The sequence below is a fragment of the Agelaius tricolor genome, unplaced genomic scaffold (genome assembly GCF_023055355.1).
Source record: "Agelaius tricolor isolate 1412-34295 unplaced genomic scaffold, bAgeTri1.0.p SCAF_4, whole genome shotgun sequence".
NCBI classification, from domain to species: Eukaryota; Metazoa; Chordata; class Aves; order Passeriformes; family Icteridae; genus Agelaius; species Agelaius tricolor.
In genome coordinates this window covers 14,916,460-15,493,175 of record NW_027269264.1, presented here as the reverse complement: position 1 = coordinate 15,493,175, position 576,716 = coordinate 14,916,460, and the positions used below count along the sequence as shown (strand labels likewise).

Below are 576,716 nucleotides of genomic sequence, written 5' to 3'. Positions count from 1 at the left end.
ACACATTGCAACTACCTCTGAAGTACCAAGGACAAAAGATCTCTGTTTCTTTTCTTAAGAGGTGTGGCATATCAAGGCACTGAGAGAAGCTACAAATCCCTGGATGGGAACTGTAATATGCTGCTGTACCAACAAAGCTTTCTGAAAGGTATGATACTAAATGTACATTATATGTGCATACTGTTCTGGAATATTTTAAGTCTTTCTCTCTAAAATCAAGTGATGAATTTATTTTAATGCCAGAATAACTGCAGATGGTTTATCATGAGGTATTCTGTATGCAATGCCTGTGCAGAGCAGCTGTATTGATGTTGTTGAAGCAGAACCTATTTGTATAAATAAGTGAATATACTACACAGATAGAACACAGTAACTGATAAAAGAGGTCACTAGGTACATCACTACAGATCAAATGACCTCAGCCAAATCCTGGAGGGCCAACCCTGTTCTGGGGTTCATCAGGCCCAGCACCACCAGCCAGGCAAGGGATGGGATTGTCCTGCTCTGCTCTGCACTGGGGCAGCCTCGCCTCCAGTACTGGGGCTGGTTTTGGTGGCACAATATTAAAAAAAAATTGAGTTATAGGTCAGCATCCAAAGGAGGGCCATGAAAAAGGTGGAGGACCTTGAGGGGAATGCCATATGAAGAGTGGCTGAGGTCACTTGGTCTGTTCAGGCTGGACAAGATGAGACTGAGAGGAGGCCTCATTGCAGTTACAACTTCCTTGTGAGGGGAAGAGGATGGGCAGGCACTGATCTCTTCTCTGTGGTGACCAGTGACAGGACCTGAGGGCATAGCCTGAACTTGTGTCAGAGGAGGTTTAGGTTGGATATTTGAAAATAGTTTTGTACCCAGAAAAACCACTGGGGACTGGAACAAGCTCTCCCACAGAAGTGATCACTGCACAGTCTAACAGAGTTCAAGGCACGTGCCGTGACTCTTGGGGATGGTCCTGTGCGAGGCTGAGAGGTGACTTCTATGATCCTTGAGGGTTCTTCCAAGGTAGCATTTTCTGTGATTCTCTGATTGTTTCAAGGCCCTTTTGTCTGCTGACCTATTGCAGTAGTCTACCATGGCTGTGTTTAGATGGTCTGTTATGATTAAATCATTCTCTGTTTCAAACTTGTGACTCAGATACATGTTTTCTTCTTTCTTACTGCTTAACTCTCTTTCTTTTTTCACCTCTAAAATCAGAGGGTGCACAGAGTACAAAATAGTTTACCAGAACTATTTTACAGTATAAGTTGCTTTCCATTTCTGTCATAATTATGTCCTATCAATCATGCTTTCCCTTCTCATTTTGTGATATTTTGGGTTGTCTCTTATGGAGAAGAGCAATGAATATGCCTTAAATACAAAAGACAAGACCTGATATATCATTCATGCCTGGTATATATTACTTCTTGTTAATACTCACATGAATGTGGGCAGCTGCTGAAAGGCCCTAAAGTATCGTCTGAATGCACTAATTGTAACCTCTTAAAGCTAAGGTCTGGAGGATATGCTTCTTTTGCCTCTACTGATTAATTGACTATATGCATCAGTAATTTCAACACAACCATGCTGTTCTTATTGATTTTCTAGTACGGATCAAAAGTTCTTATTTAATAAGGGTAGCAAGGTACCTCTACTCAAGAAGAGGTACCTTGCTACATTGTTGATATCACAAAATTTTCATTGACAGGCACCTGCCTCAGGCATTTTTAAGAAAATTTTCAGGCATTGCTAGAGACTTCATGCGTCATGACCCAAAATTATCCTATTACAGAAAAGTCCTCCTGTTATAAAAATTGTTGGTGTGTGTTACAACAACCAGAGTTCTCATACTGCTTGAAATTATTTATGTTAAAAAACAAAAGGAATTGCAAAGACATGATTGCACGGGGTGCATTTCTTCCACTCACTTTAATGACTGTAATAATAGAAGCCAAACAAAATAAAAGGATAAAGCTGAAATGTACTGGAATTGGAGTGAATATAAAACAAAAAATACAACCTCTGATGTGAACACTGTAAATAGCTTTCTATGTTTTACATATGCAGAGGAAATGGCAGTGAAATGAGTGGAGCTGAAGTACTAGTCTAATACTCCGTCTCCTGCCAAAAAACCCAAACCAAACCAGAAAAAGCCAAAACAACAAAACCGCACACAAAACAAAAACCACAGAACTCTCCCCACAACCTGTTAGTCTCATCTATTGCTCTGCACATGAAATAGTCTTTGAAATGTCTTAAAGATGTCAACTAAATGTCCATACTTCATCAATAAAGATGGAAGAACCTTGCCATGAACTTGCAGAGACATTGACTGTGTGGTCTTTACTCTGAAATATTTTTTCTATGTATTAGTAACTTGCACGATTTATATACCATTTCTAGAAATCTTAAACACTGCTACCACCTGCTGGTAGTTTACATTTGAAGCCACTAGCTTATCAGCGAAGTAAGAAAGGAGAAAAAGAGGGAAAGCATATATTGAAATGCTTTTCAAAAATAATTTTGCTTTGTTATTCCATCAACATTATATAATTCATCACCTTCTGTTGTCATAGATGAAAAATTTTAGCATCATAAGTTGAAAATCTTCTTATTTACAGAAAGAATGACCTGTGATATTGTTTATAGTGAGTGGCCTGTGATATTGCTTTCCTCCATTTTCACTTTTATTTCCTATAATACACCTTGTAACTACATCGCTGTTGTCTGCTGTGTAGTGTTCCATATTAGAAGACAAATATGTCACTACTCCATACTACTCTTTTACCAATGTTGAATTCATTGTTACGGTGTCTATAGATCAGAAAAGAAAAATAAAAAACATCTCTTGAAAAAGTTGAAATAATCGTGAGCAGCGTTTCCTTTGTATTAAAAAGACAGAAACACAGTAGTTATCATGACAACTGAACTTTGCAGGGTTATGCCAAAAAAAGTTCTTATCCCTTAATGTTAATTAAATTAAATGATAGCAATGTAATTCCATGTTTAAAAACTTACTGCATCTGCCTTAAAAATTAGCAATTCATACAAAAAAGAAAACACTACAAGTGAAAAGTACAGTGTTTCACTAGAAAAATGTTGAAAATCTTGCCTAAAATGATTTCTAATAAAGTTGTGTATCAAGACCTTCCATTAAATATCCAAATCAAGAGGAATAGAAGTCCCTGTTTAACTATCTGCTTGGAAAAAACCCAGCTAGTAGCATCCAGCAGTGAAATCCACAGGCAAAAGAACAAAAAGGAGGCTAAGACAAGATACTTGGATCAGAATCTACACTTCTTCACATTTCTTTTATTTTCAAAGCTATGATTATGGTCCAAACCAGGTTACAGATTCAGATCAGAATATCTCTAGATTTCAGGTACTCTTTACTGAGTTTTAAAGGAAGTATTTGGTCAAAAACTGGGAAAATGATGGCCAGGGATGGTGATGCATGTTCCTCTAGTTCAACACTGAAGAACTGTATTCCTGCATATAATAATTTCTTGGTAACATTAATTTTTTCTGTAACTATTTCCAGAATTCTATAAAAATCTCAAGATTTTGGTATTTTTCTCAGGTTGGAGTGAGTTGTTAGGCTAGTTCTCAAGTAGAGTTTTTTTTTTTTTTAGTCTTATTCCCCATGTTTTATAATGTTAGTGTTCAGCACAAAATACAAAAAAGTGTCTGTGCAAGATTCTAAATTGTTTAATGCTTGTGTATGATACAAGTGAAAATTCACTGATTAACACTAGGCAAGTCTTGCTGTGGTATAATCAAGAACAGCATCCGAGCCTTCAGTTTTAGATCAAAGGGGGAACTTTTGCCATTGTATTCTTTCTTGATTTATCATCCCATCAAAAAAGCCCAGACCTGAGCTTACAGAAGAAGGTGCATTTAAACCTTACATTTCCAAAACATTTAAGCACCTCCTTCATTTTATCCCTTTAAATATTAGTTTTGGTGAGAAGAGAAGCAATCAGACAAAAGTAAAAGAAAAAAAAATATGATTTGTCCTGTCATCCTGACAGCTAGGTTGAAAGCAAGATATGCTAGCAACATCATAAAAATATCTCACTGGATTTTTAAGATTTCTAGACCATTTTGTATACTAGATAGCTTTGACCAATCATCCCTTTTTTAATGCTTATGTTAACAAAACTTTTGTTGTTAACAAAACTTCTGTTGTAAACAAAATTTTTGTTGTATTAGTCAGTATTATGCCGTGCTGTTTGGATAGCTTCTGAAATTGAATAAATTTGTCCTAGGTTTCCTAAAATCACCAAATCTTTAAAGTGATGAAGTAACAAAATGCTTTTAGCCATTGAATATTCCTGGCTAACCAGTCTGGAGAGTAATTGAATTTAAATGAACTACCAAATAGAGAGAAAAAAGGAGGAATAACAACATGTAAGGCATAATATGAGGTATAAACTCTGCTGCAAAACACGTTAAGGATAGTGTTACCAGCATTTGCTTATTTTGTTGACTTATTTGGCTCCTGTTGACATCAGAGGGGCAAAAAATGGCCACAGCTAGGCACTTTCTAAGATTCTATCCTAAGGATTCATAAACACTTATAACATGGTGACCAGGCCTTTTCTTTCTTCTTTCATCAATGTTAGTTCCAGAGGAACAGAAACAAGAAACTAGTTAGTGTATGCAGTTACCGGGTTAAAAATATATTTGTTATTTGATGCTATGTGGCAGTGGCTGAACCTAAAACTGGAAGTTTTCTTTCTTACATCCACACATATGTCCTACTGTGGGATCTAGCAACATGTGGTTTACACGGGAACACCGGTTGCTCTGTCATTTTGTGTGCTGAACAGAACAAGCTCCAAGAAGTGGGCCGTTAAAAGTTTGGAAATGTTGTTCCATTGCATCAGTTGTTCCACATTTGGCTCTTTCCAAATATTTCCTGAGGTTGCTACTATGCATACTAACTAACCAGCTACCAGGTTTTCATATTCTAGAGCTGGAAAAGGACCCAAACCCCAGCACTTTAACAAGAGTTGGATTGTTTAGACTTGAGTATCAAAGCGACTTTAGAAATAAACTCAGCATATAAATGATTCTATTTTATTTCTAACAACATCTCAACATCTGATTCATTCTTCAAATAAATTTCTTTTGGCACAATTTGCACGTATCTGAAAACCACCATGTAATTTGGCACAAGGCTACACATTTGGCAGCCTCTGCTCAAGAAAGGTCCAGAATAAGAACCATGAGGGATAACACAAGCCAGCACAGAGGTGCATTAGGCAAGTTGCATGGGGAGGATTTCAGAGTGATTGCTTGTACCACATCCAATCAAACCCAATGCTATTGTTTTCTTGCTTTCAGAAGCATTAAAGCCATGTAGAAAAAATGCATGCGTGTATCCAAGCCTTTCTCACTCCATTCAGAGTGCCCCTCCCTACCTCAAGCTCACTTAAGAGCTAGAATTTTCCATTTTCCAGAAGCCATTTTCAGAGTTGTAACCTCAGGATATAGAAGTGTAAAAGTATTTTTATTTATAAGTAGTCAATGCAAACATTTTGGAAATTCAGACATTTGACATTTTGTTAGGGCATCCATCACAGACTATATATACACTGCATAAACTCCTATCTCATAGCCATTTCATAGCCATCATGCAAAAGTTTGTATGATGTAAAATAAATTCCACTTCAACTGGGGAAAAAAATAATTGCTTCTGCGTATTTATTACCTTAATGTGCAGAAGGAAAAAGTAGCAAAACCAAAAACAAAACAAAACCCAAAACAAATTCCAAAATAAAAACAAATAAAACCCTAAAACCAAAACCAACCCCCCAAAATACAAACAACCAAACAAAAGAACAACTAAAACCTAAAACCAACAACCTTGCAACCAACAGCCTTCTATTTAAATTCCATAGAAGATTAAAAGTTCTAGCATTGCAACTAATTAACTTCATATTCCCATTTGAGGAAGGAGTAACGTTGTGATCCAGCTAGTTGGCTCTATCCTCCTTTTTCCCAAGGAAAGCACAAAAAGAAGTTGGTAGAAGTGACACAGACCCAACACCAGCTCCAGAGCACCATGTATGGCCAATGCCTGGTGACACAGAGGCATTAACCCAGCTTTGGCTCACGCAGAAAGAAGCACCTCAATTGCAGCAAGGGGATTTTTATTCCACAAATTGTAATCTAAATGATGAACGGAGTTTGCTGAAGCTCAGTTCTTAATAAAATGTTACTCAACAGCTTTACACTAATTGGGGGGGGGGGGGGGGGGGGAAGGATAATATTTCATGTGTTATTTAAAACAAATTAATTTTAAATTAATTTTATATTAGTTTGTTGGTATTTTTTAAATTCTTCTTAGGCTCATTGTAATCTGATTATACTTTTTCATGAGACCCCTGAATCTTCACCCTGATTCTCTGGCCAATGGCAACATTACAGAGACTCTGAACACCTTTTAGAAGAGATGGGATTTTGAAAAGGCTAGGCGAAGGACATGGAAATAAAGCCTTCTGTCTGTGGTTCTGGCTGCTGAGGACGTGAGAAAAGGAGGGAAGGTGGCCCTCCAAGCACCTGAACATATAACTTGAACATCCCTGTCAAGTGGTGTGATTGGTGGTTCGATTTCAACCATTTGACATTTTCATTTCCAGTTCTGTTTCTGGGACACATCTTTGAAAGGGGAGAAAGGAGAATTCCCCTGAGGGCCAATTGGATGAGCTTGAAAGTGCACTGTTCACCTGGAAAATTTGCATGAAAATGACCACATTAACTGTGTTCTATTTTCTCCACTAATATTGTCTGCTATCATTTCAGTGGAGAGACCGCAGCTAGACCACACTAAGCCATGCAGAATTAGGGATCTGTATCTCTCCTCAACCTTTGTAAATTCTATTTCCCTTAGAAAATGTTATGCACAGAAGTATAGATCTGTCAAGATATTCCTGTGTTTCCTCCAGAAAATAAATCTTGCCAATTATAAACCTCTGAGGAGGGAATGATACTCAGTGAGAAAGATGAAGCACAACATGGAGGCCTATTCCTGCACCTTCTGCTTATTCTTGAGAAGGTACTTGATATTTCATGGGCTTTCTTACAAGGTGGAATTTCTATTTCATTGTCTGCCTAGGCTTTATAGGAAAGCATTTCTTACCTTTCTCAAGAAGTCAGTGTAAAGTTGAAAATATGAGCTTCTTGAATGCTCCTAGAGAAGCTGGTTGCCTTTGTTAATTAGTGAGGGGTTCCTTATCAGTGTAGGGAATGGGAAAGCAGCTTATATTAATCCAACTCAATAACTTCAGGGGAACTTTTTTTTTTTTAAGATAAAGTAGTCTCTAAAGGAAAATCACAATAAATAAAAATTGCAATTCCTACACATTCCACCCGTACAAAACTGTTTTGAAAGATTTCTCATGTTTACCTGGTCAAAATAAGATTGTTTATTAAAGTTTGTTAATTTTTAAATCACTTATGCTCTTAAATAGCAAATCTTGTCTCGTTTTGTTTTTTCTAACTCAAATCCTACCAGCTGCCTTCAAAAAGGGGTTTTTTTCTTAGACCATCTAATTTTTGAATCTTTCAATCAGATCTAAAAGCTTTCTGTCCCTACTTCTGGACTTCTCTCCAAAGAGCTATGTTTAAAAACATGTTCATTTTACTCCTGTCATTACTCCACCACCACCTTCAATGATGTGGGTTTGTTTCTTAATTCTTTGATACTGGGCATATCCCCCATCTTCTGGAATACCATAGAGATGTTTTTTTCAATCAAATACTTACATCAGAACCTGTCACTGAAACAGGACTTGTTATTAAGTTGCTTTGTAAGGCACTTTATTTCAAAAAGCCATCTTCCAGATAATATTTTCATCTTGGGGACCAACATATATGGGGAAGTGTTTTAGTTGGGATTTTTTAAACACATATGAAATATAAATTCTTATTTCAGGAACTATGTCTTTCTCCAAGTTTTAAAAACCATTCAGCTCTGTGTTTTCCATCTTTAGTAAGAAGAGCAAATCAGTAAGGGTGTACAACAAAATGTGTTTTTTCATGGGATCTTTCTATAGTAAAGAAAGCTGCTTTTAGGGAAAAATTATATAATAATATAGTAAATTCATGGAAAAAAGCAAGTAGCATGGAATATGTGAATAAAATGACCTGAAAATATGTGTAAGGTAACGGCTTACTAAATAAACTTTAAAAATTGATAATTACAAGGGCCAAGGGGAGAATGGCAGAAACATCTGACTAAATCCATTGAGTGGGCACCAAAACACAGGGTGAATGACAGTGTCAGTAAACACAAGGTGGTGTATACTGGCAGGAAGAATCCCAACTCTACTTACAAAAAGGGACATGAAGGCAAGTGCCTATTACCACTCCTGAAGCAGGATTTTGGGGCTGCAAATCTCATAAAAGCATTATTTTCTTTCTTTTTTAAGCCTTTATAGTACTAAAAGGCCACAATGAAGAAAAGGCCACAATGAGGAAAAGGCTCCCTCAAACATTTTCTTCTCCAGGCTGAAAAACCCCAGCTCTCTCAGCCTGTCTTCAGGAGAGGTGCTCCAGCCCTCTGATCATCTTCAATAATGTCCTCTGGACCTGCTCTAACAGGTCTACATCTTTCTTGTGCTGAGGACCCCAGAGCCAGATGCAGAATTCCAGGTGAGGTCTGTATCTGTGAGGTAGAGTAGAAGGAGAGAATAACCTCCCTCAACCTAATGATCACTTCTCTTTTGATGTAGCCCAGGATATCATTAACATTCTGGGCTGGGAGCACACACTGACAGCTCATGTCCAGCTTTTCACCCATGACAACCCAGAAGTCTTCCACAGGGCTGCTTCTGTGACTTCTTCTCCCCATCTGTATTTATATCTGGGATTGTACCAACTCAGGTGCAGCACCTGGCATGTGAATTTCTTGAATTTCATTAAGTTCTCTCGGGCACAATTCTCAAGTTTATCCAGGCCCCTCTGGAACACATCCCATCCTCATGTTGTGTCAGCTGCACTGGTCAGATTTCTGTCATCTCCAAACCTGCTGGGGATGCCCTCAATCCCACTGTCTGTGCCATTGATGAGGACACTGAAGAGCACAAGTCCCAGCCCTGATGGACTGCTTCCACCTGGACATAGAGCACAACTTTCTGGTGGCATCCATCCTGCCAATTCCTTATCCACTAAATCAAATACATGATCAAATCCATCTATTAAGTCTGTGTCTCTCCAATTTGGAGATGAGAATGTGTTGTAGGACCATATCAAAAGCCTTACAGAATTCTAGATAGATGACATCTGTTGGCCTTTCCATGTTGACTGTTGCCGTCATTCCATTGCAGAAGGTCATCAGATTGGTCAGGCACAATTTGCCCTTAGTAAAGCCATGCAGGCTGCCACAGAACACTTCCTTGTCTTTTATGTGCCACAGTATATCTTCTAGGATGCTCTGTGATCTTCCCCAGGCACAGAGGAGAGGCTCACTGGTCTGTAGTTCCACAGATCTTCCCTTCTCCTCTTTTCAAAAATTGGAGTGATATTTCCCTTTTCCAGCCACCAAGGACTTCGCTTACCACCATGAATTTTCAAATATGATGGAGAGTGGCTTGGAAACAATAGCAGTCAGTTCCCTCAGGACCTTGGGATGTATCTAATCAGGTCTCATCAACAGGTGGCTCTTCAGGTTCAAGCGGTCCTGAACCTGCTCTTGCTTATAGTGGGAAGGACTACACTTCCCCACAACTGTGTCTATAAAGAAAAAATTTGTGCAGCCAAAGCTCAACTGGAGTTGAAGCTGGCCATAACTTTGGGGGAAAAGAAATAAAGCTTTTCCAAAAGTATTAATGGCAAAAGGCAGTGTAGAAGTTACATCAACCAGTTACAGGATGAGGATGGCCATCTCGCAAACAGGGACATAGACAAGGCAGAGGTGTTTAATGCATTCTTTGTCTCTATTTTCAACACAGATGAGAGGCCAGGGGGTCTCAGTGCCCTGAGCTGGAGGACCATGGCTGCAAGAAAGATCAATTTCCTGTTGACCCTGAACTTGTGCAGGATCTGCTGGGTAATGTTGTCCCAGTTTTTAAGAAGGGCAAGAAGGAGGTCCTACAGGCCTGTAAGTCCCACTTAAGTGCCTAGTAAAATCTTGGAAAATACTATTCTGGGAACTACTGAAAATTGCCTGGACAACAATGCAATCATTACACCCAGTACAGCTTCATGAGAGGAAAGTCTTGCTTGTCAAATATAATTTTCTTCTAGGACAGGGAAACTCATCCAGTTGATGTGATCTTTTTGGATTACAGCAAAGCTTTTGATACTGTCTCTCAGAGGACCCTCCTGCAGAAAATGTCCAGCCCACAGCTGGATAAACACATCATGTGATGGGTGAGCAGCTGGCTCAAGGGTCAGGCACAAAGGGCTGCAGTGAATGGCATGACATCAGACTGGTGTGACCTGTCACTAGTGGGGTTCCACAGGGCTTCACAGGGTTCAGTCCTCGGCCCACTTCTCTTCAACATCTTCATAAATGACCTGGATGTGGGACTGGAAGGAATAGTAAGTCAGTTTGCTGACACTAAATTGGGAGTAGCTGTCAATTCCCATGAGGGCAAAGAGGCCCTGCAGAGACACCTGGATAAATTAGAGGCCTGGGAAATCACCAGGTTTAGGTGGGATGTCAAGAAAAGGGCAATGGAACAGGCTCCTCTAAGAAGTGGTCACAGCACCAAGCCTGACAGATTTCCTGAAGCATTTGGACAATGCTCTCAGGCACATAGTGTGATTCTTGGGATGTCCTGTGCAGGGCCAGGAGTGGAACTTGATGATCCTGATGGATTCCTTCCAACTCAGGATATTCTATAATTCTACAATTTTAAGCTGAAAAGTAGCAGAACTCAAGATAATTTTCTGAAATACCTCTAAGACCTCCCGCTCCTTTAACTGTATTTATTAGAGGATGCTTGAAACCTCCTTGAAACATGGCATTCTTATTTCAGTGTAAATATAGCCTTTTACTGAATACTAAAAAATAACCACCTGCTAGATATATTTCTCCTGAAACAAAATAAGTGTCTGACCTTTATTGGATTAGTATGTGTCAAGTTAAAATAACAAAGTCATGGGAATTTTTTGAAGTTTGTGCCAAGTAGTCCTTAATAGTTACCACTAGGAAACTATTAATAATACAAAGCAACAACCGCTGATGCCTAAATATTTCTGTGTTAAGTTACCTCACATTAGCAAAAACTCATTTCTAATGTAGCCACAGAAGACCATGTGATCTGTACCTGTCCCTCACAACACCACCTATTTGATCATGGGGAAACTTTTACAGCATCTGCTCTGCTAGAACCAGATGGGGTATGTCTCTCTGTTTAGGGCAAAAGGTTTTTAGCTCATGAACTGGCAGACCTCATTGAGAGGGCTTTAAACTAGGTTTGAAGGGGGAAGGGGAAGCAGCCGAGCTATCTGGAAGCAGGCCCAAGGGTTGCAAGGCTAAATTGGGGTGAAGTCAGTAGCCCAGCTGACATACCATACCAATGCACACAGCTTGGGCAACAAACAAGAAGAGCTGGAGGTGAAGGTGCAACTGCAGAGCTATGATGTAGTTGCCATCACAGAACATGGTGGGATGACTCACATATCTGGAGTACTGCACTGGATGGATACAAGCTCCTCAGAAGAGACAGGAAAGGAACAAGAGGAGGAGGGGTGGCCCTTTATATTAAGCAGACTCTCGATGCCATAGAAATTGAAACTAAGGAAGATGGAGTTGAATGTCTATGGGTAAGAATTAAGGGAAAGGCCAACAAGGCTGACACCCTACTGGGAGTCTGTTATCATCCACCCAGCCAGGAAGAAGAGGTAGATGACTTATTCTATAAGCAGCTAGGTAATGTTTCAAGATCATCAGCCCTTGTTCTTGTGGGTGATTTCAACCTACCAGACATCTGCTGGAAACTTAATACAGCAGTAAAGAGGCAGTCCAGGAAATTCTTAGAATGTACGGAGGAAAACTTTCTGTTGCAGCTGGTGGGTGAACCCAGCAGGGGAGGGGCTATGTTAGATCTGCTGTTTGCAAATAGAGATGGGCTGGTGGGAGATGTGGTGGTTGGAGGTCGCTCGGGGCAGAGTGATCATGAAATAATAGAGTTCTCAATATTTGGTGAAGTCAGGAGGAGCACCAGTAAGACTCTTACATTGAACTTCTGGAGGGCAGACTTTGGCCTGTTTAGGAGACTTATTCAGAGCGTCCCTTGGGAAACAGCCCTAAAAAACAAAGGAGTTCAGGAAAGGTGGGCATGCCTCAAAACAGAGATCTTGAGGGCACAGGAACAGACTTTCCCTGTGTGCTGAAAGATCAGTCAACGGGGTAAACATCCAGCCTGGCTGGGCAAGGAGGTTTTGGAGGTACTTAGGAATAAAAAGAGGATGTATCAGCATTGGAAGGAGGGTCAGGTCTCTAAGGAAGTATTCAAGAAGGCTGCTGGAGCACGCAGAAAAAAAATTAGGGAGGCCAAAGCTCATTTTGAACTTAGAATGGTGACTTCTGTAAAGGATAATAAAAAATGTTTTTACAAATACCTTAATGCTAGAAGGAAGGGAAAGACCAGCCTTTGTTCTTTATTGGACAGGGGAGGGAAGTTAGCATCTGCAAATGAGAAGACAGAAGTGCTTAATGCCTACTTTGCCTCAGGTTTTAGTGGGAAGATGACTTGCCCTCAAGACACTTGCCCACCTGGAATGGTTGATGGTGTCAGGGAGCAGAATGGTCCCCCCATTATCCAAGAAGAGGCAGTCAAAGAACTACTGAAATGCTTGGATGTTCATAAATCTATGGGACCAGACGGGATCCACCCCAAGGTAATGAGAGAGCTGGCAGATGAGCTTGTGAAGCCTCTCTCCATCATTTACCAACAGTCCTGGCTCACTGGTGAGGTTCCGGATAACTGGAAGCTGGCCAGTGTGACACCCATTCACAAAAAGGGTGCAAAGGAGGATCCTGGTGATTATAGACCAGTCAGCCTGACCTCAGTACCTGGCAAGAGAATGGAACAGTTTATATAAAGTGCCATCACACAGAATTTACAGCATGGCCAGGGTATCAGACCCAGTCAGCATGGGTTTAGTGGGGGTAGGTCATGTTTGACCAACCTGGTCACCTTTTATGACCAGGTAACCCACCTAGTGGATGCAGGGAAGGCTGTAGATGTTGTTTATTTGCATTTCAGCAAGGCCTTTGACACTGTCTCCCAGAGCACACTCCTGGAAAAGCTGGCAGCCCATGGCTTGGACAGGAGCACTCTGCTGGGTTAGGAAATGGCTGGATGGCCAGGCCCAGAGAGTGGTGGTGAATGGTGCTGCATCCAGCTGGGGCCAGTCACCAGGAGTGTCCCTCAGGGGTCTGTGCTGGGGCCAGTTCTGTTCAATATTTTTACTGACTACATGCATGAGGGTTTAGAGTGTTTCATTAGCAAATTTGCAGATGACACTAAGCTGGGAGCATGTGTCGATCTGTTAGAGGGACGGAGGGCTTTGCAGAGGGACTTGGAACAGTTGGGTGGATGGGCAGAATCTAATGGGATGAAGTTCAGTAAGTCCAAGTGCCAAGTCCTGCATTTTGGCCACAATAACCCCTGCAGCGTTATAGGCTGGTGATGGTGTGGCTGGACAGTGCCCAGGCAGAAAGGGACCCGGGGGTGCTGGTCCACAGCCGGCTGAACATGAGCCAGCAGTGTGCCCAGGTGGCCAAGAAGGCCAAGGGCACCCTGGCTAGTGTCAGGAATAGTGTGGCCAGCAGGAGCAGGGAGGTGATTCTTCCCCTGTACTCAGCACTGGTGAGGGCACACCTTGAGTGCTGTGTCCAGTTCTGGGCCCTCAGTTTAGGAGGGACGTTGAGATGCTTGAGCGTGTCCAGAGGAGAGCAACGAGGCTGGTGAGGGGCTTGGAACACAAGCTGTATGAAGAATGACTGAGGGAGCTGAGGTTGTTCAGCCTGGAGAAAAGGAGACTCAGGGGTGACCTTATCACTCTCTGCAACTTCCTGAAAGGTGTCTGTGGTGAGTTGGGGGTTGGTCTCTTTCTCCAGGCAACAACAGACAGAACAAGAGGACACAGTCTCAAACTGTGCCAAGGGAGATACAGGCTAGAATTAAGGAGGAAGTTTTTCACAGAAAGAGTGGTCAAATACTGGAATCATCTACCCAGGGAGGTGGTGGAGTCACCATCCCTTGATGTGTTTAAAAAAAGACTGGATGTGGCACTTGGTGCTAGCTGAGGTGTTAGAACATGGGTTGGACTCGATGATCTTGAAGGTCTCTTCCAACCTAGAAATTCTGTGATTCTGTGATTTGTCGCATGTGCCTTTAGTTTAAGCAGATCACTAGAACTCTCTTGCTGAAAACATTCAGATGTCTCACTGATACTGTGTCAAGAAGTTATCTCAGATAAGGGGCAAGACAAAACTCCTACTTAATGTAGTGAGATATTTCTGAGTGAAAGATCTTCTCAGCAAAAAGAGGTCTGAAAATGCAAGACTCAAGAGTACTTATTGTCCCCACCAAACGGGGGAATAACTTAAGCCTCTTTATTTTTTTTTCAGTAAGGTTTGCAGCCAAGATTATACTTCAAATAACCTTTTAACCACAGCTGTTAGATGGAGGCTGAGAACATTCACCTCTGAGCAACTTTCAGAAACAACATACCCCAGGCTCCTTCTCGCATCTTTTCCCTTTCTCTGATAGAAAATCCTTCTTGGGCTCCTATCTATCTTATCCATGTCGCCATGAAAATAAGGATAAAGTTTTAGTTCATTTTTTCTAGACGAAATTAAAGGAGGGATTGTTATTGCAATGTGGATGGCCTGACCCTTGTCAGCGATTACAAAGGAAATAGGTGCTCTGGGACCTGATGTCCAAAAGTCAGTTCTGTGGCAGACAGGTGGCTGGTAGTACAATGTACTCAGTCAGGTCTCTGATTCAGCAGAGACCAGATACATAAATGCACACTGTACAACTCACAATGAATGTGTCATGCCTTAAAGGATCTGTCCTGATTTTTTCCCACATACCTTTATTGTTCTCTCAAGAAACCAAGCATAGTTGCCATCGGTGTGTCAATTCAGTCACTATTCAAATGGAAAAGCTTTCCTTTAGATACCTTTGACACACATTTTAAAACAGGGAGGAAGTAAACACCAGGACAGTTCTATAAGGCTCGCTTATTTTTAAATGTAGCTTTTTCTTTAGAAAATGTCTCCACAGGGTTATAAGTCATGGTACACAAATAGATATTTAAGTCATTTTGTGGCCTCTGAAATGCATAAAGCAATTAAGGTGCTTCATATTTCTCCAGCCTGTGTTTACTGACTGCATCTTGGCAATGAATGTCTTGTTTTCCATTGATATTTCTTTGCTAGGTCATAAGTTAAAAACTTCTTGGGTCTATTTCCTTGTAACAAATTTTCTAGGGAGAATCTCATCAATTTTCTAGTGAAAGGCCAAGCATGGTGATAACAAAAACTAGATTTTTCCCTAGATTTTTAATTTCCAATTTATCTTCCAGTCAGAAAACCAGTATCTTTTTATTTAAAAAAACCAACCAAACAAACAAACAAAAACCCCAAAAACATGCAGAAAACCAAATCAGCACAAGATAACAGAGAGAGCTCATAAGGAACTTAAAAGTAAGATTTTCTTCAAAGGTTAATAACGTCCTATTTCTTTGAACTACTATGTACTATCAGATTCTACATATTTTCCCAGGAAAAGCAGAAGTGTAAAAATAAACTAACATTAGGGAGGAATTTAAGTACTTGTCTTCTCTATGTGAAGTTCACTGTTTTCAGAAATCATATTATTACATCAAACACACATGTTTTTCACTGTACCTCACATCAGAGCTATGAATCTGGCCTTTTTGGCAGGTTCAGCTATAAAGATGCACAAACTAAGGTCCCAGAAGAAAACACCTACAAATCACACTAGTTCATCTGTAAATACAGATGTTTTGCAAGCCTGGGCTGGTTATATCTCCAAGGGTTAAATATATCTTGTAAAAGCATTGTCCTCTGAATAGAAGTTTACCTGAGAAGAATTGCCCAATTGTACTTTGCTCCATCTCTTCACCTTTTCAACATTTAATGCCTTCCAAAGTACTGCATGTGGTGGTTTCCAGAGTATCCTGCTCACATGGTTACTGATTAACCTATGAGCGCACTTAAAAGATTATCCCGAGACCACAAACCTTCAAGGCCCTTGTGGCTTTTATTAACAGAATGTGGTTTGCCTTTGAATATCATAATCCAGCTGTGGTTGACTGTGCAGCTCTGAGCATATTTTTTTAATTTCTGGGAGGGTGTGAAAAATAGCTAATTGTCCACTCTATATATAGATTTCATGTATTACAGCAACAATTGGTTGATGTAACTTCTGTTATCTTATCTTTAAGCAAAAAAACCCCTGCTTTTTAGATGTGTGGGCAGCCTAGATCTCCATTATGAAAAGAACATCAAGTGTTCATTAAATTTTAAGCTCAAAATCTGTGCATTACAGACTGAGCGTGAAAATCCTTTACTTTTTAAAATGTTCTTTAAATTGTTGTTTATGTCCACTCAGCCTGAATTTAAAAACATAATATTGTTTTGCATCTTGCTGGGTATCTATTAATTGGTGGTTTTAAAATCCCCAAAAGCACCATCAAATATATTGACAAAAAGAAATATTACTCTTAAATTCAAGAAATTATGGTGACTTGACATAAGTAAGTGGAAGAATAACATAGCTGTTCGATAAGTAGTTCAAGAGACTGCTTACAAAGCAACAAGAGGAATAACAATATCGTGATCATGAGTCCCCTCTCCATTATCATATTTATTTGTATTTTGTGAAGTAGTAACCCCATGGATACTGATCTGCTAAACTTCAATTAGAACACAACATCTGTCTCTCCCATATTAACTCCTCACATGGTGCCTCTGGCTGGTTGCTGAGTTTCCATTAAGTAGGCTGGGGAAACTGGCAATGGAGGCAACCGTGCATTCCTTGGTTTGCTTCTGCTATTTAATACCCTTCCCCATCACGTTTTCTTCAGGGTCAGCCTCAAAGCAGACCTCATGCAGCCTGATGTAGATCTATCTGTGCCTTCTTTATCTGTCAGATCTGCTAGGCATCCCGCTTTTGTCTCAATCCTGTACGGCTACTTAGTGAACAGAATCAGAATGAACTATTGCCCACAATCAGACCACGTGGACCCACATTTCTTGTGCTGCTACCTTTTCCAATCAGCTGTGCAACTGATTGTAAAGGCAGCAGAAAATAGTGTTATCATCTGCAAGATGACTGAAGAGGTATTAACATGGGGGCTGCACACTAAAGTGTCCTAGTGATACGTGTGTAATGCCACATCGCAGTGGAATCAATATGGCACAAAATTGAACAGCATGTGGAAAGCAGAATATTTAAACATTAAGATTTATAATAGCCATTAAGTTTTTAAAAGTACTTAAGGCTTTATCCCTAAGTTAAGCTGCTAAGAAATAATTGTTACCACTGTCAAGGCACTGTCATTGGAAGCTAACCAATGCTAATGGGATCATAATGCAAGTTAAGAGTGAACTGCACCGGAGATTTGCAGCATTAAGTTTTTATGCAAAAAGCTATGAAGGTAAACGAATAATCACAGAATCAGAGGACAGTTTAGACTGCAAAGTACTTTCAAAAATCATGTACTCCAACCCCTTGCCATGGATCTATGATCCATAATCTGCAGGGAGGGACATTGTTTTCTGAAGCTGAGACATTCTACAAGTACAAAAATGCTATGAAGTGTCACCAAAACCCCCCAGTTTAGATATGTGAGTATGTTTATATGTGCTTGGGTGCTGCTGGGGGGGTTTAAAAATAGAAAACATAGTAACTTTAGCCTTGAACATTCAGAGTTTTCAATTCAGGACTCCTACAGTAAATATGCTTTTCCTACGCCAAGTATCCAGGCCAGTTAGGAATGATCATAAAGAATAAATTAAATTTACATTTCTCTGTGTGATAAACTACACTTATAATGAGATGTTCCAAAGAAACACTAGTACTTACTTGAAATGCTCAGGAGCACATTGAATGTAATTTTGAAATGTGGAAAAAAAAAAAAGGCAGGCTGTAAACCAGTATACCTGAAGTTTAATTGGCTTATTTTAATACGACTGAAGTTCCATTCTGCTTAAAATTATTTTTTTTATCTAAGATCTCAAAATGTGATACCTTGTTTTAATGATGCCATATAAGATGCTTCCATTTACAAAGAAAAATTTAAATATTAGCAATCCTTCAAAAAATATCCTTGAAGCAGAATTATTGTAATGTCACGGAAAAGAACATATTCCACAAAAGTAATTGCTATTCTTGTGGAAATGCATATTTACTTTCAAAGATAATACTGCTTAACATAGTTTAAAAATAATACCTTAAGTATTAATTAAAAATTGTCATTACAAAGCCAGCATGAAATAAGCAAGCAATCTCTACCTTCCTTTTATCTCAGGTACTTAGAAAGCAGAAGAAAAATTGAAGAGAACAGAACTGATTTCTGTTTTCTTTCATAAGACTAGAGGTACCAATGGGACTAATTTTGTCAAATATCATCTTGTTTTAATGGGTTTTAAGTCTTTTATTAACCTTGCCCGCTCAATCTAGATTTTCCAGTTTATAAGTCATGCAGACAATTTTTCCCCAGGTTGAATATTTATTAACTACCATTCTCTTCTTCTCAGACAATAGTAAATGATGTCAAGAGAGTCAATTCTTAAAAAGCAGCAATGAGACTGTATTGAGGAACTAATGGCAGACTTACTAGAGCTAATAACCCTGGAAAAAATGAAAGCATTGTCTCCTTCTTTTGTCACCCTTACTTGCTTTCTGGCAAGCAAAAATGAAAGCCTTCAATGCAACAAGTCACTTCCTTGTACTGCTATATGGGTTTTCAGAGGCATGTGAGTTGAAAGATAAAAGTCATCAAATTTGTGTTGGTACTTGCTTTCTTTATGTATGGAATGTTGTATGGAACGATTACTGAACTGATTTTGTTAGGCTACACAACAAAGCTTGTATGCACACCCACCAAAGAGCACAGGGTGAAAACAGCAGGAGGGGGACGCCCCAGATAATATCCTATCCTGGCTGCACCCACCCATCAGAGTCCATAGCACAAGCCCAACTGGGAGCCCAGTAGCAGGATGGCAGGCAGGAACCCAAAACAAGGCTTTCTGAGAAAGAAACCGCCTTGCCATGGCCCTCCCAGGGCCGTCACAGGACCTGTTACATTCCTGTCCACATCCACTAGGAAACCCATCACTAGCCATCAGGAGCACCTATGGCACAAGGCCTGATGCAGACAGGGGGTATTCACCTGTATGAAAGGGGGGAAAGGATTCTAGCTCATGAGCTGGCAGCACTGACTGAGCAGGTTTAAAGGGGGAAAGGGACTAGATCTAAGCTAGCTAGAGATGAGCCTGGGGTACACGCCTGTGTTGTGGGTGGCATGGACAGCCCAGCTGAAGTGCATCTGCACCAATGCACCCAGCATGGGTAATAAACAATGGAAGCCATTGGCAGCAGGAAGCTGTGGTGTGGTTATCACCATGGGAATGTGGTGGGATCACTGGAGTGCTGCAGTGGATTGCTACAAGCTCCTCAGAAGGGACAGGTGAGGAAGGAGGGGCTGTGGGGTGGTGTCGTGGTTTAGGGCAAATTTGGAGGAGAATTTCCAAATTAGGGCCCCTCCAGTAAGCAAACCCACACAGCCCCTCCCCCCAACCAGTTCGGGAAGGATTCCTCGGAGAGGAGTGGAAAGAACCTGTTTATTTAACAAGCACAGCACCCCCCAGCACACAAAATGAACAATACCGGATGACACCGCTCTGAAAAAGATGACAAATTCAGAAAAGTCTCTCTTGGGGGGGGTGGTCACTCTGTTCTCAGTCCCTCCGGCGCTGGGGCAGCTGCTGCAGGCCACAAGGTGCAGGATCTTGGTGTTTCCCAGGTCCCAGTCCGGAGCAGGTTCGAAATGATCGGAAAAAGGAAAGGAGAAACAGTCCAGGAAGAAATTGGACAGTTTAGCTAAACTAGCTAATGAGCAAAAGCAAGCAGAAGCGAAGCAAGCAAGAGCGAGAGAGCAAAAGCAAAAAACAAAAGCAGCAAAAGCAAAAGCTGCAGTCTCTGTGTCCCGCCAGCCTGATAAGAAAACCAAAATAAAACTTTCCCTCTTCAGAGCCGGTCTTAAAGGTACAGAACATAATATCCAACATCAACAGAACACATGAAAGGGGATACAAGCATCATAACGTCACCCTAGGACAGGTGGCTCTGTGCACTGGGGAGGGTTTTGGCTGTACAGAGCTCAGGGACAGTGGGGATAAGGCTGAGTGCCTGTGGGTGACAGCCAGAGGGATGGCCCACAAGGCAGAGATCCTACTGGGAGTCTGTCACAGACCATTCAGCCAGGATGAAGTGAAATATTCTATCAGTGGATGTTTCATGGTCACTGGCTCTTGTTCTTGTGGGAGACTTTAATTGCCAAATGTCTGCTGGAAACTCAACACAGTGGAGAGGAGGTTCCTGGAGAGAGTGGAAAGTAACCAGACACAGCTAATGAGGGAGCCTACCAGGGCATGCCCGGCCAGACCTGCTGCTCACAAACAGAGAAGGGCTGTGGGACATGTGGTGGTCAGAGACCATCTTGGGCACACTGACCATGGAATCAATCATAGAGTTTTGGATTCTTGGAGAAGTAAGGAAGAGAATTAGCAAAATACTTGGACCTTGGACTTCAGAGGGTGGACCTTGGCCTGTTCAGGGCACTGAACAGGTTCACAGAGTCCCCTGGGGAAATAGCATTTAATAACAATGGGGTCCAGGAAGGCTGGACATACTTTAGGAAGGAAATATTAAAAATGCAGAAGCTGGCCATCCCCATGTGCCAACAGATGAGCTGGCAGGGAAGAAGACCAGGCTGGCTGAACAGAGAGCTTTAGCAGTAACATGGGGGAAAAGAATCTATGAGCGCTGCATGAAGAGGCAGACAGCTCAGGGACAGTACAAGGATGGTTTCTAGGTCATGTAGAGAGAAAATTAGAAAGGGAAAAGCTGAGCTAGAACTTAATCTGGCCACTGCTGTGAAAAACAATAAAAACTGTGTTTATAAATACATTAACAACACAAAGAGTGCCAAGGAAAACACCATCCTTTATTGGACCCGAGGTGGAACACTGTAATCAAGCATAAGGAAAAGGCCTAATACCTTCTTAGCCTTAGGCCTAGCACCTGCTAAGTCTTTAGCAGTAAGACCAGTTATCCCCAGGGCAACCAGCCCTCTGAGCTGGTCACAGGGGCAGGGAGCAGGACAGACCCCATGCAATCCAGGGGGAAATCATGAGTGACCTCTTGTGGCACTTAGCCCTCACAGTCCTGTGGGACTGCATGGATTCCTCCAAGGGAACTGAGGGAGCTGGCAGAAGAGCTCACCAAGACACCCCACCAAGAGAGGCTGAGGGAGCTGGGGTATTTAGTTTGGAGAAAAGGAGGCTCAAGGAAGATTTTTGCTCTCTTTAAAACTACTTGAAAGGAGATTGTAGCCAGGTGGGAGTCAGTCTCTTCTTCTGATCAAGTAGCTATTGCATAAGAGGTCATAGCTGCACTGGGTGAAGTTCAGGTTGCACATCAGGAAGAATTTCTTTACTGAAAGGGTAGTTAAAAGTTTGAATATACTTAAGCATCAGATGCCCAGGGCATGATGGTGTCACCATTCCTGAAAGTGTTCAAGAAACTACTAGACGTGGCACTTAGTGCATTGTTCTAGTTAACACGGTGGTCAAAGTTCAAAGGTCTGGTCAAAGGTTGGACTCAATGACCGTGAAGGTCTTTTCCAGCTTTAAGGATTCTATCATTCTATGATTCTGACTGGGGCTGCTGCAAAGGGTTTGGAACACATTTTTCACGCAAGGGAAGAGCAGCTTGGTGTTCCATAGGATTTACTGTGAGATGTTTGGGAAAGGATCAGAGGTTGAGGTGATTTGGGGAAGACCAGGAAGAAGAAAATAAGGAGAGAGGAGGCAAAAGGGGCTGATGATAGGTGAGTAGTTGGCCAGTGAGTGTGCTTGTCAGCCATGCCCCGTTCCTAGGTAGTGCAGCCTGCTCACCCAGAGTCCTGCTCACCCAGAGTCCTTCCTTTCTTTGTCACACTCACAACTCTATGTTTACATATGACAGTGAGGGGGTGTGTGTTTGTGTGTGTGTGTGTATTGCACATGTGCACACGTATGTGCATACATATGGAGTCTGAGTGCAGCAGCTGGAGTCAGGGGGTGATCAGACACCTACATCTGTGGTGCAGCAGCCATAGTGGGAGTGGGTGTGCAAGCACCAGCAAGGATCATGTTGGATGACAAGCTTGGCTGGTGAAGTGGACAGGAGTAAGTGGTGTGGGGTCCTCCAAGGGCAAGAGCACAAGGGGTTTGGCTATGGGGAGGAGTCCCAGCTAGCTGCCATTTCCACTGGAGGAATATTTATAAAACATATTCTTCTGATGATTTGCAATTGCCTTTAATTTCATGTTTGAGGCCACTCCTGGCTGATGTCTTTGTCTTTTATGATTACAACTCTTAAAGTCCTGAGGCTTTCTTTTTTTGCTGGGATTTATCCCCATATGCTCTTCTAGAGAGCAAGTATTGCCTTTCACTCCACTAGTTTAAAAATGCCAACCATTTAAAAATTATGTTGACACTGAATACTTGGCTGGTGCCTGGGACTACTAAATTTTTACAACATCCAAAACAAGACACAGCCAGACATCGGCCTTTCATTTTGTAAATAATGGCTAACAAATGGAAAACAAGTGAGGAACAGCTATCCAAGCTGTCTGTCAACTGTAGCCAAGTGAGGTCTCCATTTTAATACAGCTGGATCTAGCCAGACTGGTCCTTTAACTATATTGCTGAATAGAGGAAGCAAATAATGCCTGCCTAGCAACTTTCTGGGCTCCCTTTTCACTGATCCTTGAATGCTATTGATTTTTTTTCAAGGATGCAATGTGGTAATGCAGATGTGACCTTTCTGTCTTACAGATCAGTAATAGGTAACACTGTACAGAAGAGTCTACTCTGTCAGGTTTTAAGAAGACTAGAAGAATAATTGAGTCTTTGCAAGGTTGCACATAACAATAAAAAGAACATAACTAGAATTTTCAGAAAAAAATGTTTTGGGTATTAATAACAATTGCTAAATAATAATAATTATTCTGAGAGAATTTAATTGCTTCTGTTTATTCCACACATTATTTGGGAAACTAAAGATTAATTACTTTCCCCTGGTAAAAATGAATTTAACCAATAAAAACTGTGGAAACAGTGAAAGATCTTCAGGATTTGTAATAACCAGTATAAAGAGTATTCTAGCTTGTTTAAAGGATCACATGGTGAAACTATTGCATTTCATTAAATGACTAATCTCTTTGCAATCAAGGGGATTAGTCATGAGTTAATCAAATCATTAACCCAAATAAACTGGTATCATAATCTGGATTCCAGAATGAAATCCTCAGAGAAAGGGAAGTATCAGGACAGTGATGTCCAGCAATTTCAGTGGAAGATGAGTGGCCAGTGGGGAGACATCTCATGTGTCTCTTGGCTACAGAACAAAAGATGACATGAAAAAAAGTCTGCTTGAATAATAGAAACATATACTTGTGAAAGGGCAAAGATTTTCTAAACCCTTACTTGTGTGCATATGCAGATAATAGACTTAAAATACTGATCACCTAGAAGGATCAGCATCACATTGCAGCTGACCTGAAGCTGCCCCCCAAACTCAACCAGCCTAGAAGTAAAAACAAGTCCCTGGGTGAACAAGGATACCTTGGATTCAAATCTACACAGGGACCCTCAGCCAGTGTCATTCAGCCCTAAATGCAGAGGTATCAGGGGCCAGAGAGCTGGATGGTGCTAAGACCCCAAATAATCACTTGTGTAAGGGAGGGAAATTTGAAGCTCCTATAAAAGGAGCTGCAAGAATGAACTCAAGGCTGTTTGTCACAAGCACCTTTGAGAGGACAAACGACCCCACCATAACAGATCAGTCCAAAACTGAGTAGTTTGAAATATCCCACATTTTTAAAACAAATGAAATTTCTAAAGAACCTAAGTAAAATTATTTCCCTTATCTGCAAAGTGAAGGTTTTTAATACATTCTAGTATGTATTTGAACCCAAGTAACATTTGAAAATACTATTCTAATTGTTTTCTACCACATTTTTTCTATTGGTATTCAGAAACAGGTTGTGGTATGAGACAAGCAATAGAATACTGCCCCATAATTTACCTGAATGCCAGCAAAAACCCTGCTAGGAAGAATTAGTCTCTGCACAGATGTGTTTTGTTTCCACTTTTTATGCACTCAGAAATTTTTCTCTGTTGGCTTTTATTCCAGTAAGGAATGATCTCTTATTTTTCCTTACAGATACAAGGAAAAGAGAATATTCATTTTAAGTATTTATGGGAGCAGAGGGTTGTATCAGGCATCAACAATAATGGGGTTTTTCTAAGAACCTTATTTTGTGTGAATGTCACTATAAAGCCACATTTACTTCCTATTTTTTCCTCACTTCACATCAACTTCTTTCTGTGGACAAATTAGGTGTGTAAGAGCTGCATTCCAGTGCTAAAGACTGTAAGACACCACTGGCACTTGGATTTGAATTTTATTATTCTTCTCTGTTTGATGCATACTTTCATATCCTGGATTTCCAACATCCAATGACAAAATTCCCTATAAGATTTAAAATGTGAAACAAGTCTATGATAGCAAAAATTCTTACCATTTGGAGGTAAGAATTGTGGAGGAGGTAAGCAGTGTGTTGAGCAGTGATCTCCTATGTATTAGCTTAGGAGAACAGACAAGAAGAACTTTCAGAACTACAAGAGACAGGAATTCAGCCCTCAAAAATCTTTTTCTGAAGGCATTTAATTCAGAAGGCCTGATTGCTGTCTCTGCTCAGTCATCAGAATAACAAGTGTTTCAAAAGCTCTTTCAAAAGCTGTTCAGATGTCATATCTTGGTCCACTTTATGTGGCATCTTTCACAGACACACTTTTGCATCAGCAGCTGGACTAGAGCTGCCTCAGTTTCCTGGTGCAGCTGTGCAGCACTGGTGCAGGATCACCAAAGGAATGGTGATCTGTCTGAACCTATGTCAAATCAGGATGGCCTCTGTGACCCTTGTTCGTATATCAGTGTAGAGGCATAATGAAGGCATATACTGAGAAAATGTGAAGTTTCTATTCAATACTGGTGATGTTAAAAAACGTGCTCTAAACTCTATTTGGAGCACAAGTTAAAAATTATGCAGAAATTATTTCCCATGTAATGAAAACTACCGATAATGAGCAGTGGAAATATAGATTATCTACATTAACTAACCTACCTAGCAGAAAAAAAGAGTAACATTCAAACAATTTTAACCACCTTTACATTACTGTCCTTCATTGCTATACATAAATGCATATCCCTGCAAGGTGCAGTGTTTTGCTACACATCCTAACCTTCTTCTACCACAATGCACTACAAGAAATATTTTCTGCTATTAGTCTTTGCAAGCTCAGAACAGGTTTTTCATAGAGGAAATTACTTCAGCACAGCACTTCAGCATTTGTTAGTCAGTTTTCCACTGAGAATGCATACATAGATTTTAGGTAATTAATAACATGGAATGCAGATATTGCTGCTCTTCTTTCCATATGCGGAATATGAAATACAGATGTTTTTTAACATGAAAACATATTTCTGTAAGGAGATCACATTAGCTATTCCCATCAGAAAATACACGATGTAAATTTGCTATATGCTACCCAGTTGTTTTAAACTAAGGGTAATATGAACATAATTTTTAATATTAGTAAAATATACTAAAATATGCCATCTGGAATGAATTTATGACACTTTTTATAGGAGAAACCATGTTTCACAGATACATGATTAGAGGGAAGCATTTAATATAACACAATACATTTTAAAATACAAATATTTTTTATATATATATATATATATATATATATATATAATATAATCCACAAATCACGACTTTTCAGGAAAATTTTCTAACCTCATCTCACTTTACAGACTGGACATTGGTAGATCTTCAGTATTTGGGAACTTTGGACTGTCATTCGTTGCTGGGCTCAACTCCTGCAGATTGAGTATCCTCCTGAGTACTCATTAAAATAAAATAACGGTCTAAAACAATAAAATTGATGTTCTTTAGCTTTTCAGTTTTAGTCTTCTGCTTGACCTTCAGATAATTATGAGGTGTTTATCACCAAGAAGAGTGGCTCCATAGCAGACTTTAGCCTCTCCTCCCTTTAATGTGACCCCAGGAGAGAGATGAAAGCATTCAACTACTTCTACTTCCTAGGAAGAAATTTGCTATTTTGCTCTCACAGGCTTCTTGCAATGTTTCCCTGGAGTGACTGATACCATGCTTTGCAAAGGTCTGTCTCCTGGAGAAGGCAAAGGCTGCTCTGAGACTTTGGATGGTCCTGGCATTGATGTTTCTTGTCACCTCCAGTCACTGTCACATATCGATCAAGTAGCTCACTGTTATCAGCACCAACAGAGCTGACTGTTGCTAGCAAACAGCACAGTAATCAATACATTTCTTGGAAAAAATAATTTTTACTAGGAACATCCAGCAGGGTTATTCAATGTGACAAACCCCCAAGATTTTCAGTGCCTGAGTAGAAATGTAAGAAAACTGAACAATGCCACCATGAACATACACAAGCAAAGAGAAGATATATAATGGCTGAAATTACTTTTAAGTTTGTGGGTCTTAAGCTATCCAGAGACCTAAAGTGGAAACACTGATGCCACAAGTTGACTAAATGCTTTGCTGAACAGTTAGCTTATTCCCATTAGCAAAGACTCCTACTTTATGAAGTCTTCCCTGTCTGCAGTACCTCAATTCATGTCCCCTTGAAATGATTATACCAAATGAAATTCTTACATTCTGAATCAAAAACTGAAGGTCAGAATGCCATAGCACAGGTAATACCCGCCTTGGGAACATCAGTGCCAAGTATGTGGTGATCTTTAGTCTTTCTCCAACGCCTTCTCCTTCATTTGATAGCGGAATATTTGCCCTTCCAGTTGGCAGTTTTTGTACTACTTAGAGCCAAAATATGCTTAGCAGTCTGCTTTTTGGACAGTTATAATGAAAACAAGGTAAAATCACTACAGGAAGAAAATAAAGGGCACAGTAAGATAGAGGCAATGACTGCTGTGACCTACTCAGTTTTTGAAAATTAAGGTATGTAACTCTGTATTAACAATGTTCCAGCTTCCTAACACCCCTATGCAAAAAAAAAGAAGCAAACCAGTAATAATTATAAGACTTTTTCTTCCCTATTTTGCCTTTGCACTTCACCATCTATTCTCTATTAACTGCTCTCTTCATTTGTTTGCTCAATCTTCTCTCTTGAGCAGATAAAAAGGTTTCATTAAAGTAAAGCCTAATGCTGTCAGTGGCAGGAGAGCTGCCAACCCTGGCAGTTTTCGTAAGTCTATTAAGCTGACCTAAGCATGCTAATACTTAATAAATTCCCTCCATTCACAGCAATCCTTTGCAAATATCCTTTTATCTCATATGGAAAACTAGGTTAGGCAATGCAAATGAGTAATAAAGGACCAGACCCCACATTTTGGGGTGTATTTATGTATACACACAGTTGCATCGAAGAGGAGCAGCACATACAATCAACTGCAATCTCTGCTGTACCAGAAGTACTAATTGAGATTACAGAAAGAGCTAACAACAACTTGATACGAGTATTCAAATTACTAAGATGAAAATGGCACTGGACAAACAAAACAGATCTTTTTTCCATGGATTTCCTTCAATAGTTAATTTGCTGAGCAGATTTTCTAAACCTTTTTGAAGGACATCTGCTATACATATTCAGTACATTTTATCTCTAGTTTATCCAGCAAGCAAAATAACCCCAAACCCCAGATTCTAAAAATCACTGCCATCTTCTGCCATTACCAGTTAAAGTGGAAAAACAACACTTGGAAGAACAAGTGGACTGCAAAGCACTACTAGTCAGCATCATCCCTTACCAAAGGAAAAGCCTTTAACATCATTTGTCACTATTCAGGGTTCCAGAGGTCCAGGAATTACTTTTTAATTCAAACAAAGCTTTTAAAACAACAAAGTATCTAGCCTTCATCTCTTCCCTAAGAGAAAAACAATCTGTAGCAGTAGAAAATGACTAATTGGAATTTTCTCCTGAAAGTCTAATGTAATTGTTCAGATAAAGTAATAAATATGGGGGCAGGGCGTGGAGCGGAGAGAGAGTTTCCTATGTCTAATAAGAAATGTACTCAATAAGCAGCAGGATTTAAGTAAACATGTGCCTGATAGCTACTAACAGGCAAGTGCAAAAATGATGGTGAAACTGCCCAACAGCATAATTTCTTCAGCCATAATAGAAAACATTAACTCACAATAGCTGATATTTTATTCATTCTCTGTTTTCAGGTTTTGCAAAGGTTACTGGAAACCCTACTCAGTTTAGTTCATACAAAATTATAATGCACATGGAAACATAATATAAGGACCATAGTTCTGTGAATAAACAGGATCACATTTTAAACACAAAACCTAAACTGTACTAATAAGAAAAAAATACTCATCTTTGTAAGGATCCAGCAAATTAAAACTAATCACACATATATCTTGCTATACTTAATGCAGCATTTATATATCAGCTACTGCAGTGAGGTAAACAATGTATTAGCAACCTCGCACAGGACCAGAACTCCTACAAGGGAAAATAAACCACCCTTCTCCATCAATTTCTGCTTCCCCAAGAAAAGAGAAATGATGCTGAAGCCACCTAGAGCAGGTGACAATTGTATTGCTTAGCCATAGCTGTGGTGAAGTTTTCAAATAAAGAAAAGCTTGACAGAGAGCTTCTTCACAATCAGCTGAGTATACCCTTAGGCAATCCTCCTCCACTTTATTTCATTAATTTATTTCCTATCCTCGCAGAACAAAATAAGTACTTACTCTACATAGCACAATAGCCCACAGGCCTCTTCTCTAACGACTCATTTCTGCTGTTCTGCTGCAATGGAACACGCACTTGTCACGGAACAGAAAATATGGATGAGTTGAGAGCAATGAAGAAGCAAAGGAAATTTCGTCCGGTGAATAAACTTACTTTAGGTAAGAGAAACATGGCAACGATTTTTTCTCTTCTTTTTAAATAAACATTCTTACAATCTCATCTGAATGACCCACATGATGCTGAATAATGCATCCATCTAACAAAAGAGGAATGTATTTCATCCCTAAATTCACATCTAAGAGCTCCATTTTATAAAACAACCCTGGGTATTCCTGAATTTCTGAAAAGAGAAATGTAAATGAAGATGCAACATCTGTCCTTCAACTTACTTTTCTACTAAAGTGGTAAAATTTTAGTAACAATACCATTACCTCTTAAAAGTCCATGCATTTGTTTTTGAGGCAACTGATAGGGTTTCAAAAATAAACATGGGAAAAAATGCTATAGTTTTTTCTCCAATTACTTCTCTCGGTACCATCAACACATAATAGTAAGGACGGGAATAAACTCATTATTTTATAAGAAATGTACAGTATTTTAGTGCACAGCTGTTGATTTGATTAATATAAGTGAACTTTGTACTGCTAAGAAACACAATTAATATACGAGGAAAGTAGGTTAAAAGTAGGTCAGCAATAGAGCAAGTGTTCTTAACCCAACTAGCATTCCAGCCTCCAGCTTGAAGCATAATGTTAATTCCTCATATTCTAGAGTGTTAAATAACACTGTAACTAGATGCTGAAGACAAGAATCATTCAACATTATCCACCCTTGATCTTTACACAGAATTCCCATGACATCCACAGAACTTCTACAGCTGTACAAACTAGAATAAAGTCCATGGCAAACACAGCTTTCAGGATTTGCTCTACAATAAATATCACAAGCAAAAAAGAGACAGCAAATGTTAACTTTTTATTTCTTTTGAACAAAGGTTATATGAAACAACTAAAATTATTTTTATTTATGAAACAATTATTTTAGAGCCATCTTGCAGGGAAAATAAGCAATTTAAAACAATACATATACTTTAATAGCTTCTCTACCAAAAAGATCAGTGGTTAGTATGACATCTTCTAGTACTCTTTAAAAAAAATAAATGTCTCAGGCACACTGTAAACTTTATACAACATTGTTTAATCCCCTAGAACATGAAGGAAGTGCCTTTATGAATAATCACTTATTGAAAGATTAGTTCTAGATAGAAAAAATATATATCATTATGTTAAAGATGCTATTTTTCTGAAGAATATTTTTAGACCAAATTCTATTCACACTCCACCCAACTATAGACCACAAAAAAAGCACAAAATCCGAAAGAGGCGAAACCTTCTTTCAGAGCCCTCTTGAGTAAATTAGACAGAATTATTCAATCTAACTAAACAGGGACAAAACAAAGCAAAATAAATCTAAACATATTAGTAGATTTAGCACACGAACCTGTAAAGTTTTCATTATTAAACATCCTTATCATTTCCAATTTAAAGCTTTGGTAATACTCCTAAGTTCTGAAGGAGTTGACACCAGTTGTTTATAAAGAACTCATTACACAACAGTCTTCTGTTTGTATACACTTAAGGAAAGTACAGCCTTGGGCAGTCAATTTCAGTATAATCAAAAGTCATGATGCAGACTTCAGCTACCTAGGGCAATCAAACATCAGCTCTGCTTGATTTATGTGTCTTGCCTCAAAGTGCTTAAATTTTATCCTAGAGAACAAAAGCGCACATATAGGTCATATATCTTACTCAGTTTTAACTTTTGCCCTAATAAAATACTTCATTTATATAGAACATTAAAGCATATCACATTTATCCAACAAGTAATTATCTTCTATTAATACAAAAGTAAAACAGGACATCACAGAACAATTGCAAAGCACACAATAAAGGGGTGTCACAGAAATATGCATTTTTTTGAGCCGTTACAATCAGCGTATAGTATAGACTAGCAGGCACCTCTGTTAATTTATTTTTTTAAATAAAGAAATTTGACAACAAAAGGGTCCTCTAATACTCAGAACTTCTGACAGCTGTAACTAAACAGAACATATTGGCACCCAGACATATAACCAGACAATTTTGCTAAGGCAAGCACAAGTATGTCAATTTTTATTTTTACACTCCTACCAAACTTTGAGCAAAAGAACATGTACATGTGCGCTTATAGCCTTCATTCCTCTGTAAAGAGGACAGTGAGATCTGCTTTCTCCATACCTGCTTTAAACTTTGGAAAGGAGCCCTGACTCAGGGGCGCTTGCCTTAATGAGATTTTGAATTTCTTTGAATTTCGGATGTTCTTTATCAGCTACCAGCTGCAGCAATATCGCTTCACTAGTAGTAACTATAATTCCAGTACGTGCAAGACGCTGAAAAATAAAAGAGCAGAGAGAAATCATGTAAGGTATTTGCAAATGTGAATGAGTGAATTTTGAAAGAAAAGATGCATTTTTAAAAACATCTCCTATGAACAAAAGCACTGTCAATTCCATTCCAGCATTACTTAGTGGTACAATTTATAAAGCTAGGACAAAAAACTGACAGAGTTTAAACTTTTCTATGGCAAAAGGCTGCCCTGGATTACAAATAAGGCTTTCTACTTGAACTAGATTCTTTCCCCAAGTCAGATTTAATAGGCAGCAGCCCCACACATCTTAATAACAACCCTTTCCCCTTGCATAACCCAGAGGACAGCTTTCTTCACTCTCATGCAGATGAAAGGCCTGGGGAAAAAAATAAAATAGCAAGGTCCAACTTAACAGCATTAAGCATTAAGAAATTGTAACAATTTCTCTCTTAGTCCTTGTTATGTACGACTACTTCAGCTTTTGGACTACAGAGCACACTAGTAGCAATAATCTCTGGAGAAAGAGGAAAAATCTCTTCTACAGACATTATAAATCAAACTGGTACGACAGCAGCTCTTTTTAAATGATGTTTCGCCCCACGTTGGGCCGCCACTTTAATAAAGCCTCTGATTTGGCCTTATCATAAAGCAGAGCAATAGGGCTCAGGAGCTCAGTCCCTGAGTAGGGACTGGGTGCCCGAGGCTAGCTTGCTCATGCCAACACCGCAGGGCTACCATCCAGCAAGCATGCTGATTATCAGCTCTATAGTGATTGCAAGCTCTCAGGATTTCAGCTCTGCTTGCGAGGTAGTGGTGTCCCGGGCTTGAGGCTGCAGCAGACGGAGAGAGAGGAGAAGGAGAAGGTGCAGGCTGTTCCACGGAGATGGCTTTATTTGGGGAGGTCAGTGAAGGGTCTCTGCTCTTCTTCTTCTAACTAATGGGGTACAGTATGCTTCTTCTTATCTGGGTTGGAAAGGATCCAAGCTTAACCAATGGTAAGGGGTTACCATGACATTGCCTTATAGGGTTACAGAGATAGGTTAAGGGCGGAGGACAGGGAAACAGGAATTTTCTTTTGCTGTTTCAGCATTCCTATTGTTCATATTCTCCATGGTGCTTTTCCTAAATCTATGGGGTTTACTACATTTCATTACAGACAGTAACTCCAGAGTCAGTTCTCACAGGCTACAGGATAAAATATATAGCTGCAGAGAAAGCAAAACCAAAAGAAGTCTGCTAGATCTTTTAAGTGTGCAACTCAACAGGGCTTGGGCTTCACGTAGCCCAAGGTACAGGACTTACTATAAAGTTATTGGACTTTTAAAACTGTGGTTGTTGCTTACATAACAAAGTTACCTTCAGCAAAACCTGATCAACCCATGCCCCCCATCATCTTCCCAGCCATCATACAGATGCTTTGGCAGTAAACCTCTTCATAGAGTCAGCTTTACCTCTCTCATCCTCTACTCAGCTGCATGCTCCACCAAATCTAATGGGATCCTGAAAGGGCTAAGGGAGGGCAAGTGGCAGAGAACAGACATATGTACATACAGGTTTCAACTGTAATCATTAAAGTAAAGAGAAGCTCCAAACCTTCCAGCTCTTCAATTACAAACCAACTGATGGGTGAAAGTTACTAACTTTAAGGGACCAACCAGTAAAGTATATGTAACTACAGTCCACATAACAACAAACTAACAACATTGGATTTACTGAATTCAATACTTCCTACTTGCCATTGCAGCAACAAGCCTCTCAACGTTCTTACACTGAAACAAAGTAACTACTTTCCTCAGCTCTCCTACTCAGTAGAACCATATTTGTTAAAATTCACATGCATACAAAAAAGAAGAAAAATAGAAAAATTAATACGAAATATTATGGCAATGTTTTCAACATGAGCCTCTCCAAGAATACAAAGGTTTTGGTTTTAACTAGCATGGATGAGAAAAAAAATCTAGACCCTTAAAAAAATCATTTCTGTCTGTGAAATGTTGATTGAAAAGAGAGAACACCTTCTCTTTAAAAGCAAAACACACCATAACATTTCAAAAGAGGCTGGCATTGCCTCATATCTTCTCTAGGACTAGATATTATTTTTATAAATTTTAGATTAGCAGAAAATAAGAGATACATTTGCTAAGTATATTGGATGATTTCCAAGGAAATCACAAGTTTTCTTAGAAGAGAGTCTTTGAGAAGGAAAGTATCGACAGTATGTTGCATCCACACTGCAGAAAAAAGTAGAAAAGACAAAGAACAGAAAAGAAATCCAGCAGAAGCAGACGAAGCTGTCTCAATCTGAGACCAAGCACTGGCATAGGACATCTTCATCAGACGGGGCAGATTCAGAACAGTCATACTCTTTGGAACAACAAAGATTCAGAATAGTCACATCCTTGAACTTTTGGGTTGAGTTATTTCATCAATGAAAATGTCAAGATTTTTTTGTTTCTGAGGGTTTTTTTAATGAGTTGTTGCCTGCTGTCATTTTTAAGCACACAACAGAAGTGGAAACAACCTGTTATCCAAGCAGACATGAATGCTTTCATTACCAATTAAGTCAAATTGCACTTCCTAGTACACCCACTCAAATATTTGTATATTCATCACCAGCACAATCAAAACACATGCTATGTGATGGGAAATGTGGAGAACTGAAGGGGCAGGTGAGACCAGATGGGAGTTATTTGGGGCTACTGAGGTTATCACTGCAAAGTCCCTCTTTATTATTCTTGAAAGGTGACTGTGAATAGAGAAGGGCTGTGTTATTGTGAAAAGGCAAATGTTACATTCATCTTCCCAGAAAGGTATGGAAAAGGATCCAGGAACCCCGGTCAATAAAGCTCACCTCAGCTCACCAGCTTGCATAAGTTTGCATAAGAGACAATGTTAGACTCATTTATTAAAAAATGTGACTAGGAACTGTGAGCTGTATGGTGAAACTAAAGCAGGATTACCCAAGACTTTGGTACGTTGCCCACTTCCCCCATAATGCCACAGTCAACCAGGATTAAGGACATGTCCAATTTCTGTTTCTCCTGGTCTCCTCCTCCCAAGCATGCCCATGTCTTGCTTGCTCTAGCCCACATCCCTTGGTAGCACATTTAAGTGAGGCTCTGTAACACAAGAAGCGGACAATGTTGATATGTGCTGCTGCCATGTGCAGCAGAGAAGGTGTTGCTGCTGGCTGAACTCCGCACAGCAAGTGTTGGCTCACTCATATTGTAATGACTGACAACACAAGGGACTACAGAAAAACGCTTTCTTTTGCTTACTGAGAACACGTTGCAAAGGTGTGCCAAAAAGTTACCAAAAATGGAAAAATTTACAGCTTTTGCAAGCAATCACACTTCTAAGATCAATACCTTTTTGCCTAGAAAGTAAAGCAAAGCTAGCTAGTCACTCTTTTAACCTTTATTACATTGGCCCAATTTCTATGCTTACAGACACATTGTAAGTAATAAATGTACAAAAACATACACAATAAGGCCATAATAAGGTCACAATAAGGCCATAGTAAGGCCAACAGATTTCAGGTTTTCTATATTTGTTTTGTCTCCTACTGCTGCTGCACCACATTGATTTGGGAAGTCCATGACTTCAGTCACTCCTGTACTCTGTGTGTGTCCCTATGCTCTATGTGACAGTTGACATTAGGTTTCCACTTAATCAAAGTCACGGGTTTCATCAATCACTGTGTGCTGGGGATTTCTCTTTAGCCTTTAAGAAATTAAGTCTCCTCAAAATCTATGAAAAAGCATAACATGCTGTGGTTATCATTAGTTTCTACTTCAAATAATTATTAGGGCCTGAGGCAAAAAAATGCAATACTTAATGTATGTATCAGGTTTTGACTTTCAACAGTGATGCCTGTGGGCAAATTAGGAGTACACCATCAAAAAATCATTTGAATGAATTTGCTACAACATAGTTGTATGCGCTTTTAAATCTTCTTGTTACATTTATCTCCACTTTCTCAACATTTAGTTTGCCTAAGCTCCTAAAAGCAGGGGGGAGGGGAATGTTTACTATAATCAGGGTCTTGCGATTAAGCTTTAATTTGCACTGATGAGGAAAAGCAGGAGGAGGGACAGAGGTACAAGGAGATTTGAACAGGATCCCATACTGTATTTCATTGCACTTTAAGAATTTCAACACCTGAATAAATACTCTGGAACAACAAAGCCAAAAGCTTTATAGCACTTTTACTCTGCTGTAGAGATAATACTGCATAAAGGGATATGCTAAAATACTAGTGTTATACAGAGCAATCTATATTGTACGGAAAAATCACTGTTAAATTCCAAACATTCCAAACTGGGTTATGCATATTAAATTATAATTCAAGGAGATTAAAAAAAGCCAGTACTTCTTCTCCATTTTTAATGCTATTTTAAGAATCAGAGTACTCATCTCTTCTCAAATCTACTTTTATCCACTGCTTTGTCCATAGAAATTCCTTGTTAGCCTACAATAAGCAGAGAACTTAACATACCAACCCAAGGTGAAGAAAACCCCAACTAAGAAACTTACTTCAAGAGCAAACATTCTGTCCATCATACTTCTTGACGAGGTGGCGTCAGCTACAATATGAACTTCCAGACCTCTGCCAATTAATTCCAATGCTGTTTGCTGGATACAGACATGAGTCTACAGGGGAGAAATCAAAGGCAGAAAAGCCACCAACAAACCATCATTATGAAATGAAAGTCACACAACCACAAATTAGAGTACATAATTAATTAGAGTGCAAATATGTATTTTTCTACCCCTGGCAGTATGAGGGAACTCAATATGCATTTTAAATGCTAGTTAAGACTGTGACAAGTGCCTGTAGTTTACAAGTATCTCATCTCAAATTCTTTAATGAGATAATATTAATGACAACACAAAAATACTTTATTCTGTAGAGGATATCTAAGCTCTAAGTAATATAAATTATATAAATTGAGTTGGTTTGTTTTAATTACACAAAGAGATGCCCATTTGAGGGCCAATAAACATTACCATAAACCAAAAGTAAGAATGGACCTACTTCTACTCCGAAGAGGACAATACTCCGGACACCAGGGATCTCTGCTAATGCCGCTTCAACTTCTGGCAACACCATTGAAAATTTTGTCTTGGGAAGTACAAGTTTAGCTCCTGTTAAATCAATTTCTTGCACAGTGCTGCCAAGACCTTTGGGATACTGTTCAGTGACAATAACTGGAATTCCCAAGAGCCGTGCACCTTGGAGCTGTAAGAGGACAGAGAGAAAAACATTTTCAAAAAAAGGAAAAAAAAAGAAAACGTAGAACAACAATAACAAAAACATTGTTACTATCTAATACTAAGTAATAGTTAAACTGTATGTAAAATAATAAAAAAAGTTTGCAACGAGTGATCAAAACTCACTACAACATACCAGTCGTTGGCCCACGCTGATGATATCACCGAAGTATTTGATAGCAGGCCGGAATCGCTCTTGCATGTCACAACAGAAAAAGACAGTGCTTGAGGGTGTCAGGTTGCCCAAAGTAGTAATCTGAAAAAAAGAAGAAAAGGTAATGTTTTCCATGGCAGTGGATATCCCTTCAGAAATGCAGCAGAATGAGGAAGAGTTTGCAATACATCTGCTAGATTATGGATTTATGTTACTTTGAGTCAAAATAGGAGACGAGTTTTTCAAGCCTAATTTTGTTATGTTTCTGAAGTAAAATGAATAGCTGATACTGAACAGTACGGTATAGTCATCAATTTTTATTCACGATTTTATTAGGTGGGAAGCAGAATTCCACATAAAAGTGCATGGATATTTCGGAACTCTGAAGGGGGGCAGAGGAACACACCACCTAAATAATAGCAAAAAAAAAAGTACCAAAAGCAAAATTAACTCTTCAAATTCATTTTTAAATCCACAATTCTTGGAACTCAAATAGACTCAGGATAAATTAAAGTTTAAAAAATTCATACTTCCACTTGCTTTCAGATATTGTATGTACATATATTTTCAATACTTCCATTGTGTAGTCAATTTGATTTGTCTATGACATCTTTTTGCACAAGTCTGATGAAAGTCCAAAGCTAGAAAGAAAGTAGAGGAGACTGTAAATATTAGAAACCAAACTGAATGCATTTTAATGACAAAAGTAATCTCCTAGAGTTTCCCTCATACAAGGTACCAAGTAGGGTAGAAGGGAGAGGATAAGAAAAATAAAGCAAATACTTAACTTTCTTACACTTAGAAAGAGTGCTTTGTATTTTTATAAATAAATTACTTGCACTACCGGTTGAACCAAAGTATAGGGCTTCAGATGGAAGCTACAGGGAAAGAAAAGAGCTACATACTATCATTTAGTTGTAAGGCAACTCAAGAGAAATTACGTCCATTCAGGAGCTTTTCAGCAGACAGATAAATCGAATTGAATAAAGAGCTTCTGGGAAGTACCCATTAATTATATACACTTCATTTTCTGCAATCTGAGGTTGTAATGTTTTAAACTTAAACAAAATTACAAAATCTGTAAAAGAATGTATTTCGGAAGACTGCAGGTGTATTGGGTTAACGTGCAAGGTTTTGGTAGTGAGGGGAGGCTGTCAGGGTGGCTTTTGTGAGATGCCAGAAACAGCCTCATGTCAAGAGAGCACTAATGCCAGCTGAATCCAAGACAGATCTGTTACATCAGTGATGCTGGTGACAACTCTATGCTAACATATGTAAGAAAGGGTAAAAAAACCCACTGTCCAACAGCAGCTGTGAGAGGAGGGTGAGAATATGTGGGAGAAAGAGCACTTCAGACACCAAGGTCAGTGTAGGAGAGGCAGGAGATGCCCCAAGTGCTGGAGCAGAGATTCCCCAGCAGCAGCTCCTGGTGCAGACCATGGTGAGGCAACTGTGCCCCTGGAGCCCATGGGCTTCCACAGTGGAACAGAAATCCACCTGCAGTCCATGGAGGACCCCACAGCACAGCCTTGAAGAAGGCCTGCAATATGCCTTAAAGAAGGCTGAGACTCTGAAGGGCCCTGCTTTAGTGACTCTCTGAAGTGACCTGTGACTGTCGAGCCCATGTGCAGAATGTCTAGGAAGGAATGCAGCCTGTGGGAAGGATGCATATTTGGGAAGTTCATTACATACTATCTCACACAGGAGGGACCCCTCTCTGGAGCAGGGGAAGAGTGTGAAAAGAATGAGTGGGAGAGGTGAAGTTTTATGAACTGACCACAAACCCCATTCCCCATCCCTATGTGCTGCTTGAAGGGAAGAGGTAGAGAAGTTGGAACTAGAGCTAAACCAGGGAAGAAGGGAGGCATAGGGAAGAGGTGTTTTTACATTTGTTCTTATTTCTGCTTATTTTACTTGGTTATTGATTAGCACTATATCAAACTGATTTCCCCAAGTCTGTTTTTTCTATGAACAGTAATTGGCAAAATTCCTCTGTGTCCTTATCTTGATGCACAAGCTTCTTGGTCATATTTTCTCCCCTCTGTCCTACTGAGGACAACTGATGGAGCGGTTTGGTGGGCACGTGGTGGCCAGTCAAGGTCAACTCACCACAAAGGAATTGGGAATTGATAAATATTAATTCCAAAACTTTCACGGATTCACCACATGTCTCCAGAGTAAAATGATGCTGATCTCAATTCCCAAGGCCATGCTTAATAATAGCAATGCTTAAACATATGCAATGGCCTGTTCAAACTGTTGGGAAAATTACTTGTATGCTAACAATTGCAAATACTAAATTCCCTCAGTTCTCAGATTCATTACACCACTACTGCCAAAGCAGCAAGCATTCATAAACATGGTTCCTCCAGTCCTTGTGAGCCAAACAGCAACACTCTTAATACAAGCAGTTACAGAGGCAAATGCAGTAACAACCACAGTGCAGATGATGTAACACTGGGCTCACTGATACCACAGGAAGACAGAAGAGCATCACAATAGGCATTAGGGAAATCTTTTTCACCAGGAAGATACAGCTGCACTGAAAAAATTTACCACAGATGTGAGATTTTCAATCCTATGAGATTTCAGTATTCAGCAATGCAGCAGCTGATTTGATCAAGGGGCTAGGGAAGACAGCCTCTAGATACTTTTCCCAAGTAACACTTCTGCAACTCTACACCAGGTAATGAATGAGGTCTCGGACCAAGAAAGATTTGACATAAAATTAAATAGCCACCTTGTTCTTGAATACCATCCATCATACCACATCATTTGCCTGAACAATGAAAAAGGCAGTTGGCAGGCAGTATTAATGTACAATTCAACACCACAGGGAACACATACTGTGACCCATTCCCACTCTGGCACTTATTACCATCACAGAAGTCAATCATGACATTTAACTTTCCTACTCCTAAGCAATAAAAACAAAAAAAATGGAATAAACAATATTTATAAGTGTGGTTCCTACTGTGCCATTTTGTCTTAGCATTTATATGACAAGCAAAGACTATCATTTTCTCCTTTAAATCTTTCCATCACTTTAACAGCTGCACCAGAGGAGGTTTAGGTTGGACATTAGGAAGAATTTCTTCACAGAAAGGGAGATTAGATATTAGAATGGGCTCCCAGGGAGGTGGTGGAGGCGCTGTCGCTGAAGGCATTGAAGGAAAGACTGGAGGTACCATTTGGTGCCATGCTCTAATAGATATGGCAGGGTTCAGTTATAGGCTTGACTCAATCTCAGAGGTCTTTTATAGTCTAACTGATTCTGTAATTCTGTAATTTTTTAACATCTGTCTGAACCACAAACCATCATGGACTACAGAATAACCAACGCAAAGTTAATCTACTATATGCACCTTCCTCTGCCAGTGCAGCAGATGGCACCACCACCCCTAGCAGAGGAACAAATGTGAATAGAGTCGGAAAGTCTTCAAGAAGCAGCATAGTCTTCCCCTACGGAAGGATCAAACAAACACAAATAATATTCTTCAGAGATGACCACATGGTCTGACCCATCAGAGACAGAATTCTTGTAAAACCCATCCCACAGCTCTGTTACCTTTGCCTTTCAGTGTTTTCTCATCCATACCTCCTTTGCTCACATTTATGATTATTACTTACAGTTAGGTCCACAGTGAATTTGAAACACAAGAGCATTACAACCCTCCCTCACATGGATAACCACGTGCAGAACTTATTACCAGACCTTAAGAATCAGAGCTTTAGGTCTCCCTTTAGGCCTTCCTTTCCTACTCCTTGTTCTAAAACGTATCTAATGCTTTTAGTATTTCTTCCTACAAATTGTTTTCATGGTCCTCCCTGGGGTAGTTTTCAAATTGCAGTCTGGAACGAGGCACTCAATACTACTATCACAACAGTGTTTCTCTGCCCATACTACTTCACTGCTCTAGCAGAGCCTCAAATATCAGCCAATTCACAGCCCTTCCAGGCCCTGTTTATTCTGTACTTTCCAGTACAGTATTTGCTCTTTTCATAATGGATGATACTTAGACTCCTGAGGTATATTTTAGACTTATAAATCATCCCCTGAACTCTCCCTCATCTTCTGTTTGTGTAGCTGATTATTTCTACATTGCTACTTCCATTTTGAAATGCATCTTATTGCACCTGGTTTTTCCAGCTTGTCCTGAAATACCTGAAGTCTGCTTTTTCAGATGCTTGCAGCTCCTTCCAGCCTGGGATCTTCTACAAAAACAGTATTTGCCCTAAGTTTTGTCAAGGAGAAGAACAATGGAATAATTAAAAACAGTGGGTTTGAAAGCCATTTTATATAGCACAATTCAATTTTATTCTGATTTGACAGTGAAGTGCAGAAGAAAACTGACTGTCTTTCAAGCCACAGAGTATTCTTACTATAGACTTCCATGGAATCTCATATGTTTATGTCAAGAAGCACAGGGAGCTGGAGCAAAACACTATATCTGCTTTTCTTTACTGTCAAGTTGGTTTCATATGATTTAATTTATGCCTTCAGATTCACGCCAGCAGCTCTCTAAAATAAAGTTGTGTCAATTGTATATTTGCTAAATAAATGCTTTTACAAAGTCTAACACAAATAATTCATATATTGATTTTCTTATTTATTTCTGATTAGCTTGCAGTCTGAATTGTGGCAGAACAAGAGGAAACTGGAAGAAGGAGGCTAAGATCAAAGAGTCAACACTTGCTGGTGTTACATGGAAGACCAGATGTGGGCAGGGCAGAGTGCAGCAGAAAGCAGTTTGAAATTAAGTTTCATAAACAGTAGCTAACAGAGTCCATAAATAAATTCATGTAAGTATTTGCTATGTATAAAGGAAAGGTTTAGTTTAGTAGTTCTTTAGTGTGCCACATAAATCCTACAACTCACTTGCTTTCAATGCCATCCCCTCCCCATCTACAAGAATGCTGTGACACTTCCACTTCACATCTGGCAGTGAAAATCACCCAGACCTCCCCAGTGCAACATCCCAAAGAGCTGGGGTGAGGGCAAAACAACACCTAAACATCAAACCTGGGCTGGCACATCAACACCTGTTTGACTTCACTGCAGAAAGAGGCAAGCTGGGCAAGGACTGTAAGTCACTGCAGCCACACAGTATCTGCCTGAATCCACCCTGCATATTACATCTACTCAGCTGCAATACCATTAAACAACTTGAACTCAAAATAAAAGTTAAAAAAAAAAAACATCAAAACCCAAATGACCTGAAGTTCCCCTCAACAGTACATAATCATTTCCACTTGTTGCACTTCATTTCTCTTAGTTAGGATTTTCTGTCCTCCAGCTGAAGGTTGCCCACAGCACAACCAGAATAGGTACATCAAATGGTCAAGTAACCTGATGCAGCTCTTTTACCCAGCTAAAGAAGTCTAGGACCTTGTCCAGACCAGGATTTAAAGGTATGCTGTCACGAGTTACATACAGCTTTAAATCCTACTCTAGAAAAGACCTAGGTGGGAAAGGAGAGGTGCTTTTCCACATCTATTTATCATCTCTGCTGATTATTATTATTATTAATCAGACAAAAATGTGATTGAGATGAAGTACTATAATTATAGGTTCAGCTTTACAAAAATATTCACATATACTGACTCGCTTTTTATCTGTTCTTTACCTGTTCAAAGTCCGGGAAATCGTGAGACTTACAAAATGAAGTTTCCTCACAGTATTTGTAATGAACAAGAAACTGGAAGCAAAGAAATAACCCCATTTGACATCACTAGTGACGTCATAAATATCATGTCACCTACTAAAGGTTACATACTAAAAGGGCAGACTGGGGGATGTTGCAACCTTGGTATTTCAAGAATGGCACAAAAGAGACAACAACAAAAAGAAGCTACCACCTTTTCTTCTGTATTTCTTAAAGAAAATTGGTAAGATTCAGTTGTACTTTGCTGCCTGTATTTCAAATGTTAAAAAAATGGATCAATTCAGTTGGATGTATTTTAAGAGAAAAACAGGTTACAAGTATTTCAACTTAGTAAAATAAATATTTATCTTATGCTAAGCTAATGTGCAGCCTTTTACATGTAATTCAGCATTTAAAAAGGACAGATTTAGTTAAAAAAACACATGATGTACATATAACTAATGTGGTACAAAAGTCTTCAGCAAAATTTAAAATTACTAAAATGCTTGTTACAGAGTAAAGATATACAAACAAGGAGTCTGGATTAGAGAAAAAAAATCCTCTTTCAGTATTTTCAGCCCCTTTTCCCTCCCTTCTTTAAGGTCCCACATGCTGCTTTTCAAAAATCTTTGAAAAACTTATTTATTTAGGAATGTAATAGTTTATCAAAAATTGTACTTTCACCCTAAAACCCCCAAATAGAATCCCTGCAATTTATGCTTTGGCTTTTCCAGGTCTTCAGAAAATGGACTTGGGTTCCTGAGGTAGTTAGTTCTAGCTCCAGACTATCTGAGTAATACCAGGTATATGGAATAAGAGTGAAAATATGTGTATTAATTGTTATATTTTATTTAGCTTATCATTCAGCAGAAGTTTTTTCAAGACAGATATGACTGAGACAGCAACCTGTCTCAAAAAACTATCCTGAAATAGACATACTTTTATGCAATGGTTTCAGCAATAATTTTACCCTTTTAGCTTCAGTATCTTAAGGTTTACCAGTTTGTAAATACAGAGTACAAGCCCTCCTGAGGAGAAGTCACCTTGAAGTTATGACAGTAACTGTGAAATAGTCTCTCTTGGCTATGTATTTGCAAGCTGCCTAAACTGCTCTATTACACAGCTGTAATGTGCATACAGCTGTCTTTTCTTTGGATATCACCAAAGTCTTTTTCCTTAGTTCTCTCCCCCAAAAAGCAGGTACAACAACACTACAGGAAAATACAATAACTTTTATAGCACTATTCTACTCTATGTAGAGGTGATTAAAGCGGTCCTGCATTGCTTCACCCAAACTACAAATGTTATAGTCTCCTGTTAAAAGACTTTTATAAGACTTTATTTATGAAAAGCAGATGCAGTCCCTCCATTTGAGAGAGGCCTGAGGAAATGTCCCTGTCCACTGCATGTCTGGGTGGAGGAGATTCGAGTTGAGGAGTGGCAGCCAGGCAGAACATCACAGTGCAGTGCTCCCCACCAGCCTGCCTAATGCTGCATGGCCATCAAAAGCTTAAGTGACTGTTTCGTGTCAGGACATCTGGACCAAACAAATGTACATATATGAGGATGGTACAAAGGCATAAAACAATGAATGAGCAAACGTCCCTGTACAGATCAAGCTTTGAAATGGGTTCATGGAGTGGCTTTCCAAGGGCAGCATATGGTAATTCCTCCATGAGATTACTGCCCCCCTCAGCTGCAGGGACAAGAAATTGAAACAGCCCAGTCGAACATCATTTGATGCTGACATTCTGTGAGCTATTATACCAAAAGGCATCCTTCTATGACAGGCCTGCACAGGAATAAAAATGGAAGGATAACATACCAGAGATTAGCTCCCTTAAAGGTTAAAATCCTACCTCCAACTAAATGCCTACATATACCTCATAAAACATGCATATAAAAACTCTGAAATTGTCTAGTGATACAGCTGCTAGCATCTCTGAATTTTAATTTTAAACCAGAAATATCTTTCTAAATATGAAAGTCTAATCACATCAGCAAACAAAAGTTGTCCCTCTTGAAACATACATCCAAAACAGTGATTCCACGGACTATGCCACACACAGAGTTGACAAATCAATGTTGTGTGTAACTGCAGATAAATCATGGAGGAAGGGAGGGAGAAAAAGCGGGAGGGAAGGAAAAAATGGCATATAATAGTGGCAATGCCTGAATGAATACACAGAAAGTATAATATTCCCATCACTAAGTCCTAAAGGTCTTTAAAAGCTCAGCTGTGTCTGTATCATACCAAATGTTTCTCAAACAAGTGATCTCTGAGCACCTGTCTCTGGCTTAAGGCAAGCTGACTGACATCATTGTGATGTTTCATTTGAGACATCTTCAGCTCATTCACAGCTGCTGAAACATATCAAGGAATAACCCACAAATACCATCCTTTTCATATCACCAGCTGCAACAGAACTGCAACAGTATTGGTGTAAGTAGGCAATCAAACAGGCAATAATGCATAAAATATTGGTTCATCCTGAATCCCTGCAGTCAAAGCTGTATAGCGCATTTGCACCCTGGGAGTGTTGTATCCTTGTCTCAGTACTGACCTTTATTCCAAGACGTATGTCCTGCTACAAATGCTTGAGCTGCATTTACAGTTTCAGTGCAGAAGGCATCTGCAAGGGAGTCTTTGCAGAGTAGTGATCTGCATGCACAAATGAGAACCAAATTTTGACCTGAAACACTGTTATATGCCCAGAATACCCAAATTCTGTTTTTAAAATCCTTGCTTCCATTAACATCTATACCAACTCTTTTTGCAAGCTGGAAAGACTATTCCTTTCCAGTTTTTCTGATTGGGCCCCCATAAATTACAACACAGAAACAGAAAAGTTTTAAACTGAATATAATGAGTGTATATGATGTGCTAAGAATTTATTAAACCAATTTGCTCTTCTTAACCATTCTTTCCATACATAAAGTTAAGAATAAAAGATGCCAAAGGCACCCTTAATGTACAGTGAAAGCAAACAGACCACCTTGAGAGTTTATGCATACAAGACACTATGATTAAGCAGAGTTTACAAACAGGATTAATTAGACATTTCTGAAAACATTAAGAGAAGACAAGCAATGTTTCAGCTCTCATGATAACAGTTTTCCAACATCTGAGAAGTGTTGGCTAGGCAAACTAAAATTTCCTAATTATAATTTTTTTAAAGTGTTCTGAATGAAAACAGCAATGATGTGGGGTTTAATCCTGGGGTCTGTTTTGGTTTGTGGGTTTTTTTTAAGTTGAATTCTTAGATACGGGAGAAAGGAAGAAGCAATGTGTTTTGAGTGGAAGTATTAGAGCACAACTTGCACCAATCTCTAGCGGGCATAAAAGTATCTTCATAGGAAAGCACACGTAACTGCATCTATCTGGCAGTCTGGCTTCCTGGTTTGTGGCTACAGAACTACCAAGCTATAGACCTGCATATCAGAAAGAGCTTTTTGAAGCAAAGAGGGATACAGAGGTCCTGATGAACTACAAGCCAAGACACCGAGCTCTGGCAGAGCCTACTTTACTGGCACTCTCCACCTCACAGCATTACCCGCGGCTAAGGCCGGGTGTGACCAGCCGCCTGATTTAACGGAGAGCATTGATTACTTCAGCGACCTGACTTGTCTTCCCATTCATGACGCCCAGTAAGTTCTGGCGAGCCGAAGGCAAAGCCCGGTATAGCACACGCGCGTGGCGCAAAGCGCACCTGCCTCCCCGGCTTGGGAAACCAAAAGTTTCCACGGAGAGACAAGTGAGCGCGGGCTGTGGGGACTGCGCCCACGGTCCCAGCCGGCTCCAGGATCCCTCACTTCTCCCGGAAGGGGCCGGGGCCCGCCGCGGCAGGACGGGACGGGTTACACACACGCACCTGTGGCGGCCGCTCTCACCTGGATCTGCAGCGGGACCAGGCGCACCTTGCAGCGCTCGTTGACCAGGAAGCCCTTCGGCAGGTCGATGTACTGGCTCCACTCCTCGGCGAAGAGCTGCACCACGAACTTACGGTGCATGTCTATTTGGTCCCCGTAGAGGCTGAGGAACTTCTGGATCAGCAGCTCGTAGCCAGCGCCGTGGGGCACGCTGGAGGGCCGCGCGAAAACCGAGAAGCAGAAAAGGACGGGCACGGAGCCGCCGCCCGCTGGAGCGCAGCTCCCGCTGCCCGGAGCAGCACCCGGCTCCGCCGCCGCCATCTTCAGGGACCGCCGCGCCGAGCCCCGCCAGCTCGCTGCGGTCCGCGCCACCGCTCCTCCTCCCGCCGCCTCCTCCCCCCCGACCGGCCGGGCGGTGCCGGCGGGCCCCAATCCCGGCTGCGGCTGCTCCTGCTCCTCCTCCCCGCCATGGGGCTCGGCCCTGCCCCGCACCCCCATGGGGCTCAGAGCGTTGCCGGGGTGCCTTCATCGGGCGGACACGGGGTGTCTTGGGGGGGAGCATGGTGCTTTCCCTGCTTAGGCGGACAGTGAGAAGAGCAGCCCCACACGGGCGCACTTGCCCTCGTCCGGGCGGAGAGAGGCCGTGTATCCCGGAGAGGAGCAAGGGGACACCGCCGCTGTGGCGGCCCCGGCGGGGCCCTCCCAGGGTCGCGCCGCGGGGCAGAGCGCGCTGTGGGGTGCGCGGGGCAGGGCGGGCTCGGAGCGCGGGCGGGCACCGGGCCCAGCCACGGCGGGGACGGGCGAGGCCGCGTCCCGTGCAAGCTGGGAAGGAAACCTGTTGGTAGAGCCTGAAACATGCCCGGTTACTTTGAAGGGTGATCCAGCCCAGATCTGTACTGGGGACTGGTAGTTGAGTTCTCTACGAGGCTTCCTTCGGAATTGCGCTTTCTGAGCAGCGGGCGGTGCCCGAGCTGCGGGTCCGAGCTTCCAGCTCCCTCCACGGATGAGGGGAAGTGAGCAGGATAGAACGCATATTTTTTCCTTCGTAGCTTCATGCTCTCTACCATATTTACTTTTTCTCCAGGGATGACTGACAGCTGAAATTGTTGCCCCTATTTTTGCCATAATTACCAGAGTTTCTGTTACATTAAAGTGTGCTTGGGGGAAAGATCTGAGTAGTGTGATACTCGCATAGAAAGAAAATACTGTGCTAAAAACAAGTGGATGTTTGCATGCACTGTGCCAATGCACCATTAAGGTTAATGCATGTTTGCGTGGCACAGAGTTGATTAGGAGGATGGAGCACTTCTCCTATGAGGAAAGGCGAAGACATCGGGGATTGTTCAGCCTGGAGAAGAGCAGACTTCAGGGTGACCTAATTGCAGCCTGAAGAGAGCCTACAAGAAAGATGGAGAGGGACTTTTTTACAAGGGCATGTTGTAACAGGGCAAAGGGAGTGACTTCAAAGTGAAAGTAGGTTTAGATTAGGTTTGAGGAAGCAATTCTTTACTGTGAGGGTGGTGAGGCACTGGAACAGGCTGCCCGGAGAAAATGGTGGATGCCCAATCAATCCCTGGAAGTGTTCAGGCCAGGCTGTATGGACCTCTGAGCAACCTGGTCTAGTGAAAGGCATCCCCCTGTTCAAAGCAGGGGGATTGGAGCTAGGTGATCTTTGAGGTCCCTTCCAGCACAGGACATTCTCTGATTCTATGCAAATTGTTCTTTGGCTTTACTGGTATCAGAAATTTGGAGCTGTCATGTTACATGACAATACTATGTTTTCAGTAGTTTGTTGGTTTGTTGGGGTATTTCACTGGAAAATACACTGTTGATATGATTTGATTTAAAAATTGCAAGGATAAGTAGTCTTTTGCAGTTATTTACTTAACTCACTCATGTACTCACTAGGCACCAAAGCAGCATGAAGTGATTATTTTATACATTAGCCAAGAAACAAATGTGCAATGGCACCTGCGCATTACAGGAAAAACATTGAAATGATACCGTGTTTAGGCAGAAATTACACATATTGAGGTGTATTAAGTCTAAAATACTCTCTTTTTTTAACTGCCAGTGAATTCAGTGGTTTCATACAGAATTTCCATCTCCTTTCCACAGTAGATAGTGTCAAACTTATGTATTCAGTCTAACTGAACACATCTCTGTGGTTAAGATATGCTTTGAAAAGAGCGGAGAGCCTGTCCATCTGGGTTTGGTTTAAGCACTTGATTGTATCCTACATAGGACAATATGTAGCTGGGTAAAAAAATTAATTTTCACCTCCAAAAATGAGGTGAATACTTGGGAATGTTGGGTGAATTATGTACAACTCTGTTCCACCTGCCAGCTATAAAAAATGTCCAGTAGCCTGGGTTCAGGGCTTATTTTAATTATTTGTCCATGCTTACCGTTCTGCTGATTTAATTTTTTGATACAGACAGTCATTAATGCTGTTACAGTAAAAGAATACAGGGTGAACAATTTTATGGCCTACTCATTAGCTGACTTGAATCAGTTCCAGTTTTCCAAAAGAAAAGGTGACAAATTGAACACCCAGTGAATTCTGTTTATTTTCTGTGACTTAAACTGGTTCCCATTTCTTAATTTGTACTTTATTTTCATTGAGTGCAGTTCTAAAATTAAATATACTTCTAAAACATAGCATGGGTAGTGGTTTTGTGGATTAATGATGCCTTTTAAATGGATTTCCTTTCTCCATTATAGCAAGATAGATACATCTGTATTAAAAAAATAGGCCATAGCAGGTTCTTACCTTTCTAAACTGCTGTCTATAATGAATATGTTTGAATAAAAATCAGTTACTATGCAGAACACATAACATATTTTAGTATGTTCACCAGATTCAAGCTCACTTAAATAACAGAAGAAGTTTTGCTAACAGGAGTAAGTGTGTGCAGTGACAAGGAATTGTCAAGGAATTACCCACATTCATCCAAAACCTGGATAATGAAGGACTTTTCTACTGCAGCTGACCATTGCTCCCCCTGTTGCCCCTCAGGTCAAGGACCCAGAGCAGGGGCTGATCCTCCCTGCACAGGAGGTCTTGGAGGCAGAGGAGCACAGCTACCAGCCCCCCTGCACACACATAAAGGCAATGCCATAGCTGCTTTCTTTACCACACAACCCATGTGCCTTTACCAAGTGACAGCTAATCTTGGCCCTTGGTCTGTGTCTTATTGACAGCTAATCTTGGCCCTTGGTCTGGTATCCTATTGTACAGCCTTGCATCTTTTCACATTTCAAATTCTGTCTCTTACACTGCAATTTCACAGTCAGTCTTTTCACAGGTAGTTTAATCTCCTCTCCTCTCCTCTCCTCTCCTCTCCATCTCCTCTTTTCTTTTTCTCTTTTCTTTTTCGTCTTTCTTTGTAGCTGCCTGTGCTTGGAGAGTATTGTCCCATAGAGGAAATCACTTGTGGTGCAAGCACAGCTCAGACTATGCTGTTTTTCCATGCCAGCTTTGGTCATCTTCTGTTGTCAAGGGATCACCCTGAGATCTGAACTTGAGAAGGGACACTTTCCAAGCATCACCAACTGAATGTAAGTTGGATTCAGTAACCTTTTGTGTGTCTCTTAATCATACAGCTCCTGTGGCACTTGCAGAGGTATCACACTATCACAAATATGAGGCTTAGCACACCTATAATCCAGCATATAATTTTTTGCTTCATAGTAAGAGAAGAGTATGATGCACTGCACAGGAAAAGTGCCCAGTGATCTCCATTACACTGGCTTACAACAAACGTGGTACTTTTAACTCAGTTTGAATAACACAAGTGTGTAACAGTATTTGTAATGCATCTCTCTGGCATTTCACATTGCAAGTAATGTGTCATCAGTTCTGGTACACAATTAGGAAAAATATTGCTTTTGCTATAAATTCAGAGTTAGCCACATCATGTCATGTAGGGCTGTATTTTGATATATTTTGATATCCTTTCCTGTATAACAGCACTTGGAACAGGATAGGAGAATGTGACACGAATGGTAACCAAGGAATCAGAGAGTCATAGAATTGTTTATGTCTGAGTAGACCTCTATGATCATCAACTCCAACTGTAATATAGTGCCATAAGGCAGAGCCAAAACATAGACAAGACCCTACTTCTATGTTACTAGTACTAAATATGTGAAAATTCAAGTTCTCATGGAAAAAAAATAGAGTGCTGTCAAAGCACTCTGCTGAATTTTAACTCTTTCTTCTTTCTTTTGCTAAAGCAAATTTTATTAAAATGATGATGCCTCAATAGAAGCCTAATTATGAAACTCAGCTGTTTTTTCTGTAAGAATGTAAAGAGTTGAAGTTGGGAACAATTACGCTATTATGAGGCAGCCATATATAAAGAGCTTACTCTCTGGATAGTTATATGACTGTTTTCAGAGTGATATGTTACAATAAAATTTTTTAGACCTATTTTCAGATATGGTATTTCTATGAATTTCACATTTCTATGAATATAAATAATTACATGTCTTCATTACATGCATTAAATATGGTATGGTAATTCTATTAAAGCACAGTCTTAATGAGTATGTTTTGCCTTTAAATCACAAAGCATGGCAGACAAAATTGTCAAAATTTGTCAATTATTTCTTCAAGATTAAGTATTGCAACTATATATTTTCAGGGCACAGAGTAACTTGGAATTACACTAGATGTTGGTCAAAAAATACTTTTAAGTTTACTTTTGAGATTTACTACCAAAAGATTTTCAATGTCGTTGATGTAAATGTAAAAACATGCTTTTCCAGGCAGACAGAGACCAAATAGATGAGGGCTTTTTTCATCTCCTTCTGTCAAGCTGGCTAATGACAGTGACAGAGATCTTAGAATCCATTTTGTTGTCTGAAGGTTGGTAAGCCTGAAAACTTAAAGCATTTCTTTTATGATATAATTGATATTCATCTCTTGCAGTCACTCTTCCACTCTTAATATACATTAGCTTTTGGGGGTTATTTAGTTTCTCTTTAATTTTTCCTTTGAATCAATAATGTTTGGTCACATGGGACACCAGTTTCCATAGTGAAGAGTGTTTTAGTGTTGTCTGTACTGTGCCTGTTGCTTGATCCATAGTTTATTTCTGTGTCTTTGATGACATGTACGTGTTTAGATCAAATAAGCTTTAGTCACAAGCCACTCTTGAAAGAATTTTCTATGCAAGTCCTTCTTTGGGTCCTGTGTTTGTCTCTAGTTCAACATAACTCTTCTAGACCTGTAATCCTGTTAAATACTCAGATGTCACTTTGTTCTATTGTTGTTGTTGTTTTGTAATTTCTTTTTATTATTATTTTGTTTATAACCTGGAAAGGTTCCATTTGGGGCATTTGTAGAGTTTCCACAATCTCAACAAATCTTTTGCATTGCTACTTGGGAGAATATGTGTACTACCTGTGAGGCAATATCTTTTCATCTAGTCACATCTTAGCAGTTATGGACCCTTCCAGCTTTTTTAGTTGATTAGACAAAGATCTAGGAAGCTATGAGACAAGTTCCCCAAGGAACTTGTCAACAGTTTGTCAAACTTTGAAGATTTTCTCCTGCAAATTAGGTGTTTCTTCATGAATGAATGGCTGCCAGGTCACCTTGCTTTCCAGGTTTTGTTGCCACCTCTGCTGTTGTCTTCATGCTTTGGCATCTGGTTTCTGTAGCCAGCTGTCATGGCTCTTGCTTCTTGGAACAATAGCTGTAATAAGTGTATACATATGTGTTCATATAACTAATATTTAATAGTACAAACCTGATGTAGTTTTATATATGTGTAGCCTTTCCCACACTGGAAGGTATACACTGTGCTCAAGGACATTTATATAATGGGACACTTCTTCCACAAATGGGAGTAGTTCAATTTATTGAATTGCACTGTCTTGTGTTGTACATGGAATCAGAAATGCCATTAATTTTCTCAAACTATCACCATTTTATTAATTTAACGCCTACTTTGCTTCTAATTGTAAACTGTATGACCTTTTTGTAATCATTCAAGCAGTAGTTTACTGATTAGAGAAAGGAAGCTATTTGATACATTTTAATAATCAGAACATTTGAGCTCTTCTTCAGCTATCAGAGATGAGTTGAAATCATCCCTGTTGCCACACTCTGAGGGCAGAACCAAGTTTGAAATAACTGGGCTTTTCCTTTCTGGTTTTATTTAGTTCTTAGTCAGCTCCTTGAAGACATTAAATTCAGCCAATAGTAGTATTTAAATTAAAAGAAGCCACTAGGAATAGTTACTAATGGCATTTTTCATAATATACCTCTTTTTATGGGCTGCAAAACCTTCTGAAATGTCTGTTTTGGGATCCTAGAAATAGCTGACTCTATGTGAAGGGTTTACTGTGTACACATAAGCTGTTCCACCAGAAAAATATTGCTCAGGCACTGGGTATGGGAGCAAGCCAGTTTGAGGCAATGCTTTGACCATCAAGGACACAATCTTGATGCAGTCAGTCAGAATGGAAAAGCAGAACAGTTTAAGAACAGCCCAGTCTCTAGCAATGAGGCACATCCCAGCTGAAGCAAAGGAAGTCAGGACAGCAGGTCAGGGTTAGAATCACAGAATCATAGAATGGTTGTGTTGGAATGGACCTTAAAGGCCATCTAGTCCCATACCCTCTGCTTTGGACAAGGACCCCTTTCACCAGACCATGTTGCCCCATCCAACTTGGCCTTGTGGGACACCCACAACTTCCTGGGCAACCTGTTCCAGTGCCTCACAACCCTCACAGCGAAGAATTTCTTCCTAGTATTATTGCAGTCTGGTCTGGGCCCAGATAGCTTTTAGACAGGTGGCAACTATGTTGGAAATCCAATTAGGTGACTTTGGGGAGAGAGACACATTTCCAGACTAACAGCTCTGGAACTAAACGCCTCAATAACTGGTAAATAACAAACTGGAAGGTGAACAAGCTACACAGGAACACACTAGAAGAGACTAACTGAAGCTTGGGGTCCACAGTAAAGCAGGGGTACATATAGATTAGGGTTTAGGGTGGAGTCAAGGTTGGATCTGAGGGTGAGGTCCACTAGGAACGGATCTGAAAATCAATGCAGGGGTACATTGACCAATCGAGGGTAATGAGGTAACCAGGAGCAGATCAACTGGGGGAGAACTTTCTAGCACAAATCTGCATATAATGATTGAGGGAATTCTGAGACTAGCCTTTTTGACTCACTATGAGTCTGAAGGGTTTTCCCACAGCCTTATTCCCAGCTCATCTTCATCTTGGGCCGAGTCAACCCCAACATAATAGCTAATTTAAACATACTCTCAGTATAAAGCTATTCTCCTTTGTCACTACATGTCCTTGTAAAAATTTCCTCTCCAGACTTCTTGTAGGCCTCCTTTATGTTCTGGAAGGTTACAGTCAGGTCACTCTGAAGCCTTCTCTTTTCCAGGATGAACAATCACCATTCTCTCAGCCTTTCCTCATAAGAGGAAACCATTCCTCCAGTCACTTTGATGTCCCTCCTCTGGACCCACTCCAACAGTTCCATGTCCTTCCTGTGCTGGGGCCCCAGAGCTGGATGCAGGGTTCCAGGTGGGCTCTCACCAGAGCAGAGCAGAGGGGCAGAATCCCCTTCCTCCCCTGCTGCCCACGCTGCTCTGGATGCAGCCCAGGGCACGTTTGGCTCTCTGGGCTGGGAGTGCCCATGGCTGGGTCATGTCCAGCCTTTCATCCACAGCTTCCCCATGTCCTTCTCCCCGTAGCTGTTTTTGATCTGTTTATCCCCCAGCCTGTGCTGATACCAGGGGTTACTCTACGCCAGGTGCAACTCTTTGCACTTGGTCTTGTAAAAAATCATGAGATTCCCATGGGCAATGGGAATTCTGTCTTGCTCAGCTCCCTCTGGATGACATTCCATCCTTCCAGTGTCTCAGCTGCATCACTCAGCTTGGTGTCATCTGCCAATTTGCTTAGGGTGCACTGGATCCTTTTGTCTGTGTCATCAGTGACACATAAGGCACTGATCCCTGTACAGACCCCTGAGGGACTTGTCACCAGTGTCTGTCAGGACTCTTTGCGGTTGACCACCACCCTCTGGATCTGATTGTCCAAATAATTACTTATCCATTGAACAGTCCACCAGTCAAATACATCTCTCTGCAATTTAGAGATAGGGAAGCGGTGGGAGACCATGTCTAAGTCTTTACAGCAGTTCAGATAAATGACATCTCAACTCTTCCCTTGTCCACTAACATGGTCACTCCATCATTCAAGGCCACTGGGTTGGTCAGGAAGGACTTGCCCTTGGTGAAGCTGTGCTGGCTGTCTTGAATCATCTCCTGTTCTCCATGTGCCAGAGCACAGCTTCTAGGAGGATCTGGTCCATGATATTCCCAGGCACAGAGGTGAGGCTGAGAGGTCCCTGGTTGCCAGGGTTTTCCTTTGTACCCTTGTAAAAGATGGGTACAATGTTTTCCCTTTTCCAGTCACTGGGGACTTCCCCTGACTGCCAGGAACTTAAAAAAAACATGGAGAGTGGTTTGACAACATCAGCCAATTCCCTCAGGACTCTGGGATGCACCTCATTGGGTCCCACAGACTTATGTACTTTCAGATTCCTCAGGGGGTCATGAGCCAGATCTTTACTTACTGTGGGAGGAACTTTGCTCACCCAGTCCCCATCCTGCTGTCCATCCATTCAAGAGATGTGAAAACAGAGGTTGCCATTGAAAATGGAGGCAAAAAATTGTTGAGTACCTCATCCTTCCCCTCATCCATTGTTATGTTTGTTTATCAGGGGATGTGAAGGTTCTTTGACCTTCCTTTTCTGATTAATATACCTGTTGAAGCCCCTCCTATTATTCTTTGTATTCCTTGCTAGGTTCAGTTCCAGTTTTGCCTTGGTCTTCCTCACCTTCCTTACCCAATCCTACACAACCAAACTTCATGCCTATACTTTTGCCAGGTTACCTGTCCTTGTTTCTACAGCCTATGCATTTGCTTCTTTCCCTTTATTTTGACCAGCTTCCCATGTTCAGGCAGGTGTTCAGCTGTTTCCAAGAGAGCACAGCCCCATTACACATGACAGTTACTTGGGAAGGCAAATGCATCACTCCAAACCTTCACTTCCTCCTTCCACCCCCCACTTTACTTACTGAGCATGATGTTGTGTGATCTGTACACATGCGATATGATATGAAATACCCCTTTGAGTCAGTTGGGGTCACCTGTCCTGGCTGTGTCTCCTCCCAGCCTCCCATGCACCCCCAAATTCCTTGCCATCATGGCAGTATGGAAAGCAAAATAAAAGCCTTGGCTCTGTGTAAGCCCTGCCCAACAATAACCAAAACATCTCTATATTTCCTGTGCTCAGCACAAATCAAAAACACAGCCCCATACTTACACTGTGAGGACAATAAATTATATCCCAGCCAAAATCAGCACAATTGCTTACAGCTAAACTCTGTAATGTGAATTTTTATCTAACAGAATTCTTGCCCTCTGCTCCTTTCTTGGAGTGAATAGCTACCCAAATCAACAAGGTGCTTCTATCACATTGTGCCTTTGCATTTTCATTCGGCATGCTTTTCTCTTTGGCAGGCTTTGACCTACATTGGAAAGTGTAGTTCCACTCATATGAGGTATATCAGCCAATTGTAAGACAGAGGAAACTGTCAGAGATTTTTAAGGAGAAAAGAAATATTTTCTGTCTCTTCTTTTAGTGTCGGCATTTATCTCCATTTTATCTATTTTTAAATCTGTCACTCCAGTCCTCCATTTCCCAGTTCTAAATATTTTATCTTGAGGAGGATGCAATTTACTAACTCAAGAGCTCTTTGAAAAGCTTTCTAACTTGATTACCGTCATTGGGAACATCTGCCTAACAAACTTCTGCATTAGCAGAATGTGGTTTTCGTTTCTCAGGAGATTCATAGGTTTAATTCCAGGACTCCTTAATCCATGAGTGATTTTGCATTAACAAAAAATTATTCTTTGCCTCCTGTTTCATTAAAAGTTACTTTTTTTAAAAAATGGAATAACAGAACATAGGAGAAAGAAGAGGTCCAGAGCACAGATATTTTTAGCTAGCATCTATTGTAAGTATCTCTGAGAGATCAGGATGAATAGCCTCATCATCACTCCAGGTCTGCTGCCACCTGCACAATTAATAGATCATATTCATATGAGCGAAGCTGCCTGACAGATGACCCATTTTGCAAACACATACATAAATGTGCATGAGACCTTTATTTGTTGCAACACTGTTTCTGGAGTCAGGCTTCACTGCTGTAGCACCCAAATAAAAGCTGAAGCAAGAATTTTTCTTTAAAAAAATGCTTTTTGTCTTTCTTAAAGCTCTTAGCCTTTGCAGAAATTTCTACCACTGGTAACAGGGTTTCTATGACTCTTTATTCAATGATAGGCTCTAAAATGAGTATTTGTTGAAAGTTAAGACGAAAGAGATCATTAATTTGGACAGGGTCTTATTAACAAAGAATGGTGCAATGGAATATGCAGGGGTAATATTATTTCCTCTGTGTGTTTCAGTGGGTTCCACTGAATGGCATCCTCACTGTTACTTAGAGTTTCAATAGCTGAAATCCTTTCCATTTTTTCTTACTAATCTTTGGGGGTCTTTGTCAAAATGGAATGACTATATGGGTGGTTTGGGGTTCAGAAAATAAAAAGAAAGCAGAACTCTACTGTTAAATGCTATGGCTTTGAGCTGTCTGTGTTGCTTGGTGTAAAGTGAGAATTTTGTAGTAACAGCCTCTGCAATGACCACCAGATATGTGAATCAGCAGTTATAACCCAAATCCTATTTGTTCGAAAAACTTGCAGTAAGGTTTCTAAAACCAGCAGTTTTGGAAATGACTGTGTTTTCAAGTAACTGCTTCTTAGTGACTCCAATCTTAATACCACAGCAAATACCTAATTCTCTTGCAGATTAAGAAACATATGTGTAGAACTATTTTTACTCAGCAAAATGAGTAATACATTTTTGTTTTAATATATTGTTGAATGCAACTTGCCTTTTACCAAATGCAACAATGCTATCTATGTATTGCTTCAGTTGATTTCACTGTGCAGTTTTAATGTACTGCACCACACTCCTATACTTTGAATATTTATTTTTTTAAACAGAGACTGGATGGTGGTGACAGAAAGCATGATACTGTGATTTATGGGTTGCAGAAAGAATGATTTCCACTTAAATGCTGAATATGCCTGACTGTACAGGTTCTGAACGTGACTGGAAATTGCCAGCAAAACATGTACAGTGCAGCTACCATGAGGGTAATTGTCATCCACTGGCTGTGTAAATAAAAAGCTATTAGTAATTCCCTGACTGTCCTGAATCAGTCCTGGAAACTGTTATTTAGGATGTATTTTTCTGACACTATTTTTTATGTACAAAAGCAAGGCAGAGATTATCTTAACTGGGTCAAAAGTTGTCTGGGAGGAACTTTTACTGAACATCACATAGAGAGGTTCAAGAAAAATACAGACTATAGGATCAACATTTTAGTTAGGTAGTGTTTAATATTATGAACTAGATGAACAAAGTGAATTATCTCAAAAATATTTTACAAAAATATGGTTTCTGTATACATCATTTCTCTAAAGAAATGTAGTTTTTAGTATAGCAAAAGAGGAGGGTCTTTAAAAATAGTCTGTACCTCTGGAAAAAACATACTATCTCAAGCTAGTGTTGTGTTGTGTCTGTATAAGTTGGACTGTTCTGTTCCCCCTATCATATAATGGTTCTGCCCTGGTTCTCCCTTCCCGCCTTTATCCCAACTCCTCCCCAGTTGCCTTGGAGATTAATGTGCCCTTTCTCAAATCCCTCCCCAGTGCCCTGTCCGTCACTCGGCGCTCCCACCCTTCTCTCTAGAACTCTCTAGAAACTTCCAGCTAGAGCGTCGAGTGATTGGCTCAGGGCTGGGGCCCCACCCTCAAGTTATCCCCATTGGTGTTCTCCCTAAGTCAATCTTTTGTATCCCACTCCCCTCTGAAACCCTATTCGTCCAAGGACTGACTCCTCCCTTGTTTCCCTCCCTCCTTATAAGCTGTTGCAACTTCCTCCTCTTTCTTTTTGGCTGTCAGTTTCCCCTGGGACCCAATAAACCTGGATTCACCACAGCTGGAGAGCGCTCTCTTATTTCTGCTGACTGCAGCCGTAAGCCAAGCCACATCCTATCACAAGGTAGCGCTGCTGTCATAGCACAGAGTGTTTGCCTCAGGTGCTGTCCTGAACCATGGATATTGGGATAGTGCCCCACTACTGCTAGCAGTGCTGGATAGCTAGCTGGAGCATCCGAGAAGGACAACATTTCTCCACCAGGATGGCTTCAAGGTAGTTCCAAATATACCTGAGAAATGGCACAGGAACTACTCGTTGTAGCAGAGATCTGCCAAAACCAGACTGAGACAATGGTGAATCATGCTTCCTACTGTTTTGATCTGCGAATTTCCCAAAAAAACCTTTTTCTTAATGGCAGATTAGAGGCATTTGGGTAGATGTAAGCTTCTCTTCACAAAAATTGGATTTTTGTGACTAGGAAAATAGAAATGGAGTTATATTCTTTCGTACTCCAAAAGAGTTTCTCCTTATCCTGTGACAGAATACAACTTTGTTACTGCAGAGTTTTATAACTGATTGCAGGGTTTTCACATGTTATCAACAAATAATTTTCTCTCTTTAATGTATAATTCTAATTAAATGCTTAGATAGAAGTTGAGCAGAATGTATATGTCTGCATTTTTCATGGCAATCTGTAGAATTTTCTTGCATTTGCAAAAGAAATTGGTTTTGTGTAATTCTAGGTGAGAACTCAATTATCTCTGTGCTCCCAGCAAATGAGAATTAGACACCTACATGCTGACAGAAGATGGATTTAAGATATAATCTTCTTCTCACTGTTCTTTACCAGTCAATTTAGGCATTTCTTTGAACTGACTTCTGAGGATTTTATTTGTAGGCATAAATCTCACATTTTTTAAGGCTCTGTTATGGTGTCCTGTGAATTTCACTCGGCATTTGAGCTCTTAAGCTAGGCACTGAAACAATGCCTGCAGCAACTCCATTTCTTTCAGCTACTCAGCTGTGAAATGAGCAACTCTGCTCCTGAAGCATGGTAGCTGCAAATGAAGCAGGAACTTCGATTCTCTTGTTTAGTATCACAGAATCACTGAATGGTTTCCATTGGAAGGAACCTTAAACACCATCTAGTTCAAGCCCCTGCCATGGGCAGGAGCATCTTTCCCTAGACCAGGCTGCTCAGAGCTTCATCCAACCTGGCCGTAAACACTTCCAGGCATGGGGCAGCCACAGTTTCTCTGGGCAATCTGTTCCAGTGTTTCATCACCCTCACAGTAAAAATTTCTTGCTAATATCCAATTTAAATTTATGCTCCTCCAGTTTAAAGCCATTCTCCCCTGTCCTACCACTCCATGCCCTTGTAAAAAGTCCCCCTCCACACTTTCTTGTAGCCTCGTTCAGCTAGGCTGGAAGGCTTTTGTAACATCTTCCCAGAGGCTGTTCTTCTCAAGACTGAAATATAACTAACTAACTGACCGTATATATATATAGTGGAAGAGCTCTGAGTATTAGGACTTCAAAATGTACCATACCTTTGGACTTTTAATCCTGACTTTTCCAAAATGATACTCTCGTAGTGTCTTTGTATGCAAGATTTTCATTTAGATTATTACAGAAATAAGGATCTACTCACAAATCTGGAGTACAGCCCACATTTTCATAGCTAGGGGTTTTTTTCTTTCTTTAAAAAAAAAAAAAATTCCCAGGCCCTAATCCCACTTTGTTAGGAAAATTTCTATAGCCAGAGAAAATTACGTCTCTACCAGAAGATTGCAAGGTATTTGAAACCTATTTTTTCTCCCTGTATCTCACTCACCTGATTGGTTTAATCCAGTCCAAATCCCTAAATTGCAGTGTCTCATCTGGGATAAACAGTGTTTACTGACAGTTTGGGATTTCTTAAAAACCTTTATTTTTAAAAACTCAGGAAAAATTTTCCAAAGTTTGCACCATGAAATGCAGCTGATTGAGATATTTAAGAGATGTCTTTTTTAGCTACACACATGGTATTCATTTAATTCCACAACAGAATTGTACTCTAGAAGTATTGAATTTCATTGTAATGTTAGTGAAGTGAAAGGCCAAATACATGCTGGTTTTAGAAGCTGACAAATAAATAAATGCCTTTTAATTTTGACATTTGAATGAATGACATCATTAGCTCCTTATCCACCTATCAAGGCTGATAGCTGATAGTTTTCCTGGATAACAGAAGTTAAATATCAGATGACAATTTTGATGTGCATGTCCATTTTTCTGTCTGTGAATTTTCTTAAGTTATTGAGAATTCTTATCATTGAAATGTACCTAGAGCAAGATCTGAGGTAGCATTCTAGTCCCACATACCTTCAGGACAAGAAGCTGTCAGAGTGAGCTAATGCTCAGGCATGCCTCCCCAGAGATCCATCTTCGTGCTTCTCCATACCGAAAAATTGAATCCTTATACATGAGGAGTGCAGTCTGGCACAAATTAATCTGTCTTCACAGTTTCTTATGACCTAAGGCTACTATAGCACAGGTATTTCTGCCTAAACTGCAAAAGCAATGAAAAAAACATGCTTGGCAAAAAAGGAAAAAAAAAAGGTAAATAAAAGGAGTACTATTGATCAAGTGTATTACTATTAAAGTGCAGCCCACCCAGTGGAGAAAACTAATAGCATTTAGTAGAAGACACATGTATTTGGAAAAGTACTGTAAGCTGCCTAGTAGAAATTACTTTGGAAAAAAAAATTTTGGAAATTTTTGGATGGCAAGTGTTTTAGTATCTCATAGTTAGCTAGATTTTAAAATTACTGTGATTATATCCTGTGGTTGGAGAAAAAAATCAAGTCATTTCCCAGATTTTCAAGGGTTGCTGCCTAAGTAAAGCCTGCACATTTAATTTCTACACTTTCAAAGACACCAAGAACATAATAAGTCAAATGTTGTTTTAAATCCCCCTGAGTATCATTTCACATACACAGTATAACACTATGCTGAGATTACTAAAGTATGTGTTGTTGATTCAGCAGAATTCTAACGTGACATGACTAGTTTCAGCATCAGTGACTTCCTCACTTACTATTACCAATTTAAAAAAAATAGGAATGCAAGTGTATTTTGTAATTAGCAAAGAGAAAAAAAATAATCAAGAAAGGCAGAATAAATAGAAAAATGAATGGAAATTGTGGTAATCACTATAACACATTTTTTCTTGAATCACAGATAACACTGTTGTTGTCATTACTCTCAAAATCATCAGTTAGGTTTTTTCTGTCATCTACCATCCCATATGGACACCTGTTACTACATATTTTGACCACATATAGTTAACAATGATGCATGAAAGCCTGGCAAAAAGAGATTAATAATGAATTCTGTCAGGCAAATAACTATATACTGAAATAAGTTGTGTGGGTTTGGCTCAAATCCACAAGTTTACGAAGTATTTTAAAACCAAATATATGCCCTTCCATAGCATAATCACCATAAGAGACTGACATTTTTGTTTATCTGCACTTAGCAGTTTGCACTGAATGAGCAGGACTCTTTTCATATTAGAATTCCCATCAAGGCATTCAGTCCCTTCTTGCAAGATATATTTCAAATAATTAAATACTCTTTACTCTGTTTGCTATAATGTGGATTTGGGGGGTTGGGGTTTCATTTGGTTGGTTGGTTGATTTGTTGGTTGATTTGTTGGTTTTTGAATGAATGGAGATACTTAGTTGAGTTCTCAGTGCAGAACCCCCACAAAAAGCATCTTAAAAGACTTGGATATGGGTAACACTGTCCATATATACTTGTAAGAAATATTATTTTCATCAGCATAGCAGTATCAGTTACATGAATAAAAAGAGACACAATAACAAGTGGGTTTCTGCCAGTCTAAGTCCCCTTTTTATTTAAAAATATGTGTGTGTGGTCCAGGTGACATAACGCAAAACCTCCCACTTGTCATGCAAGACTATGGAATAACAGGAAGTATGGAAACCTCATGGTGCCAGACTGGCTCCAAATGGGAATAGGTCAGGGTAGCTCCTACTGCAAGGCAGCAACAAGGACTGCTTTGTTGAATTGCAAAGGCAATTCCTCACCATTTGATTTGGGCTGTGCTTATTGCAGTCTTTGGAGAAACTCATTGAAGTCTACTTTGGTAAAAGATTCTCAGACTTGTGGACTTTTTAGTGGCATAGGAATTGCATTTCACTCTGCTAATGACCCAGTTTATTTAAAATTATCACGGCAGCAATCATATAATCTCTTCGTCAAAGGGTATAATGTGTAAGGTATTAATTCCTGAGTATCAGGACACAATCAGATAATCTTCTGATGTAACCTTTATGGCCACATTATGTCTGGCAGTTTGTGTTTATTTGCAATTATTTGCAATTAATCGCCAAATTATGTGTGGCAGTTCGTGTTTATTTCATTAACTTATTGTTAAATGGTTCATTCTGTTATCACCCCACATTTTCCCCAAGTTGTTTCTTCCCTAAGTTGTCAGGGAAAAGCTGACAACTCCCTCAAAGCTGTCCCTCAGGCTATTCTGCTCCCTTTGTTTTAGTCCTCTCCCTGCCTATCAAGGCAACCCTGCCCCTTTTTCTTGGATGTTCCCTGCCACTCACCACCTGGGCCAATCCTTTATTGAAACACCCGCTTGGAAATCCCCTAATCTATTTTTAATATATGAGGTTAGTAGTGCAACTCCCCTTCTATACCCCAGCCACCCCTCATCTGCTCCTTTAACACCTACCACATGAAATTAATTTTCCCAGACAAATACTGAGACATGGTTTTGCAGCAACACTCCTACCTCAGCCAGTCCAAATGTTGATTTGTGTAAAGGTAGGAAATTAACAGGTTAGTCACTATATTTTCTCATTCTGAAAGGAAGACCCTTTGTGGTGTCTGACATGAGCATCGTCATTATTCAGCCTAACTGCATGCTGGTTCAAGAACTTAGGTATTCATGAACTTAGGTATTCATGAGGAATGTGACATTTTGCTTCAGTGCATCTGCTGGCACCCAACTTACTGGCTAAAAGAAGGAAAACTACTGGATGAGAGTAATAGACTGTTTTCCCCTTAGGAAATACAGGGCCTATGTATTATTTTCTTGATGTCATGGTTATCCTATTTCTTGGGGTAGTGCATGGAACAGTACTTTACTCACCTTTGAAAACGGGCAGATTGCCCAGGCTATCTTAGTTACACTATGGAAAATACAGAAATCTGTATTTCACTAGTGCTCACAGCTGGGAAACAAACACTTTAGGCTCCCAAGGCAGCTGTGTTAGAAGAGTCCCACTGCTGCTGAAAATGTACCCAAGAGTTTGGAAACAGCAGTTGGCTGATGCTGTAGTGAACAGAGCATGAAAGGTGGCACACAGGCACTGTTTTTCCTCTGGTGTTTTCTCTGGCCCAGTCACTGTTCACAGAAACAATCTGCTTCATCTTAGATACACTACAAAAGAAGCAACCAAATGCTGACACTCATGAACAAACCTTTGGGTTTTGTTTCTCCTTTTATATTTTTAATGGAAAATTGTTTTCTTCGTTTTTCATTTCTTTTTTCCCCTTATTTCTTGCATTTGTTGCATTTAAGTGGTTGAACCTTTTCATTAGTCATATATAGGATCATATATTATAAAGCTAAATAAATTTTAGAAGTGCTAAATATGTTACCAAAGCTAAGCAATTGATCTCACTAAATTCTTTAGTATTCTTCTACAAGATTAAACATGATACTGTGGATGTCAGGGTGCCATATTAAAAAAAAAATCAGAAAATAATTATTTTCCATAGAAAGGAGAAATTGTTGTAATAAAAGGGGTCCTGAAGTATATACAGGAGTAATTCAGTGTAAGAGTTAAAGTAGTTTTGATTTCAACAACCACTCCTTTTCTCAAAATTTCAGCCTAGCATGCAAAGTTGAGTTTAACTTTATAATAAAATACCTCATTCTTAAATTTGCAGTTCTTGACTAGGTAATGGCACTTCCATCTGTGTCAGTAAGTGTCAAACATCCCCTGCCCCAGCTTTCAGCTACAGACAACCATTTGGGCACTGCTTCAAGAAACAGAAAAAATGGGAGTGCTCAGGAAATGCTAGATCACAGTGACCCCCTACCATCCTTAGGGAAGTTCTCTTCATTCCCCCGTGTGTACTTTACATTAACATCTACCATAAGGCATGATGTTGGTGTAAGTATTTGTTAGCCATCACTGGTTCATAAATTGCAAAATTGTAAACTTCCTTATTTATACTGGCAGCTCCATAGGGAATATTGTGTTCAAAAAAATAAGTAAATTATGATCCTTATATATTTTTCACTGCATCCTTGGTTTCGGTTTTAAAGAAAATCAATTAAAGTAATAATCAAAGTTCAAAAATTGACACCAATTCTAATGTCTTGTTAGATGGAAAAGGTAGAAAGACACAAGAAGATTATTTTTAAAGTGTGTTACATCCTACTCTTTCATGAGAACCTAGTTTCATACCACTGTTATGATGGAAGAGAGACTTATGATGGCCAGTGTTGGAGAGAGTCACCCTTGCAGTATTCTCTGATACTGCTTCTGGCTGATCAAAGTGGGCATCACACTGCGTTAGAAGAAGGCATTGTGCAAATAAAGTATCAAAAGAAGCTGGAAAATAGACTTTGTGCAATCAGACTTAAATCAAACTGAGACAGAATGGTATTTGGTTTAAATAATCTTATACTTTATTTTAAAACTTATAAAAACCAATTATTAGAACATAAAATCTAGTGTTTTAAAAATTCAGCTATATTTTATACTCATAAAATAATGATCTCTAGCAGTCATTACTAAGAGTATGGAAGCTATTTGGTACTCAATATGCATGAAATAAAGTGCTGCAATAATTCTTTTTATGCTATATAAATTATTTTCCCCATTAAGCGTGCAGATTTTCTGTGCCTATTGTTGATCTGCTGCTACACATTTCACATCAGTTTGCTCTGTCTTCAGAATTTGACACTCCAAACAGCCAGTTTAACAAATGAAAGAGCAAGGATTATGACAGAAAAAAAAATTCAACAGTGATGTTAGTATTTGGGTTTGTTTGGAGGACTTTCTTCTGCTTCAGCTTTATCAGAAAAGTCCTCTGCAGAAAATATATTTTTTCCTCCAACCAGTGTCAAGCTTTTACTTCTTACAATACATATTCAGAAGTATGTAAACTACAGAAAAAAAATATGTTAGTGGCATATATTTTCCCTTTACACACAACATGTGACACAATATATGTTGATTCCTTTTCTACCATGTATCATTTATGTTCATTTAGTACTAAGAAAAAATATCAGATTCAGCATTTATATTCCAAAGTAATATAAAATAGATTTCAGTTAGGTTTTACAGGTTATTTGCTTAGAAATTTGTTTCAAGAGGTAAAAAGTGATTAGTAAAAAATAATGATCAAGTAAGTAAAGACATACCTGAATGTAAATATCAAATATAAAAAACATTATTCTGGATAACTATGTAAAAGTACTGGTAATTAATTACATTGTTTTCTCATACAATAGCTTGTACAGACTGTCCCTTAATAGCCTATTAAATGGTCAATTAATTAAAGCTTCATTTTCCCAGATAAGATCATCTCATATAATTCTTTGGTTAACAAGACATATGCTTTCTTAGAATTGTCTAAAAAATAAAGGGGATCAGTAATTGTAGATGGATTAAAACCTTCATCCACAAGTTGAAATTTTTGTTGTTTGAATGTTCCTGTCATTTCCATTTTTTCCTGCAATAGAGAGAAAGATACATTATTCAAAACAAGCTACTTTTCTTTTTCTCACATTCACATTTGTTTTTCAAAGTCTTACTTGAAAGTCTGGTTATTCTCATTGTGCTGAAAAACTGGAGTTTGTGTGCTGCTGCAGACCCACACCAGACACCCGGCTGACAAAAGCTAGAGCCTTTTTCTTTGTGCATCCCTGTGCATGTCTCTTTAGTGTCACATGTGGTGTGTGCCCAAGACAATCGATCTTCTTTACTGGGCACATTGTAAAAGGAAACTACACACCATGAAGCTTCTGAGAGTAAAAACTGTTATTACCAAAAACTCCTTTACAATAAAACTCAGGAAATTTGCTGTATCTATGACTATTGTCACCTCACAAAACGGCTTGAAAGAATCATGTACTAATTCTGACATATTCATATTCAGGTCCAAAGGAAGATGGATCTTGACCATACATTTTGTTTTCAGACAGCTCCAGTGCTATGGTATCCCTTGGAAGAGTGGTGTGAGGCATCTGTAATAAGTCTTCTCTATTCTAACTACCTCTACTCAGCCCAGCTTTTTATGATCTCTCTCCATCATCTTCTCTTCTGTCTTTATATTTTTTTATATTATGCAAAAATCTCTGAAGAAAAAAAATTAATTAAAAAAAAAAAGTGAAAGAGCCCTTTTATCTACTCCAGGCATTTTATCTACCTGCAGATATTTACCTACAGATTTTATCTACCTGATCTGGTTGGTCTAGGAAATGTTCTGACATCTTCTAAAGTATGATTATATGTCAGATCAAGCTTCACAGAAACACAGAAGGTTGGAAAAGACCTTCAAGATTGTTGAGTCCAAGCTGTTCTCTGACACCTCAACAAAACCATGGCAGTGAGTGTCACATCCAATGTTTTTTTAAACACATCCAGGGATGATGACTCCACCACCTCCCTGGGCAGACCATTCCAGTAATTTATCACTCTTTCCGTGCAAAACTTCTTTCTAATATCCAGCCTATATTTTCCTTGGTGTAGCTTGAGACTGTGTCCTCTTGTTCTGTCAGTTGCTGCCTGGAGAAAGAGACCAACTCCCACCTGGCTACAGCCGCCTTTCAGGGAGTTGTAGAGAGCGATAAGGTCACCCCTGAGTCTCCTTTTCTCCAGGCTAAACACCCCCAGCTCCCTCAGTCATTCCTCAAAGGCCTTGTGTTCCAAGCCCCTCACCAGCCTCGTTGCCTCCTCTGGATGCACTCAGCTGTCTCAAGGTCCTTCCCAAACTGAGGGGCCCAGAACTGGACACAGCACTCAAAGTGTGCCCTCACCAGTGCCGAGTACAGGGGAAGGATGACCCCCCTGCTCCTGCTGGCCACACTATTCCTGACACAGGCCAGGGTGCCATGGGCCTTCTTGGCCCCCAGGGCACACTGCTGGCTCATGTTCAGCCGGCTGTGGACCAGCACCCCCGGGTCCCTTTCTGCCTGGGCACTGTCCAGCCACACCATCCCCAGCCTATAACGCTGCAGGGGGTTATTGTGGCCAAAATGCAGGACTTGGAGTTATTAAACTTCATCTTATTGGACTCTGCCCATCCAATCCAACATCTCTCTCTGCAGAGCCCTACTTTCCAACAAATCCACACACACTCCCAGCTTAGTGTCATCTGCAAATTTACCATGAAAGACTCAACACCCTCATCCATTTCATCAGTAAAAATATTGAACAGAACTGGCCCCAGCACAGACCCCTGAGGGACACCCCTGGTGACTGGCCCCAGGTGGATGCAGCACCATTCACCAGAACTCTCTGGTCCTGGCCATCCAGCCATTTCCTAACCCAGCAAGGAGTGCTCCTGTCCAAGCCCTGGGCTGCCAGCTTTCCCAGGAGTGTGCTCTGGGAGACAGTGTCAAAGGCCTTGCTGAAGTCCAGGTACAACATCCACAGCCTTTCCTGAATCTACCAGGCAGGTCACCTGGTCATAAAAGGAGACCAGGTTGGTCAAACATGACCTACCCCCTCCATGTTGGCTGGGTCTGATACCCTGGCCATCCTGTAAGGGCTGTGTGATGACACTCAGTATAAACTGTTCCATTACCTTGCCAGGTACAGAGGTCAAGCTACCTGGCCTATAATTAGCAGGATCCTCCTTCCCACCCTTCTTTGTGACTGGGTGTCACACTGGCCAGCTTCCAGCCATCTGGAACCTCCCCAGTGAGCCAGGACTGATGGTAAATGACAGAGAGAGGCTTCACAAGCTCAGCTGCCTCCTCACCCTGGGATGGAGCATTTGGGCCCATAGATTTATGAATATCCAAGCATCTCAGAAGTTCTCTGACTGCGTCCTCCTGGAAAACGGGGACCATTCTGCTCCCTGACTCCATCTGTCAACCCAGGAAGACAGTTGTCCTGAGGACAAGCCATCTTCCCACTAAAGACTGAGGCAAAGAGGGTGTTAAGCACTTCCATCTTCTCCTCATCTGCAGTTCCTGAGTTCCCTCCCTCATCCAGTAAAGAACAAAGGTTGCTCTTACCTTTCCTTTTACCATTAATATGTTTGTAAAAACACTTTTTATTGTCCATTACAGAAGTCGCCATTTTAAGTTCAAACTGAGCTTTGGCCTTCCTAATTTTTTCCAACATGCTCGAGCAACCCCCTAAAATACTTCCTGAGACACCTGACCTTCCTTCCAAAGATCCTCCTTTTATTCCTAAGTTCCTTTCAAACCTCCTTGCTCATCCAAGCTGGACGTTTACCTTGTCAACTTACCTTTCAGCACACAGGGACAGTCTGTTCCTGTGCCCTCAGGATCTCTGAAGCACACCCACCTTTCCTGAACTCCTTTGTTTTTAAGGGCTGCTTCCCAAGGAATTGTCTGAATAAGTCTCCTAAGTAGGCCAAAGTCTGCCCTCTGGAAGTCCAATGTAAGAGTCTTACTGGTGTTCCTCCTCATTTCACCAAATATCTAGAACTCTCTAATTTCATGATCACTCTGCCCCAAGTGGCCTCCAACCACTACATCTCCCACCAGCCCATCCCTATTTGCAAACAGCAGGTCTAACATATTCCCTCCCCTGGTGGGCCCACTGACCAGCTGAGACAAGAAGTTGCCCTCCATACACTCCAAAAATTTCCTGGACTGCCTCTTTACTGCTGTTTGAAGCTTCCGGCAGATGTCTGGTAGGTTGAAGTCACCTACAAGAACAATGGCTGGTGATCCTGAAACAGTATCTAGCTGCTAATAGAAAAAGTTCTCCATCTCTTCTTCCTGGTTGGGTGGATGATAACAGACTCCCAGTAGGGTGTCAGCCTTGTTGGCCTTTCCCTTAATTCTTACCCATAGGCATTCAACTCCATCTTCATAAGTTTCAATAGCGTCAAAACCCTCCCTAATATAAAGGGCCACCCCTCCACCTGTTCTCCCTTTCCTGCCCCTCCTGAAGAGCTTGTATCCATCCAGTGCAGTACTCCTGGTATGTGAGTATCCCACCACATTTCTGTGATGGCAACTACATCATAGCTCTGCTGTTGCACCATGGCCTCCAGCCTCCTGTTTGTTGCCCATGCTGCACGCATTGGTATACCTGCACCTCAGCTGGGCTGCTGATTTCTCTCCTAACACAGTCTTACCACCCTGGGACCTGCTTCTAGACAGCCCAGATGCACCACCTTCCCCCTTCAGACCTAGTATAAAGCCCTTTCAGCAAGGTCTGCCAGTTCATGAGCTAAAAACCTTCTGTCCTTAACAGAGAGATTATTCCCATCTGGTTCCAGTAAAGCAGGTGCTGTAAAAATTGCCCCAAGATCAAAGAATCCTAAATTTTGCCAATGACACCAACCCTTGAGCCACTTGTTAATGATGTGAGTTCTCTTATTTCTTTCATTATTTTTCTCTCACACCAAAAGGAGAGCAGAACACTGAGCAGAACCCAACCTGTGCCCCTGTCCTATCAACCACTTGACCCAGTGCCCTAAAGTCCCTTTTAATCGCCTTGACACTCCTCTTTTCAATCTCATCACTGCCAGCCTGGAGTATCAGCTGTGGGTAATAACCAAGGGGCTGAATCAGCCCAGGAATATAATCTCAGTGATATTTCATACCTGGGCCCCAGGGAGGCAGCAGACCTCCTTGTGGGATGGATCCGATCAACATATGGGGCCCTCTGTTCCCCTCAAAAGGGAATCACCCACTATGACTACCCTTCTTTTCTTCTTGATGTTAGAGGTGGTGATCCGTCTTACAGATGAGTCATAACTGGGAGGCTCACTGGGCAGACAATTTTCTTCTAAATCATCTGGCTGGCTCTCTAGATGAAGGGCCTCATACCTATTCTATAGCTTAATATGTTTTTTATTTTTTTTCCCTCTACCTTCTTTCTTTCTTGGTTAATGACAGCTGTACCAACAGCAATGCATCTGTAATGGAGGCATTTAAATCTTAATTTAAATTCAAATTCCAGATACTTGATATCAATGCAATACCCAAGATTCAGATTTCTTCCATCCAGTGTGAAGGTTTTTCTGTACAACTATACAGGAGTGAATCTAGACTAGGTTCTCATAATTCATAAACTGACTACTGCAACATTCTCAAGTCTAATCTTGCTTTCTCACATCAGAATGCTGCTGCAAGATATCTTCCTGGACTTATGAGATAGATAGATACATATACACATATTTCACTTGCAAGGTCTTTCACAGGTTTTTTTGTTTTCCCTCTTTATTCTGAACCAATATTCAATCTCTGGGTGATCTAAGAAACCAACTTCCATAACTTTTCTCTTTAAACAATGACTATTTTTTTCATCTGCTCCTCAAATGTAGGGGACTCCCCCATAAACACCTTCAGAAACCTTTTTCTGTTTGTCTTTATCATGAAGTTTGCAAAACACTTAAGAGAAATGAAAGTGCTCATCAGACTTCATGTATCATGATTATCAATATTGTGTGCTTTTGATACTCTCATATTTTTTCCTAGCTCTATGATATTTACATTTTTACACTCTGCGGGAGGGACTCTTTTACCCCAAACTGGACGTTGCTAGAACAAAGTAGTGCACAAATAAGGATGATTCTGATGATTACTGTGGTGGCAATAATAAGATATTTTTTTATTCACCTTTTCAATTTACCTTGTATCTTTTCAAATGCTTTAATATTTGTTACAAAGAATCATTGTTACACAGAAAATAACATTCATTTTATTGTGTACAGCCCACTGTCTTCTGTTTTAGCTCTATTTCTCTCTCATTTTCACTGAATAAAATGGATTTTAGATTCTTTTCTCCAGATGCAATTGTTCATGTTTTCAAATCTGAATCTTTTTCTTCTACCATGATTATGCTTCTAATCTCCCCAAATCCTTTTGTATGATCTCTTTCCTTGCTCATTTGTACAGTTTCTCTCATTTAAACATAATCTGCAAATTCATTGACTTTTTGTGTAATCCCTTTCCAGGATCCCATTAAGGAAGACAGCAAATAGGACCCCATCTAAGACTAATCTAGTGATACATGAACAAACACTTTTTGTTATTCACTTAGCTATCTCTGTGTTTAAATTATGTAGATGTCTGTATACACAGTGCAATAATGCAGCTTACCTGGACTCTTAAGAAGAGGGGACAAGCATAACTTGGTAGATAGGTCACTACTTGCTTATACATTTGCTCCAAGTCTAATGATGCATTTTGCTTTAAAATAAGAGAAGCCATTCCTGCTTTTCCTTCATGATCTGCACAAAAGGAAGTTAGATGACAATTTTGTAACATGAATAAAGTTGACATTGTAATGATAAACCGCACAAAAAAACCCATAGTGCATTAACAAACCAACAGTCATATATCATATTCTGAGTTTCAGTAAAGCTGCAAGATCTCATTCATATTTTATCTGGTATTACATGTACTTGGAGATCACTCAAGTGTTCAATTAAGCAATAATGCTGTAAAATTAGTGTGGCGGGTAAGACTAAATGGAGTCCTGTGCTTGATATAATCGATAAATGTGGATAAACATCAACAACATTCCTCTCTCGAAAACAAGAGTGAAGAGTGTCTTTCCTGGAGTAGCGAATTATATCTTCATTTCTGTTTTAGTCTCTTTCTCTAGCCAGTATGTTTTCTCAAAACTGTGGATCTGAATTAACAGAGAGAGCACTTAAAAGTTCTTACTCTTTAGTCTGGAAAATGAGAACACTGTGAGTCTTTGGTAAAGAACAAAATGGGTAAAAGGTAAAAGCAATGAACTTCAGCTATCAAAATTAACTAAACACTTCAGCCTAGTAGGTAACTAAACACTTTAGGCTAGTAGAAACAGCAGAGATGTTCTGCCAACCTTATTGTTGTTTCGGTTTAATTTTTTGCTATGCTATAAAATCTGTAAGGAATTTGATTTTTTTTTAAACTTAAGTGTAATTACCAAGACAGTCAGATAAACTGAGTAGGTAAACAGGTAAGTATTGTACAGGAAATTAGCATGTCTCATACTTTTGAATCTGATTTTTAGACAGTCTTCTATGATGTTTCATGTTCTATGGCTTTAAAATACTGTTCAAGTGAGTGTTCATGCTTCACATGAGAGAAAGTGACACTTTCTCTCATTTTAAACTCCTTTATCATTTTGTGGTGGGTTTATCCTTGCCAGCAACCAAACATCCAGCCAGCTTTGTGCTCAATCCCTTCTGCCATGGGGCGGGAAGTGAAGGAAAGCAAGCCTTAATAGTTAAGGTAATTGCAGTTTCATAGGGAAACAAAAAGATACATGCACAAGCAAAGCAGAACCAGAACATCATTCAATATTCCCCACCATCAGAGATGTCCAGCTACTTCCTGCAGAGCAGGGCCTCACTTGGAGCATGCAGTGCTTTTTCAGGGAGACAAGCACCACACCCACAAACCTCTCATCCACTTCTTTTCCTCCAGCTTTAATAACTAAGCATGGCAAAGTTATTCTGTATCATATGATGCAGAATATTGCTTTGGTCAGCTTTGGGCCACTGTATCATCTCCATCTGCTCCCAAGTTCTTGCTGTCCCCAGAATTCTCATGCACGGAGAAAGCATTGTATTGTGCAAGCTCTAGTCAGTGGTAGCCAAGCATGTTAAGTTATCAACACTGTTTTAGCCATTGTTTTAGTTTGGTGCAAAGCAGAGCACCAAAGAGTCTCCTATATAGAAACTTATTTTTATCCCAGTAAGCCCAAACATGTATTTAAAAAAAATATTTGGCATGAATGACAATCAAGCCCATCTGATCTCATGAAAAATAACAAAAAACCCTATTAAAAGAAATTAGTATATTTTCTTCCTTACACATTTATTTTTCTCTTTATATTCTTTTTCATTTTCTTATTGGTTTTATAACTTAACTGTTTACAGTTATTTTATAAGGCAAAGTGAAATAAGACAGCAAAATGTCTCCATATATTTTCCTTTAGAGTTACTTTAGAATTACCTTTTTCACATTTTATTTTGGCACATATGTCTGGATTTTACGCAGATGTGAATTTACTGAATCTTTATATTCTAATTTAGATTATGTAGCTATCACAAATGTATGCATGGTAGATTTTCAAAAATACTCCTCACTGCATACAGATAAGTAATGCATAATTCACTGGCTCATTCATAATCAGGTGGTATTTTCATTACCTGCATCTACATTTTAGCTGGATATTAAAGAGATGACTCAATCAAATATGATTCATAAGTTTAAAACACGAAATAGAAAGAGTTATGAGGGTTAACAATGAACCTGGGAGAAGCAAAATGTATAATTCAAACTTTTACCTGGCACAGACACACCATACACATTTGCTTCTTGTATGAAGTCCAACATTGCAATGACATCAGAAACTTCTGTAGTGGCAACGTTTTCCCCTTTCCATCTAAAATGTGTGAAAAAATAATTTAACAATTTGACAATTGTCCTTTTAAAAACCTTTAGTAGAAGCTCCATTCATTTCAGACTGACACTACCCCACATTTTTTCACACTTGTCAATTAGAATTTGATCACTGGAAGACAATGTTGCAACTCATTGCCCTTACTGGGCATCACAACACTGTAAGGGCCACTGAATACAATTGTTTCCAAGTTTTTTTACACTTAAATAAATATATCAAAAGTGGCCAATCTCTGTTATTTGATACATTTTTGTCCACATCAGCATCCAACTTCCTTGCTCACAGCAAATCCATCACTAGTTATATGCTTATTGAAAAGCATGATCAAAGAGCTGGAATTCCTGCAAACTGTTCTGAAAATGAATCATTCAATTCCACAGGAATATTACTCACAGAACACCTGTGACAAAATTAAGCCTTCATCATCCACTTCAGAGTCATTATAAACTACATCACAATAGCAATAAATTGAACAGTTCCAGTTGAAAACAAATCCAACCACATTATTCCATTCTATGTATTTTTAATTAAGAAATTTGAAAAGAAACAGTAACTGTACCTGAAGGTATCTCCAATCCTGTCCCAAAAATACAGAAAATTGTCATGGTCTTGAACCATTAGATCTCCAGTATTAAAATAAAGATCTCCCTTCTTAAATACCTCACAGAGTAATTTCTTTTCTGTGTGTCTTTTATTGCCAGCATAACCAAAGAAGGGGTTCTTCGCATTGACTTTGGAGATCAGAAGACCAGCCTCACCTATACAGAGAAGTTGAAAGAATATAAACCCAAAATATCATTGGACGTTTCTGTACCTGACATTAATATTACTTACAGTATTGTCCACACAAATTCACAGTCATTTGTATTTCTTCCTGGTGGCTCACCAGTTTTCTCCCAGAAGGGTCATCTATCTATTGTAACTCCCTAGTAGGTTATAATCCTCTGAAAGTGCACCATTCAAGTTCATATTGAATTGACTCCCCACACGTTACTGAATTTCCATGATGACTGTCAGCTTTATCAGCTTCCTAATGAAAAACTAGTGTTAATCAGAAGTAGGTGCTCAGCCCAGGCACTGTGTTCCTATTTAATCTCTTTTAAGAAGTTCTGAGAACACTGAAATTACCTCACTTGGTTGGAGCCTGGTGTTAATAACACCAAGTTTGTGGGTTTAATCCATGTGAGACCATTCACTTAAAGAGTTTGATTTGATCCTTGTGTGTCCCTTCCAACTCAGAATATTCTGTGATTCTGTGACTTCTTAAGCATATTCATTAAAGTGATATAGCATCATCAGTTTACTTTTTGGTGTAAAATACAAAAGTTTAACACACTTTTTTTCCTCAAAAATTAGGGAGAGTAGGGGAAAGGATTATCCTCTTATGCTTGTAGAGTACCATGGTGTTAGTTTGCAGAGTATGGAATAATTGTATGAAATAACCTTTTTGGGAGCAGGTTCTGAACAATATAGCTTAAGAGTTCCATTACTTTGTAACAGAGACAAGAATTATAAATATGAAAATATATCAAAATGCTTCCAAAAGTAGGCACAATTTTTAATTTAAGACTGCCTCCTTAAAAAAAGCTGTGCCTTTTTTTCCCATAAACTGGTAGTGTTTAAAGTAGAAGTATTTAGTTCACTGGTAGTATCATTGCAGCCATAATGCTCTGAAGAAATAAGACATGGTAAGACAAAGATTATAGACAGAGATAATACTTTTCATTAGACTGAGTGGTGTAGTTGGAAAAAATTAGACCACATGTCTAATTAAAGCATGTGTTCCCCTCACAGGTCAGTCTGGCATCCATAGAGATAAATTCCTATAAAATTTCAGCTTTTGGTGACATATCATCTTCAAAGTGCCCATGTTTTATTACCAACTGTTAGAGAATATCATATCTCCTTTGAAAATTCTATTTCAGCTCCCCATTAAAGCTGTCTGCCTGACCTTTAATATGAGTTTTTCTTCCTCCAGTTTCAGCTGTTACCTTCCTACAGTTCAATACATGTTCCAGTATGTGGGTAATGCTTTGAAAAATTGTGTAATCACAATTTTTGGTAAATAGTTTTAGGACAGCTATAATCAAGCAGTTTTGGGTTTTTTTCATTTTTTGGGTTGTTTTTTTTTTAATTATTACACTAAATCACATCACCTAGTCAGAAACACTTAATCTCTCATCAAAAAGCATTTGCTCTAATCTTCCTGTAGATCTCTTAGGGAACCATTTCCTTATGTTAACCTCCTTTAAAAAACACAGATGTCGCTATGTAAAAATTCAAAGATAATGCCATAGCATCACTTTTGAACACTACTCTTCTGTGAATACATCCAAGGATCTCCTGAGTGCTTCTGATATCAGTACTGGTATGTTTAATGCTGTTTTATCTGAGATCAAAAATCATATTGCTTTTTTTCAGTGCAAAAGTAACAGTTGATTTGGTAAACTGCAGTAACACAATAGCAAGGCTTCTTAAAACAGCTCTCTGAAATATTTTTATAAAAACAATAGGCTGTAATATCCTATTAAAATATATACTTACCTTTCTTAACTTTTTCACACCAACCATGCTTATTTCTAATTGGTTCATCTTTTTGGAAATCATACTTGATTAAATCAAATGGGAAAAAAAGCTAAAAAAGGGAAGAAGTCATCAGTTACTCATCTACACAGTGACATCTGGTGGCAGCAAATACACATAAGGAAACCTGTACTCCAGTCTTGCTCATCTGAAAGGAGAATGCAGTTTCATTTAAAACTGAAAATACTCTGCATGTAAATTTATGTCATTTCCTGAGGGTAAGCAGCATCAAAAGTTTTGTAAATGAAGACACAGAACTGTCCATTTGTTAATTTTCTTACAAGTAAGTTATGGGATCTACATCATCAGTGAAAGAACAATGTGAGTCAGCATAATAGAAACATTATCTCTAGTATTTAAGTGACATTTAATAGTGGTGGCTGATATGATGTGTTCTTGGGGTCTTCTGGCACTGAAAACAGCTGGCAAGGGAAAGGCCTCACAAAGGAAAATCTGCTTCCTGTTGGGCTTTACTGTTGCTTAACTAGCCTCAGCTCTTCCCTCTTGCCTTCTCAGGCTGCTGTATGGTGATGGGAACTGAGCGCCAGCAGAAGGGTACATCCTGCCATGGCTCCAAGCAAACTGAAGGACAAGATACTACTATCAAAACTAGCAAGTGCAACACTTTTTTTCCCCTTCTTCTTCTTTCTTTTTTTTTTTTTTTCCTTGAATATACAGCACCTGACTATTACTTTGCTTTATTTTTCTGCTGTGATAGGAATACAAACTGGACCTTTAAGAGACACTTCCTAATACTATTCCGTGATACTGTGTTTGCAGTGGTCCAAATTGTCTCTTTATTATTCTAAAGAGCAATTTGCCCTGCTTGGGATTCCATGTTGCCTTCCCAAAAGGAAATGTATCAGCAATCTTTAACAACTGGTGAAACCAAGGTAATTATCTTCTCCTGAGAATTCTTGGCAATCGAAGAACAATTTTATAAAACATTAATATAAACCTGCACTCCTCACAATAAAGAAATGCAATATAACTTAAGGAGGATAATATGGAAGTGACTGAAGTAAAGGGTAGGATGTTAAAACATAACCTCTTTCATTTTCTGCCACTAACTCGGACAAAGAGTTGCATCTTTATCCTAATTTGAAATATTGTTTTAAATAAATAATTTTTTCTCAAGGAAGTCTTAATAAAGAGCAACATGAATCCCACAATTTCAGCCTCATATGGACAAAACAGGTTCATTGAGTCCTTTCAATGTTCAGCACTGTGTTTTTCTTCTACCCTAAGTCTGAAACAAAAAGATATTTTTAACAGTTGATCAAAGGAAAAAGGTCATAGCCAGCAAAATAAAGTAATGATTCAAGAATGGAACACTATTTTAATTAAGTGAAGGGTAATTATTTTTATTAACTTCAGATTAAATAATTTAACAAAGTCAAGAATCTGAGGGCCAGAAAGTTTGCCTCAATTAGAAAAGAATTGATTTTTCTTGAGGAACAGAGTGGAAGAGGGCCTTATTTTTTTTGCCTGCCTTAAATGCTACTCTTCTTCACTTTCTTTCTTTTTGCATTGATATTTATTACTTCAATAGGTTTAATATGACCAAATGCAAGGAATAATATAAATAATAAGAATGAAATGGTATAAAATTAAATGTTACTGGGTTTGTGTCTGATTAGAATAGCTTAAAATAATGCATCATGCAAATAATGCATCATACAGAGTAGTATTTTGACAAGATACAGTTTTTGAGCTCTGAAAGAATGAAGAACTATTTCAAGTTGTTAAAAACACTCAGAAACTGTAATTCAGTATCTGAGAGATTATTATTATACATTACTATGTTGTATACAACTTCTTTTGCCTACAACTTCAGAATATTAACAAGGTGTATTCCAATTAGATTTCTGAAATAATCATTATGAAAACACATAATTAAAAGAAAGAACCACATCTTGTATTAAATATGCATAATGAAACTACGCATAGTCTGTGCAAACAGCTGTGCCTGCACAAAAGTCTTTTCCAAGCTAAATCATTCTGTGATTCTAAGCAGCTTGCTTTTCATATTAAATACTAGAAAATGAAAGCCCCACAGCAAAGCATTTAGTCTGGGCACAGACTAACATTTGGCTCGCCTCATTATTTAAATTCTAATGGGACAAGGACCTGAGCTGTTGAAGCATTACCATATTATTTTCTCAGAGTACTGCATGCAACATTCGTCATTTTAATCTACATCTTACTCTCTGAAGCACAAGATAATGTAGCAAACAAAAAGCATCATTTAGCAAGCTGAAACTGAAAGCGCATTAATGTGCAACATTGACTACTACTATGCTGCCCAGATGTTATCTAATACCATCTTCCCTCATCTGTTTTATTTTTTAATTGATTGGAAATATGTGAATTTAAATATTGTTTTGAAAGTAGTTTTGACATTCCTAGTATTTCAACTTGCAGAGAATGCTCAGAGAACCTTTACCAGAAAATAGAGATCACAAGCTTTTTATTACTGGTTTTAAAGGTGAAGTATTTTTGAATTCTCTTGGAGAATATCAGTTTCGAAAACAAAGCATTACATGTACTAGATTTAGTTTCAAGCATCTTTAAGAACTGAAATGTAAGAAAAAAAAAAGTTAGAACATAGTGTCATCACATCTTAGAGACAGTTTTAAAAATATACTTGAAATGCCTTATTTACGTTGTAAAGAGCAGACGCATAGGTACTCCACACAACTTTGTGAGCCAAAGTAAACAAGACCAAGAAACAAATATTTTAAGCTATGTTTGATATTAACTGAATCATTACATGTACAAATATAATACTTTAGAAAATACTTGTAGTATTTTAGATTATTTTTGCTCAAAATTAGTAAAAGGAGAAGAAACAACATTAATTTTCATTGGCCAATGAACTTAGGAGCATCCATTTCTTGGCTTTACACATCAGTATTCTTCCTTTGAACCATTTTCCAGGATTTTACAATTTGCTTAAAACTAACTTTGTTTATTTTTAAACAAAATAATTTGTCCTCTGCCACAAGTTCTGTGACTGCATGAAGAAGTGCATAATACTAATTCTGAATGGCTGTGTGAAAGCCATTTTATATGCTGAAATTATTTAAGATTTGTTATAAGATATAAATGTTCCTCAGCTCAAAGCTGATTTTTATCTTTACAGTTTTGTGTAAGAGATTTGGATTCATGTGATATTTTGAGTATCTTTGCTTAAAATAATGAGAAATTACATTTACAAATAAAGTTTGGGTGGGGTTTTTGTAGTTTGGTTGTTTTTGTTTGTTTGTTTGCATAATGTTTTTCAGGTGAGCGTGGCCTGGGTTATTTTTAGCCCATCTTATAAGCTTCCTTGGATCTCATTAATCCCAAGCTCCCTTGTTGTCTGTCATCACTCAGAATTTATTTCAGTATAAGAAAGAGATTTATATATTGATAGACACAATTGAGGGTCTTCAAGATTTTTCCCATATCACATCTATATAAATACACACATAATGTATTTCATATATAACATAATTGATTATTAACATTACCTAGACACATATGTATGTCAGATGTAAAGATTAAACAGTAATTTATTATATTACTGTGTTAATCAAGACATTGTATTTTTTGTAAAACATTTTAAGTTTCACCAGCTGAAAAGCTATTCAGAGGCTTCTACTTTTCTGTTCATTGACTCTATGTAAACATCTTTATTGAAAGATTTATTCATATTCTACAGGGAGGCTTTCAAGCACATGAACCAATCCCTCTTATATAAAGAACACAGTGTGAAAAGAAAGAAGTGCAAACAAGAGCCCTGCTTTTAGTTAACATCTTAAATACAGTGACTTCTGCCAACTGCTGTAACATTCATCTGTTTCTTTCTATTACCTTATGTCTTCTAATATTTTTATAAAAATAAATGTGTTCTGTAGAACCTTAATATTTATCACAAGCATCTATCCCCAGTCCTTAGCAGTTACTGGTAGAAAAGTTACTTTGCTCACTCAGAACTCAGGTTGCCACTTAAAGCTGTAATTTTTGTATTGCACCTTTACAAACTGTGCCATTGTCACTACAACAGAATGCGCTATTTTTTTTCCTTTCCCCCCACCCTCCCCCCTCAAAAATGTTATCCTTTGAAACTTTCTGCTATTATTCCCTCTATACTCCCAACACTTGTATCCATGCGGCTTTGTACTGCATTTACTTTGTTGCAAGCTGTGCAATTATGCTGTAGGAAGGGAGCAAGTTTCTTCCTTCTCTTTCAGTATATCACATATATGAACACACAAATCTATTTTTCCAACTTTCTCAGTTCTGTTTCTTTCTATTCTAGAAATAGGTGTTCAGGAAATCCCTAGAAAGCATGTTAAAGATTATCTCATGTTGTCCTGCATGTCAAGAGAATGTTCCAAAAGATGTTGTAGCATTTATTTGAAGAAACAACAAATGTTAGTGATTGGGTGGCTGGGCCTTGTCTGTGCCATTGTCTGCTTTACAGCAGGAGACAGATTTTCTTTCCAACCTCAGCAAAGGTTTTTCACAAGTCAACAAATCAGAAATTATGCTGCTCTCCTTTACATATCACTAGTTGTCTAGTGGATGTCATTTAGACTGAAGTAAAACAAACAACAGCTACACTTCAGAAGGCATTGTTTAGTAACCTGCAAGCTGCAAAATGTATTAAAAAACCTCCCAGAGCAAATGTCTGAAACAAGCAAAAATGAACTTATGTATGCTATTAAAATATGTATTTAGTGTCACTTGCAAAATCAACACATTATTTAATTAAAAATACAAATTATTAAATAAATATGCAGGTAGTTTCAATTTTAACCTTTATCTGCTGTAGACTTCACAAGGTATTTCCAAAAGGTTAATGACTTATGACAAAAATCTGCCCAAAGTTCTGTAATACTGAAAACAAGTTTACTCAAGTTTGGAACACATGCAAAATCTTGAATATTATAAGGCATCAGGCTTAGAAGAGTCTGAAACAAAAATTAACATCAGCTGTAAGGCTCCTGATTCACTTACTACTCCCTAAATTCCAGATCTCTGATTTCTGGCAGCAGTTCTGGACCCTTCTGGAAATATCCAACAGCATTGGATGGTCACTGAATGGAGCATCAGACATGTAGGACAGAGAATCAGTGGTATCAGCTGCTTAAATTCCTGAGCTCTCTGTGGTTTCTGAGCAACACACTAGCTCTTGTGGTGTTTTCTGAGTGGTTCCAGAATCCTCTGAAGGAGGATGAGTTTCTGTACAAGAAATGAAGAATTCCTCTGGCCCCAGTGTGTAAAGCAGTCTGTGGAATGACTGTACTGTGGTGATGGAGTACTGAAGCTGAGGACCCTGGAACATATGCTGCCTAGAAACCTATTTAGATGGTATCAGAGGATACCTCTGTTGTATTTCCAAACAATGGTTTTACATTATTCCTTTAAGAAGTTTTGTCGGGACATTTTGCTATCAGTTCTCCTAAGGGCCACAAATGTCATTTAAGTCAACAGGACTTGTATATAGATAGGTATCACTCAATTTAAAATTCCAGGCAATGCATGAGGTACTATTTATTTCAAGAAGAGTAAAAACTGGCTTAAATAGCAACACAATGGTAAGTATGCAATCTCCTTTCAAAAAAGCTAGACATCTTTCATATTATTAGCTAAAGGTTGGGACACATGTTACTTTGTTTGGGACTTTCAAATTGTTTTTAAAATACTGTCCTTACAGGATCAAAAAGAAAAAGTCCACTTGTGAATTTCAAGCATAAATAAATTCTTAATTTACTCAGAAGGATGGAGGAGTCATAATATGTGATATAAATAACATGTAATCTTCCTCCCCAAAATATATGACTGCCATTTTCAAAGCTGATAAAATACAGAATGGGGTTTTTTTTCTAGTTTCAGTAGCCTAGAACACAGCAAACACCTACTCTAGACTGTAGATAAAGGGGTATAGCATTTTAAAATTAATAATCTTGCCTAGTATTCTCTGTCACAATACCTCAACAGTGATTATATATGTATTGTGTTATCTTTAACATTTCTAAATACTGATACTGGCTAGATGTAGTTTGCCTCTAGGTATAAAATATCTATTAAATTTGTATCTGTCTATATGCTACTGTATGTAATTATTACAATATATTAATTATTATTAATTCCCATTTATGCCAAATATTTACACAGCAGAATGCAATATTAACATGCTATATAAACACATCTCTAACTATAATTTGTAGAACAGTAAATCAGAATAGGAAATTTGTAGTCTTATTTCAGCGGTGAGGAGTTCTTAGGTATTAAAATAAATCAAACTTTTTCTTTTGTCCTCTAATGTAGTAGAGACCTGAAACTATACTTGGCAACTGTCAGATTACTCAAAGCTTTCAGAAGAGAGCCAAAGCCTTTTTGACTCTTGTGAACTCTATAAAAAATCTCAGTGTTTCTGCTGAGTGTACAGTTGTGTTGTGTGCCAAGATTTTACAGAGGATCAACTAACTTGCAAAAACCAAGCTAGAAAATTTGTCTTGGACTTAGGACTGCACTACAACTAAGAAACACAATTTTTCATCACTCCTACAAAGTAGAATGTAAATAAATACTCACCTTATAGAAGAAATTGGTGCGCCCAACAGATCCAATTTTTCCTGTGTGGTTCATGAAACAAATGTTTCCTTCAGTAGCACCATAGAACTCACAGATCTTGACAGGACCAAATCTATCCAAAAATTCCCTCCATACATCATTTCTTACTCCATTTCCAACTGCTAGTCGGACTTTGTGATTTTTTTCTCCTTCCTTCTGTTAAAAAGGAAAAAAATTAAAATATAGTATACTGATAACTGCATTTGATTGGTGCATACATGGCAGGAAAAATGTACCTTCTTCAGAATACATCCAGTAAAAAAAAAAAAAGAAGAAAACATAACACTCAAGAAGTTAAAGAAAGCTGGCACAGCTGGTGGACAGCTGCAAAGCAGTAAGCTGCAATGTAAAACCTATTAGCTTGTTGAACAAACAAATTATTTCCTGAAAAAATTACTAAAATAATTTATATAAACACGTCCATATTTTAAAAGTTGTATTGTCTTACTCTATTTCTCCCCAGAGGAATTAAAAAATTGGGAAGAACAGAGAAAGACGGGAATTATTTCTGTCATGGGAATAAAGTCAGAAGAGATGAATAGTTACTGTCTTCTGTCTTCAGACTGATTATGAGGAAACAATCAGATTTCACACACTTGTAAAATATGTTTCTTCCCATATATTGCGTATGAGTCATCTTCCATACTTTTTTCAATATTAAGACTCTCAAGGTTTTGTTCAATGTTACTGGAATACATTATTTCTTAGTGATCTTGAGTCTTTACTGTTGTCAGATCCCATGTTTACCATAACAAACACAATAGTATGTATCCAATTCAGTAAGATGTTCTAATTTTATTTATACATTCCCAAACATTGAGATTGCATGGTCCACCTTTAGAACACAATCATATTTAAGCTGAAGTACTAGAAGGCAAAACATCTACACTGTTTGGATTTGTTTGGGTTTATTTTCTTTTAATTTCACCTAGTTTAAACTACGACTCCCTTTTCAATCATTTCAAGTTGCAATACAGAATGCTCTAGAAGTGAGAGAGCTCAAAATAAACATAGGTACAGTTTGTTACCACATACTTTCAGAACTGCATGGCACTCTGCCACTGCAACTGTGTCTATGTACCTCTATCTACCTACACTCCTATATACGTATGCAAACACCTCTCTATACAGAAATGCACACATCTGCACATGTTCACATTCTTTTCAAACATTCATATATGTATACATTCGCATACATGTACTACAGAAAACAGAGAGTTTCTATTTTCTACTTTTCTATTATGCCCCTCTCCACCCCCCACCAAACCAGTATTAATTAGTTATAGCTCTATAGTAAAAATCCATCTGAACACCTTTAGTCTCACATAAAATCATAGCAAATTATTTTTGTGAAGAGATCTGGTCACCTGAGTGAAACAGGAATCTTTTGAACAATTTGGGTATCAAAACCAGTAAAGCATCAACTGAGTGCATAGACAGCAGTGTTTCTCCAAGGCTTATGTCTTGGACAAATTAGATTTTTCATGAGGATGTGAATTCTTCCTACTGTAACAAAAAATTGCAAACACAATGGAATTTTAAGCTCCTCTAAATCACAAAGATCACTATGTTTTCTTCCTTCTCAAAACCAGCAACTCACAGAAAGATAAAAATGTATTAATTCATCTTTAGAGTCTTCCTTCTGCAACGTAAGTTCTCTTGCTGAAATGATTCAGCAAGGAAAGTACCTATTTCACTAGATGCAGGTGGATGTCGGCAGATTACAATCTGAAGCATAATCCTGCAATTTTACCTCAAAACTACATCACTCACCAGCCTCCCCTGGTCTCTAACAACTCTGTTTCTACAAGAACCCAATTCCTGCTTTTTCCCTTCTATCTTTAGATGTGAATGTAATTTCTAAACACATAAGGACATACTTCACTGACGTAATGCTAAATCATTATTAACAAGTGCTGCATCACACAACACTAAAATCTGACATGGACGTAGCCTGGAACAACGTATCCAAAAATTGCCCACAGGTGTAATTTTTACAGTGGTTTGTTTTTTCAACTTCAGACATAGTATCACAATGCAACAGTGTAGGTTTTTACATACTTGAAATAATAACATCTATTATATTATATATTAAAATTCATTATATTGTCAATGAACAACAATAATATTTTTTATGCTAAAATGTTTCAGTGATACTTTGAACTTAATCAGGAAAGCTTTTAATGTTTTTTCTTCCTCCACAAAATTGTTCACCATTTTTAGAATATTTTTGTCAGCTCAACATAAAATTCAAAGTGGGTTATTTTCCTTGCAATTTCAATGCTAAACTGAAATGAAATGTGAAATTTAAATGTGTCCACAGCCAAACTGCAGTTATCTCATGCTGATGCCACTGAATTATTCAAATCTACTGCCTCTGCTAAGATACAAAAAAATAGCTCAAGAGATACTTTCAAGGAAATTCTTTGTTCCACAATGAACAGAAAAGACAAACATATGCATACACAGTAATTGAGTCTTTCATCAGGCTAGGAACATTCAAAACCTCTAGAGACCAAGTTAATAAAAAAAAAAAACTTCACTTCTACTATTTGTACTTTAAGAAAAATAAAAGCATTGATAGCTGTTTGCTGAAAAGATAGGTTTTCTCGTAGTCTAGTTCATCTTCTAGGATGAACCAGAAGACAGTAGCCTACATGGATTATAGTGCTTGGGATTTTTTTCCCTAAAGAACAAATATCATATAATTTAAAAGTGCAGTAATTCCAGTTTCTCACATTACTTTGGCTGGTTTATATTAATACAGCAGAAAGTTCTTTCTCTAGTTAAAAAGATGCAGAGTAGTCCTGAGAGGACTACATCATCCCACTTTGCTTGCAATGTTAACACCTATCATTATCAATACAATGTAAAACAACTTCACTTCGGGAAGGGATGCTGCCATAGCAGTCAGGCTTTTTGCAAAAATACAAAGAAGGTGTATGACGTTATCAAAAATTGGTCACCAAAAGCAGATTTCTTAAAAGGTAGAGGAGTAATTCACTTCTTCACAAATCAGGTAGATCCACTGTTAGATTGCTTTGCTGCAACTGCTGTATTTGTGATTTAGTCAGCCCCACCATAGCTGTACCTGTCTGTCAATGCAAGATTCCATGAAGAGCACTGCAGAGCTTTCTGGTGAAGACATGAAAACTGTCATGAATTTAGCAGTCTTTCAACTGTAAGAATGAAAATTATACGTAATTTCATCTCCTGGCAGGTTTAATAACTATGAAGAAAATTATTAAAATTAGGGAAACTTCAAGCAGTGAGTTTTAGTCACATGAGTTTTACATGTGAGTAAATTAATATAGAAATATTTTATCTAATTTTTTATCTTTTTTGTAACTAATATATGACAATAGTTCATGTTAGCTTTGTGTGTAACTAACTTCCAGTGTAAACTGACCCACAGTAAATAAAACAGAGTTAGCCATTCTAACATCTATCATCTGTTTTTAACATCAAACATCGTCACATATATTGCTGTCCAGATCACTGCTGAAGTCCAGCTTTTAGGACAGGCATGTTGGTATCCATGGGCATGGTGTCTGAATAGTTACGGAGTAAATCAAATACTGCCAAGTAGGAGAAGGGAAGGAAAAGAGATGATAATTCAACCAAGAAATAAAATAAATATGCAGAAATTCATGCTTTAAACTGACTAGACCAAATAGGCTTTGAGCTTCTACCATTTTCAGATGGCATTTCATTTACCTCTGGTACAATAAATAAAGGGGTAGAAGGAATTCCAAGGAGTCACCTAATACATCTCTCTCTCCTCCAGCAGAAAAGCTCTGTTATCCCTGTGCCATTCTTGACACCTGATCAAGCTGTGGCATGTCAGCCAGCTGCCCTGCAACAGTTGGTATGCAGTAATTGTGTGCATGCGTATTCTTAGCCCACTATAAAACACTGTACCAAATTAACACCTCCTATGCTAAAAGCTGTATTTCCTCACAAAATCTCCTTTACAAAGGACTCAGTGCCTTACCCTGGTCACCTACCACAAATAAGTTCAAATTGCATGTCCTCTGACAATTCAATTATGATTTGTGTTTCTGAATTTACTAATAGCTCTCCACAGATAGTTAGGACAAGAGATTTTAGACCAACAGAATGTTGTAACATCTTCCCAATGTTTCCAAAAAGGTCTATTTATTTTCCTTCACTTTCATTTTATTTTCTTAATTCAGAGTGATTCTTAAATAAAATGGGCGTTCAGTTTACATACACTTATATCTAACAATAAAGGTGAAGCATTTTTTCAATACCTTTTTCATTGACATCAATGCATTAATATGCAAGAATAGTTCTTACCATACACCTGGAATTTTTTTTCATTCATTCTGCCAGGATCTTTGAACTGTGTACTAAACATCTGCACACATCATAAATCAGTTTGACACAATATGTCTCTGTCTTGCGTGCTTGGTTCTTACATATATTAACTAACTGACAAGTCAAGATCTGCCTTACTACATTAAACACCACATTCCTGGGATTTTTCATCCAGTAGTCTTTTCTCCTTAAGTGCTCTCAATAAACGACTTGGACTATCTACGTGATTAAGCAGTTGGTAAATGTCTCTTAGAGTGTTATCAGCAGTACACTAACTGATGCAGGAACTATTCATGATTGCAGCTACATAAAAATGTGCTGCATTTAAAGCAGCTGCTTAAAACAAACACAAGAAAACAAGTTCATTGCCCTTCTTTTATTATTTCTGCATAAGGAATATCCAAATGGGGAGAAGCAAAGATAATTCAAGGAAAGGAAGCATGAATTGTTCTCTGTATCATGGCCTTGATGAAACTGAAAGCAATCTCAGGGCCTGAGAATGCAAACATCTGTTAAATATAAAGTATGATAAGACAGATGACACAGGATTTGCATTCAAGTATTTACATGAATGAAGTTACAACTGGAACTGGTGGTTCCTCTGTTGATACATTAGCCCTGAAAAAGGGGCACCAGGTATTTAATTAGACTGTAGGATGGGAGATGCTCTACTATTACAGATGTATTTTTCAAGATGCACATCCATGTTCATTATTTAGTAATGCCTAATTATAAACTGCAACTAGATTTTTTGAGCAAAACACATACCCAAATTTAAAAATACAAATAAAAGAGAGTAGGAAGTGTGTGAAGAGATGCACTATAAGAAAGGACAATAAAATTAGGAAAAGGACACATCTTTCTAGTTCAGAAACTGGTTGCTTGCTATTTAATATAGCTCATTCTCAATCCATTTTTAATAATCAATCTCCTGATAATCTATTAGAATTATATTCTAGAAGAAGCTTTCTTCAATTAGCTCTTCAAAGAGGAAATATTTTGTTTAATTGTATTCCCATCTCCTCAGAAACAAAAAAAAAAAAAAAAGTCACTTTTGTCTGTGTACCACCCAGTAATATGAAGCAGATAATTGTATTTTTGGTAATTGTCCCAGGAGCACACCAGTCAAAACAAATCACACAAAACTTTTCATAGGTCAGTTCAGAGAATTAAAGTGCATACAGATTATTTCTTGTGGTGCATGTTACACACACTATTCTGTGAGCAGTATGAAGCTTTCCTTTGTGAAAACATGGCTGTGATTTCCAAGCTTTAATATAAGCACATTTTTTGCATGACTCCAGTTGTTTAACCCAAAAGACAAGTCTAGGAAAAACTGGAAGGAGAGAAATTGGTCAAGTTGTATAACCTCTTAGGTCATGATCCACCATGCTAGAATCAATAGTTGATGCTCTAACTAGCCTTCAGTGCTGTTTGTATATAAAAAACAAATGCTTCCTGAGATATCACAGAAACAATTTTCCATGAAGAACACCTCAAAACCTTTTACCATTATTACTGGGGAGGATGAGAAAACAGACACAGGATCATCTGTGGGTACCAAGAGAGGTCAGTATCTGTAAGTATTAGGAGACAGTAAGAAAAATAGGTGGTTTTATAATCTGTTTTAAAACCATTTTTCAAAAATAATACTGTTGTTGTAGTTATGGCAGTTGAAAACAAGATGTTTGCTGTGACATACAGTCTGTTCTTTATAAGGTCAAATGATACAGTCTAGAGAGAAAAAAATACAAGCTTCCAAATCTCATGGCCTTTTCTAAGTTTTAATTTAAGATGTGCTGAGTATGTTCTTAGTCTAAAAGTTATATTTTCTCTAACAGTATGTACAAACAATGTTCAATTTTATTTTAGGCACTGCTGATACTGCAGTAAGAAATACTTGGATTAAGAATGATATCTTATGACATGCAGTTGGTTTCAGGTTTCTTTTTAAAGGCTAGGTCACTACAAGAATAAACAAATTGCAAAATTCACCCCTATAAATTAAATTTTAATGACATGTAGAGATTCTTAGAAGCTTTCCCAAGGAAGGTACAGATGTGGCTGTTTGCAACTGTGTCACATTACTGGTTTAGGGTATTCAATAAAATATTTATGTCAAAAACCTGCAAGGGGCTTAACACATTTCCACTCCACATTTTAAGGATATCAGAAAGAACAATTTCCAGTACCAAGCATAAATTGAACTAAACTTTAATGGGAAATAAAATGTGATTACAAGTAAAACCTGCATTTTAGAGAAGTGCCTAGTGACTAATTTCTCCTTGCTTATGTGACCATTAAATTCCCTTCCTTTAAGGAAAACTGCTTCTTGGTGAGAGACAGTGCTACATAAACCCCATCCTTACATCACTTTTCACAACACTTTAGGCAACTGCAAGGAAATAAATATTCATTCTGTTTTCTTATCCCAGTAGCACTGAATTCCTTGTTTTCACCTTCTACACTACTATTGTTCTAACACAGAAGAGTTTTAACACAATAAATCCTAAGCATCTTCTCTAAAGTAATTTCAGAGAGCTTAATCCTATCCAAAGAACCCGTGGCCAAATTGTATCTATTAGAGAGACTGTCTTGCCTCAGCTTAACAAAACAAAGTCTGAAAGCTGATAAGCATGGTCTTATACACTTAGGTAATCCCAAGGAAATAAGAAATATTACCTGCGCCAGAGGATAACACTGTCCCAATACCAAGTGGACATAAAACAGGACACATAGTAAATGGGAAATTGTAAGCAATAATACAATTATTCGTGACGCAGACTTTGAATAGAAGCAGAAGTGAGCTCTCGTTTTAATAGAGAGCTTACTTATTTCATGCAAGGTATCATAAATCATACAAATACTGTCACACTGCATCACAGCTTACAAAAGTAGAAACATGACATAATGCTTAAGGACACTCATTTCTAACCTATGTTTGTTACACTTTTCAGGATGCAGGTCTTCTTTACAGAAAAGCAGGAAAGATATGCTGCATTACCATTCCCATCTTTCCAGAAGCTTCAGGATACAATGCATTGTTAAATAGATCATTATGTCAAATTTGAAATAAATCTGCAACTGCCTTTGGAAGGTTTCGTTTACAGTTCAGATGCTAAAATTTAAATTAGCTGCAAGTGTCTAAGGAAAATATATCCACGGATTGGTAGAGAGGAATTTCCAAGGCTTTTGCTAAGAGGCAATACAGGGAGCTCTGCTATGCCATACTCTTGTAGTTTTTCAGATCATTGTTAATAGAGAATTTGAGCAATGTCAGCCAGAAAGACCAGTTTATCAATTTTCTAAATATTCTTCTTCACTGGAGTAGTCATGCTCGTATCTTACAGATGGATCTGTTTTGTAGCTACTGATGGCTATTAGCCATCAATGCTGGTCATTGTATTTTCCTACAATCAAAATGCTGCAGAAGAAGTGTTTGGAAGAGGGCAGGCTTGAGGATTACTCACTTGGAAACCCAGCAAAATCTATAAATGTCACATAAAGCCAGATCTTTTTGTACTTGTACCTAAGAAAAAAAGATAACTTCCTTTTCTAACAAATGTTCTTTCCAGACAACAGATTACTAAACCAAACTGGATACAGAATAACCTCAGAAAAATTTGCTGCAAGAGTCTTCAAGAACTTTTGCAGATGTGAGTGGGAGGCAGAACGATCAAACAAGACAAAACCAATAGGGAAAGCTCAGCCAAGAGCCTACATGCTACCACAGAGACTTGCCCAAAGCTCAATTCTGAATTTATGAACTTCGAGGCCACAGCATGGACTCCAACTGTAAACAATTATTTCAAGTTTAGTGTTAAAGAAACACAAATTAAATTAAGAAAATAAGGTAATTGCCATGGATTTAATCTGGGTTGATTAGAAGGGCTTTGTAGCACTCTAATCTCATGAACAGTGCCCACATAATATCCTGACAGAACTTTAAAATGCACCATATCTTTCTTATGCTGCTAGCATACATAGTACTTCTACATTAACAAAACTTAAATAGGGCATCCAACTTAGGCAATTATTTTGCTTACTTGAAAACTAAGAATAAATTGCATAAGATATTTTGAAACCTTCCACTTATTTGTGTGAACATGTTTCTCTTCCAGTTTTAACATGACAGATACTTAATATTTTTCTTGAAGTACCTAGCTGTCAAACTGATTTGTTTTATAATTTGAATTTTGCTTGAGGAGGCTTAGCAAGAAAGCAAAAACAAAACAAAACAAAACCCTGTAGCCTCACAGAAGAAAGAGTTTAGATATGTCAGCTCCTAGAAAATATGCACATAAATTAACAAATAGAATAGTTATATGGTTAATGAATAGTTAATGATTGTATAACCACTGTATATGCAGTATATAAATAGTTAAGGATGCTATAACTGACTTTATTTGCACAATTTAAAATTGCTTTTACTTCACGGTGGCTTGGTAAAATTGAAAATTAGAAGAGTTTGTTTCAGAAATTAAGTATATTAATCTATAATTTGTGTTTAACATAAAAAAGGAGTGGGAAAAGAAGCCATGCTCTCCCTGTACAGTAAGAGAATAGAAAAAGGGACTAATTAATATCTCAGACTGCAAACACAGCAGAAGTGATGAAGTTTTGGTGAGAAGGGAAATGATGTTGTGGCAATCAAGTTAGCCTATAATGAAGAAAAAACCCCCACAATTTATAAAAACTATGCCTCCCCAATGCCTTGACTTTTTCTTATGATTTATAACTTGATTTCTTGTTATCGACTAAGTTTTTGTTTATTTTACTAGAAAGTTAAAATACCCCAAATAAAAATTAAAAACAAACAAAATCCCAAGACATACCCTCCACAAAAAAAAAAAAAAAAAAACCAACAAAACCAACACACAAAAAACAATCAGGGAAGGTATCACTATTCTGGTTTCTCATCAGCACCAGTGGTCTTCACCAGGCCATCATCCATGCTCCCTTTAATTCAAGAACTTCTACTTTACTGGGACACACATGGATAGAGCAGTTGGATCCATGACCCACAACTACATTGCTTAAATATACTTTAGAAAATTTTCCTCAGGGAAAAGCAATCCAAAGACCTCCACTCTTTGGTCAGCAACTCCAGTATTAATGCAAATTATTATTCTGTTGGAAAACAAGACTGATTTGCATTCCCTTATTTTAGAATACTGCTTAAGGATGATGTTAATAATTTTCAAATTAAATACTTTGAGTTTCTGGTACCTTTTTCTAAGAGATGAGTCATTTTAATAAATTCACTGAAAAGGAAATAAACCACTGATTATTTTTTTGAAATAACAAAATGAAATTATGATAGTGGCAAAAGGAGGCTTTTCAAAGAGATAACAGTTGCACTGCATCCAACTTCTGTATATTTTCACAAAATTCTTTCTGTTCTGCTAAATATTTGTTGTCTAGAATAGTTCTATAATTGGAAAAAAAAGCAAATGGTTCACTTTGAACAACAAGCTGCTAACCTAGACCAAGCCCCTTCTAAGTTTAAAATATTATTTAGATGGTCTCAGAATATGCACATTTCGCAAAACAAAACAGTGCTAAAACATAATGTACAAAACGTGAGACCTCTGACACACACACAGGTGCCAAGAAAAGAGTTCTGAAAATTCAGAAAAGGCATGGGAAAGTACTTCTGGTTGTTTGAACTTACCTTGCAAAATTCCATGAAACAGTGCTTTATCACAAATGATACTGAATCAGTTTTTAGTGTCAAAATTGTTCCTTATAATACTTTTAGTATATCTTCATGATTCAAGCCATTATTTTTATTAAGCATCTACATATCACCACATATTTGCAGAACGTCACATAAAAGGAAGGGCAGAAGTACATGCCTAATACAGTTTAATTTCCCTTTTAGTGTACCCACATGAAAAAAAAAATGTACTAACAGACAAATAGGCATCACTTTGATTCCACTTACCACTGGCTGATTGCAAAGGTAACGGCAGAGTTCTCCAATGTACTGGATGACAGTCACGTTGTACTTTCTGCAGTCATTCCAAAACTGACTAGCTGAGAACTTCTTTTTTAACACACAGGTTGCACCTTTATGGAAACAGTAGGGAAAATGAAATTAGGCAATTGCTCCATGTGGCAGCTTAGCTATAAAACAGATCATCTGAGGAACTAAGACAGCCTTGCTCAGAGAACTATGCAGTATTTAAGCTGTTTTATTTGAAGATATGTGTTCAAACATGGTAGGCAAAGAAGGCAGAGGAAATCAGCCTCCTGGCTGAGACAGCAATGTAATAGATCAGAGCTTAAAAAAAAGTCAGCTTCTCTTCTTACAACACTGTTAGTGTTGTAACATATTTTAAGAATTTAACCTGAACTCTTGTGTTCAAGCGTTTAACTGAAAATATCCAGAAGATTCAGGCTGATTAGTAAATCATGTGAGTATCACTGAAGCCTTATTTCTCAAGAAAGTATTCATTAATGCAGATTCAGATTGTATTATTAACCCATAATACAATGATCTTTCCCTTGCTCTGACTTGAACTTGACGCATAAGGAAACAAAGTATTTGTCATGGAGTTCCAAATAAATCTTTTAGAAAAGAGCCATTGAGGACACCTATATTGTCTCAGTAATGCATCTGATTTTTTGCCAGTGTTAAAACAGTACAAAAATCAAATGGATAAAAAGTTAAGGGATTTAAAAAGACATGAAAAAGCTTGCACAGTCAGTAGTAGTCAATGTATTTGTCAATATTTTAAGTTCACCAAATACATTTTAATCCTATTCTACTGTACAATGCTTAGTCGTACATACACTAATGCACCATACACACTGCCAAAATACTGTATATGTCCTTACCCTCCTTTTGACCTAAATATGAAGAAGTCAAAACATTTGTGATGCAAATTATGATAACTAATTCTTCACCACAAAGAGAGCTTGTAGAGATCACTTGTTAGTACAAAACATCCCCTCTCCCCAAAATACACAGCTATTCCAAAAAAGACTACTCACTGAATTTGAGTAAAGCATTAGCTTCCCTAGGGGTAGTGAACCTAAGCATGTTTTAGACATTTTTATAATAATTAATTCTCTATCTCTATTAACAACAAAAGCAAACAAGCCTTACCCAGCTGAATGCATCCACCAATGCCAAGAAGAGAAGCTGCACTGTGATAAAGGGGCAGAGTAATATAAATGATGTCTTCTGAAGTAGCACCAAACGCCCACAGTCCAGCAGCTCCTTTAAGAACCTGTAAATGACTAATGACTGCTGCCTTTGGAAGACCTGTAATAAAATCAAAATAATGCGTTAAAGTATTTCTTAAAGGGAATCTGTATGAAGTCTCTAAAATCATAAAAGAGTTAATTTTTACTTCTGTAATCAAATTGTCAACCATCTTTTTAGACGACCATACATAGACAACTGGCTGTTTAATACAATATTGCATGTTTATATACACGTAAAGATTAGCCAGTTTGTAACCTCTCTTTGCTATTTAGTTTGATGTCACAGTCATTCAAATGAGTGGAAACATAAAGAAACTCACTGGTTTGCTGCTAGCAAATTATATAAAGCAAGAAGGGACAAAAAATGTACTGTAGATATGGACCTCTTTTAACATAAAGAGGCATCACACCAGATCTTGTTCAGGCAAGAGTCATAGTGATTGTAAGGCAAATAGGAAAGGTATGGGATCTACATGGAGTAAGTCACACAGTGGGTGCTTATCTAAGAATCATACATCTTCCTATTTGTTTTAGAACTCTACAAAGTCTATGACGAATTAACAAAATAAGAAAAAATCTGTGAGAAGACCACATCAGTTAGGTTCTTCTGAAAGAGCTTCTTCAAGTTCAGCACAGCACTTCTTTTCAGCAACATGCAGACTCACAGGCTTCTTGCGCTACTACTCTGGTACCTATAAATCTGAGTAGGGGATGTGATCTTGCATAATACATGTGTTCTCAAACACACACAAATTTCAGGCTAAGTCAGGCTGATGATGAACGGTGAGAACAGTTCAATACTTAAAAAAAATATAATGATTCATAAAGTTTTCTCACCTATTCTTGCAAAGCTATTGTTCATTTGAAGACTTAGCCAGAGCTGGAAGTATAATCTGTGGAGAGCTGAGCTACCCTCCAGGCTATTCCACTTTTCTACACTTAAGTGAAAAGGGAATACGCCTAGGTTGCCAATAAATTGCTTATAGCAAAAAGTTTTCTACAGTCTTGAGTTTTTACTTTTGCCTTTACAGAGAGATTACTACAGACTGTGCAAAACACTCCTTTCTTTTAACTAAGATTTTCAGTCAAAACATGTGAAAATGTTCAGTAACTCAAAATTAGTTATTCCATACTCTTCAGACTACACAAACCTTATGATATTAGTTACATAGTACATAATAGAAATTCAATGTAAATTCTTGTATTTCATACAAAGTTTCAAAAATATTTTAAATTCTACATAACTGAAACTTGAGACTTCACACAGATACTCTGATTCTAATTGTAAGAACAAAATCATCCCATCTGGATAATTCTGTAATTTTTTTTAGCTAATTTAACTCCCAACTCTTAACAAGCAAGCTTAAGCATATTTCTATTAGTAGAATTACAAATAAAATCTCATTTCTTGACAGTATTTATAACTTCCTAACTTATTGGAGACTGATGTTCTTATCTCCTAATTTTTCCTGAGAACCTGACGCAAATAAATTAAATTATTATATGTATGAAGGAACAAAGCCTCAAACCAGATAAGTATTTTCAATCTTCATGTGGCTAAAACTGTTGTGTTCAATTGAATGAGAATGCCAATCCATTCAGCTTAAAAACAATGCTGCCTTTCATGTCAGTGATCAGGTTTTTTTAAGTATTAGCTTCTTAGCTGCTGGAGCACAATTCAGACATCTGTTTCTAAACTAAAAGGCTAGTAACTTAATCCTATTTTCTGTCTCTACAGTGACCTGCATAAAACATGACTTAATGTAAGAAAAACAAATGTCTATTTGTGTGTTTCAAGATTATTTTTTAAAGTTCTAGGTAAAAATCTTAATAACTTTAGCTAGGGAGTGTTGTGTGGTCACAAAATACTATCTATTATGATTGTAAACCAACCAAAAAAGCAGTGTTTTATAAACACCTGAGCTGTGAAGTAATAAGAGGTAAAGCCTCTCATTGTATTTGTACAATGTGGCAGGAAAAAATAAAGAGAAACCCATAAACCACTGAAGAGAAACACAATATGGGTGGTTTTCTATAGTAATGCTTCTAGATGAGAAACATGACATTTTGCTTTTGTGATACCACAGTTTCAGAAAAATCAAGTTTCTAGATGAAAGCTGAAGGAAAACATGGACTCTTTAGAAGATCTGTACCTGTTGTTCCCGAAGTAAATATATATAAAACAGCTGACTTGAGACTGTTGGCAGAGCATCGATTAACTGGAACAGGGTCTTCAGATGCGGCTTCTATTTTGTCTAAAAGGGTATGCACATTTGGAAACGTGGAGTCCTTGGCCATTATCCAAACACTAACATCTTTTTGAAGTTTAGGAAGAATTTCTTCCAATGTCCCAAGCAAATCTTAAAAATTAACATGAAATAATGTTAATTCCATTATGCCTTCACAAACCTAGAGAATAAAGTATTTTTTCTCTTAAAGTTTTACTTTTTATAATAGAAAGCTAAATGCAAGTCACCTCCATGGATATAGATTCAATAAAATAACAATGAACTAGAATGAAAATCCACTGAAAACAAGATATAATATGCTAAAAATACTGCTGATCCCATCCCATAGTAGAATGGTCAACTAGCTCTCAAGGCAAACTTGTGAGCCTTGATTACTAGCTCCTATTGTCCACATGATTTTAGGTAGCCCTTAGTCATTGTTAAGACTAGAATGAAATGCGGTTAAGTTTCAACTTCAAATAAATCTTGAAGAAATCCATGGAGGCAGATATATGCATAACTGATAATTACAGTACAGGTTTCCTCAGATGCCCTCAACAGCAATCTCCTATTGAGAACTAATTTTTTTTCAAAAGCACAGAAGTGACTGATTTAAAAAGAAGCAGCAGTTTAACTAAGTTCTATTCTGTTGGCTTATCAGGAAAGAAACAATGAGAGAAGTTCCCAGAGTAAATAAAAAAGAAAATATATAGAAAGTATAATCCTTAAATAACCTATTTGGTATTTATATTTTGAAGCATTTTTACAATGTCACTTTCTCAGAAGACTGCACAGTCATTAAAGTACTAATCCAGGAAACATACCAACAACAGGAACAATACTGTTTCCAGTAGAACTCTTTTACACCTTAGGGCTTTGATACTCTCAGTCTAAGTAATTAATCTTAAAAATACACCTGTGGGTATAAATTTATTTTATTATCTCAGTTCTTATAATAAATAAAGTTGAATAAACTTTGAATAAACAAAGTTGACATGACTCACCCAGAACCTCACAATGAGGCATTGCCAGAGCCAGCATTTGAAATCCTGATGCCAACTCCCAACGCACTTCACAAATATTAAATATGGATACCATATGCATAAATTTTATGCCAAAACAACTGAAGATTTTTAAATCTGAAAGATGCTGTTTGAATCACTGGAGTACAGCCCCACTATAGACAGCAACAAGGTGAAAAAATTTGAACAAAAAATAATGTCAAGAACAGTAGTAACTGCAGGAAACCTGATTCCATGAATGTCAAGGTTCATTGGCATATTAATTCTGTCTAGCTGTGGTAATATGGAATTATGGCATATTTTTGAGCAATAAATAGAAAAATACAACTGTACTACTTCTAACACGTATTAATAAATGAAGTGTGATGGAATAACTATGTACATATTACCATCTCATACTGATTTTGTCTTCCTATTACGCATATATGTCTCTCAAATATACTAAGGATAGCTTGTGTAGAACCTAGCAAAAGAAACAGAGGTGCTGGAAGTAGCTGAAGTTCTATTTCTGTTTTCAAAAGTAGTAGAGAATAAAGATTCTCCACCATTCTTTATTAATGCACTAGCTTCATCTACAATGCAAATCTGTCAAAAAGAAGAGGATTTCCCTCTTCTTTTTCTTTTTTCCCCCTTTTTGTGCAGGAAAGGAAGAAAGATAGGAACTATTAATTTCAACCCTGCAGACACACTCATTCAAGATTCAAAAACGACATGAGGACACAGTTCCCTTTGGGTAGACTGAAACATATGTACCCAAAATAGTTAAGATTAATCATCATATTAAACATACACACTTGTAATTTTTTCTCCAAACACTCACTCTTAAAACCAGTGGCTCTGGAGCTTTTTACTGCTATTGAACAATTAAATGATTATACAGCATAATTTTTCTTCTGTGCTCAGGGATCTAATACTTTGAACAATACATGAACAGCTTGTAATTAAAAGTTATCGTGAAAGAAACTTCTCAGTAGATAGCACAGAACAGCAGAAACAATAAATTATTTCCTGAATAAAAAAAGGTAAGCTAAAACAGCTGTATTTAAAGTGCCAGAAACTGAAAGTTACTTCTGGTACACACATGAGATGAGGTGTTTGGAGATGACTCTCAGTTGTACTAACATATTTCCAAATAATAATTCTAATGATGGTCAATTAACATTTTGTTCCCCAAACAGAAAACTTCTGTGCCAGACATTGTGTAGAGCTGTCTAGTCTTTACATATCATCTTTTCCACATGTCAGGAAGACACAGCCCTCTTGGAAGAGCTATGATTTGTACATTTCTAAAGGCATCTTGTATGTGCACCTTATATAGAAAAGCAATTACAGTAAAGCAATTCTGCTATTTAAACTTGGAGTTTTACTCAAATAATACTTATTTACTCTTTACACTACAAAAGTATATTCAGATTTTGGGTTACTTGTTTTGGGAGAAATATCTCCTTATACAAAATTTGGCAAGTTCCATCTGTGCTGTTTACATTGCTTGTATACAAATGTTTGCCATTTGCTAATTATTTGGCTCCTACTGGGAAAAAAATATCTGGAATTGATCAGAATGGATATGTTTTTCTGCTTTTGTTTGCTTTTTTTCTCCTCTTACTTTTAAAGCATTATTCAGTAAAAGTTTGTGAAACTGTTACTTTATATTCACATGAATACATAACTCAGTTACATCTTTTGAGAAAGCAAGGAAAATATGTTTTGAACTACTGTCCCAGGCTTCTAGTTGCACAAAGGTTTTTTTATGTTATTTTCTAGCAGAGATCATGCAGGCTGCTGGCAAGGACACAGTCCCACGCTGATGAAAGGAATACATTAGATTATGAGATCAGTTTGTACTGAACAGAAAGTTACTCAGAAAGAAAACTCCAAGAAATGGTTCTTACATAACTTTGATGTGTACCCTGGCTGATATGTTCAGGAAGTTATATCAAGTCCGGACTCTTCCCCACACTGTCTGGCCTCAGAAAGTAATTGTTACTTGTACTTGATCCCCCAAGTGACTCAGCATGGCTTCTCACAAAGTAATAATAGCAGAAAAGTCAGCTGTAGCTCAGGATCAGTGCTGGTGTCTTGAAGTGCCACTGAAGGCAGTAAGGGTAACAAAATATAAACCACCTTGCAAATCACAGTCAGCTCTTTTTTCCCCTCAAAGACCATCTGGGACAAGACACAGACTAGAGTAGAGCAAGTGATCAAAGAGATATGGTGTCTAACAGAGCTGGTGTCTTCCATGGTCCTCTTCTAAATGTTTAGGTCTAAATAGCTTTTTATTCCAAATAGATAAGAAAAAGTTGTTTCAATACAATCCATTCTTTTTTTTCATTCAGTGACTAACATGACAGATGAGACTTCTACTTGTATGTAACATCAAATGACTTTAATTTACAAATTCAAAAAATACTTTGCTTAATGTCTTTCTCCAGGATTTAGACATGCTTCTGTCTAGCTCAAAATACACCCAGCAGCAGCAGCAGAAAGCACTGCTAGTGCCTCAAGAGTAAAAACTTCTGGCCAGAAAAATGTAATACAGCTGGGAGACAAACCTCTGTACAGAACTGCAAAATCACAAGATGGCTGTGAATAGAAGGGGCCTCTGGAGGTCACCTCGGTCCGATCTCCCTGCTCAAGCAGAGCCACGTAGAGCACACTGCCACACGTGTCCATGCAGCATGTACACTCCCTTAATAGCCTTTGTTATCAGGACTGATGTAAATCAATCTCATGGAGTTTAGAAAGCAATCCTTTAACAGCAGAATCCTTGCATCAGAAGTCATGATGGCAATCTGGGATGTCCTACTCTGGGCAGAACTCTTCCCAGTAGAATCAGACTAGAGATGCCCTGGCAAATAAATTCCATTTGTGCATTTCTGGTGGTTCACTAAACTGTATGTGTTGTTTAGTAGTATTGCTGATGTAGATACTGCTACAGACACAATGATAGAACAGATGCAATGTAATCCCTTCTTCAAGCAAGTCTTCGATCAATAGAAATATTCACCAAAAAGGACATAACACCTTAAAAGATGTCTTCATTTTAAGCAGTGCCTTACCTCCGTTTAACCAGCAGCTTATTTAAACAACTAAGGGTGGCATAGTCTGGTAACGTGTAGTAAGAATGAACAGCTTTTGAGAGAGAAGAACATACTGTTTCTTTCTTTCTCTTTCACAAGTTCCTCATTGACATAAAAGTTAGTTAACTACTGTTTTATTAAAAATGCAGTTTGAAACTCTAGCTTTTGAACCTCTTTCAAGAAACATTCCCCAAAATGGGAGTGGTGGGAGAAAATGTTTCTGGGAATGGAAGTGTGAAAAGGTTAAGCAACAAATTAAAGCAAGAGCTAAATATTCTGGGAACATAGTAGACAAATGAGAGAAGTTAAAGTAAAAAAACTCTGTCTCTCTGACACAAAGGCAAATGGAAAGGAACAGAAAGACTAAATACTGGCAAATAACAGAATCCATATTTGCTTTTTAGCCAGAGCCTGGACAAGAAGACAAAAAAATTTACTTGATTGCACTAAATTAATTAAAAGAGCATCAGTGTCATAGGAAAAAACCCCACACTTTTAGAGATAGCCATTTCATATAGGAAACCAACAAGAGAAAGAAACCCTGAAGTTTTTATTACATATCTGGGGCTTAAGAATAAAACATTCAGTTGCTGAGTTCATAGAATACATTAAGACAAAATCAAACCCACAAAACTTAAATACTACTGAAACACTCAGAACTAAAGTTAGAAAAAGCAATACAAGTATAAGAGAATTGTCAGATCAGAAGAAAGTCTGATTCCAAATGCTGAAGCAAAGACAAGATAATACTAATTGGATGGGCTTACCAAACCACAATGCCTGACAAATATGCAGGCACACAACAAAAGTTAGGAGTAAAAAAAGGCACACGAGAGTGCTCTTACAAGAGGCACCATGAAAAATGGAACAAGGTATGGAAGACAATGCAACCATAAATAATATCAAACCTAATTGTATGGAGGTATCACATTTGTAAGAAATAAAAGCATTTTTGAAAATGAGGTACAAAAAAGCTGCAAGATGCAATCATCACACAAAAGGAGGCTACATCAGCAGTCTGAGCAAGGAAGATTTTGCCATAAACCATCATCAGTGAGAATTGTTTCAGGCAGCAGCTGAAGGTTCCCTTCAGCATAAATGAAACCTTAATATTAACTAGATATACAGTAAGATATAACAGCAGAACTGTACATAGGCTCCTGTTTTAATGTGCTATTACAAACAAGAATTTCAAGAGCAAATTTGGTCTTGCTGAACACAGGGAGTCAAACTGTTAAGGGGATAATTTCTCCCGTGCTGCAGTCCATGAAAAAGACCAAAGGTCATCCAAAACACTGAAGATATAGTTTCTAACTATTTCTAAGAAATAGAATTGCTAAGTTAACCTGCATTTCTTTGTGGAAGGTGAAAAACCTACATAGTTTTAAAAGAATTTCATTATCCAGAAATACTGCCATTACCTACTATTCTCCAATTTTAAAAAAACAGTCTCAATTGCCAGACATGATGCCTGTCTATGGCAATGATAAAAATTAGACCGCAAGTGGATTGGTTGTAGTAAATGCTTTGAAAAAAAATATACACCACGTTCAAACTATCCACAATTCTGTGAAAATGGTGCCACAAGAGGAAAATGAACAACTCACGTTTATTGATGAGGAAGAATCCCTTGATACTCACAATAACACTGAACAAAAAGATGTTTAATAGATCTCTAAGAATTATGTAGCTGACTGTGTAATCCCACTGTTAAACATTGCTCTGAAATTTTTATAAACATTAGGGGGAAATTATTATCTATAATAATTAGGTTCAATATGTTTCTTTCAAGAGTGGTATGAATTAGGCCTCACAGTCACTGGTCTGTGTATAAACTTTCAATTGCCAAACCTGGACTCCTTTGGAGAGGCTCCTGTATTATATGGTCAATAGCTGAGGACATAGCAACTTTAACCTCTTTCACAGATAAAAACAAAAAAAGAGCCTCTAAGTCCTGAAGGCTCATGGGACCAGCAGACTTACAGCAGAAACTAAAGGCCATTAATAAAGTAAGAAGTCCAAAATGTAAAATATCAGCTGAGAGACTAATTTGTTGGTATTTGTGTTGTATCAGCTGTCGCACACAGCTCTTCCCTTGTGAGCAGAGGCAGAATCCCAGCAGAACCTAGTTCAACACAGTTGCTCTCACTATCAGCTGCTGGTAGCAAATTAAGAGCAGAGAAACACAGTTCCCAGCGCTGCTCTGCAAGTGCTTTTCTCACCCATTAGTTACCTCAAACTTAAATAAAAACTTCTCTCAGATGCAAGCTCTGATACAAAGTTTCTCCCTTTCCACAGTCAATGAGCAGAAAGTTCCTGAACATTAATTCCCTTCCTCAATCCATACACTCAAAAGCACATATTCATAAGAAGAAACTAAACAAGATTTTTTTTTAATTAAGTAAGGAAGCAAAAGGAAAAGCTGTCAGTTCAGAACCCTTGTTATCACATATGTGGATTATATTTAAATTGGTTTTGTTTTCATTGGCTTGTTTCAATTACCAAACATCTTAAACTAGGAAACCATATAGAATCAGAATGAGAAGATTTATAATTTAAAAATATGCAAGGGAAAAATCTTAAATGCATTTTTGAAAACACAGCTTTATAGCAGTAGATATCAGATGGAAGAAAATTCTATCATTTAGGTGTCATGGGTATAAAACCCCACAACTTGTGTAACAGCAGTAAAGCAAGAAGGTGTGCAACAGAAAAAAAGCAAAGGAGACTTGAAACAATACTTTTAAAGAGAAGAGACAATATGGGACAAATAATATGCAATATTTAGTTATATTTTTTTCCAATCAAGTGTCAAGCTTCTGTGTGGTCTTTGAGCCTTGCAGGTTCACTTTCACTTCACCATAAATAAGTTTTGGCAAGTTCATGTTTTGGATCTGTCTTCAGTTTATACATCTATCTAATTAAGCCAAATTTGAACATAGAATGAGCAGGATGCCTACAATAAGATTTTAAATTCTTTTGAAGCATTTAATAAAAATTTAATACTCCAGAAAGTTGCACCACACACACTACCTATTCAAACACAGCAATTTCTTCTACAATCCAACACCAATAGTAAGTTTGTTATTATGAATCAACCTCCTATGTACTCTATTTCCAAAATTTTATTCTTGTAAAACTGTCATACCTCTGCAAACAATTGAACAGCAGAGGCTGTACAGTCCAAGTTTAGACCTTCCAGTTTTGCAGTGTTTTTGATGAGTAGAAAGATGGGCAGGTAGTACAAGAGTACATGACTTAAGTAAGATTAAATTTGACTGTTTGAGAAGTAATGGAAAATTAATAGGTAATTTTAATGCTTTCAGAGACACTTTTACTGACACAACTAAACACTCGGAACAGGCTGTACTCAGATGTGGAAAACTCTCCTGTAATACATATTTTTTAATAAAAGGTTAAATGGATGTTCACAAAGCACGGATATAATTGATTCTGCCTGAGAGGCTGAAGCTTTATAAGATCTTGAAGACCCCTCCAGCTCCGTGTTTCTTTCATTCTGTGAACATTTCTAAATCAGGTTTCCAACAAATGATCTGGAGGGCCAGGTATGTGGGAGATGTGACATTAAAAGCTTTGGATGTAGGAATGAGGAGTATACCCTACCTGCTCCCACAACCAGTATCTTGGGCTCACAGCTACTGACACAGTGCAGGAGAGATCTGAAGCGGACATTGAAGTTGAGGAACGCCACCACGCAGCCCAACTTGGCCAGTCCAAACCACACGTTGATGAAGTCTGGCTCGTTCCCCATCAGCAAGGCCACCGTGTCCCCCTTCTTCAGAGCCTCGTGCTGCAGGAAGACCTGGGCTATCCTGTTACTCCTCCGGTCCACATCTCTGTAGGTGTGAACGGTCCCTTCGTAGATGAGGAACGGTTTGTGGGGCTGCTTCTCCGCCAGCTTCACAAACTTGTCCAGGACAGTGACAACCCTCCCTTGCAGCCGGTACATCTCCATTCTCGCCCCATAGGTCAACACTTTGAGCAGGTATCTCAGGTCGGCCCAGAAGTAGGGGAAGAGGAGTTTCTGGATGAAGTGCAAGGAAAGAATGCCTACAGCAGCCCCCGGTACCCAGGAGGGCGGCACTGGGAGCGGGTAAAGGTCGTCCCAGCCACGCATCTCCCCGCAGCCAGTCCGCCGGGCACACGGCCGGGCAGGGCGCGGAGGCGAAGGCCGGCGCGGGCTGAGGCTCTTCCCGCCCTCACCTCCTCCACAGCGGGACGCCCGGCCCAACACTGCTCAGGAGCAACGGAGACAGGGAGCTCCGACGGCACGGCACGGCATGGCACGGCACGGCACGGCCGGAGCCCCCGCACGCCTCAACCTCGCCGCACCTGCGGAACGGCCCGGCGGGAGCGAGGCGGGAGTGCCTGCGCTGCCCGCGCACGGCTGAGGCCGGACACCTTCTCCCCCCTCGGCCCCTGGACTCACGCACAGCACCGGGCTGCTGCCGCTGCTGCTGCCGCCGCTGCTGCTGCTGCCGGCAAGGCGGCGGCTCCCTGAGCCGGTTGCATAAGGCGCGATCTCCCGCTCGCCCCCGCCGGCGGCCGCAGCCCGGGACTGGCTCCCGGGGAAGGCGGCGGCGCAGGAAGCCTCGCCCCGGGCCGAGGCGGCGGCCGAGCGAGCTGCGGGCGCGGTCCCGGCGAGGGCGGAGGGCGGCGCTGGGGGCAGGTGGCTCCCGCCGGCCGCTCCCGCCCCGCCCCTCGGAGCGCGGACCCGCCGGTCCCCCGAGCCCAGCCCGGCCTCAGGCCTGGCCCCGCAGGAACGGAGGGGAGCAGGCACCTTAAGAGTTGAGTTGTGTTCCCAACTCTCTCTGTTTTTTTCTCTTTTACCACTAAGATCGAGGTCTGATTAGATTAAGAATGTACAGACACAGGTCTGTTATATGAACTCTGACTGGACATGCATTGAAAACAAATTCAAGCAAATTAAATAGTGCAAAACTAGATTATGAGTAGATTTCATGCCTCTTTAAAGGTGATACTGTCAGCAGCCTGAGAGGTTTTTACTTATACAGTAGTGCTCCTTACTTGCAAAGTGCAGTGGATGTGTATGTTCTGTCCCAGCTAGGTGTAAATTTACAGGAAGAAAGAAATATTTAGGTTTTCAGCTGATTTCAGAATCACTTCTTCCAGAAGGACATTCTGTGAGAGTACAGAGTTCCAGCTTACTTTTCTTAAGTGGAGATAACTTAAAGGGCCAGTATTTAAAATTCCTTCAAAGTAACTAATAGGCAGATTAAATGCTGTATTAACTTGTGCTTAACATTCAAAAACTTACAGTAGTTATTTGACTGACTGGAGTTGGGCTGTTGTTAACTGCTACAGAAATGTGCACAAATAATGAATAAAGGAAAAGGCCGTGACTCATAAGGAAGATGCATAGTTACGTATTGATTTGAAGGAAGATGGAGGTTGATAGATACTCTTGTTTGCAAAGATTGCTTTGAAGAAGGCAGAAAGAAAGCAGGAGGCACAGCAGTTCAGGTCAATGAAAGGCTCTTGGCGTATGGATGAGAATGAGAGGAAAAGCAATAGGTAATTGATCGAGCACAAAAGTAAAATAAATACAGAATGGGCTGTGGAAAGAGAGATGTATTTTAAATATACTGTGCTGTGAGCTAAAAATCAGCCAGGCAACATTTACTAAAGCGACTCACCACATGTCACATGAACAGAGAGGAAGAATTTTTTATCTTAGATGCTATCAGTGCTGCTAATCCCCAAGAACTGAAATGATGAGCAAGACCTTAACATAAAGACTCTGGTATTCTGAAATACACAGTTTCAAAGCAAAATTGTAGGTTTGTGTTCTCTGAATTGTCCCTTTTTCTGTTAATTCTACACAGAAATTATATCAATCCTCTTTACTCAGTATGCAAGTTTCTTGTAAACATGAGCAATAACTTCCTTCTTATAGCCTCCTGAAGGGAGACAGGAAAATTCTCAAATGCATAAATTTTCCATTAATTTTCTGGTCTGTTATAAAAATGGGTAAGACATGCCAAGAAATATCAATTGGCAATGGAAAAGTCACATAACTCAGGTGAAGCCATGCTGGAATTGGACTCAAACCCTGCCTGTGCGCAGAATTCCTTTGGGATATTGGATTAATCTCTTACAATGTCCCCAAACCGGGTTATTTAGTCAAGCCGCATGCCTAAACTTACACCTTAAGGCCCTCTTAGTCCCTCGATTTGATGGTTACACAAGCAACTACAGATTAGGACACAAGGATCTGCAGTTTCTATTCCTTGCTAAGTGAAATGGTAGCTGGTCCAGCACCAGGTGGGTTAGGAATTAGTTAAATTCACCTTCAATAATTTTGTTCTCTATAGTTTTGGATCTTAATCCAATGGAAATACATGCACATTTGTTTGGTGGTTTGGTTTTTTTTTTAAGTAAACAGCATAGAATTTTAGTGGGTCAATTTGGTTTTTTTTCTTGTTAACTACTTCAAATCAGCAGTGAAGTAGTTTTTTTTTATCTGCATGCAATTATCTGCGTGCATGGGTTGTTGAATGTAACATATGAACAGTTAAGAGAACATGAGTTGCCATATGCATTGAATAAGTTATTGGAAAAAATAGTTGTCTGGGGAAAAAAGCATCTTATTATGAGAATAAAATTACTAACATAGCACATACTTGCAAGTGGTACATCCATATTGTGAAGAAATATTAAAACTATTCCAAAGGTTAACTCAAAAAAAACCCTAGAAAATTCTCATATTTCAAGTGTAGTGATTTTTTTTTTCTTAAGTAAATAAAACCCCGAAAGATACAGCAATAAATTACCTGTTCATCAGGTTCTTGTTAAATGTCATGAGCTGGACTCTAATTTACTTTTGACATTATGTAGGACACGTAAACTTGTACCTGAGACAAACCACTGAGCCCTGAATTATTTAGTACACTGTAATTATTCTGCTCAATTTCGCTTCAACAGACAACATTTTGATGCCTGAGACTATGCTATGACCCAATAGTGAAATATAAAGGAGTTGAATTTTTACTGGTGGAATTCATATGTGGAAGTATTTTTTTAATGTGGTTAGATAAAGCATTTCCCTGTACCAAAATCTCAGCGCTGCAAGAAAATACAGATTACAGAAATGCTTCTGTAGCATAAAAACCCTGTAGTTTTGATGTTACCATTTTGACACATTGTGCCTTTTAATATCCAGATAACACAATATGGTGCTCTACATACATTTTATTAACTCTGAACACAGCTAGTACCCCATGGGAATTTGCTTGGGCTATTTTAGTGACATAAGTATCAATTACAGGGGGAGGGTAGAAGCTATTTTAAATAAGATTTATTTATTTTAAATAAGATTACAAGGCAGGGGAGAAGCTATTTTAAATAAGATTTTTTTTTTTAATGTATGAAGTTTTTGGGTCCCCTCGGGGGAAATAATAGCATAAATTCTGAAGTGTCAGCTATTTTCTAGTTTCTTACTAAATTTTAAAGTAGTGAATTTTTTTCATCTGAAATAGAAGATTTGAAATCTACAATAGAAAGAGATTAAATAGAAATTCCTTCAAGATAAAAAGTCTATGACTTAAAGACAGATTCCTGGCTTTTCAGATTGTCAGAATGCTGTAATCTGGAAGAGGAAGAAAATAGCATCATATTCTGAATATTGTCTTGAAGATTGTCCACCACTATTGAATACTTCCTTTTTTATATTTCAAAATATATATTGTATTTTAAATATATATTCAATTTTAAAACATAATCCAGAATATTAAATTAAAAAATAAAAATACCTTGAAAATGCAATTTTCAGATTTTCATATCTCATTCTTCAATTGCACCACCGTTAAAGTATCCAAGTAATTGTGTCTATTAATTTCCACAGGTTAGCTGTGAAACATATGTCTAGCAAAGTCTAAAATCTTAAATCTAAAATTAAACAAGTAATAAGCAAACCAGAATTTGATGTCTGAGTGGCCAATAAGCAAGTCATAATGCTGAAACAGCCACACAAAAATAGCTCTTGATTAATAGTGTCCCATGGAATCTGGGGAATGAATGGTGTAATCATACTACAGTTATTACAGAGACCTGAGGAGGTAAAGTCTAAAGTTGTTGTCATGGCACACACCAGACATTATGGATGTTTTTCATTATAGGAAAGCATTTAGGGTTCAAATCCATAGGAAATTAAAATTAATTTTTATAATATTTTGGAATGCTTGTTTATTCTGTAGTTGTGTGAGGACATTCATGTGAAATAACATAAAGTGCCTTGTCTCAAGTCATTCACTAGCATGTCAACACCACAGACTTGTGGCAACTTTTCAAAGATGTAGAGAAATATCTTCTCTGGTAGATGAAATTTTATTAAGAGAAAGCTTTACTATTAATTTAATAGATAATTTTGAAACCACATTTTATTTTTAATTTTATTTAGCTTTGAAGAGGTTCTACAGGTAAATTTGTAGTTTTGCCTGAATTCATGAAAATATGTTTTTACTAGGAGCTATATACACTAGCACCCCAGTAAAACTTAGCCGCAAGCTTCCAAAGAAGCATACTGAAATTTTCACATTTTCTTGCTCCTAGAACAACCTCATGGACTGCTGATGGAATGAGTTCACAACAGTGAGTCTTTTGGTCCTGAAAAGACAGAGTTAGGGTTCAGTCCCACTGTCATCCAGAAGTGATGTCAACTGAGCAAGCTATGAGCTTACACACTTTATACAAAATAATTACATAGAAGGATTTCACATTGTAGTCTGGTAGTCTCAAACCTGTGGTTTTGATTTTACTCATTCCACAGCTCCTTCCCATCAAGTATAAAACATGGCACTGACCTGTCAAAGGGATGCATACTTTACGTGGCTCTAAAGAACAGGTCATACAGGTTCATACAGAAAGATGAAATAAGAGCCAGATGAAAAGTAGAATCCGAGTATGAATCCTTTATAAAGGATATTCTGGTGTCATCTCAGGTGTAAGGTAAACAAGATTTGAAAACATGGGGAAACACCAAACAGGACATGAAATGAAATAGAGAAGGAAACAGGCTTCTCCTCAGTATGAAGTGCTATCATTTTCACATTCTTTAAATAGATACTTTTTTGACCACTAGTTTAACTTGACTCATGTTATGGGTGATTTGAAAATACCTTAACATTTTTTGAAAGTTCTACACCTTAATTTTTTTGTTATTCTTAAAATTTTTCTGGACTACCACTGCAGAGCATAGTATCCCAATTCCTTTTTCTTTTCGTGTCAAATGACAAAAGCATTCTTTTATACAATCTTAGCTGGCTTGGAATAGGATGACATAAGAGTCTAGAAGAAATCTTTCAGTGATTTTCAGGGAAATTTTCTGGCATGTTGGCCTGTGTCAAAACAGAATGGAGCAGATGAGGCATGCAAATCATGAGCAAAACTTCAAAAATATGAAACTGTCTCTAAGAAATCACGTATGAGCTAGATGCTTACCATATCCATTGTTTGCTTCTGGTTTGTGGGTATGTCTAGGGAGACAAATTTTAATTTAAAAGAATTTCTTTTTTAAAAAAGCATCTTTCAGATCAGGGTGTTTTCATAAAGTACCAGTTGGAAGTATTCGGTGTTTTCATTATCATGCTGAATTTCTAGGTGAAAGGGTTGCTGTACTCATCTTTCAAAGGATTAGAACAGGGTGTCTGCTTTCTGTGCCTCCAGGCACACATAAGATAGTTTTCAACTTGCCTCTGCTTTCTGAGCTTTCATGTTTTCAACACAGTTAAACAGTATGCCAGAGAACATCTGCCCCTTATTTGTGCTTTCATTGTTTTGTGCTCTGATTGCATTTGAAATTTTATCTGATTACCATGACCAGAATATTATCAATGTTAGCTGGTATAATAGTTCATTCCCGTGACCTCTTCTTGCTAGAAGCACTTACCTGTACTTGTACTATGCCATGTCTGATATTGTCTCTATGTTCTAAGAGCTTAGGTCTTCTATATGGAACAACATTTTCAGAAATACTTTGCCATCTGGTATAACTAGGCTATATGCTAAAATACTGACTTTTTTAAATTCAGTAGCAAAAATTTCCACTCATTTTCTTTCTTCTCACATGTTCGTTTTCTGTGGTGTGGAAATGAAGAGGGAAAATAACTCTCTTGAAAGCCCAAGAAGCAATTTACAACAGAAGAGGGAGGAAAGAATTTAAAGTACTTAAGAGTTGCAGGTACTTGTACTTCTCTCCACGTTTCACCATTACTGAATGCTGAAACCACAGTCATTTTGTGGTGCAGGAGACTCATTCCTCAAGCATCTTCTACGAAGATCCTGTTCAATGTGATTTTAAATCAAAGTGATCTTGTATTAATTTTGCTGGATTGTGTTGGTGCATTGTTGTGCTAATAACACAGCTAATAACTCTTTCTGGCACATATGAATTTTCCTTGTTGGAAGAAATGTTTGACATGCTTTTATGCTTCACTTTTTTCCTTCACAAGGCGGTTTACTTTGAGAGATGATGGAGAGAAAACCCCCTTTTCCTATTCCTATGGCTCCATTATGCATAATCAGAGTCACCAAGCAGCAACAGCAGAGCTACTCAACAGCCTGAGGAGCAAAACAGGTGCTGAAGATGCCCCTAACACAGAGAAAAGCATTCTCCCTGACCAGAGGGCAGTCTGGCTGCACCTGAATACACCAGGGGCTGGGATGCTTCCATATAGGAGCTGCCAGCAGTCCCAGACATGGTAATGGATCAGGTCCAGGGTAGGAGATGAGGCCAGAGGTAGGACTAGAGACAAGAATGTGACAATGTCCATCCACAGGGCAGGACAGCTCAGTTCAGGTAAGTGTGGCTGCCAACCCTGAACTTAGACCCTTTGGAGCTTTTGGGTGGAGGGGAGAGCAGTCCAAGTGATTGCTGCTCAGGGCCATGAGGGCAAATTTGTGTCACTACTTGTTACCTGATTCTTGCAGGTTCTAAGAAGCTGGTGGAGCCTCATTTCTTCAGCAGTTTCCTGAGAAGTGTTTCTGGAAAAAAAAAAAAAAAACAACCAACTTTTATATTCATTCATGTAACTTGTCATATGAACTGCAGATGAAATCTGTCATATTCAATCACCTTGACTGATAGACCTCACGAGGCTAATGGGGAACAAATGTAGGAAGAAAGTTAATGAGGAACAAATAAAGTGACTCAATCACATACTTTACTATCATTAACTTTACTTTTTATTTCTGTGATACAGTCTCTACTACATGCAAAGAAAATATCTTTTTTATGCATCATTTTATGGCGTTTGTAATATTTAAGCCATGAACATTTCAGACAAATTGGCCATTTTCTTAGTGTCCAACTGCCTGGAGTGTGTCTGTGTTATTAAGTGGTTATCTTAAAAATGAGGAGGTAAGTATGTAGGTATCTTCAAATACTAGTCTGGTAATAAAAGAAAAAAGAACATGGTAACCACAAGGCAAGTATAGGCGCTTTCAAAGTCAGCATTATCTGAGTAAATAGCTATGCTTTTATTTCTGGAAGGGACTTTCTTGCCAAAAACTTCATTTGGATGGAGTTGAGTAACTTCTTACATCTATATGAATGATCTTGTTGCAAAATGATTTCATGCCAAGAAAAAGAAATTATGTTGAAAAAGACATTTTTAAGGATGTGTCTGTGTTCCGGGGCCATTTTTTCATAAATGACTTGCTGAAATCTACATTAGTAGCCTGTGTTGTACACCAGTCCCTTAACCGCCAAATAACAATTGGCCTATTGGCTATGTGCACCCTCATAGTCTTGTCTCAATGGTGTTTTAACAGACCACTTGCTCCATGAGTGTTAGTGGTCAGTGAGATACTAGTAAATGTCGAGATAATCCCATTTTGTCTTCTCTCCACTAGAATACTGTTTGCCTAGGTACCACTGTGCTAACAGCTTTGAAAATGGCTTTAACATAAGGCAGTGAGCTCCACTTTCCACTGAAAGCAAAAGAACTTCTGCAAGATTTCTCAAGGTCAGCTGATTGTGGAATGATGTTCAAAAATGACCAGCCAAAATGGTTTCACTGCAATAATTTGTTGTTGATATGTTTTCCTACATTTCCATTGCCTGCAAACCATGATAACTGCAAACAGCCTGGGGAAATCACCTTACAAGTTGCTTTTGCAATTGCAACATTGTGCCAAGGCAGGAAAGTTTTTGCCTGACTGTTGTATGATAATCAAAGCAGACAATTGCCTGGCTGGAGCAAGAAAAAAACACAAACTGCAGAAGGGTTTCACTTTTGTGATGGCAGTGACTACAGCATTCTGCTAGACGGCGCAGGCTCAGGAATGGCAATAAGTCTTTTCTGTCCTGCTTTCTTTTCTGTAAGTAGCTTAGTGAAGACAAGAGCAAGAGCTGGAGGGGAAGTTAACTTTTTTTTCCCTTTTTTTCTTTTTTTCTTTTTTCTTTTTTTTTCTTTTCATCTTTTCTTTTTTCTTTTTTCTTTTTTCTTTTTTCTTTTCTTCTTTTCTTCTTTTTTGTTCTTTTTCAGACATCTTCCAGCAATGGGGGCAAGAAGGAACAAAGATAAACAAGGGGAAAGGTGCAGTAGGAAGGCCAGAGAGGCCAGTGATATGCTGCACATCCTGTCCCCTTTCCTGTGCCCTGTCCTTCAGCATTACATTGCTTTCCAGGCATTGGGTATAGGCTCTTTGCATTGTGAGAACTCAAGGAAGGGCAGTGGTGGTAAGGAAGAAAGCAAGATGCCATAGTTACACCATAAGGCTTGAGAATTATTCCAACTTGCATACTGACTATTTGTTTGCCTGAAATTAAAGTTCAGAAGTCTTTACTATACCAATATACTTCAGGAAAAAAAAATTTCTTTGCATCAGTTTTTCTGAAAGGTTTTAGTGCCTTATTATTATTTTTGGGCTCTTGTCTTGCAATGCGAAAAAGGAAGTTGCTAAAAATAATTTTCTAAAGGTGTTTTGAGTATGCTCACAATTTGGTTACTCCATCTTTGTTTGTGTTTATTTAATAACAAAATTATTTCATTTGTGTGCTTTGCAATACCGTATTCATAAACTACTGGTTGGTGAAGTATTTTGAAGAAGCTTTCCGTAGTAATTTTTAGTAAAAATTCCAGAATCATCTCCTTGAGGCTCCAAAACCAGAAAAATTATGTGTGAGGTATGTCTAAATATAATCTAGGTAAAGCATAAGCCATTTAATATGATTCTTTTTTAAGGGTTACACAATGAACTGTTCCGTTATTTTTAAACAATTTTTCTACAAGGAGCATATTTTTTAAGGCATTGTCAGTTGAAATTGCTAAATACTGCTGAAGGTGTAGAAGAGCCATTTGACAGGTCTGGTAGAAGATTATATAGACCTATTGCTAAATAAAATTATTTTCCTTTCCTCCTCCCAACAGGCAGATTCCTAATGTTAATTTACTGTCTCTAAAACTCAGAAGCAGAATAAGCCAGTTATCATCATTCCTACCATGTTTCTCATCCCTACCACAGAAAGGCTGCATAAGTATCTCTGTCTCTGAAAGCCTTTAGCCTCTTTGCCATACTGTTGTTCCTCTTCTTTCTGAAAAATACCTTAGGCTTCAGGTCAAACTATAAAGTGATTAGGGGGTTTTGTAATAGAAGTGATACTTGTCTTAAGATTATCTAACACTGTTCATTTTTATTGTATTCTTCTCAATACCATATATTTAAATTTTTTGGCTCAATGTGGCAAGACTCTTGGTTTATAGATATTGATATTGGTGTTTTTTCTCATTATTATTTTCTTGTTTTCCTGATTTTCTTATTCAGGTAAGTAGATCCATGCTAGGGTTTTGGCTTTCTTTTTCTTTATGTCCAGAAGTACAAGCATTGAAGTTTTTTGATCAGGATTCCCTTTAGTGTAATCAACATAAAATGCATATGTATTGTTCATATCCATGTGGCAATGCAGCTGTCCAACTAACAGGAAGTAAAAAGTATATACCAAATAAGCTTCTGTATAGAGCAAGAATTTTATATAATCTGTTTTAGTAGTTTTCATCAATATGGGAAGCTTTGTACTGCTAATCCTTGCAATTCTGTTTATAAGTTAGTCAGGACTGTAGGATATTATGTGCCTTAAAGGAAGAAGCAGCCTATGCTGGAGACTGTTTTAGAACATCATCTACATTTCTTCATTTCTTCAGCACTTTTATTTCAAGAGCTACAACTGTCACCCTATGCAGAAATGTGTGAGCTCTAAGATGCAGACAATATTGAAGACAAAATCAGTATCTGTTATGAAATTGGCCCAAAACTTCATATGGCAATTGCTATTTTTATAATGGCCAAGAAAAAAATGAAAAAAATCAGTTATTTTGGAAGACTTTCTAAACTTGATGACAGTGTTGCTATCAGAAAGTGTTTTGTGGAAATTTTCTAATTCCTACATGGAGGATAAATTAATCTGGCAATATACCTGTGTAGTAAAAACATAATAGACACCATGTTGCTATGAGATTTTTGGTATTTAGAAGGCTATGAATGACTTTATAAACACTTTGCTTTACTCATTTCTCCACATTCCAGGGTGATGTAACTTAAAAATAACTGTATCTTTCGTTATGTAGTTATTTACAATACAGAATGGCAATGTGGTTTAATTTAAATATATTTTTCTAGCCTTTTGAAAAAATTCTTTGGTGAATTATATTGAATTTGATAAAATTCAAATAAATACTCCAAGTAAAAATGAAACTCAAGGAAAACAACAAAAAAGTTGTTGAAACAAACACTGAAGTAAGCATTATCCAGCATTAAACACATTCCGGTATTTAAAATACCCCCATATTTTTTAAATTATTGAAGTGTTAAGTCTGCATGCTAAGAAACATGGATCAGTTTAAAACTCACAATAACCTTTCTCTTTGACTTGAGGAGTTTCAAAACTTTTATGTATCTGTAGGGCTTGTAAGGATAGTATAAATATGATCCTTGAATAGAGGCTTCAGTAAAGTAAAGAAATATCAAGCACCTTAAAAATTTTTTCTTTATGTCTGTTTGGGATTAGACTATCTCAAACTAAGGGAAAATCCCTCATCTTAAAACTTTTAAATCTTTTACTTGTATTATTTCAGTATATTTAAGTGCCAACAGGTCAGAATACTTGGACTGAAATCTGTGCACTCCTATTCCTCTCTGCTGTGTGAAGGACATGAATATATTCCCAGCAGCTTCCTTTGACTGACAAAGTTTAATCATCATGATGCACATGGCAAAATGAGCCTTATTGGTACTCTTCAAAACAGCATAATTTTTTTTTTAACAAGATACAAAGGAACCTTTTAGGTTTTTTCTTCTCAATACAAATATATTTTGCTGCTTCTAAGATACAATTTTTCTTTAAAGCTTTTAAAACCACCTGTATTTGTGTTTAATTTAAAATAGCACATTCTGTGAAATATGCCAACAGTAACAGAATTCTCATTTGATTTCTATAACTGTTCTTTTAATTAAAACCTTACTTGCAGAAAGCTTTGGAAGAAGTCAAACTTTTTTAACATGTGTAAAAATGTTATAGTTAATCTAGTCTAAGCAAAGAAAACAGAATAACAATTGTTTTTAGGCCTGAGGGAACAATGGCAATGCCAGATAATCTTAGCAGTGCCACATAAAATCATTAGAATGTTTTGAGATCAGCTGGTGGAATGGGGATTAGAATGCCATATAACCCTCCAGTTGCCCTGGAACAAAAAAAGCCTGAAACAGGCTTTTTTAACATTAGCCTGTTTGCTGGCAGCTTGTTTACCCGCTTGAGGCTTGGAGCTTCTGCAACGCCTAATATCTCCACAGGTTAAAACCATGTCAGGTTTCTGGGTGTGCAAGGTTTTCAGGTGCCTGGGCTGCTTAGCTGTCAATATTCCAGATATTTGTGGCTGGAAATTAAGAAACTTCTACTTCAGTATCTTCTAGAGGAATAAGTGGGAGGGCCGGTTTTCCTTTTAATGCCTTCCCTCCCTTATGTAATATTCTTTCTTTGAGTTTATCTCCCAGAGAACATTTTGAATATTTAACTTGCTTTTCAACTCAAAAAAGAACAGATTTATTCATAGCCAGTGATGGTTCATGTGCAAATTAAATCACATACAGGGAAAGTAGAATAATTAATTTGTGGCGCTGCACATCAGCCCAAACACTGAGGATAGGAAATGTATCCAGCTGCTGAGCGGCTCAGACCACAGAACCTGACCTGCACTGAGGTGTCACAGAGGTAGGTAAAAGTGACCAGTGGCAAGAACAAGCTCTAAACTTTAGAAGTTTAAATCTTAGAAGTTTCTTGAGAAAAATGGCAAAATGTGTCTTTGCCAAATAGTTTGCTTACATTCAAATTGTGGCTATCTCTTTGTGTCCTTCTGGTGCATAAGCTTAACACAAGGCAGCATCAAGCAGATAGACTGAATCACTTGTTGTATGTATAGACATTTTTGTAAGTACTGCCTGTAGTTCATATATTCAGATATTAACAAAATTACTTCCAAACTTCTTTCCAGAGGTGATTTTTTTGTGCTTCTGGCATGGTGAAAGCATGTAAGTATGACCCTCCTTCTTCAGATCTCAAAAAAAGACTCAGCATTATTAGCAGAATAAAGTCCTTGTATCTAAAAGGTGTCCAGGCTTTGAATAGAGAAATTAGTGCCCTCCCTATTTATTGTTGAAATTGATAATGTGCAAAGGATTTTTTTGCCTTTTATAGGATTATTTTTTCCTATTGCTAGAAATATTGTGGTCTGCATATGAAATATTCAGTCCCTCAATTTCTTCAAGGTCTTCTCGTTTGATAGGTGACTGTTGTTTCACATCCATCTATGAGAAAGAGTACTAAATTATATATTTAAAAGCTTTTCAGTACTAAAAATTCTTACTATAGTATTTGGCAATAATTTCTATAATGGTGATTTGACTCCAGTTTAAACACTAAGTTTCAACTATTGTAATTTGTTTAAGGCTTGATGACAGTCCATGACAGAATTCCTTTATGAAAATAAGTTTAAGTAATATGATTTTCAAAATTGAATGCATGTCTTGCTCCAAAACAAAAGCAAAGTCATCAAATTTGAAATAACAAATGAAGAGATGTTACTGGTACTCTTTTGAGCTGGTACAAGAAAGAAATAATGCAAAAAAAACAGACAAGATGCCGAAGTCAGATACCATTGTGGAAAGTACTGAAGGAGAAAGAAAAAACATGAAAGAAAGATCAACACTGCGAGGTGACTGAAGGCTTTGAACTGTGAAGCAAATGAAAGTGTAGGGAAAAATACCCAACTCTGCGATCTGTTTCTATTCTTGTCACAATAACCTTACATATCTTGTGTTTTGGCAGGTCATCTAGACCTTATTGGTGCATACAGAGGAGATTACTTTTAGTCCTGAGATAAAATTCCTCCTGTTTTTGAACAAAAATACAAAACAGGCCAAAAGAAGTCATGTGGAATGTCTTCACTTTAAAAGAAATTCAACAGTAAATAAAGTATATACCTGATATTTATTTCACTAGCACATACAGCTTGTGAGAACAACATAGGCAACTGATCCCTGTGCTGTGTGAAATGTGGTTTCCTGTGAATTCTGACCATGGCTGGATGACTGCTTCCTTTGAAGCACAGTAAAATGTTCTCAAGTAACTGCATACAAACTATAGAGTGGCTAGAAGCTTAGGGCACATCTGAGATAATTTTTTTGAAACAACTTTGAACAACATTTATTTCACAGTCTCCTCAGCAGTCTAAGAGTTCCTATTAGTGTATGAAAATGTTTCACAATGCCCAGCTCTCCTGACCTTGAAAGTATAGTTTGTTTCACTGTTTGGGCATTGGGAGCTCTTCACCTAGAGATATTTCTATGCTGAAGCAGACTCTGTTGCTCACAAAAGTTCATTCTCTGCCTTTGCAAGCCCAGGGGACAGTGAAGTGAGACCCACATGCAAATGAAGTCTTTTTTGTGGACTCTTACTTCACTGTTGTCTGTACATCTGATAAAGACGCAACTCAAAGCATTCAGGTTTGAATGCTTTATCATTAGCAGGAAGAGATTGGCACTTCCAGAGCCAGCTGCTATACTTAATTATGTGGGTGGTATGCACTGTTGCTGCTAGAGGTAATTAAAATTACCTGTCAGTATTTTTGGTTGTACCTTCATGGAGAGATGCAAACATAGCTGAATTCCTCTCTGTGCTCTACACTATTCTAGAAGCTCTTAGACTTGCAAAAGGACCAGGTTTTGTACAAGGTCAAATCATCTTGGCCATTGTGCTTCAGATCCAGGGTAACCTCAGTGGGAGCTTGCTTTATGCAGCCTGCTGGAGAATAAACAGCCTTGGTTTGTATGTGCTGACTTTGGAAGTCATTATCACTCTACCCAGTGCAGCTTTCTAGTCACAAAGTTGCTGATTAATTATTTTCCTTTTGTGTAGATACAATTCCTTCCTTATTGCATTTAGTTCCTTAAATGTTTTGCATCTTACTGCTTCCCTAGTTTATCAAGACATTTGTACTAGTAGCAAAAAAAGTACTGGTGTCTTAAAAAACATAGTGAGTAGCTCCATCACTGATAGAGAGGAATTTATTAGCATATCTTTTGTTCCTTAAACCAGAAATTAGAATACAATTTTGAACTGAACTGTAAACAAAAGAGATTTCTTTTCTAAGGCATTTTGAAAACATTAAGGATAAACACTTCCAGGTGGAGAGAAGTGGGAGGTAATTTGTTCTTCACATATGCAGATGAATAAGCCACTGGCTTTTAATTGTGAAGCCAGGAGCAGAATTGTTGTCTTGTGCTCTTCTTTAACGTTTTCTGAAGATTAAATGTTGATAAAGATTTGAATATGGAGGAAAAGGGTGAGAAAAAATGGCGGCAAGTAATGGGCAGACAGGGTACTGTAATATGTGTTCATAGTGAGAATAAAGCCAGATCAGTGACCAGACTCTTCTCTGGGCTTCCTGGAGGTCTCTAATATTATCCTTTTTATTAGAAAATAATTGTGTCCTGGGCTGCATTAGGGGAAGTCTTGCCAGCCGGCCAAGGGAGGTTCTGCTTCCCCTTTCCTCTCAGCATTGTTAATGCCACACCTGTAATGCTGTGTTGTGAGCACATGGGGAGTATTTTGGTTACCGAGGAGAATTCAGGCCAGCATGAAGATCTTTATGGATCTTTATTTCCTAAGCAGAAAAGCTGAACAAGCTGGGGCTGTTTAGTCTGGAGAAGCAAAAGCCCAAGGGGAATCACCTCACTGTGTACAAATACCTGAATGCAGTGTGTACAGAAAGTGGAGCTGTGATATTATTAGCAGTGCCCAGTGACAGAACAAGAGGCAATGAGCACATACTGAATCACAGGAGGTTCCTCTGAACACTAAGATGTTAATATTAACAATAACAACATCAGGAAAATGTTTTTTATCTGATGGTGACCAAACACTTGTGCAAATTTCTCAGACTGGTGTTGAATCTTCCTCTTTGGAGAGGAGATTCAAAACCCATCTGGGTAGCTGGCTCTAGGTATTTCTGCTGGACTTGAGGGACTGGACCAGAAGACATCCAGAGCCTTCCAACCTCAACCCTTCTGTGATTAGAAATTAGGCTACTGGTGTTTTATAGAAATCTGTGTGTGGAAGTACTAGAGAAGGCAGCCAGTATGAGTAATGTTCAGAAATGCTACCACCTTGTGGTGCTGGAATGGCTGAATATACTGACAGAGCTCTGATGTTCATCTCCTTACCTGCAGGGTCCCTGAGTACGCATTGTGTCCACACACCTTCTGAAACAAGATTTCAAAGTGCTTTTGTTGTTCCTGCACACTATCGAAGTAATTTCTTTCAGTAGATTGGGTTGTTTTAGTTTAACATTATCTTCTTATTCATATGGTTTAGATAGACCTGCAAGAAACAGGGAGTTGGACTCAATGATTCTGAAAATTAGTAAATTTATATGGATTATGTAACAAGTATTGCTCTTTTATAACCTCACTCCAAATTCAGAAACCTCATATCCATAGGAGATGTCAATCTACCCTAGGTACAGGTAGTATTAGTTGTTGTTGTTGTTATTTTGTTGTTATTATTATTATGTAAGAGTCATCCTTGGGAAATAGCTAACCAAACACCTCTGCAAAATGGGCTCCAAATGGGGCAAGAACTAGGTTATTCAATACCTATTTTATCCATCTGGACAAAAGATCATGCAAATTCAGGGAAATACACAGTAGAATATGCAGCAGACTGGTTTTCGCTCATGTAAGTGTGGGGTTTTTAATTTTTAAATGCAGATACGTGCAATGAAGGACAGCACATCCAGCAGGTGTGCTAATGTTATATTCTCTGGTTGGCTTATTCCTGCAAGATGTCATAGCACCTTTAACAAGGCATAGGTGTCCAATTCCAGAAAAAGCTGGAACCTACAGTCATTTCAGGCCAGTTTTCATGAAGACTCTATTTCAGCAACATTGCAACTGATAAGTAAAGGAAGAAATTTTGTGCCAGAATTGATGAGTTTTTGCAAACAGTTTTATCTGTTTTAATTCTGGTGTAAGTTGTGGAAAGAATGACTACTAAATGTATTCAGCTGTATTTTGACATTGAATGTTTATTTTCCACAAAAAATCTGATACTGAGCATTACATAAAATATTGTAATTAAATATTACATCATATTCTTAACAAACATTGAACTGTAGTCTATATGCAGTGCTTGTGCAGTATTTTGTTTATGTTCCTGACTGCATGTGTTGTATTTTATTAATGCTTAGGACATTATTAATCTAATAATTTATGCACTTTAAAAGCAGAATCAGTCTTATGAGCTAAAGGAGTAAAATATTCAACTAACTTAAGATACTGGTGGCCTAGACAAAAGTAATTCCTATCAGTGATAAATGTAAAATAATGCTGTGCAAGCAATTGCTGCAAAGCAGTTTTTCAAGTGCCAGTTCATGAGCAAGTTGGTCTGTACTCAATAGTCAGTGTCCCAGAGCAGAAGTGGATATAAAATAATCTCATTTAAAATGTGGCTTACCTTAAGGGAAAAGTTCAAAACAGAATGTTCTCAGGCATTGTTACCACTTTTACAATGTTTTCAACATAGCAAACACTATTTTATTCTCAAACTGAAACTAGCCATGGTTTAGCTTCACACTGCTACTCCCATTTCCCCAACTCCCAGATCATTTAGGTTTTGGCTCCCGAGCTCAGTCAGTCTGCTATTAAGTTTGCCAGTTCATACTCCCATTTGGCAACACTTGTGATACAAAGCACACTTGGACGACCCAGTCATTTCACACAGACACTGAGCAGCTGCCAGGTGGCAATAGCGTTCCACCGCTACCAAGCAAGACTGCTTCCAATTGAACAGCTAGCACCAATTTTTCTTGGTAACTACCTAAAAACGTGCAATAATAATATTAAAAATTTAGTAAAAAGCTATAAGTTATTTTAAATGTATCATGAATACAGGCCCCCAAGATTTTCCATTTAAATGATTCCTTGATGGTACTTTAATAAAGTCAGGCTTTTCTATGCAGAAATGCAAGTCTGGGGGAAAACCAAACCAAACCAAAATACCTAAACCAAATACAAGAACTCAACATAACAAAATGCAAGCAATGCAAAACTTAAATAGCTCCCTGCATACACTTAGAAACCTCTTCCTAATATCTTTCTGCAAACAAGAAATTAAGTTAGGCAAAATCAAGTGAAAAATACTGTCTTTGAGCCACAGGGAAGGCCAGTTCTTTGTGTCATTGCTGCTGAGCCTCTGCATTTCTTCTTGAGTCAAGTCAGAGGTTAAGAAAAATGACTTTCAGTGTATCTGTTTTTCACAAACCAAATTAACCACGGCTGGAAGTCATATTAGAGAGAGCCTACATAAGATCTGCTGGAAACCTTAAAGACCAATTTTATCTTATATCCGCTTTTGCATGGGAATTTCTTATGTTTGTTTGTCTCTTTTGATTAGGCTGAATTTTTTCTCAAGACATCTTTCCACCAACCACCCCCCACCCCAAAAAGGAACGGGTGTTTTTTAAGTTTTAGGGTTTTTTATTTTGAAGTTTTATTTTGATTTTTAAATCTGATTTTACCTCCTTTAAGAGGAATTTACACACGTGCAAATATTCATTGATTAATACTAACAGAATGTATGGTAGTAAGCTCCCTTCAGCTGTGTCCCGGCGCTGGCTTTGGGGCGCATCGATAAACCCTGGGAGACGGGAATCGCCCGCACTCAGTGCCTCAGGAAGGGGAATCGGTGTGACCGGCGGTTCCCGTGGTGGCATCGCTCCGCCAAGCGCCAGGGAGAGCAGCCGATCCTCCGGGAATGCGGGAGGGGGAATGCGGCCCCTGCGGCATAACGCGGAGGCACCGCACAGAAAACACTGCCCGCTTCCACCTGCGCCTTCCGAGGGCTTCAACCACATACACAGACACACAGACACACACACAGACTAGTACATACACACACACACACACACACAGAGACACGGACACAGGCAGAGCCACAGACACACTAACACAGACACACACAGACACACACACAGACACACACTAACACACACAGACACACACACAGACACACACACAGAGACTGCCCCGCAGCAACGCCACTAAATCTGAACAAGTGCTGCCCCAGCGGAGGGGCTTGGATCCACCCTTAGGCCTGATACTGGATCTACTCGGGAAATTAGGCCTGATACTGGATCTACTCGGGAAATTTCAACACGCGCGCTTCGGCTCCTCCCTGCTTCGAAGATCCCAGGCGGAGCCGGGGCCTGTGGCAGCTCCGGTGACCCGGAGGGTGTCCCGCTCGGCTCCCTGCACACCTCACACTCCCCCGGTCAGACCAGTTGCTCTCCCTGGCTCGGCCGCGAGTTTTCCACAGCACATTCCCAGACCTCTCGTCTTTTGGAGCGTTTTGAATCATGCTGCAGCGACACGAGGACGTCTCCAGCTGTTGCACAAATTCCAATGCCGGTGTTTAGTCTGGGGCCTCTTTGTGTGGGCACTGGCTCCTGCAGAGTATCGGGATGATTTCCCCTTCATCCCCACGTCTTCCTTAGACGTAGAGTCCTCCTGCATTCCCAGCTGGATTCCTACTTTCCAGGGCACAGCCTGCGGCCAGCACCTTGCACACCGAACTACCTGCACGGAGGGTGTTAGTCGAAACCCCCAGCGGGGAAGCTCTGCTTTCATACCAGCACACACCGAGCAGAAAGGGCATTTGTTAAGCGTCATAATGTAACCAGCTGTTTACTACAAACAATAGTAAACAAAGACTTGTAAGGGAACCACAGCCTGTCTAATTCCTTTCCGTGTGGGCAGGCCAGGGCTACACTTCTGAAAATATATGAGAAATAAACCACAACAAGCCCCATTTAAATGAAGCAAAGCAGTGTAAATATGAAGTAATCAAGTATGAAGGGCCAACAAAGGCTGCCCTGAAATCTCCACTTGTCCTCCTGCAAAGAGCTACCTTCTTCCACCATTACTCTTAAAACTATGTGAATTGCCTTTGCTTGGAGATATATGAGGGATTTTTTTACTGAAAGCAGCTGAAATTAGTCAGGAGAAGGGGAAGAAAACAGCCCTACGGTCTGCTCAAACAACTGTGGGCACAACCGGCTTCAGCTTGCTGTGTGTCTTTAAAGGATTTCGGTGGTGAGGGGCTCTGTGCCTCCCGGGCGCGGGGATGGGTCAGTCAGCACGGTCGGGGTCGGGCACCGCTTCCCCCAGCGCTGTTTTAGGGAGCCGGGGGTGCTGCGCCCCAGTGACGGAGCCGGATGATGCTCGTCAGCCCTCCCGAGGAGCGAGGGCTGTGCGCTCCGCTGTGGGCACCCCTGTCTGGCAGCCCCGCGGCAGCCCAGACATCCTGCAGGGAAGGAGCAGAGGGCAGCCCCGCCGGAGCGCCTCGGGGACAGCAGCCCCGGGCGGGCGGGACGGCCGGGCCCCAACGCCGGCACTGCGGTGGTGTGCTCAGGGCACGGGAAGAGGAAGGTAGTGTAGGACTCAACAATCCTGTGTTTTGTTTAGGGACTGCAGTCCTTTGGTAGGTGGGTGGTTAATTTTATTTTTTTTTAATTGGCCCTTACTTTTTCAAGGTTTAGCCTTGTCTTCCTTGGCAGGGTATGCAGAGATGACAGGGAGTTTATAGATTCAACTTCTTATGAGTTGTACAGATCAATTGTGTGCATATATTTCTTGGGTTTTTATTGCAAAGATTGACGTTGTTTGCTATGTCTGCTTACACACTTTATCTACTATGTGTATTTATATATAAATATAAACTACATTTATTTATGTAATTCTTTATTATGTGAGCAGGGGATGGTGTTTGTGATGAGCCAGTCATAAGATGACATGTCATTTTACTCTTCCCACGGGATAGATTTTTTTTTATGTTGTGATTTTTTTTTTACTGTCTGTTTTGAAGAGATTCAGATTTCAGTCAAAAAGTGAGTTGGGGAAGATACTCCCAAAAGAAAGATTTAGCATCATGACCACAAACCTAGGCTAAAGCTAAGAAATTACTATGTGAGGCTGCTGGACCAGTTTGTATGTTAACCAGAATCTACACTTACAGATCCACTGCAACAGCTACAGTCCTTGTGCCATCACTGCCAGTCTAACTTGCCTACACAATGCAATGGGAAGTCGGATGTCAAACTCTAAAACCAAAAATAACAAAAACTTTAAAAGGAAAAAATCTTGGTGAATCCTTTTGTATGAAAAAAGTATGCATATATTTATATACATCCATTAAAAACACTTAAGCTTAAGGTCTTTGATTTATCTTTTGCATTAATTGAACATGCAGAGCTGTTGATTGATACCATTCTCTGTCTCCAAAATATACAGTCATACCCTGACTGAGGCTTTTGTTATATTACTCCATCAGAAGGGATGTCTGGCCAGCTGCACTGCCCAGGAGAGATGCCACTGGACTGCTGGGAAACAAGTAATTGGAAGTGAGAAATAAAGAGCAGTGATGTCATCAATTCTTGGAACATGTGCTGCCCTTGGGTCTTGGAAGGAGACAGGCTTGTTCAGATTTTTTTAAAGGCAGTGAAAAGTCTTGTCACAGATAACCTCCACTGCCAAGTGCATCACTTCTGAAGATGCTTTGCAACTACTTTGAATGAGACACATTTCTGATTTTGAAAGTTTCTTTCCCCCCTAAAGTCAAAATTCCATATTGTAGAACAGTCCCTCCCTGGTCTCTCAGCTGACCTCTCAGAGAACCAGGGATCTGAATCCATCCTCAATAGAAGCCACATTGGCTAACCAGGCTATTTCTGCAGTTACCAGGTACCTCTCCATCATCTGAATAAAAACCCCACAAACTCAGTGCCAGCAGTAAGCATCACACACATTGACACAGACTTCTTCCACAACAAGTCCAGAGGAGTGCCACAAAACTGGTGAGAGGGATGAAATAGCTCTCCTATGAAGAAATAATGAAATAACTGAGATTCTTCAGCATGGAGAAGAGAAGGCTCCAGGGAGACCATAGAGCAGCTTTTCAGTACCTAAAGGGTACCTTTTCCTACAAGAAAGGTGGAGAGGAATTTTTTACATGGGCCTGTAGGGACAGAACACAGGGAATGGCTTCACACTGACAGAAGGCAAGGTTAGATTAGACATATGGGACTTTTATGACTCTTAAAGTTCTAAAAGAATCCTAGGGTATCCTGAGTTGGAAGGGGACCACAGTGATCCAGTCCAGCTCCTGGCCCTGCACCAGACACCCCAAGAATCACACCCTGTGCCTTGAGAGCATTGATCAAATGCTTCTTGAGTTCTGTCAGGCTGGTGCTGTGATCACTTCCCTGGGGAGCCTGCTCCAGTGCCTAGCCACCCTCTGGGTGAAGAACCTTTTCCTGGTATGCAACCTAAACCTCTCCTGACTCAACTTCAGGCCATTCCCTTGGGTCCTGTCCCTGGTCATCACAGAGAAGAGCTCAGTCCCTGCTCCCCCTCTTCTCATGAGGAAGTTGCATTCTGCTGTGTCCTCTTCTCTTGGCTGATGCAAGCAAGTAACCTCAGCGGCTCTGAAGTTCTTCCCCTCTAGACCCTTCATCTTCATAAGTCTCCTTTGGACACTCTTCAACAGCTTTATATCTTTTTTCACATTGTGTAACCCAAAACTGCCCCCAGCACTCAAGATGAGGCTGCCCCAGTGCAGAGCAGAGCAGGACAATCCCCTCTCTTGCCTGGCTGCTGATGCTGTGCCTGATGCACCCCAGGACAGAGCTGGCCCTCCTGGCTGCCAGGGCACTGCTGACTCACATTCAACTTGCCTTCAACAAGGACTCTCTGGTCCCTTTCCACAGCACTGCTCTCCAGCAGCTCATTTCCCAGTCTATAAACATACCCAGGGTTGCCCCATCCCAGGTGCAAAATCCAGCACTTTCCCTTGTTAAACTTCACACAGTTGGTGATTGCCCAGACCTCTGATTTGTCAAGGTCTCCCTGCAGGACCTCTCTGCCTTCCAGGGAGTCAATGGCTCCTTCCATTTTAGTATCTCTTCAAAAGTCCAGGTGATTTATGAAGATGTTGAAGAGCACAGGGCCAAGGATGAAGCCCTGTGGAACCCCACTAGTGACAGGTCACACCAGTCTGATGTCACCCCATTCACTGCAGCCCTTTGTGCCTCACCCATGAGCCAGCTGCTCACCCACCACATGATGTGTTTATCCAGCTGTGGGCTGGACATTTTCTCCAGAAGGGTCCTGAGAGAGACAGTATTGAAAGCTTTGCTGTAATCCAAAAAGATCACATCAACTTGCTTCCCTTCATCAACTAGGTGGTTAATGACAACCTTTTCATTACCCTGGGAATCCCAGGATCCATGTCTGTGTAGGATGGGCTGTCCCATCACTGTTCTTGCCTCTGGATTTCAGAACCATTTATTTCAAATATTTATCTTTTATTTTTGAACTGTATCATTTGTTAGTTTAAAGTCTGACTGCAAGATAGTGGCAGGTGCCCTGTAAGTCAGCCACAATGGTCTGCCCTTTAAAATTTTGTGAGGTGAGCCCACATTTGCCATCCATAATGCTTCTTGTTTACCTCACTAGTAAAATCCAAATGCATCCGGTCATTTCAGGCCAGTCTCTGCACCAACGTTTTGCCTGTTTGTTTTTAAAACCAGGGGTTTTCCTCTCTACAGCCACACTAGACAGGGAAGATGGACACAAGGACATTTTTGCATTTGCAGGGCCCAGTAAAGTGTCCCCTTGGTCCTGTCTAGCAGTAGGAGAACATTAAACTCAGAGGGAGTTCTCTTTGCGGTTTTGCTTTGTCAATGGTTGTTCCATCTGCATGTTTACAAGGATACAGGCCTGCATACCAAGAACACAAAATAACACGGCATGGTGGTTCAACCATAGTCAGCAGCTGAGCACCACACAGCTGCTCATTCACTCCACCCTCCCACCACCCTGGTGGGAGAGCAAGGAAAATCAGAGGGAAAAAACCCAGTAAATCTCAAGGGTTAAGATAAGATACTGATCATGTGCCTGGAGTCTCAAGCACACTGTACCCAGTGGTGGCATTGACAGGGCCAGCATAACATCTCCTTTCTAAGCAGAAGGCTATGGTGTGATATTGGGGTCAGGGGCATTTTGGAGGAGATGATTACAAGCACCCCAGACTTTTTCTTTGTGGGGAAATTTCCAGCAATAAATTTTGGGGGGAAAGCCTTGCACTTGTTAGGACATCCAGCCTGGGTTGTCCTCTCACCACTTGTCCCCTATGGCTGGGTTTTCCATAATTTGCCTACAAAGCCAAGAACCAGACTAACCTTTTGGCTGGCATTGATAAGTTCCTGGTTTAAGTCATGGTTGCAAGAGAGTGCAATCCACCAATCTGAATCGAGCCCTGGAAAAAACATCCTTCTTAGATGCCTGCTGTGCTGGAGGGAGGCGTGAAGGGGACAGGCAGGGTGGCCAGCAAAATTCGCAAGGTCACGGTTTAACACAGTCACCTGCTCAGAGCAAAAGCAAAACAAGCCAGTTGTTATGAATACATTTCTCTATTTTCCTACCATTTTAACAGGAAAAAAAGTAAACGCCAGGAGCTTTCAGTAACTATGCTTTTCATGGCAACCTGGGGAAACAAAACAATCCTGGAGCGGATGGGAACGTGTGTGTTTATGGTTTTCCCTACGCTTGCTTCTAAAATCTGAGAACGCTCTTCCCCTTCTCACTCCCCAGCCGCGAGAGCGATTTCCACAGAACCGGGTTCCTCTCCACAGGCCAATAACTACACGCTCCAGAGAGGTATTGGATGTTTATTCCAGAGCTGCGCAAGCCTGGTGGTATTCCAGAGACGGAGCGCGCCCTGCCGGACTTTCCCCTACCTTATTTACACGCACAAGCTCGGAGTCAGGGACTTCCCAAGTACAGCCCCGCTACCACGGTTCGCTCGGAAATTTCCATACGCTACATACCACAGATAACTTCTACGCATGCTCAAGAGGAGGGTCCTCACCTGGTCCGGGCTTTTTTGCTCTACACAAAGGCGTGAATTTAAGTACGCCTATAATGCACATAGTTAAGCTATAGGACACATAAACCTTGACCTATATCAATGTATACAACAAACACATCAACATCCTGATTCACTACATCCCCAAATCTCGTCACGTTCAGTTCCCGGATGTCCTGAACTAGGCGATGCTAGCCGCTCCCAGTTCCACTGATCAGGTCTCCTTCCTTGCTGATTAGCCTTGAAAGTGTCCGAAGATCTTACACCAAAACACATCCTGACTTAAGGCAGTCTGGATACATTCCACGTTGTGCATGGAGAGGAGGCAGGTCCGCCCCCGGCGCGGCGAGGCGCGGGGATGCAGGCGGGCTCCAGCCCTGCCTCGCCCGCTGGGATGCCCGCTGGGAGCGCGCAGCCGGAGCGGCGCCGGGATGCTGCTCTTGGGCCGCTGGTTGGAGTTCGGGGTGTCCCGCAGCGCGGAGCCTGTGCCCACGCCCCGGGTGCCACGTGGGATCGCAGCAGCAGCAGCCACATGTGAGGCTCGACTGCCCTGCCGTGGTTTCTTTGAGGTCCCTTCCAACCCCAGGCATTCTGTCTCTAAGTGTTGTGTATACGTGTTTACTTTGTGTAATCACAGAGTTCACTAATCCAAGTTCTAAAAAGAAAGTATGAAAACTTTAAAAAAAAAAAAATTCCAGCCCTGCAGTGTTGAAAGGAAACTGTAATTTCATAATGATGGCGTTTGACACAGCCACAGAACAGCCACTGGGCTGGAGTGCAGCTCTATGGTGTTACAGCAGCTTTGAGCACAGTGCTGCTATTAAAATGCATCACCATCCTTGGGACGCTGCCCTGCTGTGAATTTTGTTCCCCGATACTGTTTCTGTTGGGTAAGTTTCAAATGGACCCAGCTGATTAGAATTTGGCCTTTAATTTCACTTAACTATTGTGAATTTAATTATCCGCCTCACTAATGCAACTCCTGCTCCTTCCCTGTCTCTGACAGAGGGAATTCTTCAGTGCCCAGGATGTATCGGTATAGGTAGGATAAACCCCTATAAACCACTCAAATAAAACAGTCAAGGGAGTTCATGAAAGCTGCCAGAAAGAAATTGAAGATCTATTATGTGGGGAAAAAAGTATATTGCTCAGGAGTCCTCCACATATGAAGATGAAGGCTCAGTTCTTTGAACCACATAATTTTGTCATTTTCTGAAGTTGCTCCTTCCACGCCAAAGTGTCTACTGGAATAACCTTTGACCATGTCAAAAAGCAGAGAATAAATACATTTTCTCGGCCACTGCCTATGAAAACTATGTGGCCCAGAGCCACACAGTCCAAAAGTCACTTTGTATTTTAAAACCAGATTTTGAGAAGCCCTTCAGCCAGCCAGGACCAGAAAGAAGACAGGCAGAGTGCTGCTGGGAGGCAGCAGCAACAGAAAGAGCAGAAAAGGGGAGGTTTTTCACATGGCATAAAAGCAAACACAGCTGTGAAAAGGCTCTGCTGCTGCCTGTATTTTTTTAGTGGGCAGTCGGGGGCAGGAGTTAAGTGGGAAGGAGGAAATATGAGCTCTCACCTCTAGGGAGAGATGTGCTGGCATACTCCACTGGAAAGACCAGTTACAGTGTGGAAGAGAAGGAGAATAATTAATGAGGTTTCCAGGGCTGTATGCACTTTACTGGGTTGTACAGTCAGTTGCAGTCCCCCAGCTGTTAAAGCGTAAGGAATATTGTTCATCCAGCTTGCTGCCTGTGCCTCCCCTTTCATTATAAAAGGTTCCCAAATCAAATTTCAGGCAAAATCTATTGTCCCCATGGCACACTGCTGGTGCCAGGGGCACTGCTACTGCCATGCCTCTGCCTTCACGTAGCAAGTAAGTGCTGGTGGATGGCAAGGTGCAGAATGGAGGACAAAAGGCTCCCTAGAGCTGCTTCTGAGAAGGAATTAGCTGCTGCCCTCTTAATGGACTCAACACCTTCTAATCCTGCTTTTGCACTGCAGACTGGCTTGCTCTCCTCACCTATGACAAGCATACACCCTGCATGCGCTGCTGTCTGCCACAAAAAGCTCGTAGAAGGTGTGGTTTTGTGAAACCCCTGCCTTGTGGCAGGGAGGCGGCCCGGACTCTGGCCAGGAGGCTGCAAATGCCCAGCTGATGGCACTGTGTCTTCATCAGTCTGCCTGTCTGGGGGGAGAGGTGGGTTACCTGCCTGTGGTCAGTGCCTGAAAGGACTGCTGTAGCGCCAAACACAGTCCATGACCTGCCGTTTTACCCTCTAGTTAACAGTGAACAGGGGTGCTGGCATCTGAAAATTTGGCAGAGAAGGACGATCTTGTGCATGCAGAGAGGCTGGGCACAGCCGAGCTGGAGGTTGTGGCATAGACAGTGTACGGAAAAATTCAAGTCACCAGAGGTTTATGTCCAGAAAGGAAACAGAGGAGTCCTGTAACTTTATTCATGGGGCATTTCCCCATGGGGTCTCTCAAATTGTTGGAGGATGCAGCCTCCTTTTTTCCCTAATTTCCTGGCTGCATCACCCTCTTCCTTTTCCCATTGGCTGAGGTACATGCAAGGTACAGACTTCCAGACTTGCCTACTATATGTCTCCCTTAATGTGCAGGCAACCCCTTTTTGTACATTAAATGATATTCATATTATATTAAGTCTTCTTCTTCTCTGAGTTTAGGAATTTAGCATGACATTGGCTGAAGAGCAGTCCATGTCTATTTGTCAATTTTCTGAAACTGGTAGTTTCTCCTGTTACTTCCTTATCTAAAAATCCCTGGCCTTGTCTACAAGTAGATTCACACAGAATGTGTGTAAAGACACATTCATCTTATTCCTTTCAACAGCAATCCTGGCTCTCCTTTTGGGAGATGTGGGTGGTATGAAAGCCTGAGGAGCAGTCCCACGCTCTCTTCTCTACGACTACAGCAGAACACCAACAGCACATTCTCGGAAAGGAGATGAAGCCATTCCTGATCCACTTCTCCATGGCATTTGCCTGCTTTCTTGGGGGAGAATGAACCATGTTGCACCTAGCTGGAGATTTCCCATAGCCATGGTGGCCACCCTGATCAGAGAAGAAGCTCCACAGCATGCTCCTCTAAAAAGTGTAGCTGTTGCCAGAGACCTACCATGCAAATCAGACTGTCACAAGTCAGTCTGACAGTCTGACAGAAAGAAAGCATCTAAGCACTGTGTACACCTTCCTTCACAGGAACAGGTGACTACAGCTACTGTGATTTGGACATGCCTGGCTTGAAAAGCCTGCCCTTTGCTGGCTAGCTGGTCAAATGGGTGGCTTTCTGATCACTGACAAGCATTTATAACTACTAGCATTTTTTACTGAACCCTCCTGTGGGCATGTCTTCTTTTGAAGTAGTTGCAGTTTTGCTCAGGCGAGTAGAGTTTTACTTAAGTCATTGGGGACATTAGAAGTAATTTGTAAAAGATTCAAGGCAGAGTGATGAAGGAGGCAAATTTGCAAGCATTTTTGCTGGTTTTGCTGTGACCTGTGTTGTCTCAGGGCTTCTGCCATATCCCCACAAACACCTTCAGACCTGGGTACCAGTGCATTTGCTGCACTTCCTGTCCCCACCATGCCCCAATGTCCCTCAGTACCTGCCCCTGCAGGCACCTCTCTGGCCCTGAGCTCCACAGCCCTCACCTACCTGCGGATGCTGAGGGTCCGTGCAGAAGAGGGGACCATAGGATGGTGGCAGGGGCACACCTGCCATTAGAAGTGCCTGCATGTATGCTGGTCTGGGTGACCAAGGTCGTGAGGCTGTACCAGCTGCTTCTTGGAGGACAAACGAGTAACAACACATGGCACTATGCTCTGCTAATGTCACTAACTGAAGGAAATTTTAATTTAAAAATGTCGTGTACTGAAAGCAGTAGTCACCTTAGTGTGCTCTTGGTTTTCCCTTGAACAGTGTAATGAAATCCTGCAGAAACCAATGTCAGTCTCTCCGTGTTACTTGAGCCAGTGTGGAGTGCCTAACTCCTCATGTCTTCTCAAAGTAAGAACGTCAAATAAATCACAGTGTTTCAATTATAAGTGGACCCAAGATAAAGCATATTCTAAAGCAAAGCTTTAGTTTTTTTACATCCGAATCTATCTATCTATTGTATCTCTGTTTGCAATGTAGACAGATTGCATTTATGGGTTTGTTGCTTGTGCCGATGAGGGACCCTGCAACGAGCAATTCCATTTAAATGCTTCTTGAAGAATCAACTAAAACACATCATGCATTAAGTCCTTTGGGTCCCTATTCAACTCATTTTAGGGTGACATGATCAAAAATACTTGATTGTGCATATCTCCTCTCCACTCTGCTTGTAGTGCAAATAAGTGGGCGTGCAGTTGCACAGTTGAAATTCCACCATAACATTTTGTATTGGAGTCAACCCCCAGCTTTACCAAGCACTACACATACACAGACAGAGGAATCGTAGGATGCAGATGCAAGCAGGTAGCAACACATCTGTGTCTTGTTGCCAGCATTAAGGACAAAGCAAGGGGATCATAGTTTAAAATAGCAGCAGAGCTACGTTGCCATTGATTGATCCTATAAAAGGCAGGACAGAGATTGGAAGCTGTGGTCCACTTGCCTACCTTCACTGAAGTTACTGGGGCAAGCCAGAGCTGCAGAATGCACACAGCTTCTATTTTCCATCCTTGAGGATGTTTAAACTGTGAGACACTCAAATTTGATGTCTACCTTGAAAAAAACACAGAGAGGGGGAAAGATGGGTAACTTTTTCCCAGGCAGAAGCAAGAGTCAGAGCACAAGCCTGACTGTGGGACACCTCAAGTACCAGGAGAGCTGGAAGAGAAGTATCATGGAGGCAAGGTCTGGGTGGGGGAGAGGTGTAGATTATGCATGAAACTTGAGGCTGGGGGCAAGGGCTTGGTTTTGGAAAATCACAGAGACTGAATGGAAGCATGACTGGGAAATGTTTGGGTGAGTGAAGAGAAGGGGTTTCAGGTAAACAGATAGAAGGAAAGTGGCTGAACATGTGGACAGCAGACTCACAGGGTGAGTTTTTTGTGTGGCATGAAGATCAACTGTCTTTTCAAAGAATAGAAAAAACTAGGACTGCAGTGATTAAGGTGAGGTAAAAAAGGTGGTTCAAGGATGTAATCCTCAAGGAAAAAAAGAGATTTATAAAAGGGTTGAAAGCCACATTTCTGCACTTCTCTGAAGGTAATGTTGCATATATTTGTGTGACTATTTTAGGGAGCAGTGAGGGATGAAGATCTGACCCTTTAACTTCTCAGATCTTGCGGTGAATTCTGGCTGCACAGCAAAATAAGGTTCACAGCAGGAAAAAAAAAAAAAACACAAAAAAAACCCCACAGCACTTTTTGGGCTTGATGAGCCATAACCCTCCTTAAGCACAAGAAGCGGAGGAGCATAAAAGGGTGTTCTAATCCTGTCCTACTCTTTTGGTAAGTGAAACTCAGAGGCAGCAGATCACCTTTGCCCCAGACACCTATTTTCTGCTACCTCCTGGAGAGCAATAACCTCTGGTGCATCACCTTGGGTTGCAGTCTGATAAGCCAGCATGAGGAGGCAAGGACAAACGCTGGGGGAAGTCAGGTACTTTCAATGCCAATGCTTTGTGCACCATCTCCTGACTCCGGGCTGGGCCAGTCAGGAGGTGAGCTTCTCATCTGTTCATGCTTCTGGCAGCACTCATAGGCTGGCTGTGTCCAGTACAGAAATCATGTGAGGCATGTGCACCACGGGCTGTGGGGAGGACAAATGCTGACACAAGTCAGCCCTGCTTTGGAAGAGGAGGGAGGAGGGGCACAAAGGGTTGACATCTGTCAGAAGGTTATCAAGCTGGCAATAGTCCTTTAAGGCAGGAGGCTTGCAAAGCTCACAGCAATGCTGGCTCATTGTGAGCCCACCCTCGGGACAGGCTCAGAGGGGCTGAGGGGCCACTGAGAGAACAGGTCACTGGAAACCACACCACCCAGGTGCAGCACCACATCCCATCTCAGAACAAGGCTTTCCAGAACTGGAGCTGGCCCAAGAGGTGTCTTTGAAGACTGGAGACTTCATTGCAATGGGATTATTTTCGTGGTGAAAGATTTCATGTTGTGGGCTCTAAGGAAATGAGCTGCCCTTTGCTGGTTTGTTAAAACCCTAGACTAGATAGAAAAGAGAACAGTTTGTTCTTATAAGAAAAACTAGAGGAGAAAAAATGCTGCCTTTTCCTTTCAGAGAGCTGCACTCACTCTCCAGTTGGGACCATGAGAGAGAGCACCATTGCTGGGAAGCTTCCAAACCCAGAGAGTGCTGTGCATCCATCCATGCATGCTGTGGGAAGCAGTTGTACATTGTCAGGGCATTAAAGGGCATTAAATTACATTCCCTAATGAGCTATGAGCTTCTGGTGAGATCCAGCAGCCCAAGCTACCTTAATTTTCTAGGAGCTCACTCAGTCTAACATGGCTCATTTGGTCTCCTGATCTTCATGGATAGGGGTAAGAACAGGCCCAGTGCCTCACAAGAATAAATATGGCTCAACACACACTGAGTTGAGCTGAGCTGAGCTGGGTTATATATGGACAATATGGCAGAGCCAGTGTTCTGCTGAACAGCCATGGTGTTTCTTCCAGCTGAAGTCTGTGAGGAAAGCTGTAGGCAGCCTAAAACCTTCACAGCTGGCATGTGTAACCATGCCCTTCTGGCTCTGCTTGGGGGAAGGGGACATGGAAAATTTTCTCATCGGCACGGGCCTGAGCAGAGAAATTGCTCCTGCTGACAGCCTCCAGTGAAAATCTGGCTTTTTTTGTAGTGTTATACTGTTGCTTAATAAAAGGCACGATGAGTTGCAGTAAATATGTATTTCCTGTGATGCTATTTTGGTGTCAAAATTACTCTATCAGCAGCCTGTTTAAAATGGGGTATGATGGAGCACTGATCTTATTAGCTAATTGTGCTTGCTAGTCTGTGGCTCTGTATTTCACAACCATATTACAATGGCTGGCTGATGGGCTCTGCAGCCAGGATACTTTTAATTCCCCCTGGATTTCATTCTTGTGACTGCAAAGGAAGGAACAGAATAGCAGATGAAGCTGTTGCTGTTTAGGCTTTTAATGCTGCCTATGCCTTGTACTGAGCTGTGCCCTTAGGCTGAACAAGTTGGCAGGATTTATCTGGAAGAGTGAAAACAAAGATTTTGTATTTGTCTAGGTTTTGTGATACAAAAAAAAATTTAACCCTTTGACTCAGGAGTAGCTGCTCTTTCTCGTCCAAAGAGTAGACTACTTCAGTATGAAGTGCTAATCATCTTTAATAGCTTTCACCTGCACGAGCACATCATAGGCATATCTGGACATATGTGGCATACTCAGTACCCCATGCCTGATGTGTTACTACTATCACACCAAGGTGCTCTGTGTCCTGGCCTGCAGCACTGCATCATTTCTTACCAGACCTTCTTAACGTTTTAAATACCAGAACAGGCAGCAAGGACAGTTTCTCCCCCTTGCAAAAAAGTAAGACACTCAAGACATGGTCTCTCCAAAAGCTTCTTCTGCTGCAAAGTCAATGATGCTCAGATGGTAAGGCCTCATTTGTCTTCATAGGACTTTTCAAAACACCCCCATGTAAATGCTTAATTCTAGCCAAAGCAACTTTATTTTTTTAATTTCCAGCCATTGTAATTGGTAAAGGCAAGCACAAATACCCTGCAAAGAAACACTCTACTGTCCCCCACTCCAGTAAACATGGCACAGATAATGCTCTTGGATCCCCTCTGAGCTTTCCAGCGGCCCACCTCTGAGAAGGGTCTCTGAGATCTGGCTTTTCTAGTTTCATCCCTCCAGAAAGGTTAGCTGGAAAACATCTGCAGGGCCACAGTGGGGGTGCATAGAACTACAAGGTGCAAATACAAAGCTGCTCCACAGCAGCCCGGACAACAAGCAAGGTTTTGCCATTGCTGGGACTTACCCCAATTGATGTCATGCCTCTGGCTTGGCAGGTCGTAAGTTCATTCCCTCCTTCCTCCCACTTCCTTCACTGTGTCATGGCTGCAACCCTTCTGGAGCCCAACCCCTGCTTGTGGCCACATATATAAATGTTTAGCTTAATTCAAACAAGAGTTTCTTTCCCCTCATGGCTCAAAATCTTAATGTGTGCTTTTTACTTGCCTTGTTATGTGCTATTCTTAAAGTAAATTCAGATGGTGATTATAGAAAGGTAGGGGGCCCTGGCCCATGAACACAATGAAGTGAACAGAAATTCAGGCTTGTGTATAATTTTCCTACACTCTTCATTCAAGCTTTGATTCCTTATTATTTCTTTAAGAAGCTTAATAGCTTTTCAAGTGTTCATCTTCTGGGAAATTCAGACCTGCAAGTGCTTATGCTGGCGTTTTTGGGGAGCAAATTACATTTTTATAAAGCTGTCAAGCTTCATCTTCATCATAAACAGCATGAACCTCACATGCTCTTCTGACAGGCTGGTCTCCTGCTGCAATGAAATACAGACCATTTTAAGGTTTTCTTGTCCTTGTGTTGTCCCATAATGTACAGATACAACATCACAGCTTTCAAAAGCAAGCCGACATGCTCCTTGCCTGGAGGCAGTAGGGCTTCTGTGCCCATAAGAAGGAAGCACTCTGCAGACCTCCTACCCAACCTTTCAGAACAGGCAGCAAACTCATGCTTTGAAATCCCTTTACTTCATTCAGCAATGTTCAACATTAGGTACTAAAGTTAGGTTTGTTGTTGTTACTAGGGGCAGTGCAATTTTAAGAGATTTGAAAGACACTCAGCACGCCTTCCAACAAGTGGATTTTTCTTCTGGCAAAAAGTAGGCACAGTGAAGTACCAAGACCCACCAAAAGACTGGAGGGGATTTTCTAATGCAGAATTAAGTTTTCAGATATTTTAACTATCAGAAGAGCAGTGAATCTGAGTCTGAGCAATGAGTCTGTTCATGTCTGTATCATTTCCTTTGCATAGGATGCAAATTCCACCCAATTAATTGCCTCTTGCAGCTGCAGAGGCACTTTTAGATCCCAGTTTCACACACAGCCTTACCTGTTCCTATTTCATTTATCTGTCCTCCTGCAGTATGTGAGTACTGACTGATCTTTAATGTACTCAGCCTTCATTGCATCGTCATCTTTGAGGAAAGGGAGATACAGAAACATAAAGTGAGATGTCCCAGGTGACAGAGGAGGAGGTCTTTGGTGGACAAGCAGTGTGTTGGCCACAGGCAGGTGTCCAAATCTTTAAGCCAAACCTCTCCTACCTGAGCAAAGATGGGGGGACATGGAGAAGTGGCCAGACCACCGTGCCCCATCCGGCATTGCCAATGCCTAGCAAATATTTTTTGTCCTAGGTTTGTATTCAGGACTTAATATTTAAAACTAGAATACAAGTAAGAGCTATCAGAAAAGCAATTAAAAACAGGAGACATCACTATTTCTGGGATTGTTGCAGACTTTTTTTTTTCCTAGGGCACAGGGTTCAGGTCTGTAATTTCTTCTTCAGAGAACTCCAGTGTGAAATACCTGCTCACCCATTGGTCTCCCACTTGATTACTGTCAGGTGAGATACAGCAATTCAATAGCTTCTCTCATAGGCTTTATTTCTAGCTTTGACTGCCTTGGTAAGGGTCTCAGAAAATCTGCTCTGGTGTTGGATTTTCTTTCATTTTATTTTTAGCATATTTAAGGTAAACAAGAATAAGCACTAGATGAAGATGATGGCAGTAGCTGTCAGAAAACCAGCCTTTTTAGGTTTTCTCTGTGTGGGAGTGCAAGCTCCATCCATTTCACACATTCATAATTTAATAGTAATTAGAAATTCTAAATAATTGCTCCCTGGGCACTAGCTAATCTTCATTAAACTAACATCTAAATACCACTGACTAAAACTGGGTCAATGGCCCAGAGTGGAGGGAAGGAGCAATTCCAGACCCCAGCAGCACAGGATCTGAGCTCCCTGGCTTGGAGAATGAGCCCATTTGCTGCACACTAAATGCTGCATACAGAGGGTCACATCCTCTATACATGGCAGGAGAGCTCCTTCAGCAGCCAAGGACATGTGCTGTGTTGCTAGCAAGGAGACTAGTCCTTCATCTCCAGTGGGACAGCAGGGCTTTTCAGGGAGCAGGGATCTGAGAAGGCAGCTGCCTGTGCTGTTCTGCAATTGCCAATGCCAGGGGCTGAGTCCCAGGGGTAAGTGGTCAGAGATACATGCCCACCGCATGAAGAATGTCTTGCCAGTGTGAACTGCTGTGTGGTTGAAGGAAAAATCCTGCTTCTGCAGCTCCAGTCCTCTGTCTCCAGGTCCCTGCTAACAGCAGGAGAGCAGGGTTTTCTTCCACAATCCACCACAGTACCCTGAAATTTTCCTTGGAAGTCCCATGTCCCATTCTGTTCTCCCTGCATATGCTTCTCTCACTAGCCTTCTGCAGCCCACCTTTAGGTGCCGGTTTTGTTTTTTTTTTCTCCTAGAAGTCATGAAACTCTTGTTTCAGAGCACTGATCTCTGCAAACAGTGCTTCAATCCCTCACTGCTAGAGAGGGTAAATAAAGCTAAAGAGCTCCTGTTCTGCAGCTCTGACATAGGCAAAATATAGTGGAAACCAGACAGGGTTTATACAACCTTCATGTTTCATGCCTCCTGCCCCTAACACCTCTGCTGATGAAGGATATCTCTGGAGCCTCTTTTTCTCCGTGCAGCTAAACTCATCTAGCCATGCAGCTTCACTGTTAATAAACCGTGAAATAGACACTCTGAGCCAAGGGCACATACCTTCAGTGGAACTGCAGAACACTGACATGCAGCAGAACACTCTGGGTCCACAGCATGGACCCTGCCTGTGTGCAGAGGTCCTGCTTGATGGACTGTCTGGTCCTTTTCCTCCTGATGGACTGATGATGATGACTGATGAGCACAACAGCATCAATCTCCATTTCAAAAGCAGCAGGAGTTTCCAGATTAAGTAAACTATCTCAGGCAAATACAGTGCTGAAGTGGTTTGCAGTAAAGAACAATAGAAGCAGAAGACATAGTTCAGCTTGGCTACTAGTGCATCAGTGTATTAGTGTAAAAAAAAACCTGTCAGCAAGAAGCAGAAATATGCTGTGCTATGGGACAGAGAGGAGAGGGGAAGAAATCTTTGTGACTGTATGTGCCTCTGTTATTGAGTCTACTCACCATCTATCTTTAGACATCCAAGCTGTTAGAACAGCTGTGCAGAGTGGGGAGTGTGTACAGGTCCTTGAGGAACAAGGTGATGTTGCCACAACAGGTGCTGTGCTGGGTTATGCAGGCTTGCAAGGCTCATAATGCATAGCAAGACCTCCTTCATGCCTCCCTACTGTTCACTGCCCCACAGTGGTCCTGGTAAGGCAAAGCATCTTATGAGCCAGCATGCTCCAGATAGCCTTATGAGCCCTGAGAGTCCTGCTTCCTGGGTATGAGCAAGGACTCTTCTGCATGTGTGACCACAACCTCCCCTTTCACAGTGAAGAACTTTCCAACTGCTTCTGTATGTGACGACTTCAGCACACCCTGTAGCCTATCACAGAGGCTGAGGAATGTGGTGATGGGTGTAACCATTAGCCTAAAGGGGCAGTTTCCAAGACTCTGGAGAGAAGCCGAGGAGCAGAGATGTGAGAGGATTAATGAGAAGAAAGACAGCAAGAATATCCTGCCTTTCCTCTACCAAACCCCATTAACACGCTCATCTCAGAAAACATTACCATCAGAATGCTTTTCTTGGCACCAGGACAGTATGTCCAGTATTACTGCAGCTACTCAGCTAAAGAGCAGGCACAGAACAAAGTAAAACTTCAGCAAAAATTTGACTTGCTTCTCAGGAACATGAGATTGTATTGTATTGAGTAAGAGCATGGCTTATACACACCACATGGATGATACAGAAATTTCTTTCTTACTTAAAAGGAAAACTTTATTTTGATACATTAAAAAATCTATACATTTCTTTGACTAAAATACAGTTTTGCATCAGTATCCTGGCACAATGTCAGTTTACACAGAAAATCTAAGATTAGATCAGCACTGTTAATTTATTTTCTCTTCCTGCATTCACAGCTTGCAGTATAAAATAGTTTAAGTTCTCAAGACAACAATGAACAATGTCACATTTACTTTTCCCATTCTCAAAGGAGGTGGCATTCCACTGGAAAAAGGAGCACTTGTTAGTTGATCTTGATTCAATGTAAATCACTAAGCCAGTCCAGGGGTTTGATTGCCCTGTTAGAAGTATGAGTAAAGGAGGATGAAAAATTCGTTTCCAGATGAAGCTTTGATGGACTATAACAATGCAAGTACTGTCAAGCCTTTAAAACCTGTTCAGAAGATTTTCCTTTTTCCTTAGAGTAGTTTCTGTAATCAGCAACACAATTCATTACATAGAAATAATTATTTTCTATAGGTATAGTATTCCACTTTCATTTTGCTCTGAAGAGCTCCAGAGTAAAATTAAAGTGGGACACAGGAGATGTTGCTGTGAAATATCTGAATTAGAATGTGAATTTTCTTAACTACTGTGAAGATCCTGTGGAATATTTTTTATCTGCTCTCCATGGCTCCACCTAACTTCTAGCAGCTTTTCTGTCCTACATTAGAAATAAAACCACCTTTCTGTTTTTTCTTCCCTGACTCCCCTGGGAGACATTACAAGATTGTTGGTGGCGCTGTTTTTCAAATGAGAGATACCCTCCTGTTTCAGTCTGAGCAGCAGGGAGGGACCCAACTAATACTAACATGGAGGACACATGGCATTTGAGTTAAAAAACATGTTTATAGCAGGAACTCCAGTCAGTGCACAACTTCTGCTGGGTTTCTTAACTAGTCAGTTTCCTAGTTTCACCATAGTTTTTTGAAACAAACCGCCCCTAATTCCCACTAACCCAGAGAGGAGGGGTGGTATACCTATGGTATCCACCTATGCTGCCAGAATAAAACAGGAATGCTGTTAGGTATCTGCTTATAAATCACATACTTAGAGAGGCCATAGTTGTCTTTAACATAACTGAAATTAGGCTAGTTCTGTTAAAGTCAGCTGGTACTTTTACTCTGAATTCTTGGAACTTTGGTTCTAAGGGGAGTTTCTGTAGAGAAGTACCAAATGCTTATAACACCAATTCTGGTCATCATATTCAAATATGATGACTTGACCTCAGTAAGACAGGGGAGTAGAATCTGATGGGCATTTGCTGGTTTTCTGCTAGTTTCATTTTAACAGATGTCTCTCCAATGAATGCCAGATAGTTTAACCCCCAAATGGGTATTATCAGATCAATTCATGCTACCAGTTCTCCTTAGAAATGTTTTCATAATCCTGGTCTCTGAGGAGCTTCGGCTTGATTGTATCAGATTGCAAGACTCATCACAGCTCCATCCCAGACCAGAAATTTTGCCTTTTTTACATAACCCACATCACAGGAGATGAGTTTCATCTTTTCTCTCATCTCTTTAAATATAAAAGAAAAAAATACCTTGAAAACAGTATTTGCTACAGAACACCAAGAAATACAGATTTACTAGTCTCCATAATCTTGTTACATGGTGGAAATAACAGCAGAGACTAAATAGTTGGAAGCGCATTTGAAAATGAAATATTTAAAGTAAACTTTCATCATCCAAACAAAGAAGCTGAGGGCAAGAAATGCTTCAAATAAGCCTGTTGGGTTTTGTGTTGGGAAACACAAGGGTTGTTTTGTTGTCTTTTTGGTTTTTTCACAAAGATGAAATAGAATTTCTGTGTTGATAATGTGACACAAGCTGTTCAAGAAACAATGGGCTAGTGATAGTTAGATTTAGTAAACGGTATCTGCACAGGCCAAGCCATGATTTAAAAAACAGGAATGCTGTAAGGTATCTACTTAATAAATCTTAAAACTGTTTCTTAAAACGACTGTGCCATATTCAACATAGCATGTAATATGCACTCTGAACTAAATGCTCACTAGATGGTGATGAGTATATGTCTGCTACATGCATTTTATTCTGACTCCATAACATACATTCATAGAATACATCATAACTACTCAGAGCAAACCACTAAAGTGCATGCCCTGAGGGCACATTAAGTATATTGTTTCCAACACTGGCTGCTCAATTGCCAGAACACTGATACAGAAAGGGCTCATTTTTGCTTTATATCCCCATTATGTGCTGAAAGAGTAAGAGCTAACATCCCCTGCTCCCTCCATGAAAGGGAGCACTGTGGAGCAGGCTAATTGCCTGCTGCAAAAAAAGCCCTTTCAGAAAGAAGTAACCACCCTGAGAAGATGCTGTATAGAAATGCAGGGAGCAAGTCTTGGATTAATTACTGGGTAGGTGGGCCTGTGTACTGGGTTAGACTGGACGGTCAGCAACCTGCAAGATGCTGTGTTTTAGATCTGCAACAGTGCTCCTAACACAAAACTTTACCTGCTACTGAGCACTGCTTACACAGGGTCAAGGCCTGCTCTATTTTCCACTCTATGACCCTCGCAGTCGTTTGGGGTTAGGCAAAAGGATGAGAGGGCACACAGCCAGGACAGCTGACCTGAACAGACTGAAGAAATATTCCACACCATGTAATGTAACACTCAGCCATCAGACTGGGGTGGGTGTAGTTCACAAGCAGTTGCTGCTTGGAGATTGGCTGGGCATTGGTCTGCTGGTAAATGATTGCCTTTGTTTTTGTTTTGTTTTGTTTTTTTCCTTATTTGCTTATAACTGCACTTAGATCAGTAATTTTGTCCTTTCACTGCTCTCTCCCATCCCGAGCAAGCAACAGAGTAGCAGTGTATGTGACAGCCATGGTGAACCCACCACAACATTTAACTGCATTTTCCACTGTTAGGTCTCCCTTATAGAAAACACTTTCCAAATGCAAAAAGTCCTTCACTTACTATGCCAATGTAAGGCCACATTTAGAAGCCCATCCTGGTTCTGGCACTGGGAGCTCATGGAAAGCTGAAGATGCAAATCTAAGCTGGCCATTCTATGTGTTAAATCTAGCTCTGGAGCAGCAGTGAAACTCTAGGAGTGATTGGTTGCACTTCTAACCGCAGTGATGGAGTAATACCAGATGAAAAAAGAAAAGAATTCTACCTCAGAACTTTGGCTTAGCACATACTCTCCCTCTCATTCACTACAGGTAATATCCTGAATCATTGCTTCAGGAAGGTAAAAGGGAATGTGGTAAGATCAAGGGACAAAGGGGAGCTGACACTCTGCCACTTGCCACTCTTTTACTCAGAGAGCAATATAGAAATAAGACCCAAAAGAACAACAATGAAAAACATTCTCTAAGGCTGGAAGAAGCAGTAAAGATGACATGTACTGTTCAACTTCCAAACAGAAAAAATAATGTGTGAAAATAATTAACAATTTAAGGATTGGTATGTTTTTTCTGTTTGAAAGCTGGTCAGAGGCTATGATGCAGAAACCAAATGCTGGGAAGCAGTAATCCCAATGATTGTTTCTAAACCCAAATTGTCCAGCCTAAATCTCCAGTCTTTTAGCAATACTCAATTCAATGGACTTTTTGAGGAGATGATTCCTCTGTTTTAGCTGTCTCATCTGCTCCTCCTGCATTGTTATTCTCAGTGCAGCATCACTCTACTCAGTCTAGACTGCTTCCCACAAAGCAGACCATACACTGGCTTTAATAACCAACAGTCAAAAGAAGTATTTAATCCCTCACAGCTGGCAGACCCCAGCACCCCTACTGCCAAAATTTATGTATGGGATTTACATGCCAAAATGTCCTCCCACTCCACTATCCCCACTAGGAAAGGAAAGCAGCCTAAATTTGTCATGAAATGTTATCTTTTCAGAATTCTGTCTTCTGCTTATCTCTGTGCACAAGACAGAGCTGGAAGAGGGCAGCTTGTAGTTTGGTTGCAAATGAACTTCAATGGGCATTCAAAAGCTTTAAGGGGCCACTGGAAAGCATGTGTGTGGATGGAATGCCTTTTTGTCAAGACTGAAAAGCTCTGCATGCTGGATATACACTCAAGAATGGTGCACACGTTTTTATTAAGAACTTTGTAATGATATAGGTTTCTCACTTAAACATTACAACTACCGATAGAAAAGTGTTGCCTGTATCTTTTAAACACCATGTAAATAAACAAATTTATTTTTAAGACAGGATAAACTGCTATAAAAATGGTGCACAGTCAAGTCATACAAAAATACAAAATTTGTTACCAATTGCAGTCCTAGTTGCAATTACAGAGTACAGTTCCCACTCAGGACATCCAGTGAGTGGAGAACACAAACTTGTGGAACCAGTCATGGCAGAATTTTCTTATCAAAATGAGCAGAATACAGGGCTTCTTTGATTAAGTACTTCCAATAACCTCCAAACAAGATGAAAACTAGATTCTCTGGAAGCAACTGGGTACTTGATAAGTCTTTTAGTCTTGAAAACCAGTTTCTAGAATTCATCTAAGCTAGTTTTTAAATTTGTGTTGCTAAATCCCTCTGATCTACACAAATAGTGGTGTTGAGTACCACTGCTATCTTAGACACTGGTACTGCAGGAATGTCTCCTCTCCACAAAAGTAAGGCTGCTCCAGTGCTTCTTCTGGGCAAGTCTGACCTCTAATTTGCACAGAGAGGCCTCACCTGTGCTCCAGTTTGGATCCCTAGGCTGAAGCTCTAGTCCAGTCAGCACTTACACAGATGTGTATGTTACTATTTCCATACTTAGAGAGCCCTCCTGATGCTAGTAGTTATAGATATGGTTCACTTAAATGAGTAAGTGCTTCCAGGACTGGATAAGTCTCTTTACCTCCCCAACAGCTATCCTTTCTGAATGTATCTTTATTTTTGTACCATTCAAATAGTTTGGGTTCTGTGATATGAAAAGTGTAAATTGTTTTAACTGGCTTACAGGAAAAAAAAGTAACAAATTCAAGTTATCAAATGACTTCTGGAAGCAAAAGTGAAACGTTTTACTATTGCCAAAAGGTAAGAGCACTAGTTAGCTAAATGACACTACATAATTATTTAAACCTTCAGCAGCAATTTAGAAGTCTGGTATAGTCTGAAAGGAAGCACAGTTAACTGCTTACTTACTAAACCTTGATTACACAAGTTGTGCATGTCTTTACCTAGGCATACCTCTCTACTTTATCATAAAGCTTCTGTAGAAAGGCTCTTACTCTTTCAAAAGATTTTCTGGAATGGAGTGATTGAACCATTGAGGCATCATTATTTGAAGACAGCTTGTATTTAGTGCAATAAGTTTAAAAATTCTGCTCTGAAATATTAATTTTACAATAACAAAAATAGTTTTCTTAAAAAATGTTAACAAAAGGAATATATAGCATAGACAGATCATAAATTCTTAGCAAATACAGTTATGCATTTACCAATTCACTATGCTGAATAATTGAATATTAGCATTCATATCTGGTGAACTTCCAGACTAAAGAGATATTTATGTATATAATAATAATAAAAAAGCATGTTCTCTTGTCATTATTTAATAATTTCAGATAACTATCCTGGGAACTACACTTCCAAAGGAATGTTTCTCTGCCCTTTCTGGCTTTAGCCACCCACTACAGTATGTACAAATATGGATCAAGCAACAGGCAAGGAATGATCCTTTCTACCTCCCAGAGCTCTCTCATTAGATGAAATGAAGCATACAGTACTTTTTTATGTACAGCAGTATAATTCATTTCTCTTCCCAACCTCAGCATCTTTGTATCTAGTCATGAATTAATCATGAGTATGGCTAAGACTGAGCTTTAACAATCTGTTATTTCACTTGTCTGTATGGAGAATCCATACCCTTCAAAGGAACACTGCTGAAGTGTGAAGGAGGCTACTGAACTCAGGGGGAGGATAGAGGGCAATGGGTATGAGGGATAAAAGTAGGATAAGCAGGAAGTTAATTGCATATAAAAATTATCTGTCCCCATTTTGTAGGTTCTGTTCAATAGGAGATGCAAGGGCTCCCACACACCTAAATACCTGAGGAGTTGGTTATTGTGATATCTGATACTGGTAAACAGAACTGTGCCCTGCCAGGGCTATAAAGTAAAATAACTGCTTACAAACACATTTCAACTGAACAAATTTTTGCTGAAACAACCTCTTGAAAAAATAAATTCGAATTTTTTCTTGATTTTAAGGTTTTCTGTACATGTCACTGTCCTGAATTTAATGAAAATTTTAAAGAAATTAAACAAGTAAAACTCTCAGCAGATTAGCAGTGTCATGGGAAATCTGTCTCTAAACCCAGTCATGATTTCAGATTATCTTTACAATGATACTTCCTCCAGATTTTAAAATATCAAGCAGATAAGAATCAACATTTCCATGACCACAACAAATAACTTAAGAAATGGAACAATGATAAAGCTGCTTGTAAAAGCCACCCGTATGAAAAGAGTACATGTTTCACAAAAATAATTGTTAAAAAAAGTTTTAAATCCCTGTTCCTTTTCTCTGATTTTGGCTGTTTATTTATATATATATATATATATATATATATGTATGTATGTATATATGTATATATATACTGTTTTGGAATGTCAATGGGTTCCAATATGGCTGGCTAGTTTCAAGATGAACTTGCTCCAGAGGCCTAGAAAACAAAGTCATACAGTACAGTCTTAGACAGATGCCAAAGGACAAGGAGAAATTGAGTCAAAGGGGTCACTGGAAGCCATAAAGAAAAAAGCGTGAAAAGGTGGGGTTTTTTGTTGTGCCTTGATACAAGAACAGAACTTCCTAAAGAGTTTTCTCATCTCTGCCACTAATATCTATTTTAAATACAACTGCACTTAGGGCATTTCACTTGAAGAAATAATTGTCATATCTAAGAAATATCTGCATTTCAAGGAAACTGAAGCAAAGCAGTAAAGACTCTGTTTGTAAAAAAAAGAGAAAAAAGTAGTGTTGATCTATTTTTCTGACATGCAATTTTGGGACTATGGGCACTACTGTTACACAATAGACTTATGAATGATCCTACTCTAGCTATAACTGAGGCCCTCTACTTTGGGGAAAGGTCTCAGATATTTAACTGCTGTGTCCCATTGTGATTAGGAAGCGAGATCCTAGTATTTCATAATCAAATCAACTGGAGCTGAATGCCCAAAAATGGAAAACCACAAAGCCCAAACAGTTCCAAACAAGACATTCACATGAGCAGCAGAATTGGGAGTAATTCAGCAGGAGACTTCCACTCTGAGCCTCAAGTGCTCAGCATCTTCTCCAGCTTTCCTAAGAGGACTTTCAGCCAGTACCAGGCTAAGAGTCCATTAAAAATTTCCTCTAAGAATAAAACCACCCTTGGTTTGCAAGTACTTGGTTTGCAATTCTACAAGGGGTGGGGCTGAATAAAGTTTTTTAACCTCCAAGTTTCAGGCAGTCAAGTACAAAACTGTAAGTAGCAGTTGGTGTCAGCTCTGACAACAGTGTAAGTGGAAAACCACTTAAGGTAAACCAATTCTTTGAAACAGAGTTTAACATAAAATTTTGAACTGAATTTTTTGTGTATATTACTAGAGAGTTTGCACACCCAAATCTCAATAATTTTCATGGCACATTTGCATTTACAGCAATTAGCTCGCTCTGAAAATCCCAACATTAGTGTCTGCTTGACCAGCTAGAATTACTCCCAGAAGAAAACAGTAAATGAGCATAGAATTAGTTTTTTATATGCATAAACAGAGCAGCATTTAGGCATAAGCAAATCTAGAAACTGGTATGCCATAATGAAATAGCAAAACACGCAAAGCTACACATCTATCCAGTCTATAGCAGGAACTCATTCCAGCTTAGTCAAAAAATGCTCATGCAACATGGCTTCACATACATTGTTGGAAAAAGAAATTCTTCAGTTAGCATACACTTATTTAGATTCCATTTGGTTAAAAAATGATCCCCATGGAACGGAAATGAAAAAGACCCCAAACACTCTGAGAAAGTGATAATGGAAAAATACTTTGTTTCACAAAGTCATAATGTACGATGACAAATCATACCTTGCCCAGCCTGGCTCTCTATTATACGCCCTCTGTTCTCCACCTTCCAAACTTATCCTCCTATCTGTTATCTGTACCATGTATAGTGTTCTTATTCCAGGCTACTCAGACATGCAATGCCTTCCTAACAGGCACACCATAAGTAAAACAGGCTGCAGAAGCATAAATGATGCATTGTTCACTGTCTGTGCATCTGACAGTGTGAGATGGAAAGAGCACACAAGAGACAAGCAACATAAGTAGTTGGCAATAAAACAAACAACTGGGAGAAATGTCATTTGAGCAGGTTGAAAGGAATCACTGTATCCAATTCCTTGGCACTGCATAAGATAATTTGGTGAGGGCTTTGAATACCTGGTCTTACTTTGCAACAATGGATGCAGGCAGTAAGTGTTCTTCATTTCAGGCTTTTGCAGTGAAAGTAAGATGAGCAAAAATTGTTCATCTCAGGGCTGAGAAGAGCCCATAAAATCTCAGAACCATCTTATTTTTAGACTGTTCAGCATCTGGGGCTGTCTGCATATACCACATGGCATGCACCACTAATCCTAATGAAATGACACTGCATTTGTTTCATATGAGACAGTTCCTTTCATCTTACTTTTACAGGAGATGGTCTCAGCTGTGACAAAAACTCTGCCATCCAGGTGATAGGCAAGCTCACAAACAGAAAAAGCAGAACATCTTGAGTGATACAGAGAACAAAAACTTCTCCTGAAGAAGTGCAGTCAGTAAAGACAAAGAGGGAGAAGAAGTAAAAGTGAAACTCTTGGAGGATCGCCACCTCCTCATCTGCACCTACCATTGGTTTTAGCTCTCTGCCCTCAGCTCCACCTCCCCGGCCAGCTTCTTTCATAGATTTCTTACTATTCTCCACAAACTCCTGAAAAACAGTAATGAAATGACAAGTGCTTTCACAGAGCAGACTACAAACATTAAATCTCAAGACAGAAACTTCAAGATGTACCTACTCAAAATATCTAGCTAATTTGCATCTCCCACTTCTTTTGCTTAGACTGGACCACAAGGTACCAAAAAAAGCCTTCCAAATAATCACAAAGGTCTCCCTTATTTAATTCTGGAAGCCAGACAGATGTCTGCCTTGTGTGCTCTTACAACTTTCATATTTACCATGCAATGCTCTCCTTTATGGGGAAAGAAGGTAAAAGGCTGATTTTCAAAAAAAAAAAAAAGTCAAAACCAAACAAAAAAAAATCCACAACAAATACCCCAAACAAACCAGAATCCCATTTATTGCCTTGTATCCTGTGCCTAATGTTAGAACTACATTAAACAAAAGGACTTAGAGATAATTACTTGAAAGATTTGGCTGATTTCCCTAACTGTCCTCAATTCAACCTCTTACATTTTTCACAAAATCACAATCTCCTTTTCATGCAGATTAGAAAACGTGCTATAAAATGTTAAGTAATATTTTTCTCTTAAAGGCAAGAATTCTGCAGAAAATGTCAGTAAACTAGCTGCTGGGGTTTTGTGATATTGACTGTTGACTAAAGAAACCCACAATGCTTTTACAATCTATCAATGCTTTCTTCTGAGAGAACTTGCTGCATTTTACTCTTACTCTGTTAAAAAGCAACTAATCAGCAGCTGATTTATTTATTATATACTCTAGATTCCATAGAGGTTTACAAAAAATTTAGCACTAAATTCTTGGCATGATTTTCCCACAAAAAAAAAAAAAAGGTAAGAAGTCATGAGAATCCTCCTCTAGCCTACACAAAGGTACACTGTACATTTTACACAGACATATTCTACACCTGCCACTTAAAAACACTGACAAGAAATTTCCTATGCAACAAAAAAAGTGAGAGGCTTGACAAGCAGATTTTTTTATCTTGGTTTCTAGTTATACTGAACAGAGAATAACATGGACAAAAATGGACAAAATGAATCGGCCTTGCAAAAGGCCTTGACAAAGCACGTAGGCTCCAGGATAGGCCATAAAGCCTGGTATTTCTGTGTGTGACAGAGCCAATTCTGGTCGATGCCTATATCAAAACTCCACTGTGATCACTATCTATGCATGAGGTAGAATACTCTGATATTTTTCCTCTCTCATATCCAAAGAGAAGTCCTTCTTGGGAAAGTAAAAAAAAAAACAAGCTTTCTTCCTTTGTTTTATTTCCTTCTATTCTGCACTGTGTAATTTACAAGACATGATATCCAAAAGTATGAATCTGTAAGATCACTATTCATCCAATAGCTAGCAAATAGAAGCCAATACCATGGGAAGGAAGCATCATTACTTACTTGATGCTTATCAGATGACACTGATTCTTGATCAAGCCACGAACAAGATGGCAAGGTAAAAAAAACAACCAAAAACCCGCATATTGAACTCAGCTAGTGCATTCATTCCATTGTCAAAATACCTATTTTATGGAACCAGATCCTTGAACTTTGAGAGTAAGGGAAAACTTACCATGAGAACTTTATCCATGTAGAATTCCCTGCCAGGGCTCCCATCATTGTATTTTGTATCGATGGCAAAACATAAGAAAAGGACATCAACAACCATTTCATAAATGGAAAGGAAGCAGTGAGCAACCAGGAATGCAAAGAGGCAGACAATGATGAGTGGCAGCACCCAGATGGTGTAATCTCGTTGGTAATTCAGCAACATAATGCCAGCCAAACCTGTGCTGCAGACAATCAGGACCTGAAGAAGAAAATGGTAGACAACTTTAATGGCAGAAGCCCTTTGAAATTTTTTGTTTGGTTTGTTTGTGTCAAGGCAGTACGCTTCTTGGTCTGCCAGGGTTAGAACTAGAGGTAACAGATGGTAACAAGAGCTTTACCTCCTGGATTCCCCATTTCCCTGAGGGTAAAAGACATTTAATTCATTTTTCAGCAGGTTCAAGTCAATTGTTACACATTCTTCATCACAAAGAGTATTTTTTGGAGAAAATTACGTTTATATTCTGCTCTCATCATTCTAGTGTTATACAATACTTCTGTAAAAAAGAACTTTTTCCTGTCAATTATATAAACCCCACAACCAGATGCCATGCATCAACTAACACGCAGTTGGTTTTTTCACTTGGGATAGAGGCAGAAGTTAGGTATTAGGAGAATGGTATAATTTTCATTTTGCTAGTGGAAACAATTTCCAAGGTTGTTTAATATCTATTTCTTCTCCATACAGGAGAAAGTAGATCAGAGTTCACATGAGGCACTTCATGTTAACAGTCTCTACAGAACTACACTATGTGTGAGCCCGTAACAGATATTCCACTGGGTATCAGTCTGGTTTTGACAAAACCAAAAAGACTACATTGGTGGTGCCAATTAACTTTTTGAATATTTCTGAGTGTATTTTTATGAATAGCAACTAAACATAATCATAAAATAGGTCAGCTTTTACAAAAACATCACATTGAACTTCTAGAGGAGATGCTGATAGTGTAGCATTATTTAAGCTGATACTGATTTTTATGTGCACTGCTCATTTGAACATGTCTGTCACCTGAACATTTTTCTAATAATCTGAGATGTCTTTTCAGGGGGTGTTTCCTAACACTTTTCAGATTCCTCAGTAAAAATTTGTGATGTAATTTCAGGTTCTCCAAAGCACCTGTATGTCCCCTATGCATTTATTTCTTCTCACAGCTTACTCATTTAATTACTGGATACAAGGTCCAGCCTGCTGAACTTCTGATTTAACAGAAGTAGAGGAATGCAATAAAGAATACAGATCCGTCCAACCAGTGTCCAGATAAGTAATCTGGTATTAATTGTTTCAGTAAATTATGGCACTTCAAAGGATAGAAATAATTCACTGGATTAAAGTATATCTCCATTAGCTGGAAATCCAAAAGGCTGACTGATCACAGAAATTATTCTGGTCTCCTTTTAATTCTCAGAGTAGAACTAACTTAGTTGCTTAAACTGGCAGTTCCTCATTGCAGGCTTCTGTACTCTTCCAGCCTGATTTTGTCATAAAAGGTGATCACTACTGTAACAAATTTTCAACATAAACCTAGAGACTCCATACTACACAGAATTTCAAAGAACAACTTCCTTTCCTAAAAATTCTTTGTCTTAACTACAAAATCAAAACCTTAGACTTTCTAATAACTTTTCTTTTGATTCCCTAAAAAATGCAAAAAGTGTCATAAACTTCAGCTGTTCCTCTCTAGTCACTTTTACTAAATTTAAGTGGATCATCTGTTTATGCTCCCTATAGTGGATGGTACCCTCCTAACATGATGCAGCTAGATGTGATAAAGTGCACACCAAGAAACAGGTTTTTAAAGTATTTTGAATTAGGGTTCAAGCTATTGCTAAAGAGAGATTGCTCCTACATAGATCTGTAACAGCTGTATGCAGCAGACATACCTTTCCTAGAAACAGCATAAAATCCCCAACTGTGTTTATGGCAGCCACTCGCAAAGCGTTTTCCACTAGGATAACAAAGGCATCCTTTGCTGAGGTGCAGAAATTGGTGCTGTTGATAGCTGTGGCTGTATACGCATTCTGAAAAAAGGAGATTGAAGATTTATGCATAGAATGATCAGGCATTTCAGATGGAGGATGGGGAAGGTGAGGGGGAAGATACAGCTATGAGTAAGACACATTCATCACATGATTTTAATGAACAAAAATTCCCTTGAGAGTTGTTGAATCAAGCAATATGAACCAGCTGACAGAAGATTATATGAGGTAAGGAATTACTATTCTTCTCCTCTCTTGCTCATAATTTATGCATTAACAAGTTTGTTCGAAAAAACTCATTAAACAGAATTTGCAATTCCTCTGCAGGAGGAGGTGAACAGTAGCATAGCTACAGAAATTAAATAGTTCCAAAAAAACCAATCTGGAAATATAAAAGAGTCTGAGTGTCATACAAGTCAACCAAGATTATTTCTAAACACTTAACTAGACTGCATTCAAGGTTAGCGAGGGACAGTTTTCAAGGATTACGTTGGGATGTTTAAAATGCTTTCTTACAATTTTATTCTCTACATTTCCACCAGTTAAAAAAAATTAACAACAGTGAAAGAGATATTATGTACAAGATATTTATGTATCTGATATTTATTTATGTGATATTTATGGCCCATAAACCCACTTTTACAATGGGTCTTTTACAAGGACCAGCCAGTGTGTTGCAATTTGCAACTCTTTTTGTCCTTTGTAGATGATGATGACAATTTGATGTTTTGTATCATTTTTACACTGTGAGAATCTTAAATATTATGCATAGAAAAGATTAATTCTCTTTTCATAGCAAAAATATTTTGAAACTCAGATGTAGTTTGACTGAGTAGACCTAAGGGGGAATGCCTCCACTAAACCACTAAACAAATTGTTATAAAGTTGAGAAACCATGTTCACAAAGATGAATATGGGCTATTTTTTAGTTCTTATTTATATTCCAAAGATCAGTGGAATATATTCCAAAGATCAGTGATTTGCAGTGTAATTTCAGTAATGGAGACAAGACTGAAGTTCTGTCATTCAAATTCAGTTCCAAAGTACAATACACTATGTGTTGGCATCAGATTGCACTCTGGGAATATATATATACTAATATCGGCCCTTACATAAAGTGTAAATATGGAAAATCTTACCTGATTTAAATATGTCAGGCACTTTTCTAGACACCAAAGGCAGCAAATGCAGGCTTTAAGCATACAGCGAGCACAAGCATTTTCCTAGAAAAGCACAGAATGAGGGAAAACATAGATAAAGAGTTTTTTATGGAAACTAATATTCCCTTGTGCTTCAGTAATTGATATTCAGACTGCTAACTTAAGCAATCTGTATCAGTCCCATGGTCCTGTAAAGTCTAAATATTCAGAGAACAATAGGATGGCTTGGGTTGGAAGATACTCCCAACACCACAGGCAAGGACACCTTCCACTAGACCAAGGTGCTCAAAACCTCATCCAGCATTATCCAGAACACTTCCAGGGATGGGATATCCACAACTTCTCTGGGTAACCTGTTCTAGGTTATTGCACCCTTTCCCACAGGGCTGACCTACGCTGTCTTCCTATTCCATTTCCTCACAGTGAAGAATTTCTTGTTACCCCGATCTCTTCCAAAATAAGACTTCCACCCTCCCACACTGACTAAATAAACAGGTAAACATATCAGGCCTTGAGTTTTTATAAGAAAATGGAACCTATTTCTCTTACCTTTCCTTTGAGTTGTGTATGAATATACATAAGAATCATTCGTGGTATCTTCACTAGTGTGATAATGAAAGACCCCTTTGCTACTGTTCCTAGGTGGTAACAAACAAGGCGATTAACAGATGCCAGAATAGGAGTAAATGGTAGATTTCTTTTCTCCCTGTTGAAAAGAGAAAAAAAAATTAAGTAGAATGATCAGTATTTAAGAAGTGCTACAAATTCTCAATAAAATAATGTAGAAAAGGAATATATTATCCTCATACTAGCTTTCAGGATATATTGCTCACTCCACCCTGACATCTGTGTAACTTTACAAATTTGTCTCTAATGCAGGACAAGGATTAGGAATTGGTATGTCATACTGTTGGGGACTGCAATGTTATTGTTTATGGCTTAAGCATTTTTATGAAGAACTTCTGCCTATTATAGCAAAACTTTATAACAAAAGCTGCATGGAAGACCATCACACGCTGAATGAGTCTCCTGACAGAAGCTCTGGACTGCAAGTTGATGGAGATCAGATTCTGTACTTTTTGGGGTGCGGGAGACCCTTGGAAGGATGGTATGGTTCTACCTAACCCCTGTCCCTCTCCCTGTTCCCCTCCCTGCTCTTTTTCTACATATTCCTTTCTTTTCTCTTTCTTTCCCTTTGTCTCTTTTACTATTAAATAAAATATATAAACTTTTTTTGGTTTTTTTGGCACCAACATCTAACCTCCTTTGGTTTTAATCAAGTTTTGGAGTATATTTTGAACCTTTCTGTGTTCAATCCATTTTATTCACAAAGACTTAGTTTTCTTTGCTGTTCTCTGTTTAAATTGATTTGTAACACATATGAGTAGTGTGGTGATGCATCCCCTTTTTCCCTTCCCATCTTGGGCTGCATTACAATCTCAGAAATGCTTGTTAGGACCCTGTCTTGACAAACAGCACCTGGGCTCAGCTCCACAAACTTATCAGAAACACAGTCTGCTCCCAGGAACTTGTCCTGTCTATCAAGCTCCTGTTTTTAAATGAACAGCCTTGTAAACTTATTTTTTGTGCCCAAATATCAACCTAGGTAGAACAGCCATTTCTGTTACTGACCTTTCAAAGAAAGTTACAGACCTGAATTGTGGACAGGATGGAAAATTACTATGACTAAAGCCAATTCTTTTGCAACCCCGTAAACTCCTGGACCACAGTGGGCTATGACCAGCACCTCCTTCTGAGTGGGACCTCTCTGAGCCACTGAACACTTAAATTTGTGATATTCAGAGGACCAATATCAAATGTTGCTGACAGAGCCTGGGCTGACATCCCACTTCTCAAGCCTCAACCCTTCACCTTTTGAGAAGGTGTAGAGGCATCTGACCTGAGTGCTTCACTGAACTTGAGAGGAATTTTTACGGGTCTATACCTTGTACCTACACATGTGAGTGTGAATGTGCTACAGCAAATGTACTGTGAATGTTACACGGGTAAGTAAATCAGGTCTAAGTAACTGAGTCACTGTTGTGCTCATAGTAAATTCTATACACTCTTTCACTAAATTCATTAAATTACACTATTGATTAAGTGATACTAAGTTTGGGTGCTGTTTAACTGTTTAGGCCTAAACTGTTGGTGAAGTCTGGGGCTAAGAGTGGCAAGATGGCCTACTCTTAACTTTGTGATTCAATAAGAGGGTCTCCCTCATTTCTTTTTATCCTTATCCTTTCTCATCCTTAGCTTTTATCATCCCCAGCTTCCATATAATTTTAGGTTTAGTCTTAGATTAACTGATTTTAGTCCTACTTTTCCTTTTTAAAGTGTGCTTTAATCATCTACTAAGTAGTAGAGTGAATCTTGTCAATGAACTCTGTCACACTTTAACTTCTATATTAACCAGCTTTTGCCAATACCTTGGCCAGTGATTCTCCAAGCAACTGGAAACACTCATTGTTTTCAGGCAGTCTTACTAGCAGTTGGCTGCATTACCACTATTAAGAACTGGGAATTCCCTTAAAGTTGCATCAGATGGTGTGCAATTCAAAACCTTCCAAAACAGTAGGAAACTGTGCTAGTACTTTTTTAGTCAGACTACTGATAAACTTGCCTTCTCCTCTCTTGTTCTTTTGGAGATCTTTGTATAGACTTTGGAGTGGATATTACTAATTGATCAGGTAAACTCTTTGCTCAGATTTATTTAATTTCTGATTTAGCTGTTATATCCTCAAGGTACCAAGGGTTGAACCTTAAAACAAGTTATTTTATGCACTGTAGTTATAATATTTTTAATTTATCAGAAAAATACGTTCACAGTTTCAAGCCATTATTCTTTTCTACCAAGAAACTCATTTATACATCTCTCTCAAAGGATAGCACTAATTAAACATTTAAAGAATGTCTCTTCTTCTTTATTTGAAATAAAAGCATGATAATAAGCATATTAAGAAACATGTGATAACATTCAAAAAATAAAGGATCTCCCCAGCTTGGAAGAGATGAGAATTTCACTCAGAAAAGAAAACAAAAGCAGATTCTTCATTCCGTGAAACTAATATCTGCATAATGTAATCCTCAGATGTTAATGATTAAAGTAGGTTTACCCTGTATTTTATTCCAATCAGCTTTTAGGGGAAGACAAATTTTACTCCGTGTTAGGCACAATCACATGAATTGCTTGAGTCTTATGCCCAGGCAAACCAAACACTTCCTCATTTTCAGGGCAAAGTCTGTAATGCAAAACACTTTGAGGCCTGTTATTGCCTGAGTTGAAAGGAATCCATCCAGGTAAAGTGAATGAGCAGTGAACACGTATAAAACATTTCTCCAAGGATAACCTCATCTCATTTGATTTGGAAAGCTGTTCATATGCAAAATAATGGGTAAGTGCAAATTAATGCCTTTTCTGTTTTTACAAGTCAGTTTTCAAATTACGGTTGTACCTTAAAATGCAAAAAGAAGATAAGAGAGAGAAATGAGTATTTACTAACTTAAAATAAAATTGCTGTTATGGAATTATAGGGTATGAATGAAATAAAAATCATTCACCCTCAGGTCACAGGAAATACATAAACTTACAGATGAAGCATACACATTGCTAAGCAATCTATTTCAGTGCAGAGTTATTCTCCTTCCTCTGTATTTTCCTCATTCCGTACTCAATCTAGTTTAATTATTCACAAGATTACAGCCCTGTAACATCTTGTAATAACCTCATAGATGTATTTGATTGGTATAGTGGAGAACTAAATCATTAATCAAATAACAAAACTTTTGACAGCACAATAAATTGATTCCTTGCTCTTGATATTATTTTAAAGAGTAGGGCAGAAAAGAAGTCAAATGTAGTTCAGATAACGGCCTCAATGAAAAAGACAAAGCAATTAAACATTTGTGATCTGAATCATGCACTTGAAAAATACCTGCATACATTATTCAAAAAACTGATACACAATTTAGCTCACAAGTACAGCAATAAAATATGGAGCTTTAAAATTTTACATTAATTTCTATATGATCTTCTCAGGATCTATATATAAATGATTAATCTAATAAGATCTTAAGTAATCCCGTGAAGGAAAGATTAATGAAGATTTGTGAAGCACTGTAAATAATTTTAAGGGCACTGTTTTGCAATTAAAATAATAATCAATTGCTTTCATTATTTTTTAACCTCTACTATAGATCTTACCCAGCATTAATTATTTAGCAAAACAGATGACCTTCCAGACTCATCCTACTTTGTAAACAACCACCCATACCTGTAGAATGTGCACAGGTTATAAGGCAAATAATACTTCAAGTCTTATATGTCAAGAATACCATCTATAAATGGCAAAACAGATAGTTCGGGACTTTACATTATTTAAAAAGGGTCAAGGCAATTTAACTGTTCCCCCGCTTTCTCAAAGGACACAAATATTCTCCCCAGAAACCCTGCTGCTCATTACTTCTGCTAAGTCAATGTGTAGGCCACTCATGATAGAGCTATCTAGGTTAACCTTACCTTGTAAAATAGTATGTTACAACAGCCCCTGCTACTGTCATCTGTTGACAGGCCAGGATAAACTCACTGATCCAGATGAGTCCCACTACGTGGTACCACCACATGTATTTCAAAGGACCTGCCATCCGAAATTCAACAAATCCTTCCTCATTTGGGACAGGACTACCTAGAAATGAATGAGGGTAAAAAGCAAAATGATGCTTACATAAACTCATAATGAAGGAAGCATATGGTATTAGCAGCTCATAACCAGTTTCAGCAGAAACCTCTCTAGTTTCTACTCATAGTTTTAAATTTACAATTACCACATTTACAATAAGTATAATGGTATTTGAAAAAAATACACTAAAAAAATTCCACAACTAACCACCATCTCATAGCAAAAAATCACATAGTTTAACATAATGGAAGTCTACTTCAGTCATTTCTAATTTGAGCTTGCTGCCTTATCAATATTTTTCATACAGCAGGAATCAGCTCCTTACATCTAGATGTCAACATTAACAATCACTTTTTTTTTCCCTATGGTAAGCTCTTGTAGTTTTAAAGCTAGTAGCAGACATATGGAGCAGCCTTCGAAATTCTAAATAAGTCATTTCATACATTCAAAAATGCATCAACTCTTTGTCTAATATAAATATCAATATAATGTACAGAGACTGACAGCATGTCAGAGCTAAGATAAGCTTTATTTCAATGCGTTAATGCACAGTGAGATGTTTCACCTTACACAACATCTACACGAACAGCTGATTCAGAAAAACACTGCAAGGAAGTGTGTATAAAGTGCTTACCTCGAAAAGCATTGTTATGACTTAGCACTGACAGCACCTTACCCACATTCTTAGTTATGTTTTTATACTTACATATAAAATGAATGTTTTCTTGTCAATAAGTTAACTATGGAAATAATTCTGATTTTGGTGAACAAGGATTTGGCCTTATTTGCAGAAACAGTTTATTTAACTGATAATAGTGATGATACTGAGTACATATAAGCAAAAAAGATAAAATAGTTTTTGCAAAATCAAGGCAGTTTGAAGGGTTCTGTCAGTTAACTATAATATCAGACTACATTCTCCTACAAATTAAGTGCCTGTGCAGTGGTCTGCCTCAGAAAAGGAAGCACAGGGCTGAGACTTTCAGTGGTGACCATTTTCTGCACATAGCACAGCATGCAATGAAAACTAAAAATTCCATCAGTAATGAGAACAGGAACATATGAATTCTATTGCCTCACACCTTTGCTAAGAACTCATGATATGAAAAATATTTATCTTGTATTACTATGAAATAGCCTTGTGACTTGAAACACTGCTACTTTTGGGTCAGTAGCAAACAACATGTTTCAAAATTTTAAGACATTTAATAATGAATGACAGTCTCTGTTGCCTACAATGTACTGCAAAATAACAGACTGTTTAAAAAGCATCTGCTGTGGTGGTTTTTTTTGCTGAAGTAACTAAGATTTGGACCTATGGGGTTGATTAATTCTAGAAGCTCTTGTCAGACCCTGAATAGAAACAAAGATTTCACCTTCTACGTACTGAAGAGCAGGCAGGAATTAGCAGTACATTGGCTGCTCTCAGAATACAATACACAAGCAGCAGAAAAATCTCCCTATTGATTCTGGAATAATACTGGACACCTAAGTTACAAACAACTGAAAACTAAAATCACAATATTTACATTGTGGGAAACAGTATTGTGTGCAATGGCCCTTCCCTTACTGTGTACTCATCTGTGTGAGTACAACACTTAGTGACTCCAAGTTTATGCTGTCTTTAACTTAGAAAATTAGAGGGAATGATTTGAAAAATTGCTACAGCAGTTTTATTATTAGCGTCTCATGGTTTGCAGCAAGCCAACTTGCATCAAATCAAAAAGCCAGCCTAACACACAAAGTACCATGCTGGGAATTAAGACTCAAATGCACAATAACCTGAAGGCAGTGAAGCAAACAGGAATAGAAGCACAACAAGTGGGCTTTTTTCTTTGAGATTCCCACAGGCTTTTTCGTCAACTCTGCTACAAATCATACGACAATGAAATGAAAATTATTTAAAGTAAGTGACTGCTTACCTGTAGTACCAAGAAAAAGCAAGACAGTGATCCAGTATGTCCAGAAGAGGATAAGCACAAAGAATGTCCAAAATGGCTGGAAGACTAACAGTGGCAGGTGAATGAAGACCTTGCCAGCCACGTGGAACAAGGCAATGGTGAGAGCTACTCTTTTGCGCATAATTAACATGATCAAGAACAAGATAACCTGGAGGGGGAAGTTTCCAAATCACATTTTAGAGTACTGAAACAGAATCAAGATACTCTTTCACACAGCTAGGATATTCAAACACACTAAATTAACACATACTCTATCTATAAAATCACAAGATCAAAATGTAAAACCTCTATCAGCTTCTTCTGGTAATAAATTATTTTCCAAATTATACTTTTGGTGAATTCCATTCTCGTAAGTATGTATTTGGAATCATCATAGCTTTAAGCTGATGAGACAAGACCAGGTTCTATCCTCAATTATGTTTTACAAAGCAGTGAAATCAGCCAGTTTTAACCTTTAATTACCTTTAAGAAAGGTAATTCAAAATTTATATCTGACCATGGTGTGGTGGTCTTATAGGATGTACGTATATATGTGTATAATATAGGAGTGAGAATCTAGGAGAGGGAACAGAGAGGAACTTTTGGATTAGGATGTGAAGAAACAAGAACAGAAGAGGGAGTCTACAATTCCTGTGAAGTTAGTCAAACATTGTCAGTTTCTAGTAGTAAATTCAGTGACTGAAATTAACAGCAAGGCCCAAAGAAGATAAATTGGTTAAAATGGTGTTAGTATTTCAATTCATAATGATTTAAGAACAACTTCTTTCAGAAGTTGTTAGCTAAGGACTTTTAAATACACTGAAATGACTAAGTACCTCTGAACTGAGAACCTAAGAAAAATCTCTTTGGATTGGCAGTCCAGTATCATACCTATTCTTGGAAGTCCCTGTGGATATTTTACAGTAGATGAAAGTAGCTGCAGGCTTAGAAAGTCTCTCCTGACTTAAAATCAGATAATAGAGAACAGCTCCTAGAAAGTCTCCCCTGACTCATAATCAGGTGTTAGAGAACAATTCCTAAAAGTTAAAAAAATAACACAATGAAGGAAAATCACTTCAACAGAAATTGTGGCAGAAATAAACTGTTCCAAAATGTGTGCAATACAATGCTTTCACCTGAATAAAAAATAGAGATTAACAGGAAGACAAGAGCAGAAAATAATACCATCATTAGCAAAGCATACCGTGAAGACTGTAGCTGCAATGGCATAGATCAAGAGAGCCTGAAGATTGTCTTTGGCTATTTGGGTCTCAAGAGCACCAGCAGACATTCGTTGTTTAGCATAGAGCCACCACAGGACTCCAGTACCACCTATGTTTTAGTGAGAAAACAAGAAGGATAAATAAATTAATCCTCTGTGTGATATATACCACCTAGGCCCAGAGAAATAAAGCAGTTCTTTCCTTTTAAGTCTAGTCTGGTACTGAATACTCAAAAGCACTGATGCTCAACCCAACAGGAACTTGAGAGGAGGGAGAAGTACCTAGTTCTCCCCTGTTGCCTTCTTCTCAAGTGAATATATTCTTTTCACAGTCTCACCATACTATGACCACCTAAGAGACTTGCAGAACCTTGACTCTGTGTTTTAGGGTAAATTGCATTGAAGAACTACTTCATAGAAAGCCCTAACAGTGAACAGCACAGCTCCAACTAGACAGGTAATAAAAGAACAAAAGGAAGAATAAATAGTTCTGTGGTAGGGTGTATGTATGAATGTATGGGTGTGTGCAATAATGCAGGGAGTAAGAATTTAGGAGGAAAAACAGAGACAGACCTTTCGATTAGGATGTGAAATAACAACAAAACAAGGAGTCTACTGTTCCTGGGAAGACTATAAACAACAAGCATCAGCCTGATGCTGGAAACAGCACCTTAATGATATGTAGCTAAACATGCCTCAGACAATGTCTTGGACACTAGAAAAAACATTAGTAAGAGGCACAGGAGGCAAATACAATGTGAGGTATTATCTTCTCACTCCTGTTATGTTAATCCTAGCCTTATGGCCAGAAAAAAATTCTCCTATTCTAGCTGCTTTTCCAAGGTAGAACTTTGCTTGAACACAGATCTCCAGCCCCTCAGGGAGATAACCTCTCCTCTCTGGTACATTTCTTTTCTCTTATAATTGTCCTTCTCTGTTCTGCTGGTATTTCTGAATCAAATGCATAAAGCTGAGTAGGCAGGTTGGACCAGATGAGCCTCTGTGGTCCCTTCCAACCTCACCCATTCTGTGATTCTGTGATTGCCATGCTTTTGCTGGTCATACTTTGTTTAGGTCTAAAATGAAGAATGCTCTTTTGACACCTCCTAAACAAAAAGTCAAGACAGAAGAAGCAGTATGTGTCATAAAAGATGGGGGTTTATTCAATCCATTATTATAATGGATGAAACTTTTTAGAACCTAGTAAGAGATGCCAGTAAGATAAGTTATTCAACTGTTTCACTCAACATGGTTGCTCAGCTACTAAAGAGAATATAAATGAAAAAAAAACCTCCATATTTTTCCTTTTCCCTGGTCATAGATTGTGAGGCCATTAATCAGAAAACCAAAGTGATCCTGAAAAAATATAGATGGTCTGCTGATTTTTTCCATCCATTGCAGTCTTGAATTACGAGAATTAAATCATTAGTGCTTCCTAATGTGATTATTCTATTTTTTTCTTTCTATGCAGTCATCTGCCCAGACATTTTGGCTTAGCTACTCAGTAATAAGTGTAGAAAACTTTTGTTTTATGAGTTTAAAAGCTAGTGTGACAAAATAAGGCTATTTTCACACAAGCTACATCATTTTGGAAGAGACAACCTTTGGTCATTTCCAAGATAGCTTGCCTGGTGGCATTTCACATATGATCTGGGTCATGCAGGTGTTCCTGAGTCATACAGAAATACAGTAATTTAATAAGAATTGCTGGAGAAGCACCTTTACTTCCTCTCTTCAAGAACAGGTCTTAAAGAGCTACTCAAAGAACTGAAGGGCTGATGAACATGTCAGAGTTGTAAATATATTCAGCTGCATGAGCAAGAGTTGCCCTTTGATTTCTTCATGCACCAGCTGAGGCATGGGAGTACCACCAGACACACCCAGGCTTAGCTGCCTTGCTGACCTGTTTGGAAGGCAGGTAAAGAAGTAGGCAACATTTAGGGTTGCCCTACAAGTGCTGTGAGGAATCTCCTGCACTGTCACCTGTGGGCTCTAGTGAGCTAGGCTGACATGAAGACTGACTGCCAAGCAGGGTGTGCAAATATCCAAGGAGCAATGTACTCTCTTAGAGAGATCTGCAATTACTAAGGTGGCATTTTGGATGTGCATCTGGAAAGGGACTCAAAAAAAATGCTGAAGGGAAATGCATGATCCAAGATGTGTGTGGATTGTAGCCGGGCTGAGGAAATGGAGCACAAGGATTAGAACTGGGCCCTCAAAGTGGGAAACAAACAAGACTTACCAAGCGATCCCAGAATGACAAGAATTGTTAAAATCCAGACAAGTACTCTTGAAATGTACCTTATTATAACCATCAAAATCATGGACAACACTGCAAAAGAAGACAAACAAAATAAGCAGACTAATTACTTCGAGTATATATAGCCTTCCTAATTTTCCCACTGTACTAAGGGAACTGTCTTCCAATAGAATTTTTACAGCAGATTTCTTTTTTGAGGCTTACAAACTCACCGAATAGATAGTTAAGAAAATTAGGCACCTCTACAACTTCTGCTTTGATAATGTTGATTAAAACAAAGAGAGCATAAATACATTTACACGGTACATCAAACACAAGACATAATGCATGCATACAGACAGAGATGTACTTGGACAATGACCAAACAGATAGCAAGGCATGACAGTACTTTGAGTCTGGTAACATGAGCACACCTCCTGAGGACCAGGGCAGAGTCTGTACTCAAATACACATGTCAAACCAGTGCAGTTAATATGATATCTGTGTATTCTGAAATGTCATGCCAGTTATAAGTAAAAAACTATACAGCAGCTAAGGCTAAGTGAGTGGTGTGTACAAGTACATATTTGTATTTTAACATACACATGTTTGTGTTCAGCAGTTACATGCAAGCCACTGGAATCTGGCTTTTTGAATCACAGTCTAACCCACTGTTTTAAAACAAAAAATTTTTGTTTAACTACAAAATTAAAAAAACTATTTTTAAATTAACTATATGTAAATTCTGTACTAACTTCTGACTCTAACTGAACAGTAGGACTGTGAATCAGCCACTAGATTTCAGATTTCGAACAGTTTTCTACCATCATTACCAAATACTGAAGTTGTCAAGATGTAAAAATAAACAGCTTTCAAGCTACAGTTGAAAAAAATTCACAGTGGTCTTTTGTGTGTATGTAGAGGGAGTTAATCGCATCTAGCATCCTCTTCTTTTTCCTTTCCTTTTCCCTTCCTTCTCCCCCACCCTTTTTTTTAACCACAAAAGAAAACTGAAAACAAAGGATCCCTATATCTGATACAGCTTTGCAGTGTTTCTTTCTAAGTAATACACCCTCATATGCATAGCTAATATCATGATACTCCCATTTTAGGATTTCAGATTTTATACTTTGTATGAGTAAAATAGACTCACTAGGAAAGCAATTTATGTCGGTGGGCAACATTCCACCTCAAACAAGATGACTTTGTTAAAGCAGCTCTTCAGTGCAGCGCAAAGTGTCACTTGATAGGCTAGAGGCATCTCGCAGCTATAGAAAAAATTCAGCACCTCTGTACTGTTGGGAATTTCCAGCTCTTCAGAAAAGGCTGAGATTTTCAAAGACCTGAAGCTTTTAATTTCGAAGGAAGGGGAAGAAGGAGGTAACATACAGTGCAACAAATGGGCACCTGATTTTCTTGTTTTCACTCTTAAAGTTCTCATATCTTTGTGCAAGTATGTTAAATGAAACAAATTAAATCCCCTACATCCAACCAGAGTGTACTACTTTGCATTTCTCAACCTGTCCTTTTGATTTGGAAAGGGTTTATTTGGACTTGAGTTGGTAGAAGATGACTACTACAAATGGGAAAGGGGAATACTATTAAAAAATTAAGAAAAGACGGATGTTCTCTTAACTATATCAAAATTAATGTTGGCTAATTAACAGCCACGCATCCTCTATCTCATAGAAACAAGAGAAACAAAACCAGTATATTACTTATGAATAAGTTACCCAGCTCCCAAATAAAATTTTTAAAAAGCATTCTGAATAATTTTCTAAGGGATTGTTGCTATTATACAGGGTTTTTGCTCATAATGTGGTTAAAGTGTGTTAGCAACCTCCTAATGGAGTACACTAAGAAATAGCTAGTAATGAGAAAAACAATTACCTAGTGATAACAAGCAAAGTCCCATTATAATCTCTTTGCTGGTCATAACTCCACTAATCAGCCTGTGTAAGACACTACTGTCACTGACAAAGGTGATCAGGGCCTCTGCAAACTTGGCATAGCAGGAAATGTTCACAGGAGCACAGCGATGGAAGAATGGAATAGGTGCACTGGTGACACAAGAAGAAAAAAAAATCAGAAAAAAAAATTACTCCTACTTAATATAAATGCCACATCAACACACAAATGAAAGGTGAATAGATGCAATCATTCTACCCTTATAACATCATAACCAGAAACCATGTGTTGAATGCACAAGTGCTGCTGAAATGAGGATGATCATAATGAAAAGTGATGCAGTTCTTACAAACAACCCTATGAGGCTGGAATGTACATTCCAATAGGATATTATTACCCTCCCACCCTTAAATGACAAGGCGCAGAAAGTATATGTTCCTATTTCCACTTAAATGTCTTTCTTTCAAGTGTCAGGTGGTGAACCAGCAGCTGAAACAATGCCTTTCACTCATTTTAAAATGGAATACCGGTCCATACTTGCAGCAAAAGAAATTGCAGAATAACAATACTCTTCTTGAGAGTATATATTTTGTAGTAAAGGACATCAGCATTCACAACTGCTGCCAAGCAAAATGAATGCATTTATTCCTAGTCTTTCCCCATACTAAGCTAGTTCTTGTACTGAATATTACAATCACAGTGTTTATATTCATTAACTTTGTTAGAACTATGCAAAACATGCCAGGATGCCTCTATTGTTTTGAACTGTTTTGGAAAGGCCCTCACAAAAAACTATTAAGACTATACACTAAACTTTGCAGAATGCTATGAAAAACCTGCTATCAAGAGAAAGACACAAGAGAGCAAAAACTTTCCTTTAAAAGTGGGTAATTTTGTTTTCTAAATGTCTCCCATTTAGTAGCCATCTGCCTTGGTCATAAACTATGTCAGATCTCAAAGTAGCCTATTACATCATTTGATCAATTCCCAATTACATTTCAGACATGAATTACATGTTCCTTCCTGTAATTGGATCCAATGAAAAAAAAAAATCTTTTCTATTGTTTTACCTGCCCAATCTTCCTTACTTGAAAAATTTTGGGACTATACCAGCAATGAATATAATCTTCTGCAGTTTCCCCATTTCAGCAATGACCTTTAAATCAACCATTTTCTGTCCTCAAGAACTATTTTTAAAGCTATGTCTTTCCAAAATTCTAGCCGCCATTTTTAAACACGTAGTGAGTAAACCAGCTGCCTTAGGCACATGTTTCCCTATTTCCCTAAACAATCTATTGTTTTTTCTGGGGAAAAAGGATGACACACTGAAAATCATTAAAGTGTAACTATTCTGTAAGGAAATTGGGAGAAATTATGATCACCTGCCATTTCTAGGTAATTAATTAGTTAATCCTAGGTTTTTGTTTAAAGTCACTGATGATCGCAAATTTTATAGGATTACTGTGCTGAGTAGGTAAACGCATTTGGAGATGCTCATATTGATGGTCTTCTTTTGGGTAGGAATGAACACAGCAGTTAAGCACAGCAAAGTAATTGTGCATTAGTCACAGTTATTAAAAAACAAACCCATAATGATGGCTGCCCTACTTAAAAGGCAGCCCATGTATCCTCTTAGCTTCTTAAAACATAACCTATTTTGGAATATGGCTGTTTATTATATGCCATAGTAGTGAAAAAGACTGACATTTGAGAGGTTTATTTAATTGTTAACTGCTACAACTTTTCAGAAAACTTAGAGCATTTGTAAGTTGTCGCTACCAGCAACAAAGCCCAAATTTTGAGGTGGGAGTAGGCAAAATAATGTTATTTGTGCATCCAAATACAAAAATATTCACTTTGAAAAGGGAACTAATGGGATTAAAGTATTCTTCCAAAATATATCCCAATGAAAGAAAACATGCTTTTTGCATCAGAGTTATATTAGTATATATAATTAATTATATTAATTAGTTATATTATTATTTATATTAGTCATCTAATATCTCTTAACCTAAAGCAATTTCACTATTTTAAGTTAACTATTTTCATGTGCAGTAATTAATTGCTAAGTTTGTTTTAATTAATAAAAAAAAATAGGTTAGTAGTTCTTACAAGCTTTCTTGAGTAAATGGGACTCCTGAGAATCCACTTTTGAGTTCTGCTTCTGCTCCAGTGGTTCTGACTGAATGAGTAGGTGAGGTAAAGTGCCCCAGTAAAAAACACAATAATAGATCTATTCTCTATGACCTGTGCTATTTTATATGAACTCTTGATTATATCTTGGTATATTACCTACTGAAAAGGAAATATTTCTAAGAATAACAACATGATGCTTAATCATAAACAAGAACGAATAGAGTTGAAGCCAGTAGATGATGGTCTCAACAGCTGCACTTTTAAAGCATTATTCAAATGAAGTCAGGAGATTAGATTGCAAGTATTAGATTGCAAAGAATTTTTTCCTCTTGCTATTACCCCTGTGTATGTACAGGGGTAGTACAGCAACCTGTGCGAGAGGAGGGGGATTCCAATTGGAGTAACACTGCTAGCTGCTCTTTATAACCTCTACAGGGCAGTCCCTTGGCACAGCTCAGCACAGCTGATTTATAGATAAATGCTGCAGGGAACTGGACAAGTTTTCCTCCAGGGTCCTCATTCTGCAGTCATGTCTACAGAAGCTGATCTAGGCTGGGTGTGGAAGAAATACATATTGCTGACTGCACTGCTAGACTGTACTACTCTGTCAAAGTTGGACATAATACCTTGAAGATGGATGGTAAGAGTCCATTGACAGCCTCAGCTGAAGGCTGTGAAGAAGCCTGGTCATCAAACACAAAACATCAAGGGACAATCTTCATATGCTACCCATCACCATATGCTACCTCCATCCCATGGAACTAATGGGAATCAGAGGGTTCATAAGCCTTGACAGATTGCACTGGTTTCAGCTGGGGTACGGTTAGTTTCCTTCACAGTGGCTGGTATGGAGCTTATTTTGGATTTGTGTTGAACACAGGGTTGATAATGGAGAGATATTTTTGTTATTGCTGAGCAGGGCTTACACACAGCCAAGGCCTTTTGTGCTTTTTCACTGCGATGCTAGCAAGGACATTGTGAGTGTATGGGAGGCTGGGAGGAGACACAGCCAGGACAGGTGACCCAAACTGACCAAAGGGATATTCCAAACATCCAAACATGGCATCATCTGCAGGATATAAACAGGGGGAAAGAAGAGGAAGTTTTGAAGTGATGGTTTGTCTTCCCAAATAACCGTTGCATGTGATGGGGCTCTGCTCTCCTGGAATGGCTGAACACCTGCCTGCCCATGGGAAGTGATTAATTAATTCCTTGTTTTGCTTTGCTTGTGTGTGCAGCTTTCCTTCCCTTATTAAACCACCTTTATATCAACCCACAAGCTTTTTACCTTTTACCCTTCCAGTTCTCTCCCCAGTCCTGCTCATGGGGAAATGAGCAAGTGTCTATGGGGGTCTGGGTTGCTGGATGGCGTTAAACCATGATACAGATCAAATGTGACTGTTAGGTAAGTTCTTCCTGAATGCCTCAGTCTATAAGATGTTGGGTTTTCATTTGATTGTCCCAACAGGATTAGACTTCTCCTTCAAATTACACTTACTCAAATAATTTAACTATAAAAACCTGAAAACCAGTTGTTTACAGATACAATGTTGGCCTTTTTTGCCTTAGGGCATTAAGTTCATACTTTTCAAGCTCAAAAATGCTCAAATGTATCCATATCAAAAAGGGAAAATACTACACCTACACAATAGTTTATTTAAAATAACATGAGGTCATTTTTATGAGGAATTTACATAACATCATTAGAGCTCTGATACATTATTCTATCCTGTTTTCTTACTAAGCTATATTTATTGAGACTGAATGATGTTAGAACACACTATGAGAAGTCAATATAATTCTGGCAAAAATCAGAACTAACAAGCCTTTTCAGTATGCAAGCTGGCACTGAAGTTTTCATTTGTTTTTGTATTATGGCAGTAACAGATGGCTAGCTGGAATATAAATCTATATTGGGAAATTTTTTTAAAAAGCTAATATTCCAGCTGCCACTATTTGTCACTATAATATTAAAAAAAAAAGATTCAGTGGAGAGGCTACCACGTATACAAGAAAGACTTGAAATCAGAGTTTGTAGAACTTGTTTGTAGAACAAGTTTGTTAGAACAAATATAGAACAAGTTTGTTAGTACAAAAAATGTAACAGAAAACTATGCATAAGAAAAGACTCTGCAGTTATCACTCACTACTGAGTATATGTGAGAAGCTAAATTTTGAGAAAACACAACATGGTTCTTCTTGAGTTAGTGCAATTACTGACATAAGGCTGCGAACAACACTAACACATCACTTCTCTTCCCAGCAATGCTCATCTCCGCAGGTCTAGGCAGCACAGCTACAAGAGTTCACGAAGCTATGAACTTTCCAATCCTATTTCACAAACAGCAGTCTAATGTAACACTTAAAAAAATAAACCTCAAAATGATCTATTAATAAAATACAGCCCTCTTTTTGGTATTGAACTATCCTTATATTGGTTATTTGCAGACTGAAAGAGTAAAAACTGAAGCAATTTGCATCTATCTGACTGGCTGAGGTAAGGTATAAGAAGTGAATGCTGCAGAGAGCTGTGCATCCCTACATATTTTTTTCTCCCAAAGATTAAAAATGTTCCATGATTGTCTCAGATCTGCATTGCTGATAGGCAGTTGGCTATAGATAGGGTGAAAGGCAGTACAACAGCTGATACTTAGAAGAGCGTCAGTCACATGAGACAAGAGAATTCGAAGATAATTAGTTTCAGTAACACATACACAGATAATTTTGGTTTTTCTTTGACTATTATTTTCACTACCTTTTAAAAATTGAATTTTAGAAATATATACAATAATACACTAAAACATCTATCTGGTAAGAGTGAACATGTGTTGGTATTTTCTAAAGAACTTTCATGATCAAAACAAATCTCTGCTCCCTCCACCCCAAATCAGACAACTTGATCATATTACCTCTCTGGAACAGGATATTTAGGACATAACTTGGCAGCCCTTGGGTCTGTTGTATATTCTGATGGCTGTAGTTCATAGCTACACAGAGTGGATCCTGTTGAAAAGTAAAAAAAATATTGGTACAGAAAACAAATTTAAAAAAACACTAATATTCTTTGCAAACAGCATTAAAACTGATACAGGTGCTAATTCTGCACCTCCTCATGTCATTACCACAAAGCTTTGCTATAGTTCCTCCTGTAATGCGGTAAATCAAGCCCAACACAGCTGTCAGTAAAATACAATGACGCTCTCCATCTAGCTTTGGGTTTTCCAAAGTTTGAGTATTTGAACGGAGAACACTAATTCACAATGTAGTGTAAAAGAGGACACAAAATACTGTGAAGCCCCCCTCCCCCTACTATTCCACCATGTTTTTCTTGATCATTTTTAATGCATGAACATTGCATAACATAACATTTATGATAGAAAGAAAATATTCCTGTGTTTGCAGGAGTTTTTTGTCTGTGTGTATTCAAAATACAACTTGTCTATAGATTTCACGGACAGAAACAAAAATAACCTGAACTGAAAAAGTTGGGAAGTTGGCTGAGAAATAACAGCTCTGCATTACATATCCAAAGATTCTTAAAAGCTGAACTCTCTCCATAAACAAATTGGTATGGCACAGCAAAGATCAAGTTGCCCATAACAAAATTCAAACATAAATTAAGTTCTCCTTTGTACCTGACACTTGCTTAATGGAAGTGCCTTACCTAGGTGAGATTTCTTTCAATTTATCTATAATGAAGACACTGAACATCTGACCCAATGCTTCTAGGAAATCAGAAACTTCCAAATCAGATTGGAGCCCTGGTATATCAGCAATTCAGAGGTAAGGAAGCCTCCAATGATATAAGCTGCCTGTCAAAAGATTAATTTCCTTCCAAGCTTCTTTCCTAATAGATTGCTTACTTCCAAGTGCAAGGGCTTTTAATACAAAGTTTTTAGTGTCCTTTTCCCCTATGCAGTACACTAAGGACTTATCTTAATAAGGACTTATCTGAATCTTAATCATCAATATAAATATTCAATTTCTTCCATTATTAAAGTCCCCTCTTCAGGAATACTTTGTATAATAGAGTCCTGCAAGCTGGATCTGGATAATACATATACACTATTACCCAAAATAAACCAAGAATTTTGACAAACAGCTTTATCTTGGCCTGCATTACACTGAACAGAACTATTATTTGTAGAATTTGTAGAATATTATTTTTAAATTGCAGAAATTTTATCTATCATTGCTACATTTCTACCTCCATGAAGAGACCTCTTCTATTCACAGACTGAAAGAGCAGAGAGCAGCTTCAGCTGCTCTCTATCTAATGGAGTCTCTGGAACACTATTTAAGTACCACTTCTACAAAGTAGTTTTTTGGAAGCCAGTCCAAACCACCAAATGCACTATTGAAGAAAGGTAAATCTCCTACAAAGAGAAGATAGGAAATGAAACATCTGAAATGCATTTTCAATTATACTGTCAATATGAATCCTTATGCCTCTGCTTGCTAATGTGGAAAACACGGCATGATATAAACATAAACAGATATCACAAAAAATATTCCTTGGATCTTAGTTGTAAATGAAGTATCTAAAATGCATCTAAATCTACAGGTTTTTCTTAAAAACAGAAAGAAAATTTACTTTTATTTTGCTTTGAATATAGGTCAAAAGATAAGTTATAAATGTGGTTGACAGCCAGCTGAGCCAGCTGTGCCCAGGCAGCCAAGAAGGCCAATGGCATCCTGGCCTGTATCAGCAATAGTGTGGCCAGCAAGAGGAGGGCAGTGATCACCCCTCTGTACTTGGAACTGGTGAGGCCACCCCTCCTATCCTCTGTCCAGGTCTGGATGCCTCCCTGCAAGAAAGACACTGAGGTGCTGGAGTGTGTCCAGAGAAGGGCAATGGAGTAGGTGAAGGGTCTGGAGCACAAGTTCTATGAGGAGTGACTGAGGAAGCTGGGGGTGTTTAGCCTGGAGAAAAAAAAAGGCTCAGGGGTGACTTCATCACTCTCTACAACTCTCTGAAAGGAGGCTGTAGCCAGGTGGGGATTGGCCTCTTTTCCCAAGTAACAAAACACAGGGCAAGAGGAAATGGCATCAAGCTGTGCCAGGGAAAGTTTAGACTGGGTATTAAGAGTAATTTTTTCACCAAAAGGTTGGTCAAGCATTGGAACAGGCTGCCCAGGGAAGCAGTTGATCCCCCATCATGGAGGTACTTAAAAGATGTGGAGACATGGAGCTGAGGTAAATAGTTTAGTGGTGGACTTGATGATCTTAAGGGTGTTTTCCAGCCTTACGACTCTCTGGTTATGATTCTAAGGCGAAAATAAAGAGCTCTATAGGAAGAAGAGGGATATGTGTTATGTGGACAAGTGTATATAGATTCATGACACAGTGTCTGGGGCCAGCTTGGCCATTCTGCCAAGTGACCAGTGGAATTACAGTTTTAAGTATCTTATGAAAAGGTCCACATATCTAAATAAGCCTAAGGGACAGGGCTGGTCTGTGGATGCCCATGCTCCTTTTGACTTCTAGCAGTTCAGGCATGAGAGAAAAAGGGCAGGATTTACTATGGGGAGGAAAGGAAACTTTTTGTACAAATGTGCATCTGAAGACCTGTTCGGATCACAGGCGTAAATGAAGCAAAATCAAATGCCAGACCCTGATGTGCACACAGGTCACAAGCCATTCAAGTAAGACCTGTAAGGTAACCCAATACACTCCTGGCTGTAGAGCAAAATGGAAACACCTTGATAAGTCCCTCTGGAAGCAAACAGGCATGGCAGGACCTGCCATGCCTGACAACTTAGGCTGCCATTACCATGTCTTGCCTGGGAACTGCTTTTGGGCTACTCTGGATCTTTTCCCTTTAGATGCCTAACTCACAGCACATATCTTTAGTCACAGTCAAGCAGAAAAATATTTTCATGTAGCTTGTCAAATAAAAGATCTTAACTATCCTGCCTTTAAAGAAACTACCAGTCCCACAGCTGAAATAATGCCCATGAAATTATTTGTCCTTTTGTCCCAAACTACTAGAAACTCTAACTATTCCAGTAAATATTTATTTATTCATACTCTAAAAACCTTCTCTAATACTGTGTAAGAGAGCTTTAGAACTCAAATGTGTGCTTGAATTATGTCACTTTACACTTAGAAAACTGATTTCTTCACAAAAGAGTCTGTGTGCATCACTGAATAAAAATTTACATTTTCTAGGGCAAAAGAGAAGAATGAACAGCCTTGTCAAACCTTCCACTCTATATTAGTTACTCTGGGTTAGCAGAGACTAACATAGCCAATCTTTGTGTTGCTGTTCAAATTGATAAGGCCAGAAAAAGTTGAAGGAAACATTTGAGTCACCTTGCTGAGATAATTAGTTAACCAAAGATACTACTTTTATTCCTAAATTAGTATCATTCAAATGTTTCAAAACCAGTATGAGCAGGATACAGAGAACAAACTAAAAGATCACACCCTTTGCTTCCTACAGCAATGCACATATTTCTTCTAGAGAAACCCTTAGGCAAATGACATCAAACTGTCCTACAAGCATTGGATTTCAGATCCCAACATGTTGTAACATTAAGAAAAATACTTCTAAACTACGCAGGGCATCAGTGTTTGGGCTATTGGTGAGCACACAGTAGTGTGCCCGACCTGTGTGCACACTTTGGCCCCACAATCCTGTATTTAGTGGTTTTACACACAAAGTGATATCATGGAGACATACAAACATTTCTGTTCCATGGTTTCTTTTCAATGAATAGAACTGCTCCAGCCACTAGAATATACTGGAGCCACAACTGGAGCAAAGTACCTCAAAAGACAAACTTCCAACCTAGCTGTAGAACAGAAACTAACTTTCGAAGTCTCCTTTCTGTTTTGCTGAGGCTTGGATTAGTAAGGAGCTAAACAGCCACTATCTCTGGCACTCAAAGAAAACAGCTATATTTACCCCAAGTTTATATATAAAGATGCTGTAGAAAGCCAGGACTTTTACTTCAAAGATTCTTTCTAAATGAAGAGGCAAATTTTTGAAGGTCTTGTGTGCTCAGAAGACACAGTGCACAGAAGATATAACACTCTGCTTTCCACAGCAATACAGTAAACAGGAAGGTCCAAACTAACCAAAGGTTAGAGACCAGAGGTCCAGTACAGCTTTCCTTCCTGCACTTGCTTTCCTGTGAACCAACAAACAAACCCCTGCTAGAGCAGCATTACTATTCAAGAGTTTACAGCTTGAGAAATGGCAAGATTGCACAGAGGACACCAATGACATTTATATTCCCTGACTTATAGTAGTGGAAAGCATACAAGGGGTTTTGGATTCCATTCTGGGAGTTCAGCACTGTCTACCCATCTATCAACACTTATTAACAGCAACTAAAACAAGGACTTCAATATCTCGAAACATGGACTCATATTCAGAGTCAAGGACTTAAGCAGAAAAATACAAAACTATGCAGAGACAACAGGGATAGCTTCAGTACCAGAAGCAGCACAGTCACCTTAGGAGTTTAGGAGTATGTTCTTTTAAATTACAAAGAGCTCCAAGAAGCTCCACATATCCCTTCTCACATACATGTGGCAAAGCACAGCCCGAGAGACTACAAACCACTGTTTTGATAAAGTAATTTATATGAGCCTCCATTCTGAGTCTGATATTGTGTATGTATTGTGCACTTACATGGCATGACACATGTGATATGTTTAATGATTTCTTTGCATGTATCTTTCACACTGGTGATGAGCCCAAAAGGCCCCAGTGCCCAGGGCTGGAGGACCATGGCAGGGAGAATGATAAACTTCCAGTTGATCCCAAATTTGTGTGGGATCTGCTGCTCCAGCTGGATCCTCATGTATCTATCTGGCTTTATGATGGCATTCATCAAAGAATACTCAAAGAGCTGTTTGATGTCATTGCAAGGCCTCTCTCAATTATTTTTGAACAGTCTTGCGTATCTGGGGAGCTCCCAGCTGACTGGAAGCTGGCTAAGATTGTCTCAATGTTCAAGAAGGATGACCCTGGAAACTACAGGCCTATCAGTCTCACTTCAGTGCCTGGTAAAATGATGGAGATTATTCTGGGAGTTCTGAAAAACACCTGAATCACATCACAACCATCATCACAGCCAGCACAGCTTCACGAGAGCAAAGTCCTGCATGTCCAACATGACTACCTTCAAGGACAGACTAGTTGATCATGGGAAGCCAGTTGATGTGATCTTTTTGGATTACAGTAAAGTTTTTGATACTGTCTCTCAGAGGACCCTTCTGCAGAAAATATCAAGCCCACAGCTGGATAAACACATCATGTGATGGGTAAGCAGCTGGCTCATGGGTCAGGCACAAAGGGTTACATACCCCATTAGTGAATGGGGTGACATCAGACTGGTGTGACCTGTCGTTAGTGGGGTTCCACAGGGCTCCATCCTTAGGTGTTATCCTCATCTCATCCTCTGCTCTTGAACATCTTAATAAACAACTTGGACACAAGACTCAAAGGCTCAAATAAGTTGGCTGATGATACAAAACTGGGAGGAGACATTCACCCCCTTAAAAGCAGAGGCCTTGTAGAGAGGAGTCAAAAAATGACAGGGCTGGGAAATTACCAACTGTATGAAGTTTAAGAAAGACAATACTGGATTCTGCACCTACGACAGGAAGTCACTGTCAAGGGCAAGTTGGACATAAGTCAGCAGTGCCCTGGCAGCCAGGAAGGCCAGGTCTGTCCTGGGGTGCATCAGGCACACCATTACAGCTGGGCAAGAGAGAGGATTGTCCTGTTCTACTCTGCACTGAGGGCAGCCTCATCTCGAGGGCTGGGGGCAGGTTTGGATGCCACAATATAAATAAGATACTAAGTGCTGGAAGAGTGGCCAAAGGAGGGCAACTGAGATGATGAAGGGACTTGAGGAGAAGCTGTGTGAGAAGTGGCTGAGGTCACTTGGTTGGTTCAGCCTGGAGGAGACTGAGAGGAGACTTTATCACAGTTTGTAACTTCCTTGTGAAGGGAAAAGGAGGAGCAGGGACTGATCTCTTCTCTGCAATGACCAGTGACAAGACCTGAGGGAATGGCCTGAAATTGTGTCAGGGAAGGTTTAGGTCAGGTTCACCCAGAGGGTGGCTGGGCACTGGAACAGGCTCCCCAGGGAAGTGGTCACAGCACCAGGTTGACAGAGTTCAAGTAGTGTTCAGACAATAATGTCATGTACATGGGTATGACTCTTGGGGTATCCTGTGCAGGGCCAGAAGGTGGACTTCATGGTCCCTCATGGATCTCCCCAACTCAGCATATTCTATAGTGAATGATAACTGACTTCTAAAAAGCCATATGATAAGCAGAGCTTATAGTTCAAAAACTTAGTATTTTATTTCATTGCCTCCTTTACAAGTAACATCCTATTTGTTCATTAAGTACTCTGACACAGGAATAAAACTCATAGACACAGAAATGTGCAGAAATGTTAGCAGCAATGAGACTGTTAAAATCACAACTCCTCAACTCTGGACTTTCAGCCCAGCTCTACTCTTGAGTTCTGGGTGTTTTATGACTAAGTTCACCAATTAAAACTTAGTTAACATTGTGAATACATGACTCACAGATGATTATGCTTGACCAACCAACCCATGCAATAAAGGCTAAAGTATGATATTGATACTGATAGAGGTGGAGTTCAGGAAGGACAAAGCTCCCAGACTCTCACAAGGATAAAATTCTTAACACTTTTCTACATTTCTCACCCCAGAACTTGCCTGAAATCTATCTGTCAAACTTTATCAGCTCTAAACTGTTAATCTGAAACATACTAACCATTCAAAGCTTCATGCAATGAGACAAGTTGGTACAGTACTAATAATTGGATATTACCATAGCTTATCATGGACTAGAAACTCAGCATAGAAAAGTGGCAGCTTAAAATACTGTCTCATGTATATGGCCGCTGCAAATTCCAGAGCCAAAAACCACAGAACTGGTAAGATGCCAAATACTACTTCCACAGAAGGTGGTATTTACTATTCTTTGTTGAGTTCTTGTCAGTAAGAAAACAATGCTGCACAACCCCAGAAAAAGTATGCTTATGGCAAGTAATTATATGATACTCTCTTCATGGACTCCTGTCAAATGGAAAAGGGTTCAGATCACCATGAAACAAACCACATCATGTTGACCAGACTTTCTTTATTCTTTGACTGCTAGGCCTGACAATAGCAATTTTAACCAATCTACAACTATAGGAAGTAATTCTACTCAGAACACAAACACTAAGCACAGAAGTTTAGGATTGTATTAATTTCCTATTTACCTATTTTAGAACAAAAATATTCCAAGACCAGACACATAATGACTGAGAAAACACAAACTCCACTTCTTAGCCAGAGATTTTAATGGGGTCTAAAGTATCAGATGAAGTAGAAGCACCAGAGGATTGCACAAACATACCTAAACATTGCTGCTATGGCTTTTGCAAATTGAGCAGGAATAGAGACAGAAGACCAAATAAGGGCAGAACTGAACCTTGACAACTAAATCTGATTTCTGGGCCCTAGCAAAATAGTGATGCCTTGAGATAAGTAAAAAGGCAAGGACAGACTACTTTGCAGTCAGGACTTCTCAGATTAATATGACAGAATTGTTCTTAAAAAAGAAAAGCTTCATTCTCTTCTACCCACTGCTGCCTTCCAGAAGCACAGTAGGTGTTTTAAAGAAAGAAAAGTAAGGTTTATATGTATCTTTAGCTCTAGTTCTTGCAGAGAGACGTATCACCACTTGTTTAAAACAATGAGCACCAAAGGGCAGGAGAAATTACAGATGCTTTTATAAATAAATATGGGGCTGAAGTGAAGGTAAGCATTCTCCAATGCCTGCAAAAGTATTCCAAGAAAAATCCATCACAAAACCTCATTAGTTAGTTCTTCAAGTCTCTAGAATTGAAGACCAGAAAGAGAGCTACTGTGATAGATCTTAAAACATGCTGTTACAAATAAGAGTGTGGAAAAAAGAAAATCCTAGATTCAGAATTCATGTATCTATACATATATTTGAGTTGTAATTAAAAAAAATAAGACAATACTCTTCACTTTTTCCTATTCTTAACAGTACAGAGAGTTGAAAAATATTCATTTACCTATTCCTCCACTCGTATTTCTTCCAGTGCTAAATAAAACCAGTTACTCTAGAATCAAATTAAGAATCCATCTAGTCAAGTAGCGGATGTTTCTCCTACCATACCTTTAGCTCTGCACAACTTAAAACTTAAGGATATTCTTTAGTGCTAACTAAATACCCAAATAGAATATTTTCTATTCTAAGAGAATTATTCTAAGAGTTCATCTTTTTTGTTTTTAAAATATCCTCATGGCAATTAACCCTAACTTGCGTGCAAAAAATCTGTCTGATGCTTAGTGATTTCATTTTGTCTCTAGTTTCACATTACTCAGGTTATGAGATGAAGGAACAATAATTTTTCAACCTTCTCGAAGATATTCCTGCTTTTAATGACTTTACTCTTCCTGATAGTTTTCTCTTCTACAGACAGAGGAAATCACTGGTCCTTTTATAATAATAATCCTTGTTTCCCTTGTCAGTATGTATGTATACATATATATATTAAAAAAAAAAAATATATATTATATATATATATATGTATATACAGTAGGTGAATACATGCTGAGAATATACATATTTATGTTTGTGTACAAGTTTAAAAAAAATTGTAAGAAAAGGACTAGAACACAGCCTTTATGATGCCAACATAGCAGGAGTTTACAAAAAATGCAGTCCCTCTTCACAATTCATAAACATTACACTTTCAGACAATGCTGCGCCTCCAACTTAATCCTCTTGTGATCCTCAGTAGTTTCACAATCTTTTCCCCAAGTATCAATAACCACTTTAAATTAAAACACTACATGCATAACAATAGGTTCCCACCCCTTCATTCTGGGGACATTCCTTTTGATTTGACATTTTATTCCATGCAATTGATAGCAGCAGGGTTTTCCATATAATTGTAAATGTCAGTGGTACAACAGACATGACTACATTCAGTAGTCACAACAAGATTTATAACCTCATTGTTTCTTCCCCTTGCCAAATGGTTTATTAATGTGATCAATAACACAACACAGCATTATTGGAGGACTCCTCATGCTGTCACACTCTGTTGAGGAAACAATTTAATTCTAACTAGAGGATACATTTCCAGTACAACACAAACCTGATGAACAGTTCAGGTAACAAGATAGCATACCAGTAGATGACTCTGTATCTCAAAACTGCTCATAATGTACTTTTACTCTAGTCAATAAAAAAATGACACTCAAAATTAACATACCCAGGTTTCCAAAGACCTGTGGGTGCAGAATTGCTTTAAGCATAAGGTATCTGTAACTAACACAGTACATTGTACTTCGGGAAAATCACAAGAAAAGGATTAAGTTTTAAACAGCACACTTTCACTGAAAACAAAGGCAGGGAGAACAAGAGCAGACAAAAAATGTCAGAAGCTCACAATGACCTACGTAACAGCTATTTCTAAACCAAGTGCCAAGAGGAAAACATGAATATGTCATTATCTTCAGACAAAAGAAAAATCGTTTTTGTTTCCCCTGTGGTTCCTTCTAATAGCTCAGAGATATCACCTGCTCTGATTTAGCAGACTGATTTCCTTTATTGATCTATTTCAGGTCAGTCTCTATAGCAAATTTAATGAAGCATTCCTCTGGCTCTGTGTGCACACAGACCACGAGCCTGGTCTAGCTACAGAATTCTGACAACAGAGATGCCTGCCACAATGCCACAAAATAAGAATTTCATTTTAGGTTCTTAAATATGCATCCAGTTATTAAAACAACAAATAGGAATAGTAGTTCCCACACTGAGTAGACACTATAGTTATCACTGAATTAAACACAATGGAAATTATAGCCACCTGTCTAGTGTTTCTTTTTAATAATGACACTTCATTATTCATTTGGCACAGTCATACGTTAATTATATCTTCAAGGACATTTCAAAATGCTTTAGCAAGTCCTTGAAAACATCAATGCAGTATTTCACGGACATCAAGTTTTGAAGCATCAATTTGGTTTCTGGGAAAGACAGCTTTCAGTCACACTACTCAAAATACATAATTTTTTAAGGGCAAAGACCAACAAGAACATTGAACCACAAGTACTCTGTGCCTGAGGTGTTCTACTGGGTGAGAAAATCCTGGGGAGAGCAACAGCAGTCAGTTCACAACATATAACATTCTCAGTTGTGCCCAACTGATAGCTCTACAAACTCAAGTACTAGCATGGCTGTTTGAGAACAGCATTGCAACATTTCTCAGGTAACACTGCATCTTCCTGTGCCACTTTCAGGAGTTGCTCCAGAATATTTCTGTATTTTACAGCTTGTATCTCTGTACAAGTCAAGATCTGAGTGGACAAGTGCCCAGCTTTCTCTTTCCCTTTGTCCTCCTCTTGTAAAAGGTCCCAGCTGGTTCCAGTTTTCTGGGTGTGAATTATTGTGAAGAGATTAAAGGTACATGCTTTCTTGTTTTCTTAAAATCAGCTTGGCTTTGCAAGGGATGGGCTTTTTCTCTTTCTTAATGGGAAGTTACTGCAAATTCAGAACCTGACTGTGAGAGGCCAAGTGAGGTAGGGGTGAAGTTATTGCCCTGAAATAGTGCTGTGTTATTCACCAAATCAGCTCCTTTTCTCAAATTACAGCAGAAGAACAAGAGCATCATTACTGATTCAGAAAGCTAAAAGGCTGCTTTATCATGAAATGGTCTTCTTGCTCCAAGCAAGCATTTTCCCTGCCCTAAATGCTTATTTATAATCTCACTTGCAGAACTGCACAACAAACGTATGAGCTCTGCCATACGTGTTCTGAATCTTTGGGATTGGTAGTCCTGTTCTTTTGTGTTGAGGCAATCAAGTGCATGCCTCACTTTAGTAAAAATACTGTAAATGCTAAGCCAGCTGCAAATTCATATGTGGTATTGATAAAATCACTAGTCAATACAAAGATGTTTTAGTATGCTTTACATGTTACAGCTCTTGATAAAGATGTTGAGATTAAAAACCACATTTATTTGAACTTACCACACCACTGCTTGATGGGCAACTGAGGCACAATAAGTGATTTCTTTGGGTTGAGGAAGGGTTCTTAAGCTGTAATCCCTTTAAGAATTTCAAGGCGCATGGACAAGTAAGGTGATTTCAGGGATGGCATTCAAGCCAGGTGAAAATGGCCAACTCTACAAAAGCACATGCCACAACCTACACGATCTGTCACCAGATAATTGCTACTTTCAGGATGGAGGAAGGGTTAAAGCTTTCAGAAAGGCTCAACAGAGCAAAATTAAGAGCTGACTGCATTCTCTACCTATACACTTAAAACATTACGAGGTGGTTTGTTATTTTTTTTTGAATGTTAGAAGTTGTGAGCCTGAGAAAATTCAGTACCAATTATCACAAAACCAAACAAATCTGCCCTCCTTCTTCAGAAATTGACAGTGGAACTCTATTTTCTAACTATACATCATCACAAACACAGAAATTGAAATTAAGCTCTTTGCAGTCATGTTCAAGGTCCTCAGATTTCATTATTACTATTACTATTTTTACAGTGGAGTTAATGATCACTTAAAATGGACTGCCAAATCTAATCCTAGCATTAATTAATTGAAATCTACCATCATAGCTACAAAGTAGATCTCAGAAAAATTATTCTGCTTACTGAGCAGTTTTGGTATTAATTCACTGTTCTTGCTCTGCTAAAAGGCTGAATCACACTTGAACTTTATTACTATATATATGCAACTGATAAAATAATCAACAATTAAGCTAATCATTTAATGCAAAACATAATTTTTTGTAATTTCCATAGGTTGGTGAAAATTTAAGCAGAAATATAACCATGAGGATAACAATATTTCTCTGAATGGTGCAATTTTAGTCATGCACAGACTTCCTCTATAAAAGGAAAGCTCATTTTGGTCAAATACCTGTCTTTGACAAGCCAAATATAAAATGAAAATTGGGAATTGAACTCATTAGTGATTTTGTTCTGCTCCAGCACCAGTTTTCATACTTTTGACCAAACTCCTGGAAACTGAAAAATTGCCTGTCATATTAATTTTTTTAAAATTATCTTTAGGTTTTAAAATCTAAGGCCCTAAGGAAAATAGCATTAGAACAAAGACTCATGAGGACAAGACACAGCATAGCATGATTCGGGAGGAGTGGTTTTTGTTGTACTTTAAAAGATAATTATACTGAACATACGTCAGGCACAATTAATAAGAGATTTGACTTATAGAAACAATGTTGGTCATAAAGAAAGACATGTCTGAATTCCATTGCTTCAATTGAGTTTAAGAGATACTTAAACTCCACCACAAATGACCTTCACTTCATACTAACAAAGAACTGGCCTGTATTAGTTAAGAAAAACACAGCATGCTCGGAGAAGGAGTAAAGAACGCAAGTGTAGATATATTACTATTTTCACTTGTAATTGACAACGGTGCACAGATCACAGGAGGAAGCTGTTTGTGCAGCTCTGCAAAAACTGTGATGCCTTACAGTAGTTCAGCTTCCTGATTCAGCTGTCAGAACCCAGGCATGCAGATACAGTGCAGTGGGAGACCAAGGGCACTAACAGTGGCCCCAGGGCCATTTCAACTCACTCTGCTTTCAAACAAGAGTACTCACATACGTAGGGGGATACAGTATGGGTAAATGAAGATGGTATAGAATGTAATCTTATCCCCTAAAGAGTTGCAGCTGTGCCAATTATTAAGGAAGAGGAGCAGGCCTGATTTTAACAGGCCACACCTGTAGCCAATCAGAAGAGTGTTATAAAAGAGTGGATTGGTTGGTTGAGGGGAACTGGAGTCAGTTGGCTACTGTGAGGATAAGGAAGAGTCAGTGCCTAGAGGAGCTGCCTACAAGAAACATCAAGGAGGTATGAAACTCTAGCAATATGGAACTTTGTAATGTACTGATAACGGAACTCTTGCAATATATGGACAACACACATAACCTGTGCTATTACAGAAATAAACATTTCCATTTCTTTTATGAAAAATAATCAGTTCCACTGCTTTGAACTAGGTCATCCAGGCTGTCTCATTTTTAGTCGAGTGCCTTGCAAAGAACTATTACTGCATCATTTTAAAAGATAACTTTAGGACTGATCCCACACATTAGGAAAATGTTCCCACTTGAGTAGCTAAAAACTGCTAAAATTTCCTCAAATTAATTTTATATCTTTATTTTGTATGTCCAAAGGTTGATTATTTCTCATGCATTTTATTCCACTGACTCCTAAATAGGAACTGAGCTAGTAATGTTAGTATTACTACCACAGAAAAAAAGTACAGCTCTTAAGGAAGACAAGGTATAATATTTCCTTTGTTAATGCAATTCGTTTCCTTTACACTTCCTTTTTAAAGAAAAGCATAAGAAAATGAAACAAAAAAAAAAAACAAGAACAGCACTGTAGCACTGAATAAAAGCAGGAATATTTTCACACACACAGCCATACTCTGTGCCACTAAACAACAGCACGGCTCTCACTAACCCCCTGTACATGAGAACATTTAAACAGCACTACTGTTAAGCAGCAATGTCAGAATACTTCCTTAGAAGCTGAAAACTTATATAGTCAGACATTGCCTCAAATGTTTGTTACATTTTGTACTTCTATTTTAAAAACAAGCTTTCCAAACTGCCCAAGACACTATCATACTAAAAGATACAGTAATGTTTTAGCTTAATGAAAAGAGCAAATTATTTCCATTTGTATTTCTCAATACATAATTCATTTTTAGCTCAGCTAATGCATGAGTCTTTTTTCAGATCCTGCAAAAACATGAGCAAAAACAATAGCTTTTTTGTCATACCATTAATTTCTGCAAACTTCTGTATATCAGCCAGAGTTTTCAATTCTTTCCTTGGGCAAGCTGATACACACAAGGCAATAGATTTAATCTTCTGATGTACTAGATCAATGTTGCATGGATCCAAGAAGAATACATACCTATGGAAGGAAAAAAGGTAAATTACTTCTATTTCAATTAACAATTACACTGAACAAAACTTCAAACTAGGGGATTCAGTCAAGACTGAGTGATTCAGTACTCTACCCAGAAATATAGGAAATTTGATATTATTGTAACTGTGTGGATCAAAAGAATTTATGTACTCAACATATGCACAACAAATGTATTGGTATTTATGTACCTCTGGATCACAGAAAAAGGATATTTAACTCTACCTGATTCAAGTCCATTCAAATGGTGCTACACACAAAAACAGTAGTACTCCTACCATGCCTCTTCACAGATATGAGTCCAAACATTCATAACCCTTTACTCCAACCTTAAACTTGACTTAGAGAATTCCAAATTTTTTCCAAAAAGACTCAACAAACTAAATAAAGTCACTCTTATTCTGCAAAAAGAAAAGGTCCATGGCTATATTAATGAATACACATAATACCAGTAATTAAGAACAACTTTTTAGTATAGATTGATTTTTCCATGTCATGACTGAATTAATTACTTTGATATTTACTTAGAAATAAACTGTCTTCAGATATTTTAAGTAGAAGTATCTAATGCTTAAGTGCAGTATTTTAAAGATATTATACTTGCTAACTTTTCACAATGAATGTAATTTGAAAATCCAAAGCATGAAGTACATATTATAGATTCTTAACTAACATCTCCTGGCTATGTATCTTTTATGACAAACATTAACCCTACAGAATTTCCAGTGATGGTATAGTAGAGATGCTTTGAAAGTTGAACAAATCTTAAATCCCTACAATTCTGGCGATGGACTATGCATTGAAATATTCCCTTCATATTACCTAATATCATATGAAAACACCTGAAATCTGCCATATAAAATGCAATTTCTACTTTTGTAGTCCTCATGATGGGAATTCATTCTGCAGCCAGTAAAAATCCCTTTTGCTCCTAGAAAGCATTTAGGTCCTCCCTGAACACCTTCAGTCTATATGCTAATTGCTGTCTACTGTTCTATTACCCAGTGTCAGTGTACAAGAATGATTACTACGTAGTACAATCTTCCTTAGAAGTCCATCAAAACTCATGTTGTCTAAATCAACTGTAACATAGTAATAGATTACTTGCATTCTTAAAACATGGAAGTATTTTTTGTCAATATCTTGGTGAAATCCTCCATCCCTATTTCTTTTCTACTTATTACACAGTACACATCTTGGGACTTCAAATACAGACCACTGAAGTCTGAGAAACAAGTGTAAACATGAAAATTCTGTCATGCAAACACAGTAAAAGTAACTGCATGCAAGCAATAAGCCACAGTTTTCCCTTAACTTCAAGGAAAATACTCTTAAGTTGATACCAGGACATAAAATAGCTGTTTTAACTGAAGTTCCTCCTGTTGTTATCCCATACAATAAGGGTATGTGGCAGGAGAGTGTCTGCTTCTTTGGGAGTATTTGGTCAAAGGAGCTACAAAGCAGAACCTACAGAGTTAAACTTGACTGATATGGCAAGGGAGGCTAGGATGGGAACAAATCTGGTCAATCTCACTAAGTGGTAAGGACATGTGGATTATGAAAATGGTGATTTTTCAGTTGACTATCTGGCTAAGGACTTGGCCAAATTGAGAAAAGGAAAAGGAGGGAGACAATCAGACAGAAAACTTATCCACTTAATGTTAGTAAAAACAATAATCAGAAAGAAACCCTGACAATGACAGTGATTGATGGGCTATCAAGAAACTGCAGACAGGGACTTTGCGATTGATAGGGATGCAAACTCATAAGTACAAAATGTAGGAAGGGTCAGTGGGACCCTGCTAGCAGCAAAGGGAACATGCACAGGACAGGGTAGCAGACACAGGGGTGTAAAAGGGAACAGCTACATACAAGTTGATGTTGGTCAGTACATTATCTAACCTCAGCACCTGATTACTGCAGTCTATCTTGCCCTATTACTAAATCTTTCAACCTTCTCTCTGCATAATTCCAGACTCTATACAATGTGCATGAATGCTGCAAGTGTTGCAGGGATTAAGCCACAGCTACTGGGGGGACTGACATGGGTGTGAGGGCTTTGGTCCCAGCAGCAGGAATCAGACCAGGTGTTTGGGTGCCACAGCAATGTGGTTTTAGCTACCGAAGTGAGTGGGGTCTCAGTGCCAGTGGCAGGGAGGGGTCTTGGCAATGAGCTGCTGGGGTGGGAACAATGTGTGCCTACAAAAAAAGCAGCTACAGAGGTGATAGACTCGGCCTAGGTGGTCACTGCCCTTGTGGATGGGGCTGAGCATCTGTACCTTCTCCAGAATGATTTATTCAAATTATAGAAGCATAGAAAATCCTGAGTTGGAAGGGACCCACAAGGATCACTGAGTCCAGCTTCTGGTATAACTCACTAGCAAACTCCAAGCCGTATGAGATGGTGAGTAGGGAGCTCTAGGTGAGAAGTGTTGGGTGGGCAGAGGGTCTGTGGTGTTATTTGGGGGAAACTGTGGGTCTGGGGTGCTTGTGGAATGAGTGTGTGAGTGTTAGGTACTTAGCACCAAACTGCATCAGCTGCTGAGAAGGGGGAACCCATAAGGTGGGTAAGGCGCTCTGCTAGTACTTGGAGAATCTGCAAGGTATCTGAGCTTGTGAACCTGGAAAGTGCCATGTGGGTGCCTAGTGACATTCTGCTGCTGTCAGTCTTCCTTCTTTCATCACTAGGAGGAGGAGGGGACATGATTGGCCCTGCTTATGAGTACCACTGTTGAAGGAAGCACCTTGTCACTGCCAGTCTGTGTAACCAGCTATGTCAATGTCCCATATGTTACTTTCCATCCACATCCCTCAGCCTCCGATCTCAGCCAGAGACTCTGGGCTCTGGAAGCTGTAGAACTGGACTCCAATTCCTGGACAAGAGGGTCCTCTGAATTTCCCCAAGGAAACCAAATCAGGAATGTCACTATTAGCAAGATAGAACTCATCCCACCTCTACTGTGATTTCAATTCAAGTGTCAAGCTATCATTTTAATCCCCAGAATATTTTGTAAAATATATGCTACAATTCTAACTCAAACTTGAAAGTTTAGAAATACAATGCAATTACAGCATCCTATACATCCTATGTGGGCATAGCCTTAAACAGCACATGAAATTCAAACACTGCATTGTATGGTGCACAGAAAAGAGCTGCACAGAAAACTCCAGGTTATCAAATCTGCAGTCTTGGAAAACACAAGTAAGATGAGAAAGATTAGTTTTACTTCAGCAAAACAAGAACCAAAATTTGAGGAACCAACATTACAGAAGAAAAATTAATTTTTTTTGTTTATAAAGCTTACACGTAGAAGATAAGTGATTTTACTGCAGAAAATTTCATACTGTGTCACCACAGGACAGGTTTTGTTTCCCTCTAGAAGAATGTCATTACATGCTTTGTGCTGCAATTTCAGTTATTTACAATGAGCAATACACTGGTTTTCTAATAAGGAAATAACACATCAGCAATACAAAGGCAGATGTAAACAAAGTAATCATATTGTTAGAGATGCTTCAACACTGCAAATGAAAATATGTTTGCTATTTGAAAATCAATATAGTAGACTTACAACAAAGGTATGTTTATGCATCTTTATGAAGTATCAGCCCTGTAGAGAAGGACTTGGAAGTAGCGGTGCATGAAAAATTGGACACGACCTGCAACCCAGAAAGCTAACTGTATCCAGGGCTTCATAAAAAGAAGCATGACTGGCAAGGCAAGTTTTACTCTGCCCTCAGGGGGGCCCCCAGCTGCACCCAGCTCTGGGATGCCCAGAAGAAAGTACAGGAAAGACATGAACAGTGCAGAGGAGACCCATGAAAATGATGAGAGGGCTGGAGCATACGAAGATGTGCTAAGAGAGTTGGAGCTGTTCATCTGGGAACAGAGATGACTGTGGAGACAACTTTTGGCAGCTTTCCAGTACTTATAGGGGGCTTCTGTAAAAGACAAATTGACTTTTCACACAAGCAAATAGTGAAAGGACAAGGGGGAGTGGCTTTAGAGTAAAACAAGGCAGAATTAGAATGATAGAATAATTTTTGCTGAGAAAGACCCTTCACATCCTCTACTCTAACAGTAAATGCACTGCCAAGTCCACCACTAAATGACGCCCCTAAGCGCCAAATCTACACATCTTCTAAATACCTCCAGGAATGGTGACTTAACCACGTACCCAGGCTTGATAACCTTTCTGGCAAAAAAAATTTGTCATAATGTCCAATCTAAACCTCCCCTTGCACAGTGTGAGACCATTTCCTCTCATCCTGTCACTTGTTACCTGGGAGGGGAGATGATTGATTCCTCCATCCTTTCAGGTAGCTGTAGAGCAATAAGGTGAAACTGAGAGCTAGTAATCTGAGCATTAGTAACACTTAAACAAAGCTAGCATCTTAAATATTACCTAAAAATTAACAACTAGAGTGTACAGCCTGGAGCATGTTATAGGAACTGTAATGAGCATACTGCAACATGGAGTACAGAACCAAGCAAAACCCCCCAGAAAAACAGCCAAAGAGGATATGAAGATGACTACATGGAAACCACTTGGTAACACAACAGCAAACCAATGAAAAGCAAGACCACTCCAGGCCCTGTGGAGTGCTCATATTAATAATTCCCCAGGTATTTCTTTGTTCAGGCTCTCTTTTTTCAAGGCACATAGACTGAGCTACCAGATGTCATAATTGATCTGTGTCATCTAATGGAGATAAGAGTCCAGTGTCAAAAATTTCTTCATCAGTAGGGCATATACAGTTTCAGTCAATCAAATTCTCTGTGTACATGCTGCAAACCATCCTGAAAACCTGGGTTTTCCCATTACTTAAAGTTCAAGCATTTCCTGGGGTCAAATGCATGTGCTCAGGCAGAATGCCACCCTAACTATTCTTCACAGCATCATATGCACATCTCTTAGTACTTGAGTAGACAGCACAAACTGAATTCTGTCCAAATAACAACATACTGGTGATTAAAAACCAGACTGAACTAGCATTTCAGAGACTTGCATTTGGCTGCTGTGATTATCATTGATTTGCAAATAAAAGGTCATTTTTTTAACCCTTTATAGCTACCAGAACTTGTAAAGCAAGGAGCTTACTTGAAGCAAATAGGTTTAATTAGAATTCACTGCCAGTTCTGGAATATTGTCTTATGTCTGACTGTAGAAGACAGACTATTAAAGTGTGTTGTGGTTACTTTATAAAAATAAAAGGATGCCTGATCCACTCTTTGTTCACAAGACCAGGCTGTAAAATCCTCCTTCCCAATACTTCATCTCACTGGTTTCAGCATAGCTGATGTACACAGACCAAATCACATCCCTGTGAGAACTCTGCTCTTTACCCTTACCACCCAGATTTCCATATCCACACAGACCACTTCAATTTCACTTCCATGACAGTGCCTATGGGTTGCTGCCATATATAAGGAAGAAAATGTTACTTTTACAGATGATTTAGCTTTTCAGCCCTTGGACTAGGAAATGAAAATGGAATTACCCTGCAAGCAAAATGAAATGAGAGTAACTTCATGTTTCCAGAGCCCATTTGTGGAGCTTTAAAGTCTTTTCTTTCCCTACACAAACTGAAATGTACAGGCAGGAAGAAGAGTTTATTTTTACCATCTGTCTGCAAAGTGCTCCTATAAAAATAACATTAAATACTCCCATGAACTCCACCTCAGACACTGTAGGAACTCCATCTGCTAGAGACAGATGCAAAGCAGATAGCTTTTCTAATTTGCTTGGCAATTTTTCAGAAGAAACCATGAGGTGTGAGGGAAGGAAGGATCACTCACTTATATAAGAACCAATCGCTTCCAAAACTGGATACCTTGGACTATACCAGGCACTTCATGTGAACAGTTAAAGAGTTATCTGCCTTAGAGGGTTTTCTCTTAACCAAATAGAGAGGACTATAACTCATAAGTGTGTATCTATTAATTTGTTTAGTTCATGCCTCAAGCCACAACATCCTTGTTAGAAAAGCATAATTCTTTTGAACCTCATTAAGATGTCTTGACAAACAACAGGCTCTGTCAATTAGCTGTGTTTAAAACAGTCTCTCTTTTTATCTACTGCCTTTTGAGCTTGCATTTACAAGAGGAATTTACTTTGTGGTAGATGTTTTCCTACATGATGGTCTGACCTATGCCACATGTAGAAGACTATCACAATATTAACTATTACATTTCAATAAGGTGTCTGAAATTCTCTGCCTTCACATGAACTCAGATACCATTTCCTTCTAAGGGTAAACTTAAAATTATTCTCTTAAAATTTGCATTTTTTCTCAGAACACCAGAATCACAATTTTATACTGTATACGCATGGGTTTAGAAAAGGCTAAAATGTTTCTGTAAAAAATACGAAAATTTTGCTGCACAAGCTTTAAGCCTTTCAACCTTCTTGAAAGATCAGATTAGAGTAAGAAATTATTTTTCTGACAAAATATATCAGTAAAAAGTTCCAGACATTTTATTTATCTCAAATCTTTCTGAAAACCACCAATTATCTATCTACATTAAATCTTAAATGAGACACTTAGAAATCTTTAGAATAGTAACTCAAAAAAAGAAGATCTCAGGGAAGCATGCTTCCAAAACAACTTAGGAAAATTATCAATATTCTGTTAGTCTGAAAGTGTGTAGCAAAAGGCTATCATACTCAAAAATCAGTAACTTTTTAGCTCCTTGAAGTAATTGGTGGTGAAAAAAACACTTTTTTTAATGTAAGTGAATTCACTGTACTAAGCTAAACAGTTTGCTTCCTTAAGTTTCCCAAGTTGTACAGAAGGACCCTGAGCTTATCTGACTAACAAGACAGACCTCAACAGACATTCACAGGTATTCAACCTGTCAGTGAAGAATTCTCGCCACTGCTCCAGTACTACTACTGCAGTGTGATGTCTTCCTGGACAACAGATAGGAAGTACCTGAACTTTGAGTATGAGTTTTAACAGGACACTGCTTAATCAAAGCTGCGCACACCTCTCAAGTTTTGTGCATCTTCTCCACAAGTCACATATATACATTATGCCTACAGTTCAAATTTCTAAGTCTTATTCTAATGCAACAGATGTATCTCATCTCCCCTTACACGTCATGGCAGAAATCAAACATACAACATCAAAAGTAAACATTGATATCAAAGCCTGCTCCCAAATCTGAGACTACTTGTCATATTTAAAACCCTAACAAACAAGACTTTTCATCAGCCTGGTACAACACCCTACATGAAATGGATACCGAGAAAAAGTAATTTCTCAATGTCTTAGCTGTATTCATACTGCATATCTGCCAACATACAGTCTAATGTTGCTAGTTGTTACAAAAGATTGCTGTCCTCTAAGTGAGAAAAGTGTCAAAGGACAAGTAGAAATGAGTCATATCATAACATATCACTTTTCCCACCTTATTTAAAATCACTTTCAAAGAAAGAAACAGTTTTTGCATTCTCTAAACCAGGAAAGGCAAAACCTATCACATACTTACTTCTTGTGTGTGAGGTCCAGACCACTGTTGACTATTCCCTCCACCTTGACATTTTTCTGTCCACAAATATTTCCATAACTGTCATATCCCGAAAGCAGTCTTGCAGCTGCTCCTGTAGCTATTGAAAAGCCACAGATAAAACCCTGGAAGAATACAAAAACCCCACAGTTTAGCAATACTCTGTTTGAAAGATGGGAAAAGTCAGTTTTATTCATTTATTTCCAAGCAGAGGAATTTCTAAAAATTTCTTTGAATTTCTAAAAATTCTTTCAGACTGGAAAGGGAAAGACAAGGACTATCAGAGAGAACTTTTGTGCAATAATAAAACTGAATGCAAGTTAAAAGGCGATTCAGACATCTCATACTGGATATTATACCAGCAGAGTTAAGACTCCTGTATGTTGTTTATTTGAAAGTCATACTGTCAGCAAGGGGCATGAAGCAGAAGGGAGAAGTCAGCAAGTGTGCAAGGGCTGGCAGTGAAGGAGAGCTACAAGCAGAGATGGAGTTGTGACAGATTGCTAAGCATCTTGGACAATTCCACACAATCCAGATTTTCTTGCTTTCCAGATTTTTTTTCTTTCCTTTAAATTAAGTACTTTCAAAGATGAGCTAAAATGATGAGGCCTATCTAACACAAGTTTCTTTTAGGGAAATCCTCTTAAAGCAAGTGACCAGGTCAAGGCCATGATGGGTCCAGACACTGGTTTTAAATGCAGGAAAGAAACAGATGCAAAGCAAGATTGTTCAGACCACCCAAGTAGTGTGGAAAATATCCTATGTAGGCAGGTCTTGCTGTGAACTTTCAGAGATATTTCACAAGCAAAACCAAGGCAATGATTGTGCAAACAAGAGACTAGCCCAAAAGCTTCATTAGCAAACCACTGATAGGGAGAAATGAACCATCAGCTCACTCCACTACCACCAATGAACTGATTTTATGTGTGAGACAGGCTAAGATTTGAGAAGTGGATAAACAGCTGAGATAAGAGCATAGAGCAACAGATGGCAGTGGCAGGATCAGATGAAATTATGACAACAGGTAATGACGTTGGCATGGAACAGTGAAAATGTGGGTGGTTCACCCTGCAAGTGAAGTCTTCTAGAATGGTAACTATGTGAACCAGTCGGATGATTGCTCTGTATACTACATTACTTAGAAAGGAAAATTTGGGACACTCGTGCACAGAAAACTAATTTATAGTTGGAGGAACAGTTCACATTCAGTTCCCCCAATAATCAGGGAACGTGAAAAAAAACAGAAAAAAAAACCAATTGCAAAAGAGAGCTACATGTTTCAGGAAGCGCTGTGCTTTTTGCAATATTAAGATATTCACATTACACTGACAACATAATTGATGTGATTTTAAATAATCATTGTAATTTTTACATTTGAAGCCCAACCATTAAAAAACACCCTGGGGAAAGTAGAAGAAATTTTTCAGTGGAATTATTCCTAACACCAGAGACCAGGGGAGAGCAGAGAAGAAAGCTGAGAGTACTTTAAGTCCCAAACCCCCCTAACGACACCTGCTTGCAACACAGTAGTACAAGATAGCAATGGATATTCTCTATTTAAGAAGAGTAGCAAACATAGGTCCTTGAAACAAAACAAGATGGAAAGAAGTGTACTTCTACATTAATCTGCAGGTTTTGGAGGTTTAGTCTTTTAATAAAAAGTGTAGAGTTTTGTGAGACTGACTTGAAAAAGTAGATGGCTTCATCACAGAGTACAGAACTGTTAAAACTTTGAAAGAAAGATCTTATCATTAGTAATATGGTTTTTGACAATAGCTGCTTCTACTAAGTATACAATATAAATAAATAAATAAACAAATAAACAAAATCTCAGCTCACTCTTTGACAGTCAGAATTTTTGTTTCTCACAAAAAAGTTCACCGTGATTCACAGAGTTGCTTACCAGACACCTAGCTATCATTTCTGGGAGATGCATAAGGAACATGAGTCAAGTGATAATTCATCTTGCTGAAAAATTACTTACCACTGAGACTGCAGTTTCAGGGGAAAAGAAGCTGGAGTAAGAATTGGCACCAACAATAAATTATGGATCCCTACCAAAGGCCTTTGATAGGTACATGCTACCCATTTCTGTTCTACAGTTGATGGTTCCCATGCAAACATATCCTGAATCCTTGCCAGTCATTAAGTTATGACAGGTTTTAAAATTCCTTTCTTATGAACGCAAACTCTTTAGCCATATAACATTTACAAAATCCTCTGAGTTTTACTCACCATTCCTATGCAGAAGAGGATGAATAAGAGCAGCCATGGTACATCTGTGCAGCTGTGGTCTTCCAAAGGCTTCCACTCTCGCTTGGAACTCTTGTGTGAGAAGAGAGAGATGAAGTTAACAACATTTTGTCTGCTCATAATAGAAAAAGGCAGAAAATTATTCTACAGGTAATTTACCTACAGTAGGAGCCATCTTTAAATGCCAAGATAGTTGAAGAAGCTTGAAAGAAGTAATTGAAAGACTTGAAGAGTAAAGCTCTTGTAAGATTCCAAAAGAAGTGCCTCCTCAGGAGCTAGATCACCAAATAATTATTTACCCAGAAAATAGTTAATTTATCCAGAAATTTACAAATATTTATCCACAAAACAGGTTATTTTCATCTATCTTTTTATTAACAGAAAACAGAAATCAATGGCATGAAATGGAAAATATCTCCTATTGCAGTCTTCCACAGCTACCTTTCAGTAATCTGATTTCCAGGAAGGATTAAACTTTTTCAAATACTATTGGCAGGCTGAACAAGAACTATGCATGTAGAAAGGAGGCAATAAATTGCTGTTTAAGGAACAGTTTTCTACCTGCCATAAGGCAGCTGAGCTTAACACTTCACTGAAGAAATCCTTCATCTGTATTGCTATGGTGCCAGAAAGAAAATTTGTATAATTAAAGGTTGGAAGAGTCAATTATGGAAGTAGTTGTAAGCAATTCACATAGTTTGCTGCTCATGAGGTAAAAATTCTCAAGTATATATACATTGCAAAGATAATTAAGAGTCTTATAAACAGTCATTTAGGCAAAAAGGTTTCAGGAAAAGAATAAGCACTAGCTGGAATACAAAACTAACCAGCAAATCAGAATTTGTTATAACAAAAATACTGATTACATCTACTTTTAAAAATAGTAACACAGTTACACAGACAAGCTTTCTCAACAGGCTCCCAAACACTGAATCTTCAGATATATTGACTGAGACCCAAGAACTGCAGACTGTTTTAATCCTTGAGGAAGAAAAGGAGATTGATATAAAGAGACTACATACACAACTGTCCTCTGCAGAGACAGAGCAAATGTCATTAACTGTTGAAATTATGAATTTACTTTTTTCTCTTAAGACTCTGAAGCATGGAGGCCTGTGAGCTGACTGGGGAGAATGCAACAGCAATTTCCTGGAGAGATGCACCTTAGGCTCTGGGCACTCTTCACAGCTCAGGGTGAGGAAAGAAGTTTCCCCATGGTGCTCTGCAGCACTATGTTAATTTGTCCCAGTCATGTCCTCCCCATTGGCCCATTGGCCTTCCCTACCCCTCTTACCCTTTTATGTTCATGTACTCGTTAGTTCTCCCTTCCCTGACTTCCCTTTGGTTTATGCCTCTGCCTATCCACCCTGGCATTTCCTATTGGTCCCTTCCCTGGTGTACCACTCCTGAGCCCTCAGTTCATTGGATCCCACCTTGGGATCCCTGATGCTCTCCTCTGCCCGCTCTTTCCCTGTGTTATATCCTAGACCCTCCTTTGTTCCCTGTCTTTGGCCCCTGGCTGGCTTCAGCATGGCCTGAATAAAGCACATTGGAAGTCCATGCCTGGACCCTCCCGTGTCCTCACTGTTGAGTTGCTCTGTGTGTGTGTCTGTGTGTCTGTCTGTGCTGGGGCTCCTGTGGCTCCTACCCGCTGGCACAAGACACTCTCAGGGAAGGTTGCAACCACCACCACCACAGACCACAACACTGAATAATCTTCAAGATTTTGCCGACAAGGTAGCAAATGTCAGTACTGAATTAAAACAAAATGGCTGAATGAAATGTCAATAACTTTTACCTCCAGTGTGTATTCTGCATATTTTTAATTTAAAAAAAGAAAAGTAATAGCATGTAACTTACATGATATTAGCAAGGTGATTTTTTTGCTGTTCATGACTTTGGCTTTTTTGAATTCACAAGCACAAAGCAGCCTTTTCATATACTACCACTAGAAACCCAAAATCTGGGTAAACAAATTAAATCCTGCATGCATCATACTTCAAAAAAATGGAGTTTTCTAAGTAGTCCAACTTTACTTTAGGGAATTCCAAGCTCATTTTGCAATCTTTTATTAAGGAAGTTACACTTACAGATGTGATGAATATAATTTTACAGATGTGATAAATACTATTTTCATTCAAACTGCAAATTCACTGTAGGTCCTGAACAGTAAAACTTCTTTAGATTCTAGTTAATAACCAGACACTAGAGGTGCTAAAAGGTCACATTGTGCACTCTACAAACCACATTCAGCAAAACTAAATCTTCTGATCCTGGGAGTTCACACTTCTAACTAACACAGTCTTGGAACTTAACATTTACAACAAGATTGTGACATTTATATGTTGTTATAATTAGCATAATCATAATTGCATAAGTATGCAAGGCTTCATGCTTCCTGTTCGCAATTTCACTCCAAGAACTCTAGATTCTTTAGAAATTTATTTACAAACAGCAGAAGTAAATTTCAGCTACAGCTGCTGTCTTAAGAGCAAATTCCCCTTGGCAAAAAAGGGAGCAGCAAAATGCACTGCAGAGTGTGCTTTGATTTGTTTTGTTGGTTCAGGTTTTTTTTATCCTCTCTTACCATCTGCATACAAAATCTTTTAATAGGATTTTTAAAAGCCTCTAGAATAGCTCTGGCAAGGATTTCGGTTGTCTGACTAGTCACAGTTACCATAAGTAATCCATTTTACTTACTAAGTGGACTGCAATTTATATGTCAAAAAGAAACTTGAAATGTCATAACGTACAACATAGTCAGAAAGTTATACAGATAAATGAATTCTCTGCCTATGGTTCTTACTCTGCTGAAAAAAAACAAAAACAACTTAAAAAAGAAAGCATTAACAAAACAAAATTTAAAAAAAATCCAAAAAAACCAAACAAAAAAAATCACCCAAAAAAAAAAACCACCAAAAAAAAATTTTAAAAAGGAAGGTATTCTAAACAAAAAGTGTCCTAGGAGGAAACTCAACAGGTACTAGATACTCACTAGCTAAAAATTTAACTACCTAGTGTGGTAACAAGGTATGAAATTTTCTATGTTTAAAGCAACACCTCATTTCTGTAGCCCATGTAATCTTTCTTGTCCTCAGATGTCACTAAAACCCAAGCTAGCTACCATTATCTGTGTACTATTTTCCTCCCAGTTGCTTTCTTGTATTCTGGATTCCCAATGAATCCTGTTTCATAGCTTCACAGTCCTTTATCCTTATCTTTGATGTTGGTGTCTGCGTCTCTCCAGTGACTGCTCCCTGTCTACTCTACACCCTTAGGCATTTACTCAGACAGATTTTCACGCTTTGGCAACACAAATTGTTAATCTATGGTCAATATAAGGTCTAACAAATGTTGTTTGTTATGCAACACGTAAACTATGCTTTGTATCCATTGTGACTGAAACGCCATAACATTTTAGTAGACATGCTCTGCCTGAAATCCTAAATCAGCACTTATACTCTTAGCTTTTCTTCCAGATTAGGAGCCTGCAATTTTTGCTTATGCAAGGAAGCTAGAGAAAGAAAAATTGGAAATTCTTTGATTCATTTCAAGATTTCCCTTAAAACAGAGCTTTCATAATTTACACTATGCTCTCTAAGGATATTCTCGCCATTAACAAAGCATGTAGTGTCATGAAAGCACAGAGAATCTGGAGCGTTATCAGTCACAAGTGGAAGGTTGGCATATCAGTCTTTCTGTCCAAGACAAGCTTCCAGGATGGGAACATTTCCTGCTCATAACAGCTTTTCTGTGCTGATTTTATCAATTCTTTACTCAAGAACACAAATAATTGTGTTCAGCAGTTTACATCTGTCCATTTTGCACAAGACTTAGCAAACTCAAAACCAAATCAAAACCCTCAGGTGCCACAATCTTACAATCATGTTTTAGTACTACATAGCTATAAAATTGGATGTCTACAATTAAGACTTCTCTTGCAGAAGAGGAAGTGGGAAGAATGTCAGGACATTAACTACTGGTTTTTCCTAGCTGAATTCAGAGCTACACATTCTCAGGACTAAAAGTACTTGCATGCAAATACAAAATAAAAGAGGCTATTTTCTTGGAATTCATTGCATCCAATCACTCCAAAACAAAATCAGAAACCCCTCTTCCAGATTTCTTTCTTGCCTCCACTTACAAAATATACCTTTCCAGCACCAAAGAGTAGGTCTCCTCTGCACACTGCAATATACTTCTGTACAGGAATTGCCAGAACCAGCATAGTCAAAACCACTTTCACTGTTAACTGTAATAGCAGTACTGGATGCTGTCATACAAGCACTCATATTCCAGAACCAGAGTGAAACCCACATAAGAGCATAAAAAGATGAAAAAACACTGCATTTTAACAGGAGACTACAGATGCAGGGAGCTACAGAGAATTTATTTTGAACACAACATATCTCATGCAATGTAAAATTTGGGAGTGATGAGACTAAAGCAAGAGGCCTATTAGAGAACATCTGCAGCACTACATATAGAGATAATCAAGCTGTGGGTAAGTAGCAAAGATGTGAATAAGATAACGATAAAGATGGAATCTGCTAACAACTGATGATGCTGCAACATCATGATGGTACAGGAAGCAGAAAGAAAAAGTCTTGTGGTGGTCAGATGACACACTTCAAGAAGAAGAAAATTCAGGTGCTAGTAAGGCAGGTGGGCTGAATTAAGGACAACCTAGTGAATAACTGACGTGAGTTACAACCAGTGGATGAAAAGGAGTTGCAGGTCAGACCCTAGGCTCCACTTTAGCTAGTGAGTATAAGTTAGCAGCTTGAGAGTACAGGGCTATTCCAACTTGTATATGAACACAAAAGTTGTAAGAATAAAGTCACAACTTCATTTAGATAGTTATACTGATTATCTTTTGTAAGATAATTTCTTACAAAACCCTATCCCAGGAACCATATTAATCTAACTACATCTCCTTTAAATTCTCTGTTGTTTCATCACCGTGACGTAACATCCTGACTCAGAATACATACAATGGTAATTCAATACAGAAGTGTAAATAGACATAACTGCTTCTTGTTTATTTAAATTAGAGTTCAGAAATTATTGTGTAGCTAACTGTCTTCATAGAAGACAAACTGCCACAGTGTGCACACAGCATTAATAAATGGCGTTTAGAGGCAAAAAAGGATTCTCATCCCAATTGGCATCTTTTGTGGAAACTGCCAAAGTCCTGCAATATGCACCTTTCCTAGAAGGCAGACTGGTTCTGATAAAGTACCAGTGATTCAACTGATCAAATAATTAGCATTTGGTTTGTTCCAGCAGCATTGTGAGTATAGAATACATACATTTTTACACCTATGATGCAAGTTCAACTCTTCAAAACTGGAGGGTCTGTTTGCAATACTGGTGCATACCACCAAATGGCATTTAAGGACGTGGCTCCTTGGGAAATGGACAAACCAGATTAAAAAGGTGATGACCAAGAAGTCATGCAGTTCAGAAGCTGTCCTGCAAGCCAAGTTTAACCCTGCACCTTCAAATGCTTTTGAAACACACCCACACAGAAGAAAAAGAGAGTTCTTGAAACATTTATCAGTGTTTCCTAACAGCCATTTAAGGATATGGTATTTTACCCATTTTACATCTTTACAAGCTAAAGAACAGTACTAATCTAATCACATGTTGACCTTTACTGTGAAGCATTCCGCCTTAAAGTAAGATGAGCCATAATTTACTAGTTTACCAAACTGTTTCCAATGCAAAAGGTCTAATAGATATGGCATTTTTCTGTCCAAGACATGGTAGACTTTTCTACACTATGCAACTGTTTAAAAGAAGAATTAGCAGCAGCTGCATATTATGCTAATAAAACTTCTTCCACTTCTGAACAGACCTCAATCCTAGAGCCTAAAGAGAAAGAAACCACAAGTCCTGACCCCAAGCATACACTCAAATCCACACAAAGTACACTTCCAAGAACAAAAATAAAAATTAAACTACTTCTCTCTATAAAACTTTCATGTGGCGAGTCTACTATTTAAGTGTGCAGAACAAAGTCTTGAAGAATGAAGCCTATTTTCAGTTCATGACATTACCAACCATGTTATATTCTTGTAGAAGACTCTTAGCTTACTCCACCAGGAAGTCTAAGAACACTCTACACAGCTGACTTAGTTAAAATGTCCACCATTCCCTACAGACTTCCTGTAGCTGACCAATAAGGTGTTCAGACACAGCACTAAACAGCAGCTTAGAGCATTCTATCATGAGTTCAGACGATCTCTCAGGTTCACAATAAAACTTGTTTATTGTACAGCATATTATTGGTAGACCTCCACTACTACTAGAACAGGAATACACACCAGCAAGCGCAAACTGTTACTCTACTAAACTATACCAGTTCCCTGGAAAATGAACTACATTGTATCAATTAGAGTACCTGCATAAACACACATAAATAATTATTAGCATAGAGTGGGCCTGGATCTACCTCTGGGGAAGAGGACTACTACTCCAACCACAAAGAGCTTGCTAATGGTTGCATTCTCATGGGAGGCAGAATCTTGAGTTGCCAGAGACTTCGACAACTGAAGCAATGTCTCCTACTTAAAGGACAAAAGAGCTTGTCACTGTAACACTACTGCAGCATGTCCCAGTCATCTCTAGAAAGAAGCCAAATCACCCTGGGGTAATTCCAAAAGGGACTCCATAATAGGACATGCAACTCTCAGTGAAGTCCAACATTCCATTTTGGGGAATTTCTGCTTCAATCTCACTACAAACTGTTGCAGTGTGTGTTTCTGATTGTAATGCAGTTCTAGCAGTCAGTTTTATAATCCTTCCTATTTTGTACTGTTATAGCATATTTTATTACTAATGGATTGTTCCTTTCCCCCTTGTATTTTGGTTTTTGCCCTAGTTGTCCATCTCCCCTAAGACCTGCCCTTTTGTACCCTGATCCTCCTCCCACTGAATGTCAATCCCTCCCCAAGCTTGCCCCTTTCTCTAGAAACTTCCCTATCAATTTTACATCATTCGAAACCCCACTGTTTTTTTTTAAGTTCTCCTCCCCTGTAGTCCCCTATTGGTTTAAACATTGTGTTCCCCACCTTATGTTCCACCCCTAGTTTCTCCCGGTTGGTTAAAGATTGTATCCTCCCCTGGGACCTCCCCTCACTTATAAATTGATGTATGCCTTTGAGTCAGTGTCTTTCTGTCCCAGACCCTGCAGGGAATAATCTCCTTTGGAAAACACACAGAGGACCTCTCCCCTTTCCTTGTCCCTGCCCTTGGTGCAGTCCTATCCCCAGCGCAGTCCACCTGTGCGCTAGAGCAGCTGTGACCTACAGCTGCACCTCAGATTCGACAGCTTTCTGGGGGCAGCCCCCTTTCGCTGTTGGTGTCGGGAGCTGGTCAGGCTGAAGAAATCCAGCACCACAGCAACAAACCAGTGTATTTTTCAATTTACTGCAAAGCAGATACTAGTCACACTTTGGACCTAGAGCCATATTTTATTGTATTGTAATTTTATTGTATTTTACATCTAGGCACACACATTCTTATTTTCCTAACAACTTCACAATTCACCATCTGTTCTCCAATGCCCTGTCCACTGAAAAGATGCACCTGCCCATTTTAAGTATGAACACAAAAATAATACTAGGATAAGTTTTCTGATGGTGTACTACTGCTTTATCCACCAAAAGGTAATGAATTTATCCTTTGTTTCTTATGAGATACTAAGAATACCATTAATTCTGTATGTCTTCTATATCTTCTATTTTGCTAATAGCACCAATAGTATTTATAAGTTTTTAACATAAGGTAAACAAAATTGAGAGCACATAAAGTGTCACTTACAGTATTACTAAAGGTGTAATATAAGGATGTTTACCCTGAAAACTCATACATGGGGACTTCAATCTTGAATGTACGCATATGTTGTGTTGTAGATCATCTTCCATTCATCTTTAGTCAATTCATACTAAACATTGCTTCAAAATTCCTTGATTACATACCTCCACCTCAATCAACAACTTAAATATTTATCTTGAAACATAACACAGCTGATTAAACAAAGCTGACATGATCAGCACACCTGCTGCAGTTTTGAAGTTTAGAGATCAGGCCGTCTGCAGACAAAAGCCTTGTTTTTAAGCCTCAGAAGTATTTAGCTGTGGCTTCTTCATTATACATTAAGTATACATTTCAAATAAGCAATAAATAAGGATATTTTACAAATATCACAGTAATATTTTTCAGGGGCTTAAAATATCCATTTAGTACTTCCACAGTTCTTAATCATTAATAAAAAAATCATTCATGCAAACAAAACCAAATCAATAACAATAATAAAAACCTAAAGCAGCAAAACCAAAACAAACCACAAAACCACCCCTAAAAATCCTACAACCCCACCCTCCCAAAACCACAAAACCAAAAAATCAAAACATTTCTTCACTTCTGAAGACATTTGCACATACACTTGGTTATCAACCTGTTTCACAGAATTTCAAATTTTTTGACTTCTACAGACTGCAAATCCTAAATTACGAAATATTTTCTAACTTATGGCTAGTAAAACATGCAATTAAAAACATACTTTACTTTCAAATGTTAGCTTTATTGCAGGACATCGAGATGCATCCAAAAAACCCACCAGGAATCCCAGGGCAGAACTCTCCAGTTACTGGTCTCCACATGAGATGTGGAGGACATTCCATGGAAAACATTGCCCCTGCTCTTTGCACTGTCTTCATATAAATCACAGCTCATTAGGAGCTCATGGCCTGCACGACACTGCTGTGAGAGCTAACAGTGTTGCCACTTACAGGGACATTGATAGCAGTTTGATACACATTCCTTCAAAATGCATCCTATATTCAAATGTATTTGCCAAGTGAAATTTAAAGCACCTTAAACACAAACTCCTGAATTACAGGTTCAAAATTCTGGCATAACAAGAAAGAAAAACACTCAGGATTATATAATAAGAGGGCAGCGCTTGAGGACACTGAAAGTATATTAGATTAACAGGAACTAATACTAAGAAAGCTCTATCTGATTTATGTAAGAAAAAGTGGGAGGAGAATGGAAAAGGAAATAATATGTCAAGCCCTTAGCTTATTGCATAAGCATACTTCCTTATAACTAGGCAATAATTTTGCAGTTTTTCACTGCAAACTATGGGAAGTCTGACAAAGCATTCGCAGGACATAGTTACCATGACCTTGAACAAAATACTTAAATGGTTTTCCTGTTTTGTTTCAGTAGATCTGCATGCAACATTCAGAGGTCTCTTCCTCAGTCAAATAATATATCTGGAGAGCAGCAAGAGTGGTTTCAATTTAAAACAAAATCAAACCAAAACAGGCCAGTGATCATTTCTGCTGTAGACAGCTGCTTTAACTACATTAATTAAGAGCAGGCACAATATATATTATCAGATACAGGTCACCATGTTCTGCTCATCATGCTCTCCACCATAGTCTACCAACACTACTGATAAAAATAGCAGCTGCTAAAAACTAGCATATAAAAATGCAGTATGGCATCAGCTTTCCAATATACCAGCAATCATCTCCTATTCTTATAATGCATTGTATACTGGGTGTTGAAATATTAAAGCAGAGAAAACTAAATTTTTGGACTGTAAAGCTGAACTTCAAAATGAAGTTGACGCTTCTCTCTTCTTAAATATACATACAGATGCTCTTGAGGCTGTTGTCATACAATTATAGACTTCTATTGCACATTAGAAAATTGCTTACCTTCAAGATTTAAAAGAGCAGAACAAAAAAAGCCAAAACAAACAAACAAACAAAAAAAAACCCCCCCCACAAAAAAAAAAAATAGAAAAAAAAAAAAAAGAAGGGACCTAGCAAAGCAGGCACATGAATACAATGACATTTATTTACTGCATAAGTCTGGGAAATGTCAAAGTGGTAGAATGACCTAAAAGAACCTTATTAGAACCTTAACCATCAACACAAACTCTTTCTCTAAAAATTATAACCAAGCTCTCAGTACAGTTTCATAAAACAAAGGTAAAAATTAGTAATCAGTTTAGTCAACAGGTAGAAGTAGCCTGACAACATTGCATAACCATTTTTAGAAGATAAGCATAGAATTTACACAATTTTCTAAAGGCTGCTTCAGAGGGGGAAAGATACAAAATATCAAATACACAGTTTCTGTTAAACTGGTTTGTAAGTTCTACTTTTCACAAAAGAAATCACAGTGCGAAGTTCATAAGAACTAAAATTTTAGTCAGCCCAAATACGGAAAAGACATGCAGTTACTGCCAAAGCTTGCCTTCAAAGTAAGCAGCATAAAGAAGTTGACAACTTCACTACTTAACAAACACTCTTATTTCTTAATAATGACAAATAAAAGCCATCACTTGGGTGATACTTAACCTACCCTCACAATTATTAACCTAAAATTCTGGTGGCTGACAGCAGTCTTGATACCAAATAGATTACAATAACAAGTTTTGAATTTAGCACTCACTATTAACAATGCAAGATAATCAGTCTTCTCCAAAACTGTTCTCACTTCATCAAAAAAAACTTTTGCAAAAATTTTGTAAATTTTGTAATTTTTGCTATGTCCCATGCTTGTTCCCAGTACAAACTATTGTTATAAATAAAAAAAATCTGCCAAATTTTTTTTGGGAAGAAAAAGAGCTGCAAAACCAGTTGGACCAGTTGTTGCCAAGGTGGTGTTCTACCTGTTTGTTATCGTAATCACCAGTCCTTGTAGCTAATTGCTCCTTTTGTGCCTGGGGCTAAGTTAATGGCCCTTCTTCCCAGACCGTGAGGGGAAGGGACATGGTGGGGGGCATCAGAGAGAATGCAAAATTAACGTCAGGACCAGCATGCCATGGGAGGCTACTCCACCAAACGTACTGAAAAGACCCCCAAAACAATGAGCCAATACAAAATTAAGAGATCAGAGTGATGTCTGGACGTGAGGAACAGAGCACCGAGCCTGCAGAGATGCTGAAAACCTTTGTTGCCCCTCGCCCTAACCAAAGACTTCAGCTGAGGCCAAGACCCTGGCTGGAGCTACCCAAAAGCTGAAAAAGACGGAGTTACACCCCCTGCTCTTGTGAGGATAGGACCCCCAGCTCTGCTCCTACTGGGCAAAGCTGCACATTCCTCCTCCTCTGAGGAGAGGAGACTGCAGATCCGTCGAGCTTCCCAACCTTGAGCTGATCACTTTTAATAAAGGCATTAAAAGGAGAAAAAGTCTCCTACCCTGTTTATTTCACTATCACTTCCTGAAGCTCTTAAAATGCCTATTTTGTAATTACCTGACAAAGTAAAGTAAACAAATCACTACCTACAAACTTTAAGAAGTGATACAACTGAAGGGTAGTCCTCAGTAGGAAAAACTCAATGAATTTTATAGAGTACTCACAAGCATCTATGTAGGTGAAATATTTCTATGTTAAGATCAAAAGGAATTACTTGCACAGGTTGTGCAGTTGCTTGTGACAGCATATATAAAAGGACATCTCATGCTTCACAGGAAAGTAACAGAGCTTACAGACGAGAAATAAAGAAGCAATTCCATGAGATGCCTTATCATTAGCATGTTCTTGGATCCTGCTTGTACACTTCATCCTTCTTACCATATCTGCTTACCAGATACTAGAACATAAGCCTCATCTACTGTCAATATATTGAAAGGGAAATCAAGCTTTCTATCTCCTGGAAGGAAAATTTATAACTCATTCTGCTTCCCTTCATAACACAATTATTTGTCTGGTCTTCTTCCATGACAATACCCATGCCCAGAATGAAACAGGTATGTTTTGATGCCCCTTAAACTCATTTGACTGCAAGAACCTCTGACAACTAAAGATATATGGCTGATGTACAATTAGTAATCTGTATTGCCCATAATGGTCAAAAGAGGTATTCCATCAGAACGGCTCCATTTTGCAAAAAATTAGGAACTCCAGATTTATTAAATGTTGTTTTGATAGCAAATGCTCAAGGGAAAGTTAAGGGATAATCTGTCTTCATCTCCTCTTATAACGGGAAGTTCTTACAGTCTTTCAAAAACCAAGGTCACCACAAAAACCACCTAGAATAACATGTGCTTTGTTTTTCCCAGTCATGCCTCCAGTTTCCAGCAATATTTCAAGCTTCTCTCACACATATAGTAGATTAAGTCACTAACGTAAAAAGCTGTAAGTTTAACACACACAGTATTTTCTAATTGCAACACGAATACTAAGACTTCAATAAATTGCCTTGTTTCCTATAACATGTTGCCGAGGCAAACACCTTATAACTACTATCAGCTACTACCATTGTAGAACAGCAGGAAGGGAAGAAGAGAGTTTGTCTTACAACTTTTCCATGAGATGGCAGTTTAAGGTCTGTCTCTCCCCACACCTCATTCCCTTTCACCATCTATGAATTTCTGTCCCCTTAGATAAAACAAGGCAAACTTTACAGAACTGTGCTATCAATTACATCAGTGGAGCAATTTGAGTTATACTGTAAAATAAGTGTTCTTGTTTAAAAAGAAACAAAAAAAAAAAAACCCTGTATGGATTAGTTCAAACAGATTTACAGCACAGCCTAACAGTTGTGGCAACAGAAGAGTGATGAACTCCAACAGTTGCTTCCTTAAAATCCAGTTTTAAAATGGATTGATGCTGTGACATAAAAGAAAATATCATTGGAAAAGGAGAAGAATGAAAAGCCAGGGAAGAGAATACCAGCACTCAACTCCATTTTTCTTCCTCAGTAAAACTAAAGATTTGAAAGAAATGCAATTATTTTAACAACTCAGAACTTCTGCACTATTTGCTAAAAAGATCCCTACATTTAGGTAGAGAAGATCATTTCCAAAATAGCACAAACATACAAAAAAAAACCCCACAAACTCAAACTAGAGTTACCTCCATCAAAAGTTAAGAGGAAACTAAAGCTTTGTTGCACAGCAGATCCATGACAAAAGAGATACATCCGGACAGAAGCACCCTTCTTGTGAAAACACCCACCTCACGATGGCCATAAAGATATGGCCAAAAGAGGACAGTGGGCTGAAACAAGATGAAGGTACTGACAAGTAACAGCAATACCAGACAGGAGACAGAAATCCCACCTCAGTATTCATCCCTTCCTTTACAGGTTTTAATCTCATATAGGATAGTACACTTTGGCTAAACAACAATTCAAAGAAATCTTAGGAAGATCTGGTCATGATAACTGACAATAGGTAAACAAGACTGCTGTAAGAAAACTAAGACACAGCCGACATTGCACAAGCTTTCCTCTATAAGCTCAAGGTTCAAGATGGTGGTAGTAAAGAGACAGCAAGCTCAAATAAGTGACAGCTTAGTGATCCTAAATAAGTACAGGATTGCACAAGCCCCTAAAGAAAAAAAGATGATAAAACCCTGCTAACACCAAGGAGAAACAACCGGTAACACTGAAAAGGAACAAGAAGTAAACAAGAATTCTAGTTGGGAAGATAAAGAAATAGCGGAGATCATAGAAGATGCTACACCCGGGGAAGTGAAAGAACTTTGTGCAACAACGGAATACCAAAATGAAAATTAGAAAGAAACTGACAAAGAAGTTCTCCAGTTCTAATTGTCTCATCAGGCAAAACAGCAGTGGGGCAACAGAAAGAATTAGCCCAACTGGAATAAAGTCTGGTATGGTCGCATTAAGTTTAATTTAACATGACTCAATAGATAAAGCTGATAAATTTGGTAAAATAAGAAGAAAAAGCGGAAAAAGGCTGGAGGGATAACCACAGACAGAAGTAGTGGCAAATAAACAATAATCAGAGAGTAGAAGGCAGTGCTATCCCTGTAGGGAACGCTCACTTAGGAGTTGGATTCCATGTGTTGTGGGTTCCTTCCAACTCAGAAAATTCTGTGGCACTACAGACATCCAGGGAGAATAACACATCATGTGGTAGAGGATTACATATGCTATTGAAAGCAACAGAGACCAAGGAAGTTGAGAAAGATGTGGAATCCTTGCACCTTGGGCACAAGAAGCCTGTAGAGATATAAACTGAAGACAATTCCAGCATAACACAGAATCTGGACTGGAATTGATTTAATATGAAGAGGAAAGAGTGTGTGACAACAAACACACATTGCTCTGTTCAGGAATTTGGAAAAGAAGGGAAATAGACTAGAGTGGTGTTATTTTTAAGGATGGAGAATAGCAACTCAGAATAAAATTAGGAAGGGAATAAGATGGCAGCAGGATGTAAAAACCTGAAATTTGAAATTAAAACAGAAAAACTGAATGAATGGGGCTTTGGGTAGTTAAAAAGGCAGAAAAAGCAGAAAACAAACATGAGACTACATCTCTGTAAGTAGCAATCAATAGTGCTGAATAAAGGTAAACATGTCAATTCTAATCAGTTTTTCTCTGGAAACCTTTAGATTCTGCTGGGGAAGAGACATAGAAATAGGCCTAAGACAGAGGCCTTTGGAGAGCCAGCAAAGCAAAGGAACTGGGAAACATATATAGGGGGGAAAATGGCTAATTGAGTATGAAATAAAAGCTATGAAGAAAACAACAAAGAAATCTATCCAGTTCAACAGTCAGTCACAGGTAGATGAATTATCAGAAATGAGAGGAGAAGGTGGTAGTCTTGAGAAAGGGACTTGGAGATGCAGTAATCAGATAAGATGGTTGTGATAAAATTATTACAGAAGTGATAATTTCTGTCAGAAACAGAAACGGGGATTAGCAGATGAAAATCAAAAAGGCTAGAGCGCTGAAAAATAAACTTAATGAGAAATCTACTTGAAAAACAAAGTCATAAGGAATGAGGGCATTCATGATAAGAGGAGAGATTATGTCAAAGACCAATATGAAACTACAAAGGGAGAAGCAAAAAGTAGGTGAGGAAATGTGAAGGAATGTCTGATGGACCCCTGCCCAGGAAAAATGTAAGAGGAGGAAATGCAAAGACCATGGTAGATGAGGAACACAGCATTTTTTTCATGATAAAAGGGATGATAGGACAGACATTAGGACCTAATGTAGTGCTGTATGAAATACAGCAAGGTTTCTGCAATCCATATACCAGACAAAACTGCTGATAAAATATTCAGCAACTAGCCTTTGATTTGGATTTCCTGAGGAGACACACCTTTGCTTACAGTTAGGAAATTAAATAAACTGTCATTCTTTATACTTCAGTCATATGTATATGGGGTACAAAGCTCAATTGTTGTACTGTATCTTGCCATACATAAGGAAGGCAAATGAAAAGTTTACTCTGAACATCATACAGCCTAGCAGCAGATCACAAATTTAACTAAAACCTAAAATCAGTCAGCTGAAACCCATGAACAGGCTAGATATGCAAACCAATTCACCTCTAACATTACCCACAAATAAGGCTGCATTTTCCTTTAAGATAAGAACAGTGAACTGCAATTCAAATTCATACAGAAGAGCTAGAAAGGGCCTAGAAAACACTCCAAAAAAAGCAATTTGGATAGAAATCACAGAAAATAAGGTTGGAAAAGATTTGAAAACATTACTTCAAAACATCAACTTCACTCTCAGTGCTCCAAGTCTGTATCAGCTTTCCTTATGCCACTCCTGACAGATGTTTATCTAACATGCTTTGGTTTTTTTTTAGCAAACCTCAAGCAATACAGACTTCACAATATCCTCTGGCAGTCTACTGCAGTGACTGAACAATTTCAAAATCTGCCCCAAACATTTAGAATATATCTTACTCTCTTAATTCAAACCATTTGTTCATGCACCATAAGGCTGATTGCCTTCCTCTTTGCAGCACATTTGCTATACAGAAAGGATGTTTCCTATTGCAACTGGACAGCTCTCCGCAGTGTTCTGCATTGGAAGGACAGAGCTCTTATATAAAAATAAAAGTATGCCTGAATGGATGAGCTACAAAAACTCATCTCTGTGATGAGTCATCTGGGACAGCAGAAACGGACTTTCCCACATAAGCAGTCTGCTGGAAGCACAATTCAGCCACTGCAAGTGATAAAGCCAAAGGAAACTAACATTTACAAGCAAGCAAAGCACAGCCAAGGCATCAGTCGTGATAGTTTGTACTACAGCCTTCAGAAAAGAGCCACGCAAAAAACCAGCATAGCTTTGGCTGTGTTGTTCAAAGGCAAAGTTAAAATGGGAAGCAGAGCCGCAAACTGGAGCATTGGGTGGAGCTCCCGATTGTGCCTTGCCTGGCAGCACCACTCTGGGGGAAAAAAAGGAGTCAGTACGGGCAAAACAGAGCGAAGGGGGAGGGGGAAGAAAGAAAAGCCGACCTCGGAAACAAGAGATGTGTACGGGACCAATCAAACACAGGGAAATGGATGTAGGGAGGCACCTGAAGCCTTGGCCATAGAGTGAGGAAGGAGGCTGGGATTAGGACTGTCTCCCTTTTCAGAGGCAGTGGACTTGAGGGCTGCCCTGGGCCTGATGACTTTTCTCCCACGGAATAGCTTCTCTCTGTCGGGTGAGGTAGTAGGGACCTCAAAGAACCTGCTGCAGGGAAGGGCAGGGCATGCAGGGCTATCTAGGGAGAGGTACTGAGGTCGGGGGGAGCTGGGGTGGAGATCACAGGAAAGTGGTGCAAGGCACTACAAGGATGGCAGGTGAGAACTGGGAGGTCTGCAGCTGCAGCCATGGCAGGGAAGTGGAGCAGGGAATGCCACAGATTGCAAGGCCAAAGAAGGGCTGCGGAAGAAGGGGCAAGGTGAAAGTGATCCACAGGAGAAGCAGCACACAGAACAGTACGCAGAGGGTGGAAGTGCATAGCATGGTAAGGAGCAAGGCTATGGTGGGGGGTGAACAGCCATGAGCGGGAAAAGCACAGCTACAGAGGGAGCAAAAAGGTGCACAGTTCATGTGCATGAAGGCTTTGGGTGAGTGGATGTATGGGGTGGTACCCAGCCACGAAACAGCAAGGCTACGGGAGGGGAAAGCAAGGTGGTCGCAGTCACGGGAGGGCAGAGCTGTTGGTGGAGGAGCGTGAAGTGAGGAGGGAAAGCAATGGGTTCCCAGCCACAAAAGAGTGTGGTTACAGACTGGGACGCAGGAGAGTGCGCAGCCACGGGAGAACGGCGCTACAGGTGTAGCGAGGGGGATGCACTGCCACAGGAAAGCGGGGCTCCGTGGAGGCAGCTAAGGGGTGCTTAGCATGAGGCAAGCGGTGCTGAGAGGGGCACAAGGGGATGCACGGCCGCCAGAGAGCGCGGCTGCGGAGGGGACAAGCGTCTGCGCAGCCACAGGACAGCGACGTGGGCAGACCCGGGGCCAGGGGGAGGCACAGCCGCGGGGCGGGCAGCGCGGCCAGGGCGAGTTGTGGCAGGGCCCTGCAGCGGAGGGCGGCGGGGTCAGAGAAGGGAGGGGGACACAGGCCACTCACCTGCGCGGCAGAGCTGCAGCAGCCCATGGCGTCCGCTGGTCTCTGCCCCGTGGGTGCCTGCTAGGCATCCACTCTCCGCGACTCCCCCGCCCCGGGCGGCGGCGCGGCGCGGGGCGTACGGAGGGCGGCACTGAGGAAGCGGCGGGGACCGCGGGGCCCGGTCAGACGAGCGCGGCTGCACCACAAACGCCGCCGCGGCGCCCCTTCATCCTCCTCCCCCCCAGCAGACGCGCGGGGAGGGCGGAGCCTGGAGGGGGCGGGGCTTGGTGGGGGCGGGGCCAGAGCACTGCGGCGCGGGGGGTACCTGCCCGGCCGGCGGCCCCGCCCCCGCGCCGCGGCCGTTTCCGGTGTGGTGATGGCGGCAGGAGCTGGCCGAGTTCAGGGCTCGTCCTTCGCTCACCACTCGCCTTGCTGCAAGGTGCGCGCCGCGGTGGGGACAGCTGCGTGTGGAAACCAAGCTCTGATCAGCGGGGCTGCCCAAGAGTCTGAGAGCTCGCCCGCTGAGAGCAAGAAAATACCTGATCGTATGGCCTGGTAGTACATAAGCATTTGCAGGCGAGAATCTGTAGTAGAATAAATCACCATTTCTACACTTCTTTTAATGCTTCGAGGGATAGTGATTCAACCACTTTTCTGGGCAGCCTGTTCCAATGCCTCACCGGCCTTATGGTGGAAGAATCTTTTGTAGTATCCGATATAAACCTCCCTGGGTGCAGCCTGAGGCCAGCTTTTCCTACCTGAGAGGAGGGGCCAACCCCCACTGCGGTGCAACCTCCTGTCAGGGAGTTGTAGAGAGTGATAAGGTCACTCCTGAGCTTCATTTTCTCCAGGCTAAACTATCCCAGCTTCCTCAGTCACTCCTCATAGGACTTGTGCTCCAGACCCTTCACCTGCTCCATTGCCCTTCTCTGGACACACTCCAGCACCTCAGTGCCCTGCAGGGCCTGGAGTTGGACACAGAACTTGACGTGTAGCCTCACCAGTGCCAAGTATGAGGATTCTGCTGGCCACACCATTGCTGGTACAGGCCAGGACGCCGTTGGCCTTCATGCCCACCTGGGTATGCTGCTGTATCATGTTCAGGCTCTGTTCGTGTTCAACATCCCTCGGCTCTCATCCACCATGCAGCTTTCAGCCACTTTTACCCCAGCCAGTGGCACTGCCTGGGATTATTGTGATCAAGGGCAGGACCTGGCACCTTGTTGAGGCTCTTACCACTGGCCTTGGACCACCAATGCAGCATGTCCAGATCCTTCTGCAGAACCAGCCTACCCTCAGTGTGTCAGTATTCCCACACAATTTGGTATCATCTGCAGAGTGACTAAAGGGGCACTTGATCCCCTCGTCCATGTATATTGATATATAATATATTACATAGGCCCCAGTACTGAGCCCAGGGGGGCCAGTGACCTGTTGCCAGCTGAATGTGGCATCATTCACCACCACTCTTTGGGCTCAGCCTTCCAGACAATTTTTTATCCAGCAAACAACACACACATCCAAGCCATGAGCAGCCAGGTTCCCTAGGAGAATACTATGAGAGAGAGAGTCAAAGGCTTTGCTCTGGTCCAGATAGACAACACCCACAGCCTTTCCCTTGTGCACTAAGGAGATCACTTTGTTGTAGAAGGAGATCATATTGCTCAATGAGTATCTGACTTTCCTAACCCCATGCTGGCTGGGCCTGATCGCCTGATTGTCCTGCACATTCTGTGACCAAGAATGACCAGAACTCGTGGTCTGTTCCACAATCTTCCTGGGCACTGAGGTCAGGCTGACATGACCTATAGTTTCCCAGATCCTCCATCCTGTCCTTCTTGTAGTTGAGTGTCACATTGGCTAACCTCAGTCCCTTTTAAGGTATGTTTACTGGTCCAGCAGTTGTGTTTGAGCACAACCTAAACATATGAAGCAATACTCTGTATAAAGTTTGGGGTTTTTTTCTGAATCTTAACTCAGTAGCAGAGTTATCTACTATTCTATCAATATAGTAGAATATCCATGATTAGAAATAGTGTTGCAATGACTTAAATATAAAATGATCCTTTTACAGGCAGAATGAGGCAAAAGAGACCTTGTGACTAGAAAAGGAGTTTTGTTAGGCTTGCAAGAAAACTGAGAAACTGACATGTGGGTGAGTTGTGAATCACACTGGGGTTTTTTTAGCTCTTGTCAGTTTAATGGCAAGTAGAATCATGGAATCATATTGGTTGGAAAAGACCTCTAAGATCATTGAGTCCAACCACAACCTGGCACTACCAAGTCCACTGCTAAACCATGTCCCTTAATGCCACATCTTCATATCCTTTAAATACCTCCAAGTTTGGTGACTCATCAGTAGCATCACAATTTTCTGATTTTGTAGTATCTGGTTAAAATAGTGCTTTACCTTTTTGCATGTATATTGCTATTATTTTCATTGTTCCACCTCATTCTATCCAGATACTTATCTGGTGTTCAAAGATGTGGCCATGAAAGAAATGTTTTGCAGGAACACTCTCTAGCAGGAATGATTATTTTGCGACTGACACAATAATTGATAACAAGAAATTCGTAGCCAATTCTTGTGTAACTTTGGAGCCATCAGAATCTCTGTTCCTCCATTTTGTCTTTTATAAAATTGACTTTTGTCTCAGTGTTTCTCTTTTCTGTTTGTTTGGGTATCAGAAGAATTATGTCTGTGCCATAGATGTTATTTAGTCAGTCTCTTAAACAGCCCAAATTAATTTTTTTTAAATAGTCTACTCATTTAGGACTTTTGCTTCAATAGTTTCATTTAGGACCTCAAAAGGTTGTCATGGAAATTAAATTCTGCCTCCTACTTTTTTGCATGTAGACTAAACATATTCAGCATGATTATCGGAAGAGAGTAATGCATTAAAAACACATGACATTAAAAATGTCTGCCCCCCAAATTTGTGGACACTTAAAACCCTACATTCTAGCCAATAATGAAGAGCTTTGTGCAGCTGCAGAGAGGCAATAATAACTTTATAGTGATTAAAAAATACCAGTCCTTCATTGGCTAGGGGAGCCTTTATGAAAAAGCTTGTAAAGACATAACAGCTGTAGCGTAGGTAACTGGGGTTTAGTGCAGATATATGACAACTGTAGAAATTATTTGAACAGATATGAGTGTTAGAAATAATCTCAGAATCTCTGCCTCTGGACTAAGGAGATTAATTATGTTTTTGGTAGGGATGCAGTAATAGCAGCAGCAGCAGTTGCCTGACTGTCACTAGTTTTACTGTACTTTGTCTGGTCAGTCACACAAAGGGGAGGAAAAGTTAAAAGATTCTGGTTTATTCATAATTATATGAGCTTTTATATTTATTTGGATTAGCATTTCATGAAGGAACTGAACTGAGGCTTGCTGAATCTTAGTTCAGTAATACAGAAGTTGAACTTCAAGCGTATGTCTAAGTGCATTTTTTTAATTGGGCTTTTTTGATACCTTTCTGAATCTGAATGTAATAGGCTCTAAGGCATGGTTACATCACAAGCTGCTAAAGAGCAAATCTGACTGCCCCAATTTACTGTTAATGAGAATCTACCTATTTTTCCATAACAGATTTGAGTCTGCCCTTCTGCTCTCGCCAAGAGCTTTACCTGTATTTTCATTTCATTGCTAGATTGTAAGTTATGTCCCAATTGCTTCTATTCTGAGAAGGAAGCACTAATTATATGGTAATATTTACCTTTTCATTTCTCACCAGGTGCAGAATCGTGACCTTGCTCAGCCGTATTTAAAAACCTAAGGATTTTACAAAGTACAATATAATCTATATCTTTTGTTCCATATTAATTAGAGAAATACCTTTAAAATTGTTTTAGATAAAATTCTATCCACATTGATATGTTCTTAAGTATAAATTTTGGGAAGGAATTTTTGAACAGGCTCAGTTTTGAACAAAATGCTCAATTAAGACGTAGGCAAAACTTGGCCTTGCCATTAATGAAATGGGGAGCAATGCATTGTGCAGACTAAAAACTGAATATTGCACCAGCAAGGTGTTGTAGCAGTCCGTGTGTTTGCATCCTTCTTCTAATTGACAAACTCTGCTTATTATCATTCTGCTGACTTCTTCCACCTACTAATAAACCTGCATCTATATGTGCTTGGCAACCACTCTGAATTTTTAAAAATCCCATCCAGTGTGCTTAGCTTTCATATTCCTGAGGTTGTTCTTATTTGATTTTGGCCTTTTTGGTTGTTTTGGTTTTATGGTTTTCAAAATGTATTTAAATACAGAACCACATGTATTCTCTCCATAATGTGCCTAGTGAATGGACTTAGCTGTCATACACATGTATCGATGCAGGATTAGGGGTGATTCTGCTGATTTCAGCAGAATTGTAATGGAAGTGCATCATGAGAAGGAATTGCAACAAACACACGGCAAGTAGGCTTTCAGCCTGTCTCTATGAGCAGGGGATGAAGCCCACTGACTTATTCAGACCTCTGTGGTCCTACATATCTCAGAACTCACGTGAAACTGATCATCTTTCTGAAAAGTTAAACCATGCCATTGCACATTTTTAAGTGTTGTGGAACTACAGCATTGAGGCTTCTGTCAAATCACACAGGATACCAGTAACAAAACAGAGAACTGAAGCTGTATGTTATAAACTCCAGCTTCTATACTGAAAATCCTGTCAGTTGCAAATTTTTGTCAGTCAAAATAAAAACATTCAAGGCATTCTTCTTTGAATTAGAATAGTAGGATTCTTGCAGTCTTTTTGATTGCTGGCTAAGAAAATATCAACAATGCTCAGTAAGTCTGAGTTCTTACCAGTTAAGGCTAAGATTTTCTTCTTGCTGCATGTCTGACCACAGAAGAAGAGGTCAATTCAGTAAACTCTCTGAAAAAACCAGAAAACCTATTGTGATTCTACTTCTAATTGGAGCCCCATAAATGAGTCATATCAGGTTTGTTTCAATTTAAAACTGGAAACTCCAAGGAGAGAGAAAGAGCATAGGGCTTTTTGAATGAATCAGGAAGGTGAAATTTTCTTTCTCCAGTCCTGAAACATTTGGTCCATTATACTCTTAGAGATGTAACTTTCTGGTGAGAGGATAGAGGTGTACAGTGGAGATCCTCTCCGTAGGAGGCCATCAAAAATATTCAGGACTCATTAGAAGATTCTCATTTTAGTGTGTTAGGAAAATGTCTTTTTAAACATTTAGTTTAAGTACTGCTTTGTATCTGTGGTAGTACATTCATGCTGTAATGAAAGTAAAATGGATATTCTTTTTATATTAAAGCATCGAGGTTTTGCCCTATTTAATACCTGTTGGACTTCATTCTGATGTCAGATCACCTGTGCATGAAGAACAGTATGAATAGACCATTTCATGCAAGCAAGACACCTGTCACACATTTACATCATTACCAGCCTGAGCCAGAATCATTCTAGCAATTTGCAGCTGAAATGTTCCATATCCAGTATCCAAGCCCCCAAAATATCCAAAAATCCAAATCCAAAAATTCTCAAAAAATGTTCTTTAAAATACCTGTGATGGTGCAATGATGGCATGGTAGCAATCAAAATTGTAGAATTTATTTCAGCCTATTGAGAAAGTTTTGTGTTACCCAAGGGAGACATACAAAGCCAAGTACAATCCTTCCTGTAGAGACTGTACCATCATAATACATGATGAGCTATTACAATCTCCTGTCATTTCACTCCAGAAGAGTTACGGCTCCCATAGTGAGGATGTAAGACTACAGATGGAGGACTGCCTGCAACAAATCTCTTACAAGGCTGCTGCTGTAAATCTCTTGGAGAAGAGTCATTGCCTAGAAAAAACTATGCTAAAGGGACTTGCCATTTGTTTTCTTAGGGAAGATGGGAAGAGGGTCTACAGAAGAGGTACTGTTCCATTCTACACTCTTTAATGTTGTGCTAGGAATCACTCATCAAGGAAGGTTCAGCTGTGTCTGGGAGAAAGAGAAGAGAATATATTCAAAGTGTAATACTTTGGCTTTCTGCATTTTATATGAGAGGGGGAATAGAAATCCCTCTCCAGAGGCTGAATTTTTTATCTTAGTTATATGATGTTAGTTATATGTAATTTCCAGGCTAATGATTGCGAGATTGGCACAGGTCTGGACTATTGGTTGTGCTGAATATTTGCAGTGGGCTCAGAAGTTGTATTCAACTCGGGTGCAGGCTGAAGACCAAGGAGTGCTTTACTGTAGACACAAACACTCATTCATATACTCAGTGTAGGTGAGTAGACACTGATAGAGCTCAAAATACTCTTGTGTGTCCTGTGTGTGAGTCCTTGAAAGTAGTCTTTTGAGACTTTCAGGCTCAGTTAAACCAGAAATGTGGATAGAGATATGGGACTCTCAGGGGACTGCGTAATTCAGCTCCGTACTGCAGCTTACAGTATATATACAGCCAATACAGCTGGCAGTGACAGCTAACAAAAGAAGATAATGGGGCCTTCATGTTGAATTTCACTATATTTTTTTCCTTCTGAGGTGGCTTGTAAAGGTCCCAGCCTCAATGCTTGGTTGTTCTTCAGTAACTCATATTTACCTTTAAAATTAGGGTAATAAAAATTTGAAAAGCAGTTTCTTTTAATACAATGGCCCCACCACTTCAGTTACAAAAAGAAGTAATTATATGGGTATAAACAGGAATTGAGATTTATTTGAAACTGACAATGTTAGCTTGCATGTTTCCTCCCTATATAGACATGCTTATCTTTAACTTCATAACAAGTACTTTGCTTAGTGAAAACCTGTAAGTGATGAAAAGAATGTTTGGAAAATGGTGTTATGTTCATTTTTCTGGCTTACAGAAAATATGGGGACTTTCAGAAGTTCTACATATTCATCAGGTCCTGTTAATATTGAGTTTCTTCTGGAAAAAAAAAAAAGGCGCATTTTTTGTTTAAGAAAATAACTGCAGGTGGTAGAGCTTGTGTGAACTTGTGGGCCTAGTTGGAGGGTTTCCATCCTTGTTGGTCCTGGAGACCAGTATGGTACTGTGAATGATGTATTTTCTCCAGTGAATAAAGGTTCTGTCTGCTGAGCAGTATCAGCTGTCAGGCTGCCCATGTCCTTTGAACCAGGCATGCATTAGTTGGTGCAGTCTCATACCACTAGCTCTGGGGTCTTAGGCTACAAAAAAATTGGATAGGAGAAAAAATCCTTCCCCATCTGCAATAACCACTGTAGTATAAACACCAAAGAAAATACATTGGCTGACAATATTCTTGAGAAGAGCAAGTTCTAATAACTTTGAGCATTTTTTCCGGTCAGCACTTTATCTTTGATTAGCAGGTCTTTGATTATCTAGAGGTTATAGCTCACCTGGACAGGTACAGTTGCTTCTGATTGTTCATTCAAACTCAGAAAGTATTTTATAGGAACAAAATCAGCCAATGTTATTTTTAGGTTTATTTAGTTTCATTTTGGCTATATCTCTTTCCTTTGACAAAATATCCCTCTAAGTACTCTAACAAGTTGTTTTGTGATGTATAGGATTTGTCTGCAGGAATTCTATTTCCCTGCCTTTCCCAAAAATATTTATTCAACAGTATTCCAGAATGTTCTTGTTGCTCTTTGCTTCTATGTGACATGATTCTAACTCCAGCCTCTTGTCACCTGCACCTGTTTTTCCTGTTATTAATGCTTTTGTTGACGGTGTAAGTTCCTGAGTGGGATAATACTTCCAAAATAAAAGCAGCAACAGTCTGCTTGTAGGTATTAGTCTGGCAAGCCAAACATGTTGTTGTTTCTCTTGAAGATATATCACTCTTGAGCAGGTGACACTGAGAAATAGCTCTTTTGCTGTGGCTTCTTCTCAGTCGTGGCAGACAAGCAGAAGTGTAACTTCTGCTGCGGTACTAATGAGCGTGTGATTAATGACACAGAACTGAGACATTGCGGTGAAGGGATGCAGGCAACAGGCTCAGGAGGTGGAAGAATGTGGAAGGAGTGCTAATAACTGACCGAATAGGATTTTGTTATTTTTCCTGTCACTGTCCCTGTTATCTCACTGACCAGGTTCCAGAAACCTGACCAAGTCAGCTAGCTAGGCATAGACCATAGAATCCCTGACAGATCCTGGGTACAAAAGAGCAGTTTTATCAATTTTCATGGCACTGGAAAAATTCTGGGGCAGGATGCAGTGTCTGGTACCAACACTTTTGTAGCTATTTCTGGTAGGAGGGATTGCGGAAGAGAGAGAAGCGTGTCACTTTGAAATTCAGAAGATTTCATGAGACAGTTTTCAAGCTGAAAGACAGAAAAAAATTAAATGTGGAAAACTGTTTTTTGGCAGTGCTGTGGGAACACTGTACATTTTAGAGTCCAACCAAGTCTGTTGACATGGGTGCTTGCAATAGCTCATTACCAGAAACCCTCTTATTTTAGAGGTAGATGGGGAAACCTCTCCCTTCTTGAGTCAGATCCTTGGTAGGTAGGGTCCATCACGCATCCGCATTCTGGAAGTTTAGTTGTGTGAGTTAAGCTTAGCTGTCTGAGCCCAAGGTCAGCTACTTCCCTAGTAAACACTGTTGTAGAGAAGGCCAGAGGTGAGGGCCCTGCCCCTTGTCTCCCTTGGGAGATGCTCTGTCCAACCTGATCACTGTTTCTGTCCCTGATCCTGACTAAGACTTGCCTTTCTGCATCTCAGCTCCTTTTAGTGAAGTCCTCACTCACAGGAGCCATAATAAGGCTCCTGGCTACAAGCCCACCTCCCTTACTGCTTCCTAATGTGCTGTGCATTTGAGACAGCTGGAGGGTATGGCCAGTCTGTGCTTGCAAAACAGAAATGCTGTTTCCTTCAGCAAATGAAGGAAACAGTGAAAGGCAGAAAGATTTATGAGTAGATAGAGAAAACACAGGTTCTCAGAAAATTTACATTAGAAATTGTACTTTGCATAACAAAACCTCAACAGTAATAAACAGTGCCATGCCATAAAGACAGATTTCAGTAGCTGTTTGTTCTGCAGTAGGAAAAGAATATATTTCATATTTTTTCTTCTAAAAAAATAAACCCCCATGCTTTTTTTGGTTAATCATCTAATTACTGAGATAATGCAAATTCTGTTGGAAGTAGTGCACAGCTGTTCACTTGCTTTTCAAATTAATGCCTCACTCTTGGAACAGTTAGTTCTGTTTGGACAGTCTCTTGGGCAGAGACTCTGGTATAGATCAGATATTGTCCTTCAGATATCAAAATTAATTTCAGACAGATTTAGGGAAAGATTTCTGCATTGCTAAGAAGTTTCAGTTTCAAAGAACTTGCATTTTTCAGTGAGGAACTGCTTAATCAAAATATTTCTTAAAACAACAAGAGAACTGAACTGCAGTAAAAGTGATGGTAAACTAATAGCTTCAGGTAGGATTGAGAGACCTGTCTTGTTTTCAGGGGTTATCCCATCACATTTACCAAACAGCTCAACCTCAGAGATTTTCCTAAAATAAACATCTTCCTACTGTAAAGTTTTATTTCATCAGAGACATCAGAGACAATTCCACAAAGTCTCCAAAGTGCATATCCTGCTGCTTAGAAGTGGTGGCAGGGTACAGGGAAGAGGGGAATTCTTCCACCTCTCTAATGAGTGTGTCTACCTTTATCAGGGGCATAGGCTAACTTATGAAAGAATTAGGAGAGCTGACTGGATTTCATCCTTCTTTAGAGCTAGTCTTCTGTGGTACTGAATTTTCCTGTGAAATTTCTTGGAGAAATAGATAATCTCCATCTCAGCTAGTGAGCTTGCAGAAGGAACCATGCTTTGTTTATAGTGCAGATCCATTCTGTTGTGAGGAGGATTTGATCTATAAGTCATCGTGGAAGTCATTAAGCAAGTTGCAAAAAGTGTGTAACACATCAGTAAAGATGAGGCAGATGACCTACTCTCACTGTAAGCAGAGAAGGTACTGCTATTTTTGTGTTTTCCTTTCTTTTATCTCACCAAATATCTCTTGCAGCATTTATTCCTCCCTGTCAGTTTCTAGATGGGCATGAACTAGCAATCATTAGCACTATTTCATTAGGGTTATGGTTGTTTTTTATTGTTACCATGTCTGTATCTGTCTGTTCTAGTGTGCCTCCTCTGGAGTAGAAAAGTTGTACCCAGTCCTGAGTTGTGGCCGAGTGACTCAGACCATTTGAGGGACAACAAATGTTTTAACTGTGGTACTGATGTGTTAAGCCATCAAATGGTCAAGTTAATTGTCTGTGTCAGGAACAAAGGGTTTTCAAGTCATTAGAACAAGGAGGATGAAGATGGCAAGCCTGGATTCTGTTGCAGTCTGTCCTTGCTAAGATTTTAATGATTAATTGCAGACTTTATTACTTAGTAACACATCTTTTAAAGCAGCGTAGATTTTTCTTGTTTGTTAGTTCAGCTGTGGTTTTCTATGCATTTGCCACCCCTTTACAAAAGCTTGAAGAGCAATTTCACTGTAGGTAAGCACCAAGAAATGTGGTAGCTAACAATGTTGCAGGAATTTATACCTGTGTAGCTTAGGAATGCTTCCAGGGCATGTAGAAGCTAATGTTTTAACACATATGATTTTGCTTTGAAATCATGTTTCTAAACGCCACACAATTTGCTGTTTCCCTTTGTAACAGCAGGCAACCTTTACCCTAAATGCTTTGTCTCTTCCTAGAACCTGTGCACAAGACACAGGACAATGAAAATAAGATGAGAAGATTTTGGGCAGAGAAGCATACATACGTTTTCCCTGGATGATGATTTTCACTGATTCAGATGATGTCCTTTTTGTGTATGGCTCAGTTCAGAGCCATCTGACATTTTAGGAAATTGCAAAATCTCATTAAATCACTATGTGGCTGACACACTTTAAAGATGGAGAGTGCTGATTGTTCTCCAGTAAGCCAAAGGACTGTGAAAGAACATCAGTGTCTGCTGCCTTTCCCTCTTCCCATAACATATTTCTGTGCAGCCAATAGCTAAATATGCTCATTGAGCTCTCTGAAGATGAAGTCCAGAGGCAGCAGCAGTTCCAGCGTGATGAATGAACTGGGTTTGTACATACTGGCTTGGTCATCCTTCTCATGCACTGCTGCACTGCACACACTCATCCTCTTTGATGTTCTGAGCATGCAGAGTGCCTGGGTGAACCACGAGTGCCAGTGGAGTTGAGGCAGTGCCCACCCACCAGCAGCTGTGTGAGCCAGGCCTTTCTCAGCCTGTTCGTAAACTGCAGGTTTCATCGTCAGTAGGTGGCAGAATTTGCGTTGTCAAACCATGCGGGTTTGTTGTTTTTCGGTTTGGTTGGGGTTTTTTTGTTTTTGTTTTTTGTTTTTTTTTTAATGCTTGCAAACTTTTTAAGTTTTGTTCCTGTAAATCAGTATATAAGTCCTGACAGAGGGAGCTGTGTGAAAGAACAAGCAGGACACCCTCTCAGGGATATGATGCCCTGCAGCTGATGGATCACTTGCACTTATGCTGGATTCAAGACATGAGCAAATTTGACATTCTCCTGTTAATGCAGTCTTTCAGGGCTTTGATTTGCCAGTCTCAAAGGAGGTTCAAGCGTGATTCCAGGGGGGTTTTGTATTTGCTGGGTAATATTTACTCTTTTTACCAATAGGAATCTGCCTCTGAGACATGTCGTTTAGGGTTTTTGGTTAACATTAGCAGAAATTAAAGCTCAGACTACATCACAAGGGATCAAATTTTTTGAGCTAAGCCAAAACATTTGGAAAATTCAGGTTTGGTGAACTTTTAAAACTGTAACCTCTTTCTGTCAATGTGCTTTAGGTTGGTTTGAATCTTTAGGTTACAAAGAGAAAGAATATTTGAATAATGTTTCTTATTCCAAGCACCCTTCTGATAAATGAAGAATGTCCAGGGAGTATGTTAACAAGACTGTGATTTTACAGAGAAAATTTAAACTTAGAAAACTGCAAAATTTGAAGCAGCTCCAGATCAAATCAGTTTCTAGTCTGATAAATTAATGTTCAAGTTGCTGTATCTTCTGTGCTTGATCATAGCACAGGTTGGTCAGAAGAAGGAGCAATTAGTGAGAACAAGATCTCTGGAATAAGACTGCTGTTTCTTGTCTTGGTAGATCTGGAAATACTGAAATGTCTGAAAGACAGGGTAAATAACTTCTTTGTGCTTTCGTGCAGCATAGAGAGAAACACACTCCTGCCTCTTTCTTTAATCCTGTAATTGGCATATTTTGTTGTCCTACATACTTTGGAGACAGAGTCTTGCATAATTCTCCAATTGGAATGAAACACCTGTTCACTGAAGTTTCTGCTTGTCCACAAGGAAGTGTAACATTCCAATACTTGGATCTATATAATATTCCAGTATATGGATCTATGAAGGACTGTTTCCCCTTGCAATTTTTTTTCCAAATATGCAGACGTCACATTAGTGGCAGCATTTGAACAGAGCTTTTTGGTATAAAAACTCTTTTCAAGTATTCACAAAGGTGAGTGAGATTTCAAGACTTTGAAACAAATTCTTTGAATTCTGGATGGGAAATCAACTGCAACAAAAAGTTACGGTATTACCTAGCACCATTTTTAATTTTTATTACACAGTCTTCGTAATTTTCTGCTCCATGTTCCCAGATCTCAGTGTCTTCAGACTTAACACTTGATTCTAACTCAGTGTCTTGAGCACACAGAAAATAATTCTGCATGCACAACTCAATGCTCTTAGCCTTCATCAGCTGTATTCCTCCTAGCTAAGAGTATTGAAGGCCCCAAAGAAAAATGATTGGCTGTAGTGATTCAAGTGATTTTGTATTTGCTTCCTGCTTCCTTTGGGTCTTTGTATTCAAATGTATTGTTACCATTCTTCTCTGAGTTTTTCTAATTTGTCATAGCAAGAAGAAAGGGCATTTCTTGTATGTGATGAAGTATTTAATGCCTTCATTGCTGCAGTCTTTAATAGTAAGATCACTTGTTCTTGGGAGAGTGCTCACCAAGTCACTTACAATCATTTAACAGCAGTTCTTGCTAACCTGGGAGGTCCCAAGGTGACTGGAGGCTACCCAGTGTCATGCTCATCTACAAGAAGGACAGGAAGGACTATCCAGGGAACTTCTGGCCTGTAAGTCTGACCTCAGTGCCAGCATTGATTATTGAGCAGTGACAGCACTCATCTTAAGGTGGCAATCAACTTCTGTGCCATCATGTGACATGTACAAAACAAGTAGGTGATGAGGCCCAGCCAGCAGAGGTTTAAGAAAGTCAGGTCCTGCTCGACCCACCTGATCATCTTCTGCAACAGAGTGACTCATTTTGTGGATAAGGGAGTGTGGATGTTTTTTACTTGGTGTTAGCAAAGCCTTTGACACTGTCTAAATTCTCCTGGAGAAGCTGTCTGCTCATGGCTTGGACAGGTGCGCTGTTTTCTGGCCTGGATGACCAAGCCATGGTGGTGAATGGAGGTAAATCCAGTTGGGAGCCAGTCACAGGTGACAAGGAATATGATGAGAGGAGATCACATCAAGTTGCATCAACTGATGTTTAGATCTGGTATTAGGAAAATTTTGTTTACAGAAATTGTTGTGAAGCATTTGAACAGACTGCCCAGGAAGTAGTTGTGTCTTCATCCCTGGAGATATTAAAAAATACATTTCAAATGGGGTTCTTAGAGATATGGTTTAGTGGTGGACTTAGCAGTGCTAAGTGTTAGGTTTATGGTTAGACTTCATGATCTTAAGCACTTCATGATCATGCACTTAATTTTTCAAGTTAAATGCTTCTAACATTCATGGAAGTGTCATCTTTGATATATATCAAGAAAATTCACATGAATACTTGGCATTTTCCATCCCCCAAATTCAAAACGTGCATAGCAAAAGATGAAATCCAAACTCTAGTCACATCAGACACCAGCTTTTCTTACTTCAATGGACTGATGCTTGCATTGTGTCCCTACAGTCAGACTTCCACTTGTTCTAATCAAGGAGCCCAGGTTAGGCAAAGGTTCTGTGTTATGTTCCTAGCCATCACTCAGGTTATTGAAGAGAGGGGAGGGATGAAGGGAAGGAAGGGAAGGGAAGGATGGGAGAGAGGGAGAGGGAGAGGGGAGGGGAGGGGAAGGCAGGAAGGCAGGAAGGCAGGAAGGCAGGAAGGAAGGAAGGAAGGAAGGAAGGAAGGAAGGAAGGAAGGAAGGAAGGAAGGAAGGAAGGAAGGAAGTCACACTGTGATTGTTCCTGACATTAGGAATCAGGAACATCATCTTCCTCTACATCTGAGATGGGAAAAAGGTTTATTTTAGGCTGTGACATGTTATGGAAGCTGCTGGAGAGAATTTGACTGAAATACTGGAGGAGGTCAGTTGTTCAGTTTCTGCTAGCTAGGGGAATAAGTGCATTTTATAAACATTGTTGCTTAATATGAGAAAATACTTTGAGTCTCATTTCAGTATTCAAATTTTATGATTTTTTTTCTCATTAAGATGGAAAGGTACCTTACAGCATTGTGATCAATGTATATACATAGGTTGTAAAAATATTATTTACTCTCATTTGGAATTTGCAGTAGCATGGCCGTCTTGCCATTTTGTATATTCAAAGACCTGATTTGCCACACGACTGCAGTAACAATGTATCTAATTTAGTATAAAAGAGTTAGCTCACAGCCCTGGGACTTTGCTTTTTTTCTCTGTTTAGCCTTAGAAGTCAGACCTGTTCTGTGTTTGAAGAAGACAGCAGCTATTTCTTTATGCATACAAAATTCTGCTCTGAAATAGACAGAAAGTATTTTTAGTATCCAGCATTTGGATGTCAGCAGAAATGTTGCTAACTACTTTATTAAAAATAGCTTTCATGGCGAAGTTTTAATATCCCAATATTATGTCTGTTCTTGCAGAACAGGAGGTTTTTCAGCTTAGAATAGAGTGACACACAAATTTGTTTGATTGATGGGTTTTGAAGACCATGTTTCAGAACTTTTGATGACTTCTCAGAGGTGGTTGTTGTCAAAAATCACAGCCCACAAGTTTTTGGGTTTCTTGCTCTCCACAAGTTGTGATTTTATCTTTACATTCAGTAAGCAATTAGATAACTAACTATAGGAGAAGGTCTTCCCACTATACATTGCTGCTGACCTGTCTTAGTAGGATAACTCAGTCTCAGACCTTGATGGATGGAAGTCTGTGATCTAGCAAAGCACTTTACACAGGTAGTTAATTTTAGCCATGTGCTTGAATGCAGGGCTGAATGATGATAAACCTCAAGCACATGTGAAATGTTAACTCTCTGCTTGGTGCACTGTAAACCTGGTGTTTCAAGGAAGAGCCAAAAGGCCTGAGGTCTCGCTTCAGGCTTCTGAGCCCAGTGGTTTTTTTTTGGAACATCCTACCAAATAGATAATCTCAGAATACATAAGTAGTGTTGATGTCTTTTGGGACATTTTGAGTATCAATGTAAAAGATGACTCAAGCCTCTCTTCTCTGAGGAGGGAATTTGTCTTTGAAAGTTTCCTATTGCAGTACCACTGAACTCTTTGTCAGAACTGCTGCTTCCTGCTAGTTGCCATTATTTTATCTGAAAATAATGACAGGACTTTCAGAGCAGTTTGGTACGTGTGGTTTTACTGCTCTGCAAATATTCAGTAGCAATGCATATTGGTGTAGCTCTCAGACATGGGACTGATGGCTCTGTCTTCTGTCCAGTCAGCAAAATGGCATTGCCTTTCCTTTCTTTCCTGTGTTTTGCAATGCTTTTGCAAGTCAGCACATAGAAAGTCTTTGCATGTGTTAAGTGAGCCATGCTTGATGGGCAAGCTTGCATGAGGTTCGTAATGAAGAGAATCTTCTCCTGTCCAAGCATTCTTCTTATCTGCAGTGGTGGCATTGCTGAGCTACATGACAAAGCGTGTAAACTGCTTTGCACAGAGTGCTAAAGAAAGAAGACATGCATGCAAGGCATTATAGCAGGAGAAAGCAGCACTCCATACCGCTGTATGAATATACTAAAGTGTGCAAGTGGGTGAAGAAGTGGGTATTTTAAACCCATGACGGATCTGTCCTTTTCCAAAGATGGACCACAGCATTTCTCTCCTCCCTGCCCTATTCTGTAAGAGCAGAAGAAGGGACATATTTGGTCAGACCCTAGGTTTATGCTTTCAACATAAGCCAAAACACAGTGTTTAGGGAGAAGTTTAGAAACAAACAAGGATATAATAGCATCTTTAAATACTCCCCCAGATTCTAGTATGAGAACTTGATGTGGCCATTGGGATTTTTCTCCTACAGATCTTTAACCATTCTGTGTTTTCTCCATGGCCTGAGTTATTTCTGTTGCTAGACAGAGTCAGCTCACAGTTTTTGTTTCATCCTCCCAGAGAGGAGAAAAAGATGAAGTTATGACTATCAGATAGTCATAGGAAAGACAGGAGACTACTGCTCTTGGGATTGAACACACACACAGACACACACACACACACACCCCCCACATACATTCCTTCAAACTGGTATGTGGTCCCTGTAGGTGCTGAGAAAGGACCTTCTGGAGCAAATACCTTTGTTTTGAAAGTAAAAGTACTGACCCTGATTGGAGAAAAATAAAACACCTAAAAACTTAAAACTACAAGGCAGACAAGTAGAACCAACATTTTTAAAGTGTCATAATATTTTAAGCAAAATAATTTTTCAGTATTTGAAATTGGAAATACTGAGTATTTGTGAAGGCTTCCCATTATATGATAAATGATGTAAATAAGTTTCTTTGAATATAATAGAGAAAGAGTAACCTCTTTACTTTGAAACTTGCAACCCATTTCCTTTAGTAAGCTCTGTCTTTCTATCTCAAAGCATAATTTGGTGTGGAAGTTGTTCCATTTGAAAGCAAATTTTTACACATTGAAAAAGCCTGAATAATATTCAAGCAATAAGAGCTGGTGAAATGTAAGTTGTTCCATTTGAAAGCAAATTTTTACACATTGAAAAAGCCTGAATAATATTCAAGCAATAAGAGCTGGTGAAATGTAAAAGAAAGGTCATATTTCAAAGGCAAATCAACCTTTCAAGGATAAGTTTGCTAAATTCTTCCATTTATACACACATACTCTTAAATTATTTTACGATAACAGATGAGATCCTACCCATAAAAAATTGGCTAAATTATTGCCAACAGACAACAGAGTGATAAAGAAATACATTCTTAATTCACAACAAACTCTCCTTGGTTGTGCTTTTGAACTGGGGACAAAGCCTCTCTGGAAATGAGCTATCTCCACTGATGTCAGGGCATATTTGTGTAGAGAACTTGCAGATATTTTTTAGACCAAATTCTACTGTTTCACAATACATGTAATATTTACCTCTTCTAGAAATGGTCAGAGGTATTGAGGACAGACTGCATGAAAAAGGGGAACCCCAAGATACCTTGACTTTTTGTTATTTCCTTCTGCAGGAAATGCTGTGGGCAGGATGCTCCTCTCAGAGTGTCACTGCTTCTATGCAGAGTAGAAATGCCCACTTGTATATTCCTGTTAGACTATGGCCACAGGTCACTGAGGTCACTGAGACAGAGGCTTGGGGGAATTCCTCTCCTGCCTCTTTTCACTGGTCCACCAATAGTGCAGGCCTTTCCTGGTGTATTCAGCTGATACAGCTCCTATGCCAGAGAGCACTTGGTGATAGCTCCCAGCTCTGAAGTAGTGTTGGAAGGATTCCAAAAGAGGGAAAGGATTCCTCATCTTCTTGATTAAATACTGGCTGCAAACTGAAGAGTCTTGCAGCTTCTCAGAGGCCTACCTACAACCTGTCAGCATGTGATAGGTCTTTCTCATCGCTAAAGAATTTATCCAGCACAACACTGCATTTAGTTTCTTCTTATTTGGGGGATTTGTTTTGTGGATCAGAATGCAGGGATAATTTGCATAGAATGATACAACCGAAATTGCCTAAGATGACCCAATTGTAATAAATTCAATTGTGCTTTCTCTCAGTTTATTAGATGCAGTTATTTCTGGCAAGCTGTGTCAGAGATTATATCATCAGCGGAAGCTGAGGACTGGGTATATGATTCTTCTTTCAGTCAACATTCTGGTTTTTCATATACTGCTGTTCAGACTGAAGATGATCTGTTACCAGATTTTTTTATCTCCCAATAAATCTGATTCTAACCACAAACAATCCACAAAGAAGACAATACTGCATAGTGGCTGTGAAGAAGATTGGGACTTGAAAAATGTTTTTCTCTCTCTTCATTATTTATTCCTCCATTTTGACTGTTAACTCCACATCAAAGAAAATGTTTTTACATAATGCTTGGCACTGAAGGTGTCAGACAAGGTCTCCAGAGGCAGTTATAGCAGTAAGATACATATGTCAGTGGTTCTGACATTGAGATTTTTTTTGCGTGCATGAATCTCTTGTCTCCACTGATTAAAGTTGAGAGCTAAGATTAAACTCAAGGTCAAGTTTGACTTTGTTGTTATTACACTGATTTCAAAGAGTCATCAATCAGTTTGACTCATTCAAAAGGTGACTGTGTAGAGTTTGGAAAGATTTTAGCATTTAACTGTTTTCCTTCCAATTACATGTGTGTTATTTCAGTTAATGGTAAATGTTTTCTCTTTAAACAATCTTCATTGAGAGCTTTGCTCAATATTTTTGATGTTTGATTCAAATGTTTTGATGTTTGATTTTGTTTCATTTGCTCAAAATGTTTGATTCGGATGGAGAAGCACTGGTTTTGGCATTGTTATTAATGTTAACGTTGCTGTTACTATCATCATCATCATTGTCATCAAATAGTCCAGCTTTTTTTCCTCTGTTTTCACAGCTACATGTATCCAAACTCATCTCTCCAGTGTGGACAAAGATCTTAACAGCTCTCCTGCCTGTCACTGAAATACTGTTTGCATAATATTCACCTAAAATTAAATCTGTGTCATTCCAGAAAGGTTTGCTCAGTACCAAACAATGTCTTTGCTGGATAAATGCATTTCAGATCAAATCAAGTGCTTCTTTAACAGTGGCTTGATAAACTGTTTTCATTGTTCTCTGATAAACTAAGAAGCTAACAAAATACTGAGGAGAAGCCGTTTCACAATAGGCAAGGGAAAGCTCCATAGAGTGAGAACAAAATATCAATGTCTCTGCTAATTGTCATGATAGCTATTCTGTGACCAACTCTGTAATTTCTTGGAAGACGGTATTTTTAGAGCTAGTCAATGGTAGATAGCTGTCAGCATATAAAAACGATGTAAAACAATCTATTACCCACAACAGTGAAACTGTTGAGAATTTAGTAAGATTATTGTTTACATTGAGTGCCTTTTTCTTTGGCAGAATGCTTTGTAGGCTCTGGATGAGCAAGATCCCAAAAGTGTCAACAGTGCTTTTATTTGTGTAACCATGAGGAAGAATGAAGCAGAATGTTGGGTGCCAGATGACAGTGCCACTCAGGACCTTAACAGACCAGTACATGAGCTGCAGCCTTGTTTGCAGGCCTTTGTAATCTCAATAGCACAAGTCACCACTCTTTCTGCTTTGAAGCAGCAGGAAACTTCAAATAACATCAAAGCTGTAGGGATCCAGTGCCAAGCATCATAATATTTACTTTCCCCTAGAATGAGTTCATTCATCAGTGCTATGAAAATAATGGTAGACTCAATCTAACCATGCCATAGATGCCCAAGTCAGAGGTCTTGATGAAGAGGAGAATGCAACAAAGACTTGAATGTGACAGCCTACTTTTAACTTTATTGTCTCTGGGTGTTTTGGCTTATTGTTCTCTTCCCTTGTTCACTTTGCTGTCATTTAGACAAAGACTGAACATTCACTTAATAGTAAGTGAAGCATGTCCTGTTCACTCCACAGTTTCAAAAACAATGAGAGAGGAAGGCCAGTAAAGCATTCATAACCTTGGACTGGAAAATGTGACATGAAATTGGCAGTGGAGAGCTGAAGAAGGAAATGAGCAAGAGAATATATAGAGAAAGAACTGCACTGCAGAAGAAGAGCTGTGAACTATTCACAGACAGGTAAAAGAGACATTTTCCTTGTCTTGGGATTGCAGTATAAAACTAAAGTCAGGCTTACTTTTGGGTGTATAATTCTGGCTTTTCATCTGCAATGAGGAGGTAGCGAATTAATTGCTTATGCCCCTTATTATACTTAAGTCAAGGGATGGAATATGGGGAACAAGCTAGGTTTGACTGGCTAATTGCAGATGCACACAGTAGAGAAAATGTGAATTGCTTCAGAGCTCTTGATCAGCTTTGTAAATTCAGACAGCAGAAAGAAAAGAACCACAAAAATAAAAGTGATTTTTCTTTGGGTCATGACTGACGGCTTTACTCTTCTTGTTCATAAATCTCTTCATAGATTAATGTGGCATAACATAGCTGAAGACCTTCTGTGTTCTGCCTAGTGCCTTCATGAAAGTGAAGAAACCAGAGTAAGTTTTACATTATATAATGGGTATCTAGAATGCAGCTACTAGTGCTTTAGTAGTTTAGAGTGGATTAGAGCATCCATCTAGGCAACCTTAAATCTGAAAAAGAATGAATACCATTTTAACTTATGGTGCCCAAACACATACATTTTCATGTAATAGCACTTCACTTTAACCTCTTCAAAAACCTGAAAATGACAATTACACTTTAATTTATGCCCAGTCCTGGCTGTAGACATAAAACTCTACTTCATAACTAACTCTGATGAACACTTGCAAGCTTCTGCCAGTGGCAGTTTTGTCCACCTGCCCACTGAGTCAACATGCTCCTGCAGGAAATAGCTTCTCTTTTGCAGTATTTTGAGGTGGGATTCATAGCTGAATTGTTGGCTGCTCTGAATCCCACTTATGGTAGCAGTATTTGGGGAAAAAAGGTTTGGCTTTCCAGATATAGACTGGAAAGCAAGCAAAGCAGAAGGTCATTCTCAGAAGGTTCCTATGCAAATTAACTAGGCAATGTATCTTTTTAGTGAGGGTTGCCAGTTTATTATGCAAAAATGTATCTGCCACTGAATGCCTTACAGTTTGTCCGGTATTTTTTCCCAATCCCAGTCACAGCAGTGTGAGTGTTCACCTGAATTTTGCATCCTCCCTCCCAGGTTCATGTCTGTGGGTTTCTGCCTAGATGACTTGTCAGTCAAATCAATCAAATGTTACTTTGTGCATGCTATGTATTAGTGTTTTTCTCTTTTCCCACCTTACTAGAAATGAATGGGAACTTTTCTTCCTATTCAAAGCCTTGGAATTTCATTAAAGATTCAGCTACAGCAAATAATGCAGTACATTAAGTACTCTGAAATTGTGGAAGAATTAGCCTTTGAGAAACACACTCACAGAGTAGAAATTAATTCTATGTTCAGGACTAGAGTACCCAATATAATTAATTCTATGTTCAGGACTAGAGTACCCAAAAATAAGACAGTAAGATCATAACAGATGGAACAACTGTCATCTCTTCCTCTAGCAAACATACAGGTTGGTCTAGCAAAGAATGAGCAGTGGGAACTGTCTCTTCTTTGAAGAATAGAAAGGCATTGGGTCATTACATCTCATTGCTTTTGTTTAGGTCATTAGTCTGAGATAGAACTGTTCAGTGTGATGCCATTTCCTGTTTCACCTGTCCCGACCCCTCAGGTGTGCCAACCTCTCCTTTCCCCTTTTGCCCTCCTGCTAAGAGCTGTCAATCAACCTTAACATTCCAGCAAGGGCATTGTGTGGTTGGCAGAAGTTCAAAAGATGCCCCTCAGGTCCGGGCTCATTGACCTGTCCAAGCATTTGTATCCCTTGAGCCTTCCCCTCCTCACACCTGGTTGGCCCTCACCTGTCCCTTCCCCTCCCCCTGTCCCCGGGGCTTAAAAGGAGATGAGACCATGCGGCCTGGGGTTCCATTGGGAGCTGTTTCAGAGGTCTACCATCCTGAAACAAAACTCTGGATTAAGACTCTATGATAGAATCCTCTCCTTTCTCTTCACCATCGCCTGAACCCTTTCCACCAGAGGTAAACTGAGTTCCTACTTTGCCTGGATTTGTTCCGAGTGCCCAGCTGTAGCACCCAGCCGGCAAAAGGTATCTCTGAGGTGAAACACCACAGCTGCCGCCTTTGGCCCAGCAGAAAGGGTCAGACGGGGCCAGGCACGTCCCACCCAGAAATATTGGGATTAATATTCCATAGAACAAAAAAAGTTTAGTCTCAAGTTGGAGATTCAGTTGACAGTCTCATCTCATTCTTCTCTTTTTCTCATAGAACCATAATATTTCCTAATAGTACCATGTTAAGGGTCTCTACTCATTTTCCAAAGTCAAAACAATATATGTTAACTCAACATGACAGCAAAGGAAAATCTTTTCAGACCATATTTGTAAAACAAAGCATCCTAGACCTACTTTCAATTTTATTTTTAAAAAAGAGCAATTCCTGATTATGGGAATTCTCCATAAAATAAATTCTTAGACTACAGTGAAGAATGCCATTGAAAGCCAGCAGTTTATCTGTTCGGGTATTTCTTATACTGTTTGGGTACAAGATTTTCCTGAAAAGATTAATATATGTAATGCTGGCTGGTACAGTATGACATCATAGTTCTAGAAGTTCTTGCCTTAAAGGAGCAGTTAAAGGCCCAAAGCAAAGATCAAAGCAGCTGAAGATCTCGTTTATTCTTCTCCATGTTTTCAACATACTGTTACAATTACAATTTCATTAGATCAGAGAATTTCACAGAAGAGTGTTTTGTACTTCATCTATGTACAGAAAACAACTATATAGTGTTACTTGAAAGTTGGGTTACAATTCACAGGTATGATTTTTCTTTTCTTCTCATTTTGCTGGTGCTGATTCCTTTCCTAGTCATTCTCCTGTTTATCTGGACCCTGACCTTGATTATATGGGGCAAATCTAGTCAAGCTCCATGGCAAAAGAGTAAGCAGTTTTGAGCTTCAGTAGCACTGGGTTTTGATTTATAATTTTGATTTTGCTGTCTTTGCCTGTTTGACATTCCACTCATTTTTTTTCATGAAAGAATAAAGCAACATCCATAAGGATGGCATGTGTGAGAAGTCCAGAATGTCTCTGATAATATGAAGATCAAACCCCTCATTTTATTTGGACCTGAAGCCAGGGAAAAGAGCAAAGCCCTGAGTTGCTCTGTTCTTAGCCATCTGTGTTGCATGAACAGACAGTCTGTTGTGTATAAAACCAGCTGTGACTGTTTTAAGGGGCATCTGTTCTGTACTGAGGCATAACAGTTGATGATATTTAGACTTGGCAGTCAGGGTGCCAGGTCAGTCTAGCTCAGTCTAGGTATGACAGCATGGGTGTGGCTTCTTTCTAATCATCATCCTTTGAGTAAGGAAACAGGAAAACCTGTACAGCTTTCTGAAACAAGAAAAACTGTCAGCCTTTTAAAAGGGAAGAGCATCTCGTAGGAGCACCCCTATAGTTAGGAAGAGGAAGGATTCAGTTAGTTTAGTATCAGCTTCATTGTGTGATTGTCAAATCATTTGTTTCTGGATATTTGATAGATAAACTGAGCTCAGTTTTAGGCCACTGCTTCACTGGAAGAGGCAAACTACATGGTGCCTGTATAATACAGACCTAGAAGGAAGATGGTGAATGGTGAATTATTCAAAGTGCTTCCTTATGCAGTCTGCCTTAGACTTCCTCGAGATGAGTCATCTGCTCTTTCAAGTCCGCTGGACTTTCAGAGATCTGGATGGTAGATTTAGCTGCATGGGATGCAGCATTGGTGGGAGGAAGCCGCTGTCAGTTTATGAATGCAACTAGCACTTTCATAATCTGCTACTGTAACTGCAATGTACTAAATATCTATTTTTGTCTTTTAGACTGCTTTCTTCATGGCTTTTTTTTTGTTTTTAAAGGACTCTATTTCTAGCAGCTACTGTTGGTGAAAATTTATTGAGTGGTTTAGTCACTTCTGAATGAAAGGCAGCTGCTAAAATATGTAAATAGCTGCTGGTTAATGAAGAGATGGCTTCTTCAAGAGATTAAATGAGGAATTTCCTCTCTCTCTCAACAGTTTGTACTACATAGCCAGTGTTCACACTACATGACTGTTTAAGTCTCACCTGCTTACTCAATAAGGGTAGCAGAGTAGTATCTTAGGTTTTTTACACAGCTGGCCTCAGTAGAACTACTAGTCTGGTAACTCAAGAGTCCCAGTCTTGTCTGGTTTCATTTCCATTGTGTAGATATGTCTTCTGCATGCCAACACAGCAGAGCATAGGAAGAACCATAAACTCATTCTCTAGCATATCCCAGGTCTCTTGTTTCTCCTTAATGTTGTCAGAAAAGAAAAGCTTCACTGGGAATTTAGGTGAAGCTACTTTATCTCTGTGCTTGCAGCTTTGGACATCTAACCCCAACCTGATTCTTCATTGTGACAAAAACCAGAAACTACTTGAGGTGAGCCATGACACAAAACAGTATTACTGGCTATTCCAAATTATTCACAGTGTTTGTAATAGAGTAATTCCTGCAGATCTTTATAAGTGTTCTGTTCTGTTTGGCATTGTAGAGACTAGTAATAAAAACTGATTGCTGTCACAAAGATCCTGCAATGGACAGCAAGAATTGGTACTTCCCATTACAATGTCATAGACAGATTTGGTGATTTCCCATAAAAACAGAGGAAACGAGTGTAAAAGTTTGGGACTGAAACCTTTAAGTATGTGGGAACACCCAAATCCTAGTCAGACACTGAATACTAAAGAGCGCTGCTTCCATTCTCTGAGACTCAGCTTCTGATACACAAGGACTGCAATAAGTAAAACAGCTGAGGTAGTGTTCATCTCTGTTGATCCTGTGCTGTGTCCTGACATGATTGTGGGGCTCTTGCATGCATAGACATTAAAATTCATCACATCCAGAAAACAGAAAAGTAAAGTGAAAAAATGAGGTTGAAAAAAATGAGGTTGCTTGATTTGTATGTGTATTCATTACAGTCCCCTTAGAAACAGATATTGCAAGATAAGTTGGAAATATGTAGGTCATTCAAAATGGGTTCTTCCCTAGTATGGGGAAGGTTGTTGGCTTTTTTTCCTGCAGTTAGGAGATAGGGCAAAGACTGACAGAGTGGGAGTAGAAGTGACAGGTGATGAAAGAGAAAGAGACAGAAAGTGACTATAGTAACAAAGCCTTTGAATTATCAACAGATGAGAAAACCTTGAACTAATTCAAGGCTAAAATATGTGAGGATGTTTGTGTATGATAAGGCAAAAGCTATAACACTATGCAATTAAAGCTGAACATTATTAGTTCTGCAGGCTGGACTGCTCATTTGTTTTGGAAAGCGGGATGCATAGAAGGTATCCCAGGTCAAGCCTGCTGCTTAATCAGTTTGTCTTCTGTAATACTGCAAGCTTAATCTATGACAAAATGAACTCACTTCTTTTTATGGGTCCAGTCCACAATACTGACAATACTTCTAAGAGAACTAGGCCCAGATCTGCCCTTGGATACCAAAAGCTAACAAGAATTAATACTAGCTAAAAAATGAGCCAGAAAGAGTCAGAGCATCATAATTTCCTATACTTATCTTAACAACATATGGTCAACTTAACCAGATATAATAAAACCATTCAACATTTACTAAATCAGACTTACAATCAGACAGTCAAAACCCAATAACTGAGTAGGTTTCTAATTTGCATTTCCTAGCACTGTGCCATTTCAGCTTTCAGCCGATTAGTAGCAGCTCTAGCAGCAGGACTGTGCTGCATCCTGGTCCCTTCCAAGCACATTAGCTCACTGAAGGCCTAGCTTACTAGTCCTTCCACTTGTACCTTGTATTGTCCTTCATACCTGGGTGAACAGGGCATAAAAGGCTTCCATTCCAGTTTGAGAGCATATCAAACCTACTTGTCATCTCTTTACGCATTGAGAATTGCTAGCAAAAGTAGAAGGCAAAGCAGAATAAAAATTTCTTAGCAGAATTTTTTTGGCAGTTTTGTTTCAATTCAACAAACCCAGAAACATTTAACCAATGCTACTGGGAGAAAGACATGAAATGTTTGGGGGGTTAGGTGATGGAAGAACCTTTCATTTAATTTTATGACTTACAGAGGACGGAAACAAAGACAGGGAAACTGTGAGGAATTGCCATATAAGCAGCCAAAGATCAGGTTAGGAGATCTAAAGTCCTTACAGAACCAAATCTGGCAAGGGATGTCAGAGGGCTGGAAGAAAATCTTCTATAGGTATGTTGCTGATAAAAGGAAAACTATGAAAAATGTGGGCCTTCTCTGGAAAGAGACAAGAGACCTGGGATATGGAAAAGGCTGAAATATTCAACAACTTTTTTTGCCTTGGTCTTCACTGGCAAGTGCTCCAGACAGACCACCCAAGTCATAGAAGGCATAGGCAGGGACTGTAAGAATGAAGAACCACCTGTAGGAAAAAAGTCAGGTTTGAGACCATGTCAGGAAAGGTGCATAAGTCCAGGGAACCTGATGAGTTGCAGCTGTGAGTACTAAGAGACTGGGAGGATGAAGATCTCACTTGAGAAGTTGTGACAGCCTGGTGAAGGTTTCACTGACTGGAAAAGGAGAAACATGACCCCCATTTTTAAAAAGGAGAAAAAGGGGAACTACAGGGAACTACAGAGTGGTCAATCTCACCTCTGTGCCTTGCAAGATTATGGAGCAGATTCTGCAAGAAACTATGCTGAGGCACATGGAAAACAGAACTGATTTGTGACAACCAGCATGGCTTCACTAAGGGCAAATCGTGCCTGAGAAATTTGGTGGCCTTCTATGATGGCATTACAGAGGTGGTGGATAGCTGACATTATTCTACCTGAAACTGTGCAAAGTATTTGACACTGTCCTACACAACACCCCTACTCTTTAAACTGAAGAAACGCAGATTTGACAGATGGACCACTCAATGGATAAGGAATTGGCTGAATAGTCACACCCAAAAATCTGTGGTCAGCAGTCAATGAGCCAATGGAGACCAGTGATGAGTGGTGTCCCTTAGGAGTCAATGTTGGGGCTGATACTCCAGAATATCTTTGTTGCTGACATGGCCAGTGGGATTGAGGGCATCCTCACTAAGTTCACTAGTGCCAGCAGGCTGTGTAGGGCAGTCAAGCTGAAAGGAAGGGATGACTTCCTGAGGGACCTGGACAGGCTTGAGGGATGGGCCTGTTTAAACCTCATGAAGTTCAGCAAGGCCAAGTGCAAGGTCCTGCACGTGGGTCAGGGCAATCCCAAGCCCCAGTACAGATTGGCAGAGATTGAGAGCAGCCCTGGAGGGAAGGACTTATGAATATTGTAGAATAAGGTCAACATGAGCTGGCAATGGTGCTGCATACAGAGCAGCATGGCCAAAAGGTTAAGGAAGTGATTCTCTCCTTGTACTCTGCTTGAATACTGCATCCAGCCCTGGGGCCAACAGCATGACAGAGGAGGCCACTAAGATGGTTAGAAGGCTGAAGTACCTCTCCTATGAAGGCAGGCTGAGGGAGTTGGGGCTGTTTAGCCTGGAGAAGACTCCAGGGAGACTTTAGAGCAGCCTTTCATACCTAAATTGGTCTACATGACAGCTGGAGAGGCACTTTTTACAAGGGCATGTTATGATAAGGAGGAATGGATTTAAACTGCAAGATGGTACGTTTGAATTGGATATGAGGAAGTAATCCCCTACTGTGAAGGTGGTGAAGCACTGGAACAGGTGCCCAGAGAAGCTGTGGATGCCTCATCCCTGGAAGTGTTCAGGGCCAGGTTGAATGGGGCACAGAGCAACCTGGTCTAATGGAAGGTGACCCCATGGCAGGGGGGTTAGAAGTGGGTGATTTGTAAGGTGCCTTTCAATGCAAACCATTTTATGAGTCTATGGTTCTATGACTCTAAATACTGTTTGATGTGGTATGCCATGCCATGCTGCAACATGTAATGCCAGACAACAGAGATAAAACAGATCACTTCAAACTAGTCAGATACATGTAATTCCAGAAAGGATTTTTTTCAGATTTTTTTTTAAGAAAATAACTTATACTTTTGTTATTTGGGAAGAAAAAAGTTCTAAAAATCAGAAGTTGCCGTACATGGCAAAGCATTTCTGCATTTTGAGTGCTTTTAATGGTGTAGAGTCTTGTATGCTGAGATTTAGGCTTAGGATATCACAAATGCTACTAGATCAGTGCCAGAAAAAAAGCCCAAAACATTTTGACTTCTGTATTGTATGATTCTTTCCCCTTCTCTGGGGAGATACCAGTTTTAGTATTTTCTCTCCTCTCTCTGATCTTACATAGATCAGAGATCTGGACTGGGTTTTTTTGAGGAAAAAAGATATGAAAATCACATATACATACACATATTTCAAGAGATCATGAACACATGCTGTATTATAAACATGTAAAAGACACTCTGGTTTATCTTTCTTCATTTTCTAAATTATCTCAGGTTTCCAGAGAGCATAAATCTTGATTGAGGCCATCTAAGCCATAGTCATCTTTGCATGTAAAGCAGAAGAAATCTAATAGCAAATAAAATCTAAGTAACTATACAAAGATAGCACCTTGTGGCTAAGTTTTGCCAGTACTCCTTGCTCTGTAAGACATGGGGTAGGTCTTACAGTGCAAATGGAGTAGTAAAGCTAGAAGTTTTCTGAGAACTCTTAGTTACTACTGTTACTAGTGGTTGTCCTAGCAGCATAGGCGGCACATGTGGGTCCCAGTACCACTGTGGTTAGATTCATGCAAAGAGAGGACAAGGTGATCTTTACTGCTGTACGACCTTTCTGGGTGTCTGTCAAAACTGAAATTACTGTCCCTTTTATAGAAACTTGCACCAATCCTTTGTAGCTATTGTTGCCATACAAATTTACAGCTGTTGAAGGTTTTCCTCCTGTATTTGTAGATACAGCAAGATGTTTGTAACCTCCAAAAGCGGCTGAAGACAGTCTGTTCTTTTGCTAAGTTGCAGCTCCCCTCTTTGCAGCTCCAGCTGTTATCTGGAAGCTTGCTGGGCAGCTCCTTTGCTGGGAGCTGCAGCTTCCAGATGTGCTCATGGTCTTCACACATAATAAGACAGAAAAGGCAGAAATGTTTAAATTTCTCCTCTTGTCACCCTGCAGGTAAATCAGCATTGTACTAGTACAGATTAATGGCTGTTGCTCTGTGAGTTGTTGCTGTGGTCTCAGTCAAGAGGCATGGCTTGGTTATTGAAAATTAAAATTGGGTGTCTGAAGGTGTGCTGCTTGAGCCTGGGACATGTAGTTCTGAGACTCTTGAAAAGACGCTTTTCAATTTCACGCTGGAATACTTGGATACTCTTAGAATGTCAAGTCATCCATACATGACAACAAGTACTGAAATGATACCACTCTTCTCTTAGTGATATTGGCATGTTTCAGGTCCAGTGCAATTGTACTTGTGGTCTGAACTTTAGATTGCCTTCAAGCTCAGATTTAGTGGATGTTCACTCAACTAAGTCCTTAGCTTGACTCCCAGCAGCTGCCTAGCTCTTCTGCAGGCTTTGCTTGATGGTACTTGGCATTAACTCCGCCCTCTTTCCCTCACCCCTTGGCAGGTCTTGTTTGAAACTTGCTGCTGTGATTTGTAGCCAAGCAAAGAAAGTCTCCCATGCATTACTCCACCTCCCAGCTCTTCGGTGAGCTCTCTTGTGTTCATCTAGAGCCAAGCTGTATAATGGGGCTGGTGTCCAATGAGCTCTGCTCAAGAGCCCAACACACAAAGTTGTATGGCCACAGTTAGGTGTGGAAGATACACACAGTTCATATGGCTCAGAGAGAGAGGAAAATCTGTAGAGTAATGCCAAAGAGATGATTTGAAATGCTGACAACCTTTTTTTCTTAGTTCTGTTCTGAAACAAACCATCCTTTCTGGCTGGAGGAAGAATACCAGCTCTGAGTTAGGCCTGGGAGCTTTTAGCTTTTGCTTAATTGTGCAGGAAAGTACAAAAGCAGATTGTGGCTCTAGGTCATAGGTCCTACAAGTTTTCTTAATGCTCCTAAAACTCTGTCAAAAAATATTTTGAGAATGCCACAAGTCTTGAACTAACAGCCATACGGAAAGTGCCTCCCTGCAGAAAGTTTTAAATATGTTTTCATCTACTTTCAGAGAAAGTATTTTTTGCAGATATCAAATCTGCATGTAATTACATAAGTAGGTAGACTATTATTCTGGAGGATCATGTGCTTTTTAAAAAATTGTTCTAGTTTATCAAGTTATTTAACAAAAACACTTTAGAAAGAGAGATTAGTGATGCCAGAAATTATGGCCAAATGGGAAGAGAACTGTACTGGGTAAGTCTGCAAGCTCCATTCACCTAATTGCTTCATAGGCAGTGGGGTGAGTGATCCCTGAAGCAGATTAGATATAGATTTTGTCTATATGCAAGGGGTACAGCTTGCATATAGACAAAACCAGTGAAGAGAAGTAAAGTAGGATTTAGTAAAGAAAAATTGGCATAGCTCTATTTTACTCCACCAGTAACATCCAAAGCTATAAATTCTTTGCTTCTTTGGATACCACATACTAGGAAAACAAGATGGAAAAACTTGAACTGTAGGTAAGTCTTGATAAAAAATCTGGCAACAGGAGGAGCAAAATAAGCATCTTTTCTGGCCTGAAACATTGTTATTTTTTCAGATAATAAATTGTGTGGAAGCCTTGCTAGACCTGAAAGTTGGTCAAGGGCACAATAATCTCACAGGCCAAATGCAGACCAGAGGAAAAGAGGTATGTCAAGGTTGCCTGGATGCAGTTTTTAGTTATCAGGCCCACATAGCTACATCTGCCCGAACAAAGTTCCTTTTGTGTAGATGCTTCTTTGCCATATCAAGCCCCTTCATGGTGGAATTCAGAGGTGTGCTAAATCTATACAAGCCTTAGTACTTGTAAGTCAGAGTTCATGTAGATAGAAGAGTGAACTGGGTTGTTCTGTGTTGCCTCCTATACCTGTAAACTGCTTCTGCCTGACCTGAATCTTCAAAGTAGACTGTTAATTCCATGAAAATTCCTGCATCGGCGCGGGGTAGGGGGAAGTGGAGAAAACTGGTCTAATTGTTTTCCCCTTTGTTGGTGATAAGGGACATTTCTTTTTCTTAGTATCTTTAAGCATGTGTGTTTATGCTTTCATAAAAGTAACCATTTCCTACAATTTAGATTTCTATTTGCCACATAATAGCAAGAGGATTAAGAAAAAGAAAGGTTAAAATGGTGTCATGGAGTCTTTGGTATCTCTCCTGGCCAATTCCTCTTTTTAATGGTCAGCAGTGAAAATGTGTGTAGTGGTCCACACACAGAAGAATTAACAGAAGCTTAGCCTCCTACTTTGGAGCCTAACTTCAGTTGGTTAAAGTTTTTAATTTGAAATATGTGCAAGTCCATGCTGGTTTGTTGAAGTATGTTAAGAGAGAGATCTTGTTAAGCCCTTGTTGTCATAAATGCTTTATGAGTGTTTACGAGCACCAGCTATACTAAAAATGTGGGGGTTTTCTGTTCCTTTATATTCCTTACAGTCAGTAGTGACTACTGTTTATGACAACTGAGAAAAGAGCAGGGTGGCTAAAGTATATTATCTGTATCTCTGTCATGGCTTCATTGGGTTTAGCACCAACTTGGCTTTTGCCTTTTTATTCTTTATATAAACTGGTGCATTTCTTGCATTTCTCACCAGATTAGTTTCACATATATCTTGAGGTCCTATAACTATTTTATATTTTTTAGTTTCAGAGAGACAGAGTTTATAAGAGATGGCACAGGTTTGTCACTTACAGTGACACTCTAATACTTTTCTCTAAATATTTTTATTTTCTTTCAATACTGGTTTCTACAGAAAGACCCCCAACCTCTCACATCCCAAATCTAATCACAATAGAACTGGAATACTTTAGATGAAATCAGAACTGTAATGCTTCTAAATTACATGCTAATTCTAAAAAAAAAATCTTCTAAATTCTAATATTCTAAAGAATATTATGAATGTTACAGCTGAAATCTAAAGTGAGTTAGAAGCAAAGCTAACAAAAAAAGACAGCTTCCTTTTTTTTACAGACCTGAAGTTTTTCTGAACCTGGATTCTGCTTGAAAAGAAATTATTTTGGGAAGTTTAAGCAGAAACAGCTTGATGCAATGGAATTACTTTCTTTCTAGATTTCATATTGTTATAAATGAATTGGTCAATTTGATTAATAAGGAGAATTTATTCCATAATTAAAATACAATTGTGAAAAGGCCACAAGCAAAGATCAGGTCGGCGCTGAACCAGGCTAACAGCGTCGGGTGAGACGGGGGGCCACTATAGCTCCTTCTCCTCTGTGCATCACGGAGAGACAGCTCTCACAAAGTCTTTTTTATACATTTCCAAGCTCTGAGGATTGCTGGGAAGGGTTTCTTGCTTTGTTATGTTGATCTTATCCTTTTAGCATATTCATGTAGTTTTTCCTTCCTTGCTGTCCTCTTGCTGAGAGTTTCCCCAAAACTGTTAGAGGAAAATCTCCTGCAATATTCATTCTAGGAGACACATATTTATCTTATTGATGATATATATCAAATGCATATTGCTGGGGTTTGGTCAGATGAATAATCCTCTGTAATCAGCATTTCTGGAGATGAATATTCAAGAATTTAGGTACATATGGCTGTAATCTCATCAGAGGGAATTTCCTGGAACTCTCCTTTGGTATGCTAGGATTTTCATCAGGTGAGATTACTGTAGCCTCAGCACGAATTTATACATATCATCTATTACAATATTTATAAACAAAGGTGCCTTTTTTTAATGTGTTGACTAAAGCATCCCAAGAGGAGGAACCAGAAACCTGAAACCTGCAATGGATATAATCAGTTAGACCCAATGGAAAAAAAATCCAGTTTGGTTTAGCCCAATCATATGGAATTAAATTGCATACCTTGACTGTGTGTGTATTAGCTGAGGTATTACTAAGAATCCTGTGTCTTATTTGGTGTACAGCTGATGAATTGAATGTTGAACTAATGAGGAAAAGCTGCACCAGGGGCAGTAGCACAACAGTAAATGTAGTCCTCCTTTTTTCATTTGCTATGCAGAGAATGTGTGAAGAAGGTATTATTGTGTTGAAGACTGGCTTTCAATTGTATCTCTTTGGCATGAAGTGGCAGAGATAAGAGCTGGGGCAGTGAGCATCTGCACTCCACACTTTGCCATCCTATTGTTCTGCCAGCAAATCTAAGCAATTGCCTATCAGTGTTGTTTTATCAGCTTTGCCAGGCATTATGTCAGAGTTACATCAGTGAATAATCTACCTGACAGTCTGTCTTGTCAAAGATCAATACTATGTGAATCATCTTGTGTCATTCATCTCTTTAGCCCTTGTGCCTTACCCCTGGCATGAGGTATTGCACCTAGTTTGAGGGGCCAGTCTGAATTCCTTTTATCTGTGAAAATCTTTACTTAGTTTGATTTAGGATTTAATCAAGGTTTGCCATGATTAAGCTAGACACTCAATCAAGCATATGTTTTAACATGGAAGCATGTGAGTGATCCTTTGGAAGCAAGAGTTTAACTTGTACTTAAAAACCTGCTTAGACAGGGATTGTAATTAAAGATCTAGAACGATATCATGCAATGACTTCTGACTTCCTGACTGATACTAGAATTGCATCAGATTGCAAATTCAGCCAGACTTGCAATCCAATTATGCACTGCCACATCCCTAGGAGTGCTCTTATTTTAAACCTGAATGTGATCCTTCCACTTCTTCCTTCCATTCTATAGATAAATAAGAGCTGTTTAATGTAGCATTCATTCAATCTCACCGAAGTGCCACAAATAAACTGCCTGTGCACCTTCTAGCATGCTACAGGTTTCTTGACAGATCTGTTTGTCCTTGTAATGCCTTCTCCACTTTTGACTTGTGCCAAAGAAGGAAAAACTATTAAAGATTATTTGTTCAAACAGAAGGAATGCATCAAAAGGAATTTGAGCTATGCTATGAGGATGTTGGATTTGCCGCAGTATCTAAATGAATGCCTAATGTAAATAAAACATAATATTCAGGGTTCACCCTATTTTGGAGTAGCAGAAGCACATCATTAAAAAAATTTCTGGCATGTCAGTGAGCAATGAATTACCGTGCAGTGGAGCACTGTATCGACATAACAAGCATCTCCTGGCTGGTGTATAATGTGTGGCGCATGGAAGATGATACATATAGAATGAGAAAAGGAATAGCTCCTTAGGGGATAGGATACTTCAAGCCTAATCCTGAGGTGGTGTAAGAGGCATATATCTCCACTGAAAGAACTGGAGCTCAACTGATTTACAGCAGTTTGGGTGCCAGCTCTTTCTCATTAGTGAACAGAGATTATGTTCTCTTTATTGTACCTTTTTCTTTCCACCTTGATAAATTTATTTCATTGGCAGTATTAAGACTTCTTCACTGCTAGCCATCTGCCCCTAAGGATCATCTTTCCAGTTAGACTGGTGCTCTACCATTCTGCTCCCCAGTCTTCTGTGCTGAAATTTGACAAGCCTTTAACTGGAAATGTATTTTGACAGTGTTTTCCAGGTGGTGGTCCTCAACAACTTGTCAGGGAACTATAGAAAATCATTACCTGTTCAGAAAGTTTAAATTTCCTGTAGGGGGATCTGTACTTTCAGTGGAAAAATAGAGAGACTGCAAACTGATACGGGTTTAATGCCAGAGTTCTAGTGATTGATGTTTGCAACTTGAATGAGGTGACAGGAGCATGGGAAACAAGCATAATCCAACAGAGGAGAGGTGCAGATTGGTGTAATCAGAAAGTGTACCCCCATGAGCACAGCCAGCCAGTGGAGCAAGCTGCTCAGAGAAGCTGTCATCCCCACCTTTGAGAATTTCAGAATGTAACTGGACAACACACTGGGCACCCTGGTCTGATCCCATGCAGACCCTGTATGAGAAGAAAGTTAGACTAGCGATGATCTGTGGACCCTTCTAATCCAAATTATCCCATGTTCCCATGATCCTCATTGGGTTTCTTTTTGTGCTGAATTTAACATTTTTATGATATTTCTGTGTTCAAAAACACAGTTAAGTAAACAGATATATAGACAGCTATGTATATACACATTATATATACATATTTTAATAATAATATATACATATTTTATTAATTTCTGTTAACAAGAGCACACTAGTACAGGCCTTTTAGCTCCTTGGTGTGTTGGCTGCTCTGACCTCAACAGTAGATCTTGCTGAACCACTTCTTATTTTAGTGTTATTAATGTTATATAGCCTAACTGCTGGAGGCATTGGAGCTGAATCTGAGTTACGCTGTTGGTGCCTGTTGCCTCTTATAGTGCCTAGTTTGCATATTTGACAAAAAAAAAAGATACTATTTAATGTAAATTTTATTTGACTAATTAAAAAAAATTTAAAACACAAATGGAAACCATTGATTTGACATGTCCTAACATCCCCTGGAAGTTACAGTAATTAGCTGCAAGCAAGCACTAGGTTAGTAGGTACCATTTTCAGTAGATGTTCTTTCTTTAACAAAGACTCCTATATTGCTTGTGCATGCATCTACAATTATTGCTTAGCTGATGTGTTTACAACCAATGCAATGTTTGCAAAATCACAATTAAATGCAGAACATATGCTATTGTTGTGTATGTGGCTTCTCTGAGAGGGCATTTATCAATGGGTGTTTTTGTCCCAGTCACAGGGTTATTCTAGTACAATGGAAGACACACAGATAAACAACTGTTTGCAAAATTGTGGCTCTAGGCAGTGCCAGCCCACAAGAGAATTTTTGAACCTGCCTGTTTAGTCCATGACAAGTGAGCAGTGGCAGGCAGAAGGGTTACCAGAGTTCACCAGAGCCTGCAGAAGGCATGGATTACTCAATTCTCACAGAGCTTTGGATGCCAAATGAACAGGAGCACATTGTAGGATAAATAGCTGTTATCTGCATTTAAGGAATGCCATCCAAGTGAGATGGAAGGTGCTCTGCCAGGATTATCTGGCTGTTCATCCTGTCATGTGAAACAGCCATCCTCCTGTTGTTATAAAACATGGGCTGTCAACATTGGGGCCCAGGATGGTTCCATAAAGTCACAGGCACCATTTCTATGGTTTTATAGAAGAAGGCAGAGGTCTTACTCAAAACATTTATTCATTTGGGTCACATAGCATTTGGGTTCACAGGCACAGGAGTTGTTTAGAAGAAAGTTAAGATTTCTGATTCTAACCAAATCAAATTTGCAAGGTTGTACACAAAATTTCTGCTCCTCTCTACTCTGAAATTTTCTAGCTATCTATGGCTAGAATAATCACAGATTGAGATTCTGACATGGTTTTTCTCCTATTCTTGACCCTATCCTAATACAAACAATAGATGATGGGTGTTCCAGGGAATAAAAAACACTAAGTTGAACCTGATGGGAATTAACAGTTTATCAAAGTTGATAACAAATATTTGACTTTTGGCTCAGGTACTCAGTTACTGTGTATTTGAATAGCTTCTTTGGTCCTGCATGTTTTCATTACTAATTTTTGTAGGAGTGAAGCATGATCAATGGTAGCAGAGAAGATAATGATGAAACTATGGCATCCACAAAAGCATCAACACAACTCACCTGCATGTCTTTATCTATAGTTATTATAAATGTTTGTTGCTATAAACATATCTTCCTCAGCCCTTACATTTATTCTCCATGTTGCCCTATCCTATAGCTGTTTTTTTTTAAAACTTTCTTTGAGAAGATACCGGGAGAAAATTAGAATTTAGATGTTGTCTTGAGTTTAAATTGCCAGTTGAATGAAAAGTCTCACAGATGAGGTTTTAGCTAACTCCTGACAGTCTTGACTGTGTTCAGTGAATGCTTCTTATTGACTTAGTCTGAGGCAGGAAAGACACAAACTTTTGCCACTTTTCTGTAATTTAGCACTTCAGTAACCAAAACTCAGAAGACTTCACCACTTCCTCTTTTACTGGGCCAGCACATGTCCTTCCATATGTCACATCCTGCAACCCAGCAAGCTCTGCTGCTTTCCATCGAGCAAAGGAGAATACTTCCTTATTCAGCCATTTCCACTTCTTAATGCTTCCCACTCGTAACCCATTGTGAAAAGACTGATAAAACTCCTGCTGCATACTCTTGTTACAGATAAAGAAAGCCCTCTGCATAAGTACCTATTACTCCAGCATAACATTTATACTGCTGTTGACTTAAAAGTCAGATTAACTCTAGAGTGACTTGGGCCACTTTTCCTACTCATTTATTCTAGTGTTTTTTGGTTGACTGTGCTCTGAACAGGACATTTGACTCAAGAACTCCAGAGGTCCCTTCCAACCTGAATTATTCTGTTATTCTGTGATTAAGTGGTGTCAGTGAAAGAGGTCATCACATTTCAACAGCTAATCTTCCTTTTATGCTTCCACTGTGTAGTGGTATATAGTCATTAACATAAATAAAACAGTGTGATGGCAAGCATGGAAATCAGAGTGCTTTGTCCCGAACAATAGTGTAATGCATGTAATGCGTTGATTGGTTGCTATTTTTTTAATGTGAAGTATTCTGTGTTTTCAATGACATTGTGTCTACTGTGGAAAAGCATTTCTTGTGGAAGTGTTTAGGGGTTTCTGACAGTTCCAATTGTGATATCACTTGAGCTTAGAAGATTGACAGGCTCTTACTGCTTTTGAAGCTTTGCTTTTGCCAAGGGAGAATATTTCTCTGTGTAACCACAGGGAGCTGAAGCACATTTTTTCTCATTACACAGCTAGTTGTTATTTTTAGGTTCTAAATCATTTATTTGGAGTTATATTCCTCCTTAATTATGGGCAATAAGGACACAACTGACATTTTTAAAAGGGCAAGATCCCAAGTCTAATCAAGAGTGTTGGTGAGGCTTTTACATGAGATCACTATTCCTCTACAAATGCCTTAACTCATTGTTTCTGCCAGAAAGGGAAACCTAGGATCAATTTAATGCAAATGACTAGCCAAAAAGTCAAGAAAACCCTTTTCTCAAAGCTATTTTCCTTTTAGCAAAACTTATTTAAGATTAAGGTAACGCAAGTACCAAACCAAACTCTTGTCAACAAGTTATCACCAGCACTGGCTAGGAATAAAAGTTCTCTCCAACATCAAGCTACTCCATGAACACAGCATATAAATCCCAGGAAGGATTTCAAGGAAGAATCTGGTGATTCCAAAATACTGACTACAGTATTTTACCAAAAGCAGTTAAATTAAAGGGTTAAATAAGGAAACCAATATAAATTATGCATCTGAACTGCTGCATTACAGTAAGCGTAACTTATCCTGGTAAGTTGTATGGTCTCCTCTCTAGTTTTTTCTGTAGTTCAGGCCATCACTGATGACAAATGAAGTTTGGCAGCTCTTAGATGGCTGTTTATAGCTCAATGGTTTTCACTTTTTCAGAGAACAGAGAATGTGGTTTATTGAGTACCTGTATGAGGCAGTTTAGGACTATAGAGTTTCTCCACTTTATGGACTTTTTTATACTTCTTAGATGTGCATAGGACAAGTTCTATTTTTATATTTCTTATATCTCCAATGGAAATTTGAAAACCAAAAGAGATTGTGAAGGAGGTTATGCTCATGATCCTCCATTGCAGCAGTTTGGCTCCGGTTATTATGAGGTGTTTTCAGTTTGTCAGTGTCTCCATCTCCGCACAGAATCCTCAAACAGATTGAGCCCTCAATCCCTGCTCAGTCTGAATACAAAAATACAGAAGTTAACTTTCTGACGAAGTTCTCTCCCTTTCATCCAGCTTCCTGTGATTGTATCTTGCCTGACATGTTACTGGCTTGGGGAAAGCTCATCCACAAACTGGCAAAAGTAGGAGACAGCAAAGGTCCATCTACTCAGCGTTTAAATTTCAAGATGCAAAAGCAGTATAAATATAGACACAATTCTCTTACAGAAAAGGAACTGAATCTACACTTAAAGGAGTCAGGAATTTGCTCAATATTACTTGTGGTCTGCAATCTCCCTATTCATTTTCTTCAGCTCTAACAAGAGACAGGCACATTTGTTTGTTGATACTGCAGTTTCCAGTTTCTGAGGCAGTGATTCTGAAGGTCTGGAAACACCACCCAAGCCCTTATCCTTGATCTTCAATACCTCTACCTTGTGTTCCTGTCCCATAACCTTCAGTAGTGCTCCAGACCTCCAGTGTAGCAGGCTGGCTTATCACAAGCCATTTTCAGCTTAGCAGAGTCAGCATCTGCACAACAAAAAAATCTGTATCCTTCTCCCCTTCCTTACTGTATATGTATAAATACTAAGCCAGTCTGCTTTTTTGAGAAAGCAGTGTGAGCATACAGGCAGATGGTACTATTCTGCTTGCCATCTAGACTACTCTGCAGCCTCTGTATGTAGTGACTTAGACCACAAATGAGTCAGCTTTTCTATAGAGATCCATCCCAGTAGAAATAAGCAGATGGGTAACCAGTGCTTTAGTATTAGCGGATTTTGTTAGGAAATTAGACTTAAACTATGCAAAGTTTAAGTAACAGTTGCATTACCCTGCACAATTTTTTTACCTCATATCCATATCATGCTGTGGAGCTGTAGGATGGCACAAACATCAGAGAAATAGATGAAATAGTAGAAATAAAACAAATGTTTGTTAAATCAAAAATCCCAACTACTTTTTCTCTTTAATTGTCCCATATTATCAGAAAACAGACTGTGTCTATTTACCCACAGCACTCTGGGCTAGCCAAGGAGAAATATTTGACTCACAGGGAGAATATCCTCAAAAAAGATTGAGCTGATGGTACTTTCATCTTCTCTGCATTGTATCATATCTTTGGACCATTGTAGTGATGCAGGCAAGCAGTGTTCCTCTTTCCTGGCTGCCTCTGATGATCTGCATGGTTGTAGGGAATACAATATCAGTGAAAAGCCCATGCAAAAGATGAACAATTCTGACATTGTAATCAGATAATCTATAGGAAATGGGCTTCTTTTGAGACACAGAGGGTTTAAAAATATTTTCTAGATTTGTTTTAACGTCCATTTATATATTTACAATACTGCACTAGGAAGAGATTTGTTTTAAAACTCTCACTCACTAAACATGTGACATTTCAGAGATGCTCTTTCTCTCCATTTTGGGATTCAAATAGGGAAAAGAAAATCAAAACCAGAACAGACATCTCCTGAGTGTACCTACTAAAATGGAACTGAAATTCAAGTAATAATAATGTGGAAGTTGAAAGATATTGTTGGGCTTTGAATTTGTAAGGTAAATCAGAGAATCCATAGCAAGAGTGCATGTTGATTACCTGGATGGAAAAAACACATTCCAGATCATGATCTAGATATTTTTGAAAACTTCTGGAAATAATTCACATCCTACACAGTTCTGGCAGGAAACTACAGATCAGTGGTACTATGAGAAATTCTGTTAGATGGAGAAGGAAATGGAAATGGAACTAGCAAGGCTGAATATTATTGTCTCCTGAACTACTTTTTGACAATTCATCAGTGACTCAGGAGTCATGTTATATTTTTCAGATAGCATTTTATCTTGGACCTTTCCTTTCTAAGACTCCATGCAAGGGGCACATGTTGGAGACTTTGTTATGTTCATCTAAGTCTTGTACACTAAAAAATGCTTGTAGGTGTACTTAGGAAGCAAAAGATTCAAAAGTGCTGAAATCCAGAGCTAATTATTTTAGTTCTTGTGACTAAAAGTTGACCAATGATGGGTTATCTGCTTATGCTTGTTTATGTTGAATTGAGCTGATTTTCCAAATACATGTAAAATGTGATGCTGACCCCTTTAGATCCTATTTCTTGAATCAAAAAAATTAGTTCCAGAGGTAGCACAACTCATAAATCCTAATTTCTTGAGCTTTACATCTAATAGTTGCTTGGATTTTTTGTTATATCAAAGCTGTTTTGTCAACTCACTGCTTATTAGACACCAATAAACAGACTACAGAGTGTTTTTCTGGTTAGTTAAGTATTAGTTAGTAGTAAATAAGCTCACTGTCTAGAGCTCTCCTGTGGATAGGCAAGCAGCCGAATCTCCATCCCATGTGCATCTTTTGCTGGTGTTTTGTGAAGCCTTTTTTCTTAGAGAGAATACTGGTATCTGAGAATCACTCTGCCAGCCCCTCTCTTGTTTTCCTAAAATATGAAGCAAATCTTCATGATTTCATTCTCTGTCAAATTTGATTGTAATTGGACTATGGGTTCAGAAGTTTTTAAAGAAAACACACACTTCTGCAGCAGAAGACTGTTAAAACTCTGCTTCCCATGGGACACCACCAGGATACATAGACAGACATATGGGCAAAAGGGTTTTCTACTCTAAGGTGATAAATACTTGGCATTCGGGCACACTTCCAGCTTCAGGGTTTCATTGTCTTACCAGGGCTCCATATCTTTACTTAGATCTGTCCTTGTAAATTCAGCAGTGTGCTCTGGACTTGAGTGCTGTTAAAAAACACCTGTCCTGTGTCCGCCACTTTGCACACCTGCCTGCAGTCTCTTTGGTCACAACTCTGCTCCTGCTTCCAAGAAGGAAAACTCTTGTGATTTTTTGGTATCTGTAGGTATATAAAATAACTTGAAGCAGAACAGGTGCACCTGACTCAGTCTGCAGGCAGCCTCCTCATGAAGTTGTCATTGTGCTTACACAGCAGGTGTGCTGTCAGAGATATTGAGCAAGAATACAAGGGCAGGGAAGGGCATCTTGACAGTATTTGGTTGTAATGAGATTCCAGATATATTTTAAGTGGATTATATCTTTATAGCCCACATGTGAATGAATATTTACACCCTCAAAATGATTACATCCTTCATTAGCTTCTTAGTTCAGGTGAAATAGATGATGTAGCTGGGAGAAAGCCTATGTTGAGAGAAGAGCTACCGGCCTCTTTTACAGGTAGTTGCCAGGAACTCCTCATCAGTATTTGTACAACTCACCATTCCTGTCTCCTGCTCCTAATAAACATGGATAATAATGCATACAGCACACATCTTATTGGAATTCCTTTCGAGAGCAATTAAAATTTTGAAGATGTAAATGTTTAATATTGTTTATAGTCCACTTGGAAACAGGAAATGCCAGAAATTACATAAGCTCTCTAGATACTGATAACTCCATGTAAGCATCTGCTTCTCTTCTTAATTGTTTAGCAGTACCTTCCACAGAGGTACTTATCAGAGCATAAGGCTCTGATTCTGAGTGGTAATCAATAGGAACTGCCTGATTATAAATGACACTAAATGATAATCTGAACCATTGGCATTTGTTATATCCATAGCCAGGGCTGTAGTTCCCCATCTCGCTGGCATTTTTCTCATAGTATGGGAATAGGGAGGAGGAATCTTTCTCTGGACATTGTGTTTGTTATTTCCTTATTTTATCCTCTAAGGAAAAAGAAATATAATCCAGAACAAGTACACTTTTTCTATCAAAGGAGAACATCAAAAGGCAGCAGCAAAATGAATATTTTGATGTACTTCTCACAACAAAGGAAAGGATATGCTGATGTTTGTCTGATGATGGGGCATTGTCACAGGGAGAGGCATTAAAAAATGTGATACAAAAACTGCAGGAATTGGTGCATGTTTGCCAGGACTGGATGAAGTTTGCCTGGGAGTTCTTACAGAACCAAGGAATAAAATATCTATACTGGTAACAAAAATTATGCTCTTTATGGTTCAGAAGATCTGTTTGGCTGGACAGTCACCCATGTTATATTGTTTTCTGAGAAAAACTGTGTGAAGGAAATACTCTGAAGCAAATCATTAAAGGTAGAATTACATAACATTGTGATGTGAACACATAATAGGGGTTGGAATAGTCCTGCCTTTTTAAATCCTATTTCTGAAATTAAATTCTTAGGTAAACTACTGGAGCAGATTCTTGGCTGCTAGGTTCCCAACCAGTATAAAAGAGCAGAGTCCCCTGACTTCTGTGGTGTGAGGCTAAGCTACATTGGTTAGGGGATGAAACAAATAATTAATGATAAAGAAGTAAAGTTTTCTAAATATTTCTTAATTTTTAAGGGCCTTGTTAGAAGCTATTAAGTCTGAAATCCACAGGCAGAGGAAGCCTTGAGAAAGATTTGACATTGGTTACTAGTTACAAAATAAAAGTCACCTTCTCATTCAAGCAGCAAAACGTGCTGAAAACACAAATTTAAGGTAACCAGTACTAGGGGAGACTAGGAAGTTCTAGGAGAGCAAGGATATGATATGATATGATATATATGATATTGCTTCCCCTTCCTACTGTTGACTGTATACTCCCACAATTTTCTCTTGTGCTGACACAAGCAGTGACACAGGCCTTATGAACTGACTTGGCTCATTATAAAGAGAGAATACTTCTCCAGCAGCAAATCCCAAATACAGATGGAGCAGACAAGCTCTGACTAAGACTAGAATGAAAGTGACCGCAAGCAACAGTAAAGGTAACCTATACATTAGCAGTGGTGTTAAGAAGAAATGGGATGGTTCTCAGAAGAAACCTTCTGTGAAGACATCTTTTGTTTCTTCAAGAGTCACATCTGCAGATACGAATTACTTCACAAAATACCTGGCTGAGATCTACCAACTTGTAACACACACTTAAGCTGTGCATGAGTACTTGAAGGGCCAATGGCCTCCAACCTTCTCATTTGCTTTGAAAGAGCCTAGGTTTCCCTGTTGGTTTGTGTGTCCAAACTGCTTCAGGACTGCAGTCTATTATGTGTTTATGGCTTGTAGTATTAGCAATAATCAGAATATGGCCACAGCCAATCCCAAACAGATGGTAACCCTATTTAACCACTGTAAGCAGGAACCATCACAAGTGGACAGTTCTTACCACACAAACCCCAACTCTCATGCACAAATGGAGAAAGTCCCATTTGTATTTTAAACAAAGCTTTCACAACATATATGTCCTGGAAGACAACACGGAGCCCTTGACTCTGGTTTTGAATGTAAATCATTCAGTGGCAAGTAGATGCTTATATGCAAAGAGAGGCTGATCCAGAACGGCTTATTGATCAGCAGGCAGGCAAGAAGCAAATATCACTCTTGGTCATTTTATTTGTGACACGAGAGTTTTGCAAAAGCTGAAACAGTTACAGACAGTGCTATCATTCTCCAAATAAAACATCGGTAAAACCAGCAACTCTCACCAGTTGAAAGCTCCATCCTTTCCTAGGCACTGAAAGATTGGCCCAGTAGCCAACAAGGACACAGCACTGTCTGCTTCTATTGTGGCTCATGCCCCAAGTCATACTGTTCACAGCAAAATAATTAACCAACAAAAGAGATGCCTTTTTTCAGGATCACAAGCCCCTTCATTATAATAAATATGTTGTTCAAAATCTCAGTTCTCTCACCTTAAGTTCTTCCTGAGAATAGTAGGTGCCTAACTTTTTGTGTTTTCCTGGAAAATTAAGAGTTTGCAACTTTACCAAAGCTAAGAAGAGGAAATAGACTCTATGACAAATTAGAAATAATTTTAATTTTAAAATTAGTTTTAAAAAAGCCCTGCAGTGATAGCTTCACAATTTGATTTTTTCCCCCTTTCTTAGCTTTGGCACTCCGTGTTCATGATATATATAGAACAATGAGTAAAACTCTAGTGTCCAGGACCTGAAGCTGAAAAAATTAACAAAAGTAGCCTGATTTCCAGATGTGAGTATGCATGTTTCCAAAGGAAGCTAGTGACAGTGACAGCTGTAATCATCAGCTCTGGAAACCTGTCCTACATACAGAGTCTTAAAAAAGGACTTCATCTTTTCAGTGTATTTATGCCTTGATAATTAAACACACAAATCAGATATGTTTATGCAACCTTCAGTGTCTTTAAATACAGTTTTTGGGCCACTAGCTCCTCTCTGGCAATAAAGCACTGTCCAAATTTGCCAAATTAGAAACATGTTTGCTGGTTAAAATGTCTTACACTTAAAAATTATAATAATAGTTTTAAAAAAACCCCAGACCCAAGCATTCAAAAGGTTTGAAAATTTGGTCAGTCATCTCATAACTGATGTGCAAGAAAGAGGTCAAAAGCATGGCAGCTGGGTTTGCTCACACTTTGCTTCTGCATTTTGTAAATTTAATGTGAGTGGTATCAGCCACATCCTGGATTAAACTAGGAGTACAGGAGATAAACTAATCTTTTATTCCAACATTTGCATAGCCCAAGGACAGGTGAGTGTCCCTGCCATTGTGGATAGTGTTTCCCCTGTCAAAAGACAGACTATTGAAAGTTTGAAACTGAATTACTGATCTGATAAGTATTTGTCTCTTTAAGTGTTTTGGCCTTTTTTTAGAAGCTTCATCGTAAGGAAATGGATTCAACACCAGAAATTATCAAGGCAGTGTTCATATCAAAGTGTAGTGATAATTTCCTCCAGTTTAGCTGAGAAGATGACAGCTGCCTTATGTTGGAGCAAGGCTGGAGGAGAGAAAGTGTTCACAGCAAAGAGCTGTAGACACAGATCAGTAGTTTCCAACAACCCACAGGACAATACTCTTTCAGTTTCTTTCATGTGTTACTCAAAACATAGGTCACAAGGTAGCATTGTGTTGTAAGTTGTTTTGAAAACAAGAACAACCCAGCAAGGCCAAGCTTTAAAACATTATCAGCAAAATGGGTGATACCTTTATTTGTAAAGGTGTGTCCAGCACCAGGTCCAGTTTTACATGAGATTATAGCAGTGTAAGCCCTTCTCTCTTTTGTTGAACTAAGGTGTCACGAAAAGCTAAAAAATGTACTGAATCACAGTACAGGGTAAATAAAAAAGCTTATGAAAAATGAGGGAAAAACCAAACCTTCAGGAACCAAGAGCAATGACTTGAGAAGTAAGAACAAGAAAACACTGGAAATCAAATTACAAGGCCAAAGATGGGAATTTTGTGTTAGTCTTAGTCACTAAATAACATAATACCCACCATATGATTGCCTCTTACCTAAGCCTCTTCCTTTCAGACCACATGCAGCAAAATAAGTGTGCAGTGTACCTTTCAGCAGGAATGAGAGAACGAAAGGTCAGTGACTATGGTTTCAGGTTGTTATGGATATGGGAAATGCCAATGTTTCACTGTTCGAAGCATATAAAAGAGAAAGTGTGCCAGCTTTGTGGATTTACCATCCAGCATTCCTCTCTGCACAGAGATGAAATAAATATTTTGACTCTGTGTGTGGATCAGCTAGTGCACCATGTGAAAGAACCCATATGTGGGACAACAGCGTGAAGATTTGGCAGTGCAGTGTGTGCACATGTCACATAATGGTCACACTGCATCACCCCTAAGTGCTGACAGCAATTTGTTTAAATGTCATTAGATGAATTAATGGAAATCTGTCGTGGACTATTAAACACAAAGATGAGGATACAGGTTTTTATTAAACCTCAAAACCACAAGTATAAATATTATATCCACAAAAAAAATTCTACAAATGCCCTGGTTTTGTATTTTTTTTCCTAAACTCATGTTTTGGCTAGTCTGAAACAAAATATTGAATTAATGCACATTGTCTGATATATCTTATATTTGTAGCTATATCTAGAAGTTAGTATATGACGCAGTTGCATTGTTGTTGATATCTCACATCTTTTGTAGTAGTACGGTTTTCATTATGGTTTCTGTACACAACTTCTTTGAATGCATTGTGCTCTTCTGGCACATTTCTTGTACTTCTGTTCATTCCAGAAAACTTGCTCATAGGGAAGATCTAGTCTATTTTCTCTTTGTATCAAAGTATTATAATGTCTAGTAATTTTTACTGATTGTCCTTTGAAAGAGGGAGACGTTCAGGTTTCTCTTTTAGCATTTGTCTCTGTGATGTTATATTGGTACTGTGTTGGGGATATTTGTGGCTAGGTAACACTCTGAACTGGAGCCCTCACCTAGTACTGGCAAAATTAGTTGTGGTGATCAAGTAGAAAGTGGAAAAGAGTTCTAAATCTGGGTTTAGTTTGAGGAAACACTTTGGCTAGAAAAACAACAGCAAATGTTGCAACTTGTACTTTGCATTTCAACATGAATTTGCCAACTTAGCAATATGTCTTTTAGTTCAGATTGAACCAGTGTGATTATTTCCTCAGTTTTTGGTGTGATCATTAAATAAAAAGTTTACTACTTGCTTTTCCTGACTTAGAAGAGAGAAATCTAGTTTCTGTCTCTACCAGTACTTTCAGTGTGACCTTGAACACTTCCTTCCATGGTCAAGCCTCTTCTTATGAAATGAAGACAATGTTTACAGACTCTTTTATAAAACACTTTGAGACATGGATGAAGAACACTGTAGGAGATCTAGATTACGTGCAGTCATCAAAGGGAGAACAGGATTCTTGTGAGTGTTAGTCAATTTTTACTCATACTTTTTTCTGAAGATATTTACAGCTCTTTTGATAGAGAAAGCTTTAGAGACCCATGAAACCAAATAGAATAGAAAATCATAGAAACCAAAAACACTGGTAAACTGCACATCATTAGCTACAGGCTTGCTGGGTATATCTCTGCTGGTATTGTTAATCACTACTTCATTAATCATCCTTTAGAAAAGTAAAATTAAATCACAGAGAGGTTGCAATTTTTTTTTCTTTGATGCTTGGATGGAAGATGATCTGATGTAGATAATGTGTTCTCCATTTCCCAGGGAATGACCCTGTATCTCAGAGCAGGGTCTGTCTCTCTAGACTGATTCTTTCATCCAGACCTACTTCACATACCTTACTGCAGGACAACACATGAACTCAAGTCCTGGAAGGCTGCCATAAATAAACCTTCCCCACACTCTGCAAATAAGTTATCAGAGAGCTAATAAAGACTTTTTAATAAGTTCAGGTCTTTATTTCAAACCAGACCTGACATCTTCTTTCATCTTCAGATAAATATGCTTTTTAAAAACATTTTCTGTAACTCCAGGGCCAGCTTATTCTCCTTAATGTTACAGGTGTAGTCCACAAATTCCCACAAAAACCCCACTTTCTTTCGGAGTACCCATATGTTGGTAGGAATTATTAATGCAGTTTGTGCTGTCAGTAGTACAGGCCTAAGCAGATTTCAAATTTAGCCATCAAGCCAGTGAGATTCTTCTGGTTTTAGAGCATTACCTTAAAACCTTCTTCTCTCTTTATTTTTTTCCCCCATAATCTTATGGAGACCTGACATCTCTGAGTTTTAGGTCATTGGGTTCTGAGAACTTATCTCAGGGAAGTACCACTGTATGCTTGCCCTCATTTTACGTTTAGCCTTGGGCCTGCTGCTGCCCTCCAGACACTGAGTGAGATGGAGCTCTGATCTTACTGGTGCAATCATCTTTATGTGCTTCTGTTAACACACAGACTTGGAGGTCTTCAAAGTTCTGATGTGAACTGACTGGCACAGTGCCAAACTTAAGAGTTACGTTTTATTTACTTGTCACTGGAATAAACCATATTCTGACCAGACCAATAACTAGGTCATTCCACACCAAAGCTAAAGCTACCAGAACCTGGAGACAGGCATCAAAACCTCAATAGTAACAACTGCAGTTTCATCTCGGTACGTACCACCACCATTTCTGCACAATAAGTGCAGAAATACAATATCAAAAGAAAGCTACTATTAAGAGATGTGCTTGCTTCAGCAATCAAGCCCCAGAGTAAAATGAGAGACAAGTTCCCTTTTTTCCTGCATAGGACTGGGGTAAAACTTGATATTGTTTTATCCAGGATACAGTTCAAGCTCTGAGACTTCCATTTCCTCTTCAAACAGATTCTACAGCACAACACATAGCTGAGTGTTCCACTGACTTTATTACTAAAGCATTTGAGGTTGCTGGTAAAGTTCAGTACTAAGATAAGCTTGATGAAGTGTTGAGTCAGTTGATAATGGGAAGAGTTACTGGCTGTACCTCCTTGCTAGCTGCATCCAGTTCCTGACCTTCAGTTCAAGTGATGTGGAGTTATGCTCACAGTTGTTGAGGGACCTAGACCAGGAGGTTATATCCAGTGTTATATCTGGTCAGTGTTTTTCCAGCCTGGCAGCGTAGTACCTTCTTACTGCCACTGAAATGGTATGTTGCATGCCTTAGGTAGCATAAGTGCATGTTACAGCTGTTTTGAACATGCAAAACCTTCTTGACTATGACTAAAAGAGTACATATGGCAGAACTGATGCTGTCTTACCCAGACTTTTGAACAGAATGAGCTACCTGCAAAATTACACTTATGTCTTATATTAGAGGGAATTACTTTTCTATCACGGGGGAAAAAAAAAAAAACAGAAATAAAAACCCAACAACAAAACCAACCAATCAAATGAAAAAACTCTGCAGAAGACCAAAACAAAACAAGTCTAAACCCCAAAGGATTACATAAATTAACATTTATTTGATAGAGACATCAAGGAATCAGGAAAAGGACCTGGCTCGGGAGCTGAGCAATTCAGCCTAGATCAGTACCAGCAGAGAGTTATCCAACATATCTTTCTGGAAAGAGGAAATAAGAGAACACTTACTGGATGAATAGACTTTTACAGGGGATTATTTATAAATACAAAAATATTGCAATTATTCACATTAACATAAGCTGAAAGGAGGGGGTACCCAGCCTCCTGGCTACATGAGACACCTAACAGCTTTCATGTGGTGGAGAAAAAGAAGGAATACAGGACCAACCATGGAGGATCAAGGAGGCAGAGTTTTCCAGGGCTGTTCACAGGCAGATGATAATACTGATCTCCAGCAGCTGATTAGGCCATTATAGGTGGAGTTCATATGGGTTAGCCTATGGACCTTAAGGCTATTCAAAACTCACTGAAACACTTCTTGGCTCATTTCATGCATTGTGTGTGGACCTGGATACACAGCAGTCTCCGCCTGTGCAATATAGTACAATCTGTTTTGCAACACTTAGAATGCACAGTCTGTTCAAGGACTTAGGCAGGCCACCCCTTGCTTAAAGACTTTGTGGGTAGAGAGGGCCCAAGTTCTTCACATCTAAATAAGTAATCACAGTAGAATCAACTCACCTTTTAAAATGGCATGTATGGAAATGATTAAAAGTACAGGCTTTACCAAAATGACACTCTGAGGACAGACTCATCCCTGAGAATGAGTCTGGGGTAAAAACTTGGATTTAATTGTAAAACAGTAAGAAGAGCCAATGATAGTATGTCTTTGGAGGGAAGATTATAATTTAATTTTTTTATTTAGTAACAACCATTATCTCAGGGATGACTTGCAGAATGATTTACCTTTGACCTGTAAATATAAATTGAATATTCATCTGATCTTACTATTCTCAGTCAAATGAATAAATAAGGTGATTAAAAATAATTGGGTTTTTTCTGTTATTATATAATTGTATTTTAATAGAGCTGGTCAAACATTGTAATGCTGAAAATATGGAATAAAAAAATTTCTCTCTCAATATATCAGCTTCTGTACTGTATTTTGTTATTAAAAATCCCCAGGGTTTTTTTTGTGGATAAATTCTTTATTCTCTCCTCATAATATTATTTTTATAAACTGTGAATTTATTATATTTTACAATTTTATTCAATACTAATTTTCAGTTCAGAGTTATAAAAACAGTTTGAATATGCAGTACTTCTAAAACTGAAGAAGTGGAATAGTTGATAGGCAGTATTAAATGCAAAAGGTAAGGCAGTGTTTGCATTGATCTATGTCAAACAGAAGACAGGTGCTAAAATTTTGGCATATGTTCAGACTAATGTTTGCTTTTCAGAGACAGACCAAAATCTCCTTAGATTGTAAATTAAAGAATAAAAGTCATTATAGGAATAATAATGACTAACAGGTAAACAACAAGGCTTAATAGGAAAAAATTGTAACATATTTTCCTCATATGATTCCATTTTATGATTCAAAAGAACTTTCTCCACTTTAGAACTTCACATAATGTGTCATGCCATGCATAATAAGTCATGTAGGAATAGTGAAAACAAATTACCTTTATGGAAGATGCTGAATTTTGTGATGGTTATGATATTTTTTATTTTCTCTTTTTCCTAAAGAAGCTGTAAAAATCTCATCAACCTATATTGTTGCTTCAGAAATTCTGTGGAGCAGTAGGACAAAGTGCTCATGTGCTGGGCGTTCATACAGTCAAAGTTTGGGGTTGAGTATAGAATAAAATTGTGTCAGGAGGGCTTTAGATTGCATATCAGGAAAATATTCTTCACCCAGAGGTGTTTGGGCACTGGAACAGGCTCCTCAGGGAAGTGGTCACAGCTCCAAGCCCAACAGAGTTCAAGAAACATTTGGACAACACTGTCAGACACATGGTGTGACCTCTGGGGTGTCCTGTGCAGGACCAGGAGTTGGACTCCATGATCCTTGTAGGTCCCCTCCAACACAGGAGAGTCTGTGAATTTATATGCCAATCCCTCTTCATCTCTAGTAATTTTGTTGTCATGGTTCATCATTATTATGCTGAAGTTTTCTTTTCTGGGTTTCATTATTGGTAGCAATATGAGATAGCTGTTCTGGGCAAAGCAAGAGATAACTTTACCCACAGTGATGCCATATAGAGCAGTAACAGGCTGGCCTGATATACCAGAAGAGGCCTTTACAAGGGGGTACACAGGATGCAGTGGAGGGGTATGGGCATGGAATGATAAGAGCTGAGGCACAGGCTCGTTCTGAAGGTCCCAGCCCACCAATGATCAATTAAAGAAACAGAGACCTAGAGGTGGGCAAAGCTCTTTGCATGACTAGAAAAGTGAAAATATTACAAGTATTTAATGCACATAAAACAAGTATAGCATAGCAAATTCCAATTTAATATGAAGTTGTTGACCAGTGAGCAAAGAATAAGGTGTGAAAGCACTGTATAAAACATGTATATGGGGGGGTGGGGGGAATGAAAGAGATTAGGAAAGAGAAATCAAAATCACCATGGCAAAGGAATTTGAATGCTGATGATTTATTCCCTCTGCTCTCCTCCAGCTAAGTGGAAACCATCTACTTTGGGACCCAAAGGAGCAAGAGAGAGCAAGTGTAACACCAGGGAAAAGAATAGAAAGTAAGAAAAGTATGTTCAACATTTTAAACTGCTTTATTATGGAGAATTTTCTCGTTGTATTTTTATTTTTCTTTTTCATGGCAATAATTAGACATGGATTGATAATAATTTTTAATTAGCCCATTAAGATTTCATTTATACTATTGATAAATCCTTATCTTTATGTATAAGGCATATTTACTTTTTACATGTAAGATTTTGAGTGTGGCATGGTTTAGGCATGGCTCCTTAACAGAATTTCACACACTGTGTCTGCAGTTACCTCTTGATAACCTCAACTTTGTGGCAAGGAATAGCTATGTTGAGACTCCCTGTGCACTCCTGGGACTCCAGAATAAACTCCTTAGATACAGGAAGAAGATCTTTAATCTCTTGTTGGCTGACAAATGCAATTTTAAATTGCTTGCTGTGACAACAAAGGAGGTTATTTTACATATGCTCAATATTATCGCAATAACCTCTTACATGACTTTTCCTGATTTCCACTATAGCTTTTTTTCCTATAAAGCATTATGAAGGAAGACTTCCTGCAACACATAAGGTACAAATCACAGAATCACAGAATCACTAGATTGGAAGAGATCTTTAAAATCATCAAGTCCCACCCATGCCCTAACACCACAACTAAACCATGGCACCAAGTGCCACATCCAGTCTTTTTTTAAACATACCCAGGGATGGTGACTCCACCACCTCCCCAGGCAGACAATTCCAGTTCTTTATCACTCTTTTGGTAAAAAGCTTTTTCCCAACATCCAACCTAAATTTCCCTTGGTGCAGCTTGAGACTGTGTCCTCTCTTTCTGTCAGTTGCTGCCTGGAGAAAAAGACCAACCCCCACCTGACTACAGCCACCTTTCAGAAAGTTGTAGAGATTGGTAAAGTACCTGTATACTTCTCTTTGGTACTGGCTCTATCTCTCAGAGTTTCCTCAGTTCTCCATTTAGTTGCAGTAAATTCTGAATTATCTTTTCCAGGTCCTATGCTTGTGCATGCATTTTTGAAGCTCTGTGAAGGGATTTAGTACTTTGATTTTCATTAATCAGTTTTGTGGCTAAAACACTAAATGAGAAATAGCCCCAAAAATGAAAATGTCTTCGTCCTAAACATTCCATCTATTAATTTTCATAAGATGTTATAAACAACTAGAAAAAGACTGAGTACCACTGTTTCTTTTATTATTTAGGGTTACTAGTAATACAGAGAGGCTTTTAATTCTTATCTATCTTAATGGCATCTGTTTCTGTGGCACATCTAGATTAAGTTAGTCTCTCTAGTATTTTCTCTCTGACACTGATCAAAAACAATAATAAAACTATTCCTACAGAATTTGTAAATAAATGTCAGTACTATTACCTATATTCTCTGCATATAGGCCCACTAAAGATGGCCTGTAGAGAGAAGCCCATTAAATAAAACCCTCATGATGCTAGCTGCTGTATAGAATAATAAGACAGGGCCAGTCCTGTTAGACGAGATGGGTTGGATAGCAAACACGTGTGAAGAAAGATAAGGCACTGAAGTGATATTCACAGAGCCTTTGGGTTCTTGAGACATGTGGTTTTGTGCTCTATATTTTGACTTACCTGAGAGAGCCCCCACATTCCTAAATCTTTTCTCCTGAAACACCAGAAGTGAATGAATAAGAAGAACTGCAGAAATGTACCTTCATGGTCCTAATTTTTGACCCATTCACATCTTTTTTTGCAACATTTCCCAGAAACAGTCTCACATTTAGATTTTCAAAGTGTAAGTACTTGCAAAATCTAATATTTATTTCTCACAATAGAAAATAAAAAGCTGGATGGTACAAGTAGTCTAAACTGTTCTCACAGAGTATTAGTAGGCCGCTTACTCCTGATAGACAAGGATGAACTTACTTTAATGCCCTATATGTGTATAAAATCAGGAATCTGTTGTTGCTTAAATGCAGAAGTTCTCCAACAGAACGTGTGACTCCAACAAATATGCAAATATAAATTATTTGTAAAACTAGTTCATGGCATTCATGCCACCTGCTCCCTCACCCTCACACCCCTCAACATCGCCCCCAAGTATTGTGGAGACTCTGAATAAAACTTTGAAAGATGACAATTACCTCTGAGGGTTAAGGATGAAAAATGTGCAGAAACTGAGCTCACTAGCCTATTATTTTTCACTGTTGGACTGCCAAAAACATCACGAGTTGTTCTCTAGTGCTCCCTCTGGCTGATGCCATGAAACGTGACTTTAGGGAAAGCACATTTGTAACAGGAAGAGCTGACTGAAACTCAGATGAAGTGAAGGGCAAATGTGAAAGACAATGAAACTTCCTGAAAAGCCTAAGGTGTTACTTTCCTCTGGAAATAAATGATCCCAATGGGAGGTGACATTCAAACCTGCTGAAGTAGAACCAGCTCCAGGACTAAACTTGACCGCACCCACATGTCTTTAATATATGATTAACGAGCCATGATAGACATACATCAGGTCAATGAGGCTGACACTAATAGATGGAACTTTTTTTAACAAAACTCCCTGAATAATGATGTGGACATGGTAAGTGCTGTAGATATTATATTTAGATAAATGCAACCAGACAGGAATAGTGATAGGAATTTGCTTTAGGGGACTGACTTATTTATTCAGGAGAAGGAAATTATTATAATCTATTCTTTTTATTTAATATTCATGGACATTCAAAGAATTATATCTGTGTGTTGGGCAAACCTATTTATATGCTTGGAACTCGTGAAATAAGCCAAGCATATGGTGGGACAGAAGAAAGAAAAAGCACAAATCCATGGGAATTTGTTGCTCGAGGCAGCTCTGGAGTTTATGATTAAGTGGCTCTTTTTCTGCCTACCTTGATATGTAGCTGGAGGTCCTGGCCTTGTTTTGGCATGTTTCTATGCTGGCAGCTGTGAATGGTTATGTTGGAGAAAGGAAGGTTTCAGTGCATGTTGTAATCCCATAATGCATATACATGAAATAGAAAAGTATCAGGGGACTGTAGCAAGGGCCAAACTTCCCTTATCTTTGCTAGCAGTTACTTTGGTTTTGAATAAATTTGCTTTGTTGGAATAAAGAGACTACTCATCTTCAGCTGGGACAGTGTAAGAGATGATTGCAGTGTTCTCCCTGTTCCAACCTTCTGATTCTCTACCAGTGATTCAAATGCTTATTTAATTATAAAACCCAGCAGCAATGGCCAGATATACCCATGCAGCTCAGGCTGAAGGGTACAGTGGAGTCCTTCATAGCCAAGTTGAAACAGCATGCCTTCTACCCTTGGTTGATAGGCAAAGCTTCTTGCTCTTTACACCATTCACCAGTGTGTAAAGGCACTCAGGGGAGTGCTCAGGTGTTTGGACTACTATATATTGTCCTTGTACCATTTAAAGCAAGGGGGTTTGGAACTTGAAGGAGAGTGTTTGGCTGAGGTGAGGATATAGGTCAAATGAGTGTGGGATGGCACATATAAATCTAGCAGGTAAAACCAGTCTCATCCTCTTCTGGAGACAGTGTGCCATGGTTGTTTGAATTCCACTTCTCCTTGCACTGTGAGTTCAGAGTCTTTGAACTAAAGTTTAGCCTCAGTCTCAAAATAATTAAGACAATGCCTGTGACTGTTGCACTCTTGAACTTCTTGAAGAAAACAGCTTCTCATTCCTAAACAAGAATCATGCAGCTGGCTGCAGAGTGCCTTAGTCTGTGGAATCACTCTGCCCAGCAAAGCAACTGAGCTTTCTCTAAACAGTTCTCTCCACAAATCCTGTTTAGTTTTCAAAAGGCTGTCCTTCTAGTTTGTTTGCAAAATCACACAGTGAGAAAAAAACTCCAAAGTAAACAGCTGTTTCTTTGATTTGGTAGGTCTCTGCCGTCATCAGGATTGCTATTAGAAAATGCAGTCAGTAAATTTAGGACTAAAATTCTGCCTGAGGTGACATAACGTGAATATTCATATTTAAAAGCCCTTCTGTTACTACCTGGTTTGTTGCTATTGCAAAGGAGGCAGTTCAAAAGCCTTGGGCTCCTAAACCAGTTTGGGGTTTCATTATAGAGGAGAGCCTTTAAGATACTCACAGCCTTTATAGGCAAATGAAAATCTACAAGCTGTTGTGTCAGTAAAGTCCTGTTGGTCCTCACTCACTGCAAAACTCTTGTCAAAATTTGCTGAAAGCACTCTTAAGATGAGCATCATGACATGATACAGCTAGTACACTAGGGAGAACTACAGGAACACGTTTGTCAGCGTATCTCCATATCCAGGCTGGAGAAACATATGTGCCTCTGAGGGGAAGCACAGAGTGCTTAGGAGTCTGAAGAGGCTGATAAGTTCGTTGGGAGATTTTCCATAACACTGAAATAGCTTTTAAAATTTGGCTCTTCCATCCTGGAAAATTCCTTACATTTGCATCTAACAACTAGATCATTACTTCCAAAATGAAGCCAGTGTGTTTCAGAACCCAGCTGTCCCTTGCCCCCTCTAGCATGTATTACCTTGCAAATCAAATCCTTTTTTTGGCTGTTTAATGCTGAAAACAGGATTTTGTATTTCCCTTTTTTTTTTGTGACTCAGGGCGGGAAGATCTGGTTCTGCTGTGTGGTCTCTTCCAGCACTCACAATAATGAAAGAGTTCTCCATAGGGGTTACTTCAGTTCAGAGATATTACACAAATGCAGCACGCTGCTTTATCACCCAGCAGAATGAAGCCACTTCTGGGCTGAAATTGAGGAAGTTCTTTAACAACAGAACAGCAGAAGATATGTAAGAACAGAAGATAGCTGAAGTAAGAAAGAGAAATATCCTAAGTGTGCATGAGAGCTGTGTGTGCCTTGTGCAACAACAGCCTGCCAACAGTGGCTAGTGCTAGAACCAGTAGAAGTTCAATGTCAATCTATTTAAAAGCAGCTAGTACCTGGGGGTTTTGCTAAGGAAGGGTGAGGAAAGGCTAAGTCCATTCAGTAAAAGCAAGTGCTCTCAGTGCAAATGGGATTTCAGTTTTTGGGGAAGAACTTGGAAAGATCAGACACGTAAAATGTGAGGAGTGGTTGCAGCAGAGTAGATACTTGTGTGCTAGATCAATGAGAAGTACAGCTGCTTCTAGTGCAGCAGGTATGTGAAGGTCAGGGAACAGCAGAATTCTCAGAGTGCAGTGATCCTTTACAGAACACATTTTGTGACTGTCTGACAGGAACTTCTGGTATAAACTGAAGATAATCTAACAGAGCAGCTGCAATTATGGTACAAATACTTCAGGGAAAAGGTAGAGACATGCTTCCTTGACTTGTTTCCTGAGTAATGCTAAAGTGAGCAGGTATCTGGAAGAAGCAAAGCCAAGGCAATAGAGGCATTTTAATTAACACTGTCGTCTCCTTTAGTTTGGTCACTTGCATTCCAGTCTCTTCCCTATCTAAAGCATCATGGTATACGCCTATGTAGCTGCAGTACTAGGAACACAGTACATTAAAAAAAATAATAAAAGCAAAAAGCAGATGCCTCCAAGAGATATTTAGTCAGTGGGTATCATAATCCCCTTCTACACTGAACTGACTTGAGATGAGATGATGTCTCAGCAAGCACAGACTGGGGATAGACTGAGGAATATGAAGTGCATGTGCTCACCAGACTCCACCTATTTGTATCAGTCAGACTTTATCTATTCATAACAAACAACAAGATGACAATTTTACATCTCTCCAGAATGGAACTACCTCTACCTATCTTCCTTCATCAGCAGTTCACTAGGGATATGGGTTAAATCTGTCACCTAATAATGGTGAATCTGCTCCCCTGAGCTGACCAGGGTGTGGTTTTGGAATCTGGTTCTCCTTTTTTGAAATTATAATAGATAAGGAATCCATGTAAGTTCTAGGATATGACAGATGACCATTAAAGAAAAGTGTTGGCCTGCTGAGCTACTGCAAACTTGTCATGATTTTGGAGATACAGCTTTCTAAGCAAAAGGGAGCTAGGGTGAGAAAGCAGCAGTAGATGGGAAAGTTATAGTTCCCGTAAGGTAAGATGGATGTTCAATTTCATCTGCTAGTTCAACGGGGAGAAATGTTTGAAGATTTTGCTACACTCGTATTATTACACTAGTATTGTTATGCACAAGCCTGATGTGAAAGCTTAGCCCCTTTCCTCATGTTTTTATATGTACAAAAGATACAGATCTGCAAGAATTTAACCAAAGCACATGTAGCAGATGCATGACTCACCCCTCTTTTGCTACTGAATTAGTTCTGTGCCTGTCATGTGTCAGCCTGTTCTATGAAACCACTTCCTTAATTTACTTTGTCTCCATGTCACGGCTTAATCACTTGGTGTTGAAACCAATCTGGGGTTACAATAAGTCATTCACCTTATGTTTGAAAGCAGGCAGTATACTCAGAGAAAATTAGAGGCAAATTTTAGCCTAGTATCCATATGACTTCATCAAGAATAATGTGCTGTGTTGCTGAATACATTTACATTATGTAGGACAGATTTTTTTAACAACTCAGCACTAAAAAGCTCCAGAGAAATGAAATTGCCAGATTTCCCATGCAGCTCAGTCCCCACTGAGCACTAGGTATCTGCATGTTTGGGGGGATATGAAAAGAGTTGCACCCTCTCTTCCCATAATGCAGTGAGCAGAGCTCAACAGGGCATGAGGATCTAGGCCTAAAATCACTTTTAAGTTGCCAGATGTGAAGTAAGGCCTGTACTTCATTTCCATTTTGTGACTCTTCTTTCATGCTTACCTTACTTTCTCATGCTTTTCCAAATATTCTTCTGTGACTGCCTGACTCAGTTATCAACATAAAGGACAGGCATGTGAGTAGATCATCGTTATGTTCCAGTGACCTTCCAGAAGTCAAAACAGTGGGAAAAGCCACAGCAGGAAAGTTTGACAGAAGGCAAAACCAGCAGCATGACACTTAAGTAGCTGCAGTGAGGCATGATCCATCATGAAAACAAAGCTGTGCTTTAACTAAACATACTTAATGGAGGGTCTAATTTTAATGGGAGAGGTCAGGCCAAGCTTTTGCTGTGTAACAGGGATAACAGGTCCTAACAGTAAAATTAGATTGCAACTTTACTGGTAACCAGCTTCCTAATAACTGAGATTTTCAGGAGTAAACTGAGCGAGATCAACTCCTCTCTTACTGGTTTTGGTAAAAATTTAACGACATATTCAGAGAGCAAAGCAAGGTGAATACTTGGAGAAGTTTTCTGTAAACTGAATTCTGAACCAGCATTCTGAAATGAAATGCTAAAATGTCTGCCATTTATCACTTTGGACTGAATTTAACATCACCTGCTCAAGTTTAGGGAAAATGGATTGTAAACACTTCAAGCCAGAACTTACTTTCAAATTGTTCTATGAGGTATCTAGCACTTCTGAGGGTGCTGTAATACAGAAATGGTATGCTTTTAGGAATGCCATTGTCCAAATGCCTGCACAAAGATGAAGGGTTTTGAAATAATATTCTTTCCTGAGCAATTTGAAGGTTCATACCACCTTTATTTTTCCTCCTCTACTGAAATATACTTGCAGCCCCCTGTGCTGTCCTCTGCAGCAGCAATGTTTTGTTTCAGCGTGTTCAGGTTGCAGGAGAGCACTTTGTTCTCTGAGGTTAAACACATTTATCTTCCTTAGGACTGGTATAGTACCTGAAACAATTGTTTCTGAGGCACCTGCAAAGAAGACTATTAGACCCAGGAATGAAAAAACTAAGTACACAGAGAATTTTCATTATAGAAGAAACACAGTCATGTGAGCCTTTGAAAAAAGTAGATGATCTCTCTACACTGAAAGCAGAAGATGGAAGGAATTGACATAGATGTAATTGATACACAGGTTTAGAAACCTACTCTATTGAGTAATGGCATGATGTTTTCTACATATTGTTACTGTCACCACACCTACTTAATTTAAGACAGATAGTTAAATCAGGTAAAGGCCTAATATGCAGTCAAATGCATGTTTTGAGATGAAATCTGCCCTGAAATATCTTATATGTTGTGTTTACAAAGGGCAGAAGGGGTGACGTAGAATGAATCCACCAAGATTTTCACTCATTTAGCATAATGTGCAGCTGTTAAGCACCTGCAGAATTCCTAGCACCGTATTTTTATTTGGGTGTAATAATGACTATCTCCTGTCTCTTGGTATATCCAAAGCTCAAAAAATATTAAACACCAGTGCCCTATGTGGTCTGTAAACTGTAGTACCATTTGAAGCTTGAAATAGCTCAGTAAGTTATTCACACTCAGTGGGAATTAAATTCCAGAGGAGGGAGAGGAGATGAAGACAGACGGTGCGATGCTGCAAGCCTGTCTCTATTACAGCACCTGTGCTGTGCCACTATTGACAGTAGCCACTCTCCTTCTAATATTTTACAAAACAAATGCCCCCTACAGCGCTGTGTGAAGAAAGAGAGCAAAAAAAGCTGGAGATTTATTGGCGTCCCTATGGGATTTTAAGTTCCTTGTGTGGCTGTTTACAGAACAGGCAGCTGCCCAGCTGGAGCGCTCCGGTCCTGCCCCGGGCAGAATGCTACATCGCTCCAGTCACACCTCTGCTGGCTGGCTCTGCCACAGCACAGCAGCTGGCCCAGGGCACCCCTCTCCCCAGAATGGTTTTTGGTCCCTAACCATAATCCACCGGGAAGATGCTTAGGACTAACTAGCACTTAAGATGCTGATTATACACATAATTAGACATATGCACACTATTATATGTATATGAAAGCTGATGGTTCTATTTCACATGCTGGAAACTAACATGGAGGTCAGAGCCTGTTTTGGTTAGCAGCAGCATAAATTACCCAAAGCTCCTTAAGGGAGATCATAAACAACTGAAAAGTAAGTCTAAAGAGACGCCGTTTGTCTTGTCTCTGTCACCTCAGAGATGAAAATCTGGTCAAATACCAATAATTTACTAAAGTTAGTAAATACAGTCTTACTGCTAGTAATAAAGGTCTGCACAGAGTGGCTCATAAAGGAAAGGCAGCCGCAGCTGGTGCGCGGCCGCCCGGAGGCTGGGGCTGGGTTTGGCTTTGAGCGGCAGCAGCACATGTGACTGAAGCACGACTTGTGTCCGACAGGGACGTGGCAGCACCCGACACTTCTACAGCCCGGACTAGCGGCAGATCTCCCGAGAGGGGGGCGCTGGTGGGAGGTCGGTGGAAGCAGAGCAGTGCTTCCTTTTGTCAGGGGGGCTCCCTTTGCACTCCTCGCCCCCAACCAGCAGCTAGGAGACGGCTGGGGACAGGAAAGGACAGGCACGGGGCTTCGGCCCGCCCATCTCCTTCTCCCCGGCTAAGGCGCGCACAAACCACTTTTTTTCCTATGGGCAAGGCGTTTCGGGAGGGGAGAAGGACCAGCACAAGTCGGGGGCGCTGGCTCCTTTGTGCTCCGATACCAGCAACCCCTGTTCAGTAGTCGCCCCATCCCCCGTCTCTCGCTCTGTTCTGCCCCCCCGCATTTCCTGCCCCCACCCCGGGCAGCCCCCCCGCCCCGTCCCCGCGGGCCAGGCGGGGCGGGGGAAGCGCTTCCCGCGGGCGATGACTCCGAGTTACTTTTCACCTACTTGGCGGCGCTGGCGGCGGGGTTACTGCCGGTCAGGCTGCCCGAGTCCTAGGCACTCCCGCAGCCTGCTCCTGCGGCCACACACCCCGAGCCCATCGCCCCCAGGCCCTCAGCCTTTCCCCCGGGAAGCCACGCAGGTGGCACTGTCACTTCAGTAGGGGCGCGGACTCCCCCGTGCAGCAGGAGCCGGTGCGTGTTACATTTCGTCAGTTCGGCTCCCGCGATCACCACCTATTTTGCAGCCGAGAGGTTATTTGTTCGCAGGACTCGTAGTGTGGATACCCCGGAGCTTGTTCATCCCAAGCGCTGGCAAGGGGAGCGAGTGTTTTCGCTGCTCGCCGAGGGTGGCTGAGAGCCGGGTTACTGCCGGTCACTGCCGCAGGGCGTACGCCAGCTGCGCCGCTCGCTTTCCACTCCTGCAGAGCGCCTCCGATCCTGCAAACCATACTTCTGCATTTCCTTTAAACGCTGCAAGCAAAATCGTAACGCAAGCCCGTCCTTGCGGGCACCACAATTACCTTGCAAAGTAATTTTCAGCAGTCCCAGTGGTAGCGCTGCCTGAATGTGTCTTCTCTTGGGCACAAAGCTTGCAGCAATACTAGATGGATTTTAGCATGAAAGGATTACTTCTACTGAGAATTTTGATCTTAGATCAACCAAAAGTGTTCAAAAGAGACTTACAGAACCTCCAGACTGACACCAAACCATTCTTTTCTGAGCTTACAGTATAAGATGGAGAAAACAGTAAAAAGAATACTTTTCTGAGGTCTTTTCTAGGAGCAAACTGAAATGTTTGCTCGCTCGGTAAGAGCTGGATATCTCTATAGTGTTAAAACCACCGTGATGAGGCATGCACAAAAATTTTTAAAAGAGCTAAAATAGGTACACTGTAATGTGTTTACTGAGACCAGACATGAATCCTGCAGCTGGGTTGAATTTTGTGCTTGAGGAGATTTAAATATATGCTTCCTCTAGGTAAAACTTACCCAGTCTCAATTTGGCTTTTTGTATTATTTCCATGAATTTATCCTGTAGTCATTAGCCAGGAAAATCAGGTGAGGAGTTTGTTCTTTTGTATTGTACATAATTACAACACACGATCTATGTTCCTACCTATATTTTAATGCTATAAAGAATGGTAAAGATGATCCTAAGTGGCCTGTGAACTGAAGATACAAATTATCCATGGGGAGTTCTAGCTCAGTTTCAGGAGTGTTTGTAGATATTTCTGACACTGTAATTACTTTTTTTCTTTTTAACTGTCTTAACAGAAGGATAAGGTCTCAAGGCACAACACAACAATCCTCCTTTGGTCTAGAAGAGATGAAATTGAAGGAAATTTAATGCAAACATTTTTAACATAATACACAGTCATAGTTTTTGTATACCATTCCATAAAGGAAATGTAAGTACAGTTTGTCATTAAACACTTACAAAATAAATGAAGAAACATTTTTATTCTTTCATGAGGTAGAGATGCTCCTATTTAGCTATTTAAGCTTAAGTGGCATACACTTTCAAAAACCATGATATTTGGACAGCAATGTAAAATGAAGCAATAAAGAGGAAGAATGTCTCCTCAATCTTAGAAGCAGCTTTGTGATTTGCTATAAATGCTTATGAAGTTTTCCCTGACTCTTGTGGGAGGGTTTTTTTTGGTGTGTTTTTGTGTTTTTCACTGGAATCCCACCCCTTGCCCCCTTACAGACTTTCTTATCTCCACTTCTAAAGCACTGACTAGTTTCTCTCTGCCTTTCTCTCTTTCTCAGTACTCTGCTGTTATCAGGATGATGTTTACTGGTCATCCCTATGCTGCAAAAAAGCACAAATACAATGAGGAGAAATATTTTGATTTGCTATAGGAAATGAAGGGAGGTGGTAGGAATGTAACCATTATATCAGCTTTACAGTCTTTGATGTTGTTTTCCCCTCCCCCTTCCCTTGCATTACCCACAGCTGTTGATGTAGATTTCCCACCTGCATTTGTTTTCTTTCACTTCAGGGATATTTAAGGGAAACTGCACAATTGTTGTTTACTAAGTACTGAACCGTCTGGGGGCCATTAAACATAAAAGTGAATCTTCTGACTTCCTCATGAATAAAAAGTTTACCAAAGCTGTAATTTTTGTGTACCTAGTGGGATAGTGAGAATGTCTGCTTTACAATTATTAATATTATTTTATTGTCTCCTGAATTTTGTAGTAGCTGTGGACTTGCATGCATACCAGTGAAGAAACAGTTTTCATACTTTAAAAGAAGTGTCAGTATGCTTGGGAGGACAGAATTATAAGCTAAAATTGCTGTAGATAAAACAATCTTTTGAAGAGGAGTATACCAGAGATAGTATTGCAGTCTCTTTCAAAATACCCTGCCTGTCATGTATTTTCTTCTGGGTCTGTGCTTATGAGTGTTTGTAATTTTGTGCTTCCTTTTCATTTGCCCTTACTCCTTGTCCCTCCAGGTCTTTGTCCCTCCTTGTGTCACTTCAATGGTGATTCAGACTTGTAGCTAGAAATCCCAGACTGCAGCAGTGGAAAATGTTGTGCTTCAGGCAAGTGCATCTCCTAATCTGTCTCACAGTGTTGTGCTGAAAATCAGATAGACACACAGCATTTTCAAACATCATTCCTCTCCTACTGTATTTTAAGATGGTTTTACATTTCTAATTTGGACAGCTTAAAATGTAAGAGGTCTATTCTTGAGAAGGATATCTTATACTGGGTGGTAGAAAGCTCATGCCCCTATGATGTTTCTGACAAGACTGGACATGTCTCAACAGCTTGGAAACTAAGCCAGTTGAGCTGGAATTTTTTTTGTAAATGGCATTGTCTTTAAAAATAGCACAGATTTCCAATTCAGTTTCCTTGCAAGCATAATTGAAGCCCTGTTTAATGGAATATTCATTATCTGGCTTACAAAGGCAAGAACTCCAATTATACCTCATGTAGAAGTCCTGTGCAGTAAACACAGCAGTTAGGATCTTTAAGTGTTCATTTTCAGCTTCCCTTTGAGAATTAGGAGTTAAGCATTAGGAACTAGAACGACACATTCTTATCTCAAGGTTGGGATTTTTTTGGTCAGATTTTTTTCCCCATTAGCAGGAATATTCCCATTAGCCTCTCCAGGCTGAAATTAAGACTTCAGTCATGTAAGTGGGATCTTATAAATAGATTTCTAAAATGATTTAGTGAAATATATGAGGCTGGGTATGGAGCTAAAGCGATTTAATTTTTTATAAAAGTTCACAGTCTGCAAACACAGATGTGTTTGAGAAAAATTCTTATATGCTGCAATAACTGCCTTTATATTTGGTGCTTACACAGAACATGACTACTTACTGGAAGTCTTATGCATTACTGTGGTACAAACATTAAAATGTGTTGTAGCAATTATCACATGTAATAAATGAAATTATAATAATAAATGCTTTTGCATTGGTATGGAGGTAAAATAATAAAACAAAATATCCTGAAAAATGTGAAGTCAAAAAGAAGATAAGTTAATTGTTGTAACACAGGTTTCCTCTCTCAGAAAAATGGAGTTGTCTTGTTTCTTTGTTTTCAAATGGATGTCCAGCATATGATTAAACTATGTGGTGAACATTTCTCTATACATGCAAGAAATCTGGGTACTTTTCTCAACTGAGCTACATTTAAATGCTCGGACTGTCCTGCAGTGTGCACGCATATGCTACAGATTGAGAGCCTGCAAGCACCCGGGTGTGCACTTGCATTTGATTTCAAGAGCAGAGCATTCAAAGAATGTCTTTTGGTCATGCCCAGCTACTGTTTGGGGTTTGTTGGCACAATCATTGGCCCTGTCTGAAATAACAGGGAACTGCAGAAGTTGACTATAGATGTGTCTTACCTCTTAAATAATTCTTCTATTAATACTATGCAGCTTTTCTTTTTTCAGACACTGATAAGCACAAAGAACAAGCTAATTTCTCTGGCATTAACTGTTCCTTACAGCTTACAGATCTACACTGTCTAAACAGCCATGTGGTCTGAACAAAAGCCCTCCTATTGGAGAAGTAACTCTTTTTGACTTCAAGAACTGTGCTGAATTCAATAATCTCTTCCTGCTCTGTGGCTGAGGAATTGAGAGGTTTAATACTGAAAGAAAGTAAAACAAAACAAACCTGTCCAGCATAGCAATTTAAAAACACATGGCTACTTCAGTAGCAAAATGAATGTGGAGACCAGCCCTGTACATAGGGAAGCAAACACATTCATTTTTATTACAGTAAGAGAAGGATTATTGCTTTACATCATATGTTCATTATTTAACTTTCCCTTTGGAGCCTGTAGCATGCTCTGGGCACTATGTAAATAACAATTCTTTCTGTGTAAGAAATTCTGTTCTTTTATTTTTTTGTATGGCTACCAGTTAGCAGTAACTGAAAGCTGCTGCCTGGGTTTGAGACCTAGCCTTAACAACCACAGCTAGCTGAGAATTCTGGGTAGTAAACAGACAATAAATGCATCTAGGAGCTGGAAATGTGTGGGTGGTTTTCTTTCTTCTGATTGCCATTAAAAAATATAAATTGGACATTTTAGTGTTGACCTGAATAAAATTCTGAATCATGTGGCTGAACCTCTGCTCTTTTAATTTATCCCACAGCCTACAATGCAATACAGACCTTACCAAGCAGTCTCAAGGCTTCTCTTTGTTCCCCTAATTTCAGTCATCTGAAATAATTCACATCATTTTGGTGTGAAATCATCACAGCTCATCACACTTTACCAGGAATTATATTACTTCAGCTACTCCTAAAGGAAATATTGCATAGATGAAATGAAGGTGGCCATGCCACAGAAACACCACGTAGGTTTAATGTATGCTTTCCTTTTTCTACTCAGTGGTCATTCAGGGGGGATACACATTATTCCTGCCTTTACATTATATGAATCTCAAATGTGGTGCTTGATGTAGTTCAGATGCAGGACATGGGTCTTGGCTAGAATTGTCCTATGTGCTGATGTTAGTGGCATTAAAAGACAGGTGAAGTATATACATTTTTATAGACCTGATATTAATACCAAATATATGAATGCAAATAGATGCAAGAAGTCTGGGTTTTGCTGCTGAATTGCATACTGTGATCCTATTTAATAAACAATGTAGAGGTTCTCTATTCATAAGTGTTTTTTGATATTCTTCACTTGCTACCAAAGTAGTTCTCTGAATTGGCCTCTAACATGCTAAGAAGAGTTACAGTAAAGTGCACAAGCAGCCTTTACAGCTGTGTCCCCCTTGGGGTCACCTGGAACGTTGTGGAATGTAGGGCAAAATCCTCTTCCTGAAAATAAGAGAATGGAAGGGTTTTGCAGAGATGTGCCTATTACTTGCTTCACCTGAACATGTCTGAAGGAAGAAATTGGTAAGACTTCCTTCTGAGGTGAAGGGGAGGGGCAGACACTGATCTTGTGTCTCTGGTGCCCGGTGACAGGACCTGGGGGAATGGCCTGAAGTTGAGTCAGGCGAGGTTTAAGCTGGATATTGGAAAATGATTCTTCACCCCGCAGGTGGTTGGGCACTAGAACAGGCTCTCCACGGAAGTGCTCACAGCACCAAGCCTGACAGAGTTCCAGCAATGTTAGGACAATGCTCTCGGGCACAGGGTGTGACTCTTGGGGATGGTCCTGTGCAGGGCCAGGAATTGCAATGATCCTTGAGGGTTTCTTCCAACTCTACTTATTCTGTTATTCTGTGAAGCTTTTTTCTCTGATTCCTGCATATAGTAAAGGATATTGACTTCTGGCTGGGAATTTGAGTAATATTGATTACAAAGGTTGTCTGTCAGGATGAGTCTTCACTGACAGAGGGCTATGTTTTTGTTTCAGTATTAGCCATACACTTTGTAAAGTTCTGTCTAGTTCTAGGTCATAGGGCCATGTTGAATTAAGTGATGCCCAAACCTTTGGTGAAAGTAATGTTTTGCATTTACCAGCATAACATTTTTTGTTCCATACATACACCAAACAGAAAAAATTAATTTGCTTTGCTTTGTGTCTTCACCCATTCTAGAAAGCATTCCACAGGCTTCTGCTCAGTCACTGTGAGAATAACAATGAAAAAAGCTGTTAAAAATAATCAAAAAGTCCCACCCAAGAACAGCAGCATTTTCAGCTTTGTCTGCTGCAGTGGAGCCTTTGTTGCCCTCTGCCCTTCTGTAGTGCATCAGTACATGAATTCTGTGAGAAGGGAAGAAATACCTACAATTCCATACTCCACCTGCACCACCTCTGCCTTCAAAAATAGCTTTGCCCAAGTGCACGTGCAGAAGGGACAAACATCCTTTCCTTTCTTCCTGTAAGTTATTTGGAACTTTCTCTTCACATTATTTTTAAATTTCCCTTTTTTAGCCTGGGCAAAGCAGTGGTTTTGGGTTGTTTTTTTTGTTGTTTTTTTTGTTTGTTTGTTTTTTGTCAGGACTGCGGTTGTAGGGGACTGAGGGTCTTTGTAAAGAATAGATCCAAACCTTCTTCTTTAACACACTGTGAGGGCATCTGAACTATGGCTAGGGCTCACCTGTACCATGGCTTTCCTGGCAGAAGAAATCAGATTATGTTAATTGTCATTTATATCAGACAATTTCTTCTGTCTTTTTGCATCTAAATGTTTATGTAAATCCCAGAATCACAGGAGCTCAGTGTGGGTCTCTCCAAGAATTGTTACTAGCCACAGTTTAGTGTTGGCAAGAGAGCTCAAGCTTTATCTTTTATTACTTACAGATCAGTCAGAAAGGCAGCCCCATGTGCAAAGAGTTTATGAAATCTGAGTCTACATACTTTGAAGCTGTCAGACCATTGTCCTCATGATTCCAAACCTGTAACTGATACAACTGGAAGAGAGATATTTTCAGACCATGCTGCCATGTCTTGAAATTATCCACTTCCCACTGAGTATACATCTTATTCTGTAATCTTTCAGGAAGGTTTAACTACCTGCCTTAGTCAGCATTAAGTCAGAAAGGATGGGACATCAAATTGGATAGAAAAGGGAAGAGCTCATGGGTAGAACAGTTAGGCTGAAAATAGAAGAGCCAGACCAGTCAGAAGAGTTTAGATTACAAAGAAATCCTACTGTTAAGAAAGGAATGATAGAAGGCCAACGGATTTTGCAGCACAGCATGGAAAAGGAAATGAAGCACCAGGAAGGCTTCATTTTCCTTTTGACAATGTAATGGTTCTGTTAACACCTGCCTGACTAACAGCAGAATGCACTTCCTGTGTGCCTGTGTGTCTTTGATATAGGAAGAGCCTTTCCCTAGGCTCCTTAGAAGTTAACTTCCAAGCAGCTAACCTGCCAGCTGTTTGGCAAACTGCAAATTACTATGGATTACTACGGATTACTATGGACTACTATAAGCATAACTTTGAAGGAATCCTATGGTTTTCTTCTAGCTTTTTCCATCATTTTTGAAAAACTGGGTATTTCAGAGTGTTCAGCTGATTAGTCTTCACTAGATCTCTTGCAAGTCTGATCTACATTGAACTGAATAGTCTTCAGGGGTTGAATCCTGAGCAAATATTCATTTAAAGCTTGAATGAACAGTAGTTTATTCCATGCACACTGCATGTGTCCAGAAGAATAGTACTCAGCAGTAAATTAACTTTCTTCCTTATTAATGTTCTAAATGACCAACGAAAAAGCCAGATTAATAAATGAGAAAGATTTAATTTTTGCGACCAAAAATATGGTCCTCAGAAGCTAGAGCCAAAGAGACAGCGTCGAGCCCGGGATCGCCGCTGGGTGAACCTGGATCTGATCTCTACCACATCGGATCTCCCTCTGTTTACAAATGCCATCTCCGGTGGGGCTGTTTTAGACAGTTTTTTTCTGCCTGAGGCAGAGGTGCCCCCATATTTTTTGTTACCCCGCATATGTATGAACTTTCTTTTTGCTGTGTAGGGTTAGACAATCACTGTTTCCTGGGTAGTGGCAGGCGCTGATCATGTCAGGAGAAGTCGTGTATTCGGATGTATGTTTTTAATGGCTTCGGTTATCTTGATTGATTATTAAGTAAGTGCTGATCGTCCTTGGGTGTTCCTGGATGGTTCCGAGGGAAGCCCCTCCGCACCAGCCACGTTCTTTTATTAGTTAACGAGGCATTCTTTATTGCTGCAACCAGGAGTTTTGCAACTTCAGTGTGGTAATCTGTCTCCAGGTTGTCCGTGGTCAGAGGCTCCGATGATGTTTAATTTATTTTACAATTTTTATTTTATTCATTTTTTTCTTAAGCATGAATTACTTTACATTACATATTACACTTAGAAGTAGCTTCCTTGTGTTGACAAGCTCTATGTCAGTTTGTGTTTAAACCAGCAGTATAACGGTCTATGGAAGTGGAGGAATGTCTTGCAGTAATTAAAACATATTTGCAGCCTGTCCCAGCAATTCACTGATTTGCTGACTTCAAAAAGCAAACTCCCCAAGTACATAAGCCAGCCTTTCACACTGGTCTGGAATGATGTGATGTAGCTATGAGCACCCTGGTTTGTCCTTTTGCAGACTCCACTTTTGTGTACTGCTATTAACTGGTGAGGGATGTTTCTACAGGCTGGGCATAGGCAGAAATTAAGTTCATTTTGCAGGGAAAAATGTAGGAGGAAAGTGTAAGGGAGGGTGAGGGCTGAGCTGGCTTAAACAATGATTCACATTAGTTATTCTCTCTCTGTTCACATGGAAGCTTGTTGATATTTCCTTTGGTACTACATTTTTCTTCAAGACAAATATTGATTTGATGGTTTAGAAACCAGTCTTGTCAAAGAAAGAAGAGATAAAACAGGGTGCTCCAGGTAATTTGAATAGTTGCAATAACACCAACCAAAGATGAGGAGTCATCCATTTAAGGCTCATTAAACACGTGAATAATTAATTAAGCTTGTGAAAATTTTAGAAGCACAAACTTTGCTATGAGAGATTAATTACTAATCATAGCTAATATTGTCCTGCAGGCATAGCATGCAGGATGGCATTTGTATGGCATTTTTATGTGGCAGAAGAAGATTTTCACTTAGATTGGTTTGACAGAAAAGTTTGAAAAGGTTTTCCCTTTAATACATGTATGTGAGGCCCAGGTTCTCTAATGCAGACCCATATAGTAGTGTTGGAGCTGATGAAACAGTTACATCCTATTAGAAGAAAATACTGTCATTTCAATGCATGAATATATGAAAGGCTTATACAAAGTTTACCAGTGGTTTAGCAAATGAACTTGAACTTCATTTTGTAGGAAAGATAAAGGCTGATTTTTGTCCTGTCATTTGTTTGTGTTTATACAGAGCTGAGCAAAAGTTGACTTTGTCTGTAGCTAGTCTCCACCGAAATCACAGAATCACTTCTCTTATCCAGAGCAGCAGGGAGGAACTTGACTCAGAGGTGAGTGACAGTGATTTGTGAAGTGTCAGAAGTTGGGTCACTTTTGTGTTGCTTTGCAGCCCCCCTCTCCTATACTAGTTGCACTCAGCCTCTGTTTCATGGCCATCCACAGGTCCAAGCGGTCGGTGCATCTTAAAGAAAGGAGAAAAGCCTGCCATCTGCTCTGTACCACTGCTGCCAAAACTCCACAGAATACAAACAGCATGTAACTGAGCTTAACTGCCGGCAGCTTCCATCCACTTAGGAGGTGCCAGGGACTCTAAGTGAAAAGATGCAAATACAAAAACAGGATGTCTGCACATCAGTCCTAGGAACAAAAAGCTGGAATAACCAGGGTTTTGAGATTCTCAGTAAAGCATAGGTAAAATAAGTGTATGCAGGATATTCATGCAATTGTGATAACTCAGAATGTGTAAGGGAATATGTAGTTTAGTGCAATGTATGTTACTATTGATATTTGAAGGCACAGATTAAAAACTAGAGTTTGCTTCACAGAAGATTCTGAGCTGGAAGGGAAGGGACCCACAAGGATCATCAAGTCCAACTATTCTTAGTAAATGGCCCATATGGGGATTGGACCCACAAATCTTTTTATTATTACCACTGCACCATGCTCTAACAAAGTGAACTCATCTTAGAGTCAGTTGCTTTTTTCATAAAAGCAGCCTTACTTTTTCTTCACCAGCTTTCCTCAGTGAACAATTTAGGCATCCAAGATCACATGTTCTCAAATCTTAGACACATGCCATCAAACTGGTCAGTGAGAATATTCTCTAGAATTGTAAGTGGCCAAGAAATGTGGAACTGAATTGACATAGAGGTATGTTTAACTTCTATTGCTTGCTAATACCAAATAGATTAATTCCATACATCAAATTGTTTTTTTTTTGTGCATGGCAAGTCAACTATCAAAACAGGGAGAGCATCTATGTACAGCACTGGATCATTCAAGTCTCCAGAATCAGTTCTACTTGGTGGGGGAGCCAGTAAATCCTGTACTGCTGGAAAATTTTAACCTGAAACACAGTGGCATGCATAAAGCTTTGATAACAGTGACAGTAAGCAGTAGGCATTACTCTGACATTCCCAAGGTTGTAGATACTGTGCAAAAGGAGGAGCTGACACAAAACTCCTGACTGCTGGTCCCCCTCCAAGCAGTTACAGCATAGGTGGATTTTTTTACTGTATATTTTCCTGTGAGAACAGGGCATCCAACCATGATGCCATACTTGGTTTGACACCTCCTCCAGCTCCCTTGTGGCAGTGTATGTAGCTGAGTGTGATTGTGATATAGCAGTGTGCAGGTGTACTTTATAGTTATGCTCTCTTCCTTTGCAGGAATTGTAACATGGAGAGACGGGGTGGGAAGATCCCTTAAGAAGTCATTTTTTCCACCTTGTTTTTACAAAGTAGGATCAACTAAACATAAACTTTTCCTAATAGAATAGTTAGCCTCAGAGCACAATGGTGAATAATTGTCATGGGTTGACTGAGGGAATTAAAGCTACACCAAAACAAAGGTAATAGTGTAAGCCAAGATGGATTTCTGCATCTTACTGTCATTCTGTGGTAGGTTGCAGTCCATTTTTCACAGTGGCAGTCTATAAGAAGGGCTATAATTCAGCTGTAACCTTCAGGGACACCCCTGTTCTAGGGCCAAAGTAGCTAAGCTGCTGAATGCATAGAGGATGCTCAGTTCTCTTTGGAAAATGACCCAAAGAAACCCTTGGAAAAAAAAAAAATCTTTTTTTTTTTTTTTCCTCTAGAAGGAGGTTTTTCTTGGGTAGGCAGGGTCACACTGCATCCACCAATCACTACTGTTTCTATGTGCCCACATGCAACAAGCTAATGAAGAACAAGCTAATTTGACAGAACTGATAAAAAACATCGGCAATTATTCTCTAAAAGCTGTGATCTGCAGCTGATAAAAAATGAAGAGTTTTGCTTCTTAATGTGTTTCCCATTTGCTGTCTCATGTTCTTTCTAGCTCTTCCTAGATTTTCTTGTTTGTTTTAAATTCCATTGAAACCATGGCAGCAAGGGCAGTGGAAGGAAAGAACAAAGAAGGTGGAGAAGATGGAGTCCTTTTATACCTGAGTTTAGGGTAAGAACTTTTTTTTATTATTCTATAAACAGCAGATTTTCATTCTTCATTTTTTCTCACTCTTACTTTGCTGGAACACCCATCTTCCATCTTTAGATGCTAGTTCGGGGGGGCAGCAAAACCTGTCCTCAGTTATTTCTGCAACCTTTGTTCTATCCATGCAGCCTGAAATTTCCCAGCTGTAATACCCTACAAATCACATTGTATATAAGGTAATAATATCTGATGTTATATACAGGAATCTATTCAGGGCACAGTATTATTATGCAGCGTTACGAGCTTTTATGTCTAAACTGTAATTGCACAGGGAAGAATATTGCATAAGCTTTCTGCTATCAGAGAGTTATTCATAATAATGAATATACTGGAACACATATAAATATGTGTTCATTAATATGGATCATTAATATTACCTTTGAACAGAACCCCAATCATTGAGTACAGTGTGTAGAAGACAAAAGAAGGTGAGACATTGTGGCTCCAGAGCTGTAACTCTAGAGTGTCCCAAAGAAATTCTAGTGATTTTTGGTCGCTTCAAAGGTACTCATCTGTGAGAGGCTCATAAAATCTTTAACTGGAACTGAAAACAACATAGGCAAATGAAACCTGAATGTCCAGACTCAAACATTTCCAAAGCGGTCTTGGAGATCAAGAGTGAAATTCTGACCCTGTAACTCTGAATGGATTTTTTGAAGTGGCACAAATTTGGACAAGCACTTAATTGAGGACTAAAATCACTTGGCAGCATTTAAAATCCAGCCTTAATTTACTTTTCAGAGTTAGTGAACTGCTTTACCTTTATGTGCTAAAGGGACTGCAAAACATGCAGGTAAATGACATAGAATCTTTCTATCCTGAGAGAAACATATTTAGCCCAATGAGTAGCAGGTTGAATCTAAAGAAGAGTCTAAACTTCTGTAGAAGAAATTTGTGGATGATAAACACTTATTGCAAATGAGAACCCTTCTGTATTTTAACAGGAACCCTTCTGTATTTTAACAAGAATCCACATAGCTTCTTGTCTTTTTATGACCAAAAAAGTGGTAATTGAATGGGGAAAAGAAAATTAATAATAACCACTTGGGCCTGATTCAACATGAAAGATACTCTATGAAAAACATCTGTATTTGAAGTTAAACTACTGAAGTAACACCCATTTAATCAGAAGAGTATATATACTCTGCAGGGAAAAGAATCCTGCAGGAATGGAAAAGGCATTAAGTCAAACTAATGAATTTCTAAAAGTGATTGCAACCATGTCTTAAATATGGTTAATATTTAAGTTATATTTAAAGCTATACAGAGCTATATTAACTCCACATCTCTCTAAGATTAGCACAACATATGACAAAGCTTTAAGGGCACTAATATAAAAAGATGTTTTTACAGAAATTAGATTGTATAGGTTTCATATATAGTTTCCTTGATCATAGCTTCTTATGAAGTCACAGTGTTAGTGGCACATGGATTCCAAAAATTTGTCCTGGTAATATTTAATTAATTTTAATAAATATTTAAATATATAAATTTAAACAAAGTAAAAGATGCCAAAATAAATATATAAATTTAAATAAAGTAAAAGATGCCAAAACCTAGAATGCATGTTTATCCTTAACTAAATAACTAATCTTGGGAGAGCTTTATATGATACCATACAAATAAAACCTGTATTGCATCTTTCTGTACGGTGTGCATCCCCTGCTTTTAATATCATATACTGAGTTTTCTCATTCCTTCCATTCCTTTATATATCTCTTTTGAACACTAATAGGTTTGGGCTGATTGCTAGGAATCATTTTCACTGCAGATTTCTTCCTGGCAGGATACACTGATTCAGTAGATTATCCACCACTAAAGAGAAGTCCTGGAAATCTTAGTCAAAAAAGTTGTCCCTGATCATAAACAATTTTAGAAAGATATAAATGTCAATACTGCTGAGCAGCTCAGGAAGCAGCCTGGACAGACATCACAGAATACAGCAATTGTAATAAAATTCTTCCCTGAATGTGCAATAAGAAAGTGAACAAGTTTTTACAGCTATCAAGAAAAATGGACATGTATCTCATTGCTCTGTAATTCTGATGAGGATAATGGTGAAGACATTGCTTTTCTCAAGAAAAAGAAAATATTTTAATGGCTGCCTGGAAGAGCCCTGATCTAGTAGATCCTGACTTGGGGGGAAAAAAAGATCAGATTTTTTTTTTCCCCTTTTATGGTAGTAGAGTCAGTAAAGATAGCTAAATCTTGTACGATTATGAATGATACTCTGATGCTTAAGAATGGAGGAAACAGCTAACAGGAGAAATAAGAAACCCCAGAATTATTACTCTTTGTGGAAGGTCCATCTAGCATGCCCAGGAGCATGTGCAGCAGGAGAGAATGACTGCATAAAGACATGAGGACAGGGAAATGGAGGTTGATTGCTTTGTCGTTCTCCAAACAGGGGCAGGTGAGAATATGCTGAAGCAGAAGCACCAAAGTGAGAAGGAGGTCTTCTAAGATGGAGAGAAACAGAAAGAATATCTTTCTTCCAAAGGAGGGGCAGGATCTGGATATTTAAGTCAGTGAGTTGGGATGCTGGACAATCACAAGGCAGTATTTAACTTGGGCACATCATGGTATAAAGAGGGAAATTGACCAAGAATGTAAAGGATATAGCTTAGGCACTGGCGCCTCTGTGGAAAGCCATGATAGATGGTGAGTCCATTGAATCCTCTGGAAGTTTGTTGATAACTTGTTGATAGTGGCAGCATAGACTCTGGTAACAACATTGGGAACAGATTAAAGGCAGCAAGAGCATTAGTCTCTCCAACTACCTCATGAGATGCCACAGTAATGGATGGGAGGGGTGAGGGTGCATTAGGGAAGATTAAATTCGACTTTGTCCTTTTGCTGAAGATGCTAGAGCAATAGTTAACAGACACAGAGAGAGATACCTGTTCTTCGTATAATGACAAAATGAGCAGAAGTAGATACTGGCTCATTCTGAAGCCAAGAACAGGACTGTGTCTCCAGAGCAAGTTATCTACACCCAAGATCCAGCACCAGATGCCTGCAAGCAACTAAAAAATGGAGATATCAAACTGACTGCCTTAATAAAAATGCTGGAAATATTCAGAAAGTGCAGATATTTCAATGGGCCAAAATGTAACAGCTGGCCGAATTCAAAAGCTGCCTGATTTTTTATGTAGGACAACAGTGCCAAGCAAACCCCAATCTGGGCAATCAAGTTGGAAAGGCAATCAAGAGGAAAAGAAATTAGGCTCTACAGAGCAGACTGAAGGCCTGTAAGTGTGGAATTTGACTGGCAGTTCTAAGTAGCTCTGGAAAAAATTTGGGTTTGAATAGAGATCCTTCATTCTGCATTATGGGTTATTCTTGATGCTTGAGGAAACTCAAGATTTGAAGTAACACTCCTAAGGCTCACTTTCTGACCATGTTTCTCCAGGTGTATAAAGAGAACAGAGACAAAACCTCAGTCCTTTCTCTGTTAAAAGTAAGTATAAAGGGGGTGTTTCTTGCCTCCTGGAAAGCAAATCCTTGCTTGTAAAAATGGACTCAGAAAAGCTCAGTAATGCAGAGTACTCATGAGCTCAGTAGGGGCAAGGAGATGGGAGGAGGATATGGTTTTGCCAACAGCAAGAAAGGGTAACTCCTTCTTTGAAGGCACTGTAGTTTATGCTAGACAAGAGGCCTTTATCCTCCCTTCTTTTAAACACAGGCACAGGTTGTACAGAGAAGGTGCAGAGTCCTTTAGTCGTGGCATTCAGAAGTCATCTGCAGACATTTCTGAATGACAGGCTTGAGGGGACCCTGCTGGGGCAAGGGAGGTAAGACTAGATGACATCCAGTGGGGCCTTCCAACCCGACTCATTCTGCAAGTGTGTGAGATGCTGTCAGAATCTCAGAAGAGTGCTGAGGCACTCTTCCAGCCCCAAGAGGGATACAATGTGAGCTGGGGAAGCTGCTGGAGAGCCTAAAAGCACAGCTTTCCTTTTGTAGAGGCCATGAGGCTCATTGGCCTGTGTATTGCAGCAAGACTAGGTAAAAACCTTCCAGTGCCTGAGGATGGCTTGCTCTGAGTGTAACTTTTATGACCAGAGGTGAGGGACAGCACACTTTTCCTTATGGCCTCTGGTCATGCTGGTGCTGAAGCAAGCAGTACGCTTACAGACTAGTTCCGTCCTGTCTTTCCTTCTGGTTCACAGGCTGGTTTTGATTTTGAAAATGATGGTGCATTTTCTTCCCTTCTGGAAAGTCATTATCTAGTGAAGGAGAAACATCACTTCCTAAAACTTATCCCCTTCCTACTAAGATTTGCACTGAATGTTGTTGCCTGCAGCTCAAAAGCTGTGGGTAAAAGAAGTTTTGTTAATCAGGGACTAATTTTATCTCCATTTAAGTCTACAACCAGCACCTGCAATCAAAATCCCAGGTGCATATCTCCGCTGGCTTAATTGGGCTACTCAAATCTATGCTGTTTATACAATAGGCTGAAACTTTTGTAGTAACAAACTCAGTGTGGGAGTCATTATCAGGAAAAAGTTGCATTGAGTTCCATAACAACTGATGAAGGATATTAAACGGGCAATTTTTGAGATTTTTTTTAATGGTTTAGGTTTAAGAAACTCAAGTAATGCAGCTGATGTGGCATTACATTTGGCTGACCTCAAAGAAGTTTTGGTAATTGACCATTTTAACTTACATCTTAGGGGCTTAATTTGATGAAGTTTATATCCTGGATGATCCATGAAGATTCAACCATCAGTACCTAAACTGAGGTTGGATGAAAACATATTGCATCCTTTTATTTGGCTTTCTTTGCATTTGATTATGTTCTATATCTACTAGGCTTCATTTTTGTTTTGTGATTAATTTTTTCTTCCTTGTTCCATGCACTGGTGATTTTATTAGCACATAAATTTATAATGGGAGATAAAATGCAGAATTTTTGAAGCATTTCACACTGAATGTTAACATTCTGCATAGCTATCCATTCAGTCCCATAGCTGGCATAGAAACCCTGGCTCACACAGGCCACCATATCCCCATATCTCTGTCTGGCAATGCATACGTAATGCACACTGAAATATTTCCACAGGAGTCCTATTTTGGGCTAAGTTTTAGAAGATAAGAATTGCACAGAGGAAGGGTGAAATGTTAAAAATACTTTCATGCTTGCATGCCATTATGAAGTATACACCTGGAGAATCTGAAAGACCAGAAACTTCATATTGAATTAAAATTGCTACCTAATAAAAACTTCCAGTATTTTAATTGGCCACTCTACATATTTTCCTTGCTCCTCAAATCATATGTTAGGTCCATGGGTGGGAAAATCAGTTTATTTCTGTCAAAGTCAAGGAATTTTTACCACCTAAGTATTTAGTTGCATGTATATTTTACATCTAAAAAGCAGTAATTTTGTTAACAGTGAGTTTCACACTATTTATATAGCTAACTGCAGATGTAATTTTACTCCTATTAATGTTAAATGTTTGTGACAAATTACAAAGCAATGCTTGTAATGATGGTCTCTCTTAAAGCAACACCAGTCATCTGGAAACTAACCCACATGAGAAATTGCTTTTAAATCACCTTTCTTAAACACAAGATAACATTAAGAAATGTTTCTAGTAACTGCTTAAACTGTGGCTTGCTCATATCTGAGCTACAATATATTTATATTTAAAGGGCTTAGAACCATCTTATTAATGAGTGCTGTCAATTTGAAGCCTATGTTTATCTTGAAAGATGGAGAGGATGAGCACAAGCTCTTTTGTCCCTGTCAGGCACTGGGACAGGCCTGCACTATTCTTTGATTGGGAGGCAGGAACTTCCCAGATTCACTTCTTTGCATGGCACAGATAAGCACTTCAAAGCTTCCCCACTGCAGGAACAGCAAAGGATGTACTTAAACCTTCTGTTTCTTTGCAGGTGCAATAACTAAACAGCAAGTTTCTTACCTACTTTCTTCTGTAAATAGGAAGGGAAGAGAAGTGTACGTGGAAGGTTGCAGTAAACAGCATGTTGTAGCCACTTGTACTCACTGGGCTGTAAACCAGGCTGGAGCAACCAACAATAAATTGAAGCTAGGATGTTCAGGCACAGCCTAGATTGCTATAAAATAATAACAATGTAATTACTTCTTTCTAAAAGTTAGGAGGTTCTTTCCAAGAAGACCTTACATAAGCTGTCACCATCCTGTGACTCAGATATTTCAAATCAAGGGCAAGTAAAGCAAGACAGAACAGATGCTTAAAATACAGAATAATCTTCAGTGTGTCCCAAGATAAGAGTGGGGAATCCTGAAGTTATATTTCTGCAACAAGAATGCCAAGTTAAAAAAAGAAGTGAGCAAACTTCTTTAAAAGTAATTTTTTAAAATGGAAATATTGCTGATCTGCTGTCTTTTCTGCTTCTTTAATTTAGTCCAAACTAGATCATCCAGGGCTAAAAAGAACTTGGTTTTCCAGATGAAATATCTTATGAGCTGACAACTAATAAACTGTGGCTTTCTTTATTGCTGAAACCTATCATAGAAACCTTTGGTTTATAACAAGACATTTCTTGGTGTGCTTGTCTAAGCCCACAGTCTTCTGTAGTATCCTGACATTAGGAAACATCAATCTTTCAGAGTTAACAATGTTGTGTTTTGCCTTGTAGAAGTTACAAGTACAAAGAAACAACTTCCTCCTCACTTCCTCCTGTGAGAACACAGCGTTTTCCTATTTTCAGTTCCACCCCTTCATTCCACTTAATAATGTCTTTTCCATGAACAGCAATTTTCATGTCCTCTGACCTCTCAGTAACTGGTGCAGCTAACTTTGCCAGTTTGCAGCCCTCCCGTCCACCCAGCCTTGGACCCTACTGGGGGCTGCTTGTTCAAAGCCAATGTAATGAGAGAATGGGTTGAAGGAGAGAACTAGCTTTTGGAAAAAGACAAAGGATCAGGTCTTATCTGAGAGTGCATGTCATGTGAATTGCATATTGGGCATAACTGGCAGGCCTTTAGTATTGGAAGCTGCAAGGGAAGAGGCCATGAACTCCTCTGTGCCAGTTACAGTAGCTGTCAGCCATTTTGAAAGGGATGAAAACAACCCACGGCAAGCCAAAACCTCAGCTAGGTAAAAGCAGCACATGGTATTTCTGCTTAAACAGAAAATGCTTTTAAATATGCTTAAACATATTTTAAAAAAAGAGCAGCCCCTAGGACAGGAGACACTGGAGAAAATGTTATATTTGTGAGATGGACAAAGTGGAGGAGACACATGGAAGGAAGAGACACAGACTTGGACAGAGCTGCACCATGCCAAAGAAGGGACATCCTGTGGGGAACTGTAGCACACTGTGAAACAGTGGAATAGTAAGGCAAGAAGCAGTGGAGGAAAATTAGTAAGAAGCAAGCAACAGCAAAAAGAACCATTACACACTGACCCCAACTGTCCAGCTTGCCCACTGCCTGACAGAAAGAATTGGGGCAAAGGGACTGATTTTAACACCTATTGAAAGCAAGGGATGTCGAGACCAGAAAGTCGAGACCAGAAAGGGGTAGGAGAGGTGCTTAACTTGAGCTTGGGAAGGAAGGAGAAAGGTCTTTCCCTAAGTGCTTATGTCTGCCTTTTTCCTCTCTGTATCTGAATCAGTAGTTGAAATTTTGTGTTAGCCATCAATGAATTAAATTAAGCAGGAAGTCCCACATAAGACTGCTTTATCTGCAAAAGCCTATCATACCTTCCACAGGAGACAGAAGCCAGAATATTTGCTGTGCATGAAAGAGTTGGGAGGTACAAATGTCTTCAAGAAATCTATAGGAGTCACATGGGCTCATCTGCCCTGAGATCTCAAACTACTCAAATGTAAGAATAGTTATTCTTAGAAACTATTTGCAATGTGGCTATTGACTTTGAACAGCCTACTCATTGGATCTAACAGTGGCCCTTCCCCTGTCATCCTTCTTGTACCGTTTGCCACTGCTTGTCCCCCACTGACCTCACATCACTGCCATGCCACAAGGGGAAGTAAAACTGGGGAAATTATATCCAATGGTGCACAAGGATTTTCCACCATCCTACAGGTATTTTAACAGAACAAAATAAATCAAATGCTCTGTTCACTTCTCATAAAGTGAATTTTATAAACAGCTTTATAAAGTTCACTTTTCATAAACAGCTGTATATTAGCTATCTTATTGGAAAATGTTGTTCAAATGTTTTAACTGTTGGCACCAACTCCCAGAATTTTGGGAATTCACACTTTCCTTAGAGGAATCTAGGTTTAAATAGACACCAGTAGCAGAGCAATTCAGTAGCTCTTCAGTATTGACAGACCTATTTCCACTGAAGTTAAATCACTAATTCTTTAAAAAATTCCATCCAATATAACCTATCTTTTAAACTCCTTGTTATGTGAGATGAGGCATAACGCTTTGTTGATTGTAAACGAAATATGCTTTTTCTCCCTGTGTTCTGACTAACCATGCAGAAATTCTTTGTTTTAGAATTTAAAATTACAATCCAGCAATGTTTGGAAATGTGTAAAATGCAAAGCTCTAGCATATGGTGAAAAACACACAGCTGCATTTATACACTAAATAAAGTCCTTGTTTTTATTTCAGTTTTATCACCAGATGAAGGTACAAACAGAATGAATCTGTTGAAGTCAGTGACATTATGTAGCAGTTACACTGGGGAAACCATGGTCAGAATCAGGAAATTTTTTATTTTGTCCTGCCCTTAGCCCAATTGTGAGATGTTGACACACAGGTACTGAGGAAGGAGCTAGGGTCACAGTGAAAATGAATGTGTCATTTTTATTCAGTGTAGAAGGGTCTGCATTATTAATTTGAATATTCACTGCTATCTATGATACTCCAGTGCATTATGTCAGATTACAATCTGTCTGAGCTCTCTGGAATTTGCTTTCAGGTATTTGTATTTCTGTGCCACTTGAAAAAAACACCATGCTGGTAGTCTGAGCATGGAAATAAAAGCCAGGAAACCTGAAGATACGGTTCCCTCAGTAACCATGTGTCATCCAGATTGCTCACAATAAGGCAAAGCATTAACAGCATGAACGAAAACATCAACCACTTCACTGCAGAAAAGAAATGGCAGTGCATTATGTCTGTAGAGGGAATCATAATTTAGAGTTGCCTGCCTTTTGTGCATTACTTGTTTTCATTCACAGAGCATTTTATGCCTTGAAAATGCACTGCTATACTTTCACAAATTGCACTGCATGATTCTATCAGGGCTCCTGATATGTAACAAGCAAAAAATTTGGAAGGGCTTGCATGATGGGTGGTTTCTATGGGAGGACTTCATGTTGGAGGACACCTTCAGCAACCAGACAATATTGCTAAGACCAGGACATTATTCTGGTAAACAAAACACACTATCACTATCCACAGATTTTGTATTTGGAGCAGCTCAGCTTGCTCACTGTGAACTGTTAAAAATAATTTGAGAGCTGTTTTTATAAAGTTTGTGAATAGTTGTAAATTTCTCCATAAACTGACACAACTGGATTCATCCACATTTGTGCCTATCTATCCAAGTGTTACCTTTCACAGTTTCTTGCCTTTTTATTGCCGTAAGTCACGAGGAGTACAGGGCGTCTGGTCCTGTTGAAGCTGTTTATCATTGATTGATTCCTTTCAGGCCAACACTCTTGGTACACTGAGTACCTCCACAGCTGTACAGCTGAGGACGGATCTGTGCCCAGTTTGTACTGGCTCAGGAGATGCGGGAACCGGTGCAAGCCTGGAGACGTGGGAGGCTGGAGCACACTCACTTCACAGGTAACTCCGTGCCCGGGTTTCTGCTCTTTCTTCCCACAGACCCCGGGAAGAGACGCCCGGGGGGCCGGCGCGGGAGGCAAGGCGAGGCGCTGGGATGCTTCTCGACGCACCTGGGTGAGCGAGTTTCACAAAAAGCAGCGAGTGCGGGTAGCTCACGGAGCGCCGTCCCGCTGCACGGCGCCGGGGCGGACATACCCATGCTCGCAGTTTGTTTTTGGCTGCACTGTGCACGCCCACATGCAAATCGCCGCGCACTCCCCACCCTCCCAACAGCAGCCGCTGCCGAAGGAAAAGAAAAAAAAAGGGGGGGGGGGGGGCGGGGAGGACAGGAGAGAAGAAAAAGAAGAAAGGAAAGAGCAAACAGAAAAGAGAAAAGGCGACGCGAGAAGACCCCGGAGGGAGGGGAGAAGCAGTGTGCTGGGCGGCCCCGGCCGTGGAAGGGGCGGGCTAGCCCGCCGAGGGCAGCTCCGCGCCGCCCTATAAAAGGCCCTGCGGGGCGGGGGCGCCCGGTAGCGGCAGCGGGGCCGGCGTCGGGGCCGGGAGTGGAGCCGGAGGGGATCGCGGCGCGGAGCAGGCGGTGGCTCCCCTCGGGACCGACGGCGGCTGCCGGCCGGGGAGGTAGGCGGGGGCGGGGGGACGCGTCCCGGGCAGCTGTCGGGGAGGCTTCCCACTTGTACCCGCTCCGCCTGGAACGGGCGGCACAAAGCTAGAGAGAAAACGCAAATGAGTGGGGGTGAGGGGGGTGTGTGCTTTATTATTGTCTTGGGGGGGTTGTCTGTTTATTTTCTTACTGCTTTGGAATCTTTGTCTTCCGACGTGGTGCCACTCAATGTGCCGAGCCTGTCGGCAGCGCGGCTCGGAGGATGGTTTACGGCGTAGCGGTGCATCGGAGAGGGGCTGATAGTGTTTGTGTGTGTGTGTGTGAGGGGCGTGGTTGTGTGTGCTTATGTTTTAAAAAACAGTTATTTTATTTTAGCTTATCCTGAGCGAGGCGACTCTGACTTGGCAGCGCTCACGGAGGGTGGCTCACCTTACCGCTGCCTCTCCTGGCCCCGGTGGGTGCTAGAAGATAACGGGAGGGTTTTCATTCCCTTTACTCCTACGTGAATCCTGTAAAGTCGGGGGGGGTGGGATAAGGGGAGGGCCTTGAGATGGAGGGGAGTGTAAAAATAAAAAATCGATGTGGCTGCCTTTGTGATGGGCAGGAGGCTCAGTTGTATGCAACAAATTGTGCTGCTGCCTGCCAGACTGTTGTGAAGTCTGGAGTGCTACACTGCAACATATCATCAGGCTGCTGTTACAAAAGACGAGCTGCACAGCAGCCCAGATGCTTAAAACATGTCTGGAAAGATACTCGGATTCTAAATTAAAAGTCCTTATTAAACCCTACTTTTTCATAGTTTTAACCAGAAGTGTCTCCTTTCCCCCAGGCTGTTGGCCTGGGAGATTTTAAAGGCTGTACAAAAACATACTAATAGGCTCAAAGTTGATTTCAAGTGTGTTGGAATAGACCTCGGAGAAGCCAGAGGGGTGTAAACATATTCTAGATTAAAGCCTAAAATGAGTTGAACGTTTTTGAAAATTACTGCTATGGATTAATGCACTAAAATTTATTTTCACCTTTGAAAATGAGTTGGTCCTTGTATTGCCGAGAAGAGCTATGTCTTGGGGATGTTCCATTAACAACAGATGGTCAAGCCTGCTGTCGAAGGGCTATTGTAATGGAGCAGTCTTGCTCAGATTTGAAAGGGGGTCATGGTAGTAAACATTCAGTGCAAATGTTTTTTGTGCTTGGTGCTTGTGGCACAGCTTGACTCCCTTACAAGTGAGAATGGCAACATATGCTTACAACTTTCCTGTCACTCAAATCAGTGCGTGATTCCGTGATGACACAGTAGGATATTAAGCTAAATGGGTAGTAACTGGGACTCTGCAGTGTTTTACTGATGCAACAGATAAAAATTATGCTGGTGGGTCTTCATTGTGCACATTTGAATTTTAATTTATGTAAGAGTGAGTAGGGTGACACAGTCTATATATCTGGTATGGGCAGGAGCTTGATGCCTTTACTCATGATATACCAAGCACATTGTTTCTCATAATCATAGTTTAGTAGGGCTGATTATGGTAAAAATTAGAAGTCAACCCTTAACAAAAAGATGGGGCCATAAGTTCGGCAGCACCGAACACTAGTGTTGCATAGTAAAATTTAAGTTGAACCTGTTGGGAATATTTAGCATTAAATAATAAAATATCATGGTTTTTAGCTCATTGTAGGTATTCTGAAGGGGTTACTAGCTGGTCTCTGGGCTACAAGAAATCACAATTTGCTATAATTTGTCATTAGAATGTAATAATCCAGCAGCTAGCCCAAAACTATTTACAGTAACTTTCCCCCAGTAAATTGTTGCTGAAGGACTTGTTGCCATATGATAGATGACATAAACACCTTGGGTGCAGCTATATGTAAGATTTTAGTGTTCCTAGGAGTCATGATAATCTTTTGGATATTATTTCCAAATTTCCTCTGAATAGAGCCGCATAGCAGTGCAAGCAAGTATGTTGAAAGTTTCGTAATGGCATAGAGGCTGAGGCACATTTATAAATCAGTGTGCCATAGGCAGCTGCTAGCAAACATTTTTTGTAATGCTAAATTTTTTTCAAACTCAGACATCACTCAGTGATGGTGTGGTGGTATTGGTGTGAAGAGAGAGAGACTTACTCACAGAGACTTACTTGATATGGTACCAGATTTGGTATATATCATTCAGGAATAAGCCTTAGTGATTTAAACAAAGTAACAGGGGATGTTCTATGCAGATTCTGTGTTGAAGCATTCTCACCTGTTAATCAAGTGTAATACACACATTTCAGGAAGGAATTCTTCCCTTGCCCACATTTCTGCAAGGCTTTTCTCTCACCATTGAGTTAATCTGGCAGAGTTAGACTCACAAAGACAGAGCAGGAGGAGGATTGGTACTGCACTCATCCATCTGTAGCCAAATACGATCAGCTCTGCTAGTGTTTGTTATGTGCATTGCACCATGCAGGCACAGTACTTCTTAGGGTGTGGTTTCTCCAGAATTTTAATCAGAGTAATTGAAGGTTGCTAGTGAGCTAGTAATGGACCTGCTTCATTTCCCCTGGTCTACCTATTCTTTTCTCTCTCTGTCTGTTTCATCCTTTGTGCAGGCACTGGAGTTCACCAGCCCAGAGTGAGTAATTGGAAAAAAACTCTCCTCTTTTTGCATGATGGTTTTTTGTTTGTTTGTTTGTTTGTTTTTTCACCCCAGCATCCTGTGTTCAGAGTCTTCTCATGGCTTTGTGAGCACTGGTGCCAGCACAAAGATGATGACAGAAGGGAGCAGAGGGGGACCCAAACTACCACTTTGTTTGAGTAACCTTGAAGCAGGCACCCTCAGTGTTTATGTAGGTCTTCTAGGCTGGGCAACACACCAAATCCTGAAATAAGTCCAGAGGCCATGGCTGACCAAACATCATCATGCTTCTCTTTTGCTGGTTATTCTTGATGACTCCTGTGAGAGGAGCTAGAGTCAGGGTTTACTGTGTTTAGTAAAAGACATTTTTATGTGTAAGATCCATTTTCCTTGATTATCTGAGACTGCTAGGGACTCTGCCTGCTTTCTTCAGGTCTGGCATAGAAGAAATTCACTCTCTCTAAGAGTATTTCATATTTATGCCATCTAAGGGTTTGAATTCTGAGTGCTAGAAACTTTTTTAGTGTAGTTGATGAACATGCACATCTGCAGTTGCTGATACTAAGAGTATAGATAAAAAATACCATGGTAAGACTCTGCTTCTAGTGTTTAAAATATGATGACCACAGAAAAACCCAAAAGTTAAAATGTCTCATTCTGTAACTGCATGTCTTGCTTGTGTTGATTACACAAAAGTAATACCGATAATTCAGAAGAAATACTATGACTAAAACTACTGAATGGAGTACCAAAAGTACCCTATTCCCTTTCTTTAAAATACTTGGCAGCAAAGCTAGTCCTGTCTTTTTAGCATTTTTGACTGGGAGAAAAAGTATTTTTGCTTGCTTCAATGACCAGGAGGGAGACAGAGTAGGATGGAAAACTGTTGATGCAGCTTTTCTGACTCAACAGTCTAACACTGTAGGAAAAATGGGAGCATTCAGATCTTTATTTGTGGGTTATTAGCAAAAAAGCTTGATCATAGGTAATAAAAATGCATGTCAGTTTGAATGCCATTAAGTATCCACATACAAGCTGACCTTTTTCCTCTGCTATTTTTCTGGAGGAGTGTTGCTTAGCAGAGCTCTGCCTAATGCAATGGGATTGGTTTGCGTGGTGCTGACTTTGTTAGAGAACAATTGGAGTTGGAGAAAAAGGAGAGCAAAGAGCCTTTCTAAGATTGTTCTGGCTTGGGCTAGATAGCAAGGCTGCTCTCTGTGAAAGAACAAAGTTTGAGCCTTTTACCACACAGTTCAGAGATCATTCTGGGGATCTGGTTTCCTTTTTAGCAAATAGCAGGCAGGGTTGTGTGGAGGTGGCCAAAACCCTCTACTCACTTGACTCTGAAACAACTTGGAGTTTACTGGTCTGTTTCCAAATGGGTGGTTGTTCTTGGGAGCGAGCAAGCCATGCAGCTAATTCATTAGCATAGTACTTGTTAAATTGATAAAGCTCAAAATTAAGCCACATGGAAGGTCTTGGAGCAGCAGTTTTGGTGATGTAGGTGACAAGAGCAAGGTTAGGGACCAGGAAAACTTGGATCCCAGCACCTCTGCCCTTCTTGTGATGACTTGACTGTTTCCTCTTATCTACTTTCACTTATGTTCTAGTAATAGCATTACAAAGTTTATACTCTTTATGGTAGAAGTCAGAGCGTTTTTTCTCATATTCAGCAGGTAACACATCTTTTTTAGAAGATGTCAGGCTCTGTTGCTAGTGCCAGCAAGCTGGGTTTAAGTCCAATGTTTTTAGAGATATGCCTGTTTTTACAGTTGAATTTTTGGGCCTAAAAAAGAAACGAGCAAGTGCTAGTACAGGAGCCAAAGTTCAAAATCTACTCTTCCTCTGAATGTGATGTTCTTATTTAATAAACTTAATTGAATGGATCCTGCATTTGTATTTTTATTCTGCCAATGGGAAAAATGCTTTTTATTAAATTTACTTGTTTTAAGGTAATTTAGATATTTTAATGATTCTTTACCCTATTAAATCAGAGTAGCAATTCTTACTGCTTTGCTTCCCATCTCTCTCAAACCTATATTTAAATATTCATGCTAAAGTAAGCAATAAGAGGTTTTCTACTGTGTTTGGAGAGATCTGGACTCAGTCTTTTCTTTTAGCAAACTAATACAATCACCTGTCTGCCATCAGTTTTCATATTTCTTCACAGATTTTATTTTTCCCAGATAACTTTTGTTATTCTTCTGATTGTCAGCCATGTCTCCCAGAGCTGCATTCCACATTCTTGTGACGTACTCTTAATATTTGTCTCTACATCTATCCTCCCAATTACGTTCATATATATAAAACCAGATATAATTGCAAAAGGTCTGTTGCAGTGTGCTTTGGCTCCAGTGGAACTTGCTCAACACTATTAAGGATATTCTAAACTTAATGTAAAAAATGTATGTTTTGAATCCTATATCCATAAAAAACTTGCAAAATTTATTTTTGCTCACCTCCCTCTCTTGTAAGCTTATTGCTTTTTCCATTTTATTCTACTTCTGCACTTGCCTGCTGTTTGGAGTAATTTGGTTGAAATTTAGTTGACGACAGCTCTTCAGCTGTGTTTAGTCCCTTGAAGCTTTAGGAGCAAACTAATGGAGCTCCTTCTGGAAAATATTTCTGAATTGTGAGGTGGAGCTTAGGACTTGCACAGATTCTGCCTTCCTTCCTTCCTGCATATGTCTGGCATGATGTTGAATTAGGTGTATATTAGCCTGCTTTGCATGGCTTTCACTGCCATGCTCACCCTAAGGATTGAAGCTTCAGTGGCAGGGGAAGCAGCTGGAGCTTAAGAGTAGAAAGTGTGAGTAACAACTACTTGCTCTGTCGATCAGCCAAAACGGGAAGATTTTCACATGATTTCTGGCAGTGCTCTGAGCTTACTGCCCTGTGCCACACCTGACTCAGCAGGTATGTGGGCTGCCTTATCATGTGTGCCAGCTATTTTCATATTCTTCTATGAATAACTTTAGAGATAAGTGATTATTGAAGTCTATATGGGTTGCCAAGGTTGATCATAAATTCATTGCTCTTCATAGAGCCTTCTGACACTCACTGATTTCAAAAGTACTTAGGCATCTCTTTATCACTTTAGTGGATTACCATCTCCCATATTAGCACAGCTGGATGGTAGCTATGTGGGAGCTGAGGCCTTATTGTAGGCTTTACAGACTCCAGCTCTGCTCAAGCTCACAATGGCTGCTAAATACTGACTTTGCCGGTTTATTGCTTTCTTTCGTCAGTGTCATTTCCTTTCATTGTGCTAGAGGCTTTTTCTTGGCTGATGTTTTTCTGCATATTTCAGGGATATTTTTGTTTTGTTTGCTGTTACTTATAGCTGTGCCACAGATATCATTGCAATTGTGTAAATATCAAGTTTAACTGACATCTTATTCTTTTTGCCTCTGAATCTCAAAGGCACCGCTGTGATGTTCTCTACACTATAAGCCATGTTGTGTTCTGCTCTGTTACTGAAAACATGCACTGGTTTATGGCATGATGTTCCCAAATGGCAAAGATGGAGAGGAAAATAAAATAACACTACAGTTTCTTTTGATGTTACAGGGTAGGCATACACTCAAACTGCAGTTTAATCTTGTGCTGAACACTGTTGGTGTCCTTGTCTTGTCCCAAGATAGACAGCAAGATGTAGGAGAAGTCACTCCTTTCCGAAAAAGTCCTTATGAATGTGATGATAAAGGCCACAAGGCTTTATAACTTTGCTTAGCAGAAGATAGAAATATGCCAGATGCTTCAGTAGCACTGCAGTAGGATCATGGAGTGCCAGTCAGTGGTGTACTTTTTAAAACCAGGTATCTGTCTGATTAGTTTGATTCAGTGACCAGAATGTTCTGCGGGAGGGGTGGTGGTTGAAAGCGTTTCCAAACATTGTTTGAGCATGTGGATTTCATTTGGGAAAAGCTGCTTTCTTGGGGAGGTTGTGTCTTCCTTCTCCCCTTTGTGATTGCTGCCAAGTGGAAAGGTACCTTTTGCAATGTGAAATTCTTTACCCCTTTTTCCTAGTTGCAGTTATATCGTCCTTCAACAGGATATGTCAAAAGCTGGAAAATTGACTGGGGATGTGTAGCACAGCTTTTTGCAAACTGTGTGCTGATGATACTATACTCACTCAGAGATCAAAGCTTAATGACATGAATTGAGCTCAAATGTTGCAATTATTATTTTAGCAGGATGTTCTATTATTTCTACATTCCACTAGAAAAGAGCCATTCTATGAGAGCCAAAAAAAAACCCCCATCTGCTAATATGGACTATGGAGTTTTGGACATTGGCCGTGATAAAGCAAATCACATTTTGTGTTTGTTTTTGCCAAAGAATGGACTAGGTTCTTGCCTTTTTTTTTTCTTCCACGGGCAAAGTAGGGGACACTCAGTGTAATGTTGGAAGTTGAAATGCTTCACATATTTCACAACCTTCTAGTGGAAGCTGGTTTTTTTTGGTTGTTTTTTTGTTTTTTTTTTTTTGTAAAATAGATGACTGCATTTCATCTTGCGTATTATACTTGACCCTTAAGCAATCCTCTTGCCTAAGTGCATACCACAGTCCTTTGCATGTGCATTCCTTAGGGTAAGTCCAGCTATGGTGCATGCAAACTTGACATCTTCCATTGCATTGGAGTTGTGCTTGTTTTCATCAATGAGCCCTCTATAAGCATGCTAGAAGTAATGAGAACCAGTTGTTGTGGTCATTCTGGTAGGCAGATATTGCTGACTTGTGACAGGTTTTTCAAAATTACTTGGGATGTTGTGTCACAAGGGAAGGTTGTAAAGCAGCAGTCATTTTTGAAAATGTGCATATGCGTAAATGGTTTAAGGAGGCACTGAGGACTCTGAAAAATGTAGTCCAGTATTTATTATGGAGCAGTTTGTAAGCTAGTGTTTTCCTCTGTGTTGAAGTGTCCCATTTGATTTTTTTTTTCTGATTGGTAAGGATAGGCCCACACCAGTGTCTCAGAAATATATCCTAGGAGTTTGGCTTTGACAGGAGAGGCAAGTTAAGATACTCTGAACAGTTTAAGACCATGAATATCAGTGCTCATTGTATTAATTTTGGGCCAGGTCTTTCAAAATTATCATCTGCTCATCTGTTCATAGTGGAGCATTCAGAACTCAGCACATAATATACTGACTTATGAAATACCTATTTGCTCAGTTCTCATGCCGGGGCTAAATAACTTTAGAAGCCCCTTGCCATTTTGCCTAAAGAGTTGGGAAGTTAGATTTCTGCTCCTGACATGACATTGTGTTGACTTCGTCATTTCAGAGCAGGATCCAGGCTGGCTTCTCTGTGTAGTACTTTGTGCAGTAGAACCTAATACTGGGCTTCTGTCACTAGTTGTTTTCATAGCAGCAGTTCAAGCAGGTTCTGAACAAGTATTTTATTGTTGGCCTATGCTGAAAGAAGTCCTTTTCCATTGATGGTCATCAATATTCTGTGAGGTTGGAGCCTCCTTAAGTAACAATGTGAAATTATTTATTTGGTGTTTTGTGGTGGTATGCATGCTGCCATAAGGGCTCTGTGTCTTCAAACCAGAGGTGGCAGGTTGCTAGAGGTAATCCATGAGCCTGCTTCATCAGCTTTCTGATATTTTGGCATTAGCCTTTAAAAGTTGGTTTTACCAAATTTTACATGCTCCTCAAGGAGGGAAAACAAATTCAGCTGGATGGCCATGTTGAAAGTCATTTACCAGTTGCCTTCAGTATTAGTAAGCACTGGAGAACAAGACTGTTTACTACCTAACTCAAGTCAGTGTGGGAAGTAAACCAGTAGAAGATCTTGCCAAGAACCACCACTAAAATACTGTTGTTTGTCACCCTAATCAAATTCTTTTCTGCTGACCCAGAAGCTCTCCAATCACATTGCTAGGAACAAGGAGTTGGTGTAAGCTCTGTGACATGACCTGGGTGATTTTGAAGAGGAAAGCACTCCTCACTGAAGAGCTCTTTAGATGGAATAGAAAACTTTGTGTCCCTTATGCATTTGGCAAAAGGGAAAGAAATGCCCTCTGTGGGGAGATTATGAAAGACCAGCTTTTAGTGTCTGTGTGCCTCCAGTGATAACGATCCTGTGTCCCAGGCAAGAGCCCATAGGTCCAAAGCTCACACCTCCACTGCTGATCCTGCACTGGTTGGTGTCTGCTACAGACTCCAACAGTGCTTAAGCCAGGAGACGGACGTGTGGGATCTGATGGTTTCATTCTAATCTCTGCTTTTGCTTGCTTGTGGCCTTAGGTGAGTTGACTGAACTCTGTGCTGCTAATGCTTTTTATGGCACCTTTTGCAACCTATTTCAGGCTCTTTGGGTTAAAAGATTACTTTAAAAGATTGGCACTGTTATTTGTATTAAATTGTCATTGTTCAGGTGGCAGTTTCACCTCTTTCCTAGAGCTCCAGTAGATGTCATAAGTTTTTTGACTGCTTGGAATCTTTAGTGATGGGGATGCCAGCTTTGTTTCTTTGTGTTTTGCAAGCTTAGTGTGACTTTAGGTCAGAGAATGGACATTACTTTTGATTCTTTATTCACTGTTTCCACTGCCTGCTGGGGATTTTATGTCCAATTAGGTCTCTAGCAGCAGGACAAAAATTTGTCACGTACAATGTAAAGAGAGAAAACTTGGGACTTCTAAGTCAGTTCTGTTCTAGAACAGAAAATTCTAGAGTCTTTCTTCAGTTCACTTAGGGAGAGGATTTCTCTTGCCATAACATGGAAACTTTTCTACAAAAACAGTTCTCTTGTAGCTTTTAATTTCCACGAATAGCAGCTACCCAGGAATCTGCAATCATGAAATCCCTCCCATCTTTCACAGCTTTTCCACAGCTGCATTTGTGGGCCAACTTATTTTAAAGATGAGCTGTTCAAGAGCAAAGGTTCTCTTTATGTATCTCTGAGATCATCATCATCTCTGGGAACAGAGGTCTTCTTTTTCCTTGGGGGCAGAGGGTCTTCATCACTCTTCTCTCTCTATTCAAACTTCTCATGGGATCACAGCTACTTTAACATCTGCTTGCTTTAGCATAGATGCCTGTGCTCATATCTTCAAACATTTCATCTCCCCATACTTTTCAATGAGTTATAGGGAAAAAGACTCTGATGTATCAATTATATTCTTCTCCATAGCCTTACAAGAGGATTTCAGCCTGAACTTAAGGCATCTCCTCATTCTCCTTCCATCTGGGACTTGACTCTTTCTTCATTGATCTTGGTGTCTTCATGTTGTTCCTCTGTGTGTCTTGACTCTGTCCTTTTCTCTCACTCGAGGGAGGATTGAAGGTCTAAGTCCCATTTATGCATTGAAAGACTGAGTATCTCGCTCAGGGCCTGCTGATGGTCACACAATCCTTGCGGGGCCGTGGATGAAGCAGTCGTGGTGATGGATTTTCAGGCCGCACTGGGGCTGTGTCGGCCGCATGGCTGGTGTCTGGCCCCTGCTGCGCTCAGTTCCAGCCGCAGGGCCGCCTCTGGCCTCAGGCGCAGGATGCCCACGCTGCGGGGACAGGATGTTCACAGCGTGGCATGGCCCTGCCCTGGCCGGCCCCGCGGCCTTCCTCCCCCGCCGGCCAGCGGGCTGCGAGGGGGCAAGATCTCCCTCCAGAAGCCGGAAGAGAGCTTTTCCCGGGCTTTGTTCGTCTTTAGTGTCTGTGTTCGCAGAGGCGTGCTCAGCTTTCTAGTGGTTTAACAAAGTGTCAGTAGTCAAAACTAGCTACTGATTGCTTTTGTCGGGCACAGAGGAAAGAGCAGCTTCTCTGAGAAAATCACTCCCGTGACTGGCTTCTTCCCTCCTCCCCAAATATCAATTAATGCAAAACCAGCACAATCAGGATGTCAGTTCATGAGTGAGGCCCTTCTGACCTGCCTTCATATCCACGGTCCTGAGAGGGATCTGCTCTCCACTGAGGGCATACAGATCACTGGGGGACTCTAGATCTGGTATTTGCAGAATTCACATGGCTCATGATATTGTTTCCTTCACAGAATGCAGCTCAACACTACCTAAAACAAATGTCAAGAGATTTATCAGCATTCAAAAAGAGGATTGTATTTCTGCAGAAATCCAATGTTTGTTTTAGTTGCTTCTTTTCTTACAAAATGAGTCTCATTTGACTTGATACTTGTATAGACAAGATCTATTGGAGTTAAGCAGATGTAGAAATTTAGAAGCAGAAGTGCTAGATCGTGTCTGCTTGTGAGAAAGTGCTGGCTCCTGTAGCTCACAAGGGCATCATGTGTAGCTGTTAGATTTGTACTCTCCATGGCCACTTGATCTGTGGAAAGTTGCCAGTGGTGGTAGCTTCTGTGATAAGGAAAATGTGACTTAAAGGATGAGGGCTGCTAGCTAATTTCATGAAGTCCACTGAACCTTCCATCAACTGGTGAAAGCTTTTTAGACATGCTGACAAGGACTTAGTTTAAATAGTGTATATTGTCTATAGTGTCTTGCCAGAGCCCTGAAATGTTCCAGTCTTGTAAGGTTTTGTAAGTTCACTTTGTTCCCTCTTGAAATAGTGATTTAATTTTTTTTTTCTCTAGGGGAAAGGTTTTTTTGCCTTCCCAAAGAAAGCAAACAGCTGCATTGTTTGCAGAAAGCTGCTTTTGAAGGCTATTTTATGTTTACTTAGTACAGACACCAGGCAAGGGGGTGGAGAACTGATTTTCTGCCACTTGAGCATTTTACTTTCTAAATCTGCAGCTGTAAAGGGATTAGGTTTGGAGACTGTTGGTATACCAGCTAATGGACTTTTCGACAGCCATTCTACTTTGAAATAGTGGCTAGCACCCTTTCTAGAAAGAAAGGGCTGGCCAAAGGATGTATTTCATTGCCATCATTTTCAGAGGTTGCCCTGTAGCCTAACTTTCTCTTGAGTAATTTTCTGAATTGCAGAAAATGAGATGATATTGCAGCTGTGTGGGTCTGGAGGCTGTTCAGGGTTTCTGCAGCAGGGTGAAATGTCATGTGGAGGGAGTCTTCTGCAAAGGCAGACCATGGAACAAGTGCATGTAATCTGTGCTTTTAATTGTGTGGGTGGGTATTGAGCTGTGATACTTCATTCACAGGAAAACTAATGCTATGGGGATGGATTCCTGCAGCTTTTTGTACTCTAGACAGAAAGCAGTATTTCTACTTCAGGGAGTTCTGGGTGAGTGTCAGGAGTGATCGCTGATAGCTGCTGTTGGCTCAAAATTTTACACACATAAGACATAAAAGCAATCATTGGAAACTAACAGAGTTTTGGCACTGCAGCACTAAATGGCAAGTTGTATTTCCCAGATGTGTTCAACTTATCAGACTAGTCTGATGTGGAGATAAAGTCGGACTTCACTTTTAACCAAGTTGGAAGTATTGGGTTGATGAGTTCTCTGCATCTCTGGCTTACACAGTTCTTGCCTATTGTGAGCTGGAAGAACATCTGAAAGGATGCTCAACCATTTTCCTATGGTATTAGTTTGCTGAGTGCTTTCTGATGGATTAGTTATTCAAGTGAACCTTTTGTCAGCAGTATGCCAAGTATGTCAGCCTCTGGATGAAAATCAGAGGTGACTACTAACAAACCTGTTCCTTGGTGTGTAACAGATACTGACTGGGGCATACAGTGTCATTGCAGCTGTCACCTGGCATGGCTGGAAGAACTGGATATGCTTCAGGCTCAGGTGTTGTGCTCTTGGTTATTAATCCACTGTTAGGCTCCATGCCCTACTTTAATGCAGGGATTTAGCTGGTATGCCTACATCTGGACAGTCCTTAAAAGTCGGTATTTTTATGTCATTTAAAACTTTTGTCCAGGCAGAACAGGCCAGATCATTTGCTTTGTTCTGCTTAACTCCAGAGAGCTGAAGTTCAAGCAGGTTGCACAGCTGAGTCTTCCTGGCTGTGCATGCTTCTGGCTGGTCAGCTGAGATGAGTTAAATGATGAAATAGGTGGCCTTAGCTCACTACAGTTTGCTAATGTGAAGGTGAATGTTACAGCCTCTATAAAACAGTATTTCCATGTTCTGGATCCTGTGGACTGACTGCAGTTGCAAGGGATCAGTATCTGTGAATTTTCACTGATGTGCATTAAACCAGGTACCCTTTGATTTGCTCATTCCACAGACTGGTTGAACTTCTGTTTTGCCTCTGTGCGGGTTATTAAGGTGTGGGAGTAGGGTCTAATTCCATTGATGAGAACACCAAAAGTCCCTTTGACTCTTCATGGGATACCTTTTGTACTCTTCCTGTGGCACTTTATTCTTATGGGTTTTGTTGTTTAGCTTTAATTTCTGGAAAACATTGGAAATTAGGGTTTTTTTCAGAGATTTAATGATACTGGGGGCCTGAGAATGAAGTATAGAGTGGGTACTCTGAACACCCTTCTGAAGATAAAAAAACAGCTGTTGCATAACTACCCGTAACTGTTAGAAGGCTGTGCAGTCTCTTCCATACTTCTGTATGCCAAACTTGTGCAGTGCCTGCAGGCTCAGGCAGCAAAGATTTAGTGGCTTGGTGGAGAGCACAAAAAATCAAATGGAGGTCTTTGACCCACAGACCAGCACCGGTATCCTTGTGGAAAAACGCATGAAAAGAGCAATTATCTTAGTGTTCTTAGAAACATTTGGTACCAGATTATTGGTCAGGAAGTGCCTGTGTACTATGTGAGAAGTAATCTAGGTTTCTCTTTAGAGTGAGTAAAAGTGTTGCCAAATCCCCCAAATACTATTCAGAAACTTAACGGGTGGAGGTAGTACAAAGGAGAGGTAACAATATTCCCTACTTAGCTATGTTGCTAGGTTGATTGCAGCTTTAGATATGTAATATTGACATCAAGAGGAGGTGCTTCAAAGATCTCCCCCCCATATCCAAGGCTGTGAGCAGAGGGGTGCTTTAGGTCCATGTGTATGGATGCAGTCATCAGCCAGGATTTGTCCTCTGAGATTCTCCTCAAAGGGCAGGCTTTTTCCTTGCTGTGGATGTGCCAGTAGCCTGACAAGTGCCTTTCCCTAAGTATGCCTGGGAATTCATGGTCTACCAGCCAGATGTGCATGCATCTGCAATGTGTTAGTGTCAGGGTGATCCAGCCAGCAGGATGCACTGGGTAGGGAAGGATGGCTGTCCTGCCTGATGAGTTGGGCATCCCTCTGTGAAAGAGTGTCTGTGGAGGTCCTGTCAGTGAGTTAGAGCAGCACCTGGCAGAGGTTAAGGGGCCCATGCTGACTGTACGCTCCACTGCTGGAGTGCTGGTATGAGGTTCAGTTTGTAAGGTTTTGTAGGCATCTGTTATTGCTCCATGGTTCACTGTACTGGTGTGAAGAAGCACTGTTGACCTGTTGTGATTCTACAGTATAATCATCTACGGAACTCAGTGTAACAGGTTTATTTTTGTTAGTCATGTTAGAGAATTTTTTTTTGTAACACAGACCTACATTATTAAGAGACAAGTTTTTAATCTGCAAGTCATTGTAGTAATGGAAGTTACTTTTGAATAAGACTTAAAGATGACAATTGTTCATCATCTCAAAGCTCACATCCTTAATTTTTCATCTAATCTTACTCCAGTGTAGGTCTGGCCAGAGAATTTCCTGAGGAGGTCTTATGTTCCTAACGAATTTACGTATTTTTGGTAATCTTTTCAATGCTGTTTGCAATCAGACATGCAACTCTGAATCTTAGGGCTAGGATACTCTTATGTGGGACACCAGAATCAAAAGCATGTGTGTTCCCAATTTAACAGGTGTTGGAAAGAGTTATTTTCTTGGTGTGTGTTTGAATCAATTGCTAGTTGTCCTCTTAATGCTGATTCTGTCACCTGAGTGTATTCAGGTACATAAATCAGAATTAATTTAATGTGGATTAACTAAGTTCCTGTGCAGACACTTGCTCAGGATTCAACTGCTCTTAATTTGAAGTGGCCTTAAAATTCAGAAGTAAATTAAGGTATGCTGAATTAATTCTGGAAAAAAGGTGTAATGACTAACTAATATAGTGAAAGCTCACCTTAGAGCTTTAAGATTGAGCCTTGCTGGAAAGGTATGTGTACCAAGCTCTATACTATGCTTTTATTAATTGCCGCCAAAGAGAATAATTTTTTAAAATAATTTTTTTAATCCCATGTGCTCTTGTACTGTAGCAAGACAGACACTTAATGCACAACAATTTTCCATTTACTTAATCTAAATTCTAACAGTCCTAACATCCTTCTTAGTCACCTTCAAGGGAATGGGCATTTCTCCCTTGCCTGTTAAATGCACAATAGTTTTGCCTACAAGCAGTGTTGACTATACTTCAAAATAAAGATTTTCCTAATTTGGCAGACAGCTTTCCACCATAATAAAAGTGTATATGGAAAGAGGCTTTAAGGAAAAGTATTGAATTGTATGGTTCAGTGTTATTTGGAGGAATCTTTAAATAATTTTTCAAAGCCTCTTACTTATTCTCATTCTGGGCTGTCCTTGCTCTTGGAATTTCTGGGGCAGAAAATAAGAGAATAGTATTGCAAACCTCTTTTCTGCTTTGGAGCTCTGAGGTAAGAAACAGTGAGTCTAAATCTGAGCTTACTGAGACCCATGAGACTTGGCTGGAGAGCATGGGGTAAGAAAGAAGGCAGTGGGGTGTTCCCTGAAGGGGCTGCAAGGTCACAGAGTGCAGCCTCTTGTCTTTCCCCTTCTTGTTGCCTTTTCTGTTTTGAATGGCAAAACTTTTGCCTTCCAACTTTTTTTTCTGTTTTTCTTTTCTTTCACTAGTTAATGCCTGGCCACAACATCTGTACTGTGTACTGCTGCTGCTACATAAAGGGAGCTTCTAGGCTTTGCTGAACGAAGATGGCTTTCTGGACACAGCTGGGATTGCTGCTATGGAAGAACTTTACCTATAGAAGAAGACAGACTGTAAGTACTAGCCCAAGGGTGTTTTGAGATCTTAAGTTACAGTCTTGCAGCTTGCATGACTATACAGCTTTTCAAGAAAAACAGGGAAACATCCTGTGTCTTACTTAATGTTCATCCTTTAGTGATCCCTGGCTGAACAACAGGTCTGGCTTTGGAAAGACCCTATTCAAACTGGAGAGTGAGGTGGGTGGACAGAAACCAGAGGGCTTGAAGGTGCTCGAGACTTCTGTCCTGAATTCCAGTGTGAGAGTGTTAGAGTACTGAAACACTGGTGTAAGATCAGGCAAAGAGGGTGCATGACTGCTGTGTGCAGCAAAATAGATGTGAAATGAAAACCCATGCTGAGACCTGCTCCGCTCTGTGGGTGAGACATTGCCAGGCTGCAGTGATGTGCCCGTGAATCTAAAACCTTTTGAATGCTGCAAGCTGCAACAATGGCAACAAAATCCTGCCACTTCCTAATGGCAGAAGTGGCAGAGGCAATAGCAGACATCTCCAGTCACTTTAATCGTTGAGAGTATCCCAAACTTGCTATGTAACTTTACAAGAGAAGATATAGATTAGGTGGATGGCATGAAACATGTTCTTGTATCGGCATGAGGATAAACCCAGGTAACTGATGTTCTTCTGCCAAGGTGTGGAACAGTGTGGAAATTTACCTGTTAAGAATAGACAATACACAAGAAGAATTTTTCCTTGTGATAAAAAGGGCACAGGAGTGTGGATCCAGTATGGTGTTCTTAAAATTCTTTTGCCTTAAGATTGAGACCTCATATGATGCTATACCTCTTGCAAGCAGCTAAAAGTCTGAGAAAGCATGGGGGTTTAGGAAATACCTGTGTTGGACAAGGGCATTATTTGTGCCAACAGGTTTGTTCAGAGGATCTGGCCTGTTAGATCTGACCTTGAGGAGGTGTCAGTAGGGAATGTGAAAGGAACGTAAGTGACTGAAGTGTTGAGTGGAAAGTGGTCTCTGATAAGCTTTCTGAACCCTTCAAATGTCAGGATGCTTGCCAGCTGGTTGGGTTGTTTTAGAAACTCATTGTCACAAGGGAGGAAAGGCTATCATATTTACCACTGGCAATGGTCACAGTCCTTGAAGTCTTCACTCAGGTGTCTGAAGCTTGTTTTTACAGGACTTGGGTTCAGTGAATTCAGAGCTGGAATTAGTCCATTGTTAAATAAAACAGGCAAAAGGGGCTCACTGCCTCTTTATCTTTTCTTGTATATAAACAGAACTGCCAGTGATGACAAAGTTTTTGTTTTGCGTGTTTTTGCCTTTCATGGAGCTTGATCTCCCAGGATAGGACTGCCCACCAGAGAGGTCATGGATTGTGTCAACTGCAAGGAGTGAGCCTGTCAGCTCTCTGAATGTGGGTCACATCCTGGTCTTGTGAACAGTCTCATAGTTTAGAAAAATGCTGCAAATGAAGCTGGGGGAGTAGTCTCAAAACTGGCTGTGGCTCCTTAAGGTTGGATCTTCTCAGCAATTGCCCATGTAACCTGGGCCCTAAGAGCTAAAAATACTCTTCCTATTTTGCTACTGGAGGTCTAAATTTTGCCGGTTACCAGACTGCCTTTAGAAAGTAGAGGAATTCTAGAATGTTGTGGGATTTTCTGGAAGGATGTTTAAACTAGGTAAACTAAGAGGCTATTTCAGAGGAGCTGAATTTTACAGTGGGAATGAAGGCTTGGTATATTTTTACCAGGACCTTCTGAAAATAATACAATCATAGGGACATTAAGTTTGGTAAAGACCTCCAAGATCATCAAATCCAGCCTTTGTCTGAGGAAAAGCCCGCTTAACAGGAAATGGCAGAGAAGGAGCAGAACATCTCTTCTTACCATGCTGTTATCACAGCTGCACAGTTCTTTCTCTTTGCTTTCCTGTTAGAAGACCGTTGTCCTTGAGTTGAGTTGTGTTGATGAAAGCTCTCTCCCATTTGTACTTACTGAAGGTGTGGCTTAGAAATAGTTTGATCCTTACCCTTCTCATGAAAAATGAGGGCTAGCCTTGGCTTCCCACTAAACCCCCCCCCCGTTGGCTGCTGTGAGTTTGGGCTGCATTGTGAAACCTGGGTTCAAAGCTCACCCTAATGTGTGCAGTTTGAGTGTTACTTTGTACTGGATGGCTTCCAGCAACACTGAAGTGAGGGGAATGAGCTCACATAGGGAGAGAGGAAAGAAAAATCATGTTCGGGGGTCACTGGGTAAAAACCTTTTTCTCCCTGCTTTCTTGCAAATGAGGAGACACCTCAGACTTGCATGGAGAGACTGGTCAGCTTCTGGTAGCTCCCTGCATTGAAACTGGAACATAAGGCTGGGAAGGGGAGTTGACAGTGGGATGGGGTGATAGTGTACTTAGTTCTTGCTCAACAGATTTCCTGTTGACACAATGTAGAGCTCAGTGTTTAATGGCATCCTGAATCAGGCAACTGGTATAAATTTGGCATGCTTTAGGGATTAACCTTGGTAAAATTAGGACAAATTTGTTCCTAGCTGAATTCACCTGCTGTGTGCAAATGGGATGTTCCTTCTTCAACTCCAGATGGAGCTGGGATAGGTGAGGTGTTGGGTTCTTGAAGATTCATTATTTACCTGGCTGGTTGTTGCAGCACAAGAGTGGCAGAGGAGACTTGATTTTTCAGTATCTACTTAGAATGAATCTCAGTGAGACATGCTCCCTTTTGGTATCTTGGTGTCCTTGTCTGGAAATGCCAGAGTGGATGAAAAGTGCTGTCACAGCAGGGTCCGGAAGCAGTAGAGGAGGGAACCTACTGACCTTTAAGAGCAAAGAAAGATAACTCAGTTTTTTGTTGAGCAGCACAAGAGACTTGCTGAGGAGTCTCTACTGATGTGCTCCTAACACTGATCTTGTCCCTGTGCCAACCTTTGGTGCAGCAGTTGCCAGCTGTCTGTCACAATGTAGCATTTTGGTGGCTGCTATGATGCCTTCCTTCAGCTGTAAAGGTGCAACTTGGTTTGAGCTGCTCCTTTCTCTATCCTCCCCGGGCCTGTTATGTGCCAAGTGAGGTGTGTTGTGCATGCAACCCACGCGTGGTTACCTTTGTGACTGTGTCACCAAATGTGCAGGAGATGAGCTGTGTGTGTGGGTGGCCTGTTCCCCCTGCAGCAACAGGGCTTCTTGGGCACTGCTGTCCACCCCAGTGTGGTGTGGCTGGGGCTGATATTCTCTGAGCAAGCCAGGGCTTGAGCTCAAGGGCAGCATTTCTCATTGATTCTGTAGCAGTTGCAGGGCTGTGAGAGGCTACCTGTCCACACTGGTCACTGCTGGAGGCCTCCACAAGCCCAGCTGACACTGCTCTTCCCCAAACAGTGTAGCAGTAGTTGCTTGGGGTGCATGCTGCTTGCCTACAGCCAGGGTGGCAGAGGGCTGTGACATGTGCTAAAGCATGACCATTGATGCTGGAAGACAGAATGGAGTTGTCCTGGTTTCATAGCCACTTCACTGTCAAGTGGAGGAAAAGTCCTGCTATGCCATCCTCGCAGACACTATAAGAGTATCTTGAAAACAGGAGTAGACAAGTTGTCAGTGTCCTAGGTGTAAACATTGATCTCTGGAAGCCAGAGCACTGTTTAACGCAGATGGAAGCAGGCTGTCAATGTTAATGGCTGAGTTGTGTGCTGCCACTGCATCATTTATTGTAATAAAAGACTAGAGATACTGAGGCATCTTCCTGGTACCTCTGTTAGTGTGATCTCAGTGGGATTTCTTACCCAGTAGTTGTACAGTGTGTGCATGACAATAATAGATGACAGAATATTCTGAGTTGGAAGGCACCCACAAGCATCATCAAGGCCAGCTCCTAAGTGAATGGCCCATGTGGGGATTATGTCGGCAACCTTGGACTTATAAGCACCATGCTCTAACCAGCTGAGCTAATATCAGGATCCAATGGGTAACAGTATCCCAGAATTATCTTGCAGAGACTGGCACTGTTATCAGGAATGCCTGGAAGACTGAGGCTCAATTTTTATACCTTTTAGATAGGGGTGCTATTTGCTGTTTGATGTCAGCTATGAAGGGTATCTGTGAAAGGCCATCCTACATAATTTCCTCTGCTGGATCAAGTGACCTTTGTTTTAATGCCCTGTTTTTACAGTGTGTGCTTATTTTGAGGTACAGTAGTTACCTAGAAGTCTGTTGCCTCAAGGTTTGCATGGAGTGTCTTGTGCTGAGTGTTAAGAGTCCAGTTTTAGCTATTAATGACGGAACATGGAAAAACGTGTTTGTGGGTGGGGATACTGTCTCCCACTAGGTTGCAGGTCTTACACTCTGGCTTTTAAGGAGGATGATGTAGACCTCTTATTAGAAAAGACTGAGTTTTTCAGGAAAAAAGTGGAAAAGATTTTTCTTCATTTGACCAAGAAAACACTGTTCTGCTGCTAGTAATAGATGAGAAGCATACAGAATATCAGCATAAAAAGCTTTCAGATTTTGTCTTGTAGCTTACTGGAAATACATGTTTATGCAGTCTTTCTGGAGTGGAAAATTTGGGATGTGGCTTCTGAAGCTCAGGTCTGGGAAACTTCAGCTTGTGTCTCAGAAGCTCTAGGCTGGAGGCTTGCTTTTGTTCACATGCTTCTGTGGGATGTGACACATCTCAGTGAATTTTTCTGCACTTCAATTCTTTGTTTAAGAAATGTTGTGTATTTAATATACAGCAGGCTTTTTCTTCTTCTTGTCTTGTTCCTCTAAATAACTGAGTATTTATTTACCAGATATTCACTGCCTTTCTGTAGATTACCTGCACCAGTGGGTGCTGCCTACCTTCATGAAAAAAACATAAATTAGAATAAAACCGACTAGATATGAGCCTAATTTTAGTAGCTCTGCTTTCTAGATACCAATAAATGTCTGCAGTACTGAAAGAGTTGGCGTAGCATGCATCAGCACAGTTTCCATACCTGATGTGTTAGGGTAGAAGCTTAATGATCTGCTGTGAGAATGGGATACAAGTACCCCACTGCCTCAAAATATGGGATAAAAAAATTCAGCTCATTTCTAGAAAGGTTAATTGGGAGGTTTTTTTCAGGTAGGGGACTGAAAAATATAAAAATAAGCCAAAAATAGCCCTTAAGTACATCCATTTTAGTTGAATAACTGGCACATATCAATGAGGAAAAAAATTTAATTCTTTGCAGATTATCCTCTGAAGCTGGAGGAACAAACTTCTTGATCCTGGTATGTGTAGGCAGAGCAAAGTAAGACAGTGCTTACAAAACTGTTTTGGCTTACAAGTGGATTGTCCTAGAACTTCTGTTCTGACCTTTATTTTGAGTATGATGTCTTAATACTTTGCCTTTATTGTTTCCAGTTCCAGCTGCTGATCGAAGTTGCCTGGCCTCTGTTTATCTTCTTCATCCTGATCTCTGTAAGACTTTCATATCCGCCGTATGAGCAGCATGAATGTAAGTACCAAACACAGCAGCTGCACCTAGAATGCTTAATGTTTCGTGGTTAGAATGCAATAATGCAGCTGGCAAGATGGAAAGAGCAGTGGTTCCTCACTTCAGTCAGAAATATGCAAGAGGGCTTAATAACTCCTTTGCTTCCACCTTGGAAACTGCAGTTAACTGATGATGCTACCCCAGGACTGTAGGTTGCTGCTCTTTTTCTTGCTGTTTCTCATTTTGTATTTATATTACCCAAGAATTTGCTGTACAACTCTGCAATATCTGTAAAACCTGCACAGAACCCCAGTTTTATTTTTCTTTTTTGATCTGTGTGTGACTTAGCATAAAAGAATGCAGTGTTCTGATCTCTAAGAAGGCAATCTTGTTTCCAGGTAGGAAAGTGCATTAATGTATCACATTAAGAGGCGCAAGAGTGATTCCATTCCTTCGAACTATTACAGTGTCAGCTCTGCATTTAGTAGATTCAGCAGTCATACATTGCTGACAAAAAAACAATTCTGCTTTTCTTTTTGCACCCTAAATGGGCACATTACTGCTTTTCTTTCAAAGGAAGCTTGTTTTTTTATAAATTACTGTCTATAGGCCTCTTTGGTTGCCATTTGATTTAGGAAGCATGACTTGTTTATTGGGAACATGGTGTTGTTTTACTGTGTTTGGTGACAGCTTCATACTGGAATTAAGTGATTGTGGAATAGCTCTTTGTTTATCTTTCCTTAGCCTGATTACTTCAAGGTAAGGTTTAAGGGTCAGCAAAACATGTTTCTGAAGGGCCCTCTGAAGTGTTTCTTTCTTGAAACAAGGAAAGAACTCCCTTTTACAGCACTTATCCTGTCTTTGCAGTGTCTGGGGCATTTTGTGCTGTTTTCTGCATGTTCAGGCTGGTATCTTTTTAAATCTGAGGTGTTAGTGTTTGCAGTTTCCCATTACACTTTGACTCTGCTGATCCCAGTACTGCCTAACTCGCTTTTTTCAGCACTCAACAGCATAGTTAAAACTTCCCTAAGTTAAATCTCATACTTTACATGGAATTTGAACTGCCTCTTCTGACTGAATGTTATAGTGACATTAGGAGAGATATAGACATGAAGCTGAAGAGAAGCAATTAGCACTCTACTCAGCTTTTAAAAATAACTAGCAACCTTAGTGGTAATTAATTTCAGGTATGGCAGGGCTATATATAAACTGAAACCTAGCAAGAGCTGTGATTTTGTAGAACTACTTGGCTTGGTCTTGCTAGTCAGTAGCCTTCACATAAAACATTTGCTCTGGCACCATGGTGTCATGAGTATAGTTTTGAGTCTTTCACCTGCAATCCTTTTCCCTTCCCGATTATGTTGACTATTATTGCTTTGTCTGCCTTCTTACATTGTTCTGAGCAGTTACAGAGTGAAGGGCACCTGATAACTTTTAATTCACTTCTATGGCTAATTTCTCTTAATTTTTTGAAGACCTGCTTTGAATAGGTATCTAAATTGTGTTTTCTGGATTGGTTTCGCTGAACGTTCACTTACACTGACAAATGTGGATGTGTTGTGAAGCGAAGCAGCTTTTGCTGGACTGTGAGCAGACATAGAAAGAAGGTTTTTGGGTTGATGGTGAACTCTTTGGCAACCCTGTGGATGCCTTAAGGGAAGTAGGATTGTTATCTGTAGTGGCAGTGTTATATGCTGTTATGAAATCACTTGTAGGTGATAGCAGTAATGCCTGGTGATAGCAGTAACAGAGCCACGTGCAAGTGCTTTGTAGCCTTCACATAATATCAGTATTTTAATGGTAGTCTTTTTCAACATACCAGTAAAATTTTCAGTTTTCTTTCCCTGAATGACAAGAACCAAGGATTGGACTGTTGTCAGGATTTCTTGTTTCTAGCAGCCTGGCTTAGTGTGAGGAAGTTTTCTCTTAAAATGGGAAGTAACAATTAACTTTGAAGTGATAGCTATGTGGCTTTCACCAGACCAGTGAGAGAAGACAGATTGCTATTGGGCCAGAGTGCTAATGCTGTCTTGTGTCATGTGGAACCTTCTTGTCTGTTCCTGTGACCCTTCAAAGTATTCAAAATGCACTTTTTTCGCACTTGGAGGGAGAGAAACTGACAAGATGTGACTAATCTCTTCTGAAAAGCTAGATGTTTGCAGCACTGTAATTGAAAATTATGTGCTGTTACACTGTTTTCTATGTATCTTATCTGATTTAAAACCAACAGATTCCTGCTATACTCTTGGAGAAACTGGTGTTACATGCATTGCTGTGTCTAAATGATTACCATAAACTCTTGTGTGTCATTCCTCTTTTGACATTGCTCTAAACATTTTCTTGGAGTTACTAACAGTGTAAAATGAAAGGCGTGGAGGACAGGGAAGATGATTTTCTGGGAAGTTTTACAAGACGAATCTGAAGTCTTAGCATTTTTCCTCTTTCTCCCTCCCCCTCCTTCACTGCAAGCCCCTCAGCCAAGAACAAAAAGGCAAAATGAAACAAAAGTCAGGTCAGGTAAATAGATCTTCTATTTTAAACAGAGAACTAGGAGCAAGAGTTCTCTGGAAACAATAAGGTTAGTTTCCTTAACCCTTCTCCTGCACAGAGTTCTTGCCTTTCTCCAGTGAGGGCTGATATGGTTTCCATCTTCCTTCAGCCGTCCACATTAATCAGCCTTGCTGTAATTTAACAGATTTGATACTACTTCTTTCTTTGCCTTTGATACTTCTGTTGGAGTTGTGGAGGTAGGGAGTGATTGCAGGCATGCTGGGAGGATTAGGTGGGCACCAGAGGGGAAGGGGTGGGCATCTGATCCTCAAAGTCTTGAGCTTTGAGATACTGAGGAAGGGGCATAATCTTTCTCCAAGATCCTGTCCCTAGTGTGAAGGTGAGGAAGCAAGCTTGTTGCAAAAAGCAGCCTGACAGTTTATGTAAGGTCCAGGATTATACAAGGGAGGCCTTTCTTCCCCAGTCATTGTGGGGGTATGGGATTCATAAGTATACAAGTGGCATAGTGGTGGAGATCTGCCATGAGTAGTTTTTTACTGCTTTGTTCTTATACAGGATGTAAACTCTTGTCTATGACTCCACTAGTTCTTTAGTGGAAAAGATGCTCTGAAAAAGAGCACCTTTTAGACTTCAGCAAGAAGATTTGAAAGACCAGTGTGGAGAGTCTAATACAAACTCATTTCTTCTTAGGACTGACTGTTGGCTGGTCTGCTCTTTCATAGGCACTTTGGGGCAATAGTCAGTGCAGGGTTAGCACTGCTCTTCAAATACAATGCTGTGTAGTAGAGGATTGTATCATGTGTTTGTCTCCTAACTCCTGTCTTTCTATTCTAGGTCACTTTCCAAATAAAGCTATGCCTTCGGCAGGAACCTTGCCATGGATACAGGGGATCATCTGCAATGCCAACAACCCATGTTTCCGCTACCCAACTCCTGGGGAATCCCCTGGTATTGTTGGAAACTTCAATGCATCCATGTGAGTCTGTCTGCTTTTGCCTCATCTCTGTTCTTGGGGAAAAATGGGAGAAAGGGGTATTTGGAAGTCACCTATCAATTGTGAAATCTTACACTGTGTGAGGGTTTTGCAGTTTCTACCACCTCTGTAGTACCAGAGTCTTCAGTTACCAAGTTCATAGGGGCTAGCAGACAGCTGGTAGGCATGCAGAATTCCCAAGTTCAAGTATCTGAAGCTCTTGGTGAATGAAAAGCTTTGCATGGGTAAGGACTGAGCCCATTCTCTTACCTGGGCTCAGAATTTGACCTCAAAAAAGTAAGGCTTTTTAAAATGCTCCTTTTTTCAGAGCATCTTTTTTCCTGGTTAATGAACCTCTGAACAATGTAGAGTGAGAGGCAGTTGAACAGGTTTAGGGAATACTCCCTGATGTTTGTTACTTATTGCTGGCTGACATGATGCAGGAAGCGCAATTTATGGCCAGCTTTCTTATACTTTGCCTTACTTGCTACATTCATGGTCTCAGGAAAGATAGGCTTAATGTAGAGCATAATGCATCTGGAGAAGCATTTGAAAGGAGCAAGGATATTGTTAAATTATTGTGCTGCTAAGAAGCAGCAGTTTACAGGCAGCAGGAACCCCTCTCCATCTCTGTCATAAAACTGCTTTCAAATGCATGCTGTTCAGTGTAACTTATTGATTGAGCTTGCATTAGCAGACATTTTTTATTAGGCTCCTTGGGTTGTCACAGGGTAGTCATTGAGGAAAGTTTTTGTGCTGGCATGACATAATTAGAGGGGATTAAAGTTTGGAATTGGTATGTAAAACTGTATCTGTGGATGGTGGCTCACAGAGCTGATGACTGCTGGTTGTTTTTCGGTTTTCCTACAGTATTTCCCGCCTGTTCTCGGATGCCAGGAGGTTACTGTTGTACAGTCAACAGGACACGAGTATAAAGGATGTCCAGAAGGTCCTGGGAAAACTACGCAAGTTGGGAAATTCCTCTGGCTTAGGTAACAGCCTGATAGAAAGAGTCAATATCTGATATTTCTGGCCTGGTTAATTCTGTGTGCAGGTAAATTTCAGGAATGTGCCACAATGTGAATGTGCACTATTATAACTTGCAGCTTATTGAACCTTTTCCAATCCTGCAGAAGTACCTTAAACCTCTCCTGTGTCAGAGCTTTGTGTGCTCTTTAATTTATTTGGTGGAAGAAGAAAGGCATGGTGTGTAATGCCAAGAATAACAGCTGTTTTGGATGTGAAACTAAAATCCTGAGCGCATTGAAGTTAGTTAAAGTGCTTGTTTTCTCAAAGGATCTGAAGTAGTATGTCTTTTTGGAAAAGCACCTAGTTATTTTGATATTTTGTGAAGTATTGAACACAATGTAGCTGCAATTTAGTGTTCTACCCTCTGAGCTCCAGAGGGAAGTGTGCTGGAAGAACACAGATGGGGGAAAACTGATGTTGGCCTCCCAATTTACAAACTCAAAGCTGGTTATTATCTGACAATGAAATATGCATTTGCCTTCTTGTGTTTGGTTTTGGAGGGGGTTTTTTGTCCCTATATGACTTTGGTGTTGTATATGCTCTGATATTGTCTGGCAGGATTTTGAATGGTAGGGTACAAAAGAAAACTGTCTAATTTCACTGACCTATTTCCTATGAAAATTAGAATCCTCCCATTTTTAGCTTGTGTGAGGAGATGGTGTGCCTTCCTGTCCTGTGCCGATGAATGAGTGACTTGTGTGAGATCACATGGGAAGCTTGCAGCAGGGCTCTGTCCAGTCTCAGGAAATGTGACAGATCTTTGCTATTGCCAGGTCTCTCTGACGTGGCGCCTAAAAGTTTTTTGGCATATTCTTCCCTGAAAGATTATCTGTCTTGGCTGCTGTGTTAGTGTGGCATTGTGGCTAGTGGAAGTGATGGAAAGTAACAGTTTAGAAAGACATACAGCAGGGAAATAGAAAGGGGAGCACAGCCATTGAGGGTCTTCATCCATCGCCTTTATGCAGCATGTAGAGCTCTTTTGACATAGATAGTATTTTAGTGTTTTGTGAAAATTGCCCTTGGTTTCACAGCAATAGTTCTTCTTAGCTCTCATCATTTGAGGCTCAGGCAGGCTGCAGGGAGAAAAATATCTGACCTGGTATGATGTGAATAGTGTCACATAGTCTGATGTGTACTGAACATACCTAAAGCAGAGATAGTGTTTTTACATTCTTTTCTGTCTTGCTCAGTAAATTGTAGGTCACCTTGGAATAACCTGTACTGTTAGTGGCAGGTTGGCAGGTGTGTGCTGAAGGTATGTACAGACATGGACTGTGCAAGGTATTTGTGTTGGGTATTTAACCCCCCTCTCTCCTCTCCTCTTCAGAGTTGTGCAGAATTCTGATGTGATCACATCTGCATATAATACTGTAGTCTACTGACTCTGACCATTAGTTCATAGTTGTATATAAAGGACATGCCTCCTTGCTAAGGAGCTCAGTATCCATACCACCAGGCCTTCTCTCTTTTTACTCACAGAACTGGTGAGTGGCATCCTCACACTTTTATCTAAATCTGGAGCAGCTTCAGAAGGGAGAGGATACAGAGGGAATCCTTTGTGCAGAGATGGACACATAATGAACACAGACAAAATGAGTTAAGATGAGTGTTTCCCAAGGAGAAGTTTGATGTTGTTCTCATGAATATCTTCAATTGTTTGGTTTTGTTTGCTGGGAACAAGCTCTCCCCATCGGAATGACAGATATTGTTGTCACTGGTTTTACACTTCTGGTAGTAGTATTTTACTCTTTAGTGTTACTTCTTTTACACTTGCATTGACAAGTTAACTCTTCCAAAGAGAGTAGATCCTGATGTGGTGTTTTGTATTGAGACATGCAGTGAATGTCAGACATGGACATTTACAAGAACATTATTAAAGCCATAAACTGAAGCTCTTGCTGCTGGGAAGGTCTGAGGGGGAGGAGTGATTCCAAGAAGAGTTTTTTTTTTGCGTATGGAGTACTTTACAAGTTGAAAGCCAGAGGCTCAAGTTTCTCTCTACTGTAAAGACTAGTGGACTGACTGTAAAAACAATCCTCAGACCCAGTCATCACAGACTATATTTCTATAATAAAATATTTCAAATGTGTAATCAAAAAATCAAGCCTCTGTGTCATTAGAATGACAGAATGTCCATTGTTGGTAAGGCCTTTGGAGAGCAAAGCCTGTTTTTCTTTCTCATGCTAATTTACAAAGCCATCCACCTTGGTGGATCCTGCTGTCTACTCATTAGTTATGTGATTCATTCTTTGACAGCATGCATGGAACAGCATCCTCTAATCTTAGAAGCACTCATGTATTTATACTTAGCAGTGCTTAGATTCCTGTTCAAGAGAGGTCAACTCTCAGTTGCTGTTGATGATAAGGTGTGAGAGATGCAAATCCTCTTCACTCTGGGGCATTTCTTCCAGTGACTCTGGGAACCTAAGGAGACAGTAGGAGTGGGTGTCAGATGTAAGTGCACCACCCAGCCTGAAAGCACTGTATATATGTGTTTCCCCCAGCAGCAGGAGGGTTTGTTATCGATAAGCTAATAATTAATAATGTAATATCCTGTATGTTTTAACTCTGGCCTGGACCTGAAGCCATGTGAATTGGTGGTGCAGACAGGTGGAACTTTACAACTTCCCCAGTGGGATGTGCTCCTTGGTGTGACATGGATTCTGTTGGAGTTTCTGCAGCTCCTTTCTCCCCTCACACACTCTTCCCACTACTGCCAGATGATTTTGAAACAGGCTTCCGGGAGTTGATCTCTCATTGCTAGCATGCAAATTGGAGCTAATGCTAGTCATGCAGAGCATTCATGTCTATATCTGGCTTCTGATGTCTGAATCTGTTCTGAGGGCATTTGCCAGAGTCCTTTCGCTGGAATCTTCTTTAAAACAACCCTCACAAACTAAAGTTCAAGGTGTGATTCTTAGTCATCTGATCTGAAGTTAGGCATGAGCTGAACCTTGGGAATGAGAGACCTACTTAAGATGGCTCATGTTGCTTGCACAGGTATGAGCGTGTCAGTGTCTTTGTTAAACACAAGGTAGGACATGAAGGTTTTGTTCAGGACATGCTATCCAGTCATTCCAGCAGGCTTTGTATCTTAGGCACTTCTTGCTAAGGTGGGAGATAATTCCTCATAACAGGGCTGTTTGTGCAGGAGTTGGAGGAGGGACAGCAGAGAAGATTTCTCTGTTGGGAGAGGAAGGTGTTATTAGCAGGGAACAGTTCAGTGTGGCTTCATGTAGCACCTTTTTTGGCCAGGATGCCAGGATAAAGTGCTAAGTGATGGTGTGAGGGAGTTCAGCACATGCAGCTGTCATGCTCTATGGTCACTGCTGTTGTGTGGCTGCTTCCAGCAAACCCTGAGCAGTGAAATCTACGTGCAGGCACACACATACCGTAACATAATCAATTTTGCAGGCAGGTGCCAGGTGCCCTCTCTGTTCCACTTGTTACATGTCTGTCCAGCAATGTCACCAAGGTCTTTAACACTCATGATAAGGCGGAGTGCAAATCAGTACAGAGAGTCAAAGACCTTGGTGACGGCACTTTCAAGAGCATGACAAGGCTGCTGGGATCACCAGTTGCAAGCACTGAATTTGCAGCTGGCCTCAGTGCCATTTTATCAGGTTAACTGTTAGCAAGAAATAAGCTTCTTCTGTTTTGAAAGATGGAGATACAGCTTGCTATTGACTCTGAGGCACACTTTCTTTGTTTCTTCCTTCTGTCTACAAGACTCTAAAATACTTTGTTCTGCAGTGCCACAGGATAATAGATTAACAGGTATAATTAAAGCCATCTTACTTGGTTGCTGCTAAAAGTTGCAGATATAAGCCAGCCTGGCTAGTATTTACTGCATTGCTTTTAGTTTTCAGTGATCCCAAAGGGCATGTTTCTATTTTTCTTGAAGCCAACCCAACTAAACGAAAATGGAGCAATGAAATAGGCAGAGGGAAACAAACATCGCCTAAGAAATTGCATCAGACCTTGGGCTATTATTCCACATGTGCCCTGCCTGTCCCAGTTGTTTGCTGGATTAGTATTGCTTGTGGCAGAAGAGACAAACATCAGCTGGGTGGCATTCTTTGCTGATGTTGCACTCTGCTGCACACAGAGATGTTGACACAGAAGGAGTTTGCAGCCTGTCTGGTCAATGCTATTAGTGCTTTTTTTTATTTAACAGGTAAAGGATGGTAGAGGGCTCGGGCTAAAGAAGAGCCTTTGGAGAGGCTTTCTGGTGGCTTGTGTATTGCTGTATGATTACAGGGTGCTCGGGGAAACAGGATGTCATACATTATCTGCTAGGTGACATTAAGGTGGTGGCTAACTCCCTTCTCAGTGTCTTGTCCCTAACAAAATTGAGCCCACACCCTCAAGCTAAACATTCAGATCGGTTCTTATACCTGCCTATGCCTGCCTAATTAGACTGGTTTCCTCCCTGACTTCCTTTGGGAAGAATCCTAGCAAAAACCAGCTAGGCTAGAATGAAGACTAGCAAACCATATATCCAGGTGGCCTTCATGCCCAGAAACACCTCCAAACACTAACTGTGGCAGGGTGGCATTCTTGTTGCTGCACATAAATATGCACTTGGGTTCTCTGATTGTGTGCTCCACAGTGACATTCAGGTCCTTGCCTTTCCTTTAGGCCAGGGGAAAAGTGCTGCCAAAAATGCTGCCCTGTGGTATTGGTAGAGACTTCTTGATTTATTGGGGTAGGTAGGAAGGCTACTTTACCTTTGTGTGTATTCGGTAGCAGTTACCTTGCACTAGCCCTCAGCAGAACTCCCTAGAGCATTCCTGGCTGCTACTGCCTCCCAGTACAAAGGATCCCTCCAGGAAGGGGAGTCTGGAACTGTGTGGGAACCACTGTGATTTCTGCTGTGGTCAGATGCAGCCTGTCACAATGAGCAAGTGGAAGAAGTGGCCAATACTGGGTGCTTGGGTTGCACAAAGATTGTAGTTGTTGATTGGGTAGGAGATCCAGGTACACATGTCAGTTTTCCCACATTTGCTTAATTAATTTTTTCTTCAAATCTCTGTGTTACTAAACAGGCATATACATGAATGTTCTTAGAGTTTATTTTTTTAAGTAAATGGAAATTGTTTAGGCAACTGCAGATCTTCTGGAAAAACATTTCCAAAATATTATTGGAAGGGCACTTTAGGTCCCTTACTACAGGCTGTGGTCAAAGTCTCTCTGTGAATCCAAGTGGTGTTATTTTTTCTGTCCTCAGCTGAAACTGGGAGGCTGACAGTCAAGAGATAGGCAAAAGTGGAAAAGACTTCTTATGGCAGCATTGGTCCCAGGTTTTTTATTGGGCAATTAGGTATATAGCTTTAATTAGTTAGGTGACATGATATTTGCATAATTCAGAAAATAGCATCCTGTAATTACAATACAACGAGATACGGAATCATAATTTTCAGTAGAGCCTGCTTTCCTTATTATTTGGAAGCCAAGGATGTGATTAAACTAATAAAATTATCTTGATAGATGTCAAAGTACAAAGGTCTGCTGTACTTTAAAATCTGTTTCCTGGAGAATCATACTTGTTATCCATGGTACTGTTCATGAACAGTTGTTACTATGTGACTTTGCTTAGAGGTTGAGATTGGTAAACACATCTCAGCATAATGTGCTGTATTCTTGTTCTGTAGAACTGGGCTTTAATGCTGTTTTTTGGTCTGAACTTCCTTCATACAGAGATACTTCTGAAGATAGAAGTTCAGAATTATGCCAGCTTGGATTCTAGGTAGATATGTATGGATGTGATAGAGCAAGACTGAAATCTCTTTGAATGGGGAATTGAAAAAACATATGCAGTGTTACTTTAAATCTGGCCTTGCTGTTGTGTCTGAACTATACTAGGTGACAGGAGCTTAGGAAAAATGTTTCTGAGAATCCTGTTGCAGAAGATTGTGTGAAACCTGTTAAAAAAATAAGGAAACTGAAAGCTTGTTGGCATAAGGCTGCACTGGCAGTATAGTTACTTTAGACCTAGCTAACCTGGTGCCAGTTAATGGCACTGCGTGGAGGGGAGTCAACAGCACCCATAACTAAAATTAGCAACAGATATCCAGTAGATGCCAAATTGCAATTTTTTAATTTCATTCACTTTTATCTTAACTTGTCTAGATAAAGACACAATGATAAAGAGAGCAAGAATTGCTTACTGTACTTATCAGTAATTAGTGTTAGTATGTGCTGCAGAGGTAGTGCCATCTTTAAAAGTTCTGGGTGTTCTCTTTAGTCTTTAGCCTTGTCTGTCAATGCTAACTTTTATTTTAAACCAGCAAATAAAGTGGAAAGCATTAGGTGAACAGTTAAACTTCTCACACTTTGCTGTTATCTCCCTCTTTGTATGGAGTGTTGTCAGTACAGTTTGTTAATGTCACGATTATGTTGACCAAACTTATGCTATTTTTTAGCCGTAATTTGCATTTATTTTCTGTTTTCCACTCTGGCAAATTCTGCATTTCTTTTCACTGACTTCTAATCTCGGAATCTTAAGAAATGCCTGATTTGTGGAAGATTGCATCGGGTTTGTTTAAGCTGCATTCTGAGGTTGGTTGAGACAGCGGGGTAGAGACTTTCCACATTGAGCTTAGTGTTAGTACTCCCCTAGGAAATATGTAACACTGTTATCTGATGAAAAGTTCAGCTTTCTCAGGGGATTTCTGTGGGCCTGAGCTCTCATGAGAGTGGTGATTATGAAATTGCCCCGTTTGGAAAAAGCCCTGTACACTTCTGTGTTTGGTTGGTACTGAGGCCAGAGTACCTAATTTAGGTCTGACCTCCCATATCTCTCAAGTTAATATTCAGCTTTGGAGCAGTCTCTAGTAATAATACATTTTATCTTCAGCATGTATTACAAACACTTATTACCTAATTTTTACAGCATTCCTGTGAGCTAAATAAATAAACAGTTGCCCTCATTCTCAAACACAGTAGGATGTGGCAGTTTTCAATGCAGTCAGGATGCAATAAAAGCTGATGGCTTTTAAAAAATGTTGATGGTAAATCAAGTTCTTTTTTACACAGGCAAGAGGACAGGGCACTGTGTGCCCAATTTTTTTGAAAATCCATGACAGTTCAATTTTTGGGCAATCTTTCATGTTCTATTTAATATTTTTGGTCATAAAATAAGTGATTTTTAGTAGCAGAATCCTGACTAAAATGAAGCAAAATATTCTGCCACCTGTGACAATTTCTTTGCAGCTTTATTAAAATGTGACACTCTCCACTTTCAACCTTAGGGATTTTTGCTGTTGCTGTGTTTTATTGAGTAGTAGTTGTGAATTCATTGAAATACATTTTAAATTCATTTATTGGGTTTTATGTTTATACTTTCATATGTTTTGTTTTCAAAATTCTGGAAAAATCCATTTAATTAAATGCAACAGCTGCAGAATTAAAAAATAGGCATATGCTTGTGTATTTACTGAGTGTCAATAATTAATAGAGTTGTTAAAACCTTGTATTGCTCAGGCCTGTGTATCAGGAATTCTCAGCTGCTAAAAAATTGGTGTACCTTTGAAAATTCAGTGGAATGTCACTTATCTATTAGCTGGAGATCTTGCCCAAGCTTTTTTTTTATGCTGACCTGGCAGCACTCTGTGTGCTCTGTGTGGGGGAGATTCATGCTGTTCTGTGACACACATCCTCTGTAAACAGCCAGTTTCCTTCCCTTTCTAATTTAGCTTTAGTTTTAAGAATGGTGCAATAAAAGGCCCTTTAAAGGGATTTAAAATAAGACCCTTTCCTGTGAGTTTTGGTGTTTTGTGGTGTTTTTTTTCTTCCTTCTGTTCTTCTAAACATATTTTTAGAGGAACATACTACCTGAGGTAGTATTTAGATGTGTTTTTCTTGACATTGTCAGAAGGTTTATGTAACCACAGACAGTCAGAACTTAATAAGCATAAACTATTATATCTTTGGAGGTCTTTTCCTTATAGTTCTCTATCTGTTCTGACAAGTGCAGCTGAAACATAATTGGACCATATCTGAAGCTGACTGAGCATAGATATGTGCCAGAAGGAGACTTGCTCATGGGGCCAAGACAGCTTACTGCAAAGATAGCAATATCTGAAATCTAAGTGCCTGTTCTGGATTGTGCCAACCACCTCCTTAGGAAAGCAGCACTGCTGCCTACCCAACAAAAAGCTTCTTCAGAACAGTAGGGAGAAAAACAAAAAAGTGGATTTGACACTTGAGACCTGGTGTGGACATGGAAGTCCAAGGTCCCTACAATTTTCATTGTAGCAAAGGCACAACCATGTGACAACATGGTCAGCAGCCATCACCTATGGTTTTATCCTGCTCTGTTCACATGCTTCCTGCTAAGCAGGTGGGGAACAGTGTGCTGTAAAGCCAGAAAACACAAAGACAATGAAGTAGCCCTTTAAGATCACAAGTGTCTTCACCTACCTCGTCTTTTTCCTTCTTTTTCATGTAACCTCTACTGCTACCTTAAAGTGCAAGGAATTTTACTCGTGTATCCATAGAAATAAGGTGTAAGACCTCTCTGGCAGTACATACTCCATTATTTTCAGGTAATTGCAGTGCTTTCTGACTCTGGTACACAAAATCAGGTTCCTAAAGTACCCGGAGGCACCGCTTTTCTCTGCACCTAGAAGTAATCCAGTCCTCTGTGTAAAGCAGAGTGGTGCAAATGCTCCAGGGTGTATTTTCAGCCAGCAAGTTATGTCAGTACCAGAGGGAAGGACTGGTTAGTATATTGACAGGTCAATAGGAAACCAGCTGGAAGGATGAGCTCCTGAAACTACCAAGGCAGGGTCTGTTTGGGACCATCCTGATGTAATGTAGTATAGTGTCACACTTCGAATGTGAGAGACATGATTTCCAGCTAAAACTTCGTGTGAGTTTGGGCAGTCATTATTTACTAAGCATCTGTTTTTCAGTCTTTCCCAAAGACTGAGAAAGTTGTTAAATTATTTTGAAGTGCTGTTGTTCAACAGTCTGATTTCTAGTAGTGAAGGGCTTGAATAGTTGCAAAGGTTGCCCTAAACTAGGTGGAGAAAACATAATCTTTTCTTTGGTGCTGAAGTTTGAGGGTTTTATTCCCTTCTGTTGGACTTGAGACTCAAAAGCAAACCCAAACAACTATCTGTAATGGTAACTTTGCAGTGACCAACTAAATTGAAATGTAGGTAGCAATCATGGGAGGTTGAAATAATTTGGATGTAGATGTATTTTCAGTGGAAGTAGACAGTGTTTCTGGTTAAAATAAGTACAGTGTAATGATTGGCATATTGTTGTTAATCTTCAGCATTTTTTGATTTGTTTTACTCTTTGTTCTGAAGGTGGCTTATGCTGCAGCGTGCTGGAATAAGGAACATTAGTACTTGGCACTAAATTTGAAAGTGTCAGATCTTCCTTAACATAGGAAAAGTAAGAGCTACCATGATCTCCTGACTGCAGGCTTGGTATCTTGCTGAACTTTAGAATCAGTCAGATGTCAGTCAGGTTCCCCGAATTTGTGACAAGTAAAAGGAACAGATAACTGGCAGGATGAGCCTTCACACCCAAGGGAGGGTAGTTTTTTCTCTTCTCGTCAGCCTTTCTGTGTAAGGAGGAACTAATATAAGTGCAGGACAGTCAGGGTGCTTTGATCCTGGAAAACTCTGCCTGCTGTTTTGCTTAAGGTTCATCATTACCCATGCCAGTTTAATGGGAGAAGCTCTTCAAACTGAATAGGTGGTGCTGTGATAATTTTCAAGTAGGAAAATACTGCTGGATACATTCTGCCTGCTTTGTTTTGTTTTTTTTGTTTTTGCTTGTTTTTCTCATATAAGTATCTTCTGGTTGCATTTGAACTAGCAGTCTCACTGATACATGCTTACATAGCCAGCTTATGAAACGACTTCTGCTATTAGTAATGGTCATTTGATGTCCAGCCCTGCCTTTTCCAGTGATTTGAATTTCTACTAAATTTACAGTCGCTTTCTCAAGTAGAAGGAATTCTAGACAGGGTCCTCCTTCATCCCAGCTTACTCTTTCAACTTCTGCTTAGCACTATGCATTTTTAATAGCATAGTGCCATTGCGATTCCTTGTGTGCTTATGTTTGCCATTAGAATTGTGGTGGCATGTGGTATGTGACTGGATGTGATCTAGGCATTTGGTTTTCTCTCTCTACTGCTTGGGGTTTTTTAATAGATTTCACTTTATGAGTTGATGTTTTGAAACATCTAAAACCTGTCTATTTCCAGGACATAATATTCCCCAGTGCTGTGAAAATCCAGTCTTAACATCAAAAAATTACTTCCTAACTTTGTAGAAGAACCCATCTTGCCCTGAGCTGGGTTTGACCTTTGGAGGGCCTTCTCTGTAGTTTATACCATCCCTGAATTTATTTGGTTTACCACTCCTAAAAATAATTTTGTTGTAATAATGAAGTATTTTACATTGTCACATCTGTGCTCCATCATCTGTGACTGACAAGCCAGTTCAGAGCCTTAGAAATTTGTCCTTATTTTGTGAACATTAGCAGGAGAATTTTCAACCAGTTATAATGCCATGCAATTTGAAGTTCTGCTCAGAATTTACTTCTTAAAGCAATACAATGACTATTCTTAGGGTGTTTCCTTTAAGCCTGCTTAATTTTTTTGCACTGTTGGAAGTCTGCATAATTTCTTTCTGCTTTTTTTGTTGGCAACCTCTATTTCATGGTTGTCTGTGCAGATAACAGAATTTGCCTTGCAACAGGGAAAGTCTTGAGAATATCTGTTCTGAGGCACAATGTGGGGCTTAGGGAGGTGGTTGGGTGTGCCCCTCCTTAGGCAGGAGCTCTGCAGGCTGTGTTTGCTGGCAGGGCTGTGGCGGCCAGCCTGAGGATTTTTCCTCTGTGCCTTGTGTCTTGGCTTTCTGATGCAGAGTCTTTCTCTTGTCATGTGAGTCACACAGGAAGAGGGCCTGATGGCCTTTGTACAAAACAACTGCATGAAGGGATGTAATAGCCTTTGATGCTGGCTTCCCATGCAGGGTAGAGGTGGGTTCTTGGCTTAATGGGCTCAGCATGCCTGAAGTCAGTGTACCCCCAGTGAAGGCTAGCTGAAGACTGGTTTGTATATGTGCATTAGTACATGCTGAGAGCTGTGCTTTCTGCCAGAGTAATTGTTCTGGACTATATTTAAAGCTCTTCCAAACAAAAATCATGACTTAGAGAGGAATAGAGGTGGTCCTGATGTCACAAGATGAGAGGGAAGACCTGGGCCTGTTGCACAGAATTTCCCTCTCTGAGGAGAGATGCTAGCTGGTGGAGATGGATGGCAGGCTGCCTTCTCTTTACTCACATCACTATTTGGCATGGCAGATATACAAAGATGATGGACCCTGGTTAATGGGGTGTTCACTTTGGTATTATCTAGTGTCTGCAGAGGCAGCACTGTTTGATGTGCGATGGCTTTCAGGGCAGAGAGCTGTAGCCTGCTGTAAAACAGGTCAGGCCATGGCTGCAGAAGGAACAGAACTTTGACTGTGAGCAGATTAGGCTTGTATTTTCACACTAGTTGATCCTGCACAACAGGCCTGCTGAGCTGCTTCATTTCTTGTAAGCAAATCAGAGTATGGCTGTCCAACTTTTTCAGAAGACAGTTTAGCTCTTGCCAGAATTAATAGGTACACAGGTAGCTCTGAGAGCTATTCTCACCTCACAGGGGGAAAGCTGCCCCAGAGTAAAAGAATAATTAAAACATGAGTGCTAAAAAGGCCAAGAGCCTTAAAAATATTCCTTTATCATGCTTTTTGGATGTGCTGTCCAAGGTTAGGAGTATTACGAAGGCAGGTGAAAATTTGTTGCTTGCCCAGCACTGTGAGAAGTTTTGCTTTTCACGTTGTGTGTCAGGGTTATTGGCCTGGTAGGGTACAGTGAAGTAACACGGTTCACCATTAGGAGATTGCTGTTTCCTCTGGATGGTTGTCAGTTTACTCTGGATGGTCATATAATTACAAGTCATTCAGTCTTTGGTTCTGCTGGTGAAATTATTTGAGAGCCCATTTTTATTTTTGTGGAAAGTAGCTTCAAACATCTTTTGTCAGTAAATCACAGTGATAGGTAAGGAGTGTGAAAATCAGTCCAGGTGTTCAAGTGCACCTCTCACCTATTCAAGAGGAATACTTCTCAGATAATGAAAAATTAATACAGACTTCCAGTGTACAAGGTCATTCTGTGGCAGCATTTGGTTTGCCTGCCCTGGTCATCTCACCATGTGAGGGTTTCCTGAAAGACACATGTCTAGCTAGAATTTTTGTAGTGGTCGTGTGTGCTACCAGTAAATGCTCTCACTGCTGGAGCTGGAGGTTCTGCTTGTTTTCTCAGCTTCACTATCTCCATGGGCTTGTGTTTTCCAAGTCTCCTGTTGCTGGAAGTATGATCAGTGAAAAAGCAGTGCCCTGGGTGAAGTGGGTGTGTTTGACTAGGGTGCCTTGTGACCTTGTTCTCCAGTCACACCTCAGCACAGTTTTGCACAGACATGACAGCCTGCTTTGCAGTCTGACTGGGCCTTCCCTTCCTGTAGAAGTGCAGTTTTACCTGAATGGGGAGCTTTGAATCTGGAGTCTTTGAACAGGGACAAGAAAGTACATTCTTTGCTTGCTTGATATTCTTCCTTGATTTGCTCCTTCTATGAATTGGTGGAGACAGATGCTGAGCTGGGAACCCAATTCTCTTTTTTTTGTCTCCTTTGGGCACTTGTGAAACTTTCCTGATTCTAAAGAATGAAGCTAAAGTGTCTCATGCCTCATTTTACCTTACTGTTTCATCTTGCTGTGACACCTTAGTTGCTGTTACAAAAATGATTGTGTTGCCCTATGAACAGTCTCTGGCAAGAAATAAGGGTGAGAATTTCATACCAGCTTCTGTGTTGCGTTGATATTTGGCTATGATGAATACAGCCTTAGCCAAAGGCTAGCAAGTCTCCCCAACTGCAATGGATATAAATGAAGTAACGTAATCGTTTTCAGTCTTGCATGTTTAATCAGTAGAGAGGAGTCTCCTTATGACAAAAAGCCATGTCTATAGATCAGACATATTGCCCTGCTTTCTTCATAGCTGCTGAATTAACTTAAGGCATGAAGCTGCTTCTCCCCTTCCCTTAATTAGTTTTTTATAGAGAGTTAAGGTATGTGAAACTGGGAAGTAGATCTGGCTGTCACAGTGTTTTCATTGACCTTGTTAGCTTTAAAGTGGCTGAAAACCTGGTATATTTTAGATGATGGGCAGAAACCTCACAAATTAACATGAGACCTGGTGCGCTTTGTACTCTACAGTGGATTGAGATAACATTGAATTCCATTTGCATGCCTTTTATTTTTAGAACACAGTGTTCAGGATATGAAAAACATAGCCACAATTTCTGTAGGGTTCTGTTTTCCCACCCTGCTGTTTAATTTTAAAGGACACTGCACCATTAAGTTTCTGGAGGAAGTATCTGGCTTCACAGTGAAAGAAGAAAGAATGGGAGAGAAGTTTGATAAAAGAGTCTTGTCCTGTAACCTGCCCCTAGAAGCATTTCTTCCTTTCACTTGTCTGTGGATCTTCCCAGTACTGTTGAAAATTTACTGCTTACTATGGGACCTGTTATGATCATACTTGTAGTAGAATCAGCAAATTAAAACTGATACCCAGCCATGGCTCTTCTTGTGCTTTGACCCACCTTTTGAGCTTGGGAAAGTAACTGGGGATGTGTAACTGGAATGAGGAAAATAAAACCCTGTGGCTTTTGGACCACAGATACTTCCTTCACTGCACAATCAGTGTTCAGCTCTGGTCTGTATGGAATTGGAGAGCTGATTTGCTATTTTTTTAATAATGGATATTTTTATTTTGATGTTCATTTTAATAAGTAATATAGCAAGCAAAGAGATTGTTGTTCTTCACTAATTCATGTGATTGTCTTGAGCTCTTTGAATACATTTTGGGTTTGTTTTTTCTTTTGTCACAAAGATTTGATTCTTAAGCAAGGGCTGACTGGCCTACCACTGTGCTCAGGCATAAAGGTTCTGGAAAGGGTTGTCAGTAAAATGTAAATCTTAGGTTGTAATGAAGTGTTACAGTAGGAGATGCTCTGCAGTATGAAAATCCAAGAGTTTCTCGTTTTGATGCCTAGAAGGCAGCCCCCAAGGTTTGCTTGAACTGTGTGGAAATGAAGGACAGCTGTGCCTTTTGTGAAAACAATATCCATGAAATGCTGCCATGTGTGATTTTCTAATCCTGACTGGTGACTTCAGAGAGCAAGAGACATTTTGTGGTTAAGGCATAAGACCTCCAGGTCTGGGAGTTCTCAACTGTGCTGGAAGCTTCCTTATGTGACCATATGAAGGATCTTTCTCCCTGTCCCACATGGGATATGGACATCACTTCTGCTTGTTTCATGTGCATGGGGATGGTCTCCTGTTGCATTGCCATACTATGTCCAAACTGGAGCTAATTACAGCACAGGCATTTCAGGCCTGCCAGACCTGTTGGTTTTGGGGGTTATTTGCATGGTTTATAAGCAAAAGTCTCTGTTCTCTGCTATTGCTCCCTTGATGTTAGGACTGAAACTGTAAAAGCTGTTTGCCATGGGGAAAAGCTGTCTCAGTATTATTTCTGCTGACTATACCACCACTGAGTCAGCAAGATGGTTCGCATCAGCTTTGACAGTCTTTTGAGTGTGTTTGCTCAGTGTGACCTCAAGTTTATCTCCCCATTTGTGCCTAGGGCTTAGCTTGCTTGCTTGGGCTTATGGTTTCAGTCAGGAGGACGAACCCTGTGCCGGGAGTGAGGGAGCCTGCAGGAATGCAGCTCCTTTGGTCTTCTGTTGAAGATAAAGCTGAGGGGCAAGGAAAGGCTGCATCCATGTCAAAGTATGTGGAGAGATTGGTCTCCAGTGCATTGTTCTGTGCCCACCAGCTTGCAGTGGGTGACTGTAATGATGCTCTTGGCCACTCTCAAGCAAGAGAGGTGACATGCAAGTTATATCATGTTTGAGCTGACATTTTGTCGTGTATATTTGAGTAACTTGATAGTGTGTCTAAATGTTTATGGCAGAATAATATTGCAGTAGTAGGCCAGTGGTAGTAAAATGTCTTCTTCCATCTGCTCCAGGTGTACGGACTAAGTAACCTTGATAGTAGCCTTCAGAAGATGTACCGGTTTCTTTTGTTTTCTGTTTTGGAGGGCTTTTTTCCTAAGTAATGCTCTTTTGTTTCTTAGGCCCTAGTGGGCAAGCAGTCATCTTGGATGGGAGTAACTGTTTTCAGGAGGAAACCTGTGCTAAACCTTAACTTTTTAAAGTTTCCAGGGGAGAATATAGATGCATTGCAGTGTTCGGTGCTTTCTGTTGTTTCATATGCAAGCAGTTATGCATGCCTCCATGATTGAGAGGGGTTGCATAAGACACTGACCCACAAGTCCTGGAAGTAGGACTAGATGGGGTGGGGGAGAAAATGCATGGTACAAAAGGCTGGCTGTGTGCTTAGGACACTGCAGCCAGGACTGCGGTGTTGGGATTTGGTCCCTTGGTCTCGCAGAGCTTTCACATGTGGTCTTGGGTGGTGATCATGGCTTCATGATCAGCTGTCTGGAAGCCAAACACTGCCCCACAGTTCTGGTAACCTTGTTCTGTTTCCTTCATGGTTTACTCCAAATGATGACGAAAACTCGTTCAGGTGTTTGTAGTTCCTTGGAACTACAGCAGCATTGATTTTCAGCAAATTTTAGTGCTAAGTAAGTCTGAAAATGCTTGGCCTGAAAAAAAAGGCAGGGGATGAATGCTCTGCTAATGCTGGGCTGGTTAATTACAGCTGTGAAAGATGGTGGCTCTTTGTTACTCCCCCTCATGATTAAAGGCAGGTCAGCAGGAATCTCAGTGTAGTTCAGATTGTATTGCTGCAATTGCCTATAGAATATGTCCCTGACCAAGAAAATCATGCCTCCATGTGGGAAAAAACCTCAAAGCCAAACTCAGATAAAACAGACAAGCCAAACCAAAAAGCAACCACATATCACTGAGGAAACAGAAAAGTGGAAGAATTATTGCTTGGCTACTATTTTTTTTCCCCCATAAGGCATGTGGCCCTTTAAGAGAAGCTTGAAAAATATCTTAAGTAGGGGCGGATTCAATGAAAAAGCTTGCAAACATCTGATCTCTGCATGCCATTATGCCTTCAGTCACCCCCCCCCCCCCCCCCCCCCCCTTTGTCCATCTGACTTTCTGAACAGTTGATGATCTCACCAAAAAATAAACAAGCTGCAGAAGTGTTTAGGGATTTTGGCACATGTAGGAAGTAACCAAGGAATCGGGGTGGGGGAAGTTTTTCCTCCACTTTCAGTGAAGCAGGGTGCTTTAGCCTCTGCTGGAAAGAGGACGGTTTTATGTTATTACAGGAGCCAGATATTTCCCCAGCCTTTTCCTGGGCAGGGAGTGGAGGTGATGGTAGATTTGCTAGTGGGGTTCAAGTGGGGCGTTTGCACAGCGTGCTCAAAACCAGCATATTCATGAGTGGTCCTGCTGCGTGGGAGAGAGGAAGGCAAGGGAGACACTTTTGCCCCAGAGTAACCTCCGCCTTGCCTCAGCTGAGGCGGGTGATTTACTTTTTCGTGTGGAACAAAAAGGCAACGGGGAATTTGTAACTGGATATGTAGATGAAGGAGCAATGACCGTCAGTAACCCCATGTACTTCGTGCCGCAGGAGCAGAGCGCGTGGTTCCTCCCCTTGTCGGCTCCTCCGGCAGGATCAGCCTGGGAGGCAGAAGTGGCACCCGAACCGCGGGGTCTCCCTATCACCTCTGGTGGCACCCCGAGTACACACACACATACTTCTTCCTGATGGGGCTCATTAGTGACAGCTAAACCAAAGCCAACCAACAACAAAAACAAAAAAACAAAACAAAACAAAAATAAACAAAACAAAAAAAACCCAAACAACCAAAAAAACAAAACACGAAAAACCCCCAATGAACAAACAAAAACAGAAAGAAAAAAAAAATCCCAAAACCAACCCCAAAACCAACCAAACAAATGCAACCAAAACACAAAAACCCAAGCCAAATCATAAAACCCCTCCTGTATAGGAGGTGGGGGAAAAAGTTGTTACAGCTGTCCCCTATAGGAGGGTAAAGGTACAAACCCCTGATTCCTCCATATCATTACTTTCTCTTTAGGGGTCATTGTTTTCAACTATTTGCTCTGGGTTGCAGCATCCTGTCTTCCTAAAGTAGAAAATACAGCATGACACCTAGCTAGTTGTACCTCAGTCTGGAAATCTTCACTCTGGTAAATCCTATAGGACTTGGTCTCTCACCTCCTCCTGGCATAGGTGCTTTGCTCATCACTTCTTGTTTAAGCATTATGGAGATAGAATTGTAGAATTGTCCTCTCTCTCTCTTACAGAAAACAGCAACAACAAAACCAAACCAAATTTACTAAACACTGCTCCCTGTCCCCCACCCCCCCAACCAAAAAAAAAACCCAACCAAACCACAAAACAAAGAAACCAAAACCAAAAAACCAAAACAACTATAGAAAAAAAAAACCACACAAAAAACCAAACCCACACACAAAACCCAAGAAAACAACCCAAAACAGTGTCAGCTCTGAGCATCAGCTTCTAAAGATCCAGTTTTGTGGACTTCAGTAGTGTGCTTGGATTATTATTTCCAGATGGTTCCCCTTTGCTGTGATGTAGGTACAAATTTGTTTCAAAGTCAAGAGTTGAAACACTGATGGCTTGAGAAGGTGAAGCAGTTGGGAAAGAAAATGGAAATAATGCTGCAAATATATTTTTTAATTCCAAGTAGCTAAGATTGTTTCCTCAGTCTGTCCTTCAGTATCATACCTGTGTGTCTGCATATGTCAGACTTTGAAATTAGTGATAGAGTACATCAGCTGTTAAAATAATTAACTAAAGGCTAGTAAATCCCTTAGTGGTCCATGCACCAGCTCAGTCCCATGTTCAGTAACAACACAGGGATTAAGTGCTAATGCTGTAGTAGGTTTCAGATCAAGGGAGCAACTTGGTATGCCTTGCTTCTGTGTATGTATGAGCAAATTGACCTGAAGTAATGATGTTAATGGGAGTTGGTTTTGAAGGTTGATTGCTTTTTTTTGTTGTTGATTTGGGGTTTTATTTGAGACCAAGACATCGTGGATTGACTTTTCTGAAGCCTGCCAAGTTTCAGAGCCCTTTACCAGCAGCTCCTCTTTCTTTTGTGCTATGCTTTGTGTAATTCCCTCTCCCCTATTTATCAGCTTGACTTTTCCTGTTCAGTGCTCTCACATGAGTTTCCTTTTGGCTTTGCTGTGACCAGAATTTTGCTTGTTTTGTCATTTTCCAGACTTGAAACTTCGGGATTTCCTGATTGACAATGAGACATTCTCTGACTTCCTCCATCATAATGTGTCCATGCCATCATCTGCCATAGAGGAGCTACTGGATGCAGGGGTCAACCTCCAGCAGGTAAAGAGTACTTTCAACTCCTAACATAATGCTTATCTATTGTTTGTTTAGCTGTAGTGCCAAGATCCACAGTGCTGGACCCCTCTGCTAGGTGCTGTAGAAACACAGAGGAAAATGTATTCCCTGCTTGTGTCTTCCCTCTTGCCCTCAATTTACTGTCTTATTTGATTTTAAGCTGTAAAAGGACACTGGGAACATAAGTAAATGTTTTGACCTGCATAAGAGAATAGTACCCTCAGGCTAAACTGAATTTCTTCCTTCCTCTTTTTTTTTAAAAAAGGGAAGTAAAACATTAATTAAGCTGCTAGCCATGTCCTGACTGTTTTCAGCCACTCAGCCTGGACTGGAGCAGGGTTTCTAGGTCTTGCTCTGCTTTACTTTCCTGTACAGCAGAAGGAGCTCTATTTTTAGGTTTGTGGCCAATGCATTAAGACAGTTATATTGTAAATTACATAGTACAAGAGTCCTGCTATCCAGAGTGCTCCATGATTGCAGTCATAAACATAGTGAGTGGTGACAGTGGGCTAGAGGCCCTGCATGCGATGGCTGTCATTGTCAAGCTTGTAACATGTTTTTTGCTAGGCTTGATGAATTAGTCCACCAGTATCCTTTCTAATGCAGAAGTCAGAACAGATTTCAAAGGATGACCCGGAGTTCTCTTGAAAGAATGCAAAAGATGGTATGCAAAAGGAGGAGGAAATCTGTTTTGATTGTCAATTCCATATCAGATCTCTTCATTGAAGTGGAATGGATTAATTGTCCTTTTTGTCTTTGTTTTCCTGTAGTTACAGCTGCTGTCCCTCTTTGCACACATTGTCTTGTTCTCCAGTGAATTCTTTCAAGCCATCTGTTTTAGTGCAGTTTGATAAGTTATCCTACAAGTTAAGGATACATTCTACTAAAAAATCTAGAACATAGAAAAAATTCTTACCCATTTTAGGCTGCAAGCTTTGTTTTACTTGAAAATAATTAGATTAAGACAGAATCATGCTACAGATGGTTCTGGGAGGGTGACGGGAAGACTGCAGCAATAGCATTCTTATCATTCTCCCTAAGTGGAGAGGCAGAAAGATTTTTCAAACAGGCAAAACCCGCAAAAAACCTCACTGTACATTGTGTGACTGCCATTGGTTGTATATGGAAATGGAAGGAGGAAAAAAGCATAGCTTTTATCTACATGTGTCTGAAGGGTGGTGAAAGACTGGTCAGTCACCTTATTCTTCCTTGTATGCTTCAGGCTGTGCTCTTGTGTGATTCTTGAGCTGATTCTGCTAAAGCACTTGGAGTGATGCTACTAAGTCATAACAGCATTCTGTGCTTAGGGATGGCAAGAAGAGCTAATCTGAGCACCAGGATGTTAAGCTGTAGAGCAGTGGCCCACGAAGTTTGCTGTGAGCAATTTTCTAATATAGATGGTAACTAGAGACGCAGACCTCTCCCTTCCTGAAGAAGGACTTTATCTGACTCACAAAATGGACATCTTTGATATTGCTGGAGATCTGGTTTGGAGATCTGACCTCACTGCTGAGCTGCTTAGTGACTTAAGTATTAATAGGCAGTATTTGTTAGGTCTCTGAATGAGTGGGTCACAGCTTCATTCAGAAGTCATGTGGTAAAAGGGCCTATCCAGAGTATGCCAACCTTTCACAGCAAATACTGCCTGCTTCTGCTGTCTGTTGGTGTCCTGGGGCTGTTCACTGAGGCCAGAAGTTATGCTCACAAGTAAGGAACTGAAGTCTCCAAGGAGATGGGACTGTTCACTGGTGTTACTGTAATGACAGCACTCCAGTATGTCCAGCAGGGTTGTGTATCTAGTATACTGAAATTAGTGCAAAGAGATCAAAGCGACCAAAGCCTTGTCTTGATGGGCATGTTGCTTCCTGGGGCTGAGTGGCTCAGCCGTGTGTTTTTCCAGTCATGGTAGGTGTGCTCAGAAGGGTGTGGGATTTGGAAGGTGCCTGGGTCAGCAGTGGGCAGGCAGCTGTGTAATCAAGCCTGGTATGCTGCAGTTGTCCAGGTGTGGCCAGACAGCTCTTGTGTGGGAGGTGGGAATAGGTCCTGTCCCTCTGAAAAGTTGAAGGCACAGTGAGGTCCTGGGCTAGTGCTGCAGCACGATGCATTGACTATTAGTGAAGAGTTAATAGTAATGGCCAGTGCATATTCTGCTTGGAACAAATCTCTGTTTCATGAAGCAGGAAAAGTCCCAAGGAGAGAATTGTATGGCATGTAAGGACAGAACAATTACCTATGACTACTTTCAGGCATGAGCCTGGCATTTTGAGAGTCTTTAGGGGACTAAACCTGTCATTTAAGATGTATTTTTGCCTGCTGAAGACACCATGGGTTAAGATGACTACAAGTGGTTGGAGAACTTGCTGACTTGGGGAGACTAGGTACTTCAGGATGGATAGGTAGGATGTTTTTTCTAAGGTCTCATGCTCTGTGGATCTCAGTGCTTGAAAAGAGCAGCTTCTCACCAAAAGAGCCTAAACTCTATGTGAAAAAGGTGGACATTTTCGGAATGATGGAAGGTTGATCATCTTCACTTTTTGTGAATGAACACTGAGGCACTGGGAGACATTGTTTTTTCTATATGTCTACCCAGGAAAGCTTATTCTGGGAATGTTATTTCAGTGTCCCACAAATATCTCCTTTTCAGCATGACTATAACACTGGTAGTAATTTCTCTGCTGGCAAGAAAAAAAGCACCCCGAATTTTCAAAAGGCAAATCTTTTGATGTCAGAGCTGTGTGGCATTGAAAGATCTGATTTTTGGCATATGAATATGGACCAAAGTTAAAGGTTTGTATGAGTTTTGGATTAAAAATCCCTTCTCTCTCCTGTCAGTTCAATTTGCTTGTTTCCTGAACATAATGCAGTTTTTCCCCGATTGTACATACCCCTTTGGTTTTGACAGATGAAAAATTTCAGACTTACCAGCCTGGTTCAAGAGCTGCTAACTCTTCTGGAATGTAGATCAATCCTCTTTAGTTGTTGTAAGTTGGGCAATGCACTTATGAAATGACAGAAAGAAGAAATTAAGTATACAGCTGTTGTTACCTGTGCATGTTAACAGTAAAATGGTTCCATCTGTCTAGCCCCGGGGCAAACAAAAGTTTCTTTCCAATAGTAAATTGTGGATTTTTCCTTGTTTATCACCTTTGAGAAGTATGCAGCTTTATGGCATGGACTTTGTTGTTCAGCAAACATGAAGCTGGTAACTGACCTTATTAAAAGAATTTGTTTATCAGGTCTGAAACAGTCTGGTGATAACTCAGAGGGATTTTATCAATTTCGTTAATAAGGTGATTGCATGTGGATTAGGAAACATTATTGACAAGGAAACCATTACCTTAAGAAAAATGTGCCTGTGAAGGAAGACTCTAGGATCTTATCTCACTTGTTGCAGCCAGTAAGATAACTTTTTTTTGCTGATACATTATCTGCTCAAAAACATTATAAAACGGTTGTCTCAGCAGTTAGTGAGTTAGATACTTCAGAGTTAAGGGAGATGATTCTGACTCATTACTGCATAGAAAATGTGGCTGGCAGATATGTCAAAGTAGTTTGGGACATAGGTCTTTTGCCCTTCACATAGATTTGCCAGACTTGTGTCTGGTCACAAGCCTTGTTTTTTTTCTCTGTGGATCATTTCCCAGAAAACTGAACATTAGGCAATGCATGTACCCCTTGGTTGGAGGAAATGGCTGCTGTGGAGGACAGGATCACAGCTGCTTTGTGCATATTTACAGGAGAGTGAAGAGGGACCTGCCTCCCCCAGGGCTTCTCTCCCATGTTCTCGGCAGGGAAGGGTTTTTCTTGGAACTGAGTTGCATATGAATAAGGGCTGCTCAACCTGTAGAGAAGAATGCCCCCTCACCTCTATCTGGAAATGTTATGAATGTCTTGCTTTGTCTAAGCAGTAACCAATTTTTTTGTTGAAGTCTTAGATGAAGGCATGCTTTTTCCACTTTCATATAGGTCATTGTGTCTGGTTATCGAATGCGACTGAGAGATCTCTGCAATAGCTCAACATCATCTGAATTTCTAACGATCCAAAATCAGACGGCAGCCATGGACTCTGAAGCCTTCATTTGCACCTTGTCAAAGGAAAAACTCCATGCAGCTGAGCAAGCCTTCCGTGCTAATCTGAATCCTTTGAAGCCTCTTTGGGTGAGTTCACTGGCTGCACCAGTGAGAGTCTGTCATTGACACAGTGACATTTTCAATGTCTTTCAGTCTAGGAACTCATCCCTGCATTTCCAGAACTGCTTAGAGGCAATTAGAAATGAGAATGATGGTTACTCTTTGTCATGGGAGCATGAACAACATGCTTCTTCCTGTCATTCTTATCCTTCCTGTTCAGTCTGCTACTTGCACAGCATAAGTGTACGTGGTCTGCAGTTCAGTTTGTCAAGAGGAAGGTCTTTATGCTGCACAGTAATAGCCTCTTGGTTGTCCCTGTGTTCTAGTCAAATGTTGTATCTTGGCTGGTATGAGTCCAACTATAAGCCTGGCTTTGCTGAGCGCTAAAACCACCACTCTCTGCCCTTAGCATGGGGCCACTGAGTACAGAAGTTTCTAGCCACTGACAGGCCACAACCTTTAAGCAAGTTTAAATCATATGAAGCAGAGTCAAGTTTTAAAGTCCTGTTTTCAAAAATCAACCAGTGGAATGGGTTTTGGGGGAAGAATTCACTGAACTTCAAGAAAATATATTATTTACAGGGTAACTGGAGACTAGAGTAGACTTGGATCTAGGAAAATCCAATAATGTTTTGCTACAGATCTGCAATATCTGTTAAAATATGGAAGTTTGAGGAATTCAGTGCTAGAAATGACAGAAGAGTGAAGAAGGGACCACAGAACCAACTCTGTTACCCACTAAAACAAATATTCTTTTGTCTGCTGTGTGAGATTTCAGATTTGATGAGCCTTTCAGTACTCAAAGTCTTGTACCACTTGCTTGGCTTTGTCCCCAGTCAAAGAGGGTCATTATCACGCACTGGAATCATATTTCTCTCCCGCACACTGTGTTGCAGTCAGTGACTTCTCTCCACAGCTCATCTTCTGTTTTCCACGTGTCCTCCATCTGCACTTTGTCTTTGCTGCTGGAAGAGCAAGACAACCCATAAGCAATAAGAGATGGCGCGACAGTGCTAAAATTGTAACAGAGATGGGCTGTTTGGAGAGGACTCACTATAACTTCTTACTTGTCATCAATTGTATAGGTATATGCACATATATACATAATTTACATTAATTAAACCATTCAAAGGTGCTAGAATTCTGGGGTCTGATGGGGCTGAAAATAGCCAGCTATTGTACCACTCAGAATTGGTTTTGTGGGCCCTGTGGAGACTGTCTTGCTTTTCTTATTTATGGAAGCTTCTGCAGCTTAGCTGACAAAAGCAGATATTCAGTGTCTGTGTTCTTAGGTCTATATTGTTTGTGGGTGAAAGGAAACACTCATAAGCCACTTTGTGCCTCTTGGCAACAGCAGTTTAGATTTAAGACATTATGTGCAGTTTTGAGGGGCTTCTGAGAAGCTGGCTCACGATCTTGTCTTTAAGGGGAAAAAAGCAGGAGTCCAGAAGCCAGCAGTTCCAAACCTGCTGTTGTTTGGTAAAGGTCCACAGTTTTCCTCAGAAATGTGTCACAGTGTATCTGGTAGTTAAGCTGCCGTAATGCATCAGTGAGTGAAACAAAAACTAACTGGTTTCAATGTGGCCAGACAAAATGGATAAATTAACTGTAGGATCACAACCAACACATTTGAAACTTAGTGTCTTTAGAGGCTAAAAAGTGCCCTGACCTGCAGTAACATCCTTGAACAAAGAGGGAACTTTCTGCTTGTGAACAAAGGAGGCTTTTGACACAGTTTATTGAAGGCATCGTATGTCAAATCTTGGACATGCACACTGAAGATAGCATGCTCTGTATCTACTACAGAGTCTGTAAACCAATGCCTGCAATTTGTCATGATTTTTTTTTTTTGGTCTGAATTCCTTTGATGTACTTCACGGCAAGGCATTTCAGCAAGCAAAGTAAGGGCCAAGTCAAATGCAGGTGCAACAGCAATTTAGAGACAGGTTTTTAGCTTATGTAATTGGACATAGGCTTCACTGATTGCACTATTTTGTGATTTACGGGGAGGCAGCATATTAGTACAAGGAGGTTAATACAAGGGCTTGCAGCTATGTGCAAGAACTCTGTAAATTCAACACCAAGGGCTTGAATTGTAAACTGGAAATTTGTGCCTCTGATATCTGGGCAGTTAAGTGGCTACAGTTTCTTGAAATGTCTTAATACATATGACTTAGCCTGACATCCACCTGCTTGTTTTTTTCCCTTCTTCATTCCTGTTTGTTATTCCCTCTGCAAGATGATGCAGTAAATTTCATCATGGAATTGATCCGGATTAAAAATGGCTGACCTGATTGTATGTTTACACAAATATTTATGCTAAAACATGAAGGGGAGAGTGCAAGATTTAGAGCCCTATGATCAGGGAGTGAGTGTGTGGGCTGAGACGCTGATGACAGCACTCAGTTCTGCTGGCTTAAAATGTGTGTGCATTTGCAGCTTCAGGGAAATGCTAAGTGTTCTAAGTAGCTCTCAAAAATGCAGTAATTACTAGCAAATTATGGACAGATCAAGGTTTTAAAAAAATAAATTAAAGTGCATGCATGATGAAATGCATGAACTCTAAATGTCACAGCACTGTTTTTATAAAAAGAAAGGCAAGGAATAAACATTTTACCTACCTGCTCCTCAGTTCTATCCAGAACACCTTGAGTGTTGCCCAAAGGGCAGTGATACAGTTAAAACAAGAACTTCTAAATAAAATTTCATCCTAGGATTTTACTTCTGTCACTGATCTTTTGTATTGCATGGATTTAGCCTGTTCTGTAGGATGCAAAAACAGAGCCAAGCACATGGAAGTATGGTAGGGAGGTTAAAGTATGTGTCCTTACTCTTTTTCATGTAAGAACCTACTTGAGGCAGGTGTTCAGATCAAAACTCAGGAGAAAATCTCAGTATGGTCATGGGGCACCAAGGTGGAGTTTCAAAAAGTCCCTATTCCATGGCCCATATCTTAATCAGCATCCATGCTCTGAAGCCTTTTGACCAACAATACTATAGAACATAGCTTATTGTACAAGCTCCTTATGAACACAATCTCTTCTTTTGGCTTGCCTTGCACTGGCTGAGTGAGACTGAGGCAGGAGAAGCTGGTTTGAGAACAGTAGTGAAGCATGTGACTGCATATTACATATGATTTCATGCATGCAAATTTCCTTCCTGGCTTTCTCCTCGTGGTCAGCCAGCAATTGTCCCATAGAGGAACTATGCAGTTTGGGAAAGGCTAACAAGAGCAATGGCAATAAGTTCCCAGCCATTACCACACAGTCCAGTGGGACATTTCTGACTGTCTTGTATCATAGAAGTACCTGTTTTTATGTCCCTCTGCAAATCTCCCCAGTTTTGAATGTGATTTGGCGGGGGAAGGTTAAATGATAATTCAGATTGCTCCTGTGGGATTTCATCTCTTAGACAGCACTGCCTAATAAAGGCTTTGCACTACTCACTTCCACTGGTATGGATCTGTAATAAGCCATAAGTGTGCTGTGGCTTGTCTGCTACAGTGGTCCTTGAAAGACTTTGGGTGAGCACATGAAAATCCAGTTGTTTCTTTCTCCCTCCGTAATATGGGTGGTATTTTGTCAAATGGCTAGCATGAACTAAGCATTAGATAATAAAGGCATTGCAGTTGAAAAATGGTTTTTAGAAAAGGTCTCCTAATGTAAATATGTGCTACAACTGAATTCATAGCTTTCCTTCATCTTTTGAGAGCGTTTTCAGTCAAGCACAGTGATATCATCCTTTTAAACAGCAGAGGTTTGAGATTTCCACTCTCAGGAAACAAGAGCCGAAGCTTAAAGCACATGATTTTTCTGCAGAGGCCAGTGGAAAGTTTCTGGTAAGACCAGTATAAAGTTGTAATAACTATTTTAAAGCAAATGTGGCAGTTATCTTCATTAAAGAGAAACAGTCAGCTGTATGATGCAGACTGAATTTTGGCTTAATGTTTTGACTTCCCAACACTTGAAACCCATGCATTCTCATGTATGTTAAATCAGATTTGTCCATCCCCCATAAGTCTTGTGTGAATTTATTCAAGGCTTGTCCTTCAACTCTAGCCATCTCAAGTATTTGTCACTAATCTTGCAGCATGCCCATACAAACACACAGAGTTCCCCCCAGTGCACACAGTACTTCAAGAGTATTATGATACGGGCTGCCCCAAAAGACAAATTTAGTGACTTTCTAGCCACTACCACAGTAATTGTAGAGGGCAGTTGTGTTCAAAACCTGCCAGACATTTGTCTTTCCACAGTGTGCCTAGAACAGACAGGTGATGTTTTTGCAGCGCATTGCCAGTAAATGAGTCATTGCCCTCCCCAACCCCTAGATGTAGTGTGGGTATCTGATAAAGACAGTCCCACAGTAGGAAGAGTCTTCCTGCATATACCCTGGGTCTAGAGGTTTCTTATTAATGGAATTAACTACTTAGTGAGTCACTACAAAGATGTATATTACAGGGAAATTAATGACATGTTCATCTGTTCAAAGAAGACTGGCCCTTGTGACTGATCTTTTGTTATTGTCTCTGGTCATGACTTACGAGAGGCTCCGTGAGTGGGCTTTGAGGTTGAAGAAGTGGTAGAGAGAGTAAAACTTCCTACATATAAATGGTACTATTGCAAGTTCTGGTGAGAAATGATCTTGAAATGATACGGATTTGTTAGGGAGGAAAAGTCAGGGTGCTGTGGTATGAAAGGATAGATGGATACTCCTCACATTTCAGAGTAAGGTTTGCAAGCTCCTTGAATCACCTAAGATGTACAAGGTCAGGCAAAAGTCCTGTTAGGCTCAGTGTCCTTGACTGATAATTTGGCCCTGAATGGAGGCATGTGAAAGGATGCAGCCACTGGGCAAGCACATAACATTTCTTCAGTGTAATGTCCTGTTCTTCAGTAGCTTGCAACCCAGACTTTCTCATGTGCTGCTGGGATCTTGTTTAATAGCATTTGGTAAGATTATGTTCAATTAGCTCTTTTGAGTCTTTCTCAAACTCACAATACTTTCAGCATTGTGTGGAGTCTACTGATTTTTTTTCTGTTCTGACTAAGTTGCATATGCAGAAGCTCCTTTAATTTTGTTTTAAACTGATCATTTCACTGGAAGTTTTCTAGCTCTGTATGATGAGGCACAGAAGGCAATCATCCCCATACCATTCCCCATCCCACTTGTAAGTCTACAGACCTTTGTCATAACCTGTTTGTCCTTACACATCCCATTGGAAGAACTGGGGTCTATTGTTCTTCCTTCAAAAACCATTCTTACCTTGAATCGTGGCCTTTGTCTGTACCTGAGCTCCTTCAGAGATGGAGAACCCAAAACTGCACATACTGTTTGATAACCAGGATTGCATTGTGTATTTATGTTGACGCTGGTCTGTTTTATATCTGTATTTCTAAGATCTCTCTTTCTGAGTGTAATTAGCTAATTCAGAACCATACAAGGGGTATCTTAAGGTAGAACTGTCTTTTCCCTATGTACTTTACTTTGCAGTGCTGAATTTTGTCTGGCACTTTGTAACAGTGTGTCAGTAGGAGGACGTTCACTAATCCTTTGCAATTGGATTTTGACTTTTCACTGTTCTGAACCAATTAGTATCTTCAGAAAACTTTTCCTCATCCACCCTGTTCCTGAATCACCTCTGAATGCAGTGAACACAAATCTATGTCGAGATATATATATATATATATATATATATATATATATATATATATATATATATATATATATATATATATATATATATGGAGCTGAACAAACACATCTCTTGTTATGCATGAATCTGAACTTTCTACCTCATCTTACTGCTCAAGTTATAGTGGTAGAGCAGATAAGTAGCTTTGATATTTGCTGGCTAAATTTCTTTAAATATATCTTGAAGGTCTAAGCCTGTGGGATATTTAATTGCTTTTCTCCTAGATGATATGTTTTTATTTATCCAAACTGTAAGGACTGCATTTAGTAGAGATCTATAGAGGTTAGAGAATCCTCCCTGAATTTGCAACTGGCTTTGGACCAAAAACTAACTGTGCATTCAGAAAAGTTTTAAACATCCCAGCAGATCAGCAGAACAGTGCCCATTTACAATAGCTAGCACTGACCCGGTCTTACCCATCTCCAGCTCCAGTGGATCAAGCAGAACAAATTAAAACTTCCAGGCTTTGTTTCCAGAAATTGCCCCAGGAAAGATGTGAAAAGGAAGAGATTAAGCTCAAAAGATATGTGCTAAAATCAAGGGCCTTGGCTGTTCATCTGTGTGTTGCAGTGATATAACTTTAGTATGCTTTCAAATGCTGTAATGATTTACTAATATGAAATCTTAGGCATTTGTTTTAATCTTCATTCCTTTGAAACAAGAATTGTGCCCAAATGTTTTTCATGCAAAATAATCCAGATATGTGAATGAAAGGGAAAAAGAACCCCACAAACCGAACTCCAGGCCACCAGTTACATGTAGAGGAGTTGGAAACAAGTAGTTGTCTTCAATGTAACTTCCTGCTAGAGAAAATTGTTTCCTGAAAGCTATGCCTTCCACTTCTGGAAGCCTATCAGTCTTGCTCTTTGGTGACAGTACATGCCACCTATTTCCTGGAAGCTGTTTGTTTTAAAATACACCCTTGGCTTGGATGAAGAATATCAAGACCTGATAGGAGGATTTTAGTGATAATGTACACTGCAGAAGGGAGTCCTTTGTATCTGAGTATCTTTGTATCTGTGTAGTCTCACTGAAAACTTGTACCCACCAAATTGTCTTTTTCTCCGCTGTACTGACTTTGCATCCCCTTCTTAGCACTGGCTTGTGGGATTTCACATGCTGTCCTGTAGACTGTGCTTGTTTTGTGACCTGGAATGCAAGTCATCCTTTGCATTGTAAAGTGTATGTGCATGCATTTAACATTTTATTGGTATGGTTCTGATAATGGCATCTATGTAGAAGAGAAAGGGGTGATCCTATCACATTGCAGGGTGCAGAAGCCCATGGTATTTTAAGTTCAACATTACACAGAAAGCCAGCTCTGTCTTCCCCACCAATGTAAACAGTCCTAACTGCTCTATGCAAGAATGTTTACAAAAGTTTAATCTCTTCATTTGTGCTTTGCAGTAACTTCTAGTTTCCTTTTCTCTCTTCCTGCAGAGACAACTTTCTTTCAATTCCTCTTTGTGGGATCTGTCAGAAACTGTGGAAACTTTGAGAGAGAGCATTGAGAAGCTTATTAAAGAGGTAAGAAGAGCCTTTGTGTAAGGAGAAGACATCACTGTGGTTGCTGTCTTAGCCTGTGATCAAGTAAAAGAAGCAACTTACAGCCAAATCCCTGGCTTGTTTTGAAACTTTTCCCCATCCTACAGCCATTTTCCCTGTGTGCAGGCAGCATGCACTTTGCAACATCTTGGCACTTCAAGATATAAATACCATAACAGGAATTAGGACATTTTCTGTAGTGTTTTTTCGTCTCAGCAGTGGCACAACAGTTGGGCTTGCAGTACATCTGCTGCCAGGTAGTGCCTTGCAAACTACATATTGAGGCTTTCCTTTTTATTTTTTTCCATCTAGTTGCCAACCCACATCAGGGTTATTAATTGGTTGTATCTACTGGGTTTCATGTGCAGTGAGGGTATGGCATGTGGAAAAGGTGCTGTGGCTCTTATAGTTTAAATTAGTAGTGGTAGGCTACTTTTCCTCTTTATCTATCTTACTTTTTGGGCCAGAGATTGTTTTCCAGTCTTGTGGGGCACTCAGCACACTGACATCACAACACAAAAAAACCCAGTGATTTGCACAGTCAAATTGACATTCTAGAGACTGTAAGTATTTGTTTTTGCAGGTGAAATGATGGATTAAGAAAAAAAGCCCTGCATACCTAAGTTTGAATCAGAAGTCCAAATCTGGGGAGGTAGGGGGGTGGGTGCTGAGCCAGAAACTTATCCTAGTTTTTTTGTCTGGCTTTGACTTTAAAGTGCTGCTGTTAGTCAAAAACATTCTCTCCCTGGAGCAGAAATCGCAACCATCTAAGCGAAACAGTGCCACCGCCTCCATCTAAGCTAAACAATGCCGCCGCCTCCTCCTCCCTTCACTAGTGTTCCGCCTTTGCCTCGGAGCGAGAGAGCTCTGTGCCGTGAACGGCAGTAACCTCTGGGAGCACGCACAAGAGCGGGTCACTCCAGGTTAGCCTGCGCCTCACTCCCACGGAGGGGCAGCTGCTGGGAGCCTGCGCCGTGCCAGCCAACAATTCCTGGCACACACCCCTCCCCGAGTCCTTCAACCTGCTGCACAGTTCCCTTCACATTGAAATTAATATGATTCCAGGATCAGCTTCAGTTAGGACCATGGAAGAGCTTTTGCTCCTAGCAGGGAGGCTGCCCTTCAGAGTTTGACTACAGCTGTTTCCTGTTACGTCATTTAAGCTTGGCTTTTCTTCTTGTCTGGGATAAAAATAATTGAAACCACGTGATACTTGGTTTGCTGATGTGGCCAGAAATGTCCCAGGGTAACGTGCCTTTTGCTTGGCAGCTGTTTTGGGCACGACTACCTTTTATTCTGCCCTGCTGTGCAAACAAAGGCAGCATTTTGCTCTGTGTACAGCATGAGCTGCTCCAGATGGCTTGACCTAAAGTTACTTCTTATTGTCTGTCAGGCGGATTTCTGTGTGAAAAGGAGGGACTTGCTCCCTTGTTTCAAAGGGCAGCAGCTTGAGGGGGTGGAGAGAACTATTGTTTGTGCCATGTCTAGGAGCCTTTCTAGCAGGGAATTTTAATTAGAAAATGGTCTGAACAAAATATTTGTCTTGGAGTATGGGGATTGATTGGATCTGTGTCCTTGGACTCTTTAAATTAACTTTTTGGAGGGCAGATTAAACACCAAGAGCAAGGACAACTGTTTAGATACACTTAGGGAGCCAGGTCTGATGTCTGGAGGAAGAAATTGCTTAGTAACCCTTCACATTTGACATATTTGCTTTCAGAGGTGTAAAAAGATCAGCTCTGCATGTAAATTGCAAAGATGCTGGTGCCAAAGATGAAACAAAGTTTCTTGCTCAAGCTGTTTCAAAATAATTTGCAGAAATGTGTTTGCAAATGCAATCCCTCTTTAAGATGGTTAGTACTTCATATGTTCATGGGAATCATCTGCACTTCCTATTTAAGTACCTTTGCTTATCATGTTAGGGAGTTTATGGTGCTTTAGCTGAAGCAGCTGCCTTGTTGCTGGACAAAAATGAGCTCTTTTAGCTAAGATACCAAAAACTCCCTGAAGCGTCCCTTTGAATTGCACACTCGAATTGTCACACCTGAAATGCAGCCTTGGCCTTTTGGTTGAGGAATCATCAAATCCACACATTTGCATGAACATATGTAACAAACAAAACCGGTTGTGTGACAGTTTTCATTCATGTTCCGTGATGCTGATGTCCTGCAGGTCACCCTGAACCTGGAGCCAGATTGAGTGGTGCCAGGCTGCAGGCAAAGGCACCAGTGAGTAGCAAGGAAATGAAAGTACACTGGAATCAGTCAATTTGAATATTTGTACTCAGACTTCTGCTGTTCTTACAGCTGTCTTTCATTATATCAGTGTGTCATGTGCTCTTAGGCATCTGAAAATAGAGGCTCCTTGTGCAGGTGACATGTAGTAGCTGTTATTTAGCATCAAGAATTTTTCTCCAGATGTTGACACATCTAAAGCATGGACAGATGAGCCATACAAAGGGTCAGGTTTACCTCCCCCTGTAAGGCCAAAGAGTCTTGAGTGTGCTTTCCTTGGGTGAACTTGGATTGGTTGTTCCAGCACACTTCTGCTTTCAGCATTGTTGCTAGCTGGCTTTAGCAGCTGGCTTTACCAGACTTTGGTCTACCACCTTTGTTTAAATAAATGCAGATAATAAATGCACTGTGAGCAAAACTGGCAGATGGTCTTTGACTCTCTTATTGTTTCTGAAAAAAGGGCAGTTGGAACACAGCATTTGAAGTTGTTTCTGAGATGCAGTTGACAAGCAGTTACAAATAGGTGTCTCAGCAGCTCTGCTAACCCTGTTTAGTGCACGTGCCTGTTCTGGACAGCACAGTAAGAACATCCAAGTTAATGTCACCTGATGTTTCAGCAGGAGTCAAGAAATCAGATAAAATTTTAGAAAACACTTAAAAAGGGATAGAGAACCAGCTGTAGGATTTTACCACGATACTATACAAAACCCTTTGATAAGGAACACAAATCTAGGTTCTTGTTCTCTGAAAAAGGATAGCATAACTGGAATAAAGTTCAGAGAAGGCCGGTTAGGGCATTTAGAAGTATAATGGCTTTCACCAAAGGAACAAGGGAATAGGTTGAGACTGTTTAGCTTGCAAAAGAGATGAGTTGGGGATATGACAAAGACCTCTAGAGTTGACTGGCACATGAAGAAGAGATAGGGATTGAATGCTCACCGTCTCTTGCAGTAAAAACAAAAAACAAAACCACATGACACCAAATGGAGCTGAGCACAGCCGGATAAGGAGAGAGAAGAGGTTCTTTCCTGTGATATTGGATGTTAAATACTTGTGGTTGTTCTAAATTCTAGGAGTTTACCATGGAAGAAAGTCATTGAGGGTTAGGAAATAGAGGTTCCCTGAGCTGCAAATAAATGGAAGGTGGAAGCTTACTTAGATGAAGTATCCTAGATTCTTGCCTTTGCCTTATTTCTTCTTAGCATCCACTTATTGTCACCATCAAAGAGGTGATGTTCTGACATCTCAAGATAGGGGGTCTGAAAGCAACACTCCACTGTAGCATGAAACAAGTGCTCATGTGGGTGGGTTACTTTTTGTGTTGTGGTGAGCTTGGCCATAAGCCCGAGTATGGCAGCATTAATGCAGTGAATATTTCAGGCTGAGGACAGGGTGTTTTTGTTCATGAGACATTACAGGCATATTGTCTGGCTTATGCCACTCAAATGAGTCTGGAGGTACTAATTGTTCTGGCTGGTTGAATGTTGTCACCTCAGGCCTGGTGTGAGGTCAACTGGCCAGCAGAAGGCTCCTTGCAGTGACTGGCTGTGTGCAAAGCTTATTCAGGGTCCTGGCTGCAACAGGGCTTGTTTTCAAGGATATTCTGGGACTGCTGTTGACAATGGGGCTAGGAGTTTCTGGGGCAGGAATAAGTGATGCCAATCTGAGAGATCAGACTGGCTGCCTGGTGTAAATCAGTGGAGGTTGGGTGGAGTTGGGCCAGGTGACACTAGTGTAGCCTGTAGCTCATCCAGTTTGTGACCCACAAGTCACTTGGTGTCATTCCTTTAATTCCTATTCTGACTCTGTGTACCCCACCCCACCTGTCCTTGTGAGGGTACTCCACTGGAATTTGCCATTGTGCAACCAGGAGGACAAGCAGCTTCCATGTTATAGGGCAGGGAGGCCAGGAACCACCCACAGTACTGGAGTAGAAAACCCAGTAGTAAAGAACTTGGCAAGGATATATTCCAAGTGCTTGCTCAGAAGATACTTCCATTGTGGTGGGGAATTGTTTTCCCTCTTCTTCCCCTTGTTCTTGTGTTCAAGGGATTCTCATCTGTTGAAAAATCTGTTTTGTGGTTTGAAGGTGCATGGAGAGACCTTCTCCTTTTACTAATCCTGTTCAATACTTGCTTCCATTCTTTTCTCTGTCCTTCCCCTCCAGCTGCTGAGTATGAAGAGCTGGAGTGACATGAGGCAAGAGGTGATGTTCCTGAACAATGTGAATGCCTCAAACTCCTCTACACAGATCTATCAGGCTGTGTCACGCATCGTGTGTGGCCATCCTGAAGGTGGAGGCCTCAAAATTAAATCCCTCAACTGGTATGAGGATAACAATTACAAAGCACTGTTTGGAGGCAACAGCACTGAAGATGATGTGATTAACTTCTATGATAACTCCACAAGTAAGTGTAACAATTACATGGTCTGAGGTCCTATCTACTAGTGATTGTCACCACTAGTGTTTTCCAAACTTCCACAGATGAAGGTAGGTGGTCCTGAGGGACATATTCACTGCTGTTTCAGAAAGGCATATCGTCCTGCATATGCTCTTAAGGACATATTGTCCTGCATATGCCCTTAAGGCCAAGGGGTTATTAGCTTGCAGAGTCTCCCAAGGGCCTGCCACCTACCTACTATGTAGAGTACACAGGAAGCTGTGCAGTGGATCTGCTTTAGTGGGAGAGGGAGCACAGTCATGTGCAGCCTCTGGAAATCTGACCTTTTCCAGATAATTTTTGTTTGTGCCATGCCACTGGGGCTGTGGGAGTGTTGCAGAACTAGTACTGTGGCTTTTAGTGTCGGAGGCTACCTGGTTGCTCCTTGTTCACTGGGCAGACTGTGCAGGCTTGGGCTAAAAGGGGCTTTTTGTGGAGCTTTGCAGTAAAGGAGAGGGTTTGCGTCTGAAAAATGGTTTGCTTTCAGCTTTGATTGTTCTTGAAGTTCTATGCCTTCTGCAGTTGTTACTGTGCTGTTCAGCCACTCACCTTTGTGCTCTTCTTCAGCACCCTACTGCAATGAGCTAATGAAGAACCTGGAATCCAGCCCGCTTTCCAGGATTATCTGGAGGGCTTTGAAGCCCTTGCTGATTGGGAAGATCTTGTACACTCCAGATACGCCAGCTGTAAGGAAGGTCATGTCTGAGGTAACTCTAGCCCTGTCGTCTGATAATGTAGCATTAGCTGTGTCCTCTGGCTGTGCAGCTGATCCTCTCTAGTTAAATTGGACCTAAACACAAGCCTAGGAAGGATTACCTGCAAAAGCACAGCCTCCCTAATCTCTCATCTCCCATGCACTTACTGTTGAAGGCTCAATACACCCTTTCAGCTCATGATGGTCTCTGCCAGCTTTTGGAAATAACTTTCCTCTCCACTTTGTGACAGGTGAACAGGACATTCCAGGAGCTGGGTGTGTTTCGTGACCTCGGGGGAATGTGGGAGGAGATAAGCCCAAAGATTTGGACATTTATGGAAAGTAGTCAGGAAATGGATCTCATTCGGGTCAGTATGCTGTCCTGGCCAGAGCCACTGCTGTTATTTTTTGCAATAAGTGATGAAATATTTATTTTAAAAGGTGCTTCAGTGCTGAATTGGGCAGATAAATACTATGGATGGGACCTCTTCTTGAAAGAGATCTTGAGTACTGATCTTTCATTATACTTGGCATTCCTTCCTTCACCTAACAGTCTCCTGCAAACAGCACATTTAACACCCAATTCTAATCCGCCTCTGTTGGAAAATGTACTGTTTTGTCTGCAGTGTTGCCCTAATGTGTCATGAGCATGTCACCATGGTTCCTTGGGTGCAGCTATGAGGGGTGGATCTTTGCACCCTGCACGATATCTTTGGAAGTACAGTGATGTAAAACTAACATCAAGAAACAGAGGGACCGCTGTAGAGTAGTTTTTCCAGCTGTCTCTGGAACACAGTTGGTTGGGTATCACCGTGCACCGTCTTGTGTACAGAGACCTCCCCAGATCATATAAACCCTGAAATTAATTCCTTTTCTACCCCAGTGTAATGCTGTGCTGAATAATCATGTGACCTGGCCTGTTGTACTTCTCCATTAACGTGACATACTAGAGCACCAGAGACAGTTGAACAGATTGTTACAAAGCTCAGGCAGAAAGTTGAGGTCCAAAACATTGATTTGCAGTGATGTCCTCTGAAAAGTGAATGTTGCTTCTATTTTTTTTTTTTAATTTTACTGAGCCCTGGGATTTTATGGTTTTATATTTTTTGTTGCTTGTTAACACTGTTGCCTCTGGTAGTTAATTATTGATCTTCCCAGCAATCTGGTCTTTTCTGTACCAGTGTAGTAAAATGGTCTCTTTGTTGTCACCTGTTGACATTCACACAAGCAGGAGTACTTCATTGTCAGTGCCTTGGCAGCTCCCAGCAAGCATCTCCTTCAGTTGTCATGTTTCTGGATTGACTGGCCATCACCTCTCAACTTTCTGGGTTGTACAATCTGTTTGGCATATTTCTTCCTGCTGAGGGAGAGGAAAGTGCTTTGTTTTCCCATCCATGCCACTTCTAGCTTGATGCTAATGTGCCTGTGAACTTCAGGAAGGGCAACAAGTGCCCCTAGGGTTAAGGAGCTTTAATGTTGGACTTAAACAAGATGAGGTTGAGCCATTTCCCTGCATGCATGGTAGCAGAAGTTAACCATGGAGACCAAATGAGAAGGGAGCACAGCACATCTGATTCCTGTGTGCTTGGATTTCCTTTTTGTATGTTTTCCTTTGGTAGTTTGGTCTGTTCTGTTTTTACAGTTTGCAAAGTTGTTTTTGTAAATGTGTGACCTACTCTACTTTCTGGTTTGCTGGTAACAGCACAGTATGGGGAAGCTCTTTACCTCTCTTTCGTTTTTGTTGTGGCAAAAAATCCACTTCCTGTTCTTAATCATGAGGATTTTTGCAGTTTTCTTTCTTGTGCAGGTTTTTCTTTTTATCTTCCTGACTTCAGTTCAACTATGTAATTTACAATTACTGTTCCCTTCCTGCCTGGCCTTAAATTGTCTGCCCAGTGGACTGGTTTCTGCTTCAGTGCATTTGTGCTAGGCATTGTGCATACAGTAGCCTGTCCTCAGAAACCTAGCAGTTAAACCAGGTGAAGAAAGCACTGTCCTAGACAAGAGGACAAAGGCAGGACATCATGGCTGTACAGGGCGGCTTCAGCCAGCCCTGGTGGCACAAAAGCAAAATACAAAAATCACCTGGCCTCTGGTGCTGGTATTTCTGCTCAGCACAGTGACTGTTAAGCCTTCAGCTGTGCCTCAATTGCTCTCCATCTGAGCCAGGAGGTGAGATTTTTCTGGAAGAAGTGAGCAGAACTAGCACCAAGTATTGGGCAAATGCCTTTCCGCGGAGCTAGCATCTCCCTTTTCCCTGGTTTGCCTGTGTGGGGTGCAGAGCTGTACATGGCTCTCTGCTGCCCTCTCCTTGGGAGAGGGGTTGGCAGGATATGGAGGCAGGCAGCCAGCCTGCAAAGCACACCAATGTGGTGTAGCTGTACCAAGAGAGGCATATCCCTCTTAAAGGGAAGGTAAGGGCAAGGACACCACTGTATTGATCCTGTCAGTATGATAGAGGGCCTCTACCTGCACCTTCTTAGCGGCTGTTTTCCTTGTTGTGCTTGACTTCATTATGAGAGAGGAATCTAATATTATTTCTCACAACTATTTCTTCTTTGAAAACAAAACACTTGCAGACGTTGCTGAAAGGCAAAGCCCTCTGGGGCCTGCACTTACCAGCTTCCAACTGGACAGTAGAGGACATTGCCCGTTTCCTGTCAAACAGTCCAGAGGACTTTGAGGCAGAAAATGGCTCTGTGTACACCTGGGTGGATGCCTTCAATGAGACAGACCGGGCTATCCAGACCATCTCCCGCTTCATGGAGGTGAGATACTGTTGATGTGGGCAAGGTGCTGGGGGAGGGCAGCAGCTTGATCTCCACTCATGCAGTTGGGTGTTCTGAAAAGGGAAGATAGATATTCCTCCATCCATTTTATGGATACAACCAGGATGTAGGAATCTAACTGTAGGCCTTGTTCTTGAAGTTTTTGCTTCCGTCACTGCGTGTGGTTTCCTGCCCTTCTGTTACTGACTGAAAGCTGCTGCTGTCTCCAGCAGTGTAGCAGTTCATACTTCAGTTTGGGGTTTAGCTGAGGGCTGTGGTAAAGCTAGCAGCTGCTTCAAATTGAGGGAACAAAATTAGTTCTACTTTTTGCCTCATCAGCTTAGGAGATGAGTGCAAACAGAAACAGGCCATGGCCTGTTAAGGGCCTGATCCAAAACCTTCAGGTCTCTCAGATGATGTTTAGAGGCTTTGAATCAGATTTGATTTATTGGTAACAGATGAAATAAGACCATTTATGGAAGTTGATACTTGGATGAAATCCTGTAGGTAATACTGCAGTGCTAGCTAACCTCTTGTACAGAAAATGCCTTTGCTGGAGTATTTCTCAGTGATATATGTTGGACTGGTAGGTGACTGTCAAGCAGGAAGCAATGATAGCTCTTGCAGCTTGCTGGGCTACAACTGAGCAAGCCATTGCAAAATAGTCTGATGCTGTTGTCTTTTTTCTTGGACATGACATTACCATTGGAGTATTCACTTCTTTCCTCCACCCCACAACTAAACAAAGTACATTATAATTTGGCAGTGTATCCCATAAATGCTTCAAATTCTGTCCCTGTCTAGTGTGTCAACCTGGACAAACTGGAGCCTGTGCCCACAGAAGTCCGGCTCATTAACAAGTCCTTGGAACTTCTGGATGAAAGGAGGTTCTGGGCTGGCATAGTCTTCACTGAAATAGCTCCTGACAGCACAGACCTTCCTCAACATGTGAAATACAAGATACGCATGGACATTGATAATGTGGAAAGGACCAACAAGATCAAGGATGGGTGAGCCCTGACATCCTGCCTTATGATCAATTTCTTACAAAGGATGGGGTGAGGAGGTTTCTAATGGAAAGGTCTTGTTCCCTTGGTGCAGGTACTGGGATCCTGGTCCCCGTGCTGACCCCTTTGAGGACATGCGCTATGTCTGGGGAGGCTTTGTCTACCTGCAGGATGTGGTAGAACAGGCCATCATCAGGGTTCAGACAGGCACAGAGAAGAAGACAGGAGTTTATGTGCAGCAGATGCCCTACCCATGTTACGTGGATGACATGTATGTATACAGGCTGCTTCAGAAACTCCCAAGAGGAGGAACTTGAGAGACATGGGCTTTTGTCAATCCTCAGGCATGGTTTTTGTCCCTGTTTTCAGTGAGGAGGCAATCTCCATAGTGTTCCTAATCCCTAGAATTAGGGCACCCACGTGGAAGATTTAGAATATGTAATGACTTGCAGAGTCCTGCCCAGGAGAGTCCTGGAGTTGAACATACACAGTACCTTCCTGAGGTGTGACCATATCCCTACACCTGTTGCAAGTGAAAATAGCACTGGGGAAAAAAGCAGACAGATAGGCTCAGGAGAGGGGAAAGAGGGCAATTGAGAGCAGTTCCCAGACAAGGCAGCTCTTTGCACCCATTCTTTCACTGAGTGACAATTGCAGCTCCACCTCCCACTCCTAACTGGTGATATGCTCTAAACCCACCCACCTCACCTCATGGTGAGACAAGGATCCTGTGTCAGGCTTTGCACATCAGCTGCTTTGTGCAGGGAAGCCTTAGCTGTTGCCATGCTCTCATAGCCCGTGAAGTGGTATCAGAACTTGCAGTAATGTTTCTCACTTGGATCTCCTGGCCCCTTTCTTTCATTTTCTCAGATTTCTGCGTGTCATGAGCCGTTCCATGCCTCTCTTCATGACACTAGCTTGGATCTACTCAGTGGCTGTGATAATTAAGGGCATTGTGTATGAGAAGGAAGCCCGGCTGAAAGAAACAATGAGGATTATGGGACTTGACAATGGCATCCTTTGGTTAAGCTGGTTCATTAGCAGCCTTGTCCCTCTCCTGATGAGTGCAGGACTGTTGGTGCTGATCCTGAAGGTGAGTTGCCTGGTTTGGCCTGTGGCAGCAGACTCTAGAGCCTTTAGAGCCTGCTAAGCAGTGGTCTGCACTGACACACTGAGAAGGAGTTTGTGGGTGTGTGTTGACCAGTCACTTTTTGGGAACAGAATTTTGGAACAACAGGACTATGTGGCTGAAAACAGCAGGAGGGAATGTTGTAGATTCAGTTCTGTTGAAAAGATGCCTCTGGTACTGCCCGCTTCTGGGAAGGCTGTTGTGCAAATTGCAGGAAAACCTGCCTCCGCTGAGCAGCAGCTCTGCAGAGCTGCCTATAACAGAGCTACCTTGGAGAGCCCTTTCAAAAACTCATGCACTTATTGTTCTCCTGCCAGATGGGGAATCTGCTGCCTTACAGTGATCCTAGTGTGGTGTTCATTTTCCTCTCCATCTTCGCCGTTGTGACCATCCTCCAGTGCTTCCTCATCAGCACCGTGTTCTCCAGGGCCAACCTGGCAGCTGCCTGTGGGGGCATTGTCTACTTCACACTGTACCTGCCTTATGTGCTTTGTGTTGCCTGGCAGGACCACATCAGCTTCTCACTCAAGATTTTTGCGGTGAGTCTTGATGAAACTTTCCTGGGCCCTGGGGTGCCACCAGTATGGCACTCAGCAGCTGGGCACTCTTACAAGGAGGGAAGTGGCAGTGGGAGGTTAATTTTCAGTGTAAAAGTCTTCAGGGTTTGCCTTGATAAAGAGGTTTACTGAACCTGGTAGAAGCGGCTTGGGAGGGTTTTGTTGGCTTTGGTAGTAGAAGTAATGCAGCTGGACTAAGCTGCCTTGATCTCTGTACGCTGTCATGCTGTATAACCAGACATGCAGGCTGAAGGAACCACCTGCTTTTCCTCTGCACAGCATTTCTTACCTGTCTGGGGAGGGTGACTGTTAGCAACCTGTTCCCTTGCAGGAAAATCCAAAGAGTGAGGGAAAGATGATAGGGAAACAAACAATCCTGGGTGGAGGTCCAGTAGAGATTTCAGGCCTCTTGGAACCTAGACCAAATATGCCACTCCATATCTGCAAATACAGTGATGGTCTGTGGAACTTGGACTTTTCATATGGACAATGTCCCTCATTCTTGTGCTACAACTGAGATGACTAATTGGAGAGTAGATGTAAAAAAATTTACATGTTCATGCCTCCCATTTTCAGAGCCTGCTGTCTCCAGTAGCCTTTGGTTTTGGTTGTGAGTACTTTGCGCTCTTTGAGGAGCAGGGAGTTGGTGTTCAGTGGGACAACTTCTTTGAGAGCCCATTGGAAGAAGATGGCTTTAGCATCACCACATCAGCTGTCATGATGTTGTTTGATACCTTCCTCTATGGAGTCATGACCTGGTACATTGAATCTGTCTTCCCAGGTGAGGTCTACTTCCTAGAGATAGTCATGTCTTAAGGCTTTTAAATAAATCCTTTCACCCTTTTCACTTGCTAAGGTGCAAATTTGGCCCATTTTTAAGCAGAGCTATTCAATGGTCATGGAGCAAAACCAGCATCAGAGCAAGGTTGTTGCTGCTGGCAGTGAGTGTTGCCCAGCACAGAAGCATGACCCCATTGTGGCCATGGCTGATCTAGCTACAGAAACTTTGCTCTACTTGACTTGTTCCCTCCTCTAAAGTTCACAGACTGTGATGCAAGAGAGGAGCTGAGTATCAGTACCACATGTGCCACTAAGTACCTTTCAGCATAGGGTTTTTAACCCTAAAGTGAAGTTAGATGTCTCTTACCCAGAGTTTGTCAGTGTCTTCATACAGAAAGATTTCTCCTTAGTGCCTCACCTCATGTGGGTGGAGTACTTCCCTTCTTGTCCTGAAAGCTAATTAAAGAAAAGTGACAAATGGACTCAGGCTTATGTAATGCTTTTGTTTTTAGGCCAGTATGGGATTCCCAGACCCTGGTACTTTCCTTTCACAAAGTCATATTGGTTTGGGGAGGAACCACAGGACAGGCAGCACCCCCGTCTTGACCAGAAGGGGTCTTCAGAAGGTAAGTGCTGGATACAGCTTTTTGAAAGTGAAGTGTTAAGGTCTGCCTTTTTCTGAAATTATAGTCCAAGGACAGCAGGAGCAGTACTGGCATGGATAGGTGAAATTGGTCACCCTTTTGTTATCACTCTTTGGGTGTGCTGATCAAGTGGGTGCATCCAGATAAACTCAAGGTACTTTGCCCGCCTGACTGCAGCTGGGTACTCCAGGCTCATGGAATTGAGAAGGCCTTGTATTTTTGGTGACCCTGATAAAACTGGAGATCTCCAACTCCCAAATTAGCCCAGGAGAGAGACAATAGCTAAATGACAACTTCCGTGGAAGATTCCTCTCTCTGAGGAAGAAAGTGGTCAGTTCTTCATGTAGCTCATTCCTTCACAGGATTAGGGGAATGTGATGTCTATTAAAATTCCCATGCAATTTCTGTTAAAACCTATCAGATCTCTCTACTTTGTGTTTTCTTTCAGTCTGCAAGGAAGAAGAGCCAGTGCATCTGAGTCTTGGTGTTTCCATCCAGAACCTGGTCAAGATTTACCGTGATGGCAAGAAAGTTGCTGTAGATGGTCTCACACTCAACTTCTATGAAGGACAAATCACTTCCTTTCTGGGACATAATGGAGCAGGGAAAACTACTACCATGTAAGAACAAAATAATGATTTCAGACAGTAGGAAAGTGACTGAATACTGCAACTCCTATCCATATAGTAGAGGTAGCCATAGACCTGGAGCGGGCAAGCTGGTGCAGATTAGAATGCCTCTGCTGATTTAGTCTAGTTGTGCTGCTGCCTTACAGATACAGGGGACTGGAACCACAGGAGGTTCAGGTTGAGGCTGGGTCAAATGAATCTGTAGGTGGAATTTTGTAGTAATGCCATTAGTGATTCTGATTTACCAGTGAAAGAAAGCAAGTTGGTACTGAAAGAACAAGAAGCTTTTAGAGGAAAAAAAACCTTTCCTTCAAGCAGCTATGTGGGTGTTCTTTGATCACCACTGGAGCTGATTTGTGGTTTGGTTTATCTAAAATCCATTAGTGAGGTGTTTTTCAGCCTACTTTCTAGATATGGGATTCCCCAGGGTTTCCATCTACTCTTAATTCAGCCTTCCACTGTTTCCTAGTGGCAGAACCTGCTGATCTGTTCTCTTTTTGTTTCAGGTCCATTTTGACTGGCTTGTTTCCCCCAACTTCGGGTACAGCCTTCATCCTGGGTAAAGATATCCGCTCTGAGCTTAGCACCATCAGGCAGAACCTGGGTGTATGTCCACAACACAATGTGCTGTTTGACTTGTGAGTATCATCTGGGATATGTAGGACTGATGCTATCTAACAGATGTTTGGGTTCTCTAGGATACAGCAGTGTGCTTTTGGCTTTGACAGTCCTTTTTCTGTGTGCTCCTGGTGTGAGACAGTGGAGTGGTGTGGGATTGGTACGGGAACATTCTGTTTATTAGCACATTCCTAAGTGCCTGGGAATGACCAGCAAGAGCTTACACTTTCATCTTTCATCTCTGTTAATAATGTACTCCACTCAGCTAGACCAAGTGTATCCCTGGTGCCTAGTGATTTAGGTTGTTTGTGGTACTGTTAAGCACCCTTAAAAAAGGATTATTTACATGGGTCCTGAATAGAGCCACACCCTGAAGTCAGGCCCAAACTGAGTGCACCCAATCTGTGGCTCCTTCCTGAAACCTCAGCCTTAAAAGATGTTTTCCTGAGGAAACAGAAATGCCTGCAGTAATGCTAATAAAAGGGACGAATCCCAGTATGGTGCTTTCAACTCTGCCCTGAGGCTACATTTGTTCTCTAGGCTGACTGTGGAGGAGCACATCTGGTTCTATGCTCGGCTCAAAGGGCTGCCAGAAAAGAAGGTGAAAGAGGAGATGGATCAGATGGCAACAGATGTTGGTTTGCCTCACAAACTGAAAGCTAGGACAAGCAAGCTCTCTGGTAGGTTCAGATCTTTTACATTTCTCAGCCTCAGAAACACTCCACTGGATTTTGCAGAGGCTGTGTTATGGACCCTGATGGAATCCTGCAATTATATATAGACTACTATAAAATTAAGCATTTAAGGAAGTGAGTTATTTATTAAGTACCTAATCAGTCTATCTTAGTAAACAATCACAATCTCGCACAGTCTTAAGCTATCCAATGGCCATAACAAGTCTCTCACTTTCTCTGAGTATTGTGTATTTTTTTCCATCATGACATAGTTCAGCTGCATTTGCTGTGTGTTGTTCAAAGCTTACTCATATATTTGGGGTTTATGAGTTTACGTGAGGGTGGCTTGGACCATAGTCTACAAGTCTCTTGCTGTTTGTAAATCATACATGCATTCTTTATACTGACTTCTGCCCCTTCAGTTGGTGACCTGGAGTGCCCTTCTCCTTTGTTCAGTAGGGCAGAATTCCTGTGTCAGTCTGTACCAGATACTAGAGGGACTGACATGCCTTTGTCTTACTCAAGTATCAGTACAGACTGCACATTTGACTTCAGGGAGGGAGAGCAGATTACCATGGTTGACTTTAGTATTGAGGAATGCAATATAATTCCTTGTTTTTGCCTCTGGAACGCTTTCATGGAAGGGGAGTCTCATGGAGACTTATTTCTGCAGCTCGGGCTCTGGAGACCTGTGTTCCAGATCCCCAAATATGCTTAGGCTTCCAAGCTGGTAATTTGTTACCCCCGGTGCTGAGACAGTGTGGTTCACTATGGGCATGCAAGGTGTGGTTCCCTGGAGTAGGAGAGTTAGACTCCACTGAGGAGTGATTATCCAGATGAATTATCCACTGTCCAGAAAGTGGTGGGACCCTGAGTGCCTGAAACAGCAGCAGTACTTGCTCTCCTCAGTCTGCTTTCTTTCAGAGTGCTCATTATCTGTCATACTGCAAGTATTGCTGTTCACCTCATCTCTGCATCAGCCTGAACACTTCTTTCTTCCTGTGCCTGACAGGTGGCATGCAGAGGAAGCTCTCTGTTGCCTTAGCTTTTGTTGGTGGCTCCAAGGTTGTCATTCTGGATGAGCCTACAGCTGGGGTGGATCCTTATTCTCGCAGAGGAATATGGGAACTGCTTCTGAAGTATCGGCAAGGTATGTCATCTTTACTCTTAATAAATGTATTGTGGGAGGCAAAAGAAAATCAATCTGATTCTTGACTGTTCTCAAAATAGCAATGTCTCTTTGCAAATTTATTGTTGCCTGCACCAAGGAATGAACAGAGACCATGCAGGACAAGGATGCTCAGATCTCTCATTTATATATCTTTCTCCTCCTATTCATGTCAGAGTTCATGAACAAACTTTTTTACTGGGTTATGACTGAGGGCAGGTGAAGTCAGAAAATTAACCTTTCTGTTCAGCAATGTCCTGTTCTGCTCCATGCACCCAGCCTTGCAGACATGAAATTAAACCTGCCTTTGCTGAGCATGACAAAAGCCAGCAGAGAGTGGGGAGAATAAACCCATGAAAGCAGTTGTGAATCTTCTCCGTACTCTTGGTCTTGTTCAAAGGGTCCAAAATTGTGGCATCAACCTCCCATCCAACTTCATGACAAGATGCAGGTGATTGTGGCTTCGGTGTGGCAGCAAACAAACAGATTTGTTTGACTTAGCAGCCACGTCTTCCTTGCTCTCTTCCAGGTCGCACTATCATTCTCTCCACACACCACATGGATGAGGCAGACATTCTGGGGGACCGCATTGCTATAATTTCTCATGGCAAGCTCTGCTGTGTTGGCTCTTCTCTCTTCCTGAAGAACCAGCTGGGAACAGGCTATTATTTGACCCTGGTCAAAAAGGATGTAGATTCCTCTCTGAGCTCCTGTCGAAACAGCAGCAGCACAGTTTCCTATCTGAAAAAGGTAGAGCTGGCCTTTTCTGCTCATGTTTATTCTTTCTTTATGAAATCTTAGGCTTTTTGGAAGCAGCAGCTAAGATTTTCTATGGTAGAATGTCTCAAAGGAAAACCCCTTGTTCTTTGAAAGAAGTGGTACTTGTCTGGTGGGTACTGTGCCAGACCATATCTAATGAAACTGTTGTGTGGGACATACATCCCCATTATAGATTCTTTGAGTGACAGTGATCTCAAGCTGATCAGAGAGATACAAAATAAGTGACGTATACTTTTGTAACACTCACTTCTATACCCATCATCTTACTTCTGTTTTAGCTTTTGCAGTGCTGTGTCACCATCTGCAGTATCTGGTTGGACTTACTTAGTATGTAGCATCCGGTAGGCCTCATTTTGAATAAACAGCAGGAAATAATGTTTGTCTTCTCTTTTGTTACCAGGATGACAGTGTCTCCCAGAGCAGCTCTGATGCTGGCCTTGGCAGTGACCATGAAAGTGACACATTGACAATAGGTGAGGCTTGGAAAAAAATTTAAGATTGAATTCCAGTTGACATTGCTCTGTGGCTCGCCTTGGACAGCTGTCTTAACCTTGTTGCTCCAAGGTAGCTACAGTCCCAAGGTAGCTACAGTCTTGGGAAAATTACTAAATTCACAGTGATGCTATTTTAAATATTGGAATGCATTTCTTGAGTGAGCCATTTTGAATTCAAGCTGTCCTGAGATATAATAAGCAAATATTATGTAGTTGTGTGGCCTGTTGGCAGTATATAATGTTGGTGAGCTGTACATCAGTGATTTATTTGCAGGTCTTCCAGTAGCATGTACAAGCTTTCCCAAGTTCTGCACATAAGAAGTATAGCCAAGCTTTGGTCCAGGCTTTTATCCAGTCTTGTGCTAAATTAAAAAGAAATGACACTTCATGGAAATTAGCTTCTTTCCAGTCCTATTTGTCCTCCTTTTCTGGCAGGATTTTTAAGGCTGAGCTCTTTTTTCCACATTATGAGTGGTAACCAGAACAGAACTATCTTTTACATTTGTTTTTTTCTAGATGTGTCTGCAATTTCAAATCTCATTACAAAACATGTTCCTGAGGCAAGACTGGTGGAGGACATAGGTCATGAATTAACCTATGTCTTGCCATACAAAGCTGCTAAAGAGGGAGCTTTTGTGGAGCTGTTCCATGAAATTGATGACCGTCTTTCTGATCTTGGCATTTCCAGCTATGGAATCTCAGAAACTACTCTGGAGGAGGTTAGTGAGCTGCTGCTTCCTGTTTGTCTTAAACTAGGCAGAAGGAATCATGACATAATTAAGAATGAGATGAAGCCTTATTGCTTCCTGTAAAAATTGAAAGAACAGCTTTGCGTTCCTCTCCAAAATGGATTGTCTTCTGCCCTGTGTAAGAGTGTGCTCACAGAGGTGTGCATTAAAAACTGAAATGTGGTACAAACAAGCAAGGACAGGTCCTATGTGCTCATCTGCACTTTGCTGAGATATCATGTGTAGGTTGGCCCCTGATTTGGCTTCTAATATCTGTGTTATTTTTAGGCATGCTTTGTGTTGCATTTAACGGAAAACATACATTTCAGTACTGTATACATACATTATGTAAACAATTTAGACATATGCCCTTGTCAGGGATTTTTTTATGGTTTCAGGGTTTGTTCCATGTGACTGTTCCAGCGGCCAAGTCTCTCTTTTTTATCACAGAAGTATCATGCACGTTATCTCTGTGTAGGATCTTTATTTGATTATTTTTAAAGAATGATAAGGGAAACTGAAACAGTGGTTTTGTAACTTACTGAGGTTGCCCTCTAGGTCCTTCACAGCTGTGAAGACCTTGGTTGTTATCTGCAATTTGAAAAAGGATTATTTCTGGTTTAGGAGAGTCCATGGGTCAAGCTCCATGAAGGTGTCTAACAGCAAGAGCTGTTAGACATGGGGAAATATGAGATTCGCCAAGTTTAGTTACTAGGTCTGTTTCTGAGACACAGGAAAGAGCTGATGTTTGAGATGGCATGTGAACTTATATTGGAAAGGAGCCACAGCTGGTAGCAGTCTGGCTCCTGGAAACTGGACAGAAGCCACAAAGTCAACATCACCATCATGCAGAGGATAAACTCAGTATCCTCAGTTCTCTTGTTGCACCTGCCAGTCTCACATGGCATCTTCTGAAGCAGTACCCACAATATCTCTCCTCTTTTGATTTTCATTGACAGTTATCATTCCTTTTCAGATCTTCCTGAAAGTGGCTGATGATAGTGGTGTGGATGCAGAAACCTCAGGTAGGTGGAGTTGTCCCCTGCAGAAGTGACACACACCAAGGTGTGACAGAGCCTGATTGAGACTGAACTGAAGCTCTTCTGCCCTAGTATTTTTAATGACCTGAAGTAGCTGGGTTTAGTGTATTTAATGCATGCCTTTATGTGCTGTAAAGGTCAATTGACTCAGTTGGTAGTATATTTATTTTGTGATAGTGAAGAGTTTCTGTTGCTTGAGTATATTGCAAATTACTTAACTGACACTGTTGTCTGCTCTGAAGAACTCCTGATGCCTCAGACCAGAGTAGCGTCCAAATTACTTTCCCTGTCTGAGAGCAGATCACTGCACTGAGTGCTTATAACAGCAAATTGCACTTGTAGTGACATGACTATGTACGACTCTCATGTGGAAAGTGAGAGTTTTCTTACAATGAGAGCAGCCTGCTCTCCTGGGAGAAAAACAAAAAGGGTGCCAAGTGCACTAGAAGAAGTTTCTGGGACATCACAGAAAGTATGGTGCATAAAACGTGACCCATTGCAGAATGACAGTCTTGGTTTTGTTTTTACCTGCACTGAAGTCACTCCAGATCAACTCTTCAGTTTGCAAATGGAAGACATGCAAAATGAAAATTATATTGCTTTGTTTTTTCTGGGACTAGCTGGAGATTACCTGAAGCAGTTCAGGTGACCATAACTGCATTATTTTCAGATGGTACACTGCCAGCCAGAAGGAACAGACGTGTGTTTGGAGACAGACAGAGCTGCCTTCGTCCATTTACAGAAGATGATGCATTTGATCCTAATGACTCAGACATAGATCCAGGTATTGCTAGAGTTCAAGCCTGTTTTTTTTCTCTGGATGCTCTTTCATATTATAGGTACTACGGATCTTAAGGCTGAGTCTGCCAACGGAGTGGTGATGTATTTGCCTTTAGAAATAGTGGACAGTGCAGGATGCACAACCTGCTCAATTCTCCCATTCAAAGCTCAGAGAGAAGGGAGAAAACACATTCATGTAAATTTATGTAGTTATTTCTCCTGATTGTGCTTTTTTTTTTTTGGTGGGTGCGAGTGGCTGCTCCAGCCATCACCTTGTGTCTCCAGCACAGAGAGCATCTCTGAACTTTTGAATGAGGGTAATTTCTTCTTGCTAGCAGAATCCAGAGAGACAGACCTTCTCAGTGGCATGGATGGGAAAGGCTCCTACCAAATGAAAGGCTGGAAGCTCACCCAGCAGCAGTTCATGGCTCTGTTGTGGAAAAGGATGCTCATTGCCAAGAGAAGCCGGAAGGGCTTTTTTGCCCAGGTGAGAGCCTCCAACACGAGCGAAGTCCCTCATCAGGGACAGCTCTGGACTGTGTGTTGTAGTTTGAGTTGATGGTGGGCTAAAAACCTCAAGGGAATGCAGATAACCAAAATTAGCCTTCACTGCACATGGGGGCAGAAGTGAAGCACTTGCCTGTGCAAGTGAAAGGAGTTGCATGATAAACCAATGTGATTATAGTATTCTTGCACAGCAAATGTAATTTTGCCCTTGGGAACAGCATATGCAGCTAAATCCTCTGCAGCTGAAGTGAGTTCCCTGATTGAATGCCAAGACAGATCTTGCATTGGTGTCTAGCACTGTTGTGGTGTAAAAATAGCAAAGGTATTCCTGGGAAACTTTGAAAATGTTTTGATCCAATAAGTGAATCATATGTACCTCCCGATGCCTCTGGAAACATTTGCTTATAAAAAGGACGTGTTTTCCTTACAATTTCAGATTGTGCTGCCAGCTGTCTTTGTGTGTATTGCTCTCATGTTCAGCCTGATTGTTCCTCCTTTTGGGAAGTACCCCAGCCTGGAATTACAACCCTGGATGTATGATGAGCAGTACACTTTTATTAGGTATGTTTTGTCTGGCCTATAAATTATATTCTTCGCAAACTTGAGTTACTGAGTTCTTTAACAGGTCCTTTTGGGTTTTGTGCTTATCTCAGAAGCATGTTTTAAAAGAGAATTGTGGTATTTTTTTCTTCAGCCTTTAAATGCCAGCTCTAAGTACAGGCAAGGCCATATCCATTTCTGAATGGTGCTATGACTCTCCTAATAATACTGTGTACAAAGACTTGGAATGTGTGTGTGCTCTTAGGCCAAGCATTCTTCAAGGGCAAATCCCTGCCCACATCCTTTCACTCTGCTCTTGGCCCTGCTCTGTTGCTTCTTTTGCTGTGTGCTGGTTACCACACTGACTGATAATGTTTTTCTGTTGTTCCCATAGCAATGATGCTCCAGAAGATGCAGGCACTCACAAGCTTTTGGATGCCCTTCTTGATAAGCCGGGGTTTGGGACACGCTGTATGCAGGGACATTCCATCCCGTAAGTAGAACTCTGGTCTGGGAACAGGAAGCACATCCCTGATAGCACATCCCTCTAGCTGACTTTTGGAAATTATAGTAATGCGTGGCCAGAGCAGGATTTAAGCCAAAAGAGTTGTAATTACATTCAGTTTTTCTGCTCAAAACCTTTTTAAAAGTTGCCAGCCCTCAGTCTGGTGAGGAAGTTGAGGTTTGAATGCAAGTCCTTGCTGATAGAGATGGAAAGGAGAAAGCAAATGACTCAAGTTACTGTTTGGTCCTGAACATGGTAAAGGACTTATTTATGTTGGTGTATGTTGTTGGCTGTAGCTATTCCCACTACACAATCCTTTGTTTCCAGCTGCATTAGAAACCTGAGTTAGTTTCCCACAAACACCAGCAGAAGGAGTGGGGAGCCAGACAGCATTTGTTGTTTCCTAACTCTGCCACCTGACTTGGTGCACAGCCTTGAGCAAGTTGCTGAAGATCTAGTCTGTGAACATAGAAGATGTACACACTCTGAGTCCAAGATGGTGTGCCCAGAAGACCTGCAGGTCATGTTCACAGGATGATGGGGAGGGAGACAAGGTGTCTGATATAATGGCCAGTGGTGGAAAGTAAGCTGCATCCTTCATAACGGGCATGAAAGCTGAACTATTCCACCAATGGGCCATGGGGAAAAAGCTGCCCACTGCTCCTTTGAGAAAGAGCAGTGTTTTGATGCCCCAAAGGCAGAAATATATCCAAGGAGTCATGCAAGAAGATTGTCTGCTGTGATCTTAAAATCACAGGATATCTCAAGTTGGAAGAGACCCATAAGAATCATTGGGTCCAACTATCTGTTCCTCAGAGGACTACTTTTAACTAAACCATGTGACTAAGCACATTCTCCAGATGCTCCCTGAACTCTGGACACAGTGTGCCTGCCGGGACTCACTGAAACAAAGCATTTAATTATAATGCAAACAGGGGAGTGTCTGGCCCTACAGTGTCGGCCTGCCCCAGTTTCTTTGGCAGTGGGATCTGTTAAAAGCTGCAGAGTCTGATCTATTGCTCTGAGCTGTTTGTCTCTGTGAGGTCAAGCTCATTTGAGAAACGCACTGACTCTGCTGGGGACTGTGGAGTTTGATCTTTAAATCTCTTGTAAGCAAAGGCCATCATATTTATCTTAAAAACTGCATTTTCTTGCCTTTTTCCAAACACAGGGACACTCCTTGCACTGTGGGGCAGAAGGAATGGACCACTGCTTCAGTCCCAGAGTCAGTCCTGGATATCTTCCTGAAAGGCAACTGGAGCATGGAGAATCCTTCCCCATCTTGCGAGTGTAGCAGTGAGAAGATCAAGAAGATGCTTCCTGTGTGCCCGCCTGGTGCAGGTGGCCTGCCACCCCCACAGGTAGGAGGGGCTCGGTGGTACTGCAGGGAGTAATGCTCATGAGGAGCAGAGTGGCTAGGTGTGATTCTTGCATGCAGCATTGTACGAGATTTATTTCACTGAGCACCACTGTTTTCTGATGAGCATTTATCTGTGTTTTCACTGGTGACACCAGCGTGAGCAAGACACAGCTGACATCCTCCAGAATCTGACAGGCCGCAATATATCAGACTACCTAGTGAAGACCTATGCACAGATCATTGGGAAAAGGTAGCTGTTGAACACTCCCCCTTCCCTCCCCGACAAACACTGCTTGCTCTACGAGTGATGCACAGATCAGGCAAATAAGCCTGGGCAGCCCAAATTCTTCGATAGTGAGCCAAATCCCCTCAGGTCCTCAGATAGCCCTGATCCTCAGCTCAAGTGATGTTTCTACTTTGTGGGTGGTTCTGTGTGCTGACCCTCATAGGCAGATTGTGGGGGAAGCCTAGGGAATACCCTGAAGAGGAATGGTGGGAGCTATATCAGATGTCAGAGGCTATTGCGCTCTTTTCCCTGGCTTTGTGCCTGCAGCTCTTTTAGGTCTGTCTCTCCTCTGGTTCCGTGTTTTATATATCAACTCTTTTCTCTCTGCAGCTTAAAGAATAAAATCTGGGTGAATGAGTTCAGGTGAGTTACTGCATTTTCCTTAGCTTGTATATGTCCACTAAACCTTGAATATAGCATTTAGCAGGACACATCCACCCTGCTTTGCAGTTTGTGTTATAGGACTCTTAACTGCCAGATATTGGAGGAAAATGTTTAAGGATAAACTGGGACAACCCCAGAGCACTGGATAGCATGTCTGCCTTATGGAGAGAGCAGTCTTGAAAAGATTTGCATGACCAGTGTGCTGGTACTCTATTCTGTGAGGTGCTATTCTTCCAAGCAAGGGCAGTAGGGAGACATCCTGCTTTGCCTGCAGCAGAGAATAGCTGCCTTTGGGCAGCATGCTGAGCACTCGTGATATGAGTGTTTAACCCCAGAAACAAAGAGTAGAAGACTTCATGGCTAAGCAGCCATGTAGGAGAATAAAAGTCATCCCTTCATGTAAGAGTGGAGATGGTAGTTTTGGGTGTACTGCAGGAAGAGGAGACACGGATGTGGAGAGGGATAAGGAGTAGCATTTTGTGGAGGTCTGTCTTAGCATCATGTCGTGTCATAGCATCACTTTCTGTCTGAACTTTCAGGTATGGTGGCTTTTCCTTGGGAGCCAGCAGTTCCCTCGTGCTTCCTCCAAGTCATGAAGTCACTGATGCCATTAAACAGGTGAAGAAAATTCTGGAGCTGGCACAGGTGAGCAGTTGTCCCCCATAAGCCCAGATGCACTAAATACTCAGTCTTGTTACTTGGGAGATGACTTGGAAGCCATAAAATGAGGAGCATGCATGTGTTAGCTGTGTCACTGACTTCTCCCCACTACCTGTGAGCTGGGATCTCCCAGGCTGTTGTCTGGAGTAGCAGAAGTCTTGGAGACACACTCAGCTAAAGCTTGCCCAGCCCATGTTGCTGATGTGGGCTCTGCCCAGCACCAGTTGCAAGCCAGTGGGGATTGCAGACATCTGAATGTTTTGTGGCAGGACAGGGTGGGCTGTCTTGTGGAATTGAGAAATGGTTGCTGCCATCTTCAAAACCTCAGCTTAACCTTCCTGTGCTGAGTCTGCCCTGGCTCAGAAGAAATTTGGGCCACTGTTTTCCTCTGAGTCTGCCAGCCTGCAGGCTGCAATGTTTCTGAAGGTTGCATGCAACTTCCATTAATAAGTTTTGCTGGGAAAAAAACAGGCATAAGATGACCCTTCTTACCAGTGAGACTATAGAAAGGAAAGGATGAAGGGAAACCACAGTTACTCAGCCTTCTTACCACCTCCAGTTTGGTGGGTAGAGGCTGTTAAATTGGCAGGAAGCTGTCAGAGCTGTGAAAAACATTGTGTAGTCTCTGCTAGACCCCAGGGCATGAATAAAGACATTCTTAGAGGGGAAGTAACTGTCTCTTTGCTGTTTGCAGGGGAGTTCTGGGGATCGATTTCTCAACAGTTTATCAAGTTTCATGAAAGGCCTGGATACAAAGAACAATGTGAAGGTAAATTAGCCAATCCTCATTTCTTTGTCTGATGTTTGAAGCTCTGGTAACTTGGAGTCATAGCAGTTAGTCTTGGAAAACTTTGTAGACCAGAGTTCTCTGTATTTGCTACTGGAGTAAATGTAGCCTGTAGTTTTATGTGGACTTCTCAAAATCTGTCTCTCCTGTGGAGTCTAGGCCTAAATACCAAGAAGAGTTCAGTGCTGAATCAGTGATAGCATCCAGGAGCCTCTTGTGTTTATTGATTAAACTGAGTGTTCTGCTCCTGAGCAAGCTAGCTGGAGTGATATGGAAAGAAATATGACCTCAACAGAGGAAGGGATGTTCTGAAGGGCTTAGGAAGCTTTTGGGTAGCTGATGTACCTGGTGTCTTTGATGCTGATGTGGTGTCTTGTAGGTGTGGTTTAACAACAAGGGCTGGCATGCCATTGCATCCTTCCTGAATGTGATCAACAATGCGATCCTTCGGGCCAACCTCCAGCAGGGTGAAAATCCCAGTGCTTATGGGATCACTGCCTTCAATCACCCACTCAACCTCACCAAGCAGCAGCTGTCTGAAGTAGCTCTGTAAGTTATGACATGACTATGGATAGATTTGGGCTTATTGCTGATGACTGAAAACAGGCAACATGGGAGGTTTTGGACCTACTGGTGGACAGCCAGTGGCCTCTGCCATTTAGGCTGTTAACACACAGGCCTTATTTTCTCTGGTCTGGGGAGGTGGCAAGCTGTGCTGCTGAGAACTTGCTGTTGAACAGCGCTTCTGTACAAACTTTTTCTGTCCTTGAGCCCCTGGAAGCTGCAGTTTTTAAGAACTAGTCTTTTTCAGGAATCAGACCTTCTGCAACTCTAGGAAATCCCATCTCAGCCACCTTCAGAAAGGTGTCTCACCATAAATATGGTCATTCTTTCATCCTCACCATTTGACTAGGAACCTCTAATAGGTCCTGTTGAGTCTTGCCCACTGTCTCAAGCTGGGGGGCACACAGTAATGCACAGGGTTAATTTCACTGACGCATTGACTAGTCCACTCTCGCTATGATCAGAGTCAGAACTCATAATCTGTGTGCATATATATCCTTCAATCCATAAAACAGTGGCAGATAATGGGATAATACTTGTCAACTTTGAAACAACACCAAAAAAAGACAAACGCCAACAACCCCAGGAAATGGATTATGTGGGAAACAAAGTGGTGGTAATAAGGAAAGCAGAAAGCAGTCTATTATGCTGAAATTATTAACCAGGCTGCAGGTTGTGATGCTGTGCTTGAGATGCCAACAGACTGTGTATGTTCCCTCTGTTATATGGCTGGAGAAGAACTGTGCAGTTAAGAGAACCTTGCATGGTAATTCATTACTCAGGATTCTGAGTGTAAGGACAGACTATTGACAGCAGAACTCATGCCCTGCCCTGCATGAGTTGCCTCATTTCATCTCAAAGGAGCCAGTACCAGCATACAAACAATTTGCTTTCTTCCTTTTTTTATCCAGGATGACCACCTCTGTGGATGTCCTTGTGTCCATCTGTGTGATCTTTGCCATGTCCTTTGTTCCTGCCAGCTTTGTGGTTTTCCTTATTCAGGAGCGTGTCAGCAAGGCTAAACACTTGCAGTTCATCAGTGGTGTGAAGCCTGTTATCTACTGGCTGGCCAACTTTGTGTGGGATATGGTAAGGACTTAGGCTGGGCTAAACTATCCTCTGTTCTGTTTTTCCAGGGTGTCTTGAAGTGCACAGTGCAGTGTGTTCCAGCGGGCACTGCATTATTTCAGTGAATAACAACTGAGACTATGACTTTTGTGTTTTCTCTCATGGGGCAGTGCTTCATCTCACTGGGTCAAGGAGTACAACAGAGGATGGAAGGACAACCATAAGCTCAATCATTAGCATTTATTATGTCACTCTAAAATACTTGCCAAAAATGTTTGTTTAGCCCCTTGTTCTACTCTGTCCAAAGCAGGTTTTCTCAACCTGTGATGCCTGAAACCTCTGAGAGTCTACTGACTACTTCTAGGGGGACCAAGGAATGTAAATTCATGTGTACTGTATTATGGCTCACACATGTGACACTTTAAGTCTCCCATTGAAAACAGCTTTGGGAACACTGAAGAGTTTTGAAAACTATTGGACTAGAGAAGAAAAAAATCTCTTCTTTTTTTTTATGTCACCTGGAAAGAAATCTAAAGTCATATTTTTCACCTTCTAGTGCAACTACATTGTTCCAGCCACACTAGTTGTCATCATCTTCATCTGCTTCCAACAGAAGTCCTATGTATCCTCCTCCAACTTGCCTGTGCTGGCTCTCCTCCTGTTTCTCTATGGGTAAGGGATTTTTTATCAGAGGATGACTGGGAAGGCTCTTAGACTTGGAAGGTTCTTACGTGATGTTGCTGCTTTTTCTCTTGCCAGGTGGTCCATCACCCCTCTCATGTATCCAGCCTCCTTTGTGTTCAAAATCCCTAGCACGGCATATGTTGTGCTGACCAGTGTGAATCTCTTCATTGGCATCAATGGGAGTGTGGCCACCTTTGTCCTGGAGCTCTTCACCAATGATGTATGTTTTTTCAGAAGCTCCTCAGCTGTCATGTGCTGGTAGTCTAGTTCCATGTTGGTTCCATGGTGCCTTTAGCAGCCAGATCTCCAGAAAAACTAGGCCGTGTATGCATTAGCTTCAGCAGCAGTTTAAACACAGGTTCTGGTGGAAATGGGTTAAAGCCCCCTTTAGAAAAGCTCACAGAGTAGTTAAGACATGGGGAAGGAGCTCCTGAGATTGTCTGGTTCAGCCTCTGAGCAGGATTTAGCTACAGCAGTGTATTGGGTTTGCATGGCCTGGTTTTTCATAATGGGGGGCAAGGTCAAACTGCTAAGAGCAGGTTGCTTAGAGCCATTGGATTTTAAAATTTCCAGGGAGAGACTCCACAGTCTCTCTGGACAACTTTTTCCACTTTTCAGTCATTTTTAAGGTGAAAAAAAATTTAGAATTTTCTTATGTTCTAATGGAATTTCTTGTATGTTCTTAATGAAGGGCATTTTCCATCTACAAAGGCCATTTAATCGCCCAACTATTTAGCTGCCCTAAATTTTGCCTCCTGTCGTAGATACCTCTCTAGCCATGGGAGCTTATGCACTTCACTTCAGTTTTTCAACACCAGGTGCCTCCTGGGGAAGGTACCAAGTTCCTCTCATGCTTGTAGACAACACAAGATGTCTTAGCAAGCACTGTTTGACCCACAGTGGTGTGAAGTGTTCCTTGTGGGAGGAGGCTCAGGAGACACCGTGGGAGTTACTTGTTGATTGTACCTCTTCCTGTGGGCATAAGGGTGCAGTGCTTGATGATGGTTCCTTTTGTTACAAAGCCTCTTCTAGCTCAGTAACAATGAGTACACGCTCAGAGATGAGTACCTGGCAGAACAGGAACTCAGGGTGCTATCAATTCAATCTGTGGACTAAGCCAGCTGTGAGACAACAAAGGAAAAGTATTAGAGCTTCCAATATGGGACAGGGAGGAACTCCCTACAGCCACTGACATAACCAGTATGTTCAAGTTAAACTTCCCTGTGTCCTCAGCCAGTAGTCTTTTTGCATATCATTGTTTGCAGACACTGCCTTTTAGACTGTGAGTGTGTGGAAAAACATTTTATTGCAGTTTGCTTGTGTTAATAGCATTGTGAGCAACACAACAACACTGACTGTCCAGAGAAGCCGTGGCCCTGGCTCTTGGGAGAACATGTCTAATCCTTGGATTTTTGTGGGCTTGCAATGTTGGGAAAGGGAAGGAGGGGTCAGTGACAACATGGGTCACTCACAGGGAGGTGGTGGCTGCTTTTTGCTCAGCTGGCTCAATGGCACTTGAATTTTTTCTTAACAGAAGCTGAAGGACATCAATGACATCCTGAAGTCTGTCTTCCTCATCTTCCCTCACTTCTGCCTGGGCCGGGGACTCATTGACATGGTGAAAAACCAGGCTATGGCTGATGCTCTGGAGAGATTTGGTAAGTGAAATTATGTTTCACAGAGACAATGGCCTGAAAGGAACAGACAAATTTAGAGTCTGCTTCAGACAAGCTCCTCTAACTTTTCAGGAACTGAAAGTGCTCAATTTGCAGCACAGACCTGGTCAAACATGGCAAGTCATCATAGCCATCGCCTCTTACTTAACTTGTTAGGAGAAACTGGTAGATAGATCTAATGATTTTTGAGTTAAGAGCAATAAATAAAAATGCATAAAGACAATTGTATGGATGTCATTAGGCATAGTGTAAGGAATGGCTGAGGCTCTGGAGAGCGGGATGGATTTTTTTCTGGCATGCAGATGTCAGGTCTGAGTCATAGTCTTTCTGTGCTTCACTAACCTTTTGAACAAGTGGGCTAGCTCTTTGGCAGACTGAATTCTCTGGGCCTGAGTCCCAACTTTGCTACAGTAAAAATGGCTTGCAGCCACAGCGGGCCCCTTGTGTGGTCTAACCTTTCCCTCCTGTAACTGGCTGATCATCAGTTGTCCCAGTGCCCAACTTGGTGAGCTCTGCTGGAAGAAATGCTAGCCTGCTCCCCTTGCTCTGGAAAAGTGATTGTGCTTTTAATCTCATTTTGGCAGGAGAGAATCGGTTTGTGTCCCCTCTGTCATGGGACCTGGTGGGAAGGAACCTCTTTGCCATGGCAGTAGAAGGTGTGGTGTTTTTTCTCATCACAGTGCTCATCCAGTACAGGTTCTTCATCAAACCCAGGTAGGTTGTCCTCTCTACTGCCGCTACAGGCAGGTGAAGTTTTCATTGGTGTCACCTATGAAATGGGGAGAATACTACCTATGAAGGCCCTGTCATTTTCTGCTAAGACTTTATCATGTTGCTTTCTTCAGGCCTGTCTATGCCAAGCTGCCTCCTGTGAATGATGAAGACGAGGATGTAACCAGAGAGAGGCAGAGGATAATTAGTGGAGGAGGACAGAGTGACATTTTGGAAATCAAGGAGCTAACCAAGGTGACAGAACTTCTGAATTCGTACTCATTAACACAAAACTATGCAGTTCACTTTGCCTTATAAGAAGAATTTAGCGGGATCGAAACTGGATCGAGTTGGGAGTACTGCAGATGTACAGCTCTGATGAGAATTCTTTGATGTTGTCCTTCTCATTCTTTTTTCTTATGGTTTTAGATTTACAGAATGAAGAGAAAGCCAGCAGTTGACAGGATCTGTGTTGGAATCCCCCCTGGAGAGGTAAGCTTATTCATTAAATGGATTGTTTTGCTATTACTGCAGTATTTAGGAGCCACAAGACAGCACAGGGTAGAGTAAGATCAAAACCAGATGAAAGTTCAAATTGCTCCAAAGGAAAGTAGAAGCTGAAGCAGTTTCTGGTTCTATGTGTCTACCTTTGAAGAAGATATGAACTCTCAGTGTCTGGGACCAGAAGCCAAACTCCAGTATGCAAGATTTGGCACAGATCAACTGCTGTGACAGGGTATCAAGGTGACATCAGTTTGTTCATCTTCCCAGCCTAAAGGTTTATACTTAAAATAAAAACGCGAAAGTTTTGGTTTTTTTTCCTAAATGGACTTCAGAGTCCCTCTACCTGTACTGAGGGTCAAGTTTGCTTCGTCCCATCTTGTCAGTGCTGAAAATGATGCAGTTGGATCCTGTTCTCAAATACACTGTGCTCATTTATATCCCCAGTGCTTTGGACTCCTGGGAGTAAATGGTGCTGGCAAGTCATCCACTTTTAAGATGCTAACTGGTGATACAGATGTCACGGGAGGAGAAGCTTTCCTCAAAGGAAACAGGTGAAAGACAATGTATATTTTCTCTGCTTTTTCCTCTAGTTTTAGCAGCTTTTTTTCAAAACTCTGAAAACATCAAAACTCTCTTCCACTTTTCCTGTTTACAACTCCTGGCATCTGTTTCAGCCCTTGTTTGAGTCTGGTAAAGTACGTCAGTGGCTTAGGAAAATTGATTTAGTCTGGTAGTCATTTCTATGTAACAGCTCTTCCAAGTTTAAATGTCTTTTTTTTTTTTTAAAAAAGGAGGAGAAAAGGGAGAGAGATAAAAAGTGACTTGATCAAAATGGACTTCTATGATTCTGTATTTTTGTTAGTTCAGTAATTCCAGGAACACTGTTTCATGCTGTTTTAACATCTAAATTAGCAGCATATGCTCATGAAATCCTAACAAAGGTATTTTTCTCTTACAGTATCTTGTCCAACATCCAAGAAGTCCATCAGAACATGGGCTACTGCCCACAGTTCGATGCTGTTAATGAACTGCTGACAGGGCGAGAGCACTTGGAGTTCTTTGCACTCCTGAGAGGTGTTCCAGAGAAAGAAGTCTGCAAGGTAAATGAAACACCACAGGACTCACCCCAGTGACCAACTTGCAAGTTCTCGCTTGCATGCATACTTCCTGCAACTCATGTAATGCCATGATGTGAAGCTGTTGAAGATACTGTATGGTGAAATCTGCCCCCCTCTTTCCTTCAGGGAAACCCAAGAATTCCCCTGGTTTTTTTCAGTGTTGCCTGGAAAACTGTACAAAATGGAAGGGCAAATAATTTGGGTCCTATGTTCTCATAGCAAATGCTCTTTTCCACTGAACAACTTTCTTCCTTTAAGAATTTAAGGGCTGTGGAGCTGCAGCTCGTGCAGAACCTCACTCACTGTCAAGTCTTAATTCTTTAAAGTCCCTGGAAACAAACACACTATAGCTTAGCAGAAGCCTTGTGCTGAGTTTTAAACGCTTTCCATTTGATCATAGTGCATCATTAAAGTGCTGCTATTTCAGCATTCAGAGATGAGGTTACAGTAACAGTCTTTAGGCAGTTGATGACTGCTGCCAGTACCATGCAGCACCCTTCTCAGTTCTGTTTCCTGGAATTAACAGTTTTTACTGTATGAGACCTGAATGCTCTAGGTAGATGATATCTAGGTTAATGTCCAAGTAACTTGAATCCTTCTGTGAGGGTAGATGGGATGGGTGGAAACTGCAATCTCCTTCTGAGATTGCTGCCAAGTTCTTCCATGTGATGTTCTTACCAGCTCCATATAAAAAGGGACCCAGTTCTGGGTGTGATTCAAGTAGTAGCTGAATCTCTTCCCCATAACACACTGCAGGGCAGCAATGCCTGCCTGTTGGCACCATTAGGGTGGAAACAAACCAAATTCCATCTATCCAAAGGGCTAAGATGCACCGTGGTGTGACAGCTGTGGGTCAGTAGTGTCCATGTCCCTGCTGTAAGCCCACAGTAATAGAAAAGCTCACTGAAGCTGGTGCTGCTAAAAGCACTAGACTGTTAGTTAATGTGGCTCAGCTGATGCTGAACTCGTGCCCACCAGCTGATAAGCTGCATCCATTTGATTTTTCAGGTCTCCTGGGGACAAGGTTACATATAGCCTGATCCAGAGGTGCAGAGGGAGTTTCAAAATCTGTTTCCATGCCACATTAGATCCTTAGATGAATGGCCCTTCTGAAAGCTGCTTTTGAAGCCAAAGTTTGTACAAAAACTCTCTTTGTGCAATGCTTGATTGAAGGTGGTATTGTGCTGTGTGTCACAGGTTGGCGAGTGGGCAATTCGGAAACTGGGCCTTGTGAAATATGGAGAAAAATATGCTGGGAATTACAGTGGGGGGAACAGACGCAAGCTTTCCACGGCCATTGCTCTCATTGGAGGGCCACCTGTGGTGTTCCTGGTGAGTCCACAACCTTTGCTCATCAATATTTTTCTTGAAAAATAAAAAAGCATGTTGAAATGAAGACTAATTAAAAATCCAGTGCATAAATTACTTTGCCATTTTAGGAAATAAATCAAACTTGCTTATTTTCAATGTTTTCATAATCAGGAATGGACAGGTCGTTTCAAAGATGAGGTATTTTTCATCGGAATGTAGCAGCATAATCTGTTTTTTTGTATACCTTTTGCAGGATGAGCCAACAACAGGGATGGATCCCAAAGCACGTCGCTTCTTGTGGAACTGTGCTCTGAGTGTAATCAAGGAGGGGAGATCAGTGGTGCTCACATCTCACAGGTAAGTAGCAGCCCGCTTGTGTCATACCTTGGCTTTTACATCTGCCAGGGCTGGATGCTAACCTCAGCCTTTCTGCTCTGCCCTTCAATGCTGTTTGCAGCACTAATGAAGTTATTTCTGCTTGCAGCATGGAAGAATGTGAAGCCCTGTGCACTCGAATGGCAATAATGGTCAATGGGCGATTCAGGTGTCTGGGCAGTGTCCAGCACCTAAAAAACAGGTAGGTGGGGTGGTTTTTTGCTTACACCACAGAGTTTGCATTTTTAGGGAGATAGAGTTAGGCTTAGTTCCTCATGCAGCAGTTCCATTGCTATTCTGACTGTAGGAAATGCTGCTGGATTTTTAGGACACTTGTAATTCAGAAGCCCTTAACTCTTGTACTGACATTTTTGTTTGCAGATTTGGAGATGGTTACACCATAGTGGTGAGAATTGCAGGGGCAAACCCAGACCTGAAGCCTGTTGAGGAGTTCTTTGGGCATGCCTTCCCTGGAAGTGTCCTAAAGGAAAAACATCGGAATATGCTGCAGTACCAACTTCCCTCTTCACCATCCTCCCTGGCCAAAATATTCAGTATTCTCTCCCAGAACAAGAAGAGACTCCACATAGAAGACTACTCCGTTTCTCAGACCACACTTGACCAAGTAAGTTTTTAGTAGCCTGGATGCCAAAATCTTCTTTTGCAGAGGTAGGAGTACATCTTTCAATTTAATTGACCTATCTTATAAGGGCATTTAAATGAAGTAGAGTACTGAATATCAGGACTATTTTGAGGATAGTCAGTGCTTAAAATGCCACGAATTCATGAAATACTATGGTGGTGTTTGACATGGCCTTTTTTTCTTGTAGGTTTTTGTAAATTTTGCTAAGGACCAAAGTGATGACGACCATACTAAGGACCTGTCATTGCACAAAAACCAGACTGTGGTAGACATTGCAATCCTTAACTCCTTCCTGCAAGATGAGAAGGTAAAAGAAAGTTGTGTGTGAGCCAATTTTGTCAAAGAGATGATGAGCAGAATGCAAACTTCCTTTTCCTGGGATAGGATACTCCCAAAGAAGCTAGAGGAAAAGCAACTGGACACTCTACTGATAACCATTCAATGCAATGCAATTCAATGCAATGAAAACAATTCCTTTACAGGGGCAGTGCCTCATGGAGTCGTCTTGTACTGTTCTCCAGTGAAAGACTTGAACTTAGCTCATTACAGTATAACTCTGAAGCTGTGGTAAAGCACCCATGAGATGCTGTGGGCTTTCAAGTATACTGTATCTTGTTATGTACAGTATGTTTTTATTAGGGTTGCTAAAATAATTCATTGAGAAATCATGGCCAGTGGTTATTTACAGATATGTAGGACATGTATGTTTTAGTCTTTAGAACATTCATGTCAGGAGTGGGAATGTGCTGGTGCTATATCCATTGCTGGCAATGAATGCACCAAAACAGTCCATGGCAAGAAAAGTCACCACCAGTGTTGTAGCCCTAGGTTGTAAAAACTTACAAGCTGGCTTTCTCTAGCCTGGTGTAGGTCAGTGGTGACAAAGCTGAGGCCACAAAGCAGTACTGTGCAGGTGGGGTGGCAAGAGACAGGCCATCATAACCACACATCTTCATGAGCAAGTGACAATACACAGAACTGTGAACCCTCCAAATGCATGATTGTCCCACCAGCATCACAATCAACAACATACTCTGACTAGGTGTTTGTGCAGTTAAGTACTTTCCTGCTCCTCTGAGGTACTGTGGCAGCTGCATGAACATCTAGTAGAAAAAAGTGGGTGAGAAGCAGACATAGGGTTTGGACCACAGCAGCAAACTCAGTAGTTGTACAAGCTGCTAATGCCAAGAGCAAATTCTAAATCATGAGCTGTCACTCAGATTTGTAATATCTGCTCTTTAACCCCTGCTTTGCACCAGAAAGGTACCCAACATCTGGAATTACTGCTTAGCACAAGCATGTTGCTGTTTCTGGCTTTGCCAGATAAGACTAGAAATGAGATGTAGATTTTTTTTTTTTAACAGTATTATTTATGACTTTAAATAGGTAGAATAGGTAGGTAGCATAATTAGGGATTGGAAATGCTTTCAGTTGATCATTGTAGCCATGGTATTTCTTTACATTATGCCTGTAATGCTATGCTCTCTTTCTGTCCATGTGGTGGATAGCTGCATTCATGATCTGACCATGTTCCAGATTCTAGCAATCAGCTGCTATCTGCAAACAACTGCAAGTTGTTCACCTAAAACTTTCCTGTTTGGAAACTGGTATAACATTAATGTGTAAGTTTCTGCTTCTGTTGTGCAGTGTAGTTTCAGTCATTAGGTGATCCCTAACTGGAGTATAATACATTCTTATTATACATGTGACAAAAAACTGTTTCAGTAAAAAATCCCCCTGAAAAACAAGAAAGTCCAAGATAATAGTGCTACAGTTCATCAGTCAAGTTTTTCAAGTTTTACAAAGCCAGACTAATATTAGAGGGGAAATTATATAGTAAGAACAACCAATTCTTGTTCACTTTGTACAATGGTCATGGGAGAGTATGCTTTTTAGGCCCCTCTGTGTTGCTTTTACATTTGAAAATTGGTTCAGTAATGTGGTTTGAACACAAGTGCAGTTCCTGAGCTGTTCCTGTATCCCATACCTCTGCCTTAAAAGCCCACAGAGGTTCTGCACTAGTTTTGATGCTACTCCATGAATCAGTCATGGACCATTTTCTTCTGTGAATGACCATAGCAGCCCAGCAAATACTGAAAAGGCTGGCATGAGCTTGAAGAAGATTAATTACATATTTCCAAATATACTTGGTAACACTGACCAACTCAACATTTTTAAAACACAGTTAAACTAAGTTCCTTGTCCCTCTGTGTCCTGCCCTGAGGTAAAGTAAGAGCTTAGTACAGGCTCTGCTGAAGTGCCTTTTCATACTTTTTTTTAATCTGTATAATTCATTGTGAAGGGGATTGAGAAAAGGAGTGTAAAGGGGATTGGCATACCTCACTGAAAACATACTTTGTTATTACTTTTATGACATCATCACTCTATGGGGATGAGTTACAGGGTGATGAATACACCAGACTTCCAGGTGCAGAAACAGCAGAGCTACAGCCATGACTACTCCAGAACAGGCTGCAAGTATGTTGCCACATCATTTAAACTAGTAGTGTGTCTTGGAGGCTTGCCACTGCTAAAAGTCGCTATTACAAATCAGCATTACGTCACTGAAGTGAAGGGCTAACGTTTTGCACTGCACCAAACTAGTGCATGTAGAGCTGGAACGAGTTCTAGGAGGATTCAGATTTGCTCCTGAAAGGGCTGTGGTTTGCTCTTGGTAACTGCTTATTCAAATTACTCATGTATCAGGAAACAACAGTTACATGGTAATACACTTTCCTTAGCCCACCAGAAAGATTCTTGGTTTGTATTGCCCCATGACTGTCATGCTTACAGGGTCTGCTATCTGTGACAAAATATTGCAGTAAATGTGGATATTAATCAAACTACTTCCCAGCTCTGATCTGCATTGTTTTTACTGAACAGACAGCATAATGCAACACTGGCATGAAGATTGGTCATGGAATATGTTCAGACAGCCACTAATTTTCACTTAAGTATGTGTTGGGGAAAAATCACTCTGGAGTCATACAAATTATGTGAACCACTTCTGATAATGAAACTACACTGAGGTGTTAACTTATTTTAAACTTCAGTACTATTGACATGTTGCATCCCTCTTTGTAGTACATTTGTATTTCAGTAAGGAGTTGTTGTATTTTCCCCATGGTTAAACAACCACTGTTGTGCTTATTTTTCCCTCCTGAATTATAGTTGATCCTTTGTTCCAAGCACTTTATGCTATCTGTAATGGGATCTATTTTTGCACTGGAATATCTGTTAACTTTGCAAAAATCTAGAGAGATTTCACAACTGAAATTTCTAAGTTAAATCCTTAAATGGACGTTTTCATTAAAAGCAAAAAAAAAGTATATATATTTGTATTTGCTAATATCTGTTATGTGAAGTATTAAAAGGCACTCTAATTGCCTTGTATTAAGTAAAAAATAAAGCTGTTATAGCACCATTGTTTTTCACAAGTGTAATTTTTGCATTTGCTATTTCTAGGAGCACTGCTAGGAGCTTTTAGTTTTGCCTGGTTTTTTGTTCTTAACTTTGATGCATGAGATTTCAGTAGCTCTAGAAACAAGTATGGAGTAGATATACTGTTTTCAGGTAAATGAGGAGATGCAAGATATTAAGGTAAGTGCTACATTAAACTTAAAGTTAGTAAATGAAGAGGTCTCTAGCAAGTGATTGGTTAACTGTCGAATCCAACTACAAAGCATAACAAACTTCTATGTTTAAATCCCAACTCAAGTACCTGCCTCTGAATTTTTATTACAGATATGCGAGTTGGTGATTGCTCCTCCTTGCTAAAAACACCCTATACACTCATTTGATTTTGAACAGCAGTTTACAAATGAAAGCAGAATAACGGTGTGATTGCTTAAGGATAAACTGATACTAAAATGTTGTCTGCTACTGCCTATAGTATCACCATCAACCAAGTTCCAGTATCTAACCAATTCCTGAAGTTCCAGTATCTAACCAATTCCTGAAGTTACACTCATCAGAAAAATTCTTCCTGATTATAAGAAGTTAATTAGAATTTCACAGAATCACAGAATATGCTGTGATTTGGAAGAGACCCTAAAGGATCACCAGGTCCCATTCCTGTCCCTGCACAACATTATCCACAAGAATCACACCATATGCTTAGGAGAATTGTCCAAACACTTCCTGATCTCTGTCAGGCTTGGTGCTGTGATCTCTTCTGTGGAGAGCCTGTTACAGTGCCCAGCCACCCTCTGGGTGAAGAATCCTTTTCTAATACCCAGCCTGAACCTCTCCTGACACAATTTCAGGCCATTCTCTGAGGTCCTGTCACTGGGTGACAGAGAGACAAAATCAGTGCCTGCTCCTCCTCTTCCCCTCAGGAGGAAGTTGTAACTGCAGTGGGTCTCTCCTCAGTCTCTCCCAGGCTGAACCAACACAGGGACCTCAGGTGCTCCTCATTCAGCTTTCCCTCAGGGTCCTTCACCATCTTTGTTGCCCCTCTCTAATGGCTTCATATCTTTTTTACATTGTAATGATGCCTTATGAAAAATAAAAAAGCTAAAATCCTATATCTGTAAGCCTGCAATTCTTTAGTGTATAAACTCCACATAGAGTATTAGCTACTGTTTTCCCATTTTGGTCAGACAAAACAATTCCTCTTCAGGCCCAGAATCAAGGACACCTTACTTTCTCAGGCCTTAAGAAATGTTAACAAAAGTGAGTTGTGGGGAGCAAACTTGGGGTAAATTACTTCATTACCTAGAGCTGTAATTGGAAGATTGAGCCCCAGTCTGCAAATGGACCAAACTTACAAAAGTATGAAAGCTGATGACCCATTGTCCATTTCTGGGTGTAGCCCCTGGGGGCAGGGGGGGTGGCTTCATCTGCCTGAAATGTATCTTGAAGGCCCTTCAATAAACACAACTGTTTGTTGTTCTCCTTCATTTTGTCTGGCCTCTGTTTTTGGGTGAGGCATCAAAAGGCATCAGTGGCACCCAAACCTGTCCCCAGCACTGAAGGTGAGGCTGCCCCAGCGCAGAGCAGAGTGGCACAATCCCCTCTCTTGCCTGGCTGTGATGCTGTGCCTGATGCACCCCAGGACACAGTTGCCCCTCCTGGCTGCCAGGGCACTGCTGACTTGTGTTCAACTTGCCACAGACCAGGACCCCCAGGGCCCATTCCTGCCACTTTCTAACATCTTTTCCTCCAGCCTGTCTGTACAGCCAGAGTTGCCCTGCCCCAGGTGCAGAATCTGGCACTTTGAACTTCATGTGGTTGATGATTGCCTAGGCCTCTTAATTTCCTGTGTTTTCTGTTTTGACCTAGTGTCCAGCTGGCACCTCAGGATAAAGCACACCTCTAACATCTTGAATGTTCTCTACTCTCAGTGCTGATGTTACAGAAAATAGTTTTAATTAAAAAAAAGAAAAACAACAAACCAAACAAAAAGCCCCAGTGAAACAATTCTTGCATTAAAAAAAAAAAAAAAAAGTCTTTTTAATTCTCTCTCCCCATTTTTCAGCCCATATATTTCAGTTAAAAAAAAAAATCTTCCTTTGAAAGAACTCTTGTAAGGGAATGTTCTGGACAATATACTGGTTCATCAGCTCTAGGTACCTTCAAGGTTGATTTGTAAAATGTAAGACAGGGGTCTCTGAAGTATAGTTTGTTCCACCCTGAGAATACTAAACATGGCTTTGTTGGAGGGAACAGTGTATGAGGACATGGATATAGCAGCTGGGACCTGTTACACTCCCTTAACTACAGCAGCCACATCCCATGTTCCTACCTGGGACACAAGCATAATGGCCCAGAGCTTGTTTTAGTGCTTTCTTTGAGATCTTAATGAACTTTAAAGCAGAAATAATCATTAGGCAACCTGCACTAAGATACTTCAGTTCTCAATTGCTCACTGCAGATCCATGATTAACATGTAGAAAATCCTCCCAAGTGCTCTGCAATTTATAGTCAATACCTATAAATTGCAGAAGAGGGTGCTCTGTACCACTGTATACAAAATAGAAGTTTGACTTCTTAGCCCATGTGCCCTCTGCCCTACTGCTATTCACTCTTACCAACTTACTCATTCTAAAGCAATTTGTTGTTGACCGAAAGAGAAGACCTGCAAAATGAATACTGTACTTGGAAAATGAGAGTTATAATTTCATAGTTAAAAAGAGTAAGAACTTGAGCCACAAACACTAAGAATTAATGCTTTATGCTCATTTATTTAGCTTTCAACAGTCTGACAAAAAGTATTTCAAAGAATGACAGTACATGTAAATCAGTTGAGTCTGATGACACAATTGAACAAGAAGGGCTAATCACCTATAGCACCTTAAACAAATAATAAAATATCCAAGCCAAAACTTGTATGGATAACTCACAGTTTTGAGGCAGTGTTTGATGAACAAAAAAAGAAAAGGCTGAAATGAGCCATAACAAGTTATTATGTAAAAAGTCTCATGGCAGAACTCATTAGGATACACTACCTAATCAGCCCCACTGTTGCATTTAAGTGCAATTCCAGCAACACTGATGTTGTACATTGCTCAGAATTAATATAAAGTACGCCAGTGAGAAGTGATTAAAACATAATTTGGTAAGATACATGTGGGAGCTTTCCTTCTTAAAACTGTATGGCATAACTAAGATGTGATAATTAAGAGGCATCAAAGTATGTTATAAAAATTATACCATCCCTGGCTGGAATGCTGCACAAGAGCACTTAACTTTCTCAGTTTGGTAAGTGATCTAGCTATGCAAAACATGAAGAATTTAAGGATTAAAATAGAAGGTTGGTAACGCATGGTTTATGTCATGATATGGCTCAAGTTGTTTGTCCTGGAGAGGTAGGAACATCACCATAAACTCTGACAATTGGTGTCAGAGTGCTGATTTACACTGCCAGTGGATCAGCATTTTGCATCCATTTTTTGTCATCTGAAGAACAGCTCAGCTCATGAGGGTATGGGGGTCCATGTCACTTGCTGACAGCACTTCCATCTTGTCTCTTCTGCCATAAGTTACATCCTTTAGAAGAAGGTTACTTCAGCGGTGAGCATTGCAGAGGAATCAGAAGCACATTTTTCTGGGACTCCAAGAATCTGACACTGTCGCGCACTAAAATTAAATACACGTTTAATTAAGACAGTATTCCAATGAAAGGTAATCCTTTTCTCAGCATGCATGCAGGTAACACACGTGAGTTCTCTAGATTCATCATGTCTTACCAGCTGCCACAACTCTGGCATCTTCATGGGCACTGTGTCTTCCTGCTGCCCGCTGATCTGGGCTCTCGTTCCACCATAATACATGGACTGAGAAAGTACAAATAAACTCAGCTGAGCACTACTATGCTGCAATACAACATGTACTCTAAGTCCTAGCAATCTGCCTTCATCTGTTACAGGCCTTGCCGCTATCAGAAACAATTCTCCAGGCATGCCAGTGGTGGGATGATCTTTCACTGAGCCATTGCATGGTTTAACTTTAATATCAGAGAGTCTTTTAACATCTGACAGTATTTTAAGATCGGGGCAACTGGCTTAAGTCTGTAACCCAATACACAACGCTGAGTTCAAGGACTGTTTACAGGACTTCAGTGATCCACACCAACATTTTCAGCAAGCTGGCCAATCCTGATCCAGGATGGTAGTTTGCCTCTCTCCTCTGCCCCCTCCTATGCCAAAGCCTGTATCAGGAATTGATGAGTACCTGTGTTAAGTAATCCATATTCTGTGTGGAAAACACCGATCAGCTTGGTATATCCTGTGTTGATGTGAGCATTGATTGCAGCACGAAATGCTTCACCCCACAATGCTGGCCCACCAGGCTTCATCTGGAAAGTAACCCATTCATACACACCTAGAAGAAAAGGCAAACACTACCACAAGGAAGGAAATACAAATTAATACAGCAGATCTTGAACCATGTCTCATGGCCACGGTGTATTTGCTGTGAGACCAGTATAACGTTTCACTATCATTTGGGGACAACAGGAAACTGCCACTTCCTCCCAACATGCACAAGAACTCACGCCTTCCAGAGGCTCACAAGCTCACTAATAGCAGTTAGTTCAAGTGTCAGTCTAAGTACCAGGGCCCTGAAGAACAGGTGGCTTCCCACAAAGCCCAACTTTGCAATTTTCAAAGCTGCATGGAGACTTTGGGATATTCAGACTACTTTGCAGGTACCACAAGTGCTCATACTTGTTAGAGGAATTTGGGTGTCTGCTTGAGCAATGCTTGGTGTCTTTTCTAAGACTGGAGATGTTTTCTGGCATTGAAGTGGTTTATGACATTACAAACTCCTTTGACTTCTGGCAGTTGATCACAGCATAACCAAAAAGAGCATAACCAAAAGAGCAGGACTAGTTTAGCACCTCTGCTGTGCCAAGCATCTCCTTTATTTGTAGAGAAATGGAGTAATTCACCAAAAAACTTCCAGTCCTGCTAAAAGTTACTTGTCTTCTTTCTGTTCAGGTCACAATTGTTGACACAGTAATAGAAAGCCAGCCACTTGCTACTTGGCAGTGTCTGGTGTCACTCTCTAGCAACAGGCTGGAGATAAACTATAACAGTGTTTCAAGTTGTCTCTCCAGATTTTAGAGAAAACTGTTTCAAATTCAACAGCAGCAGCATAAAATTCCAAATCCTGAATAAAGGAAATAAAGAACAAAGATTACTGTAGTTATACATGTGCTGAGGGCTGAAGCAAGGTCTGCTCCCTGTCACTTCATGCAGGAAAGCCTGCCAGTATTCATGAATTGGGGAACAGGCAATAGTACTAACATCAAATTTGCTACAGAGAGAATTAAAGTACAAAGAGACATGACTTCTACACCTAACCTGTGACTGTTACAAAAAGGGGCATAAGGAAGAACTGCAGAACCACAGCTCAGTCAGTCTCACCTCTATACCTGGCAAAATCAAGGAGCAGATCCTTGTTTGACTTTCATGTATCTTTAAAGAAGTAGGGAATTTTTTAAACTTTATGTGAAAGCAGCAGTATCATCAAAGCAAATTCATAAGAGAAAAATCTCTGTGAAAGAGAACAATAGTTATCCAGGAAATGCCCTCTCACTGATGGACCGACAAAGGAAGTCTGGGATGGCTGCTCTGACCACTACTATGGCACTGCCATTTTGCATATTCGATTAGCAAGTTACCATCCTGATCATTAACAACCTTGATGATCAGTGCTCTAGTCAGCTATTGATGTATGTTAGTGTAAAATCCTTCCAAAAAACAGTCCCCCATTGTGTTATGTCACCTTTTCCACATGGGTGCACGTACATGCATTTGTTACGTAAAGGGTCATAAAACTGTGCAATACCTGGTTTAAACTTTAAGCCATTTTTTGTTAGTGTTGGTAGCTTTAATCAGCAAAAGAAAAGATAAGCTCACCCCCTTCCTTTGAAGGCTTCCCGAGCTGACACCAGGGCACCAGATAAGCAACCTCATTGTGCTGCTTCTCTACCAAGGGGAGAGCTGCAGAGATGAACTTTCCCTGCCAGTCTTTGTCATTTGCTAGTGCCTGCCGGACTGCTGTTCTGTGGGCAAAATTATCTGTAAGGAAGGAAAAAAAAACCATGAAAAAATGCATATGATATCACATCAGACTCAATCAAAATGTATAATGGCAAGAAGGCAAACTACACTTAACTAATTTTGAAACTGGTATTTTTAGACATCATATTAGCTCAAAGCAGATGTGGTAAGTTTCCTTTAAATTCTGCAAAACTTCCTTTAAAATCTGCTTTAGCTCTCAGATTAAAACGGATTCAAGCCAAATGGAATTTTCCCAGAAAGTTTACAGAAGAGTTAAAATAAGTTAAGCAAGTTTACTGTTTAAAAAGATTTACACATAGCAATTGCAGGCACTACTGGATGTGGCAACAGTTACCAAGGAAAAGATTTGGAGAAAGCACAGTGGATATGGAAATGAAGTGGAAAAAAATCAGGAGAAGTAATAGTCTATCAAGAAAAAAATTATTAAATGTGCTTTGGCTTATATAAAGTGACATTAAAAGTGTAGAATTAATGTTTGTGTGTTCAGTTACATAAAAAGATTTTAAATGCCCAAAAGCTAAACCATTTCTTCTTTTTTTTTTTCTTTTTCTTAATGGAAAACAAATCCACTTAAGTAAGAGTGTGAATTTCAACTGCTTAGGCTGCAGTGGCATCTTTAAGCAATTATGCAAACAGCCCCTAATATTACAAAAGAAAAATCCAGCGTATGAGGACGGGAAGAACTTTGAGAAATACCAGTATCTTGGGACTAAGAGGTAAATATAGAAATTATGTAAGCAGGGATCTGATGAATCAAGGAGGAAGGATGTTGTAAACTTTGTTCATTTCTCAGATCATAGTGTGGTCTCAGGGTGGGGGGAGGAACCACCACAATTAGACTGTAAAACAGTCCAAACAGTTTCCTAACCTTCTGTTAGGAAACAAAAGGTATAGGTTTTCTCTTAGTTTTGCATTTTAAAGGTTTCCCATAGATTTTTTTTTTTAAGATAGTCACACTAGCCAAGAATAAAATGTTCTGAGAAGCAGGACAATTTATAAATGCAAGTGAACTCAAAATATTGACAAATGAATGGTCCTCTCTTGAAGGAGAAGAAAGATATGACTGCCCAGGTCATGAAAAATGTTAAGGTACTCAATGTTCTTTTTTGCCTTGGTCTGCACTGGCAAGTGCTCCAGCCAGACCATGCAAGTCACAGAAGGCAAAGGCAGGGGCTGTGAGAATGAAGAACCACCTGCTGTAGGAAAAATCCAGATCTGAGACCATACCAGGAATGTAAAGGTGCACAAATCAACAGAACTTAATGGGATACATTCATGGGTCCTGAGGAAATTGTCAGAGGAAGTGGCTAAGCCACAATTCATTGTATTTGACAGGTTGTGGCAGCCCATTTTTAAAAAGGAACATAAGAAGAACTGTAGAACTACAACTTGGTCAGTCTCACCTCTGTGCATGGCAAGATCAAGGCGCAGATCCTTATGGAAACTATGCCAAGTCTCATGGAAGGCCGTGAGGTGATTGGTGACAGCCAACATGGCTTCACTAAAGGCAAATTGTACCTGACTCATTTTGGCCTTCTGTGATGGAGTTACAGCTTTGGTGGATGAAGGAAGAAGGACTGACATCAGAGGAGGTGACAAAGGTGATCCAAGTGCTCAAGCACCTCTCCTGTGAAGAAAGGCTGGAAGAGTTTGGGCTATTCAGCCTGAAGAAGAGAAGGCTCCAGGAAGACCTTACAGCAGCATTCCAGCACTTAAAGGGAGCCTATAAGAGAGCTGAGGCACTTTTTATGAGGGCATGTAGTGACAGGACAAGAGGAAATGGCTTTAAACTGACAAAGGGTAGACTTAGAATCACAGGATGGTTTGGATTGGAAGGAACCTCTAAACATCACCTAGTTTCAAGCCCCTGGCCACGTGAGGGGACACCAGCCACACAGAGCTCCATCCAGCCTGGCCTTAAATACCTTCTAGGATGGAGAAATGTTTAGATTAGATATAATGAATAAATTCTTTACTGTGAGAATGCTGAGGCACTGGAGCAGATTGCTCAGAGAAGCAGTGGATGCCCTATCCCTGGAAGTGTTAGAGGTCAGGCTGGATGTGGCCCTGAGCAACATGGCTGAGAGGAACCAAACAATTCTCTGATTCCAGGATTCTTCCCTCCAAAACAAAAGGGGTGATCCTTTAATCTAAACAGTGTGGCCACACAGGACTTCAATTAGCACATTGTATCAATGTGTAGATGCAACTGGACTGCAGCAGGTGCTCAAGGGGAATTATACACAAGTATCACTTGTGTATTTGGGGAATTAACACAAGTATCCCTTCCCTTGGGCTCCACAAAAAGCACAGCCAGCACACCTAGTTTTTAGCATAATAGCAGCTTTTTTGGCTTACCTGTACCTTCCATGTCAGCACCAACTCCAACAAGAAAAAAAGTTCATCATACTGTAAAAACTGTATTGCTAGCAAAGTTAAAGTTGCAATAAAAACATTCTGCATGCCTCAGAAGTCAGACCTGGTGGAGTGGCTTCCTACCTCAGGACAGGCCCACTGCACAAGGAGTTTAAGCATGCAAACTGCATGCTCATTTTTTTAATGGGAGTGACTGGTACTCTGAGCTAAAATACAAGAACTATTATACATGCATAAAAACACACACAGACTGCATATGCATGCGTATTTCCTTTTCTCCATTAGCTTTGAAAGTTTCAAGACATTTGTGGAACTGACACTAAGTTAAAAATATTTACCATGAATGAAACACTCCGCCACAGTTCCTCTATTAGACCTGTTTTGAACAGAGACTGCTGTTCAAGAACATCTGTAACTTTCTCATCCCAACACGTCAAAGTTGTCCTGACAAGCTCTGGCGTGTTCCTGTCACTAGTCAGTACAGGAGCAATGTTTTGGGGGCACCTCCTTACACTGAGAGCAACAAAGAAAAGGCAGGTAAGCATTCCCCTCACCTTCTTGCCGAGGAGACAGGGGACACAGAGGGAGCAGAGTGGCGCGAAGGGATGCTGACCGTACCGTACTTCCAAATGTGCAGCACCTTGTTCATGGCTCCCAGCTCCGAGTACCAGAACCCCACCAGCTCTGAGTGGGCAGTGCGAAAGTGAAAGTACTTGCTGACCATTTCCAAAAACTCCTTCATCTTCGCTGGCTTAATATCATATGTGCGAATTTCGTAGAAAATGCCATTATTCTGTCTGGGCCCTGTAGCAAGGCGTACCTGAAAGAAAATAGTAAGAAAAAATAGTAAAAATAATTCTCAAGCCAGAAAGTTGTATTCTGTCTAATTTTTTTTAAATTAGCGCAATACTACAGAAGGATCTGTTACTGCAGGTTGGGAGAGGGGTACTTACTTCATGACATCCACTACAAAAGAAGTACCTTTTCAGACTTTGGAAGTAGCTCCAATGTGGATTATTTGCTGCCACTCCTTTTGGCAATGCAACAGACTGTAATGTGTCTTTCTTTTGATGCACTCAACTGTTTAATTATTAGCTCATAACAAAGCAGAATTCTCCTTTTCTCAACCTCTTCCTCAGCAACTCAGCAGCAAGATGCATTTGGCTAAACACATTATTCAAAAGCAAGGCTGCTGAGATGCCACCAAAGAGGAAGCAACACCAACACCTGTCTGTGGTGCACTTACCCAACCAACTCACACTACTGCACTGTGTTTTTCCACTGACAACCACATACCAGCACTGGCAAATTACATATTATTGGCAAATGAAAGAAGAAGATACCAACACTTAAGAAAGAGTGACTTGTTCCAACAAAAGATTGCTTAAGTTCACATCCTAGCCTTTTATTGGCTGCTTCCCAAAGCCTGATCAAGAACAGTTTTTCTGTTCATATTAGATAAAACCCTTTGGGAGTCCCAGACTAAGTTACTATTGCAGTTGCCTCAATAACCTGGAAGATGCTACTCACCTCTCAAATAAAACATGAAAAATTAGGGCCAAAACACAGCTTTGGCCTTAGCCCATGTTTGCACAGAGGCAGTGACAGGATGGATTTTGGACATGTCCTATTTCACGTGAATCTGCAGCATGCAACTCAAGCCACAGAACAGAATTGTTTATGTTTAGAAATTACTTTAAGATCATCCTATCCACTGTGAATCCAGATGTGCCACATCCACCACTAAACCATATCTATATCCTCAAATGACAAATCTACCTGTTTTCAAACACTTCCAGGGGTGGTGACTCCATCACTCCTCTGTTTCAGTGCTTTACAACCCTTTCAGTGAATAAATTTCTCCTAATATCCAATCTACACCTCTCCTGGTTTAGGCAATTTGAGGCTGCTTCCTCTTATTCTGTCACTTGTTATGTGGGAGAAGAGCCTGACCCCCCCAGCTGCCTGCACTTCCAGGTCGCTGAATACAGAAGGTGAAAAACAAAGGCTTTGTTCCTCAATGGCCCTTTGCAGTATGACACATCCAGTACTGGCTTCCATGAGTCACAGCTCCTTGGGGCTATCATAAACCTTTGCAGGATTCTGATTGAGTATGGAGCCTGCAGGAGCGACCCATTCCACACTGGATTTCTGTGGCAAATGAGAGGCCCTGAAGGTTTCTCCTGCTTAGACAGACATTGGGATACTGCAGGACCACTTCTGTGCCAGAGAAGGGCAATGGAGCTGGTGAAGGGTCTAGAGTACAGGCCCTATGAGGAGGAGCTGAGGGAACCGGGGCTGTTTAGCCTGGTGAAAAGAGGCTCAGGGGTGACCTTATCACTCTCTACAACTCCCTGACAGGAGGCTATAACCAGCTGGGGGTCGGCATCTTCTTGAAGGCTGAGGACAGTGACAACGTAAGAGGGCATAGACTCAAGCGACAGCGGGAAAAGTTCAGATTGGGTATCAGGAAGAAATTCTTTACAGACGGGGTGATAGGACATCGGAATGGGTTGCCAAGGGACGTGGTGGAGTCGCCGTCTCCCGAGGTGTTTAAGGAAAGGCTGGACGTGACGCCTGGTGCCACGGTCTGGTTCACAGGGCGGTGCTGCTCGAGCAGAGAGCACAGTGGCCTGGACTCGCTGATTTCAGCAGTCTTTTCCCATCGAGTCGATCCCGTCACTCGGGGATGGATCCCAAAGGACACCACGCGACAGCGACAGGCCCCGCGCGGAGGGAATGGCCCCGCCCGCCCCCGCCGCTACCTGAGGGACGGCGCGCGGCAGGGCCTGGCGGGCGGCGGCGGCGAGCGGGCGGCGAAGCAGCGCCGGCAGCAGCATGGCGGGCACGGCCCGGACACGGACACACAGACACAGGCACAGGCACAGGCACAGGCACAGGCACAGGCACAGGCACCGCCTGCCGTGGGGGCGGCACGCGGGGCGGCACAGCCGCTGGGACCGCCCCTGCCACCGCCCGGCCCGCCGCCTGCGCACCGCGGCGCCGGTGGGCGGGCTGGGGGCGGGCGGAGCGGAAGGCATAGCTGTGGTGGTTTTCAGCTCAGATCGCTGCTCAGCTTCCCCCTGCCCCTCCCTTTCCCACATCGGTGGGATGCGGAGAGGAATCTAATTAAAACTTGTGTGTTAACATAAGAAGAGGTTAATAATTGAAACAATAACAACAACAAGCGCACCAGTGCAGTTGCTCACCCCCACTGCCTCAGCCAGACCCCCCGGCCGAAAGCAGATGATCCGCCCTCACAGGTTACTGCCCCCAGCTCGAATAGCCAGCATGACGTTCTGTGTGTGGGACATCCCTTTGGTCAGTTCGGGTCACCTGGCCCAGCCATGCTCCCTCCCACTGCCATCGGCGTGCCGCCTCCTTGGCGGAGCATGAGAGAGGGGGAAAAAAAATCCTTGACGTCGGATAAACACGACTTGGCAAAATACCAAGCCATCAGTATGTTATCAACAACATTCTTATTCCAAATCCAAAACACAGCCCTGTAATAGCTACTGAGGAAAAATTAACTGTACCTTAGCTGTAACTAGGGGCAACAGCTGAGAATTGTTCGTTTGAATTATCCGACACGGATGCCTGAAAAGTGCTCTCTGTGCCTCTGCCCATGCACCTGAACACAATAAAAAGTATCCTAGCTGCTTGAGGAGACCTGTTCCTCGCAGGCTGCCCTGGGGCAAATCACTCAGTAAAATCACCCACACCCCAGCTTGACCAAACTTCAAATTGATCACACTGATCCTCCTTTGTAGAATCAAACTTAAAATGGTGCAGATAAAAATCCTTCATCAGCAGTAGTCCTCCGTAAGAAAGTCGCATAGCAGTCTTCTGTGGCATTCTTTTGGGTGAAACCAGAGGTGCCAGCAGTGCACAGCAGCTGGAACTCCCACCTGGTTACGGCTCTGGGCCCAGTTGCATACTTCTTCCAACCTCACAGTTACCAAGGGATGAGATCTGTTGCCGAGCCTGTATCTTTGCAGGACCAAATATTGACTAAGATTAATATAAAGATAAAATTTCTTCTGTTATCAGTGCACTCTAAAGTTCTACCTTGGGAGACAAATCAGCTTCTAGCAAAGGATGCCTTATGGAAGACTACCTAAATTTACAAGTCATCTTTTATGATTCCTCTTAATAGGGGCAGCACATTCCTTCTTCTACACCAAATAATTGATTTTGAAGGTGTCTGCGTGGAATTAAATGTGATAAGAACAATTACAAATTCATGCCTATGGAGTTTTCATTCTTTTTCTCACAATGAACAAATTTTCATTTTGTTAAAGACAAATTCAGGAAGAAAGATTGTCTAAATTAAAATATGATTGAAAAAGTTGTTTTAACATACTAAAAGAGTATTGTGGAAAGAATGAAGCATCTACATTATGTATATGTTATATGTTATTTTGCAAGTGGTTGCATTTGTTACCATTTTTTGCAATATGGCATGAAATAAGTCTCAGAGTTTCTACAGTAGAATCACATAATCACAGAATGACATGAAGTGTGATTACTGACACAGTTTTTGCCACTTTAAAATTGGTTTAACAGGGAAGGGGTTTTTTTTCATTTAGGAAAAATTGTGTTTCAGCTGAAGACAAAGAATGAGATGGCAAATTCCAAAATATTTAAAGTTCTCCGTTGTTTATCTCATTGTATGGTTGAAGTGATGCTCTTCATAACCATGTTGTGGTGGAATATTCCTTCACATTTTTAAGAGATTTTATTTTTATTGTTTGAACATTTTCTGTGTTTGCTTTCTCGTCAGTAAAGTTCATGCAAGCCAGGATTTGAAGTGAGTAGTGATAAAAAGCAGGTTTTGTTCTTGCTAACTTGAGTAGCCAAGAAGAAGCTTTGGTTTTATATTTATTTTTGTGTAGCTGGGGAATAGAAAGGTGATAATGATTTTCGTAACTGAGCATAACAGTTCAAAACAGTGCAGAGTTAAAATGTACAAAACTGCAGTGGAATTCAATGAAGGTCTGAAATGATTCCCTGAAACAATGATTTTACACAACAAGCAAGTTTGAGAAAACTGCAGTCAAGGAAGTGACTAAGAGAAAATTTGTTGAGAAGACTGTTCTTTCAGCTCTGTGATTTTGCCTGGAATTTGGGTTTGCTATAGTTCCTGGTATTTTCTCATTCATATTCTTCTAGAAGTCTGTGGGTATCTCTGTCTTTCTATGTGGATGAAGAGAGATGATTGTAGCTCCTACTCCTGTCAGCCACTCAAAAGGCTGTCTACCAATACACAGAATGGTGAATGGGAACTATGCTTCACACACAGCTCACAGATGGCACTGAACATCTGGCAATGACAGTGTTAATCTTGTGGAAGAACTCATACTGAATAGTGTCCTGGTTTTGATGACATGTTTTTAGTTCAGTTGTGAATTCATGAATCATGTGCTATGTTCAATTTATGTAGCTGTGACTGACAGAGCTGCCCAAGTACAAGAGGTTTATTAAAAAAAATTTCTTTCTATTGGAAGCCAAAGCTCCATGGAGATAAAATGTAAGAAGATGATTTGTGCACGTTGTAATCCCTGCATGAAACATTTTCATCCATTCTCTTTTTCCCAGGGAACGGGAAACACTCTTAATCTCATCTGTATGTGTCTTACGAATGTGGGCAAGGTGTGGGAAGGGGTATACTCCATGTGAGATGGGGGTAATGGAAAAAAGGTACCAGAAGGTTCAATGCTTTCAAAAGCATCTTAAACGTCCTTTGTGATGTTTGCTTAAACGCAAAGTAACTCGAGTTTTGGAAAAGGAGGAAGCACAGTACCTGTTCCTTAGCTAGGGGGATGTTCCCATTTGCTTCCAGCAAATCACGGCTTCCAGTTTGCTATTGCATGAATGATAAAACAAGGACGTTTCCTTCTATTTCTCCATAAATCTTTCAGCTTGAATTCCTTTCTCAGAAAGGCAGTTTTCAAAAGTACAGGAGGGTATAATGCACCATGCCTTTTCTTTCAGTAGGAGTAGGGTTTCCATTACGTAGTGCTGTGCTGCTTGTAGGCTTGACAAAGGTGTCCAACAAGCTTGTTTAGGTTGTTCGACACAGGCTTTTTGCTGTTAGGTTTTCACAAATCTCTCATACTGAGTGCTTCCCTTCCTCTCTCTCAATCTCCTGCTTTGTGAGCAAGCAACAAGTGGTTTCCTGCTATGCACACAAGGCAACATTCCTGAATGTAATGCAGCCTCTTGGTATGTTCCCAGTAGGCCAGAACATGTAAATATCCTCTGGTTTCCATTCGCTCAGCTGTTCCATATGAAAATGTGGATAACAACTTAGCAAACTTGGTATTTTCTTCCCTGTCTTTCCTAGCCAGTATGCATTCTTCATCTCATTAAAACAATCTGTATTGTGTATAAATATTTATTGTGTAGAACTGATTAGAATGCCTGAAAGAACCAATGTCATCTTTGTGTTTAGCAGGGGTAAGAGTCACATTAGTGTTCTTTGTACCTAGGGCCTGGGGACATGGTTGAACCAGAGTCATATGCAGGTGCCCTACCAGGCAGCGACTGAGCACAGAAAAAATGGGTTCCATGTTTTTGCTTTGCTGGAGAAGACAGCAGGACAACAACGTACCACTTTGTCTCTCTGAGAAAGCAGGTCTTTGTTGTTCCCTCTGGATTTATCCACTCCACACCCTATGTGCTGAGATTTAACACATTCCCTGAGGGTGAATGGAGGGTGACATGGAGTCTCACATTCCCTGACATGGAGCCCATCAACTCTCTTGGCCTGGCTGAGAGACTGTCTTCCAGAGCTGCACAGCTGAAAGAAAAAGGCAGAGCAGGTGCTCATGGCTATGTGGAAGGGAATTAGCAAGCTGCTTCATACTGCCTGGGTTTTTTTTGAACACTTAAGTCTGATGTTTGTCATCACAACACTTTGTGTCAATGCTTATATCAAATCTTGGAGGAGATAAATTCTACTCTAGCAAAATGCTCTCTGCTCATCTTTTGAGTAGCCATAGCGCAAACCTGGTAGCAGGCTGCTATGTCCATTTGCATTATGCTCAAAAGAAAACATTCATATATGTTCCCTGTTCTTTTTTTAGAAGGCCTGTTTCTTACACACTTCATTAATGGATTTTTCCTTTCTTTTTATTTCCTGGGAAATCTGTAAAAGTTTAATGATTCCAGAAGAAGGACATGATTCCAGTTAAAGACAACACACACAGAGAAATCCTCCATTTGTTTTTGTACAAATGGTTTTATCTGAAACTTCTGAATTATATATATTAAACAACTCTTCCCTGTCAACAGGCCAAAAATATTACAATATTTAAAAATGGTATTAATTGTTTATGCTTATTATTTGACCACTCTAATGGCAGTTTTTCCTCTCAGAATATCTACTTGGTCTTTGTAAATGATATTTTTTAAAAGCAAAGGGTGAAATATTCCTTTTAGTAAATCCATTTTTAGTTAATTGGGAAAAAACGAATGCTCTGCTTGCATGTCTTCACAGATGGGATGACATAAGGTAGCTTCTCACACTGTAGATATTTAAAGCAAGATGCAGCTGAGAACGGGGAGGCCTTTGCCACAAAGAGCATTGAAAGGATTCAACATGAGACAGAGGCTAAACATGAGGAAGACCTAGCTGGTTGACTTTTTACTTCACAGGTACTGACTAGATAAATTTAAATTTTCCCTAATAAAATTAAGACTTTAAATTATGCTGATAAATCACCTAGATCCTCTCTCCTTAGTTAAAACTCTCTACAGGCTTCTCTTACTTGCTTCTCCTTTATGTGTATGACAAGCTTTCTTCTGGAAGCAGAGAGTGAGATTTTCTCTAGGATTTAGTCAAAGTTGCACTTGTATTCTTCTTGTCTCATATGCAGCACATACATACACACTGAGACAAGGTATTTCTATTTCTTTATTCTAGTTTGTGCAAAGTATGAGCTAGGTGGTGACCCCCAAAAGGCCGGCTCCCCAGTCATCAAAATTTTTGACCAGCTGTACAATTTAGCAAAGAAATCACAGTTCATTGGCTACAAGTTACACAGTTCTCTTATTAATATTATGCCTTCTACTGGTTAAATGATTATCTCTCTTGTCATAATAATTAGTTCACATGCGCAGATTTCTTTTGTTTTGAGTCCATAGGTTTCTTTAGTTCATTGGTTGTTGGTTGGTGGTCCCCATCTCCCTCTGACAAAATTACTTTTTACTTGTTGGAGCTGGTCTCAGCACAGTTGCTGTGTTTCCTTTATTAGTTTCTTCCTTATCTTAGGAGTCATACCAAAAGTCCTTGTGGCACATAAATTCTGCTTTGTTTTTGTACACTATCAGCGGTACATCCTTCTCCTGAAGCTTTGTTAACCTCTCACTAGCTCTGAAATTACTGAAGCATGTTAAGCTTTAAACCTTAACAAGGCAGTTCTACCCACAAGTAATTTGTCTTTCTACTCCTGGACATCATTCTGAACCCATGTTCTCTTGAAAAGAACTAAGATGGGAGCTAAATATTGTTTTATGACAGGCTCTAACATCTCTTGTATGAAAGCAGGTAAAGCCAGGTACCACAGATCATTATTTCAGGGTCACCTTACCATTCCTTGGTTCCATGTTCTTCTGTCTCCTACACAGAGACCTGGCCATATTTGACTTGGAGAATGCCGGAGTGGTTTCAGCTGAGGAGCAATATTGTGCCTCCTAACCTCCGAATCTTTCTGAGGCCTTATGTCATAGAAAAATCAAGCAAAAATGCCCCTTGCCTCAGATTTTTATAAAGGAAGAGAGAGTCCAGTGTAAGACAGGTGACAGGAGAAGGCACCTTCTTACCTTGCAGTGTCATGCCAGGCCCAGCCCGTAGGTGGAGGAAAGACACAGTCCTTTGCAGGCATAACAAGTGTGTGCGGGAAGGGTGTGACTGACCCTTGCGCTGCCCCAAGTCTAAGGACAGCACTGCTCATTTACTGTGAGACTCATCAAGCTGGGTGGAGATCCACCAGTGCTGGCACATAATAAGCATCTCATTTCTAGGGATTTTGTTCTTTATCTCTTTTTCTGTGACCCACTGTAATACTAGTAATACTACTTGTGAGACTGACCCATGCAGCCTGCAGCGAAAGTCCCAATGCCTGTGTTAATGAAGGAACTCCCTGATGGCTGCACTTGGCCTCCTAGAGGCCAATCTTCTCCTAGAAGATTTTTTAAAAATGAAAAAACAAAAATAGTGAGATTTCTAAGCAAGGTTTAATAACTCCAGAAGCTCACCTCTTCTAATTATTGATAGAGGCCAATCTTCTCCTAGAAGATTTTTTAAAAATGAAAAAACAAAAATAGTGAGATTTCTAAGCAAGGTTTAATAACTCCAGAAGCTCACCTCTTCTAATTATTGATAGAGGCCAATCTTCTCCTAGAAGATTTTTTAAAAATGAAAAAACAAAAATAGTGAGATTTCTAAGCAAGGTTTAATAACTCCAGAAGCTCACCTCTTCTAAGTATTGCTTAGATAAACATCGCTTTCTTGTAGAAAAACAGCCTTGTCCCACTTACCTGGAAAAGTTATTCCTTTTTCCACTCTCTGTAAATAACCTCTTTCGAGGCTTCCTTTGCCTGAAGTTGCATTGAAATGAACACTGATAGTAGGAGTCTGTTTCTGCCTTGGTTCCTTTTCCCTCAAGCCTTAAAAAAACTTGCTTTTCTTGGTGTTGCAAGATGAGAGGTTCCCTGCAATACATCTCTTGCCAAAATTCAGGAGGTACTACTGATCTTTAGGGTAATGAGCTGCAGGTTGGTGCTAATCACACAGGGCAAATTTGCAACAGTACTTGTCAACTACCTCAGCATCTATCCAGCATGGTGCCAGCCCTGTCTCTGTCCTTGTGATTTGCATGCTTGTGCAATGGGCAGAGCTGAAGGCTGAACTACTTCATCTACCTGTGAGTGAGCTATGGTTAACAGAGGTTAAACATGCTGAGCTGGGTATAGCTCAGTTAAATAACCTGATGGGGTCAGAGGATGGAGACTGGGAGCAGAACAGACAAGTACTGCGACCATTCTCCTCAAAGCAGTCCCTAGAGTGGTACTAAGCAGAGGAGCTGAGATTAAACCTCAGCACTCCTGCTACCACACAGGACTGGCTGTAGTGTAATGAGTGGACGTGCAATGTGAAGAATGTTTGCAAATGGGCTTAACTCACCTGGGGATTGTTAATTTACATCAGTGTCCACCCCCTTTAAAAAAAATACAGGCTTCTTTTTTCTTGCTTACATCTACTTACGTGGGATATATTCTTTCAATAAAAAGTTGAATGAAGTTGGTGTCTTTTAATACCTCCACGCTATTTCAGAAAATGCTCTGAAATGGTGTTCTCTGTGAATGCTTCTGAAGAGACATGTCTCTTAGAATTTAATGTATTAAACCCAGAACACATCAAATCCTTCATCTTTTAGGTTAGGAAATGTGTATGAAGCTTTGATACAGAGTCTCTCAACTAGCACAACTAAGGGAAAGTGATTTTATGGAAAGTTCCAGTCTGGAGAAAAAGTCTCATCAGTAAGTGTTTTTAGTGATTCCATGTAGATCTCTCCTACAGTGAAACAAGAATAAAAACAACCACCTACACTGGAAAGGATTCTGTTAATTGTAATCAACTTGTAGGAAGGAATACGCCTCTTATGGAGAGAATCCTCCCAGCAGGCTTGGATGGCTTGATATTGGGAAACTCATGGGTCACTGCAATGTTAGGCAAATTGGTTTAATCATTCACTTGGAGAGCTTCAAATATCAATACTTACCCAGGGGGTTCCTGGTATTCTGAAGTCCTGAACTTCCCCTTGTTTACTTGGAAGCTACTGACATCCCAATGGTTTGATGTAGTCATCTTGAAGAACCTTGATAGTTTTAAAAACACCTGTAGTATTTTAGAAAAAAATTGAAATAACTTCTAAAAGAGGACACCTGTCCACTTGGAAGTGTTTCATAACAGTGAGGTCTTCTACCAGAATTTACAACATCTGCACAATCTCCAGCTTTAAATTACTTTGGCCATCCTTTGCTCAGTAAAGCAAGTTGTTATTTCTAGAGCTGTCTGTCAAGTGAAGGAGCTGTGAACTGGGATTCAATTTGACAGACAGACTGGCAAGAGCAGAACCTGAGTTTGAATCTAGGTATTTCTAGCTCCATGTCCCAAAAATTTATAGTCTACAAGCCCAGAACATTTTCTTCACACTTGGTAGTTCCAGTAATCACTGCTCAGGTCTAATGAGAAGGTCAACTGTTGCATTTTTGCTTTATCTGGCTGCTAGGCCTGTCTCAATGCAAACAAGTTACACAGGCAGCAGGACTTACAAGGAATGCTGAACAAAAGCCAGGGTTGTTTTAATTTAGAGAAGAGGTAACTTGGGGGTCATATGATCCTTGTTCATGTAATTACAGGAGTGCTTCAGGAGAGAAAGGTATAATCTGTTCTCTCTCCTGGATAAGATAAACGCAGCTGGCTGAAATTACAGGAAGGGAAATTTAGATTAGATGCTTTCCACTTGTTAAGATAGTGACACATTTGAAAAGATTACATGGGAGAAAGAAGGATATCCAGGCCCAAAAATAATAGGGATGGTTAAAATGGTGTTCATGCATTCACACAGCTGGTATGGGCTAGATTAGCATCTTTATCCTGTGAAATATGGACTTCTGAGTAACAGTCCATAAGATGTACATGACCCATGCATCTTGCAAGGGCAATGGGAAAACAACCTAAAGATACCCCTCAGTCTGCACCTAGCCCCCTACCTCTGCCTCCTACTCTGAGGCATTATTTGACATTTTGGGACCAAAAATATCAGTTTGTAAAACCTTGGTCAACACTTTGACGAAGTGCTGAGTAGTTTACCCATGTGTTGACATCCTTGTTAATCACCCTCCTGTAATGTTTAATGGCTTGTAGCCTTTTCTGACTAAAGAAAGTTGTGACATTTTTTAACTACTTGACTTTCCAGATTTCCCCCATACATCTTGTCTAAGATAATGTTGATTTCTGAGAGAAAGTAACTTGTATTTATAGCTAAAGATTTTTACAGTGGTTTGATAACAGGCAGCTACTGCCAAGAGCCAGTCCTTTTTCTCTGAGCTTTCTACATTTTGAGTGACTACCAAAAGGATGCTTCAAGATTAAACATTGCAATGCATCTCTGGCCTCTATATGCTGTGAAGAATTTCTTGCTGGGATTTATGCAGACTTGGGAAAGGGTGAAAAAAACTGAATGCTGTGCCATAACTCAGCTCTGCTGACCTTTTCATTATTTTTTATCTGTGATGTTCGGGCAGCAACTCAGGTGTTCATCAAAGAGCTGCCCTTTAGTAACCAGGAGCTCTTCCAGACTCTGCTAGCAAAGAGAATGAAGGAATCCTCTAGTTAGAGCAGGCAGGATTTGAAAGGGACGAATTGTGTTGTTAGTGTTGAAACACTAAACTATGGCCTTGTTTGCCTACTGGCAGGGCACACGTATCACAAGGAACTTCTGCCAATGGTAACATTTTGTGAAGTCTCTCTTCCTACAGATTCACTCTTTTGGGCATATCTCCTGCACTTGTGTCAGTATTTCCCATCTCCCATTTGTGTCCTGCTGGATCCCTTTGGCAGGGAAAAAAATACCTAGATGAGTAAATCTCTGGCCAATACTGATTGCTGCCCAAAGATACGTACTTCTCCCTGTCTTTGCCTTGGAACAAGTATAAATAAAGTGCTGATTTCCATTAAATTAATTTTCCCTGAGACCTCTGTCCTACATTTGTTTGAAATTAGCTAACCAGTTCAAAAGATGCTATGGGAAGCAGACAGATGAACAAACAGATAACAGGTTGCATAACCCCATAAGCTTTGGTTTTCTCAGAAAACCCAGCTAAAACAAGAACTGTTAAATCAAATTGTTGCTGTCTGTGTGTGGGTCAAGTTAGGCACTCAAGAGAAAGCCTGTGCCTCAAAAACCATGATCCTGCAGACTCCTTGGGGGAACACACACTATATGAATATATTTATATTTTAATATTTATAGGTTTTGGTTGAGGGTTTTTTTTGTGTGTCTTTGATGAATATAAATTCCCTGTCCAGGCTGAATTGCGGTTCAGTGTTCAGCAGTGCTCTCAGTACAGCTTCAGGAGACTGTGGGCAAAGGAGATGAGGACACCCTTGTGGCTGAAGGGCAGGATTAAATACAGAGGACTGGGATTGGTCCCATCTGTGATGTTGCCTTCTTTTAGGACTAGGGGGAGAAGCTAGGGCAGCGGGTATCAGGCTATGGCAGGAGGGTAACCACAGAACCTCAGTACCAAGTATTTCCTTCCAGGGCATCTTTATTAGCTTCCTTGTCATTAACATTTTAGAAGTTGAACATCAACTTCTAAAAAATATCACTTAGATTGAACTGTGAACTTTTTGGGTAAAGAGCAATGCTAGCAAGCATTTTGTTCTCTCTCATGGGGTACACAGTACTTACTTAATAGTTTTGGGTGGTCTGTACTGTACCTTATTTACTGCAACATGCTCTAGTCTTCAAAAGCATTGCACTGTGTTCCTTTTCAGGATGGCTTTCATCCTCCACTGCACTCCAATCATATGAGGTTTCCCCATAGTTGTCCGGTCTACCACTGCAATCCCATTTGAAATACATAGTGCCATATCCTAAAGATGACTCCACTCCATAAAGGGAGTTTTTGACTGGTGATTTGTCTTGTCTTAGAGAATATCTTGGTGGTTTGAGATCCATTAGTTGTAGGTAGTGTTGTGTGTTGTGTATACTACAATCTGCCAGGTCTTTTATGGGCTCTGATCTATAGGAAAACCCATGATTGTGGTGGCTGTTATGGCAGATTGTATCCCTCTGTTCACTTCTACTACCTTCCTGTGCTGGATCTGCAGCCACACACTTAAGCCAGATTAAAATGCTGGAGTCTATACCCAACCCCTGCCCTTGTAAAGTAGCGCTTGGATCCCAGAGATCTTCTGCTTTATTAATTTCAAACATGGCTTCCTAAAGAGTATAAAAGTCCTTTGACAATCTTTTTTGCCAGGTTACCTCAGTGCACATGGCACAATGAGTCTTTCCATGTATTTGAATGTTTAATGTCCAGAAGAAACCCTTGTTGAGGTACTCGCAAATCCTCAGGCTGCATCAAGTGCAGCTGTATGGCTTTGAGGTCCATAGCCTCAATACAAATATTACCTTTGTGATGTACATGTTCCATTCAAAAAATGCATTCCCTGCAGGAAATGCAGGGAGAATGCAGGAAATGCAAAAACAATTCCTGTCATGCCACCAGATGATTTGGTAGTTGTGTGTCATCATAAGCCTGCAGTGTTTGTTTTCTTTAGAGCTCAAAGCCATTATTTAAGTAAGTTACTTCAGCAATAATCACATTCCCATAATGGGAAGTAGAAGAAATTTCCATTGTACTCTTGGCTTTTGCTAACATCCAGTGCAAATCTGTTTGCTTTTTATAGGTGTATCCAAAGAACTGCTGGATGAGTTCTTTGGAAAAGCTGAGCCTTTTATTTTACCTACAGAAAAAACAGTGATCTTCCCTTGGTATCAAGGGAGACACTAACACATTTACAAATACTGACTTGCAAAGAGAGACAAAAATCTTCCATCCAATTCAGAAAATCCTCTCAAACTCAAATCCAAGATGTGAGGTTTAATAATCTGAACTCATTGATTGAAAGGTTTTCCCCATTCAAGAAGGGGGATGAAGGGACAAACCTGAGTGCTTCAGGAATATCATTCTCTTCTTTTTCCATGCAGTTCCAACAAGCCTGGGCAACCTAGGGAAATTCAGGCCCTCCTTGACGTCTCATTCCACAGAGCTCACTCCTGAAGCAGCTGGGCTGGCTGGCTACTTTGTGGTCACTACAAATGTAGATGCATTTAACACAGTTCTTGATCAGCTAAAAATGTGAATGTGGATCTAAGATCTTTGGGTCCTGGATTTATAAAGTAGTGGTGTGTCTGTCTAGTTTAATGTATGTGACTACCTGCAGTGGGACTGAACCGTGTATTTAGTGGGGACTGAGAGGCGCCTGGCTGAGAGACATTTGGTTTATAGCCACACAAAGAGCAGCCTTTTCATATTGAGTGTAACACTCCCATGCATCTGTGGTTTGATCGGGTCATTTAACTTCTCTACCTTGGTTGTTTCATATGAGAAGTCAGATTGCTAGGGCCTGCATTTTTGACAAGTGGTGCCGGAGGATTAACTCATGAGTGTGCACTCTGGACTTCAGACAAACCTACCAGTATGAAAAACTTTAATTAAGATTCCTTGTCCTCTACTTGAACACACTTGCACACAGCCTTATCCTGAGCACAGCTTACTGTTTGCTACTAGTACTTAAGGCAGTAAAGGCTGAATGTGCTCAGTAGGATTGGAATCAGACTAAAAATTTACTTTAAGACAGCCATTGAAAATCCAAAGTTTGGCAAGAACCAAGAGAGACTCCAAAGGCTGAGGCAAGCAGTAATAGCTTTCCACCGATTCCAGCAGGCTTTGAATGAAGTCTGTGTCTCCCACAACTGGCTCAGTAGTTATCATTCCTCACCATACATACTTCTTCATCTTCTGCTTCTCTCAGAAAACAGGAATCCAGGAAGTTCTTCAAGCCAGAAGAGACTATTTCTGATGTCAAGAAAAAGGAAGAAAACAGCATGTTGCTTCTGTACCTAGTGATCAAATCTAGCATTCTAATTAAAATATATATAAATGGGGAAAAATGTGAAAGATTGGAACACATACTTGTGGAACTGAGCAGATTTTTTTTCCCTTGGAAAAAAGGGGATTGGATTGATCTTGAGATAATTAGGGAGTTGTAAATCTGGCTTGATGGAATTGTAAGAAGTCAATATGGCAGTGGATGAAAATAATCAAGATTTTGCAAACAAAATAAATAAGGATTTTTGAATTTGAGGAAGTCAGGAGCAGCACATTTGTTTCACCTGTAGGTGCTGCATCCAAATGGTTGCGGTGGGTGATAAGGACCAATAAATGATAGGCAAGGCAACACCCTTGATTGTTCACATAAAACTTGCTTTGGAGGAAATTGAATCTCCATGCTAGAGTATTGCATTGTCCATTTCATGCCTTCTGCATTTCTGGTGAAGATTTTCTGGAAATAAGGAGAAGGGAGAGATAGATGCTGTATAGCAGCTGCTCTGAATTTTAGTGCAAACATCTAGGGTGCAGAGGAAGATATATGCAATCGTGAAAACTAATGCTGCAGGCTATAGCACAGGAGCAGGTAAGAACTGCTTTACTCGGTGGTGGAAGAGTAAGGCTGAAGCAAAGAGTAGGGGGAGCAAAGGTGACAAGAGCAACTAATTTAAGGGGAAAAAGGTAGGAAAAAAAAGTTGAAATGCAAAATGATGCTCCTTGGCTAGAGCATTCTGTCTGCAAAGGATACGCCTGGTTGCATGTGGCATTTGGCACAACTGCAAAATGGTAGGAACAAAGGAGAGTGGGGCGGGTAGGAACTTCCTACATCTTTCTTGCTGCTTCAAGTAATATGAAATGTCAAGTTTGTGCCCTCATCTCATTGATGAAGTGTTGGGTCCAGGCCATCAGCAGGGAGGTAATTAGCAATTAGCTGGGGAAAGAGCAATACTAATAAGATAAATGATTGCTAAGGAGATAGGAGTGTGAGTTTTGGGATATATGGCAGTGGGGCTGGGACTCTTCACCAATAGGGCAGCAGTGCTACAGAGCAGGAGACCAGGGGGACTGAGAGCTCCAGTGTTGGGGTATGGGTTTGAGTGCTCTAGGAGCCAGGGCTGTAAGGAGCAAGAGGTGGAGTTTGGTTGTGAGGAAATTAGGTGGTACAGGAAACAGTGGACATTTAGAGGATGCATGCTGACATTGATTTTTGGAGAGGGTAGAGACAGAGATGAAAAGTTTGAAAGAAGGTCTGTTGGAAATTGAATCCATTTTGGAGAAAAGCAAGAAATTGTAGATTTACATGAGAAGAGAGGATGTGAGTCTTCCCCGGCAGCCAGTTTTCCATCCACGTATTCAGTTTGTGATGCCAGGCATAGTCTTCCGTCTCTTGATGCAAAGCTATACCTCCCTTCTTGCTCTGTCCTCCCAGGCACCTCAGGGCTGTTACTTTTTTAAGCCTTTCCATCCCTTCATATTTCCATCCCTTCCAGGCTGATATTAGCCTAGTAGGCTGTGCAGCAGCCTTGTGTGTCAGGCTGCCCCAAGAAACCAGCCCCAGAAGAAGAATACACCATACTCCCCCATGCTTGGTGATACAGCCCACCGCACAGCAGACAATGGCTGTTACCATGGTGCTGCATCACAAGAGTGGGTGTCTCTGGTGTCACACTCTGGCTGACACATGATACTTCTGTCTCGAGTCTTTTCCAGTTTTGGCTCCTGTCCTCTGCCGTGGGAACGAATGGTGTTTCCCTTTGTTTAGAAAATCTGCTGAGAGATCTGCCAGCTGAGTCCTTCCAGTTCTGACCAAAGCCAATAATGATCTGTTCACACTGGCTAGGGTCACGCTGTCCCAGTGAAATGGGCTTGTCCACATTTAACTTCCCACCTGTCATTTGTGCCTAATGTGTGCTCACTGCCTGGAGTGAGCACGCTGCAGAGCTGGGGATGGATGTGGATGTGCCCATCCATTTCTAGCTCTCTGCTGTCCACACCCATTGCAGATTTGTTCAAGCAGAGGAAGTGATCTTCTTAGTACTTTTCTTGAGAGCAATGTTGTTTGTGTTTCTGACTGGAGCATTTCAGCCAGAGGCAGCTGTATGAACATGCCAGAGTTACAGGCCATAATTATCTCATTTTGGGGAGGAGAGTGGGGTGTTATGCTTTACGTTTTCCCAGCTCTGAAGGCTGATTGTTGCATGTCAGTGTGACACACAATTGTGGCTGCAGCAGTCCTTCTCTGACTCGGGTTTCCAGATGCTAATAATCCTGTAAAAAACTGCTGTCTACCCTACCAAAAAAAAAGGCTATTGAATAAATGTTCTTTTCCCCTCATGTCTCACTGACTTTGTATCTGATGTGCAGTCTCAGTCCTCTGAACCATCTGTAGCAGGATAAAGAGGACACTCATGAAAAAGGAAAAATTGTACAGGAGACTCGACAGGAATATGCCAGGGTCTAAGGAAGCCAAAACCACAAAGCCACCATATCTTGGCATGAAATGTATGCTTCTCTTGATGATAGCATACCATACAGTCACAGTATTTAGCATCTCCTTTTGGAGGTCAAGACCAGAAAGGTTTCTGTGAGACTAGCTAAGGCTTCCATAGAAAGAATAATGTTCTGTAGAATCACATATATTGTTCAGGAGGGTAAAAGATCATTTCTTTTCTGCTCAAATACAGTATCTCCTCACCTGTGTGTTTTAATGCACTTTTGAACACCACTGCTGATATTTATGCAAAACATTCTTTTTTTTGTGGCTGATAGACTAGATGTGCTACTTTACTAATGAATCCAGCTGGTTACCAAAGGCAGGCACAAAGTAGAGATGGCAGAAGGAATCAGTGAGTCTATGGCAGATGGGGCTCTGAGTGGAAGACTCCTAAGAGTAGCCATGCTTAGGTAGAGGTGTTTCACTTATTTTGAGATGGCCTTTGATAATCGGATTCAACAGATGAACATAAGATTCAGTGCTTCAGCCTGAGGAAAAAAGGTGTCTCTTTCCTTATATGATTCCCTTGCTTTTCTACTAGGCACTGTATCCTCTGGGAAAAAGCTGGAGGAGATGTGCCTGCCAGATTGACTTGTGGGGCTGATGATTCTGATGTGATGCATGCTCTGCAGTACAAGGCAGTGTGTCCTTGTTAAGCTAGGGCAGAGTTAATTTCTTCTCAGTAGCTGTTACAGGGCTGGTTTTTGATTCAGTGTGAGAATGCTGTTGATAACACACTGATGGTTTGTTCTTTGCCAAGTTGTGGTTATCCTAAGTCAAAGACTATTTTTCCCTTGTCTTGTGCTCTGCCAGGGAGGTGGCATGCAAATGAAAGTGGGAGGGACCGTGGCCGGGACAGGTGACCCAAAGAGATGTTCCACACACAGAAGATCATGCTGAGTATTTGAAATGGAGGGAGTTACCTGGAAGGGTGGATGATCTGGTTTCAGGAAGAGGAGCTCTGGCTCAGTCAGTGGGTGGTGAGCAATTGCATTGTACATTACTTGATTATTTTTTATTAACGTTATTATTTACCATTATTATTTTATTTTCCTTTATTTTTGCTATTAAAGTGTTCTTATCTCAACATACATTATATATTTCTCCTCCCCATTCCACAGGTGTGAGGGAGAAGAAGGGAGGAGGATGAGTGAGCAGCAGCATAGTGCTTAATTTCCATCTGGGCTTAAACCATGACACAGTGAAAGAACCCTTATATTCTCCCAATGCCAATCTATCTTTGCCATATGGATAACATTGCAAAGAAACCCAAATGTGATTCTGTTCTTTATCCTCCATGTGGCAAGTTGGGGGAAGGGAAAGAGTCTCAGTGATTTGATCCCTAGAAAACTCCATCTAATGATCTAATATGGCAAAGATCCAGACAGAGAAACAACACCGAGCTCCTGGGAACTGGTTGAAATTTCCTTTTCCCTGCCTCCACTATTGGCATTCCCCTTGCTGAAGTATCCTGAATTCCTAGACCTGGCCTCTTGCTTGCCTGTCAGGAGTAGGATGGAGGACTTTCCCCCATCCAGAGAGGCTAGGTTGTACCTTTAGTGCTAGGAAGCAGCAGGAGCAGGACTTGCTAGGGCTTGGTAGCCCCAGAACAACCAGCTATTTCTCTGTCACTTTTGGAGATGCTTGGGAAGAACATGGCCAACATCAATCTGGCTGGAACCCTTCTTCATGGTCTTCACTCTGGCAAACTTTTAGTATGGCCCCTAGGTTACACCATGATTGCTGCACTGGGCTGCCACTTTTGGAGGGAGTTGGCAAAGAAAATATTTATTGACCTGTTGTTGCAGTGTGATTTCCTGTTTCACCTATCCAAACCTCTCAGATGTGCCAACCTTCCCCCTCCCCCTTTTGCCCTCCTCCTAAGAGCTGTCAATCAATCTTAACATTCGAGCAAGGGCATTGTGTGGTTGGCAGAAGTTCAAAAGATGCCCCTCAGGTCCGGGCTCATTGACCTGTCCAAGCGTCTGTATCCCTTGAGCCTTCCCCTCCTCACACCTGGTTGGCCCTCACCTGTCCCTTCCCCTCCCCCTGTCCCCGGGGCTTAAAAGGAGACGAGACCATGCGGCCCAGGGTTCTATTGGGAGCTGTTACCACATTCAGAGGTCTACCACTCTGAAATAAAACTCTGGATTAAGACTCTACAATAGAATCCGCTCTTTTCTCTTCACCGTCGCCTGAACCTTTTCCATCAGAGGTAAACTGAGTTCCTACTTTGCCTGGATTTGTTCCGGGTGCTGAGCTGCAGCATCCAGCTGGCCAAAGGTATCTCTGAGGTGAAACATCACAGCTGCTGCCTTTGGCCCAGCAGCGAGGGCCAGACGGGGCCAGGCACGACACACCCGGAAACATCGGGATTAAAAACCTGTCTCTGCTGTGGGCTCATCAGTTCCACACAGACATCCAGGAGCTGTGGCTGTTTTTTGGGGAGCCTATTTAGAAGGTTGTACCCCCTACACATGGGCTGATTTCAGGACCCTGCAGTCCTTTCTAAAGAGAAGACCAAAGTGACAGATTTGCTCGACATGGGGAAGAGTAAGTGTAAAGATTAAGAGAGGACGTGACAGTAGAGACCCATGAGGTAACCAAGAACCTTCCAAAGCAGGCATATTCAGCAGGATTTTCTGTGTTCTTCAGTTTGACTTGGGCTAATAAGGAGATTTCTAAAGACTCATTCAGCAGGGGAGGTACTGTGAAGTCCCCGGTTTTGGAAGTAGACATAAAATTGGAGATCCCCAAACTCTGATGGATAGAATAACAAATTTGAGATTTCCCATCAAATGGTCAAATTCTGGCTAGTTACAGGGCTCCCTGGGCAGGGAATGTTGGTTATTTCCTTTCCTCCCAATGAACATATCAGATGGAGGATGGAGTGAAGTGAAATCTCTGGATTGTTTCCTGGCCATAGCAAGACTCTAGAGAATTGTCCATGAGTGAAGGAGCAGGACAAGAGTCAGTCAACCCATAAAAGGGAAGTTTCCAGGAGCTCTGGGTATGAGGCCAAACAAACCTGGCAACTTGTGAGGAAAAAGCCAAGTGAAGAATGGTGATACTGTCATGGCTTTGCAGCATACACCTTCTCACAGTGAAGCTGGCTAGCTAGCCAGTGTGTCAGCTAGCTCATTCCATGCTGTAGCTGTCACCCTAGGGTTTACTGTAATAATTTATACCTGAGTCTTTTTTAAAAAAATGATAGGAAGGTTACCATCTTTACACATGCTGGTTTTCTTACTTTGCACATCACCTCCAAGTTTGCTGTTCCCCTTGTGGTGTTGCAGCTTCTTTTCCACCTTTAATTCAGAAAAAAAATTTGTTGCAATGGCAACTATGTTTTTCTGAGTAAAACAGAAAAAAAAATGTTTTCCCAGCTGTTTCCAGAAAATCCAGACACATGAGGAAAATCCAGTAAATGATTAACTTTGTCTTTCCATCTGTAGATAGTGGTGTTTCTGGTTCGGCTTTTTAAATGATATTATTTTTTTATATCCCTAGCCTTCTTCTCCCTCAAGACAAAACAGAGTCTCTTTGATTTGAAATGCAATGTTGTGAGAAATTTTATGGTGAGTACCTGGATGATTACTTACTTGTGGTTTTCTGCCTTTTGAATAAGGAAAGATTATTTGGAAGTGAGTTTCCTGTACTACTTCCCTGTGATGGCAACTTTATTGGCAAAAAATGACAGAGTTTATGCATTAGCTACTCTTTGCAGCACACTGAATTTAATACACTCCTTTTTTTATTTTTCCTTCTTGTTTTTTTTTCCTTCATTATGGGGTGGTATAGTGAGGTAGGTTATTTTCAGCTGTGAATTTTTGACCCAGGTAAGTTTGTCTTAGAAAGTAGAGGGGAAAAGACTGGTGCCATCTGGCTGGAACAAGCACTGACACAGCAATGCTCAATCCATGTATCCACTTAGGTGCTTCCCTGCTGATGAGAGAAAGCATCCTATGCCCTTGTGTTGTGACCAGAAGCAGGTTTGACCCATGTGTTATAGAAAAACCAGAAAACCAGGTTTGGTTTGCTGCCCTGGTCCCACTCTGGAGGTCAAGTGTGGGCTTGCTTGACAAGCACATCTTGGCAGCCCTTGACACTGCTGTTGTACCCATTTTCCTGGGTTTTTGATCTCCTGTTTTCTGCTCAAGACTCTTTGCAAACAAGCAGTCCGCCATAACTACTTTTTTGCCCAGCGTACCAGTTTTGCTACCTGGCATACCCAAACTTGATATTTTCAATACTGTGACCTGGGCAATCTCAGCTGACAGCATTACTAGAGCACTGTTGGCTTTGTAAGGCTCCACTCCCCCAAATACCCCCAGCACCTCCCTTTGCACTTCAGCTACTTCTCACACAAATCCCTCTTATCCAGCTGTCCCTCGTGCTGCTTTCACACTTCTGTCTGCGCAGCCACCAGCTTCTGAGATTGTCTCCCATTTCCCATGCCCTGCTCAGCCTCAGCCCAGCACCCATGCACATCACCTGCCCAGTGTTGGCTCCCTGCTCCCCATCACTGACCATGGCTGGGAAATTCAGAGTAGCTTAGCCACTGCACAGACTGGACTTGACTGCCATCTTCTGAGTTTTTGTTTGGGTTTTTTTTTTTTTTAATTTCTGTTTGGGTTGTTTAAAGATACATGCTGTATGCTCATGACTAAATTTTTTAACAATTAAGAGTGCTCTCTAACTGTTATATGTATTTCATAACTGCTTAGAAAGCTGCTAGGTTTTGTGTCAGCTTTTTGTGACTTTTATTTTCTTAATATAACTACCTGGAAATTTATATCAAGCGTTTGGACCAAAAATACGGATTTCCTTCACAAATTTACTAACCCCACCACATTTCTCTGCTGATGGCCCATTCAGAGAAATGTTTTAGGATTTAATATAGCCTTTCTGCAGAAAACAATGATCAGTGGTGTAAGAAACGCCAGTTTGTGCCAATTTCAGGACTCCATCACCCTCCTTTGCAGTGAAGCTAACCAAGAACTAGATGCCCACATAGCAGAAGCTTGCACGACCATCCTGCCCCAGGCTGCAAATGCTCTCCTTTCCCAGTCCTTTGGCACAGAGCATATTCCAGACATATTCCATGTCTGTGTGACTCAGGCCAGATGCCTGGATAACAGAGAAAAGGTCAAATTTTTCTCAACACAAATAGGGTGTGGAAAAGCTCCAAACTGGAGTACAGTGGCTGCATCAGCCACCTAGGTGTCCAGGGCAGGGGATGTGCCTTGCAAGGGACATCACCAGCCCCTGACTCCAGCCCTGCCTTTGCTCCCAGCTGCCTCCTGGCCTGCAGTTGCACGACCTCAGCCTGTCAGGGAAGAGGCAGGCGGAGTGCATCAACTCCTCAGAGACCCAGGCGCTGGGTGGTTTCTTTTTCCGCTGCATTAGCCATCTCAGATGTGGCACAGATGGGGAATCTGCAGCCTGTGCCCCCACACCGGCTCCCAGGGCCCCCAGGGTGTCTGACAGATGGGACAAAGCCCTGGCGGGGCCAAAACATGTTTGTCATCACAGCTGTGGCTGGGGAAGAGGGGTAAAGCCCTTCAGCACATCCCCCAGCCCTGCAGGCACAATTCAGCCACAGAGGATGGGCACGGAGGAGCTGCATCACAGAGACCTCTTTGGGACCCTTGCCAGCTGTTTCAGGGGATGGAAAGACAGGTTGTCACCTGTCTGTTCCCAGAGGACAGATGGATTGGAGTGCTGCTGAGCAGGGCAGGGGGCAGGTCCTGTGCTGCTCCTGGGATGGATGGTTAAAGGCAGCCTGTGGTGCTGGGGAGCAGGTGAGAGGCTTAAGATGGGGAGAGGGGAGGTTGTAGGGAAAGAGCAGAATGCCTTCTGAAATACAGTGTACACCATTGGCATCCAGATGACAGAGGCAGTGCACTCTGCTGCCAGGTGACGTGGGTGTAAAGCAGGGGCAGTACTGTTTGGGTAAACATGGAGCTGGAAGTGGTGAGAAATAGTGGGTTCAGTCATGGAGAAGCAGTGTGAACTCTGCATGTCACAACCCTATTGAAAGAGTATGGGGAGGTGCTTCTGGGTGGAGCCCCCTGACAAGTTGGAAGTGCCCAGAGATGGTGCTGCTACGCCTGTCTTATTGCCAAACAGGGAAAGCTTTAGGCCAGAGTGCTTCAAGCATTATGCCTGGACATACTTTTATCCTGTTGGAAATGGATTTTTTTTCCCCATGGGCCTGAAGAAAGGCTGAGATTGCCCAGTGTTGGCAGGCAGGGTGGCTCTGGCACTGAGCTGTGAGGCCAGCGGGGAACAAGGCAGGGCTAGGCTGTCTCCTCAGCCACAGAGGTACTGCTCTGTTTGGGTGTGGGACACTTATGTCAGTGACTTCATGGTGATGCACTTCTACCATCAGCACTGTCCAAAACCTTTCAGAAGAGCACAGCATTAGAGAACAACCTTGCCTACCACCTAACACATGTTCTTTTTTACCCATGCTCAGAACGAAGCAAACATACAATCTGTTCAGTGATTCCTGGTCCTCAGGGATTGTTCCAGAAAGCCTATTCTCAAGCTTGATCGGTTAAAACCAAAGAATTTTTCAGCTGCTGCTGAACAAAACACAGATATACTGAACTTGCAGAAATGGACATCCTTCTTTATGTAGTCTGCCAGCTACTTGTGCAGTTAACTCCTCTAACTGGGCTAATGAGATTTGGGAGTATTTTCTAAAGCAAGGCTTTTGATAGGGAAAACCCCCCTTTTACTTAAAAGAACAAGGCTCAGAGGTCCTAGTTAGAGAAATTCTAATGATGTGGCTGAGTGCTCTAAAACCTGACAATGCAAGAGAGCTTCCAGCAAACTGTGAAAAAAAAGTGGAAAATCAGTTTCGAGTGTTCAGATGGGGTTACTCCAAAGACATCTGCGCTCTTCTGCTTTTTGAATGCGAACTGCGAGGGAAAGCCCCAGGGCTGGAAAAAAACGGCTTCTGCTTTTTTTTTCCCTTTTTTTTTTAATTTTTTTTTTTTTTTTCATCTCCCAACAACTGCGAGCCGCGCTGAGGGGATTTAAGAGCAGAGTACGGCATGTCCCAGCCCCCGCGGGCTTTGCTCGTGTTCCTGCCCAGCGCCGCTGCTGCGGGCACGCGGTCTGGGTTGTGCTTTTCACTCTATTGCTTTGCTAATCCTGAAATAATTCCCTTTTATTTATTTATTTATTTAAAGTCTTTTGAAGGAGCACGTGGTGCACTCGGCTCCCCTCCCCTTCATCGCGCCCACCCCCGCCCCCGTCTCCCCTGCCCTCCCCTGCCGGGCCACCGCCCCGCCCCGCCGGGCCCGGCCCGGCCCCGCCGCCCGGCCCGCGCCGCTCCGCGCCCACCGCGCCGGGGCCGCCGCTCCGCTGCGGGCCGGGGGGCACGGCGGTGCGGTACGGTACGGTACGGTACGGCACGGCACAGCCCGGCTCGGCGCGGCTGGGCTCGGCGCGGCCCGGCGGGAGGGCGGCTGCGATCCGCCGCGGCCGGCGATGGGAGATGGAGGGAGCCGGCGGTGCGGTAAGGGGCGGCGTATGCCCGTGCGGGTGCGGGGGTTGCGCTCAGCCGGAGGCACTTTTTCCCATTTACTTTCGTATTTTTTCTTTTCCCCCTACCTTTTTTTTTCCGTCTTTTTATTTTCTTTTTGTTACCCTTTCTTTTTTCTTTCTTCCTTCTTCCCTTATCCCTTTTCCTTTTTCCTTTTATTGTTTTCTTTTCCCCCTCTTATTTTCTGTTCTTTTTTTTCTTTTTTTTTTTTTTTAAGTCCTTTTCACAGTGCCCTAAGAGAAAAAATGTCGGAGCCCACTTCTGTGCTCATAACTGCTAGATCCCGAGAGACACCAGCTGCAGCAGAGAAGCTGCACTCAGGGCTGGGACCCCGAGCCTGCACGTCGTGCAGTTCGTTTTGCTTGTGTCTCCAAGTAACTTGTCTGTCTTAACACATCAGCACTGTTGCTGCACTGACGAGCTCTCTTAATCTAGCCAAATTCTTGAATTAAACAAGACGTTGTCAGAAAAGCGTTTGGCTGAGTAGTAGTAGCATTGCACTTTCAGGGCAAGAGTGGGGTTGAAATGATTTCACCAGAAGTGTAAAACTGTAGAATAATAAACTACCCGGGCATGCTCCTGTGCAGTTGAGGTGTTACCTTCATCCTTGCTCCCGGGAACTGGAGCTACACTTCTCATTGGGAACATAAACATATATTTGAAATGAGTTTGAACTTCACACAAACCCACTGAAGTTGCTAACTCCCATGTAGGTGAGTATTTCCGTGCTATAAACATCAATTATCTGTCTGCCACAGGGTCCAGTTAGTATATAGTCAGGCAAAGCTACGTGTATATGGTATTGAAGTGCTTTGGGTGTGTAATAGGCAACTGCAAGTACTCTTAGTTTTGTAGTTTCAGTCACACTTTAATTCTGTCTGTGCACAGGGCCATTAACACAGAATGTTAAATGCAGTATTTGTAATGAAACTGGAGGTTGCACACCCAGTGTTTGAAGCAATTGTAATAGACTGCTGAGAGTCATCCAAGCCTTTCTGGTTTAGCTAGTAGAAAGAAGCCTCTTTCTACTCCAAATGCTTTTTCATCAATCATATCCTTAGTTGATGTGTTTCAGCAGATGTTACCAGTTTAATGCTCAGTGAATCTGTCCTAGCTCTGTTGGTTTACACAGACAGAGAGTTAGTTTTGGGGCATACTTTTGGTGGGAGAGAGGTGAAGTTAACCATGTAGGAGACCCTGTTCAAATGATCCCATTCAATTAGAGCCTTGGTTCATTGGGGAGTGTGAGAACATCCTTTGTGGTAGTGGTGATGATAAAAAAAAAATCCAGGAAATTTACATGCTGCTGTTTTCAAAACTTGAAACAAGTTTTGAAACAAAGAAGTTAGGACTTCTTAATCCACACAGAAAATTTTTGCATAACTGACCTGTGTGAAAGTGGTTCTCTTGAGCTATTCATGCTTAAGTGGATTGTTTGATTTACCATTTCCAATTTTCAATTTTCAGTTTGATCTCTGTGCTATCAAAGTGAGAAGGAAAAGAGCAGTGAGGATATTAACAGAGCGTGCTAGTGGCTTTTTTTTTTTCCAGCAAATCCTTCTTTACTGTTGTCAAGGTGCATAGCTGAAGGACATAGATGTTTAGAGTACTTCCCCTCCCTGCCTCCACACCAACACAGTCCTTTCTATTCTTGCCCATCATACCAGGAAACTCTGGCAATTGCTTTTGCAGCTTTGATATAAGACATGGTTTGGGGTTTGATTCTTGTGGGCTGAGAGGCAGGCTCTCTGCAAGAGTGCCATGGAGCATCTCTGCAGGCGTTTGTCTCCATGTGTGTGTTCTGAGACAAGTGCTGGAAGATTCAGCATTTAGATAGCACAAGTTGTACACCACACAAGGCCACCACACAAGCACTAAGTAAGGGTGCTTGGGCCATGGCTGATAAACTGCCTGTGTGCTTGCATGGGAGCTGATTGCTTGAAATCATCCCTGCTTCATGGAGAGACAGACTAGCAGACCTGAGGGCTGGAGTGATTTTTCTCAGGCATGTGTTTCTCTGAGGCTTGTGTTTCTCCTTTGAGAACCTCTGTTTACTTGCAAGGGTCTTGAGAGAGAGCCAGAGGCTGGGGTACTGTTGGGTGCTGATTTAAATGTAATTTAGAGGTAGCACAATGTAGGGGCCTAGTGAAGGGAGCCCAAGAAAGGGAGGGAGGGGGTAGTGTCTGCCTAGTATTAGGTGGGTACATCCCCAGGGTACTGGGGAGCCATGTGCCAAACTGCTGTTCTTCAGCTGAGGCTGAACAAACCTGTGAACTGCTGCCACAAGTCAAAGATTGGGGCTGTCAGAGCATCCTGCTCCAGATCAGCTCTGCATTGTGAGTGCTGAGGATCCCCAGGGTGCAGCAGCTGTTAGAGTTGTTTGGTGAGAGTCTTGCTGAGCTCACCCAGCAAAGGTGGGAGTAATGTTCCTGGGCTCAGCAGGGACTCATGCCACCCACCGCCCTTGAAAGGACATTTCCTTACAAATGGTCCCTGATGGAGAGCTGGCTTCTGGTGGAGCAGGGATTTCTCGATCTGCCACCAAGACCTGCTCTGTGACCTGGGTGGTTCATTGCATCCTGGGTTGTAAAACTGCATGTGGCTCCTTCCCTCTGGAAGTTTGGCTGAGAAGGGGGATGTGTGCTAGGGTTCTTCTCTGGGCAGTCACCATACAGCAAAGCGTGCCTGCAGATAAACAAATTTAGGTCTTGTGCAATTTCTGTCCTAAACTTTTGAATATCTTCCTAAATGGATTGATGTCCGTCAAACCCCATGATCACAAAGACTATTTCCAGTCCTTATTTTCCTGCCTGTAGTGATACGAAATTGGGGGGCGAGGGGGAGTGTGTGTTAGAAGTAATTTTCTTCTATTAGATGAAAAAGCTGTTTGAGACCAGCTCAATGTGAATGTAAGCGTTCCATTCCTCTCAGGATTGGCACTGTTTGAAGTATCCTTCTGCAGTATGTTTCCAGATACTTTCTCTGAGTGCAGCTCCTCCTTGCTCTGAGATGTTTCTTGCTGTTTTGCCAGCTTCTCTTTGAGACCACAGACTCCTGTGATGCTAATGCATCCAAACATTTATTCTCTTCATTACAGAGATGAGCAAGGCAGGTTGCGGATGGTGCTTAAAAGCAGGGGTGGGGTGAGAGCAAGCCCTCTGGGTGCGGGCTTGGTTGCTACAGGGTTGAATCAGGAGTCAGAGGAGTTCCGGTATTATCTAGCCCTTGAAGCTTGAATGGCTTCTGAATTGACTGTACTTCCTGGATGCTGTAAGTAAAAAAACCTGTTTGGGCACTAGATCAGGCTGTCCATCAGGGATCAAGCTGTCCATCAGAGTGTGAGCACTGCATTTCTACCTCTGCTGAATACCTCAGCCACCAGTGATGGCTGTGGGAAGTGTGTGGCTCCCTTTGCTAACTGCATAGATTTTCAGTGTTGCAATTTCTGGGCTAATCCAAAGGAAACGAGGCTGGAGCTGGCTTCTGAGGATAGCCTGCCAGGGCAGAAACACAGCGGTCACTGCCATGCTTGCTGAGAATGTCACGTCATAGCCACAGCAACTTTCTGCTGCCTGGTGAAAGGACTGTCTTGCACAGGACCAGGAGTTGGACTTGATGGTTGTTATGGGTCCCTTCCAACTCCGTATTTTATGATTCTATGACTGAAAGGAGGCCCTTGTCTTGAAACTGTGATGCAGTAGTTTGGGAGCATTAAGAAAACAACTTAATGGCACAGATTACATAACACAAGCCTCTCTTTTTGCAGAAGCCATGAATGGGCCTTGCTTTCTCTTCTTGGAGTGGAATGACACAGTGGAAGAGGTGGCTTAAAGTGTACTCATTACTTTTTTACAACAGTTTTCAAATGGGAAGTGTCATTTAAGTAATAACTGCATCTCCCAGGCTGAATGAATGCCAAGTGTGATGGCAAGATGCACTTAGGCCTGGGATATATCTTCATAACAGTGCTAACAGAAGAATGCTTCCCAGGGAAGCCCTGTTCTCAAGAGGAAACAAATTCTAGTACTAGCAAGTTCTGATTGTCATCAGCTGTCTTGTCTGTGGACTTGCTGTGACTTAATGAGGAAAAAAGAAGAGGTATTAACTTCCTCACTAGTGGGACAGGAGTGCCAGCTGGCGTGTGTTGTGCTGCTTGTGGGGGATGTAACATCTTTGATGTCTTCTGCCTTCTTGCACAGCTGGAACTGCCTGTTGGCTCCTGACCACTTGCGGAGCCATAGCTGCCTGACAATGTTGGCAGTCCTTAAGGTGCACTTTCTTAGCAAGCATTTGGTCTTGCAACAATATTTTCAGTCCCCCAGTGCCTGCAGCTCAGGAGAAATTTGTTGATGTGTTTTCTCACTTCTGCCTTAATTGTGCCAGAGATAAGATGGCTCAGATCAAACTTCAGTCAAATTTCTGTTCAAAAAACTTCTCTTAAATCTAGGTAGGGCTCAGAAAAAAACTGCTGAGGGGAAAGCTGTAAAATTAATTTAAATATGTGATATGAAATAATCATGCAGAATCAGTAAGCTGTGTCTAAGAATGCATACCCCTTTTTTGCATACTCTGTTGCTGTGTTGTAGTTCTACAGTTTGTGCTTGCCACAGAGAAAATGTAGGTTTTTACACTTTTGCAAATGTTAATTCTTCCAGTGTGGGGAGGTCTGATGGCTGGGTGTGGGGTGTTTTTTTTTTGTTTGTTTGTTTGTTGTTTTGATTTTTGGTTTTTTTAACCATTCAATGAAATGAAATATTTTAATCACTTGGGGACACTACCTTAAACTATGTTTATAACATCGATTTGAAAAATGAAGATGAGGTCTCCCAATACCCTGTCCCTCCATTCATAAAAGCAGTGTATATTTAGCTGGACATAAAGAATGTACAGCATATGGCAGAGGATGCTGTCTGTAAAGTTTCAAGGGACAGCAGATGTTGGCTAGGGTTTTGCAAAGAATTTAGTTGCTTAAAGAGAAACAGAACTAACTTCTGAGAGGCTCATGAGGCATTTAGGTATATTCAAATTTTAGCTTCCATGGAGGAGAAATCCATGTACAGCAGACCTGTAGCCTGTCTAAACATTGTCCTGCCATCTGAGGTGCTTGAAGATGATGGAAGCCCACTACCTGCTGAAGTGAAGCAGTCTGTCAGTTTGCTAAATACTGGAACAGATTGAACAAAAACAGTAAATGCAAGATGTCTACTGCATGCATCACAGAATTCTCTGAATATAAGATGCTGTCTTTGCACAGTTTTTCTTAAATCATACCCCACCCTAATGCTCTTTGACATAACTCAGGAATATACTTGCACTGTGGCTTTATAAAAGTTTTGGGTGTTTTTCTTCATCTTTGTGTGTTAGGTCTAAGAACACAGTGGTTCAAGCAGTGAGCTAAAGTCTTCTTCTCAGAGGACTTGTTTTGATTCTTGCACATACCTTAGAAATAATGGATAGATATCCAAAGGTCCATACAGCATGCATCAAAAATCACTGACTTGACAAATAGAAAATGCTGAGTGACCTTTAATGGTAAAGTGTAATCCTACAGACTTTGAATTAATATGCTGTTCACAGCCATGCAGTTACAGCTCAGACAGCGTCAGCCTTTGCATAATAGAAAGTATTTAATTCTGTATAACAGCTGACTGCTTCCTAACAACTTCAACCAAACAACAAAGCAAACATTTCTTTAAGGGAAGAAAAACTCAAGTGCAGGTCTAAAACAAGGTGACCAGACTGGAAACAAATTTTACCTGCTTGATACTGCTGCTAAGGCATTAATTTGAGGTTTTTTTCGTCACTGTTCTCAGGTCTTTTTCTAAGCAGAAAGACTTTTGCTTCATTTCTGAATGAGCTTCTCTTTAGACACTGAACTTCTGTGAAGTCTGCCTTTGTGCAGGGAGAGCAGCTTTGATAGTATCTGCACCCTTTCAGTTTTGCTCTCTCCAGCCTGACTGCTTCCTGTGAGGCTGCTCATAGCAAACAAACCCTGTAGTGCTCGGAATAATGGCATAGCAGTGCCCTGGTGCCTTTTGGTGAACCCCTGGGGTAAGCTGTGGAGTGTGTTGTGGTGAGGACTCAAGAGGATCTGGCTGGATGGTACTAAGTGTGAGGTCTCCCCTCACCATGACCCATGACCATGGCCATGCCAGAGCCTTGTGAGCAGGTAATAGTGACTCTCTGCACTGGTTTGGATTCAAGGCTGCTTTAGCCCAGGAGCATCTATGTAGTCATGGAGGTCAGCAGATGCCCAGGAAGAGGTCAGCTTAGAGATTCATGAGAAGGATGTGATTTCTATATTGTTAGGGATTTTTATCCCTTGAGCTTGTTCACCCTCCTTGTCAGGTACCTCAGTATTTTGGTTTCTGTGAGATTGCTTTGCGAGGTGGTTGGTGGTTTTGAATACAAACTGTATCAGGAACCATGTCCTTTTTGGTGTGGTGCTGACTCCCAGTACCTTCTTCTGTTGTCTTCTGGCTGTTGCATTAAAAAAAAAAAGGTGCTGAATTACCGATTTTTCTTTGTTTTTTTCAGACCCCTTGTCACTGCAAGCACCTCTGCTGTATCTCTACAATTACCTTGTAGCTGAAAAGTCTTACAAGGCTGACTTCTCTGCTGGAAAACAGCTATTTGCAGTGCTCTTACACAAGCCCATTCTTTCGTCCCCACCTTCTGGCTTTCTATACATCTCCCTGCAACTCCTGATAGTTAGGAATTAGTTTAAAGCCCAGGCTTAGATTTCTTCTCATTCAAAACCTTGGCTAGCATTAAGTTTTAGCAGCTCCAGCTGAGATTAAAGCATGCAAAGCTCCTATTCTTTTGAATTTTAATTATTTTACTAATGCTTTAATTCAAGAATTGTGAATGTGTATTAGTGTGGGGAGGTATAAAGAAAACACAGCTATGGTTTATGAGGTCACATGGAATTAAACACTACAACCCTTGCCTACCCAGTGGTCTTATTGTGAGCACCCACATTCTTCCTGTGGTGTTGTTGCACTAGGTTTTACCAGTTAGCAAGTTTATTTTAATGCCAGCTTTCTGCATTTAATCCTGTTACTTAGGAAAGTGATTTAAGACAAACTCAACAGGCATAGTCTTTTCAGAATAACTGGTATGACCTGTCAAAAACAGTGAAGCTTGCTGAGCTTTTGGCCATTCAGGGATGATGTGACAGCAGAGGCAGAGCTCTCAATGCAGGATTCTGTAAAGACTTGCCCATGACATTGCAACTTGCTGGAGAAGATTTTAAAATCTGTGGGAGCCTTCTGTCGATCATTCCTGCTGAGAGTATAAACTCACTGTATCAGGGTATTTGATAGGCTGCTGACAGGCAATTGAGTTTTTTGCTGCTAGAGATGTTGGTGAAGCAATGATAATGGACCAAGCATAGCCTGGGATTAGAAATGGTCCAGGTGTGGCTATGAAGTTCTCCGTAGTAGACTGTGATTTACAGGCATTCTTCTAGGCATTTTTCTGCTTTCTCGCAATACTGCAGTATTTCCCCAGTAGCCTCAATGAAACCTCCAAAAGTCGCTCCAGTGTAGGGGCTGTTGCCTGCTGACAGGGAGCTGACGTCCAGTGGTGGTATGGCTGAGAGGGAAGGCAGGAAGCTCTGGAAAACAGAGCTGTGCACATATGAAAGCACGTAAAACTGAGGCTTCCTCTTGATATGGCTTAGTTGTGGAGACATGCCTGAGGACTCTTTCACCTCTCTGTCCCAGCCAGCAGTTCTTCATGAATAGTCCTTAGGTCCCTTCCTGCTGATGTTTTCCCTTAGGATGAGTGGTCTCTTGCTGTCCAGAATTTTGGCTGACTCTTGCTCCCTGAAGACTCTTGCTTGAGCACCCATCCTGTTCTGCTTTTTCTCATGCACTTTTTTCCCAGGTCTTCTGCAAGGAGTTAGTCTGTCTTAACAGCATCTGTCCTCTCAGGGAATCTGAAAAATTCCAGACTAGAAGTTGCCATTTAATTATCTGCTTCTTTGAATATTCCCCTTATTAGACATTTTCAAAAAAAATATATGACCTTAAGCGTGAATGCTTCAGAGGCACGGGTTCACACTGGTTCTTTGTGTGCACACTGACCCATTGCTTGTCAGAGCAGCTGTGGACAGTGTTATCCCCTTCCTCTGAGACAAAGCCCAGCTCTCCTGTCAGCTCAGCTGAAAATGGTGGTGAGATAGCAAGAGTTTGATATTCTTCAGTTAAAGCTCTCTGACAAGTAGGTATGTGTCTTGGTTTGAGACAAATTAGGAGGAAATGTTCACCCCAAGACAGTATGATAAAAAAGGCCCCAAGACAAAACCAGTTGGTCCCAAAAAAAGGTCCCAACCAGAACCTCATGAAAGTCAAAAGAGGATGCTTTGGTGCTTTTCTTCTGTGGAGAAAGGAGAAGCATTTTCTTCAGCTTTTTATGACTCACTATACCTATCTAAAAACCACTGGGATTTTTGGAGGGCAGTTTGAGGGGAGCTTATGAGTTGAAATGAAATTCATCCAGAGAGTGAAACTGAGCTTCAGGAACGGCAGCAACCAGCTCTCATCGGCAGCAACCAGCTCTCATCGGGAGTTAAAGACACCTCTCAAGGGTGAATTGTGGGAATAGTTTCTCCTTGCAGATACTGACCTGCTGCTTCATTCGCACATCGAGACAGCAGAGCAGAGGCAGTGTATGTGCTTCTTGCTAGGCTGACTTATCTGTCCTTATCAGCAGCTCCTGCTGGAGAAGCAGGAACCCTGTGGTCTTAGCATCCTGCTGCTGTTCAGTTCAGTGCTGAGACATAGATTCAGCAGCTTCATTCCTGTGCTGGCTTGAAACCACCACAAGCACCACAGCCTTATCCTTAAGATCTCTCTGCTCCCTAAGCATGGAAACAGAAAGCCAGCAAGGTGGGACCTCTGTTGACCCATGCCAATGCCTTGTGTGAGGTCAATAGAAACTGGTCCAGTGTGTTGGCAGGAGGTCTGAGGGGTGAGGACTGCCAAGTGCAAACTAATGCAGCCTCATAATGTTTTCTAAAATTCCCTGAGAGGCAAATGCAGCCTTCCTAACTCCTGGCCAAGAGCTATGACCTAGAGAAGTAGGCTTGATCAAACATGTTCAAACAGGCAGAAAGCACTGCAGGAGTGATGCACCAATGGGTAGGAACTTGCTGCCTCTCTGCCCAGAGCATCACTGGACTGAAAAATAATATGTATATGGCTTATGAGAAATGTATGTACAGCTGGGCTGATTTAAGGGGATTGGTGCTCCTAAGCGTCACCCTCTTCAGTAGTGACAAAGATGAGATGCTTCAAAGGTGGTGGTTAAAGCCCTCTGAGGGAAGCAATTATGAAATGGCTGACCTGGATGCAGATTTCTTTGCCCTTCAGCTGAGAGAGAAGGCTTAAGCAGGAGTTTCATATCCCTTTCAATCTTAATCGTATTTAATCTTTGCTAATGCAGCTTGAAAGCACCATGAATGTTTGTCCAGCCCATTTCTGGACTCCTCGTTTCAGGCATTTTGACTCCTGCAAAGCTTGGGTGAGTGGTAGATTGAAAGAAGGAAAGGAGAACACATGTTATCTCTTGACTTGGACATTGGTAAAGCAATAGTCTTAAAAACTAGCTCTGACCTCAGAGCATCCTCATTCTTTCCTGCTCTTGCATTCTTTTTTAACATGTCTTTTTTGGATGAAGTATGATAAACTTATCCTTAAGCCTGGATATGGACTTTCTTTATACATCCTTTTAGTGCTCTGACAACCTAAATAGATGTTAAATACAGCTGTTCCCATACTCAAGCCAGTATCTGTAATTTTCATCAGCAGCGTTGAGACTTCTGACAATCAAGTTACCCCTTTCAGATGCAAAGACTAAGATCATGCAGCCTCAGTTTAGGCACTTAACTCTGATAAATGATGGCCTATACAGTGAAACTCCATTAATTTTACAATTTACTTGTGACTGTTACTGGATGATGCAGAGGGTGCTGTGAACTGGAGTTTTCTTCTTTGCTTTACAATAATGTACAGGCAAATAGAGAGCCTTGGAACAAGTGTTTGCTGGCAGGGATGCTCAGTGTAGCAGATGTCTGTGAAATCTCAAAGAGCAAGGCTGAGGGATGGAGAAGCTGTGTCCCAGAGGGGTATAGATGAGAAATTCCTTACTGCTCAAGAACTGGACTGTTCTGTTAATTTTATTTTCCATTTCATTTATCTGTCACTGGGATTTGGCACCAGCTAGTTATAAGCAATCCCATCCCTTCACATCCATCTGAGTAGGCTGAATTTTTGTCTGGCTCTGTAAGCTACTCCTGTCTAAGCTGATGCAGACAAAGAGCCTTCTCCTGTGTGCTCTGGCTCCAGCTATTCCTTTTCTAGCCCTTCCTGCCTCCCTGCCAGTGAATGAATGCAGGTCTGTAAAGCCAGGACAGACATGGTGATTTCTTCCAAGCTCATTTTGTCATGTTGTGATAGTCATCTTTGTGATAGTAAGCCCTTTATCTATTCCATCACATCTTTACTAAAGGATTGGATAGACTGGAGTTAGCACATATATCAACATACTGGAAGCCCTAGTACTGAGTAGTTGGACTAGTGAATGTCCAGTGAATAGTAAATAAATTAGTCCAAGTCTGCTGTGTAACATCTGCTGTCGACTTAGGGCAGAGTGGTGTTTATACTAAATCTTGCAGAACTGGCACAGTGCAGAAAGGTAGGAGAAGAAATGGGTGTAAAAGGCCAGAGGAACCTGGAGCAAAACCATTCTAGGGCATAGGGCAAGCTAACTATTTGTCAGTGTGCTCTTCGGAGAAAATACAATTGTTGGACAGATGGCTTAGGAGAAATATATGAATTTGTGATTCCATCCATCTCTGATTAAAGAGCTGTGACTATGTGTTCCTGTGAATCATGTGTCCCTTGTACTTTGAATTTCTGCTGGTATCTGATGCTTATCCTGAGCTATTTGATAGAAATGCATAAAAGTTGTTGTTGTCCTGGGGGGCAGAATGTTCCATTTAACTTTGTTTTTTAAAGAGTGTTTTCATAAGCTAATGCTTTCACCAATGTAAACCATGCCATGGCTTGCTATGCCACAGCAATTGACTGCCTCATATGAATATAAAGTTTACTGAAGAATTTTTAGAGTTAGTGATTTATTTTATCTGTCACTTCAAACAGAAGAATACAGGCTCTGTCTTGTCCAGCTGGGAAGAAACTTAATGCTAACTCTAGATAGTTATTGCACTGCAGTTTATTGCTGGTGTGTGCTTTATCTTAGAGATTTGTTTTGTCCCTACCTGTTCAAAAAAGTATTTTGATCTTAGTCCTGTAGCCTTTCTCTCTTTTGAGAAACTGGACCTTTACTCTGTCAAGGTCCTTTACTCTGTTTCTTACAAGAAAGGAGCAGTGGGAAGGGGCTGGGGGCACCAGACTTGTGTAGATCAGGTTGCTCAATCTGTCTGTCCATTCGCCCTTCCAGGTTCCCCTGCTCACTGGGCTCACTACCCTGTGTCCCCTCCCTGCCTCCTGGCTGGATAAGCAGGTTTGACTTGTGCGGTGTGGTTGTAAAACCAAGCTGGGCTCTAGTCCTGACCTACACAGTTGTGGTCATGCATGGGCTGCCCAACAGGGCCCTTTAGACAGTACTCCTGCCTAAGTACATGTTTGCATACCTTATCCTTCTCCCCCTTTTTAATCATCCATGTTGTAGTCCTTGCTCCTCACTTTCTCTAGAGACAGTTCTCTCTCCTCACTTTTCAAAGAGACAGCCTGCCCCATTTATGGTTTTCCCATGGGTTCCAGTTTATGACCTACATACTCAAATTTGCTATTTCTGATACTATTCCCTTGATATTTTTAACTCTAACCAATATTATTGAGCTAGTTGGCCAGTGCTGCTGGCCTTTCAGTGGGTAAGCGGGCTAAAGAGTGTGTAAAGAGTGGTTGGGTGCTCTCACATCTCTGTTAGGTTTTTGTTCTTAATACTGAAATTGTTGGGTTCAGTGACAGAGGGGTGAGCTCTTCAAAAGTGCTCTGAGTTGGCCCATGTCTACTCTGGATGATCTTGGTGGTGACAGAGTAAAATGAATACTTTAAAAATGCTGCCTGAAGGGATTTCATGTTCCTTCTGCTGTTTTTTCACTAAAAGGTATATAAGCTTTGTTTATTTTTACTCTAGGCAGAAGCACTTGTGCGGGATAATGACATATCAGCTCATGCCCAGAATGTTGCCAAGGCCAAATATGAATTTTTATTTGGCTTGGAAGAAGAGAAGCCTTCAGGAATGGGTAAGTTCTATTTATTACTACCGTGTGCAAAAAAAAAAAAAAAAAAAAAAAATATCTCTTAAGCCACTCAGGAAAGTTTTGCAGAAGCTTCTCCTTTAATGACCCCATGAGGCTCACTAACTGTGCTTTGCTGCCCTTTGCAAGTACCGGATCCTGCTGGTTTGGCCCCAGAAAATGACAGTGGTTCCCTCTCTTATACCCCTGCCTTTCTTTCTGGCTCATTTGGGCCACCACGATGTTACAGCAGGGACTCACGTGCTAAAGGCACATTGGTGGAGGGAGTCCCTGCACTTCTCTGCAGTGGAGTTGTTCAGCCATGAGTTCTGCAATTGCACATGCTGAAGCATGGCCATTTCTGCCTGGAGATCCTTCCAGAAATGCACTTTGTGGTCTTTCTACAAGTAGAGGTAGGTAAGATTTTAATTCAGATACTTGACTGGTACCCAAACTGCTCTGCCCTCTGTAGTCAGTGATTCCAGAAGTCCAGCTGCTTCCATAATATCTAATGTTATATCTAAGGATCTGTCTTATTCCTGTTGTCTTCTTGTAAATATAGGGCATTTTCTACCTTTTAAGAGCCCAAGCTTAGAAGAAAAGAAATGTAGTTATTGTAGCTATTCCTCTTGCCTTGTCAAAATTATCAACAAGCCCTGCCCTCTTTGAAAAAGCATTTCCTCGGGCTGTTCTCTGTGTACCTTGATCCTTTCTAATTGCAAACTTTCTGGAATGTCACTTAATTAAGGAAGACTCCCTTCTTGCTAGAAAAGGGCAGCACTTTGCTCAGAAACAAACTGTGTATGTTCCTCAACTTTAGCAAGGAAAAAAAAAAATAATAAAGCAGAACTTGAGTTTCTTCCTAGATTTTATAAAGTAATAATAAAGCAGAACTTGAGTTTCTTCTTGGCTTTTATAAAGTTTGGTCATCCACCTGGGAAATCCTAATTGCAAAGTGAAAAAAAATCCAAATTTCCAAAAAGAGAAAAAAACCCTCAAACCCAAACCAAAAGGACCTCATTTAGGAATTTTAAAAACTCTTTGAAATTGCCACAAAATGTGTATGAGTTTATTACATGAATCATGATGACCTCATTTCTTGCTTGGAAAGACACAGTGTGAGAGCACTGTCAGCAGGCATTGGTACAAATCCAGAGATTGGTATTAAATAAAGTATGCTGTGTCTAATAAATCCAAGTGAATCTATTGTTATTACCAGCCAAAACAATTATCAAATATGATGGGTATTCCAAGCTAAGTACTGAGCTCTAAAATAAAGGGTAGCAAAGAGTAAGCCAGATATATTGACTTCTATGCCTAATTCTCTGTATTTTTCCAGTGCTTCTTGCCTTTTTTCTGGATCTCCTTCTTGCCTTGTTTCCAGATCTCCTCCTGTTCTTTTATTAATGAGAAACTACCATTAGGAGCTAACAATTAGCAAAATGGGAGTTATTTCAAGGGACCCTGACAGGAGGGTTTGTGAATATTTAACAGTGGTTAACATACAATGTTTACAAATTGTACCCAAAAACTGGGTGACATCGTGCTTACCCAGACTGGCCTCATGATGCCACAGACAAATGTATCCTCCTCCTCCTCCTCCTCCTCTTACAAGTTGTTTGACTGCCATGGATAAATGATGGTGGTTCTGCCCCTTCTAGTTTTTTCTCCAGCTTTTAACTGCTTATTTACTGGAGGTGAATGAGGACAGGGTGACTGAGGGGACAGTAGTACAAACTCAGGGCTTTTGTACATCAAATAATGGGGTTTTTTTTTTGATATATATCAAATATGTCATACATATGCTTTTGGGGGAAGCAGCTATGCTTGAAAGTCTTTCTGTTCTTCTCCCTATTAGATGGGAATGGAGAAAACACCACCAAAAATCCAAATAAACATGCTACTTTCTGAAGTTTCCTTTAAAAGAAAAAAGACATGCTTTTTAGGGGTCAAAGTATGAAGTATTTCAAGCAAATGAGTGACAGGGGCAGGGCCAGGAGAAGTGTTGGTGTTTAAACTTGATCAAGAGAACAACTTGTCACTGTAGGCAGTTAGGCTGAACTTTAATTTATCTAACCTAATGCAGTTGACCCATGCAATGGCTGGCCTCAGAAACGGAACGTAGCATGTAAGCTGCTGAACAGCTTAATTACTTCTGCCTTCTGGTTTATACTTTCCCTTTCAGCCGCAGCCACGTTACTGCTGCTGAGGATATACATGTCTTGACTTAAGTACTAAAACACTTGCATCAGACAAGCCAATTCACAAAGAAAGAGCAATAATTGGGGGCGACTGTGGCAAACACTTCTGTTTACCCAGGTGGGAGAGATGGCAGCTTTTGTTAATAAGCTCTGTGCTGATTTTTACCTTCCAGGTTGAAGCTGCTGGTCATTTTCAGATGAGAAAATGAGAGGGGGGGAAAATAAAAAGTTAAATGGCTTTAGAAGAGATGTTTCATCAACGATATTCAAATGCTAATAAAGCTGTCACATATAAAACATTTTCCTTTGCTGTCTTCAGTCTGATTTTATCTGGGATATTTGTGATCACTGATGCCCTAATATGCTCTTGACTTTAATGCATGATGCCTCTTGTCTGGGTCCTCTCCTCTCTTGTCCATTTCCCATCCTCCTGCCCTGCATGCATTACTCGGAGCAGAAGCAGGTCCAAGCCCCCCGTGACCCTCCTGTAGTGGAAGGGTTCAAGACCACGCATTTCCCTGCAGACCCCTCCCACTGGGGGAGCGGGGAGGATGCACCACACTTGTACACGTGGCCCTGCACAGCCTGGCCACCTTCCTTGGCAAAACCCCAGCCTTCTGCCTTCCAGCAAAAGAAAATGTTTTTTAGAAACTGAATTTAGCTGGGCTGGACAAGACGTCTTCTCAGACTCACTGACATAAAAGGCTGCTTGTTGTATGTGGAAACATACATTCCTTCTCTGGAAACTGCCGTGGAAACAGTGATCTCTATTGAGCAGACTTTCTTCAGGCTTGGCTGTGCTACAGGTCTGATTTTTATGACTTTGCTGTTAATACATTTAAATACCAAAAAGAAAAAAAAAGTTATGGCCACATGAATTTTTTTTTTTTTTTTTTAGTCTTAAAAGTGATTCCTTGAGGAAAAAAAGGGGGGGATACTACAAAATAATTCCTTAAATAAACATGAAGGCCAAATACCCCATAATTCCTGTTATATGAGAAAATAAATCCAAGACTGTTGTTAGGAAGAACATAGCTTCTTAAGATTAATAAACAGTCTTTTCTCTGATGCTTCTGAAAGGAGAAAGCTTTCATCCCTCCTGTGTACCAGAGGTTTAATCTTGTCCTTCACAAAAAGGCTCTGTACAAATACTGCCTGTGTTGCTATGCAAATCTGGTCTTTCCCAACAGCTGCTGGAAGAAGCTTGGTTTTGAATTCCTGGTGAAACAAATATCTTTTTGGAAAGCCTGTCACTTGCTGTTTTGTGTTCAGTGAGGTGTCATGAGGCAACTGAGCTCATTTAACATCTTGCTTCTGCCAAGAGATGGTCCCAGACACACACTGCCACCGATTGTCTCATGCTAGTTCTTGTGCTCATCTGTGTATTTAGCAAGCTTAAGCCAGCAAAAACTGTAACAGACCCCCCCAAAATAATGCCAAAAGAACAATTCTAAAAAAAGGGCTTATTTTCTTCTGGCAATGTGCACTGAATCACCATTGCAAGGGGTCAAGCAGTGCCAGATCTGACACGTGAAAGAAAATCAAACACATACTTTGACCCATGCAACATACCTGTTCCTGAACTGCAATCAAAGAAATGATTCCTTTTGCTTTAGAATGACTAGTACTGTTTTTCAAGAGCAAAGGAAGAACACAATGGCTGTTATTTTGTAAAGGTAAAGCCTTTTCAGGGTTCTTACGTTTCTGATTTAAACATCTTTAAGAAAATGATCCCAGTATCTTTGTGTAAAGTGAGCATCACTGACATACATTCTATCTGACTTGTTTGCTCTGTTACTTCAAGGCACATATGTCCAGCTCTGCTGCATCCCCCTCACATTGCATGGAAATGTCACCTTCCTGGTCCTCCCTGCAGGAACTGCCCTTAGACCATACACACTCATTATTACATTATTCTCATGATAGCCCAGACTGCTGACTGTAGTCTTGCCCAGTGCTCCAACCCTGTTGTTTTCCATTTTGAGGCACCACCTTTGCTATATTTTCATCTCTTGCTCTTTCCATCTCCAGGCAATCCTGAAAGTCTAGGCTCCCCGGTCTGGTATCTTCCTCTGCAGCTATGTTTTCCTTAAGAAGTGCAAAACTGCATTTTCTGAGGGTTGGAGGACTGCCTGATTTTCACATTAATTTTGCTTAATTACGGTGAAGGATTGGCGCATCAGATGTCCTGCAGTGTTCACCAGGAGCACGCAAAAGGCTGGAATACAGAAAGCTCGGAGCTGTGGTACCCCTCTCCCACATAATTAAAAGTCCATCATCCTGTTGTGCATATTTGACTTTATCAGCTTGTTGTTGTTTCTAGTGTCCCACTGCATTTTCTGACATACAGAAGTCCTGCAGGATTTTTAAAACCATAGTGTGTAATCAGTAATTTTCTCATAAATATCCCCAATGTTTGGCATTGCTGATTGGCAATGATGCAAAAAGAAGGTTAACTTTTTAAATTTAAGTTTCCAGAGGTACTGTATTGGAAGGTACTTTTCCACTTGAGTTTGTGCACTGTAGGAAGTGATTACCTCTTTGGCACCAGCATGTTTGCTGGCCACGCTGAGTGCTCCTCTTTCACTCCAACATGGAGTAAAGCAGATCATTTTGGATGCTCTGAAGAGCACATGGAAAAATAAATGCTCGTGCAGAAGGACAAGTTCCATTGTGCTCTGCATCTTGGCTGCAGAGGTGGAGTGGTGAACTGTCTTGCTATCTCCCCTGAATTTCTTAGTCCTGCTTCCTGGGACTGGAAGAAGCTGAGGCATGCTCTGGAGCTGTCAGGTGTGGTGTGATGTATATATGGGTTTCCAGTCCAAGGGGCAGGAAAACTAAAAGGGGCACAAGGCATTATCCTAAGTCCCTTGCTCCACAGGAGGAAATTGAATGTCTTGTGACCTCCACTTGAAAGCTGGATAGATCAAGTTATCATAGCCTACAGCTGTAGGGAGGAGATTACCACATCCTCAAGTTTCTAAACAACAGAGTTGTTTGAAGGCCAAGAGTTTAGTACAAATAATCATTAAAACATGTACTGTTTGTTTATTGTTTTTTAAAGGTGCAGAATTAAGCACTCAGAAGTTAGGAATGCCAGAGTTAAGGCAGTAGATGTCTCCCTGTCTGTGTTCTTTTGGCTGAAGCTGAGAGCCATGCTGATATGAGCACACAAATATTTGTGGGCCTGGTGGTGCTGGCAATCTGTCAGCGTCTGGCCACATCAGATGCTCTGAGTACACCTGGCACAGGCTGAATTCGGCTGAAGCTGGCAGGACTCAGCAACACCTTCCTGGAGACAGTCAGGTCATGCCCTTCCATCAGGCAGACAGAAAATGGGACATCCAGATCAGTGGGCATAACAGGAGAGACTCAGCCAGCTGATTTAGCTTGTTATAGGCACAGTGGGACACAGATGCATTTTTACCTGTCACCACCATTGCCTCCTCTCCTTGGCCTCAGCCCCATCATCTGGCGAGATCTGCAGCACACCAACAGAAACCCTCTACTGTGCTGTAGCCTTGCTTCATTTCTGAAGCTTTCTGAAGGAAATGATGCGTGTTAACTTGCTGTTGATATGCACACAGAGAAGACATTTAAATAAAATTATATGGGTAGGTGCAGCTCTGGCCTGGTATTGGACTGAAAGAGTGTAACACAGAGTACAGCATGTATTTTTCCTGTTCACAGTTCTGCTTTAATAGGTACCTTCTGCCATAGATCCCTGTGTTGTTTATTTAACTCTGCCCAGTGTTGGGAGGAAGGGAGTCTCATTCGCTGTGAGAGCCTGCTGAAAAGTTACTATGCAATGTCCAACAGCACCTTTAGCAACAACACTTGGAGCCTGGGAGATACACACATCCCTCTGTGCCCTATTTTTCTTTTAGCTGGGCACATAACTTGAGATCCATCTCCTAGGGTGCTTTAAGAACTGCCTAGCAAGACTCCTCTCAGATTGGTTAATTGGTCCCAAACTCTGAAAAGTAGTAAAGGACATCCTTTGCTGCAGGTGTGCCTTGTTTCTGGATCTACAGAAATCCAGACTTTCTGAGATCTGTGCTTACAAGTGATGGATTTTTAAAGCCGTTTTTGCTTGCTCAAAGCAACTTTCCAAGGGTTTTGAGAGGATTATTGAAAAATACAGTATTTAAAATATATAACATTAATTATAAGTGAATTTAGAGAGGTTGTAAAGTCATTGTAGATGCTGAAAGTGTCAAAACGGCTGTGAGTTGTCACTGCTTCAGAAGTTTTTTCTTCAGGTGAAGGCTCTTACAGAGCTTTTAAAGTAATTCTTGCTAATTACTGTGTGTATCTACACTTAGAAAATCTGTTAGCTACTTCCTTTCTAAATCACAGCAGCAGAAAAATAGAAAATTCAGTTTCTTTTTGGATCTGTTGTTTACATATTGGGTTTCAAACTTCTCCAAACATAATAAAATGAAATGAAAACTTGAGATTCTCACAGCCATATAATTCCAGAGTGTGGAACTTCAAAGAAGAAAAGGGCATTAATTATTCTAAGACCCACTTGCACTTTTATGTGCAAGGATAAGGAGTCCAGATATTCCCTTTGTATTTTCCCTCCTGTTCCTACTCATGCTAGCAGCTGTTCCACTCTACCATTTTGCTTTCCAGGGTAATGACTCTTGGGACTGAGCTATCTCACTGACCATCTGTGGCCCATACAGCAATTTGTAGTGGATAATCCCTCACACTAAATCCTCTCAGCACGTGCTGCATGTTAGTTTTGGACTTGGTCCTGTTTTGAGCTCTCTGTAGGCCTGTGAGTGACTGCAGCAAGGTGCCATCCTTCTTGTAACCAGGGGAAAGGTACAGGGCTCTTTGGAGGACACTTAATTCAGTGCAGTTGGGGTTATGCAGGTGGTCCCAAACCCTGTTTACCACTGGGAATTAGTTAAAATCTGTGGGGAAAAATATGCAGCCAAGTCACAGTATTGCTTTCATAAAGCTTTCCATCAGGAATAGGGCTAGGACTTGTGCACTTTTAAAAAAAAAATACACAAACTCTCAAAGAGGCACAAAGTGACCCATGTATTTTACATGCTTTATAAATGGTCATTGCTTTCTAAATGCACAGGATTTATGTTCTTATCCTAGTGGCTTTTCTCACTCTTTTCCAAACCAGTGAGCATCATCATATCCTACCAGACTCCAGCACTGGCTAGTAGAGATTCATCACAGATTTACCTAGTATGGGCATGGTTGTCCTACGTCAGACTGAAGTTTCATCTAGCACTGTCTCTGGTAGCCCAAAACCCCCAGAATTTAGGGAACTACACAAGAGCAGTGGTGGGCCATATCTTTTTGTGAATCTCTTCCAGTATGCCAGAAGCTGTGGGTGTACAATTTCCTGAGGAACATACTGCCCCTCTATGCATGCAGGGGATTATTTTTTTCCCTGAACAAATTAGTTTAATTTCTGGGTAACCCTGAGCCACTGGCTTTCACACACTGTGTGGCTGTTCAAGCATGGACTGCAAAGAACACACAGCCTGTGCCTGCTGTTGGCCCCTGTGCCAAACTTCCCAGTGACCACAGCAGGGAGTCCCTCTGGTTGTCTCTTTTTGGGGTGAGGGATCTCAGCCAAGATGGTCAATTTTCCTGCGAGGGCTCTGCCATACCTCTATTCCCCTTTCTCTTCCCTGCATGTTTGCTAAGGCACAGAGGCATTTCACCAGGATTTATTTCTAGGCAACTCTCCCCAACCTCTTCCCTCTGCCTCTCACTTTTACTCAGCTTCCCCATTTCCACCAAACTGTTGTTTTTACATAATGCTGCTGTAACTTTCAATGGGATGAAGACCTGGCTCTGCTTCTCCTTTTTGGAGTAAGCAAACTGCCCAAAAGCCTGGAGTGTCTGCAAGCTGCAGAAAATCCTGCACCCAGTCCAGTGTGGATGTTTGCAGTCCAGTTACAAAAGCCCCGTGTTTGCATTATGTTAATCCCCTGGCTTTGGCTACTCTGGCCAGGCAGGACCTATTGCAGCATGGAGAATGACATCATTTGGAAAAACGGCTGCTGCACGAGGCTGCCAGAGGCTATGCAGCATCCCTCCCCTTTTATAGGGGATGGCGGCTCCATCTCAGCAGGAGCAGGCTGCTTTATCAATTGGAATAGTTTTAGTGACTGTAGAAGATGTAACACGATGCAGTGCAGGACAAGGAGATGTGTGTAACCCTCCTCTCTGGCAGGCTGCAGTAGTGATACAATACCATAAATCCTGTGATTTGTTCATTAAGCTCTGTGACCTAGAGATTTGTCTCATCTTAATGCATACATTGTTTTTTACTTGCCCTAATTTGCTTTTTACAAATGGTGGCAGGAATATCAGGAAAGTGTAACTGATATGATGCTGCATGCAAGCTCACCCACGTGCTACTTGTGATCTGCACAAGGAGCTGCAGAGACATAAAATGCAGGATGACTGGGCTGCTTAGTGAATGCTTCCAGCTCACTAATGCTGAAATGCCATAAAGCATCCTGCATTCCGAAACCAGCACATGACTCTCAGCATCGCCATTCTGCCCGATTCTCCCCTTATGGACGCAGTTACAAAAACGGCAGCTAAGCACAGACGTATCCCTGGCATGCCGTCAGGCAGCCTTGCTGGAGGAAATTTTTTTTTCCCCCTGCAAGCTGCCAAGGTGGACTCCTTAGCTCCTGCGATAGACTGAATGAGACTGCAGTTCCCCCATCAGTTTCATAATACTCAGAAAGCATCCATTTACATCATTGTGTGCAGTGCAGGGCAGCAGCTGCCAGGAAATTTGAAACTATTTTGATTCCAGTTGACTAGAACAACAGCAATTGAATTAGCTGGTATCGCTATAGATAAATTGATGATCTTTGCATTTTATTTCTTTGACCAATGGGTAACTGCTGGAGCTACAGTAACCTCTGTGAGTAAGGAGACTGTTCAAGCAAATATATCTAATTTCTCGAGCTGTATAATATATATATATACTGTATAGCGAGAGACACTCACACCATTCTTTTTTAAAATGTACCTGTAAACAAAATGTCTGTCTATGCTTTTAACTTGTGTTTTGCTTCCTATAATTTCCTTTTATTATGCTGTAGACAAGTTTGCTTGACATGGAATGGTTATTTACCTATGAAATATCATATCTATGCCTGATTTAAGTCATTAATTCTTTCAACGTCTAGTCATCAGAAAGGCTGCCAAATGCTATTAGGTTATATTTGCCCGGTCTCAGTTTTCTAGTCACTCACCCCCTTTCTATTTCAGCTTTTCCCCTATCCATTTATTTCTTTTTCTTTTTCTTTTTTTTTTTTTCATTTGTTGAAAGAAGCCACCTTTAATGCAAAGTAGAAATTTGTGTTACCTGAAAGTGTGTGTCCTTTCTTTGTTTGTTTGATGATGGGTATTTTTTTTCCCTGCGCATCTTCAGTGCAGTCCTTAAATTTTGTTGTTTTCTTTCTATCCTTGTTTGTAATGCAGTCATATTGGGGGATGGGGTTAGACAGGATATGCCAGTAGCTGCAGCAAGACATGATGCTGTGGTGGTGGATGGGAATAAGGGAGGAGTTTCCCTTAAAGAGCTCAAGCTCCCCTAAGCTCTTGTACCTGAAATAGCTCTCTAAGGAAAGGGGAAGGCTTTGCAATTTTGGGAGAGAGTCGCGGATTGGTCATGGTTTACTTCAGGAAATAGAGACCTTGGCAGTCATGTGCATGGTGGTACCTAACATAATGGTGACAGAACCCTGCTTTCATGTCATATAGGAAGTTTTTTCAATCAGACGGAGAATTAGGCAATATTCCTGCATGAAGGCAAGAATCCCACTGACTTGTGCTTGCATACAGCAGCAACAGCAGCGGCAGCAGTCTGTCCAGAGGACAGCTGCTGACATGTCACTTCATAAAAGGCATTACATTTCTACTGTGATAGCGCTACTCTCTTGCTCAGATGGAGCACAGCTTACAGGTATGGCAGAGGGGAATACATCTAAGTACTCTCTCTCCCTTTGGACACCTCTCTGTTCCTGCATGTACAGGTATGTGGTCTGTATGTGTACCTCTTCTGGAGTCTGATGGGCTTGCCAGACTGTGAAGTTCAGGAGGTGAAGTAAATCAGAAACTTGCTCATGATTTCTTTCCACCGTCAGCAGTGGCTGTTGGTGGCAGATGGGGACGCGCAGCAGAGCATTTAGCATTCACCACAAGAAATAAGGCCCCCTCTGTTTCCCTCGTGTTGGTTCAGAAGCTAAGATAGCAAATAGCAGAGACGAGCCTGGCCCCTTGGCAGGATCTGTGTGCTGTGCCTTGTTAGGGCTTGGCCTCCGGAGCACATTGGCTGCCTCCCAGCCCCACAGGAGGCCGGGGCTGATGCTCCAGGCTTCCTTCCAACAAGGCAGGATGTGTGGATTGGAGTGAGGCATGGGGGGTCCCAGCTCTTGGAGCACTATGTATTCCCTTTCTTCATGCAATACAGTCAGAGTGTGTGGCCTGGGCAGTGGCCTGGCCAAGTGCTGTCCCACAATGCTGAGGGCACACACTAAGCATAGCTTGTGGGTGGATATGTCCACCAAGAAGGGTCTATGTTAGCATTTATAATGATGCGCTCCCTATTAGTCCTCTCCTAAGAAATCCCTCCTCTAGACCATGCTGAGAGAGCAGCAAGCACTAAAGCCTCTGCATTAGAGAACGATTGTGGGGTGAGAAAGCAGCTTGGGGTTGCTTACCTGGAGTTTTTCTGGTGCAGGTGTAAGGGCATTGTAACCACAGCACATCACTGTCATATGTGAGTCTGTCCTGGTGAAAGTGCCCCACAGTGTCAGCCTAGTGCCTGTGCCATTGAAAGTACGGCTTGAGATGCACGCAAGCACTGTGTGGCTGAGTTGTGTGCAAAGGAGACTGTTTGTCTTCTGGTTCAGACACTAAGGAAAAGCACTGTGGTTGCCCCCACACCTGTGTTTTGGAAACCTTGCCATGAACATGGGCTGGTGATGCAATTATGGACAGGGCATCCTTGCTCCTTAGGGCTCCCTGGGACCTTGCAGCAAAGAAAAGGTCTCTGCTTTATCCAGTCACTGTCCTGGACAGCAACCAAGTTGTCTGGATGAAGCTGAATTTTTATTATATAGTGATTAAGTCCATGGCATGGAGACATTTGGAGAACCCACTAGGGAATATTCTGAGGCTTGGCAGAGTCCAAGACTGTCATTTTGATCACACACTACGCCCAGTGTGTGGTATTTTCCCTGTGGCTAGATATACTGGGATATACTGGCAGATGTATATACCTATACCTTAACAAGCCATAGATAGCCATATTAATGTGGTTCTGAACTTGTGTTAGATTGTCCTCTCTTTCACTTTGAACTTAGCCTGTCATTAACCACAGCTACATGGCTTCTGCCTCAAAAACAGACCTTGGCCGGCCTACTTGGAGCAGAGATGGGGATTAGTTTGCAGTGCAGCACCTAGAGGTGCATCTTGGGACCAAACCATTCAAATTCAAGTTGGTGTCTGGTTTCAGAGCTGTCACCTCTGATGCTTTTCAAAGTAGGTGTTTGGGTCTGGCCACCCTTCAGTTTGATTTAAAACACTTTTATACTCCAGGTCAGTTAGTTTTTTTTGTTGTTGTTGTTGCTGTTCTGTTGGTGGTGGGGTGTTTGTTTTGTTTTGTTTTGTTTTGGGGGTTTATTTGCGGTTTTTTTTTGTTGTTGTTGTTTTGTTTTGTTTTGTTTTGTTTTGGGGGTTTATTTGCGGTTTTTTTTTTTGTTTGTTTTTGTTTTTGTTTTTGTTCCCTACAGGAGTGGGACAAATGCAGCTGTTGATGGTTGGCTTTTTAATTGTTGTTTTGGGTTTTTTTCCCCCAAGAGCTCAGTTCCGCTTTGGGCTGTGATATAAGGTGGGCAATTATCTGCCATTATGTGATCCCTGAGGTCCCTTTGGACAGATGGTTCTCTGTTACCTCGAAACAATGGGAGCTACTGGGTGCTTGGCGCTTGGAAAATGGGACCACCCATTTTTGCTTCTGCTTTGTTTACATCAGTTGGAAAAGCACAAGGAAGGGAGGGAGGGGTAGCAAGGTTTTTCTGCAGCAGTGTACTTGTTGCAGTAGGAAATGTGCATTGCTGGGTATGTATCCATCACTGCAACACGACCTTCAGCTACCTGAGTTGTTAAAGGAAGAGGGTAGTGCTGGCAGAAAGTTTAATTGCTCATTAATTACTTCGTCATTTAGCAAATTAGTTTTGCCAAGGCTATAGAACATAAGAGGTGTGGCTGATTATCTTCCCAGTGTTTCACCTTTAGAAGTGCAAATTACCTGAAAGCATCAAACCATCATGTGTAGTGTCTTTTTTAAGTAAAACCATCATAGGTGGTGCGTGCTGTGGATGAATGTCAGACATCTGAATCTCTGCTTTCTTGGGCCTATGGCCTGGCCTGTGGCCTGGCCTGAGGCCTCAGACTGTTCACGAGCCATTGGGACCTTTTGTGAAGTGTAGCAGACATTTCTGGCATTCCTTCCTCTGTAGTGCAGACTCCCAAAGTAGGGCCGCCCAAAAACTCCTATGTAAAAGGACCAGCTTTGGATAACTGCAGTGTGAGAGCAGAAGTGAGTTAAACTGAAGTATTTGCCCTGCAGGGGAGAGCGTCTTATTAGGAGCAGGCCAGGGAGAGAGATCAGACTCTTTGCTTTGTGCATGTGGTAGATAAATCCAGGATCTCTCTCCTTTTACTTTGCAGGTAGTGGCCGTGGAAGCAGCAGTTTGCCTCCTCATACCATCATCAATGAATTTCCAGAGTATGGCACTGCAGAGTCGAGCAGACAAGCACCATCGGCTCCATCGACGTGCGAGACTGAGCCTGTGACACACAGTCCAGAAAGACGGGACAGTCCCCACCGTGTCAGGCCTGCTCCTCAGTGTGCAGCTCCTGCTGGTAATTTGAGGCCTGATGCAGGGGCAGTGCAGCTTCACACCCCAGAAAAAGGTTTGCAACCCATGGGTAATCTGCCAGAGATCATGAAAATCTCTCGACAGCTAGAAGCAACAAAGGTGCAAGAAAGAGCAAATACTTCTCTCGATTCAGAGACGCAAATGGAAAAAAACAGTGTTACTGGCAGCCAAAATGTGCAGGCAGCCAGAGAGCCAGTTCCAGCAGGCCAAGAAAAACTCTCAGACATGCTTCTTCCATCTGAAGGAACAGCTGAGGAAAAAAAGTATTTGATCATAGAGAAAGATCTGGCTTCAGTATGGGCTGGAGAAAAGCAGTCTGAATCCTCACAAGCCATAAGTAATAAAGCAGAGGAGGTCCAAGCAGCTCAGGAACCAAGCTGTCACAAGCCATCTGTGACAAACCTGGAAGCAGTCAGCAGAGTGGAGAGGGGGACACGTTTTGAGGAGTTTTCAGAGTACAGTCAAGACAAAATGCAAACAGGTACCGAGAGAAGGCTTGCTAAAGAGGCAGCTGTGAGTAAACATGTAGAATTTCAAGGTGTGGAGATCTTATGGCTGCAAAAAGCTGAGGAGCAGAGAAGAAAGAAGCACTCACTGCTGGACTCTGTGTCTGTGGAGAGGAAGGCATTCTCCAAAACATCCAGCCACCCTGTGTCACCAATGATCTCCCCAGCCTTGCTTTCCTTGCCAGACAGTGCATGGAGTGAGGTCAGTGAAGACACAAGGCTGGAACCTGCTGCTTCTGGAGCCACTCCTCTACCACTGCTCAAAGAAAGCAGGAAGGATGAAGTTTCTGTGAAGGACAGGAAGAACTGTGATGAGGAGGAGATGGCTATGCTTGCAAGAGGCCAGGGCAGGTGAGCTGGTGCTAAGAGGGGAGCAGGGGTCAGGCAGGGGTTCTCTTGTCTAGGCATCTGGCTTGTGCCTACCTGCTTAGGAGCTAATAAGAAGCAGCAAATATTTGTCTGCTGCCTGTGGTGTGGTGTTTACAGTACTGGTTTACATGGTTGGTGGTTGGCTAGTGCCTGAAGTTGGTACTGAAGCCACTTCACACCATCTTACTGAAGTTTGCTGTCCATCTCAGGTTTTGAAACGTAAAGATCAGAAGTCTTTCTGTTTGCATAGTGATGTCTGTGTGATGAAGCATCTGTAGCAGGTGTAATTGAGATCTGGACATGCCATGTAATTAAATACAGTTGGCATGCAAGCCTGGCCATACGCACCTGAACAGATTTTCTGGTTTCATTCAGTTTGTGCAAAAACAGTGTGACAACCTCTGAATGGTTGGATAATAAAGACATTTTATCCAGGGCCATGTAGATAATAGAAGGATAAATGTTACAATATGTGCTTTCTATATTATCTGTCTGAGAGACAGATAATACCTGTCTGTCTGTCTATCTGTGTTTATATCATTTTAGCAGTACATATTGCAAGAATGGCGTGCTGCTTTGTATCCTGATTTGCTTGCTTTTCTTTCCTGATGCACATCTCTGACAAAACAAAGTGTTCCACTGGTACGCTCCGAGCAAACCATGCCCACTTTGACCTGGAGAGTTGTGTGCTGCTGAGACAACATCTCTACAAGGGAGGCTTTCCTGCCTCTGCATCTCTGTATCTGTGGAGTTTTGCCAGTGCAGGGGATTACTTGGGCTGGCTACTCTAACCTCTGGCATATTGAGAAGCCCCACAGTATTTGGTGCATCAGAGAAGAAAACTCTTCAGGGGGATGGTATACCTTTCCTTGCATCAGCAAGCAGGCTGAGTCTTCTCCCTTCAAATCTAGTTCCCCAGACTCCATATTTTTAATTGCATGTGCTTTCCTTTGCATTTTGGAGTGATTTCCTTCAGCTTTTTGCTGAAGACCCCAGTCCTAGGACTGCAGAGATAGCAAATTATCCTTCAGGGGCGGAGGCTCCATTGGGATAAACATCTCCAACATGTGCAGCCTCTGGCCTGGCACCGGTGCTAGGATAGATCTTACACATTGTGTGTGCTTTTCTCTTTTGCACATAGGCAGCTGATCTGTTAGACAATACTGGGATGTCTCCCAGCCCTCTTCTTTTACCCAGAAAATTGTTTCTATGTCCCTGGAGAGGGAGATGATGCCAGTCATAAAGAGAGGTAGTGCAAGGAGAAACCAGCATTTTACCTGCAGTGCCCTCTCTTGCATAAAGCTGCATTGACCTTTCTGCTCAGAAAGGCGGAAAGTGAGAACAGTTGCCCAAAGTCTAAACCTTGCCCCCAAACTGAAATGAGCTGTTTCTGGTTAATTTTCAGGATGGTGGAGGAGCGGGAAGCCACCACAGGAGGATATGAAGATTTCCTTGGGCAGAGGCACTCTGACGTCTCCACTGATCTGTACAGCTCACAGTTTGAAAACATCCTAGACAATGCATCTTTGTACTACAGTGCAGAATCTCTGGAGACATTGTACTCGGAGCCTGATAGCTACTTCAGCTTTGAGATGCCACTCACTCCCATGATCCAGCAGCGCATGAAGGAGGGTGGACAGTTTTTAGATAGGACATCAGCTGTGGGGCAGACGGATGTCCCTGACAGGGAGGTGAAGGGATGTGGTGAAGGAATCGCCAATGGCTTAAGGGGTGTAAGCGAAACACTCTTCAAAGGAGATGTCACAGAAGTCCCTCATCTGGAAAGGTAAAAGTAGTGGGTGAGCTTTCTGTGTGCCTGCTGATTTTTCCCCAACCTCTCTTTGCTTCAGTGTACTGTCACAGTGTAGTTTTGCCTCTTTTAACACTTCTAATTTTCTACAGAGAGTAATTTCCAGGGTGACTGCAGGAGAGAAATGAGCCATCCAAACCTGCCATTCATAAGAAGAGTGACAAATATACATTATGAAGGTTTATGAGGCAATGCTGATGTGTTGATAAAAGTCTGTCTGGTATTATCATATCTCTGGGACCTGTCTATGGAGGAGTTAGTTATGGTTACAAATGCACCTTGTTCAGCTACAGTGCCTACCTGAATTTATTGGCAGCAACTTTAGGAGTGGTAACACTTTGTGTGCACAAATGAGTTGTCCAAATGCAGTTTGTGATCTGGATGTTAAAGATGTGTCTTTTGTCACAGTGTTTCCTCTCTTGAGGCCAGTGGGAGTTTAGAACCTTACTTCTGCTGGGATGAGATTTTGCTCCCACCACATTCACAGGTTAGCTGCCTCTTTTGTTTGTGCACTTACTGAAAGAGGAGCAAGCACTGCAAAAATGTTAATAATTTCTGTTTAGGTGAAAGGAGAGATGAGAAAGCCTATTAAAAGAAAGAGTCATGTGAGAAGTAAAAAACTAGGCTGAGTGCTCAGAAAATACTGTACAATTGTAGAAAATCACTCTATGTGCAAACTTTTCTTATAGTGTGCTGTCTAAGAGAGTGGGGATAGTGAAAGGCAGACACAGACAAAGTGGGAGGTTGAATTAAGAGCAGAGTGGTGAAGATGAACACACCTGCAAAGTGGTGAAGGACCTTGTGAGTGACAAAGATGCCTCTGGTCTTCATCCTCCAGAGACAGGATGTTAGCTAAGAATCCTAGGACTATTTCCTTAGATTCGACTAGTCTAGTTAGAGCTTTCCTGGGAGTAAAGGTGGGAGATCTTTTATCTGTTCTATTTCTTTTGTGCTAAAATGAAAGAAGTCCTTTGAGCAGAAGTAGTTTTGATAGCTTTATGGATTAAGGTACAGTTTGCTCTTAAAACAGCAGGCAGAAGGATGTTATGAGTTTAAAATATTTTTCCCTCAATCAGACACTAAGACAGGTGTTTAAATCTTGTGCATGCATGGTGCCTGCCAATAGGCAATAAGTGACTGCTAATTCTGCAATAACCTGTATGGAGCCAGAAACTGAGGTCAGTCCTGAGACTTGCAGCTCCTGACTTACAGCAAAACCAAAGGCTGACAAAAGTGGACAGGGGAGAACAAGCAGCACATTCAGATCCTGATTCTGTTACCCTATAGTTGCAGAATCTAATATTTAAAAGATACTGTCAAGTAAGGCCTACATTGGCTCATCAGGACAGAAATTATGACAAAGATAAGGTGTGCGTAGATGATTCACATCTCAGGTGCCTGCCTAGTGTGGATTTCGCTTGGAATTATTTTTAGTTTAGATTTGCAGCCATACTGATAAACTAGCAGTAGATGTTTAAAATACTTTTTTCCTCAATTAAAAAAAAAAAAAAAAAACAGAGAAGGAAAAAAAAGAGTGTTTCCTAGTTTGTTTAGGAATAAGTCTCAAGGGTTCACCTAGGGTAGGTGCCAGTAGAGAATGTCACCACGGCAAGATAGCTAGCCACGAGTATGCCCAACAGAGTAATCCTCCCAACAGTAATCTCACAGCTAACACCACTCTTCCTCCTTCGGTATTCCAATATCATGTTGTATTGCACCAGGCGCGTATGTTGGGTGGTGACTGACAGGCGACTGACGGGTCGTGAGTACTACTTTGTTGTAGCCAGTGGGGAATCACGGTGTTAAGAGCTCATGGGTGAGAAGCAGTGTGTGCGTGCTGGGGACAGCGGGAGGTTTATCGCAGAGGGGTCAAGGCAGTGTGTCATGGTGATGCTCAGGTGAACCAGAAATAGCCTCCTCTCCTAAGCCCTGGCGGCTCAGGGAGTTTCAACGCGCGCGGTTGTGTTGCCTGAAGCAATCCGAGATTTAGGTTTACCTAAGTCTGCCTGTGCGATGCGTGTATGGTGCCTCTGTGCCTGCTGCTGAAGCTCTCGTTTCCTACTGTGCCATGAGCCTGCGGTTGTGCTTGGGGCTGCAGTTCCTCTCGCGTAGTGCCTGCCTGGCACTGCAGAGGAGCGGGGGCACCCTCCGCAGTGGTCCAGCCCTCCCGGAGGAGGAGGGTGGGGGGAGGCAAGCCCTCCGCCCGCCGTGCCCGGCCCCGCGCGGTGCCACCGGGGCGCTCCCGGCGCTTTGCCCGGCCGGGGCTCCCCGCTCCCGCCGCCCCCCGCCTGCAGGAGAGCGGCGGGAGAAGCCCCTCCCAGAGGGGTGGGGGTTGCTGTGGGGCCTCGGCATGTGGATACTGGCAAGTGAAAAGGGAAGCGGGGGGGGGTTTCGGGTGCGGGGGATTTGGGAGCAGTGTAGTGTGGCAGTGCGGGACAGCATGGAGCATGAGACCCCTCGCCTTTTCCGGAAACGGTACTGCCAACCCGAGCGAGCAAAAAAACCGAAACCAAAATCTCAGCAGTGCCTTGTGCCGTGGTATTTCGGCGATATAAAAAGTGTCTGGGAGGGAGCATGCTTCCAAGTACCAGCACTAGTTAACTGGGGAAGCAGTGTGAAACACGAGCAGTCCTGGCCCAGAGCACAAGGGGATGGCCGACTTGAGAGCAAAGAGCTGGTGGTTTTTCACCTGGAAACTGAAAGCCGTGTGCCAACTGGGAAAAGAGGAGCCGGGGCTCCCGTAGTCATGCCCTCCTGTTAAGTAGCTGAGCACCATAGCCCCTTCTGCCCCTGTCCGGAGGGATCCAGAGCATACCTCACACAGGGAGTGAGCTTTTGATGCATAAGGATAAAGAATGGCCTGGCCTCCTAATGAATTAGCGGGAGGGTAACATCCTTCTCTGCTCTTAGGAAATTGCTGGCTTTGGGAGGGGTCAACTCTGGTATGTGAGGGCCGGTCACATGCCTACAGACTGAAAAAAAAAAAAGAGGAAAAAAAATTATTAGAGGCTTGCAGGCTACAAGATCCTATGAGCTCCTAGGTGTCTGAAGTTTTCATTCCTTCTGTCCTCCCTGTCAGCTGCTGGCCGTGGTTAAACACAGTAAGTCTTGGCAAGAACTGTATGATGGACCTGCCTGCTTTGACAGCCACCTGCCATGCTTCCTTAGGGTAGGGGGATGTCAGCAGCCTCTGGGTCTTCCTGCACAGCAGGCAGACTTACTTTTGCAAGTAGCCCTTTCCTGGCATAGCTTATGTGCCCTTTGTGCCTGGCCAGTGGAGGAGGGATGGTTGAGGGAGAAGGGTGTGCAACTTGCCTTCTTTTGGGACTCTTCGTGTCTTTGGGGTGGAGTTTATTCTTTTTCAGATTTGGTTAGAGCATGGTGCTAATAATGCCAAAGTGGCGGGTTTGATCTCTGTGTGGGCTCTTCACTTAACAGTTGGAGTCGATGATCCTTTTGTGTCCCTTCCAACTCAGAATATTGTCATTTTGTAGTGATTAACCCTCTGAGGGGAAAAAAAAAATTCTGCAGCTGAAGTAGCCTTGAATTTCCACAGGAGGGGGTCGGAGAACAGAGGGAGGAGGGGTAGTGTGTGAGGTTTCAGAGCTGAGCGACAGCCTTGCTGTGTGTGTGAGCACCATGGGATCCTCATGAAATAGGCTGAGCCGCTGGCTGCCAGTGTAATGAAGCTTTGTAATTTAAAAAAGGACGTTGCATTTCGAGCGTGTTTGGTGCCCTTGTCTTTCTGTTATCCTTACAGAGGCATGCAGTCGTTGCCACACCCATGCTCCAGGTGCTGTACTCCTCCCTTCCCATGCCAGTGGGCTGTGTTAAGGCCATCAAGGCTCAGCCTTCTTATCTGGGAATTAAGTCTTTTAGAGGCAGTAAGGAAAACTGTTTGCAAGCTGCTACCAAGTCACTGAGCCTGAGTTTGCGTTGCCTGGACTAGGTGTAATCATTTGCAAATTGATTGAAATTGGTGATCTAAGTCAGAGTGGAGTGACTTGGATAAAGAGTGGGTAAAATAAGTATATCTTACTTTCCAAAGCAGTAGGATATACCTGAGAGGAAAAGGAGTTATTTTTTCTATGTATACCAGAAAAAGCATCTGTGTGACTAAATGCGAAGTGCAAAATTATGTCTATGATGATCTCTATACTTCCAGACTTTATGGACTAGACTTCTTTTTGGTGTTTTCTTATACTGCACACTTAACAGCAGGTTTTCCGTTCCCTCTCCCTTTGAAGTCTAGAGTCAGAATAAATTTTTAAAAACTCACAAAACAACAACAAAAAACTTAGGGCATTTTTTTCCCTGCCATAAGTGCCTTTTCCTGTTATCCTGGGAAGTATTGTTTCTGTTGGCAGGACATTGCCCAAGATTTTTTGTAAATCCAGAGAGAAAATAAAAAGTCTGTATTGCAACTCCTAATCCTCAAAAATGCTAAATATTTGCCACCTGCCATAATCTTCAAAAAACTGCTGGTGCTCAGCAAATTCTGCAAGTCCTGTTATTTTTTTTTCCTAGAGATGCAAACACAAATTTAGTTGCATATGTATTCAAGAGGGGAAGAAAACAAACTCCCTAAAGCAATCTGGCAATTCTCAAAATAAATTCACAAGAATGTAGCCTGAAATTCATGGGTACCAGGTTACTTTTAATTGTTGGGGCCTCTTGTAGTAGTTCCCATGGTGGATATTTTTCTTCCGTGTATAGGTAATTTCCAGCAGTTTCTTACTTGGCACGCTGCTTATTCCTTAAGACAATAAACTTTGTTGACAAATAAATTCAGTTTTGATTCCTCTCTCTGAGTCAATTCTCTAAGTCTCTTCCCAGTTTATGAATAACTGCATGCCAGTTAAAATTTTGGTTTCCAGTTTGTACACTGGTATTTTTGTCCAAAGTAGATTTTATTTGATTTTTCCATGTGGTTACAAGACTCAGTACTTGGAAATTAATATGTAACCTTTATACATTCATTTTATTAGTCTTTCTGATGGAGGTGTAGCAGAATTTTTTTCACTTTGAAGATTCACTTTGAGACCCAGTTGAATTTTTTCATTTAGTGTGAAATCTGCTGAGATCCCTGTTTTTTGCGAGTGGATGTTTTTTCACCTTCAGACATGCCTCAGCTCATGGCAGAGTCTGGAATCTAGGAGACATAGGTCAGTGAGAACATGGTACTTTGTATTTGCTGCCAACCATATACCCAGCATAAGGAAAGTTATTCAGAGGGATGGTGTTGGTAATTGTCCTAGAAAAGCAAATGCATCAAATGCATCTGCAGCTGGTGAGCAAGCAAACAAGCATTGGAGCTCGTTTGCTGGGCTCTACATTAGCCACATGGGCTGATGCCTCTGTCAGTTGTTGGGCCACTGCTAACCACAATGTGCTGGTACAGGTGTACGTTGAATCCAGGTAAAGATGAAGTGGCACAGTTCATAGGGTAAATTTCTGTCACCACTGACATTTTGATAGCTGAGGATTTGCCTTGTTATTTCACAGCCTAGTAACTTCTAAAATGTTGTGTTACGCTGTTCACCTTGCTATTCCCTCCAGGAAAGTGTCATCACTTTATCAAGGCTCTGGAGATACGCTTTACCGAGTTTGCCTTTACTCTGGCTAATGAGGTCCTTGGAGCAGTAGTTTAGTGAGAGTTTGTAAAGCTGCTTCTAGTTCCTAAATAAACTGTTGTTTTATGGAAAAAAAGGGCTGCTGACTTTTCGCCTCTTCAGTTCCCAGCCTCCTCTGAAAATGAAAAACAAACACAACAGAAATCCAGGAGCTGACAGAGACAGAAGAGAAAAAGAAAAAACCAAAGTGGAGCAGCTGATCAGTTTGCTACACAAAGCGCCTCAGTATAGAGCTGTCAGCAGCTCAGCCTTTAAGCTGGCATCTGTTGGCACATCTCCATTAAAGTCAAAGCCATTTAGGTCAGGAAGGCTTGATTCACCAAAACCGAGGCGTCTCTGCCAGCTCTGAGCCATCTCATCTATTAGCCACGACTGGCTGCTAGTCAAGACCCTCTCCACATTATTGCCAGTTAAGTCTCTTCTTCCTGTGTGTGTGTGCTGGGATAGGGAGAGACGGAGCCTGGCAGCTGGTAGGATGGCGTAGGGAGGCATGCATGTCTTTGGATGTGATGCTGGAGCAGTGGTGGAGAAGAACAGGGCACACAGAGCATGCAGACTCCCTGCTAACACAGCTGGGTGAGCTGTGGGTTGGTTAGTGGTTGTTTTTTTCTTTATTCACTGTTCTTTTTGAGGACAGGTGTTTCATTTTGCTGCATGGTTTCAGTATAAAGCTCCTGTGTGATACTAGTGCCAGTGCTCAAGTGCTTCATCTGCACATTTGCAGGGAAGCCTGAACTGAAAGGTGTAAACACATGTATTTTTATGCGTCTGTTTTGCTCCCTGCCAGGGAGGACCAGCTGGACCAGCTCCCTGGTTAATATGCTTTTCCTGAGCCAGTCTCCCAACAGTTAAACCAAGCCCAAGCATGGAGGTGGGGGGGAAAGTCCTCTGATATCTTCCCAGTCTTGGTCCTATCCTGGAGGACCCAGCCAGGAGCATTGTAGGGAAGGAGGGTTATGTGGGTGCTGAACACAGGGTTGGTGGCTCTTGATACCTGGAGTGGGTGGGCTCTGACGGGAGAGCCTGAGGGTTCCCGAAACATGTAGGGGCTGAGTGTTTTCTCAGCAAAGTCATAGGTATGCAGTGCATTTGTTTGGTCTGGTTTTTATTTTTGTTGGGGCAGGTGGATCAGATTCTGCGTATGGGACAATCCTAGTGCTTTCGAGACCAGTCTATGTGTCTATGCATGTCAAATATCCACTGCAGGGAGGAGCCTTTGGATACCCCCTGTGGTGAGGACCAGTTTTTCACTTTCTAGGCATGGTGACATTAAGGTGGTGAGTGTCCCTTTGCAAGCACTGACCCTTGCCATAGCGATGTAAGGTCAGAATGGAATCAAACCTGAAGTATTTTTAGCAAGACATTTGTACTTCAGGTGGCAGTGGGCCAGCATGTCTGTGTAATAAAGTACGTGCTGTCTCTTGGAAGGGCTGCAATCTTGTCCCTGCATGTGGTGGACTTCTTGTTCTAATGCTGTGATCTTGTAATGACAATTGCATTTGCTGTACACAAGCCTACAGAAATGGTGTTTTCTGAATGCTTTAGCTGCTAGCTCCCTTTTTTACAATCAGTAGGAATTATTTTAATGAAAGAAACAGACAAATTATTACAGGAAAGAAGAGGTTATTTTTGAGCAGCAGCATGCATTTCAGCCTGTGAAATTGACTTTGCATATGTATTTTATTGATAACCAATAGGGGATTACAGGGATTGTTACTTTTAACTTTGCTCCTCTCCATGTGATGTGACAAGGTTGAGGTACTTTTTAATAGATGCTTGGTGGTTCCTCTGGCTTATGGACATCGTCCTCGCTTTGTATGTCCTGGCTGATGCTGTGCTTGTGAGACACCCACTGAATTGAGTTGCAGCAAAGTGCAGCTGTGTCAGTCCTCAAAGAGGGATCTACTTCAAAGCATGTCTTTGAAGAAAATCCATACGTAGGACTTCAAAGCTGATTAAACCATTTGGAGTAAAATAGCACACTGAGTCATTTGCTAGGAAAGGGCATTATTTTTATTTTTTTATTATTTTTCTCTCCTTCCTATGACCTATCTTGGATGAGCCCTGGAGCTGAAGGTAACTGGCAAGGTAAATAATTGCTTGAAGTGCTTTTGTGCTCACTCTCTCTTGGCCCTGAAGAAGCTGGTTTGGAGCTGCAGCAAAACTGCAGCACAGCAGTTCCCTGCCCGTTTGTGTGGTCGGGTCATTTGTAGCAGGAACTGAGTCATCACATCCCACTGGTACCGGGATTTCTTCACTTTCTTCAGTGGCCCTGCTCCTTTCAGAGCTGGACTGTTCAAGCACAGCTTTACAGGTCCTTTTAAACAAGTGTAGACTGTACCACTGGTTATATCTGGTGTGCTCTGAAATGTGAAAGGATGTCATTCACTGAACAGCCACATCTCTCCAAAGGGTTGCAGACCAGGAATTTATTTCCACAGGGCGGGACATAGAGGGTGGAGCGGAGGAGTGGGGGCAGGCTCCTGACTGTTTCTGATTTGTCCCTTCTGAGAGCCTGTTGAACTAGTATTAGAGCATGCTTTTCATGGACAGAGTTGATGGTTATGGATGGAATGCTGTCCTGTTTCAGAACCAGGAGGAGAAGGCTTGGAGTGAAAGCATTTAAAACAACAGGGCCAACACTGTCCTGCAGTGGGTGATTATCAGCTTCAGTGTGGCTCCCCAGTGGACACCGTACCCCGTGAAAATAACATTGGTTCTGGCCCTAGCTTTAGTATGCCAGAATGTCTCTCCACCCTTCCTTACTTTTAATCATTGCTGCATTTTGCTCTGATGTGTTTTGCTGGCAAATCCCTGACACAGCTTGCCTTGGAGTAAAGCTGATGTTAAAGGTATGCACATTATTTGAGAGAAGGAGTTGGTTTTCCTCCTGTTCCCTCCTGCTCTATTTCCAAAAAGTCTGTGAAGGCTCCAGCCCTGTGTTAATCCAAGCTCCCTTGCAATTGGTGCAACCAGTGCACTCCCTCCAGACATGTATGCCAGATGAATTAGTGTTCCTTGGGGAAGAAACACATGCATCCAGGGGAGTCCATGTGCCACAGAGCATATGGTGTGCATCAGTCTGGTAAAAGTGAAAGGCAGTGGCAAGCTGGGATCACTGGAGTGGCTGTAATGAGGACAGCACTTAGGCTGAATTGTCACACCCTGCCACTCAGTGTCAACTCTGAACATCACTTCTTTGTTAGCAGCTGGGCCAATTGCTCAGTGCCTTTACTCCTTAAAGGAAAATGCTAATAGGTTTTTCTTCCTTGGGATGAAGCAAAGATTTTTTTCTCCATGGATTTGCTACAAAATGAAGAGCATACCAAGGTTTAAGGCATCATAAACTCACACTCAGACTGGGGTTTTCTCCTGAAGCTTAGTTGTCTGGGAGGGTGGACCACTGAGATATGAGGTGCCTGTATCATTATCATTATGTTACTGGTCTTGCTGTGTTTTTTCTGGAAATTGCAGCCATTCTTCAGTCAAACATTACTGTGTATAGTTTCAGTTTTGATGGGACCTGGAATGGGAAAGGCGGGCAGTAAATTAATCTAGAATATTCACAAACAGATCAAGTGTGCTGAGTTCTGAGCATGGCAAGATTGAGATAGTTTGGCATTGGGAGCTAAATCACTGTAGAACTGGTGTATAATGGAATAAGTGAAGAAAACAAGTGAAATGCCTAGCAGTTACAGTGTATTGCAGGAAAGCTGGAAAGCCTGGCACAGCTTAGAGTCTACAGCTTACATGTTTTAACTGCGAGCTTGGAGAACTGTTAGAAAGTATTGCACTTACCACAGCAGCTGCTTATCGAATTCCTGTAATTTCTGCTGGATATGGTGGTCACAGCCTCTGTGCATTCCATGTGGGTGTGGGGATGCTTTGACAGAAGGAGAAAGGATGCATCAGAAGTGCATTGCTGGGGACAGAAATACCACGGTCTATAAACCTGGTTTCTGGCCAAAGCTCATGTGCTGTGATACTAGAGAGGTCTGGAGTTTTTTTGTATCTTCTGTTTTCTGTGTTTTCTGATAGCAGAGATTAGTGTAAGTGTCTCTAGATAAAAATCAGCAGCCATTGCTGGACAGGCAATTACCAGCAACATCATTACAATCCCTTTTAGCCTTGAATCTAGGATTAGGGGGAATATAATCTATTGCATTTTTCAGCCTGTGTTTCTCAGTGGAGGTTTCTTATTTTTATGTGATAAAGAATAAAGCTGCATGAGAAATCCATGTCCAGTCTTGATTTGCATCACAAAGCTGTTTCTTGGCACTGTTTTGATGGTAATGCTGCTGTGGATTCTTATGTATAGAAACTGTAGACTGCAGAAGAGAGACCTATTTTCAGCCTTGGTTGCTCTTAGCTCTTGATTAGAATTCGTTATAAGCACTTTACAGAGGGAGGCAAACATTACATTATTGAGTTCAGCAGATTAGTAAACTGAGGTAAGAAGGGAAAATGATGGACCTGGAAAGCGCTGTAAGTAAGAAGAGACGTCAGCCTTTTCCTGAGTAATACCAATTGTACTCTGCTAAAATATCCTGCTCTGGAAGCAGCTTGCACTGTAGTCATGCACAGGTCATCTGCATTTCCTAAGTCCTCAGTGACATGAGTACTGAGTCTTGAAACTACCTACCTAAAGCCACTTGAGAACTGAAGTCTCACTTTACTGCTAAGAATCTGTCATTTCCCCTGAACAAAAGACTTACGTTACAGACAACCTGTATTTGACAGCCTTTTTGTACTTGTACTTTGTGAGTACAAAAAGTACTCAGCTTAGTACTTACTTCTTGCACTAGGTACAAAAAGTACTTACTTAGCCCCCCTTTGTACTAAGTTAATCAACTGTCAGCATTAACTACTGGAATTGCAGAAGGAAGTATCCCTTATTCTTCAATGCATGTATGGGCACTCTCAGTCAGTGTGGAGCTTTAGAATGGAGAAGTTGGAAGATAGTTTTTCTTATGCAGCCCTGTTGACTAGTTTTGGCAAACAGGGGAAAGAGCACACCCTCCCTCTTGTTGGGTGTTCCTCCTTCACATCCCAGCCATGGTTCCGAGAGGCAAAGCAGAAGCTGGGAGCTGCTGTACTGTTAATTTCACCAAGTGGCAGATTCTGGCACTTCCTTTCTTTCTAAACTTTTGGTGGTTTGTGGTAATGTTGAATCTCGTAGGGCACTAGTTGCTAGCAGGGTACAGATGTTTCTTGTCAGCTTTGGCCATCTTTCAGTGCTATAAATACTACCTTTAATAAAGAGCGGTGGTGAAAGAGGACTGTGATACATAGTGAGGTGAGGCTCTGTGAATTGTTATGGCTTTTGAAGCAGCATTTTTACATTACAGACTGCAGATTTGTTACCTCACCTGGGTATGCCTTGCTCTTGTCAATTGTTAGAGATGGGAGGTTGGAATGAGTCATCCCTGATTTGAATGGACAAAGTGTTGCTCTGGGCTTGTATCAGGATACTCTATCATTTGCTTTGTTCACAAGTTTGGTATAGGCCAAATTCAGAGAATTTCAGACATTTGCTAGTGGCTTTGGATAGGGCCAAGGAGGCATTTTCCACAACAATGATGTCAGGAGGTGCTTTTTTTCTTTCCTAGGATAACTGATGGCCAGTGTTGTTGGAATTGTATTTATAGTATTTATTTCCTACTAAGCGTTTAGACTGACTCCCTTTTGTTATAGCACCATTTTATTTACACTGAAATAATTGCAAATCCCCAGTTCTTGCAGGAACTGGTTAGGTTTCTGTTTTCCCCAGATACTTGATAAGAATTTGTACCCACAGGGTGAATGTGTGATATTTCTGATGTTGTAGAAGTCCTGAAAGGATGGAAACAGAGGTAAAATGGGCAAATCTCCGTTCTGTACATGTCCTTCTCTTAAACCATGCATGAGAAGTGAGATAAGGAAGTAGGTGATGATTTGTGGCATGCAGAATACCTATTTTTTTTTCTTTTAAACTCACCTTTTATGAAGTCTCATCTTTAAGGAGTTAATGAGTGGCTAGCAGACATTTGAGTAAATGGCTAGACAATTGTTACTGGAACACAGAGATCAGTTGTTTTAACCATGGCTTGTCAAGTCTGAAAATTACAGTGGTATGTGAAGCTGTGGTATGTTGTTTAAAGTGCTGTGTGTACAAAGTCATCTTTAACTCATTCCAGTTGTATCTGTCCTGTGCATGACCCTTGCTGATCATTCATTATCTCTGTGTAAATGGCATTTTAGTAAAAAGAATTTCTATATAGTATAAAAATGTAGAAATAAAAATAGAAATGCTGTCAAATGTGCACACACATACACAGAGCTGAGATTTTGCAAAAATTTTCATACCAGTATCAGAGAAAAGCTCTTCTGAAGTTCAAAGTCTGCCTTTGTGCAGGGGTGTGTATGTGGGGGTGTGCTTTTTGATGTGGCGGGCTCTTGCCTCTTTCATGGGAGAAGCAAAGCAGGCACACAGCTCAGCCAGAGCTCTCCTATTGTTCTAGAGGTGGGAGGAATCTGTAAGTGCATGATTTATCTGAAGTGCCCTGGGATTGCCATGCTGAACATTTTGACTTTGAGCAGCTGGTGAGGGAAATAGTTGCCACCATGAGGGAGCAGGAGGGAAGCAAGGAGTTCACCAGGCTGGCATGGGTGGTTTGTGTCTCTCATAATCCAAACTGGTTTCCTTGCTCTGAGTCCTTTTTCTAGCAGTGCCTTCTCATGGGATGTCCACTGCTCATGGGTGACACAGAAGCCACTGAGAGTTCTGGTGATATTATTTTAGATTTAAGGAATTGCGTTGTTTCCAGGACAACTAGGGAAGAATGAGGAAGGGACTTTTTCCTTTACTCCAAGTACTCACCTTGGGGTAACTGATCATCCTAGCTTAATCACTACATTTCTCCTGGAAAATGGTTAATTTCCTGCTTTTAAAGAGGCCTCTTCAAGCCAAGCAGGCAATTGTGTAAAAAAATACTAATGCAAGAAGCATTGGTGCAGTTGCAGTTGTAGGCTGATAATAGCATAGAGCTCTCTCTGAAGTGAGCCCAAGTTGAGGATACTTAGCACAGTCAGAAGGAAAGTCCATGTTGTTTGGACTATTTGGCTGTTTGTTAAAAGCCCTTAACTTTTGCTGACTGCTCGGTAAATGTCCCTGTTGGACACTGCTTCTTCAATTGAGTGGATTTTGTTACATTGTGTCATCTTCCCTCTGTACAATTAATTGCCCGCTGTTCTAAAAGTAAACTCTAATGTTATCTTATTTTTCTTCTTTCCATATTCTTTTAATCTCACAGCAATCTTGACCTACAGAATGTGGTGTTAGACTCCAGTGCAGCCATGGGGAGCAGTGAACTTCAGGAGAAAGATGCCACTGGAGCCCTTGTCCATGACCTCAGCAATGGCAGCCGCAGCAATTTGGAAGCAGCCAGGCGCCTGGCTAAGCGCCTCTACCATCTGGACAGATTCAAACGCTCTGATGTGGCAAAACATTTGGGTAAAAAGTATGTGCTGATATGAGTACATGCTTAGCCACATTCTTATTGATGGTTCTGGAGGGGTTCACTCTTGAATGATAACCTTTACATATTTTCTTCACTTTTCTTTAGCAATGAATTCAGCAAGCTTGTGGCTGAAGAATATCTTAAATTTTTTGACTTCACAGGCATGACGCTGGACTGTTCACTCAGGTACAGTTCCATTTATGGACTTCATATTCTTATTTTAGTAACAGTGCTGTTTGCAGTGTTGTCCTGATTTACATGGTTGTCCTTTTGTTATGTAAGAAGATGAAGAGAGGACTGTATTTTGGGGGCAGAGCTTTCCTCTTCTGTTTGGCTTTGTGTGCTACCCTACTCTAGCGCTACTGGAGTGGTGGCCACATAGAGGGGGAAATATTTGGGTGGACCTGTCTAGGGATGGTCCTTGAGATGCTGGAGAAAAGTGTCCAGTCACTGGCAAAACAGGGGACTTGTAGTCTGCCAGATGCTAGTGAGGAATTACAGTGTTGCTTGCAGCTGATCTGCCCAGACTCTCTGGCTGATGCCTTTTGAAGCTTACCCCACTTTGTTGCAGTGCACTAAGACCAGGGTTTGGTGTGGTTTGGCAGCACCCCTCTCTGTGTCTCCCTGAGGAATCCAGGAATGTGCAGAACAGCAAAAGCTGCTATGTTGAAAAAGCTGTAGTGAGTTTGGTAACTGTTGGCATGGGTATTTGAAGACTCAGCCCTTCCATTTTCTTTGCTTTTTGCACTCGAATCAGACCTCAACAATTTTTATTTTCAGTGGTTTTTTTCGGAAGTCAAACCACCAAGTTTATGTAGCAGTGGCCTGTTAGACCAGTTGCTGGTGTTCTGGCGTTTAAGGGGATTTAAATGAGTTTAACTCATTTGACTGAGGTTACTTCAGGGGGAATTTTTTTTCTAATGAAAATCTAGAAGATGTGCACACACTTCTTAGCCCCTTTGCAAATGCATTTCTGGGAATCTGATGCCATGAGACCATAACAGATCAAAGGCACCCACCAAGTCCTGCCTGCTGAAGGCAGTGGAAATGGAACATGTCTGCACAAACATGAACCGCCTGGTCCTGAGGCAGGGGGAGTGGAGCCAAGCTGGAGCACCCGCTCAGTGTGAGGTGGGAGCTGCTGGGCAGTGGGAGGTCTGTTGCTCCGTTCCAGGTTTCAGCACCCCTGAAGCGTGATGCTAAATATACCCTTCTTTTAAATTGTGAAATCCAACACATAATTGCTTTGTGGCACATATTTAGGAAGCCTCTGCTCCCCGTAGATCTCCTGTTAATATTAGTAGTTAGGACTTTCTCTAAAATGTGCCCAGGCTCATGTAGGACTTAAACAAGTCAAGGGGTTGTTGAGGTTTCAAGAGTAGCTACAGTAATTGCCACCTACATGCCCTACGCATGCCACAGCAGCTGGGGAAAAAGAATTGTTCCAAAGCCTGAGGAAACTGAGGCATGCTACCTCATGCTTGGCAGAGTGAGAGGAAACAGTGCTTTGTTGCTGGCTCATTGACAAGCTGTGGTTTATTGAGCATTTTGGGGACAGCTGCTGTGATCTGTGCTACCTCCCAGCTATGGGAGGGCATTTTGCAGCATCATTGACAGGTTTGAGACCTGGGAAAGGTTGTTCCTTCACTGACCATTCCCTGGATTCATGCTGCCCATGCACCTCCTGAGTACATCTCTTGCAGCCTCTGCAGGATGACAGGAGGGAATGTGTTGCTGCTCTGGCTCCTCTCAGTGTGCATTCTGGAGTCCAACCCTGGACATGGGGAGAGCAGCCTTAAGGCTGCTCAGGGAACTAGTTAGTAAGGTTCCATGGGAAAATGCTTCTGAAGGTGCTGGGATCCATCAGTACTGGTCACCACCTCCTAAGGGCACAGGGGCAGGCAAATCCAGACAAGGCAGAAGGCTAACTTGAATGACCAGGGATCTTCTGGACCTAAAAAAAGGAAGGTGTTCATCCAATGGGAGAAGGGTCAGGTGATGTGGGAAGAATACAAATTTGCTGCTCACCACTGTAGAGAGAAAATTCCAGCTGACAAAGTTCAGCTGGAGTTGAACATTGCCAGTACTTGTGTGGGACAACAAAAAGATTTTTTTTAAATGAGTCAATAGAGAAAGGCAATGCAGAATTGCTCAGTGTATTGAGGGACCATGGCTGTGAGAATGATAAACTCCCACCTGATCCTGAACTTGTGTGGGATATGTTGCTCCATCTGGATCCTCATGAGTCTATGGGGCCACATGGGATTTATCCAGAAATACTCAAAGAACTGGTTGATGTCATTGTGAGGTCTCTCTTAATGATTTTGGAATGGTCTTTGGCATCTGAAGAGATCCCAGTTGATTGGAAACTGTCTAACTTTCAAGAAAGGGCAAGAAGGTTGACCCTGGAAATTATAGGCCTGTCAGTCTCAGTTCAGTGCCTGGTAAAATAATGCAGAAAATTATTCTAGGAGGTATTGAAAAATACTTGAAAGAAAATGCAGTGATTGGTCACAACCACCACAACTTCATGAGGAAAAAGTCCTGCTTATCCAACCAAATTTCCTTTTAAGACAAGATGACCCACTTAGATGATCAAGAGAAGCCAGTTGATGTGATCTTTTTGGATTTCTGTAAAGCTTTTAATACTGTCTCTCTCAGGACCCTTCTGAGAAAATGTCCAGCCCACAGCTGGATAAACATATCATGTGGTGGGTGAGCAGCTGGCTCATGGGTGAGGCACAAAGGGCTGCAGTGAATGGGGTGACATCAGATTGGTATGACCTGACACTAGTGGGGTTCCACAGGGCTTCATCCTTAGCCCTGTGCTCTTCAACATCTTCATAAATTACTTGGGCGCAGGACTTGAACATATAATAGGTAAGATTGATGATACTAAACTGGGAGGAGACATTGACTCCCTCAGAGGAAGAGAGGTCCTGCAGGGAGACTTTGATGAACAGTAGGTCTGGGGAACTACGAACTGTGTGAAATTTAACAAGGGCAAGTGCTGGATTCTGCACCTGGGATAGACTGGGAAATGAGGTGCTGGAGAGCAGCACAGTGGAAAAGGACTAGGGAGTCCTTATGGAGGGCAGGTTGAATATGAGTGAGCAGTGCCTGGCAGCCAGGAGGGCCAGCTGTGTCCTGGGGTGCATCAGGCACAGCATCAGCAGCCAGGCAAGTGAGGGGATTGTCCCACTCTATTCTGCACTGAGGCAGCCTCACCTCGAGTGCTGGGGGCAGTTTTGGTCCCTTCAATATAAGAAAGATACGAAGCTACCAGAAGGTATCCAGAAAAGGGCTACAAAGATGGTGAAGGGCCTGGAGGGAAAGACAAAGAAGTGGCTGAGGTTCCTTGGTTTGTTCAGCCTGGAGGAGACTGAAGGGAGACCTTATTGCAGTCTACAACTTTCTCACAAGTTGAAGAGGTGGGGCTTGCACTGATCTCTTCTCTGTGGTGACCTGTGACAGGATATGAGGGAATGGCTTAAAGTTGTGTCAGGGGCTGCTTAAGCTGGACCTTAAAGAGAAGTTCTTCGCACAGCAGGTGACTGGGCACTGGAACAGGCTCCCCAAGGAAGTGGTCACAGCACCAAGCCTGACAGAGTTCAGGAAGTGGTTGGACAGCACTCTGAAGCACATGGTGTGATTCTTAGGGGTGTTCTGTGCAGAGCCAGGAGTTGGACTTAATGATCCTTGTTGGGTGCCTTCCAGCTCAGTGTATTCTGTGTTCTCTGGTGGGCAGAAACTCATCCCTGTGGCCTTTGGTATTGCACTGTGGTCTGAGAGTGAGGAAACTGTCTTGTTTATTGACCAATATTCTTTCATCGGTTTCCTCTCCAAGTTAGCTTCCAAGGGGGTAAATGTGCTGCAGAGGAGGAGAAGGTGTAGGTCAGTGGTACCTGGCATGGGCAGGGAGTGTTGCTGGAAAGAGCCCAGACTGGGGTAGGAGACAGAAAGACGGCTACTTCTCAAAATGTGCCTTAGGAGCTGTTGTGAATTTAGGAACAGTATTCCCCAATTTAATGTTCCCACTGAAACACTCCAAAACATGCACCACTTGCTCCCCTCCCCCTCTCTATGGGGCGCCTCCTCTTTACGGAGAGGAGAGCTGCAGGCACAAAAGGCAAAGATCAAGGGTTGAGATAACAACAATTTACTGGAAACAGTAAATGAAACAAGAAAATGAAGCGTAACAGCAACAATATTAATAACAGAGTGTACAAGAGAGCTGAATGATTCACATGCCTGCACTCACCATATGGAAACCAGCAATGCCCTGACTGCTCCAACCCCTTACCTGACCAGAAGGGATGCCTCTCCCCCACAACCTGTACCTGAGGTTGTACAGAATAACATCAGGCTCCTAGGCATGCTCCTTCTGGCTACTGCAAAAATTAACTGTCCTGGCCAGAATCAGTATGTTTTCCATCCCTTATGCTATACCATCTATATCATGTCCAGGTCCTACACTTCCCAGCTACATATATGTGTGTGCGTGTGTGTGTGTGTATAAATGCAAACGTGAGTATCATTTCCATAGTCAGTGGCTGTCCTTTCAAGATGTCTTTTGAGTTCATTTAGTCCATGACTGTGGGTTCTGTCTGTTCCAGATGTCTTCCAAGGCAGGAGGGCTGCTTGCTTTCACCTGGTTGCAGTCTGCATCAGGAGCTCATGACTGGTATATCTGAAACAGCCCTTATCCATTCTCCATAGTAGTTACGGCATACAGTGGCAGTGCCATTCAGCAAACAGTATTGTACAATTGAACATTACAGACTGTTCTCACCCCAAAATTGAACCCTCTTGGGGTACACCTCATGCTTCCCTGTCCCTCTACATTACCCATCAAGTGCCATCAGGTCCTTGAGCAAAACCAATCCCATGAATGGATTTGCCTTTGCAGAAGGGTGGGACCAGTCCTGATCATGTTCCCTAACACATTTCTCCTTCATAACCACAGGGTCTTCATCTACATCTACTGCTACAGTACATAGTAATTTTGATTGGGCAGGACCAGCTTGATTGGTAGTGCCTCTTGTATTAACTAACAAGGTGGCCTTTGCTAAATGCAGATCCCCATGTTAGAAGGTGCTGCCCATTGCTTTCAATGTCATTTTTAACAGTCCATTGTACTGTTCAATTTTCTCAGAGGCTGGTGCATAATAGGCAATGTGTTATACCCACTCAATCTTGTGCTCTCTGGCCCTTGTGTCTGTCGGGCTCCTTTTGAAATGAGTCCCATTAGTCCAACTCAGCTCTTTCTGGGGTGCCATGTTGCTGCAGAAGTTGCATCTCAAGGCCCAGGATCGTCTTTTGGGCCTTGGTGTGAGGCACAGGGTTCATTTCCAGACACCCAGTGGTTGTTTCCACCATTGTAAGCGCTTGTAGCACTTGCTTTGGTGGGTTTGCAGCAGTGTGATGTAACCAGTTTGCCAGGCTGCCCCATATCTGCGTTTCAGCCACCTGTACCCACCATACCAGAGAGGCCTTACCCTCCTGGCCTGCTCCATCACAGCGCATGTTTCACAGTTATGGTAACTGAGAGGCATGGTCCATGGCCACATCTGCCCCTTGGTCACAAGCCCGCATGGATGTTGTGTCTCTTCTCTGATAACCCGAGGCACCTTGAGCCCACTGAGCCAGAAATAATTGGCTCTTACGTTGCCAGTGCAGATTAACCCAAGCCGCTTTAATCTTGGTGGCCTGATCCATCTCTCCATCATTGCGATGCTCTTCAGCAGCCGGACTCTTGGGCACATGTGCATCTCATGATGTTCTTCTAAAGCCAGCTTCTCTACCAGGGCAGCGATTTCTTGCCAGGATTCATCAGCCCAGGTGGGTTTCCCTCTGCACTGCCAATTGGCCTTTTTCTGTCAGTCCTGTCACTCCAACACAGCATTTGCCACGATCCGCGAGTCAGTGTAGAGGTAGATTGCTGGCCATTTCTCTCGTTCAGTGATACCTAAAGCCAAATGGATGGCTTTCAGCTCTGCAACTGATTTGATCCACCTTGTCCTTCAGTAGCTTCTGTGACTCATCATATAGGGCTGTCTATGCCTGCTTTCTGTTTTTGATTTCTCCCTGTGATACAAAAGGAACTGTCAATAAAGAGATCATATTCCTTTTCATTTGTAGGTAGCTGATTGTATGGTGGGGCCTCCACAGCATGTGTCATCTTCTCTGATGATGATGATGATGGTAGTCTGAAATTTTCAGCTTCAGGCCAATTAGTGATGACTTCCAAGATCCCTGGGTGACTGGAGTTTCCTGTTGAAGCTTGCTTTGTGGTCAGAGTAATCCAGTTACTCCACAGTGGCATGATGTGTTGCAGGGACTTCCTCTTTGAATATCCAGCCCAGCGCTGGCAGCTGGGGCACCAGGAGGGGCTGTGTTTTGGTGCCAGTCATTTCTGAGGCAGCTCTGACCCCTTCATAAGTCACCAGCATCTCTGCTTCAGTGGGGTTGTAGCTGGTCTCAGATCCTTTTTATGTTGGAATGTTTGTATTCCTAACTCCAGAACACCAGGGGTCGTTGTTGAATCTCCACATGTACCCTTTTGCCAGCGATTCCCGGAAGGGCCATTCTTCCCAGCTGCACTGTGGAGCATATTTTTTACATCTTGTAGTGTCCTGACTGGCTACTGCATGAGCAATCTCCTGTTTAATTTGTTCAAAATATTATTGTTGTTCAGGACCTTGCTTGAAATCGTTCTTCTTTGTATCACTTGACAGAGAGGTTTTAAAATCTGTCTTTAATCTGAAATACGCATCCTTCAAAAACCCACAGTGCCTGACAGGAAACACAGAAACCTGTGTTTCCTTCTTGATGGTTGTGGGGGGTTGTGGGGGCATAGCTGCTGTTCCAGTGACCATGTCCATTGGAATCTGATGGCTTCCATCTTGCCATTTTACTCCTAAAAACGGAGTTTTCTGGGCAGGTCCCTTGATCTTACTTCGCCATGTGGCAAAATCAGCCTTCAGGAGGATTTGGATTGTCTTCACCCCTTTATCGAAAACTCTTGCTGTGTTGCCCTGCATGATGCTGTTGTCAGTATATTTTTTTTGCTGTCAGTATATTTTTTCCTCACATCCTTTTCCAGTGCAGTCTGGATTAGTCCAGGATAAATAATGGGGTTCTGTTTCCACCCTTGGGGAAGTCAGTTCCAGGTGTATGTCACACCCCTCCAGGTAAAAAACTGAGGCCTGCACCCTGCTGCTAAAGGAGTGGAAAAGAGTATGATAGCAATGTTGTTGGTGGCGCTACCTCACTGCTTTGGGCTCCAGCTCATACTGAAGTCCCATGCTCATACTGAAGCATGTTGGGCACAGTGGCACTCAATGGCGGTGTGACTTCATTCAGGCCATGATACTCTATTGGTCCCTGGCCTTACACACTAACCATATAGGACTGTTAAAGGGTTAACAAGTCTTGCTGACCACTCCCTGGCTGGCTCTCCAGTTCACAGATCATCTCATGGATGGGGGTCACAGAGTCCCAGATGGTGCAGTCTTGTCCATGGTGCAGTAGCCATGTGGTAGTGATTGTATCTGTTGTTCTTCAGCCCTCAGCAGTCCCTAAACAGAGAGGTCCTCTGAGAGACCAGGCAAGGTATTCAGCTGTCTCATTTCCTCTGTCTCCAGAGCAGCTACCCCATAAATCCCAACAATGCCTTTTTGGGTCCTTGGAATACCCTCTTTTGGGGTAACCTATGCTAAGGATGCACAGGGCCGCTGGGCCAGTCCCAGTGGGGTGTTTTTGCCATTCATTTCCAGTCATGCTCTCTCCACCTTCCAGTGCAGGCAGCTGTTGGGATCCCCGTGGCACCCCAGAAAGAGATGGATTCTGTCCCCACGTATCTTGATGCATCCGAGTCCATCATGTGCCGGTGTGAGCTAAAGCCTTACACTCTTGGGTGTCTGATGTGCCCCAGCACTGGATCCACACGGTCAAGTAGATCTGATTGGCCCTTTCTTCTACCTGGCTGGGGCCTCTGTAGTTCTAGTAATAGTATATGTTGCTCACTTCTTGTAAATATGAGCAGGAGGTCCCTTCAAGAGGATCAGAAGTAACATCAGCCCTTACATTAAAAATTAACTCTGTCCTGGCCAGAACCAGGACAGGAGGACAAAGTAGGAAGGACAGAGAAACCCTGTCAAGATTCACTTATATCTACTTGTGAACTGGATTATTTGCAGTACATTACATGTTAAATTAAGTTATTACCATGCAGATCACACTCTGTGTGGGTGTGAGATTGTTGCAAGTACAGCTTTTCTCTGACCTTACATCACAGACAAAAAAATTAAAGTTTGTGCATCCAGACTAGATAATGTGAATGTCCCAGCAATATATTCCATTCCTCTCAGATCTGGTGTTAGTTTCCGTCCAATGGGATGTTTAAAAATTGTCTGTAAGACTGTCATTCTGTATGTCTTCTTACTTCAGATACAGAAGTTTTGTGTTTTCAGTATTTTCTAGAAGCATCCTGATAAATGAATGTAGAAGGTCATCTTTGGCTGTGAGATACATTTTTCTATGTGGGAAGAAAGCAATGTGGTTAAGAGGAGGTGCGGTCAAGTAGGAGAATAGAAGTGAAAGATGTGTGTCTTCCCCACCTCTCTGCACAGGCTTGCTGGCTATATCCAGTGAGTGCCCAGATGTGCACCAACCCTGCACCCTGGGCCCTCATGAGCAAGAACCTCAGGAGGGCCAAGTTACTCCTCCTGTTGTTGAAGCTCAGTGGAAGATGTTGCAAGTCTTCTGCCCTTTTGCTCAGATATTTTCTGCAGGTCCAAGTAGTCACACTCCTCTCCATCTGTTGTGGTCCTGGCCATTCTGATAAGTGACCACACATTCGGTGTTAGCTGTGAGTGCTGTGCACTTGCTTGACTTCACCACCTGGAGTAGCTTTTCTGATTTGGAAAGCAGTACTAATGAAGTAAAGTTAAAAGGTGCAGGGATGGGGGCAATTAGAAGAGAATAGGGAACATCCTGGATATCTTATCATGCATAAAGAATACATGTTCCAATTCCTTGCCCATAGGAAAAAAAATTAGAAGTAAGAACAGCTATTTCAAATAGTGGAATTACTTACTATTTTGTATATTCAATTGCTGAGACCGATGGTAATTTAAATCTTCTTTCATTTACTAAAATATTGGAGTTAATTGCATGCAGAATGATAGCCCAATTTCCTAGAAAGGCTTCTTGGAACTGAATGTGTGCTTATGTACTTCTTACTGTGATGTGTGCTTTGCTCTGTGCACTGTGTGAAGCAAAAAGAGATTTATTACCTTAATTTCACTTTTTTTTTCTACTGCTCTTTTAGGAGTTTCTTTAAAGCCTTTTCACTTATTGGAGAAACTCAGGAACGTGAGAGAGTTTTAATCCACTTCTCGAGCAGATACTACCAGTGCAACCCAAATGCCATTTCTTCTCAAGGTAACTTTCTGATACTGAGGTCTTTCCGCACATATGGTGTTTGCCTGGAAAATGAAGCTGTGTAGTCACTGTGCCACTCTTTAGAGACTATCTCTGAAACCCTCAGCACGAAAGGTATTCAATATAAATAGGTCCTCAATATAAATCCTCAGTTGTGGCACCTCCAGATTTGTCCTCATTTGTGGTTTCTGGTCTTGCTGGCTTTGGTGTGTGGGTGCTTGTACTCCAGCTACACTCATGTGGACAAGAATAGGTCCTGTGGCACGTGAAAGAGAGGTTGTTCACTTTCCATGCTCCATTCAGCACTTGTATCTGCATGCACTGGCATCAGGCATGCCAGTTCTTGCCAGTTGTGGGGGTGAATTTTGAGTGCTGTATCCAGACCCTGGCATGGTTTCATCTCGACTAGCTAACATCAGTCAGAGTGCTTCTCCTTGCCAATGTTTTCAGTCAGTTTGGAAATAAATGATGGAAACAAACAAGCACATAGATCAAACCTGAGAAAACTGGGATTGCAGAAGGGGACAAACTGTCTGTTGGCGTAACTGCTGTGTTCAGCCAGACATGCTGGCAGAGCCTTGTGGCCTTGTGATTGCAGCACATGCTGATCACTGAAGGAGGAGGTTGAAAAAGAAGGCAATCATCTGTTTAACTGTACTTTAAGTTTAAAGTGTGAGAAAGAGCTGCTACAGTTGGAGGTACCGCTGCGCCTCCTTACCCCTTGCTTTGTGACCTACCCCTGTTTCAGTGAGACAATGTTTGGGCACTTCACACCTCTTCAGCTTTACTGGCTGTCATGCAGGGGAGGGAGAAGGTCTATAGTAAGACAGGATCTGCTCCTGTGCTATCTCTGTACTCTGCCTATTGCCTTTCTTATTTCAAGACACTGTAGGCAGTCAGATAGAACAAGTGCGTCATGTCTAGAGTGAAACAATGACTTGCCTGATGATGTGGCTGCCTTACTCTAGTCAAGACTGCAAGAGGGGTATTGCGACTTTGGACCCTGAGTAAGCATTTAAATCCTGCACACTTAACCCAGGATCTTAATACTATGCTCTGTTTGGACACCACAATGTAAGAAAGATACAAACCTATCAGAGAGTATTCTGAAAAAGGATATGAAGATGGACAAAGGTCTAGAGGGGAAGCCAAATGAGGAGCAGTGAGATCACAGAATTTGCAGAGTCTGGAAAAGAGGAGACTGAGCGGAGACCTCATTGCAATCTACAGCTCCCTCATGATGGGAGGGTGAGGGGCAGGCACTGATCTCTTCTCTGTGGTGACAGTGACAGGAGCTGAGGGAATTAGGAGCTGAGGCTCTGAGCAGAGCCTTAAAAGTTCTGTCAGCAGAGGTTTAGGTGGACATCAGAGAGAGGTTCTTCTCCCAATGGGTGGTTGGGCGCTGTAATAGGCTCTCCAGGGAAGTGATCACAGCACCAGCCTGACAGAGCTCAAGAAGTGTTTGGACAATTCTCTCAAGCACATGGTGTGATTCATAGGGATGTCCTGTGCAGAGCCAGGAGTTGAACTCCGTGATCCTTGTAGGGTGCCTTCTAAACTTGCTTGGGAAGGTTATTCAAAAAGGGTTTAAAGTACTACTACTTTTTCCTGAGTTGGGCACAAAGAAGAACTTGGCAAAAGTTCTCAGAATGTTCACAACCAAACTTTCCTAGCAAACCTTAGAAAATCAGGAATTTAAAACAAACATTCAATCAAAATAAAGCATTTCACAGACCATTGACTTAGTAAACTTTACTCATCCAATCTTAATTACCCATATGTCAGAAAATGGAAATTAGGAGTAGAGAAGAGGAAAAATATACAAAAATAAAGAGCAAAAAACAAGATACAGCTACTGGCCTGGATCCTAGTGTGGTTTCAGCTATCCAAAGACTATAGGGACACAACCGCATGTCCTGGGGTCTGCTCTGGCTTCCTGTGGCAAGCAACCCCTGGGGGTACTTCCAGTCATCTGGCCACCCCAGAGCTTTCAGTGTGCCAGTGATTAGTGGCAGTTCTGAACTAGAGGCTCCAGAGAGTGGGGTGTGGAGCAGTACACCATCCCATTTTCTGCAGAGCTGCTTCCCCTACACACACATTTCAGTTATTTTGAGCCAGTAATCATTTTCTTCAGTCTCTCAGTCCTCCAACTCTATTCTGTGGTTCTATGAATCTGACTTATTGCTGAGGGCCTTGGCCACAGGACCAGCTTAGAAGCCCCTGGAGTGCTCTCTACCCAACGTGCAGCCAAGGCAGTACAAGTAACTGACTGTACTTCTCCAAAATTAGGTCTAATTGAGCTCTGAATGAGCACTAAGCCAGAGGGGAAGAAAAACAGGATACCCTGCTGCAGCCACTCCTTACACAAGAAAAAATATATTTTACTTTTCCCTTTCTGCACTGAAGTAAATGAAGAAGGAGGTATTGATTCAGACTGTAGTATTGGTATTAGCAAGCTAAGAGTGATAAGCATGATTTCCTGTCTTGCTTGCCTCATCCATGGGTGCTGCAAGACAGTTTTGAGATTTACTAAAAGATGAAAGAAAGACTGTTTTGGTTTGCCAGCTGTGTGATGACCTCATTGTTCATTTATTTAATTATGTGTACTTCTTGATAAAACAGATTCTTATGAAGGGAACAGACTCAGTTAATCTATGAGTCTCAGTTTCAGATTCTTAAACGTCCAGATGTGGTTTTGCATGTGACTCTAGTTATTTCTCTTTCTGCAGATGGAGTTCACTGTCTCACGTGTGCCATGATGCTGCTGAACACAGACCTCCATGGCCATGTGAGTATGCATAGCTTTGTGTAGACTGCTCCTATCCACACCATGCTGGGACTAGGTAGTCTTGTGGAAGTCCCTGTGCTTATGGCCTTCTTCTGAAGCCCCTGCAGACGGCAAACAGTGGGAAGGCTGCACTCCCAGGCTGTTGTCCTGGGCAGGCCTTTCCAGCATGCCTTGATCAGTCATGTGTAAGCTGGCTTTGTGCCTGGCATTGCGATAATGTCTGAGCATACTCCCTGACCTTAGGGCCATCTTTCTGGTGTGCTTACCATCCTTCCTGCAGCAGGCTCTGACCAGGAAGCTGTGCTTGGGATTGGCTTCCCCTTTGCAGTATGTACAAACATGTGGGAAGGCAGAATAGAGATGGGAGGTGAAGACCTTTTGGGAAAGTCACAAAGGGAGGATGATGTTTGCAGGCATTCAGTTGCAGGGGGCAGATCTGGTGGAAGCAGAGTTTTGCACAGACAAAGGATGGGTGTACTCCAAACCAAGAGAATGGAGGGGGGATGTGGGCATGCTGAGTGGGAGCCCTGTGTTCTGTACTGCACACCTCACCCCATTGCCTGCCTGGGTGAAATAGTATTCTGGTTTGAGTTCTCTTAGTCACACTGCTGCAGGGTGCCAGCAGCCTTAGGATGGGTATTTCAGCACCCATGGTGCAATACACCAGCTATGCAAGGTATTCCCATGCTGATGGGAGGCTTCCTCTGCCCTGGAGTTAGGATGGATTGTGTAAAAACACAGGGAGCATGGCATTATAGTATACAGAAGCAGTGGCTTTAGCCAGGTAGCTCTGGGGCTTCTCTCTGGCCTTCCACTGCACTTGCAAGGCCTCTGCCAGGAGGATGTCTGTTGGGAACTCTTACGCATCAAGGGTGTTGGATTGGGCAGCAGGACATGGAGGCATCCTGGTTCTATCTCAACGGGCTGCTTAGCCCCTTTGGTGGTGCAGGTAGTAAAACCAAGACTTGAGTGTTCACAAGGAGTTCTGAGACCCACCTCCAACCCTTTGTCTGCAGGTTGTGGAAGCAGGAGGGGGTAGGGAGTTGTGAAGAATTTTTTCTCTGATGGCTTAGCCTTCCCTACTGAATGACTGGACGCGAGGCTTACAGGAACGTGCTGCAGTTTGTCTCTTAGCACACATGGCTTCTCTTGAGGACACCTGAGTCTTTCCGCACAGGTATCCCACTCCCCAGAGTGGTGAGCCACCTGGGGCTCCTGCTTTACAGACTGCCTGGCCTCACAGTCCAGGGAGGGAGACCAAATAATGGTCATGCATTAGCCTGACAGCAATTCCCATTGCTCCCTGCGATGCTTTAGTGGGCCGTACTGTCTTCAGTAGGTACTGGAATAAACAATCTAGCTCAGACCCATCATTGCTGCTGCTGACTCTGGTTGTTGCAGTGTAACTTTGGAGACTTATCCCACTGGCAGTTGACAGTGAGTTGTTATGTACATGCAGCTGTAGTATTTGCCAGATGCCTACTTGTATTATGTCCATGTGTGTATCATCGTGTTCCCTCAAACCCCTCTGATTTCCTCTAATTTTGGACTTCCTCTTACTGCTTTGCATTTTTCCACATAGGTGGTAAGTTTGGCGTTTTTGATTTGGAATGCAGCCCTTGCAGATATGCCTAATTGCCTGTTTCCTAACAAAGATAATGCTTTGCCCCATCCTTACCAGGATTCTGCTGGAGCAAATGAGTCACAGGGCTTGTCTATACACTGTGCTCTATTTGTTACTGACATACTGATCATAAGCACAGACATTTCTGTTTCACAATCAGCTCCACTGCTTGTAGGGCGGTAATGCAGCTGCTCTGTCTTCAGTTCACACTCGCCTTTAACTCTTGTAGACAAACTCTTACTTCATCCCCTTTATGTTCCCTGTCTTGCCACACTTCTATTTGTAACTAAACATTTTTGCTAGATGTGTTTTGGAAATGCATGCTTGCTTCTCTGCACAGAGGTCATCACCCACATTGATGCTAGAGAGTTTTGAGGTATCTCTAGACTACCAGGAACATCCTCTGGAACCTCTGTGGCACTGTATGAAGATGTCAGCTTTGATCCTGCAGCAAAGCAGCAATTTGTCTGCAATGTTGGTTTTGGTCAGCATGGGGAAGCTGCCAACTGCTGCTTGGAGGAAACAAATAGAAGTAGACTGAAGTTGCAGGGAGAAAGGAAAGCATTTGTAAATTTTCTAGACCAGCTCCAGCCTGCACCTGAAGACTGAAGTTATAAGCTGTGTTCTATAAGCTTTGTAACCATAGAGCCAGGGTTACAGCCCATCTGTGTTTTCAGGAGCCATCCTTTTGTGGGAAGCCATGAATTGTTCCAGGGTTACTGCTTGCCTTCTTTCTGTAGGTTTGTGCTGGCTGCATGCCATGGGATGTTCCTTATTGGCAAGGTGAGGCTGATGGCCAAGATTTGGTGGTTTTCCTGATCAAACATTATGGAAGTGAAATAGAGGATATGCACTTTAAGCTGTCGTGTAATTCATAACATTGAATGGCCTGTATTACCAACTAAGGGCACCGGTCCTGTGTTAATTTGGGCTCCTGCATACTAAGCAGGGCCCTTCTAACAACTAGGGGACTGAATACAGACACTTTCTCTGAGGGGTGATGAAGGCAGGGATTCAACAGAAGTTTAGGGCAGCCTCCAACTTCTGGATGTAGTTTGGCTCCTACACAGACATGTAGGGACAGCCAAACTGTTCCTTTCTGTTTGTGGCTTATTTGGTCAACTTTCAGTCAGAGACTTGGACAGGAAGAGAGAAAAGAGAGCGAGCCTATGGAAATGTCAAAGCAGCTTCAGCCTGTGAATCAGAAAAGGTAGTGTCCATGCCTGGGCATCACACTCCAACTCACAGCAGTTGCCACTGAAAGGGGACATTTGAAATTGTAAGGGAAGGATCTAGAAAGGGCTTCAGTCACCTGTTTCCTGGTGCCCCACAGCAGATTTAAGTAGTGCTTTTCCATCAGAGACTGGTAGGGCTTCTGGAGACATGGGGATATAAGGCACCATGCAAATATGAAAGAACTTCATGCTTGTCCTCTTCATTACCCCCAGTATTAAGCTGGGGTTTTTTGGGGGTCTATGTGGGCCTTTGGGTGCAAAACGGTTCCCTTTTCTAGCTATATGCATACAAGGATGCTCATCTAAGAGTAATCTCATGAATGCTCATAGTGCTTAGTGCTGCCTGGCTTGGGCTTAAAGGAAAGCAGGAAGATGCATTAATTTGATGTTGGTTGTTCCTGTCATTATGGAAAGCAGCAGGAATATGATGTTGTGTTTCTCTGACACTCCTTTCAGAACATTGGGAAAAAGATGACTTGCCAAGAGTTCGTTGCTAACCTCCAGGGGATGAACGATGGCAAAGACTTCCCAAGAGGGCTCTTGAAGGTAAGGAATTAACTGCAGAACGTGGGTTTCATTTCTGTTGAAAGATGGTTCAAAACAAAACACCCATCTTGCATTTTCTGAATCTTAATTGTCAAACATGACAAGTGATGGGCACATTACTCCTCCCAGAACATACATAATACATAAAATGTTTATTCTCTTATTTTCCCTCTTGCGTTCACTTGATAGTGAAGGCGACTCTCAGCAGCACAGAGGTGAAACTGAGCTGCGGTCTTGCCCCAGGGCTGTGTGCTTTGTAAACTCCTGTGGTCATGCCAACCCAGAGTGCTGTCTCCTGATTACAGCGGACAGAAGCAACCAGTTGGCTCTGAATGTGAATACATTAAAGGCTAAGCCTGATCTCTGTGTACAATCTGGAAGGCGTGTGTTTTTTTTCATCAAAGGTGCTTTAGGGTACTCACATTAGAGCTGGAGATGTAATTTCAGATTATAATGTGCTGTCTGGCACAGGCTGTGTTGCTTCAGCTTTTGTTCATTAAGTTTGTGCTAGGAGTTAAATCTGAAGAATGGGGGAAGAGGCTGAGCAGGACAAACCTTGTTTTATTGTCAGTAATAATGAGAATGTTTCACTTCTTTTTTGTCTGATTGCTAGCACAAAACAGCACTTTGTTTGAATGAAGACAAGTGTGCATACACTGGAGTTCATAATTTATTTATTTTTTGTAATGGAAATAAAAATAAGAGGCTCCCACATCTGAGAGCTGACCCAATGCCTATTGAAACCAACCAAATGAGTTGCCATCTCTTGTGTGAGTTTTGTGTCAGAATAGTTGTGAAATACAGATTTACCTGCATAATTGAAAGCAGCAGAGTTTGTCTTCTAGCATTGGTAATTTCTTCATTTTCTTAATCTTCTTCAGGGAGATTTTTGTTGGACCTTCCTGCTTCAGTTCTTACTAAGCAATGTGGAATATTAAATTTTAGATTTAATGTCTTTAATTTTTGAATCTGTATATCTGTCAGCAGCCACAAGTAAATTACTTTTTCCCCCAAAGGAATCTCATTTCTCCATTTGCCATAGAGGGATGTGTTGAGATTAATTTGCAGGCTAATTACAGCCCTTACTGAATAAATAGATCTCCAGATTGTGTTTAAATAACCTGAGTGTACTGACAAGAGACTTCCAATGGTTCTCACCTGCTGTTTGTTTTCCTCCTGACAGAATTATGCAGCTGGGGCTGTACCTTCATGTTTAGTGCTCACCTGCTAATGCTAAGGATGTCTGACTCTTCACTCAAAGCAAATACCAGGGCTCAGGATTTTTTGGATGTAGACAGATGGAAGAAGTTTGGTGTTGGTGTTGTTGCTTTAAGGCTTTATGCCCTTTTCTGTGTGCTGCCTTGATGTCTTGGGGACAGAGATGGCACCCAGCTTTGTTTTCTCATCTGGCTTGTCTGAAGATTTGATAAACTGACCCTTGTTTTTTAATTTATTAGTGGAGGAGAGTGGAGTGAGTATGAGTAATTGTACTACTAAGTTCACAGCAGCCATGCTGCTACTAAATGTGCGATTACAAAGAATTAGCGGAAATTGATTTTTGCATTAGTCTCAATAAATTAAATTCACAGCACCCTTCTTCAGCACAGCACCAAAGTGCATGTGGTTTGCTGCTGCATTAGCTGTGTAGCCACTGAGCATGGGTGAGGCTGCAAGCCTTCTCCCTGCATCCTTGCCCAGCTGCTTGGGAGAGGAAGAGTGGTTTCCACACGGTGGCAGTGTGTCCCTGTGGGAGTGAGGTCCTGAGCACCCACTGGTGACTAATGCAGACCTGTAGTGAAGCGAATGGGCTTTTCTGCCTCTGCAGTCTCTCTGTGTTCTCCTTGTGGCCCTGCTGCACCCTTGTATGAAGCTCTGCAACTCTGATGAGCCCCAGAGAAAAGCTGAGCAGTAGTGGAGGGGAAGGAAGGCTGTTCATCCAGGGCTTGTGAAGCTCTGTGCAGCATTTATTGTGGATCCAGTTCTCAGAGTCAGGGGTGCAAATGCAAATGCTTGTGCTACCCAGGACAGCTGGTTGACAGGCATCAGTCAGATGTTGCCTTCAGTCAATTCCTTCACTCTTTGGAGAGTGTCCCTGGATGTTTCGTCTGGATAGGAAAATAGCACAACAAGGGACAGACATCAACGTGTGAGGAGGGACACACTTTAGTGTGATCAGCCTCAGAAAACTTGGGACATTGGATCAAGTTACTCCTTTCTTTCACCTCCCTGGGGGAGCTATCTCTATGTTTTATTACAGTTTTTTTCCAGTAATGAGAACACTTTTGGTACAAACCACAAGGCCTTCATGACCTGATTCTCTGTATGTCAGTAGTTGTGCTTTAAGAACAGATTATTTCACTCTGGTTTGAAAGTAGAAATGAGAAATGCTAACGTGATCTTGCTCACCTTGTGTCTTGCTGTCTGTTCATTTAACATTGAAAAAGGTTTTGCTTTTATACACCTGTCTGCACAAAGATTCATTACGCCAAACTGTGATTAAAAGTGCACTTCTCCTCGTGGGGGCTGCTTGTAGTATTCATGTAATCATATATATATAGAAAGGGAAGCCATGGCTAGGATCTCCCTCCTTGGAAAGAAAACAAAATCAGTCTGACATTTTAGCAGTGTCAAGAACCTCATGATTACAATGTAGGAGTGGTTTCTTTCTCGCATGCTCACACCAGCTTTAATCTTCTGTAGTGATACCATCTTCACAATTATATGCTAGGGAATTGTACTCTGTGACCGTAGCCTTCTTCAGAGCTGGGCTTCACAAGATTTTCTGGAATGAAGAGGAGATTTGCTTGGAAAGAGCCTAATTTTGGCCATACATTCTTGCTTCAATTCCTAAGGGCAATTTGTGGTCCCCACAAATAAAGTGCTGGTATGGTGCTGGCCATAATGTTTTCCTCTTGTCATTTTTGTTGAGGAAGATGAAACAGGAAAGCCTTATAAATATGATTGTTTGGCAAAAGATTTTGAAAATATAGAAACTATAAGTGAGATTGAAATGAAAGCAAGCTTTGAGATCCCTTAGTTACTGAACAACGGGAAAACAATGGTGTGGCCAGTTGACGGTAATCACTTTTTGATGAAACAAAACCTTCTGCTTGCAGACAAGTCCAAAAGTCAGAGCAGACCCTACTAGCTTGGCAGAAAGGGTCTAAAGAGTAGTTTTTAAGGTTTAAAATGTAACCCAGTATGGTAATGTAGTGATTCTATTCAACACAAAAGATTTATTGTATTGTAATGAGAACTTCACTCTCTTACCCCTTTTACTCTCTTATGCTTTTGCTCTCTTACCCTTTTATGCTCTTACCCTCTCATCCTCTCTACCCCTCTATTCTCTCGGGCCTGCTCCGAGCTGCGGCTGGCAGCTCCAAGCAGGGCCACAGCGCCGAGGCCCTTGGGCAATAAACCGCAAGTTCCATGACCTGGCTTCAGAGATCTCTCGTCTCTGTCTGTCCCGACTGTCCTATCCCCCGTTGCTCTTACAATTTTGAGACAAAGTGTGTGAAGGTCCACTCCAGGAAGGTGGCATTAACAAGGCCTTTCATATGTAAGGAGAGAATGTGTCTTCTGTGGTCCACAGAGACCCTGCAAGAAGGCATGAGGACATGGATCCCTGCTTTTGTTAGGCAGTATTCTGGGAGGGGTACTCTGTTGTTAGGCTGCATGCAAAGTACCACCTGTCCTGTGTAAGTAAATGTCCTCTGCATTTACAACACACCTCATTCATGGAATCGCAGGCATTGCTCAACCTCTGACATGGGCTGACCCATGGTAGTGGTGCTGCCTCATGCAGTGGGGAAGTCGTACCTGGCTATGCATCTTTTGGTAGGAGGTGGTAGCTCTTCTCTGACCTGTTATACCATCTGGGAGCGTCCATCGTGCTGAAGTACCTGGGATGCACTTGGCTAGACTCATCCTTTCAGGGACTGCTGATGGAGATTAGATGCATAAAAAATCTGCTTTTTCTCAAAGGGTGTTTTTTGGGTAGGCCTTATCTCCTGCAGAAGCACTGTAATGAAGTGACCAAATTAACTTGGAGTTGCTGGTGCTGAACTCTTCTGAAGAAACCGTCCTTAATTTCCTAAATGATCTGAATTCTTGATTAGAATTTCTGGGATATGCAATTTCCTATAGAAGCTGCAAAGTAGGGTTTATCTCATGTTGCTGTCAGTTCCCTCCACTTCAATTACAGGGTGGTTTTGCCACTGTCTTTCTGCCTTCTCTCGCTCTTCCTCTCTTTTTCTTTTTAATTCCCTTTGAAAGCCCTCCAAAGCAAATATTCAACTCAAAGAGAATTAAATTCATCTTACTTCATGGCATCTTACTTCATCCATTCCAATAATTTCAGGTATTTAGCAGAGGGAATGAACTAACATCTGTGGCTAACAGAGGTGGCTAACATCTCCCTGCACAGCCTCAGTCCCCCTTTATGGAGAGGAACTCACACTAATTGGACTGCTGTGTCCTCCCTAATTGCTCTCATCAGCAGTCTCTATGCTATTCATCCATTTCATGGCTTTTTGGCAAGAAATTCCCACCTTCGAGTGAAACCTGATTGTTGCAGTGTGAAGTTGGGGAGATAAGAGCGTGTGACAGCAATCCAGGATGGCCCCAGGAGGACCACATTGACTGCTGTAAAACCCTGCAGCAGTGGGCAGAGGAGGGAGAGGACCAGATACCTTTGCTTCATGGAATAAGACTAGAAGATAAGGAGATAAAGAGATAAGGACCAGATGCCTTTGCTTCACGGAATAAGAAACAAGATGTAGCTCCTTGTCCCTTCCCCAAAATAAAGTTTTTTCTCTTCAAAATACTTTGGATGGAAATAGTATTTTTGGGCCATTTCTTATCTGTATGAAATAGAAGATGCCGTTACAGAGGGCCCCTTTCAGCTGCTAGGAGACAACAGAGTCTAATCCGGCAGTATAAAGGTCAGGTAATGCAGGATTAATTTTCTAATCCTTGTCTTAAACAGTTATTTGTGAAAGCATACTTTCACTCTCAGAGGAGCCACAGATCCATAGGGAACTGTAGGTGACTGTAGGGAACACCTGGCTTGTCTTCACTCTTCTCCATCCTTGCTGAGAACCTTCCTGCCATGATAACCTTTGTTTCCTTCAACTTAGAGTTTTTTGGGTGTTGTCATTTGTCCTATTCAAGAGCAATAGCCATTTAAAGCATTCCTATGCAGAACTGAAAATTGGACCAGGTTATGATGGTGTGTGTATTGCTTTGTGTCCCTTGAATTACAGAGGTTTCTGGCATGTTCCTACCCTGTTGAAATGCAAATATATTTTCTTTTTGCATTTCAGGAGCTTACCTCAGTGCATACAAAAAGAAAAATCTATAATCTATATATTTTTTCTCAAGTCAAACCCAGATACTGAGTTGAAGAAAGCCTTATAATATCAAAAGCCTGAGCAGGGAAAGCAGAACTTTAAACAAGGCTTAAACCATAAAATGTTTTGAAGGTGATCCAAGAATTAGGATTGCTCTGCATAGTCTAGGGGTGGTATGAGGGATTGCTTATCTTACTAGGAAGCAGACTGGATTTCAGGATGGACCTCTTCTGCTTTGACAATCTGCATTTCTCTGAATTATTTTTTGCTCCTTCAACCTTTCACCTCTTTACTTTCCAATTGTTATTCAGAAGATCTCACGTAGCCTACCAGGCTTTTGTGTCAGCAAGGAGTGAAACCCAAGCAGAGTCAGCTAAGAATTTCCATTGCTACTGGCTGCAATTATGTGGCTCAATACCAGCCTGATAATGAACATTTAGGAGGTTAATTTTCATCTGTGGAGGCAAGCTGTCTGTGGTGTCTTGTCCAGGTTGATCAGGCAAGAGAATTATTTGATGTCTGACCTCTCCAGCCTGTTAGATAGCCAAGGCCATCAGTTTGTCTCCTACTGTAACTGAAATGTGTAGCAGGTCCCAAGGATGAATGACATCTGTCAAGTGTGGAGGATACAGACTGGTAGTCTCCAGGAATGATGCATTCTGCCATTTTAAAAGAGGAATTCTGGGCTCTTTTCAGACTGGGAATTCTCTAATACAATGTCACACATGCATTTTGGTCCCTATGACTTATTACTCCCACCTCCATGTAGGTAGAAAACAAATTCTGGAAAACATTCTTTGATCTTCCACCCACTGATCTGCTTGAAATTTAAGTTCAGTGCTGCATCTCAAGGGAAGGAAGAGTACAAATATAATTTATACCATATTGAAAAAAAAAAAAAGGAAGAAGAAGAGAGAACATTCCTTCCACCAGCTTTAGAATTATTGCTGTATAAATCTTTGGTATTCCTTCCTTCTGTTTGTCGCCACACTTTTCAAGTAGCATTGGACTATTCTCTCTCTGACCCATTTACACTGTTTTCTTTCAAACAAGAGTATTAGGCTGCTCCCTAAATTCAGATTTTTTTTTCTCCTTTCCTGTGACGTTAAATGGAATATTTAGTTTCCTTCCAAAGTCATGCTTTCTTGGATGATTAAGTATTCACAGGATCCTTGTACAAATATGGGTTAAATTCAAGGCACCAGTTTTCTGTCCTGTTGACAGATGGGTTCTGGAAGGTGTCAAGAGAGGTAGGGAGGATTTAATCTGCTTTTGGGGCAAGGTAGCTGGACATGACTCCATAGGTAGATAGAATTGTGGAGAAAAGGTATGTCAAAGGCTATGCCTATTTTCCCCCTTCCACAGTGCAATGCCTACAGCCACAGGTGACACCAGCTTGTAACCTGTGTGGATCTTAGAGTGGCCTCAGTTTCCTTCCTCCCTGTCTCTCCTCCCACTTGTCCCTATTGTGCCCCCTCTCTTTTTTTTTGCCCCCATCCTTTTGCCTTCTTCCTTCCTTCTTCCACTCCTCTCCCCCAGACTTCCTTGTCCTCCCCTTCCTTTTCCTCTTTTCCTTTATGTTGATGTTGTGTTTGCTATTTGAGTCATAGAGAAGCCTGGGATTGTATTTCCTTTTTTTTTTTCTTCTTTTTTTTTTCTTTTCTTTTTTTTTTTTTTTTTTTTTTTAATGCAGATCTCTAGGCTGAGGGGTTTATTTCAGTGGTCTTGACTCAAAGCATGCTCACTGCAGGGACAGAGGCAGAGGTTGTTTGCAGCTGATCTGAGATAGTTTGTAGACTTTACATCACTTCTTTAGTCACTTTCCTGTGGGTTTCTGTCACAGCTATGCAGAATTTTAGGGTTTTGATGCTTTTATGTATTTTTTCGAAGTGCTGCTGTTTTCTGTAGCTCCGTTTGTCAGCTTTAAATTAAGGAACTTGGTGGTCTGTGTTAGTCTGCATACTGTATGGCTCACTTAATTTCTGTGAGCTCTGTTGACAGCAGATGATAATTCCTAAAAGGAGGAATTCAAGAAGAGGAATTTTTCCCCCTTGGATACTATAGTGCTTTGCCAGGAAGTACAACAGCCAGTCTGTGAAACAGCTGTTTTCAGATCTGTTGTGAGGAATATGAAGATGGCTGAAGACATCTCTTTACTTGCAGTGCTGATCAGGATAGCAGGGTGCATGATTTCTTTGCATCCCTGTTATTATACAATGGCTTGTTTTCATTAAAGCTGTGATCTCCTATCATTCTCAGCAGGACACTTACCATAGGAGTGGTTTCTTTTGGCACAAGATACACTGTGGTTCCTAGAGACACAGTGATACCAGGATTAATTTGATCTTCCACCAGTTGTTGTGGTTTTGTGATTTTGCTCACTTCTAGGTGCTTATTGATGTAAAAAGTCAGTTGTTAAGATTTGTGCTTTGACTGTGAGCTGCTGGCTGTGGATGCTCTTTCAGCCTTCTTCTCATGTAACTTAAACCAGAGATAGTTCAGTTGTCCTCATGCAGTCATACCTCGTTCTCCCATCATTCCAGCTGTTACCCTGCTAGGATTCCTGTTGACCTGGTTGCTTGTGCATGTAGAAATTAAGTGGCTGCTCTAATATTTCTGCTGTTCGCAGGAGACATTTAATCTTGATTGTCAGCTCCCCCTAGTCAGCAGACCTCAGAAATTGTTATCTTAATATTACAGGAATTTTACTGTTGATCAGTTTTAAGCTCTAGTTCTGTAGCCATTGTGTTAAGAATAGCTTATCTGTCAGAATTGACTTTCCCCTTCCTTCCTATTTTGGGGAGAAGGAAAAAAAACATGAAAGAAAGAAACATGAAGGATGACGGAAAGATTTAATGTAGTTTATTTAACAAACAGCATTTAGTGGCAGCATTAAGTAATTCTCCCTTTCTGTGCTACACAAATATGTTACTGGCTTTTGAGGCTATATTTTAAGTATTTGATATGCATGTGTTTATGTATTTTGTCAGTTTGTGTTGTTTGTATTTGTAATTGACATCAGGCTTAAATGATTCGAGAGGATTCTTGTGACTTTGTTTGAGGACATTGGAGTTCTTTAGATGCAGTAATGTGGTCCTTAGGTTTGTACCCCAAAAGCCAATATTGAATTTTACTTTGAATTCTGCAGTTTTTCTTCTTATGTTGTTGATTCGCTGAATGACATTAGGAAGACCAAGCAAGGACTGAGTACGTTTTGCCTCCCAGGGAAACTTGACTGGTGGGAGGAACAGATGGGAAGGAGCTTATTTCAGGGTAAGTTGGAACAGCTGCCCATTTCCTCTATGGGTGATGGAGTCTGACATAGTGCCTTGTGACAAGACAAAAGCTTTTGTATGGTTTTAAAAGGATGAGGTGGAAGGAATAATAGAAACTTTGGTTTTCTGTTCCTGCATCTGTTTTGACCCAAAGTTTTAAGTTTTCCTGCTGGTTTATGGTTTGTTCCTTAGAGGAACTGATTGGGAAGGTCCCTATAGGGTCACAGTCCTTTTGGTCACCCCAGTGGTGTTACTGCCTAAAGGAATATTTACATTCTGCCCCTTTCTGATAACCTCTTTGCCTGACCTCTGAACAAGAGGAAGATTCTGAATTCTTGAAACACTTGGGGTGTCCCCTGGGTGTGGTCAGCTCTGATTTTTCTGATACTTCACAGCTATTTCAGACTTTCTTCAAAAATGTTCTTTCTATTCCTCTATTTATGTTAATAAAACACTTTTCCCTCAGAAATTCCTGTTGCTCAGTTACAGACATAAATCAATCCTGTGTGCATAATAATTTGTAAAATGGTGGGTCTTCTCTAATGTCAAAGCATGGCCTTTCCCCAGAATAACCATGAATGCGTACACAGAATATTGGCTCAGTCAGGAGTACAAGATTGTATTATCACTTGCAGATGAAAGTCAGGGATGCTAATGAAATCTAAACTGAATCCCCAATCTGAAGATATTTAAGGCTTCAAATGTGTTCTCTCAGGAGGCTCTCTTTGGGAGAGTATGAGCTGAGAAGTGTTTTCTCAGAAAACACTGAAGAAAGAAGAAGAAAGAAAATCCTTGGAGTTTTGGACTGCTGCAGAAACAGACTTGTTCCTTTCTGAAATAAGGTTCCTGTCCAACCTGAGGATCTGCTCACTTTAGCTCAGAGAATACTAGATGAACTGCTGCAATTAGGCAGCAGTGATGATGCTGTGGGCAACAGAAGAGAAATATTGTTTTGATTCAGTCTAGCTTGTGTTTAATAATAAAATTGCTCTGTATAATTGACACTGGCCTAGGTCCGTGTGTGATATTTAGGCAGTATAATTATTTCAGATATGTTGAGAGTGCTTGGGGAGTTGGCCCTATAAATCTGAGAGCAAGAATAATCTGCTAGGCAGGGGGCTGCTAGGATAGAGAGTGATTTGTGGCCATTTACGTAGCACCTGTCAGGACCTGCTGCTTAGCTCATCTGGAGCGGTTTGACTGCAGTGCAAATTTCCTCTAAGAAGAGATTTTCTTTGAAAAGCTTTTGCACAAGCAGTGGGTAATTTCACATGGGTTAAGTAACATAAAGCATTTTTAGCAAAGTGGAAGAAGTAACTCAGAGCATGATTATTGGCAGGGAAAATGGTTCCTTTCAGTTATTCTCTGTCAATGACAAGGGGCACACTTGGGATTTGATCTTAATGTGTGAGGTAGGGATGGGCTTGCTAGATCTGACTGTGGTGGAAATGAAAATGTATTTTTCTTGTTGGACAGAAGGGAAGGTATCTGTGGCTCAAGCAGGATGGAGGCAGAATCTGTGAGGAGTCAGAAGTTCCCCACTCCAGGGGCAGTTTTTGTGTTGATACTTAGGTAAGCTGTTCCCTGTTCCACTGATTGTTGTCCTTCAGCGGGGTCCACACTAGTTAGAGTCTGTGGGAAGGATATGCACCTTGTAGCATCATTGGGGATAACAGTAGCAAAGGGTTAATGCTATCAGAAATGCTGCTGCATATTGGGGAGACAGCAGCATCTTTTATGAGCAAAAATGCACATAGGACCATCATGTGGCTGTCTAGCCATTTGCCCTCTAAGGATGTAAATTCCTGATTGCAAGAGACTGGGAAGATGTAACCAGGGGAAAAGTCCACTCAATTCATATGCATCTTACTTACCCCTGGGTTCTGTTGGGCATGTGGCATGGGGTAAGCAAACTCTCGCTTTGCTTTCACGTGACTTTGCAGACATGGAATAGGGTTCAGGTGGGAATAGAGACTGGAGCCTCTTCACCCAGCTTTTGGCTGCCTGAAGTATCTCAGCATGGGACACTCACCTCAGCATGCCAGGGCAGCACTCCCTCATTGCTGTCTGTGTGCAGACTTGCTCCCTGTGTGTCTTGGTGTGAGTGGGATGAGAGCCCTCATGTCCTCCCACAGCCCAACATCACTGCTGCTGTCCTTGCCCTGCCTTTGATATGGTGGTATGGGGCAGGTTGCTGAACCTGATGTTAGCCTTGCTGCAGAGTCTGCCAGCTCCTCGTGCACCCTCTGCACAAACTGTTTGCCTTTTCTGGGTTTGGCACAATGTCCCCATTGTCCACTTTTCCCTTGCTGTTCACACAAGCTGCTCCACCTGTCCAGTGTGTGTCGGCAGCTGTCACGATCCTGTGCTGAGCAGAGTAGAGCAGAGCAATCTCTCTCTCTCTCTCTCTCTCACATCGGAGCACGTTGCCATGGCAATGCACAGTCTGCTGCACTCTGGGTCTCCAGGAGCCAGAAATGATGGTGCTTTTGCAACACTGAGGTAAACATCTCTCTTTTGCTGTATTTAGCGCATCCACCCCTCAGTAAGAGTACCAGCTCCTTTTGGCATTGGCCCCCCCTTGTCCCCTGCATGAAGGCAGGTAGCTCCAGGCACAGAGAGCATGCCTAGCCTCTGGAGCCAGGCTTGTGTGGGTTTGAGTGGTGCCTCTGGCATTGGTAGTGGCCCTCCCATCACTAGGCTGGATGGGTTTGCCATGTATGGGTTTCCCATGAGGAGTGCCGCCCGGCAGCTGCATCATTTGTGGGGTCAGCCACTGGAGCATGCAGTTTGCTCATGTGGGGGTGTGGCTACAGCTCTTCTGGCTGCTGAGTGGGGAGATGAGTCCCTAGGTGCTTGTTCATGACTCTGCCACTGGTTTGCACTGATTACCTTGGGAAAATCATCTCTTTTCCCTTAAGCCCCTCTAAGAGTGTGAAAGTTGTCTTGCTCTCTCTTGCACTTTGGGAAGGCACCCCAAGGACTCAGGCTAGTGAGTGCAAATACTTAGAGTTGTGGAAATTTGCTGATTTGTCTCTCTGGGGCTTGCCAGTACTTTGCTGTAGGTTTTCACTCATTTCTCCAGTGCTCTGGGAATCCATCAGTATTTCTCACATACAGAAGCCTGTAGCTTCTGGCAGTTGATTGAAGAGTCTTTTTGCAGTGTTCTTTGTTATTGCAGGCAGTAATGAGCATGGCAGGCTGTTGCAGGCAGGGAAGTGTGGCTGCGTGAACTGAAAATGAATATCTTGCTTGATCTGCTGGCATTTGTTCCAGCATCTTTCTCTCCACCTCTCTTCCTCTTGCTGTTGGTGTGTGTGTGAAGGGGGAGTTGATGCTGGAGAGGGGAGCAGAGCAGAGCAGGGGAGGAGTTTCTATCAGCGTCTTCCTTTTCTTTTTCTTTTTTTTTCTCTCATCCAGTGACGTGAGCAATGCCTGGAACAATCAGGCTGGCTCCAAACACTGTGCCTGAAGATGCTGGAGAAAACAGCCTAGTGTGCTTTAAGCAAACACTGATTGCTTGAGCCTGGGCTCTCCAGTTTTAACCTTTTCCAGTTCCTCTGCAGGGGATTGGGAAGTTTCATTAGCTTTCTTCCTTCCCATCCCATCCACTCACTTTTGGAAATGATTGGAGTTAACAGTGTTCAGAGCACCAGCAAAGTCCGGGTGAGAGCCACAGGTTCGGTGAAATACTCCCGAGAAGAATCTCTCTGGCGGCAGTCCCATCGGTCAAAATCTATGAAAATCTCCAACTCTTCTGAGTTTTCTACTAAAGAAAGCAAGGTAAATGACTAAATATTAGTATTGTTTTGCTTGGTTAGGCTCGGGGTTGGTGTTGGGAAAAACGCTTTGCAGGAGTTAAGAGCTCTGGATGATCTGCAGTGATCACAGAATTGCTGTCAGGTCATGAAAAAAAATCTCTGCATTTGAGGAGAGACCTGAAGGTGAAAGAGCTCTGGTGTTATAATGATCAGGTCTTAGTTGAATGCCCTGTCACGGAGCTTGGTACAGTAGTAAACAGGAAAAACTTGCTAGTGACAGTGCTAGTTGGAACTCTGCTCTTGGGAAATGTGCCAGAGTTGGCAGGTGATGTCCTTCAGTTTATTTGTTTAATGGGAATTGTTTTCTATATAAAAATAATTTTTAGTCCTTACCTACAGCTCTGTGGTTTAGTAGGTGCGGATGCTAGCTGAAAATATTTTCTCAGTTGCATGCATGATTAAATACTGCTGCCAAGTATTTATTAGGAAGGCATTGCTTGTGCATTTATAGGAATACATTAGAGTACTGTAATGGTTGGTAGCACAGGCTATTCCCAGCTGCTACAGTGACTGTGTGCAGCATCTCCTCACCCAGCCCAGCCCAGTTATTCAGTTCCTAAGCAAACAACCCCCACACCATGCAACATCTCTTTTTTTTCCTCATCCCTCTCTCCCACACAATAATGGAGAGGCACCCAGGAACTCCTGGCAAGTGCTTTAAGAGCTGTCTCCCTCTCAAAGGTGCTCCATATCTCCAAGGGTTGGATGAATTTATTCAGTGACAAAAATATGCCTCTAATTTCATTATTATTGCCAGTTGATTCTGACCTTGGGATTAAAAGATACGACCTCTTGCAAGGGTGTGCATCAGCCAAGCATTTAACTATGTCTCGGGTCCATGTGCATGCAAAGCAGGCACCATGCATGGATCTTCCTGTGGTGTCCTTTCCCTAAATCTCCTATCTGTTCTGTGAGAAACCTCCTCTGCCATTGGTGAAAAGACCCCAGCACTGCACAATAGTGCCTAGCAAAACACTCTCTGCTAGCTTACAGGTTGTGTATTTATATATACAGCATTTCAGAGCCTGAGCTGTGTAACTTAAATCACAGGGTAACTGCAACCAGAAATAAATGTTAAGTATTTTTTTCAATTTAATTAAATAAGCCTCTGTTTTCAGGACCTTATAAGCCATCATTTTCAGGCTGTTGCTGATGCAGTATGTGCTTTTCCAACAAATATCAAAGTAAAGGCTGCATCTTGCAGGTGCTCTGGGACGCTGCTCTCGTGATCACTTTCACCCTAAGCATGGGAATAATTGCACAGTATTTGGTGGGAGGATTTATGCATGAAAACTCTCCTGCGTATGGTAAAAACTCAAGTCTTTTGACACTGGATGAATTCCTTAATCTCTGTATCTTCCTCTCCCAGGTTTTGTGTCCACTGTGTGTGCATGGTGTAGCGTTCTCAGGACAGGGACTTTCTCCCAGGGATGGTGTCTGACACGATTCATTAACTACTGCAATAATGAAAGCTCTGTGTTCATTCCTCCATGGAATTCACTTTTCTTCCTCCTAAGTGCTGTAGGTTGTTATTTGAGAGATATCCACTTCTTTTCCTGCCTATCTCAATATGCTGGAAAGAACACTGCAGCTTTGTTTCAGTTTGTTGTACTGTTTCCTTATTTCAAACAAAGATTTTTGTATCTGCAGGGCATCTGAGATGCGTAAAAGCTGTGTTATGGAGGGCTGAGAAGATCCCTGTATTCCCTTCAGTGGTGCTTGCCTGCTTGATAAGATGACAAATGGCTCTGCAAGTGATTGGTGTTGTGATTTTGGACAGTCCTTTCCATCTCTCTGTTCTCCTTTCTGATCTTTGTCTGCCCATTTTTTGCTGACGTCGCTGATTTTGAGAACTGATTTATAATTGAGCTTTGGCTCTTTGATACTGTTGTGTTGGTGGAAGAACCTGGAGGTTAATCTGTAGTGTGGCAAAGGAGCTCTTTTTATTAGTGTAACTGTGCATATGTGTTTGTCCATCACTTCTCAGGAAATGTCTTTGGTTCTAGGCTGAGCTTTGCTGGACACCAATGCCATGTAGATCTCCTCAGTCTTAAGTAAGGTTTGGTTTGTAGACTTCATATTTCTGTGGGTGTGTCTCCTTCTTTGTGTCTGGACTGCCTTGTATTTTATCTGCTCCCCATATAAAGTGAGTACAATGCTCAAGACCTGTTTCTGTGACTGTTGCAGCTGACTTTGGACAGGAGATAGATTTAAACCATTTGTGCCTCAGAAACATACTCCTCTTTTACTTTTCACTTATATGACTCAGCCTATTTTGGTAAGCTAGAGTATATTATGTATGCTCATGCTTTAGTAGTATGAACAAAGTGCCAACATGGTGCCTGCAGAAAAGGTCTCCCTGATGCCAGTGTCAGAGAAGCTAGGTAGGCCAAGTATACTTTTTCTCCTTGACACACGTCAGGTTTTGCCTCTGCGTGGACAGGCTTCACTAGGGGGATGCATCCCAAGTGTGTATTATAGGCAGGTACCACAGCTTTAGGCCAGCAGAAGAACCTGTGAAGTGGTGCTGTGAATTTTGTACCATTGTTCTGTGGAGGGCAGGCTCAAGTCCAGACTGCATGCAAGGTGAGTCTATGTATCTTAGGATCGTCTGTGTGACCCAGCATGCTCAGTAGTCTGTTTTACTGACAGACTTTTTTTCTGCAGCCAGGGACTGAATTGCTAAGTACTTGTGCCTGTCCTGCCTGCAAATGCACAGGGCCAATAAAACAGTTTGAAATAGGCTGTGTAGGAATAGGCTGTGGAGGTGCTCCACTATCAAGAAGTACTTCTTTAGCCTTTTCTCTATTTTTCTGTAATAATTCAGTATGCTGCCTTTACAATAACACTGATGAAACACTTCAGCAAGTACAGAAAAAAAATCTTTTCAAGCAAGCCATGTGTATTAATACAGAGGATGCATTTCTTCTGTGGCATTAATTTCCTGGGTCTCAGGAGCCACAGCTGATCATCCTTTTCTGTTTTATGATGGTATATCTGGCACAATCTTTCTTTCCTTTTTTTCTTTCTCCCCCTCCCCCTCCTTCTCCATATACAAACCAGATTTTTAACAGAGGAGTTTCTCTTCGAAATGTTCTCCTCCAGTTGGTGACGCACTTGAAATTCCCTGGGTGAAATGATCTCCTTTCCTTCCTTCTAAAACATTCCTATCAACCTATCTCCTCCTACACCAAAACAGCATTCATCAGTTCCATATGCTGCTGAACAGCTCTGTGCTGTTTTATGAATAATGTATGCTGGCTTGTTAGAAGAACGTTTGTTGTACAAACCAGTGGAATTTAAAATTGAGAGCAATATCAGCAGACGTGATGCTATGCACTAATGCACAGGCTTCTTGGGGTACTATTTTGGCACCCTTGCTGCATCCCCATCTGAAGGGGGGAAAATGCATGAGAAATAGAGGGTGTGTGGGCTTTGAATCTGGCAACGAGCTACAGGCAATCAGTGATCAGAACCCTTATCCTCCCTTTGCCAGGTGTTACAGATCTGTGCATGAGGACAGGAGAAAATGTCAAGATCTGGGTTTTGAGGGAGGGTGGCAAATAGCAGGTGGTGGAGTAGTATAGATCTGTATTCCAAGCAAGGGCCACCCTTCAGATAGTGATCTAAACAGCAAGCTACGAGTGGTATATAGCAACCAATATAGCTCCGCATCCAGACTTGGCAGAAGGCAGTGATACAGAGCTATGCCCTGGTCCAAAGGATGAACACATTAACAGCTATTAGGACTCCATGTGGACATTGTGATGTCTAGTATCTGTTGCCTCTGTAACCTGTTTTATTTTTGTAGAGTTCTGCTGCTTTGGTTGTTTTTTCTTCCTCCAGTAAAGCACATATGGCAGGAGCTGGAGCTGATGCCTGTCTGACTGCTCAGCTCCAAAGGGCAAAGCCAATGGACAGGTGCTCAGTGACTGGGGGAGGTGCTGTGACTGCAAAGACTGAGCATGTCTTTGCCCTCAGGTGTTTATGGGGTTTCCTTGCTGCTTGAAGTCAACTATGCCATTATCAGCTGAAGAAGAAGTGTATCCAGGCAGGGCTGCCTCTGAAAGTGGCAGCAGGGAAGTGGCAAGGGCCTGGCTCAGAGCACAGATGCATCCCTGTTCTGGGGGCATCGAAAGCCACCCAGGCTATCCTCTGCAATGATCAGATGATCATTCCTCCAACAATGACTCCAGAAATCAGGGAGGAACTGGATGCAAGAAAAGACTGTGGGAGACGAGAACTGGAAAAGACAGTCTGGGTCATCCCTGGTGTCTCTATGAACTTAGTTTTGGTTTTGCCTATTTACTGGCTCACAGCTGGCGATACAGTGAGCTCTTCTGTGCGTGGAGCAGGTGTAAAAAATGTGTGGTATATTCCTTTCCCTCTTGCAAGGCTTTTCTGCATGGGCTAGTGCAAACAGAAAGTTAGTAGCTTTCTTCTGTGTTGCTTTTTGAGGGGAGGGAATTGTACAGTGCTATGGGATCTCTTCAAGCGTCTTGACCCCTGCTGGCCAGGTTTGGGGGCCCTGTGTCTACTCGTAACTTAGATGATTTATCTCTCAGTATCTGCGTAATTTGCTGTGTCTTTGTCCCTGTGTATACACCTGGTTGTGCCTTTCTTTTGTGCACTGCTTCTGCATGCAGAGGCTGACTCACAGCATCACTGGCAGCTGGCAGGTGACAAGAGCAGCCTATTCAACCCTATCAAAAAATGGGTCCAGTGGTTTGTGCATGTGGCAGGATTTTGAGGAAGGTGAGGGTGGTGAATGACCTTTTTTCTTTTGGTAGCTTTGTAAAATAAACCAGAGTTTTCAGGATCATTCTCTCCATAGTTTTGCTTTTCTTTCCAATTGGAATAAAAGTACCAATTTTAGTAGTAGTGAGAGCTTGTGGAAATCTGGGGTTTTTGTGGACCTACTTGCTTACAAAAGGGAAATGGGGGTGGAATTCAGCAGTTTTTTAGAGCTACAGCCTTCCACTTAAAAGGGAAAGTGTTTCTTGTTTCTCTATGAACAAATACAAACAAATGCCACAAACACATAACAAATCTCATTTTTTTTACACTTCAGTCTTCTAAGGGTCAAATTGGAGCTGTAGAAAACAGCATTGCAGTTAAAACAAGGAAGTGCCTATGATTTTGCCTACTGTTCTCCTTTATGCAGCAGTCAATTTCTTTTATTCTGCCTTCAAAATTGCACTTGCTTCTCCAAGGAGTTTATAGCCATGCAGAGCCTGAGGTGTGATGTATCTAGAGATCAACACTAATCAGAAAGGGGAAAGCTGTAAGCTGTAAGGAGTAGGTCTTTGTGTTCTGGATAATAGGGATAAAAAGTCAAAGCATTGAAGTCAGACACTGCTGAGTAGTTGGTATCTGGGGGTTTGGATCCTATTCAGAGTAGCCTTGGGTGACAAAAGAGATAGAAAGTCTTTCCACTTTCTGACTGGTATCAGTCCAGCTTGGAAGATGACACCTATGCAATATTCATTCTATCATTCACTGCTCTGGTTCAACCTCCTATTTTCTGGCTTACATAGCAAATTTGCCAAACGCTTCCCAGGCTAGCAGGTAGGAAGTGATGATTATTGTCAATCTGTAAGACTGCTGTAAATGAGAGCTTTTTTTCTTTTTTCATTTCCCAGAGAGAAAACACGAGTTAATAAAACCTGTCCTTGCAGCTAACTAAGTACAGTGAGAGTCAGGACCATGCCGTAATCTCTGATGAGCTTTGTTGCAATTTGGCGAAGCATTTAAGTGCTTGTCTCCAAGTTTGTTTGATTTAGTCATACTCTGGAGAAATGCCTATTGAAAAGAGCTACTCTCTGTATCAGTGCCTTGGGGAATAGTCATGAGGTAAATCAGGGAGCAGGTGCTGTGCTGTACACGTATGGTTCAGTTGTAAAACATGGCAGGAGGAAATTTTGCTTCTCTGGAATATGTGAGAGCCCAGGTAGATATCAGGAAAATGTTAAAGTAGAAATTGTTTTGGAGAAGTGACATAAAGCAGCTCATAAAGGCTGGTGAGTCCAGCAGCAAGTGCGCAGCCTTGACAGCAGTCTCTGCCAGAGAGGTGAGTTGGGGGCAGGCATGAGAACTCATGTATTTGCATCCCTGCAGAGGTCTGCTTGCTGAGGTCCCAGTGAACATGCCTGGTAGACACACAGAACATACACAGGTTCACAGAACACAGCTGCCTAGGCTGTTCATACTCTCTACAGTTTTCTTTCTGTTTTGTAAATACCAGAAACTTTTGACAGGCTCTGTTTGAGGGTCAGTGGGGGGCACCATGTCCTTGGTCAGATGTATGCCGTATGACTGGGTTGGTGTCTGTTACTCCCTAAAGAAGGAAGATGATGTCTGGCTCATTAGTAAAGGTTAGGACAAACATAGCTCTGTTTTCACAAGGCAAAAGCCTGGGGCATTTGTTATCCCTGCCCCAATCTGGACTGCTGCTTTTGAGTGTTCTGCTCTTTGGCTGCAATGATCCCTAGAGATGTGCTTAGCAGTGAAATCTCATAAAAACCTGCACAGGGCAGGTGTTAATTTTCAGAGGTTTTGACCCAATCTCTTGTTGGCATTTGGGCCAGGGAGCAACAAATGTGTTTCCTCAAGCCAGGTTTTTGCTGTTTCTGAAACACATTGAGCTAGATTTGGAAAAAAATATTACTTCTGAAAAACTGGGGAGACAGCTGAAGGAAGTATGCAGCCTCTTCACTTTGTATTTGGAGTAATTTTCTGGCTCAAAATGTAAGAGAATATTTTATTCATAGCAGGAAGAAAAGAACAAGTCAAAGAATAAGAGAGGGGCTTTGGCCAAATCATATAAGAAGTGCTTGGTGACTACAGGAACCAGTATCAGCATTCGTTTGTGTACAAAAATGGAGTTGTGTCTAATTCTGCTGAACTGGCAGGAGAAATATTAACTCTTTCTTTTGCTTTCTTTCTGTAGAGTGGTCTTGAAATCTCTTGATAACTCTCACCTGAAAATTAGCAAGTGCTTCCAAATTGCCAGAAATGCCCATCTGTTCACCTTTGGCTGTCTGCCTTTGGTTCAGAGCGCCTATATACTTCAGAGAAGATAGGTTTTTAGAAATAGTGAAAACTCCAAACTTGGAAATACTTAATCATATCTCTCTGAATGGCACAGTGAAGCTCAAGTTAGTGTTGAGGACCTCTCTTTGCTAGCTCAGTGTCAGTAGGATGAGGCATGAGTATTCTTTGTGTTCATATCTGTTGTATTGCTCTGAGACACTTATTTTCTTGGAACATTGTGAGCGAGAGTTGCTACCTGTGTAGCACCAACACAAAGTGAATTGTACATAATGTTTGACCTGTTTTTTTATGGTTTGGTTAAGCCAGATTTCCAGAGAGCTGAATATTAAGGATCTTCAAATAAGACTTCCAGATTCAAAAAGGAGCCAGTGGATGACAGAATGAAGAGTGGGATATGCTCATGGTATTGCTCATGCGAATTCAGCTGTGGCATATGCACAAGACTAATTTCAACTCTTCAGTTTCCAAATTATTTTTGGTTTGGGTCAGCATCAAGGCTATCTAAATGTTACTGGTTTTGTTGAGCATCATGCCATAGCTATTATAGTATGTGATTTTGAGGCTTGTTCATACTTGATGTGCTACTTTTTGCTAATCATGTGCATCAACAGTTCTTCTACACGTTAACATATTTTGAGGCTGTGTAGGAGTTATGTGCCAGAGGGAGTAAATCTAGCTATGTATATAAGGTGAATTACAAATGCAGATTATACGTGTGAGAATCAGGGACATTCCATACCAAAATACTTCACTTGAGTTAAGTGACCTTTTTGAAGAACTCCATTAGCTTGGTAATACCAGAGGTTTATACATTGTATACATCAGCTCGTGGGGGGCTGAAATAAGACATACTTATCCTACTGATATATGTACTTTCTCTCAAAAAAAAAATTAAAAATCCATCCCAGCTGTCTGATACTCACCCAGTCTTAAGTCAGGTTTCAGACCCTTTTCTCTGCAGTCTTGTATCAAAAACAGAAATGTTACCTTTGGTGTCAAACCTACTGGGCACCTTTCCTATGAATTGAAAGAGGAATGGTGTTAGTGGACAGCAGTCCAAGACAGTGATCTTGAAGGACAAAAGTTGCTTAACATTCATTTTCTGTTTTGCACTTAGAAATTGAACATGTTTATGTTTAGGTGTGTGACTGGGAAAGCATTCAGGTGTCTGTGAGGCTCAGGGACTTTGGGTAGCTCTTCTGGCAAATTTTCACAGATCGGCCCATATGATGAAATCTTAAAGTCCACATTAAAGTCATTGACCAAAAGGTTTCATTGAGTGTCAGGAATTAGACTGAACCTCAAATTTCAAGGGCTTGTGGCTTTTGCTAACTGGAAGTAAGGTTTATTACCACCCAAGGAGCTAGAATGTACCTAAGTCCATTGGAACCAGTGAGATGTATCCCAGAGTCCTGAGGGAATTGGCTGATGTAGTTGTCAAGCCACTCTCTGTGGTATTTGTAAAGTCACTGTAGTCATTAATTCACCATTGTATTGGTGAAATCCCAGTGACTGGAAAAGGGAAAACATTGTACCCACCTTTTAAAAGGGTAGAAAGGAGAACCCTGGCAACCAGGGACTTCCCAACCTCACCACCTGCCTGGGAATATCATGGAGCAGATCCTCCTAGAAGCTGTGCTCTGGCACCTGGAGAACAGGGAGATGATTCAAGACACCCTTCACCAAGGGCAAGTCCTTCCTGACCAACCAAATGGCCCTGAATGATGGAGTGACCATGTTAGTGGACAAGGGAACGGCTACAAATGTCATTTATCTGAACTGCTGTAAAGCCTCAGACAGAGTTCCTCACAACATGCCTATCTCTTAATTGCAGAAAGATGGATTTTATGCATGGACTGTTAGATGGATAAGAAGTGGTTGGATGGTCACATCCAGAAGGTAGTGGTCAATGGCACAGTGTCCTGATAGACATCAGTGACAAGTGGTGTCCCTCACAGGTTCATACAGGGATCAGTACTACTTAATGTCTTCATTAATGACATGGATGAAGGCACTCTCAGGAAATCTGCAGGTGACACCCAGCTGAAGGATGAGATGGCATCCAGAGCGACCTGGACAAGATAGAAAAGTGGGTGCATGGGAATCTCAAGATGTTTAACAAGACCAAGTTCAGGGTGCTGCACCTGGGTCAGAGCAACCCTTGTATCAGCACAGGCTGGGGGTGAGCAGATGGAGAGCAGCCCTGTGAGAAGGACTTGGGGGTGCTGGTGGGTGAGAGGCTGGACATGACCCAGCCATGGGCACTCCCAGCCCAGAGAGCCAAACGTGTCCTGGGCTGCATCCAGAGCAGCGTGGGCAGCAGGGGAGGGAGGGGATTCTGCCCCTCTGCTCTGCTCTGCTGAGAGCCCACCTGGAACCCTGCATCCAGCTCTGGGGCCCCAGCACAGGGAGGACATGGAACTGTTGGAATGAGTCTAGAATAGGGACACCAAAGTGATTATGTGGATGGACCACATTTCCTATGAAGACAGGTTGAGAGAACTGGGGTTTTTCAGCCTAGAAAAGAGAAGGTGTAAAGGTGACCTAATTATGGCCTTCCAGTCCCTGAAGGCAGCCTGCAAGTTGTTTTTACAAGTGCATATAAGGAAAGGACAAGGGGCAGTGGTTTCAAACTGAAAGAGAATAGGTTTAGACTATATGTTAGGAGGAAATTCTTTACTGTGAAGGGCACTGGAGCAGGTTGCCCACAGAAGCTGTAGATGCCCATCCCTCAAGGATGAGTTCAAGGACAGGTTGGATGGGGCTCTGAGCAACCTGGCCTAGTGAAAGGTGTTTCTGCCTATTGAAGGAGTTGCCATGGGTGGAACTAGATGGTCTTTAAGGTCCCTTCCATGGCTATTTCATGATTCTATGTTCTTAAAAAGGCACAAACTACAAACCCCAAAAATTGCATGAGAAAATGATTGTAATCTTAAAACACACATTCAGTATTTTTTTCTTAAGTGGATTTTCTGCTGAAGATTATCACATTATCATTAGCAGATACAGGACTTTCTTGATCAGAGACTGCTTGCTTGCTGATAGTAGCTGGGTGTCGTTACTCAGCATATTAATATATGTGTAGGAGGGTCAGACAATAATTCCATCTTATTTCTCTCCCTTTGCAGGCCCTCTACAATTCAATCAAGAATGAAAAGTTGGAATGGGCAGTGTAAGTATGCTTCTGTTGTAGAAATTAGAAGTTTAACAGTAGTACCTGTGTAGTAATCTGTTTATACATCCTATGTCACCATCTGTGTGGGCTCCAAAACCTGCAGAAGATAGCCAGCGTACATAATGGGTTTGCTTTTTTGCTAATGAATGACCTGGCAATATAATGCCTCATCTGTTTCTCCAGCAAGGGGAATTGTTAATGATAGGAGCCAACTGCATTTGTAAGGAAAGAGGACATTTCATTTAGTAGGAAACTTCAGCCTGAAAAGAGAGAAATTAAATCCTCTGTTGTTCTATGTCTGCATAAATAAAACAGAAGTTGATGTCTCCCTTTATCTTTCTGTTCATTGTGTCAGAACCGCTGAATAGAAACACACTTCTTGGATTGAGTTTCCTGCTGTTGGTTTATTGTCTTGGTTTGTCTCCTGATTAAGTATGGATAACTTGACAACAACCTAATGTGAAAGATGGTAAATGGACAAAGTCTGATATCACTCCCTCCAATCTTTAATTGATTTTGACAGGATAACACTTGTTAACTATGTAAATGCTGCAGATGAGAAAAAACTTCAGTTTCAGATTTCTGATTAAAATGACATTTCTCTGTGCTTAGGCTCTATGTAGTCTAATTATGACAGGAAAGGGCAGAAGTGTCTACTTTTGATTTTGCCACTTGCAGAACAGTGCATTTTGGTATAAAATAGGAAAATGATGTCTTACATGTATTTTAGCTATACAAGGATATTTCCCTGTGCATATTTACATATGTGAAACTTCACCTTCTTGGGAACAAGGTATGTCTGGAATGCATGCTCCTGCACCTCTTATGCTAGAATTTCTAGCAACTGTCTTGCAGGCCCAGTGGCTTTTTTATCTTCATTGTTTTAAGTTCATGATCTGCAAACAAATTTCTTGTTAGGGTGTGCAGCCTCACAAGAGCAGCTGGTTCCAAGTGAGATTGCTGTCCCAGTTCAGAAGTGTGTTAGGTGGTGTCAGAGTAGTAAAGAAGGCGTGCTTTTAATGGGAATCAGCAAGAAGTACCATCTCTGATGAGCATTAAAAGTCATGGTGGGAGACATTTTCACAGACTGTGTCTTGGGTCTGGAACACGTTGTGTGAATCTTACATGTCACACCAAAGCTGTTTGCCAGACACTGTCACAGGTACTTTAGAACCAGCAGAATCCATTATGTGACTTTCTCAATGTCAGAATTTTCCTCCAGCTCTTGCCAAGAAACTATACCGTGTCTAATACACTTGGGCAGCCTCCAGGTGGCAACTGGCTCATGGCTGGCTCTGCTCCTGTGAACCTCAGTCAAGGTGATTTATGAGATCTTACTGCTGTATAGGTGGTGACTGCTTTGGCATTTACATAGTCTAGTCCACGTCCTTTGTTTGGGGGAAAATTCCAAACAGGCTGGAAAAGTGATAATTCAGACTCTTTCTTAAATAAGGCCTTGGGTTGATGTAAAGCTAAATTTTTACAGGAGAATGCTCAAAGGTGCCAGTTGTTGGCTCCAATCTGAGACTGACACATAGCTAGGACTGATGTTACAATTAATTTCCATGATGAAAAACAGAGCTCATTCTGGGCATAGTCAGTACCTTTAAAGCTGAGAGTAGTGGCTGGAGGAGGAAGTGTGACGATGTTTCTCTTCATTTTTATCGAGATGTGTGGTTGGTGTAAAGTAATAACCCCAAGAAGCCCTGGGGCTGCCTGAGCTTGAGGGAGGAGGCACATATATCTCTTGCTCTGCTGTTTGATCTGCAGAGAAAGCTGAATGGGAAGGAAGCATGGTCAGTTTTGTTCTGGTGGGACCAAAGAAAATCCTGTCTCCCTTCCAAAGATGATTCTTTTGCTTCCCTGATGCAGTTGGCAGGGTAAGAAGAGGGAGGTAAGGCAAAGGTGAAGATAGGACTCCAAACCCCCATATAAGCTCTCCTGCAATGCTGGCATTTCGAAGGAATGCCTTTCCTCCAGCCAGAAATCCTTTGAGGATCTAAGGCGCTCATCAGCTAACCAAGGGTTTAAGAGCTACTCTGGAAGTGCATTATTTAGTGGGTTAATGGCTATCAGTAAGTCCATAGACAGGAAAGGGTAGTGGTGAAACATAAGATGGGGAAGGACTGCTATGCAAACCTTATCTTACTAGTTGTGAGCTAGGTGTGTTATCATCTTAAAGAGTTTGCACATCTTAAAGAGTACATTTCCAGTAGAATTGTAGTCTGATCCAAAGCCCACACAACGAAAGGGCTACTATTGACTTCAATTTTGTAATCATGAGAAGTGACACCTTAATCAGCAGATATTCTCCAGAGACTTTCAGTAGGAGTGTTCATTTGTCCTTTTTGAACAGGAAAGCATGAGTATAGCTCTGAAGAGAGAATTGCATTACAGTTCTTGTTTTGCAGTAGTGCTTGGTTCAAGTTCTCCACAAAGTTAAAAGTGAATAATCTGTAAAATAAAGAGATCTGACCTGGAATTTATACTGAACTGGTGAATGTGGGATCCTGAAAGCACACTTCTGCTCCACACTGCATGCCCCAAAGGTGTGAACTGTTCTTCATGTCTGTTGTGGATGGTCTTAAATTTGAAACGATGGAAATTTGAAATCAACCTTTAAAAAGGTTTTTTACTAATTTAAACCAAGGCATAGGTTTGCCTGGATAAAGTACAGAAGTGCTTTCATTCACAAGAGGTTTTTGTGAACTGGTTGTTCTGTCTGGAATGGGTTAGGAAGATCCAGCAACAGAGGCAAAGAGATAGATTGCCTGGCCTCCTAACATCCCTTCGTTGTCTATAATACTATATCCTCCCAAGGTTTTTAGGTGTTTCTCATTCTTTGACTTTCACACTGACCATTGTCAGCTTTAAGCTGAAAAAGAAAAATCCATTTGATTACAAAGGTGCCAGAGCTAAATATGTTTTATTTGCCTGATGTCTCCATGGAAATGTCATGGTGGCCATTACTGTTTTCCTTTGTTTGCAATACTGTGTCTGTTTACTGTTGAAAGTAATAGGAGGAAAAAAATCATCATCTTAAAACAGGTGATCTAGAATTAATTTATGAACTCCCAAAGCACTGCTTACAAAATTGCTAAAGCCAAATGGCTGCATTTGAGTCAGTTGTGTCCCAAAAGCCTTCTCTCAGCAGAACAGTGTAGTTTTCAGGAGAATCATTTAGTTTTTAACTAGCCAATTATATACTTCTTTAACCAGAGGAGTGTACAGGGATATGGTATATTCTTTTTTTGTTTATCCGAACTACACTGATAAATTACCTCCTTTCAGCCAAAACAAAACAGGTCATTCAGTTAGTGATGGTGGGAAAGAGATGCTGCCAAATCAAACTGTGATGCTGAGATCGGGGTAGTTATAAAGACATCTGTGCTGAAGCTCACCTTTTTCTAGGTCTAACTGAGAAATCTCTCCCTATTATAATTAACTTTTGTCTCCCAAGTTCTAGGATGCTTCTGGTTGGCAACTTCTTGATTGGTTTTAGAGTGGGGGTCACATGGTATTCAACCTGGTTCTCTTCCTTCTCTCCTCCCACTGGGAAAGATGCCAAAACTTCTCTCAAGTCAATTTCCTACTACAGATGCTGCTAGTTTCATGGATGCATGTTACGAACCTGAATTTTTTTTACAATTGCAATATTTAAATAGATGAACTCAGCTTTCTGCTGTGTCATATAAGGTTGCTATTTGAACAAATGCAGAAGAGATGAAGCAGAGTTTTAAAAATGAAGGGCTTGACTACATGGTTCCAGATCAGTGATTTCAGAATTTTCCAAGGCAGAGCCTCAAATTGGACCATAGATTGTAAAGAAATAATTTTATTACTGAGAGGATCGGATGATGCTTTTCTCCCAGAAGACAGAAATGGGACTTTCTTGTATAGGGTCTTTTTGGGAGAGGCAGGAAATGCTTTTCTTCACCAAAATGGCAACATCTGGGGTTTTATTTTTTTCACAACTCTGTGTTTAAGAATAAGGGGCAAACTCTTTCTAGTTGTCAGTTACCATGTATTTGGGAAGGAAAACATTGCTGTTTCAATGCTGTGACTGCAAGTTGATAGCACAAGCAGGTCCTGGGTTTGGTGTGCTGGTTCTCATGGGCAGCCAGAGGGTGGTTACTGCTCTCTCTTTAGCTCCTTTTCCAAAGAGATAGGCTTACAGAAGTGAACTGAAGCTTCTTGTTTTGGGAAGCCTTGCAAACATCATGTGCCATAAGCAGAATCTTAGAGAAACTCTACAGATGGTACTCTTTTCCTGTCACCAGTACCCTGCAGAGAAGAGACACTGTGGGTCCCATTTCCTATGAATGGAAAGTGAGACCTAAGAGAAGTTTGCAGCTATCAACCCTTTTCCATCATCAGAGAGGAGTCACCAGAGGAATTGCTTCCAGACCCGAGTAGGGAATGATTTTCCTCTGCTGATCAGGGGCAGAAAAATCCCATAAGACTTCTGCAAGCCTAATTGAACCTTCATGATGATGTTTTGCCTACTGAAAGGTGTTTTGGGACCATTGTGGGTTTTTTCCCCCTAAATGCACAAGGATCGCGTTACTTCCGGTATGAAATCGAAAAGAGAGGCAGTGGTCCTGCCTACCAAAAGGATCTGAGCTAATGCCTGTGTGACACCACGTCCAAGGCTCTGAACATACCTGCACAGAGATCACCACTGACTCTTACCCACATCACTGGAGGCCTTCACACTGGGGATGTTGCAGCCCGTTGATGATCTGTGAGAGCCATCAGAGGATGGGCAGGTAGTCACACTCCCCACAGTTTAGGGTTTCAAACAAAGATCAGTTTTCAGGTTTATGTATCCAGAGGCTTCCCTGAATTTTCTGCAATTCTTTCTTACAAAAGTACCATAAAGGCTTGTTAGAAGTAAGCTCAGATTGTTAAATCCCTGATAAACAGTATTTGGGACCTATCTATTCAGCCATCTTTGGGAGATACCTGAGGGAAAGCCAATACTTGAACTTTTTTTGCTACTTTGACATTCCTCCGAATCATCTTGCTTTCTTCTTATGTTTGACCACTGAAGTAACATATGGAGTATTTGGGCAAATGAGTCCCAGATCTCCTGGTTTTCATCCACTTCTTGATTGTAATGAGTCCTTCCTGCCTCTTTGTCTCCCTTCATTGCCTCTTGCAGACTGATTTGTGTATCTTGCCCTCATGCATCTTGTCAGAGCACTCAGCCCTCAGAAATGCCTGAAGCTTCTGAGTCTCAAAGAAGTCCCATTTTCATGATAGAACAAAAGACCAGTTCAAGGTTTGTTCAGTGCTGCCAGCGGTTGTGACAGCAGATGCTATTTTGTCCTTTGCACCATGTCTTTTGAGGAATTCCTGTTTTAACAGGTACCCTAGAAGTGCTGAGTTTAAGAGCACTGCCCCCAGCTCTTAGTGGTGTCCAGGATCCCCCACAGGATTGCTCATCCCACCACAGAGGCTGCTTGATTAAGGGCACTGGTATATTCCCACAGGACAGTTGATCAGTATACAGTAATTCATTCCCATAACTCCAAAGGAGATAGCTTATTCCAGGAAAGTGTTAAGCCTTTTACTGCAGTTGGTCTCTGCTGACAAGGAGAAATCCGCTGTGTCCTTGGCTGAAATCCCAGAATTCACAAGGCACTTCTGTGTGACAAATCAGCCTGTGTGTTTATGCCCTTTGAGAGATTTTAGTCTGGATTAAGTGCCTCAGACTCATGTTGAGAGAATTTGCTTCTGGAATGGACATATATCTAAGAAACACATAATATACAGTGGTTCTGACTTACCAGCAACTAGCAAGTACACCCATATAGGGTAGGGACAAGCAAAATTGTCAGAAATGCCTTTTCAACACCTTTTCAACTGGGAGAGGACTTCAACTAAAGCATACTTGCTTTGACTAATAAAAAAAGTTTGTACAACTTTCTCTGCTGTACACACATCAGTAGGCTAAAGATGCAAGGACTGCTCTTCCTTGCAGGAATCAGGTCTTGAAGTAAAAGTTTTGTTCCTCTTAATTAGGAGACCTTGCAAGACAACATCATGAAGATATGGTGTACCTCCTGACTATATTTCTATTATTTATATGATGTGACCAAAGTCAAATGCTTGGGAACATTCCCTGCTGCTACAGAGTTCACTAATACAGCCCTCATGTTTCTGGATTTGTTTTCCTTGTTGTCAAACCAGTCTCTTAGCATTTTTCCTCTTTAAACTAAGTTATTCCCCAAAGACCATTTCATAAAATCATAGAATAATTTTGATTGGCATCATCTAGTTTAGAAAAGATTTCCAAGATCATTAAATGGAATCTTTGACTGAACATCACCCTTTCAACTAGGTCATTGCACCAAGTGCCACATCAATTTGTTTCTTGAACAGTTGCAGGGATGGTGACTCCACCATCTCCTTGGGAAGTTTGTTCCAATGCTCAACCACCTTTCAGTGATGAAATTTCTCCTGATGTTCAACTGGCTATGTCCTCTCATCATTCACTGGTTGCCTGGGAAAAAAGGCCAACCCCCACCTGGCTACAACCTCCTTTCAGGCAGTTGTAGAGTGTGATAATGAGCCTCCTTCGCAGCAGAGCTGAGGATAAGATAGATTTGTTGCTGTAGCCTGCAGTTCTTGGAAGACATTTTTTTGAATGGTCATTCCCACAAGCAGCCATGGTAGCAGTGTATTCCTAAAGGAGCTTCTGGATTGATATGTGCCTTGCTAATGGTCACATAATACATGCTTTGAACATATAGATGCGTTTGGAAGATCTGCTTGAGCTTGCTCTCTCTCTGCCAGTCATCTGGGTCCAGTGAGATGCATCAAGTTGAGGTCCACCCCCAGTGGGTTAGCAATATTAGCCATCATTATGCTCAAATGATTTTTTTTTTTAAATCAGATGCTAGTCTCAGCAGGTGTTGCTACCACGACTTTCCAATGACAGCCTTCATACTCCCTGACACACCTTTCCTAGTCACCTGGAGAGGAATGTATGCAGATTTCAAAGGATGAAGGGTTACTGTGTAATCTGGCCTGTTCTCTGAAAACTGTTGTCCTACTGTTGTGATGGACACCCTTTACTTCTAGGTTGCCTAGTCCTTTTTAGCCTTTGCCTGTGACAAGCAAAAAGGTATTTATTAGTCAGGCAATGCTTGTGACTTGCATTGTTGTCCCCAAGAGCTCTGTGGAATACATCGTCCTAATAAGTAACATTTTCAGCAGCATTTTGTTTCCAAAGTAAAGATGACATAAGTCACCTAGTGTGGTTTTTATTTTTAAATTACTAATTTGATGCTAGTCTGCAGAGGAAAATAAAGAGGTAGAGTCTGTGTTTCATAAGCTAAGTTAAGGGGTAAGCCACAGTGATCTGTAGTATTCTAATTCTTTTCATCTACATGTGAGCTCATGAAGAAATTGGGGATTTTTCAGCTGAACCCAGCAGGCAAATATTTCCAATTTTAGCACTCAAATACATGGAATTAAAAATTGGCAAAGTTGGAGGACACAGAACACTCTTGAAGTCTAATCTTCTGAGACAATAATGGAAACTTGGGCTTTTTGAAAATCTGTGTCCTGTGCTGGTGAAGCAGGTGAACTGAAGCTTTGCTATAATATGTCTATATTTTGATATATTTCTAGATTTCTCCCTAAGTATGGCCCTCTATAAAAGAGATAGGTATATTTTGACAAAGAGTGTTCAAAAATTGCTGAAGTGAAACTTTGCTGATCAGTCCATCCTTCATGCATGATTTTCACTGCTTTTTAAGGGATGAAGAAGAGAAAAAAAAGTCTCACTCGGATGGTACAGATGAAAAGGATAATGGGAACCAGACAAAGGCTGTCAGTCGAATTGGCAATTCAAATAACCCATTCCTGGACATCCCTCATGACCCCAATGCTGCCGTGTATAAAACTGGATTTCTGGCTCGGAAAATCCATGCAGATATGGATGGAAAGAAAAGTGAGTAATATTTCAATCCTAATGTGTTATTTTCTTGTTATGTCTTCACAATGCCACTTGCCAATGAGCCCATGTACTTCTCAAGGCGAATAGTGCTGCTTCATTAGGGGAAGTAGCAGCCCTAACAGGCAACACAACAACTGGATTATCACACTCTCACTGTTAGGCCAGAATTTACAATGTTCAGTGCCATTTGCAGCAGCTCTAATGCATAAGAAGTAATGTGATACAGCAAAGCTTTGTGAATTTTTGGGCTAAAAGAAAATAAATGTAGTGGTTTACAGATAGAAAATAATTTCAGGTGAATTACAGTAGCTGTTCTGCAGTAATTTGAGAATTCTCCTTTTCCTTATGTGACACGAGATTGTTTCGGATCTCCCCTCCTCTCTGGGTCTGTCTTTAAAGAAAGGCTGTTCTTTACCTCTGTTTAGAAGCTAGTGTTCCCTTCCATACTTTCCCAGCCTTGGGTTATGTATCCAATGAAGGGTAGCAGCTTTTGGCACCAGCCAGCTTTTTACTATACATTTCCTGCCCCTTACTTATTTTAATTATCTTCTTCCCTTCTTGTCCTACTTCTGTTTGCGATGTACTAATTATCAAGGGCCTCTGATGCACCTGTGTGTGTTTTGTTGTTTGGATATCTTCGTTTCTTGTCTATAGATCTTGGAAAAAGCTGAGGTTAGTCAGAGCATATGTGTTTTCCCCAGTAACTGTTGATGATTGGCCTATTCATGATTCACATTGGTGGGCTAAATCCCAAAGACAAAGTCTGGCTTCATGATGCGTTTCTAGTAACAGCCAGTTTCTCCTAGGCTAAGCTCTTTGGTTTTCACATGTTTTACTAATCTATTTTAGAAGGTACAATTAGAGGTCATATTTTCAAGATGGAAGCTAACAGCGGGACAACTGGATTCAGACAGAGGTATCAAAATCAAGCTAACCTAATTCTTTGTGGTGACTGGATACTCTAAATAGGCTCGTCTTTATTAAACATCTTCTTATTCAGCCTTAATAAGTAATTGTATCTAGTTGCCTTTATTAAATTATTTATTTAATTATAAATACCAGAATTGCTTGTTATTTACCACATTGGCATTCTGGAGATAACTCTCTTAGGAGTAATAAAATTAGGGCCATGTTTTCAGAAGTTCCTGTACAATTTAAAGGTCTGTCTTTCTCAAAAAAGTTGCATTCTGGCTTTTCAGGTGCTAAGAAAACTTTTTTTGTTGGTTTGTTTGTTAGACCCTTTTGTATTTCATTTTCTAATTGAGTCCTTGCAGGGCAGAGATTAGCTTGTATGGGATTTCTAATGAAGTGATGTGCTAGAATGCTCATCGGTATTTTCTCAAGAACCTAGTTCTGAGGGCTAAAGCACTTAGCACTTGGAGGAGAAGGATGTAACAGGGTCCAGTGACTGGAAACTGAACTGAACAAATGCCACTTAGAAGTAAGGCCTGCTTTGCAAGATAAGAATGATTAACTTCTGGGACAAGGGACTTGTAACCTCTTCATCTTTACTTTCTGTCTACAGATCATAATGGGATGCCTTTCTGAGTGTCATTCTTTAGTTGTGTGTGTATTATTTTTGTTATAGTGTCAGTGATACACTATATGGATGCTGGTCAGCGGTGTATGCTTGGTGGGGAGTGAGCTTAGATGTAGGCTTCTGGTCTCTGGTGCTGTGACTGTACAGCCATGCCTAATTCTCTCCCTCTGTTGCACCTGAATTTCAGACTGGATCCTTCAGCCTTCGTGTTGAATTTACTTCCCCCTGCCGCACCACTGCTTGTCTCGAGGAATTTATGGGCTAGATATGTTTTCTCTGTTATGTTCTTCACCCTCTAACTGACTTTGGCTTTCTTGTGGGGTTGGCTGTTTTACATATGATTTTGCTTGGCATCTTTTTTCTCAATGCCAACTTGGGTGTGCAGCAGCAGTAAAAGGGAATGATGCTCTGGGGAGACACTGCTTTCTATGTAGTATCCCACTGGTTCTGAGCAGTTCCTGCCAGCCTGCTGTGGCATGTAGAAAGACTGCTTCTTTCTGAAAACTGCTATAGTGCAAAGCTCAGACGTAGTTGTGTAGGGGCAATGTCTGCCTGTCTTCAAGAGCACAAAGACTGGATCTCTGTGGCTCTTTGTGGCCTGCTTTCTGCATTGCTGCTGTTCTTTCTGATCCAGTCCAAGGCTATCATCAGGGTTGTTGTATTGCTTTCTCTCACAGCAGGTACATGCAGGCACTGTGCAAAGTTGCATTGTCCTTTGAAAAAGATAGTTCGAAGGAGGTTTAACACAGGACTAATGTAGCTCTCCTGTAGTGTGTACAAAGTGTAAAAATGGATCTGATTTAAATGGGTTTTCATTTGTTTTCTTTCCAGCTCCCCGGGGAAAACGAGGCTGGAAAACCTTTTATGCTGTGCTGAAGGGAACGGTCCTGTACTTGCAGAAGGTAGGGGAAATCACTGTCTTTTGAAAACTAATTAAAGAGGGATAAAGCAGTACACATCCTCTCCACTCTCTCAGTGTACCTCCAGGCTCCTTTTCCTCGGATGCACAGCCTGGCTGATCTCCTTACCGCCACCTGTTAACAGACACGTTCAGGCATGAATCCTCTCGTTGACACCCTCTCCCTTTTCACAATTTCAAGTTCAGTTCCACTGCCCGCATCCACATGTGCACCCTGTAAGTTCCAGTGTATGCCACTGCTGCCTCACACATCTGAAAAAACAGCCAGCTTCACCAGCAAAGACAGTGTCATCTCTCTGTGTCATGCATGCGTCCTCTAGGCTGCTTTTAACTTTGCATTTCATACGTATGACTTCCCCTTCTGTAAGGTTGTCCTCCTTTCCCACCTTTTCAGAGTACACTTTCCTGCAATGCCTGCAAGACCAGCTGCAAAACAATTGAACAACAGCTTGGCTTTGGTAGGAATCTGCAGCTTCTGTTCTTTGCGAAATTGAAGGATAAAAGGATACTTTTTTCCACAAAGCAAGAAAGGGCTGGTTTCTAACAAAATGTGCTTCCTGACAGCAAGGTGTCTAAAAAAATAGTCAGATGAAACCCTTCAAGCTTTTTGTTGCAAGCTTAAATATATTATAGTACATTTTTAACTACACTGTTAGAACATAAAATGCAACATATGAGTGAGAACTGTCAAAATCAAATAAATGGCAGCAGCTAAGTAGGTTGTTAAGGCTTTTTGCCCTCCAATTTAGATGAAATATTCATGGAATAGATACTGCTTGTCCAGACTGCCCTATATTGCAGAAGTATGCTTCATTGAAAGCTGTTTTACATTTTCACTCAAAAACTGATAGTTTTGTAACTATCAGGAGTGCGAGTACATACTGCTGTTTCCTCCTCCCCTGCTGTGGCTTTCTGAAGTTGTTGGTTTCACTGGAGCCAACCTGAATAGTCTCTTGAGAAGAAAGAGTGATTTGAATCAGATTATTATAGCATGAGGTTTACAAGGTGAATGCTTGGGTGCAGTACCTTTTTGAGAGGGCTGAAATCCTGTAACAGACAAAACAATCTGCAGTCAGGATAGAAGATTTGGGCTGTAAGTTGGGTGTGATATGCTCAGAGCCAGTGCAAGAGACTAAAACTAAGTCCGCTGAATCCCAAGTCCTTTTGCTGGGAACATGTTCAGGTATTACTAAAATGCCTTCGTGGCAGGCTTGTACTTGCCCTTTTCTGACCAAAATGGATTCATCTGCTTCAGTTCCTGAAATAAATAATCTTTAATGTTCACCTGAAAAAACTGCATGGTTCTCTGAGAAATAAGAAGACTTCTTTTTTGAAATATAATATTTAATTCCTTATTTGATATTCAAGGGAAAGAACTGAGTATACTATCTATTTTAGCACCTTAATTAAATATTTTTATGACTATTGCTGGCATATTAGTTTAAAATGCTTTCTGTTTAATAAAATGTAGAGATGCTGATGTAGCATGCAAATTTTCTACAGAATGCCGCCCTTCCCCCTGTTACCCTCCATGTTTTCAGGAGCAGGGAGTAATTTCACATATGACTGCATCTTTGCGGAATGAAATGCATTGTTGGAATTCTTGTTCTTATTTGTTTGTTAGTTGTGTATTTTGCACTTCTCAGAGCACTTGAATTCAGTAGTTACTGGGCAGTACTCTGCAGAGCTACATTCTCCTATTTGCATGGGTGCCATCCGTTGCATTGAAGACATCTTACTGTAGCACACTGCCAAGTAAGGCTTTTGCTTTTGTGCTGTGGAAGGTTGACAGAAGGGTGTGATGCGAGGTAACTCATTCCAAGAGTGATGGGGCAGCTGTGAGCCTCCCCACAGTGCCTCTGGCCCCTGCTCAGCCACATGCTGAAGCTGTGAAAAAGCCTGTGATTTCAGCTTCAGAGGGTCCACCAGGGCTTTCCTTCAGCACTCAAATAAACTTTACTCTGTTAGAGATGTAGTATCATAGAAGATGATGGTACCGGAGTTAAAAAATACACAGCTAGACCAAGTAGTTATGGTAAAGGTTGCTGAGCTGCTGTTTCCTTCTGTAGGGACTGAAATTATTCTAATTTTAGGGAGTACTAAAGCATTTTAGAAAAGTTTGATTTCTTTGCAGAGGTACATAGTTCTGGAAATAGTCCTGGCAATAGTCTGGGTCAAAGGATTGCCTTGTCTCAGTTCACCTCAGTTCTCTCCTGATTATAGAGAAGGTGAAACTGACATGGTGCAGTAGGCGGAGTACATTCACAAGCACGTCCTCTTTTTCTCATTCCCATATACCTGTGGAGATGACATCTGTGATGGTGGTTTCATTGCACTATTCAAGCAGGATAGAGAGAAATCTCACTGTACAAGTGCTGTGTACACACAAACATGTACAAAACTCTGCAGTATTGCTTTCTGTGTTCATCTGTAACTCAGCTATTCCCTCAAGACACTATTGTAATATAAATATTAATTTTTCATAGCAGCTGTGAGTCCCCCAGTGGGCAGTGTGATTCCAATTCTGCCGTCTCTCTGTTTGCACTGCTGTTCTCCTTGTTTTGCTCTCAAAGGCAATGTATGAGAGTGTTTTGTAAATGGTGGTTACTTGAGATTTACTGAGGATTCTTCTGGACAGCCTTGTCTCTCTGCCCACCTTTTTTTTCCCTATTGGAATTATACCAGTGCTAATTCCTATGGTGCATATTGTTTTGTTCTTAAATAAGTGATTTAGGAGAAACAGTTTCTGAATTAGTGAGCACAGAGAGCACTGGAGGTGCTCAGTGGAAATGTTCACAACTAAACATGCCTGTGCAGTATTATATAAAATAAGAAGTTTGACATGTTTGGGACATTGGCTGTGTCTCTGGGCATCCTCAGGCCAAGGTTAATTTCCTGCCCTCTGTTCATACAAGAGGAAATTGCAAAGTAGCAGCTTGACAGAATGTCTGTTCACTAGACTGACATGGGATGTGATGTGCATACACAAGAGAAGTTTATAAGGAGAGGGCATAAGGCTGACCTCGCTTCCTTGCTAGAAATTGCTTCTGGGCAAACAGTGCATGACACGAACCTTTGTGTTTTGTTTGGACTCCTCTGTAAGGTTTGCAACATCTTTGCTCTTTGATGTGGCACTTTATAATTTTGCAGGCTTTGCGTCTTTTTATATAAATTTTCTCAAATTTCCTCTGTTAAAAATTAAAAGCAAAACAAAACAGAGAAAGGCCAGACTCAGGTAAGGTGTTTGGTGGTGAGACTTTCTGAAAGAGAATCTTGCAGCTGCATGGAGATATCCATCCATGGTACAGTGACTGATAAGAAAAGACAAATGTCATTCTCTGGTTTACCAAAAATGTATTCAGAAATATGCTGACTCTGGGTCATCAAGATGTGGGAAAATCATTCTCCAGGAGTTTGAGAAAGATGAATTCAGCATGCCATTGCATTGTACGCAGCACTCACATCAGTCTTCAGCTGACAGACAGATCACAGTTTCTTTCTGGCTCCATATATATTTCTTGCCACTGTCTAGGTCTAACTTTAGAGAGCTGCCTTCCATTTCAGCTCAACCTGAATGCTGACACCAGCACATCATAGCACATGCTGTCCTTGACGGCTTAGGCAAAAATGGATGTTCCTGCTCCCCTAGCATTCCCTACCAGTCAAAAAGAGTTGAAGGCCTTGGAGAAGGAATTTTGGCAGCACATTCATGTCCTTACAGCTTTCTCTGAGGCTGGCAAACTATGTGGAGACATTTCCGGTATGCTGATCAGTGCCTTTGGAGAAGCTGGCAGAGCCCCAGCTGTCAAGGTAGATTGCAGCCAACTGATCTGGTGGGATTAGCAAGGATTACCACGAATACTTTCTGTTGGAAAGGAGGGTTTATCAGCCAGGGCTGCTTCTGGGGCTGCCCAAATGTGGACTTCTTCTGAAATGGATTTAGTCACCTGAGCAAGTTGTAGACATTGGATGCAGCTTACAGAGGAAGCTAGAAGGCAACAAGCTAAGTGATAGCTGACACTGTCTCTAGGCAGAAATATGAGGTAAGATAGAATATCATATGTCTGAGGCCTGTCTAAGTTCATTTCCTGGCTCTGAGGTTTTTCCAGTCTTCCTGGACAATGGAGCCAGTCATTTCCCCCAAAACTAAATCAGCTTGTGAGCCCTTACAGGAAGGGGCTTGACCTGAGGCCTTGCCTCCTCCATCTTCAAGACAGGGTATGCCAGACTTCCTTGAAAAAGGTTTAAAGAAACGCCCTAAGTGGGCATAGGCAAAATCCATCAAGACTGACATGCCTTCAAATCTTGCTGAGTCTCAAATTATGAGAGAGGAAGGACATTTGACTTTGCTCACTGCCAGCCCTTGTAAACCCCTTACATCACAGATGTTTCGGTTGGCGGCTGCCCTTTGGTCACCTGTGCAGTAATGCTCTGCCTTTCTGCTGGGCCTGCCAGACTTATGGTGGTGCCCTTGCCTAGCTCCAGACAGAGGTGGTGGTGTGGCAGGACCGCTGGATAGCTGCCTCTTCTCAGGTTAAGTGTCTGAGCAGCAGTGTGGGAAGTTGTGGGCCTGCACCAGCAGGACCTCCATCAGAAAGGATGAGACATGACAGAGGAGCAAGATGTTTTCTCCCACCTTCCAAGAGGTGGTCACCACAGCTGGTGACTTCCTATCCACTGAAACTCAACCTGGAGAGCCCCAGCCCAGCCTGGCTGAAAGCTCAGATACCTTTGGCAGTGGCATAGATTCCTCTGGCTGCAGTCCTGTTTGGTGTGCTGCCAGAGAAGTTCTGTAAATGAATTCATGCACATTAACCAGCTCTTCTCTCAGGTGGGTGTCTCCCTGGCTGTGGAAGCTAGTGCTATCCCTGCACATACTCTGCATCATGCACTGTGTTTCCTGCTAAACCTCATCTCATAAATTGTGTTCAAGAGCAGGATCAATAGTTACCATGCCTGCAGGGAGTTATTTCACTGCTTTGCAGCTGTTGCACTTGGTGCATATTCCAGGTGAGACTGATTTCTGTGATACACTGAGAGGGAGAGTCAATTACAGACTGCTTTGGCCTGCTCTTCAGAAAAAAAGTCATGCAGCCTTGCTGGAAAATCACTTTTCTTTCAAAAAGCTCCTGGCTTTCCCAAGCCATTTATAGTCATGTGGGCTTTGGATGGAACCTATGGCTACATTTTGCCCTTGTCCATCTTCCGTCGCTCAGAAGATCAAAGTCTGCTTCCAGGCTGATTCTTGCAAAACAAGAGTCCCTGTTTTTGTCATCTGGTGTTACGAATGGTACCATTACTGTGTTAGAAACCCAGATAGAGTTGTGCTTGCCATTTGTAGACCCTCATCAGAGAGAGGTAAGGGAGTTTGCTGTGATTTTCTTTGTGGACTTGGTACGGAGGCTTCTGTAGTGTGTGAGGGCTTGCCAAGGAGCACCCATGAAGGTAATTGGTTGAGAAAAATTAAAAGCAGGCAGTAGAGGCTGAGAACCTAAATAGCTGAGCAGTGGAGTTGGGGAGCTGATTATGAAGGATTGTTGAAATGAAGACAAATAATCCACACCTGTTGTCATAGTCCAGTACTTCCTGCTTACACCTCTTCCTGTCAAGCAGACAGTAGAACGACTTCTCTCCCTTGGAAAGACATCAAAACAGAGAAAGAAAGAAAGAAAGAAAGAAAGAAAGAGAGAAAAAGGAAAACACGTTAAAGGTAGTGGAAAACACAAGTCAGGTAGCACTTAGTTCATATACTCTATTACTATTTCTGAACTCTGGAATAAGGTTTTTTCCCTAGGCTAAGGAAGAAGGATAAGTACATGGAGAAATTAAATGCCATAAATTTTCCCCCTGCTATCTCCTGCAGGATGAATATAAGCCAGAAAAGGCTTTGTCGGAGGAAGATCTGAAGAATGCGGTTAGTGTGCACCATGCGCTGGCATCCAAGGCAACAGACTATGAGAAGAAACCCAATGTCCTCAAGCTTAAAACAGCAGATTGGAGAGTCCTGCTTTTCCAAGCCCAGTAAGTGCTCTCCTCATGCCACTTATTGAGGAAAGAAAGCAGTGCTGAAGGAGGAATAAATTTTTGCCTGGACAGGTTAAAACAGAGGCTTAAGAGGTTCAATCTGTTTATTTGATCAGAAATAAGATTAAGTAGTGATGTGATTAGAGTGCACAAATAGTGCATGAGAAAGAAACATCAGGTTTTAAGAGGCTTTTTAGTCTAGCTGAGAGAGGCATAACAAGATGCAGGAGCTAGAAGCTGAAGCTCCAGGAAATTCAATTTGGAAGCAAGATAACAGTCAGGGTGATTAATCATTGAAGCAAATGACCAAAGGTAGTCTTGTATTGTCTGTCTCCTGATGTCATCAAGTCCTAGCCAGATGTCTTTCTAGAAGATATGCTGTGGTTAGAAACAAAGTTACTAGTTAATACAAGGATGATTTGATAAAGTTTTTCATGCTGTGATATCCAGACATAACAGGTGACCTGCCTTTTGCTTCTGAGCCCTTTTCTACTGAGATCCATATTAAACCTCCTAGAGATCTTTGGTTACCAGCACAACCAAGACCTTAGGACATACATCTGAATCAGGGCATTAGTTGGCTCTGTCAGCTGTATTACTGGGATTGGAATAGTAATCCCAGTGCTAGGGTGAGGTATGGACCTAAACACAAGCCAGCCTGTGACTGAGTTACTTAGCACTAACTGCTTGCAGACATAGGCAGGAAGACAGAGCAGACTCTTAAGACTTGTCCAGTTTTGGATATTCTGACTTTTAAAATACCATAGAAGGGATGGAAAGAGGTAGACAAGGCTGAGTCAGCAAGTGCTTAATATATGTTGCTTCCTCAGGAGCCAAGAAGAAATGCAGACCTGGATCAACAAGATTAACTGTGTGGCTGCTGTCTTCTCTGCACCACCATTTCCAGCGGCCATTGGTTCTCAGAAGAAGTTCAGTCGCCCACTCCTGCCAGCCACCACAACAAAGCTATCTCAGGTGAGACATTTTTATATAGAGGGTAGATGATAATGATTTCTCTTTCTGTCCAGACACTGGATGGTGGTCCTTGTCACTGTTTTATAGCTGTTGCCGTTAGCAGTCCTAGGAGGAGAAGACTTGCATAGTAAATCTATGCTCATTTCCTCTTGCAAGATTTGAAGTGGGGGGAGAAAAGGAACAGACTCAAATACAATTGATTTATGTTTTTGAAGAAAATAGTACCAGATAAAGAATTTTCTTCTTGTGCTTATGGCCCTGCAGAGTACATTTCAGATACTGATTGATGGGGTTATTTTGGGTTTGAGTGTTTATGAAAGCCACTTATTTCAGGAGAAGTGGACATACTCCTGGACTTTGGCTTTTTGAATTGATAAAAGGTGAAAGCTGATGCATCAGACAAGCATCAATTATATTTCTCCCATTAGATTTTCCAGGCTCCATTTATCAGCTCAGGGATTTCCTGTACAATATATATTTATAAATGGTGTCTTAAATGAATCTCTTCAGTCTCCCTTGTGATCACACAAGCTTTTAGCATCCCATTGCAAGGAGTTTCACAGCTCTACTGCTTCTTGCACAAATACACGTATTTCTGCTTGTCTCAGACTGCCTGTGTCAGATGCTTGTGCCCATAACTTTTTGGGAGATGCAATGCCTGCCTGGATTTCCTCCTGCATTGGCAAGAACATGATACTGATTGTGTTGATCAGATTGACAGAGGTTATACTTCATGACATCTTCCTGTAGCTTTTAAAGTGATCTGCCGATGCTGGAGTGTTTCTTAAATGCATTTGTTGGGGTTTTTTTTTATTGTCTTTATAGCTTAGCAACTATCCTTAGAATCCACTGTCTCAAAACCTGTATTTCTGTAAGGGTATGGGGTTTTTTAGGTTCCCTGTGCTTTTTCTCTCTCCATGACAGCAGCCTTTCTTCTTACAGTGTGGTGACTGACTTACCGTTTTTTGTTCTGGATTAAAGTTTAAATCATGTTATGTGAAAAAATGATAAACTGGTCTCATCCTTTTTGTTTTAGTTTTTGGTCATGCATACCTTTTAAAAATACAGTATGGTGCTTCCATAATTTACCCCCAGTCACCAAGGGAAGCTTTTTTACTCGTTCTGTATGATTGTTCTGTTTAGCATGTTGTTTCCTAGTCTCATTGTTTCCATTTAATCTGGAAAGGGAAAAGATAGATCACAACCCTGTGGTTTGTATCCTGCAGAAGGAGAGACATGAAAAGTGGAATAAGATAAGCTGTTTTAGATAAGGAGAAGAATGTTAAGTGTTCAAAATAGATAAATTCAAAGGCAAGCAGAAACATGTCTGTTTTCATCTGTCAGTGTGGAAAAGCTGCCAGCAGGCTGTTTCTCATGAAAAAAAAATACAAATTGTCAGATTCCTGTGGTTGATGTTTGGGATTTTATGGAACGAGTCATGATGGACACTACTTCTTCAAAGGGCCTGTTCCTGGTCAGCCAGAAGTCGAGGTGCAGTGAGGACTTAGCATGGGTAAGGAAGAGAGAGGCTGGACATGATGACAGGTTGTGCAAGATCATTGTACCAGATTTTCTTTCAAAAGCAGAACAGTGTATAATCTTGGTTAGTCCAGCCAAGGAGGTATGTGACAAAACTATATATAAAGGAACAACCAGTCTAGAAAAGACCTACTAGGGTGTTAGGTTTTTTCTTTTTTTCTGAGAATGCACAGCACACACAAAAGCTCCAGAGATGGTGCCCTGGAAATGACAGGTGCTGTATTAATAGCTGCTCAAAGACCTCCTGTCATTAGGCTGTAGAACTCACTACCACAGGATGTCCCTGGGACCAGGGAATCAGCACAATGTAAAGAGTGATTGGGCACTAATGAGAGAGCATGCACATTTAGGGTAGTAACTAACAGCAACAAGAATTTTTTGGCAATCAGTAGCAAGTGGTTTCAGCCCTACCATGTTTAGGCAGAGGCAAATTATCCCACATGTTTCTCTCTTCAGTTCTCCTCCAAAAGAATTGAAACACAAGATTAGCTGGGCCTTAGCTATCATCATCTATAGAAGTTTTCCCCTTTCTGCTGTTTTCCACAGCTCCAGCTCAGCAAGCCAAGAGGCACAGTCCACAGTGTGACTCAGTGCAGTGCAGGCATATCTGAGCTAGATTTGAAGCTGTGGGCTTCATCTGAGCTGTGGGCTGTGCTCAGAACCATACCACAGAGAGACAACACTGGCAGCTGTTGCCTCCTCTGAGGTGAGGTGCCTACACAGGAGCTGACCTGGGTACTACCTTTTGGCTAATTCACCAATATCTGCATGATCATGTGTCTATTTTGGACTTAGAAAATTCAAACATAATTTCAGATCCAAGCCTAGAAATGGACAGAAGGCCATCCTGCAGGAGATGAAAACCTTCTGAGATGAGGGAAGGTTAGCTGACAGATGGACTGGAGGAAGTGAGTGGGCCTGGGTTTATGATAAAGGAAATTGCCTAGAAAGTGGGAGTAGCAGCTCCTCACTTTCTCCAACTGCACAGTGGGATAAAAACCAGTAGCAGCTTAGCAAAATGAGTTACTTTTCGGGGACTGGACAGCCCTTCCTCTTCTGAATGCATTGTATTGTTCTAAACAAATAGAAACCACACACTAGAGAGCTTTTGGCAGTGCAGAAATAGAAGGAGGGGCCATGACTCTGTGTCTTTTCTATCCTGGAAGGAACTCCTTTAACAATCAATAACCTGAGGCAGAGTCTTCACCTGTTTCGTTTTGCCCTTGGTTTGTCTGCATACACAACAGTCTTAATTAATTTACAAAAAAATGTATTAGAGCAAAAGTGTCGTGTTGTCAGTAATGCTCGGCAGCAAGCTGCTTCCATTGCTCACAGCAAGGCAATGGATGACAGGTATGCTCTTCTTCCCAGTGGCATCTGCTAGCTGCCGAGTTTTTCTGCAAGCTTGGCCACTTTTGAGTGCCTTTGAGAGAGCTGTTGGTGGCAGCTCTTTGGGATGACAGACCTTATCAATCTAAGGAAAGGAACTATGAGGTATTATTGTACAGGAACCTCTCTATTTTTCTTTGTTTATTGGATATTTTGGATTCTGTCACCTAAGTGCTTAATATGTTTCTGAAGGATGAACAGCTGAAGTCCCATGAAGCTAAGCTGAAGCAGATCTCCACTGAGCTTGCTGAACATCGCTCCTATCCTCCTGACAAGAAGCTCAAAGGCAAGGAAGTAGATGATTACAAACTGAAGGACCACTATCTGGAGTTTGAGGTAAATATGGAAAACATTATTACTTTTACTTCTTGGGTGTGGATGGTCTTATATTTGGAGTACAGTCCTGAAGTTCTTCATTTTTCACTTTACTTCCCTAGGAGTAAGTGTTCTTGCTAGGCAGAAAAGTCATCCAGCGATTGCAGATGCTGGGATGTGGCTCTTCTTTCTGGTGAGAATGTCCTTAGTGAATTTAGCTCCCAGCCTGTAACATGGAGGATAGAAACAAGACTCCTGTCCTTCCTCATGTACCTGTTTGAAGAAATTTTAACATCTTCATGCACAAAGTGTCTTGTGTTGTAGAACTGTGTTGCCTAGTGTATTGGAGCCTCAGTCTCTAAGGAATGACTGCATTCTGCAGGAATGCAGATCATGGTAATTGTCTTCCATTGGTAGGTTCTGAAGGAACTGATATGCTGAAGTTACTGTCATAGGCTTGCCTCCCTCCTCAGAGCCATTGTGTTGTATACCACTTAGATGGATGTCAGGATAAGGAAAATGGTAGAATTTAAGATCACAGATTGAATGATGCAACTTTTAGGCAGATGCATTAGGAGATTGTTTTGAGTATCTGACAGCAGCTTTTATCTATAATGGTGTCTGCCACATTTTAGGACTATGTGGGAATGAATCGGCAACCCAGCGGATATCTGGCATTTGTTATGACTACACCTTTGAGCTTTTTCCCCCAGGACTACGAGTCAATGTTGCCTTGGGTCTGAAAGGATCCTACTCTAAATAGGCAATGCCTGGCAAGGAAAATACGTAGTCTGACAAAGAGGAAGAGCAGATAAGACAGATGAGACCACCAGAGCTGATGCTGGAGGCAACACAGCACAAGCCTCTAGAACTGAAGTAAGCCTTCTGCCCTGTGCTATCAGTTTCTGTTAGAGGGACTCTTTTTACTCCTGAACTTAAATTGTTGCATACTTTTTGCTTTTGCAGAAGGTTAACCACTGTGTAGCCACTGTGTTGAGTTTCACTTTGCTGTAGCAATGTCTATCAGCATGGCTTTATGAAGGAGGAATCGTAACTTGACCAACATGATAGTCTTTTATGATGTGATGTTTGGTGTGATGGACAAGGGGAGAGCAGTGGATGTTGTTTGTTCTTCACTTTGACAAGAATTCTGACATTGTCACCTCTAACAACCTTGTAGTCAAGCTGATGAAGTGGATTAGGAAGTTGACAGTGAACAATTGAGATGAAAGAGTTGTGATCCACGGCACAGTGTCAGTTAGTTTTGAAGAGAGCACTCAGATGTACAGAGTAAGCCACACACTTTCTCTCGGGAGGGCATCTTGTAAAACTTGGAAGATAAAGCATTTTCTTAGCTTTGGGTTCTTGACACAAAGTTTATTTTCTGTAACTTTTAGAAGCTTGGTGAGTTAGGATGAAATGTGGGCTGGAGTGTTAAATGTTTATAGAAAGATTGATGAGGGAGTAGATTGTTGTGGGGTTTTTCTCTGTTTCCTGTGAATTTTATCAGGGATAAAATTTATATCCTTTATCTTTTGAGGATATTCCTCAGGTACCTCAGTACAAATCAGAACCACTATAGGCCAGGAAACAAAAGGTGTCCTCTTCACTAGTGAGAGTCTCAAAACAGCATTTGAGCTGTGCAGTTCAGGTAAGTGATCAGTTCTGCACAAGTGCTCATCTAAGCAGGAAAGTTGTGGCAACAGCTTCAGTTATGTGGGAGAAATGGTAATTCAAGGTGCTGATTTGCTGTGCTGTGTTACCTTCACACTAAGCACAGATTTCACTGGCCGTATTGAACTATCAAGACACCATTCCAAGGGTCATGAGAGCAGGCAATTCCAAAATGTCGGAAATCAAACAAATGAGGCAGAAGGCTAACTGGGATCTTCTTCTGGAGCTAAGTCAAAAAAGTAAGGTTTATGCTGAGTGGAAGCAAGGTCAGGTGGCATGAGAACAATACAGTGACAGATGCTGCTCACCATTGTAACAAGAAAATTCATGTGGCCAAATCTCAATTGGAGTTGCTTCTGGCCAGAACTATGGGGAATGAAAAGAGTGTTTTAAAAAAAAATCAATAAAAACAGTGTTTTAAAATATATTAATGGCAAAAGGCAGCGTAGAAATAACATCAGTGTCTTACAGGATGGTCATCTCACAAACAGGGACGTGGACAAGGCAGAGTGTTTAATGCAGTCTTTGCCTCTGTCTTCAATATGGATGGCAGACCAGGGGGATCTCAGTGCCCTGAGATGGAGGACCATGACTTTGAGAATGCTCCCATTTAAACTTGAAGTTGTGTAGTATCAGCTTTTTAAGCTGGATCCCTGCAAATATATGGGGCCTAATGAAATTCATCCAGGATACCTCCAACAATTTTCTGATGTCATCACAAAACTTGTCTCAATGATATTTGAACAGTCTGGAGAAATCCCAATTGGCTGGAAACTGTCCCAGTTTTCAAGAAGGGCAAAAAGGATGACACTGGAAACTACAGGTCTGTCAATCTCATTTCAGTGCCTGGTAAAATTACAGAGAAAATGATTCTGGGAAATACTGGAAAACATCTGGAGGACACTGGAACCATCATCACAGCCAGCACAGCTTCATGAGAGGAAAGTCAGGCTTGTTCAACCTGGTTTTCTTTTATGACAGGATAACCCACTTACTTGATCAACAGAAGCCAGTTAATGCAATCTTTTTTTTTATTTCATAAAGCTTTTAATACTGTCTCTCTCAGGACCCTTCTGGAGAAAATGTCCAGCCCACAGCTGGATAAACACATCATGTGATGGGTGAGCAGCTGGCTCATGGGTCAGGCACAAAGGGCTGCAGTGAATGGGGTGACATCAGACTGGTGTGACCTGTCACTAGTGGGGTTCCACAGGGCTTCATCCTCAGCCCTGTGCTCTTCAACATCTTCATAAATGACCTGGACACAGGACTGGAGGGGATAATAAGTTTGCAGATGATACAGAACTGGGAGAAGCTGCTGACTCCCTTGAAGGCAAGGAGGCCCTGCAGAGAGACCTTGACAAATTATGGGACTGGGCAATCACCACCTGTATGAAGTTCATACAAGGGAAAGTGCTGGATTCTGCATCTCAGATGGGACAACCCTGGGTGTATGGAGCACCTGGGAATGAGAAAGTGGAAAGCAGTGCCATGGAAAGAGACCTGTTCAAGGGCAAATTGAACATGAGTCATCAGTGCTTTGGCAGCCAGGAGGGCCAGCTGTGTCCTGGGGTGCATCAGGCTCAGCATCAGCAGCCAGGCAAGAAAGGCACTCTGCTCTGCACTGGAGCAGCCTCACCTTGAGTGCTGGGGCCAGTTTTGGGCCCTCAGTATAAGAAAGATATGAAGCCCCAAAGCCACCAAAGGAGGGCAGTGAAGATTATGAAGGTCTTAAGGGGAAGTCAGATGATGAGCAGCTGAGGTCTTTTGGTTTGTTCAGCCTGGAGGAGAGGGAGGAGCTGAGGGGAGACCTCATTGCAGTCAACAACTTTCTTGTGAGGGGAAGAGGAGGGACAGGCACTGATCTGTCTGTGATGATGTGTGGGGATAGCCTGCAGCTATGTCAGGGTAGGTTTAGGCTGGACATTGGAGAGAGGTTCTTCTTCACCCAGAGGGTGGTTGGGCACTGGAACTGGCTCACCAGGGCAGTGATCATAGCACCAGCCTGACAGAGCTCAAGAATCATTTGGACAATGCTCTCAGGTACATGGTGTGATTCTTGTGGATGGTCCTGAGCAGGGCTAGGAATTAGAGTAGATTATCCCTGTGGACCCCTTCCAACTCAGTTTATTCTATTATTCTGTGAGGCAGTAAAAATCCCAAACCAAACCTAAACGTTGAGCTGTATGAAAATTGTGAATGGATACTCTGTGAATGGAAAGCTTCCCTTTAGAACAATGTCCTTTCAGGGTTGGCAGGAGTGGTGAAAGAGCTTGCTGCATGAGACTAAATGAAAAGGGCAAGGGGCAGGAGAGGTAGGATTTTGTAACTGTCTCTTTCAGGCTGAGACAGCAGGCTAAACCTAATGTCTGTGTACAAAGGGCCATGCTGATACATCTTGGGAAACACGCTAAAAGGTCCTGTGAGTCCCTAAGGTAGCAGCCTAGTACCATTAGGAAGGAAGATGCCAATTTCCTTTTCTGTAGGTCCTTACAATTTCTTTTTGTTTACACACGGGTGATGCCTTCATTCTTGTTCCTAGCAAAAGACAATTGAGACGGAGGGGAGGTGAAGCATGAGGTAACTGGTCCTTGTTCAGGTATGCAGCCAGTAGCATTTGTTTTTGATGGTGTCTTTACTTACACCCAGCATGGAAGGAACAGCTTTCATTGCCTGCTCTCTGAGGAAGTACTGCATAAGATTGCAAAAAATTCGTTGCTTATTGCAGAAAATTTATTGTTAGAGAAGTACCTTTTGAGTGCTGTCAGATGAGAGGTGAAGCCAGAATACCAATGTGCGGCTACTTCATACTTCATTATTATGTGCATTCATTCTTCAGAGATAATGTTGCAGAAGCTTTTGAATGGTTTCGACTTCTGTGGTTTTATTTCTTGACAGAAATTGCCAAATTGATTTCTTTTAAAGCAAAATTTCCAGTAGCATTTACCTAACTTCAAATGTCAGGTCACTGAAAGACCAGCTTTGTTGTGGTTGAAATCAAAGTAGAAGTGTGTTGATTAATTATAATAGAAATCAAGGGTCCACAAAGTCCAGGGGAAAATGGCCTTTTGCACACATGCAGGTCCTGGATTTCCGTTCTGATTGCCGAGTCTTGAGACTCTGGTGGTGTTTACTGGATCTGTAAAAGCATAAATACGTACAACAGTAAAGCCCCCCCTCTCAATTTCATGATATTATGCTGTTCCCAAGCTAAGAGCACTGGCTGGCCTTTTGCAGAAGCGTCTGGTTCATTTTGTGATGAATCATCCATCAACTCAGTTCATCATCGTCAGGGTTCTTGCTGTTTCTCCATTTCCATTTTTATTAAATGACACATCTTACCTGCTTTGTGTGTTTGTCTCTCACATTGTGGAGCTCCATCTCCAGATATGGAAATCATAGGAAGGCTTATTTATTTAATTTGTAGGAGGATTCTGTTATGATTCTCCTCTGTGAGGGTTTGTTTATTCAAAGGATTCTCAAAAGCCAGTCACATTCTCTTCTTTTTTTCCCCCTTTGTATTTCATACTTCAGAGCTTTTTGACTTCCTGCCCTTAAATAAATGTTTTTACCAGAACTTTATTATTGTATTAAAAAATGTAAAATATTTTCTTAAATACTTTTTTCCTCTGTCAGGAACATAATAGCTTGGCTGCCGTTTTGCCACTTTCAAATACAAGTTAACAATCAGTACAGATATTTACATCCACCTTCCCTGACTCCCAGCACACTGAGATCGCTGTAATTATAATGCCTGCACCATGTCTTTAAGTGGATATATCAGGGGCAAGTTACTAAATAAATCCTATGAAGTGGATTGCTCTGTTCTCAGGACTTCTGCCCCATCTGTTTCTGAGACCTTTCAGGGGTCTTCTGTTACCATACCTTCATTTTCTTCCTTGCCCAATTGTTTCGTGGAAAATGATGCAATTGGAACAAACAGAATGAAACCTTCCTGTTGGAGAGGGAAAACTCTAGTCCAGATGAGGAATAGAACAAATGGGAATGGGGCACAGTAAAGTGAACTTTTTCCAGTTGAAAAATAGAAATGTCTGGACAGACAGCAACCTTCATCATTCCCTGTGAGTGACATAGCAGGGAAACATGCCTTGCTGCTGTCATAGCCTTCTCATCTGCTCCTTTTTGTTAAGGTCTGGCCTTTTAGAAGATTCTCCCACATGCCTAGTGGTGGCCATGATGGTACAGTCTGAACTTAGACCCTGCTTTGGTTTCTTCCCCGTGGATAAGAAAAGCAGGACCTGCTGGTGAGAGTGGAGGATTGCAGCAGAGCAGGATTTTTGTTGTCCCTTAGTTTAGTGCACTTTATCTCCATGCATGCCTGAGCACATAGGATCTCAGTATGTGTGAGTGAGCACAGCTTTTGTCTCAGCATGACTAAAGTAGCAAGCTTTCATTTGATGGTGTTACTTGGAATGGGAGCCAACACTCTTTGGAGCATCAGGATTTGTGTGCTGCAGAACTGAGTGCCTCTAATTACACAGGCCTCAGTCTGCCTGAAATCCTCTTTGTTTAATTTACATTAGCCACTGTTGTCCATATTCACATTAGGCACCATTGTTCGCATACATGTTGAGCTCCTGGCTTTCAAGGCTAGCAGAAAGCATTAAGTTACTGAGGTGGTCTCTCATGTGCCCCTGCAGAATTTCTTCCAGACTAATTTGGGCCTTTCTTTTCATTTCCCAGAAAAATCGCTATGAGATTTACGTTGGCCTACTGAAAGAAGGGGTGAAGGAGCTGCTGAGCGGAGGAGAGAACGATGCACCAGGACTGAAGAAATCCCACTCAAGTCCTTCTTTGAATCAGGAGTCTCCAGTTAGTGCCAAGGTGAAACGCAATGTCTCAGAGAGGAAGGACTACAGGCCAGAAACACCCAGCATTAAGCAGAAGGTCACTTAGGGTGGAAATGACAACTAGGGGAACAGCCATGCAGCAAAGTATTGGTGGTCAAAATTTTTTCATTTAATAACCTGTCATTCACAAAAAATAAGTGCATCTGCCTGAATGGGGTGTTAGTGACATTTTCTATTGTATATTTTGCTGTTTCTGTGCAGATTGTGGGAGATGTCTTCGCTCCTGCTTTGCTTTGCTTTGTTAATTTATCATTTAGCAGTTGAAGCATTGAGACTTTTTTGTGTTATTCTGTTTCTAAAGGAGCTGGGGAAGGGGTAGAGAGCTGTGACGTTTATTCTGTCTCCTCCCCATTTATCTCCTCCCATCGGCATGTGGCTTTCATCTCTCAAGTCACTTGTCACTTTATTTACATGGTGGGTGGGAAAAATAACTGGACAAGTGCTGCAGTGCTGCGAATGTGAGCTGTAGCTGTGAGAAAAGCTGTGCAAACATGCAGCTGCAGAAGGCTGACTATAGGCTAGGGTGCTGGGAGCACTAGTTTCCTGACAATATAAGGCATGTTGGTACTGGTACTGAGCAGCAGGTGGTACAGTAAATAGTCACTGTCGCTTATTGTTACTGCATTGACCCTGGACACTTCGCGAGTGTGAAGGAATGAAACCTGGAAACCTCTGGCAATGCTGAGATGACGGCATTGGAATAATTTGTTTGCTTCCTCCCAAGCAGGGAGCCTTCTCCTGAGTTTGCAGGCTGGAAGGCATCCAAACCCATGCTGTCTCTGCAGTCAGGAAGATTAGGGATTACCCAGTTGGAATGGCTATCTGGGCTTCACATTTATTTGCAGAGAAGGCTGCTGTAGATGTCAGCCATTAGCATTATATATTAATTATATATATTAAAGACAAAGGGCCTCTGTGTAGTTTTTAACTATACGCTCTCACTTAGCTGCTATATAGAGCCTTATGATATATTGTGTCCTGTTGCTTCCCCTTCTGGGGGTTTCCTTGTTGGTGTGCAAAGAGAGCTGCTTTCAATTCCTCTCATAGTGACAAAGCACTTTGCCTTTTTTCTTCAGAAGGGATTCTCCTCAGTTCTCCATTTTCCTTCTTTAGCTCACATATAGGTGGAAGAGGCTGGTGCCTCCTCACAGTTCCTCCATACCCTGTGCCAGGCTTTCCAAGGGGAGCACAGATCTGGGAGAGACCACCATGGGTAGGTCTTTCCATACCTGAAAGGCCCCTGTTTGTGCCATAGACCCTTGGGGTGGCCAGCAGTTTTTCAGGCACAGAGAGCAGAAAGATGACATAGAAATAATTTTCCCACTTGCCAGCCCTTCTTGTCTGGGCAGTGTCATGGCTCTGCAGAGAGTGCTGGCTCTCCTGTTACCCAACTTGTTACCTGAGTTTTAATCTCAGTTTTTATACTGGCCCACAGGGTGAGCTTGGACAGGTCTCTCCCATTTTGTGTCACCCTTTCCCTATATGAAGTAGTACTACCAAACTGGCCTTTCCCACAGAGCGCCTTGGGAGATAATGTTGAGGGCCAGTTGAAAATTGCTCCTTGCTGTTTGTTCTGTTGTGCCTGGCACAGGACAACCTTCTTGTTGAATGCAATTCTTGATGCATATAGAAACATCAAGATCAATGCAAGGACTGTTTAGAAATGCACTGGTGTTTTCAGCCCAAGTAGTCAAAGGGCCATACATCAGAAAAATTGCTATCTGAGTGGATGTGTGTTCTGTCAGGCTTCCCAAGGGTCCAAGTCAATTCATCTAGTTTTATTGAGCTGCCAGTCCAGTGGGCAGAACTAAGAGTGATCAAAGAAAAAAGGCCCTTAACAGCCACTGCATGACTTGCCTTCCCTACTGAGTACCACCATGCAACAGCTTTTGTGGTGTTGTGCTGTCTGTTGGCTGTAACAGTGATGTTGCATTCTCAGATGTGAGGTTTTGGGGCAAATGGATCCTTGCAGCTGCAGCCTGGTAGCGAAGCCAGATGAGACTGTTCTCATGAGTGATGTTGAGATGCGCATCCATCTGGCATCTGCCACAGTTGGGGAATGCTGAATACACCTCTGGGAAGAAAACTTGACCTCCCTTTTATGATTAAGGAGTGGTATTTAGTGTTCCCACTGAGACTCTCCAAACTATGTGGCCCTTGCTCGCTCCCTCCTTCTCCTCCCCATCCTTGTAGTGGGCTGGAGAGGAGAATTGGAAGCATAAAGGGCAAAGACCACAGGTTGAGATAACAAAATTTACAGGAAATGGCAATGAGATAAGAAAATGAATGGTAAACAAAAGCAGTATTAATAACACAGTGCTCAAGAATACTCACCATGCAGAACCCAACAATACCCAACCATTTGCTTCCCAATATTCCGACCCAGGAGGGACATCTTCTCCTGTTTCTGGAAAATGACATGAAGTGGTATAGAATAACCTTCAAGTCCAAGCCATGATCCTGCCAGGCTACTGCATAAATTAACCCTGTCCTGGCCAGAACCAGTACATCCTTCTGTGAATTATTTTATATAACAATAGGATACATGCAGCAGAAACAAAACCCAAAAAAAGGTGCAGATCTATAAATGGCCCTGCTTGGCTGTCAGGGTTGGGTTGAGTAGATGATCTTTTGAAGGCAGGCTAGAACATGCTTGGCAAACCTCTTGTATTTATGGAGTGCAGTGCTTCAAAAGGCAAAGAAGTGACATTTAACTTTCTTCTTCCCTGGCTTTAAACGTATTTTGGTTGCTGAAAATTCCAGTTAAATTGCTGAGCTCAAAAATAAATTACTCCTGTTAAATGCATTTTCCAGCTTTGACACAGAAACTGGGTAATTCCTCTTCAAAGTCATTGCAGAAAAGACGATTTGAAGCAACAGGAAAAATCAAAAAGTGAACTGCAAAAAGGATGTTTTTTTCATTATTTATTATCTATTTCCATGTATACTTGTAAACAGATAGGGTATTTTTTTTAGGTCTCATCTGAATGTATCAAATGCAGTTTTTCATTTTTGCATTTTTTAGTCATTAAACATTTGTTGAGCTTAGAGCAGTCTTGCTGAGACTGTTGAGGCGTGCAGATCAGTTTACCCAGTTTTTATAGTTTCTGCTCCAGTTTTAATTAATGCCATTTTCCTTTGTTGCTTTACAATGTATAAGCATCCCAGGCATGCTTTGGAGAACAAGAAAAAAATGTGATCCTGTTGCAAAAGTCTAAGACTCCTGCCCTCCCTTGGGAATAGGTTCCTCTACCAATCAGTACTGTAATTAGTTTTTTTCCCTCCTGATCATACTATATAGGATAGGGCAGGTTCTCAGGTGGTCTAAGTGGTGCATCTCCTTGAGTAGCACCATTAAGAATCTGACCAGGGAGGTTTGCATGGTACCCTGCACCCTGCCTTTCTTTGCGGCAATATTTGCCTCTAGGGAAGATCAGTGCTTGACTGCAGCGACTCAGGAGCTCTGGTTGCAGTATGTAAGAATATTCTGCTGGTTTCCAGCCCTCCTCTGGGACATGAGCTACAAATCACTGGAGCAGCCTGCAGTTTCCTGGGTGTACTCAGTGTAAGGAGCTACTGGCTGGCTGCCATGAGCATGTGTGCATGTGGGAGAGCCTTTGCATTCGTGACGCAGAGAGGTGCCATCCTTCCCTGTCACCCTTCCTGCTCCAGTGTGCTATCATTGCTCAGGCAAGGCCTCTGTCTGCATGTAGAGAGTGGGGATGCAAAGAGAGGAGCAGGCTAAGGCTAACACCTCCTTACTTCCCCTTAAGGTGCAGACACTGGTTCTGGGGGGACCCACCCGGCTCTGAAGTGTTACTGGCTCCAGGGGCTGAACCGTCTGCTATCCCCAGCTAAGGGAGGAGAGACAGGAAAGGGCCCCACTAGTCTGCACCTGACAGCAGAGGGCTGATGGAGAAGGGGAAAGCTGCCTTCCCCTCTCCCCACCCAGCAACCAAAGTGGGTGAAATACTCTCTTGAAGCCAAAACCGTACTCTCCTCTAAGATTCAGCAGGATGCAGGGGACTGTTTGAGATGGATTTTTTTCATCAGTGGCTGCAAAAGAGACTCCCTGGACTAGTTGTGTGTTTGTCTGCATCTTGCAGATAAATTACGCATGAACCAGTGAACATGACTACAGCTTCTAAATCCAGTATTTATGTTGTATCCTCAGCTGATGTAGAGAGATAAGTCAGCCAGCAGAGTGATTAATGCAGCAGAATTGTGCGGGAATGCTGTTCAGCTGTGTTGCCAACTCAGTTTTTCATCTGTAGCCAGTCACTTGTGAATGGTTAACAGAAACTTTCTAATGATTAGTAACAGCTCCTCACTAAAATACTTCCCCTCTGATCCTGCCTGCTCCCAGGTTGCAGTCTGTCTGTATTAAGGGGCTCTCATGGAGAGCTGTGCTCTGCACAGCCCTGCTTTGTGGAGGAGTTTGGCCCAACAGACCTCCAGGGACTGTTCAGTGACTTTTCACAGCTCCAATGCCTTTGGATAACAAGGCTGGTTGCTTTTCTGGCTTGAAAAAGCCAAAACTTTTGCCTTTCTCCAGTGGGGAAATGAGGTTCTTGCTTGTCTGGAGTAGGCCATTCAGTGAAGATGTGGTTATGGCAGTGGAAGAAGTCAGAGATGACAGGGTTATCATCAGGCTTCTTGTAGGCATTGTATGGCATTGTTCTCCTTGAAATTGGGAAAGGCTTTTCTCTGCAGATGGCTTACTGCTTACTGTGTCTGCATTCTCAATTTTTAAATTAATTTTGGTCTTATTACAGTTAGTCTGACAGCTCCTCCTCCTTTTCTGACAAGCTGCTCTCGTCTGTCATCTTAGCACCTCAGCTGCTTCTGTATAACAGGTCTGTTTCCTTCCATGCTTGCAGAAATCCAGAAAATTTGACTCTCCCATCTTGCATTGAGAAAACCTGCTCTGAAGCAGTGCTGCATTGAGTGGATAACCCTGTGAACAGCTTTTTCACTCTGCTTGTTGGTAGCCTGTGTTTCCAGCCACAGTTATAGCTGGGAGGTGTGAGACCAAGTTTTAGACTGCCGTGATCCTTTAGTTGTATACTGCGGGGATGCAAAGTCGCCCTTCCCACACTTAGACCAGACACTTGCAACATTCTTACTCTTCTAGTATCCAGGTGGTTGGAAACACTGGCTGCTTCTGCTGGGTCAAAGGCAGTATACTCATATTATGACAAGAAATCTTGCAGCTTGCTGCTTGTTTAAATTTTCTCCAGTATTACTCTCCGCAGGCTCTGGGACACCACATCTGCTCTGAGGGGGCAGTTAAAAAGTCCACATTTCTTGTCAGAGCACAATCATTGCTCCCAGCATGTGGTCTCAGCATCTGGTATCTAGGCTTCCTAGAGGGATGAACCATAGAAGCTGTCTCAGAAAAAGCTAATCTGCAGCTTGTGCTTTTTAAAGGATATTTTTAGTGCATATAGAAGCAGTCTGGCCTCTCCTGTCCTCTCTCCCAGAGCTCTCCCAGCAGCATAGGTATAACATAGTGGGTTGCTTCACTTGGAGCTTCACTGTGAAGACCTGAGCTCCAGGAAGAAGAGGCTTTGTCAGCCTTCAGAGAAGTGCTACCACCTGAGCTGAGCATCAGTGCACAGCACAATGATGCTGTATGAAGAAGCCAGTGCCACCCTCCATGGCTGGTCACCTGCTGGAGACTGTGAGCTCTAACATTGCCCTCAGTGTTGGAGGTAATGAGAAATGCTGGCTTCCTTTTTCCTCTAGTCTGTGCTGCTTGAGGAGCTATCTTTACCACCTGCTGCTTTTCTCACCCCTATCCAGGGATACCACAGTCCCTTTGTGAGAAGACTGGTTAACATGAGAGCAAGGAGGAGAGGTCATTGGAAAAAGTCTGAATGCCATCTGGGAGTATCTGCTCTGCTGATGGCAGCATAGAGTTGAACATTGAAAGGCCCAGCCTTGCCTGAGAGAATGTCCCTTGCTCAAATATTTAGTTAGTTGAATTAAGGTTGTGTTTTAGTTATTTATTAGAGCCCATCCCTTACCAAATGCAAGCAAGAACTTTCACAAAGGTTGGACCATTGACCTGACTTCGCCCTTGTGTCAGAAGGAGCAAATTTAGACTAGTCCAATGTGTTCTCTCTTGCCTGCCTTTGAGCGCTTAATTATTCTATAAAAATTATAGATGTTTAATCAATGAGGGACCTCCCATGGCATCTGCTTTTAAAGCGAGCCAGAAACCAGCTGGAGTGCAGGCCAGAGGTTTATTTGGACCAACAAAGGTACATCACTTAGCAATGCAAGCATTGAAAATGCAACAAGCCACAAGGGCAGGATTTTTCTCTGACAGAAACCACTGTAATTAGCAGCCACTCTGGCAGTGATCCTGTCTGTAACTCACATAAATGAGACTAGCACAAGAAGACAATTTTTGTCTACAAAGGCAAAGTTTCAGCTTGGGCCAATTGATATCATGGTGTAGTGACAGAGCAGCTGGCTAAGCTGCCATGAAAACCTGTTTAACACAAAATCCTCCAACTCCCCTTAGCCTCTTGGTGGAAGAGGGAGATAAATGCTATCGAGTCTGTGTCACCACACAGCGCAAACTCTACTGGTAATATAAGTCTTAACTCACACACTTACGAAATTCTCATACTCAGAGCTGTCAGATTCTGAAAGACTGTAGGATGAGAACAGGGGTGGGTTGTGGTTGGGGTTTTTTTTAAATTTGTACATATTCATGACAACTGTGTCCTCTTACTTGAGTCTAGAATTATAATTTGGCTAAAAGGACAGAGTTTTTTTGGCTGTTGAAAAACTTTTAAATCACTCCTCTGTGTGAGGTACACTCTGAGACGTACATTACTTGGTGAACATATTTAATTGATGCCTATAAATGTGTGTATTTCCTAAGTATAGTATGGCTTCTATGGCTCAGCACTGCAGAACCTGCTGTTCTTTTCTGAGGCTTGTTTGGTCAAAGCATTCAGCAGCTGCAAACATTGTTAGGATGCTTGTTGTTCTAATTGTTCTCAAGTGAGGTTAAACAGCTATCAGAGCTTTTGCAGATTTAAGATATACTTTGAGCTGCTTTGATCTTCATGTGTTGTCCACCAGGGGCTGCCTGTTGTTTTGCATGTTGAAAGCAAGGCATATATTTGAGAGTCTAAGCAAGAGCTAGTGGGTGGAATTTTCTGCTAGCTTAACACTGGGCTGACTTTCTCCCAGTTTATATCAACTGATGCCTGTACAAGGAGCATCCATGCTGACTTCTTCTGAAAATCATGCTCTGGGGATCTAATACACAGCTTTACTTCTGAAAACGTTGACCTTGTTCTGTGAAAATTCAGCAAAGGGACATCATGTCCAAAGTGTCCAAGAAGGACAGGTGCCTGTGATGTCTCCTGCAGATACAGCAGTACAGCAGTAGTGAGGGGTTCTTTTTCTACAACTGTTCAAATTTCCAGAAGAGTGGCTCATCAGTAGGGAAGAGAAGAGCAACAGGGCTGAAATATCTGTCTTGGGCATCTCTTATGCCTCCCAGAGGTTTCTTTTGAGAGCATTGAACAACCTTTTAACAAGTTGCTGGTCTGGGGCAAAAGACATAGGGAAACCCAGTGAGTTTTCCTATTGCATTCTAGTAAGGGCAACAGTAGCACGATCTGCATTATTCTTGCAAAGAGAGAGCAAAAGCTGAGGGTGTGATTCTTACATGGAGTCATAAAACTCTTTAGCATGCAGTTACATTGAAGCACTTGAGCAACTTCAATAGTGAAACTATACCTTTGCACTTCACTGGACCACAGCCAGAGTGATTGCGCCTTGCAGAACTGAGATGTGAGTGAACTGCAGCTCAGAATGAAATTAAGAAGACCACCGTGTCACCTTGCTTTGGGCAAGCTGCAGTCCTGTAATCTTTTTTCGCATACTGGGCTTCTCCGTTGGGTTTCCTGCCCTCCATGGTGGTGGGAAGATGTGGGTGAGCACTGTCAGTTTTCAGAGTCACAGTTAAGTGTCATTTACCCTCCACCTGAGCTGTTGCTATGTTGTTTTCCCTTAGGCTGAGAAAGAGGACTGAATTTTCAATCAATGTTGCTTGGTAGCCAATGGGAAGCATAACTCTCAGCAGTGGTGATGCAGAAAAACATTTTGCACATGCATGTACATACACCTTATACATCTCTTGTGTGCAGAACTAACCTTACAGGACTTGACAACAGTCCTTGCAAGACCTTTCCTCTGGGTGGTCTCCAATTGCTTCTGTGATGTGTAGGAACCTTCTTTCTGGTAACCTTGAATTCAGTTTACTCTCATCACTGAATTGCTGGAGTGTTTTTCATGTAATACACTAGAGACAGTCCCAGTCTCACTGCTTTGTGGTAACTTCTTGGTCTGCTGTGAAGCAACAATATTGAGGTAGCCATTAAATCTTTTCCAGCAGCATGGAACTTGCTGTTCTGACTCTTGGGGAGGTCATCGTCTCAGGTTTGACACTATCCTACCACCAGGATACCCTGTTTTGTCCCTGGGAATAGGCATGGCCAGAAAAGCATACTTGGTGGTTAGAGTCAGAGCTGTGCAGACTTAAGTCAAGCCCTGGTTCAGGGAAGATTTTTCCATGTGCTGCTGATGTCCATAAGGACTCAAACATATACTTGCTTACACAGAGATGCTTTCCTGAAGCAGAGTTGTCACTCTTTTCTACAGGTATCACAGGATGCCCTCCCTTATTCTGCTTCATGTATCTGGTACTAGAATGATCATTTCCTGATAAATGAAGGCACTTAATCAGTCCTCTTCTCCTTGGAAGAAGGACTTTTGGGGATATTGTTATATCATTTAAAATAATATTTTGGAATTTAAGTTTACATTGCTTTATTTTTCACTTGAGGTGACTGTATATAAATATTTTCCTCTATTTTATCATTGCTGATAAAGTAAGCCTACAGTATACAGACAAATAATTTGCCTTTGATGTATTGAAACTGTGAGATAAAAAGTAGACTTCTCTCTTGTGTCCATGTTCCTGACTATAACTCTGTTCCTCTGTGTTTTTATAAGTTGGAATAAATGTTGCTTACGGGCAACAAAGAGCCTGCAAGCTTCCCAATAATCTTTGTCATTGAACTCAAGCAACCCTATTGAAGGATCTCACATATGTATAATGATATATGTATATGTACAAACTTTAGAAAGAAATAAACCAAATGTATTTCATGTTCTGCAGATGAATGTTTTTTATTTGAACCCTAACAGTTGCTCCTACAACTAAGAACATGAAGGTGACTTTACAGTGAATGACTGTCCCGCTTCTGACTCTTGGCAGTCAGTAGTTTCAAGGTTTCCTGAGCTGAAGCATATGTGTACTGTCTGCCTTACAGTCTGGATCTGACCTGCAGTTGGCGTAACCAATGGAGCCAGTGGCAATTCGTGCACATTAGTCCTGTGTGAGGGCAGCTGGAGCACATCTCTCTTCCTTCTGCACCTGTACAAGAGGTGGCACCCATTCCAGTTTCATCAGGGTGTATAGCCTGCAGAGCTACCACTGCTTGCTGTGAAGAGACAGCAAGAAGAGAATTAACTGATTTAAAACAGGTGTGCCAGCATGTGGATTAAAGGAGCAAAGCTGCAGCAAACAGCTGTTCAGAAATGACTGGGAGTTGATCTCAACACTTATATGAGGAGGTCACTGTTGAGGCTGGGAATTGCTGCTGATGTGGTGCATGGGGAGAAAGGACCCATGACAGGCAGAAGAGTCAGATACTAAAGAAAAAGATGGAGTGTAAAAAGGCAGAGGTGGGTGTGGTTAAGAAACTGTGCCTATCCAAAGTAAGGAGAAACACTGTAAAACACACAGCAAACAGCATTATGCTTGCAGTTCTTGGGTTGGACATAGCTCAACATGGTATGCTTTGTGGAGGGTGGGTCACAGGGTGGATGGAGAGGATGTGTCCAACACAGATGGGGCATGCCCAAGATTTACAACTGGGCTAGCAGCTTGTACTTGGAACAATAATAAGGAAGACGTTTCTTACCAAGATTTCTGTGAATGTTTGACTATCTTGAGGTGACTGTTTCTTTATATTTTTCCTCAGCATGTTGCCTTTAGATGAATGGTAAGACTTTCACACTTGAGATAACTCTGTGTGTGTTTGTTTGTTTGTTTGTTCACACTATGCCTTGGGGTATTAGATTTTTTCGCTGTTATACCATCCTGCATTGCTTCAAAGGACTTGGGGATTTTTTATTCCAATGCAAACTTCTGGATTAATATGTTTTTAGTGAAAAGACTAAACAAAGTGGTGGTAAGGACGGATGGGAGTATTTTACAAAGATGTATTAAATGCCTTCTCTTAGCCCAAATGAATGTTTGAACTGTGTCTGAATGTTAATGTTAGTACTGCTCACCACTTCTTTTCTTACTGTTTCTTCCTAGCTGACAGAGTCAACGCTGAGCATTTTCTGGTGGTTTTTTTACCTGGAATCCTTAGTCACGTCACATTGCTCACAATGCAGTGAGCTAGAACAAAATGACAGAACAGGCGCAAACTGAAAGACAAATGCATTTATATTCTCTTCATTGTCCGTTTTCAGTTCAAATTTCCAAGTACAGAATATAATTATCAAGGAAGACTGAAAAGGCTAGTTTGTGTATGCAGGAGAAACCTCCACAGTCTACAGCAGCTACACATTTCTTTGGGTATTCATAAATAATGTAGCATGAGAAAGAGACTTAGCCCAAAGTAATGCACAGTTTGGTCTGAAATTGTCATGATTATCTCTAGATTGGAAATAAGAAGAAAGTTCTTACCCATCAGAGCACTGATGTACTGCAGTGGGCTCCTAATCTACGAGGTAAGGGCAGAAATACCCAGTGGCTTTTAAGGTAGAGCTGGAAGATAAATCACGTGATGATAACCCAGGTTTTCATTTTTCAGGTCATTGCACATCGCATCTGTTTCTTTCCATGTTTGCTACTAAGTTGATGTTTCTCAAATTATGTCAGCCACTATGCTAACTATTTCTCCCAGAAAAAGGGCCATCCTAGAAAACATGAGTTACTGCAAAACAGCTATCCACCTTGCCAGGTTTTCTGTGTCATGGTCACATTCATTTTTGAACGTATTTTTCTGGTCCCATTCCACAGCTAGCTTTTGGATAGATCAATACATAAATGATGCAGGTTTTTTGTTTTGATAGCTTGGTCCTCACAATAAGATGCAAAGACAAGGAGCTAAACTGGGATCAGATGAAGGAATCAAGACTAAGTAGACTTACTTGCCTTGGATAATGGGGAGGTAATGTGTTGCTATTATGAACTGGAAGTTTGTGGGGATGGTTTTGTCCCCTGTTCCCCAGGCGGGGTGTAATAAAAGGCTGAGTTTGCCCCAAAAACAACATTGGGAAGTTCAGACTTTGGGGCTGGTTTGTTGAATTTGGCCAGTGAGGATAAACTAACAAGGGGTGTGTCTTAGGGGAGGAACCTGGGCAAAGAAGGGGAGGCACAAGAGTGGCAAAAAAGTTGTTCCAGGAAATAGAAACAGTAATGAATAAAGCAAAAAAATCAGATAAAGAACAAAAGAAGAGGGAACCTTCTGAAAGGAGGAGTGCAGGCATCTACTGATGTGTTGCTGATATGCAGCCTGATCTGCCAGGAATTCCTTTCAGGAGGACTGTGTCTGAAAAACTTGCTTTGAGAGGGTAGGCTTCAGAGAGATAGATTTCTACTGTGGTGATATGTCATATAAAGAGGTAATGTGATGCATTTGTAAGTGAATGTTGTGTTGACGTGTAAGTTGATGTATGTGATTCATAAGATTTAAGAGTCTGAAATAAGCACTTTTTGTAATTGTGTGTAATAGGGTGGAAAACAGTATAATTGCAGGTTAGTAGTAGTCGTGTGTTTGTTTGATAATCAGTATATTGATTACTTAATAGATTGACCAGTTCCTTAGTAGCGTGTTGCTTAATTGCTAAAGCCTGTAATTTTGTTACAGCACTTACATCTTGACCTTGCAATCTAAATGGAGGGGGTTCTTCCTGAAGTAGCAGTTATATTGAGGCAAAGAACATTTTCTACCTAGTCTTAACTTGCTTCAGCCACAACACATTGACCATTGCAAGGATGCTTGCAGCAATGTTTGTAAATATTTGAATTATGCCAGTTACCACAGGCCACAAATCTCAAGAAAGCAAACAGCGTAGAAATGACATATTGGGAAAGCGGGGTCTGTGAGTTAAAATCTCAGGGAAAGACTTTCATAGTGTACAAGCACTGTTTTCTCAGCTAACACTGCTTGTCTGCATGTGTAAAGGTACTGAAGGGCCTTTATGATATGCAGTCTTAAAATGTAAGAGAAATGTACAGATGGCTAAAAATCTGCAGAAGAGAGCAGAATATAGCATCAAAGACTGGAAACTCTGTGGGAAAGAAGATTGCAAGGAGGGTTTGCCCAAAGGGAGAGCATTTGTTTGAAAACCAGAGGTAAGGCAAAAACTGAACAATACTATAAAGAAAAAGTATGGGAGGCAACTGAACAGTACACAGATTCATTTACCACTTGTAAAAGACAATCCATTAATAAGAAAGGACCAGCCTCTTGTGAAGGCTGCCTAACCACTCCCTCTACCAGAGTGCTTTTTGATGAAAAGTTCTTATTCCCCCATTGTTTGCAGAGGGAGGTATTTTGAATACTGCCAGGGCTTGTCATAGGGTCAGGAAAGCATGCTGTGCACTGGCCTTCAGGGGTGAGATTCTCAGAGTTAGCCAAAGTAGATATTCCTTCCTGCACCTGATAGCTTGAAAGACAGCAGCATGCCTGGGGCTACACACTGTCTGCTGGATGTGGTGTGTCTTTGCAGAAGGGACAGAAAGAAAACCCAAAACACAGTTGAAGCCTGTTTTCCACAGTTGCTTTACTAAGATTGTTCAAAATAAGTAGTTTAGGGGGGTGGGTATGGTTTGCTTTCTTCCTCTCCAAGAAAATGTTTTTTGTTCAGCCAGAAATCATCTTTCTGCTCTACGTCAAAAGGGGAGTGTAGATATGCCCCATCAACTCTTTGGAAGGTGAATATTTTTAGTCAGCTCAGGCAATCCTCTCCTCTTCCCAAATGTCCAGTGTAAAATAAGTACACTTCTTCTTTTCAGGGTAATTCCAGTCAGGACTTGTAAACCAAGACGTGCATGGCTGAACTCTTACTGTGAGTCCAGTCTTCAGCACAGACATGTGCCCTGTCCTTTGAGAAGAAATTATTTTGATTGAGGTGGTGGCGGGGATGCTGCTGTGAGAGTGGGTGCGGAAAGTGCTCCTGTCCAGTCAGAAGTGCATGTGTGATACGTGGGTCTTGGTGTGCTCTGCTTCCTGTTCCATCCCATCTTGGGCTGAACTGTGCTGAGCACCCTGCAAGTACAAGTACTGAGACAGGGGTGGATGGAGCCAATGCCATTAGCAGCATAATTACCTGAGTAATAAAGACACTAGAGATGCTCACCTTGGCAGAAATTTGCAGAGGTCTGTGCCTGGGACAGGAATACTTTCCATGTCTAGCTACTGGCACAGTTTCATGGGGGCCTTGCAGCCAGCCAGTCCTGTTACCACAGCCATACCCACGCTGCGTTTCTCAGGCAACTGCAGTGTGGGCGGCAGTCAGAGGTTGTAATTGTTTCATGGGGGGAAAAAAGCCCATATACATACACACGCAGAATTAAAAAACGAAGTGCTCTTTCGTTTTAGCTGCAATTTCTGACTGCACTTTGGACAAATTGTCAGAATCTGCATTCCCGCTGGCAGGGAGCCAGGCTCCCTGGCACTCTGATTAAATGGTGTGTGGGCAAAATGTAGGCAGATTATGGGGACTTGGTACACTGAAACCTTACAGAGCTGTGTTTTCCTTTACTGTTGCTTTCTTTCTCTCTCCAAACTCCTTTCAGGCTAGTTTTTTGGCCATCCTTCGCTAGATCCTTTTTGGGGTCTGAACATCCAACTTTGGGAACTGAAAAGAGGCATGAAGCCACAGAGGTAGCTGCTCAAGGTACATAATCCCTAGCTGCTTGTTCCCTTGCAGGTGAGCACATAACCCTCTGAGTGGAGTGAAGGGGTTGAGAGACCAAAATGTTGGGCTTCAGCAATATAAAGGGAATTTTTGCATGGAGATGGGAGACCTCTTCTGTGAAGGACCCAGTCAGCCAGTAAGACATGCTTCTGGTCCAGCTTCAGCCTTCCTGGGAGCTTCATCTGTGACAGCTCCTCTTGGAGTATGGCTTTACTTCAGTGTGCTGCTCTGCCTTTCTCCATCCTGGGGCACTGGGCTCCATCCAGCTGACAAGCATTGGAACTGGGGATTTTGAGACATCACATTTCTAATGAATGTGGTGCTTAGATCTCACAGCTGTAGCATTTACACTGCCATGTGTGTGAAGACTGGGGACTGTTGCATTGTTCCCAGGATATGTGTATCTGCCTGTCATGGTGGGCACCCTTGGTTTACACTGAACTCCTTGCTCACTTTTTGTTTGGTTTCTCCTTGTTTCTATTAGGGCTCAACAAAACTCAGTCAGGAAGGTATGATGAGTTGTCCAACCTTTGAACCCACAATGGCATTCAGTGGAGACAGTTCTCATGAACATAATGGCTGAGCTCCACTGTGAGTCAAGGTTACCCCACTCCCATGTCTGATGTCACCACAAAGGGTTGTACTGGATAGTTGCACCTCAAGTGAGGTAATTCTGCTTTTAAAATGGATGAGATGCACTGCACTGATGACTGGTGTGGACCTCCCAATTCAGAGGCAGGGTGGCCTCCGTGTAGCTGCCAGGGCAAGACAAGATTATTCCCTTTTCAAAATATAGACAGAGAAGTTCAATCTCATTTTTAAATTCCACAGCAATTTGATTCACATCTTTAGCTAATTCAAACTTCTTAAGAAATTTGGCACAAACAAGTCTCTGGAGGCTGCAAAATTGCAGCCCTCTGAGTTCTTGCTGCACTTGTGAATCATCAAACATGTCTTGATGCTTAGTTCAGTGTGCAGCATGACTGACAGGGCCTCTTTTGCCAAGTGTTAGGAGCTGCAAAAGTCCTGCAGGGAGGGGTTCCTATGTGCTGATGGTGCAGTCTGGGGCCCAACCTCTCATGATTAAAGAGGAGAGCCCGGTGCTCCTGGTAGGGGCTATCAGCTCCAGCACAGCTGCACTGTGATCTGCCACTATGCCCAAGAGCCTGAGAGGCTCCCCAGCTCCCTCAGCTTCCCCAGGAGCAGACCAGCCCCAGAGCTGCATGTGTTCTGCCAGTTTGGCCTATACTATTTAAACTGCAAATTCTTCAGGGCAGGGGCTTTGGCTACGTGTGTTCAATACCAATAAACATTAATCCTAATATTTTGCAAACTGCCTGGCTTTCAGAGATTGGTATGACTTTAATGCAAAATACCTGGCACAGTGTTTTATGAGCCCTGGGGACAGTTTAGTTTTTCAAATGTACTTGGGCTTTGAGTCACTAATGTGATCGATCACAGGAGCAGTCTTTTCCCTCTGACTCACCAAGGCTGATTCCTTGAATTTGAGGGGTATAAATATCCACTTGGTTCAAGCATTTAAGGTGTTTGACTCAAAAATTCTAGCTGCTGAAATCACAGTTGGAGCAACTGACCCCAGCTTCCAGAAATTCAAGGAAAGATCACTTGGGTGCTAAAGAGAGAGAATATGTACTAGCTTTCATCAGCTGAAAATTGAGCATTTTGGAAAAAAACTTGTTGATTCATTGGGGTGCCAAACCCCAAAAACTTCCCCTTTTAATTTGCTCTGATCTCTCTCTCATCTAAATGGCTTTAAAAAGAAAGAAATGAATGAAGGAAACCAATTCCTGCACCAAGTAATGGGATTTTCATGGTTTCTCATTCAACTCCATGGAACCCTGATTTTGCCACAGGGCACTAAAATGAGAAGGGAGAAAAAAAGCCCATGCCCCCTTCTTTTCTCTTCAGGTACCTCCTCTTGAAGTACAACTTTTATTCCATATTACCTCAGCATTTATGCCTTGAGGCCTGATAAATTTCTGTAGTCCTTGCACTGTCTCATCTTGAGTGGTGTAATGCTTCTGTGGTTTTTGCTCTTACTGTTCTGCCTGCTGGTATTACTGGTGTCACTGGAATATGTAATTATGTGATTATCTGTGCCCCTTAGTGCTTTTATTGTTGTTCTAATTGACCACATCAAGTTGTATCTTCTCTGTGAGCTGTTGTCTCTACGTCCTCTACAGGGAAAACAAAGCACATAAAGCCTAAGTAACTGGGTCACACAGGAATTTATGAACACATCTGGATGGTGAATTCCCCTTTTCCAGAAAAAGCAGTGAATTACTTTGTGTCACACTCCTTTTTTGGCTGCCTCCAGTACTTTGACAGCTTTACCTCCTTTATGAAGATCATCCTTAGTCTTATCCTTCATTATTGCTCTCAGCTTGTTTAGTTATGAATTGTCATCAGGGAAGACTTCAGCAAGTGGCTGAATCTCTGCAATTCTGACTAACACCTCTTATATGTGCAGCTCTCTTAGCTCAGTGCAGAACCCCATTTTTGGAGCAAGCAGTAGAACTCAACAAATGTATTTGTGGTCACCTGTGCTGCAGTCATCATCTGAGTTCAGAGTTCTGCTATGCTAAGCAACGTGTAGGCCTCCCATACCTCCAGACTGTGGATTTGTTCCAAAGATTTATGCCCAAACTGAAATTCAGGGGTGGAGGTTTATTGGACTTTTTGCCATTAAATTTTAGTAAGGTCAGGGCACACTGACTGGCTGCAGAGCATGAAGATTAGCAGACAAAATAGTTAGGAAAGAGAGAAAAACAAAGAAACACTGTGACTATTTGCCTCTGATCAGATGATTGTTACTGTTAATTGTTCTTAAAGCTGACTTTACTCACAATAAACAAAAATAGGAGCTCTTTTGATTGAGGGTAGAGGTTAGCTCTGCCCTAGCAGTTCTGCCCTAGCACTTCCATCCTGCCAGGTAAGAAAATGAAAGCACAACTTCAAAGAGAGCTAAGCCCTAGAGCCTTCCTGTTTTTCTGCTTAAGCACAGTGTAAATTATACAGCATTGGCACAGTTTCCTTATTAATTTCACTCTATAAGCAATCATAAAGCATTTAGTTTTAACATGAAATATTCAAGTTCTTCTCTGTTTGTTTTTGAATTCTTATGTATAATTTAAAGATTTTAACAAAGAAATTATTAAACATGAATACGTTAAGATGACAACTAAGCTGAAGAAGAGGGACATGAATACTGGAAATTGAAGGATTTTCCAAAACTATAACAAAATGTTTTGAATGCAAGATTTTTCCTTGGGTGATGCAAATAAGAAATAATTCCTAATACTATGGCTAGGAATGACCTTGTTGATAATGTGATAGAGCCAGCACTGCTCAGTCTGCAAGGCACTCGATGGGGTTATTATTACTGGCACTTATCTGTCATCGCATGATGACAACAGATTAGCTGACTGACTGCACTGCTTGCTTTAGTGCAGTCACAGCTTTTGCAAAGGCTGCTCCAGAAAGCATCACCCTGTAGTTCCCGCACATTTGAGCTTGGAAAGCCCCAATGGAAATTTCTCAAGGGACCCATCTTGTGCCTAGTTAAATTGCTTTTCACCTGAAAAAGAGGTGCCATGCTGTGCTCTTCATGCACTGTGTAGCCTTAAGGTATGTGTAGCATTGTCAAAAGTAAGACAAGAACTACGTCCAGCAGGATGACAGTGCATAGTTCCGGTATCTCCCAGTGCTATGCTCTTACTGGCTTTCCATGTGCATCCCCAGATTGCCTCCCTTGTAAGTGGAGGATGGTGAAGTGGGTTGCAGAGGAAGAGCTTTCAAGCTGAAAGTCCGCCTTGCTTCTTCATGAAAATGAGCTATGTCTGTAACCCATCAACTTTTCCAAGTCAGATTTCCCTTCTGACTTTCCAAAATTACATTGCCCACGCCACTAAGCATGCATGGTCCCAGGAACGTCCAGGTTTTGTGTGCTTCTGCTGCCTCACAGCATGCCAGCATGTAGTGCTGTGCTCCAAAATCCTGAGCTGCAACAGGGTGCAGCACCTCTTTTCTATCAAACTCACTCTTCATCATTCTCCTGTGGATTTCCCAGCTACCTGGACTCTCTCTGTGGGTACACAGCTGCAATGCTGCCTTGCTTAGACATCTGGTCTCATCTGAGCCCAGATTATTGGGGTTTATCCTTGTTGACGCTCCAGCATTCAGCACCCAAAGTTTCTCCCTCTTAGCTCTCACACTAGTGCTACCCTCCTGGCTGCCCTGAGTTGCATAGAAGTGGGAAATCTCCCCCGTGCTCAGCTGCCAGGGAGGGGACTGTATGATCTGTACCATTTGCAGAATAAGTACCCTGCCTGGCACTTGCCTGTGCTGCTCTGCGAATGCTGCTGGAAGAGTCAGAAGGATCAGAGCAGTTGTAAGCAATACTCCCCAGAGGTAGATGAAGAGCTCACCTCCCATCTGGGTGGCTGCATGGTTCTGTTTGGCTTGAGGAATTGGTGACTGCAGCCATGGATGCCCATGGGGAGGGAGGGGAAAAGGCAGGAGCCCCTTAAATGGGCCAGAGCAGAGCTCAAAATGTCCTGGCAGAATACAAAAACCCTGGTCACAGCGCAGGGGATGGTGGTGCTGTGAGAGAGTGGCAAGGGAAATCTGCCATTAGAGGGCTTGAAAGGCAGAATGGGCTGAAGGACTGAGCAGTGGGCAAGAATCAAAACTCAGTGCTGTGAAGAAATCTGGATCAGGGGAGCATGACAAGTTTTCTTGGCTGTCAGAGGACGAGGGAGTGGGAGGGGAAGCTTACAAAGACTGCAGGGGCAAGGTCAAGCAGGAGGTGGATGGGAGGAATGGTGGCATCTCCATCCTTTGCCCCAAGCCTTGGCCTGGAAGTCTTTTGTTGGTGTTGGTGCCAGCAAGACATGAGTCATTACTCGGAGCCTGAATATGCATCCTACATCACTTCAAGCTTCCCACCTGATCAAGTTGTGCCAGAGGGTGTTGATGGGGTTGGCAAGATAGAAGAGGGGGCAGAACTTGCTAGATGGAGCTGGATGTTGCTCTTTGGCCAAAAAAAGTTGATGCTATGATTATTCACCCTTTCTGAGGCTATTAGTAGTCTGTAGGTGTACAGGGTTTCAAGAAAAGCATTATCCATTTAAAAGTCAGATTAAGAAAAATCTGAAACAAACCATGTTTCTGAATAGAAATAAGAACTTCTAGAGAGCCAAACGCTTATTCATTATTACTGAGAAGCTATTTGCTTCTGAAAAATTGGACTCCTTGCTGCTTCTTATATTTTGAAATCTGATGCAGTTGCACGTGGGGACAGTTCAGTGGTGGGAGTTTTCAGATTTGCAGCACAATGGGTGCAGGAGCAGAGGGAACAGTTTGTGCCGTTGCATCACAGCAGCTAAGAAAGCCATATGGGAAATACCAGCCTCCCATCAGCCACACGGACATACATCTCCATTCTTTTCTCTCCAAATGGCTCCTGTTTCAGGAGGCAATGAGGAATGGAATGCTGTTTAGGGAATGCAGTCACTGATTGCAGAAGAAAAGGCAGTCCTTGGTGAAGAGATTATCATTCAAGCTTTGTGCCTGTTCCAGAAAAGCTGGGACTTAACATTGTTTGTGAGCAAAGGAATGGAGGGATGGAGTGGGGCAAACCACTGTGCATTTTAAACAGCTATGATTCTGAGTTGGAGCTTTATGTTAAATACCATGATTCATGTCTATTTATTTTGTTAAGCAGTGAGCAAGCAGAAAGTCTAGCAGCTGAAATGATGTGCCTGAAAGACTCCTGGCAGGCAATCCATCAAGCAACTATTGATTAGTGCTGCCACAGGAACCATTTTGCACAGTAAGACCTTTATTCTTTACTCTGACAAATGCTCACTTAGATGTAAATTAGCTGAAGGTGTCCTTCTCTCACTTGTTGGGGCTGAACTGGGAATGAAGGTTTGCTCTCCTAAGAGCAGAAGTGTGGAAAGCGAAGCAAAAGCCATGAGGAAAAAACACATGGGTAAGATTCCAGGGCTCCAGGAGGTGTTCTATCCTTTTTAAAAAGGAGGCAAGAAGAGAAATCAAGAAATTCCCATAAGGAAGATAGCATGCTAAAACTGAAAAGTACCACAGTGGGCTGTAATGGCTAAAGGGAAGCTTGCTGGTAATGGTGCTACTGAACAGTCCAGCCTCACTCACTTCCTGTGGTGCCTAATGTGAAGGAAATCAAAGGTGGGGAAGGTGCAATGGAGGTATGGGGATACCTTTTAGACTTGCACTACATTGCCTGCCTTGCCTCAATAGTGTGCATGTCAGCACAATGGATAAGCCATGCAAGCTTTGCACTCCCAGAAGGGGTCTAAATGTGCTGCTCTTGTTACCTCCCACAAATGGTTTGTTTCACCTTAATTTTACAAATATTTCTAAACCCATTGTAAATATCTGACTTCAGTTTCCAGCCGTTGGTTCCTATTGTAACTTTCTCTGCTTGATTAAACAGCCTGTCAGGATCCAGAATTTTCTGTCCTGCAGAGGTGCTTTTGCAGTGCAGTCACGGCCTATTTAGTTTCTTGAAGAGCTAAACAGATTGAGCTCTCACCCTTTCTCAGTACCAGGCATCTGCTCTGATTTTAGCCTCAAATGCCTATTCTAGTTTTCTTGATGTTCCTACTCATGGGCATTAAAGGACAGTGTTCTCAGACAGTTATTGCATCTTTGGTTTCCTTCACATGGGGCGCAGAAGCACAGTTCTTGTCACGCTCCTTGCCTCTCTGCAGAGACTTTGCAGAGGCAAAAAAACCTGCTCTTAATAGTTGGTGCTGATAGCCAGAACAGAACATTGCATTTTTTTCTGGGCTCCATGGTGGCCTTTGGGTGAATTTGCTCCAGAGGGATGACCCTGAGATTCTTCTTGCCCTCAGCAATGAAAATATGTGGGTGATATTATTTCTGCTGGCACTGTGTTGAATTAATTATTCCTTGTTTTTTTTTCCAAAGAACTGAGGTATGCAGATCTTGTTCTTGCATCATAACTATTTTCCCAAATTCAGGAAAAATAGGTGGTGGAGAAACAATCAGCATAAAGCCATGCTTGGCTGTTTGTAAAGGCTGGATGGCTTGCCAGTTTGGTCTGGAGACATCTCTGCATGCATGATTTTTGGTGTCTTATGTGCATGATTTTCAGTCTCTACATGGGCAATGTATACTTGATAGCTTGCAGCTGATGCCATCTCCCATCTTCTGGAATTTATTAGGTGTTGCCAGATCATAAGTGAGTTCCTGAACTGCAGTAGGTGCTGTGCTCAGCCTGTCAGCAGCTCAATGCATCCATAAACATGAGCCCGACAAGGCAGTACACTGGCAAGCCTCACAGGTGAACTGGTGGACTGTTGAGCACAACAGCTGGGCAGAGGTAATACTGGAGGAATAGCCTGGGTTTTCATGCCCATAATGCTATGTCTTGGTTTTAGGCAACTTAAAGGAGAACACTCTCAAATGAGCTGCCTCCGTTTATAGGTTCAGCCAATCCCTTTCACCAATAGGAGAAAATATGAGTAAATATAAGTGAAAAAGCAAAAATAATGTGGCACAAGAAGCCGAGCTGCCTCCCTGAGCAGACTTTTAAAGTGCCTGCAATACCAGCCTCCTCCCCCCACTCAGTTCCAACCGTTCTGCCTGTTCCATTTCCTGGCTACAGGGTCTTAGAGAGACTAAAGATTTTTGGGCACAGATAGATATGGAATCTGACAACATTTTGGGTTATCCCACGACATGCTATCATGAAAGAGACAGTTGTTTAAATGTGTGGAGCCTGTGCCTGAATACATTTGAGAGTCAGTGCCTTCACTGGAGACTGGTGTGTGTCAGGCGCATCACCCACAGCCTGGATGGTGATGCTGAGTGGAGGGCTCTGCTGCAGCTCCAGTGAGCCACAGCTCTGCCAGGTTGTCTTGTGGGCAAGGAAAAGGGGGATCTTTCTCTTCCTCTTCCCCCTGCATCCAGGGATAGCTTTTTGTGCTTTCTCTTATGGCATGCTGTCTCCATTGCTCACGAGGGTCTTAGTCTGGGTTTTCTCTACTACTGTACTACTTTATTTCTTGTCCTGGCAGTATGCAAACACTTGTTAACCTGCACTCTCTGTATGATATGGTTTTAGTTTAGGTTTAGGTGACTTATGACATTACTGTAGTCAGATGCCCAGTCCATCTCCTGGGAAGGTGTTACGGGACTGGAAATGAAGCAGTACATTTAGGCACAGTTCATCTTGCACCACCAATGACTTGAAGTAGCATTAAAACAACTAGGCTGTTAGGTATACATCCTATTATGTCCAGGAATGTTAGCCCATGCAGGAAATAATATGGCAGAGAAGGAAAATGAATCCATCTCTTCTAAACCACTGCTTATATCCACTTCGTGTCATGGATAAATTATTTTATTACAATGATTCTGTCTGCTGATTCTGAATGACTTCAACTCCTTTTGCTTGTAGTTTTAGCCTGTGCTTAAATGAATTTGAACCGAAGCTGGCATGAAAATAAAGCAGTCTTTGCAAAGCTGTGACTTGTATTCTTTCAGATTTTGTATTTTTTTGTTTGCTTGTTAATTTTTTCCCATTGCAGCTAATTATTTCAGGAACAGGTGGCAGGGAAGAAGGTGAATGCTTCTATAGAGATGTCTTCAATCTCAGCCATTTAGACAGCAATTAATTGTACTCTCTTCTAATTTATTATTAACTTGTGTAGGATCTACTATCACAAAATATTAACAAGAGCTGAAAAGGGAATTCAGCAACAACAAACCATCTGTATGCACTTGACTGTGAGTTCAGTTTATTAAATTATAGCTGTAGTAGACACTGCACTGTGTAAAATGATGTAACCTTATATGTGTTACTCTATCTTTTTGGTCACTGGGGTCTCTCAGTGTTTCTCTGTTTTTCCTTGGGGCCAGTTTTACTTCAGTGCTCATGTATTGATTTCTCCTATTAAGGACAGGCAGAAAAATTATGAAAAAGCATAGGGCAGGATCCAGCCAGGGTACTGGAGAAGAAAACCTGTACCTATGAAGTATTGGTGTTTTAATTCTATCATTAATTTTTCAGGACAGAGAGCAGAATTTACACCAGCAGCCAAAGATACACGGGCTGCAGGGACTGGCAGCAGCTAGTAGGGTCTCATGCACCACATGCTGCTCTGCTTTGCTTCCATGGCACCACCTCATTGTCACAGCTCAATGCTTTATTTTGCACTATGTGCTCCTGAGTTTGCTACTTGCAACAGCTCAGGGCTTTCTCCTGTTGCATGTGAATGCCAGCAACCATTAGCAAGATGCTGTAAGGCTTGATCTTCTGTATGTCTAAAATGCAGCAAGAAGGATTTTCCATGGACCTAGCAGCACTTTTACTGATTGTTCTAGCTGTACAACTGACCAGGCCAAAGAAGTGGACAAGGAGAGTATGGGGCAGGGGAGCCAACACAGGTTTCATAAGCAGTGCTGTTCAGGCTGTGAACTCCCAGTGCTCACCATAAGGAAACCATTTACCTCTGTGTGGTAGTACATCATTGTTGGCTGCTGCTTTAGTCCAGATGTTCTAGGTAGCTCTGACAATGTCACCCCTCTGGTGACAGTAACAGAAGGCAGTGGGACCTGAAGGCACTTGAAGAATGGTGGCCACCCAGAAGGACTTCTGGGGAGTAAGGAATTCTGGCATGCTGTGGCCAGTGCTGACAAGCCTGTGACTGAGAGGGACAAAAGCAGGTACATCTTTTTTGAAGCAGTCATAGAATCACAGGATCATTAGGATTGGAAATGGCCTCTACAATCACTGAGTTCTGGGATCACTGAGTCCAGGCACTGCTGGCCTTGCTCTGTGTGTCACCTCTGCAGCAGTCTGGTCACAGCCCTGCAGTCTTTCCTACTGTGTCTCCAGTTGTTCAGATCTCTGCAAACTGCATGGTGCTGCCTGTCTCTGTTTGAGCATGGGGCATAGTCAGAGGGGATAGTTGTGCAGCACCAGTATCCTTTGTTTTAATACACCCACCAAAAGCCCTGTTTTATGATAGTGTACTAAGGAGACAGAGAGCAGCATCTCCTGGAAGATGGGAGATAGGCAAAGAAGAACACCCTTTTCTAGACCTGACACTAATATTTTTTCATCAGAAACTGGACAAATATTTGTGTGCTTTCACTCAGCCAGTGAGTCAGAGGTAGAAATGCGGAACCCATTCTTGTCCTGTGCTCACACACTGGCTTTGTGTATATGCCTGCTACAACTTGACTATCCATGCCATGGGCATAAAGGAGGATGGGGAAAGGAAATTTTGGCAAACCAGGGGAAAAGCCCTTCTTGAGTGCAGTCAGGGGCATAGGACTGGCTCTGGTGCCAGTGGTGCCACTGAGTCTGTGGCACCACTTGTGCTTGCAAGAACAGGAGCTGACAAAATGGTCAGAGCTACCTTTAACACAGTCATGTAAAAGCAGGATGGCCACTGCTGAGGGAAAAGTAGGGAGTCTGCCCTCCCAGGGCTTCTTCAGTTGTGGCACTCTCCTTTGCCTTGCCAGAGAGAGGACCCAGCTGACCTTCTCTGGCTTGGCTCCTGCCAGTAGTCTCTTGGGTTTTTTGCATCCTCTTCTCCTTGGATGACAAAGTGAGCAGGACTGGGAAATAATCAACACCTTGGAAGTGTTCTCCACTGACACATTAACTCTTTTGTAAGTGTTAGTACACCTTACAGCTGGACACAGGATGGGGGAACCCACACAAACAGTGGTGGTTGCCTCAAGGATATCCTGTAGTTTAGTTACAGGCTTTGTATTTCTCTTCATGCATTCTAAGCCTATTATTTGCAAATCTCTTTGCACCCATGCTATTACGAGAGTGGAATTACTCACCTGCCCATCCACCAAGCCATTAAGTGTTTGAGACATAGCCTAAAATTTCCATTTATGACTTCTCCTTCTGAAATGAAGTCCTGATCCTTCAGTTCCTGAAACTGTATGAGATTCTTGCCTTCCTCAGAGGCTTCCCTTACATCCAGTTTGCACTCATCCACAAATATTGCTAGGCAAGTGTGTAATTTCACCTAATTGTTGCATATTCACCTTCTGGGGAAGTTCAGGGACTGCCTTGGCATGCAGGCTCCACATCAACACTAGGTCTAGTTGCTACTTCGCTTGTTATTCATTCTCATATGGTGAAAGCAAGTGACTCAACTCAAATGTTTCCTACTGAGCTTAACCAAGTAACACTGGTGACGAGAAAAGCTCCTGTTGTTCTCTGCCTCACTTTCAGCTGCAAAAGACCATCTGAAGAACGCTGACAGCCCTCTCCTTTATGATCTTCCCATTGCACCAACCCACTGGCGTAGTTAAGTTTTCCTTTTTGATGCCAGTAGGTGGCATTGCTTACTCTCTTAAATGCCCAAAATTTAAGCAAAACATTTGGCCAAGCCTTTAGAAGTAGTACCTAGTTGGACAGTCATGGCCTTTCCCAACAGTGCAACAGCTTCCAAATCCAGCATCTAAATTTTGGCTGGAAATCAGCCTGGTTTGCAGCCCCAAGAGGAATGAAGTTGTGTTAGTGCTTCCCTGGTGAAATTACAGGAGCAGGAGAACTAGATAGTTTTATGCCATAACATGTTAAATTTGTGAATTAGGTGGCATGGTAAGATTACCTATGGAATGATAGAACATCAGTCCATGATCTTGGCACTTCAACAGTGGTGTGCTGATGCAGTCTGCTCAATGGAGCCATGCCACTGGCTATTACAGCTCCATCTTGTGCTGGGTTGTAACCCTCATTGCAATCATGTTGTGTCACTCCGTGGCACAGATTGACAAAGATGTGGCCTTGCCATCTTTCTCCCAATGGATAACCATTTCCTGTCTTTAAAATATAGTGCATGGGACATCATCTCTTTGTCATAATAAGTCTGGAGAGATTTTCCCAAGTGGATGTTGAAAGTTCCTGGCTCTGCAAATGCAGGTTTGCTGAGAATCAGCACTGCAGGAAAGACAGCTTGGCAGGCTGGGAATGGCTGTGGTGTCATCACAGGAGATGACTCCCTACAGGCTCCTGGGAGAGGGGTGGTGTATGAGGAGAAAGGCAAGCAGCACAAAGGCAATTGGAAGTCTAAATGCAAGCTGCTTTCAATGTTGTCTTGCATCCAGAAAAAAATTACACAGACACATACATGACTCCAGGGTAAACTTCAGTGTCTCTTGTCTCTTTGTGGGCAAGGAATCTCCTTGAGGACTCAGCACTCAGCACCACCAATTAGATTTATGAGCAGAAGACATATCCTTGTTCTGTTCATGAGAGGACTACAGAAATGGATAGGACATGTGTGACATGCCCAAGATCACCCAGGACACATGTCTCAAGCAAGGGGCTAACCATCTTGCTGTTCGTGCTGGCTCAGGGAAGTGGAGGTCTGGGAACAACCTTTATCCAACCATTTCTGTGTCATCACATGGCAGGTTGGGATGTGCACATTGCACCTGCTCATGTGTTATGCTCTGAGCACGCTGAGGGGAGGCTGCGTGGTTCCCCTGCTGCCAGAGGACAGTGCACAGAAATGTTGAGCAGCTTGGCTCTGGAGCACTGCACAGCACCATCTGCCAGTGCTCTAGCTCCAGTACCCAGGATGACTCTGCCTTTGTTTGCGCAGCAGGTAGACCACTATTTTCTGAACTATGCATGGAATCTGACACAAATATGGAATGTTGGGCAAATATGGAATGTTGATTGCATATTGTTCAATCTGCCCATGGCAAAGGCAAACAGGCCATTCCTGGCTCTACAGTGATCTTCTCCTACTACATGCTGTCCCTATTTTCTGATTAGGAATGGCTTGTTGGGGTGCATGTCTGCTCTTTCAGGAGTTCAAATAGCTCTAATGGACCAGGTCTTATGTAGTCTCTCCTGTGACACTGGGATACTTCATCTATCCCAGTGAGAATGCCACTCTTGGTCTTGATGGAGGAGTGTGGCTTATCTGGCATGGGAACCTAAGCCGTGTGGGAAAGACCCCATCAGGAGCTCCTGAGGACGCAGACAGTGACTTTAGGACCTTTTTCTCTTCACCCATACCTGAAAGGTTATATGTTCTACCTCTTCCCTCAAATTGCTGACTAGAGGTGATGATTTTGGCCTCTGAACATCAGCTGTGCAGCAAGACTAAGGCATGCAGAATACATTTCCGTATCAGATGACCATTATTAAGTACCCTATCAAATATTCCTTTGTTCCAGAATGAAGATTCCTGAGTGACGAATATAATTAGCATCATGTGATGTTCATTGTGAATTAAAAAGATTTTTGAATCCATTGTATATAATTTCTAGGGAGCCTACTTACATTACATTTTCGTGATTATTTTTAAATTGTGGCAAAGCACTGGAGTCTATTCTTCTCAGAAAGTGATGTATGACAAGCTGTGGGATGTTCTCCTGAGTGGATTCAGACTGTCTTCTTACATAGTCACTTTACCATTTTTGGTTGCAGACTCTCAAAGAAAATTTGAGGGTGATTCAGATTCCTAAACACATGTACCCAGCAACATTTTAGATGTTCCTAGATTGTCCAAACTCTCCTCTCAAAATAGGTAGATCTGGTGTGGCACCTGTGGGCCCACAGTATTCACAGACTATTGACTGCAGGGTACAGCTTTGGTAGCTAGACATTTGATATATATTATTTTCTTTTCTTGCATATTGCCCTCTGACATTGGAGGACTTATGAGGAAATTAGCCCCCATGGCTCATCATGTCCATATTCTATGTCATGCCCATTTTTTTTGTCAGCAGTTAGGGAACCCAGCTCCTCCATCTGTGGCCATAATGGTCTAGGCTGCAAATCTCACTGGTCAGTCTGCTATGGACAGGCCTATTCCTTTGATTAAGAGAGTCCTTCTGAGGCAGCAGCAGCAGTAGTGCAAAACATATGATATCTCCTCCTCAGACTTGGCCAGAAGCCTGTTCTGCTGCTTGCCTTAAGGATACACAGCTCCTTAGGACCTCTCTTGAGTCCTGAAAGGTAAAAAAAACCCACCCAGCAGCAGAAAAGGATATAAAATGACAAATTGTTCTAACATTGTGTGTGTCCCTGAAAGAATGTGTGACTATTGCATTTGCAGCCAATGGGGATTTCTTCATTAGAAGAAAGAAGACACTGGTCAGGATATACCACAGGGAAGGGCCTTGGGGTTTTTTTGTACCTCTAGTCAATGAATTCCAGAAATCTTTTCTTCCATTTATAGCCTGTTACCACGCACTGGCATTGACCTGAGTTGTGCCAGATGCTGCTGGTTGTGCCATGCTGAAACTTGGAGGTGCTATCTGACACCAGGGTCCTCTTTCTACTATTTTCACATGCTAGACACATAGTGAAAGAGCTTTTCAATGTCCATGAGGTCTAGTTTTCTTGAGCACAAAACCAGGGACCCAACCTCTTATCAAATCATGACATGAGCAATGGAGTTTCTTTGAACTGGTTTTCAAGGGTTTTCTCCTCCAGTTCAAGAGTAAGTCCTTCTACGGCCATGTTAGCTATTGGTAAGGGGTTGCCATGGCTGTGTTTGGCAAGGAACTGTGTGTTTTCAGAGCAGTGCAACAATGCACATTGAATATGCCTGTGATTACTCTTCTCCTAGAAATACCAATTGGCCAAGAACCTCAGCTGTGTAGTGCTGTGGATCTCGATGTGACTCCCACAGAGTTTGGCAGATGAAAGACCCAAGGGAGGAAACTGAGGCATAGCGAAGTGTTTCACCTCTTTTGATATTGTTTGTGGCCCCAGAGTGGGAGAAAGTGGTACAAGATCTTTTGTCCATGAGGAACATTATGTCTCAGCATGTGTGTTGTGTCAGTGGTTTTAGCGAGGTCTTTCAGATTAAGTTTGAAATTAAGATTTGCCCTATGCTATCCTGTCTCCTTCCAGGGTCATGTCATATAGTCTTTCAGCACCTCTTTAGGACTGTACAAATGTATTTCGGTTCCTGAGGGCCACAAATTCCTCAACAGCTCACCACAAAAATAACACCCAGTATTCACTGAAAAGCCACATCTGTTCTTCCTGCAGGCCTGAAATGCCCATAACCAAGGCCTACAGGGGATGCCTCTGAGAAAATATATGAGACAGAGTTACTCCAGAGAATTTTATAATCTCAATATTGAACATGATACCTGAACTGAAGGTAGGATTTGGGATTGCTTGCTTTAGGATAGGGATTGCTTTCTTCAAGTAGCTTTAAAATTTAAACTTTTTCCTATCCACAGTATAGTAAGTTGTCTAGGCTCAATTTGGTTATAGTGAGAGCCTGATGGCTGAAAGAGAACTACAGGATGTAAAATGGTAAATTGTTCTAATACTGTGCGTGTTAGGTACTGATCAACCCCATTGGAATACATTTTCCTGCAGCAAATGACCTTCCTGAGGGAAAAACATATTAAGAAATATTTCTGAACTTCTTAGCTTGCATTTAATTTAAGTAATAATGAAGAAAATTTAAAATAGATCAGGACTAGCAATATGTTTCGTAATTTTTGTAATAATGGCTTTGTCTTAACTGTACACTAGGGATGAATGGTGGGAGTTTATGTCCTATTGCAAAATTAACCAATTCATGCTGTTCTTTCCTGAATTTTCACAACAGTCTGGATACTTCTGTAGCACAATGATGATCTTCTGTCTGAAGATCTTTGTTTCTTCTTTCACATTTCACATTTCACTGCTTATGATACAGACTTATGGGAATGCCTGCACCCCTTTGCCTTTAACTTGCTGTCTTGTCAGTAGCTGCCAAGAAGGTTCCTCCTTTATCTTTTGTAGCTAATGATGTATGTATTGGGGCTGCAAACTATTTTTAAATTTCTCTGTATTACCACTACTCTCACCTGGTATAACAGAAATGCTCTTGAGCTCTTTGTCGAGGGTATGGAAAATCAGTAACAGATTTTCCAGAGATGTATTTACTTTTAACACTCATGTTGGAACACCCAGACTGGAATATACAGGAGCTTCCATGCTTTTCCTGCAGACAGTTCCTTCCTTAATGGCCTTTTGATACTGTCTAGTGATGCAGAGTTCATCCATAATAGCTGATGGATTTAGGTGCCCAGCTTAGAAATAAATGTGTCAAGGGTTCCCCTAAGAAACTGTGAAACCTCTCGTCTCTCAGTATGAGATCTGTGTCTTGACACCCAATTTCACATAGAGGTGGGAGAACTCTCTGATTTGGATGAGGCCCTAAAATTGCTTTGTTTTCCAGTTCATCAGATCCTGTGTGTAATCTAAGAAAAACAACTGCAACTTTCTTCTCGCTGAATTAGAGCTTGTGTTTGACTTTCTGGGGGTTGAGTTATATTCCTGAGGGACAAGAAGCAAGGGAAAAATTTAGAAGGCAACTGCCAAAAGTTGGTGGTAGGGGCTTGGTAGGTGGAGGGATAGCAGCAGAGTCATGTTTCTCCCAGAGCGTTGTTCCAGTTGACTCTCTCGGGGTTTGCAGGGCTGACCATGTGAATGGGAAGGGCTGCAGTGCTGGCTGCTTGCCATGGCATTTTGGGGCTTGGAGGGCCTTAAAGTGGTGAGTACTGGCCCTCTGTGGGAGAAGAGGGACATAAACATGCAAGACATGATACTCAGACAGGTTTTCTGCTTAAGTCTCAGCAGACTTTACTGGGTGGTCTTTAGTCAACCAAAGTCTTACAAGGTTGATGTGTTTCCAGTCAGGATACACAGAAATGCTTTGCTGTAGTAAGTCTGCACTGGATCAGGACATTCTGTGTAAGGGCATGAAGCACTGTGAAAACACATGAAACACATGATGAGGTTTCTTTCACAGGGAAGGTATCTGATAACCAAGTGAGTTGTGCCCATAAGCCTATGTGGAAACAGATACAAACACTGGAGACAATCAAAATGCCCTGACCCAAGAAATTAATGAGAAGTCTCAGAAGGTGGTGAGGACATGCTGCAGCTGTATTCAAGGAGTAGTTTTACAATGGAGTGTTTTCAGTCTGTGTGTCTTCATCAGCCTTGCCTCAAATACTTTTCTCCAAAGCCGCACCAGTTTGCAGGTTCACCACGGAGAGATGGTGTTTGCAGGATGTAGATAATCATCTGCGGTGGATGTTGAGTTACATTTAGCAATCACTTGGCAAGGCTGGCTACAGTGCAAGCACAGTTCATGCAATTCCAACTGTGTACTCTCTCCAGGGTATTGTGTCATGCAGGAAAGGCCTCTAACTTTTAAAAAGCTCATGACTGGACTCCCAAGGGACTAAGATAGCCCTTCTCTATCCTTGGGGAAGAGGTTGATTTTCCAGTGAATGTGGGTGTAGATAGAGAAAGGATGGTGTAAGGTCTTGGAACAAAACATCAGGCTGGAGTTTAAGCAAGTTCGAGGCTAGAGGGGAAAAGGCCTGATTCTCCTCTTGGGTTATTATGCAGTTATGTACTGAGATGGTTTACCCAAGTGCAAAGACCCTTAAGCACAAGTTTGGCTTTACTGTGTTGAAAGAGAAGGATGTTCTTAAGTGAGAGTGAGGCATGAAAAAAGTGATCAGCACAAGAAAATATTAAAAAGGGGTGTATTCCTGCAATACAGTCCTCTATGAGAAAAGATTAAAAAAGGCTGTCACATGAGGAAGAACTCAAAAACTGAATTTACAATGTATATATTTTTATTCTCAGCAGGATTTTTAAATTTAGCAAGAAAGAAATCTTTTTTCATATCCCCTGGTTTGACCACATATCTGGAGTGTTTTAAAAGATGAGACATCTTTCCAGCCTGTGCAGCCATTACATACAAAGCTAGTGAATTGCTTTTGTGGTTGGTACACAGATGTTGTAAGGATTATTTGCCATAGAAAGTGGCAACCATCTCATGAATCTTTTGAGGGGTTAGAGTTACTGGAACTTCAGAATCTCTTTTTCATGGCACGTTTCACAAGGGTTGGTGTATGCACCTCGGGACTTTGAATTTTGGATTGGATGTTACAGGAGTGCTGTAAACACCAGGGACTGATGGATGGACCAGGCTATACCAGCCTCTGTACAGTCCAAAATTTTGACTCCAGAATAGGTGCTATGGGGAAGTCTGGCAGATACATCCCTCTACTTGACTAACACTAGTTAGCTGGCTGACACAAGGGAATATATGCCTCTAGACACGCTGGATTCATCAGCTTTTTACACATTTCATGTGATCCTGGAGGCCGTAATCTCTGAGGGAATTGTCCTTATAAACTTCACTTGCAGTTCCAGGATGCAAGAGTCTCTTCCTCCAGACTGTTTCCTTTTTCCTGTTCCTGGGGCAACCTAGCCTGCAGAGGTTTTGGAAAATTAGCTTCCACAATGCATACTGTGGATGTATTGTGGATGCAGGTAGTGAGGAAATATATCATTGATGTAAGTCTTGTTCTCTTGGCCTGCATCCAGCCATGATAAAAATAAAAACTGGGGAAGGGCATTTCTCACTGAGCATCAGCAAGAGCAACAGAAAGAGTCACCAGGCACAGATACACGCACTGACATATTTCAGCAGGCCCCCAGTAGGAAACTAGTACTGTTCCCTGTTTGAGTCCATCCATGCTCCCAGCCCTGTGCTTCAACAGTACCAAAACTACCCACAGGCTGGGCTGGGAGGAGTGAGCCTGCTCCCTTGCAAACTCTATTGGGATAATCAGTAATTCCTCTTCAAGGAGATACCAGACTTTGTAAAGACACACATGTAAAGCTGTCATTGTAGAAGGAGGGCAATCTGGTCAGGAAAAAAGCCATATAGCAAAAGGTCTTGTTTCACTGTAAGGAAACCTTCTTTGCCACATATTGCAAAGTTACTAGTAGCTAATTAGAGCTGGCTTAAATGGTATTTAGTGTGTTATTCCAGAAGAAAATACTTTTTCACAGAGAGTAAATTCAACAATTACACAGATGCCAAATTATAAGTTATCATTTATATTTTTCATGTATCAGCATTTTCAGATTTGGTTTCCAGAATTTTGAAATTTATGCTGATATTATAAAATTGTGGAAATTACTTTTTAAATTTACTTTTAAATCAATTTTGATTTAAAAAATATTTTAAAATGCTACCATTTCTTTTCCTTCAGAAAAATGACAATTGGAAAGGAAAAAAAAATTGACATTCCTGCCTAATACCAAACACAAATACTTCTTAAAACCACCAGTGATAAATAAAATTACAAAATAAAATAAAGTAAAATAAAATCCAATTAAGTAAAAAAAATTCTCTATTCAAATTTCATTTCAAGGGTTGGGTGATCATTTCCATTTTTACTCTTTAAAAGCAATTTTAAAGGAAGATTATAAACCAGAAAATTTTTAAAAGGTCTGTTTTGCTTTAAAAGTGTCAAAACAAAAAGGTTGGATGGAATTACTTTTTAATCTTGAGCAATTTAGTTAATTCAACCCAAAAGTGCAAAATACTGTGATTGAGTCATAGCCAAACTTTTCAAAGCCAAGAACTATTTAGGCTGAAAATACTTTGCTGAGCTCTACTCCTGCCTCAAAAGAGAAGCCTGCAGCTGTTTCATTGGGAATTATCCATGGAGCACTGAGTCCTTCCTTTACCATGCCTAATCAGCCCCAAATTTGCCTTAATCCATTAGCTTTGTTTGCTCTGTTGTCTGTCTCTTCTTTATCTTGGGAAGGAATAAAGGTGACAGCCCAGAACCAAACAGTGGAGGACTGTCCTCTTCAATTGCTTACAAAGCAACTCACAGGGTAGTTTTTCTGTCTAATCAAAGTCCTGTAATGCCCCTAAAACACAAGGAAAGAATTTTTTAAGATCTCCCTTGTGAAAGGAAAACTTTATACAGGAACTGGTTTTACCATGTTCACTAATGGAAGGTCCTTTCAGGCTTTTTTTTTTTCCTTTTTTCTTTTTTTTTTTCTTTTCTCTCAAGACGGTTAAGGAAAAGAAATACAGGCATAAATACAACAATTTTAAAAAAATCCAACCCTGCTTGACTGAGATGACAAACCACAATACTCAGATATGAACTACTGAAGGAGTCAAAGAGTGGCTTTCCAATAATTTGTTCATCAACATAAATAAATGATAAAAGAGGGACATTAGCAAACAGGAGAAAATCAGTGGCAGCTTATGAACTGTTCACTAGTCCTAAAAGGGTTTGAATCTTTCAGGAATGAAGGCACATTTTATAGAAGCAGGTAGTTTATGTAAGACTCTCCTTCCAGTCCCGCAATTGCTTATGACTCAGAGCTTGCATTACAGATGAGTAAATATTTAGCCTTCATGGCCACAAAGGAGGGTTTGATGCTGAGAATGTTAAACCTTAAAGACCGGAAGGCAAATAAAAAATACCCTAGCATTTGTCCTTTTGAAACAAAACAAAGAAAGCCTAGCAGTTTTCAAGCTAGATTCAGTAGTATTCATTCTTTCTGCTATTTGTAGTTTCTGCAGTTTCTCCTCAGGCCTGTCAGTTCAACCCCGTACTTCAACCATAGGACTTCTAGAAAACCACAGGATATGCCTACAGTTGCATGCACCTCTGCTTCTCCTCGGGGTGGATCACCACAAGGCGTGCATGGGCTGGGTCCATGCACAGCCAGCCTCTCCAGTGGGAAGGGGCAGTGTCATCCCATTCCCAGCCTCTCATCACGTTTTCTGCAGCAGCACTTAGTGTACGTTTAGTGACATTTCCAAGAGCTGAACTCAGGATCATATCTAGGTCAAGACTGCTACGGAAGAGAGTCCTCATTTTGGCCTTCAAGCATCAAGCGGCCAAGCGTCTCCAGACTGACTGGTAAATGCAGATTTCCTTGGGAAAAGCCACCTCTGTTAGGAGCAATGTGAGCATGTGGAAGAGATAAAAAGTGCCTTTTGCATAAAAATCTGTGTTACAGCTCCTGGATAGGAAAGTGCTTGTTTGGTCCTGGACTGGAGGCAAGTTAAGGCATCCAACAGGAGCTGAGCAGTAAGACTGAGCACCAAGAAGGCTGAGGCTGTTTGGCAGTATATTGGAAATTTTGTTCAAAAGAAAATTTTGTCAGGTTTGCATCAAAGTGGCCTCAGGAAAGCCTCAGGAAAGTGCTTGGAGGAATATATAAATCAGCAGTGGAGAGTTAATAATTTCTTTTCACTGGAGAGGAAAAGCCTAGCTCCTGCACACAGGCCTTGGTGCACCGTGGCTGTGTTGGCTGAGGCAGCATCCAGCCTCTGTTGGGTGTGCCCTGCCAAAGCTCAGCTTTGGTCTGGGATGACTGGTGAGTGGTTCGTGAGAGGGTCCACTTCCAACAGCAAAGCAGACACATTCCTGGGACCTTCCTACTGAGCCAAAGTGAGTTTTCACTGCTTTGTTGTGAAAACCCACCTCATTTGTCTGAGTCCCCTCACTGTATTCACTGGGCACTTCATGGGATTTTATTTACCCATGAGTTTTAGGTAAAAAAAATTCCTTTTGTTTGCCTTAGGTTGAAAAATGTATTTCATGTTCCTGCATGCAATGGACTGGAAGCCTCAGTTCTTACACCAATATAAAATAATACCTAAGGATGCGAACAACTTTAAATCCTAACACTGTAAAATCAGAGGAAGAAATAATAACAATAACAAAGGAACCAATAAATTAAAAGAGCTGCATTCCCAGAGTTCTCATGGAATCAGACAGATCGAAAATCAAGTTCACATGTCCCTTATTATTTAACAGGAATTCTTAAAATTCCCTCAGGATAAGTAATTTGAAACAACCCACAGAGCTATTTTGCTTGTTTCCTGGGGCAAATTTATGTCACAGTTTGGTAGTTACAATGTTATCAGCTGCCTTGGAAAAACAGCTCTGCTAATGTGACCATTACCTAATTCATGCCTGGAGTCTGATCCTTGGAGATTTCTAGGCCTTTTAGTGATCCCTTGAATGGCCTCTTTATAACTTTAAACACAGGGACATTTTGTCAGGTGGCTGCCATAGTAGGAAAACAGGAAGGTGTATAAGAATAACCATTTTTGTTTGATGTCCCACCATCTGCACAACTGCAGACTTGTGTATAAACACACATGACTACTTTTTCACCACTATACGTGAAAACAAAAATTACCCAAGACTCTCTGGGAGATGGGAGTGTGGAGGAGATTAAGGTAGTGGTGGAGTCTGATATCTGTGACTTCCAGAGGAGATGGAGGCAGAAAATACTTTTCCTTCTTTTCCATTGTTTTTTTTTCCTGGTTTTACATCCCTTAAGAAGGACATAAGTGGAGGGCCTGCCCTGCTGATGTCAGCCTGTGCTTTGGGTTTCTTTACGCATCTCACTTTGTACACAGCCTTGGCGCAAGCCTTTTCAATCTTTGGTGCCTCAGCTTCTCACTCTCCTGTAAAATGCTTACACATGGCCTTAGGGGCTGCAGAGGGTGGCTTACTCTCACCCAGATCCCCTCTGCTGCCTGCTAGGATCCCACGGGAGTGCTGAGGCACAGCTGCAGTGAGTCAGGAGGAAGGTGGTGTCAGAGACCATCAAATCAGCCAAGTTTCCATCTGCTCTGTGTCTGCTCTGGCTGGTGGAGAGGACCCTGAAGCGGACTGACTGTACTTCCTGCTTCCAAGGCTGCCCTTGGTATGCAGAGCTGGTGCCCCTGGACTCCAGCAGGAGCTGGAAACATGCCTTTTCTGTGGTATGTTATGTGGCAATATCTTCAATGACAGGCATGTGACTTACGCAGTAAATGTGACAAACTGAGCGCTTTGCAACTTTAAAAACTGAAAAAAGCTTTGCCAGGTTTGTGGCTGTAGATGACAATCATGGCATCATTTGGTGCCCTGAAGGCCAAGTTGATGTACTTCCCACTTCCCTCACAAACTGTCTCTAAAAAAAAGGTCCCTAGAAAAAATGTGGTTTTCCAGTCTGGAGAATCCTGTCTGTGGGATCTGAAGACTTCCATGACCAGGGACTCAGGTTTGCCATTTTGCAAGTTTCTCCCATAGTTTGCATTGTGTTTGAAGTTGACGGATGAATAGTGAGATCTTATTGCTGTGGCCCTTGTCCTTCCTCTCCCCTTCTCCTCTTCTTCGTGTCTCCTTTTTGTTGCCATGCCTTAGTTTTGGCAGGAGTATCTCTGGGGCAGTGACCACAGCTACATCTGTTCCTGAAAATGTTAGCCTACTTGTCAAGATAGTGAAGTAATGCAATGAAAGAAGTAGGGGAAAATAAATACTATTTCTCATTTGCTTACTTATGGCAAATAGAATAGATCAGACAGGGAAATTTTACTGTGTGTATGTAAACTCAGCCTGTTTTCTGGTCATAGTTTGAAGGCAAATTGCTAACTGAGCTCAGGCTTTGCTTGAAATCTTTTAAATCTCCATGAGAAGCAAAATTGATACTTATAAAGGCAAAGACACAAAATCACTGCAGGATTTCTCTGTAGCTCCTGGAGGCTGCACGAGTGTGCTTTGACTGCAGGCAGGCTGAACTGTCCTTTGGGGAGCACCCCTCACTCCATGAGCACTGGGCTTGGATGTCCACAGCAGGAGTGTTGGGCCAAGGGGGCGTTTTTACTTACCACTTGCAAAATTCCAGAGAAGCAATGCTAAGTCAGCTGAAACTTTAAATGAAAATTAAAACAAATCCCCTTTGGGATGAGATGGAAATGTCAGCCCAAGGATGAATCTGTTCTCAGTAAGTTGCAAGCTACTAAAGGAGATACAAGTTGGAATCCAGCCTTGGCTGCACCACACACCATCTGTCACCCTTGTAGAGTGAAATAAAGGAAGAGCAGAGAGCCTGCAATTATTCTCTCCCTCCTTAGATAGCCCAGAGGCCAGAGAAGTGGATTCTCTTCCCTGATACATTCCTTGCAACGGAAATGACAGATTCATTTTCCCACGGTGGTGTTACTGTGCATTGCTCTCTAATCCTACTCACTGTCCCCTTGGCAAGCAGGAGCACAGACTGCCAGGCTGGGACCTGAGTGAGAAGGCTCTCTTCCCAGGGTTAGAGATATAGACGCAGCAAATTGCAGGAGAAGAACATGAGAGAAGAGGGGATGCTGAAGTCTCTCCACTAGGCACATTGCTGGCAAAATGCAGGAACTTGCCCTTACAGACGCCTGAGCACTGCTAGTACTGAGCACTTTTAGCCAGGCAAAATCTCTTCTCTCTCTCCTTCTCTCCCATGCCCTTGCACATTTTCGTAACCTCACAAAAGTTTCAGACCACGTCATCTTTAACCTACTGCAGGCGGGACTTGGGAGCCACGTGAGGAACAGTGAGGAGAGACCACAGCTGGTCAGAACACCAGCCCCATGGCCAATGAATGGGGTACTTGGACTACACTCCCCTACACACCACCCCAAACAGGGTGCTGGAATGTCTCTCCCTTGGCATTGCATTTTGAAAGATGTGTCTGGCAAGACAGCTAGCTGACTTTGGCAGGCACTGCAATTAGTATGATAATTAATTAAAGAGCAGTTGAGAAAATCACAGCACAAGGTTGCTCCACAACCAGATCCACAACTCACTACCAGAGCAAGGCATGCTTCCGTATCTCTATTTTTTTTGTTAAGGAATTAGTAGCTTTCATAGTGCACTGGAGTGGGATGAAGAGGAATGAATCCTTGTGCTAATCAGTAAGAGGACCTTGTCTGTAAGATAAGACAACCTGGGAACAGAATAGCAAGTGATATCACAGCAATAGAATGGACAAATATGGCAAGACATAACAGCTAAAGACTGTTTTATACAAGCCTCCTCTTGTTTCCTATGACACCAAAGACTGGAAGAACCTCTCTGCAGAACAGAAAAGTTATCAGGAGGAACAGGTGTCCTGTCTACTCAGTCAGAGCTGCAGCTGCTGCATAGCTCCCTGTATTTCCATGCCCTCAGCTGGGCTCTTCCATGTACTGACAGGTGCTAGTGAAGGCACGCATATTATGTTCCTAAGCAGACACCCAGGTTGTTCCTGCTGCCACCTTTCCCATCTGCCCATTTAGGGAGATTCAGGATAACCACCACACATAGGCTTTGGTGCAGCTGTAGCTCTCACCTGCCTGCACTCCTGCCTGTCACTGGGCTGTCCCTCCCCTTCTGAAAGGTACCAGTGGTCCTCGCTCACTGCCAGTGTGGAAAAGCGGGCCAATACTGAACCACAAAAAGGGCCTGCTGATGAGTGCAGGTGGGACAGGCTCAATAGTCACCCTCAGGCACCTGGGTGTCTCGATGTGTTGCTCCTTACTTGAAGCAAAGAGGCTCAGGATAAGAGGACTTGCTGCATGTAAAGTAACTGTAGCCCAGTTAGTGGCTATTGAAACAAGAAGGGAAGAGGAATTTTTTTTATTCTCAAACTGGAGTTTTGTTGAAAATGGCTGATTTTCAGAAAAAATACATTTGAAAAAACACATTTCACTGATATCTTTGAACAAAATAGAAAGAGGAGAAAAAGATCATTTTTTGTTTGTTTCTTTGAACTTATTAGTACAGAAATAATCTGGAAGTTTATGCTGAGGTTTTGGCTTTATTTTCACTATTTTTCTTCTGGGTGGGGAAAGAAAAAATTCAAATATTTACTGAAAGAAAAAAAAAGAAAAGTCTTCTTACTTGTATTTCTTAGTCAGAAGGAGATCAGAAGGTTTTCTGCTTGTTTCTAAGCAGATACTTTTGTTGGAAGACTTCTCACCCTCAGTTATAAAATCTTTTATGTTAAAGCGGTACAAAAACATTCAAAGTGTCACATTGTGTCAGCCCCCTTCCCTTCTCCTTGTGCTTCAAGCTGTCTTTGGAGCATTGTTGTGGAAATGAAATTTTCTGGTTGTTCTCTCCTTGTTTGTTGCTGTGTGAGGCCAAGTGAGTTTGCTGGGGGTTTAGCACAGCTGCATCGCAATGCTGCCCACGTTGTGTTGGAGACACTTCTGGGCTTGTTTCTGCTTTAACCTTCTACATGGTCTGTGGCTGCAAGTACCAATCTAATTATGCAACTTCTCTCTTCACTGTCCAGGCTTTCCCCAGTCCTTATTAGAAGCAATGTATTTCAGCTCTCACTATAGAACCTTCTACCCACTTTGGAGTCCATGAACACTATAAATCAGGCTCTGTGTTACAGACAGAGCCTTGCTTTCCCATCTGGGATTATGTATTTCACAGAGGAAGAGGAACTCAAGTCCAGTTAATGATTGCACTGAAGCACCTTGAGTTGATGCCATGAAGCTTCTTTTCCATCTAATCATGATTATCTGCAAGGGAAAAAAGGTTATTAAATATTGGAAAATGTACTGTGTCCCATCTATTTCAGATTATTTTGCACATCTGTGTTTACAACAGACATAGGCAATTTGTTCAAGATTCAAGAAACTAGAATTATCCTCTTCCCCATCTTTCATCACTTGAAAAGGCTTTTCTACTTTTCTAGCATTTTAATTTTTTTTTTTTTTTTGTAATTTGTTGGACACTTTGCATAACCCTTCCTTAAATATGTAAATATGTCTTAAAGTGAGGCATGGCCATGAAGAAAAAATTATGCAAACAGGCCTTTTCAGTGTAACAAATTAGATTTCATTCTGTGTAAATCTGTTGCCTGCCCTTGCTATTGATGGGTTTCACAAACTATATGGGGAGTTAACTGCAAGTTTGATTACAGTCCGTGGATTTACAGACAGAGCCAGCAATCTCAGCAATCTATCCAGGGCTGGTGTGTCAAGCATTGCCACTGCTCCTTTCTATCTGATCCTATAAGCAGTTAAAATGGCACTACTTATTTTCCCACAAAATTAATGTAATAAGTAATATTGTAAGCTTTTTTTTCTTTTCTTTTTTTTTTTTTCCCTGCAGTAGACTTCATACACTGTTTTGCTCTGATGGGTAGGTAGCATCACCTGTGATTAGGATGACCTGACAGTCTCCCTAACATCAGCCTGCCTCAAAGTGTTTGTTCTTTTAGTTTGCCTTATGCTGCCATCAGGGAATGAAATTTTCTAGGAAGGATGTCTGACCCAAGATAGAGTCAGGCTAATTTCTACAGAGGAAATTGTGCTATAGAGTTTCAACCAAATTAGATCAAGAGAAATGCATTGTTTAATCCACACTTGGGGAAAAGAAAGACATGAAAAAGTTCTTGCTATTGTTTCGACAAGAGGGTCTCAAACATTGTCAGAGGATATGCTCAGTACATAGCAAGCTGCAGCACAAACCACATTAGTCATATTTTTCCCTGCTCACATCACCACCATCCTCTGGGGAGGAAGGCTGGTGTCTCCTGCCTCTTCATCTCCAATCCCCTGTTTGGACTCCCAGCCTCTCTCCCTGCCTCACCACTGTGTTAGCCCCCTCCTCTTCCTGCCACTCAGTTGTCTCAAAAAGTCTCAGCATGAACAGTTTGTACCCTCGCTAAATTCTTCTGATGCCTTCTGGCTATAAATAGGGATTGCTGATGGAGGAAACTCTAGTGTCTTGGGGGAAAATGTACTCTCACTCATAGATCTTACTGGTCTTTTAGTGGAACCTAAAGTTGGAAAGGTGACCCAGTACTACTTCTACACTTCAGCAATCTCTTATTGAACAATCTCACTAATATAACCCAGATATGTTTTAGTCTCCTAAAGTGTCTGGTATGAGAAAGATCTGTTACCCTTAAAGTGAATCCCATTTGCTTCACATTGCAAAACCCAGGGAGTCCTCATTCCCGGTGTAATAAGCCTCTTTATGAAGCTGTGCCTTTGGCAACAAACTGCACAATGAAATGAAACCAGTATTGTTATTAAATTAATGTCCTTACATAACTGATCTTTCACCCAGTGGCTGCCAACACAGATCTCAGTGCAAACCACATTTCTGAGAGGAGCACAGAGAGAGGTGAAGAGCTTAAGGAATCAATTTTTTATTTCTCAGGAGCACAGATGCAATCTCCAGTGAATTAATTTTTTTTCTCCAAACCTGTATCCCCTCGAGTGCTGGCAAAACAAGGTCTTGACAAAGATTTTTCAAGGCAACAGCAGAAGGCCCCTTGCAAGCACTCTACAGAAAATGGAGTTAGCTCCCGGTTACTGGTGCAAAAGCAGGAATGGGAAGGAAGACCCCTCCAGAGGCATAGCAGAGCTAGGTTGCCACAGGCAGGAAGGGCCTCGGGGGTGAAACGGGGGCCGCATCCTGGCTGCGGGGACAGGGCTGGCCAGAGGGCTCTGGGAAGGCTGTGGGAGCCAGGCCCGAGGAGGGCTCGGAGCCAAGGTAGCACACCGTGCCGAGCCCGGGCCGTGCCGTTCCATCCCGCCTCCCATTCCGCCCTGCTCCATCCCGCGCCCTGTGGGGCCCAGGCCCAAACCCGGGCCCGAGCCCGAGCCCGAGCCCGAACCCGCCCCGCCCCGCCCCGCCCCGCGCCGCGCCCCGCCCGGCCCGGCCCGGGCAGCGCCGGCCCGGCCCCGCCCCGTCCCTCGGCGCTCGCCCAATAGGCGCGCAGGGTCGTTTGCATGTTTGCATATTTATTTACATATTTGCATATTGCTCAGGACATAAGGGCGGGTGGGAGCGGCGTCGGCGGTGCTGGGCGCTCCCCGGGCTGCCCTGTCCTTCGCTGCGCTTCGGCGCCGTACTTCTGTTTTAGTTATCGTAAGTTTTCAGAGAAAAAACCCCTTACTTTTAAATTTTTAAATTCTTTTTTTTTTTTTTTTTTTTTTTTTTTTTCTTTTCGCGCCGAAACTTTCGTGCCCGCGGCAGGAGGCGAGATGTGGAGGAAGGCGTTCCTGGCCGCCGTGTGCCTCTGCCTGCGCTGGGGGGCTGCTCTCGGCGGTGAGTCCGGGACACGGGGGCACCGAGCTGCCGGGCCTGCCTGTTGCTCCTGGGAAACGGGGCTTGGGGGAAGCGTGGCGGGAAAGGGGAGTCTGCAATCCTTCCTTTGTGAAGCTATCCCGGGGAGCTTGGGATGCTGCGGGACCCGGGTGTCGCGGAGTGGGCTTGGAAGGGGCTGGAGAGCGACACTGGGGAGGAGCCTCCATCCTGTTAGGAGAGACCTGGAGCCTGTTCCCCAGCCGAAACTCAGGCACAACCTGCCGGGCTGGTGGCGCGACCTGTTGAGGTTTGGGATGTGTTTTTTTTCCCAGAGACAAGGTGGCTTCCGAGAGTTCCTTGCCCCAGCAAGGGATTTGCACAGCAGTAGCACCACGGTAAGGTCCCTCGGCTTCCTCTTCTGTGGGACTCAACTATCCCAGCATCCCAGCTTCGTACAGTTCTTGATCCCAGACAAGGCAAGGCTGAGTTTCATCGCTATTGTGGTAATGTGTTCGAGATGTAGTTAAGCCTGTAATGAGCAGGATCCACTAGGGGAAAAGTGAACAGAGTGATTTACTCCCGTTCACTTATGGCTGTGTTCGCACTCTGCCTGTTGTACCTGCACTTGTGCATAGACATCCTGTCCAAGCTATGGGAAGTGGAAGATGTGCAAATGGTGCTAGATTTTTACTAATGCTCTCTCAATTAATCACAGTGTAACTGAAGCTGTTAGGAACAAATTGACTAGCTTTAGGAGACCACTACTACTCAAACTTAAAAAAGCTTTAAAATATTGTTAGCAGTGCCCTGTCACAGGCTTACTTTCTTACACTGATCTCCCACACATAGTATCTGTCTTTAAAAGTTTCTGGCCTTAGAAGAAAGGGTGGCTGTAGCTCCTAGAGCTGCTTTGTGATCCTAAACTGGAATATATAAACTTCTGTTTTTTCTGCTGTGCGTCCCTTTGTTACTTCTTTGTGTACAGGGAAGCTGAAGGGAACTATTCAAGAGTAAGAGGATGGGGTGCTAGGGTAGAGTGAAAGGAATGTATTCTAGCTTTGAATCCAATTTGTGCCATCAGAGACAATCAAAACCAATTTTCGTCACAGTATCCAAGTTCTATACAGTAAAATAACTGTCTTCTCAGAGAAAGCTTTCATCCCTGCAGGAACTGATTTGACACAGACTTACCAATAATTTCATTATTTCTTCTTAGGAATAGGTTGTATGAAAGCAGGTTATGTGCTCATCCTAAAGCAATTCAAGCCTTTAGGTCCACACTTTTCCATGCACAACACAGTAAAAAGTTTTTTGAAACCACAGCAAACATGTGATCCAGCCCTCCAAGAATCCAGAGTATTTAAAAAACAACATAGAAAAAGACTTTCTAGGTGAAAAAACATGCTGGTCCTGGAAAAGATAAAAGCATTGCTAGAAATACATTCAGATCCTTATTTTACCAATGTAAATCCAGAGTCAGCATATTTACCCTGTTGTGTGATGTGAGCTACTGGCTTTTTCTATGGTTTGTGTTTGGGATAGACATACCAGGGCAGCTGTGGCATGGCCTTTTGAGAAACAATGCATTTCTGAGAAGGCACAGAGGTGAGGCTCTCAGGCCTCAAGTTGTGCTGGAGATTAGCATGATCACTAGCACTCCTAAAAGTTTGCTGAAATCTCCTCTGTGCAGAAGTACTTGCACAATTGGAGTTTCTCATGCATCCTTACCTCTGTATTACTGCAAAGTCTGACAGTGGTTGCATTTTTTCTTCAGCTAATTGCTATTCCAGAGGGACTGATGGGTGGCTAGATATCTGCTGGATTGAATTGCAAGTGTCCCAGCTGCAGCTGAGTAAAGATTTGTGAGGGAGTACCAGGGAGAGGGGTGGGCATCCCTGTGTACAGTGAGAGAACAGCAGTTTGCCAGCTGCAAAACTTGAGCTGGGAGGTTCTTACTTAGCTTCTGAACTTGTGCTCAGTAGCTTTCCAAAGGTATTGCTCTTTCCATTGGCCCCACCTGCAAAGTGAAGCAGAACGTACTCTCAGGGCTCTGCCATTGAGGAATACATAAATAAACATGAAGTTGTAATATTTTTGCAGCAAGGTTAAACAATAACCTGACTCGTGAGGTAGGTTTCCTGGGATTGCAACACACAGTAGTATGCTTTCAGTTTATAGTGTAGATCAAATTAAACGATAACCATTTCTGTGATATAGGCCCTTTGCTAGAGCTGGCTGTGAGTTTGCTTCAGAACTCTTAGGAATTCAGTATGACTGATTGATGGGTATTCCTAATGATGATTGTTGGCTGAGGGAAGATTTAGCCCAGTTAACTACAGCTGGTAAATATTTGATATGTGCAGATATTTGCTGTTGTGCATGTGTGTGCATGCATGTCTCTGTGGGCTATAGGAGACACAGCCTAGCAGTATACTTTCTGAGGATCTTTGCACCTAGTTAATACTATTTCCATTTCTGAGTGCATAATGCTAGGAAATTGTTGTTTATCAAAGATTCCATTTTTAAAACCACAGCTTAGGTGCACTCATTCTGGCAAATGCATTGTTATCATATTTTGGCGACCTGTGTGATGTGGGCAGTTTTACTTTTGATTAATATTCCAGATGTTGTTACTTCCTCAAGACTCACATTCTCCACCCAGCTGACCAGTGGTAAACAGTTTCACAGTCAAGGCAAGTTGTCCTGGGCTTCCAGTGAAAGAAACTTGAAACTGAATTCTCTTGGTTGGTCTGTCAGGATGCCTAAAGTCAGTGGGATGCTTTCAAAATTGATAATTGATAGGAGTCCCTAACTGAACGGAATTTCACAAGTTGCAAGTCCAAAGTGTCACAAACTTTGGACAGGAAAAACAAAACTACTGACTTCCAGTTTGTAAGCTTCCCTCCCCCCCCACCCCCCCCCCCCCCCCACTTTCTTTGAGTTCTGTGAGGTTTTATACCCTGCTGCACAGGACAGCTTTTTATTTTTTTAAAAAAATGGAAATTCATATTGTGCAAGTAGAGGTCATATTGTGCAAGTAGAGGTAAGAAAAGCATCAGAAAACTTTGTATAGCATGACAAAATGGTGAAGTTTTGGCGATGCAGCCTGAAAAGCCAGCTTCCATTGGAATTGGTAATTTAATTCTGCTTCAGTTCCCTAAATAATCCCTTTGTAGGTCATGCTAAGTGTGAGCACATAGCATAGACAGAAAACTTTATTTTGCAACAGGTGCTTGTATTTTTAACTATGTGCCTGGAAGCTTTGGCAATACACAACACATGCATTTGTACCTTGCTGAACTATGTCTGGGAAAGTGTAGTTTTCAGTAAAAGTATGGATTTCTTTTTTGTCTGCATGTATTTACTTCCAGTCTGTTTTATTCAAAGGCCTTGTTTAGAAATGGGACTTGCATTCTTGTCATAAAAACCTACTTCAGTATCTCAATATCTGTATGTATATTTCTTGATATCTAATTTCTGTATCTACATTATGAAAAATGCAATCTTAATTCAGATAAATTTCAGAAACGTGCTGAAAACTACCTATTTTGGGGTTTTCCATGGTTTAATTAACTTGAGTTAAAACATCTTATTAACTAAACTATGGTGAGTGTTTACATTGGCTGTCTTAGCACTTCTTTGTGTAAGACTGTAGGAATGAGGCCCAATGGTTCACTGCCTCAGGACATGATTCAAGGAGACTTCTCCCTTTAAATCTCTGAGGAAAAGGTCTGTGGCAAAAGTCTATGAATGACAAAGTTTGGTTCTGAATAATTTGTTTAATAGACCAAGAAATACAATGAGGTATGAAAGCAGAAGTGGGAAATGCTTGTTTTCTGTGCTGAACTTCTCTGCTTCAGGTTTAAAGCGTGGTACATGTAGTTGTTGATCTGTATGGTGAGTGTGTACAGACTGTGTGTTCCTGTATTCTGCAGGGGCTGGGATGTGAGGTGGTACTGCAGCATGTGTGCAGCACAACATTAGGTGTAGACAAGAGATCTTCTGCTCAGAGCTGGGGTTTTCCATGGTTTAATTAACATGAGTTAAAACATCTTATTAACTAAACTATGGGTGAGTGTGTGCTCAGAGCTGTATAGAATTTGCAAAGCCAAACTCAGGCAAATTCTGAGGAAAGCTTCTTGATGAGCACACCATGAAGAAGTCTGTAATAAACTCCACTACACACACACTACCCTCATACAAAGGGTATCTTGCCTGCTGGGAACTGACCATATGTGGACATAAGATAACATGACACTTTTTGTGGGTATAAGATGATAACAGTAATTTCTTCTGACTTTCTAATCCTCATGCAACATAGTTAAATGAGAAAAGTGGCTGCCTGCCATTTCACTAACTCATGGGCTGTTGCTTTGC

At 41.2% G+C, this 576,716-nt stretch overlaps 7 protein-coding genes across 17 annotated transcripts in view; 3 read left to right on the top strand and 4 right to left on the bottom strand.

The window, feature by feature from the left end:
* Positions 1-30,036: 30,036 nt before the first annotated feature.
* On the bottom strand, positions 30,037-46,829 carry ISOC1 (isochorismatase domain containing 1). Its single transcript, XM_071424719.1, has 5 exons — positions 46,451-46,829; positions 36,897-37,016; positions 36,525-36,728; positions 36,023-36,139; positions 30,037-31,508 (listed from the first exon to the last, which is right to left on the bottom strand). Exons 1-5 carry the CDS (start codon positions 46,748-46,750, stop codon positions 31,362-31,364), a joined length of 888 nt encoding a protein of 295 aa, XP_071280820.1. The 5' UTR covers positions 46,751-46,829; the 3' UTR covers positions 30,037-31,361.
* An 18,360-nt stretch (positions 46,830-65,189) lies between these two features.
* SLC27A6 (solute carrier family 27 member 6) lies at positions 65,190-105,386 on the bottom strand. The gene is made up of 10 exons (XM_071424718.1): positions 104,858-105,386; positions 97,057-97,263; positions 94,803-94,961; positions 93,636-93,760; positions 83,309-83,503; positions 76,682-76,772; positions 74,697-74,895; positions 74,022-74,119; positions 71,836-71,966; positions 65,190-66,254 (listed from the first exon to the last, which is right to left on the bottom strand). Exons 1-10 carry the CDS (start codon positions 105,369-105,371, stop codon positions 66,078-66,080), a joined length of 1,896 nt encoding a protein of 631 aa, XP_071280819.1. The 5' UTR covers positions 105,372-105,386; the 3' UTR covers positions 65,190-66,077.
* Positions 105,387-141,803: 36,417 nt separating this feature from the next.
* Positions 141,804-213,884, bottom strand: SLC44A1 (solute carrier family 44 member 1). Of its 2 annotated transcripts, XM_071424722.1 has the most exons (16): positions 213,656-213,884; positions 196,265-196,354; positions 194,012-194,154; positions 186,368-186,504; positions 172,418-172,511; positions 167,355-167,524; positions 165,468-165,557; positions 163,208-163,335; positions 161,986-162,172; positions 159,904-160,069; positions 155,934-156,090; positions 155,364-155,447; positions 154,129-154,266; positions 152,213-152,449; positions 150,569-150,649; positions 141,804-148,361 (listed from the first exon to the last, which is right to left on the bottom strand). In XM_071424722.1, the coding sequence occupies exons 1-16, from the start codon at positions 213,680-213,682 to the stop codon at positions 148,338-148,340; spliced, it is 1,953 nt and encodes a 650-aa protein (XP_071280823.1). In that variant the 5' UTR covers positions 213,683-213,884; the 3' UTR covers positions 141,804-148,337. The 2 variants fall into 2 exon arrangements, with proteins under 2 accessions (XP_071280823.1, XP_071280822.1); XM_071424721.1 differs by having other exon boundaries at positions 141,804-150,649.
* Positions 213,885-286,321: 72,437 nt separating this feature from the next.
* On the top strand, positions 286,322-388,573 carry ABCA1 (ATP binding cassette subfamily A member 1). Of its 7 annotated transcripts, XM_071424711.1 has the most exons (54): positions 286,322-286,630; positions 290,079-290,126; positions 292,790-292,983; positions 294,374-294,489; positions 296,293-296,432; positions 312,389-312,532; positions 317,872-317,965; positions 321,290-321,431; positions 322,299-322,420; positions 340,794-340,915; positions 344,897-345,088; positions 352,197-352,283; positions 356,703-356,943; positions 357,544-357,683; positions 357,922-358,038; positions 360,250-360,438; positions 361,243-361,448; positions 361,540-361,716; positions 362,316-362,538; positions 362,892-363,113; positions 363,708-363,912; positions 364,424-364,537; positions 365,004-365,175; positions 365,691-365,822; positions 366,343-366,482; positions 367,489-367,626; positions 368,174-368,394; positions 368,825-368,897; positions 369,435-369,637; positions 370,623-370,671; positions 371,357-371,470; positions 371,802-371,953; positions 372,410-372,534; positions 372,908-373,006; positions 374,190-374,379; positions 374,534-374,628; positions 374,995-375,027; positions 375,588-375,693; positions 376,403-376,477; positions 376,875-377,044; positions 377,971-378,148; positions 378,684-378,799; positions 378,887-379,031; positions 380,346-380,469; positions 381,072-381,201; positions 381,333-381,453; positions 381,628-381,690; positions 382,147-382,253; positions 382,661-382,802; positions 384,018-384,152; positions 384,385-384,488; positions 384,616-384,708; positions 384,888-385,131; positions 385,337-388,573. In XM_071424711.1, the coding sequence occupies exons 6-54, from the start codon at positions 312,467-312,469 to the stop codon at positions 385,475-385,477; spliced, it is 6,789 nt and encodes a 2,262-aa protein (XP_071280812.1). In that variant the 5' UTR covers positions 286,322-286,630; positions 290,079-290,126; positions 292,790-292,983; positions 294,374-294,489; positions 296,293-296,432; positions 312,389-312,466; the 3' UTR covers positions 385,478-388,573. The 7 variants fall into 7 exon arrangements, with proteins under 7 accessions (XP_071280812.1, XP_071280813.1, XP_071280814.1 ...); XM_071424712.1 differs by lacking the exon at positions 290,079-290,126; XM_071424713.1 differs by lacking the exons at positions 290,079-290,126; positions 292,790-292,983; positions 294,374-294,489.
* Positions 388,574-391,314: 2,741 nt separating this feature from the next.
* NIPSNAP3A (nipsnap homolog 3A) lies at positions 391,315-444,828 on the bottom strand. Of its 2 annotated transcripts, none has more exons than XM_071424707.1 (6): positions 444,642-444,828; positions 397,674-397,875; positions 394,515-394,676; positions 392,824-392,973; positions 392,340-392,426; positions 391,315-392,229 (listed from the first exon to the last, which is right to left on the bottom strand). In XM_071424707.1, exons 1-6 carry the CDS (start codon positions 444,759-444,761, stop codon positions 392,153-392,155), a joined length of 798 nt encoding a protein of 265 aa, XP_071280808.1. In that variant the 5' UTR covers positions 444,762-444,828; the 3' UTR covers positions 391,315-392,152. The 2 variants fall into 2 exon arrangements, with proteins under 2 accessions (XP_071280808.1, XP_071280810.1); XM_071424709.1 differs by lacking the exon at positions 444,642-444,828 and adding an exon at positions 399,821-399,947.
* PSD3 (pleckstrin and Sec7 domain containing 3) lies at positions 422,477-538,781 on the top strand. 3 transcript variants are annotated; one of them, XM_071424704.1, is made up of 16 exons: positions 422,477-422,773; positions 434,969-435,077; positions 448,013-449,081; positions 450,505-450,885; positions 463,835-464,041; positions 464,147-464,227; positions 473,376-473,488; positions 476,218-476,276; positions 479,592-479,681; positions 502,310-502,353; positions 510,126-510,319; positions 512,697-512,767; positions 518,648-518,805; positions 519,639-519,783; positions 522,904-523,047; positions 529,405-538,781. In XM_071424704.1, exons 1-16 carry the CDS (start codon positions 422,753-422,755, stop codon positions 529,615-529,617), a joined length of 3,099 nt encoding a protein of 1,032 aa, XP_071280805.1. In that variant the 5' UTR covers positions 422,477-422,752; the 3' UTR covers positions 529,618-538,781. The 3 variants fall into 3 exon arrangements, with proteins under 3 accessions (XP_071280805.1, XP_071280806.1, XP_071280807.1); XM_071424705.1 differs by lacking the exons at positions 422,477-422,773; positions 434,969-435,077 and adding an exon at positions 444,048-444,194; XM_071424706.1 differs by lacking the exons at positions 422,477-422,773; positions 434,969-435,077; positions 448,013-449,081; ... (4 more) ...; positions 476,218-476,276; positions 479,592-479,681 and adding an exon at positions 491,633-492,090.
* A 33,280-nt stretch (positions 538,782-572,061) lies between these two features.
* LPL (lipoprotein lipase) overlaps positions 572,062-576,716 on the top strand; it is a 17,474-nt gene continuing 12,819 nt past the window's right edge. Inside the window, exon 1 of the mRNA XM_071424703.1 lies at positions 572,062-572,360. Coding sequence (XP_071280804.1) covers positions 572,297-572,360 — 64 coding nt within the window. The 5' untranslated portion in view covers positions 572,062-572,296. The remainder of the gene's footprint in view (positions 572,361-576,716) is intronic.

Coding starts and splice junctions, on each gene's coding strand:
- ABCA1 (XM_071424713.1), top strand. CDS start 312,467: ATGGCTTTCTGGACACAGCTGGGATTGCTGCTATGGAAGAACTTTACC. Junction 371,471..371,801: donor TGACTCAGACATAGATCCAG/GTATTGCTAGAG, acceptor TCTTCTTGCTAG/CAGAATCCAGAGAGACAGAC. Junction 382,254..382,660: donor GCTTTCCTCAAAGGAAACAG/GTGAAAGACAAT, acceptor TTTCTCTTACAG/TATCTTGTCCAACATCCAAG.
- SLC44A1 (XM_071424721.1), bottom strand. CDS start 213,682: ATGGGCTGCTGCAGCTCTGCCGCGCAG. Junction 194,155..196,264: donor TCCTCTTCTGCATAGGAATG/GTGAGTAAAACT, acceptor GTATTCTTCCAG/GGTTTTATCTGTGGCTTTTC. Junction 160,070..161,985: donor GCTTTTTCTTGGTACTACAG/GTAAGCAGTCAC, acceptor ATTCATTTCTAG/GTAGTCCTGTCCCAAATGAG.
- NIPSNAP3A (XM_071424707.1), bottom strand. CDS start 444,761: ATGACTGCATTACAAACAAGGATAGAAAGAAAACAACAAAATTTAAGG. Junction 397,876..444,641: donor GAAAGGACACACACTTTCAG/GTAACACAAATT, acceptor ATTTTCTTTCAG/GTACGCCTTGCTACAGGGCC. Junction 392,427..392,823: donor ATATGGATTACTTAACACAG/GTACTCATCAAT, acceptor GTACTTTCTCAG/TCCATGTATTATGGTGGAAC.
- ISOC1 (XM_071424719.1), bottom strand. CDS start 46,750: ATGGCGGCGGCGGAGCCGGGTGCTGCTCCGGGCAGCGGGAGCTGCGCT. Junction 36,140..36,524: donor TTGTCCTCTTCGGAGTAGAA/GTAGGTCCATTC, acceptor TCTCCCCTGTAG/ACTCATGTCTGTATCCAGCA. Junction 31,509..36,022: donor ACAGAATGTTTGCTCTTGAA/GTAAGTTTCTTA, acceptor TTTATTTTTCAG/CGTCTTGCACGTACTGGAAT.
- PSD3 (XM_071424704.1), top strand. CDS start 422,753: ATGGAGGGAGCCGGCGGTGCG. Junction 479,682..502,309: donor TCCCAAGAGGGCTCTTGAAG/GTAAGGAATTAA, acceptor CTCCCTTTGCAG/GCCCTCTACAATTCAATCAA. Junction 502,354..510,125: donor GAAAAGTTGGAATGGGCAGT/GTAAGTATGCTT, acceptor CTGCTTTTTAAG/GGATGAAGAAGAGAAAAAAA.
- SLC27A6 (XM_071424718.1), bottom strand. CDS start 105,371: ATGCGTGGCTGGGACGACCTTTACCCGCTCCCAGTGCCGCCCTCCTGG. Junction 97,264..104,857: donor GATACTGGTTGTGGGAGCAG/GTAGGGTATACT, acceptor TTAATTTTTAAG/ATTTGCTTGGGACATTGGAA. Junction 93,761..94,802: donor TGGTGGATGCATTCAGCTGG/GTAAGGCTTGTT, acceptor GTTTCCATAAAG/GTGCAACCTGTGTGTTAAAA.